This window comes from Colletotrichum scovillei (genome assembly GCF_011075155.1).
Source record: "Colletotrichum scovillei strain TJNH1 chromosome Unknown Contig00004, whole genome shotgun sequence".
NCBI lineage: Eukaryota > Fungi > Ascomycota > Sordariomycetes > Glomerellales > Glomerellaceae > Colletotrichum > Colletotrichum scovillei.
The window spans coordinates 1,559,825-2,036,161 of record NW_023336262.1 but is presented as its reverse complement, the minus strand read 5'-3'; the positions used below and the strand labels follow the sequence as shown (position 1 = coordinate 2,036,161).

The following is a 476,337-nucleotide window of genomic DNA, read 5'->3' as shown; positions in this document are numbered from 1 at the left end:
GTTTCAGCTAGCCCGTTTTTCGTTGTGTGTCCAATGTGAGTCTCGCACTATACGCACTACATTCCAGTCTTGTCAAACTGGAATGCTCATACAGGACGTCATAGCAAAAGATGCCACACCTGCCAAAGCACTCAATGTATTGTCGAGTCCTCCATGAGCCAGCAACGCGTCGGAATGGAGAAAAGCATCGGCATCGGAAGCGATCGAGTCAAGAACTCGGGTATCACGCCTCGCCGGCTGGAACGTCTTCCCGACGCCACGACGTATGCCATTGGTGGGCAGAGGTACAGGTTTTCCTTCCCGCCCGTCATCCTATCTTACAAGTTACGTGTCTGCACGCCAGCCGTCACCCCTCATTTACCATAGCTCTGGGAATTGGTTTTTGCCATGGCTGTGGGATGGAATTACAGGGCCATACAAATCCGGTCTCAGGTCCTGAGCAGGTGGACGATGAGCATTGAGTGGGTGAGTGGCTGTGCGGCTAGCTGCCTCGCAATGGACGAGGGAGGGCTCGGGCTTTCTGAATCGAAAACCTTGCCGTTCCAAAGAGCAGGGCGAAAGAGGAGCATTAACATCTTGGGATTGTGTATGATTCATACAGTTTTCGTCAACGGCGTGCAACGCCAGTACATGATTGAACTTTGGCGCGGTTGTTTCGGCAGGAGTATTCGTACAAGACGCTGGCTGTGGAGTTGGCATCTTTGCTGTAATGCTGGCGTCACCGAAACACCGCTGTTAATTTAAAAACTGGTCTGGACTTGAGGCGGAAGACGAGGGACAGCTCCACTCGATCTTGAACGCAATCTCCAATCGGGAGGATCAAACATGTCAAGAATCATGTGGTCTAGAAATGTTATACCGCAGCTTGTCACTCGAAAGTCTGGTTCCGGGGCGGAAACCACTAGATGCAACATCGTGCAATTCGTGCCAATTAGCAAGACGCGTCTCAAGGGCTGAATGACAGGTAGGTACACTACTTGATGTCACGCTGAGCAGCGTCACTCGACATCCACTAGCATCTCAGTTCAGCACATGCGAGATCTGTCTGTGTAAGGTATTCAGGGGCCGCATTGAAATGCGTTAAAGTTCATGTCTTGGCTAGAAAGCGTTTTTCGTTACCTCCTTACCTCAGCAAGCTATTTGGTATCCCTGACGATTGCGACAGGTTCGTGAATGCCCTAGATTGTATTATTTTCCTCCCTTGGCTCATTCTGTACATGTATCAGGTGAACTCAATTCAGGATGGTTTATTCACACACTTTTCTTTTTTTTTTTGGGCAGATAACATCCATGATTATGACATCGTTCTTATCGCGATATTCAGACGATTGATATGTCAATTGCTGGTATCCGGGGTTATTGAGAGGAGAGAGTTTGAGGAGGCTTCGAGCCTATTACTTTAAACAACCAGTCTCAAAGTACACTTGACCTGTCTCACTGCTGCAGCATGAACGTTGCCGCCGTGTGCAAGCTACCCGAGTCAATGCAGGGCCCATGATTTAATGTCAGCGGACCGCTAGAAGCCCTGAAACCTTGGCATCCTGGCACCCAGCAAAGACGTTCCATCTGAAAAAAGATTAGACGCACCAGATTTCTGCATCTATACTGGACTACGGGCGAGAAGGGGTTAGCAATAAAAATTAAGTGCCTTTTTTTACTTTTTTAGGAGAGAGACTGACGGTGGGATGGACTGGACGCTGGCCAACCGGGGATGGATGGCCTCCCTTCAGGTATTATTGCCCAGCTTGAGCCCAGCCCATTCCCTTTGCAGATACGAGACGACCACAGGAGCAAATCAACAAATAGTCGCACAAAAGGGAAACGGCCCTTTCTTGAATCTTACGAATCAGACATTCCCTTCTGCCACTATCTTGCTCATATTTGTCTGTGAGATTCGGAATTCCCTTGTCGGCCTCCGCAGCTTCTGCTTCATTTGGTCCAGTTGTCATCCGTCAGCAATCATCCCTGCCCCCTACCTAGGTACCTTCACGTACCTAAGGTACTGTGGTAATCTTGCCTCCGCGTGCTCTTCCCCCTCCCTTTCCACCCCACGCCAGTGGCAGCAGGCGGTCAATTCCCGGTCTCTCTTTCCTGCTGCAGCCACCAGTACCGCGAAGGAATACCCTCGCGAAAAAAAGTGACCCGGCCGGAAGACGACTCTCCTCCACTTCGCCCTCCTCCCTAACACTTTTCTCTCTGTCTGTCTACTCCGTACACCTGTCCCCGTCGCATCGACACTACTACCTACGGGAGAAGCACCACCGAACCGAGCCACCAATTCCTTACACCTAGGCTCTGGCTGTCTGCCGTCCATAATCCTCCGAGCTTCTACCTTATCGACAGGCCCTGTATCGAACTGCCCTGCCCACGCAGCAAAACACCTTCCCCTGGCTGGATTACCTGTACAGCCTCACCCCGAATTCCACGAACCACCAGAAGCCATTCTGCCTATTCCGAAGAGAGAGGGGACCCCCTTTTTCGGATACATCGACCCCCTTCCCCAACACCTTTAGCGAATACTTCTTCTTGGCTATCGCGTTGTAACCAGACGGCTCGTAAAGTGCCATCTGGTCACAACCCTCGATAATCTTTCATCCTGGATCAATCACAGCAATTCGCCGCCTCTTCGTCCTTCAGCGATCGCAGGCCAGCACGTTCACATCACCGACGCCGCTCCTCTGCATCTGGCGGTCTTGCAGTCAACATTGACAGCCCAGGCGACCGTGGCTCTCCCCAATTCCTGGGAGTCCACGGCCAGCAGCCTGGTCTTGCGCCAATTCCAGGTACGTCTTGTCCTGCATCATCCTCCCGTCCTTTTCCTCAACTCCCAGTCCGGCCCGTGGTACACCTATTCGTACATGTCTATGTCTTCCAACCCCCCGTATACCGACATGCCACCGATGAGAATACGGGTTGGACAATCGAATGACAGGATCCGCTTGCTGACAGCTCGTGTTCTTTTATCGCTGCAGGCACCCCCAACACCGCAATGTCGCTCTCGCGCAGTCCCTCGCCTATACCTGGAGGCGGTTGGGCCAGCCCTGGCCTGACCATCAACACCAGCGGTCGATCGAGTCCGAGTAGAGGCTTCTCAGCATCCAACGGCGCTTCTACCCCTTGGGAGAGCAAGATGAGGACCGTTGGTATGAACGGATACCCGTCCTTTTCTACCCAGAACCAAGGCTTCTTCACACGACACATGCGCCGGATATCAAGCAGCCTACCGCGGTTCAACAATCAGAGTCCATATGTCGAGAAAGAGAAGGACAAATTGGGGCGAGGATCATGGGCGGCACAGAAGGTTCCCCTCGTGGGAAGGATACGGAACATTTTCGCGCGCATGGGCAGGAAGATGAAGCTGCGCCTGCTGATCCTGCTCCTCTTCACCCTCGCGATGACCATCTTCTACAACACTCGTACGTTCCTCCTCTTGACGTGAGTCTGGCTCCCTCGCTAACCATCTCGCAGCTCTCGTCTACCACTGGCGAAGACACTTTGGTGGAGGCCAAAAGTACGTCATTATCTTGGCCGCCAATATCGGAGGAGGTGTCATGGAGTGGAAGGGGGCCCGTGAATGGGCTATTGAGCGAGACAGTGTACGGAACAAGAAGAAGTACGCCAACCGATGGGGATATGATCTTGAGATCGTAGACATGAGCACCAAGAAGCGATACGCACACGAATGGCGCGAGAGCTGGGAGAAGGTCGACTTTGTGCGCTCCGCCTTCCGCAAGTATCCAAAAGCTGAATGGTATGTCGCAGCGCTCAATTCTCGGCGTGATTGAACTAACAATGGGTCAAGGGTTTGGTGGCTCGACTTGAATACCTACGTCATGGAACTATCTTATCCCTTACAGAACCATATCTTCAATGACATAAGCAAACACGTCTACCGCGATATCAACGAGTACAACCCTCTGAACATCAGCCATCCTTTCACCGATCCTTACCTGGACGAGGAGTCCCGAAGCCCGATTGGCGATGGAAAGGCTGAGTCGGTCAACCTGATCCTCTCCCAGGACTGCTCTGGCTTCAACCTCGGTTCCTTCTTCGTAAAGAGAGGCAATTGGGCTGATCGCATGCTGGATGTCTGGTGGGATCCCGTCGCCTACGAGCAGAAGCACATGGAGTGGGAACATAAGGAGCAGGACGCTCTGGAGCAGCTCTACAAAACGCAGCCCTGGATCCGCAAACACACGGCCTTCCTCCCTCAGCGCATGATCAACGCTTTCCCGCCGGGCGCTTGCTCCGAGAACGGAAACGACACTCGTATTCACTACGACCAGAAGGACCGAGACTTCGTCGTCAACATGGCCGGCTGCGAATGGGGTCGCGATTGCTGGGGTGAGATGTACAACTACCGCGAGCTCAGCTATTATCTGAACCGCAATCCGTGGGAACGCTTCAAGGAGGATCTCATTGCCGTCATCTGGGAGAAGATCACCGGCCAAAAGGTCAAGCTCTGAGATGGCTGACGATTCACCAAGACACGGCCCTGATACGTCTTTGCGCATCACCGTTGGGCCATCTAATAACGGCTGGTCAACCGTGTTTCACTTCCAACGTCCTGTTTATCAATGGGAACAAACTATCTTGCATACTACACATATACGCATGCGAAGCCCGGGAGCTTGGGGAACCTGACGTCTACACCTCTCATGAGCGGTATGAAAAAACAAGAAGCAGAACCCGTCCACAGCAGCGGCTTCGCGGACCAAGGGATAACATTTCGAAAATGAAGGGCGTTCATTGTTGAAGGCGGTTAGGAGTATTCGGAGGAGACATTTCTCTCAAGTTGAGATGTATAAAAATTCGGGGTGCTGTTCTTGTTTTCCGGCCCCTGAATCTTTTGTTCGTGTTACATTAGACGTTGTATGCCATGGTACTTGCAGAATATGCGTGGAAGCATTTGAGGAGCAGAGCCGCCTGAAAGAATTTCTGGCATGGAGAGCCTCCGCCGGCTCCTTAGGTAGCTCCATCACAGGTAGCTTGCATTCAGGTGGCGTGATGAATCTATGCCTTGTCTACCTCACCACTTGCACGTGTCTCATCTACCTATTACATAGCCGATGGTGACTCTCTTGCATGACGATCGACTGCTGTGATGAACGCTTCCTTGGGCTTGGAGATTTATTACCAACATGGTCTGACATTGGTGCCGGACACAAATGTAGTCTTATCGACGGGAAGCATTGATAACAAACAAGCTTATCAATGCCGCCCCTGAGGAGAGGTACCTGGGATGGGCTAGGTGGCGATGGCAGGCTGTTCCTTGCACGAGGATGGGGATTAACGGCCGGGATTAGTTAAGAGGGAGCAGATATTCCGCCTCTCTGAAAGTACGGGCCGGCAATGAGTACTTTGTTTTGCCAAATCCTAGTGTATGTGTAAGGAGGAAGCTCGATTCAAAATCGAGTGAGGGGACGATTGACATTTGGGGAGGAAGTCAAGCTGTGAGAGGAACACACTTTTGCTGGGCCATCGCGAGCATGGATCATCGCCACCGGATTCTGACTACCGTGTTAGCATGATGGCAAACAAAAAGACGACAACTTGATATCACAGCTAGTTATGAAGCGGAGCGCTTGCGCCATTTCCAGCATGCGTTGTGAATAAGATTGGGACGTTTAGCATATAGGAATGGGTATATGTCAATATGGATTCAAGAGATAACAAGCATTGCGGCAGCTGCAAAGTGGCTCGCCGGCGACGTTTCCTTCGGCACAGAGACTTTGTTAAGGCGTGTCGGAGGGCGGCTAACGGGTGGCGCTGCGGTGGTGCGGGTGCCCCGGTTCCACTCCGGGAGCGACTCTTTGCCGCCGGGACGTGATCAGCCTACAAAGGATGGAAGATTCCCTTTCGCCTCTTATCACGTACCTTACCTTAAGTGGCGGCGGTCTGGGTACCAATTTTTTTGTTGCATCGTTTTCTCTGCGCAAGAATTGCTGCTTCGGTACGGGCTTTGGAAAGCCCACTCAAAGAACTAGGAGCATGAAGCAACGATCAAGAAGAAACCAAAGAGCAAATGGTGACTCTGAGGATTAACACGTGTCAATCCGTCTCCATGACTAACTGACTCCTTTTGCCAACTCATTGGGTTACCCGCAATCGCGCCGTCTTTTGAGTCTTGATTCGAGCAGATGGCGGCAGGAGTCAGGGCTCGGCACTTACGAACACAGTGGCTCCGTCCAGGGCTTCTGGGGACGGGGAGATGTGGACTTTGCGAGTTCCGAATATATTGATCTGCCCGCGCCGGCTGTTCGGGATGGCGACAGCTTGTTTTCTTCGGAGTGATCGTCGCGTCCCCTGCTTCTAGAACCCCTGGGAATGTGGAGGGAGGGCCCTCGAAGGGGTCCTGGTACTCTGGAGCTTTGGGATTTTTCTTCTTCCTCTTTTTGCCTCAGCAATCATTCATTTTTACCTATCCCGACACTGATGGCATTGCTTGCATGGAATCTGCGTCTGTAGCTTCGTACTTGTGCCAACATCGCGGGTTGCGAGTCCCATGACTGTGAGAGAGAATGCGACGTTTGCTTGTGAGGCAGAGTGGCGCGTTGAGCAGATGAGGGATGTCAATGGGGATGGATATCCACCTTTTTGCAATGGCAAAAGATCTCTTTCCCATCCACCGTGCCATCTTCTCTGCATGGCCGCTTTGCCGCGGGCGCACGGCACAAGGGGTGAATGGGGAACGGGGAAGGGGTCGATCTTCACCGAAGCGCGTGTTTCGTCCCAACTACAGTAAGATCGCACGCAGATGGTCCCCGAAAAGGAGGAGACAAAAGCCTTTGAAGGACGAAGAGGGGGTTCATGAGGAGAAAACGGGTATCGGCAAATAAGGATTGAGTAGTATTCGTCGCGCAGCACTGCATGCGTGCGTATATGTGTACGTACTATATGTGTGTAAGTGTGTTTGAGAGGCAACTCTTCTCTTTTGGCGCTTTTCCCAATGTGCTGTGACGATGCGATGCAGGCGGTTTCGTCAGCGGCTAATATGAACCCTGGCATCTGGTGGGCAAGGGTGCCGAGGGGTTTCTACTACGATGGTTGAGACCTCGGCGAAGAATAAAAAAACAAAAGCCTGGAGACTATTAAAAGATGAAAAAAGGACAAGAAAGATTCAGTCGGGCTAAATGTCTCATAATATGGATCTCGGCGCCGCCGCGCGTGCCCCGTCGTTCGAGGCGGCTAGAGGCTCGAACATTCCTGAGTGAGGCTGATGCGATGGGAGTGGGATCTGTAGGACTACGGTTTACACGAAACTCATAAAAGTTGAGTCGAGTCCGAGGCTGAGTCTCATGAATTGAATTGAGTCCGTGTGACGAGAGAGTGTTGTTTGGGTTGGATAGAATTTGGGGAAATATGCTTGTGCGCAATGTTACGTGAGTGCGTGGCCGAGTGAGTGACAAGTGAGTGAGTGAGTAGCCAAGGTGAGTGAGGTGAGTAAGAGAGTGTGTGTGGCGTATCATGATGTGTGAGTGCGGTTGGGCAAATGTTTCAATTCAGCCTGTCCGCGGTCTTGTCAGACTATCCCCCTCGCGCGGCGTGCCCCTCCATCTGCCTCCCTCTTGCGAGTCCCGTCTTCTGGGTATGCCAATGTTTTCTGCAAATGTTTCAACCTCCCAAGCCCCTCGAGGGAACGTCGAACCCCACCAACCCACGAGCAACAGAGCCGATGCAGGGGCCGACGAAGTCAGGTCTCTAGCGCCCTCTCCTTTTCTGTCAGGGGGAAAAGGTTGCGTTAGTCTGAGGGAGTGACAGACAGCTGCGGGCGACTCTTACTCTGTCAGTCTGTCAGCGACTCGGCGCAACACCCAAGTTCACTTGAGCCTTGACTGCCGTCGCCTCTGCAGCAGCGTTCATCTGGTACCTTATCTTTGCCCCAGTCTGGGAAAGAAAGATACATGGATCAGAGCTAGAGCACCCACAGAAGCAGGGGGAGCACGGTGATGTACCATGGTACCAGGAGTCTTCAGAGCCACTGAGGAAGAAGAGACTGGGAAAGAGAGCCGCCGCCGCTAAGGCGAGTGGGCGCCGCGTGCTCCAGACTGACGGGCCCCGCCGGCGCGGAAGCGAGACGATTGGACGTCCGTCCGCCCGCCCCTGGCATGGGGGGCCCGAGTTTCAGAGACGACCAACACCACACCTTCACAACCGCCCACCCACCACAACCTAACGCCCGACTCCACGTCTAGAATCTTTGACATCCAACCCGACCTTCAAACGTCTTTCCATTTGCGGTCTTGTCTGTCTTTCGTCCTCCCTTGCCCTCGCCCGTTCGTTGGCTGGCCCTTCTCCCCTGGGTAACTTCTTCTTCCCCCCTAAGTTGTTTCCTTTTTACTCTCCCGTCCCATCTTGGAACCATGCAAGCCCCCTATCCTCGTGCTATAGCCTATAGGGTATCAACGTGAAGGCAAAGTACCCATTGACGATCACCCTCTTTTGCCCCTACCCGTTGAATCTACATGATGATCCTCCGGTCCCCAGTTTCTTCTTTTCAAAAAAGCACGCACAAACCCACCCTGCTCGCGCTGACTGGCACCTTCGACTTGGATCTCGCCTCGGCAGAGCAGGCGACTCGCATGCTGCATGTACAGCACCCACCACACATATAGCTTCTTCGGCACGGCGAAAGAACGAAACGGGCTGGACCCTCCCCTATCATCCCGTCTTCGCTTTATGGATCTCCCCCGGGGATTCCCCTGGTAATTCTGTCAAGCCTTGGCGGGTAAACATATTGAAACAAGGACCTGTCGTTCGTTGGAAAGTGAACCCTCGAGCACACACTCGGCGCAACACAACCACATACATGGAGACGTGGGGCAAGGACCCCTGGGAGCTGGGCCGAGATGGCATATAGACTGAGAAAGAGACGGGAGACCAGGAAGGGAAAAAAAAAAAAAGTCTCACCATGGTTCCCAAAACCACCCATGCCCTTTGTGCGGCGTGTACGTGGCCTGGCCTCGGGTACCTAGAACTCGGTAGAACAGACGAGAGATGGAGAGATCAGATAGGTCACCTTTCATGATCCCCAAATGTTGTCCGGTGGCCGGGGTGCTTGCTCACCTTGTCACCTCCCCACACCACAGGAAACCTCGAGCCGTATTTAGCTGGCTGCATTCCCCAATGTGGTTGAGACTCATGAGTCCGTGATGTGTCGTGCTTAAACACTCAAGGCCTCTGTTCAGCCTCCTTCAGACGTTTTTTCTTCGTCTTCTCTTCTCTTCTTACAGCCCCCTCGAGGCACTCATTCTCTTCTCTCATTCTCTCTCGTCAGCCACCCAGGAGGCAGGCAACAGCCGTTTCAATCCTTTTCCGGCTGAAGTTATCGTCATCACCAGAGGTTTCACTCCTTCTTACAACCGTCTGACTCTTTTTTTTGGTCCCATTCACCTTGCCTCATCTGGTCACCTTTCTTGCCAAGCGCAACGACACAAGTCCACCGGTCTCACTCCACCGCGTCAGTCAGATCTTTTGAGCAAAATCAGGGTCCAGAGCAAGCAAACCAACCACGCTGTGCGTCATTGTCCATCTCACCATCACCGAGTCGACACGAGTCTCTTGGGAGGTTTTTTTTCCTTGCCCACCCTTTGAAGCTGAGGCCGCCGAGATCCTCTCTCCTCAACACCCCACTACCAAGAGCTCCCAGCCGCACCGTGTGTGTCTGTCTGCCCTTGGGTTTCCACTCCTTCGGACTATTGGAAAGGAAAAACGGTTCAGATTCCTCAGAGGCCTTGGACCACCCCTCTTTTCTCCCTTTCTTGAGGTCTTGCCCAGACTTGGACGACGCGACAAACCACACACACACGAGAAACTTCTCTCCTACCAACCACCTACAGTGACCGGCTCACTCCAGAACATACGACGACATTCATTTTCTTCCTACTTCACTTCATTCATCTTTTAGATGACCCTTTGACTCTCCCTGATCCTTTTTTTGATTCATATTCTTCAGACATCTTATCCTCCTTTTGTGGCTCTCATCGACCCTCATCCCAGCACTCGACTACCTACCTCATCCAGCCCGGCAGAGCCAAACCGAAAGGATACAAGTCAATCAGAACCCCGAAGAGGAACATTTCTCAAAAAGGTCTCAAACCCCTCCTTTCTCCCCTTTTCATCAGACAAGAAGGATCTCGATCTCGAGAGAATATCCTCAGCCATGCCTTCTCAGCGCATCAAGACGGCACTGGTGGGCGCCGCCGCCCTCCTCCTCTGCTGCCACACCGGGCTGGCCCAGGCGCAGCAGCAGAAGTACGTCCTCCACGACAACTACGACAGCTCAAACTTCTTCAACGAGTTTAGCTTTTTCGACCAGCCAGACCCGACCAAGGGCTCGCAGATCTACACGAGCGCCGTGACGGCCAACAACAGCGGCCTCGCGGGCTACGCCCGGGGCGGCATCTACCTCGGCGTCGACTCCAAGACCAAGGGCCAGGGACGCCAGTCGGTGAGAGTCACGTCGAACAAGGCCTTTGATACGGGCTTGTTCGTCGCTGATATCCAGCACATGCCCACTAGCAGTTGCGGTGTCTGGCCCGCCTTTTGGATGTTTGGTCCCAACTGGTAAGTTTGCTCTCGTATGGGTGGCTTCATGAGTCCTCCGTGAGATTAGATGAAATGACTTACTGACATAATTTACAGGCCCAACTCGGGTGAGATTGACATCATCGAGGGAGTCAACACGCAAGAGTCCAACGCCGTGACCCTCCACACGGGACCCGGTTGCAGCATCACCAACGACGGCACAATCTCTTCCACAACCCTCAAGGAAAAGGACTGCAACGCCGGCAGCGCCTCCACGGGCTGCGGCCAGTCGACATCGAGCAACCAAAATTACGGCGACGGCTTCAACGCGATCGGCGGCGGCGTCTACGCCGTCGACTTCAACTCCCAGGCCATTTCGGTCTGGTTCTTCCCGCGCAGCGCCATCCCCGGCGACGTCAGCTCCGGCAACCCGGTCCCTTCCTCCTGGGGCCAGCCCCTGGCCAAGTTCAACGGCGGCTCCGGGTGCGACATCCCCTCGCACTTCAAGCAGCAGAACCTCGTCTTCAACACGGCCCTGTGCGGCGACTGGGCCGGTAAGGTGTGGGAGCAGAACGCCGAGTGCACGGCGCTCGCGCCCCAGTGCTCCGACTACGTCGCGGCCAACCCGCAGGCCTTCACCGAGGCGTTTTGGCTCATCAACTCGGTCAAGGTCTACCAGGCTGACGGCGGCGCGTCGGCTGCCGCTGCTTCGGTCGCTCCCAGCGCGGCTGCTGCTGGCATTCCGACGGCGCTGCCTTCTGCACCGATCCCTGGCGTCTCGGCCATTCCTGGAGCAACTGGGTACTAAACTGGGCTGCTTTTTCGAGAGTAACGAGAGATGAGATGCAGAACGGGGGTGGTAGGACTCATTTGACTCATTTGGAGTGAACGTTATACAGGTCTAGACTCAAGTGGTGGTCGCAAGTACAAAGGCGTTTGGAGGCTGGTTTCTGTCATGGTCCTCTTTTTTGACGACATTTACGACTCGCTGTTTTCACTTCTTCATCATCTACTGGATAGATGACCCCTTTGGAAACCTTTTTTCTTTTCTTTTTCGAGGCATGAAGGGAAGACATGGCGTTATAGGGAGGAGATGGCTCCTTGGTACACGTATATACCTAGCTTTCAATTTCACACGTGGGTATCATCAGTAGATACCCCCGAATCAGACTTGTTGAACTGTTAAACTCTTTCTCCGTCTTTCTGGAACGTGACAGCTGCCCTGGTCGTCGATTGAGTTCTGCATTGAGCGGGAAAACAGCGCTTGTTTCGCCAAGAAGCGCTCTATCCATGATGCAATTGAACCCCAGGCTCAAGCACCGTAATGTTGAGGCTGAGTCATGTCTAGAAACGATTCAATGACAATTCAAGTAAGAAAGTTGACAAGAAAAGAGACTTTTCAACGTCGTCGATCCAAACGCGGTCGTTAGAGATCTGACGGCCGTAAAAAGCGGAGGGGGGGCTCTCGACTCAGTCGTTCGCATATAGTGCCGCCCGCTGTTCGGAACAAGGTTCACTTGACGTCCCGATATGAGATGTCGTCCAACTTTGTAAAAGGTTGACGGCCAACAAGAGACGGCCATTCCTCTTGGTGTCTGCAAGGGAGCAAGGCTTTCGGCAGGTGGTGCCGAAATTATTAGATTTCATCGGGAGGGTCAACGTCCGATCTACTGAGGCGGGGGTTGCATGAAAGAGGCAGAGCGCAGTACTAAGTAGGGCCAAGACTCGAAACACGCTCACAGGATTCCGTCTATATGGGTGACTGCGACCTCTTCGACCTTTTTTTTGAAGGCTACTGCAGCCGAGGAAAGGGGCAGGGTTCAAAGGTGTCAGGTGGCACGGGGGATCTCGAAGCTTGAGTCGGACGCAACTTGTACTGGAGACTAGAGATTGGAGACCTCACGTCATGTGGCTCCTAACTACTGTGTAAGGTAGGCTGCGAGCGAGTGATGGCATCCCATGTGTTGCCTCTTTCGCGGATGTGGTCATCCGAAGAAAGTAATATGGGCCAGGAGTTGGGACTAATGGCGAAGCAATGAGGCTCATGGGGCGCCAAATGGCCAAGACGGGAACGACTCCGGGATCGCTTCTGGGCAGAATGTTGACGGGGGAAGTTTTAAGATGTTAAAGAAGTGGGAATAGAGATTCAAGAGAGTGACGGAAAAGTGGCCGTACCTTGCAGTTTGCACCATCTGGTCGTTCCATCCCACCCGTTCCCATAAGCCAACCGGTGGCAGCCGCCCCACATTGTCCAGACAGGTCAAGAGAGTGACGGAAAAGTGGCCGTACCTTGCAGTTTGCACCATCTGGTCGTTCCATCCCACCCGTTCCCATAAGCCAACCGGTGGCAGCCGCCCCACATTGTCCAGACAGGCAGGTAGCGATGGCCCGATCGGGTTTAGCTGCCATGGGTATGAGGCAGATCCACCATGATCTTCGACAGACTTCAAACTCGCAACAGCCACAAGGCCAAAACTTCCAACACCCACACGAGGAGATTGAAGAGCCTGTTCGGTAGCCGGCGGTTCAAAATGGCAGAAATTGCGCAGGTTACAAGTTGCAAGGATGTAACGGCGGCGTGTGATTGGATCGTGGCTCGCCGAGAGAACAATCGACGTTGCTCGTCGATCCGCTACTTGGCAAAGAAGCTTGTCTCCTCAATGGAGTCCATCAGGGGTCGAACCTGGCTTTGGCTGGTCTTGTTGATGCAACCGCCCAACCCTTATGTTGCAGCCAGGCTCGGATGAGACGCCCATGAGCCATCACGAGCTTGTGATGCTGGTTCGGACGACTCAGGAGCAGGGCATCTATGGGGTTGTTTTGTGACGGATGTGAGATGAGGTGCCCTGTCAGACAGACGAAAAAAGAGTCGTCCGTCGAGCCACGAGGAGGTCAGAGGGAGGCCGCGGGGCCCACGGGCACAACCTTGCGTGTGGTTAGGATGGAGGAGACGAACATGAATAGACTGTGGTACTATAGGGAGTTTTGGTATAAGATCCTCCCGCTGCCCCGACCATCTACTGCCTCCTTCTTTTGCTCCTCCTCTTATTATCAGCAAAACATCAAACTCCATAGTCAACCTTCCTCTCATTCATCACAGCAGCGCTGTTTCATTCACTCTTTGCCGGACAATATCTTTATAACTGTAAATATTCATAGTACCAAACTACCCACGCTTTTCGACAACCTTCGAACAACATGTACTTCTCCAAGATCGCCGTTCTCTTCACCCTGGCCGCCACTGGTCTCTCCGCCCCCATTGAGGGAGCCGAAAAGCGCCAGGCCAAGCTTCTTTCCGTTCAGGACTACTCTCAGTTCCAAGTCTCTGACGGCACCGCCGGCAACGCTCTTGCTGAGGTTGCCCAGAAGTTCCCCGTAAGTTATCATCACACAACTCCACTCGCAAGACGATGAACCTAACAGCCTTTCCAGGTTGCCCAGATCAAGGCTGACCTTGCTGGAGTCAGCAAGGATGACTTGGCCATTCTCCAGGCGGCCCGCGTCGCCGCAGAGGGTGCCGAGACCGACGCCGGCGGTTTCAACGACGCCATTGCCAAGGCGTCCGGAGCCGATGCCGATGCCCTGAAGGTTGGCAAGATCAAGAACAAGGTCCTCAAGCTCCAGCTCGAGGTTCTCGCTCTCCAGGTGCAGCAAGCACAGGGTGCCAGCAACCAGGCCAAGATCGACGCCGAGCAGAAGAAGCTCGACAACAACGTCAAGACCGACACGGCCTCCAAGGGCAAGACCAGCCAGAGCGTCTCGTTCAGCGCCACCTCCGCTCCCAAGGGCAAGAAGAACTAGAGTTGTGAACTACTTGCCATGATAGGCATGGTTGGTGTCAGAGAGCAACTTGAGAGTCGTTTGGCGTTATCCTCGTCTTGGTCATGATTGGTGTTGGAGGACATGGGACACGAAACATTGGCGATGGGAGTTTGCGCGCTGGGGAGCCAAATTTCTGATTTAATTCGTTGACTAAATAATTCAGATGATGTTGAGGAGAGAAGTGAAAATGAGAAACAATTATTGAGTTGGGTGAATTACAAAGCCATACTTTCTTTGACATCTGCTGGCAAAGTCGCACTGTTCCTTCTGCGTGGAGGAAGGCGCATGGGAGCCATGTCCAGCGGTCGTCTGCACTGTACCTAGGCTCCAATGCGTCTCCAAACTTACCTCGCCTCACTCACCTACGCTCACCTTCCTCTTACACTGAAACATCAGCAACCATCCAATCTCATCAACCTGTCACTTGCAAAATCCAATTTTCCATCTATACTCATTCAGGAGCAAGAATTACGCGGCTTTTGATTAATGATAAGCACTATTTCGCTTCTCGATCGATACGCACTACGGTGGCCCGTTAACTCGCCTGATGGCGTCACCATCGAGTTTCATTCCGTTGGGAAGCCTTACCATCACGCGGGAAAACACTGAGCTTACAGCTGAAGAGTGGAAGCTGTTGGAGAAGAGATTCGGAAGATGGGGCATCATTGCGCCGACGAAACCTGCCAAAGGCGTCAGAGCCCCCAAGCCATTCGATGATGTAGAGGATACCTTCCTCTTGTCTGCGGCTTTCAAGAACTACAAGAACCTCGTGGTTGAAAGATGGATCCGAGTCCATCTACTCATTCGCGCGGAGGATGGGGAACGCGGAACTGCAAGAATTTATGTCTTGCCTGACGACGTCGACAATAAGGCCATCGACCGAGACCGCACCAGGCTAAGAAGATCACGCAGAGCGCTCATTGCCCAACTCGACTTTTCTCAAGAGGCCTGGTCTGGCCAGCCAACTTCGACTCGAACCACACTCGACCATGTCTTCAGAGATGAAGAAGACTCTAATGATTCGACCTCGTTGCTCCAGATGTTCAACACTATCCCTTCCCCGGACCCGGCGCCCCATGCTGTCACCAATCCATTTGAACAAGACGCCATTTACAACGTACTCGAAGGCAACCTCCCTGGTCTGAATGATACTTCGAAGCTTTATGACTACCAGCGCCGCTCAGCTGCGGTCATGATTCAGCGTGAACGTGGACCTGGCCAGTTCCTGGATCCAAGAATTGCCAAAGGAATCGACCAAAATGGTGCAGCCTACTACTACGATACTAGCTCCGGGGCCCTCGTCAAGGAACCAAGGTTCTACGATGGTGTCAGAGGCGGTATTTTGGCCGAGCAGATGGGCGCGGGCAAGACCCTGATCTGTCTGGCCGTCATCTTGGCGACTCGACATTTGTCCACCCGCACCCCCGATATTTACCAAGGGAGCGACGTGCGCGTAAGGAAGAAGATTGGATCGCTCGCTGACATGGCAGCCTCGAATGCCAACATCAAAGGAGCTCCTTGGAAGATCTTCTTCAACGTCTATGATGCGAACCAAGAGCTGGAGTACGACAAGTGCATAGCAGCAATTCGCCGCAACCCCAGTCGCTACCACGTCCCCGAGGAGGCTCCCAAGCGCCTTCGACGACATGAAAATTCTGTTGGCAACCCGGCAAAGAAAGTCCGACACACTCATGCGTCCATAGTGATTGTCCCCAACAACCTTGTTCAACAATGGATCCAGGAAATCGAAAAGCACATTGTCCACCCAGGAAACCCGGCGGGTCTTAAGGTTCTCAAGTTGACTAGCCAGAAGGAGGAAATCCCCAACTCTCAGGTCCTTGCGGCCTATGACCTCGTCCTCATTACCCAGTCACGGCTTGATAGAGTATGGAGAGAAACTATGATGGTGGGGTGTCCGCTGGCAGAAGTCCACTTCAAGCGCTGCATAGTCGACGAAGGTCACAAGATAGGCTACGCGAAGATAAACAACAAGAGCAATGTGCTCCTAGCTATAGACGCACTCCACGTCTCTGCTCGCTGGATCGTGACCGGTACACCAGCCACTGGATTATTCGGTGTAGACGACCAACACTTCAACGATACCCATCCCAATGACAAAGACAATGCCGACAAGGCGGCAGCCCTAGCCGAAGCGGAAAAAGGAGACCTAGAGAAGATTGGAGCGATAGCATCGCTGTACCTCAATGCTAGACCCTGGTCCAATAGCGTCCACGAAACAGGAGATACGACGGCGGATTGGGCAGTGTACGTGATGCAGCCGAAGCATAGCTCCCGGTCAACCGGCCGCATGGGGGTGCTGCGCGCTACACTGAACTCTCTCATCGTCAGGCATCGACTGTCGGAGCTTAACACCCTGCTTCCATCAGTCAACGAGAACGTTATTGTATTGGAAGGTTCATACCAAGACAAGTTGTCGCTGAACATCTTCTCAATGATGATTATCTTCAACGCCGTCCAGTCTCAAAGAGTCGACATGGATTACTTCTTCCACGCTCGTCAACGCAAGGCTCTGCTCCAGTTGGTTCACAACTTGAAGCAATCCAGTTTCTTCGGCGGTGTCTTCTTCGCTAAGGACGATATACTCAAGGCACTCGAAACCGCAAAGACTTTCCTCCAAGAGAAAAAGGTTCTCATCAGCGAGAAAGACGAAGCTCTTCTGAAACAGGCCGTTGAAGTTGCCCACGTTGCCATCGACAACCAACTCAAAGACTTCAGCAACAAGTATAACGAGGTCCCCATCTTCATCCATGACTTTCTCCCCAATGGCGTGGGCTCTGCCTGGTCCCTCGATGATCGAGACGCCAATCCTACTTGTACCGATGCTGGTATGGTACTTACCGCGCAGAAGCTGATCGCTTCTGCCATGGGTAAGCCCACGAAGCTGAATAGTCTACTCAACGGTCAATTGGAGTTTGAGGGTCGCAAAGAGCAAGCGGACCAGATCATGTCCGGAGCACAGGGTGTCGCGGTTGATCACCGGCCGTCAAAGTCTCCAGGGGTTCTCGCTGGCAATACGAGACTGGGAGGTGAACGGGTTCCTCGGCATTTGAAGTCTACTGCCTCGAAGCCAGCCGAGCCCGTGCCCGAGCTGGAGCAACTTCCAGACGATCTGAAGAAGGCGATGCTGGTTTCTACCGTGTCAGCAAAGCTCTCATACCTTATCGACGCTGTGGTCGAGCACCAAGAAAAAGAGAAGATGATCATCTTCTACGAGAATGAGAATGTGGCATGGTATCTGGCGGGGCTTCTTGAAGTGGTGAGTTGGAGCATTTCGACGACAGGTGATTGCGAATTAACATTGTGGTCCAGATTCACGTGCGTCACCTGATTTACGCCAGCAAGCTCACGTATGCCCGGAAGATGGAGTACGTGGACACTTTCAACAACAACCCCAAGATCAGGTTCGTTTTCACTGGACTCTCGTTTTTTCGTGTATGCTAAGAAAATATACAGGGTCATTCTTATGGACTTGTCGCAGGCCGCTATTGGTCTCGACATGAGGGCTGCCTCGCGAATCTACTTCATCAACCCCGTTCTGAACCCCCAGATCCAAGCCCAAGCCATTGGCAGAGCCCGGCGCATCAGTCAACAGAAGCCCGTGACGGTCGAGACACTCGTCCTCCGGGACAGCATCGAAGAAGTCATCATGGAACGCAAGAAAACCATGTCGCAGTTTGAGCATTGGAAGTGCAAGTCCATCATAGACGACCAACCCATCTACAACTGGATCTTGAACGCCGGCATTATACCCCTCCCTAAGGATCAGAAGGATTACTTGGCACAGGCCATTCCGCTGAAGCACCCTCAGCCAATCTTTGGCAGCAAGTTTGCTGGCGGTCAGTCTTCGGAAGAGGATACTCTGGCGAATGGCACAGAGAGGAAGTCGACGGCCTTCAAGGATGAGCTGGCAAGTGGCATAAATCTGGGCGGTCTCAAGCGCCCGCGTAGTCCCAAGTCTGAAGGCAATGGAGACTTGGGGGGTGAACCCGCCAGACCTGTGCGCCGCCTGCGCTTCTCTGCAGAGGACGAGGAAATGAGCGATGAACGGTCCCCGCCAAAAGTACGATTTTCATAGGACTTTTCTAGACTTCAATTTGGATTCAGCATGGCGAGTGATACTCAGGCGTGGGGCCTGAATCTCGTGCGGTAGTTTTAGGTGGCTACTTTCTACGATGGGTGAGGCTTGTTGGATTATGTTTGTATAGCGCTGTTGAGATACCAACTAAGCTGCACATGGATGCAGCAACAATAAGAATCGTTTCTCCTATCATTGTTTAAGGATACTCTTACGGTACGCAAATAACTTTTTGTCAGTGACACCTTAGTCAGAGTCATTCCTAATCGGTTCGCATGAGAACCGAGTTCAACATCAAGTGCAGTATACGCTGTTGCTGGAGGAACGCGAGATCTTTGCAACAACATCACGACGCACTGTTTTTGTTTCTCGGCGCAAGATCATATTGTTGCTGGTGTTGTTGCCAAGCGATCTTCTTCAGTCCGAGAGGCGGTGGCCCCTTCAAAAGGACCTATTCATAGTGACAGTGCAGACAGGCGCCGAAGTCCGAGGCCGGCCCGGGACGGGGACCAACGGGAGAATGCATTAGTTATTTGCTCTCTCTTGAGCCTCTACTCACCTTGAACGGAGACGCTTCGTCCACAAGTCGCGCCGGCTGTTTTATGTTTGTACGACCCTCTCGAGATGACAGCGGAACCCGGTCCACGGCAAGACTCGGTAGCGCGGCCGCTTCGACCGAGGGACTGGGAAAGGCCAAGCAAGCGAGATAACCTCGTGGGTTTTGGGACTGGGTTCAGACGTTTTTCGTGTGGTGCACGGAGGATGAGAACAGACGAGTGAACAGACACTCGAGGCAAGGCTAAGTCACGGATGAGGGGACGTGTGTAATATGATGTTCAACGACCAACGTATGATGAACAAAAGAAAGGACCGGCACAAGAGATTGCGTCGCTTGGGTTTTCCTTCCTCTTTCGCCCAGGCGGCTGTGGGATGCCGTATGTTGGGTATTCACATGTCATGTCCTTCTTGTTTCTTGGAAAAACAAGACCGGTAACTCCGTGCCCGGCGTGGATCTTGCGAATACGTAAGCACAACAAAGGAACCGTTGGGACGGATGACAACGGGCACGAAACGATGATGCAATGCGGAGATCTCGGCAAGAAGGTATTGATGGAGATCGTGGACCCATTTTGTAAGGTGCGGACCACGGGTTGCAATATGGAAGGAAAGAAGAGGCTGGGGATACTACCTGCACTTTTGGATGACAGAGACACTGGGTGATGGGAAGCAGTTAGCAGTACAGTCATCTTTCTCTCATGGCAAGCTTGAAAAAGCATCTCACTTCAAGTGCTGGGTGGGCACTATACTGTTTTATTAAAACTGTATTCTGGTATTTGTGACTCACAAGAATTAAGTTTCTGCGATAACAAGGTACTTAGACAGAGACACTGGGGATTTGGGGAAGGAAGGTACCCAGACAAAACCCCATGTTCGAAACGATTTTGTTTCTCCACTCCGTGCCTGCCCGTCGAGCAGAGAAAGAAGAAAGGAAGGGAAGGAAGGCAGGAAGCAAAAAACCATGGCATGACATGACATGACGCCTTCCAAGTTCCGTGAAACTGTCAACCTTTACCCGAGCATGGCAACGGAAGGCAAGAACGGCAACCAAGGCAAGGCAAGCAAGGCTTGGACTGAGAAAGAATCAGAGGGAGGCGTTTCTCTGCCCGTCCTGTCCGCTTCAGTTGAATCAATAATGCACATCTACCAAGAGAGCCTCGAACTTGCATCATTTTCGACAAACCGCCGCGCAATCGTGGAGACCTCTGAACAGCTTGACGCAGGCGACTTGACTCGTTTCACGATTTCCACCTCCCTACAATGATCATTGTCGATAACGAACCAACGATGAATGCTCCTTTCAACTCCTTCGCCCCCTGTTTCCTCCCCAAATTCCAGAGGTTGGGTGGTTCGTCTGAGGTTAGCCGCTAAAAGCCCACCTCAAACTAAGACAGAAAGCAGCAGGGACGCCCGTTGAAACCGATTCTCACCACGGCAACGAGCTTACCCCGAACGAGTTACCTTGCTCCGATCTCTCGGGACTATCCATTCTCGCGTTCTTCTGCATCGCTCCATGGCCCCTACGAATACAGCAAGATGTCCCTGGGGCTCAAGGAATGCAATAGAACGTTATATGGATATCCATGAACAATAGGAACACAGGCACTATCGTCACTGTATCCATGAACCACACAAGCTACCCGAAGCGGGATGTGACGATCGATACTTACCCAGCTATGAAGCAGGCCAGTCGTCGCAGGCCACACGGCACGGGAATGCAGATGCGGAAGCGGCAACGGGATGCGCGTAAGACGTCGAGCCCAGATTGACGAGGCGACTTCGATGCGACCTCAGCACGCGCTATGGCGCCCGGGGGTTCACAGTATCACAGGGTTCTGGTGTTGGTGTAAGCAAAAGCTGGAGCCTGGCAGAGCTGGATGCTGGGAAAATGGAACCCCTTGACTAGGTATTGCGCTTTCGGTGTGTCGGCCTTGGAGATGGGATTTCCAGGATAAGTGAGTTTTGTCCCACTTCAACTTCCTGGTTTTCTACTCCTGTTCCTGGATCAGTGCTGCGGCCAAGGCACACAATGGCCGTTGTCTATCTGAACGGCTGCAGCTTGCAGGTTCCAGCCCCGTCTGTGCCAAAGAAACCTTGCGAGGTCAGAAGAGTCCCGTCATGGCTAGCTGCATCAAACACCCCTCCCTCATCGACTTTCCATCTGGTCTGCGCTGCAGGGCGAAACGGGACTGCTAGTTGGCCCCAGCCCAGCCTCCCGCCGACACGCCACTGACCGAAATGATGTGATGGTCCGGACGAAACGAGGTCAGAATGATGAGACGAGGTGGTTCAGAGGGAGGATCAAGAGCTACGCATACAGGATCTATTTGCCCGAGGCGGACGCCAGGCTCGTTCACCCTGCCTCGGTGGCCTGTCCCTGTCTTCCTCCCTCTGAGTCGACGAGTCGTCAGCCAGTGTGTTTTGGGCAGTGAGATGTGCGCAACTCTGAATGGACTGGCTGTGCAGCATCGCACATGATGATACGGATATTACTGGATGTCGGCACGGTTCGTCGCAACCCCGCGAAACAGAGCCAGGGCAAGATGCCATATGCCTTGGCTTCCTCCGGGCCGCTCATTCGTCGCCTTCGGAAGTCGTCGTGGCCGGTCTCCCGCTCCGCCACTCAGGGAATGACCTGGAGAGCTCGAGTGAGAGCTCCAGAACATCACCAACCCTGTCGGGCTGTTAACCTTGTTTTTCCCAGGCAGTGGGTACAAGTATTCCACGCCAGAAATGTGGGTGCTTCCATTGTATCGAGTCGAGTGCCTGGCAGCTGCGAGTCGCTGCGACCCATCGTCGATTGCCTGGAGCTCGAGGCGCGAGACAAGCTAGACGAGGGGGATAGAGGGGTTAGATTACCCACATTCCAATCATTCATGCGACTAAGGCACCTCCCAGCCGCTACAGTGCAGAATGTTGCCGCCATATTGCGTTGCTTTGCGCAGCTCTAGTTAGGGCTTTTGGGAGTGGAAGGGCCGGGAGTGCGTGAGCGCCGAGCAGGGCTCTGACTTTTTGTCTTGGGACCACGAGGTCCAGATCCCAGGCCGCAGACCGCGATTTGATGGGATATTTCGAGCGTGGGATGGGGTTCTTGAGTTCAAATATAATGCACCCATATGCATGAAGGCTGCAATCTGGAAGGCCCTCGCCCTCTTGCTTCCCTCGTCTTCTCATCTTTCCCCTTTTCACCCTCGTTTTGCTGGTATTGACGGGTTATAGTTGTTGGTTCTTATTGCTCGGTCTCTACTCCCCCTCGTCTCCCCTTTCCGGCTCATCCATCACCGCAAGTTCGCAACAGCATCCTACGCTTGATGATGCTCTTGGGTTGGCTGAAGCGGGTCAGCTACTGAATTGAAAACCCACCCTCGCAACAACGGCAACTGGCCAAGCTATCCCCACGTCCGGTATATTAAAATTACGGCACAACGACCTCATGAAGGCCAAGGTTGCAACCCCCCTTTGTTCGTTGAAATAAAAGGTGTCGCCTCGTCGTTCAGCCCAACTTTGGTGGTAGGACTGCGGCTGAGAGGAAGAGAGCGCAACGAGTCGGTCAGAGCAGCAGCATCAGCATCAGCAGCAGCAACACGACGGAACTCACCGAGGTTTGGACGGCACGTGGACGGTCCGAAAGAGACGAACGTGAAGACAGGGAATAAGGAGAAGAAGATCAGTCGACTAGATATATCGGCAAGCGACGGTCACGAACCTCGGATCATGGACGGCACAATGATCAGCGGACGTCAGTACTACGAGATACCGCCTGCGGGCCAAGCGATCACGACTTCCTACAAAGGCAACCGGCGGTTCGATCCCGACTACGGACTCAACTACGGGCACCACAGCTACGCTATCGAACAGAAAGACTACCGGGCGGCCCGGGCAGTCTCTGGCAGTGGCCTTGGGCCAGCGGGTGCAAGGCAATCGCTGTCAGCGCTGGACGACAAACGTGCCAACGAAATTCGACATGGCGTCTACGCACACGTTTTCCTGGATGTCAAAAATAGCAGCAAATCAGAAGCTCCGTAAGTCTCTCTTTTCTAGCGGTTGGCCCCATCTTTCAGTTTTCAACACTATCGACGACTGCATTTTCCCCATCGTTCTACACCACTGGTTCCACGTACTGGTTTCTCTGCTGCGTCGTTGATTCGCTGGCCTGTTTCTCCCACTGCTTCTTGTCGCGCGCCATTTTTTCTGTTTAACCACTTTACTTTGCATCGTTCCGCTTGGCCTCGTATTCACTGCTGCAAATTTATTTTTTCCTCATTCACGCGATATGTCACCTATTGCGTCTGAAATTTCGTTCCTGCACGGCTCGACATGAGATGACGCTGGCACTGGGCTGTAGTTGCTCGTTTCGGTTCATCCCATTTTCCCATTTCTACATCACCCTGGCCATATTCTTTGGCTGTTTCTTCCACTTCGGAACTGTTCTGCTTCTGCCCACATTAAGAACAGCGATGACGCCTCGACCCACGGCTCGCGAGTGGGAGTCGCGTCGTTCGACCGACGAAAGTGCTGAACGGGGGCAGCCCCACGCCTCATTTATTATCGATCCCGAGCCTTTCTTTCCAAGTGGATCCCGACCCAATGGAGGCTGCTTTGGGAAGTGTCCTCTAGACGTGGAAATCCAAGATCTTTGCTCTAGTGTCTATAGCTCTTGACACCACGGGCACGCTTCTGGCAAGACCGGCAGATACGGATAGGCACTCGGCCTACGGCCTACTGCAGGAGATTCCAGCCCAACTGAACAAGCCACTTCCTACGATGCCGTCAAGTTCTTCCGGTTGGTTTGTCCTCAAGATTACGTCCCCACGAGATCCTCCTGCCCAGGCTGGGCGGGGCGGAGACAGAGTTACTTGTCACTTCTGAGATGGGAAATGCATCGACGCACGAAATGGGAGCTCGGATTACTCTGTACCCACGACTTTCCTCTTCCACGTTTCCCCCTGCCATGACCCCTGCATCTCGTCTCCAGCTTCAGTTGAGCGTTGCGGATCCCATGATCGAATGATGGTGCTTTCCATCCTTGCGTCGTTATCAAGATTCACCTCCCCTCCCCTTGTTTCGCGGATTCTCAAACGCAGTTTTGGAGGCTTCAGTGTAACTCTTCAGGATGGACGGCTTGCGGCTTGCCATTTGCGGGAGCCATCGCAACGGGGCCCGGCAGAACGGAGTGCCTAGAGACCGCCAGGAGTTTGTCCTAATTTCCACCAGGAACAGTGGCGCGCGTCTCTGCCAGTTGCAAAGCAAGGCAGAATTGCGTTGCTACCCGCCAAGCGGCAACGCCACGAGACAAGTTTTGCTTCTCTGCCTCTTTCTGTCCCTCTTCGCGCCGCACGTAGTGTAAGCCCTAGCGCAAGTGCTAAAGTAGGGAGTTCTTGTCATCGCGCCCACGTTGCTGGGTTGCGCGACTCGGCTAGCTTGTCACTGCGTATCTGCACTGAGTATCCGTAGTCGCCGCCCAACATCGCAGCCTTGGGAGCTCCTAGTCCTAAGTCCTCGGTAGCTCGAGATACGGCTGATGAGTGTTTCCCCTTCGAGGCGGGCCAACAAGGGCCAAGGGTCAAGGGGGTCTTTGGGAAAGGACGACCCCCAAATCGCTCCCTCACCCCCCCTAGACAATGGGATGGGCGACCACTCATCAGACTCCATCTGGATAGGATCATCAGAGCGAGCGCCGGTCCGGGCACAGCCCACGCACCTCTCTGCCCGCGCAAGCCTCTGTCGAATCCAGGGTGCACTTGCAGATTGCCCAGCGGTAGTCTCCTTGGTGTGTGCCGGTGCCGTTCTTTGCGAGTCCTTTTTTGGCTCCAGGTTCTAACTCTCTTCTCTCTTTTTTTCCTTTTCTTTCCTCCAAGTCTTTCGTATTAAACTTGACAGAACCCCCCGTCACGTCACGTTGGCGCCTTTCGCTCTTTTGTTTCTGGGATTTGCTTGTTTCCCGACTACCTGTTCCATTCTTGGCTTGGAACTTTGTCCGCTGCCGAATTCCGTTTGCTGGATGATCCCTGAAGTACCTTGGTACTAACACGACCTGTCTCTTCTCCATAGCAACCCGAGACCTCTTCAACACAAGAGGCGAGCTTCTGCTGCACCTGCTGCTTCCAATTACATCCTCCATGATGGTAACCGTCTGAGAGTCCCTGGTCGTTTCGCTCCGCGTCCAGCTATCGCCGCCTCCGTTTCCGTCCCGTCGTCTCCGCTCATGACCGCCAGCCACGGACCTGCTCCGGCGTACTTCGGCGCTCCAGAATTGTACCACCATAAGGGTGAACAGCAACAGTCTACAATGGCCACGATGGCTACAACAGAGCCCGCGCGTTCAAGTCCGCGCATCGCCCGGGTGCCATACGCCTTGCAGACGGCTCCTTTAGATTCGAAGCTCATTTGCGAATCACTACCGACCACGGCTCTGAACAGGCCAAGGAAGCTCTCCCAGGCATCAACCATCACCGTTACGAGTATCAACAGCCCGAGAGAAAGCTTTGAGACACGATCCAGAAGCTCTTCGTACGGCAGCCACAGGACAAGCATTGATTCGAGTCCCACTATGTGGAGGCCCGACTACTTGTACTCAAGGCCCAGTCAGACGACTGTCTTTAGAAAAAAGGCGAAGCCCGGGGAAATCTTTGCGAAGTTGCCCGGAGAGGTTTTGGAGCTGATCCTGGGCGAGCTGAAAAAGCTGCATCTCGAAAAGCCTACGGACAGCTGCGCGACATGTTGGATGAGGGATGTCTGCTCGCTTACTCTCACGGCGAGGAAATGGTGCAAGTTTGCGCGAGTGGCATTGTGAGACTTGCTCCTTCGCCACGACCTCGCTATTTGGCTAACAGCGTTTCTCAGGTATGAGGATATTCAACTCGTAGGAGCCGATTCAGCATCTCAAAAGAAGCGGCACAAAGTTACGTTCGGCTCGCGCATGATGCTCCTTAGACGGACACTGAGAGCGAACTCGTATCTCGCCGGACTCGTTCACACTCTCAAGGTTCCAAGCCCCCCTACCGGGGTCTTGCTGGAGGACTACCACAATCAAGTTGCCGCGCTGATCATGGCATGTCCTGATTTTGAGCGCCTCATCGGCCTTCACCCCCATTATAACCACTCGTACAGCAAGCTCTTGCATGCGCTCTCGTCGCGCAAGCGCCTCAAGCACATGGATTGGATTGTCGAGCCGTCACCCTTTCAGCGACAACACCGATTCAAGTCGAGCTCAGGTAGTAATGTCGCCGCGATGACCCAGGCGACCTATGATGCTTCCGTCACTCCCGGTGACCTGCAACCACACCAGAGTGCGGCATTCCTCGATTTCCACCTCGACTGGGCCCACCTCACGACTTTGTCGATTCACTGCCTCCCCGGCGCAACCCTTACTCCGGATAACCTCATCAGCTCGGCACTGATGCACCTAACGTCTCTGCAGCACCTTTACCTATCATGGATGCCGGTAACCGCCTTTAATGACAGCACCCTGCTCTCACTCCCTCCTTTGCGTACACTTTCACTCACCCACGTACCGGGTGTCACCAGCAGCGGCATTTCTGCTTTGGCTACCCTCCCAACGAGCCAGGCGATCCAGAAACTGACTCTACGCCATACGAACCTCGATTCCCTGCCCGCCTTGGCCCGCATCTTTTCCAACTTTACTCACCTCGAGTCTTTTACCCTCGTCCAGACCTTGGCGCCCCTGCTCCCGGAGGACACATTCATTTGGCTTATGCCATACCTCGCATCCTCGTCCCTCCGTAAGCTTCATTGGGACATCACGAGCAACACGACCCACGCCAATGCCGCCGACTCCATCCTAGCCCGCAGCATCGCCGCCGACGGGTTCCCCTCCCTACGCAGTCTCCGCAGCCCCAACGATCCCGAAGGCATCTTCCAAGCCCTCTGCCGGCCGCAGGAGAGGACAGACAGCGCCAGCGATCGGTTCCGCGGCCCCAACGGCCCCGCCCGGAGCTCCTCATTTCCCACCCCCAGCACGAACCACAGTCCCGTCTCGCCAACGAAGCCGTCCCGCTCGCCTACAGCTCCGGCGTCCCCCGTCATGAGCGACGCCCCTCGCGAATGCACCAACCTCCACGTAGCCCGGCTCGCGGCGCAGGCCCGTCTCGAAGCCGCGCGTGCAGCGCTGCCGAGGTTCTTCCTGAATGTCATCGATGAGGACGGCACTGTGCTGGAGAAGTATGGACTGGCGGCCTTCATCGGCACGGTAGAGAGCCGCATCACGTATAACCTGCGCCCTGACCCGGGCGCCAAGGACGAGCGCGGCGGGCTGGTCGAGCTGGCGGATCTGACGGCGGACAACGGCGAGGAGATCGCCGTTGGGCGAGAAGGCTGCCAGGGACGGTGGAACGCGTCTTCCACCGTCTCAGACAAGAAGGATCGGGAGAGGTGGTGGCACACTGAGAGAGGCCGCTGGCAACAACCTGAGCTTGCATAAAGTGCGAATCAGCCTCACAATGAGCGTCATGTTTTATTTCCTTGAAAGTTTTTGATGAAACGGCCAATTTCATGATATCCAAATTGTCGAAAGGGCACGGGGGAATGGGGTCAAGATGCCTCCAAGATACTAAACGAAACAGCAGGAAAAGATACACATGTAACGTATATAATGTTTATAATGGTATTCATACGTAAACGGTTACGATGGGCACGTGGGAGAAAGAGGAGGATGTACATAGAAATGGAAACATTCGAGTTTGTAGTATAATACCACAGACAATTCAATATCTACAAACGGTCGGAATCCACAGTGAACTAGGTCGGTTTATTGAGCTGTAGGGGTTTCCAATGAAAATGATGTCTGAGACAAGGTTTGAGAAAGTTTATGTGTTTTGGCCACTACAGATCCAAACCCGCTCAGTCCAAAGAGACGCAAAGGCACATATCGAGACGGCAGTTTCCATTCATTCAGGTGCGAAACACACCTCAGCGCAAGAGGCGAAGCGTTTTTGCACTGCCCCAAAAAGAAAGACCACCGTGTCGCTGTTGCCTGAGCACTCTTGTCTCGATTTACCCTGCCTTACGTGAGGCGAGGTGAAGTCCAGTCATGATTGCTGACTGCTCAAAGCTGAGTTTCCCTGGGTTTCGCTGCCTTCCATACGAAAGTCAGCACGCTGGAGTTGAGGACCCAAGCGCCGATTAAAACGTCCAGGGGGGGAGCTTGCCCGGTTGCAGCAGCCACCAACCCCGCCCCCACCACCTGTTCACACTCTCTCCCCCGTTAAGTAAGGTGTGACTGCATGCCTATCGGTGTGTCTCCCCCTACAATCGGTAAGCTGCCTGCCCGCCCGTCCGCCACCCGTCCACCCCACCTGACCTCTGTCCAACTTCATGCCATTCCGTCAGCCTGCTTGACCTTGGACGCCAAATTAATGCCTGTACATCGTTTGGATAACACTCTACACGAACCAGCCGTTCATCTCAGTACTGAGCGGATTAATAACTGCGCGATTACTTGCCTTTTCTTGGACATATCACCTATCCTCTCGGGTGGCGCTTGATCTTTGCTCTGCGACTACGGCGGTTGAACACACCCACCCCCTGCTTCTCGGTGACCGCTTCCCGGGGGCTTGTGGCTCTACGCTCAACATCTCGCCTCAGGTGTTTAGCGAGCTTCACTCTGGTCAAAATACCAATATCCGGATCTTAAGTGAACTTAGGCCAAGATATCAGCACCTGGAGGCCGAGAAAGAGACTGGGGAAAGGCCGACGGCAGTTTACAAGTCTACCGTGAACGGCGGGGCGAACTTGCGCAGGTCCCTACCTAGGCAGAATCCGACCAAACCGACACGGCAACACGGCAACACGGCAATACGATAAACCTCAGTAGAAGAGGACCACCAAGACTTGCGAGACAGAAAAGGAAGCCGGGAATTTTAAAATGTCAAAAGACAAGACGCTCCGCATCTTTTGCTTTGGCGACTCGCTGACGGCTGGGTACTCGTCCTACGGCGCCGTCTACCACCCGTACTCCATCGCCCTCACAAAGCTCCTCGCCGTGTACCTGTCCGACACGCAAATCGTGGCGACGGACAACGGCATGCCCGGGGATGTCGTTTCGCAGGGAGCCTTTGCGCAGCGTTTTGATAGCGAGAGTTCGTGCTTTTGCCTTTCCATCATCATTCAATGTTATTGCGTCGCTGCAATGTTCTATCACGACTTCCTCGCCCCTCCTCTCATCTCGTCTCATCTGCCCGGTTTGCTGGAGATGAAATACTTGCTAATTTCATGTTTTAGTGAGCCAAGCACAATACGACTGGGTCATCATACTGGGAGGCACAAAGTACGTTCAACTTATACGTAGATTCCCCTGGAAGTCGCCTCATACTAACGAGATGCACCAGCGACCTTGCATTCAACGTGCCGCCAGATAGGATATTTGACTCACTCCGGGGAGTATACGACTCCGCCATTGCCAAGGGTAGCAAGGTTCTTGCCTTGACAGTTCCCGAATGTGCAACCAAGAGTGAGAAGCTGGATGCCCGCCGGCGACAGCTTAACAATGCTATCCTCACTCATCAATCACCAAATTAGTATGTCCTGCCTTTCACACTTACTCTTTCATTACATGTTCTCCATCATCTCTTTTTCGTGCTTAGAAGGAGACCACACGATAGACGTACTAATCACTAAACACCCAGCCACGCCTTCGATCTTAATCCGAGGATCCCGTTCCACGCCCTCACCGATCGGGAGTGCAAAAGATACTGGGACGACGGCCTGCACCTGACACCAGCGGGCTACGACTGGATGGGCACACACATCGCCGAGGCCCTCCGCGACGTTATAGAGCTCGAGCGGAATCCCCAATCCAAGAGAGCGCGTAGGGCGCGGCGCAACGCCGAGGAGCAAATCTCCTTTGACGAGGAGGACGGTGATCCACATTCGCTCAGCGAGGGTTATGTGGTCGTGCGGATGAGAGACTTGAACTAGATACCTTTTTTTACTTTGAATGCGAACATTGCTTCTAAACCCGTGGTTCATTCGCCGTCCTCTCTTATTCAGTCTACTACGTAAGTCGGGCTACGTGACTGCTCCATGCTGACGTGGCTTCTTCTCTTCATTTGTGACATGCAGTGCGGTCTCTGTTGATCGCATGAATCCCTTAAAACGCCAGTGGTTAACCCCCTTTTTACAACGCCGGTAATGTGTGTAAAGTTCAGTTCCATAACAGCAATCCATCTCAAATGACCAAGTTGGCTTCCACGAATTCCTGCGGAGCTGTCAGTAGATGGTTCATCAAAGACTTGCAAACCGTAAGGTAGGGAATAGACTCACGGGAAACTGTTTTTGCAGAGCATTGGTCACGTTCTCAACCTCTTCGGCCACGCTCTGCACATTCGCATCCCACCGCCGCATCTCCTTGCCGACGACGACCTCGGCGCGCCCGCTGCCCTTCTTCCCAGACGCCTCGCCGCCCTCGAACCAAATCACCTCGTCGAGCTGGTCGATCCGGCCGAGCAGCCGGCCCTGCTCAATCATGCGCGCCGTTGTCTCCTCGGCCTTTTCGGCGTCCAGGCCGAGCAGGGAGCCGAGCGCCTCGAAGCCAATGTTGCGGTACAGCCTCGACGCGCCGAGCAGGTTGTGCTCGACGACGGCCTTTGCCAGTACGGTGGACCCGTCGGCCGTGGTGGCGAGCTGGTGCGGCTGCAGGCCCTGGGCGAACTTGTCCACCTCCTCCGGGGCGAGCAGGCGGTCGAAGAACATTTTTTCCAGCATGCCGTGCTCGTCGAGTCCCGCAGAGCGCTCGTCCTTGTACAGCCGGCCGAGGGCGCGGCTCCGCATGGGACCGGCGGGGGCGAGGATGGCGCACTTGACGGCCATGCCGAGGGTGTGCAGGCGCTCCTCCTCTGCGATGGCGGGGCTGACGCTGATCTCGTGGTAGCGGCCGCTGGCGCCGAGGAAGTCGCGCTGGGAGTCGAGGATGCGGGCCATGGAGAGCTTGAAGTGGAGGTCGAGGTCGCGGTCCTGGACGGTGTGCATGATGTTCTTGAGCTTGTTGACGTACGTCTCGGCGGCGGTGGTGTCGTCGACCTCGAGGTAGTTGCGGGCGATGCGGACCCAGACGCGGGCCTTGTCGTCGTTTGTGACCTTGCGCTGGGAGCCGTCGAGGGGGATCTCGGCGAGGACGTTGGCGGCGTCGAGGAAGTCTTCGGCGCTCTCGTGGGCCTCGGCGACGAGCTCGCGGACTGCGGCGGCCTGGTCGAGGAAGGAGGAGGGTTGGGTGGCGAGCTGGGCGAGGGTGTGGTTGCCGACAGCGATCCAGAGGTCGTCGTTTTGGAGGGCGCGGAGGGCGGCGACGAAGGAGGCGAGCAGGGTGCGGGTGGAAACGATGCCGAGGGAGGCAGCGAAGATTGCGTCTAGGACAGCGTTGAGGTCGGACGCGGCTGTCGGAGGGGACGAGAGGGTCTTGATGTCGGCGATGATGGATTCGTAGGCTGGGGCCTTGTCGCCGGGGGCCGATTCGGCTTGAGCGAGCCGCTCGGCGACCTTTTGTGAGGGCGCCATGGTTTCAATGTGTGCCGATATGTGTGTGTCGACCTGTGCGTGATCTGTTGGTGTGAAATATGATCTTGGGAGTGGTGCGGTGGGAGGCGGCTGGGTATCTGAGCTTGTGCTTCTCAACGTTGGTGGTTGATCGTGAAGCCGTGGAGCTGTAGGAGCTGAGGTGAGCTCTTGGATGGTTGTCATTGATAGAGTTAGGCAGGCATGGTGGGGTAAGAGCTTTAAGGGGCCGTTGGAGGGGCGCCCCAGTACAGGGGCCCACGGGCCAAGGTTCCGGAGCACTCGATTCGAGATGCTTCAAAAGGCACCATAACTTTCCCACGCCAAGAATATTATGCGGTGTTGAGTATAGATAGGATGGGAGTCTAACATTGAAGACGCTTGGTCTGAAACAGCACAAGTTGAGGCCATCATGACACTCATGACTGCCCGCGAAGGATGAAATGGATACTCCCGCAATCTGCCTATTGTGCTGTAGATGAGGCATTCACCAAGTACTTTTCCTGTGCCTTGGCGTTGCAAAGATTCCTACTTGCAATGGTTCTAGCTGGTCAATCTATATAGGGAATTATTTAAGACTGTCTAATGGGCAACATAAGTCAAAAAGCAGTTGGGCATCCCTCTTTGACCATTTACAATGCAGGGAACTTGACTGGTTAGCACATTTCACAAATCACGAGCACAAGAAAGTCGATTATTGAACGCAAAGCACGTATATCCTTTGCCTATATTTCAACGCAGTAAACAGTCTTTTCACACTGAGCCTGCTGCAATTGTTCAACACAGCGGTGTTCTCTCCGAAAACCTCTGTAATGTACGACACCACAAACTCTACCAATGAGAATTATCACAATAAGCAGATCAATTATGGCCTCTGTATTCGGTGAACCATCGGAAACTAGGAGATTTGGTTTCATGAAGTTAACGTGCTATTTTAGACACCTTGACTTTGGAGGCAGAACATTTTTTTGGCAGGTCGGGGTTTTTGGGTAGTCGGGAATTTTTGCCAAACGTGACTTGGAACCTTTTCCGTCGATTTTGTCCAGTCAAATTCGCGAACAGGGATGGGTGGGGGGTTGAGCAGAATTATGCAATCATTAAAAGTTATGAACACCCGGGTATTGTACAATATCGGCCCATCATCGGCTGATGATGACGAGAGCGAGCCCTTCTCATCTCAGATGTACGCTTTTTTCTCTCTCCCTTCGTCATTTTTCTCTTCTTTCCTATTTTATAGAGGAGTGCCCACCATTTTGTCGACTTTGTTTGAGAAGAATCATTGCTTCTCCAGCTAGTGCTGCAGAACAATCGGCTTCCCGGCTTCCCAATTATTCAAGCTCTCCTGGATATTAACCCAGTACCGGAGATTCACCGCCTCCCTCTTGGCCGTCTCGATATCGTCGTGCCGGAACGCCGTCTCGAGCACCTCCTCGCTCGCGCGTATCCTCCCATCATTAGCCTCCCTCTGGCCCTCGAGCTCGCTCTCGGCCGTCGCCTCCTCAATCTCCTCGCGCGCCTCGAGCACCACCATCAGCAGCTCCGGGTCCTCGACCTTGAGCGTCTCGTCGTTGGCCACGTCGACGCCGCGGAGCGAGAGGAGGTACTGCGCGCGCAGGAGCGGGTTCGACAGTGTCTTGTACGCCTCATTGATGCGCGCCGACGTCGCCTCCGCGCGCGTCTTGAGCTCCGCCGGGTGCATGTCCGGGTGGGCCTTGGCCTGCAGCCGGAGGAACTCGCGGCGGAGGGCGCGCTGATCGATGGGAAAGTGGCCCTTGGGCGGCGGGCCGTCGGGGAGGGTGATGGGGAAGAAGTCGTAGTGCGTCTTGGGAATGGTGCTGTCGGTCGTGCTTGAGGTTGCGGCAGTTGATTCGCTGTCTGGTGTCGCCGTCGCCGGCCGTGATAGCGGGACGCTCCCGGACATCCACCGCTTTTGGCTGGGGATAGTGGATGAGACTTCAGACGCCCATCGTGCATGTGTTGTGAATAAAGAACTGCTGGCCGTGGCCATGGCTACTGCGCCGGATGGCCGGGCCACTGTCGCTTGTCGCCGGCATCTCGCGCATAGGCGAGATACGTCTCGTACGCCGGTCTGGATTGATGTGCGCATGTTGCTTGTGAACGTATCGCAATTGAGCTTTGATGATTCTGGTGTATGCAACTCGGGATCGTAGCTCAAGTAGCTGGTTCTATGCGATCGCGAGAGTAGTCACTGAAGTGTTACTCGACGAAATTTACGTATTGCTTTCTGGGGGGCGGATTTGGATGACGTCCCCGTAAAATCATTGCCGCGCCAAAGCGAAGCGAAGCGTCTAGCGCCGAGAGCCGCCCCGACATCTAAGTCCGAAGTCGGGGCATGTTCGGGGTTTCTTTTGCGCGCTTGCGGTGTTCTCTCCACTGGGGTGAGCCCCACTTGCAAAGTCCAGTGCCCTCCCGGTCCACTGCTCCAGCAACTCCAAAGCCTCTCCACAGAACGCTTGACCAAAAAGTGCCCTGTGATTCGACGACTGGGTGGCTCCTCTACTGCCCCCAACCCCAGATCAACCCCCCCACGGGCCTGGTCTCCGACACCAGACGTACGGGGTAATTCCCGCCGAATGGTTGGCGACTTATTACGATGATGTTCCCGCTCTGTCAGTTGTTGAGATTCTTCTTCATGTTTCCTTAGGCTGTACTAGTAGAGCTCCGAATTGCTAACAAAATGTCCAAGATATTCACTGCTGAAGAAGGTCCGTCTGCCGTGCTCCCCTTGCTGCGATGATTTCGAGTCAATGCTGATACAATTCTCACAGTGGCCAAGCACAACACATCCGACAGTTGTTGGGTGGTGCTCTACGGCAAAGTGTACGATGTTACCGAATTCCTCCCTTCACACCCCGGCGGCTCCAAGATCATTGTAAAGCTATCCGGCAAAGATGCGACAGAAGAGTACGACCCTATACACCCGTCGGGTATCCTCGAGGAGAACCTCAAGCCCGAAAACTGTCTAGGCACCGTAGACCCCGAGTCATTGGCGCTGCTACAACCTCAAGCCGCGAAGGCGGAATCCGAGAAACCCAAGGAGGGCCCGCCCAGGCTCGAGACGCTGCTCAATCTCGACGAGATTGAGGAGGCTGCCACAAAGATTATCCCCAAGAAGGCGTGGGCATACTACTTCTCAGCCTCTGACGACCTTTGGACCAAGAGCAACAACGGTCATGTGTACAGGCAGATCCTGCTGCGGCCTCGCGTCTTCGTCGACTGTACGAAAGTTGACACCTCCACAACTCTACTCGGCAACCACGTAGGACTTCCGTTGTTCGTGGCGCCGGCTGCCATGGCCAGACTTGCCCACCCCGACGGTGAGCGAGGTATTGCGAGGGCAGCGGCCAAGTTCAATGCGATGCAATGCGTTTCGAATAACGCGTCCATGACCCCGGAGCAGATCATTGAGGGTTCCCCTGAAGGCCAAGTCTTTGGATGGCAGCTTTACGTGCAGAATGACAGGGCCAAGAGTGAGGCCATGCTGAAGCGCATCAACGCTATGAAGGACCGGTACAAGTACATCACCTTGACGTTAGATGCACCGTGGCCTGGCAAGCGTGAGCTCGACGAAAAGCAGCAATTCGAGGGATCTTTCGAAGTCGAGTCCGAGTCAAACTCGAAGACCGAAGAGGCGAAGCGGCCAGGCGGTGGAGGTGTCGGACAGCAGCTGTTCTTCGGCACAGCAGCAGACCTAGAGTGGAAGACGACGTTGCCGTGGCTGGCCCAGCATACCGACCTGCCCATCGTGCTGAAGGGATTGCAGACGCACGAGGATGCTTACCTGGCGGCTCAGTATGCGCCGCAGGTGAAGGCCATTATTCTCTCCAACCACGGCGGTCGTGCTCTCGATACGGCACCCCCCGCCGTTCACACGCTTCTGGAGATCCGAAAATACTGCCCCGAGGTCTTTGACAAGATCGAGGTCTGGGTCGACGGCGGCATCAAGCGCGGTACCGATATTGTCAAGGCTCTGTGCCTGGGCGCCAAGGCTGTAGGCATTGGCCGCGCTGCTCTGTTTGGTCTTGGAGCCGGAGGCCAAGCGGGTGTCGAGCGGACATACGAAAGTAAGTCTTGATGTGGGAGCCGCGTCATTGTGAACGAATCGCTAACCTTTCGCCCAGTCCTGAAAGCCGAGATGGAGACATGCATGAGGCTGCTTGGAGCAAAGAGCATCAGCGACCTAGGACCCAAATTTGTAAGCGGCAACACCACAATGGCCAAGATCCAAGACTGTTGTGAGACGTCGGATGCTAACGAGTGCCGCAGATCAACACCCGCGCAGTGGAGAGAGATATCTACGACGGCGAGTCTGGCATCGAGAATAGAGTTAGCCTGTGGGTGAAGTCGAAGCTCTAAGGTAGTGTGGAAGTTCCCCACGACAGGGACACAGCTGAAGCAAGCTGGTCTAACGTTGTGTTTGTAAAACGGGAAAAATTGTTGGGCCAACGTGGGGTGAATGGCATCATTTGGTCACGAAGCCGAGCGTTTGCATAAAGTCCTTACTACGAAGGGTGGGATATGCCTCATGCTCGTAGCAGGATATGCCTGGATCTTTCAGGGCGTTGGGATGAGATGCTGACCGGGACAAGAGCGGTCAAGGTCGCTATCGCGGAATGTATGTCCGACATCAGTTACGCCACAGCATTGCGGTTCCGCAGTCTTGCTCAGTTTGAGTCGTCTTTGTAGAGTCATACATCTTCAGTATAGTATAGAAGCAAACTGAGGGTTCTGGATTTCTTACGAATTTTAGGCTTCGGGTGTCAGCCAGTGTCATCATTGTCATCCTGTCACTGGCTGGTCTGAGATGTCCTGAAACGAAACCCTTGGAAAATTGTAATGGAACCTCCTTCGATTTTTTGGGGATTTCTCGATCCGACGAAGTTTCTCTCATTCGTCGTCCCGAGTCCCGAGAGGCAGAATCCCAGTTGAGAGTATACCGTGGCGGTGGGTAGGCAGTGATGTGCCGCAGCTTTCTCGGTCAGAAACGTCAGGCGGATCGGAGCGACTCGAGACGAATTACGTCGACATCGTGTCTGATAGGCCAGGGACCGTGGTGAAGAAAAGACGGCGGCCCGGTGTAGGGTGGTTGGGGAGGTAGCGCGATGTGCGTGGTAGTGTGTCTCGTCGCGTGAGGACTTTTCTTTGCACTATAAACCATAAACTTTGAAGCTTCCATTTCCCCGCTAGGGCCGGTCACAAGTGTAACAGGGATTGTTGTCTCTCACCTCTCTTCCTTAGCTGCCGGCGACAAGTCTGTGTGTTTGTGTAAAATAGTCTTGGTCGGATCGGGGCATCCAGCCACAATTACGATGGGCAAAGTTTCCTCCATGACGAGCCATTGGGGTCCCCGCGGGGTATCAATGAGGTGATGGGCAGAAAGGCAATTGTCTTTTCTTCCATGTGTTTCGGCGCCTAGAGTACAAAGGTACGGCCGCGTGGGATGTCATCGTCTCTGTTCGTCATGACCCTGGTGTCCTGATGATGCACGGAGTACTGGCAGGCTGGCATAAGCTTCTCGCCCAAAAATGAGCTTGGCTGAGTCAATCGGCCGAATGTTACGTTGGGGAAATCAGAAAAACTCAAAAAATGGTACTGCTGATCCGTACAGATAGGTAGGTACTTTAGGCCGATATGAAGGGTTGATTGTTCAACTGTTCGAGAGGAAGTGAGATAAGGTAAGGGCTGTATTCAATGGCAGCTCTTCATTGGGCCATTTGTAATGACAGCAGAGAGTATTGAACACGGGAGCAACGTGGACATCCAACCTAATGCTGAGCTTCTTTCGGGTCCGCGAGGTATCCGTACCTGTTGATATTAGTGACTTCCAAGGTGGTGGTGTATGATTCCGGTGGATAAAAAGTCGTTTAGGAAGGACGCCCCACAGTGGCTCCTAACCTACCTAAGGTACTCCGTACCTACTACGTAAGGTTCCTAAGCTCTGAACTTCTGAAGTGCCCGACTCCACCAATTTGTGTACACTACTCCGTAAGGAAGGCGGGGGCTCTCCAGGTTCCCCCTCAGTAACGGGCGCTTTCTGAGTGGCTCCCCAGGTAGCTAAGATTCTGCTAGTGTAAGTCCCCGTCCCCGCTCCTACCCGAAAATGCCCAGACTCTGGGGGATGCTGGGGGAGGAATGAGTGGGACATTGGCAGGGCGAAATTCGAATGGAGGCGCGCGGACAAGGCGAGAGCGGGACGTCGACCTCTTGCCTTTCCTAAGGTAGTGGGAACATTGGGTACCTAAGGCAAGCACGGCTGCACGACAAGGTAGCTCACGAGGGCAAAAGGCAAAGAGCGCGAGGCAAAGGTCCTTCCGTATCTCCAAATGTCAATCATTGGCCTTCTGCGTCAAATCTCCGAGCCAATTCGTTCTGGCACGTCTGGCTCGACCAATCCTGGCCCATCATCTGCCCATTTTGGCCGTTTACAGCTGCAGCTCCTTTCCGCGCCGCACTGCCTCCGGTTCCTTTCTTTCTCCCTCTCCCTCTCTCTTTTCTCAGCTCCTCCGTGAAAATTCTGACACTTTGTAACCATGTGATTGTCGACTTCGCCGCGCTACCAATTTTGTCGTTTTCGCGCAAGATGAAGCCAAGACTCGGTGAGATTCTCATCAAAGTCAACCCGACAAACCGTACAAATTGAGAACCTCCATTGGCCCTTCGTATCACACAGTAGGATACGGATACCCCCAAGAGGTTCACCAGTGGCGCATAACGAGAGAACGAACGCCATCAGCCTCAAGGTCATGATACTTTGATTGGGCAGCCGGGGATACCCTCTCCAACGCTAGGAGCCCGCCGGAGTGCCTCCTAGTGGGCGGCGTCCGCACTCTTGAATCTCTGGAGTTGACAACGTCCACTGGTTTACTCGCCTCCACCTTGACACTTGTCTCATCGAGAGCACCACGGCGTAGAGGACCGTTGCGTTCTTGGCTAGGTATTCCCCATTCCATTCGAGGCTATCAAATCTCAGCCAGTCCATCGTGAATTGCCTCCCAACATCATCCGGCTTTCCTCGCAACGGCTGGACCGTGTCTACGGCTCACTTCGTATCGGTTGCCCCTTCACTTGTACACTACAGGGTAAATCTCATCAATACCCCTGCAGCATGGGCGGGCAAGCCACGCAGGTCGGTATATTGCGCCGTGGTAACGCAGAAGGGGGACCTGTGTAAACACCCAGTCACACACAACCACCCAACATCACTTTCATATGCTCAATCTTGTTCACGAGATGCCGAGGGACCGCACTCTGGTGGCCCAGCGGGATTGCAACTCTGCTGTTAGCGGGCAAGGGGTCCCCCTACCTCTTCCTCGACACACGATGCGGGGCACCCGCTTAGGTAGGAAGATGGTGTCGACCTTGTAGCTCGGCATGCCACCTAATCTGGCAACGCTGCCCCGGTCAGCCCTTGTAATTCGACCTCCCCTCCATCGCGGATTCGGACGTCAAAGATTTGACCTGGCATATTCTTCTGTGTTGGTCTGTGGAAAGCCTGCCACGCCTGCCATCTGACTGGCCGATCCGTTCTCTCTCGTTACGCACTCTAGCCATGTATCCGTTCGATAGGCACTTCCGGCCCATACACACCCACGCTTAACGGACCACATGCTGCGACCTTGCTTGCACTTACACACGATGCTTGCTCCACGCCCCAGGTACCGCAGGTCCGCAGCACATCCCAACCTACACTACCCTGCCTACCCTACCGAGTCGAGCTGGGTTAGTCGATGGGTCAATAAGGAAGGGGAAGGGTTACACACCTGATGTGGACATGGAGATCTCGAGCTATCGCTGCCGTGTGATGCATAGGGTGCCTACTATTCCCTGGCATCCCCAGCTTTTACCCCAGAAAGCATCTTTCTCGATCTCTGTACTTAAACACCCTCGGTCCCACTCGATTACTTGGTTCTCTGACATCCTAGACAAAGACTGTTGAGCTGTTATCGACGTCGACGTTGGACAGACAGTTTCCTCCCATCGTTCACTCGAATACGTACACACGCACACTCCCACATACATCGGGAACTCACGGAAGTGAAGGATAACCCTACAGCTTTATCGCACGACATCACACGCATAACGAAGTAGTTCGGACAACATGAGTAAACACGATATCTCTCACTCTGAGAATGCTGTCGGTGGTGGTGCTGCATACGGCGGTGGCAAGAGGAAGACATGTATGAGACATTGTGCAAGGTTCTGGTGGCTCTACTTGATCGGTAGCGTCGCAGGAATCCTCCTCGTCGTCCTTCTCATGTAAGTTTCAACATTCTCCCCAAGGCGATGCGATTTCCCGTGTTCTAATGCGAAACTCAGCATCTTTGTTGCCGTACCAAAGATTGCACAAAAGAAGCTCGATGATGCCGAGCTCACAGTGGATGGCATCATCGTCTCCCAGACAACACCCACTTCATACAACATGGCTATCAACTCGACACTGAGGTCAGACGGCTCAGTCAAGGCCACGATCGAGGGTTTCGACGGCAAAATGTTTCTGACGGATCTCCCGGGCGAAGTTGCCTTCGTGAACCTCACGTTCCCCGAGACCAAATCAGTCAAGCTACAGACCGTCAACATTAGCCAGCCCATCCAAATCGAAGACATGCCCGCCTTCACCACCTTCAATACCTGGCTTCAAAACAATGAGTCTGTCAGAGTTACGGTCAAGGGCGACACTCATATCAAGGTCAATGGCATTGCCAGGCGTTACGGGGTTACTTTCAAGAACACAATGACACTGAAGGGTAAGTTCCGCCGCCACGGCACTAATCTACTGTGGCGTCAATTATGCATCTTGCTAACGAAACCTAGGTCTGAACGGCTTCAAGGGCCTTAATGTTACGGATAACACCATTTCTCTCACACCGGACGCTCGGGGTGACAACTTCAAGGGTCACGTCTCGATCCCCAACCCTTCCGTTCTCACACTGGAAATTGTACGTTCATGCAACTTCTCTCACGAGAATCGATGCTAACATCAAGATTCACAGGGCAACGCCTCTTTTGCCAACCTTTTGGACGGCCAGGACATTGGTACCGTCTACCTCGACAATCTCCTACTCCACCCAGGCATCAACAACGTCACCATGCGTGCCAATATTTCTCAAGCCCCCGTCCTTGCCGCCATGCAGAAAAAGCCCGCCTGCGAGAACGGAATCATTCCCTTCAGCCTCCGCGGCAAGAACGTTACCAGTAATGGCCAGAGACTGTCCTACTTTTCCGATGCTCTCTCCTCTGGCGAGGTCGTTACGGATATCAACATTGGCGAATCGTTGAAGAGGTCTCTGAACATCACGTTCACCTGCACTAGCTAGATTCTCAAGCGAACTTGTTAAGTCTGCCACGGACTGAACGAAGTGGGCACACTATTTGCGCGCGGGGAAACGAGTATGGGTGGCAAGGTTGACAGTTCTGCACGAATATGAGAGTATTAATGAATTTTATTACGTTGCTTGGAAAGCTCTTGCGACTCGGGGGTAGCGTTGAGAGCGATGGATCGGACATCTTTGCGGTGGTGATAATCTAGCGACCCTAGATACCTATGACGGCGTAGAGCCGTAACATAGCTGGAATATGATACCTTGTTACCTGACTCTACTGCTCGGGCTGATCACAACGCGACTTGAGGAAGATCACATACGATGTCGCGATAACCTTCAACTGTCAGTGTCGCAAATCCGCACTCTGTTTTTTAAGATTCGACGTCATTCCCTCTCGTCCCTACGACTTCCAGCCTCAACTCTGACGGAATAGAAAAAGTGACGCATCTACCACACACAACCTGTCGTCCCAAGAAAAGAACAATCCCATCCATCCCCCTTTTCTCTCTCGGTCCGTGTCCCAGAACTCGACCATCTGACGACAAATGACGGTTTTCAGAGCACACCCTCTTTGAGCGCACGAGCGCACAACGTTTCCGCCAGGGCAGTCGTCATCTCGAAATAGGGGTATCAATCGTGAAGATTTTAGAGGGCTTTTGGGGCTATGTGATATTTCCCCTAGATCTCTTGCTACCTCTTGCGGTGTGATACCCCGCCTCAAGTTGCTGTCGGGCGCGGGGAAGCCGCATCAGAGATCCGATAACCGTCGTCAATCCCACGTGCTGAAGATCCGCAACCAACGTTGACGCGCGCCTCGGCTCCTCAAGGCCAGAGAAGGAGAAACGAGGCCACACAATTAACCCCCCAAGCACCTGAGACGTCGTTACGAAACTCTGTCTCCATTCTAGACCCCACTGCGCGGCAATGCGGACCATGTAACCCCCCTCGAATAATAATGATGTTCTTTTTCCACGGCACTAGTGTACATTGTATGCGTATGTGTGTTTGTTTGCGGCTAGGCATGCCAGCACATTCTTATTCCCCTCATTGCTATTGATTGAACAAGTTGATGCCGAGGAGATCGACGGCGAGCGTCAGAGAGACACCGAGGTCTGCGACTGCCAATCGAGAAGGAGATTTCGGGTGACTCGAGGATGGGTTACAATTAGAGGATCAAGGATGGAAATAACACAGAGATAGTTCGCTTGGCGGTGGCAGAGATGTGGAGGATTAGCCCCCAATCAATGACACAAGACGTCCGGTAGCTGCATCGATGTCCTGAGAACTCCCCGAGCAGTTCAACCTTGAGCGGGAAATGGAAAGAGTAGGACGCTTTGGACCCATCTGGGCGATGTCTGACAAGTTCCCGTAGAGTAGCCCCTGTCACAGAAGTGTGAGGAAGAAGGATCGATGTTGGTGACTGATGGATACCCCAGCAGTCAGCTTGCCGAGTTGCTGAATCCCTCAAACGCCTGCCAAACAAGACAACCATGGCAAATGAACAGCTGAAGCCGAAGCTGAGGCAGCTGACAGACGTCAGTGACCAAACAGCCCGGATGCCTTGCCAAATGGAATCACTAACCAGGCCCAGCTTGCTGCTCTTCACAGCGCACCCGCCTTCCTCTTTCCTCCACGCGAGACGAGACCCCCTTGCTCGGTCCCAGCAGCAGGCGAAGCAGACTCGGCACCAGCAGCGGTAGCAGCAGCCGGCACGAACTCGACGGGCCCGCCTCCCTTCCTCGCCCCCGCGCCGCGCACCTTATCCTGGCTCTGTCGCAGCGCCGTCCTGCCCGCCCACTCCGGCAAGAGATCCTCCGACGTCGGGTCCCAGCCGAGCGCGGGCGGTAGCGTGGTGGCGTAGCCCGCGCGGCCGTCGAGGTCGACGAAGGACATGAGCTTGTCCGTCAGGCTCGGGTTGCGGAGGGCGGCGGACTGGGCGAGTTTGGCGTTGAAGTGGACGCCCTTCTTGAGGTCGAGAAACTGGGTGAACTTGGCGCTGAGGGCGGGGGGTGGGGAGCCCGGCGGCGAGGGGGGTATGTCGAAGTTGGGAACGGGGGGTAGAGTGAGATCGCGGAGGAGGGCGCGGGAGGCGGTGTATGGCGAGGCTGGAGGTTGGGACGGATCTTCTCCTGAGGGGAGATCTGGGAGTTGAGTATCCATTGGAGGGAGGGATGGGCCTAGTGGGACGGAGTGTTGTTGGACTGGGCCTATTGTCATGGCTTCTGTGGATGGTTGAGGCTCTGCTGGTGGTTGAGGTGCGGCGGCGTTAAGAGGAGGAGCAGCAGCAGCAGCAGGTGATGTTGATGGTGGCTTGTCATTATCTGAGAGGCTCGTTAGTACGAGGTTGTGAGAAGGCCTCAACTAGTTGGTGAGATATTACTTGAGCCTGTGTTATTGTTGGGAGATGTGGGTTTCTCGGCAATCTCAGTCTAGACATTGTGTAAGTGATTGGCTTTCTGAGCGAGAGAAGGGACATCTTTGTGAGCGCACCTTTACATCTTCGACCTCATCGTCTTCGTCACTGCTGGCGTACGCCACCAGACCACCCATTGTATCGACAGTGGGATCTTTATGTCAAAGAAGGTCTAAAAGAGATGTCCTCTTAAGGTAAATTGACGTAAGTTGAGAAGTGAATGAGCTCGATGGAGGGACAAGATAGTTGGGGACAGGTGAGAAGCTCGGTATGCTTGAACGCCCCACGCGACAGGCGACAAAATCTGGGGAATGCACGCGCCTTAGGGTGGTGAGGTATCCGTAGTATATCTTCTACCTAGCGCAGCCTTCCTAATTGCTGATATCACCTATAATATCCAAATTAATCGTTATCCATCGTTAAATTCGAAGGACTGAACCTGGACAGATATTGAAAATAGTGAGTCGAGAACTCTTTCACCAACCATCGCCAAAAGAGTTTCAAGTGAGAATGAGGTACCTTTCCTCTGTAACCAGCCACACTTGCGATGTGGCTGGGAAGTGGTCTGTGCGGCGTCGCGGATAAAGCTCGGTGGAGTTGGCCTCGTTTCCTGGCGCATCAACTTTAATCTGATAATCGTCACGTCGCAACTTTTCCGCCCCTCATGCCAGATCCGTCATTCGCTTGCCAACAGACCTGATTCATTGGAAGAGCGGCCCCGTACAGCGATATTTGCCCACCAGGTCCCGAACTCTCAGAATAAACAGTGGCAAAGAAACAAACACACGAGTGAAGACCCTGTCGAAAAAGTAGCTCGAGACCTACAACATGGCTCGGACCAGGGACTCGCGCTCACCATCGCCTGCAGGAAGCCAATACGCGAGACGCCGCAAAGACGATGACAGGAGGGACCGCCGTGATGATGGAGGCAGAGACTACCGTCGTCGCTCGCGGTCCAGGAGCCCTGGCGATGTGAGAAGACACCGCAGAGAACGAGAAGGGGACGACTCTGACAGGTACCAACAGCGACGATACCGAGATCGCGAGCGCGATCGCGACTCTCACCGCCGGAGAGATCGCTCCATAGACCGACGAGACGACGATTTGTATCGCGGAGGCCGACGAGATAACGACCGCCATAGAGACAACCGGAGGAGGTCTCGCGATCGATTCGCCGACAGAGACCGATCTCTCGACAGACGGCGGCATCGCGATGGCGACAGGGACCATCGTCCAAGGCGAGACGACTCCAGGGATCGAGCTCGCGCGAGGCGAGAGGGAACTGCTGACTCCCGTCCGCGTAGCAGGCGCGATGATAGCCGCCCACGCGGCGCAGCGCCTCCAGAGAAAACCAGTACCCCTGGTAATGAGGTGAGATCGATCACCATGCCCTTTTCAACATGGATCGCTGACTCAATACCACAGGCTGCTAAGCCCAAGCCCGCCCCAGCCCAGACTGAAGCTGACAAAAAGGCCGAACGACTCGCCAGGCTCGAGGCCTGGAAGAAGAGCAGAGAGAACAAGGCCAATAAAGAGAATGAGGTTAATCCAAGTCAGACTAGGAATCTCCTCGCGGAGATGGACAAAAAGTCCGTGGCGTCTCCCGCTCCCGCTTCGCCATCTGTCGCCTCGCCTGCTGTCGCATCTCCCGCAGTCGCGTCCCCGGTGGCATCCCCAGCGCCAACGCTCAATACTTCTGGAAATGCATCACCAGCTGTGCCTTTCGCGGGCAAGTTTGACCCCAAGGCCATTGCGAAGAAATCGGCAGCTTCTCACAAGAACACCGGCACGAATAGTGTACTGGGGGCGCTGGAAGGCCGGCCCGAGAAGTCCACGGCACCTGTTGCACCAATCTCGAAGGGTAAGCTACCACCTCCTTCCTATGCGGATGCGCAAGGGGCATTCATGAGAGGGATACATACTAACAGCATAATAGCCTCAGCACTTCCCGCCAACCGAAACCTGAGCGCTTTTGGTTTCAGCAAAGCGACTGCCGACAGTGAGAAGCTCGCAAGCAAGCGCAAGCTCGATCTCGATGAGGAGGAAGGGACGAAGAGGAAACTCACAAAGCTACCCGCACTTCCCCTCGAGGCTGATGACACCCCCTACGCTGATCAAGATGAAGACGATGAGTCGGACGGTGGCAACTTTGCCGAAACGGAAGAAGAAGCTGCTGCAATTGCCCGTGCTGCGCACGAACGACGCGAGAGAGAGCTGCAGGAGGCGCAAGAAGAGTCGAAGCAAGATGTCGACATGCAAGATGCTGCGCCAACGCAAACCGCCGACCCAGTTGAAGAACCTCCGGTCGCCGACAAGATGGAGGTCGTGGAAGCTGAAGAGGATGATGTTGATCCGTTGGACGCTTTCATGGCCGATCTGTCGGATACCAAAGCCGCGCCGGGTCCCAAGGCAAGTACATCCACGAAGAAGGTCCAGGAGCCTGAGGCGTACTTCAGTGACGATGAATACGCTTTCAAAGCAGACGATGGCCCCAACGCCAATGCAGCCCTCGCCATGGCTGCGAAACGCAAGAAGAAAGATATTCCCACGGTGGACTACAGCAAGATAGACTTACTGCCTATTCGTAAGGATTTCTGGGTCGAACCAGCGGAGCTCGCCGCTCTCAGCGAAGAAGAAGTCACCGAACTGCGCGCGGAGCTTGACGGCATCAAAGTCTCGGGCAAAAACGTCCCTAAGCCGGTACAGAAGTGGGCCCAGTGCGGTCTCAATGAGCGGACATTGGACGTCATCGCCGGCCTTGGCTATGAAAAGCCGACGCCGATTCAGATGCAATCTCTGCCCATTCTCATGTCGGGGCGTGATGTTGTCGCCGTTGCCAGGACCGGATCAGGTAAAACAATGGCCTTCCTCCTTCCTATGTTCCGTCACATTATGGATCAGCCGCCCATCAGGGATACCGACGGTCCCATTGGTCTCATTATGACACCGACTCGCGAGCTGGCAGTCCAGATCCATCGCGATTGTAAACCCTTTTTGAAGGCAATGGGTTTACGGGCTGTCTGTGCCTATGGTGGAGCTCCCATCAGAGATCAAATCGCCGAGCTCAAGCGCGGTGCCGAAATCGTCGTGTGCACTCCCGGCCGCATGATTGACCTGTTGGCTGCCAACCAGGGCCGTGTTACGAATGTGCGTCGCGTCACATACGCTGTCCTCGACGAGGCTGATCGCATGTTCGACATGGGTTTCGAGCCACAAGTCATGAAAATCTTCGCCAATATCCGCCCTGACCGGCAAACCATCATGTTCTCCGCAACCATGCCTCGCAGCATTGATTCCTTGGCCAAGAAGGTACTCAAGTCTCCAGTTGAGATCACCGTAGGAGGCCGCAGTATCGTGCCCGCAAACATTACGCAGATTGTTGAGGTTATTCCCGAGACTGAAAAGTTCTACCATCTACTAGGCCTGCTTGGTGAGCTTTACGAAAAGGATGAGGATGCCCGTACTCTAATTTTCGTCGAACGTCAGGAGAAGGCCGACGATCTTCTTAAGGAACTCATGACCAAGGGGTACCCCTGCATGTCAATCCACGGTGGTAAAGACCAGGTCGATCGTGATTCTACAATTTCCGATTTCAAGAACGGTATCGTGCCGATCCTGGTCGCAACATCCGTTGCAGCTCGAGGTCTGGATGTCAAGCAGCTCAAGTTGGTTGTGAACTATGACCCGCCCTCTCACCACGAGGACATGGTACACAGATCCGGACGAACGGGAAGAGCAGGTAACACTGGAACCGCAGTGACTTACATTTCTGAAGACCAGGAGAATTGCGCTCCTGGCATCGCAAAGGCTCTGGAGCAGAGCGGTGTTCCTGTCCCTAAGCGCCTGGAAGAGATGCGTAAAGCATGGATAGAAAAGGTCAAGGCAGGCAAAGCCAAGGATAACTCTGGCTTTGGTGGAAAGGGTCTAGACAGACTCGATGCCGAGCGTGAAGCTGCTCGTCTTCGTGAGCGCAAGACCCACAAGGCCGAGGGCGAAGAAGACGACGTGAAGGAGGAGAAGGCCGAGGATAAGGGCAAGTCTGCTGTCATCGACATTCAGTCCAAGGTATCAGCCGTTGTGTCCCGTGCCGCCAACAAGCCTGAAGAGGCCAAGGGCAAGGATGCACCGGCTGCCGGCGGCGCTGGAGGCAAGCCGGGACAGCCTCTCGACATGGTCAGCGCAGCCATTAGGAACATCAACGAGCGACTCGGCAAGGCCGGGCAGCTTCGGTCAGGACAGCCCATCGACAATAAGGGCCCTGACGCCGGTGCGTACCATGCCACCCTCGAGATCAACGACTTCCCGCAGAAGGCCAGATGGGCCGTCACAAACAGAACGAACGTGGCCAAGATTTTGGAGGCAACTGGTGTGTCGATCACGACAAAGGGAACCTTCTATCCTGCTGGCAAGGAAGTTCCCGCCGGAGCGGACCCGAAGCTGTACATTCTCGTTGAGGGTGACACGGAGGTTGTGGTTGGCGCTGCTATGACCGAGCTCACCCGACTTCTCAGTGAGGGAACTGTTGCGGCGGCTACGGCCGACAGCCGTGCTCCCGCGTCTGGACGTTATAATGTCGTGTAAATTGCCCGGGTTCTTGTAGTATATCAGATAATGGCATGGTAGCAATAAGGCAGGGGCGCAGAGGAGTCAATAATAACGCTGGCGCTGATGTCCGTTCTTGATGTGCACTTGATTTTTGTAGGATAACAATAAGAGCAGTCGCCGAGGAGACCAGTAGCACCATAGTGAAGCGGAGTTTGAGAAAGCGAAATGAAGAAATGTAGTAACTAATGACTTAGATCAGCCTAGACGCCAGCAATGTATAAACTCCAAACCAAGATTCAAATACCAAAACGAAGAGGTATTATCAACGAACATTGTCCACCCAAATCCAATATCTAATTCATCAAGCAAGGTCGCTAAACCCTGCTTCTCTCTATTTCCCCCTTTATTACGCATCTTGGCTTTAATTATACGTCCTTGCCTCCGCAGCGGCATCGGCATCGCGCTGTCTCAGCTGCTGGGTGCTGGCGTCCTTGAGCAAATCGCTCTGGGTCTGTTTCTTCTGCGCGTTCAATTGCGAGGAGAGCTTCCCGGTGGACTTGTTTGCGGCTTTCGCTCGAGCCTGTTGAGGGGCGTAGGTGTTAGTAGATTTATTCGCGCAGTATTTCGAGAAGAGGGAGGCAGGGGGCAGGTGAATCTCACCTCGGCTGCTTCTGCGGCTTTGCGCCGCGCTTCTGCGGCATCGGCAGACGATTGTTGTCCCGATGCGCCGCCACCGCTACCACCACCCAGTGTCCGCGGCGGACCGCCGACTCTGGCAGGAATCGGCGCAGTCTTTGGCTGGGGCGGGGGAGCGGTGCCAAGCGGGCGGCCTGGGGAGTCGAAGTTGTCCCCCTTCTCCTTGCCGCAGACAGAGCCCATTACGGTTTCTGAAGGAGAGTTCGGATGTTTTGCGATTATGATACGATATCTGGGGTTATAGGATCGCTGTGGTGATGGTGAGCGCGCGCGGAGTGGCGAGGTCGTTTCGGCGCGAGTCGTTCGGAGGAGGACGGGGTGAGGTCGGGGGACGGAGGTGTTCGGGGCCGGGTGTACGTAAGGTGTTTGAGCAGGGTCCCGGGAAGGTGCGGTTCGGAGGTGATGCGGTCAGTTTTTGTCGCAATGCGCTCTTACGCTTGGGTGAGTGTTTTGGAAAATCGTAGCTACGATGGATGGCTCTGCGGGTTGTGAAGCTATTTTGAAGCAAAAAGGTCACGAGGAAAGAAGTAAGGCAGTGTCTAAAGTAGGTTGTTGGTTTTTAGCCGGACAATCAGCGTGGCCGCGTCAGGTAACCTCGTCTATCGATATGAGGCCAAGACTGCCCAGGTTTGCGACGGGACGTTCACTGGTTCAGCAACGGGCCTCCCGCCCATTCCATTGCCCTGCCACAGTGCTCTGTGCCACCCGGTACGAGGGGCACGCTAGCGGTGTTGGGGTTAAGGCGCATCAGCAGTCATGGACCCCTGCCGGGGCCGTCCAGTGCACCGCAGTGACAGTCATTCAGGTTGTACCTCCCCTCCCTTGCCGTTGTGCTCATTTTGGGACTGCGGCGGGGGCGGGGCTCATTGGCTCAAAAGAGAGGCGGGTGCTCCAAAAAAGTTGACGGGCCAATGGCCGAAACTCCAATTCTTTTTTCCCACAAGGTTTGATGAGCTTGAATCAGTAGGTGGGGGATGAGCAACATACAATGGAACAGTTTGCTTCTGCTTCTTCTTCATGATGTTTCTTCATCGGCGACCTGAGGGAGGGGAGACAGGTGAGTGCTTGGTAGAAAACAATGCTACGATATCTGAGCGAGTGAAAGTCCTGGGCTTTCCAATGTCCCACTCGAGCCGCCGGGTGGTTGGAGTTGAGGTCATTGCTGCCGTCGCATAACGTACCTTAGGTAGCGTTTCCCCTTCCTTTTCGTGCCTCCAGCGGATGCGATGCCGATGCTACGTGGGGCAAAACTACCTAGAGGATACTTTGCCTGCCGCCCTACGCGTATGAGATCACGCCGTACCCATCACGTAGCCAACAAGAAAAAGTTTCGTAGCTTGCTGCCCCTCCCCCTCCTTGATCGGAAGCCGATTTTGCGCAACCTCTCCTGCTACCCACAGGCATCATCGCGCAAGGCAAATTTTTGCTTCCCTTGATCCTTCCTGTTTCCTCCCTCTTCTCTTCCTCTTCTTGCTCTATCCTCTAAACAACAATTCTTCCTTCCCCAAGAACTTGTCGTTGTGAGAGCACCAAAGCAAAGATGTCGGGCCAGAAGATTGCCATCGTTTCCGTCTACGATAAGACTGGTCTGCTGGACCTGGCCAAGGGCCTGAACCAGCAGAATGTCCGCATTCTCGCCTCCGGCGGTACGGCCAAGATGATCCGGGAGTCTGGCTTCCCCGTTGAGTAAGTTGCAAGTCCTTGCCGAAACTTTCACGCGTGCAACCCGAAGCTAATGGGCTTTTTTCTGATAGGGACGTCTCTGCCATTACCAAGGCCCCCGAGATGTTGGCTGGCCGTGTCAAGACTCTGCACCCCGCCGTCCACGCCGGAATACTCGCAAGAAACCTCGAGTCCGACGAGAAGGACTTGGCCGACCAGAACATCAACAAGGTCGACTATGTCATTTGCAACCTGTACCCCTTCAAGGATACCGTTGCCAAGGTCAATGTCACTGTCCCCGAGGCTGTCGAGGAGATCGACATTGGTGGCGTCACTCTCATCAGAGCTGCCGCCAAGAACCACAGCCGTGTTACCATTCTCAGTGATCCCAACGACTACGCCGAGTTCCTCAAGGAGCTCCAGGCTGGCGAGATCACCGAGGCAAGCCGTAACCGCTACGCTCTCAAGGCCTTCGAGCACACCGCTGACTACGATGCTGCCATTTCCGACTTCTTCCGCAAGCAATACGCCGCCGATGGCAAGCAGTTCTCCGCTTTGAGATACGGCGCCAACCCCCACCAGAAGCCTGCTGCTGCCTTCGTCAGTGGTGGAGAGCTCCCCTATAAGGTTCTCGGTGGCTCCCCCGGCTACATCAACCTTCTTGACGCCCTCAACAGCTGGCCCCTCGTCAAGGAGCTCAAGCAGGCTCTGGGTAAGCCCGCCGCTGCCAGCTTCAAGCACGTCTCTCCTGCCGGTGCTGCCATTGGCACTCCCCTTACCGACGACGAGAAGAAGGTTTACTTCGTCAACGATATTGAGGGCATCGACTCCTCCCCTCTTGCCCAAGCCTACGCCCGTGCTCGTGGTGCCGACCGCATGAGCAGCTTCGGTGACGTGATTGCCTTGAGTGACATTGTCGATCTCCCCACCGCCAGCATCATCTCCAAGGAGGTTTCTGACGGTGTCATTGCCCCTGGCTTCGAGGATGCTGCCCTTGCGCTCCTGAAGAAGAAGAAGGGCGGCAAGTACCTCGTCCTCCAGATCGACCCCGACTACGTCCCTGCCAAGACCGAGACCCGGACCGTCTACGGAGTCACTCTGCAGCAGGGCCGCAACGATATCGAGATTGCGCCCAAGTCGTTCAACAGAATCATCACTCCCAAGGAGTCTGGGCCCCTCTCCGAGTCCGCCCTCCGAGATTTGACCGTCGCCACCATTGCCCTGAAGTACACTCAGAGTAACTCTGTCTGCTACGCCTACAACGGACAGGTCATTGGTCTTGGCGCTGGTCAGCAGTCCAGAATCCACTGCACGCGCCTCGCTGGCGACAAGGCAGACAACTGGTGGCTTCGTTTCCACCCCCGTGTTCTGGGCATCAAGTGGAAGAAGGGCACCAAGCGCCCCGACAAGAGCAACGCCATCGATCTCTTGGTCAGTGGCGAGCTCCCCAAGTCCGGTGCGGAGCGCGAGATGTTCGAGGCTGTCTTCGAGGAGGTTCCGCCCGCATTCACTGATGCGGAGAGAGAAGAGTGGCTTGGCAAGCTGACCAATGTCGCTGTGTCAAGTGATGCTTTCGTGAGTAAAGTTCGTGCCTGCTTCGAGTGAAAACCTTCTGACAAGAAACAGTTCCCCTTCGTCGACAACGTCTTCCGCGCATCTCGATCCGGAGTCAAGTACATTGCAGCTCCCGGAGGCAGCCAGAATGACGGCGCTGTCTTCGAGACTGCGGAGAAGCTTGGCATTACGTTTGTTGAGCAGAATGTCCGCCTCTTCCATCATTAAGCGTCTGTTATTTATACCAAATCGGTGTTGCGGGATTCAACTTGGGGCATGAGAATGGACGGATTTTGGGTCTGAAAGGGGGAATAAAAGTTACAAATGATGATGATAGCTGGCAACCCAACAGCCTTCGCAACTAGATGCGAGCGGCATGCGAGCGGCACGTTAGGCGGCATGTTAGCTAGCCATGTGAGGTGGCAGATACCATTTGCTAAGCACAGATCACAAAAACGTTGGGTCGCTTTTGTCAGATGACTGTGATATTCAACATATATCCGGAGTAAAATGGGATGGACTTTAAAGGAGTTTAGTTTAGCGGAGCCTGAAATCGGTGGCTGCATGGAAATAAAAGCCATTATGAGACGAGAAACTCGTGTTCACGTGCTATGCAGAACCTGCGGCTGCAGGCGTATGATTTAGAGTTTTCTTCTTTGACTACGAAGCAGATGATTATCTACTGCCAGATGCGCGAACTGCCGATCTCGCAATAGCTCCCGAGGCGGGATCTAAAGCAAGCTCGTCGACGCGAACATGGTATGGCAATCAATGGCAAGGCGACTCTAGACGGAAGTCTATTCGCAAGGCAATACGAAGATGTGCATACGAAGACATGCAGCTCTATAATGGCGTTCCCCTCACGTGTGGCTGACATCTACCGCTCCTAAAGGCTGGCTACCATACCCGGACGCCACTTGGAGCATTTCGAGAAGTTAAGTTTGGTGTTGAGGCGGCATCGTGGAGGTTTTCTGAAGTGAAAACATGCAATGGCGTCGTCCTCGGAACTTTATTGCGCGTCATTGTTCCGCGTGTCTGACAGCCGAGTGGCTTGCCATTGTTCTAAAGTCGGATGAACTATTGACGGATGCTGCCTTGTCTCTTGCTTACCCGTCAGTTGGTCTGCTGCCTCTTGAACGCCCCCTTCGCGGTTGGTAAAGGACGGTCCCTGGCGCACTGACCATCAGCGTGTGTACCTTAGGTATTACTGCGTATTATTCTTAGAGATATTGTCTTCCAGTGCAAACAAACCGGCACGCACGCAATCTGATATTGGACACTGCTTACATACGCAGACCCTGGCAAGACAGGCCGAACCAATGGGGAGCTGCTCATGTGCTGAGAAAGGGCACATGGTGGGGCAGGTACCAACCACGGGCCAGTGATTACAGAAACCCCCCCCGGTGGCACCTACACCCCTGTGGTCAGCCTCTCAGAGCCAAGTGACGAAGTCTCTTTGGAGCTGGGCCCGCCAGTTCTCTCGAGAGACACACGGGCGAGGGCATGAGGACCGGAGAAAGGGCCTCATCTGGGCGGCCCTCTCGTTTTTTCCTACGGCTTTAAGGTTTTGAGGCTTCTTCTCCAGTCGACCTTGACGAGTATAATAAGGTAGCGGCAGTCGGCACCTTGGGGCGGTTGGAAGTGAGGAACAGACACGGCAAGGACTCATCCTCAAGAGACTGAGTGAATTTTGCAGTGCAATATCGCGAACAAGAAAAAAAAGGGAAGAAAAAGCCCGGCGCAACAACCATCGCTCCTCAATTATACCGACAGGTATGTCCTATTAAATCATGAAGCGCATATTTCGCAAGGTGATTGACAGCAATGACAGGGGTTCTGGTGTTACGCTGGCAGGTTAGCCCCTCCGTCACCAGCCAGAGAGGCCGCATTTTCGCGCCAGAGGCCATCAAGGTTCTCACGCCGCACCGCACCTGCTCATCGCGCGCCTGCAACACCGCCTTCCCACAACGTGGGTAGGAACTTCCTACCGTTGCGGGTTGCCCTTGGTCCCTGGGAGTCCTGAGAAGAGGAACCAGTGGTGCCCAGTCCAATCCAATTCTTCAATTCTCGACTTCTTGCCCCTCCAGCCTTGTCAACGGTTTGACTCGCCTGGTCACGCCTCGCCTCGCCTCGCTTCGTACCAACCTTGAAGCTTTCATCCCACTTTCATATTACCCTTCTACCCAAGGCTTGGTTCTGTTTCGTCAGGGCATTCATTACTGGACCTTCCTCCACAACGTTATTCCGTTACTACTACATCTACCCTCCCCGACTCTGACACCTGGAGGAATTCTCCGTCCCCAGGGTCTCAGTTTTGCGGCTCTTTTCTTCCCACCTTCTCCAAGAACCCTCCGACCTCCAGTGGTCCAAGCTGCCGGTCGATCGACAGTCTCCGTGGGACCTCTCCCGAGCCGCATGGAAGATTCAGAAATCCTCAACATCGTCATATCAGAGTTATGGACGGCCAGCACGACGGCTTACCGTCCTTCGGTGGCCACGGCTCCGGCTTCTTTCTCGACCCCTTAGACGTGGAACATCTTAACGACCATTTTACCGGTGGTGTCACTTTGCCAGTATCGCACGATGAGTCCTGTATGGATTTGAACTTCGACCATATTGCCTGCAGAGGCCCGGATAGCAACAACCAGCACCACCCTGTACCCAACCACAACCACCCTCTCACCCTGAATACCATGCCGATGCATGCCCGAAGACACCACAGCCTATCCACGATGCCGACACTACCCAACTACTTCGATCCCAGAGGCCAGGTGCCCTTGGGCTTCGGCTCGAATGCCATCATGTCACCAACGGGGGCCATAGGCTTTGGCGTCTCGACCCCCAACTCGAGCCCTCAGCTCGAGGATGATAGTACCTCCGCGGCTTGCAGCAGCTTGGACTGCAATCGATGTGTTAGCGAGTGTGGCGCTAGTGAAGCTGGCGATATTTGCACCGATGCAGAGTGCGCTCAAGCTTGCGACGATGACGACTGCGACGAAGCTGCTGCGCTTTGTACAGACGCAGAGTGTCCAGCCAACGACATCATCTCTGATAAGGACAAAGCTGCTGCCGATGTGTTGGCGTCTATTGGGGACGCTTTCAGCCAGGATGGCATGCTACCTCCGTCAATGTCTTCGATGCCGTCGATGTCTTCTCAATATTACGCAACCCAAGGCTCCTATCAAAATGGAGGAATCCAAGCAGCAACTCCAAGCCATTTCCACGCCGGCGGGATGACCATGTCGATGGCTCATTCGATGAATATGGGCAACTCTTTTCAGAATAATCCCGACCTCTTTCAGACTGCCCTCGATTCTGTAATGGACTTTCAGGATCCTAGCATGCCTGAGCCCATAGGATGGATGGCACTTGGCTTGCATCTTAACGATCATGCACACGCTCAGACAACCTGTATACGGCCTTGTATGACAGAGAACCGGAATTTGCCGACTAGGTGCCCGCTTCCTCACCAAGCGCATGCTCATCAAGGTGAACTTGATTTCTCCTTTTGCATTCCCGACCCCAGCTCAGGGTTTGTACCTTGCGGCGCTGAGCTCAACGGCGTCGAGGATTGGGCTAGCCATTTCCAAGAACAGCACGTTATTGCGCCAGAAGGAGAGCATACCAACTATTCCCATGCATCGCAACACTCTTACCCAAACCTGATGGCGCCGAATCGTCAGTCTGATTACCTTCCAGGAGGTCTTCCTGACCCGGCCCATGCTGCCCAAGATAAAGAGTCCACCACATCTCCTCTATCAGGGCTCCAGGCGTCTTCATCCCCACAACCGTCTCCGGCCACTGCACAAACCCAGCCTAGCCCTGATAAGCCCGGGGCTGAAGTGTTTACTTGCCAATGGGTAGTCGCCGGTCAGATGTGCGGTATGAGCTACCCGAACGATGACGCTCTGCAGATGCATTGCAAGGAGAGACACATCGTCAACCTTGGTAAGACAGATGCAGGATACAAATGCTGCTGGGAGGGATGTGCGCGTGAAGGGCATTTCACGCAAAAGAGCAAGCTTGAACGTCACCTGCAGACACACACCGGCTGTAAGTCACTACCTCATCGTCTTTGATGTCCAAATATGCTGATAATGCGTCTAGTCAAACCGGTCAAGTGCACTATTTGCAATACCCCGTTGTCTGCCAAGCAGTCTCTTGCGCAGCACATGAGGATCCATACTGGAGAGAAGCCTTGGACCTGCAAGTTTCCCGATTGCAAAGCATCGTTCAAGCAGCAGAGTGCATTGAGTAAGTGAAACCAATATCCTTGGGTCCAAACAATTTCTAACTATGTTCTAGCAATGCACCAGCGAACCCACACAGGCGAGAAGCCACTCAAGTGCGAGGTTTGCGGCAAGGCGTTTGGCGAATCGTCCAATTTGTCGAAACACAGAAAGACGCATAATGTGAAGGGTGCTTTCAAGTGTGATTTCTGTGACAAGGATTTTCACAGACTGGACCAGAAACGCAGACATGAGAAGATTCACCGTAAGGTCGCGGATGCGCTCAAGGCTGATAATTCTACTCCGTCTATCAAAAAGACACAGGGCGGTCGAGTTACAAAGGCAGCAGATCGAAGAAACAGTAAGTGATCAACTTGGACAAGGTTGATCGCTTCGCTGGTAGTTTTTGTGGTTCAAGGGGAGGCATTTTCACATTACGGATGGCTTTTTCTTTGTCGACGTCTCATGAAATACCCTTATAGGCTCCAAGATTCCGGACTGGCGTTTACATGGAGAAATGGATCAGGTCAGGACGGCATAACAGGCTTTGGTGTTCAAGGCGGCGGCTAAAAGTTCAAGGGACATGGACTTACTCTGGCTTTGGTGGGCGTGAGAAAACGCCTTTTTCCATGACGAATCCACGGTAGGTACGGTCAGAAATGAGGATAGAATTAGTATTGTAGTAATACAGTACTAGCAGTAATACAGTACTAGCAGTAATACAGTACTAGCAGTAATACCGTATGAATGACGCTTAATTGACGAAATATATCGAGGATGTTCTCCATGGCTTTCAAGTTGTATCTTTCTGTTTCCAGATTAGTAGACTTGGTTATGCGGACACTCGGCACAGAGGTCACTATTATCATTGAACGAGAGGTTTGTATCAATCCGTAGATGATCCTTTCGGGAGCACATATTCTAAGGTAAAATGGCTTTCCGGTCCTGCCATGGGATTCAGGGAAGGACGTGTCATTGAGTTCCCGGTGATGGCCATCTACGTTCTGTCTCGGTAGGACTTACGCACCCTGTAGGCCATCACAGGCCATCACAGCCCCAGAAACCGGGTTTGCGACGAGAGTAGGTGAGTGGGCGACAATCGGTCGTGCTGTCAATCATTTCTTCTTAGGGGCACGTGTGAGCTAAGGAGTGGAAGAAGGCGTGTGAAGCGTTACTAACATATGAATGACATGACCACGATTGCCGCGCAAGGCAACAGAGTAGTGTTCTTGCCTTTTCTCACGTAGGTTTTCGTCCTGGTTCCGTGCTCCCTCGGCGTTGATGAATACGAGCTGGAGATGGTGGGAGTCTTTCTATGTGGTGTCTGTAGCTTGCCAATCTCGTCATCGCTTCAGCTTGTGACCAAGTATTACACGGCTGCAGATATGACAGTGGAAGTGATGGGATTGTCATGTGGCATGATGAGGACCGGATTCCAAACGAGGTATTCGCTCATCGGGACAGAAGGTGACCATATGAGAGCTTCATGGTCCATTTTTCGCCTTTGTTCGCCATCTTGGGGAGGCAGCCAAGGAGTAGGAGACTTTGACGGCAAATGTCATATCTGGCGAACCACGAGGAAAAAGTTCTAGGGCAATCCCCACGAGTAAGGGCTAACAAGTATTTCTCTCGTGAACGGCATCTTCCAAGAGAGAGAGAGAGAGGTATTGCGGTGAATGTAATTAAGTTTGGAGGCGTTCTGTCGTGGAGAGGGGAACCGGTTTGGTCGTAGAGGGACATACCCGACGCAATGAAATCTCGGATGAGGGACATGGTGTACCTTGGGAGGCGGGGGGCGTGAAGTTGGTAGATTTATCCTTCTGCACCCTCCCCCTCGTGCCCCTTCCCCCCCTTATTTTTCCTCCCCCTCCTGCCTCCTGGCGATGCTTCGGCGAGATTCTGTATTGTGGCTTCACGAAAAGGGGAGGCATCACATGATGATGAAATTTGCCGCGTTGAGGAGAAAGTATTGCGTTGGTTTGGGGAGGATCGTGTTCTCTTTTTGGAAACGATGCCCTGGACTTGGCTGCGGGCGTTGTTCGTGATACTCGACAAATTTGGTGGCGGTTCAGCGGGTCGCAAGTGACGTGGATGCTGACGATGACCAAAAACGTCACGCAATGGCAAGTTGGTCCTATGTCTTCTGTCTGTCAGTCGTGTTCGTGTCGATCGTGGGGAATTATTTGAGTTCAGGCTGTCCTTGGACTTGATGTGCCTTGCCGACGAGAGTTGCTGTCTATGGGTGGAGAGACTCGAAACAGAACGTGAAGTTGAAGCCTGTTCTTTACTAGGCTGGAACAGACGGGATAGCAATGAAAGTATTCCATGGACTGACCTCGCTTCACTGACGATATTGTGAACTTCGTCTCTTCCATGGCCCAGTGCTGTGTCCTGGTGTCCAGACCCGCTCTACTCATACGAAGGCATCGAGGGTAGAGCGTTGGATGAAGCTTCAGTGACATCGCCAGAAGACGGCGTCCAACACCCGTAAACCAATCACTGTGAGCGATTCCGCTTCAGTTTCCTTGTCGTCTCACTTCAACGTTAAAACCAGTAAATACTTTGTAGAACCTATACACATTTGAGAAGAACTTAAGGCGGCCCTCGAAAAGTGCCTCCGTTGTTCCGCACCACGGCTTTAGTGAGTTCACTATATTATCTGACTTTATGGCATTGCGCGTTGTATGGAGCAAAGCCTCGGGTCGTCATATTGCTCCTTTCCTTTTCTCGGCACGAAAGGATGGTCGTAATTGTGTTGGTGGGATGCTACCTCCCACGCAACTTGCCCCATTCCATGGTCGATTGTTCTCATTGTCCATAGAGGGCTTCACAAGCAAATAGAGGTCCGGGAAGAGAAACTAGGATAAGTTGCAGGGAACCATAGGAGCTGGAGCAGTGTTTCTCTGGCTCCAATCTGGTTTACTAAGAAAAAGCGTGCTGCGCTGATTGAAATTGTTCCAGTAGTACTTGCTACTAATAAGACTCTAGTCGATATCGCCATCGATGAGAAGGGGGTAGAGGTGTGTCTGTGGTGACGAGGACGGCATGGCCCCTCATCACCGACTTATGCCATATAATTGCGTGGGGGTGTTCATCTTCTGAACAGGACCACGGGTTCACGAGGCAATGTATCCTGGTGTTCTTTGCTTTAGTTTGCGAATGAAACCGTGAGCTTCAAAAGCTCGTCTTGAGAGCAATGGAGTGTGGCGGAGGCTCTCGGATTGGCGTTTGTCATCTACGGACCACATAGAAATTATGCCATAAAGACGCCAATCTTATGAGGTAGACATGTTTCCAGATACTAAGCAGTCAAATGGGGGAGGGGGGGAGTAATCTAACTTGAGATCAAGTTTGAGGTGTCGACATCCATGATGGATATAGGCCATAGATAGTGGATGGACGACTGAGAGGGGGCTACAAGCTTGAGCATGGATTACGTCTGGTCAGTGCCTGCATGCTTCTCTTAAGCAGTGGAAATCATCACACAACGTCATATATCAATGTATAGGGACTCCATCACATTTGAAGAAAAAAAGAGCAAACTTTTGAAGTCGGGACATCTTTGGGCCCCATCATTTTGGCAGCTCTATGCTACCTCACACCACACACACCCGAGGGAATCCTCTCCCTCCCACCACGCAAGAAAGGAGGGGTGGGAAAGAACAAGAGAGGGGGATTCTTGTGAAGCCCATCCTTTTTCGTTTTTCGCTTGACCAATGTTTTGACCCGTCTTGAGAGAAATCCATTTCGTGTTTTGCAGCACTGGGGGGAGAAATGATAAAAGTGCAAATAAACCCTTAATTTCCCTCCGTGACCATGCAATGCATCATCGAGTAATTCGGGATCCCCGTGTGCCAAAAACGTGTTACGCCTCCGTGACCATTTTCATTGTTCCTCGTCCCCAGATCTAACCCAGCAGCGGTCGGTCTAAATTTAAGCAGACTGTATGAAGAAGTCAGTTTCAATGTTCCCTAAGGGTGCCATTCGTGATTTCGGCCAGGGAACATGAGAAGTAGCGCTCAACAGAGTGTTGAAGATCGTCCCCTCTTAATGCTGCCTTCATCGATCGCTCCTCTCATGGCTCCCAAGCCTCCATTCGAATGGCAGATATTCCGACTCAACTGACCTTGACGGCGAACTTGCGCTGGGGGAAGTGGGTGGTGCGCTTCTTGGCCTTGTCGGTGACAGCGCTGGCCTCCTTCTCGGACAATCTCCGGCGGATGGCACGGGTCTGCTTCGCGCGGAGGTCGAGGGGAGCGTACTTCTTGTTCTTGTAGAACAGGCGGAGCTGGGCGCGTTGCTTGGAGTTGATGACGGTAAGGACGCGAGCGATCGACTTGCGGATGTCGTGGCTGTGGAGCGGAAATTTTCACCAGTCAGTCCTCTTGGTTTCTCTTCTTTCGATTGACGATTCCTCCAATTGACTCGGATCAGGACAGGGGGGATCAAACGCACATCTTGTTCAGCTTGCTGCCGGAAGAGGCGATCTTCTGGATGCGGAGCTGACCGAGCTCGGTCTTGAGCTCACCAAGTTGCTTGGTCAAATCATCCTTGTTCTTGCTCCAAAGGGCGACGGCCTTGACCTTTCCGGACGACTGGGACATGATGAATTCTCGTCAGCGAAACGGGTTCTCTTTTCTCCTATGTGGCTCCTTGCAAGCAGATCCTGCCGCCTCTGGTATTCGCTTTTTTCGTCGGGAAGGGGGTAATTCGGGCGCGGGGTGTCGAGGATTCGGCGGAAAAGTTGCGTCGGGCTGTTCGAGGATCGCGAATTCCATCAGGGAGAGCAAAAGGGGTTCACTCACCATCTTGACTGATATGGGGGGTGGCGCTGGATATCTGGGTTAGTATCGACACGTCGTGAGAGAGGCTGAGGTGATCGATCGTAAATTTGAAAGTTTGGCAAAAAGCTGTTGCCCTAGTTTGTGCGCAAAAATTCGGGACCAGGCGCGGGGCCTGCTGTGATTGGGTGCATGTGGGCCTTGGGGTTTCGAAGTCGCTGGTCATGAACTGCGCCACAGCTACTCCAGCCACAGATTGTCACCAGCCGGGGCTGGCCGTCCTCAAGCCAAGACAGCTTCACTGAGCGAGATATCAATGGCATCGACATGTATTTACAACCTTGTGTCTCAAATCTTTGGAAACATCCAGGAAATCTGGCGATGTTGCACAAATGTTTTAAGGTCTATCAAATGGCTCTTTTGCGTTTGGGTACAAAGATGTCATAGGCTTACTTCCATTTCCATGCTGTTTGTCCCTCGTAAGAACACTTTGTACTATCAAGTCTCTGATGAGGCAAATATACTGCCCGAGTAATAATATCTTCTACAATCGAGTTTTTTCACGGCGTTCTAGCACATCATGAGCAAATCCTTGATGCTCCAGACTCTAGTGCGACTCTACCCGCACCTGCATTTATGGTGCAACACTTTCGGCACTTACATAATCATTCAATGTGCACGGTCCATGTGACGCCGAGCTCCTCCCCTGCTGCATCTGGTCCCTGCCGACAGTCCCAGACACGCGGACATGCCAGAGTCCATCGAAAGACAACATCTCGACGTCGAAGGTCTACAAACGTACAGCAACCACCAAGCCATACATAATCAGCATCGAGGCGCTATGGCTACGGCTACAGGAAACACGGGCTGGGCCCAGCTGCGGCAACAGGCACGAAGTCTAGAAACACAGGTACGAAATTCCTCCGCTCAGAACGTCATCCAGGCTTCCCTGACATCCGGCCTCCACAGACAGAGACGCTATTCCACACCTACTCTCAGTTCTCGACGGTATCCGACATTCCGGCAAAGCCCACAGAAGAAGAAAGGACCACAGAAGCGAAGCTCCAAGATCTTCTCGAAAAAGTACGCTCAAGCCCTCGTTCGAAAGACCTCGGCTCTCACCTTCTTCGCTGCCTTGAACGTCCGTACTAACATGGCCGCCAAACCATCAGCGCGAGAACGTCATTTCGCAATTATCCCGCCTCCTCGATTCGGAAGCTACTCTCACATCATCCGCTCTGAAACAGAACAACCTGGCCCTTCTCCGTGAGAAGCTCGCCGAGCATAAGCGCGATCTCGTGCGCCTGCGCAAAACCATTTCCGAGGCTCGCGATCGCGCCCACCTTCTTACGAATGTTCGCTCCGACATTGACGAATACCGTGCCAATAACCCCGAAAACGCCGAGGCCGAGTACATGCTTGCTGAGCGCAGCCGTATCGATAATAGTCACAACATGGCCGATAGCGTCTTGTCCCAGGCATACGCTGTCCAGGACAGCTTCAATATCCAGCGCGAGACACTCGCCAGCATCAACCGTCGTATCACCATGGCTGCCAGCCAAGTACCGGGGTTGAACAGTCTAATTAGCCGTATTTCAGCTAAGAAGCGCCGGGACGGCATCATAATGGGCGCATTCATTGCGTTTTGCTTTCTGATGTTCTGGTGGTTCTTATAATAAGCGGAGGCCCGGCATGGCTGAAATGACGTCCCTCGTGTGTTTGTTATGTGTTCAACAAAGCCGTTACGACTAGGGAATTATTGGCATGAGGGAAATGCGGAGGCGTTATTGGGATTGTTTTTGAACTTTTTTTTTCATCGGATAGGGGGTATCTTGGGTGCATATTGTACACTATAAGAACACGAATATCTGTAAGCCAAAGTCAGGTTACATGAGCCTGACGGCTATACAAGGTCGACTTTTCTAAGCCACCTTAGAAAAAGGTTCCGTCCTCTTTATCAGGATACTTCCTTCTTTCCCTTCGCTGCGTCCTTGACCTGGGCAGCCTCAAGTGCTGCCTTTTCGTTCTTATTCCACTCGTGGAGGACTAGCTTCATGCCCTTCACCAAGCTCTCCCTCTCATCGGGGTGACTAGGACCACTGGCAGCCCATCTTATCCTACACAGGTTGTCCACCAGATAGACATAGCCTACTTTGCTATTGAGGTACCCAATAGACTCGCTAATCTCGTTTGTGATGCCGCGGGGTACCAAGAAGTACTTTCCCCAATTGTGCTCGGGGATTAGTTTGCGCAGGTTGCCCATGAACATCTTTACGATCCACGCCTTGAACTTGTTGTCCTCAATGTTGAGCTGGAGGACCTGCGTCTTGCCGGGCGTCTTGGCCAGGAGCTCGTGCAGCTCCGGATTGGCCTCGGGGGAGATGAAGGTCTTTGCCTGGTCGTCGGCCCACTGGCTGCTGTAAACGGCGACGACGGAGACCTTGCCGAGGAGCGTCCGCGTCGTGTCGCGGGGGTTGTTTGCGTTCTTGGCGAGTGTGTCGCCGACGAAGTTGGGGAAGAAGAGGGACATGTCGGCCTTGAAGGGTAGAGGGGGCGCGATGAAGGATTTACCCTCGTGGAACTGCATGTTGCGCCAGTCGCGGAAGTAGGGACGCGCCATCTTTTCCTTACTACACAAGGAGGTACATACCAATCAGCAATGCGACCTTGAGTGTTTCTTTGAGGCATTATCACTGGGAAACTCACAGCTCTTTACGACGCACGAGATGCTTGTCGTAGTCGACAAAGTCATCCCTCCGTTCTTTCAGCGACCTCCTATCCACGCCAGAGTTGTCCTCTGGGTGAGGCGGGTGCGCCATGCCGATGGGGCGCGGCAGAGGCTGCGGCGTGAAGTTGTTGATCTTCTTGCCGTATGCTCTCGGAGCATGAATGGCAGATCCGGGGAGGTCGGGCTTCGGAGCCTCTACGGGGGCGGCGCCGGGCGCCGGGTTCGGGAGCTTGTCGGCCAGGTAAGGTCGGGAGGTGCTCAGGTGCCGTCGCCATGCGCAGACTGCGCAAGAGACCATGGTCCTTCTAGAGGCCCCCATGGACAGGGCCATTGTCCGTAACGGTGTGGTTGGAACCATTGCGCCTGGTTGTTTTGTTGTGGTTGGCTTCGACTTTCGAGGTCTGTCGAGGTCTGGTCAATCCATGCCTTGTTGAACATCAAAAAATTCGCGCCACATTACTCCAGCTTCTCTGTCGCGGGAAGCTGGCGCCACAAGTTCTCCAGCCACAACTTAACAAAAGCCCAAGGCCCTTGAGCCGCGAGCGATAACAGAGTGGATTAGCGACGCTTCAATGCGGAGACGAGGGGGAAAGAGCCAAGCGCACTGAACCGACGCAGCGGGTCTCGGGCCAGCCTGCAGCTTCCCCAAGGGGCATTTCACATTGTGTCATGGGGGACTCAATCGACCTTCACTGGCCGAACACCGTGAATAGCCGAGTGTTTGGGGGAAAGGACAATGCCGTCGCCGAGCGGTTCAATCCTCCTGCAAGTGCGTTCGCACATTCCTTGGGAAGTGCCTTCCCTTTTTCTCATCTCTTTTCTAGAAAGAACAAAAATTAGAAGTTGGAAATTGGTTTCTTATCCTTTTAACTTTTCAAAAAACAAGCCAAAATGTTTCTTCAAAGAGGATCGCGCGCCGTCCGGACGCAATGGCACGTCTCCAAGAGCATGGCTCGCCTGGCCGCGGCAAGAGCTGCCGGCGTCTACCCCTCCAGACAGTTCCACGACACACGGCATCTGCGGGTTGTGAAGCCTGTCTTGCTGGCAGATATTGGCGAAGGTTAGAAGTTCCCCAGTTCTACTTCTTGTTGCACAGAGACATGTCTAACAGTCCCGATTTACACAGGCATCGTGGAGTGCGAAATCATACAGTGGTTCGTCGAGCCCGGCGCCCGAGTCGAAGAATTCTCCCCTCTGTGTGAGGTCCAGAGCGACAAGGCGTCTGTGGAGATCACCAGCCGATTCTCAGGCGTGGTACAGAAGTTGCACTACGATGCTGGCGACATGGCCAAGGTCGGCAAACCTTTTGTCGACATTGACATACAGGGCGGGGCTAAGAAGGAGGACCTGGATGCGCTGACAGCCCCGACGGAAGCGGCACAGGAGAAGCCCTCACAAAAGACGGCAGAACCTCCTGTACAGCCCAAGTCACAACAGAAAGACAAGACACAGGACCAAAGCAGACAAGAATCGGGGGTGGCATCTCAGGATGCGGCCAGTACTGAGGACGCCGCACGGCCAAAGGGTAGCCATGCCTCGCTTGCTACACCGGCGGTGCGGCATCTGACCAAGAGCCTGAACGTAGACATTGCAGAGATTAACGGCACGGGAAGAGACGGGAGGGTTCTGAAAGAGGACGTACAGAACTTTGTCAAACGCCGCGACGCCGGTGACAGGCCCGCTGGGGCAACGACTCCATCCCCGGCCGCCGCGGCCCCGCCTTCCGGCGCCGTACAACTCGAAACCCGGGTCCCGCTCACGAACACTCAACAGCAAATGTTCAAGTCCATGACCCGCTCCCTCGCAATCCCCCACTTCCTCTACGCCGACGAGATTGACTTCTCCAGCCTCGTCCAGCTGCGCACCCGCCTCAACCGCGTCCTCGCGACGTCTCCCGAGGTGGGCGGCGGCGAGACCGGCGTCGCGAAGCTCTCTTACCTCCCCTTCATCATCAAAGCCGTCTCCATGGCGCTCTACCAATACCCTATCCTCAACGCGCGCGTGGATCTCGACCCTTCCTCCTCTCCGTCATCGAAGCCGTCCCTCGTCATGCGCAGCCAACACAACATCGGTGTAGCAATGGACACCCCCGCCGGCCTCCTAGTGCCCGTGATCCGCGACGTCGGCTCCCTCAACATCCTCTCCATCGCCTCGGAGCTGACGCGCCTGCAAAAGGCGGCCTTCGCGGGCAAGCTCGCGCCGGCGGACCTCAAGGGCGGGACCATCACCGTCTCCAACATTGGCAACATTGGCGGCACCTACCTCTCGCCCGTCATCGTTGACAAGGAGGTCGCGATCCTCGGCATCGGCCGCATGCGCGCCGTGCCGGCGTTCGAGGGCGAGGACTCGGACAGGGTGGTGAGAAAGCACGTTACCAACTTTAGCTGGAGCGCTGACCATCGCGTGGTGGACGGCGCGACCATGGCCCGGGCCGCGGAGGTGGTGCGGCGGGTTGTGGAGGAGCCCGACGTCATGGTCATGCATCTGAGGTGAGAAGCGTTGCAAAACTTGTTCTGGAAGGAATTTCGGGGGGGAAGGGAGTAAGCGCGCGTGTGTGTTGTATCTACCTTATGACTCCGGGACCACCCCCCACCCCAAGAGAGATGCTGAGAGAGGAAAAGGGAACGCTCAGTAGGGCGCCTTAAGGATGACGCCGTTTGGCCGCCGTGTGATGCGGAGCCAGAGGCCGAGGTTTCCATGAAAGTGTGGGTCGGCGGGCGGAGGGCTGGATGACTTACAAGACTCTCGACAATTAGACGTCTAATGATTTGTAGATGTTGAGGTGAGGGCGAGCAGGGGTTCTACCGTGGTGGGTGTAACCAACTGCCTACCTACTCTGCAAGCACCAATAAGGGGCAAAAATAGCTTGCGCGAGAAAAATTCAAATCCAAGAGTTCAAACGAAAAACGAGATCATCATCAAATCTACAAGATTGGGCTGCTGCCCGACGCTTATCTGACAAGCATTCAACTGTATCGTGTGCAACACAACACCAAATAAGGCAGTGTACCCAAGTACGTACGACCGTATGCGTTTGCGCGTTGGAGGCAGTGATATCGATACCTACCTTACATCAACCAAGCGCTCCAGGCTGCCCCACAGAGCCAACATTCCCCCCGGAGGCCGACCCCCTCTCCTCGGTGTACTTGTAGGTAGGCACATTTGTGACGGCCCAGTGACGAAGGACGAACGCCTCTCCACATCCTCACCGAGTCGACGCCAGCCAATGCTAACGGCAAACGTGAACGATTATGCTCCGTAGCGATGCAGGTGCCTCGATCCGGCAGGTTGCCCACCACTTCGATCAGTAACAAGGGTTTGCGCATGAGTACACCACAGAAGGGGGAGGAAGGAAGGAGGGGCAGATTGGGCACGTTGAGAGGGAAGATGTAAGATGGTAGTAGTAGTCATATTTCGTCAGTTATAATATTGTATAATACTGAACTAAGAGAAGTTGCAAGTGACAGAAAACGCAACAATCTACCCGGCCAAAGCCTGACCATTGAGAATTCTCTGTTTTGCGAACCCCTGCATGGAGTGAGGAAACAAGCGTCAAACCGGCTCATCGTCGCCGTTGTCGCCTCCATGGCCAGCCCATTAAACCTGTCGGGCCTTGATATATCAGGTTGCCATGTGTTGTCCCTCCTCCCTCACTATTGCATAATTCCATCCCGCTGATTGGGTTGCGCAAAGGATGCCATTCGTGGCGCAGATCCTCGTGACACCCCTTCATCTCCGTACATTGCATGCAGGCTGACTTGTCAAAGCCAGCGGTTTTGTGAACCAGATCCCAATGCTGACGCCATGAATACCCAAAAGTAAACGCTCACTTCTATGCCCGGAACTCCAATATCCCGTGGGATAATTTGCCAAAAAAGAAGCAGCCAAAAAAGGACCAATGACAGTACGCCTTCTATAGCCGGTATACAACTCATGCCTCCTCTTCCATTGCGGCCTTGACGTTGGCCAAGGCGTCGCGCTTGACTTCCTCAAGGGAGCGGCTGACGTCGAGGCTGATGACATCGGTCTCATCGGCCATGGGGGCCTCGAGAGACTGGAACTGGCTGCGGACCATGTTGGCGCCCATGTAGTGGTTGGTGGCAGCGCTGCGAGCCGTCACACGCTGGACCAGAACGCTTTCGGAGGCCGACAGGTAGATGAAGTGAATGAGGATCGAACGATCGTAGTACCCAGCAACGCGGATCACGTCTCTGTACTTGCGCTTCAGAGCCGAGCAAGTGAGAACGACTCCGTCGGAGCCCGCAGCCAGCTGGTGGCGGGACTCTTCGCGCAGGGCAACAAGCCAGTCCCAACGGTCGGCGTCGGTAAGAGGAATGCCGTTGGCCATCTTTTCGATATTTGCTTGAGGGTGGAACTTTTCATGCGCGAGTCAGACAGAATTTCGAAATACGAGGCCAGAAAGCACCACTTACACTGTCACCCTCAATGTAGGGCAGCTTCAGAGCTTGAGCGAGGTACTCGGCAACAGTCGTCTTGCCACAGCCAGCGGGACCAGTAACTAGCCAGATGTGGTGATACTTGGTGTCGAGAGATCCGTTTACGTGTGCGCCATTGTTTGCCGTAGTCGGAACCCCAGGAACTCTAGGCTGGGTCTTGGAGGCAACGGCTTGTTGTACGCCGTTGGTAAGTCCCGAAGGAGACTTGGGAGTTTGTCCACTGACAGGCATCGGGGAGTCGTAGGAAAGCATTGTTTTGTAGGATATCGTGAAGAGGAACGGGTCACGGATAGACTGTTTCGAGGGGAGCGGGTTCAAGGCGCTGTTGCGTTGTCTAGATGAGACAGGTTGAGGCGTGTAGATAGCAGCTCAGGTCTTTGACACGATCCAGGGGATGGTTATGAGATATTGAAGAATTCAACAGATGACGTGTAGTAGTATATGTAGGTTAGTTCTTGTGAGGGTGACAAAAAGATCAGAGACAAGTCAAGGAAACGGCGATCGGAGTGTAAGTGTAGGGCGTTCCTGTCTTATAAGTGACACGGACGAGACTTCTCTGGGTCTGGGGGATCGATGAGGTAAAAAATTCCAACGGGGACTCAAGGGGTGCCCTGACGGCAACTAAAACGCCCTGGGGGGAGCGCACAGCAGGTTCCAGTACCTGGACTTCAGCGGACTTCTCTCGGGCCAGGGGTAGAGAGGGACCAGGGGGGTGTCACTGACCCGGATCCCAAAGAGCGGCGTCCCCTAGTCGTCATGGTGGCCAATCAAGGTGTTGCATACCCCAGCGGGGAGAAATCCGTTACTCCACAAAGCACTGGGGGAGGGTGGTCAAGCCCATATCCGTGGGGGTGCGCTCAGAGATGACTGTGTGCTTGCGTCTGATGTCCTTGACTGCTGTCTCCAAGTACGGATACGTTCGCCTTGTACTTTTTCTCCGCGGGATCCAAATGCCAGGGAGGTCGCATCTGGGGCAGACGTGGGACGAATGGAACGAGATCGGAGTTGCGCCTGATGGAGGGCAAATCGTTGGACGAAACGAATCCGTTGTTGAGCTACAACATCCGGTTGTTGGAGCATGAGATGTTGCGACGGGTAACTGCATTCAGGTGTCTAGCTTTTGAGACTGAGCACCTAGCAATGGCGCGCAATCAACTAGGTATTGGGATCATCTTTGGTAGTTGCGGTACGGCAACTAGGTAAGGTGGTAGACGTGCTCAGGCCGGCCCTCCAGGATTGTCCACTAGGCTGTCATGTACTATAGCCAGAATAAGTTTGACGGCCTTCGGAATATCCTATGTCTGTACCGTGATGGCGGAAGGGTGAGGGAGATCAACAGCGGCAACCATCAAGAGCCGAGTAAAGGTATTTCGTGTCTGTAATCGGTTCGCGAATCGAATCCCCTGTGTGTTTCTAGTGTATTCGTACCACTCCCCAAAGGTGGTGTACCAGTCTGCGCTGCGCGGTGCGGTGCGACGCGGTACGCTGCGTCGTGTGCATACGGCATCTCAACGAGACCAGGATGAGAGTGTCAGGCGTCCCAGGAAAAGTGATTGTCCAGGGCAAACGCCGATACCTAAAACAATTGTGCTGAGTGTTAGCACATTGGCATAGAGCAGGGTGTGGCGTTACGCAGTAGGTGTACGTAGTGCTGGGAAAAGGCAAAGCCGGCGGCGATGACAGGACTTGTGTCGCGGGTCCCGGGGAGGGCGGAGGACGGGGCTCGGTCAGGGAAGATGGAAGACTCCAGTTGGTCAGAGGCAAAGGAGATGACGATGCTAAGGATGAAAAGGGTTCGAGAGGCCTGAATGGCGGGGGCAGAAGAAGGGGGGAAATGATGAGCGCGGTCGGGCAGGGTGGACGAGGGGGTGCCATGGGCGAGGTGTGGACTGTGGAGGAAGCAGCGTGGGGGGACACACTTTTTCTAGAACATGGCACTAGGGAATAATTACCTGAACCGGGCAGGGGCCAGGGAATTGAGCGAGGTCACTCGACACGCAAAAAAAGAAGGAAAAATAGAAAGAAAGGGGAAATAACTTATTAGGCCCTCGACCAAATTTCTAGCCTCGGTGGGGGGAAAGTGTCCGATGACGGGCAGCAAACAGCAAGCTTTGACCTGAGGTGAAGATGAGGTGACCTTTTGCTCAAGTAAACGCAACTGAAGACACATCCTTCCCTGCTTAGGAAATCGGAAGACCCTATTTGGTCAGTGGGGGTCGGTTCGGTGAGTAAGGTAAACCACCTGCACAGTACCTTAGGTCATGTTGAGAAAACCCGCACACCTACCTACGGTAATTGGGATCGGTAGGTCGGAACACATTTCATCTAGTATCCAAATACCTTAATCATTAATGACCTGCGGATACCTGCATGCTTGCTTGTAACTCCGTGTTGTTTCTCTGGAACAAGTGCAGTGCCTTGTCCGTTTCTCGCTCGACCAGCCTGGCTAACAGACCTGGTCCCCGTCCGGGACTGGTGATGGGCGGGGGAAAGTGCAATAAAGTGCTCTCGGGCAAGCACCGAGAAGCAAGGATTACATCATACCTGCCTTCTAGGTATGCAGTGTCTGTGTCTGTACTCTGTCATGAGGAAGGAGATAGTTACGGATACCTGGTACGATTGCTCCCGCTCTATGGCTGCTGCCTTCCATTCCATTCTCTTTCCGAATGCACGAGAACGATGTCAATACCTTAGAGGTATCTACCCCGTACCTACCTTACCAACGAATAATGGCAGACAGCCAAGCGGGGGAGAGCCGGCTGACACTTTGCGATCCGAGGAAAGTGGCCACCGGGGCTAGCTCCCTCGTCCATTCAGATAAACTTGCGAGACGGCAGTACTCCGTACGTTCTCCTTGGTCCGTACCGATGCACCTGCATCTCAGTTTCCCAGCCGTGCCAGCCCAGTCCGCTCTGCCCCCGTCGCCCTAAAGTCCCGTCATCAACCATGGACCATGGGCCATGGCCCATGAGGTGCAGTCTGCATGCTCTTACTCTGGCGTCTGAGGTGCTCTTTCAAGTTTCGGCTCGGCTGGAGTTCCGGGCGGGGCTCATAACGAGCCGGCACCATTGTCACCACACGGCGGCTCGAGTCCTTGGCCCACCCATTGAACTTGGGAAACTGTGGTTTTCGGTTTGGAGTCTGAAAACACTTCCCCCTCCCATCATCGCACTGACTACTTTCCAGCCATTCGGATTGCGTCCTATCATCCTGAGACTGTTTTTTTTCGCGCTCCTCTCTTCCTCCACCATCGGCCCTCTCTACCTCTGTCTGCGTCCACTCTTTCTTCCCACACAGCCCACGCTGTCACGCTGTTCAGACTTCAAAGGCTCCAATCCCCTCCGCAAGACTCCGCTAGGCCCTGGTCCTGGTCTTGCTGCAACCAGCCGTGGTGCATTGCCAGCAGCCAGCTCGTGTGCTCATCTTGTCGTTGCTGTCCCATCCTATTTTGCCCGCTTTCTTTTCAGCTCCTCCAAGTCTCCAAATTTCTCACCACTCTTCGACCGCCTTCTCCAAGCCCAAAGTGGACCGACCACCGCTCCGAGCAACTCCCCGCCAGCTTCCCCAACACTGAACCCAACCCAACGGTCAGAGGATGCGACACGCGAGCGGACAAGGATGGGCCCTTTCCACAATTCTTTTTTCTTCTTAAAGTCTCGACATACGGACCACACTACGTAAATACGTGCGTATTTTTGTCCATAAGTACCGATACGAATCGGTACCGCGCTCATCGGCACATCGGCCTCTCACCGCTCTTAACATGAGCCAGGTGACTGATATCTCGGTGGAGCATGCAGTTTGTTAAAATTGCGTCGCGACTGCGATAGATGCATCGGGAACGCCTGTCTCCATCGACTATCGGCTCGGCTTTTGACCTCAACTCTGACAAGAAAGCATATTGTGGACGTTGCACCAAATAGGCTCACGCCGTTGCCATCACATACTTATGCTCAATGAGCGGGCGGCATCCGTATGGCCCCCGCCCATCTCATCTGTTGCGGGGGAATCGATTGCAAGTTTCGTGACACTTTGCTCAAAGTCTAACCCCACAACGCCATGTTTTTTTGACAAGGGATGAGAAGGTCTCGGCGATTCTTACAATGGTCTGAGGTCTCTGAACACAGTGACAAAGTAACCATGGTTCGATTATCAAGTTGAACATCATATTCATCCGTACTTGGGTCAACCGAGAGGATGAGATATTGGTGTAAGGAACCATTGCGTAGCTTCGTCCCCTTCTTACAGTCATCTCATTGTCACTTGCCATCACAGCAGTATTGTCATCGGGCTCCGGTCATATCCACTCTCTGGAAGGCTGCGGTAACCCTTCTGTTCTTTACCGACCTGTGAGGCAGACTGGCAATGAGCGCGCTCACCGATCCTGGCATCATCGGCACGCACGATAGAGGCCCATGCAAGACATTGCAAGTTAGGCAGATCGCTCCAGACGAGGGCTTGGACGAGGGCTAGATGAAATGTGCCCAACATTCCGGATTGCACACACCGCAAACACGGATGCTCTCATTGGTACTGAAGCAACTGCGAGAAGAGGAGTGAAACTCGAATAACATTGCTTGTCCAAGCCGCGGCTGCGCGGGGGATGTTCCCCGATGACCGCCCTCGGTCTGAGCAACCATGTCACCGTCGTTGGTTTCAAGGGTGCTTAAACTGACCTGCAGCACTGCTGGCTCCGAGACGCCAAGGTAAATGGTCCGAACACTCGGAATGCCCGGGATCTCTCTTCACTTCCCCGGTCGAGAACTCGGCGCAACTTGAAGTGGCATGCAGCACCAGTCGGCTCCTCTTCCCGGCCGAGTCGACACACTTCTTCCTTTCTGTGGATCCACACATCCGTCGCACAACAGACGCAACGTGAGCGACATCCTTACGAATCTCGAGAGAAACGTGGACCGATTTTGAACGGTCGGTTGCACCGCCTAATCAAGATGCTGCCTGTGTGCCTGTCAATATCGCTCTCAAGACTTGTCCAAACCTCCACGGAAGCCTACATTAGGTACCTGGTGTACCGGTACCTACGAGAAGTTCCTCGGCCGCAAGCTCTAGGACACGTCAAACGTCGTTATGCTGACGCTGCCTTAGCAACTTTGACATTGGTGCCTTAGTTGGCCGAATGCTACGTTCTAGACAGGAGGAACTCGCCCAACTTGTCTACCAGCCTATGCGACAACGACTTTATATTGCGCTTCCTGCAGCATACCGCCCGGCCGTCTAGGTTCCTTGCCACGTCGGTTGAGGGATATATATAAAGTGACTGGGTGGCGCGTTCACTTAATTATGCCCTCTCAAAGTCTCTCATGCTACACCCTCAGGCGTCTCGTCTGCACGGCTCGACTGGGAATAATAGAAGATGGCAGTGGCGACGCGAAAACATGATGATTCATGTCAGATATGATGGCGAGAACCAGGTTTTGAATGAAGCGCAAGCAACCATCAAAGACGTGTGCATTGCAGCTTGCCAATGCTGTCTGCCTGCTCATGCACGAGCAAGTAGCTCACGTGAAGGTATCCATTGGCTCTTGAAGCATGCATAGAACGACAGACAGCAATTAACGGGCACGATCTGCAGATCTTAGACTCAGGTGCAGACTGTAAGCTAGATCCTCTCGGTGAGCAGAACGGTGTACGGGGAGAGTCGGCATCGCTTCGCCAACGAGGAACCGGGGTGTCGGTGGTCTGTCGCCAAGTAGAATTCTTTCACAACAACTAAGAGACCGCTCTTCCAGCTTGTTTTAGTATAAGTTATTTACTCGAACTATTAAAAGAGCCGTTCTACTCTGCGATCAATGGCCGTGTGTCTCATGACAGGTTCAGCCTGCTGCTTTCTTGGACGCTACCTCTCAATCATCAATGCTTTCTTAAAAGATTCAGAACTGTCAAGTGCGGGCAAAAGGGGTAAAGCTGTCAAGCAAGCAAACGGCTCAGATCATGCGCTTATATCTCTTGGATTTTTGTGTCTCAATGCTAGACGTTCCAGTGTCTCTCAGAAAGTACAAGTCTATCCTTTCAATCATCCAACCAACATTGTTGGTGTTAAAGTTGACTTCAAGTTGGTGGTTCGCTCCTTGAGAAGCCCCATGTGAATGGCTCTCACATTTTATGAGCCAACACTAAGCGCGGCCAACCGGGCTCTTTACTAGGTACGAGCAGGCGAGATCCCAGACGTTTGTAACATCAAAGACTCGAACTGAAATCACAGCAAATTATGTGTCCAGGTATAGTGGAATACACTGGAGGAATATTTCTCATGTTCCCATCGCTTGCCCCTCCTTCTTTATTGGTTGTAGTTTTGTAAATAAATCAGTTGTTTCGTTAACAAAAGTACCAGTATTGCCCCTCATTGTGGCTGAAGCTCCAACGTCGTCGACTGCCTCCAAGCCTGTTTGGGGAGGTGAATATGTTCCCCATGGCATACGAGATTATTTACAGACCGAGCAACTATTTTCACAGGTCTCGTGGCCGGCAGAAGTGGCTTCCAACATAATGGCCAATCGTCATAGTCAAAACAAAGTCAAGCCACGGAGCGCCACGATAGAGAAGCTCCTGGCCTGTGCATAGAGAGCCGCTCCCCTGTTCAAATAACGAACCTCCGCCTGCGGCTTGTGTGGCTCTTCCCCGCTGCTGGCGGCGCCTGAACACAGTTGTCGTCTGCTCATCCACTGCACCTGCCTCATCAGTGACCAATGACCAGTGCGGCACCATCTCGACTCCTCATGCGGGTTTCATCCATTTCCGCCCTCCAAAGGCTGACATCTTTGCGAGCTTCTTCTTCTTTATTTCACACTTCTCCCAAGACTTTGAGACCTAGAAATCACTTCCCCTTGCTTGCGAAACCCTGCCGGCAGAGATTTTCCACAATGAACGCTCAGGAGCTCAAGCACTACCTGGCTGACGCGCCGCCGAGCGTCGTCCGTTTGGAGATTGAAAAGCACTTTGAACCCCTCACCGACAAGCAGAAGCGCTATGCGCATTTCATCAGCAAGTAAGAACCCCGTTGTGATGCCGTGTCATCCTTGGTGTTAGCTGTGCCAAGCTTTTATGGGGAGCGGAAGCTAAGAAGACATATTAGAGCCTCGTTTGCGGGAACCCGTATTGTGCTCAGACAACTTTCCCCAGAGTCAGAGCCCATCTACGACTTCATCATTGCCTTACACAAGAGCAGTGGTGGTGACTGGAACAGCCTTGCCAAGAAGGCTGGCGTCGATGAGAGCCAACTGACTCACTTCCTGGAGTATGCTGCCCAGTTCTTGGGCAACAATGGCAACTACAAGAGCTTCGGCGATGCCAAGTTCATCCCTAGAGCCGATGAGAAGACTTTCGCGGCCCTTGCTGCTACCTCCCCTGAGGCTGAGCGTTTCTACAAGGCGACCAACGGTGCCATCTTCAGCTCTGACAAGCAGGCGCTGATGCACCTCGGATTCCCTGACAAGGGTCACATGACTACATACTACCCCGATTCGCCTCACATTACCCAGGAGGAGATCGAAGCCGTGTCCGCCTGGATGGAGAAGAAGGGTCTTCTCCCCGAGAACAACCGTCTCCGCAAGACCAAGGAGGGCACTTTCGAAATTCTCATTGCCTCGGCTGTCACGAGCGTTCCCGCTGAAGGTGGTGACATTGGCAAGGAGACTGAGTTCCAGGTGGAGGATGGTCTTCTCAAAGGCAAGACGATCAAGCTGGTATACGGCGACTATGCCGCTGAGATGAAGGCTATTTCCGAATACATCACAAAGGCGCAGGAGAACAGCGACAACGAGAACCAAGCAAAGATGCACGAGGCATACGCAAAGTCTTTCTCAAGTGGCTCCCTCCTCGCATTCAAGGACAGCCAGAGATTCTGGATCAGAGACAAGGGCCCCATGGTTGAGTCAAACATTGGCTTCATCGAGACCTACAGAGATCCCGCTGGTATTCGCGGCGAGTGGGAAGGCTTTGCATCTGTGGTCAACCTGGAGCGTACCCGCGCCTTCGGCGCTCTCGTCTCCGCTGCGCCCGAACTGATTCCGCTCCTCCCGTGGAGCAAGGACTTCGAGAAGGACAAGTTCCTGTCGCCCGACTTCACATCACTCGAGGTTCTGACCTTTGCCGGATCTGGAATTCCTGCTGGAATCAACATTCCCAACTACGATGACATTAGGCAGACTGAGGGCTTCAAGAACGTCTCTCTCGGCAACGTTCTTAGCGCCAAGGCTCCCAATGAGAAGATTCCTTTCATTTCCGAAGCCGACTTGGAATTGTACCACAAGTACAGGGACCCTGCTTTTGAGGTGCAGGTTGGCCTTCACGAGCTGACTGGCCACGGCTGCGGCAAGCTTCTTCAGGAGACCTCTCCCGGAACCTACAACTTTGACGAGAAGAACCCTCCTGTCAGCCCCTTGACTGAGAAGCCTGTGACCACATGGTACAAGCCCGGACAGACGTGGGGATCCGTATTCGGCAGTCTTGCTGCTTCGTACGAGGAGTGCCGCGCTGAGCTTGTCGCTATGTACCTTGGGTATGTATCCTGCAACTGACTGTGTAGAAACGCCTGACTAATCTGGGCATAGATGCGAGTTCCCCGTTCTCAAGATCTTCGGCTTCGGCGACGGAAGCACCGACATCAACAACGAGGCTGGCAACGTCCTGTATGCTGCGTACCTCCAAATGGCCCGCGCCGGCCTTGTGTCCCTGGAGATGTGGGATCCCAAGAGCCAGAAGTGGGGCCAAGCGCACTCGCAGGCTCGCTTCTCTATCCTGCAGGTTGGTGACAAGGACGTACGCTTATGAATGTCAAAATGCTGACTGATCACTCTCTGCAGTGCTTCCTCCAGGCTGGCGACGACTTCTGCAAGCTGGAGTACAAGAAGGATGATCTGTCCGACTTGGAGATCAAGCTTGACCGTTCAAAGATTCTGACCACCGGTCGTGAGGGTACGTTATTCCCAATCTCGTGACGCGCACTTTGGGACACATCAATGTTGACTGACCATTCGCAGCCGTTGGAAAGTATCTTCAGAAGCTTCACGTGTACAAGGCCACCGCCGACGTCGAGAACGGCACCGCCTTCTACAAGGAGATGACCAACGTGGACATGGACTTCTGGGGCACAAAGGCCAGAAATGTCGTCCTGGCCAACAAACAGCCTCGCAAGGTCTTCGTCCAGGCCAACACCTATCTCGACGAGGCCACCGGCAAGGTCAGCATTAAGCACTACGAGGCGTCTCCGGCAGGTATCATCCAGAGCTGGGTCGATCGTGACTTGTGACTAAGCCCAAAGTCCGAGACGCCAAAACTGTGAAGAGGCTGGCTGTGAAGAGAATGTAAGGGGTCCCTGCATCAACCATAATAAACCTTGTAATACCATGCTCCTAAAAGGGGCCAGAACATTCAAAGTTTCATAGATCATCCGCATAACGTGAGGCCCAGTGGATGCTGTTCGAACTTTTTCGAGAGGTCGCCAGGCTCCTTACATCAAATCTTGACATCATCCACTTTAGTCATCACGAGTCAAGGAAGTGCAGTATATGGTTCATGTCAAATATTGTCATTCCCTCGTAAAGGGGGAGGCACGTCGTCGTTGGACCGGATGCGTTATCTTCTTTGTGTGTTGGATTTGTGAAGAACCTCATTACAGACGCCAAATGTGACCGATGCCGTCGACTTCCAAATGCAATTGGCAAAACCAGCCCAGCCCGTGTAGCCATAAGTTCTTCGTCGTCTACAACAACAACATTCCTCAAACCGTTGCGAACTGGGCGTAAAAAAAATGTGTGGTTCTTCTTTTTTTGATCCCAATTGACTTTGTCCCCTTCCTTTTCCACGGAGTCTCTATGTCCACATCATCCGGAAGCCTTGATTTTTGAAACGACCAGCGACGAAGAGAGCAAACCCCCGAAAAGCCCACACGCCAAACGAAACCTCCCTCTCAACAGCTTTTTTGGTGTAGGAAAAAAACTGTTTACCAGGTCATCTCGTGGGGCTTGTCGCCCTTGCGCAGGCTGAAGGAACTCGCCAGGTAGGAGGCGAGCATGTCGACCTTCTTGATGCTGGCGAGCAGGGCCTTGTCGACGGCCTTCTGGTCGGCGGCACGGCTGCTGTTGATCTCCTTCTTCTGTAGAAACACATGTACTGTCAGTCTCCCGTTCCCATTGTCTTCAACCTGGATCGGAGTGTCCCAGAAGATGTAATCGTACCTCGGGCTTCTCTCCCTGCTTGAAGAAAGCGTCCTCGCCAACCTGCTTCTTGGCCTTGTCGGCGGTGAAGTACTTGGGTGCGGAGATCTCCTCAATCTTCTTGGACTCAACGCCGGAGACGTCGACCTTGTAGGATGTGGCGATGACGTAGCGGGAGTTGACGCGACGGAGGGGAACGCCGTTGATCTTGAAGGGGCCGGTAACGAGAAGGACACCCTGGTCGAGGGTCTTCAGGAGAACGACGCGCTTGCCGCGGAAGCGGCCGGCGAGGAGGATCAGGATGGTACCGGGCTGGAGGGTCTGGCGGGGAGCCCAGGGGCGGACGGCCTTGCGGACCTAGTGACAATCGTCGTCAGTATCGCCGTCGCCAATTTTCATGATTTTTTGTGCGTGTTGCTTGAAATTCGACCATTGTGATAAAGGGGGACCATGTCATTCCGCAGATCACGAGCGTCTTCCTCCTCCTTGCCTCCAATTCATTTTGTGTGCGTTGGTCGATTTTGCGATTGGTTGTTGTGCCCGTATTGATATGTTGTCTCCCTCCTGCAATCTCTTGGCTGTCCCGATTTGGGGCTCTTGAAGTTTTGCGTCGTAATTCGAAAAAGTTGTTGCGCTCGCTTTGTCGTGTCCTCCCAATTACATCCCAAGACCAAACTCGTGACCGCTCTCGAAATGACATTTCCCTCCTTCCACCGCACATGCGCATAATTCCAAGCAGCGCCAGCACGCAGATGTAGTAAACTCACCTTCTTGGCCTCGGGCTCATCGTCGGCGTTGTACCACTTCTGCGCCTTCTGGGAGGGGGCGGGGACGACCCGAGTCGACGAGCCGAACTTCTTGGTCGTGGATTCCGTCTTCGCCGACATGGTTGCTCTCGGTCCTCGTGGAGGGCTGTTGTGGTTAGCGGAGAATGGGGATCGTGAACGAAAAAGAAGGAAGTGGTTGATCTCGTTCGAGAGGCTTTGGTTGTTGGGGTCGGGTCGGCGGGAAATCGATTTCTCAGAAAATGTCTAGCGAGTGTGGGCGGCGGGTGTGGAAGGCAAGCCCTCCGCTAGTCCGGATTCGGCAGAGTGCATGCGGCAGAAACCTCTGCACTCTCTACAGGCGCGGGCGGTGAGCCAGGGCCCCTTCCCATATCGACAATTTCCAACGGGAGATTGTGCGCCCGATTTTCCGGGGCCAGACCCCCAGGGCCCACTGATCAGTCTGCTTCCCAGCTCAGGGCCGGAGTCGGATGTCACTGGACGTCGACAACCTCGAATAAGCGGCACGTAACTCTCCCTCTTGCTAATCCCTAGGTGGTGGGTGAGTTGTTGAATGCTCGAAAAACATCTCAGTATTCAAGAGCTGTCATTCACATATTTTCTTGACCTCGTCAAACACAGTCTCTGTCCCATCAATGTAGTCCTACTGAGTACTCGGAAGACTGCCTACCTATAATGGGCAAACAGCGCTGGCGGTAGTCGCATTTCGTCATGCGCATGGGCCACGTGCTGATAAGATAAAGCTTCGGAACATGCTAGACCTCACCGAAAGTGCGAGAATGTACTTGTGAAATCTTCCGACTTCGTGACTTGACAACACTAGGGGGTTGATCAAAGGATATTTGAAGCCGTGTACTTGACTTTCTTTTGCTTGTTGTATAATTGTCATATTGGAACGACTTTTTGTAACACCTGGCACTGACCAGTAGTCACAATGCAAGCCAGAAGACAACTCATCTCATCCGCCCGGCGTATTGTCGGGTCATCGTCACCCAGACCTACACGACTAATTTCAAGAGCCATCATCAACGAATCTGCTGCACTTAGAAGCAGTAACAGGCTTCTACCAACGATAGCCATCAGGGCTTACGCAAATGGAAGACCTCATCCCCCAGGCGGTACACACCGCATGAACATGGGTGGCGAGCCAGAGAAACCGGCACTCGAGCAATTCGGAATCGACCTGACGGCGAAAGCCAAGGAGGGAAAGCTCGACCCTGTCATTGGACGCGACGCTGAAATCCAACGAACTATTCAAATTCTGTCACGGCGGACAAAGAATAACCCTGTCGTGATTGGCAAAGCCGGCACCGGCAAGACAGCCATCCTCGAAGGCCTTGCACTGAGAATTGTGCGTGGCGACGTCCCGGAGAGCATCAAGAATAAGCGTGTTATCGCCCTGGACCTGGGCTCGCTGATTGCGGGCGCAAAGTTCAGGGGAGACTTTGAAGAGAGACTGAAAAAGGTCTTGACCGAGGTCCAGCAGGCAGAGGGCGAAGTCATCCTCTTCATCGATGAACTGCACACATTGCTCGGCCTCGGCAAAGCCGAAGGATCGATCGATGCGAGCAACCTGCTGAAGCCAGCACTTGCGCGTGGTGAACTTCAGTGCTGCGGTGCAACTACATTGGAGGAGTACCGCCTTATCGAAAAGGACGTTGCCCTTGCCCGGAGATTTCAGCCCATTATTGTCAACGAACCCACCGTCCAGGACACAGTCAGCATCCTGCGCGGTATCAAAGACAAGTACGAAGTCCACCACGGTGTCCGCATTACCGATGGTGCCCTGGTGGCAGCCGCTACCTACTCTAACCGCTATATCACCGACCGATTCTTGCCCGACAAGGCAATCGACCTGATGGACGAGGCTGCCAGTCACCTCAAGCTCGAGCATGAATCGAAACCTGAAGACATCATGGCCCTCGACCAGAAGATCATGACCATTCAGATCGAACTCGAAAGCCTGCGCAAGGAAAAGGATGTGGCCAGTCAAGAGCGCCGCGACAAGCTACAGACGGACCTGAAGAAGTACGAAGACGAAATCGCTGAGCTTACCAAGCGCTGGGAAGCTGAACGTGGCGAGATCGAGGCCGTCAAGAAGACCCAGGAGGAGCTCGACAAGGCCAGGATCGAGCTGGACCAGGCACAGAGAGAAGGAAACTTCGGCCGCGCGTCTGAGTTGAGATACAGCGTCATCCCCGCCCTTGAGCAAAAGATCCCCAAAGACGGCGAAAAGTCAGACGGCAGCCTCATTCACGATGCCGTCACCGCGGATGACATCGCAGCTGTCGTTTCAAAGGTGACGGGCATTCCCATTTCTAAGCTTACCTCTGGCCACATTGAGAAGCTCGTGCACATGGAAGACTCACTGCGTGAGGCCGTCCGCGGCCAGGACGAGGCAATCAAGGCCGTCTCCAACGCCGTGCGTCTCCAGCGTGCTGGTCTCAGTGGCGAGAACAGGCCTCTGGCGTCCTTCTTCTTCCTGGGACCGACCGGTGTCGGAAAGACGGAGCTCTGCAAGAAGCTCGCGGGCTTCCTCTTTTCTACCGAGTCGGCGGTTGTCCGGTTCGACATGAGCGAATTCCAGGAGAAGCACACCATCTCGCGCCTCATCGGAGCGCCCTCCGGCTACGTGGGCTACGAAGATGCCGGCCAGCTCACCGAGGCCGTTCGCCGCAAGCCTTACGCCGTCCTCCTCTTCGACGAGTTCGAAAAGGCCCACCGCGACATCTCTGCCCTCCTCCTTCAAGTCCTCGACGAGGGCTACCTCACCGACGCCCAGGGGCACAAGGTCGACTTCCGCAACACCATCATCGTGCTTACGTCCAACCTCGGCGCAGACATACTCGTCGGCGCAGACCCCATCCACCCGTACAAGGAGACGGCTGACGGCGAGATTGACCCTTCTATCCGCAAGGCTGTCATGGACGTCGTGGCGGCGAACTACCCGCCAGAGTTCCTTAACCGCATCGATTCCTTCATCGTCTTCAAGCGCCTCGCCCTCGCCGCCCTTCGGGACATTGTCGACATCCGCCTGCGCGAGCTGCAGCAGCGTCTCGACGACAAGCGCATCACACTCGACGTTGGCGGTGAGGTGCGAGACTGGCTCGCAGAGCGCGGCTACGACCCCAAGTTCGGCGCAAGACCGCTCAACCGCCTCATCACCAACGAGATTGGCAATGGGCTTGCGGACAAGATCATCCGTGGCGAGTTGCGCTCCGGTGAGACGGCGGTTGTCAGTATCAAAGAGGATAATTCGGGCCTCGAAGTTGCGGCTCAATCAAAGGCATGAAAAGGGGATCATCTAATTACGACATGTACGACTACCTTGTTTTGAGTCATTGTTCAGGCGCACGGAGTACATGTAAGGAAAAGGCTGGATTCCCCTCTCTCGAAAGTGCTTGTCAATTACCATTGTAGCATTGCTGTAAAGCCGCATAAGACTGTAAAATCACAGATAGACTGTATTCACACATAATGTTCTACTCATATGTTCCGTCCCATAACCCACGGACAATATTCGTTTTCGATCCTACTCATCTAGTGAGCCTGTGCACTTATACCCACCTTTCACGAGTAGCCATTTGTCCTCTTGAGTCGCATCTGCCTACATCCCATCCCTGTGACGTCGGGTACCCACACCCACGCGTCCAAGACAGCATTCCACAAAGGGGCTCTGCGGTAAGACGGCGTTGATTCGTACGCTTTAAGGAGGGGGGCTAGAATTCTAGGCTGAGGATGCCGCGAGACATTTCACACAAAGGGGCCTTTCAAGGAATGGAGGGGTTGGGACGGCGGCAGCACCACAAAAAAAAGAAGAAGGACGTTATCGCATATCCATATCCCGTGGCACCATAAAACTTTGTGAGAAAAAAAGGAAGACAAGTCTATAACGATTCTGTCCCAACTCTCAAGGCTAGAACTACCTGAACCCCCCTCCATACCTAGCAACAAAGACGACAAACTGGAGGAAAGCAGGGCGAACCACCCCTCATAGGGGGACTGACCAGTCATGAAGAAAATCGTTAAGCCCATGTCTCATCCCTTCCCCTACCGAGAATGGCAGGCAAACCAGACCACCAAAAGAGCAGAAAACACCGTATTCATGGAATTGCGCGGAGGCGAGAAAGCCAGGGTGTTCATGAGTAGGCTTCTCCGTCACATTTGGACGGAGAAGCGTATAGAGTTGCTGCGTGAGGACTGTACAGATTTCCCAACCCAAGACGCCCCCTTTCTTCCAAAACGAAACTTGTCCTTTTGAGACCAGAATGTGTGTGCTTGCTGCGTCGAGAGAATGCCAATGGAGTGTGGCTCACGTGATGTCAGGGACCACCATGGGGAGGAGGGGATGGAAGGACGAGAAAATGCGAGAAAATGAGTTATGGACTATTCGATTGCCTTGTGACCGGTAGCTTTGCGAATTACAACCGTACCAGAGGGATGACGTGAAAGAGTAGCAGAAGAGAGGTAGTCCGTTCGGCTTCTCTTCGCGGCATTTACTGGTGACCCGCCTTGCGCAGGGTGGTGGCAAGCCACTCGAGACCCTCGTAGAGACCATCACCGGAGGTAGCGCAAGTGGACTGAATGTACTATTGGGGGGATTAGTATGGAAGTCGTACGTCGTCATGCTCGAGGGAAAACATACCCAGGCGCGTTGTCTCAGGGAGTGGAGGCCAAGCTTGTCTGTGATCTCGGCGGCGTTCATGGCGTTCTGTAGAAGAAAAGGTCAGTCGCATGCTTCAAATTGAGGAAGCCTCAAGGAGCGCCGAAGGAGGGGGGAGGGGGTGGCGGGGTAACATACGGGCAAATCCTGCTTGTTGGCGAAGACCAGGAGAATGGCATCCCGCAGCTCGTCCTCGTTGAGCATGCGCTGGAGCTCCTCACGGGCCTCGACGATACGGTCGCGATCGTTGCTGTCGACGACGAAGATGATACCCTGGGTGTTCTGGAAGTAATGTCTCCACAGAGGACGAATCTTGTCCTGACCACCGACATCCCACACGGTGAACTGGATGTTCTTGTACTCGACGGTCTCGACGTTGAAACCTGAAAGGGCGAAATGTTAGCACGCCATTCACCTCCTCGATGCAATGACCTATCGACAGCAGGGGCGCGAGATTCGATGATGACACGAGGCAGAATAGGGTGGTAAGGGGCGGTGCGTACCAATGGTGGGAATGGTCGTGACGATTTCACCGAGCTTGAGCTTGTAGAGAATCGTAGTCTTTCCGGCGGCGTCAAGACCGACCATCAGAATTCTCATCTCCTTCTTTCCCCAAAGCTTGTCGAAGATCTTGGAAAATGCGAGACCCATGGTTGCGGTTCGGGCTGTGATGAACGTCTAAGTGTCGGTTGCGTTGGGTAGGAAGAAGTAATCTGTTGAGAAGCGACAGTGTAAGCAAGCGCGCAATTGATGAATTTAGATTAAATGGTAGTGACGTCGAGAGAAGATGCGGGCGGGATATAAAGCAACGAAGAGAGCACAGTCGGAAAGGACAGATCGTAACGGAGGCGGGCAGGATCGGGTCACTGACCAAAGTCTGCCTGGGCGCTGAGCGAAGGCAAGGTGATGCGATGATGAACTGGTCAAGGTTGAAGTTAAGAACCAGGCTGCCGCAATTCGCAAATGGAGGAGAGGAGATAGCGGGATAGAAGAAGTGGATGTGGACAGGCGACGTGGAGGGAGGGAGGGATAGGGATATTGGATTGGGTTGGGGGGCGTGTGGTGGGCTGCTCTGCCTTTCTACTGTATCCTGAGGTGTCGTGTCCAGACCGATGCAGGCACGCGCGCAAGAGCAACTTTGGTCGAGGGGGTGGGAAAGGGGACTGAGGGGGACGAAGACCCGACTGAAGATGACACAGAGGCTGGAAAGAAAGGGACGGAGTCGAAACAAAAACAGGTGATGACGAGAATACTAGTGACTTACTTCTTCACGACGTCCCTCTGCGACGGGAGACTGGAGACGAGTGGTGGTGGTTTTTTTTTTGGTCGTGGGTGTGATTGTCGGTGAAGGGGGGGAGACAGTCCAAGTGTCAAGAGGATTAGTTTAGGTGGGTGGAATAGAGGCGAGCAGAGGGGGTGGGCTTTGCTAAGATAATCTTCGGCTCAACGAGGTTGGTGGTGATTTTCAGAAAGGCCATGTTTTTCAAACTCTGTGTCCCCACTTCTACTCGACCACCGCTACAAACGGACGCCACCCTGTGGCCCGCCGAGGTACCTTCCCTAGCAAGCTACTGCCTGGCAATACTTGCCCTTGGGATTCCTAGGTAAAACTGCCCACGCTGTCATGTTCCATACCTAAGGTAAGGACCGTAAGGTAAGGTACCTCAGGTTGCGTGCTGAGGGCCCCAAGTCAAGCTGTGCACGGACCATACGGTAGGTAGGACAGGCCACTCGAAGCTCCCTGTTGGCTCCCTTCTAGCGTTGTCAACCGCTAAAGGGCCCTTCTGAAGCACAAAGTACCCGCATCACGTGCAGGGGTCGGCCTCCATGTACCGTGAGAAACAAAGTCGGAAAAGCATCGGTCCATTACGTCTGGCCTCCCGAGCTAGACTTCTTTTGGCTCAGCCTCAAGTCCAACCAGACGTCGCCAAAGTGTCCAGACTCAAGGAACAGGGATCACCTCCAGGAACCGATCTGGAGAACAGCCTGGACACAAGCCAACGTCGCTCCTTTTTTCCTCCGGCCCTGACCTCTACCATTCGACTCCAGAACAGCTCGACTCTGCTGCGCCTGCCGACCAGCTTGAGTCTGACGTCTTTTCGTATCGGCCACGACAGACAGCTCCCACACCACCCTGAGGAAAAAAAGATTGGAAGCTCCCGCCATGTTCTTCCCTTCAGTCGCCAAGCTGCTCCTCGCAGCTGGCTTCGTCCACTCGGCCTTGGCCCACAACATCCAGCTGCCCGCCCACGGCCGCGAGTGCTTCCACGAGTCGCTGCACCGCGATGATAAGATGACCGTCACCTTCCAGGTCGGCGACCGCGAGTTTGGCAGCGCCGGCAACCTTGACATCGACTTCTGGGTACGAATCCAGCTCCAACCTACCCCACCACCACCACCCCCTTTCGAATCACGTACTTCGCGCGCAATTGCATCATGGCAAAGGCAACAAGACTAATCGTTGACTCCCAACGCTTATAGATCACGAACCCCCAAGGCCAGTACGAGACCTTTGACAAGAGTGTCTCCAACGGCGACTTCTCCTTCGACGCGAAGCACGACGGCAAGTACACCTACTGCTTCGGAAACGAGCACTGGGGCGCCCACAGCAAGGAGGTCTCCTTCAACGTCCACGGCATTGTATACGTTAGCGAGACCGACGTCCCCGCCGACCCCCTCGAAGTTGAAGGTAAGGAGCACGCCAGCACAATGGGGTTTTATCAGTGGGGTTTCTAAGCTTCTCTAACACTTCCTCGTTATAGTCAAACACCTTTCCGAGCTCCTCGCCCAGGTCAAGGATGAGCAGTCCTACATTGTCCTTCGCGAGCGCACTCACCGTAATACCGCCGAGAGCACCAACAGCAGAGTCAAGTGGTGGAACCTGTTCGTCATTGGCCTCGTCGTTGGAGAGTCCGTGTTCCAGGTGTGGTGGCTTCGCAGATTCTTCGAGGTCAAGAGGGTGGTTTAAGAAATAAAAAGGCGTCGTCATTTTTCGTTTTCCGGATACCCGTGCTCGGGACGACAGGTCGAAGGCGCACAAAAAGGGATGGGATCTTAGCAGGATGCTCTTCGAGGGCCGAATGCCGAAAACACCCCTGGAGATGAGATTGAGATGTATAGTGTATCATAGATCACATGAATGACACGAATGGTTCTGAACATGAAGCAAGGCTGGCTGTTTTGGTATGGAGTGCAATACCAGCGAACCTTTGAGCGCCTTTGACCATAAGACTCCTCACATCGTCTTTACTCTCAGCTCTGGAGCACCTTTGGCATGGTCTTAGCATCTACATAACAACAATTGGCAGACAAGCTCGTTACTGGAGAGGAAATATTTGTGTTACAACATCCACATAGGAAGCCGGAACCGGCTAGCATTGTTCGTGCGTGCTATCTGGGACTACAGGAGGTTTCCATCCCTGACACCAATGCCACCGGAAGCCGTCTAAACACCCTACCTACGGATTCATAAGGCACAGCTGTGATGACACTTGTATAGTCCTTGTGACTCACACGAAATCACAGTCTAGATTCCTCTATGACAATGTACTTGGATGACCTCCTTTAAGAATGCGCTACTGGGCAGGCTGCCATAAACGAGCTCGAATCCAACACCGTGTCCAGAAGCTAGCATACCGTTGCAATAAGTGTCTCGCCTATGAATGACACTAAGAACCGTTTGCTACGCCGCCACAAGTCAGTCCGAAGCGACGAGATGGGGTGATGACTGACCGGCTGCCTGGTGAAAACTCCTGGAACTAAGCAGACTTTACTTTCTCTGGCACGAGGTTGACATTTGGCCTTCCCAGTTGTGAAAAGGGCGTTCATATCACAAGGCAACAGTTTTCACCAAAGAACAAGTGGTCATTTTACTGAATCGAATTGTGATGCAAGATTTTTGCTAGCCATCCTATTTGGCCATCATGACTCCCTCAACCTGACAGTCATTATGTACATCATACATCATGTATACGGCAACGCATTAATGCCTTTCCTACAATAGCCACGAGTCCATCTCGTAAGCCTCAAAAGTATGCGTTATAGAATCCAACAAAGCTAACCCCAAGACGCCGTACCATCTGTATGTCCCAAATGTAGCCCTTGAAATAAGAGCAAAACAACACCAAGTGCAACGCAAATAGGTCATGCTTCATACACCTCCAAGGTCGCCTTCTCATGTTCATGCGTTCGGATCAGACTCAGGAACGCTCTCCTTTGTCTCTTCGGGTATCTTCTCCACGGGGATATCAACTCCCTTGACAGGATGAATGAGCATTGGAGGCAGGCACATACGGCCCTCACCACCACGCATCTGGCCAACACTGGACCCATCCTTGCTCAGATCTTCCGTCTTCTCGAACTCCTCGCCACCATCATTGTTGACTTTGAGGCCGAGCCAGCGACGGTACAGATTCGGAGCAAAGCCCGAGTTGTAGAACCAGCTGAGACCACGAAGGTTGTGCTCACGTTGACCAAACACTGCAGTACGAGCACCACCGCTAGCTCCATTCTTGCCGCCGTTGAGGACCTGGGCCAGATATTCCGTGGGCCATTCTCTGTCGACATACATGGGATGAGGCGCAAATACTGCCTTGTAGCCGTGCTGGAAAGCGACGGTAACAGGCCACATTTCCGGGAAGGCAAAGTGCTTCTTGAAAGCAGTCTCGCGGTGCATCGTCATGAGCAAGCGGCGGGACATGCGCGAAGCCGTGATGATGTGGGCTCTTCTAGGTGGCATAGGCTCGTCCCGGTTGTTCTTGTTGTATCCAGTAATGTCCTCTGACAGCAACCAAGTGGTTCCCTCAGGGTCGAAGATGGGGTTGAAGGCGATGTAATCGGCTTCTTCGCCGACACCCCAAGTGTACTTGTCCTTCTCGTATGTTGTAGGCGGCTTAGGATCGTTCTCGATCTCGAACCAGTCATCCTCATTGGTAGGGCGCTCGGGTCCCCAGATGGTCTTCTCGCCTCTCGTAATCTTCGTGGGATCTTGGTTCTCCTTGGGCTTCGCGCCAGGAATGTTCTTCCACACATTGTCAGCACCATCTGTTCCCATCTCAGACTGAACACGGGCCATCTGTCTGAAGTCCTCCCACGAGCCGTGGACGCTGGGGATGTAAAATCGAGAGTTGCGCTCCCACATTCCCTTTCGTGGTTGCTCCTTGCCCCAGTTCTCCATCTTGGAGAAGAGGTCATAGTAGTGGCCAGTATAGCGGATATCCATCTCCCAGGACCAGTAGAAGTCGTACTCGGGGTGCTGGTAGCCGAAGTACTGCATAGCCATAGTAAGGCCGCGGTAAACTCCGTGAACTGGCAAGTCAGGTCCACGCGTGTAGAGATCGAAGATGCCCTGGTACAGAGACAACATCTGCGTCTCTGTCCACAGCGTCACCAGGCCTCTGAACTCCTCGGGAATGCGCTCCTTGATACGGCGTTCATAAACCTCGTGATCGGCCCAGACGGGGTGTGCTGCGTCGTTCTTGATTTGAACGAGGAGATGGACATCATAGCGTCCGCCTGAAGCCAGTGCCAGTTCGGAAATGACCGAGCGAACGTTCATAATATCCTCCTCGCGCCAGTTATACTCGTCCCAAACACGAATTACTACAGCTGTACGGGACATCTTTTCCTTGGGCTTTTGCTCCTGTTCGGCTTTCGCGTCTGAATCGGTAGCTTTAGCGCCGGGCTCCAAGTTGTCGAGAGGATCGCGCGTCACCAAGGTGGCATTCTGAGCAGGTTCGTCGACGAAGAAACCACGTGCAGCGGGGGTCTTGGGGGGCATCGGCTTGAATCTCTCGTTGTTTGACTGGTAGCACCGGCGCTGAGCATCTGCCCAATCGACTTGGCGCCAGTCCACTTGAGGGGTCTTCTCCCACACAGCATCGGAACCTTCCTTTTCGCCGTGCTCGCCGATTCCAAGGCCTCCAGCAGGGACGGAGTACCCAAAACCATAGGGCGCGTAGCGTCCGAATCGTTCGTAGCAGATATCTTCAGGCAAGTTGAGCAGATCGTAGGAACCTTCAACGTGCTGGGGGAAACCTTGGGGGCGGCCTTCCAAGTAACGAATTGGCGGGACGCGAACTTTGTTGTCCTTGTCGATGAAGCATTCGTTCATCTTCTCAGGCTTTGTCACGAAAATGGAGCCAGGGTGGTCGATGAACTCCTTGCTCTTGGGCACAGCGCGTCTGACGGCATCGTCCTTGCCATCCTCACTCGTTGTGGTGACGGTGGTGTTGATGTCGAGCTGGTCCAAGGGAAGTTCGTCCGAGGAGCGGGGGTACGAGGGGATGTACTTGGAAGGGGCGACGATAGATCGAACACCTCCGTAGTATCTTTGAATGAAGCCAAAGGACTCCCATACCGGCGGAGGGTCTGGCTTCTTCTCTACCTTGCCCTCGATGATCATTTTGTTCTCAACGTGACTTGCGCGTACCAGAGACATGATCATGACCACCATGAACGTAAGCAGTCCTAAGCATAAGTATCGGATGATTCGGTTTGGGAAGCGGTAAAGGTGGGTACGCGGGCGGCGGGCTGTCGCGAGAGCCCGCTTCGGGAGCATCATGGCTGCGCTCGAGAGCGATCCTGAAGTCTGCCGTGAGCTCTTCGCACTCGGCGAGGAGGATGTCGAGTAGTCTTCCGATTCGTCGTCGGACGAGTAATAGTCGTCGTCATCGTTCGAGAGGCGCTCCTTGGTGCGCAGAGGACTCAGTTGCTCGTATTTTGGTAATCTGCCCGTGCGGTTCTCGCGAGATCGCAATGGGTTTGAGAAAACACCCATTTTTGGTGCTGGATTGGAGTCTTAAGGTTCTCTCAATTAGTTTCTGGTACAGACAGAAACGACACGAGCGGTGCCAGTCGGTGGTTGCTTACCACGAGAAACCCGTGAACGCCTCCAAGTGCTGTGGTAGAGGCCCGGGGGACGGGCGTGGCGGCTGTCCTGTCACTCGCCCGGATATAAACGATTCGCGTAATACTACAGAAAGACCTGTGAGGTTTCCGGTAAAAGTTGTCGTAGAGTATAGTGTACAGCAAAGGCGAAGTTGGTAGTAGTGGGTGAAGATGGGAAATGAATGCTTTGGACAGAATAAAGTAGAGGTCGCAAGCCAAAAAGATGGAGATGAGGTTCGGGGGCACGGTGCTAGGGCATCATATGGAAATGAAGCGCAGCAGGGGAACGAACGACGGAGGTTAGTTTGGGCCAACAGAGTCCACCTCGAGTAATATGGATCTATCAATGTTGGATATGAGCGACCCAGCGACGGCGGGACAACATGAGAAAAAAAGGCAGGAGCAAAACAGCGAGAGACAACCTGGGAGAGGTACGTATTTCGTTACTGGTAAGGTTGACCAGTGTGGTTCGGCAGTCCAAGTAACTACGTATTTTGGGTGGGATGCACACTGTGAGGTGGTGTGTGTCGTCCTTGCTTTGAGCCTTCCATTTGAAGTGACGGGGGGAGTTCATTGTCTTTGTTGGACCGGGAAGGAGGGTGAGGGTGTGGAGCTGGTTCTCTCCTGGGCCCCCCTATCCGCGTCCCACGCCATCGCCACTAAAAAGAATGGATCTGATTGGGGAATTGGTGGGGGTCCCAGACGATGACTGGCCAACTACATGTTGCTCTGAGCAACGAGGGTGTGCAGGCGGTGACTTCTGGCAGAATTACGAACACTCCACTCCCCTCCAGCTTGCAGCCTTGCCCCTTCCCCCCTCGTCCTGTCGGTGCCAGACTTTTTTCTTGCCTATTGGATGTTGACCAAGAAAGGTTCAAGGGCCGCAGCGCCGCACCGGGACCTTGGCCCAAAGCAGCGACGAACAAGATGCAAGATGCACGCCTGCGGCCTGCCCTCTCCTGCTTTTTCTTCCTAGGCCCGCCGCCTACCTACGACTGGATTCTAGGTGCGCGCCAATGCGGGTCTCCCAGAACTTGCAGGAGCACAGCAAGGGTTGTCGCCTTGGTCTCGACTTCCTCGCTAAAAGCTTGACTGGGGTCTCCCTGACAACCATTTTAACCAACTCCGGGACTGGCTGCCCGCTACGGTTCGGCTCCTTGATTGAAGGTGCGTTCCACTTCCCGTCCTCCTGCAATCCAGCAAATCCAAGACGCTTGAATTTCAAAATGAAGGATCCTGACACTGTCTGGACACTCCTCTTTCGAGTCTTGACCGTCTTTGGTCTCTTGGTCCATGGCATCACGATGAAAGAAGACAACTGACACCGACGCTGCTTACTTTACTGGGTTTCCAACTTGCGACTGACTAGGTGGCCAGGTAGGGATCACTCGCCGGCCCCCAATCGCAATTCGCACTCCGCTTCAGCCCACAGGAGGGATTGTCTGCAATTTGCAACTGCAGCCGATGAATGAATCAATCACAGCCCGCGCCACACATGGAATCGTTTCCTGTCTTGTCGCAACTCTCATCTGACCTGCACAATGAGACTGGATGAAGCTGCAACAAGTTCGGACGCGCTGCTCTGTTTCGTCTCAGCCTCTCCTGAGCCCTGAGTCCTGCTCCAACGCTCTTGGCTGTCCCATGAGACATGGTCTCTCCATTATTCCGTGAGGGTACCTACAACTACCGGTCCGACTCGAGGGAGGCATTTCTTCAGCCAGCTTCAATCTCGAGTCTGAATCCTGATCCATCCATGCACCCCGCAGTGCCTCCTCTTGTGTCTCCAAAAAATCGACGTCATGCTGCCAAGCTGTTTGGTGAGGGAGGATGGATTCGAATTTCGAGCAAGACCACCAACGAAGAACGCCTATCCCTACGGACCGCGACTCATCATCTCATTTCAAACATTACCCAAAGAAAGCACCGATGCAGTGTGCCAGTGCGACAAAGGAGATTATCGCAATGAGATGTCATACCGGTCCGCCAATCCGTCAATCGTGTCTCGCCGACTCTGCAGATTCCAGCAGAACAAATTTAGAACACGCCGAGATTTAGCAGGCGAATATCGATTTGCATACCCAGTTTTCATCTTGTCATGCATGTGGCTGAGGGCGGAAGTCGTTACGGCGCATCCCCCGTACTGTGGTTGCGTTGTAGCACTAACAACGTACAGTGGTACGCTCGCTGTGTTCTCCGTATGTACAGAGAAAAAGTCATCCTCCCAATGCAACCCCCCTATCCATACCTTATGTCCATCCCTGATCAACGCTATCTCCTGAACTCGTGGCTGCGAGGTGGTAGGTATGCATTCACCCACTTAGTCCAACCCAACTCCCAAGCTCCGCATAACGGCGTATCTAATCGCGTCCAAAAGGCGCCGCATCGCTTAGATTGGCGCTTTCCGATGGCAAGACCTTGACGCGTCCCGTCTCACCTAACACGGCCCGCAGCCGACAGGAATAGTCTCCCGGTCTCAGCAAACTTCACGACAGTGGTAAGCCACATTCCTAATAGCTTCATGCCGGTTCATGTACTGTGCCGTTTTCTCATTCCTAATCACTTCCTCGGTCGCTCAATGCTCGAGGCAAGACGAGAGAGACAGAGAGAGAGAGACAGAGAGAGAGAGAGAGAGAGAGGGCAGTTCGATGCTTTTGAGCATGCGCAAACTCTATAGGCACAGTCGCACGGCCTACTTCCCCGGTGGTGGGATCGTTTCTCCAGAGACGTGGTCTCCCTGACTGCAAAACGCAACTCTGTTCTGAGATTCTTCAGCAAGACTTTTGCACTGTTGTTATTGCCCAACTGTGTACAATCCAGAGGATTTTGGTTAGGCACTCGCTGCTCGAATTGGGAGCTTCTTGTGCTTGACAACCTGTCAATAGTCCAAGGGGCAGTGCACCGCCATCACCTGAGAATACGAGCTGAGGATTAACCAACATCAGATGTCGACCAAAGCGACACATCGTCCTTTGAGGAACTTTTCGAGAGTCGTCACTCTGCAGCCAGCCAATGAGGACATATTCGGAAGGAAATCGGCTGACCCGCCGCCGTCGAGTTGTACAAGTGCGCCCCTCACGGTGGAGACGAGCATCCGTTGGCCCCAAAGTGCTCCGGCGGCTCCCTTCAAACTCAAGCACATCCTCCTGACCTCTCACCGTCCCGGGGGCCCCAGGAAGCCCTCCGTCACCGGCGGCCTGGGTAACATTGTCCCGAACTGGCGGTGGAACCTTGCAACCTCAACTCAACACCAAGGCGTGGGACGGCTACCGTTGAACGCCCGACAACTTGTACGAATACTCTGTGCACTTTGGGTAGTTGATCAGGCTCAATAACGCGGTCGACAAGTGCACCGCTCCAGCGTGCGGAGTAATTACTTCACGGCAAGGGTCCTGCGTTGACTGAGGGCTGCATTACAACGGCTTCTTGCTTGCCTCAGAAAGTCGGTGGACAGGAGGCCTGATGCATACAGGGCCACGGTACGGATACACGGTACTGGCTTTGCCCTAGCTAGGTCGCCGAGGCGGGAACTTTGCCTATCTCTACCTCGCACGAGCCTAGTGTGAAGAGTTGCAGGCCAAAGGCTATATGCGGCTTGTGGTTCAGACTTCCCTTCACCTAAAACTGGCCACTCAGATTTGATGCTTTTGTCAAACACCGTCACTTGATCAACAGTCACCTCGACGCCCAGCTCCCACGACCCCGCATAAGGTAGTCTGACTTGCGACAAGACCCCCCCGGTGGCTAGTCGAACCTCGTGGTCACTCGTTCGTGTGTCAGGTCCGGTTGACCACATACCCTTACTTTGCGTTCACTTTCCCTCGCCTATCTTTTTCCTCTCTTCTTATTCTTTCTTGCTTCAACTACTTATATCGTGCTCCATCTCTTCCACATCGTTGTAGATCCGCCGTTCGAAGTCACCTCATCCCATCCTCCTCGAGCCTGGCGGCTGTGCATATTAGTGCCCATGCGTCTCAACATCTCGTAAGAACAAGAAAAGCCAGCCATGTCCGTCGCTATCACTACCTCGCCGGCCTCAACTCTGCTCCATGAAGAGCCAATTGCCTCCCCCAATGCCTGCGGCGTGGGCCTGGACCTCGACCAGGCCTCCGTGAGCTGCGTCCTCAAGCAGGAAGCCATCTCTGTCACTCTCAACGGCCCCGCCATCTTCACCCTGTCCATGACTCTGGCCCTCATCATCCACTTCTTCGAACCCAGGATCGCCGAGACCCTTCTCGTTATCGTCCCCATCCTGCTGCTCGTGCGGAACGACTACCACAACTTCCTCGGCCTCGGACCGGGCGGCACACCGGCCACGTTCCAGGGCTACGTGCGAATAGCCTGGCTGCGACTCTGGGCACTCCGAGACCCCTTTACGGCGCCCAAGGCGAGGCCAAACATCCTCCCGAAGCGAGGCATCCTCCGCCAGGATGGAGACCTCCCCCGACTACCATATCGCCCCGGTCCCCGACCCCAGGTCGCCGGCATCGCGCCGCAGAGGCAGCTGGATCAGCACGGCACGGTGCCGCACTATCACGCCCTCCGCAAGACGTTGCAGAAGCTCGCGGTCGCGAACCCGGGAAAATTCGGTACCGCGAGGTCCTGTCTCGAGAAGCACGGCCTGGCGCTGTTTGCGCGGCACCCCGTCAACGTTACGTGTAACGGCGAGGTCTGCCACGTCCACGACTCGGACCACAGCTTGCACATGAACCTGCATCCCGAAGATATTCGAGAGGTGCTGGCCAAGGGCTGGGGCCAGCGGCATCCGTTGGCGTGGAAGGGGACGTTGGTGAGGATGCCCGTGCCGGAAGAGTTCGTCATGGTATATGCTCCGCGAGGTACGTTTCTTCACACACACATAATGATCTTTGGAATTTGGGGAAAACGCTGCCTTGCTCTTCGTGGCGGCGGCGAGTGACGGCTAGTTGTCACACAGTTAGTTCACTTCTTTTTTTCTGGTTCCAGCAGAGAGCCAACAACGAAGGCGAACAAAGATATATACATCATCGCGGGGAGAGGGAGAGGGGGAGAGAGGAAATCAGGTCTGGCCCATATCGTTTTTCACCAATGCTGACTGTGTCTTACAGATTACCACGAGTTGAAAATCGTGTGCAAGATCATTGAGGCGGCTATATGGTACGTCGTTTCCGAGCGAACAGACATCCAAGCCGAGAGGGCTGCTTGAGGCTTTTTTCCTACTCAGAGAGAAGACTTGAGCGGTCTTACGCTACTCGCTTTGCAAGTGCTTATCAAGACACACATACACGCACACACAAACAGTTTCCAGCAGTTCAAAAATCAGGGGTTGTTGTTTTTTTTCCCATTTGATGATTGGCACGAAATTGAAATTTGGCCTGGAGTTGGAGGAGTCTTGATAGATCAGAAACAAGTAGATGAAAACAAAAAACAACTTGACTCATTGACATCTTCGTCTTCTTCACAGGTGATGAATGTATCTGTTCGATGATGAGTAGAACCTCGAATGCGGGGATTGCAGGCGCGGGAGAGCTATCGAGACAAGAATGCTGAATGTGCCTTCGCTCTACATCTCTTACCCCTTACTTTCTTGTTAGCCAATACTGGCATGTCTACTGCTTCTCTCTTCCCCCATCGGTGTATAAGCCGTCTCAGTTGATATCCCTCCTTGTGTTACGTTTTGGCCGTTCGAAAAGCAAGGCAAACGCGGTCCAGAAGTTTGAATAAAATCTTTGAAGCTGCCCAAAATTTGTATGGTATTCTGCCATTGAAGGCTCTTCTTTCCGCAAAATGCGTCCTTGCGGTCTGCAGTAATACAATTCTATACATAAAAGCCTCCCAATCCGGAAACCAACCGTCCCAAACAAAATAAGACGGAAACCACAGAGTACCTAGTCGCTATCGCTGACCTGTCCCCTGGACATCTTAAACTTCTCCCTCGGCTTCGCTATACTCGCCTCCACGATCCGCCCGTCAAACGCCCGCCCGTGCATGAGCTGGATACACGCCTGCGCGGCCTGCGTATCCGAAAACTTGACCGCCACCACGCCGTCCGGCTCCTCGTCGTATAGCACCACGTTGGTAACCCTCCCCAGTTTCCCGCACTCGTCCCGAATGTCCTCCTTGATCTCCACTAGCGCCGCCGGGTCCTCCTCCAGCTCCGCCAGCGTGAACATGTGCCGCAGGATCACCGTCCGGTTGCGCTTCGAGGTGCTTTCTACGGGTGCCGCCGCCACGTCGTCGTCGCTCCAGTCCGCCAGCTTCGCGGCCATCTTTTGCGTCTTACGGATAATCTTTTGCTTGTCCCCGTTGTTGGCGCTCCGCTGCGGCCGAGCGGCGGCCGCCGCACCATCCCCTTTCTTATCCCCCCCTTCCGCGCCGTTCGTGTCCTCGTCGTACTTTGTCTTTTTATAGCTCGAGTCGGCAGCCTGGACCTTCATCCTGGGTGTTGTTGCCCCCGCCGGACCCGGCTCGAAGCGGAACTCGGTGTCGTCCAGCAGCATGATGGCCATCTCGACGCTCTGCGGCTTGAAGAAGACGACGAGCGCGTCGCCCTTGAAGTTGCCGGCCTCGTCCGTGTACATCTTAATGCGCGGCCGGCCGCTGTCAATCTCCTCGGCAATCACGCCGGCTTTTCGGGAGAAGAGGTCGTGGACCTCGTCCACGGTCGCATCGGCGGGTAGACCCGTGACGTAGACGGCTGTGTTCTGGCGCGGCGGCGGCGGTGCGCGGGCCGGTTTGGCCTTCTTTGCTGGCCGCGCCCTGCCGTTGCCGTTGTCGTTACCGCCATTACCGTCGCCGCCGCTCTGTTGTCTGTCCGCGCCGCCGCCGCTGCTGCCGCCGTTGCCACCCGCATCTCCTGACGTGGGTGAGTCCTTCCGTTTCCTTGGGTTGTTGCTGCCTCCATTGCTGTAACTCGGACCGGCGCCGGCTCTCGACAGGTCAGCCAGTTGCGCCGCGGTCTCGTCTTCGTCGTCGAGTGGTTCTATGGGTTCATCCGCGGCCTCGGCCCACGTAGATGTCGCCGGGTCGAACTCGAGCTCGGTGCCGTCGTCGAGGACAGCCAAGTACTTGTTGTCGAGCTTGGAGAAGGAGATGCGCTCGTCGCTGCCAAAGTCCTCGACGAAGGTCGGTAAAGGATCCTTCAACTGATCCGCCATCGTGAGAAGGGTTGCTGAGGGCTTCGGGGCAGAGATCCCTCGAGGTAAAAACTTTTGAATGCTGCGAAGGTCTGGTGTGATGTTCAAAGTGTCTGAAAATGGAACGCACCTTTTGGGTTGAATCTAGTCACGAATTCCGATCGCATTCTCCAGTGACGTTAGTGGGCCAACGGTGCAGGGACTGGGGTCAACGTGGGGTCCTGTCGTCCCTTGACCTTAGGTACGTACCTAACAATACGATTTTCCAGGTTCCATGTTCTCCAATACATCGGGAGTAGATGTGATTGGGATGAATTACCTGCCAAATCACAAATACTTCATACGGTTAAATGAATCTATGGAAAAGACTCTCGATACCGTAAACGAGGTGAATTCATCCTCTGGCGGCTTCGCACAGGCATGTTGAACGTGCTGCCTGTCTTTATAGAACCTCATTTGTGTTAGCCAGTTGCTCAGGGCGTGTGTCGGCGCCATTACCTTCAATAAATCGGGCGCACACAATGACTGGTCTCAAGACACCTACATCATGTTTCCGTGTCCAGCTTCTCCTAGGTCTTCTCGCACTCAATCCGAAGGACAGGTCAGAGGGTCTTCACTGGATACATCATCACCACTGCTAGATGCCAGACGAAGATCTGAATATCAGGCAGTCCATCGTTTTGATTTCTATCATCTCAACATCCAAGCCACGTCTAACCCTGCTTCTTCTCCTTGACGGTTGATTTGACACCCTCGACAAAGGCTTCTACCGCTTCGCCACCACCCAGGGGCATAGCACCACCCCTCATATAACCGCCATTGGGCACCTTAACGCTAAGAGCCTCCGCAATTGTAGGAAGACCACCATCACGCAGCGCCATGGTCAAGCTTCCAAGTGCCTGATGGAACTGGGGACTTCTGAGCACTCTCTCCAGCAGGCTCTTCTTCTCTGCAAGGCTCAACGTGGCTGTGGCAGCAGCAGCAGCGTCTGCCGTGGGCTCAGAGTCACCCAGGTCGTCTGCCTCCGTGGCAAGCACGACGATTGCGGGGGGCAGAAAGCTCAAAAGGCTGTCGATAAAATCCTCCGATACCGATCGAAGCATTGGGATGGTGATCTCGTTCGGAAGAAGATGGCTCAGGTATGGGAAAGGCTTGTCTGCGTGTTGCTGCTGCCCGCTCTGCTGTGGTCCACTCAAGTTGGCGTTGCCTTGTAATGATGCCAGGAAGTTCCGAACGGCAGCATCCGCGTCAGTGTTGGAGCCACCAGCAGCACTATGAAGCAATTAGCACACAAGCATATAATGGAAAGAGTCAAGCCATGGGCACTGCGCTGAAAAGCCAAGATTCCGAACCCTCTTGTCTTTTGAAAGGCTCTAAAAGTACAGGTGACGCCATAAGACGGGCCGTCTTTTTCCTCGCCAGTGCCCATGTAGCCCGTGTAACTCTAACGACCCTGGGCTCCAACCGCCAGAGCCATGCATGAGGAAGTAACCTACGCTCGTGCTCCATCACCTCCACCTTCTCTGGCATTCTCGCCTTCTTCTCTGATATCGCCTCCTGTAGCGCCAGCACCAGCACCACCGCTGCCTCCCTGGGACTGTTCGTGCCGGTCACCCTGGCCCTCAGCATCCTCCATCGTTTCGTCATCGTCATCGTCCCGCCTGTCGTCGGTGTTGCGAACTTGCGCCAGCTCGCGGCTCACGTTGACCTCCTCGCCCTGGAGAAGCGCATTGACGATTTCACCAATTTTCTTGTCGCGCGGGCTGAACCAGCTGGGGTCTCCGTTGCGCGACTGAGGCTTGGACTGGAGCCAGAAGAAGTGTCTCTGGGAGGAAGAACCGAACTTGAGGACAAAGACGCGACCGTTGGTCTTTGCTGAGGGTTGATCGGCGGCAGCGTGAGCGACAAATTCACCGTCCATGGGCACCATGACGAGGTCGAGATCGGGATTCTCCATGGTGGCGGTACGCTCTCGCCAGCAGAAGTGAATCAAGTCTGTGACTTATTAGGCATCTGCAAGAGATATCGGTAACGACTATACGAACCATCTTCGGAGTAGAGGTAGATGTAGCCAGGTGTCGCCTGCGGCTTAATCTTGTAAGGCTTGCTGGAGGTCTATGATAGATGTCAGCGAACCAGGGTATGGCAATGATTGCGGAACTGCACTACTGACGTCTGCCTCGCAGATACCAGCCTTAAAGGTGATTATCGGCAGAATCGAGGACGACATGGTGTGTCTTCAATTCGGATTTGTGTGATGAGGAACAGCAGGTTGTTGTCGTGAAGTCCGGATTTGGTAGTCGTTTGTATGGTGATTTGGAGAAGGGCGATTGGCGTAAGGTCGAGCTTGTCTCGTTTGGAGCTATCGGCCGCAATTGCGTAGGAGCTCCCTGCCTACCGCCTGAGGTGGGTTGGCGGCGTCGGATCCATCCACCTCATCCCACACCCGTCGTAGGTCGGATCCACCGCAGGGGCTCTGCTCTCCCGGCCCGTCCTTACTCCGAAGAGGGGTCTGGCGCTGGGCAACCAAGATGGTGGGGTCCGTGCCGCTCAGAACCTGAGTGAAGAGCACCGCAATCTCAAAATTTTCGACCTGGTCCTTCCCAACCCCACCTTCACTTACTTATTTCTACCTGAACCTCAACACATCCTCCTTCTTCTGCTTCTTCCACAGATACCCCTTTCCCTTCCCTCTACACACTCTTCAAACCGCAAAAATGGGCTTCGCCGACCTTCTCACTGATGCTGGTGCTGCCAGTAAGTTTCTGCAGCGATGATTCTTCTTTCTTTCACGGGCTGACAATCGTGTCAGTGCTGAACAGCTGGCTCACCACCCGCTCCTACATCGTCGGGTAAGTTTGCAACTCCCTATTCACCGCTCCCGAGTTACCCTTCTTCGACTCCCCTTTTGGCATTACATGATGAGGAAAATTGGTCCGTGTTTCGGAGGCAGCCTCAAGACCTGCTATTTGACGACAAAACCAGCACTTTGTGCAACTCTGACCCCCCGCCTTACCCATTCACTTTTATCTCGCAAAAGCAAACTTGGGCAAGACATCGCCGCTAACAATCGGCACAGCTCCACCCCTTCCCAGGCCGACGTTGCCACCTTCAAGGCTCTTCAGTCCGCTCCTGATGCCGAGAAGTACCCCCACGCCGCCAGATGGTACAAGCACATCGCCTCCTACGAGAGCGACTTCGCCACCCTCCCCGGTGATGCCTCCAAGTCCTACTCCGTCTACGGCCCTGAGGCCACTGAGCTCCCCGTGAACCCCGCCAAGGCCCCCGCCGCCGAGGAGGACGAGGATGACGTCGACCTGTTCGGCTCTGACGACGAGGAGGAGGACGCTGAGGCTGCTCGCATCCGTGAGGAGCGCCTTGCTGAGTACAAGAAGAAGAAGGACAACAAGCCCAAGCTCGCTGCCAAGTCCGTTGTCACTATGGATGTCAAGCCTTGGGGTAAGGATTTCTGCTCGAACCATGGACCGAGGAATGTATACTGACCATATTGCAGATGACGAGACTGACATGGCTGCCCTTGAGGCCGGTGTCCGTGCCATCGAGCACGACGGTCTCGTTTGGGGTGCCTCCAAGCTTGTTCCCGTCGGTTTCGGTATCAAGAAGCTCCAGATCAACCTCGTTGTCGAGGATGAGAAGATCAGCTTGTCTGATCTCGAGGAGGAGATTGCCGAGCTTGAGGACTACGTCCAGTCCGTGGACATTGCTGCTATGCAGAAGCTGTAAGGGGCTTTATGATGAACGGGAGGGATGATTTCACGAGGCATGATGGTGGAGACATGAAAAAAAATCCATAGAATCCTCACAAGAAAGGTTATGGCTCAGGAAACGCAACAGTTTCTGGCACCAACAAAGGCAGCGTCCTTTGTTGCACAAAGAGTGCGGGCTGAAGGCCTTTTATGAATACAAATGAGGTTATGAAAACCTTTTGAAGAAGACAATACCTCGGTTCCAATCCCTAAGTTTTCTGCGTCTCGATTCCTTGATCATGAATGAGGGATCGAATTGGCACCTCTCGACCTTGATGACTCTTTGCTCTCGCCCAGTCAAAATCTTACAAAGGTGAATTGTGTATCAAAGTGGGGCGGCGCTAAGTGAGGGGCAATTCTTCGCTTCCATCGAGGGCCCTCCCGGGAGGGTAAGCAAGCCAATGCAACGCGACTCGAGTAGCTTGCTGCGAACCCGCCAGCTTCAAGCTTGCAACGCGAACGTCGACACGAGACGCGCCAGCCGCAGCAACACAACTAGCTCACATTCGCTTGCCCAGGCTGAAATACTTTCTGTCAAGATGTACGGCGATTTGGGCAATAAGTTGGTATGACCAGGCCCAAAGATAGTCTTTGTCACGTAGTTGCAAAGAGCTAACGCGTTTGCCAGGTGCAACATGCTAAACGAACCCAAAACCTTTCGCATTTGCCAGCGTATCAAGCCGAGATAGTACGCGCCGTTACGCGCGAAGTACGAGACCTAGAGAAAGATGTGACGGAGGTTCTTGAACCTTTCCAGGGCTCTTTCGACCCAGCCGCCAACCAAGCGACAGCCTGCACAGTCCTTGTCAACTATCTCTCCATGCGAAGGAATAAGCGATGCGTTCTCGCTTACCACCGAACTCGGACAGATAAATTGGAGGAACTGGCATGGAAGGGAGTCGATGTGCTTGATCTGGCCGGGCAACAAGTACGAGGCAATGCGGGATCATCAACGGGTGCCCCCAATGGCAATGCCGATGGTCCTACGAGCAGCCTTAGCCCGCAAGAGGAGGAGTATGTGAGGCAGTACGGCGATCTGCTGGCTGCCTACAAAGGGCAATGGACGGACATCGACTTGACGGGCAGCTTGGAACCACCGCGAGACCTCTTCATTGACGTGAGAGTCTTGAAGGATGCAGGAGAAATCCAGACCGAATACGGGTGAGTTTGAACCTCTTGAACCACAGATAAGGATTGTGTCTGACGCCGGGGATCTAGCGCCATCAACTTGACCAAGAACAGTCAATTCTATGTCAGACAGGGCGACGTGGAGCGGCTCATAGCACAGGGTTATCTCCAGAAACTCAGCTGATGCTCATGAACGACCTCGACCTGGCTGGTTGACCTCGGAGTCTCAAGATAACGATACTAAGAGGAATGTGTCTTCATTTCTACCATTCTTGGAGATCTGTGAAGCTCAAGTGGTACGGATGTACGACTGCCTTGTCCAGACCCTTGCACGGATGATAAGATTCGAAATTCTCGTCAAAGGCAAGGCGGGGCACCATTGCCGGCAAAATAACCTGGTGCGATGCGTCAAGATGATGCGAGCATCTCGACATGTGAGCAATATTCTGCTGGCACTTCGCGGGGTACGCGGGGTGCACACATGCAGTTTGCAGTTTCAAGGGGCTGTGAGCGACCGGGCTCGCGAGAAGAGACCAAGCGGTGCAGGCGACTTCTTTCTTGCCATGGATCAGAGTAATGTTATTGTCAACATGAAGCCTGGTCCTGAGCAACATGGGGGCCAAGATCTGCATCGCGGACGGCTTCCGATGCGGCCGCCTCTGGACCAAATTTAGTGGCTCGCATAGCAGCAACACAATGAGGCCCGCAAAAAGGGTCTGATGGAGGTTCAAGTAACGGAATCCGGGGCCAAGATGGCATGCGGCATATCTAGGGTTGCTGGGCTGACTGAGTCTGTAACGGGCTCCTTGCTTTTGGGCTGTCAGCGATGAGGGGAGAATTGGGGAATATGTCTCGCATGTGGCAGGCAAACGTGCACCTCGACTTCTTGGGCCACCTCGATAACAAGCCAGTGTGCGGCAGCTTGGACCAGTTGTGGTGGCGCGCGGGGAATGAACATCAGATGTCGCGATATCGGCGGCGGATGAGGAGAAGGAAAAGCGATAGCGACATTGGAAGATCGGGCTGCATTGAAACCTCAGACATGTCTACGACCTTGGACGTCTCTTGAGGCGAATTCAAAGCAGGGCCGTCATCTAACGAGCCGGAGCCGCAATAAGGGCAGCCAGTCGGTTGTGGACAAAACAGCTCAGTTGCACAGCACAGGCATGGCCTTGTGCGCTGCATTGCATCATGCGCCGCATCATACCTAGTCGTTGTTGGTCGACTGTCGACCTGTAGTCCCGGACATGAGGTGGCTAGGTACACTCACAGTATACCTCAGCAACTGAGCAGGGGAGGGCCGATGTAGGCCGAAGTAGGAGACGGCCAAAGGTATTAGTCTGCTGATTGTGACCTTAGCTTATTAGTACATCTTGCAGCGTTGCAGAACACGTCGAGCCATTGAAGGGAGACGATGACGAGCAATTGACGCCAAATTCTCCAATTGACACGCCGTATTACCCCACGCGAGAGTTGTGAAGGAAGCAGAGTTTGAAGATGCATTGCATTGGCTCTTCCAGACGTGAGCTTTGGCTGGGATATGGTCACTCATGAATCTTGATACACCAGACGGAGACAGCCGCTCGACGGTGCGGGCGTTTGGCCTCCGTCCCCCTCCGTATGCTGCCTGCGGCCCACGGCCCACTGGATAGCCCACGGTCCAGAGCCTGATGCTTGGATTGTTGTTGGGAAGTCATGGAGAGCGAAGGGTAGGTACGGATACACAGGCACAGGTAGGTACCGCACCACGATCCACGATGGAGGGAGAAAGAAGTGAGGGTGTGCAGAGAGTAGCCCCGGCCGCCGAAGCCCAGAGGAAGGGGGAAAAAAATCCTTGGATCCGAAGTGGGGGAGCCGACTTTTGAGAGGGTGGGCTACCCAGTTGGTCTGCCGTGCTTCCAGTCCAACCATTCATTGTGCCGGAGGGAATAGTGTACTTTCTGCGGTACGGAGTACTCGGTACCCATTTCGCCATTCCATTTGCCTTGCAGCGGCTGTAAGTGGCTCACTGGAGGGGTCGCCGTGCTGTAGGTGCAGGGATTGTTCGCGGGCGTTACGTAGTGCAACTGGAGAGTTGAGCGCCATCGGCACCTATCCGCGGGCAGTCAGCGAGATGGATGCACACAATACACACTGCGTAGGTCTTCATGGTTCATGAACTAACATGATACAGAGTGCGGTGGTTACGGCAACCCGGACTGCGATGGGCTACGGAATGCCCGCACCAAGATACCACGAGGATTTGTGCTGGCTAGCCGTAAAGAGAGGGACAAGCATCTCAGTAACAGCCTAGCCGGTAGGTACCTCACCTGAAGTACCTCCTGAGGTAAGGTAGGTACAGAGGCAACTTGGCAAGCTTGAGCGAGTTGGGCGACTTGGACCCAGCACTTGCGTGCCTCCCATGCAGTAAAAGTGGTAGCATGCCGTAGGAGGCACGCTACTGAGGGGCGAGGGGCCACATGCAAAATGCAAATTTGACTTGGATCAAGGTTTGTCGTTCGTCTAATTCTGCGTGCTACGTGCTGCGTGCTGCGTCGTTCTGCATGCTGTTGCGTTGCGCGCGCCATGCCTTGCCATGTTGACGACAACCTCTTGAACCTCGTCCAATTCTCTGGTACACTTCCACTACTTCCCTCACGTCTTGCCTTCAACTTACCTCTCAGGTGGCTCTCACGCTCTCCACGGTCTCCACGCTTTCCATCTCCGTCCCGTCTGCTCTAAACCAGCCCGTCCACCCACTTGGTTATTCCTGTTTCCAGGTTCGTGCTCTTCTTCCATCTTTCTCCATCCAACCCTTCTTTGGCTTTGTTAGCCTTTGGAGCCTTTCCGCTCACGACCCAGAAACCAGGACGACTTACACGGGCCATCCTGGCTCTGCCCGTAGATCTGGCCCCGTCTGTCTGCTATCTCCTACGGAGTGCTACACTTTCCCATCTCTTATCTGCGCCGAAACCCACCACACATTTCTCTCTCGCGCGCGCACACCCCAGCTCAGCTTCTCATGTTTTCCACGACGTAAAACCTGCAAGAACAGCCGCACCACCGGCCTGGCACCCTGACAATTGGTGCCTTTAAGAGGTGCAACGGTGATCCTCGGCGCCCAAACACCAACTATTCGCATACTCAGTCACCCAGCTAGCTAGCTAGCTACCTTGGCCATGTCTTCTCCCAACTTTGCCGGTTTCTCTCCATGGAGGAGAAGAGCCGCTTCCTTGAGCTCCCAGAGATCTCAGAGGAACAGTGCAGAGATTAACCCGGAAAACCCGCTCCTCAGTCCCGGCCGGAACTCGCAGAATGCTCCCGATTCGAGAACTTTACTATCCTCTTCCGTGAGCTCGAGTCACCGAGAGCCGATCCGTTCCTTCATTCACGGCAACGTGAGGGACCACCTAGGCAAGCATCCCGTTGTCGGCGCATACGTCATACAGGACACACAACCAGCTAACATGCTATCTGTAGCCCCCGTCGACAGCGCCCAGTCCGCCCGCAGCGTGCGCGAAGATACGGCTGAACTCGCCTCGTATCTGCTGTCCGACAAGAAGACGGGTCAGAGCCCGGCTTTCCTCTCGCGCCAACGCTCCCAGTCGTCAGCTCTCGCACGGGAAACTGCTATTTCGGACAACGAGGAGGAGGACGATGACGAAATTACGCATGCAGCGAGCTCCGAGACGATACAAGAGGTATCGGAGCCTCCCTCGCCGGATGGAAACGAGGATGAAATACCAGAGGATGGCCCCTCAATCTTGACGAACCTACTCAAGAAGTCACCTCCTCAGTCGCACCGAGATCCGTCACCAGAACCCCACTCCGAGCCATTGGAACCATCGAGCCCCGAACCGAAGCGAGCGCACTCTGCGGAGAGACAGGAACGAGGGGAGCAGCAACCGGCGAGGATCGTTGTCAGACAGCCTACCGAGCGTACTCCCCTGATCCCCAGGTTATCGTCTGATAGTCTCGAGAGCTACAACACGAGCGGAGCTAGCACCGAAGTCGACGTGGAAGGGCAGAAACAGCGGCCTAAGAAGCGGTGGTTGGGAGGTCTGAAGGACCTTACCGTGAACGTCGAAGAACGCATCGTTCATGGTTATCAGATTGCGACGAGTCCCAAAGCATGGGACCGCCAAGCGTTATGGCAAAATGCCGTGGTGGCCCCGGTATCTTGCTTGCCGGCTGTCATTGTTGGATTGCTGCTCAATGTTCTTGATGCGTTATCTTACGGTATGCCCCTCTCTATTGAAAGAAAAAAAAAATGGTACACAAATCCACGGCATTTATTCTAACTGGACTAGGCATGATTCTCTTCCCCCTCGGCAAGCCCATTTTTGCTGGGTTGGGCTCAGCGGGCATCTCCATTTTCTATGTTAGCACCATTGTTTCTCAATTGACCTTCTCAACCGGTAGTATTTTCAAGGGAGGCGTCGGCTCCGAATTGGTGAGTTCTTCCAGATCATGCAATAGGGCCCTTGCTCACTCTCCCGCAGATCGAGGTCGTACCTTTTTTCCATAATATGGCCCAAACAATTACGGACCATATTGGCGAGGATCAACCAGACGCTGTAATCGCAACGACGATTGTCACGTATGCTATCAGTTCTATGATGACAGGCGCGGTGTTCTATCTAATGGGCAAGTTCAACTTCGGCTACATGGTGGGCTTCATCCCCAGGCACATCTTGATCGGCTGTATTGGAGGTGTCGGCTGGTTCCTGGTTGCCACGGGATTCGAAGTTTCTGCCCGAATGGATGGCAGCCTGGAATACGACATGGACACCCTCCACAAACTCTTCCAGTCCGACACAGTACTTCTCTGGCTGATCCCCCTCTTGCTGGCCATTGTTCTTTTCTACAGTCAGACAAGAGGTGCTTCCAAGTACTTCTTGCCGCTGTACATCATCACCATTCCGATTGTCTTTTATTTCTTCGTGTTCTCTCTGGATGCGCTAGAGCCTGATACTCTCCGAGATCATGGCTGGATTTTTGAAGGACCACCGGCCGATGAGCCTTGGTGGTACTTCTATACGTTGTACAGTAAGCGAACCATGCCTCACGTATCCAACTATTGCTAACGTACAACTCTAGAATTCAACCTAGTCGAGTGGGATGCCGTCTTGGAGTGCATTCCAGCCATGCTGGCACTCACCTTTTTCGGCATCCTCCACGTTCCCATCAATGTTCCGGCCCTGGCCCTGCAGACTGGTGAGGACAATGCTGACCTCGACCGTGAGCTGAAGTTGCACGGCTACTCCAACTTTATCTCTGGCCTATGCGGTAGTATTCAAAACTATCTTGTCTACGCCAACACCGTGTTTTTCATGCGGTCTGGCGGAGACAGCCGGCTTGCTGGCGTCATGCTAGCAGCCTTGACATTTGGTGTCATGGTGATTGGCCCCAAGATCATTGGATTTATCCCCATCATGATGGTCGGCACTCTTATCTTCGACCTTGGCTTTGAGCTTCTTCTCGAAGCCGTGTGGCTTCCAAGGAAGAAGCTGAAACTGGCCGAGTATCTGACGGTATGTTTGTTGTCTGTCTTTTACTAGTCTTTGCTAACTCCCTGATCAGGTGATTGTAATCGTCCTAGTAATGGGCATCTACGATTTCGTCATTGGCATCGGTGTGGGCATCATCCTCGCCTTTGCGTCACTAATCATTCAGACTTCGAGAGTATCTGCTGTACGAGCAAGCTATACAGGCGAAATCGTTGGCTCAACCGTACGCAGAAACCCCTCACAGCATCACTACCTGCAGGAAGTTCGTCGACAAATCTACATTGTAAAGCTCACTGGCTTCCTCTTTTTCGGCACTGTCGTCAGTGTAGAAGAAAAGATCCGGGCTCTCATCGACGACAGTGCCTTTGCAGAGAGGCCCATCAAATATCTCGTTCTCGACCTGTATCACGTCACAGGTCTTGATTACTCCGCCGGTGAAGCTTTCAATACTATCAGCAGGCTGCTCGACAATAAGGGCATCGTCATGGTGTTGAGTGGAAAGGACGCGGAAAGTGAAGTTGGCCGCAATTTGCGGGCCATGGGGCTGGGTAATGAGGACAATGAAAGCATCGAAGTTACATTGCTTCCCGACCTCAACTCGGCTCTGGAGAGCTGTGAGAACGAGTTGCTCAAGACTCTTTACACAAGCCAGGAGGCGCTTCACAATGGCTCTCGTCACGCACCAACAGCGAATCTTGACGTCCCTTCGAAGCCAGACCGGGGATCGTTCGATTTGGTCATCAACTCACCGAGACGCAACCATTTGCATGAAGCTGCCAGAAACGCGCTGGCGAACACAGAGTCCTCGGGCACGAAGAGGTGGCAGAGCTTTAAGGAGCCTCTGCGGTTGATGTTGCAGATCTTCCAGGGCTTGAGCGAGAGGAACGAGGACTTCTGGTTCCGGGCCGTTGGATACTTCTCACGGATGGAATACCAGGCCGGCACAGTTCTGTTCACGAGAGGCGAGCCCGCCAAGGGCTTCTACCTCGTGGAGAAGGGCATCCTACGCGCCGATTACGACATGCCGCAAGGCAAGCTTACGGAGAGTATTGTAGCGGGCACGACATGCGGCGAGCTGCCCTTCTTCTCGGAGACGGACCGGACGGCCACGGTGACGGTTGATAGGGACTGCGTCGCCTGGCGGATGGACAAGGAGGGATGGCAACGGCTGCAGAAGGACCAGCCGGACGTTGCGCAGGAGTTGTTGAGGGTTTCGTTGAAGTTGACGAGTGAGCGGATGTCCTCCATCACTTCGTACATCTTAACCACTGCCGGCTAGGCACCTTACGGACGAAGTTTCTCTCACGCGATCACCGAACGTGACATATCGAGATACTTTACCTATTTCTTTTCTTTACGTCATTGGAGTTGTCAGGATACTAAAAAAGTAGAGAAGGTTGTGTAAAAGGATTTGGGGTGTCTTTACTTTTCCCGGTACATTGATTTTGGACCTCCCGTTAGCGAAGGTTGTGCTATTTTACATACTTCTTGTTGTTTATAGCTTTTACTTCCTTTTTTGGAGTACCTACCTACCTACCTAGACATCAGGCGTCGCAGAGCGCGAGATACTCCTCCCTCTGTGCTTACAGAAAAAGCAAAAAAACAAATTCTAACATCAACAAGAGAATCACTTGTCTTGTAACTTTGAGTCTGCCCTGTCGTTCTTGGTCTTGTCCTTGGGATTGTTGAATGAGCACTGACAAATTGATAAGAAGGATGGAGAAAGAGTCGAGTCAGGAAGAGACATTGTCTTGGTTCGTTTTGTCGGTGTGTCTGAGACCCTTTGATTTCCGCTCAAATTGTGGTTTGTTTTGGTCTCGAGGCAACATGTTTTGGTGTCGTGTGCTCTTTTTTTTCATTCTTATGTTTTATTGTTGTGAGCATCGCTTGCTATGGACTTTTGGTAGCTGTGGTGATGTTGACGCTGGGCTGTTTTTGACCCGCGTTCCCCGTATTCTTCTGGGTTGGTCTCATCGAAGGGCGGCTTCTAGACTCGTGTTGGGTTTTGCATTGTCATGTTGAGTCTGGCGTCTAGCTGGTTCTATAGAATGCCCGAGTCCGTGACCTTGGTGGCAAGATGGACTTGGGGATGGGCAATCGTATGGCTCTTGCTGCCTTTCGTGTTATTTGCTTCTTATATCCTGTTTTGAGTGTGATTTTGCAGAATCGTAAGCTAGAGCTTGGTGCGCTTTCTTGGGAGTGAGTAGGAGTCTTCTTTTCATATCAGGCAGACGCGGGATGAAGACACCTGTTAATCCCGACTTGAGAGACTTGTTTCGTCGATTCCTTGAACATATCATACGGTATCCTACACTTGCCGTGTTAAAGATGTTTCCAGCGTCTCCTAGCCATACTGCGTACGCCGGCTTCCTATTCGGGATTCCCATAGAAAGGTAACAGGACCGCAACGCTGAATCAGATGTGAGAGGAAGCCATCTCTGGTACCCATTTTCATCTCTCTCAATAGAAGCCTGCCTCATCTTGGGAGCTGAGAACTGGGAGCTGCCAGTGCCTCGGTGGCTTCTGGAGACCAGAACAACATCATATGATATCTTTTATGCAGTCTTTGAGGGGCTTGTCTCCGAAGTCTCCTCATTAGAATATCCGGGACCAGTAAAGAGCAGCCGAGATGTCCCATGATGCTTTGGCATTCTACGATACTGGATAGTTAGGAGCTCGGGAGCCATACCAACAGCATGAGCAGACTACAGGCGTCGTGAACACAGTGGAACGTGGCGTGAAAGCAGGCCAGGACCTTTTTGTATGTTTTGATGAGAATTCGCTGGCCACTGGGAATGCCATCGGGCGTAGTGACCGTGTATAGTTATCAACTGAAATACTGGATTATCGGGTCACCTATGGCAGCCCTCTGGGACTTTCGATATACGCATGCCGAAGATCTTTGAAAAGAAATCTCAGTCCGTGACCTGGTGAAATAAATCTATCAGAAGTAAAGAGCGCTGGAGGTGGACGGCGTGGTCATGATTGATAAGTTTCAGTCAAGCCTCGAGTACTATGGTTACACGAGACGCAGATACTCACGAGTTGGATACTCAGCCACCAGCTTGATTGAATAGCTGGGCTGGGTTTCCAGCCGCCAGGAGCCATATTGAAGGCACATGCTACCATCTGACTTGCAGTAACGTGGCTTGCCTGGTAGTAAGACGCGAAGCTAAATGGGAGCTTCAGCGTGATATTTCTTATAGAGTCATGGTTTCTAATCGAGCCCCGACGACTTTGTGAGGTGACACATAAACGGTAGAGCTGCGGCTCGGAGCTGTTTACGATACCTGATGATTCGGAACGATATTAATGAGCTATTGACATCGACTTTCGTACTTGCCGAGGAAAGTGGCAGGTTCCTTGCTCAAGCCATAATCAAGGTAGTTCACGAGAGTCGAGATCTGAGGCGTGCTTATACCTTTCTACAACCGTGTTACGCCCTAATTGTCTCAGCCCCAGAGCTCGACAATCTTTGGACAAAAATGGTCAAAATACTAAAGAGAAGAGGATAGCACATCTCTCATCTTCCAGTGAGCACGGCGAACACTTCAACACTCGAAGGCTATGCTCGGCAGTGAAGACCTTGAATGAAACGGAAGGTTTGCCCTTCGGTAGTCTGAGACTCCCAGGACAGCCAAAGAAGCCAGGGACTTGCTCCATAGTGGATTAGGGATAAGCAGCAGTCGTCGTCGTCGTCAATAACATGTCCACCTGAGGGTGGAAGGATGATGACTCCCAGAGGCGGAGGCGGAGGCGAGCGACAAAGCACTCTCAGGAGGAGATCTTGTGATCGACTTCTGCGACACTTGACGGAGACCGAATGTCGATAATGGGAGGCTCCAACGTCGGCAGCTTCGGATGCGATGGCAGGCCGTACTATCATGGCTTTGAACTCTACGGAGAGTGGGCACCCGACCTGCTAGAACCCATTTCCATGTCTCCAAAGGCAAAGAGTGGTTGGATAATCGAACCAGATGGGAGTGTAACAGCTTTGCCACTGTAGGACTCATTTATTAGCCGATACGTAGCTCTGGGATATTGGGCACAGTATGGAGAGATACTTGAGCGCAGCAGAATGTGCAGCAGCTCTGGCGTTAGTCTCACGCAACACTCAGCACCGAGTCGCAGAAACGTATCAAGGCCCCCCTTTGTTGTAGGTTCGGGACGGATACGGAACCATTAGAATTCGTTGCAACGCAAAGATCCCTCGTCGTCGAGGAGACCAACATCATTGCCGCCATTTTAAACATTCATCGTAGCTTTTTTTTTTTTTTTTTTTGAAAAGAGTTCAGATGAACCTCCTAGACTTCTCCCCCTTTTAGGCAAACTCATTGCGTTACATCCCGATGTCACCGCCGTCCAACATCAATGCCGTACCGAAGTCTGGTTCTGCCTGAATTCTGGGAAATTAATGCGTGCAACCTGGGGGCCGGATTCCGACGATATAGCATTCACCGCGATAACACATTATCAAATGACGGTGCTACCTCAACTAGGGTGGATGGAGGAAACCAGAAAAGGGGGGACGAAAAGAGAAGCAAAAAGGACAATGGCCCTTGGCCATCCTTCGTATCGAATGCAGAGGAGCGGCATGTTCGGCCCGGCGTAACAGCGCAACGGGGAGACTCTCTTTTCAAGTCTTGTATGCTCACATAGCCGAGTTGCAACACTGACCGGACTGATGATACTCACAAGGAAAGTTGCGGCCGCAATTCACCAGCAACCTTCCATTGGGGACAACGTTCAAATTTCGGCTGTCAACCAGCTCAACGCTGCCCTGGAATAAAGTCTCATTTCCAGCATGATGAATTAAAGAACGTCGGCCCGTTTTTGCAGAGGAAGATGGTTACAATTCCCAACCCACAGGCACAGTGTAGGGTATGAAATTCAGTAAAGATTGCCAAGCTTCCGGTTTGATGTTCGTCCCAAAATCAATGCTCTCGGCTGTAGAGGTACCTTCTACTCTGCTCGAACCACCATGGAGACGTCTTTTTCGCGATTTCCATCCCAACCCTCTGTTCTAGAACCGTTCTATTCATGAATTTAAGCTTTGTGTAACAATGCGAAAGAAGGAGGAACATCCCACCTGTCATCGTCTTCATCTCTGGTGCCTATTTGATTCTTCGCCAACATAGCCGAACCAAATCCAAGGAAGCCGAAAGCCGAAAGAAGAACAGGCGGACCGGGACTTGACTTACTCTCAACCCCTATTATGGGCAGAATAAAACAAATTCGAGGCAGAATATCCAAAAGGCCACGGACCGGTCAGCCTCGTTGTCTCTTTTCTCATCACGTACATTGACAGCTTTCTTGGCGAGGGCCCGAGTTGCAACTACTTATACCGTGACTGCTGATTAATAATACTTTTGTCCTCTGAACGAAGGGAAATCTCACGCGGAAACTAAGACGCGGCACCTCTTCGTCGGATTCGCCACCACTAATACCAACCCAAGGAAGGAAGGACGAAAAAAAAAGGGTCCTGCACCCGAATTCTACACCCGGAAGGGCGCGGGCGGCGTACGTGCGTCAATCCGTCAACGGGACATAAAAGCAGGAGTGGAGCCGCCCGGACTTTGACGTACCGGAAATCCCACGTTCACACTACACACCCCAGGCCATCCGTACAAATCCTCAACCTTATTTACCTATTCTCTCATCTTTTTGCGACGTTGTCATTTTCCGAACTACGCCAGGGAGCACACCTAGAGAAGAAGGAGAATACCTACAAGACCCAAAAAGAATAGAACATGAGCTTGCGGTCAATACTAAGCGGCGGCCGAGTAAAAAAGCCAAAACCAAAGCCGAAGCCGTCAGCTTCGCCACGAAAGAACAGCGGGACGAGTAGCCCCCGCAAGTCTGCCGGCGGCAGCAGCAGCAGCACCAGCGCCAAGAGGAATTCTATATCGCACGCCCAAGATGATGATGACGACGATGACGACTTCTTCCACGACAGGCTCGACGACGCAGGGCTCGTCGCGGCGCTGGCGACGGACATGTCGCTGCGCGACGTCGTCCAGGCCATAAAGTACACCCGCAGCCGCATGTTCGGCCCCGTCCCCACGGAGGCGGCCGGCATGAACTCCACGCGCATCGCCGAGGTGCTCAATTACCGCAGAGCCATGCCGGGCATAGTGACAACATCGCACTTACACGCCCTCCTCGCCTCGCCCACGGCGGTGGAGCGCGAGGTCGCAGAGTTGCAGCGCGGCGGAGCGCTGCGCAAGATCTACGTGCAACGCCGCGGCGGCCTGGGCGAGGCCCTGATCCAGACGTCTGAGCTGGAGGACATGATTGCAAAATCGGCGGAGCTGGACGACGACGCGAGGTCCGCCTACGTCAAGTTCCTGAGAGAGAACCCTCTGGCGCAGACGATGCCGCGACTGGCTTGCGGCGGCCATAAACAGGCCGATGCCCTGGTGCGGGCCGGGTTCTTGACATCCAGCATACATCCGCAGCACGTAAATACACCTTTAATGAACTTACACTTGCGCCCCGAAGACCGCGGTAGCTTGATGAGCATTCAAGCGGTCTCCCGCGCAGCATCCGGAAGCTTCGACGCCGTTGGCGGACAAGGAGGAATACACGCCGCGGGTGGTGGGGGAGAGGCGCCGCGTCTATCCCGCGGCGCCGCCGCCGACGCGTCATCCTATTCGGGGGCCGAATTCACCATCGCGGTTCCCGGTAACGGGTCGTTTCTAAAACTGACCGCCGCCGCTGTGGAGCACCTGGCCCATCTCCTGTCCAAGTCGCAATTTAGGGAGATGCCCGTGTCTATGCTCCGGGAACGGTGGGAGGGTGGCGTAGCCCGTGACGAGGCACGCCTGGCAAGGAGGGCCAGGGGAGAATTCGCCGGCGTGCTGCCGGGGAGGACTAAACGATGGAAGGAGTTTTACGGTTTGGAGTTCAACTGGGTGTTGGAGGAAGCCATGGGCGCCGGTGTTGTGGAAGTCTTTGAGACACGGAGCGTAGGTAGGGGAGTCCGCCTGCTGTGATACAGTGATCGTGGGTGAGACCTCGGAGTCCGTGTACGTCGTCTGCTGCAGCGGGGGAAAGGTTTTAAGCTTGATACCGTGGAAATCCCAAATGTTCTTCGACCAGTCGTTAGCGACTAGAGACACAACGTTGGGAACATCGGCGTCGATGAAACCTGCCTCTTGACAAGCTGCCGTGTCGCTTAGCCCCCCATCACGTCAACTTGACTGGGATGTCATGGCCGCCTCCTGGCATGTTCGTCCAAGGGTCGTTTCTCTGGAAAATTCTTCGATGAGAGAAAAATCATAGAGATAGAGCTGCTGTAGCATAGTACGTATAAGACAACCCGATTGAGTCAGTTGCTGTTGCTTTCTGCTAAGAGCGTTTCTTTCCGTAATTTGAGAAGAAAAACACTTCCCTATCCTCGAAATACATCATTGAACCGCTAGATAGACGGCAAACCCGTGAAGGTTGCGCGGCCAGCTTGAAAGGGGAACAAGCCTGTTGATTAGTGAAGTTTCCCCAGAACCCCGGCTCCCTGTCGATATCTGCCAAGCACGAAATTTGTTGTAGAGGGCGAAGGGTCGCACTTGAAGGCGAGGCGGAGGGTGATGCGGCTCCAGGTTCACCTAGGTAAATCCTAGGGCCTGTGGTTTGATCTTCCATGCTTCGCCCAGTCGCGGAGCATCGTGCAACTGGACCAACGTTTAGACGAGAACTGCCGGTTTTTAAATGTGACTTCGTTAGGTATAGGCTCTTGAGTCATGGAACGGACCGGTGAAAGCCAGAGCATGAATGTCAACTGTCTCTCATCCGTTCTTTGCATCGATTTGCGTGCTGCTGTCAAAAGTTGAAAGGCTTGGGACCTAAAGGTGTGGTTGGTAGCGGAAAGCGACACACACCATTCGTTTTGCCTCCACATGGAAGACCAAACAACACACTGCATTGGCTGGGTCGCCAGAAATTTCGGGTTGTATTTGAGGTTTTCGAAACTTACACAAAGGCTGTGTGGAGAGAGGTACGATAGTGTATGTCCATCTGCAGCTAGTGTTCCAGAGTATAGTATTGTCCGAGCGAAAAAGACGTTGGCTCACAACTGTCAAATTGAAATGCCTACCATACTTCAGCCCGCCATCCGAGGTCGGGTGGGATAGCATAGAAAGCTAATCCAAATTCACCCAATCAGCCAAGATACCTCGGATGTCATGGCAGCCGTGCAAGAGTCAAGACACCTGGGCTAGTCAGTGTATAGATAATATAGGGCCCATTAATCAAAAGAGCGTTTGTTTTGTCAGAAGCTCGCAAACACTCAGCAGAGATCATCAGAAGGAACATGATCCAAGATCGACAGCCCCGTTGCCCCGTAGACTATAGTAGGCTCTTAGCCCAGGGAAAAGTATTGGAAACTCCAACATCCTCTTTGGGGGCGCAAGACGTTGCAGCTTGCCTGCGTGCATTAACCAAACGTAGAAAAAGCAATTTTGAGGTGCAGGCTTGGGGGACGGATACCGACTTCAGTCCCAATGAGGTAAATTGAGCTTGGGCCATCCATCGCCTGTGCTTCTATCTGAGCTCGTGGAACGCTCGCTTTTGAGCGGGACTCGAAGTTCCAAGCTCGTCAGTACAGGTACCGTGTTGATGTGGACAGAGGATCGAAGTGCTAAGCATGGTGAGGCACTTGCGCAACCATCCTGCGACGTGGGAATGCGGAGACGGAGCAACGCGGCAGAATGCTAGGTTCATCGGATGACGGGAATAGTGAAGTACGGGATGAGGTCTGGCAGTGATACATGAACGTCCGGCACGACGGCTCGCCGAGAGTGACCCGGTGTCGGGGGTTCTACCATCCCGCCCGTCATTCTCTGAACGTTTTCTGCTCGAACAACAGATAGATTGATGGTCTGAGCCCCCGACCCCAAGATGCAATGTCCAATGGTGCCAATTTGACCAGTTCGAAGGGGGGGGGGGGAGGCCTTCGTAGGATTCGTGCGACGGGCCCAGGCTCTGTGAGATTGCCAGACCAGGGCCATGGTCGCGTTATGCTTCATTGGCGAATGAGATTCGGCGGGGAATGGACGAGGCTGCAGCAGTGCAGCTAAGGTGCTTGTCGTCACACAGACTTTTTACGCCAACAGCGTCTTCTCCAACTCTGGGTCGTGCTAGGAAGCTTCCCGGAGACGGCTCCTGCAGTCGTGCAGAAAGTGTAGCATATGATGGCTGTTATCGAGGTCTTAGTTCGGCTTGCCTAGTAGAAGATTTGCGCACGGGGACGCCATAGATGGCAGCTCGTTGGCTGGAAGAGGTAGTGATGTGATGGCATCCGGAAATTACAGCGTGGTCCGTCCATATGGGGGTCTCTGGCAATTCGCAGACGTTGTTTGATTGCAACAACGGTTGGCACTTTAAAGTGTTTGCCCCCAGTCATTCCATTTGCCGCGCTCTGTCCAATTGTTGATCGAGTCAACGTTGTCGAGGATTCTGTGGATTCGGGGACAGATCGAGAAAGCACCGAGGGTGACGAGCGGGTCTGAGGAAGATTCATGGAGATGGATCATGGGAACCCGAGCTGTTGGCGCTCGTGGAAAATCCGTACAAAGTAGGCTTCTTTGGGCGGTAGGAGTGGAGTGACGCGTATCCGTAGCTATACCTGGTATCCTGTGCTACCCAGAACACATACTCTGCACAAATTTGCGAGAGACAAAGAGGCAGACATGTGGCAGCACCATGTCTCGGCGTGGGATGGACAGGTGAGGCTGCGCAATATCACCATAATTCGTTACATGCGCACCTTGTGCTCTGGATGCTGACGGCGGACGCTTGCTGTTCTGCTTGCTTGAGGGTTGGAAAGCACGCGCATATGCGTGCGACGGTGGTACGGAGCTCGCGCATGTGCATCCGCGTCTTGTCGTGGATCAAGTGCCGTCGGTCCCAGCGAGGTAGACCATCCATCATCCCACAAGCTCTCTCTCTTTCTTTCTCTCTCTCTCGCAGATGCAAGCCAGTTTGGGATTTGACAGCAGGGGTCTTGGAAGTATCCTGAGACCTAGGGACCAAGTAGCGGCCAGGAGTCAGGCCACAGAGCAGCGTGGCTTATCATCCAAGGACCATGAGGGAGGGATACAGTAGCGCCATGTCTCGCGACACTTGTGCTTGTGCAGTGGGAAGCAATGCTCATGGTCCAAGTGCTCGCGCAGTCTCTCGCGATTAAAGGGGCGTCCTAATGTGTCGAGTACCTCTGATGCTGGTAGCTCGTGGCGGCACCGTGTATATTCTGGGACTAAGCTGAAAAGGGATCCCCCCCTTGCTGTTCCTGAGTTGAGCGATGGTCTTTGCTGGGGATGTGACAGGGGTAAAATCTCCAAGTCTGGGTACCAATTTGACGATGATCAGACTAGCGAGGGAAACCCTCCTGGGTTGGGCTGCGGGCGTTGTGATGAGTGGTGTATCTCTTGGACGTTGTCTCTAGTACCTGACTAGTTGCCGATGGGGAAGCAATTCGTGACGGAGTCGAGGAAGGAGAGAAATGGTGCCTTTGCTCTCGAAAGCCCATCATGGCCGGAGAGAGTTGCATGTGCTGACCGAAGTGTGAATGGCGGGGATGGGGCAATCACGACCGTGTTGCACGCCCTCCTCAGCCCTGACCGGCCAGCTGGAGGGGTGAAAAGGAAATGGAAGTGAAAAAGGGAAAAATCAGAGACGAAGGCAGGGAATGACACAGACACGAGAAAGACAAGCGATAAACGGGGGCAAGGTCGCAAAAGACCAGGGGAGGCAACATCTCTCTCTTTCGTCTCCCTCCCTCCTCCCCTTTCTGTGTTTATTGGTATTTGGCACGAGTATTTCGTACATGGATACGTAGTTGCCCATCTCACTCGTGACCCCGGTTGCATCTTGTCTTCTCCTTCCTTCTCCCCCTTCTCATTCAGCTAAGGTACTTTAGAGTACCTAACTAGTTTTGGGGAACAAGCTCTTTCTCGATTGACTCAGAGACGACGACTGTTTCTTCCTCTACGATTTGCAGATATCACGTCCCGCAATCTTAGTTGACGCTGATATCGAGGATCGTCACTTTGTCACTGGGTTTGGCAGCTTATCCCTCTATTCCTATTGCGCAATACTTCCCGTTGTCGGCATATCCAAGCACAACTTTTTGTGGATTCCTCACAAGCTCCCGTCCAGAAAAAGCAAAGAATGGTTTAACGGTACGTACAAGGGCCCACTGTTTTTACACTCCTGCACCCTGTCACTTGTCCGCTACTTTGCCCCGGGCAAGTAGGACCAACGAAGAGAGGAGGAGCAGACGGAGAGGAGAAGAGGAGGAGGAAGGTGCTCTCTCTTTTGTCCAGGTTCTTTCCCACTCGTAATAATAGCAAAAGAGAAAAGGGAAAGAAAGAGAGGAAGGGACGTCCAACATTGGACATCCTTCGCATCGAGGACGCGCCTAACACGCAACAGACCTTTTTCGAGGAAACGATCCCACTGGTCTGGAACACCTCGACTCTTGACTCTCGACCTCTTTCACTTCCAAATTTCTCCCCCTCCTGCCTGCCGCCCACGTTTACACTACGTCTACTTTCACGACCACGTCCGTCCACGTTCAGATCGCTCCCAACTTATCCGACGGATCTGCCTAGTACCTTCAGCCACTCCTTTACCTTCCTCGCGCCGCCCACGTCGTTGCACATAGCGGCCATTTCCCGCTTACATTGCCGTCCACTGCACTAATCGCACCGAAACGCACTTTTCATCACCACATTCACTCACGCCTTCTCCATTTTCTCGACCAAACACTCCTTACTCATCTCGTCTCGCTGTGCGCTTCTACGCTTTGCGTCTCCTTTACCTTGCCCACGGGACGCCTCAATTAACTTGACTCTTCGCCTTGTACGATTCCGCCGCCGCCGCCGCCTCTTCCTTACCTTAACCCACGGATTACTCCGCCAAGACCAAGAGACGCAAACAAGCCCAGCGCTCGAGACTCGGATCTCTCCTTTCCACAAACCATCGCAACCCCATCGGCATCACAGAGCTCATCGCATCCGCCAGCTCTCAGACTTGACGCAGTTCCGTCCCAACTCTACCTTACCGCGGCCCCGGTCGAATATCTTTCCGCACTTCGTCACCCAAACTCTGTGGACTTGTTTCCTACTTCTCCTTTGTGAAGCTCAGACGCTCCGAAGCTACAGCGAATCCGCGTTCGCAAACCCCGCGCCCAGCTCTGCTGTCGAAACATTTCCACTCGACGAAACCAACCCCTTCCCTTCCTCCCGCGTCCACCTCAATTTTTTGCCTTTCCCCGACCTGCCGCCCAATCTGAGTACCCGTCGCCATCCCAGTCCTGCGACTTTAGCTGCGCGAGACACCAGAGGCACCGTGCTCTGCAGACAGCCCACGAAAAAGAAACCCCAAGCCGTACGCCGCCCGCCGCCCGCTAGCGCAAGGAATACAGCTCGACGACAAAAAAATCCACTGCAGTCAGACCTTTGTTTTCCCTCCGCACTTGCTTCCAACAGAGCCGACAGGGTCCCGGTTTGAACCGCAAGGAACACTCTACGAGACATACGAAGCCACCTCAATCCCAGGATTCCCCCTTCAAATCGCTCGACGCTGCCTTTCTCTCTTCTCACCAACCCCATCTCGGCCCACCACCAAACACGACAACACAAGCGTTGCCCACTGAATCATCTTTTGGTAAGTTTTTTTCCTTTAGTTGTTCCTCCCTGCTCTTATCCGCTCCGCCCCTTGGGATCGCCCTCATGCCGGCGCATCTGCAAGTCATGCCCAAGTCCCGTGCCCGCTGCCTTAATTGTCATGGTCCAGGTGCACTGACAACCCTCCTGACAGTCGAGCCCCCAATCCGATGAAAACTTCCCACGTCACTCTGTACACCCTCAACGCATAATAACGTTTCATACGTCCCTGTTCTCGAATTGGTCCAGAGTGCTGGGATACAGGCATACTCGTAGGCCAGGTCCCCGTCCACACTCGTGGTTTTCGGACGAATACAACCCACGCGAAAGACATCCCTTTCTTATCGACGTAATCAACAACCCGACGATCACCCACCCTCTTCCATCCTCCGAGTTCATGGACCGGCCAATTTCTTGACTGCTCTCGACAATCTAGAAGGCTGCTTGCCCAACTCGGGACTTCGTAGTTGCGTACGGATCACGGCTCCTTCCCTTCAATAATTCAACGATATGGCGACTCTCCCACGGCCGGCCCGGCCATCGAACGGCCCACCAACCATGGCATTGCCCGCTCTACCTGTACCGAAAACGAGGAAAAGTACGGGGGGCATTCCCACGACAGCGTCCAGGGCACCGTCAACACCGAACTCGAAAAGTGGCCTCAGAGCCCCCTCCGCAGGCTTCCTGCCTCCCACAACTCCCGCACCCACCTCAGCCCTTCCGCAACCACGTACAGCCTCTGCCATGAGTAATTCTTCTGTGCGGACGTTGCGTAAGACAGTGAGCATCAACTCATTCCCCCAACCGCCCCGAGGCGACAATCGCATCAGTAGCCTCCCCCCGAGTCCACTTGGTGCTGACTCCTCACGGAACTCCACACGCAAGTCGAAGGGCTCCGTAGCGTCCACGTATTCGCAAAGCAATGGCGCGCCAAGTCTGTTGAATAACAGTGCCGAGGGCAAGTCAATATCAAGCGCCAGCGTGCGTATGTCCGATGGTCTTATCAGCATTTCTTCACCGCCCCAAAGCAGGAGCTCTTCTGCCCAGGACTCGTACTCAACCTCCGCGACGACGTATGATGACCCTATCGATGGAATGGCGGCAAAATCCTCATCTGACGGCAGCAGTGATAAGAGAGGTTCCAAATTAGACGGCAAGGGTAATGTGATTGTCAGTGTGAGAGTGCGACCAGATGCGAGCGGAAACGAGAATACCAAAGCCGAGGGCGAGTGGATGGTTGATGGACGCAAGTCTCTTGTTGCGTACAGAGGAAAGGAAGGCGGAGACTATTTTTATGGTGAGGCTTATTGCTCCGCAGAACTACGCAAATTCTTCTAACTCAAGACGTCAGATAATGTCTTTACAACACACGACGACAACAGCCGAGTATACGACTGCCTAGCAAAGCGTCTAGTCCGCCGTGTGATGGAAGGCTATCATGGAACAGTTTTCGCCTACGGTATGACTGGTACCGGAAAGACGTTTTCGATGCAAGGAACCGCCTCTTCGCCTGGTGTGATCCCGCTCGCCATCACAGATATCTTTTCTTACATCAGAGAGACACCATCCCGCGAATTCCTGCTTCGTGTCAGTTATTTGGAAATCTACAACGAAAAGATTCACGACTTGCTGAGTATGTCAACTGGACCCGGCGCACCCGCTGGTGGGCAGGAAGAAATCAAGTTACGCGAAGACAGCAAGCGCGGTGTTTACGCTAGCCCCTTGAAAGAGGAAATCGTTCAGAGTCCTACCCAGCTTCTTAGGGTAATTGCGCGTGGAGACCAAGCGCGTAGAACTGCAAGCACCCAGTTTAATGCGAGAAGCTCCCGAAGTCATGCAGTCGTACAAATCGTGGTGGAGAGCCGAGAGCGGATACCAGGGAACCCCGGAGGTGGCGACAGCAAAAGATCAGGAATGCTACCCGGTGGCGTGCGAGTGTCAACACTGAGCTTGATCGATCTCGCTGGATCCGAAAAGGCTGCCGAGTCCAAAGAGCGAAGAACCGAAGGCTCGCACATCAACAAGAGTTTGCTCACTTTGGGCACTGTCATCTCCAAACTCTCGGAGCACAAGGACAAGGATGGAAAGGCGGCCGACAAGGATGGGAAGCATCTGCCTTATCGCGACAGCAAGCTGACCAGGCTTTTGCAAGGCGCATTGTCAGGCGGCTCGCTGGTGAGCATTCTTTGCACTATTCAGATTGGCGCGGCTGGCAGCGCTGCGTCCTCGAACTCCCACACATCAGAGACGATCAACACCCTCAAATTCGCATCCAGAGCAAAGAATAATATTGTCAGCCATGCCAAGAAGGCGGAAGAGGCTCTCGGAAGCGGTGGCGATGGCGGTGCGAGAGTCCTCTTGGAGCGCTATCGCATGGAGATCCTTGAGTTACGGCAACAGCTCGACACACAAGCCAAGGAAAAGAATGCAAAGTATGCCGAGGAAGAAAGAGAGCGAGACGTCTTGGAGGAGAAGGCCCGTGAACTTGAGGCTGAGCATCGGCATGAAGAGCAAATGCTCGAAATGCAGCTGGCTCGCACAGCGCTCAAAGAACGGATCGATCACCTCAACCGTCTGATCTTGAGTTCCAAATCAATTGGTGTCAATGTCAGCGGCTCTTACAGCGCTCTTGGCATCCACCCTCGGTCCTCAATGGCATCAGCAAGATCATCATTGGCCACTTCTAATGGCGGCAGGCCACTTCTCGAAAGGACAGCATCAATGACATCGGCGTCATCGACCATAGGCCGTCGTTCTAGTGGTCGATCGAGTGGAGGACAACGCCAATCTAGTGGCGAAGGAGGGCTTGTAACAGACGATGACAGCATTGGCGAATATGGTGACGGGAGTGCCTCGCTATCAGCTCAGAACCGCGCCTTGCAAGCGGACCTTGCGGACAAGACAAGATACATCCAGACACTAGAGAAACGGCTTATGCAGGCACGAAGAGCCAGTTCTTCTAGGACTTCAGTTGGCTTCTCCGCCCCGAATAAGGGCATCATGGTCGGAGAAGACCATAGTGTGTCAACGCTTCTGCGGGAGAAGGACGCCGAGATCGCAGAGCTTCGGGCTAGACTGGACGACAAGGATCGTATGTTGGGTGCGCTTCGGTCTGCAGCGCGTTCTCGAGACACGGCAGAGGGCCACACCGATGGCAGGACATCGGCCCTTTACGAACACAGCCCACCACCGACGGTGAACCCGCCACCAGCACCATCCGCCGTCCATAACACTCCTCGCAACCGTACCAAGAGTGTCGATGAAATGAGCAAGATCCTGGATGAGATGATCCAGGATCGCGTCGAGACGGGCCATCTTGTAAAGGGAGCACGGGGAAGCATTCGCGTCGTTAGCGATCGTAAACTTGAGGTGCATCCAGAGTTGCCTGCGAACCTCGAACCCCTCAGGAAGGCAGCATCATTTGATGAAACCAACAAGGTCTCGGTGATGGGCATGTGAGAAGGACTTTTCTGTCGGGAGTGTCAGTTTCAACGTTGATATCTGGTGTGGGAATGGTTGGACTTCGCGAGGGTGCCTCACGAGGCCAGAAAGGCGTTCGGGAAAGATCGACAACGATCTGGTTTTGTTTTTTTTCTTCTTATACCCTACACTTTACTTCGCCGTGGTCGCTGGTTGGAAGAACGGCGGTTCAAGTCACCTTCTTTCGACGTCAGCTAAGGCTGTCGGTTTGTTTTATTAGCGTACTGATACGTCCACGAGGGAGGAGCCGGCGGAGACTTCAGGCGCTGCACGACCAGTTGTGGTCTCAGTGCATTAGGCAGGCTCAGGATATTGATATTGGCGGAGGGTTCAGAGAAGGGTGGGAAAAGCGACGAGGCCTGCCTGTGGCAGTTTCATATTGGATTGATGGATGATTATGATGGCTCACGTACATCAGAAAGCAGGCCTGGTCAGCTAGCTAATAACGGATGAGCGGTTACGACATCCAGAAGAAGAGAATACCACGATCCATCAGATGCCAACATCCTTCCCGTACCCGTGACTGTGGCTGTGATTGAAACCAAACAGCGGAGATGATTGTTTCGGTACGTTTGGTTTACATGCCCGTTGGACCTATAGCGCGCATAAAGACTCGACTTAGGGAAACGGTATGCCAATCGCAAGGACCCGTCACAATGTGTCACGTCTTCACCTCGCGGATTGCCGCATTCTGTTTGCCACCTATTGTGGCCACCGGTTCTGTTTGATGGCAACGCAGGTCGCCTCACGAGACGGGGTGCTAGCCGGGACTTGGTGAACCCAAGATTGCAGAATAGGAGAGGCGGAGGACGACCGTTGAGAGAGGGGGCGGGGGATGGGCAGACGGGGCGACCCTTCTCAACGCCATATCGGAGGGGAGGGCCGCATGCTACTCGCGATGTCAGATCAAGGCGTCTTAGTTCAACCCTAGCGTGAATTTTCTCATCTCATGGAAAATGAGTACTATAGAATCTCAACGGTAATGTAGGAAAACTATCACAGACCATCACAAAGATATCAGATCATCACATGGCCATCACAGAGGTGCAATCTCGGCGATTCCCGACCATCAATTACAGAGTGTTTTCTTGGGGGAGCAAACAGAGTTTATGGGATGGAGGTTCCTCCCAAGATGGCGGTTTGACGAGGCGGATCGAAGGAGAAGGAGGGGAGGGGTGCGTGAGCTTGGGGCGGTCGGGCGAAACTTTGAGGAGCTTATTTTTGGTTCTGCTTTCCTCGCTGATTTTGCACATGGGAATCTTGTGATTTGAGGCGAGAGGCTAAGATGGCTGGATCGGAAAAGGAGAAGGGAGGGGGATGCTTGTGATGGTAAGCGGGAAAAAAGGAGAGCAAAATCTCAAAGAGCATTAACGTTGTTTGGTGGTGGTTTGAAGTTCCTCCCGTGTGGCTTAGGGGTTTGGATACGGAGAGATCGCGGCGTGGCGGCAGGGACGAGACCCGATGGACGGAAGTGGCGGGCGCACGGTCGGGAGGGAGCACGGGGGCGCGGAGCGTTGGGATGTAATTTGGATTCATGGTGTTGATGGCTGATTGTACAGAGTAGTTTTGGTGAGATTTGGAAAACGGGCTGCTGAACAGAGAGTTGTTTGGTTGCCCATGTGGAAGGAGGCTGAATGGGACAGGGACACGGGTTCGAGAGTTGATGTGAGGGAGCGAGCTGATTTGAGTTTCCGTTGATGGGGTTTGACTCGGATGAAGCCTTGAAAGCCTTGTAAACTTGGATCATGCCTCTTTCGTTCTCGTTATTTTCTTTTTTCTTTCTTGTCTATCTTGCTTTCCCATGGGACTTTAGGCTTCTCCATTATCAATCTTATGATGGGTCGTTTGGTGTTTGTTGGCGTAAACTCTGAAAAGAGACAATGACTTGTCATTGACGCGTGCGCCTTGCGATGGAGCCTTTCTTTCCCAGTTAAACAGGGGACAGTCGGGAGTGGGTTTGCGATGTATGTTCATTCCCTGGTTGCCTGCCTGCCGGGCACGGGCATGGGCGCGGTTTTGCTACACTGCGTGATTGATGATGATGGATCGCAATATCAAAATTTGTTTTGATATGACGCAAATGGGGACTAGCACCCCCCAGTCCCGAGTCCCGACTACCTACCTTGCGCAGTACGAAATATGGCGATCTGCAGACAAAAAGGACGAAACCTAACTTATCGTTTATGACTCTCGGTGTCTTGTCAATCATTGATCATCGACCAGTTGTTGGCCTCTTTTCTCTGACTCTCCCTGACTCTTTCGTGGAGCCGTGTCTCTCAGCTGCCGTCTGTCTGTCTCGGTTGGTGGGTATAATCGCTGATCCATTTGGTCGGTGCTTGGACGATCCTGTGAGTCTGTGACGGAGCACAGCGATGCTGTGTTTGGCTAGTTGAAGAAGTTGTTTGCTCCCTCCTGCCTTTGTGAGAGACCACACAGTTCCAGGAGGGGGTACGGAGTAGGTGGTACGACATTGTACCATTCCCCCCGTTTCACGATAGCGATTGTGATGGTGACGTCTTGTTTTGCAGCTTGCTGTATATTTTACCTTTTGCTTCGCTGATTTCCTCGTAATTGGGTCACCCTTCAAGGTTTCAACGGCGCGGGCGGGAAAGCCGAGCTAAGATGCCACTTTAAAAAGTGCTCAGCGTGACAGCGAGCAAGGTACCAGGAGTCCAGGACGGCGGATCCCGCGCGCGCGCGGGGAGGAAAAAGATGAAGTAGAGCAGATTTTCTCTTCCCAACGGCCTGGTATATACTCCGTGTGTCAACGCTCAGTAACCCAGTTTGTGCAGTGCCTTTTCCCTCTGTTTTTCCTTGCTCGGAATTGACCCAAAATTGAGGTATCCAGAAAGGGGTCGCGACAGGGGTGTGAGTTCCCCATCTTTGATGTCCACGTGCGGCCTTCTGGATTTGGGAATGCGGATGTGTGTGCGTGTGTGCCTCGAATCGTGACATATTTTTGAAGACGAGTCCGAACCTATTACGGCGGTTCTGTACCCTTGTAACGTGCAGATGAAGATGCAGAAGCGTGTTGGGGATACGAACTTGTGAGAGGGAAGCCAAGCGGACGGCCATAGATTGATGGTGAAGAGATGGTAGGAAAAGGAGCCACAAAGCGGTCCCGCAATCTCCATCACAAATATCCCGAAGGACCGTCTTATGACCTTTTTGGGAATGAGCCAACTGGAGTGGCGCTTGATAATGAGTTGACACTCGTGACACTGACAGCCGAGAGGAGGAGGAACGCGCTCTCAGATTTCAGAGAAAGGAAGTGATGACCGTCTTCGGGAGAAGGTCCGGGAGGAACAAGATGGAGGTGCGATGGAGGTGTGGTGACCAAGATGCCCAATGGGAGGCCAGAGATGGGCGTAAGAGCGCCGAAAGGAGTAGAAGACGTTGCGGGAGGCACTAAATACATCTTTTCATTGGTCTGTTGGGATGAAGAGGGGCGGATCTCATCCGAGGACCCCTGCGGCTCAGGGACACGAGAATGCGGGCTCTGACTGGCTGCTTCATCACCCCGGAGGTTCTGAAACGTGCTAAAATCGTGACCGGCGACCACATGAGGTGGGGGGAAAGCAATTGGGAAGCTGCGACTGAACGGTGAGGTTCCTCCGCCCAACACCACACACTTCCTGACTTCTAAAGAGGTAGCAAGCACCACCTTAGCACCTACTTTGTGTGGATGGCATATGCACAATACCAGGAAAATACTTGCGCGGCGGGTTACCCTTGAACCATCGGCTTCCTTTTTGGGAACTTACTCAGCGCGTACTCGACCGGTCCCGCAAACCAGTCAACCAGTGTCGCAGATGCAATGCGCGCTGCTCCCCCTTCTGACCTCGGTGTCTTCTTGGAGGCGAGTTTTCCACTTCTTTTACGGAGTACGGCTAGGTTGGTTTGGGGCTCGCCGTTGGGCTCCGTCTGTCAAGGTTGGCCTTGAAAAAGCTACTGCCCACTTTTCATGGTGTTGCAACTTTCGCCGCGAGGTTCCGACTTTCGCGAAACCCCCCATGCGAAATACAACGCCAACCATCCATCCGCCCGTCACAATGTAGGGACGTGTCGACGGTTGTTGGGGCTCTTTGGCATCTGCTTGGGTGCTTGGGTTCGACCGTGTGGTCACTGCTGCGGGATCGCCTTGGGTATGACGATCCCGTGGGATCTCCCTCGCTTCTTGCTTCTTCTGGCTCCCTGGCAGTACATACTCCGTAGTGAGAGCAGCATTGGAGCAATGACACGACGTGAAAGGGCCAGCTGAAGATGAGGGGCTTGAGGGGAAACCCTGAACTGAGTTTCTATTCAGGGGACGATCATGATGCTGCAAGAATCAGAAACTCCGTCCCGCCCAGCCGCCTTGGACGATCTGCTACTACTGTTGCTCTCACTGCTCTTACTACTGTAGCCTGTAACTGCTGCTCCCTCCACCATGGAACCTCGCACTGCCACCCGGCTGCTTCGGTTCATGGTTTCGCAGTTGGGTTTTCTGGGATGCTCAGCTATTTACCATTGCCAATCGTCATATCTTTTGTCAAGCACTCCGGGTTTGACGCATTTTGTTGGTCCACCTTACCCCCGCCGTTGCAATTGAGCCAAAAAAAAAAAAAAAAGGCAGAGGCAAAAGCAGGTCGATCAGGCTGAATGCGAAAGACCGCTGAATTAGATTATTTTTTGACACCGGGCGCCCCAGACTTTTTTTTCTTTCCCTCTCAAGTCTTAACCGAACTCAGGTAGAAAGAAAGCGTGAGGAACATAGTCTTTGGCCTTTGTTGCAAACGCAAGGCCCGTCGCCGCACCCGAGTTTCTATTAGTGTAGACGAGGCACCACCACGGCACCAACACCACCACAGAAAAGGAAGAGGTCAAGGCATTGACAGCAACAGCTGACACCTCATCCCACCGACCTTGACGCTGCGATTGCGCTTCACTCGCACACAACACGACACCTCCTAGACTCCTAGGAGCTCTGACACCTCAATCCTCCCGCCCTTCCCCATCTGCCCATCCTTCGGCCCATCTTTTTGCTCGGCAAGCCGCACCCCCCTTCTCAACTTTCGCCTCTGGGTTCTTCCCCCTTCTCGGCGCTGTTGGACCGGGTATCAAGTCAAAGGCCCGGACGAACAACTCATCGTCCCATCTTCATCCTTCGCTTCTGCCCAATTACCACGCAGTACCGTACTCCCTCATCCTCTCGCTGTCACTCAAACTGGCATCGGATAGAGTTTGTCCAAAAGCCGGGAAGCCAGAGCCAAAGCCTAGAGGGGAACACCAGGGCCGAACACAGGCAAAGACAGGGCACATTGTTGCAAACAATATACCACAGACCGCGGACGAGACAACCGGTCCACGACGCACCCAGCAGCATTACATGACATACAAGACTGTTTCGGTCGGCAAGCCGGCGTCCAATCCAGTCTATTAAGTAGTCGTCTCTCTACCCTCCCGATTTTCCCTTACAGCAACGGCTGCAGCCTGATCCAGTTTCTCCCGCTCCATACGCAACGTCCGGCCGAACATACGGGGCAACACCAGCCTTTTGAGTCCACCACTGCTTGAAGCTCCCACTCCAACCGAACCCTGGTCGCTGATGATCGCCGCCAAGACCCACCATCAGTCATTTACTTCACGCAGTTGATCGCACTTTTCATCCTTCTCGGTTGTCCCCTTTGGGTCCTTTTTCACTGCGTTCTCTGCTTGATTTTGGACAAGGGTCGGCCACTTTCTGCGTAGCCGCTGGATACCTTTAAGCTCCTCCTCCTCCTGCAGCTGCTACCCTGGAGTCTACGGAGCATCCGTACTGAGTGCTCGTACCTTGCCTGGAGTCTTGACCCGAAAAGAAGTTGGCCGAGTCTGCCTCACCTTGCTCCGTCCCTCACTCTCTGCCCACGACCTTACTTCTATCCCCGCCTCCCCCGGTTTCTTCACCATACTTTTCTTCTTCCTCCAGACCTGACCCGATCGCGCCCCCGGCCTCGGTCTCGTCCCGTACACAGAACGCACGCTGCATTGCTCGTCTTCCACCGCGCTGGCCACCGCATTGCCGTCTGCCCACGTCGACCTCCGATCCTGTGCGACCGTTGCTGGAACCGTTACTATCATGAACGCTTCCTAGAAGGAAGGAGATTCTCTTGTCAATGACCAACTAGGCTCGAAGCCATCCGACACTCCTTTACTAAGGCCATCATCGGTCTATTTTCCATTCTAAAAGCTCCAAGCTCGAACTCTCTTACAAGATACCCATTGGGACCGCTTCTTTATTAGTGGACACGACCCCCAACACCGACGACTCTACGAATTCTACTTCTTTTGGATATCAACAATTTTTCTACTACCCCGTTGCTTATAATGCGAGCAAACATGCCAGCTCCTCTGGATCTCAGCAAATCCAAGCTGTCGATTTCCGACCCACGGATGAACCTGCGACGATCTGCCTCACATACAGGTAACACCAACTACGAGAAGATTCCGCTGTCCGCCACCTCGTCCCGCTTCAGCTTCAACCACCTGCTCTTCTCGTCGCCGCCGCCGTCCCCAAGCTTACCGGCCCTCATCCCACCTCCCCGAAAATCACCCATCCACCCGCGGCCTAGTCGCGTATTTCGGTTCACGTTTTGGTTTGCATTTGGAGCGCTTTTTCTCTACTTTGCAACCTTCCCTTTCCGGAGCATCTTTGGCGTGCCGAAGCTCAACTTGCCTCATCTTGGCAAAAACGATGACTTTGAGATGGTAGGGCAGGATGATTTGCCAGACTTCCCAACTCCTATCGTCATCACCGACAAGAGTGGCAAATCGAAATGGACTGTCTCAATCCCCCCGAGTTACGACTTCCCATTGTCAGTGAAGGAATATGGAGACATGTGTAGCAAGTGTCGTGAGGTGGCTGCCCGTGTGAGGGATATGCGACACCGTTCCCAGGTCACCGACCAGAACCTCTTGAGCAACGATGCCCCGGCCGATCCATATTTCATCGATGTCACGGAAGCGCAGGAAACAGGTCTCCTCCCGGAGTTTGCCACTAGCCAGTGGCCGAGCAAGGGTCAGGGCCGAGACGGAGACCTCGTTGGAGAGAATAAGGACTCTCTGGTTGAGAAGCCTGTTTGCCAGAGGTCAATGACTTTCGTATTGGAGACTGAAGATGCCGGAATCGGACACTCTATCATGCAGCTTTGGACCTTTTACGGGCTTGCACAGAGGCAGGGCCGAGCCTTCTTCATCGACGACTCCCGGTGGGCGTATGGCAAATACACCGACATCTTCCAACCGCCTCCCATTCCCAACTGTCGCCCACCACCGCGTCATGAGATGATTCCCTGCCCTCCCCGAGCTCGCCACTTGGTGGTCACCTCAGAAACGGCCAAGTCTCTTTGGGCTGGTTCTTTGAGCAAACCCTATGCCGATTTCCGTGCACAGGACGAGGAAGGTCTTCGCGAACTATTCGATCTCGCGCACGACGGCTACCGGGCACTGTTTGATCTCAACAAGGATGACACTCAGTATGTCATCAACAGGGTCAAGGAGGTCAAGACCAAGTCTCTCACAGGAGACGCCAACCCCAACGACGGTCTTGTAGTTGGTGTGCATATTCGGCATGGAGATTGTCACCCGTTGGAATACAAATACCGCGGCACTTACATCCCGATGGAGATCATCGCCAACCGCGCCCAGGAGATTATTGACGCCAACTACAACAACACCGGTAGAGATGGTGCAGACGACAAACTTGCCAAGAATCAGTCGCTGATTGTCATGGCATCCGATGACCCGACTGTGTACGACTCTGAGGACTTCAAGGGCTCGATGCGTGCCCAGGAGCAGATCCGTCTTGCCTCCAAGCAGGAGACCCACAAGCCCGCCACGGACAAGCACGTCATGCACCGTTTCGAGGACGAGTCTTTCGGATGGGAGGGTGGCTTCTTCGCGGCCATGTTCTGGAATCTTGGTCTCTCTTCAATGAGCGCGTCCAACGCTGCAACGGCGAAGAACATGCAGCTGGCTCCCTCGGCCGAGACTCTTCGACTACGCGGCTACATTGGCCGCGCGTATATGATGGACCTTGCTGTGCTCGCCAACGCCAGCGACGCGATTGTCTGCACCGTCAGCGCCATGGGTTGCCGCCTGCTTGCCGTCATGATGGGCTGGGAGTCCGCCATGGAGGCACACAATTGGGTCAACGTCGACGGGCCTTATGGATGGACTGGTATGTCCTTCTGAGCTACCCCGATGACTGCCGCCTACATTTGTACAGAAACAATAAAGGGAGGGCATACATGGCTTGCATAGTTCGGGCCATGAGGAAAGCATTCAACTATTTTTCATCATAGCATGGTTTCCGGTGTTTACGGCGTCCAAAGCAAACAAAGGCAAAAAGCACCTTGTTTTTTTCTTTTTTCCTCCTTTTATTTCTGGCGCGGATTCTTCCTTTCTGGGTTTTAACAAAAAAGAGATACCTCTGCAGTTTGATTTATTTATACCAAACCAACTGCATGCATTCAGGGCTGGTGGATTGCCATGGCCGACGGTCGTTACTGCATCAACTAATTATATTACACCAAAAACAACCATACAAACATCAAACAACAAGGAGCGCAGACTTTATAGTCTAGACGCTAGCTAGCAAGAAATCAATGTCTCAAGAAAGACATCTTCCTAAATCTTAGCTTGTTCTCCGTGTGATTTGATCATGTCCTGATGAGTACTCACGCTACTAGGGAAACTTGATTAGGTTGCTACGAGCTATGTGATAAACACCGTCCGCCAGACAGTACTCGTGCCCTTTCAGACCAATATCTTGACAAAGCGGTAATCCCCCCCGACCTTATGGCTGTAGGTAAGACTGGTTCCATGATCAAGGATAGTAACACTTGGCACCGCGATATGTCAACTTTGCAACATGCTGTCCAGACAGGCTTTGAGAGCATTTTCCTATTTTGTCTGTAACAAGAAATCGCTATTGTCTATGTTGAAGTGTTTCTCATGTATTGAGACAGAAGGGTCGAGGTCAGGGTACGACATGCGTCATATTCTCGCCATTTCTTCTTTTTCTAGGAGCTCTATAACAAGCATGTGGTGGGCCATGTCGGCTTTCGTAAGTCGTTTCTGGGTGCGTCATCCGTCACTAGCAAACGCTGCTACAGCTTTTTACAAACTTGACAATGGCTACCTGGGCATCGTCAGGCAACAGGAAGAGGCACTACGGTGACGAGTGTTTCCCACGATGGGTAATGGTCGTGACTCAACGGGCATCAGGGACCATGCGGCCGAACGCGCTCAACCACAAGCGAGATGGCGTTTTCGCATACCCTGTCCGGCGATATCAATCTTGCAAGTACAAGGCTTTCTTGATATGGGTCTGATAAACCTGAAAAGGTCAAGAAACAGGGTCAAGAGACGAGGCCTGCGAAGACGATTTAAATAGGAGACATGATGCCGTGTAATTTTCGTCCCAGGCACAGAGAAATCTGTTGGATGGCAACTTGCTGACAACTTGCTGAGCGATTCGCCATGAGTTATGTATGGGCGCTTATCTGGCTTCGTGAGGTTAGTGAAACATCATCCAGGCGACAGATGCAGTAAACGGTTCAGAAGTCTTGGTCAACTGTCAAATTTGGTGATGTATTCTCCATGGAATGTCTTGGGATAGCTGGTGATGATCGACACGAAGTGTTGAGGGAATGTCTTGCACGACAGCAGCAGCCATGAGCACTAGAATCAGGTTCGTATAACACTGTTGTGCTTCACTAAAGGAAATCAAGCGCCATGACGACTTCCTCTGGCCGAGGACTGCGTCCAGCCAGCCAGATAGATCCTCTTATAGTGCTAGGACCTAGTTTGCCCTCCGCTTATCGCCAAGGCGATTACCTGTACGTTTCTTCATTCTGCATGAATACCCTTTAATTTACTCTGTTTTCATGTTGCTGACATGAAATCTACTCTAGTGCCCTGAGCCCGCAACCTCTCTGCCTCGCCCAGGGCTGGAGTCCAGCTCCAGACCCAACCCTATGTATGAGAATTTGTTGGCCCTTCCCCATCTTGCCCCGAGTTTCGCGTAATGATGAGGCCGTCGGCGGTTTTTCAGGATATACCGATTGTATCGTATCTTCGTAACGCAGAGGTATAAGACGAATGTTCTCCGCTTATATTCAGCTCATGGACGAGCTTGTAATGGTGGCACACCACAGCAAGGTCGATACTGATCTTTTAGAAAGTGATTTACTCCTGAAGTGACACCTTCGAATGATTGCCGCCGGCACATGCGTCCAAAACTTCCCTTCCGTTACTTGTGTTTTAAACATTGACACGGTCTGTCTAGTCATCATGTCACGTTAACCCAAAGGCTTGGCTGGTGAAATTGTAGAGTCTGTCGCTGCGATGAGTGTTCAACTTGATAAGATTTAGAAGAAGAGTCTAGCATCTTTGACTTGTGATTATGCCAACGGTCAAAGCTGAGCCCATTCTTAAAAGTTGGCACCGGAGTTGTTGCGAGCAACATGAATCTACTCGATCCATTCGACGCGATGACTTGCACCATGCGTCACCACTCAGCAAGTTGTGAGCTAACAAGAGTTCAAGGATACTTCGGCAATGCTTCTTTCCATCTATCTATCATGATCAGTTGAAAGTAATCGTTGTTAAGGGCACCCCCTCGTTCCTCGCGGTAGGTAGACTGCCACTTGCTATTTACCCACGACCCGGCAACAAGTGTCAAGCACAGCTCGATCGCAGATATCGTATTTTTATCTGGCTACTGCTGTCTGGGAAGATCCATGCTCGACAGGACGGTCGGCAAGGTGGCACCGCGTGCAGACATGTAGCAACGATAATGATATTCCCATCTGTGAGGATGCAACATCGAGTATACTGAGATTCTACAGTGATTTCGAACGATTGTGGCTTTCACTCAGTTGTCGAAACCTGGTGTGCATGGATGTCGTGCTAAGACCATTGTGACGCATTAGTCAGACGTTGCCAATCTGCCTGTACTGCTTGTGGCTCAAGAGACTCGACTTCTAGCTCAGTGAATTCAGAATGAGAGCAATGGACTCATGGAGGGGTAATAGCAGCCCCTCATTTATATTCATGCTTACGTTTGAGATGACATGAGCCTCCTCGCAGATCGGACCTTGAGCTTCCAGACATATGCTGCTATTCATTGCCCTTGCGTAGCTGAAGACATCAAAGATTGATATGGACCTGTATGAGAAATAAGTACGCGTTAGGAGGCGCAGACAATGATAGTGGACATCGGGGAGGTGGACGGCATGAGCCGCTCGAGTTCTTATTCGGGTTGCCAGGGTTGTCAATTGAGCACATGTGAGTGGCCAGACAGTTTTCTCTGCTTCTCTGGTACCTGCCTCGGAAGGATTCGCAGATTTTCGTCAAGCAAAGTGGGATGGATGGCACGGATGGGCTGGGCTGAGGTGGGTTGGAAACAAATGAGAAGAAAGTAGAGGATCCAGCCCAGAACCCCTGAAGATGGTAAAGAGGTAAGAAGTTAACAACAGCAGCATGCAATGACAAAACTGACGACACCAGCGAGGCAATTTTGAAATGGCTTGATCGCGTTCAAAGGTGGTTTCCAGAGTCTGGGGAATTGGAGCACACATCGAATCATTCCCATCTCCCATTGCTCGAATAGGCAGGGAGGGTCTCCAGATACGAATACGAACGGCCCGTCATTGGATGAGCTGCTGGTGCCACCGATTGGTCCCTCCCCTGTTCCCGATTTTCTGGCGCAACGTCCAACATGGACCAACAGGGACGCACAGGTGCTTCCGAGTGGAAAGGGGGCCACTGGGGGGCACCTGGCATTTCATGGAAGCAAACATGGCAAAGAAAGGGCAGAAAACAAAAGCAAGAAGAGGTTGCGGTGCAGCATTCTCTGCAACAATGCGCTAGGTACCCTGTGACAGACGCCTCAAAATCGATTCGGGTGGCCAGATGTCACAGATGCTTGGCTCCACGACAATCTTTTGACGTGCAAAATGCTTGACCGCCTACCTAGCCATGGCAGCCATGCAACCTTCCTGACTTTGGACACTTAGGTACATTGGCTTAACTGCTGGCTGGCTAAGGTACCTAGGTATGCGTAGGGTGAGGTGAGGTAGGCGCACACAGACGTAAGGTACCTAGTGAGTGGTGCTCCTTGGTTACGCAAAGAAAATGTGGAACCCAACAAAACGCGGCAGGTATCTAATCTCATTAATGGATAATTTAAAACCACTGCTGGACCCCCCTTCTCGATGCCTTCCACTTTCTTCGTGCCACTGATATTCGTCTTGTGCGTGCGGTCACTACTCTCGAAAACACAGGCAGACTCGACAACTGCGCCAGATCATTTCGATTGACGCATTCTCCGTCTCATACCCTCCTCTGCCCAGTATGGGTCTCCTCCAAGAAGTCGCGGGACCGGTGTCCCAGCAGTTCCAGACTCTGGGAACTGCGTCGCAAGTCGCAATCGTTTTCGCCGCTGTCGTGGTCGTCTCCGTCATCCTGAATGTCGCAAACCAGATCCTCTTCAAGAACAAGAATGAGCCTCCCATGGTCTTCCACTGGTTCCCCTTCATCGGCAGCACCGTCATCTATGGCATGGACCCCCCAGCTTTCTTCAAGGCCAACCGTGAAAAGGTATGCGCACCACCACCGAAACTAACTCTCACCTACCTCTTGTGGTCTCTTACTAACGCACGCTACTCCCATAGTATGGCGATGTCTTCACTTTCGTTCTCCTCGGCAAGAAGACCACGGTCGCTCTCGGAACTCAGGGCAATGACTTCATCCTCAACGGCAAGCTCAAGGATGTAAATGCGGAGGATATCTACACTGTTTTGACCACTCCCGTTTTTGGACGCGATGTTGTCTACGACTGCCCCAACGCCAAGCTCATGGAGCAGAAGAAGGTATGCGGACACCCCAAACTCTGTTTGCGCAAAGTTGTATGCTGACTGGCTACGCGCCCCTCCAGTTCATGAAGATTGCCCTCACCACTGAGGCCTTCCGCTCCTACACCCCCATCATTGCCGACGAGGTCACCAACTACTTCAAGCGCAGCCCTGACTTTAAGGGCAAGTCTGGCGTCGTCAACCTCCCCCCCAAGCTGGCCGAGATCACCATTTTCACCGCCTCCCACGCTCTTCAGGGCGCCGAGATCCGCAACAAGTTCGACGAGTCCCTTGCCTCTCTCTACCATGACCTCGACATGGGCTTCACCTCCATCAACTTCGTGCTGCACTGGGCCCCTCTCCCCTGGAACAAGAAGCGTGACCACGCCCAGCGCACCGTTGCTCAGATCTACATGGACGAAATCAAGCAGCGCCGTGAGCAAGGCCGCACCGACGGACTCGATATCATGACCCATCTGATGAACTCTACCTACAAGAACGGCACCAAGGTCCCCGACCACGAGATCGCCAACATGATGATTGCCCTCCTCATGGCCGGCCAGCACTCTTCCTCTTCCACCAGCTCTTGGATCATGCTTCGTCTCGCCCAGTACCCTCAGATCATGGAGGAGCTCTACGAGGAGCAAGTCCGTGTTCTCGGTGCCGACCTTCCTCCCCTGACCTACGAAGACCTCGCCAAGCTGCCCCTCAACCAGGCCATCATCAAGGAGACTCTTCGCCTGCACGCCCCCATCCACTCCATTATGCGCGCCGTTACATCTCCCATGCCCGTTCCCGGTACCAAGTTTGTCATTCCCACCAGCCACACCCTCCTCGCCGCTCCTGGTGTCTCTGGCTCCGACCCCGTCTACTTCCCCGAGCCCGAGGAATGGAACCCCCACCGCTGGGACGCCGACTCTCCTATCGCCCCCAGACTTGGACGCCCCGAAGATGGCGAAGATGAGAAGATCGATTACGGTTACGGCTTGGTTAGCAAGGGTGCCGGATCGCCTTACCTCCCCTTCGGCGCCGGTCGTCACCGCTGCATCGGTGAGCACTTTGCCAACCTGCAGCTGCAGACCATTACCGCCATGATTGTCAGAGAATTCAAGTTCCGCAACGCCGACGGTAGCAACAAGATCAACGGCACCGATTACGCCTCCCTCTTCTCACGGCCATTGGAGCCCGCCAACATCTACTGGGAGAAGCGCAACCCCTAGATGATGAGTATTTTTAAAGGAGGGGTTTTTGGGTTGAGGATTGTACATTGCAAGCCATTATGACTATATATCACATGGTAAAGAGGGATAAAAGAGACTTAGACATGACAGCGCTACGGCGCCAGAAGGTGGCAGACTAGACGGTCACCACCGAATAATATTAATACAAAAGACCGTTATGACATCACGACTATCCATTCAACCGTCCATCCCACCAACCAGTGCAGACCATGGATCTTTTTTTTTTCCAGTATAGAAGATTTCGGAGAATAATATGCACTTGGAGCAAGGTAGACCAGCATCGGTAGCTTGCGGGGTCCTGACATGAGAGTGGTGATAACGACACTTGAGTGCGTCGCTGAGTGGTCCGGCTGATCGGCCTGGTTTTGTTTCAAGGTCAGTGCGGCGAACCTGGCAAGGACGTCTCAGACAGCTAGGTATAGCTATCCCCTTCCGCCCTTCCCCCTCGCATCCCTCCCCTCCCCTCACACTCATCCCAAAGCTGGAGCTTGAGCTTGAGCTTTATTCTTTGACACTGTCACTGCCAAACTACCTCGAGCAATCGCCTGACGAACAGCCGCGTATCAAACGTGGATTTTTGAGTTTTGCTCACTGACGTCGCACAGCCAACATCTACTTAACCCACAAACTGCGTTCCGATCTACCCGTCTCATATAAGAACCCGTAGGGAATTTGCGATTACGACAGGATTAGGTGGACTTTGAGCTCTTTGCGACGGAAGCACGTATCACTCGCATTACAACCAGGATCTACAGTCTTGTAAAGCCAGAAGCTAAGACGTACAACAACCCCCCGGACCTTACCGGAATGAACACGGAGGACGAAAACCTGGGACCCCTGGTCCGCCTATGGGGCCTCCGGACGGAGCAGCTCCCGGCGCCGAGCGCCACGACGGCGGACTTGGCGCCGTTCCTCATCGCCGTGCTCCAAGAAGCCGTTCCGTTTATCGACGCCGTGGCGCCCAAGGACGGCACGGCGCGCCCCAATGAGTGGAAGGCCAAGGGCACAAAGACGTTTCCCGAGTCGACGGCGCCCGTGGAGCTGTACGAGCGCATCGTGCCCGCGGCGGAGTTGGAGAAGGAGGCGGCGAGGAACCAGCTGCCCAACAGCAGCTCGGTCGCGAGCGAGACGTGGGCGTGCCGGCGGAGCATCCACAAAGATCGGCCGGGCAAGGGGACGGCGGCGTGGGAGGAGTTTGTCAAGTGTTTCAAGGACGACCACGTCGAGGCCGAGAAGGCGTTTACGCCCAACGTAATGGAGGCGCGGGAGGCGCTCGCGTGGGATTGCAGCGGTATCGTCGTTGACGAGGGCGGGTTGTCGTGGGAGGATTTTAAGGTCGGGGTGTCGGAGATCAAGCACAAGCTCGGGATGCCGCTCAAGAACCGCGTGTTCCCCGTGCTTATCATCTCGGCCAGGGCAAAGGGCGCGGTTGACGAGTTCGTCGTGGTGTCGATACCCGTCTCGGATCTGGCTGCGTCGGAGCACGGGAAGCTCGTCAAGGAGAAGGGTGTCGTTGTCGGCGCATACGTTAGCGTCGAGAGGGTTCGGAAGCTGCCGACGGGGGCGATTGAGTGGATTATGGCTACGGCGTCGGACGCGAAGGGGGTGTTGCCTGCGTGGATTCAGGCAAAGGCCGTCATTGGCGTCGTGGCCAAGGACGTTGCGCTGTTTCTGGGCTGGATTGCTGAGGAGAGGGAGAAGGGGACGAGCGTGGGGAAGTGGACTGCCGTCAAGGGGAATGGTGGAGGAAGCGAAGTTCCGAATCGCAAGCCGTCTATGACTTTGGAGGATGCCGAGTCTTCCATGCAGGGTGGTCGCACTTCGAGGCAGGGTGTATCTTCAAGGAATGGGAAGGAGCCAGTGGCTGGAGGTACGAATGGAGGAGGATCGGGGACAAATGGCCAAGCACACGCATGAGAGGGGGTTTTCCCCCAAGTTTCCAGTACGCGATACCTAAGTTGCAGTCGGGCTTCAAGCTACCTCATACACATGATCTTTAAAAGTCACTGAATGCCTCGAGCTCCTTCTAGATTCAGCTCCCCCAAGGAAGGGCAGGTGCATGAATGACTGGCTTGGGCTCTTTCCCACAACAAACATCTGAGAATGGTAGGAACCTTCTCGCACCTGCCCTGACTTCCTCTGACGCCATGCAAACCCTGGGACCAAGCACCTGACCTGCCATCCCCGACTTCTGTGGGAGCAATCGAAGCCCTCCTTTCTTCTCAACCCCTTTCCACACATCGCCAAACGAGACGTAGGCGGTTCTTCGACCCTCATTCTGTATAACATCAACCGGCTCGACGTTCCTCTCTTCTGTCCTCGTCAACCCACTTCTGTGTGTGATCTCCTATCACGCCATTCCTCTCTGTGCCTTCCTATTCTGTTACATGAACCAGGAGAAGCTACAAACATTACAATGCCGCCGGCAACGTCAAAGAAAAGGTCAGCTACGGCGTCGAACGTCGAACACGCAGCTGCCCCTGCTGGACCATCTGTAAGCAATAGTAGAGTTCTCTAAAGGATGCTATTGGTTCTAATACGTTACGGTAGATCCAGAACAATGGCGCTGCTGCGACTAATACCATCCCCGCAACCCAGATGGCTTTTGGCATGAGCCACATCGTCATCTATCAAGAGCTCATGACCATGCGTCGTACTCTTGACGACAGCTCTCGTCGCCAGGAGAAGAGCGACGAGACCAACATAAACAGCGAGACGAGGCTACAGGAGCTGCAACCCATGTCCAAGCGACTGGATGACCTGGGAGCCGAACTGAACAATCACTATGCAGCAGCAGAGGAAAAGATCCGGAAGCAGGAGGAAGAGCTTAGAGCTTTTGCAGATAGGCTCTTCCAAAGCGATGAGGAGAGGGCGGCTTTGGACCGCAAGGTTGCACAACTCGTCACTAAGCAGTCCTTGCAAGCGACGCAGGAAGACCCGGACAACTGTAAGGATTCGAATTCCAAAACAAAAAACGAAGCTGACATGTATTAGTTCGGGCTGTTGCTAGAAAGATACCTCGAGCTGTCGACAGTGAGGAGCCTATCCCAGCACCACCCAAGCTTCAACAGCAACGGAAGAGAGGTCTTAGAGTAGTCCCCGGACAATCCAAGTATAGAGCCCCCAAGTCCAAACCGGCAAAGCCCAATGCTCCTAAGCGCCTCCCAACGCAATTCGAGATCTTCCAGAGATACAAGCAAGGCAAGATGGATGAGTACTACCGAGCGCCTTGCAGGAGGGGCAACGAGTTGAGGAAATTCATCAATGATTTTATTCAGGGCATTGAAGACGAAGGAATTTCCAAGTCTGTGCAAGATAACCTTATGAAACGGTTTTCTGGCTCAGTTCGGAAACTCAAGACCCGCAAGGGATCCCGATTCATTGCCATAGGAAATGAGCTCCGCTGGGAAGATATTGGCGAGGTTGTGGACGACCCGAAGCTACAGGATGATTTGGAGTGAAATGCAGGCCCGAAGTGCAGATTATTTGATGTTCGGGTGAAGCATACTGATAGAATGGTTGTCAGCCAGTAGAAGGCTAGTAGAAGAGGACGCAATGTTTGATGAGAAAATAGCGATGATGGAACTCGACAGCCAGCGTGGCAACAGAGCTTATATTCAGAGTTACCCTAGGCATATACTGAAAAAGACTTGCTTTCAACCAACTACCTTACGTACTCTGTGACTCCGTACCGTGATGGACCTAAGTATCTGTTCAGACCGCAACGTCTCCAGTAAGGTGATTGAAGTGAATGCGGTTGGTTCCATTGCCTCAAGGAGCAATCGGGTCTGTGCGCCATGCCGCCAGCGTTTATCACGCTAAAGCTTCCACTCACCACACGCGACCTGCAAGGCTGGTCTTGCTCAAAGTTACCTTAGCTAGGTACTTGCCAGGGTGCGGGTACCTTTCTACTGCGTAAGTACCGTGGTCAGCTAGGACCTTCCATAGGTATTACCTACCCATGGATCTCAACTTCCGCTTCTAACTTTGCGCCTCCGGCCTTGAGGCACCTACCTTCGAATCTCTACCCAAGAATTCTATTGCGTACGGATCTGCCAAGAGTTTCTCCAAGTCGACAACTCCGGCGCACTTGATCCAACGAATCCTTGAACATTGTTTCCCGCGTTTTCAATCAGAAAGGGACCCCGTATGCGCTCCACTTAACCTCCCCGCGAAGATCGAGGCGCGCCTGCCTTTCCGATCTACACAAACGAAATCCTTCTCTCAACTCTGAGTCTCTGACTATACCCCCTGGATGCGACAAACAGAAATACCTTACTGCGAACACCCGTAATACTCGCGACGAGCGACCTCCAAAGATGCCAGACATCAGTGCACCGCCGCCGCCACGGCCGAAGCTGAAGCTCAGTGTGAATTCGCGACAGACATCGTTCAGCGAACAGAACGGCGCGACACCTACAGCTTCGACACCTTCTGGCATGAAGATCAAACTCAAATCATCACAACCGCCAACGCCGGCTGGGCCGGCAGCACCAACACCGATCAAGACAAAAGCTGGGCGTCAATCGAAACCCACGAGCAAGCTCATCGAGTCGAAGAAGAGAGAACAAGACGAAGATGACGACGGCGCAAACCAACCGTCTTCGAAAAAGATTAAGCTTCTGAAGACACCGAACGTATCGACACCTAGGTCGGGCCACATCGTTGTCAAGTCGAAAGGCAAACCACCAGTACATCCCCCTGGTGATGGCTATGACTCGGAAGCCAGCGACCAAGAGAAGGACCCCACAATCGAGGAGCAGTTCATTTTGCGCATGATGCCAGGAGAGCATTGCGAATACGTCAGGAAGTGCGTCGAAGAAGGCAAGGTAGGCCTCCCTCGAAAGGATGGTGGCGCGGATATAATGATGAAGTTTTTCGACGACGAAAGCCGGCGTGCGGTCGTTGTCGTCAAAGGCCAAGCATACGCAGCGGTCATGGTTGAGCTACCAACGATTACGGAAGGAATGAAGTCCTGGGACCGGAAGACGCTCATGAAGTCTGCCGACATCTGCCATATGCTTCTCGTCTTCCAGCCCGTAAAGAGTGACGAAGAGGCGAAGAAGGCACCATTACCCGCGATGATTCAACCAGGCTTCAAGTGGCCGCACGGCCTGACGCCACCAATGCACGACGCAACGAATCAGAGATTCGCAAAAATTATTAGTCGCTCTGAGATCGAGTTGAAGGAGAACGAGGTTAAGAAACTTTTGCAGGCCGATGCGGCCGCTATGTCCTCCAAATATGAGTTCATCGACGACAGAAAGATGCAGTCTGGCGACGAGTACTCCGACGACGAACAGGACGCCGATGGCGAGGCCGATGACAGCGGTTACTTCCCCTCTGAGGGTTATGCCAACGGCGAACTATTTGACGACGATGACCACGATTTGGAGGCAGAGCTCGAGGCTGCTTTCGAAGAGGAAATGAACCAGGCCACGACGGAGGTTGGCACACCAGCAACACAAGTTGAGGGAGCTACGCCGATGACTATGAACGCCGGCACACCGGCAGCCAATGCACGTGATGGGGATGAGTCCGTCGCTAGTGAAGAGGACGAAGATGACGACGACGACGACGATGACGATGACGACGACGAGGACAAGCCGCCTCAGGACGAAATCAAGGCCGTCAGAGAAGATATCGTGAATCTCAAGGCAGAGATTGCAAAGAAGGAGCAGGAGAAGGCTCTCCAACAAAACAAGATTCTGCGGAAGCGTGTGGAGGACAGGTTGAAGCAGCTGAGGGCAGAATTGGCGCTCAAGCAAACGTCTATCAACGAAGAAGAGGAGGACGAGGATTAAGGCAGGAGCGCTTTGAGCGCCCAAATAAGATTGCAAACGGAAGGGCAAGAATATCCACTTCAAAGCAATTTTATCTACGGCCATGTATAGTTATCATGCCTACAAGCTTTTAATATTGTAAAGCAGAGCCCGCAGCGCTCTAAGAACATCGTTCTTCTTACTCGTCCAGTTGATGTTTTGGTGATGATATAACAAGCCGGTCATAACGACCGTAGATATTGTACAGGAGCTCCCTTTTTGAGAGCTCTCTATGATACACAATCCCGACCCCTTGCTGCCACACACGTGACAACCATAGTAGATGCAACAAGCCCAAAAACGGTGCCACAACGAGCCCCCGCTTACATGGACTTGAGGTAGTTGGACTCCTTGATCTTGGCCTTGCGGTCCTTGCGCATCGCCTTGCGCAGCTCGTCTCTCTTGGTCGCCGCCTCGAGGTTGTGCTCGACGTCGCCACCCTTCTCTCCGGGCAAGTTGATGGATTGCTGCGGCAGCGGGACCTTTGGCGCGAGGGCCTCGAGGTCGCCTGAGGCCAGGACCTTGGCCTCGAGGGCCTTCTGCTTCTTGGCGGCGGCCTTGCGCTGCTTCTTGGACTTGGCTGTGCGTTTTCTATGTTAGATGTTGTGCTCATCAAGGTTTTTTTTTTGGCCAGGGGAAATTGAGAGGGAAAAGGGAAACGTACAAAACATCTCGGCGGCGAGGTCATCCGTAGACTCTACAGCCTCGCTCTTGGACTCGAGGACCGTCCACAGCCAGTCGGGGTACGCCTCATCGGGGAGAGCGACGGGGTCCGTCTTGTTCTTGAAGTAGTTGAGGCCGTTGAGGACGGTACCGGGCGGGCAGGAGGAGATGGGCGCCGCGGCCTCGGGGACGTCGGCGGTGGACGAGAAGAGCTTCGGGGGTGCATCTTTGGCGTCGGTGGCGGCGGGAGCAGCAGGAGCAGCAGCAGCAGCAGCAGGCGCTTCTGCTGCGTTTCTTGAGGGCGCGGAGAGGGAGAAGGGTCTGACGAGGAGGGACGAGGCGCGAGGGGCCTGGAACCGGGGTATGGCCGAGGCGCCGCGGCGCATGCACGTTCTGCAAATCATGGCTTCTGTGTCTGGGGGGTTGCTGAGCGCGGTTGATTTGCGTCACCGGTGCTGGATATCTCTGTGGGTTGTTCGTCGACGAGGATCACCTTGAACTTTTGGTGGTGTTGCAGGATGCGTGAGCTTGGAGCTCTGGGGTGGAAAAATTCTGGGGCGGGCGGGACGCGCCTGTTGCGCACTTGGCATGGGAGGCTCTGGGTACAACGCTTCACCGGGCCTTCACCCTCACTTACAACCCGTCGTTGAAGTCAATTGATGTACACAAGATGATAATTTGAATTCCCTGATAGCAGCCAGCAGGAATCCTCTCAAAGCTGGCTAAATCGAGAGCCATTTGGTGACCAGAAGCTGGGAAACGGATAGATGCATAACCTCAGAAGCCCTGTTTGATTCATTTGTACATATCGTGAGGGATATCGCCCATCACGCTCCGGCTCGTTGACGTGGTGCCGTCACAGCCTCGTCTCTGCGTTCCTCATTTCTAAATCCTGAGAGAGGCCGCCTTCGAGAGCGCCGCTTCCTGCTTCACAACAGTCCCTTCTACTCCATCCCATCGTACAGCATATCTATTGCTTGCTGATGTAGTTCTGCTGCTCGAACAGTGTGCCCTTAACCTTCTTCTCCTTCAACAATTGCAAGTACTTTTCTGTATAACTGATCAGCATATTTTCTTCACCCGGCCAAGATACATCCGCCGGTGGACTGCAAATCGAGCCCTCCCCGCCGTCTCTCGCAAAGGCCTACTAACCTCTGAGGTGACCGCAGTTCTCCAAGTGGTTCACGCCCTCCTTCTTGTAGCACTTGCCCAATTCCTCGCCAACAAGGCGCAGCATCATAGCGCCGACCCATTGTTCACGGATGATGGCGTCTTGTGCCTGCTTGAATGCCTTGGTGTCGTCGTAGTCGACGCCGTCGAAGGTTGGGGGCACCTTGGGCTTTTGTGCCAGGAACATCGCGGACTCGGGGGTCGGCATTGTGACTGAGTTGTGTATTCAAAAGTCGTCTTCTCGAGGAAGGATTGAAGTTCGAATTGAGCCGGGAGGTCGGAGGTCGCGGACGGAGTGCAGTCAAGCTTCGTGGATTCGTGATGGTCGACTTCGGGACCGTTGGCTGTCGGGATTGGAGGAACCTGGCAGCTAGAGAGGTCAGCCAGATTCCGGCGGCCTTAATTCGCAGGCTCAGTCGCGCCCCCATTGCTCACGGACCACGGCCGTCGTTCCTGCTTTCCCCCAGAGCGACTCGGCTACGGCTTTTCGGTACGTACCCAGATGGACCCGCAAACTTGCAGCCCCTCGCACACCGCCCGCGCAGTCGAGGGAGAAGCCCCGCTGAAAAGTTGGCAAATCGCAAAAAAAAATCTCTGTCGCAAGACCCTTCGCCCCAACCACCGAGACCCTGGCCTTAAAAGTCAAGCTCCCACCCCCAAGCTTCTATCAACTTTTCTCTTGTGCAACCTCTCTGGAAAAAGTCTTTCTCTTGCCTATTTCCAAACATCAATCTCTTGTTTTTGATACCCCCTCCGTTTACCCTTTCAAAATCAGCATAATGGGCAAGACCAAGTCATCCACCAAGGCCACCAAGGCCGCCGACCCTCTCACCAAGGTGAAGGGCGCTGGTGTCACCAAGGCCTCTGAGAGCCCCAAGGCCAAGTCCAAGGCCATCGCCAAGGAGGTTGAGAAGAAGGCTTCCAAGAAGTCCAAGAAGGTCGTTGAGCCCGAGTCTGAGTCTTCCGAGAGCGAGTCTTCCGACTCTTCTGAGTCTGAGGCTGAGGCTTCCAGCGACGACTCTTCCTCCGAGTCTGAGGAGGAGAAGCCCGCCAAGAAGGCTGCCCCCAAGGCTGCTGCCGCCAAGAAGGCCGAGTCTTCTGACTCTTCCGACTCTGACTCCGACTCCGACTCCTCCGAGTCTGAGGCTGAGGCTGCCCCCAAGACCAACGGTGCCGCTAAGAAGGCCGAGTCTGACAGCGAGTCTGACTCCGACTCCGACTCCGAGTCTGAGTCTGAGGAGGAGGAGAAGACCGAGAAGAAGGTTGAGAAGAAGGCTGAGGCCGTGAGTTGAACCATCGTCTTGAGGGCCATGACACTCTCTAACAATTTATTCACAGAGCTCCGACTCCTCCGACTCCGACTCCGACTCTTCTGACTCTGATGAGGAGGAGACCTCCGACTCTAAGGAAGCATCCGAGACTGAGGCCAAGGCTGAGGAGCCCTCCAAGAAGCGCAAGGCTCTCGACGACCCCGTCATCCCCGGCAAGAAGGCCCGCACCGATGTCTCTGACAAGAGCTCCACCCTCTTCGTCGGCTCCCTTGCCTGGGCTGTCGATGACAACTCTCTGTACGCCGCCTTCGAGGAGTTCGCTGATCTCACCGGCGCTCGTGTCGTCACCGACAAGAACACTGGCCGCAGCCGTGGCTTCGGTTACGTCGACTTCTCTACGCCCGAGGCTGCTGCCGCTGCCCTCGAGGGCGCCCAGGGCCGTGAGCTCTCTGGCCGTGCCATGAACATCGACTTCTCTGGCCAGAAGCCCCAGGGTGAGGGTAATCCCGCCGCCCGCGCCTTCGACCGCGCCCAGAAGCACGGCGACCAGGTCTCCCCTGAGAGCGACACCCTCTTCGTCGGCAACCTTCCCTTCGACGTTGACCAGGATAGCGTCCGCGCTTTCTTCGCTGAGGCCGCTGAGGTCACCAGCGTCCGTCTGCCCACTGACCCGTGAGTATCCTCTTCAACATATGTGCCAACTTGATCAACGCTAATGCCTTTGTAGTGAGTCGGGTAACCTTAAGGGATTCGGATACGTCTCCTTCGGCTCCATCGAGGATGCCAAGACTGCCTTCACTCAGCTGAACGGTGGCTACGTTGGTGAGGGCCGCAGCGCTCGCGCTGTCCGTCTGGACTACGCCGGCCAGAAGCCCCAGCGTGAGGGTGGTGGCCGCGGTGGATTCGGCGGCGGCCGTGGTGGTGGCCGTGGACGTGGCGGCTTCGGAGGCCGTGGCGGTGGTGATCGCGGTGGACGTGGTGGCCGTGGCGGCCGTGGTGGTTTCTCCTCCACCAACCGTGGCGGTTTCGGTGACTTCAAGGGCTCCAAGGTCACCTTCTAAACGGTGATGCATGCCGCACATTGATGATTAATCAGAGGGCACTTCGCGGGCATTCCTGTGGGCTACTGTGGGCTGTCGGTTCGACACAAGTTTCTTCCCTTTTTTGGGGATTGTGGGCTTTGAGAGCAGTCTCTTGAGAGACAAGATGGACCTGAGGGCTTTTCATTTGGACCGTGGGCTTGTGGCAAATCTCTCTTCCTACGGAAGAGGACGGCGCGGGATCTGTACGCTATTGTGGGTTGACCAAGAGGGCATTCGTTGCACTGCAACATCTTCACAGTGGGCAGACGGCTTATTATCATGAAACTGGGGAAGATCCTTCCCGATGTCTGCCAGCCTGGCAGACCTCGATGGAGGGGACTCGATGATTCTAGATGACGACGGCTTCTGTGGGCTCTGGGGGTTGCTTTCAACGGCTTCGGCTGTTGATGTGGCTAGTCAGGCGTTTTTCTTCCCTTTCGGTTACTCTTGAACTTGGAACGATACCATGCAATGCGATGCAGGATGTGGAGTAAGTATACTTCTCCCCGTGAATGTCATTTCAAAAAAGGCATATATTGCCAGGTGGACTCGGCGTTTAGGAACGGCTCCAATTGTAATAAAAGTTTTGATACCTTCCTCGATGAATAACATTTATCCTCTTTCATCTATGCATATCTACCTACCTCGTGATGTTTGACGTCGTCTGGGACCTTATCTGAGATCGCCGCCGGGTTGTAAGACGGGAATGTGGTTCCATGTCTCATTGGGGGGCCGAACTGCCCGATTTCGGTCTTATACAACGGTAGCCTCGTGGCCAGCTTAAAATGCGCGATTCTGCGTCATTGGGCGGCACGAGGTGCGTACTCAGCCCCGTGATGACGGGCAAAGCTGTGTCTTTACCCAAAATGTCCCATCCCACTAGAACACCCGTCCTTTGGTCACTCCTGCCTTTCTTAACTAACAAACGTCACGGGAGAACACCTGTTCGCCAGCAGATGGCTGTAAAACCTGCTCAGCCGTTTGACCAAGTTAGGTGCCCCCCCCCCCTTCAGAAACTCCAAGGCGCCAAACGGAGGCTATTCTATTGGGAAAACGGTGGTGCGAAGGGAAGGACAAGGAGCAGGGCAGCAGTCCAGTGCTACCTACGACAGCACGTCAGTGGAATCTGGCATGACTTAGGGGACGATTATAAGACGAGAATCACGGCGTGTCTTGGGATCGTCCTTGTCGCGGGATGCATGTCGCGGCGTCGACAGTCCACTAGCAGCGCCAGATGGCAACCCTCTCCGCATTTCCCATGTTACTGTACAGAGGTAGACCACGCAATAGGCGACCGAAACTTGGAGAGCCGGTGTCGGTATCACGGTGTTAAGTGGTCGAGGGACTCGTGGTGGGCGCAGCTCGCGCTTCCCGCTGCAAAACGCCGTGAATCTTGACCCCACCTGACCCCCTGCAGCGCCTGCACTTGGCGGCCCGGACGATGTGTAAGTGCCAAAGTGGGATGTTCTGAGGCGGGACGTGGACGTGGATGCGTCCACTCAGTACGGAGCACGCAGCAGTGTATGGCTGTCCCTCTCCCCCCCCTGACCGTAACGATAGCGTCATCCATATCAAGGACGTTCCCTTGATCAGAGAAATGTCGTACTGTGCTTATCGCGCTGTTTGCAGCCAGCGAACGCCCGTCTGATAAGCCGGAGGTCATGCCACCTGACACGGTACGGTGGCCGGAACCTCCAAGCGCCGGCTCGAAGGAGCAGGTATCTGTCCCGCGAATGACTGCTGCAGATATACATCCAGTGACATTCCAGATTATCTCCTAGCGTCCGTTATCCCACCTGCCGTATTGCACGCTCAAGGTGGACACAGAGACAGAGAGGCCCCTCCCCTCCTTCCAGGTTCCCCGACCTTTACGTGCTGCACAAAGGCCCAGCCAGCCATCCACCAGCCGGGCCTCAACACCATCTCACCGACCCTGCGTGCTTGGTGAGCCGGCTATAGTCGAAGCGGTCTGCTGCAACCCTTCCATTCTTACCTACACTTTTTTTTTTTTTTTTCCCCTTCTTACTTCAACTCCTTCTCCGTCGTGAACCAGCGCATTTTTCAAACCACTTTCAACGTCGAGCGAACAGACAACTCGGACCCCTTGCAACGGAGATCTCACGAGCGTATCTTATCTCCAAAACGCGGGGTTTGGGACGGAGGAAGTACTCCCCCCCCCCCCACATACGTCCAACCACCTCCCTCGAAAACACGACGACAACGACGTCTGACGATTACGAACGACCTTTCTCTATATCTCTGGCTACTTTTTTTTTGTTTCGAAATTCAACGGCGTCAAAAAAACATAAACCTCAAAATGGATGGACAGCAGCGCGACGATCGCGCAGGACACAACTTCCAGAACAACAGAATGCCGGCGAACGGATCACAGCCCGCCGCGGGCCCTCGCAGACGGAATGACGGTCAGTCACTAGAAGACAGCTACTCGGCTGGCCAGACCGACAGAATGCTGACATCTCTCTTTTTAGACTCGTGGGTAGAGGTCTCGTCACAGCCTTCTTCATCGTCTCTTTCTTCCATCGGCGACGAGATCGTCACCACCGGTCTCCGAGTCGGTGGGTCCATGGCCGCCCGCCGACGTCGCTTACATCACCAAAACCAACCTGGGCCACGATCTTTTCATGTCGACCAGACGGCTATTCACGCGGGTACAAGTAGCCAGGAGGAGTACGAGGAGAGTGAAAGCGAGGAGGACCGATGTCTGACGAGCTCGACCGAGAACGTTCGGCCTCCGGTGCGAGCGTCGTTCCAACAGCAACCATCGGCGCAGGAGGATTCAGAGGACTCTGACGATAGCGACGAGATTGCTACAGCCCTGGGTCGTGTTTCCGATGATCCTGTCTTTAGACCTCAGCCAAACGCGTTCTCTCATCCGCCCTCGGGCTTGGATAGGAGGCACTCGGCCAGCTCGGCGATCCACCAGCATCCGCACAGCGGTGTAAGGCCCGCACTATCCCAACGATCTCAAACTAGAGTCAGCCGGGGCCCGCCAAACTTCATGTCCCCCGCATATCAAGCCGATAATGACGCAGCTCTCCGTGCTTCCCTCACGACTCTGCTGTCGTGCGCCGCTGCCGCCCGTGGTCTGCCTAAGTATAAGGATACTGCCGAGCGGCAAGGCGCTCCGCCCGCGCATGCCGGAGTCGGACCTAGTTCTCAACCTGTTGAGTTACGGCTGATGCCCGAATCTGAGCTCATGGCTGAAAGACCTACCCAACCTCAGACCGCCTCACCTGCCAAGTCTCCCGCTGCCCGTCCGTCACGGACGGCGGCGTCTTCTGCCCCTTCATCACCCAAGAGCGACGGTGTCGATAAGCACAAGCGAACCTCTTCCTCACAGACACGCTCGTCCCGTGCGACAAAGAAGAAGAAGGTCGCGGCCAGCGAGGATGCCCTCATCAGCCCGACGTTGCTGACATGGGTTGTGAGTGCTGGCGTTGTGGTGTTGGTGTCTGTGGTAGGATTTGGCGCGGGCTACGTGATCGGCCGTGAAGTAGGACGCCAGGAAGCTCTTTCAGCAGGAGTAGGCGTCAACGCCTCGGCAGTCGCAGACTCATCTTCGTGCGGACGAGAAGTTATTCGATCGTCCGGCGGCGGTCTTCGTCGCCTGAGGTGGGGTGCGGGGGTTGGTCGAAGCGTTGTCGCCTGAGATTTTTGAATCGGCGTCGATCGTCGAACATGTCGTCTGAATCATGAAGTGTCGGATGCTATTTACGTACAGGCGGATCCGGGGTACTGGATCTTTTTGGGCTTCCGGACCTTTTCCTTCATACACCTCTTGTCGGCTTTCTTCTCTTTTCGTCACGAACGGGTATGAGCGCGGACATTGACGACTATAGACGACTGCAAGTTTTTCTCATCTTTTCATGGATACCTCTTCTTCCTAAACGGGGGAAAGAAACGCGGAATATGCCTCGCAAACGAAAACGGGGGTTCAAACCGGGGTGGCTTGTGTGGTGCGGGGACATTATCAATCTTCTTTCTCTGAGTCTCTCGTTCTTGAATCTTCATCTGAAATGATCAACGATCTATGATCTGGGGTGTAGGAGTGGAAGTGGAGGAGACCAGCCAAGGATCTAGGCCGGCATGGCGTGAAGGCTTTTTTCTCTTGTTTAGGTCCAGTTCAGGGGGGGTTATCGCGTACAAGTTCCTTTTTTTGATTTGCTCGAAGCATCAGGGCGGGGAGTTGTTCAAAGGTGTGAGGTTATCGATCGTAACCTCGACGCGGGGCTATCGACCCCATGGGCTAAAGTGATTTTTTCTTCGTTTTTCTGCAAGCAATCGGCCGGCGGACGTATTTGAAACCCTCAATTGCGGGACAGCAACGGGGTGTTTTTTTCTCTCCTCTCCGAAACACACGCCCTACAGGAGGTAGCTTTAATCAATCAACGGGGCACGGTTCACATGAAGATTCCTTCGTCTCCCGGGGACGCCGCTCTACGTATGATGTGCATGTGATTAGATGTAGTCTTGACTGGGCAGTAAGATTTCCCCCGGACCCCGAGGAGTTCGTATGATGCCTGTTTTGGGACGTTTTTGAAGCCTTAGCCTTGTTCGTAACTTGACCCCTGTGGGAGGGGTGTCTTTTGGGGATTCTTCTGAGGTTTCTACGGATAGTCTTTCTCTTATCTCTTCTTTTCAACGTCAAGTTCTTTTTTTGGAGGTTCGCGCCGAAGCAAGTTTCGGTTACAGATGCTGAGACTTGGCTCAACCGGTCAACTTTACGCGGGCCCGGGCGAGAGAGAGAGAGAGTCTCGTCTCAACTTTTTTAGTCTCTTGTCGCGAGTTTGTCAAAAAAGTTCAAGGGCAGAACGAAAGATCTGATTACCAATTGCGTCGACGAGGCTGTGTTGCGTTTTGTGTCACTAGGTGAACTCCTTCGTCTGATCGTTGAAGACGCGATGGGGTCTTCTACTACTGCCTGAGTCGGAAAGTTGAACCGAGTTGCTTCGATTCACGTGCCCCGTTGGTGAAGCATGCCAGGTTCAACTGGACAACATGAGGGGTCATCATTATCAATCTGTGAAAAGTAGGATCGTGATCGTGATCGTGCTGGGTTGAATGTTCTTCCCATCGGGCCTATACGGAGGTGACTAGCATTCAGGGATTGAGGTGGACGAGGGCCGCCTCGAAGACGGACGGACGTGACTAATACGCAACGACGGATCCACTTCAATACTTGTGTCACCCATTTGGTTCAAGATGGAGCGGTTGATAATCAATATACCAGCAACGATCAGGTTTAGAATCTAGCCGGATCTTGTAAGGAATCTGATTTCTACCAATGTCTAACACCAAAGACTGAGCGTCTCGCTAGCGTGATGGCTCTCTTGAATGACGTGATCCTTTGCTCTTCTTCCCTCTCCATATCGCTGCGAAGGCTTGCTTGCATGCCAAGCCCGTCTGCCCCTCAAAGTCCCTGACGGCCCTGTAAGAGAATCTGTAGAAACCCCCCGTTCCGTCCGAAGAAGAGGACGTTGAGTACAAGCATTCGACAAGCAACCATGGTTCTTGGTACCAAGAATACCAAGAAAACCAAGAGATTTCCCAAGACGAGTACGTCCGAGAGATCTAGATTCGTCTCAGTCGATCTTTTCGCCAAGGTAACGGGGCCAAGAAATGCCGATACGACGACGCCTTCAGGATGTGTTGCGAATGCTTGTCCCGTTGTATAAGATTTTGCGGAGTCCGAATCCTCCAGAATATCCTCAATTTGGCGACTAACAATAGCCCACCGGCCAAAGGCGTCGAAATTGAACCGTCTCCGTCTTCTGCGAGAAATCTCAGCCGGATGACTTCCATGCATCAACAAGGGACGCGTTTCCACCAAGAACCATAGCAGTGCAGATCGTTTGATTCATGTAGATTGCCCGAGGCTGTCCGCCATTCTAGACCCAAACTTTGATTGAGCCTGACGCTAATTAGGCTGCGGAATAATCCGTATCTAGTCCGACCCCCTTATAGGGCGCTGAGATCAAGAGGAACACTGCTACCTCTGCCGGCTCTGTATCGTCGGGGACCGCCTACAAAGTCCCTTGGCTTTGGCAACATGGCATCATCCTGGAACTTCCATCGAGGATCCTGCACGATGTATCGTTGACCCCCACCACCGACATTGAGACTGCTCATCGTGTTCGTTCGAGTAGGGCTTGGACTCTTGGCACCATTGGGAGCAAGAGTGAAGGCGCTTGGATCTAGCATAGAAGATCGTAGACCAGAACCAGCACGGGCCCTCGTAGGGGGTGCTGCTGGTGGAGGAGGTGCAGAGGCGGGGGGCGAGGGAGCCGCCGATGGGGGAGGCGGTGGAGCAGCACTTGGAGATGCCTGTCCGGCTGCTCGTAAAGCGGCTTGCATTGCCAGCGGCGAAGGTCCGTTTGAGGCCGGTGGAGGAGGTGGAGGTGCTGGGGACCTCGACGGAGGCGATGGCGCTGGAGCTCTGGGAGCAGCAGCAGCAGGGGGCGGTGGCGGCGCCGAGGGGGGTGCGGACGGAAGTGCTGGAGCAGACGATGGAGGTGGTGGAGGGGGTGCTCCTGGAGCTGGCGATCCAGGTAATGGAGGTGGGTGGCTGGGCGTAGTCGAGGGCTTCCGGGATGCTGGCAGTGGCGGCGGCTTCTTGCCTATAGGAGGCGGAGGCCCTTTCATCGATGCTGAAGAGCCTGGCCGAGGTAGATCGCTGGGCGTCTTGCGCAAGTTGGCAATGGATGGTGGCAGGGCCGGTGCGGCGTTGGGAGGGGGTAAAGGCGGCCTTCCCGGCGGGGCCGGCGCCGCACCGCCAGGAGGTTTTGGTGCTCCGAATGTGGGTGGCTTCGGCGCAGAGGACGACCGCACATTGCTCTCGGGATCCGACAGATATGACGAGTCCATAGAAGCACCGGTATCAACGGCGCCGCGAGTCTTCCGCAGCTTCGGCATACCTCCCGCAAAGAGACCCCCTAATTGCGGTGCTGCCTGTGAGGGCGGTGCAGGCGCGCTTTCTCGCCCGCTCTGGTCGCTATTGCTTCTAGCTCGATTTCCGGGCACCGGAGGAGCGAGGCCACCGGGAGGTTTAGGGGCACCACCAAAGCCTGGGACCGGAGGCGCACCTCCTAGAGGCGGTCCTCCGGAGGAAACGCCACCAGACGAACCCCCAACTACCGGCGCAGATCTATCGTTCGTAACGGCTTTCTTGAGAGCCTTGCCTTTCGTGATGTCGGAGAGTAGAGCGCCCTGTGACCCGTATCAGTATGATGCTGTGACAGAGCTTCCAAGTCCAGTTGTGAGCTTCAAAAACGTACTCTGCCTCCTGGTGGTGGTCTCGAAGGTAGATTGCCAGCTCCAGGAGGGCCTCCTGGCGGCGGGGGAGGCGGAGGAGGGCCACCCATCGCAGGCATCGGTGGCGGCGGAGGAGGTGGAGGGGGCATGATGAAGTTTGTTTCTGTGTCCTTTACGTGTTTGCGCTTTCAATATCGAGTAACTGATGGTTGTTGTGGTTGACTTTCGTCGATGGAGAGGTGGTTGATGGTGGTTAGGTCGTCGGCCGGAATTGGACGGAGGCTCATGCAAGCCAAGCTTGATAGGTTGGGTTCAATGGCGAGAAAGAGCGAGAGATGTCGTTCAGATACAGTAAAATGGAGCGACAGGGTGCTGTTTCAATAGCAGGAAGAGATTGAGGCTCTCGAGGGGTTCGATCAGCGTGTCCTCAAGGGTCGATGGGATGATGGTACTCTGGGGTCGCTTTTCAGCCGCGTGGTGTTTCGTCATCTTCGGGCAGTATCTTGGTCGTTCGCTCAAAGGCGCTGCGCTGTTAGGCGCTGGCAGTGCAACCGTTGCAGTTCGAGTGGGCTGAGGCGTCTGCCTGCCTGGTCCCAGGTACTTCCAACTGGCGGGCAGATGTCACGGCGGCCTAAGTATCTTCTGGCCCATCAGCCTCAAATGTCTCTCCACGTACCTGTGGCTGGGAAGTACGTAAGCTTGCGATGTGGCGCATGGGAAGAATAGTGATCCTGGGTATGAGCACTCTCGCAAGCCAAGACAACTTGCGGAACAAACCGGAATAGGCCCAAGAGACCAACTCATTGCTAAACATGTTAATTGTATCTAATGCAGAGCTACAATAAAGATCTACAGCTTTAACGTCTTGGAAGAAGTGGTGTTGAGAAACACGCAGCAGACGGTGTGAGTAAAGTGGCAGTGTAACAGTTCGCGCCAAAGAGGTGCGCTTAGGCTCTCAGAACGTTCGGCATGCAACGCCAGCAGACGGCTGTGGCTGCTGCCGGCCACGTTTCTTCAGTGCACCTTCAAGTATTGGCTGGGCGCTGTACTCTCCTGTACTTGCCCCAAAACGACCCCGCCTAGGAGGGGCAACTGCTAATCTCATTGGCGCGGCGCGCTGTCCCGAGCTGCGAGAGCCTCCCTGCCGCGTGAATGATCGCCTGTAAGGCTAGGGGGGCAGGTGCGGGTAATTAGACGACGTGCTATTGGGGGGTATGGGGCTCAAGGTGGAAATTTTGCATGAGCTCCCAGCTTTCCCCGGAACCTCCGTCGCGTCCAGAGCTCCGAGAGTCCTTTCCCGTCCACCAATTTTGCTTCATCCCCCCGTCCCACGGTACCAGCGCCTCACATCACCCGGGATTCTTTGTCGGCCTTCTCTCCTCAAGCAGTACCAAGCCCCAAGACGGCCTCTCCCGGCTGCTTGTCCCCCACGGTTTCTGCCTCACCCGCCCGACGGCCCCCTTTTGCTTGATTCTCTTGGCTTGCCTCGCTACGAAACGGATTGCCTATCCCAACTGCTTCGCTGTTCACCCTACTGCTGCAGCCCAGAGAGGCCGGTCTACGACTTCACGCCCGCTCGCTCGTTGTTTGCTTCAGGTCGTCCAATCCTCACTCACCGAAGACGCGTACGCTCGTCATCCTCCTCCTACTCGACCCGACCTCGCGCACTATCCTCTCCGCTACGAAGATGATGCGGACCGCCTTCATCCGGCCAGCGGCTCGCCAGCCTCGCTTCGTTTGTCAATCATGCGTGGGCTTATCACGCGCCGGCCAACAGACTCGACTCCAACATACCGCCAAGCCAAACGTCCCTTCGATCGTCCCTCTTCGATCTGCCAAGCTCTACGAGAATACCACATTGAGACGGAGTTTTGAGAAAAGTCGCCTGGCGAGCACGGTATCTGCTTCGGCTTTGCAAAAGAATGGTCACGAGAGGCCCGCAACGGCCAGTCCGTCGTCCAAGGAACTCCCTGATCTGAGCAAGCTGGCGGCCGTGGTTCAGCAGAGCAGAAAGCACTTCCTCTCTACAGACGGAATTCCCACTACACAGCTCGTCACTGCAGTCTTGAAAACGTGCCAAGGCGCCGCAAATGCGATTCAACCCTATCTATCCAGGTCGGAGAATCGTCCGGCCTCGACACTCACAGCATCGACCGCTTCCAATCTGTTATCCTTGGACTCGAACTTGACTGCAGCTAAATCTGGTAGCACGTCGATCCCGTCAGTTTCTGTCAAGGATACAGTCGACACAATCTCCGAGTCAGCATACGAAATTATCGCCCACCCCACCGTTTCCATTGGTCCCCAGGTCTTGGACTTATACGTAAACATCCAAGCTAGGCTTGGCAGGCCCGAGACACTTCCCCATGTTTTCGAATTGTATGCGTCAAAGCCCAAACCAAAGGCGGTCGAGGGTGCAATCTCCTATGTTCAGCAGAACCCAAATAGGGCAGACAAGGCAATCGAAGCAAGTGTGGCCGAAACAGCTCTGGGGGCCGCCATCGACGCCAAGAATTTGGACGCTGCGATTGGCATCGTTGAGGCCTGCTACGCAACACAAGCATTCTACCGCCAAAAGCTTCTGCGGAAGGCGCTTCTGCCCGTCTCGGCCGTGGCAGCGGCCCCCTTTGGAGTCTACACTCTTGCCTCCAATCTCTCGGCATTCCAGAACACAATGGAGCCCGTGACAGCCACAAAGTTCGCCTTCGCCGCCATCCTGGCTTATTTGGGGTTCACAGCGACAATTGGCATGGTTGCCAAAACCACTGTCAATGATCATATGCGACGAGTCACTTGGGCGCCCGGTATCCCGTTGCATCAACGCTGGTTACGTGAAGAAGAGAGGGCGGGCATGGATGACATCGCATGCGCCTGGGGTTACAGAGAGAAATGGCGACACGGTGAGGAGGGCGGTATTGAGTGGGACTCGCTAAAGGAGTATCTTGGTCTGAAGGGAATGATGCTCGACAGAGTTGAGCTGATGGAGGGTATGAGTTGAGGAACCACATGTTCGAGTTGAGGGCTCGTTGATGAGACGTGCGGGCACGCGGGGTGGCCTCCCACTGACGGCGTCGGAGCGGGCATTGGACGGGGTAATGGGGGAAAAGAAGTGGATTGTTGGACAAGGGAAGCTCGTCGTTGGAGCTTAGGGAACCATGGAATATCTGTGCAACAGAGTTGCAAAGTCTGGACGTCGTTGCTAAGCCCCCCCTAGTCCGGAGAATAATGCGGCGGCCGACCAATCCAAATGCACATGCGCCGTCACCAAGGGCCCGCCTACAGATCGGCAATCTACGTCCTATCCCGCGCATCTTGCCAAGAGACTGCCCAGACATCGCCCAGACAGCATCGCCATCCACATGCGGATCACCACCAGCCATGTCGACGACGCTGTCACTATCGTCTTGTTTCAAGCACTATTCCTGGCCTCCCTCCTCTCTCGACTCAGCATCGGTGCATCATTGGTGACAAGATGAGTTTGAACTTGGCCTTGGATCCACATATTAGTCTAAGGGCCGAGTGGAGCGAACGGCCTCTAGGTGACTGCAGAACTGCAGTAGTCCCCTGGGCAGTGACGAGCCATTCTGCCATCTCAATCTGAGCTAATCTCACATTTCTGCTTGACAAGCCATAGGAGCTTTGGTCTATACCTCCACCGTACAGATTATCTCAGTATACACCCCTCGCCTCATAGTCCGCACACTGCACGAACACACCGGGGTGCCCCTCGGCAGACTTAGCACCACGGCAACCCCTGCCCGCCATCAGAGCCTGACTGAAAGCGCCTCCCTGTTCGCACACGCAAGCCTGGACAAGTCCGCACCGATTCATCATAACCCTGCAGATCGGTGACTTTACAAAACGAGCCTCTTTACCTATAAAGAAGCAGAGCCTCTTGCATCACCATCTGTCAAGTGCCAATATCATTAACGCTCTGTCATCCGGAGCACCAGACGATTTTCAAAAGAAGACGTGAAAGCATCTTCTACAACTCAACGACCAGATCAACACGCACACACAACAGTCACGATGTCAGCCAACGAGGAAGACTTTACACCTTTTGACCCGGTGCGGTGTGAGCACTATGCCAGATTCGCATCTCACTTGGATAGATGGCAGTTCGATGTCATGTACTGGCTTTTGTTCGTTTTCAATCTGTTCATCCTATTCCTGGCAGCATGGAATTACACACGGTGAGTTCCCCCGCAAAAAACCGTTGCGTCTCACGGTCATCTTTCCTCAAACAGCCTCACTGACCAACTGTTCAGGACATTGGACGCAGTGAGCGAACTCCCCGAGACGGACGCAAAAAGGAAAAAAGCCATCAAGAATTGCATCTGGTTCAACCTGGGATGCGTTTGCGTCTCATTAGCGACGGTCATTATGGAGGTCTTCACCTTGATGGCATTGCAGTTCTGCGACGGCGAGGACCTCATGTCGCTGTATTGGTCAACTTTCACCATGATTCAGGTCGGATCTCTCATTGCAGTATGCGGAGTCATTCTGGCCCTTGTCCACCAGCTGAGACAACGCAAGAACCCGTGTGTAGCCTCCCTGCCATACTTGCAAGCCTCATGTTTTTGCTAACGTATCATTAAAGTCCATGGGCTCTTGCTCTCGGCACACCCGTCTTGGTCATCGCGGGTTTGTTCCACTACTTCCACACATGCATGGTCCGAAGAGTCAAGAAGGCGTCAGCGAGAAAGAGGAAGATGAGCGACGCCGGAACGCTGCCCATGAGCCAAGTGTACGTGCACCTTTCCACCCCGGGAAATTGGTTGCTACCCAACCTCCCCCCGCCAAGATGAAAACATGTGCGCTAACACGAGATACAGGAACACTATTCAAGCCGAGTCTTCTGATGAGGATGATGGCATTCAAGGGGCTGAGATTATCGGGCTCACGATGGACGGCGGCCCAATCATCCACTTCAAGGACGCCGTGCCTTACAACTTGCCGAACAACAGCGAAATCATCGGGCGCTGCTCCAACGACAAGCCCATTGTTATCTGCCGCCGCGATGGCTTCCAGCTGATTTACAATGGCACGGACGAGAGAGCGCCTTCTCCCAACCCGGCAACTAAGAGCACGGGTTGAGGGCGAGGGGCGCCGGTTCCGTTGCATCCCGCAGCGGGCAGGCTCCACCCTTGCATTGGTGCGGCGAAGTCAAAAACAAAAGTCTAGATCCCGTCAGATCAGCCGCCTACGGCTACACCCCACGTCATAACACCAGGCACAAACGAGCAGCGTCCCTGCAGAACGGGTTGCCATTACCACTCTCACACCACACTTTTCCGCTTACACTACGGATACGCATATCTGGACAACTATGACCAACGACGCCCGTTACCGCCTACAACCACGGCACAGCCCTTCTGAAGCCTTATTCTCCACTGGCCTGCGTCCTATCCATTTTGGCTTTATCCCTTTTCGGCCTCTTATCAGGGAGATCCCTGCCATATAGGGAGCGGCACGGCGGCTGGTCCAGAGCTACGACTGTAGAGTCTATTGCTAGCTCCGGCGGGCACATTGGCACACGTCCTCTCTTCCCGCGCTAGAGAGCAAAGCCACTGTCACCTGACTACCGGGCGGGCGCCGACTTCACCGTCTTGGCCGTATTACCACGACGGACCAGTTCGTGGCAATAGCCAAGCGGAGCACGAAGCCGATCCTGACGCGGCAGTGGAAGGGCGTTTCCATCAACGGACGCCGGTCCAGCGGGGGTGACGGAGTCCGCTTCGTTGAGGGCTCCATTTTTTCTCTTTACCAAGCATGCGTTCTGCGATTTCCAACAATTCCCACCTTCATGTGGCGGCGGCGGCACTCGATCTGCCCTCCCTGCCTCTTTTTCCTCTTTTTTTCTCACAGATTCCCAATCTACATGTTTTCATGCCTGTGATATCCACATCACCGGCTTGGCGTTTTGGGTGATGCAGTTTATGGGGGGGTGGTTGACTCGACACTAGATACGGACGGTGTGTGCTGCGCGCACCACTATCCGTGCTTCGTGTGCCTGCGTCCATCATCCCTGGCAAGTTTGGCTGTATGGGCAGCTGGGCTCGGAGTTGGAAAAGGTTTATCAATCTGTTTTTCTTTACAATTGCATCAGGCCGCAACAAGCCAAGACTTTTTTTTATTTCTCCATTTTTTTTCAGTCATTGAAAATTCCCCACCCCCTGGCTTTCCTTTCGTTCTGACTGATTATCTGATATGTCAGTCGTGCCAGGGGTGTTGTCACTAGCGTCGGTATTAGTTTGCGGGTAGAGCTGCATCGGGACTCCGGGAACTGCCTTGGTGTGTGTTGTTCTCTCACATGCACACACACACGCACTTGTGGTTTGCCGGAGGGGGTTACTCACGTCCCCTATTATCTTGGCTTTCGGGTTTGCTTTCACAAGAAAAAAGCTGTTGAGGAAACTCTCCGTAAGGGGCGGTTGAAGCTAGCTAGCTTGGCCTTGGCTAGAGTACTAGGTAGATTGAGGAAATCAGATAAGCCAATTGAGCATTACACAAATTGTCAAATCCCACACACGGACAACTATCCGTACTCCGTACACTACAAGCGTGACAAGGCAAGCATTGGCACCAGCCACTAAGTAGTAAGGTACACACCGTCCACCGGCACTTGGAGGACCCGTCATGATGATCGCCAACTTTATCTTCCAGACTAAGTAAAGTGATGTCTCTGGTGATTGTTGGTGAACCAACCCCCAAATGCCCGCGCGCAACCAGAGTCGTTAGCAGCGTTTCCGACTGCTTGGCAAGACAGCATTTCGCGGCACATTTCTAGTCTTCTAGCCTCTAGACAATTACAACGAAGGCGGCAGTGCAACAATAGCTAGACAACATGGGACCCTTTTTTTCTCGAAGAAGGAAGGAAGAAGGAAAGGAAAATCTGACCGCCAAAAGACGCAATGGACAGCGGTTCGAATGCCAAGACATGTTCACGGCCTGCTAACAGGACATCGAGATATGGTCCACGGATCATCACCTTCCGTCATCTCAACAAAAAAAAATATGGACAATCTTTGACTGGTGGTGAACTTAACGCCGCAGGCGGCCATGTTCGCAAGAGCACAGAGGAAAGCGCACGGGGGTTTCTAGGCCGAGTATTCTTAGAACACAAAACTTGAAGCGCAAGTCTACCATGGTAATCAGGCAGGAAAAAAGGTCCAAGGTGACACACGGTGAGAACGTTTCTGATTTTTTTTTCTGTATTCTGTGTCCGTATTTGGGGTTGGACGGACGGACAGAACAGTCAGTGTGCTTGTGCTCGTGCTCTCAGGGGGGGTGTGGTTGGTTGGGAGTTGGAGGCCGCCTTTCTTGCGAGGCTGATCAATCTTTCTCTCTCTCTTTCCTCTATCCGATCTTTTCGAAGGAGAAGCTCGCTACTCATTTCACCACTTCACCCGGATCTTCACCGAGTCAACAGACGAGGGGGGCCGCGTATCACGTTTTGTCTGCCAAGAGCCTTGGTCACATGCCGTGGCACATACCAGATCACGGCTCGAGTCGATCCCCTCCCTCAACGCCCAAGGCCTTGTCCTCCTCCGGGCCTCTCAGAGCGTGGCCTTTGAGCACGCCGCACGGTAATGGGGCTGGCTAGGCAGATGGCAGATAGATAGCACACATTCCAGAAGAGTCAGAGGCGTCATCAAGAAAAGAAGAGCCAAAGGAACTCTGAAGTTACGAGTGGTAGGGGGGTCAGGGCCAAGGAGCATGTCTTGAACTTTTTCTTCTTGTTTTACGGTTTTTCTTGGATTACAGTAGCTACCGCATCCTTGGGTGGGACATGAATGTCTCACTTACCCATCTAGAGGTATCTGGTGTATCTTTCTTTCTCTTTTTTTCTTTCCCCCTCTGTGCGTCTAGAGGTCGCCCGTGTCTCACACACGTGTTTCCTCATTCGCTTCTCTCTCGCGTCATCTCATCATCTCTTTTGGCTGACGTTTCTCCTGGGGTTTGTAACCATCTAACTCCGATAGCCCGCATGAATGCTCTCCCGGGGAACGCGAGTGCGCGAGTGTAAGTCCGTACATGTTGTGGTGTCTTGGACTATTGCAAGCGCCCCGCCTTGCCGATTTGTAATATCTCACCAGTGAGACGGTCATCACTGCGCAGGACAGGCCACGACTCACCGCCGGCCTTGGCAAGGTTCACCTCAAGTTTCGTGCCAAGCACCTTGAAGGTGGACTTTTCCGTATCGATTGGCGCAAACAGAGGTACCTCGGTGGTGTAGCGCTTGGGCGGCGAGTCTGAGGTGGGCAGGTCAAGGGCGATGGATTGCGACTTGAACTCGATCTTGGCCGAATCCTTGACGATCTTCTTGAGGAAGAAGGAGGCGATGACAGTAGAAGGGGTCTGGTAGAAGTCGGTGCGGACTGTGTCGAGCTTCTCCTCGCCGCCAGCTGCCGCAGCGTTCTTCTTCTTGCCGCTTCCGATGAACAGGTGACGGCCCTTGGTCTTGCAACCTTCGATCTTCATAAACTGGTCAAACTCGAGAACACGGCGCTTGCAGCAGCTGTAGCCCTTAGAACCCTCGTGGAAGATGGGGACACCGGGGTGGTGGACGCAGGATTCGCCATCGCGCGATGAGGCCTTGCGGTAGGTGGCCGAACAGGCTTTACGACGGCAGGTGGTCCCGTCGGGAATCTCGAGGGAAGCGTCGTCGGACTCGGACTCCGGGGGTGGAGGCGGAGGGGAGGGAGCGGCTGTGGCTTGGGAGAGGGGCTTGCGTGCCGGTTCCGCTGCCGATGCGAGCTTATCGAGGAGAGAGGGCGCGTCCGCGGGGTCCGCTTGGGGCTTCTGCTCGATCTTTGGGGGGAGGTCGGTTGTGGAGTGCTTGCCGGTTGTGCAGGGGGGGATGGCCATAAACTCCTCAAAGGTGAGGACACGGGGTTTGCAGCACTTCCAGCCTATTTGGTAGCGGTGAATGAGGTTAGCCGCGGTGTCTCGTGTGAAATGTTCCCAATGCGATTGATTGCGGTTGAACGGGGCTCATGGCAAGGGGATGGGAGAGGTGCAATTGGACGAAAGAAGGGGAATCCCATGACATCCGCACGGGACAAGAACGGGAAGGACGCGTTCTCCATGGAGCATGGCGTAGCACTTGTGTAGAGTTTGTATGGTGATTGGGGGGCTAGGAGTGAGTACCTTTCTGGCCTTCATGGAAGACGGGAGGACCGGGGTGGTAGACACATGGCTCCTCAGCATCAGAGTAGAGCTTGCCGCAGCCCTGGTGGACGCACTTTTCTGCCATGATGGGCTGGCGGGATGAGCTTATGCTGCTTGGCTTTCGCTACCGTTTTCGCGTGCTAAGGTGAGATGCAATCGAAGTTTCCTGGACACACAGTGATGCTCCAAGGAATTGGAGTGGGAGGAAGGGAAAAAAAACTGCTAAGGATGAGCAAGATTCAAGATTGACGACGGATGACGTTTGAGAATTGGTGTGGATGAAAGAGGCGGCGGGTCTGGCAGGATGTAAATTGTCGAAAGGAGCCCCCGTAAGTGGAAGTGATGAGTGAGGGGTGGTTGTCGTCGATGGAGGGGTTGCTATGTTCTCCAGGATTCCAGAATTTCCCAGGGGTCGTCGTCACTGCGATTTAGCGGCTCAAAATTATGCATGTTGGGCACAAGCTCCGCCAAATCCTCCTGCTGATTCGCCGGAGATGGATAACGAAGGGTGGGGTGCGGCTGCTTCAGAGTACTGACCGCCTTCCTGAAGAAGACGTCCGTAATGTGACCACATTCGGCAAGAATTGACCAAAGACAATGACAGGTTACACCCGGCCTTGTCCTTGCAGGTTCAGAGTTGCAACTCGGCCGGGGTGGAAGTTCAGTCGGAAACTTCAAACTTACGACCCAAAAAAGACCAGACATCTTCAGCCCACACTTTTGCCTTTTTTGGCCCATTTCATCATCATCACAAGACGGACTGGGACGAGCAACAATTTGGCTTTTCTCGTGGCGGATCCAACCATTCAATCAATCGGACTATTTCGAAACGATAATCAACGGGCGTTTCTCTCCACACCTTCGCAACTGGCAGACATTGGCAGGTCACATCACCTCATCTCACTTTGAATCTCACAGACATATATCAAATACAACCACAGACAGTGTACGCCCCTCCAACTCAACTCCAACACCAACCTACCCTGATCCCTGGCACCAGTCATCATATTTGACATTCCCATCCTTTCTCTCCTCCACTCGTCTTCCTTCCCAGCTGACCGAGAACGAAGCTGTTTCACAGGCTTCGGGCCTCCTTCTTTCCCCAGTTCAAGTGTATGCTGTGTCCACACACTACGGTGGGATAAACGTCAGATTTCGAGTTAATCGCGAGACGTCCACAGCAGACTTGCAATTTGATCTGCAGCAATCGTCAACATGTTTGCACCAACACGACGGTTATTTCAAAAGGTCCAACCATGTCGGATCACCCTCTTCTCCCGCGATGAGTGCGGCTTGTGCGTGCGGGCCAAATCGGCACTCTCCAACGTTTGGGATCGCCGGCCTTTTGCTTACACGGAGGTCGTCATCACGAAGCCAGAGAACAAGAAGTGGAGGGACCTTTACGATTTCGACGTGCCCGTGGTAAGTTCATCCTTCTTCCCTTGCCGCGTGGGATGAAAAGGAGACCATCCGATGACGCACATCCACCTTCGCAAAAGTTTCCTGCAAAAGTGAGTCTTTAAACCTTTCTAATCCGTTGACGTGCGCCCCTTTACCCCAGATCCACATTAGCAAAGCCGAGGCCCCTGAGGAGGATGTCAAACTCGTGGGCAAAGCTGTCAAGCTCATGCATCGATTCGACCCAGATCAGATCGAAGCCAAGATGGATCAAGTAGAGGGAGGAAAGTAAACTCTGTGAAGATTGTCTTTTTTACTCATTCAGAGCGGCCGCAGCGTTGCTTGGCTCATAGGAGGTAGCCAACGGGAGAGCCAAGAGTTCGACCAACCAAGCAGCACAGCCTACTCCTCTACCATATTCGATACCCTTCTACACTCGAGAATCTTTAGGCATCTCCTACGGCGTCGCTCAGTACGATCCACCCTTGGCCGGCTTCGCCCCTCCCCTGGCTATGCTCAATGACTCCGATACTGTGTACTGCAATGCCGTGTAGTCCGTCGCCACGCTAATCATGTCGAACCCCTTATCTGCGAAGAAGTTGGACTGTTCGCCGCTCGTGCAGAAGATGCCGGCCTTCTTACCCGCCTTGTGCGTCGCCTCGAGGATGCGCTCAATAGCATCGCTCAGCTCCTTTTCGATGACGCCGTTAATCACCGGATGGCCAATGTTGTTTCCTATGATGCCGGTCAGCCAGAATCGTTCAAAGCCAAGTGAAGAAGCGGCCCAAAGTGCATGGCTCAAGGGATGGCATGAACTGACCAAGATCAAAGGGACCAATGAAGAGCGCGTCGATACCCTCCACCGCCGCGATCTCGTCAATGGACTCGAGCGCCTCCCTGGTCTCAATCTGCACAATCGTCAGCAGGCTGTCGTTGGCCTGCTGCAGGTACTCCGTCATGCTGGGCGCCGGGCTGAAGCGCTCCATGGCGAGAGGTGATCCGAACCCGCGTCGTCCCCACGGCGGGAACTTGGCCGACTGCACCAGGTCCTTTGCCTCCTGGGCGGTTCGGAGCAGCGGAACGAGGATCTTTTTTCAAACGTCAGCCAAGCTTCCTCTCTTTGAGAACACCGCATGTAAATGAAACATTCTCTCTGTTCACATGAGGGTTGTCTGCTTACCCCGTGAGCACCGCAATCCAAAGCACCTGGAAGTGTTGTTAGTCTGGTCTGCCCCAATCATGAGCAAGGGGTAATGGCCTTACGCTTCACCATCCAGCTCTGCATGTCTGGCAACCTCACAATGGGAGATACACCAGCCGCCGCAATGGCAGGGACAGCGTCGTGCATGGCGCCATCTGGGAAGTGGGACACCGACAAGTCAGCTTCTCATCTTAATCCTCAAATTCAGCGTTCAGCATCAACACTGCTCTGATGAAGCAGTTCAACTCACCGTCAATGTTCCCATGCTCGCAATCGACCAAGATCCAATCCACGCCGGGGCTCCGGGCAAGCACCCGCGAGACGTTGGCGCCGGGAATCATCTGCCACAACCCGAAACTGGGGCCGGCGCCCTTGGTGAAGGCCGTCCGGAGCTTGTTGGCCGCTTGCATCGCCGACATTGTAGTTTGTATGTACAAATGCGAAGTGATAAATTGACGAATGATAATGAATTGTGTTTATATGATTTGCAAGTAGCGACAATTCTTGTGCGACGTCAGATACAAATCTTTTGTTTCTTTTCTTTCCTGATAGGTTTACTATGTGATCAAGCACCGGAATCGGCTCATAACGTGAACCAACCCCCTCCAATCCAATGTGTCACCCGCGCCTTATGTCAGATACGCGTAGGGTGTCTGTCTGTCTGTCCGTCCAGTGCGGGGGTGCTTTACTGATTTCTTCGGAGGGAAAGCCGGCCATGGCGCCCCCATTTCACGCATGCACGCGGATAATAGATAGAGGCGGGCCGGGGGAGGTAAAGCGGGTTCCAGGACAGGAACTCGGTCCATTCCCACCACAGTATCCGTACCAAGGGTAGAAAAAGACCCACGAGACGGAGATATTCATGCGGCGGGGTAATTGTCGAGTGTGATGGGGGGTTATTAGTCTATCAGAGCTACCTTACCCAGGGAGGAAACGTGGGGGAAGAGGTGTGTTTGGGCGGGGCTAGCCGAATTCCCGACTCCCGCGACCTCACCACAGCAAGCTCCCGTCAGGTGCTTGCTACCTGATGTCACCAAAGGTATGTACAGAGAGGTAGGTACCTACCTAGATAAGTGCGTGCAATTAGTCCAAGCTTGGGACCTTCAAAACTTCACAAAGAACACAAATCTGGTCACAATATAGACTTTCGGGATTTCAACCCCTCGCCGTGCATGGCCGCTCCAGAAGCCTACCCGGGCGAAGTTGCGTTTGCTCGTAGCTTTGCTCTTTTTTATTTCGTTGAATGTGGGAAAGCAACAGCTTATTGTACAACTTTCAGGAACCCAGATCTGACGCTGCGGATCGCAAAAAATGCGCCGGCCATGTACGATGTAGGCATGTGTATGCCCTCTTTTCTCTCTCTCCAAACTTTTCTCTATGTTTGACTTCCCGGATGCAGATTGGTCAGCGTAGCGATGTCTCGTTTGTGGCCCAAAGACGACTCTCTTGATATGTTCGTCCGAGCCTTGTCCAAAAGGATTGCTCTGAGCAACACTTGTTGCCATAGACGGCCAAAGATCCACTCGCGTAGAGTGTCGAATACCCACCTCTCGCCGACCAAAGTTTGTATAGGTCGCGTTGGGCGTGGTCGTTCGTGGCCCTTCTCCTTACTCTTCCCCATTGCGGGTGACGTTTAGTCCTGGAGGCAGCTTTTGCGAGGATATGTGAGTTAGACCCAGTCAAGGCTTCGCAGATATTGACATACCCGAGATAGTCCTCCTTAATGCTGCCGATCGCCCACATCTCACCGACTTCTGTGCGCGTACCAATCACCTTGACACGCACGTGGGTTCCTGGTTCAATGATGGTATCCTCATTGTTGGTGAACTGCGGCGGTGTCGCATTGGGATCCCATTTGATCTCGGACGGGATCAGCTGGTAAAGAAATAGCAGCAGTTAGCTATCGACGAAAAGGTACTGCCTGGCTAGCGCGGAAGCGAGAACCTACATGTGCCGACACGAATAACCGCAGAGGTCCCGCCTGGGCGAAAAAGCCCTGGTGGTTGACTGAGTAGACCACAGCATCAACCTGGGTTCATGTCAGAAGCCGCTTCCCCGACAAAGCCAGGCAGATTTATAGCAATTACCGTCTCGCCCTTGAAGGGTCGCCAAACCACAGCTCGGTATCCCACCGTGAACTCGGCCAGGCCACTGCCTGGGAGAATGCGACCCTCGGAAATATCGAAGGTATCCATGATGGAAATGATGTAGTAACTTCCTGCGCAGGTGCCTTCCACGTCCTTCAGCAACTTGCTCGTCACCAGCTCGTGCATGTTCCGGCCAAAGTAGGAGGGGTGCAGGGTGACCCTGCGCTCCATATTGTAGAGGAAGAACATCGTGACGGTTTCCAAGGCGCAGAATGCTCGGAGGAGAGAAGCGGGTCGTCGTCGTGTCGTCGTCAGCGATGTTGGCCGTATCCTGCCTCCAACAACGCGTCGGCGCGTTATTAACCCAAGCTCTTCGTATTATATGCGACTAATTCTAGTGCTCGTGTTGACGTAGTCTCAATCGATCCGCGATCGAGTGACACGATTGGCAGCGTGGGGCGAGGCAATCGATGCGCGGCTTCCAAATGCAGACCGGTGAGTAAGGTCAGAAGTCGCGAACAAGCTGAAGCTAGAGGGTTGCAACGCGCGACACGCCTCCGGGAAAGAAAATACACGAGGACGGAATGAAGAAGAAGCGCGAGGAATCGGGATTTTGACGAATATCTCCTCTGTGGTGCGCTGTAGGAGATGCGCCGCCAGCGTTATGACTCGACGGGTAGTGAACGGAGAGGTTGTCCTGAGATGAACCTGACGAGGCTGAGATGGCCTTGTTACGGCAAGAAGTGGCTCCTGAATTTTTTGGCGTGCGGGCAGCCACACCTACACATGCCCCAGGCAGGAAAAGTGGGATTGGCAGGAGCTCAAGCCACACCTTTCACTTCGTTCTGCCGCGTTTGCGCTTAAGCACTGCGCTAGCGCGGAAAGCCCGTGGCGGAAAGGTCGCTCCGAAGCCGGGGTAAGCGCGGTGTTCGGGACGAGAACCTTGGAAGGCAGGTACTTTAGGCGCGACTTGAATAGTGACAAAATGAGCGACAAATCCCATTCGTGGATTGCGATGTTGGAGAGTGCACTGTCAGATGCCAGCAGGATGCGACAAGTGGCGCCATTTGGGCCGCGGATGTGAGAGCCCAGCCCTAATGAGTTGGAGCTTGCGTCGTAATTTGGGCTTGCGGCACAGATCACGCATGGAGTCATTTTGGTTATCCAACGAGGACTGTAAAATTCGCCAGCTTCATGTTTTGACATCCGGATGTCCTTCAAGCTCAATCAGAAGAGTCGCTTAAAAGCCTCCCCAACCTGCGACGCGCTCACACGACAAATGCACGACGTTAGATTGGGTGGAGGAAGTCAGTCGTATGTTTGGTGCATGCACGTTTAGCGATTTTTAGTGGACTCATTCCCCCCAAAATCTCCAGTCACAAGCCGCCATTGTGGACCTTGTCGCTTGCAGGACTGCTGGAAATCCAGTGGAATCCCTACGAACTCCCCGAACCGAAGAGCAAAAACGCGCTCCCAGCGGGCCCCACGGGTACTTGCACCGCAAAGGTTCGGCGGAAGGCAAGGTAACTCGACGTGCTTGGGTGGGACACATATGAACACCATTGCAACCCTGTCCGGAACACGACGGCATTCCCTCAATTTCCATCATTCGCAACGACGCCAACATCACCAGCTCTCTCCCCAGTCGTCTATAGTGCATCCGCGACTGATTTAATTTTTGGAATCGATACAGCCGGTCCAAAGTGCACCGCAATCAATCCGTCCGGCCCGCTCACGCTCCAGCTGTTGCCGATCCGCCCGCGGCTGAGCCTCGACCCTGCAGCCAGCCTCGTCTTGGTGCATCTATCCTGCAACAAACCTCGGCTCTCAGTCCACCACATCGCCCTTGGCTTAGGTCTCAGCACCATCTCATTTCATTCACCGCCATCATGTCTTTAGACCTGGAAAAACACCTGACCTTTGTTCGTCAACTGCCCGACTTTCCGGAGTACGTCGTTGGCATGGTTGCTAATGAGCTCACAGTATGGTGCATACCACCATAATACCGTCAACATCGGCATTCACATGGCATGTGTGCCCATCATCTTGTTTTCCGGATTTTGCCTTGTAAGCAATCAATGAGATGTAACTTGAGTCTTTTCACCTGAGCTCATACAGACTTCCTCAGGCCACCAACACAGGAACTCTCATTCCACTCCCTAGCTGGCTCACCGTCCCTAATCTAGATCTCAACTTGGGGACACTGGCAGCCCTGACTTGGGGTGGTCTGTATGTTCTTCTCGAACCAGTTGCCGGCACGCTCCTGGCCGTCATTTGCTTGGCCGCCACTGCCGCTGGCAACCACTTCAGGGTTGAGAACCCTACCTTGACCAACCAGGCCGCCATCGGCATCCACATCGCCTGCTGGATCTTCCAGTTCATCGGGCACGGCGCCTTCGAGGGACGCGCGCCGGCGCTGTTGGACAACCTGGTTCAGGCTGTCTTCCTGGCCCCTCTCTTTGTTTGGCTTGAGTTCCTGTTCAAGCTTGGGTACCGTCAGGAGCTCAAGGGCCGCGTTGACAAGGCCGTCGAGAAGGAGATTGCCAAGTTCAGAGCCTCCAAGGCGAACGGCGACGCCAAGAACGGCAAGGCCCAATGAACTCTTTGCAGACCAGCCAATTACAAAATACTTACTCGGTCTTGCGATGTGAATTCAACCAAACTCACACACTTATCGGAAACCAGACTACAAGCGCTAGCCAAGCGCTTACTACTCCGCCTACTTACCTACCACTGAGAGAGATGAGCAAATTTAAGAAGGCTGAGAAGCCATCACTGGGAGGCCACGAGCGAACAGAAGAGATATTGAAGGATTGAAGGCCCCACGGCATGGAAGCATTCGGGCAGGAGCCATCACTTCATAGGCGGAGTACTTTCATCAGATACCAATTTGAGCTTACGCGTATACAGATTGTCAGTCGTTGGATCTGTTACCGGCCGAGTTGCAACACTTTATGGTCGGAAAGGAGTTTCCTATTCGGACCCCTTTTTCGCGTTGCTTGCTGTCGGTTATCGTGTTCTTCTTATTTTTTTGGGAAGGGAAAGAAGCCTCTATTTGTCCATGTCAATTAAACAGGGAAACCGCTCAAAACACATACATATTTCAACAAACATGAAGCATTCACTCACCAAATCTCCTTTATCCTTCCCACTCTGCCTCGTCTCTTTGCATCATAAGGTACATCTAAGAATGGTGATCTCTCCCTCTCTCTATCCTCCGGGCGTCACAACACACAAAGGACTGAACGTCAGAACGAGCGTCAGAAACAACCTCGCGGCGGGTGCCTCTCCCCTAATGGGTCACATCGTCTCGGCGATCCTTGTTACCAAACGGGTTCCAACCGCCCTTGCGCTTGCCACTCTTCTTTACCGCCTTCTCCGGCTCCGGCGAGGGCGGGGGCGTGGGACGTCGTTGAACACTCGGCTCCTCGGGCCACGGTGCGGCTCGCTCCTCTCGATAGCTGTTGGCCAGTTGCTTCATCTCCCTGCCTCTTCTCACGGCGATGGTCTGCCTTGCCGGTGATGGCCCATCGGCTTCCTTCATGATCCGGATGGCCTCAGCGGCGGCCTGTCTACCCGAAGCCGTGTCTCTGCCGTAGCGGTTCTCCTTTGTCGGTCGTTCATATGGGCCCTCTTCTGAACTTTGGCTCGTTAGCTCGTCTGAGTTTCGCCTTGTTTGCTCTTCCACCCGCCGTCTCTTTTTCTCTTGCGGGTGTTGTCTCCATTTGTCTTCTGAGCATCGTCGCTTTTGTTCTTGTGAGTGTCGAGATGATTTGCTGATCGGGCTACCAGTGCTGGTTACAGTGGGCAGACGTCTCTCGGGTATAATGGGAGGTTCCATTCTCCTGCGCTTCTTCTTAGTAATCTTCTTGTTCTCGGGCGCCGGTGGAGAAGGTGGAGGCGGAGGCGGAGGGAACATGTTCTTGGAACGGAGCCGTGGGTCCTGGTATCCCGGATCCCCGCGAGTGTCACCAACCGAAGCAGCAGGAAAGGCAGGAAGGGCGGGGAGAGGTCTATCAGCGTAATTCTCGCTCCCCTCAACAAGAGCAGCATTACCGCCCTGAAGTCGAGCAGCTTCTTCCATTTCCCGCTTCCTCAACCCCTCTTGGTAGTCCTCCTGGATCGACCAGTAGTTTGTCCGCATCTTTTCTTCCTTCTTATCCTGTTCCTCCTTACGCCGCCGCGAGGCCGCCAGCGCCGCGGGCGTGAGCTTCTCGCGGTACTTGTTCGTCGTGGTCGTACTAGTGACCATGCCCTTGGTGGCGATCCCGGTCTCCTCGGCAGTGCGGCACTCTGGGCAGGTGACGTTGGGCCAGACGGTGTCGTTGGCGCGGAGCTCGCTGCAGGGCTCTTCAGGGGCGTCGCCGAAAAAGAAGAAGAGGACCGGACGGAAGCACCAGCCCGCTCGATGGCGCCATGTCTTGCGGCAGGTTACGCGTTTTCGTTCCTGGTGCTGGCATGTGTAGATTGTTTTTGCGAAGCACATTGCTGCTTCTCCTCTTGGATGAAATTGGCTCTGAAGGCAAAGGTTGTGCTGGCTTTGGAGAGCCAAGTACGTTCACCTACCACAGAAAACTCCTCGGTTATGTCAATTGTTGTGATATAAGTGATTTTGGTTGCTTTGGTCTGTCTTCTACAGCCCTGACTTCTCTCTCATTCAGGACGCTTCTATATAGCTCTGTCACAATCTAGGCCTTACTCGCAATAAGAGAATATCGACAAAGGGTGAGCATGAGATTTGTTGCAGATCTTCTATCACAACAATGCGCACAGCCGTTGTTTGGCATAATTCTTTGTTTCTGTGGCCTCGAACAAGAGAATCCAACCCTTTTGACACGATACACACGAGAGACTTTGAAACCTGTATCTCTTCACAATCTGAACTTGCTGTAATAAGTGAATACAATGGTAGGTAATCTCACTTACGACTGTGACTTTCCTTCATTACTTGATTCATTGAGTTATTTGCATATCAACTTTGCTATTACCAAGGTATTAGGCGACTCAACTCGACCTTGACAAACAATCATGGTTCTTATGGAATCCTGCTTCCCGTCTCAAGCTCGAGGCTAATATTCAGCTAACCATCTTTACCATAATACGTGTAGTTGACTTTGGAACCGAAGAAGCGCCATGACTACTACAATACGTGCTTACATGCTTGTCGGATGTCGTGGACAATGACTTCTTGAGATTATGTAACCGAAACCTCTCCAACAAATGAAAAGTTTAAATGACAATAGGTCTTTGTCTCGAACATAGCCTGCCTTAAATGCTCTCTTTCATCAACCAAGATACCTTTTCCTAGTTGTAAGGAAGACCAATCACCAAGAAATACAAAAGGTTCAATGTGGTAGCTTATTTCTCTCAGTCGCGTCTTTTCGACGTTCCTTCTATAATTTCATAGCTCACATATTTAGGCACACAGTCGTATTTTTTTTCATACACCGAGAAGCGTCTAGATTTTTAAGCCCTTTCTCGATAATCCTACTGAAATCCATGATCATCTTTTCCTCTGTCTTCTAACCCTATGATAGTCTATCTCAATATCAGCCTCCCGGGCAGTATCAAATGTATTTACAGGTCAGGACACCCAATTCTGCCACAGCCGTTGAATCGAATCTAGCTGAACATATCTCGTTTCTTATGCCAGCATGTCTCATCGAGTGACAGCTGCAATACTTCTCAAACAGCTGGCCACCACCAATACAAACTCCAGCAGCAGCATAGATGGAGCAGAGCCATTCAGAGCCCGTCTGTGACGGAATATCCAGCCACTATCACAACATTGCCTGTGATCAACCCGGGCAACAACACACAATGGAAGCTGATTCGCTACTCGATTCACATGATCCCCGGATTTTAGACCTGGTGACTTACGACAGAATGAGAGGGGAAATTCAGCTTCCAACAGCGTCCGCGTCAGGTCCCCGACGCTTCGCAATCTCCAATGAGTTGTCCAACGGCGCAAAATGGGCTGTCGAGGATCGTCATGAACAGCTGACCATATGGGGTGATGAATGGAAAAGAGTATGGGAGAGCAAGTCAACAGACCCCGCGCGGCGAAGCAGTCTCGTTCATGCGCCTGTATGGTGGCAGAAGGCAGGGAGATATACAGACGCGTGGATCGACGAGAGAACGAGGATCGTCATCTATCAGAAGATCGATGGCACCTTGAAAATATTTGAGTCCCTGCGAGAAGGGATCACCGCGTCGTCACACATCTTCTTTGGATATACGCCGAGAAGAGGTCATGTGGCCCTCTGGTTCCTGCCAAAGACCCCTTCGAACCTTCGCCGGTTGCCCAAGATCGTACGAGAAAGCGGAACGCCTGAATCATCTCATCACACTGGGCACACCGAGACGGGTTGTGACGCACGCCGAGATATTGTTCGACATGCCATCTATGGGAGATCAACGACTGGGTGCAGGTTGAATCGCGAGACTTGTTCTCTGAGGAGATCTGATTCCAACGAGGTGAGACCTTTGGCTGAGGAAATGGAAGCTTTGATGCGTTTAGTAGATGATGCCAGGTTCGCAATGTTTCCCACTACTGCGAAGAGTGCTCAGAAGCAGCCGAAGGTTGGCAGAGAAGACACCAGGGATGAGATGTTCGTGACTGCGGCAAGACACACTGGGGAGTCACGTAAGGCTCGGCATCCTCCCACTCCAGATCGAGATGCTCTCTCCAGTCGTTCACGAACCAATAGTACGCTCGACACACTGAGTCCCCGCTCTTGCTCAACAATCACAACAAGGAATGAGATGTCCTCGTCTCGGAATGACGAGCAAGTGCTCACTGGGCTTCACTTGGTCCAACGCCATCCTCGACCAGACGTCTCGGTAGTTGTGGGACCGCATCCCGGTGTCCGAGGGAATATTTCTCGAGTCTCTTGTCGTCCGGGAGCATCAGATTCAGAAGGGGCTGGGCCGCCCTTCGCACGAGAGGATACGGACCATCACGGCGTAGCGCACAAGGACCACGAGGCACATGGCCGCGCTCATCGCAGGCTGTGCAACAGCGACAAGAAACGGACCCACGTGCGGAGGCAACACGAGGAATTACGGGAGAAACATCCCGAGCTCGGGCAGCGTCGGAGGATTGAAATTGGCGAGGAGGTGGAGGAGGAGGAGAAGGAGGCGGGTTCGCGACTGGGCAATGCGGGACGCAGCCAAGACCGGCGTGACCAGGAGCAGCGGCGCCACGAAGAGGGAGGGATGGCCCGCAGGCGAAGGATTCCCGGAGATGGCAGTCGGAAGAAGCTTGTATTTGCTGCAGTCCCCGCTCGCAATCGCTCTCCCACGAACCCCGTCAAAGGCTCCCCAGGCCAGGTCGTCGGAATGTCTCTGGGCCCTTCCAGCCCGGATGCCGGCAACGAAGATCGGCGGTCTGAAAGGAGACCCAGCAGCTTGCTGCATGAACAGGAGACAATATCGACATGGAAGGCTCGGCAGGAGACACTTGCTGCCTAGGAAGGAAGATGCTGAGATTTTGCTTGCGACATTCACTATCAAACTGCGTGCTTCACAAGTGGGCGGCTGCTAAACTGCCATCTGTCCAGAGCAGTAGCAGCCTTTGCTTAATTTGGATAATGGTCACCGTGAGGAGGGTGAAAGACATTATTTGTCGGCTATTGCGGCAGGGGTAGATGAATATGGATATGCAACACCCGCTTGCTGAACTCCTTTTAGTTGTCTCTAAGTTGACAGCCGTGTGACAGGGAACCGAAGTGACGTTACAGCTGTCAAGCCAAACATGTTCTCTGGCGGTAAGTTGAGTTGAGGTTGCTGCCTCCACCTACGTATGAGCAAGATGTCTCTTCTTTTCGAATGTCCTCAGATTGTGGGAAATTCCCTTTGTCAGTGACGTGCTAAGATGACGTGCGATTTCAGCCTTCATTCCTCTCAGAACATCCCTTCTTCACGCAAAGAGGTGTTGAATGCTGAATTTGGAGTGAAAGACAAGTGAGGGAACAGCCATTCGTCTCAAAATCTTGGCAGGATTTTGATGTGGCTTGCCACAGACCGATACGGAAGGTTGATTCAGCCTCCTAGATGCCCGACCCGTACTTCATGTCCCTCATTTTATTATCCGGGCTGGTTATGGCTTGGTGCCAACAAAGGCGGAGCCCTCCTCCAAAGAGCGAATTCGACATATGCTCGAGAAATACCTCAGGCAAGTCAAGCCAACCGACACAGCCCCACGACCACCTATTGCAGCCCATGACGGTTCTCAATGTCTCGCATCTAAGATGGCGAGCTATGGCGTGAGAGGCGGGAGGAGTTATTATTCACAAGTTGAATCGGCCAGAGTGAGAAATGTGTCGTGTCGGCCCGCGACCGCCTCTTGCCAAGGATGAATTCTTGAGCATGTCAGATGGCGGAAGCCTGGAGCGTGATTCGACAGACTTGCTGGTGAGACCCTTTTCAAAATTGTGCCCTAGACAAGCTGTCAGTTCTCAAGTTTACTTCAGCTCTAGGCGCTTATGTCTAGGCGGCTAAAACGGGATTGGGCGGGAATGCAAGCTCCCGTTAGGGAGAGCGGGAAAGGAGGCAAGTTGAGGCTAAGAGGCTTTGGGAGGCTGAGACAAAATAGACTTATTGTTTTTCTCACCTCACAACCTCCTACGTAAGAATTTCTCCGACAATCATCACGATTGCATCCACCTATGTGTTCTGCGGACGAAAGCAGAAGTTGCAGCAAAGGCCAGGCGGAGAGACAATTGCAGTAAGAGGCTCGGAAGCCATCTTCTCGAGAGGATATCCTGACAAGCGGGCTCCATTGATCATCTCCTGTCGATCATTTTGGGAGGGGGCAACTTTACTTCGACGCTGCCGGTCATTGAAGAGCCACGCCGTAACATCACATCATCCGAGAGGTAGTGTGGTATGTGTTCCTACCGGTGATCGGCGGCGGGAGCAACGGCGGGCGAAGAATGAGCTGACTCTGATCACGACAGTCACCCCCGCAAACGTCACTAGGCCTTCGGCCGAGATATCCTTTTCGTGTCTCATCGGAGGGTATGGGTGGATATGGGGATTCGCGCCTTTCCGTGACGGAGATCGGGTCTGGGCGGAAATTGTGAGCCCCCGTGGGACTCATTCCCGCAAGCCGTTCGCAGATGAGAGGCACCAATGAGGAAGCAAGGAGGAAAGATGCCACGATCCTCCCACCGGTGGATATGTCTCACATTTGAGTTATCCATCAGAGACATGACAGGACGGATCTAGTAGCGCGCAGGCTGGAGCGACGGCCAGCGATTGGTCGACTTTGACGGGAGGAAGCTGTCAAAGGCGCTTGGCCTCAGACTTCCCGCCCTCCCTGGACCGCCTTGGCCCTAGGAGCCAAGGAGCCTAGCCTTTCGTGCCCGCCCAAGGGTCCCTCTCCATGGTTGGCTCGGCGTTAGATTCCGAAGCGAAACCTGTGATGGGCCTCTGCGGGAAATGTAGCCGGGGACTTCACGAGACTGTTACTCTCAGCAGGGGATCAACGTGAACAACACGTTGAGGATTCCTTGCAACCTTGGCACTGACGTGGGTCAGTCGAAGGCAAAGCCGACGAAGACGGAAGGCGGACTGACTGCTCCTCAACGACGACGGCGACGACGATGTAGAGACAGCTCGCCATAATCCCTCAGTTCGTCGACAGTCCAAATTCATTATAAAAGACCTCGTCATCCGCCGTCCAGATCGTAATATCTCCTCTCTCATCATCACACCGCGCCTTCACTACAGGATAGTCAGCCGCTTCAACTCTCTCAACTCTCAAGTCTTCGGATCACTCACTACCACTTCCTCTTCAAACCAATTCCCCTTTTCTTCGGAAACCCTACCATCAAAATGAAGTCCGCTGTCGTCCTCACCACTCTCCTGGCCTTCGCCGTCGCCAACCCCGTTGCCATCGCCAACGTTGACAACACCAACGCCATCGCCAAGCGCAATGTCGAGCTCGAGGCCCGCCAGCTTGGTGGCATCGACCTCTCCAGCCTCCCCGGCTTGAGCATCCTGCAGGGTCTGGGCCTTCCTGGCCTCTCCAACCTTCCCATCAACTCTGGCAACGTTGTTTCCGTCCTCACCAACCTTTTGGCAAGTGTTCTCAGCGTTGTTGGCAACATCCGTAAGTAAATCTAGAGAATGTAGATCAAACCATCGCCATTAACAGTTCCGAAAGGCCAGGGTGTTCCCGGCATTGGCGCCATCCCCAACCTTCCTGCCATCCCCACTATCCCCGGTGTCTCCGTTCCGGCCGTCGGCGCCGGTACTATCAGCGCTGAGCAGCTCACCGCCTTGATCGGTGCCCTTCAGGCCCAGGTCGCCAACGCCACCTCCATTGGCACCAACCTGCCTGCCGGCCTCAGCTTGGCCCAGCTCCAGCAGATCCAGACCATCATCGCCACCATCCAGGCCCAGATTGCCCCTCTCATCTCTGGCACCGGTCTTCCTTCCCTTCCCGGTGAGTATTGTCTATGCCATTCAACTTCGAACAGCAGCTGATACAGCTTAATAGGCGTTCCCACTGGCGGTCTCCCCGACCTTGGCGGCCTGACCTCCGGCCTCGGTGCTCTCTCTGGCGTCCTCAGCCTCGTCACCGGCCTTCTCGGACCCCTTCTCGGTGGTCTTCTCGGTGGCCTCGGTGGCGGTCTCCTCGGTGGCCGTGCTTAAATTCGAGAATCGTCGCAGGCCGGTAACTCATTCGGGCAGGTACTCTGCAGCCACGGAACTGCACACCCATGACGAGTTGCGGCATAATTGACAACGCCCCGTCGGCTTGTCGACCGGGCTTCTCGCAAAGCACTTTTTCCACAATCACTCCACCCACAACTTCCAGCATGCGGTCTGCATAATACCAAAAGGTTTCCGAAGACTTTGAGAGGAAAGGACTGGAACGCGAGGGATTTAGCGGTGATCATTCAACATCAATCGGGGACTTTGAACTTTGTTGCGGGCATCTGGCGAGTCCTAGCGGCTCCTTTTCGCCTTGCTTAATCTCTTGTCTTTAATCATTTCTTACCAACCTAGCTTCTCTTCTACATGTCCCCCAGGACAACACAATAAAAACTGTCGATCCTTAAAACTTATCGTCTCTCACAGTGATAGTACCGATCAGTCGCGCGAGAACCGATAACAGCTGATTATTCGGTAGCATCATGCCTAGCAGATCAGCGCAAACCGACATTGTCTCCAGTACACGAAGAAGAGGCGTGTCGAAAATGGGCAATATTACCTTCGAGTTTCGTCTTTACCATCGAGAACCAAAGCCATGCAATTCGCTGATCAACGCAGTTTGGGTTGCAAATGGCAATGATTTGCGAACGAAGGGATGGATGGGCAGAAGTTGAGATGAACCGTCTTTGGTCGTTGCATTGGATGCATACCCTCTGATAATCGAATAGCCAGCCATGATATCGGGTCGTATGCCATAAGTGCATATCGAGGGCTGCAAGGGAGCCAATGCGAGGTAGTGGATACCCGATCTCTCCGTCTCCCCTCCCCCACACACCTACATCATCCATCGAAGCCTCCTCTGCGATCGATGAACCGAATTCGCTATCTTTCAGCTTTGACCACAATCTAGCTTCGTTTTTTACCTTGAACTCCCTGACGTCAAGCCACTCACTGACACAGCCAGCGGCGGGCGTTTGCTTTCAGGGGAGCTGGGCGGCGGCGGGCATGGGTACGGCATTGCCGCTGTCGTTTCTGCAAGCTCCAGCCCTCTGGCTCTCCCGGTTCCTGCAAGCCTCCAGTCTGCAGGGACCTGACGGCCCAGCCGTTTCCAAGAAATCCCAAGAATCGGAGCCAAAAGATGACCAGACGATGCCTGACGCGAACCCCACGCCGCCGCGTCTATCTGGTCAATCTCTGCTCTATCTGAAATCTAGAACAGCGGGACGCGGCGGGTCCTCTGGCATCATCCATTGAGGCGCGGTGATCGAGGCTTCCCCTTCTTGACTCGAACGACTTTCTCGATCCATCTGTCTGCTGATTGTCTGATCAGGCTGGTCTCCTAGGTTGAGACGGTGGAAGAGTCTTCCGAATCCTACCTTGTCCGAATGCGGTTTGCAACGTCGGTGGTGAACAAAGCTGCTCAAAAAGCGTGGACATTCTTAGCCACCACAAGTCCAGTCTAACCCACGGTGATAGGTATCACAAGAACGGCTGGCTGCGCGTGTTGTCGAGTGCCTCCGAAACGAGGGCCCCGATGAGAACAGCAGGACCCTGACGCAGGATGGCAGACTGCATCGGTCTAGGCGCATGATGGCTGCTGCTGGGCGGCGCGCCGGCAGAGTTGCCGTTCGGCGGGCTTCCCCACACTTTTACTCTCCTCCTCCCCCGCCGATCGTTGCCTTCCGCGGTGGAGAGAGTGGGCGGGAGCATGAGCCAACGAACGATGATCCGTACATATGTCCCCAGTGTCGTGCCTACCTACATGATCGTTTGTGGCAGACAAGCAGCGCACCAGACTGGGCGCAGCTTGAATGTCCAATGGCGATGATCCTTTTCTGCCCCTTTCTCTCTTGTGTGTACGCCTGCTTACCTATCCACTGCAATCGTTTCGTCAGAGCTACTATGATATGTGCACCAGAACGTAGATCTCGTACCAGTTTGGGCACAACATCACGTGTCGAGCTCATGATTCGCGAGGGTTTGCATGGAGAACGCCGCAGACATGCCTAGCGCAGCAAGCGTAGCAATACCTACCGCAGAGAAGCAGCGAGATCCCCCTCAGATGTTTCTATGGGTTTCATACCGAAGCCTGGCACTCGATTGTCATCCGTTCCAATCATGGGGTCTCCCTTGCTGACTCCAAGATACTTCGGGACGCGGGAAACTCAATGCTGAAAGAGGATAGACCGTGCCATTTGCTCAGGATCGACGACATCTGACTGGCTCACGATGTCAGACTAATCCAGCATCTTCTCTCAAGCTGGGGAAGCCATTGCATCGCATCGCAAGCTATCAATCGTGCCAGGCTCAGTGTGATCAGACCATGTACCTGCGCGGGGTAACGAGAGCGAGGGGCAGTTAGGGGTCTATGTCTTGCTTGTCTATCGAGCATTACGCACTTCCCGTTGGTTCAGAAGACGGCAGACCACAGCAGAAATGATGGAGGGAGGAGAGCACCAGCGCTCGACCTTCTGCCGTGACGTCCAACACTAACAGCTACCATTCACCCAAGGCCATGTCAGTGTACCTACTTACATTACCTCGTGACCAATGCCCCAACTCAGCCAGAGGCGAAGGCCTAACAAAGCCAAAGCACTCTACAGAGTACCTACGCTGGCACTCGACTGTACCCTTTTCCCTCGAGCGGGTTCCCCGTAACCAAGTCCCCTTACACTAGCATGGTAGCTCCCCACGTAGCCAAGTAGCGTTAGTCTTTCTAGCGTGTGATGGTGACAGACGAGTAAACACCGTCATCGTTCTGACGGACCCATCGACAAGCTTTCCCGCATCCCTTGTGTCAGGGGAGTGGGCGGTGGTCTCATTGGTGAAGTCATTCTCAGGGTGTGGGTTGTACAGGATCACCGTGGGCCCTTGTTCGAGCTACCTACCTTGAACGTATGCCCCTATGGCAAGTCAAAGCTCGAGCTGGGTGGTGGGTGCTTCGACTCAGCTGTGAAGCCGGATTGCTTATATACCTCCTCTTCTTCCCCTCATTTTCTCATGGATCCTCATTGCATCACAGCTATAAACACCTTGACAATTACAATCACAAGCCATTTACGACTAGAAATCATCAAGTCACACATATAACAACACCAACCTTCAATATGGACTCAAGCAAGAACGTCGATATCCCCGTCTCTCCTACCGGCCGCAGACGTGTAAGAACTCCTTGATTCCAATTACACACGTCATGTTGCTCACACACATGAACCTCAGAGCTCCGGAACCCTCTTCCAAGGTCTCATGGATCAAAAGCGTCACGACGGCAACGCAGCCCGTAGACAATCAATGACAGACTCAAAGCCGGCGCCTGGATTCATTGGGCAAATGTGGCACAAGTGGGTTTACCTCAATGCTTTCATCACACATTACATACTAATGCGCCTTTACAGCTGGACTCGTGGCCCTGCTAGCCCCCCGAAATAGGAGTTTTGTGATAAAGGCATGGCGATAAGGGAGTTTGTAAGATTGAATAGTTTTGGCGTTTGGGGACAGATGAGAAGCCCTTTGAGGCACTCGCTTTTGTAATGTTACGTGGCACATATCAACCTGCCACAGTTTGTCGTACAGAATATGGAATACCAACCTCTTCTGCTTGGGCCTAATTGCTTTGTATGACGACCGTGACTTACACGCTACTTTCCCACGCGCACCCTTGGGAGACTTCAAACTTTGCGACTTGCCTTCACCAACATTTGTTGAGAAGACTGGATGAGGCTCTATCAAAAGCGCCTTTCGTCAACAAATCCATGTATATCAACTTGCAATCCACTCCGATTTGTGCTACACGTTCTTAAGTAACCAAAAGTTTCCAATCCTACCTCAGTTCATCCATTGCAACAAAACCCGTCGACGCTAGAAACACCACGACATATCAAAGCTGGTATGTTCTTCATTGCCGTCAACATGTTGCAAAACACAAAACGAAAAGTCAAGCGGAAACGTGATTGGGAACAAATGTCGGATCTGAATTACGACTGCCGGGACTATATCATGGGGAATCAAAAGTCATCTCCTCTAAACAGTAATCCTCCACCCGCTGTCCCCCACTGTCGTCAAAGGTTTAACCAACCTCAAAAGTCGGGAACTAGTGCCAGGCTTGCATTCCCATGGCTTGAAGCCAGAACACCCCACCTGCTGCTTCCCCTTGTCGCGTGGTCCCACCGCAGAACCCCAAAACTGTTGATCGAGACGCGAGCTTTTCTCCATGGCCACAGATGTGACCATATCAGAGAGACGCGACCAGCCCAAACTCATGAGCCCTTTCGGGCCCCCAATACAAACGTTGCCCCCACGTATCGGCACCCAAAAGGGTGGTGGCGTGTATCGTGGGGTAGATCCTCCTCGGCCTAGTCCGAGATGCTGGCTCCGGAGCAAAGTAGCCTCTGCCGCGAGAAATCGTGAGAGTTAATGTGACGATCTCGGCATGTCGCTCTTACTATCGCGCTTATCTCCTTCAGAAAGGACCCCGTCTGTAGGCACTGGATAGGCAGACTGTTTAAACATATAACAGCCTGCGTACCCCCGTCTGTCAGGATTCCGACAGCGGTTGTGTTGCTCAATCTTTTCCATCAGTCGCCCACAAGCTGCAACGGTGGGTCGGGCTCTTGAGCTTTGCAGCTGAAGAGCACCAAACACAGTACGTGAGTACGTGCTACATCTCGATAGTATCGCATAATGCGAATTTAAACACGGTATATGCCCAGAGGGCGATTGTGACAAGAAATACTGACATTGCTGTCGATTTCGATCGTCGTTTCAACCAGGTTGCCTTCGGCAGACCTGGAGGCCGGTCTCCGGGAGACCGGGTTCTCGGTCCGAAGACCGGAGCCAATTCGGCTATTTTCGGGGGCCGGAGCCGCCCACCCGTCCAACGCTCACATCCTCCGATCAGGATCTGAGCGTCATCTGGACATTTTCGTGCGCCAAGTGGCGTAATCGGGTTGCCAGGATAATCTTTCCTGTTCGCAGAGGGAGACAGACATAATTCCCGAACTGCAGCTGCAAACCCATCCATGCCGATCCTCAATGTAGAGAATCAGGGCCTTTTAAAGTCCTGCCCAGGACAAATCATGATCAGGGCGCCGTCCTCTTCCGATCCAATGTCCTGGAGCCCAGGTTAGCGGTACGATCAAGGCAGGATAAGTATGGTGCAAAGTACTTACTATCCATACCGTTTGGCAAAAGAAAAAGTACCAAGAATGCCAAAGTCCCAGACAAACATGTCATTATCGTGGCGGGTCATCAGAATTAGGTAGGGTATGTCGAAGTCTAATTGCTGAAGAAAGGAGATGGTGTCGTACGTCTTGGTTGCCCAGCCTTGGGAACGTCGCAAGTCTAGAGATCGTTGCTAAAGTGGGTTAGTCAGGAGGCTGTCTTGCTAGAGCTAAGTTTTCAGAACATACCACATGTGACTCCATAATGAGTATCATTAACGTAACCTCAATACATGGGCTGCATTTGCCTCTCTATGTCGTCCATTCGTTGCCATGATGCAACTCCAAGGCCTTTTTACGTCCTGCCCAGGACAAAGTGACGAAGAAAAGGCCAGCGAAGCCGAACGGATGTCCTCGGCTTAACTCCAGCCCAACACCACGTGCACGTCCAAGGCCCCTGATAAGTGCGCATATCACAGTACGGTGGTATATTCGTGACGGTAGAGAAAGGGCAGCTCATATGAGCTCACTTGCTCTGTCGGCCGACAGCATGTCTGGAAGCTAGGACTATTGCCGTTAAGCAAAGCCCAACAAGCAGAACAAGGCTGCGACTGCGTACCTTGAGCAGTGACTCAAGATTACCACAGCACCTTATGATGCGGCTAGCCACGAGAGGCAGCAGTCTGGTCGTCATCGTTGGAGCATGCCGTCGCAGACTAATCTGTCGGGACAAAAAGTCTTCCAGGCGGAGAAGCAGGATCAACGAGCTTGCAAATGATAGCAAGTATCGTGAAGGGGTGGTAGAAAAAAGAAAGCTGTTGGCTCAGAGGCACAACACGGGAAATTTGCTCAACCATCCATGGTGCGAGGAAGTTGTTGGTTGCCTCTGGAACTGGACGACGTCGAGAGGTCGTGGTGAAGGATGTGAAGTTGGGAGAAGGCCGAAGAGGGAGAGGAGGGCTAGAGGTGGGTATTTGTAGGGATGTGTGGAGGGGGTGGTGGAAACCACCTTCATGGGCCAGGACACACGACCTGTCGCGCGTCAGTGGTGGTAAATCACCCGGGGGAAGCCAGGAAGCTGGCGCGTTTTCCTCAGCTGCTGCAAGATTCTGAAAAGGTAGCAATTATTGATCAAAAAGGTTTGGAAACCGTTCTCACGGTAAGAATACAAATCGAAGGAACGAGACAGCCTACTTTCTCGGGAAGCAAACGTGATAGACTCGAAGCTGCAGCTGCAGGACGCGACATTTTCCGGGAAAGGATAGGTGCACGGGCGCTGTTAAGGCAAGGTACCTTAACTAAGTCACTTTTAGTAACGAAAGCGCGCACTGTACCTACCTTACCTATCCGTAAAGGTTAGGTACTATTAGGTTAAGTAAGCAACTTGAGGTAGGCTAAATGCTCATTTTAAGCTTTAATTGCTGGCTTTGTTCGTTGGCACTACCTGATACCTGACGAGTTTTGAGTACGAGAAACCAGCTCTGACTTCCATAGAAAGAAGAAAGTGGAATTTCATTCCCGCAGATGGATCTAATTGGTTACAACAGGTCCTTTTCTTTCTTTCGGGAGCAACCACCGAAGCTTATCGCTTTGGAAAGGTGAACTTCACAGCAAAGATGTGAGGACAACTATGGCTTATTTGAACGGAGCAGCCGCTGTGGGGTGTGTAATTCATTGAGAACATACACTGACATTCATCTTGACCAATGCCAGCCAAGCCTTTCTGAAGTAAGGTACCTTACATCATGCTCCTACACTGACCATGTCGCCAACTCGTATCAGTGGACGGCGCGTTCCTTCTCCGAGCAGTACCTTGGTGGAATCATGGCTCATATGAGTGCCAAAGTACACTTTGCCGTCGAACCTTCTGACCTTGCTCAGCGTCACGAAAGGTTCCTGGTGTCTTTCGCCGCTCTCTTGGTCGACGCATACCATCTGGCATCTGCGGCAGGATCCCAGCATAGTGAAATCCTCACCACCAATCGTGAGTTTTATCCATCCATCCTCTGCCCATGGGAGATGGTCAGAATCTTGAGTTGGTCCGACCAAGATATTGCCTCGGAATGCTTCGGAGGGAACTGGTTCCCCGCCATTCGCCTGAATTTCGTCGTTGAGGGCGCGCAAACTCGATGTATTGATCAGGAGTATTGGGCTCTCATTGGAAAGTAGAATCTTTGCTGGTGATTGCTCAGAGTCCGAATCCGGTGGAGAAGGCAACTCTGGAGATGCCCCGAAACTCCCCTTTGGAACCCAAACTTGAGGGTGCTGATGTTTTTGCACCTTGGCTTTTGAGTGACGCATACTTGGTCCCTGCCCTCCCGCTGGAAATCGTGCCAATGCGCACGGCACACCGAGAATATCACTGAAGAAGCCGTTGACATGATCGGAGGCATACACCTGCGTCGTAATCTTGTCGCCGCATACTCGTGAGGACCTCTCACGAGGGCCGCCATTTGTTTCGAAGTAGGTGGGATCCGCAGAAAGGGGAACTGAGATCTCGTCGGGTAGGTGAGAGAGTTTCCTCCCTCTGTACGCTACACGCAGCACGCCACCGTCGAAGTCAAGAGTGGGTTTGATGAGGGCCATCTTGGGATACCTCTTCTGGCTTAGTGCTTGTCCTGACCCTTGGTGGACAAGACACCACTCTCTATCCCAGGCCAGACCTTCGGGCATAACTTCCCAGTCCATACCGAGCGGAACAGAAAAGGCGCCACAGCTCTTGATCGGATAGACGCTGATGCCCTGGACCTGAAACCCTATCGATGAAGTCTGATTTTCGGCGCGACAATCATCAACTGACACCTCTTCTCGATAGAATTCGTCAATAAAGTCGATTAGGAAGTCAACATCTGAAATAGTGCTCATCGCACCAAGACTTGCTCGAATGACGCCAGTCGGCTTTCCAGCGATGACATCTTGGTCAGTGCCGCAGCGAAACCCAGCGGAGAAATTTTTCCTCATCTCCCATGGGCTCAGGTCGAGTGCTGAAGCGATACCTCCAGGACTGCAGACGCCGCCGGTTCGGATATGTAAGTTCTTCAACGTGGCTAATTTTTCAAGCTCGTATAGACTGATCCAGGCTCCGGCAGCATCGCGAATGTTGAACGAGATGAGTGGTCCGCTTCCTACTGAGCCATTAACCTCGCTGCGCCGTTCTGAGTAGATAGTGCAGACGGGCAGCCCATTTCCATGTTTGAGGCTGGCAAGTCCATCGTATAGTCGGTTTCTCAGGAATGCTGTGTGCGATGCCACGCTACTCATGCTTCCGAAGAGCTCTGCGTGAACATCTAGAGCAGCATCAAGTCCTATGATGTTATGGAATGGAAGAGTGCCGTCCTCTAGCCTCTCATGAAGGAAAGTTGATTTGGGAGCATGCCATCTTTCTTTTCCGCAGACAACCATATCGACTGTGCCACCCCCGAAATAGCGCCTTTGATTGAAAATCGGCTCGGCCTGCCTTCTAACAATCAAAGCACCGAGGTCTGGAAAGCCAAAGATTTTGTAAAGACTCAAAACCGTAAAATCGGGTGCCGTCTCCGAGTTACTGAGATCCAGAGGAGAAGTGGCCACTAGTGAAGCTGCGTCCAATAGCGTATAAAATTGCCGGTGCGAGGCGGCAGGCGACTCTCGCAGTAGAGATGGCCATGTTAACGGGTAACGTCGCCCATCCATATGAGATTGAGCTGAATATGAAAATAGCATGGGCGAGTCCGAAGCTTCCGAATCATCCAGGGGAGATTGCCCATCAATCCAACGTCTCACATCGCCATCCGCAACGCATCTGCTCTCGCGCGCCTCTTCGCGAACTCCTATTATGCTTGTGTGGCAAGCTTGGTGATATACGTAAGAAAAGCCCTCTGGTGAGGCCCGGAAGGCGTCGGAAACAAGTTTGATCCCAGCTGTGGTGTTGGAAACGAAGACCAGGTCAAATTCCTCAGGGTCAGCGTTGAAAAAACGGAGAAGTCTGAGGCGAATATCTTCAATGCGAGAAGTGCTATACTGAGAAGAAGGCGAAGCGGAGTGGGGGTTGCCCAACAAGTTTGATGTCAATTCTGCAGAGAATCTGTCAACCAAAGACTTGGCATATAGCGTTGTTCCGGCATGGTCGAGGTATATGGAATCTGTGTTGTTGGTCAGTAAGTTGAGATAGAATAATTGTAGTTGATGTACCAATGCACCTTTGATCATGGGGTACTCCCTATCCCTGAACTCATCCACCTGGGAATTATAGCTTCTCATATCCGCGTCAACCATGACGGCGAAGGGTGTTCCCACAAACACCACAAGTGGTAAAAGGCACAATATGAGTTGGTAGTCAGGGTTGTTAGGGAGGGGTATGGAAGTAGGTAAACAGCAACGTTGGGAACGTTAGTGACCTAGTGACCCCTCTGTCTAACAAATGCGCCGGATTAGGTGAGACGAAATGCCCGTCCAAGCCCATGCATGTCCGAGAGAATGTGTATATGAATTCAGAGATTGTCTGTGTGTCATTGTGGGAGAGAATCAAAACACACCTGCGAGGAAAAGGAAGATTACCATGAGCCAAGACAGGTATCGTGGGATGGCGGCTTTGTCCGCCGTTCATGCTAGAATGCCGGGCACCTCCGCTGCCTCAACAGGCCGGTCGTCGATTGCCACAAGCCGTCTGTGGCCGTCATGGGGAAACAGGGGTAGACAGTGCGGTCGTATGCGATATGAGCCAACACTGTGAAACCAACCATGTCCCAATTGCATTATGTAAGGTACCGCTGCGCACGAGCCAGGAAGCAGGGGAGGGGAAGGCACGAAGGCACGGAGACAAAACCCCATCTTTCTCGGTCGCGTACGCACGGACCAAGACTCTCTACCGAGCCGTATTTAATTGAATCGCGAGAAAGCGCGTTCCGCGACCCTGGCATCGCGTCGTTCCCCGGTCATCGTGCTGGCGCGCGCCTACCACTTAATTAAGACTCTGCAGTTCCACTTACAGCTTTCGACTTCCCATACCTCGATACTTCCTACTTCACTTTGGTTGGTACCTCGAACAAGCTTTCCTGCGTTGTCTACTTTGGAATTGTCAGTCACGATTGCCTCTTCACCATAATCATAATACCCAGCAACAATGTCTCGTGCCTCACTCGGCAAGCGGACGAGGTCCGTCCAGGATCAAGGTAGGCACTATCACCCCTATAAGCCAAACGTACTTTCTCACATACAGCCTAGATTTGGTCGACCTTCCTGCCAAGCGTACCAGAAGGCAAACCCGAGCTGCTTCAGAGAACGACGAAAACGCGGATCCCGAAGTAACTGCCACCACGCCAGATGTCGAAAACGATCTCGACGACACCTACGTTGAGCCGGCTGCGAAGAAGCTCCGACGTTCTCCTTCCCAAAACTTCTTGAAATCGATCCCAGTCACGCCTCAGACCCCAAGACACCGTGATGTCTTCGCGAACTCTCCTTCGACCCCTCGCCAGGTCGTCAAGTCTGCCGGCAAGCTTTTCCAGAGGCTGACGCCCCAATCTCCCCTGACTCCCGGCTCTCTCCAAACCGTCTACCATGCTGCCCGGCAACTCTTTGCTCGGGGTGCCGACCCAGGCGAGCTTGTTGGACGCGAGAAAGAACGAGAGCAATTGACGCAATTCGTTCAACGCTGCTCCTCAACAACCCCCAATGGATGTCTCTATGTCAGCGGTCCCCCTGGAACCGGGAAAAGCGCAATGGTTAAGGAGATTACGGACAAGTCCACAGAATCGACCGCTGTGCGTCAAGCATATGTCAATTGCATGAGTGTTAAGTCGTCAAAGGACCTCTACAATACCTTGTTAGAGCTTCTTGGACACGAAAGCGATCTGCCGGAAGCATTGGCGATGGAGGAATTGCAAAACATTTTTGTGACGAAGAAGAAGGGCTCACCTGTCTACTTGCTCGTCTTGGACGAAATCGACCACATCCTGACGATGCGTTTGGAAAGCCTGTACCGGTTATTTGAATGGTCTCTACAGCAGCCTTCGCGACTGGTGCTTATTGGAATTGCAAATGCCCTCGACCTCACCGACCGCTTTCTGCCGCGTCTGAAGTCCAAGAACCTCAAGCCGGATCTTCTTCCCTTCCACCCATACTCAGCCGCGCAAATTAAGAGTATCATCAGCACCCGTCTGATGACGTTGTTGCCGGCCGACAGCAGCGACAAGACGCTTCCCTTTTTCCATCCTGCGGCGATTGAGCTTTGCTCGCGCAAGGTTTCGAGTCAGACTGGAGATTTGCGCAAGGCTTTCGAAATCTGCCGAAGAGCACTGGACGTGGTTGAGTCAGAGACCAGACGGCAACACGAGAACGAAGCAAGAGAAAAGGTTCTGCAGATGACACCGTCCCGGAAGCCTCTCGGCGAAAATGCGAATATGGCCGGCTCCAGCGGGTCCTCAAGGAGCGTCTCACACGTCGCTGCAACATCCCTCAAGGCGCTGACAGCCGAGAGTGCACCCCGAGTGCTCCTCAAGCATTTGAACCAAGTTACGCAGGCGGCCTTCAGCAACGGAACCAATCAGAGGCTGAAAGCACTCAACCTTCAACAGAAGGCGGCGCTCTGCTCATTGGTGGCCCTCGAGAAACGCAACCGAGCGCTGAGGATGGCCACTGGCCCGTCTACCCCCACCAAGTCACAAACGATGGCACCCACAGTCAAAACTCTGTACGAGACGTATTCTATCCTTTGCACTAGAGACTCAGTTTTGCACCCGCTGTCAAGCTCAGAGTTTCGAGAGGTCATCGGAAGTTTGGAGACACTGGGTTTGGTCAACCCTGTTGATGGAAAGACAGGTGGACTTGTGATGACACAGACACCCAGTAAGAGAGGCCGCAAGGCGGCGCTTCCCACCGGAGAGGACAAGCGAGTGGCCAGCTGCGTTGGCGAGAAAGAGATGGAGAACATTGCTGAGGGTGTCGGAGCGGGTATTTTGTCGAGCATTCTCAGCGGCGAAGCATTGGATTGATCATTACAGCATAGCATAAAAGTGTAGAAGTATCTGGGTTCATTGGGCATTTTGCATGGCATCGGAGTCCGGAAAGGCATGGCACGTGGCGTTTTTGGGGATTTGTTGCGGACCGATGGACACGATCGGCAGGGCAATGGATGTCAAAAGAATAGGTTGTCTGGATTTTGATGGAGACGTCACTTGAGAGTTTGGGGAAATAAGGGACTGAGGATCATGAGGCTGAGCCCAGGGCATCAACATGGTATATGCTCGAACAGAGAGCATCGATGGGGTGCGAAAGAAATAGAGAGACGAGACATTAATAGCATGATACCAGACGGTTAAAACGAAACAAGGCTTGTCGAAGCAGGCGAACATCACCCGAGTCGCCTACTATGTATGTCCGGCGCACGCCCAAATGTGAAGTGAGTGACGATGAGGCGAAACGAGGATGAGGAGCTGCGGCCGAAGGGTCAGACGGACGGCCGTGCTCCCAGTGCCCAGCGCTCCACTGATGTCGACCAAAGGTGCCGGCGTTTATTTACCTATGAGTGCTATAAGTATTGCTGCTGACAAGTCAACCCTGAACTGTTTCTTTCCCGCCAGCCAAGAAAGGTTCCACGTTGTAGTCCCAGATCGGGCGGAGATCCGCAGCCTTCAAAGAAACGGTGTAACCGCCAAGAAAGGTGAATTCTGCCTGGGTCTACTACGACTTTACTATAGCGGAGGAGGCTCTGATTCCACTCAACGCAGCAGTACCTCGAGGCTTATCTTGGGCCGTTGGTCTTGGCCTGCGTCTATTTTGCCGATGTCAATATCGACGAGGGTACCTAGGTCCCCAGGGGGAAGGTCGAGAAGCACAGAGGATGGCGCCGGCCGAATCACAGTTTGTGGTCTTTTACTTCTCAGTCTGAGGTAAGCTAGTGGGTTTCTGTGTTGTTTCCTCTCCCCTCTCCTCTTTGAGACTATGCTTGAGATCCGAGGAAGTGGGAAGAGGAGGCATGATTTATGTCTCGAAGGCGTATCTGTATACAGCAATTTTTGGCACAACAGGGGGTGGGATTGGGTAAATGGGGGATCAAAGGTGTGGGATGTTATCCGTACGTCTTACCTTGCAGTTCCGCTATTTTTACATTTCTTGTTTTTGAATCCTGAGTGGACTGGGACGACATGCTTCACGTATACCATCCGTGTGTTTGTCTGTTGGACACTGCACCACCTCTGGCCGAATGGAATTTAAAAAGCCATTGGTTGACTGATTGGTCGGGATCTCGTGTAATAAGGCAGACAGAGGCAGGCAGACATTGGTTATCAGTACCTCGGTGTGTTCGAAGGAAAGGGTCTCCCGTCGGCTGTCGGCATCCTTAAAGCAATGAGTTATGACGGATACCACCCTTCGGGCAGCCTACAGGTTGGATCTGCTCGAGGTGTGTGTGTTGTGGGTGGACAGTGTGGTCGCCGACTCGCAGAAACGGGCAAGCGATGCTGCAAGAGGGCCAACAAGATTGGATCACCTCAGGCACGGGAGACAGGGTTCGGATAAGGCGCCAGCCCAGACATAGCAGGAGCAACAACAACAAGGGCACAGGGCATATCGAGAGAGATTTCGAATTGTCGAATGGCAAGACTCGGGACGGAGACGGAGACGGGGGGGAAAGGCGTCTCGGGCGGCGCCAGCTACCTCAGAGTGGCGTGTCTTGGAGGTTGTCTCTCCTGCTCTTTCTCTCTTTCTGCCTCGTTTCTTTCATGTTTATCTGCCCTCTCCCCCGTCCCAATCATTGCCGTCTCGGAAGTTGGAACCAGGCACGGGCAGATAGTTGGTTGAAGTTGAAATGGTCGGCCAAGCCGCGTGTTGTATGCGACTCTGGTGTCCCAGAACTCCCCACATTCCCGTGCCTCGACTTTTGGGGCCGCGTTGGCAAGTGCGTGTTTCCGACGGGAGTCTCGATTTCTGAACCCTTAGTCAGGCAGTAGCTTCCCAGTGGTGAGGCGAGCGGCAACACGTTACACGGTACTGGGCAGCCACCAACACCAAGCGTGTTCAAGGGCATAATTAGTACTTTGTACATCACTCCGTACCTTACCTTGTAGGCATGTAGACATCGTGACATGGAAGGTGTGAAAGACAAGGTGTGAAAAGGGCACTTTCCAATCTGAGCTGAGCTGAGCAGCAGACGGGAAGCGAAGAGGGGACTTAGGAAGGATTCAAGGAAGGGACTTTCTGGCCAGGGCCCTGAGCGGACATGGGCAGGAACACCGGGGGATGTACTCCCGTACCTCCGTACCGCCGTACCGTGAGATGCCGCAGCCCGCAGCATCCTGACTCTCTCTCTCTCTCTCTCGTCTCCATCCATTTCCATTCCCTACCAACCCTGGTTAAGAAGTTGAGGCTGCTTCCCTGGCCTGTTCATTCACCGAATGGAGATCAAGACAGCCCACAGTCCAATCCAGCCAGTTCTTTTCCTGCTGCTGCCCAAAACGAGTTGTCCTCCCAGACCATCCCCACCCCGTCCTTTCCTTGCCGCCCTTCCGCTTTATAGGATCGGGGTGTCACTTGTTCGGGTGTTAATGTCGGCCGATGGATCCTGTCTCTTTCTCTCTTTTCCAGACAAAGTACCTACTTCCGATACTTCGTACTCCGTTCCAATAGTTCAGTACGAATCTGATACTTACGGATACTCTCTCTCTCTCCCACTGACCATACCTTACAATAGTCAACAGGACAGGCTGCCTCCAACACCAAAAGTCCGTCCGTCCACTTATTCTTCCCCTCCCCTCCGCCTACTAGTTTGACCGGCGTCTCTCCCGATTGCTCGTCGCAGCCTACCGCAGCACCACAGTACCACTGTCCATCAAGCGTCTGGCTGTTTGGGAAATCAAAGTCCGCGTCCGCGCAATCTACATCCGGCGCACCATCTGTACAGTAATACACACTACGTGGCCCCGACCCCGTCGCCCCAAGTTCCTCCTGCCTCAGGTTGTTTTTCTCCTGAACCCCCGGCACCCACGGGCAATCTGAGACTGTGAACCCTCGAGATTTCCAGAAAAAGCGAAGCTTTCTTGGCAAGGCTCCCTCTTCGCTCTTGGCATATGCAACCAAGAACATCCGCTGCCAGCATCTCTCAGATCCCAGCTTGCCTGCTAGCTATTCCATCATCAAATCAATTCCCCCTCCCAACCAGCCCGCCAGCCCGCCACGCCCACGCCCGCCTAAACCACCCCCAAGGCCCATACTCCCTACTCCCTACGCAGTACTCCCTACACTGAGGTGCTCCAGACGACCAGAGCACAGGTCCCTCGACCGTCCCGACACACCGAGACCTCGTGGAGTCGGTCCTGAACCCGCCCGCCCGACCTACCGTTTTCCCGTCCTCGAGCCAAGACAAACCCACTGGGACGTCCAACAATACCGTCGAGTCTCGACTAAACCCCCCGCCAAAAGCTGTAAGCCACCAAGGCGTCGCTGTGCGAATCCCCTCATTGCATGTCGACGTCGAGGCTCCAACTCAAGTCGCCTTTGCTGCGCCCCCTTCCCCATCTCCACCCCGAGCCTGAACCTAAGCCTGAGCCTGAGCCTTTCCACCCTCTCCGCTCAGCCAACTCCTCCACCGTCGCCGACATCACCGTCCTCGTCACCACCCGCCACGACCATTACCACCACCACCGACGACTCCCACAACTTCACGACACCGCCAAAGGCCCGGCCCACAAGTCGTTGCATACATGGGCGCATATTCGCATTCCAACGGCTCCGTCGAAGAAACAACCTCGTCCGCTCGCTCATTCTTCTCTCGTTTCGCTCTGCCCAGCCGATCGCGTTCGCGTAACCTCGCCGACTTCCACGTCCGCCCCGACGACCCCCACCGCCAGTACTCGGCTGGCGACCATGTCTATGGCGCTGTAGTCCTGACCGTAGTCAAGCCCATCCGCATAACCCATCTTACTGTTGCCCTGCATGGCTACGTTCGCGTGCACAAGGGCCCCGCCGTCAGCGAGCCTCCCGTCGCGAAACCCGCCTTGTCCGGACGCTCCTCGGCGCAGTACCATGGCAACGGTTATGCATCGCTCTTTCAGGACGAGCAGGTGCTCAGTGGCGAGGGCAGGTTGGAGGCCGGAAAATACGAATTCAAGTTTGATTTAGTGTTCCCCGAAAAGGGCTTACCTAGTAGCATTGATGTACGTCCGGATTCCGCAACTGATACGACGAGGCATACTTGCTAACGCGCGTGCGTTTAGTTTGAACGAGGCACGATTTCCTACATGATAACAGCAACTCTGACGCGTCCGACCTCGATATCTCCGACATCGTCCTGCGATCGAAAAATCCAGTTGGTTGAGCAAATAGACATTGGATCCCTCGCGCCGCCGCGCCCCCGAACCATCTATCTCGAACCCATCTCCAAGAAATCAAGACGGAAGCGGACCGCTGGCAATGAAAAGAATCCGGCCACAGTGGAAACTACGGAGCAAGGGTCAGATGTCGATCAACACGATGCCGAGCGTGCGGTAGAGTCACCAGCGCCAACAGAAGATCACCCTCACGATCCGCTCGAATACCCCCGAAGCCCAACGCATACGGATATCCAGAGCGAAGTCAGTGGTGACAGTACCGTCAGCTCAAGCACGGGCATTAGTCTAGCAAGAGCTGAGCCTCAGCTGGCCAGTAGCTCGCTGACAAACTCCAAAATGCAAGCTGTCGACGAAAAGACGATCACGGCAACGATTGAGATGCTGAAGGGCGGCGCATTGCCAGGCGACACAGTGTCAGTTAAGGTCTCGGTGCAGCATATCAAACGGATAAAGAGCATGCATGGTGTTATTGTTACCATGTACCGGCAAGGCAGGGTTGACACGGCACCGCCAGCCTCTATGTTTGCAGACATCATGTCGAAAGAAGAGACCCGCAAGCTGGCGAAAGAGGACTACTACCCGCGGTCACGGACCGGTTTGGGCGGCTTGTCACTAACCTCAACTTCGTCACTGAGTGTCTTCCGAAAGGACCTATCCCAGTCCGTTGCCCCGCTCATTATCGATCCGGTCACATTGGAAACGACGGTGACAGCATCGCTCAAGGTGCCCGAAGATGTCTTCCCGACCATCAAAGGCGTGCCCGGGGACATGGTCAGCTTCAAGTACCAAGTGGAGGTCCTGGTTGATTTGGGCGGCAGGCTCGCGAGCCAACTCCAAGGTGGAGGCCAGTCTAGGGTGGCTCAGTTTGCACCCGGGTCAGGGGCCACCGATGGTAACAACGCGGCGCTCAATTCGTGGGGAGGAAATGTGATAGATACGGATCGGTTACGACGCGAAAAAGGAGTCATCTCGGTCGTTTTTGAGGTTATTCTAGGTTCTACGGATAGCTCAAGGTTGCGTGGGCGGAGTAATACGTTGCGGACATACCAAATGCGAGAAGGGTCGCTCAGCAGGGAAGAGGTTTCTAGCCCCTGGCCGACCGACGACATACACGCAGACGACGGTGAGAGCTACTGGCCGCAGCCTCCTGAAATGCCAGCCCCTCTCAGCCGGCAGCCCACGATCACGATACACCCCACGAGTCCTCCAGAGGACATGCAAGCACCAGCTTACGTACCTCCCCCACAAGTTCCGGACGAGGGTAGGATGACGGAGAAAGAGCGGGCACGGCGTCAAGAGGAGAGGCTCTTACCGAGCCGACCGCCCCTGATGCCAGAAGCGGGCCCGTCAGGGGCATCAGCACCGGAGCCGAATATCTACGACGCCGAGGATGAGCCCCAGCCTGGACCGCAATCGCATCATCATGGAGCAAATGGAGTGGAGGAAGAGCCATCCGCGCCAACGCTGGATGACATTTCTACACACCAAGAAGCGCGGACAGAAGACAAACAGGAGCTCGAACGGCAACGGCTGCTGGTCGAAGCCAGCGCGCCACCGGAATTCCCAGACGACTACGATGCGGGGCCCAGTGCATCGGCGTCAGCACCGCCAGCAGACGTCGCCGAGCCGTCGGCACCGGTATTAGCGGACGAAGATGACTACGGCCAGCAGTACAGTTACAGCACAGAAGCAGGCACTGGACAGTCCAGCCACCAACACCACGCAGCAGGCTCAGAACAGCTGCCGAGGTATGAGCGATGATGATTCAATGGGAGGGGACTGGGGTTGGAGCACGAGGCATGAAAGAACAATGGGTGAAATAGTGTATAATAAGTGTGGTTGTTGTGAGCATTTGCGAAGTGCGTCATCTACAAAGTAACTATAGAGACACGAACGTGTGAAACGAAATTCTTGAGAGCGAAAAATACAGCAAGCAATATGACATATATATATTTCAAATTTCATTGCGGGGACCCTTGTGCACCAGAGGAACATTTACATCTTTATAGATACGTAATGGTACATATTGAAGAGTGACGGACCAAGTCTTGGCGAACGTAGCTCGTCCAGCCCCAGCCGCATGGCATATGCAGATTTGGCGCTCGGCGAGCCGATTTGACATGCGATGCACTCGGCAGCCACCCATCTTGGCGCGAAGTTGTTTGCATAGATTATCAGATTTTGGTCCCGAGTGTTTGGCACCACCACAGCACCACAGCCTGGGCGGCTGCATCCATCCCCCAACCTCTTGGCGGCGAACCATCTCAACTTCCGTTCTCGTTATTATGGTAGGTAGTTCGAGGAGGCCGAGACGGGAGAGATGAGTGGGATAGGAAGGATGGGGGACTCTCAGGAGCACCGGGTCGGGGAATGGACTGGATGGGTTGGTGAGTGGCTAGGTAGGTAGCTAGGCATACTGCATGCTAAGGTAGCTTTGTGCTGCCTGCTTATTACGCATGTTTTGCTTGTTGGAACTTGTTACATGGAACACGGGGAAGGGGGAACGGGTGATCCACCGCTGCGACGAAGAGAAAAGTGCTTGTCGAAGGCTTGATTTTGGCGATCAAACGCTGCTGCCCTTGTCTTCCTCTTTTTGTTCTTGTTACAGGTTGTCGTTCCGCCGCGTTCCCGCCATTGGCGGATTTTCCGGTATTCCCCTTTTCTTTCTCGGAGTTTCTGGGCAAAATGAAAAAATGTCACGCTGTAGGTTGAGGTTGGGCGGGTATTGACCGTTTCGGCTCCCGAGGCCGGCGCGAGCAGATTTCTGGAGATCAGACATGTCGACTGTTGCTACTCTCTTACCTTGCGCTAGGCAATCAAACCAAACCATCTGCCTAGAGATTTGTGGCCTCAATATGCGTTGCGTAGGCATCCGGGTATGATTTGACGCCTGGTATGACGTTATTAGCCAGTAGGCTAATTAACCAAGACCAACCCAACGAGAGAAAAAACCGACAGAAGTCAAGGTGTCGTCGGTGACAGGACACATGAGAGAGAGAGAGAGAGAGAGAGAGAGAGAGAGAGAGAGAGAGAGAGAGAGAGAGAGAGAGAGAGAGAGAGAGAGAGAGAGAGAGAGAGAGAGAGAGGTGCGTTTCCAAAGGGAACCAAGACCAGCCAAGGAGCGGGAATGGGGCGTGGCACTGGGGAGAGTTTGAGACGCCAACCCGTCGAGACAGCCGTCGCCGCAAAGCTTGGCGGTTCGAACGGTAGGAACGGTACGGTACCGTTCCTTCGAGGGGGGCCGCGCCCGGGTGGCTGGACCCCTTTGCTTGGCATTGATTGTCAGATCGTTCTGCTGGTGGTAGTTTGGTACCATAGTTGGATACCTACCTCTAGGCGTGGTAGGTAGTATTGGAGCCCAAGGTTCTACTGGCGTCGTTTCTGATAGGCAGCTGTGGCAGCCAAAGGCGTGTGAACCTAGGTAGAGATCACTTAGCCCAAAGGGTAAGATCTGGCAGCTCATGTGATTGATTGATTGATTGGTGTGCGTCTGTGATAACCGTTCGTGAGTGTTAGAGATCTGGGAGGTTTAGTTCCAGCCAATGGGAAGAGAAATGGCGGATGCTCGGCATGGCTCTCTGCCTATGATGGGATGGATCACCGAACGCTTCGGTGGCTAAGTCTTGTGCGTGTTTGTCTCCTGCGCAGCATACGATAGGTACGAATACAGCGAAGGCAGCGGCAAGAAAAGAGGCTTAGCTGCAGTGCGCTGTTCTCTCTTTCGTTCTGTTGGGTCTGCTGTCGCTGCGGCGCAAGTGTGGGAATTCAAGGGCACCCAAATCGCGCCAATGTTTGCTGGTGGGGTTTCGTCTGCGGCGCAAGTGTGGGAATTCAAGGGCACCCAAATCGCGCCAATGTTTGCTGGTGGGGTTTCGTTCGGCACGTTCATGCGGGTACCGGATCCATTTGGTATCTCGATGCCTTTTGACCAAAGTGGAGGGTTTCTGGGAGGTTCCCCATCAAATGCGAAGAGAACCTCAAACAGTGACACCTGACGTTTTGGATTTGGGTGTCATTGTGGTGCCTCTGGCTCGCCAGCTTGCAGTGCTTGCGTGGGTATTGTTCATGTTGGGCTGTCTTATTGTGTCTTCAAGTATTACTACCGGTAGTCTGCAGTAGTAAGAAGAGGTGTCTCTCCGGTCCGCGTGAGAAGGTCAGGTCAGCCGGGACGAGCAACACAGACAATACGTTGGAAATGTCTCGCTAGAGAAGGGGGGCCTCAGTCGCATGACTACATTTCGTGTGCGACCGACCTTGGAAGTTACAAGACTTCTCCTTTCCCAGATCGTCGTCACCTCTTTCCTATCCTCCCATGCGACGCAAGCGCCCACGGAGATGCATATCGCAGGTGGGAGCAGCGAAAAGTCAAGCGCGAAGACGAGTCCAACTCCGTCCTAGCCACTTTGGCGGCAGCTAACGACCTAACGACCTACCTAGACACCTAGACTAACTCTGGCCCGAACCAAAGGTGCCTCATTCGTGTTAGTACACCACGAACGCGAACCTCGGAATCCGAATATCGTTTGAGGGAGAATCTGTCATCATGGCGTTCAATGCTGCGGCATATACCGAGTGACGGTCCATCTATGCACCGCGCCCATGGCGAAAAGCTACGGATGGAAATTGGGACGGAGCGCTTTTAGGTGGGGTGGTTAAGGATGTAAGGCGCGGTAAGGCAAGGTAATCGCCCACGAGCTGCTCCCTCAAAAGAGAATGTGGTCATGGGAACAAACTCGGCGTTCGAAGACTTGCAGTATCATCAATGGCGAAAAAAGACAGAAAGAGACGGGAGAGAGAGGACGCATCACCATCCCGCCACCGGGGACACGCATCCGGCCAATCAAGCGGTATCCACCTTTCCCCAAGTTGTGGCTGGGGCGCTGGCGGTGTCGGCTGTGGCCCTGCTGCGCTGCGCTCTGGGTCAGGTCTGCAAGGAACAGTCATCGCCTTCAGCCATGCCGGGTCTGAACCGAGTCTTTAGGTACCTTACTGTGGAAGAGTGCTGTGCAAGCACTGCCAAAGTTCCCATTATTGGACACGGGGGCCCCGTAGCCTAGTGGTTGGTTAGTTGGGGTTCGGGATTACTCGCGGGTACCTCAATCTATCGCGCTCATCGGGCCTTGGCCGATTGTATTTCGTGGCCCTTCTCCCCTACCCGCCCCGCCTGAAAACGTGTCCGTGGTGGTGAATCGGGGTTCTTTCGCTCATTCGGTCCCAGTGGAGTGCTACCTACTTTACGGCATGCGCAGCTGTCTCGGGGGGGGGCACTGTCTTGGGATTGGGGAAGAAAAAAAGCTTCGATTCCTCGGCCCCGCAGCTCGTCGCTCTCGCCGAATGACCTCAGCACAGAAAAAAGAAATTGTGTAGGTATCTAGGTAGACTACCTTACTGCGTACACCACGCAGGGCACCTCAATATGCATACTGGCAGTGGCAGCTGGGTAAGGGTACCAAAGTACCCATCTGAGGACGAAATACCTACAGGCTACACTACCCTACGTGCCTATACGTGCCTATACGTGCCTATGGAAACTAAAATGCTTAGACTGAAAAGTACTGGGCTGATGCGTCGTACCTACCTTACACCTCCACTGTGACTGAGGTGGGACGGGGGGTGGAGGGGAGGGGGAGCCACCGGGCAGCATCGCCCAGCCCGTCACTTTCGATGCAGAGCAGGGATCTCCTCGAACCTGTCACTGGGCCACTCTCTCTTTCACTGCTTTATTACCGTGCCTTACTCCATACAGCCCTTTTTATCGACACACGTTTCCGCTCTTCTTCTACCGCTGCCGTCTCGGAACTCTTTCATCTCACACACTCACTCACTCTTATCCACCAGTTCGCCTCTCTCTCTGTCTTTCCCATCAGATTCTCCCCGTCAGTCGGCTCTCTGAATAGCTTCATTGTTTCACATACATATAAAGCAATCAACAAGTACACACATACACAAGATGGCCAGCAACGACTACTACAACCAGGGTGGCAACTACAACAACCAAAACTATGGCCCTCCTCAAGGCGGTTACCCTCAGCACCCCCAAGCTGTAAGCACTCACCTCATCTCGTCCTCCCCCATTCCTCACGCCCAGACAATTCTTCTCCGTTGGCGCATTCCAATGCCTCAGCTCGATCACACGCGCCGGACCTCTACCTTATTCACAATCATGAATTTGACATGCGAACTACAATCACTAACACCCACAGGCCTACGGTCCCCCTCAAGGAGGCTACCAGCAGCAGGGCGGCTACTACCCCCAAGGTGGCGCGCCGCCCATGCAGTACCAGCAACAGCCTCCCATGCAGGCGCCCCGGCAGAAGAAGCAGGGCGGCGGAAACTGCTTGACGGCCTGTCTCGCCGCCCTGTGCTGTTGCTGCGTCATTGACGAGACGTGCGAGTGCTGCGCAGAATGGTGAGCTGTTCTCTCTGTCCTTATCTCAATCCCATTATCATATACGGCGGCTAACGATATCCCAGTTGCGAGTGCTGCTTCGACGTTTGCTAAATGAATTGAGAAAACACCTCTTTCACTCACTCACTTTAGCTCATCTCCACAAAATGAGAGCTAGAGTGAGAGATGATATTTTTTTTTTCCCTCTTCCAATTCACTTGCGGGATTCAGCGAAATCCTGACATCCTCGGCGTGTCAAAAGTACGGTCTGTGGTTTCCGTTCAAAGAAAGTGGGGAACCCGACGGGATCACGGCAACTACCTTACCTCGAAAAAACTGTAATTGGCTCCCAACAAATTTTTCCAAACGACGACGACTAGGCATGAGGAAGGAAAGTTGATGGAAATCGGCGGCTCTACTTCTCGAGACCTCTCGCACGGCTCAATCGGCCTCGACCGGCGCAAAGCAAACTCGCAAAAAAACACACGAAACCTGAGACGACGAAATGAAGTTGGGATGGTTTATAGGGACGAATCGATTGGAGGAAAAGGGAAAACTTTGGGAGGGACGGGGTTCACGATGGGTTCAGCGACCTCGTTGATTACTTTTTTCCCCACGGGCGTTCATGGCGCTGTTTCTTTCCTCCCCATCTACCTGTCAAATCTGGATAAATCATTTGTCGGTGGGCGCATTGTTTATGCGCCGTAATGACTTCCTTTTCTCAGTAGTCTTTTTTTGGAAAATGAATATGTATACCTTACTAATATGAGTATTGAAACTTGTGATCAACGTGACATGAGATGAATGTATGGACTAAAACACCAACATTTAGTCGCCATTATCGTCCATGGGCTTGTGTGCATATAACATATATCTTATACATCTACTAACCGTTGAACGGTTATGGCGAAATCACACAATGCTGCAAGCTTCTCCTCAATCAAGGTTAGGACAATAACACCGATATTTTTATTCATCTTAAACGCAGCTAAGAGCCTCACAACTCAAGACTGTTCTTGGTTGAGAGGCTCAGGGCGTGATTCGTCGCTGGCCGTCATGGGGACTTTTTCTAACCGCTACCCATCAATTCATCCCTAGTTGTCCAGCTGGACATAGTTGGCAGGGAAGAGACCCTGCTTGCCACCGTAGGAACCGAACCACCAATCCTCGTCAGGGAACTCGAGGTCCTTGATCGTTGCATTCTCGGGGAACGAAAGTTCTACAGACTAAGAGTCAGCATTGGTACATCAAAAGAATAGGGGATGCGCTTTTCTTACCATTATCCTCAGCAGCCTCGTAGTCGAATTGCGCGGTGGCTGTTCGGCCACCAGCGGCAGCTGCCGGTTCGGGCTCCGCTTGAGCCGGTGCGGGAGGAGGGGCGCTTCGTGCCGCCGGCGCCGGTTCAGGCTCATCCTCAACAAGCTCGACGTAGTTGCTGGGGAACAAGCCGCTCTCGCCGCGGGAGTTGGTTCCCATCCACCAGTCCTCGTCCACCATCTCGATGTTTGTGACATACTCGCCCTCGCGAAGCTCAAGCTCGTTGTCTTCCGCCTTCTCGTAGTCGTATTGAATCACGGCGCGTTTGCCGCCGGTGTCCGCTTGGCCTGCCGCTACCTGCTCCTGACCAAATGATTGCTCTGCGACAACTGCGGCAGCGCCGCGGCCAGCGTCGTTGTCTTCCGGAAGGTCCTCCTCCCTAGGTAGCTCTTGCTGAGTAGGGATAGGGCGGGGAGGTTCCCTCTCCTCGGGCGCCTCCATCTCAACTTGGGGTCCGCGAGAGACGGGCTGCGCAACTCTAATGGGAGACTGTGGCTCCTCCTCCTCTTCTTCCTCTTCAGGGGCCGGCCTGGAAGGCAGTCCAGGCAGAGCAAATCCACCAGCTGGGGGAGGCCGGGAACCGCTAGGCGGGGGAGGAGGAGACGGTTCATCGTATTCTTGCTGCTGCTGCTGCTGCTGCTGAGGCTGCGACTCGCGGGGAATGGGCGGGGCTCCGCCGGTGAAGCGCTCCTTGAGGGCACCAATGCCGCCACTAGGAGAAGCGGGCGTCTCGACACTTCGCTGGGCATCCTCGCCGGTGTTCTCCTGGCTAATGGAACCCTTGCCGTACTCGGGCATCTTGACGGGTCCCCATGACTTGCCAGAGTAGCCGCTCTTCCACTCTCCGGTCGACTGAACGCCAATCGGAGAAGTGACCGGAGGCGAGACAACGTTGGATACGGATCCGCCCTGCTTTCCCTTCTTCTCGGCCCAAAGCTGAGCTGGCGTCTTGCCACCTTGGTCGGCAAACGTGCGGCTTGCGGCACCCACTGGTGGGGGCGCCGGAGCAGAGGGTGCGCCGAATCCAAGACCACCGGGCGCCGGGGCCTTGGTGCCGGTGAAAGCTGCCGCACCGCCAAACTTGTTGGCGACCTTGGGCTTCGGCAGTGATGTCAAGCGTTCTGACTGGTTGAATGCGGCACTTCGCTCGGCCAGCGACTTGGGCCGCTCATCTTCCTCGGGCTCCTGTGCCGCAGCCTCTGAGGGCTTCTGTGCCTTGGCGCGAATAGCTGCAATGTCGACCTTGCCGATGGGTTCGTACGCACCCTTGACCGGAGCAGGCCTGTCGTCCTGCTGGTTCTTCGCTGCGGCACGAATCGCAGCAATATCCACCTTTCCAACGGGTTGGTATGCGCCCTTCACGACATCAGGCCTGTCTTGGGAGCCGTTTCCGTTGAAGCCGGAGGGTTCTTGCCGTTGCTTCGTGAGCTCTGCCATGTTGACCTTGGTGGGCTTGTACGCAGATTCGACCTTCTCCAGCTGGGACCGAGTCACCTGAGGTGCATCGTCTCCCCAGCCATCCTCGTCGACGCCTGCGGGCTTGCGGTTTCGCGCGGCGACGATGGGATTGACGCCGCTTGATGATGTGGTGGGTGTGAAGACGGGCTTAGAGGCAACCGGAGGTGGGGCAGCGGAAGACGTGGAACCGCCTGCTGAGTACTTGGCACCGGAGGCATCGGCAATCTTGCGCATGACGCTCTCTGGCTCGAGGTCGCTGTCTGAACGAGCGGTGATCTGGACATGGTAGCCGTGGAGGATCTTGGAAACGGCGGCGGTATGGGTAGTGAAGTAGCCCTTGGTTCTCTCGGGGACACCGCCTCCGCACCAAGCAATCAGGGCGTGCTTGGGGAGGCCAGAGTTGGGATCCTTGACCTTGACAAAAGCGAACTGGATGCGGCCCTCGTTGAAGTCTTCGATGAGCTCGGAGAGCTCGCCATCTACGTGGGAAAGGACACATGTCAGCGCATTGTCTTCCCCCGAGCGAGGTCGGGAGCTCGGGCGAAAGAGCGGGGGAACTTACCACCAGTGCTCTGGACCTTGAGCACACTCTCCTTGTTGCCGCTGTCTTGGAAAGCATTGGCCAAAGGAGCCTGAACTGAGAACAAGGCCCATTGAGCGTATGTTGGGGAGCTCGAGTTTGGGGGCGGGCCGTTGATGACTCCCTGGTAGCTGCTCTTGATCGAGGGTCCGTTGATGGACAAATTGAGTGACGCCATTGCGAGTTTGGGCAGTAAGCTCGACTAGCAGTGGTCGTCGATCGTTGAGTCGTCAGTAGATGAGGGGGATTGGTGAGGGGGGAAAAGAGGTATAATAGTAGGGTGGAGGATGTTTGGTCGTAAAGGTCTCCGTCGGAGAGTCGCCTATGTCTGACGGGCAAGAAGCTGACGTAGCAAACCAACCCTCTCTTCTATTGCAGAAAGTCGTGGACAGCCGAGAGTTGGAGAGGCGCAGCACAGGTGGAACTAGAACTTGGAGGTGAAGCACGGTCCCGCCAGCATCCAATACGCGGACGGTCGGTTACGCAGCTCAGCGTTGTTCAGCGCTGGCCAGGTGTCGAGGCGGGGCAGGCTGGGCAGCTAGGTACCTAAAGTGACTGACTGGCAGTGACTGGGAGCCTGGGAGGGGGACGGGAGGGGAGTACAGTGACACACTGTGCTCCAAAGGTGCCTGCCGCTTTCGCTCTCCGCTTCGGGCCTCTGCGCTGCTCTAGTGGGGCAGCTTGGGCATACCCCCGTGTGGTCCCCGCCGAGTGGGATTCTTCACATATGTAATTATGCCACGTAAATATCGCGACAGATGACGCAACTCGAGACCTTCTCCGCTACAGTCATCATCCCATGCAGCAATCCCATCTCCTGCCCGCCGAGATCGCTATACCCGACACCATCGCTGCCACCCCGAAAAATCACGACTTGCCCCTCCAAATAATACCCCTCCACCCGACGTATCGGAGACCCGTGGTTTATCAGCCGTTGGACTTGTCATTCCGCGATTCAACGTCCGACCAAACCCGTCCTTCCTCTCGAGTGCGTTCCACAAGACTCTACGACTCCACGCGATTCCCTCTTGCGGCCTCTTCTATTCGATTGACCCCGAATAGACCCTCAACGCATCACCTCCAACAACCGACATTCCTAAGAATTCGCGATCCGCCAAAAAAGCACAATGTCGACGATCACGGAGATCACCAGTCTTGCCGACTGGGAGAAGCACATCGCCTCCACCCCGTCTTCCACCCTCCACATCATCTCCTTCCATGCGCCATGGGCCGCCCCATGCGCCCAGATGGCTACCGTCCTCTCGACCCTTGCCTCCGAATACCCCGTCACCAGCCCCCCGCAGACATCCTGGGTTTCCATAAACGCCGAAGAGCTCAGCGACATTAGCGAGACATACAACGTCACCGCCGTCCCCTTCCTCGTTCTCCTGCGCAACGGCCAAGTCCTCGAGACCGTCAGCGGTAGCAGCGCTGTCAAGGTCCGCAACGCGATCGAGACACACGCAAAGAAGCCCGCCGGCGCCGCTGCCACGGTAAACGGCAACCAGGGCGTCGAGAATGGTCCCAGCGCGATGCAAGTCGACGAGCCCGTCGACCCGGCCAAGGCCAAGGAGGAGCTGTTCAAGCGCCTGGCGGACCTTGTCAAGGCGGCGCCAGTCATGCTCTTCATGAAGGGCACCCCCAGCTCGCCTCAGTGTGGCTTCTCAAGACAGCTTGTTGCCATCTTGAGAGAGCACTCGGTCAAGTACGGCTTCTTCAACATCTTGGCGGATGATGAGGTACGACAGGGCCTGAAGGAGTATGCCGAGTGGCCGACCTACCCTCAGCTCTGGGTTGATGGTGAGCTGGTTGGTGGTCTTGATATCGTAAGTCAAAAAGTCTCAGCGCCGTTGCTGACTCACAATTACTAACGTTATCCCTTTCCTAGGTCAAGGAGGAACTCTCCAACGACCCCGAATTCTTCGGCCCTTACAGTATCAAGGCCAGTGCTGAGGCCGCTGCGTAAACCGCCTAGTCATCAACAACATCCTGCATATTAACGCCTGCCCGGTCCTCACCGTGTAGGACGTGACAATTCTCGTAGTCTTCACATACCCATTCACATTTGATTTACATCCTCGCCTGGCCACTCGAATTTCATATCGTATCTGGCTTTTGGATCGGGCGACGATATAGCCCTTGGTGTGATCATGTCATTCGCCAGTCATCCATCGTTTTAAGGGCTTCATGGTTGTCCCCGATCTGAGAAATATGACTGGGAGGAGGCACTTGGGAAACTGAATGAAAGCTATCTTTGATTCAAGATACTGCGATTCCGGGCTCAGAGATTTGGCATGGTCAGAGTAATCATTGTTTGCGAGACACAGGCCCGGCACACAAAAGTTGACGCATTTCAAGGCATGAGAACATGAGCTACGGAGGCGATTTCAAACTGAGCGGATACTTTCAGGTACCTTAGTTAGGGCTCGTTCGTTTTTACGCTATCGTCAATGACAGTGAAATCATTCAAGGTAGACGGCACGACTCTGTGTGATGTACCTCTTAGATACAGCGCTTCATTATTCCTGTCTTGGGACCTTGTTCATTCTTATATGAGGTTCGATCATCAGAGGGAATGGTCAATGGGGAGTCACTCCTCACCCAGAACATGATACGATACGAAACAGGTCTATTGTAAGGAAGAGCCCTGTCTTACTTCCTATCCAAATATTGAGGTAGACCCCAATCACGGTAGCGGTATGGTCGTCAACATATCGAAATATCAAACTCCCATTGCTCCCATAGATACGCTCAAGATAGAGCCATCATAGCATTGCACTCTATTTTATCTCCATCCCCGTGCTGGGCAACGGTACGATACGAGACTGAGCACCTGGATGGCTGTGGATGATTCATCTCCAATAGATTTCCGCAGCGGTCCTTCCTCGCCTACTTTGTTTACCTCGAGATCAGATGGAATGGAGGTGAGGAAGCCTTTATACCCCCCCTCAAATCCATTCCCGTCACCAGCCAGTAGGCGCCCGTCTAGGTCGACGGGTCAGGTCAAACTGGCTTGGCGGTCGAGTGGTTAACGGTCAACATCAATTATCTACGCCAACCAGCCTACTCGACGACAGGCTTAGCGCATACGAGTTACCCGAGTTCGAATCCCAGCATGAGCACCCATAAATTTCCCAGCATGAGCGCTAAGAGATGTAGCCCCCAGTTCAGCACCGGGGGGGTGAACTCTTTTTGGTTCATGTAGTTTATATGCTTTTGAATTATTCCTCCTGGGTGGAAAGGAAAGGTATACAGCGGCATTCGTGCCCACACCAGGGTCAAGTATCAAACTACAAGCCATGAACGTCTACTTGTGCAATCTTCTCAGAGAAGAGATATGAATGATTCACCCAGATCACGGTCACCATCAAAATCGTCTTGAGAGCACGCCGTAGAATTTGCCGTTCTCTAATACTGCGTCGATGAAAGGCGAGGGAGCGGTGACATGTTACCCAACTACACTGCTGACTCGGCCCCTTTCCGTCTCCTAAGAGAAACGATTTTGCTACATCATTGTGCGGTCATCCGGCACCTTGAACATATCTAATGCTGTCTTATACAAGCAATAGAATGAATGTAGCTTCTTCTATATTGGATAGTCTTGGCATGGTCGTGAGCCGAACTCGAGGAGGATCGGACCATACTGACTGAAGCCTACACTTGACTCCTGAAACCGTCAAAAGCTACGTCACTCAAAGTCCAAAATGAGATATCTCGAAAGTCAATTTACTCATTTTGTCTACATGTGACCTCATATCCTCCCTCCCTGATGATACCATCATTGAAGGTGCGATAAAATGAGTTCATACACAGGTCAACACCCAAACCCACCCCCTCGCCCCGTCCCCCACTCCTATAATCGCTGCCTCCTCATCTCCTACATGACAACAACCAAAAGCGCAGTCACAGCACCCAAAACAGCAGCAACATACCCGCCCCCCTGCGTCGTCCTACACCCCGCATTAGGAACCGTAAGCAAAGCAGGAGACGTCGCCACCGCAAAGGACCCGCCGCTCGGCGCCGCGAAACCGGCCGCCGTCTCGAGGATCATGGACGTCCAGAGGGACGACGGCAACGTAATGCTGGGGCCGATCTGCACGACGGGCGTGGCGCCGATGCCGACGCCAAGTTGCGGCTGGGGCGTAGGCACGATGGCTGCCGTGGAGGAGACGGGCGTGCTGGGTTGCTTGACTCCCGTGTTGCTGCCACTGATACTGCCGCTACCGCTGCCGGAGCCGGAGCCGGAGCCGGACTCACTGTCGGACTCACTGTCGGAGTCTTGGCCTGACCCCTTACCTGAACCACTGCCGGAACCGCCGCTCTCATCTCCGCTCTTGTCGCCCCCCCTTTCGCTTTCCTTGCCGCCACCAGCGGTGGTACTAGGCACAGGCGTCACCGAAACTCCGCTAGCCGTACCGGTAGGGCCACCGGTAGTCGACGCAGGAACATCGGATTTGACCGCGCCGCCGTCCGCAGGCAGAGTCCCCTTGTAAGGCAACGCACCGCTCGAACTGGCGGCAGACGGCGGCGGCGGCGCCGGATCAGAAGTCTGGGGCTCAGGCTTCGTCACAGCCGTGCCTGTACCGTCGCTCGGCGGGTTCGAAGGCGCCGACGGGGCAGCGATGGGCACGGGGGCTACGGCCGCGGGCTCGGTGACGGGGAGGGCGGGCAGGCCTGTAGGGGTGGCGCTGCTGTTTGATGCTGGGTTCGCTGCGCTCGGGAGGACGGGGGGCTCGCTTGCGGCTGGGGGCGAGGCGGGGGCAGTGCTGTTCTTGGGGACTGGGAGAGTTACGATCGGTAGGGAAGGCGTGGTTGGCGCTTCTGGCGCGATGCTGGTGCGGTTGGCTGGGACTTTTGCTGCTGGTTGAGTGGCGGCGGGCGCCTTGCTCTTGGCCGGCTGCTGTATCTGTTCTTAGTATTTGCTCTATTGGGAAAACAAGTCAGAGGAAACTCACCTCGGCGCTCGGAGCTGTCCCGTTGTTGGTGGGTGCGAGGGTCGGGAACTTCGAGGGTGTATCGGGTACCGTGGAATAGATAGGGGTCGGAGTGACCTCGGCGTTCGCGGGCACCGTCTGGTTCTTGGTGACCGAGAGACTTGGGAAAGCCGGGCCCGAGTCCGGGATCGTGGAGTATATCGGCGTGGGCGTGACCTCAGCGCCACGTCCTGGGACTCCCGTCTGGTTCTTGGTCGCTGACAATGTCGGGAACGATGCGGGCGCGGAGGGGGCGGACTGGATGGTCGAATATATCGGCGTAGGTGTCTGGTTCTTCTCGGCGATGCTCGTGAGCGGTTTCGAGGCGTTGCGAGGTACGGCTTCCTCGTCGGGGGTCGCGGGCCGCTTCTTGGATTTGCCGGTTCTCTGTCTAGAAGGAGAGGCTCCAGGCGCAGTGCCGTTCGAGATAGCATTCTTGGACTCATCAGGCTGGACGAAAGCGGGCTGCGTGGGGGCAGCCTCCGCGACGGCGACGCCGGCGGGGATAGCATCAGCGGGCAAGGCGCCAGAGTACACAACCTTGGGGGGCCCAGCAGCCGCGGTGAGGATCTCCACCTGCGCCGGGTCCGCCCCGAGAATCGTCTGGATGACGGGCTGCTGGGTGAGCTGGGTGATCTGGAACGATTCAGAGACGACGACGGCTTGGGCGGAGTCCGTGATGACGATGGCGAAGCTCTCAAAGGCCGTGATGGAGGCGCTGGGATTCCAGTTCAGACGGCCGACGTTGTCGACTTGCACTGCATGACGTTTATGGTTAACAGACCAAGACTCCACTTGATATTGAAATTGGCTCAGAGATGTTTACCTGCAATCTTTTCGGCAATGACTGACAAGTCCGTCTTGCCACTGGGAACCAGGTCAATGTTGACGGGGGCCTGTAAGCCCGCCGTCTGCCACTCAACCTCGAACTGCTGGTTTGGCATCAACACATCCCCGGCTCTCGGCTTCGAGATCTGCGCATTGCATACAGACACAGCAACAGCACCAACCCAAAGCCTCAACGACGTGGTAAACCGCATCATGTTTTCTTCTTGTTTCCTTGAGATGTTTTGCGTCGAGTGTAAAAGTCGTACCGAGTTCCACCCAATATAAGCAACCACGTATTGAGAATTGTAATTTTTTTTGGATTAGAGAGTAAAAAAATCGGCCAACTTGGGCTCGGGTATCGAAAAAAGTCGAAGAGGCGGGCGTGTGTAAAACGAGCGGAATGCTTGAAGTGAAGCTGACCTGCAGGATAGGTTTTGGAAAAAAGAAGGGCGTTCAAAGAAAAAGTGAACAAGAGTTTAGCAAACAGAATCGAAGAAACGCAACTCGAAAACAGCGTAACAAGAAGTGAATGAAGAAACGAAGATCAAGTGTAGGAAGCAGAAGGGAAGGGGAAGCAAAAGAAGGGGGGAAGAGCCACTTCGAGATCCTCACCTCCCGGGAAGAGGTCTGATGGGATGGATCTCTCTCTGTCTCGCGGCGGCGCGTGTAAGTCCAACAACTCCTGGCGACAGGGGGTCTCGTGGGCAAACCGCACCATTTCCCCAGAACGTCATCCTAAGCTTAAGGAGAAAAAAAGGCTGGGCAGGGGGGGATTTGTCGACCATGGTCCACGTCTCATCGGCCGAGACTCGGTACGACGACGGCGGAGAGGGCGGGACCACAAAGTTGAAAACCCCCTGGTCCCATTCGATGAAGTGGACTTTGGCCAAGAACTACAATGGCTGCCCAGATGGCACAAGAAACATTTGCGAGAGCGACACTAAGCCACCTGGTAAGGACCTCGGCGGTAAAAAGTGCGGTGGAAGGAGGGGCGGCGATGGCGGGACGGCGGGAGAGGATCTCGTAAGTGGCCAAGGGTGGTTTCGCGATCCTGGGCTTTGCTTCATCTTTCTGCCGATTTCCAGCTGGGCATCTCTCTTTTGGGGTTTCCACTAGGCGCTTGCTAGAGTGTGGCGCATTACGCAGAGATTCAAGCGTAGATCCCGTATTTCGATCATCAACACAATGTAAATCAAGCTCGTCGGATTTCTTCATAGCTTTTGAGAAAGCTTTCGTCTTAACGATGGGCAGTTAAGCTCGTGTGAAGGAAGGGGAAGGGTACAGGGGGCAAGCCCAGCAAAACTTCAGACAACACCTCCCTACTATGACCCATATCGAACCAGTAAACCCAAGCCATGGGCAGCAAAGCACCTTGCTGTGTGTGTTTTTCGTCCAATCTCCCAACAGTGATGAGCAGCCGGGAAAACACAAGGGCCAATTCGTTCGAACCTTCGAGGGAAGAGGGAGGTTGAAAAAAGTCGGGATGACATGGGAAGGGGGGCTTCGTGTAAAGCCTGCGGCTGAGACGTCTGTACCTGGCGCCGATCAAACCTAAAACCTCCCGCCCGGTGCGACGCGGAGACGGTGGGGCCGTGTTAGTGGCCTTGCCTTCTCTTCCCGCTTACTCCCTAACAGGAGCGCGCTGGTCACGGCCCCTGCCAACGTAATCCAGGCTCGCTGTGGGATGAACCGCCATGTATCACCATTCTTTCTCCGTGTTTGACGCTGTTCAGCGGGTGGACTCCAAGAGAAAACGGCATGAAGCCTTGGCCGTTACCATTGGTCACCTACAATACAGGTCTATGGCCAAAAGTCTGGTTACACCATCGAGCCCAACCAATGATCTGCTACCTTGGGATCATAGCGCACTGTTGTTTCCGCAAGCATGTCCCAGCTCCTTAAGGATACTCTCAAAGCCTTCAGCAATGTGTATGAATTCTCACCATTCAGCCCATTACTCAATGTTGGGTTGCAGTGATCTTGATAGTGGAAATGCTCGTTTAAGCAAATTTGAAGTTCGGTATTGTAGATCTTGAACCATGTGAACATCCAACGGCGCTGTGGTTTCCGGGTGGAAAGATCATACAGTTTCATTACGTGACCAAGTCAATCCACCTCGCAGTTTACTTAATATTTACCCAATACTCTCCCTTGCGGCCTGTTCGCTATACGCCTCACATGAAATACCTTACGGCACTGGGCTCACGTGTAGTAACCCTTGACCACACATCACGGTAGAAAGTACGGATAGAGCATGAAGCCTGAACTAGACTGAATTCATTCCATTCTTTAACCATCCGTGTGGATTCTAATACCATACATGCCTTAGGCCCTGTCGTCTCCAATTCAAAAACAAAACTAAGAAGCGGTCCCAACCAGCCTGACTGAGCCACCTTGTCGCATTAAACATACACTGCCCTCATTTCGAGTCACCAGTCTCTCACTAATACTTGGTATCCCAATCGAAATGCGGGTCGATAGGCCCCTAAGCCCCGCCCTCAGACTGGTTCCCAGGCGTGTTGGTGCTCGACACACCGTGGAAGGCATCGCCAAACGCAGAGTCCTCCATCTCCATGTTCATATCCAGACCATCGCCCATAGACCCGCCGTAGCCGGCCATGGCGTCACCGGCCGAGTCCAGGTCACCCAGCGAGCTGAAGCCGCCGGGCGTCTGGGTATCCGCTGGCGTTCCGGCAGCAGACGGGGGCTTGGCAACAGGCTTGGCAGCGTCGCCCTCAGTAGCAGTGGCCGTGGTAGCCGCGGCTCCGGCGGAGGGGTCGGGCGTTGCGCCTCCCTTAGGCACGACGACCCATTCACCGCTGCCGGTTCCTTGATCAGGCGCGGTGGCAGAGGCATCTTTGGAAGACTCTGTGTTGCCCATTGTGACATCCTCGCCCGTGGTAGCAGGAGCGCCGGTGGAAGTCTGCGCCTCGGTCTCCTCCTGAATAGTAGGAGGGACCGGTGCGGGCGACTGCACATTTGCGTTGGCTGGCGTACCTGCGTTTGAGTTCAACGCGGACATGTGTGTTTGCGGTGTAGGGAAATTGTTAAGAGGAGTCGAGTTGGCAGAGAACCCAGTGTGCATCTCGTCGAGTAGTCCTGCTGCCGTGCCTCCCATATCAATATCCGAATCGCCCACCATCACGCCACTGTGGTTAGAACCAGCCTGAGACGGCCGCCTTGATCCCGAGGCATTCGCATCGGCACCAGCCGCCGGGGCGGGAGGTGAGCTCGCCGGCGGCGGGACTGGTGAAGGCTCCTTAACAGGTTCAGGGGCGGGTTCCTGGAAACCGCCATCTTGTATGCGGTGCACATTGTGGAGGACCTCAATGTGCCGGCCCAGGTTGGCCTCAACCTGAGCCACAATCTCGTCCACTTTCTTGTTGTGCTTCTGTGACCACGGGCCGGAGTTATCATCCGCATCGGCAGAGTAACCCTCCAGACGCCAGGGCTCTGGCCCACGCTCCTGAACGGACTTTTTCACATCCTTCTCCGCATCAACGAATACCGAGCTCGCCTTGAGGCTTGCCAGGTTCTTTGCATGCTCAGCCTTCATCTTCTCCATCTCAGCCTTGGTGGCATCGAGGTGCTCCTGAACCCGTTTTCTGAACTCATCAGCCAGGCCAGGCTCTAGCCGTCCAATGTAAGGCTTCTGGGGCGGCTCAGTAAGTGCGTTTGCGCTCTGCGCTGAGAAGATGCCATCAGTCAAAGGTGCCAGCTCTCCCTTGAGGCCTAGTCCGAGATCAGGGGGCGCAATCTGACTGAGGCCGTAGGGCGAAGACACAATTTCCTCCATCCACTCGTGGTTTTGCTGGTACCGTGCAAAGGAAATGTCTCTAGGGGTGAGGTGGTCAAAGAGATCCTTCTCGAGTTCTTCGTCGTCATGCAGAGCCTCGGCGTGAGCCAAAGCTTGCTGTTGCTGCTGGGCTTGCGCCTGCGCCTGTGCTTGTTGACGGCCACGACGTCCCTGGGGACCCGCCGGGGGATAAGCCATCTGCTGTGGTACGCGCCGCGACTGCGCTGGCGGGTTGTACATCTGCGGCCGTCCGCCATTACGCGGGAACTGGATCGAGGGCCAACTCGCGCGATCCGAAAGCATGAAGTCCTTTCGTGCGATCTGACCACACTTCTGGAGGTGGTTGCGAGTCCCCATGATGTGCTGGGTCTCTTGTGACACGGGGATCAGGTTGACAGGGACGCGGTCGGAGGGGTCGGAAGGGCCGTAGTGAACGATCCAGAGACTGATGTCTGGCTGGGGCGCGTTCATTACTCCGGTCTGCGAGGGTACGAGGCGGAATCTGCGACGAGCGTGCATGGCAACCTGTTCGCCTGGAATGAATGCCGACTTGACGAAGTGGATTTCGAGAGACTGATGATAAAGTCAGATTATTCCTTCAATAATGCGACAGGATGCCTACCAATCCATTTCCAACGTCCTGTCTATGGTACTGCTCGGGTCCACAGATCATGCCGTCGCTAGCGAAGTTGGTTCCGAGCCTCTTGAGAGGTTGCCATGTAAGATAGACCTGGCCGTCGCGGGGTCGATCGAGGTAGGTCCAGAAGAAGGGAGCTTTGTCTTTCGCGACTTGGGGCGCCGCCATTAACCACTTCGTTACTTGGTTCAGGTCGACGCGTGCCTGGTCGGCATAGTGGTTGGCGGAGATGAGGTGAGCATGGCTCAGCTAGAAGATGGTTAGCGATGAGTTGATATCTTTTTTCGATACCAAATATAATGCTGGCTGCGGTGACCTACCAGCTCCTGATCGATACCGTCACTTGGGTCTTGCGCCATGGTGGATCGCGACGTGGGATTTACGATGCGATGGGGTTGGGGCGGATGCTGATGCACAGCTTTTGTCGCGCAGAACAAGCGATGATCTCCTCAGGCCGTGATTCTCTGATAGGAGGGCAGTCGACAAAGAGGTGAGAGGGATTGAGATGGCGCGACAATTGGGGAAGCTACGGTTGGTTGATGGATTGATTGACTTGCAGCTTGGTTCGCGGTCCCCAAATTTGTCGCGACGAGGCTGCGGCACCACGAGTGACCCTTGTAGACAGTTGGCCAATCATAGAGGTACCGGTTAGGGTCCGTGCATGTGGGTACGATTTCTCGGGTACCATGAATCCAGCCTCCGAACACACTGTGCAATCAGCTCCGTGTTCGCCGCCAGTTCCGATCTTCAGCCGGTTCTTCGCCGGTAAAGGAGAAGTCGAGTGTTCGTCAAATTCCTTTCGCATCGCTTGATAGTCCTAGAAGAAAAAACGTTATGTGGAAGGATGCGGAGTATAGTCAAGGTACAACACGTTGCCACACATGCTTAGGTACTTATGAGACTTGCATCATGACACACTGTGTGAATGTGTGTGTTTTAACTTTTTTCTAGATAGTCGTCCGCCTATGGTCATAGCTAAGACAAGCTTCTACTGAACAGCTTCACCTCATAAAATTCGACACGGCTCACGTTGGAAGGTTGCGGAATGAGAAATGGTGGAACTTTTTGTTTCAATTACGTGTAATCATTTCATTTCATTCTCCTGGCATCCTTATACCAGTTCTTATAGTGAGCCCTCTATTTAACCTATCCAGAAAACCATTAAGCGTTGTATGTAGAAGCAGAGACGTTACCTCCGCGGCCGGTCCAGTTGACGTGGTGGTACTGGCCAGCGGGGTACTTGTCGTTAGCTGACTCGGGCTTGACGAGGAAGGTGTGGGCACCTGCAGAAACAGTATGATTAGCAAAATGTCAAAGGACTTCGTGGTATCAAGAAGCTTACCGAAGTAGTCGCGCTGAGCCTGGAGGAGGTTGGCGGGGAGATCCTTGGTGCGGTAACCGTCGAACCAAGACAGAGCGGTGGAGAAGGCCGGGGTCGGGATACCGAGGAGGGCGGCCTTGGCGACGACGTCTCTCCAGCCGGGCTGAGCAGTGTGGATGGCCTTGTTGAAGAAGTCGTCGAAGAGAAGGTTCTCGAGGTCGGGGTTGCTGCGGAAAGCGTTGGTGATGTCCTTGAGGAAGACGGAGCGGATAATGCAGCCACCACGCCACATGAGGGCGATGGAGGGCTTGTTAAGCTTCCAGCCGTACTCCTTGGCGGCCTCGTTCATCAATTGGAAACCCTGAGCATAGGAGACGATCTTGGAGGCGTACAGAGCCTGCTCGAGGTCGTCGATGAACTGCTCCTTGTTGCCCTCGAACTTGTTGGTGCGGCCAACGTACTGAAGCTTGCTGGAAGCCTTAACACGCTCCTCCTTGATGGAGGACAGGCAACGGGCAAGGACAGCCTCGGCGATGAGGGTGACGGGCATACCGAGGTCAAGGGCGTTGATAGCGGTCCACTTGCCGGTACCCTTCTGACCAGCCTGGTCGAGGATCTTCTCGACGAGGGGAGTTCCATCGTCATCGTTGTAGTAGAGAATGTCACGGGTAATCTCGATCAGGAAAGAGTCCAAGACGCCCTTGTTCCACTTGGCGAAGACATCGCCAATCTCCTTGCAGGAGAGGCCGAGACCGCGCTTCAGGATATCGTAGGCCTGGATGTGGTGTTAGCTACCAGCATATAGCTACGAGGAGCTCGGGTGGGGCTGCATACCTCGCAGATAAGCTGCATGTCACCGTACTCAATACCGTTGTGGACCATCTTGACGTAGTGACCGGCACCCTCATCACCGACCCAGTCGCAGCAGGGCTCGTTATCGCTCTTAGCGGAGATGCTCTGGAAAAGGTCCTTGATGTGGGGCCAGGCCTCCTCGTTACCACCGGGCATCATGGAGGGACCGTAGCGGGCACCCTCCTCACCACCAGAGACACCGGAGCCGACGAAGCGGATGCCCTTGGAAGCGCAGTACTTGGTGCGGCGGTTGGAGTCGGGGAAGTGAGAGTTACCACCGTCAATGATGATGTCACCCTTCTCAAGGAGGGGGATGAGGGTGTCAATGTAGTCATCGACGGCCTTACCGGCCTGGACGAGAAGCATGACTCGCTTGGGGCTCTTAAGTTTTGAAACGAACTCCTCCAGAGAGTGAGCGCCCACGATGGACTTGCCCTTGGCCTCGTTGGCCAGGAATCGGTCGACCTTGGAGACGGTACGGTTGAAGGCGGCAACGGTGAAACCGTGGTCTAGAAAAGGATATTAGCCACCTGAATATGGGCATGGGATGTGAATGTCGGAATTACCGGCGGCGTTGAGGATAATGCTATGAGCGAGTTAGTGATTCAATTCTTACACATGGAAATCTGGTAGAACTTACTTTTGACCCATAACGGCCAGGCCGATGAGGCCCATATCAGCGCTGTGACGATGGTCAGCTTGAGTATTCACTAGCCGGACGTTGCTTATTCAGGTGTGAGGAGAAGGAGAGCGGAGCGGGACCTCGGAGCAGGCACAACGCCTGCCACAAGGTTGGCAAGACGAGCGCTGCATTACGAGCATGAGTATGTTATTGCGTCGAGAAAGGAGAGGGCGATGACTTGAGGCCAATGTTACATGTGCATTGGCACCTCCCGAGACCGCACCGGCACCGAAGCCATCACGACGGACGTCGACATGCGGGAAATTCGCAGCCGTGGTCATTGTCGTGAGGCATCGGAGGTCGGGAGCGGGGTGGTGGGGTAATTTTTCTTTTGGCTTGAGAGCGAAGAGGGGTTTAGAAGACAGAGCGAGGTATTACTTACACAGGTCCAGACATGATGAATGATGTGTCGGTGGTTTAGGTGGGGGGTGTTGTTTGATGGAGGAGAGGTTCAGACGCGCGAATCTTTGATGATATGCGGGAGCGTCGAGTTATTTATCTCTAGGGAATGTGTCAAGAAGGAGACGAGAAGCTGGAGCTTTCGTCAACCCGGACGAAGTTTGTAGGGGGAGGGTCGACGGAGGGGTAGGAGGGGAGGGGGGGTGGTTTGTCTTAGTGCAGGGGCCACCCATGACAAGCGCAGATGTGCACACTCCCACTCCTCCAAGTTCCCAATGGAAGTCGACAAGTACCTCCCGGTGCTTTCTCAGCTTGGCCTTCTACCTACTGCGGTACGGATACAACTTTTTCTCTCTTCCATCACTTCCCATTCATTCTTTGGGGGTGGGATATCTCTCAAAGACTGGGCAGAAAAGCGGGACTAGACGGCTTGTTCGACCATCGACAGGGCTGCTTTGCTGCTTTGACTTGGCTGGTCAGACTCAGTGGTCACAGTGGTCACCCCTCCTGGACTCTCCTGGACTAACTCGAGATGATTGGCTTTTTCCTGTTGGCGGGACGAGCTTACTCATGGACAAAGAGGTACATACGCAGTATGTAAGTACCTTACTCTGGGCTGCTTGTATCTTCCATGCTTTGGCAATCCAATCCCACTTTCACTTCCAGCACTTCCGTACGGATTACGGAGTATGTACACGCATACAGAAAAGAAGAGGGACACATACATCACCGCTCAGGACGTGGAGCTCCATTCAGAGGACCAGACCCTCCTCCAGCCAGCTCCAATTGGACGGCCTGTCAAGGAGGGGCAGTTATGACGATGTTCTCTTCTGTCACCTCGCCTTTCCCGCGTTTCTCTGCCATCCGCCATTCTTGTTGTTGAGCAAATAAGCCAGAAGAAGCCTTTTTTTCTCGTCTGGCTGTGTCTGGCAAAGCAGATTGACACCAAACACCACCTATGCCAACCGGGTAGACTTATGCTCTCAGAGAGCATGAAATGTACTCGACCTTCTCTCCACTGCGACTCCGTTGTACCACGGTTACCGCATTGTGCAAGAGAACCGGCCCGCGCGGCGGAGGGCGGCCCAGCAACGACCATTATGCCTGCTCCACGCCGGTGGTGTTTTAGTCAAGCAGCGCGCCAGCCTGACGAAGCCCGTCGTGCAAAAAGGCGCTTCTGGATCCGTCCTGTTGTGGTCCGATTCGGCGATAGGCACCCGTTCCCATTGGCCGCCGCGAGCATGTCTCATACTCTGCGTGTTCCAGGGGAGGGATTTGCGACTCCGGTATTCAAACTCGATGCGTCAGACCCTGACGTTTCGCAACCCACGGCCGCGGAGGAACACTCTGCGCTCGGTCTAACAGGCCGCGGGGGCTCTGCCTAATCACCAATGCTAATCTTGCGCGACGCACTGCAGCGTTGCGGCCTGTCTGCTGGCGGCATATAATATTATTGCCCTCCCAACGGAACTCCGGTACTCGCTCGCTCGTTCGCTTCGTATGCTCCTGGACCGTCTTGGGTGGTAGGGGGTGAGGGACCACAGGGAATTTGATTTGTCTGGTCCATCGTTGTCTTGCCCATGGCCATGCCCCAAACGTCCCTCGACTTTGAGTTGAGAGCCGCCCTGCACGTGCAGCAACTGTCTCTCGCTCCGGACTGCATTGGAGGAAATTCCGTTTCTTCAGCATACAAGAGACCCCCATGCTCCCGGGCCGTTCCAGCAAAGCTTCGAGAACGTCCAAACCCTGGAGAAGGCCTGCAGTGCAGAGAGATACTGGGACGTCGCGTTGTCGCTATTCATCCATGAGCGCGCGCTCGGCACTCCGCCTTCAATCGGAGAGAACGCCGTGAAAAACGCAGCCTTACCACCACCACTACCAACCACCAAGACGATTGCGATTATAATTAGGCATTGGATGGGAAAAAGGCAGCGGCCGATGCGCATGCGCCTCGCGCTTCCCATCCCTGGACAGCGGATAGCGGGCCCTGCTCGATATACGCGACAAATCACGATGCGCTTCCAATGGTGTGCAGAGGAAGTCGGCCCCAACCAAACCGAAGCTGGCCGTAATGAACCCCTCCAATTCCTCCAGTTGGACTGCTTGGCCGAAGCAGCCTCAATCTATTGGGTTCGTTGAGACCCACGCCCTCAGCAGAAGGGACAGAAAATATCGCACCTCCATCTCCCAAGGTACCTCAAGGTGTGGATGAAGGCAGTAAAGCCGCAGCGCGACCGCCGACGGTGAATCCGTCCCTCGCTGCTCACAAATCGAGAAATATGGCCCTCACAAAGGGAAAACGAGGGGCAACCTCAGTGGGGGTCACCGCCGCCTTCGGGCCTTGGATCGGTCGCACGACCCGGAGTCGTCGGTTGAGAACTCCGCTAATGCTCCGCTTAGAATCCACGCGCATTACTGATTGGCATGGCTCTGACCGAGGGAAAACGCAGCGTCGTGTCGGAGGGCGACGGAGGCCATGATGTCAGTCAGCAAACACCGATAGCTGCACTACTGATTATCCGTTATGTCCGTCTGAAGATGTCCGACGGATAAAATGCAGCTGATGCAGGAACAGCATGGTTAAATGGGATGGTGACAATCCCAGCCGAACGGAACGTGAGTCTGACCAGCACGGCCGGTGCCAAATAATCAAATGGCTCAAGACGGAACTGGGATTCCTGTTTTCCGGGTTTAGACTTCTCTGGGCGTTTAATCGGCGGCATGGGCTGCATTGTGAACCTCGGGATTCGAGAAGCAACGATTTAGGTGCGCGGGATGCAATGAGCGGCAGTTGGTGTACAGTGTCCACCCACCTGGAAGGTTGAAGAGCAGTGCCAAGCAATGGACACTTCCTTGTCCGAGCTTCTTCCACGCACAAGCCACAGACGGCACGTGATAGATCAGAACTAGCCACCAGCCACATTGGCCACACACCACCGCCGAGGCTGAGACGACATCGTCACAATTTCCCCGAATACATCACCAGCAAACCCATCTCTGCATTTGCGACAGCCCCGACAACAGCACGCCCACAGTCGGCTATAGCAAAGAGCAAAGGAGATTTGACTTCTTTGAGCAGGAACATCCCAGGCTCAGAGGTACGTTACCACAAAAAAGCTCAAGCAAAGCCACACGCGCCTTGCTTGCACAAAAAAAACCGTATCATACCCGCAGTTCATTCATCATGGCCTACCCGCCCCCTCCAGGTATCTCGAGCGGCCCCCCTACCGGCAATCCACCTTCTCATCCCTCCCTGCCCGCGAGGCCCCCTCCGAGCAAGTCATCCGGAGGCTTCAAGCCCGCCTTCAAACCCGCCTACGGAGCTGCAGCCTCATCCGCGCCTACCTCCTACTCGAGCGCACCGACCTATGCCAGCGCGCCCGCCGCCCATTATGGCTCCTCCTACGCATCGTACTCGCAACAACCGTCGCCCTCGCCCTCGGTAGGCGGCGCCGGTCGCTATGGAGCATCAATGCCCGCATACGATTCATACACACAACCCGGCGCCGGCTCTCGTTACGGCCAGGCCTCGAGCTACAATGCGCCGCCTTCGACATATGGCGCAGCACCGCAGATTCGCAACCCGTTCCCGATTCCCGGCACCGGCGCCCCTGCCGCCGGCGCATCCGCCGCCTCGGCCTCCGACTACGATCCGGACATGGCGATGCAGATAGCACAGTGGCAGAGCGCATACAGCTCGAACGGCACGAAGGACGCCAGCGGTAAAGATCCGGTCGTCCCCAGCGGTCGTGGGGGCTTCCCTGGAACAGGAAGCAACGTCGCGACCCCTCCCATCATCGACCCCGCAGCCGCGGCCGCAGCGGCAGCAGCAGCGAACCAACCCCCCGAGCGCAAGAAGACCGTCGTCCGCGAGGGTGGCGGCAAGAAGTGGACCGACGACACCCTCGCCGAATGGGACCCGAGCCACCTGCGCCTCTTTGTCGGCAATCTCGCAGGCGAAGTCACAGACGAGTCCCTCCTCAAGGCCTTTTCGCGATGGCAGTCGGTGCAGAAGGCGCGCGTGATCCGCGACAAGCGCACCGCCAAGTCCAAGGGGTACGGCTTCGTGTCCTTCAGCGACGCCGACGACTTTTTCCAGGCCGCCAAGGAGATGAATGGCAAGTACATCCAGAGCCACCCCGTTACTGTGCGCAAGGCAAACACGGAGATCAAGATCACCAACGTCAAGGGCAAGGACCACCGCAACAACCGCAATAACAAGAACAAGAAGCACTCTGGCAACGGTGGTGGCGGCAATGGTGGCGGAGGAAATAAGAATGCAGATGGTACTGGGTATGAACCCCACCTCGGCCCTGTGCATAGTCACGGTGTCACCAAGCCTGGACAGAAGACCAAGAACGGTCTCAAGTTGCTTGGATGATTTCTTCTTGGTTTCAGAAATAGTTCATTCGGCTAGACTGGCGTTCTGGAGTTGGAGGTCACCCATACCCATCATAATCAAAGAATTACATAAAATAGAAGTACTTTCTCGGTCAGACTTTGAAGTGAATGTACCAATTGTGTCATGTGATGAACTGCACCTCCTGACGGGACCCTCTCTGATGTACCCTGTTATGCTACTGATTGCTACATATTTTGACGCGGTGAAGAAGGTGGGAAGTCACACAATACCATCATAAATTCCCCAAGGACCCCTTATCTCGATCCATCCTCCTTTTACGCGGGTGACAGTGTAACAGGTGGTAGCACAGCAGAGGTACTCGAGATGGAAATGACCATCATCCAAGCTCGAATTCATCCCTCCCACACTCCATCTAACCCCGGTAAGCCACTAAAAAAAAACCAGAACGGATATCATCGCTGGAACCCGGTGACACGATCCAGATTGAAAGCTGCACTGATGAGGGCCAGGTGACTGAAAGCCTGGGGCGTGTTACCGAGCTGCTCGCCGCTGCGGGCAATCTCCTCGGAGAACATGGAGAGGTGGTTGGAGAAGCTGAGCATGTTCTCAAAGAGGTTGACGGCGCGGACGAGGTACTTTGGCTCGTAGACGGAGGCGCGCGTCATGGCTTCGACGAGCCAAAAGGTGCACATGCTGAAGGCGCCTTCTCTTCCGCCGACGCCTGGGGAATGAGCGATATAGGTCAGGAATCACATCGCACGAGAGGTGGGGAAATCTTGAGGGGGCGTACCATCGTCTGATAGCTCGGTATCGTAGCGGGAGACGAGACCTGTGCTGGTGAGGCCGCCCTTTTCGGGGGGCATGAGGATGCGGTCCATTGTGTTTAGGAAGCGCGGGTCGTTGGGGGCGATGAAGAAGACGAGCGGGGCGATGAGGATGGAGGAGTCGAGCATGGTGTTGTTCTCGTAGCTTTGGACGAAGCACTTCATCTCCTTGTTGTAGCCTGTTGTACCGTCGGCGCGGTGGTTGTCAGTTTGTCGACTCTACTCTCAGTCGGCTCTTCCGCGCGATGTTTGGCATGTGTGTATGTGTATACGCTAAGGAGTAATGGAGGGACAGAGAGCTGTGAAATGTTGGGTAGATTAGCGCCAAAGGATGAGGGAAACGTACCCTTTTCCATGATCTCCTCCATTAGGTTATCGCGGGCCTCGAGCCATTTGCTGCGGTTGGGACAGGGGAAGTTGCGTTTGTCTGCGAGCCGGAGGCCGCGGTCGAAGGCGACCCAGAGCATGACTTTTGAGTAGGTGAAGTTTTGCTTCTTGTTGCGGACCTCCCAGATGGACATGTCGGGTTCTACTCAACATCAATACTTCATGCCCTTAATCAGTAGGAAAGAATTTGACAACTTACGATCCGTCAAAGTGAGGACAAAGTCTATGCAAAAGGTCAGTTCCAGTGTCCAGCAGAAAGAAAAACATCATCCACGTCCAAGGAGACAACACATACCCAGCATCTCTCTCACAGAACACCACTGATCCCAGCTGATGGGCTTCCCGTACTTGTTATACAGATAAATACCGTCCATGAGCTCGCCGTAGATGTCAAACTGCTGATGGAACGCCGCGCCGTTGCCGATCCGCACGGGCTTGCTGCCGCGGTAGCCCTCAAGGTGGTCGAGCTCCATCTCGGGGATCTCGGTCTCGCCGCGGATGGTGAACATGATGGGCAGCTCGCCGCTGGGCCCCCGCGACTTGACGAAGCGCTCGCTGATGAAGTCCATGTAGGCGTCTGCCTCGGCGGAGAAGCCGAGGCGGAGGAGGATGTAGATTGTGAAGCTCGAGTCGCGGACCCAGCAGAAGCGGTAGTCCCAGTTTCTGTCGCGAATCAGTGAGCTTCTCTAATGGAGCTGAAGAGGAAGAAGGAGAAGAAGAGGCAAGAAACAAGCATCATGGGATCATGTGAAATGCCTTACCGAACACCACCTATATCCTCGGGGATAGAAAACGTCGGCGCGGCCACGATGGCGCCGGTGGGCTCGTACGTCAGCATCTTGAGCAGCATCAGGCTCCGGTTGACGACCTCGCGCCACCGGCCCTTGTACTTGCTCTTGGAGATCCAGTTGTACCAAAACGACTGCGTGTCGTGCTGCTGGCCGTCGAGCACCGCCGTCGTGACGTTCTCCGTGACGTGGTCCGGCTTGTCGTTCCGGAGGACGAACGAGACGGCCTGGCCCTCTGTGATTTCCAGGTGCGCGACGACGCCCTCGCCCAGCATACCGTCGCGCTTTTCCTTTCTGAAGGTGATGGAGGGTGCCGCTGCCGGCGGAGCTGCTGCGTCCGCCTCAGACTCGGGGACGACGTCGTCTATGGTGACGTCGAGCTGCATCTTGTAGTGCTCGCTGTGGAAGGTGACTGCTTTGCTTGGGCTGTCTGCCGTGTGAGTCGGCTCGATGATTGTGGTGACGTGGGACTCGCTGGCGTATTGGAAGGCCGGGAAGATTTCAATATCTGGGAATGCAGCTTAGCATTAACTGAACCTTTGTGAGTATCGAACAGTGGCTACTCACCGAGCTGGAGACGGCCGCGGATACACTCGACTCGACGAACGAGCCATTTCTTCAGCTCCTCCTGGATCTTGGTCGTCTCACGGAACGCGCCTTGGCGAGTGCTCTTCGATATGACGGTGGCAGTCTTGGGGCGAGGGAAAAAGTCCACAACGTCGACAACGCCGTCATCGTGGATGTATCTGGTTTGCAAGATATTGGAGGATGGGAGGTATTGTTGCCTTTTTGAAAATTGGTCAGGGGCATCACGACGGAGAAAAGTAGTTGGGTTTGCTCACTTGGTTGTGCACAGCTTGGACGGAGGAGGACAGATGCTGAAGAAGCCTCCCTTTTCCTGGTCTAGTAATCGGCAGAAGATACTGGGCGAATCAAAGTCCGGCCTGGGAATGGTGCGTCAGATGTCAAGTTACGTGGACGAGATATAAGTGGCAGAGTCTCATCGACTGGGGAGTTCAAGCTCATGAGGGCCGGATGATAGGCCCTTCAACCGAATTGATCTCAAGATTTTTTGATGTCCAGATCTTGATTCGTTCGGGCAATCCTCGTGTAGCATATTATATCCCTGTCCATCTCATCGGCTGCTATGGGAAGAGATTAAGAGACAATTGGGGGAGGGGAATTCATCACTCGGCCGAGTGTAACGTCGGGCCGGGGAGGACGTGTAAGTAGCATAAAGACAAAATGAGAAAGAAAGGCGATCTCATACCAGCACATAAAGTCAACTGAACCGTTCGTCCCCACGAGCGCGCATGTATGCATGTTGCCAATCATGCCATAGTCCTCGATCGGCAGGTACCCGGCGCGGCTGCCGGCGACATGTCTCGTCGAGCACTGTTGAGCCATGACGTCGTTTCCCGGATCGTCGGAGAAGCTTGTTGGAGATATTAAGTATCGTCAAATAGTATATGTGCTTATATGAGACCTCTCTCAGTGAGATGGTTATGATAGAGATGAGAAAACAGCAGGGGATATCCAGCCTGTCGTTACCGCTGAACAGCTGTCAAACCAACTGAACGTAAGCTATGAAGTCAAGATTGAGGTCTAAGCAATGGGGAGGTTAAACCGCGGCGATTACACATAGAGAACGGGTAGAGCGGAAGCCACGATCTGCGGCTACCCGACTGTGGCTGCGGGGGAGAAACCAACAAAACACATGTCAGCGGACGCTTTTGTCATGGTGTCGTCTCTGGATGATAAACGCCGACTAACACCTAGCGCTCAGGTTCTCTCGACCCGCAGCCGACGTGCTGCAGTATAAACAGGAACAGATGCGCCGCTCGCTCCCGCTGCGACACTGCCTACCACCAAATTCAAAATGAGCACTAGCTATAGACGCTCTCAGATGAAAGGCTGTATTTCGGATGAAAAGCTGTATTGTTCTTCCCGAGGCAGACAACTTCTGAGAGAGGGGGGCGCGTGACTTGGGCCCAAAGTACGTGATGTCAAGCACCCGAAAGTCTGATGACGCTGCTCAATATCGCATCGAGCCGCTAGTGAGAATCCACTTTGGGAGCTCAGCTCAGCTCATATGGATACCTACTGAAGTTGAGCTGCCAGATCGGCAAAACCCCAGGCCCAGGCCCCAGGCACAACACGCGCGAAAGCTACCCTGTTGGAGCTTAGACGATGTGACGAAAATCAAATAGAACCCAATACTATGTAGAAACTCTCATGGAGAAGGAATACGGGCTATGGTGGAGATTTTCTGAAGCTATTCTGCCCAAGAACCCACCGCTCACCTGAACTGAGAGATCGATCGCAAGGGCCTTGAACATCGTATGCGGGGGACGATCTACGGAGCACGATATTGAATGACGGTGGCTGACATCATGGGAAAAAGGGTCTGGACCTATTTCTCTCCCTTGGATTGTCTAGCTTGTTCACTCAGGAGCTCACATCCAGCATCCTACACGAGAGGTGAGACACCCACGCGCTGGGGAACGGGAAAAGGGAAAGAAAAATAAAAAAATCAACGGCGTACGGGCAGCGGCGGGTAAGTACGCGTAGGTAAATCAGGAAGGCTGAACAAGGCGGGTAAGGTGTCTCACTCAACCGCCTTGGGGTTTTTGTAGGTATTTCTTTTCAATACTTTGGGCGCCGGGTTGATTTCTCGCGCGCAAAACAGCACGTCGGGGCTGGTTGGCTGGGTAAGACAAGACATTTCAACGGCCTCGAAAGCTAAGGGGCCAAGGAAGCTTCGCGGTTTGTGGGACCTGTGGTAGCTTGTGACGCCGTCTTTTTTCTTTTTTCTCCGCGTCTGCGGGGAGAGAGAGGGAGGATAGAAAAAAAAGAGAGAGAGACTTGTGTGGGAGGTTGGCGTGGTGGTTTACCGACATTGTTGCATCTGTCAGTCGATAGTTCCGATTTTAGAGCACCCATCGGACTCGGATTCTCTCATGCCCGCCGTCTGTGAGGTTCGATGCCTCTTCTGGGATGGATTCAACCGTGCGGATAGCAGGTCCATGCGTCAAGAGGATAGGGCGACGGGAGAGCTGGGGAAAACAACGGCCTCCCTGTGAACGGATGCGGACCGAGGCAGCAAGCATGTTTTTTTTGCCGTATCCATTGTATCTGCAAGTCAAAGGTCTCATGAAGGAACGGGGTCTGGAAATGAAAACAATGCGACTGTTGTTTAGGATGGAGGTTGATCACTTAATCAGCAACCTCGAGACCGGGAGGGATTGGGTGGCTAACAAAATGATTCAAACAACTTGGATGCTGGGCGGGCTTTGTTTCTTTTACTCGGCAGAGGGTCGCGGCGCAAGCCCGAGGATCCGGGTCCGGAACATGGTGAAATCTGGCTGGATGGGAGAGGGAGTTGCGACTTCAATAGGGTTGAGAAAGTCACGGGCTGGTGTCTGAGACTGAGTTCAGTGTGAGACTCTCTCACTCAAGGTGGGTTGGATCGCTCTGGGCAGTTGGTCACCCGAGCACCTTCATCGCAGAGTTGGAATAGTCCCGACCGCTAGACTCCTGTAGCTAGGTAGGTAGGTAGTTAGACTGTAATAGCTCTACCGATGACCGTGATACCTAAGCACATGGCTAGCAACATAACCGAGAGACTTGTGCTACTGCCCACGATGAATGACCTCCCTGCAGCTTGACTACGGAACCGCGGTGAGGGGCGGAGGAGAGGAGAGGAGGGACTGAGGGGAGAGGGGGTTGCGGTAAGGTTGCGTCGAACAGGGCCCCCAACAAGTGGATGCGAGATCCTGTGACTCTGGATGTGAGAGACGGCTGGGCCAAGCTTAAATGGGAGGTTGCATTTTCGGAGGTGTTGGGTTTGTGTGTGTCGGATAGCATTTTAGTAGGACGAACGGGTCCATTTACCGCCCGTGAAACTTGAAGCATCACATCTTCGGACGACCCTCAGTTACTGGCGATCTGGGCCACTTTTGCGTAATGCTATTGCTTCTCGGTCTGTGACCTCACCTGTTACCAGTAGTCACTTACCACTGTGTAGGTGAGGTTGATGGGGGGATCAGTACGGATAAAGGGGCTACCACATTGCAGCTAACTTCGCGTACCTCGAGGTAATCTCAGATACTTTAGTAGAAGGACACACTAGTGACGGGCCGCTGGAAAGCATAAAAAAGACAAAGAAACGTTGTCCAGCTGAAGATGGGGACTACGAACGAAGAAGCATGATGACTCAAAAAACACGCGTATTGTTACTACCTCATTCGTCCCGGGTGGTGACCGTGGTGAGTCGTGAGAGGGAAATCTCTCATAGTAGCCGGTGCTATTGCAGGCAGACCCAATTCTTCCTTTCGTTCAGTTCTTCCAGGCCCATTGATCCTCATCCAGCCCGTGGTGGGATGCACTATTTGTTGACAGTTGTTCTCGCCAGGCCGCTCTGCATACGTAGTATGGATTACCACCCAGAATTCGCCTCTCCTTCTCCTCGCGTGCCTTGGTGAGTGTCCTTCTGAGCTGGCATGTCACAGGGAGCATAAGGAAAGGTCATCCCTGATGACGACCCTGACCGCCCATGAGAGAAAGCCTGGAAGCGAAGTCCAGTTGTGCCAGTGCTGCAGCAGAAGCCCACGAGACGTCTCCACCGTGAGGCGTGCCAAGACCATCTCCACATTTCATCTTGGGAGCAGGAAGCAGAGACATTTTGCAGAGATTGAAGCACCTGTCCTCAGGAGAAGTTCAGACTGTACGAATACTAAGGTACATAGAGTGATTGAGAAGTTGAGTGGAAGGCGGGTGCGGTAGCGGTAATTGGCGGTAAGCATAAGCCACCGAGATCATGGGCAGGGGGCTGCAGGGCCAGACGGGCAGTGGGCAGCGGTACGTACCTGCAGCAACTTCCAGAGGTACCTACCTAAGGTACCTAAGCAGCTAAGGTAAGGTAGGTACCTGGGTGGTTTGGGCCTGTCCCACCTCACCGCAGTCCCCGGTCCCCTTTTTCCCCTCCCAGCCCGCCTGCCCCGTCCCTCTCCTTCTCCCTAGTAGTGGACCATTTTCAGAGACTCAGCGTGTCTGGTATCCACCTCGTCCGCGTGTGGGCGCCCGCGCGACACCTGTGACTGGAGAAATGATCCGCACCGCACCGCCGTGGCCGTGAACCAGGATTAGGACCTTTCTCTCACGCGCAGTCTGTCCTCTCGCCAGCCTAACTCCAAATGTGCTTCCAAATGCACCAAACATTGCACCAAAGCACCACAAGCCCAGACCCCGACAGCAAATCAACTGCGCCCAGTTCCCTCTTCCCGACCCCATTGACCTAGGCCGATCTACCTTGCCTTTTTACTGCAAAGGTATTGCGGCGCCCAGAGAAAACGACGGCCGGTAAACTGGATCTGACCCGGTAATACACACCGTACGCATACGCCCAGCCTACCAGCCCCGGCAGCTTAGGTTGTGCTTGTGAATCCCGCTGTGGATTCCCAGATTAAATCATGCCCCAATCCTCCTCCTCGCCCTCCGACTCGACTTCCTCTTCACTTGTGCATGTCCTGCTGCCTCCAGACCCTAGCCAATCTCAATCTCATTCTCAACTTCAATCTCAATCTGCCTCTGTTTCCGTCTCAGCAGCTGCCAGTGCCGTGTCATCTTCCCCCGACCCCATTGACCACGACGACGCCCTCCCCTCCTCATCCTCCTCCTCACACGACCACCACCACACTACTGATACCACCAACCGTCGCCTCCTGAGCCCGTCACCTCTGCTCCTCCCACCACCTACCGCACCCTCGCCTGGACACGCGACCACCACGGATAACACACCCACGAACCCGGATGGTCCACGGCCACGAGACGTCGTTTCCGCTCATACTGCCCACGCATCGTTGCGCCAGGGCCCTTCTTCTTCCTCCCTCAACACCGCCGCTCGAGAGCGCTCTCCTCCCGTCGCCGCCGACGACGACGAGATCGAAATGGAGCCATTGAAAGGAACCGGTCACCGCCGGCGCCGCAGCTCGCTCATGCAAAGTGCCGGCGCTAGTAACCACCAAAGAGTCCCGTCAAGGAATCAGGGAAACATGCTGGAAGAGCCAAAGATATCGGAGGAGGATCTCGGAGCAACACCATCGGCATCCAAGAACATCGACGACGACAGCTTTTCCGACGAGGATCTCCATGATGACGAGGAGACGGGTTTGACCAAGAAAGATAAGAGGAGGAAGAAGCAAAAGAAGAGGAACAACACCCGGTTAGATCAGCGCTTCGTCCGCGGCGAAATCTCGGCCGAGGAGAAGAAGGAAGCAGATCAAAACGTCTTTAGGAAATCCGCCGTCAACGTCGCCCTGATCTTGCTGTGGTACTTCTTTTCTCTCAGCATCTCACTGGTAAGCCCATTTGCCCATACGCTGCTCTTCGTCGTTACGGCCCGCAGGATCACAAGCTGACACAGAGGCCCACAGTATAACAAGTGGATGTTTGACGAGAACCGCCTCAACTTTGCTTTCCCTCTTTTCACGACGGCCTGCCATATGTTGGTACAATTCGGACTCGCATCATCAGTGCTATTCTTAATACCCTCCCTGCGCCCGTCCAATGGAGTGCGCAATTCGGATCTGGGCCGCTCGAGGCACGAATCCGAGCCCGACCGACCTCTCATGACCAAGATGTTCTATCTGACACGCATTGGGCCGTGTGGTGCCGCAACGGGTCTCGATATTGGACTCGGAAACACCTCGCTCAAGTTTATCACCCTCACATTCTACAGTAAGTGACATGCGCCGACCGACGCTCACCACAAACAACTGACTCCTCTCCAGCCATGTGTAAATCGTCTTCCCTAGCGTTCGTTTTGATCTTCGCCTTCTTGTTCAGACTCGAGAAGCCCACATGGCGCCTCGTGGCTATCATTGCGACAATGACTGCGGGTGTCGTTCTGATGGTGTCGGGAGAAGTCGAGTTCAAGGTCAGCGGGTTCATTCTCGTCATCTCTGCGGCCTTCTTCTCTGGTTTCAGATGGGGCCTGACGCAGATCCTGCTCCTGCGCAACCCGGCAACGTCAAACCCCTTCTCCAGCATCTTCTTCCTGGCACCCGTTATGTTCCTGACGTTGATCGTTATCGCCATCCCCGTCGAGGGTTTCCCCGCCCTCATCGAGGGCCTGAAAGTCCTCGTCGCCGAATGGGGCGCCATCACGACGCCGCTGTTCCTGCTCTTCCCCGGATGTATCGCCTTCCTCATGACAGCTTCGGAATTCGCTCTGCTGCAGCGTACCTCCGTCGTGACGCTCTCCATCGCCGGTATCTTCAAGGAGGTCGTGACAATTTCCGCCGCCGCCATCGTCTTCAACGACCGCCTCACGCCCGTCAACTTTGTCGGTCTCGTCACCACCATGGGCGCCATCGTCGCGTACAACTACATCAAGATCACTCAGATGCGCGAGGACGCCCAGAAGGAGGTTCAGCGCGGCCACATGGAGGTTGCGCACGCCTCGGGCACCTCCTCGAGCGGAAGCGACAACGACGACGGCAGCGGAGAGGAGGCGGGCCTGCTGAGGAACAGCACCGATTACGAGGACAACCTCGTCACTGCCGACGGCGATATTCTGCCAAACCCGGGACACACCGCGCACGAGTCGAGGACGGCCCAGGCCCACCGCGACAACTAGACAGTCGTGTCTTTTTTTCTTTCTTTTCGTTTTTTATATATCCAGGTGAAAGAGAAGGGCAGAAAGAGAAAGAGCCACAAACTGTATATTTTTTTGGGAAGAGGCATACAGCATATCTCGCCGATTTTTGGCAAGACATAGGGCAGGCACAGGAGTTACTTTCAAAGCGAAACATTTCCGGGAAAGGGGACACCTAACCCAGGATGAAATTGGTAAAAAACATGGTACATACTTGTTGGGTTTTGTTTCATCCCCCGTGAGGATATAAGGAGGGAGAGAGAACTCCCCCCTGAAGGGAAGAAGAGGTGGATATACCAATTGGCGAGAGATGATCCAAGGGCTATCATGATAGTAGTGTAATGCCCCTATCGAGGGGTTAGACACGGAGAGAAATCAGAAGCATATCAACCATAACTCTGACATCTTGACATTTTGACCTCTTGGGTATACTGGGTGTATACATGACCCGGCCAAACTCGCGTGATATCACATAGATGAAGGGTGCACGCCTCGATAGAAACTCATACTTCAACATAGGAAAATGACCCTTGAGGTGAAGTAGAAACAGTAATTGGCCTAGAGATAAGGGCCTCTATACAATGCTTTGCCCAAAAAAAATAAAGCAGGCCTCATTCCTCAGCCTGCCTACCCTCGGCTGGAGAAGTCTGTGTGAAGATGATAAATGCTGCCCTCATCTGAGTTCCCGTTCCCTCCTAGGTGAAGAAGGAGGAGGAGCACACTCCTTCCCGTATTCATGAAAGCCCATGACGTCCCATGTTCATGTATGTCGATCCATGCTTGCCATTCCCGCCTCCAAAGCGACGAATAAACTTTTTGGTTTGGTTCAGGGGAGGAGGAATTGTCTCACTCGCTCAAGTGCCAGACCCGAAAAAAATAAGTAATGATACCTTCCCCTCCCCTTATTAAGGAAAAAAAACGCCGCGCTATGCCGTGAAATCACCATCCTCATCGTCATTGTTCTTCTTCTTCTTCTGCTTCTGCTTCGTCTTCGTGTTGGACCTGGTGCTGGTTCTGGTCTTGGCCTTGGCCGTAGTAGTCGTATTGTTCTTGGTGACTCTGCCACCGCTGGTCTTGTTGCCCCTGCCTCTACCCGCCATCGAGCCGCCTCGGCCCCGGCCCCCTCTCGGGCGGACCGCGCAACTCTCGCGGCCCTCGGTCTTACTCGTGCTGACGCTGGCAACGCTGGCAACGCTCGCCTGGCTGGCAGTGCTGCCGGTGCGATTCCGTCTCCGCATGTTTGCCCCCTATGACAAGTCCATGCTGTCGCGGTCGTCGCCCAGCCTGTCGCCCACAGAGCTCAGCCCCGAGCTCGGCGGTCTTGACTCCTCCTTGATCCGTGGCGAGGTTGCCGACGGTGCGCTGCCAGGTGGCGGGCCCTGCATCTTGGACCGCCAGGTGTGGATGCTCGGGAGGTCGCCGCCCTCGACCTGGACCTCGCCCACGTCGTTGCCCTTGCCGATGATCGTGCCGTGGTACTTGGAGTCTTCGCCCGTCTTGCTGTGCTTCTTCTTCAGAACTGTCTCATTGTGTTAGCCTTTGTCGCAATTCTCTCTCTTTCCTCTCCGTTCCGTAGATTGGAAGGGGGCGGAGGTAACGAACCGTTCAAGTAGTCGCCCAACTCCAGCTCACCGTCACCAACCGCCGCCTCGCGAATGGCCTTGTTCCGCGGTCCAGAGAACCATTTGATGAACTCGTCCACGCCTCTCGTATCCTCAACGATCTTCTCTCTCTCACGTCCCCTCTCAGCAACCGCCGTCGGCGTCGCCATTGTCAAGTCTCCCTCGCCGTCCGGCACAGCTGCTGCAGCAGCCGCCGCCGCCGTCGCGAGCTCTGCGCCAGCCTCGCTCCTTCCTTCCTCGTCCAGCGAGTCTAGAATCTCGCCCAATATCGCGCCTCGCCCCTCAGCGAGCACGTCGTCCGGGGGCACGGCACCCAGCTCCTGCAGCGCCATGCGTACGTCCACCATGCCCGGGCCAGCGTCACCTTGCGGGTCGTTGTCGCCCGCGTGCCGCGCTGTCGCCTGGCAGAGGGCGAACATGTAGCGCGCCGCGAGCTCCGTGACGGCGTCGAGAACCACGGGCCGAGCGGCGTGGTATCCTGTCGCGCGCAGGATCTGGAGGACCGCGGGGCGGAGGAGGGCGTGGAAGAGGACAGGTGGGGGTGTCATTTTCTTTTTCCGTTTGTCTTTTCGTGTATTTGGTTGGGTGTTTTCCGTGGAATTAAGGTGTTTGGTCCGCCCTCGGGAGTATCGTAGAGCTCAAAGATTTTGTCGGGGCCAAGAATCAAGGGTAGTAAGCGGCTCGAGAGGAAATCGCGGGTTTGCTGTGACTGGGCTCGTTCGTGGGTTTTGCGATTTCGTCTGTCACCTTCGGTTCTGAGGTAGGTTCAGGAAGCTTCGCATGATGTTGTGACGCGTAATTCACGGGTCGCAAGTCGTCGCTGAATGGATATATAGGGTAGAGGAAAGCCGTCGGTCACATCAATCCCCATGTGCAAGTCGTTCTTTAGTTGAAGGGCGAGTGAAGAAGGTGCAAGTTCGCGAAATTTCAGCCTTGGTGAAATGGAAGGAGCTCGGACCAGCAGTGAACAGAACCTAAAGGTATCGGAAGGAGGTGAGGTGGGAGCTACTGCAGGATGGGGAACCGTTGGGGAGAGCTCCCCCGACAGTGTGGATACTGTACCTTGTACTTGCCCTCAAGGCACTTACCACTACGAATGCTCTCGAACAACCTTAATGGAAGGCAGGCATCTTCAAAGTCGCACATCACTCCTCTGGCACCTTATGCTTGGATGCCTTGCCTTGGCAACACAAGGTAGATGAATCCTCTTCATCATTTTCAATCAGGAATGACATTTCAACTTTTCGAGTATCGCCACGACGCACGATTGACAACATATTGCTACTCTCACCATTCCTTCTCAGACCCTACTACTCCATATTACTGCCTAATAGCCACATCCTCAGACTTGTCGAGGCCTGTGTACTTGTTGATCCATCCCAACACCTCTCTGTGCCAGACAAGAGAGTTTTCAGGCTTTAGAACCCACTGTTCACACACGTCAGTGATCAAAGTATCCAATAAACATCGTCTAGAGCTGCGCACTCACATGGTTCTCGTCGGGGAACATCAACAACTTGCTAGGAACGCCACGCGCCTGCAGAACATTGAACATGGCGAGACCCTCAGAAATGGGGAGTCTGTAGTCTAGCTCATTATGAATGACCAGTTGTGGCGTCGACCACTGGTCGAGATGATGGGCGGGATCCCACTTCTCGTAGCCCTCTCGGTTCTCCCAAAGAGGACCGCCAAAGTCATGCAGAGGGAAGAAGAGTTCCTCTGTAGACCACTGGTTCAGCGTTGAGAATACACCGTCGTGGCAGACCAACGCCTTGAACTTTCTTCCGAGCTCATGGCCCTGGATCCAATCTGCGAGGGATTAGCATCTATCACGACGTCGTACACTGCAGTCTTGACTCACTGATCATGTATCCTCCGTACGAAGCACCCAAAGCAACAGCGTTGCCACAATCAATGTACGAAATGTTCTTCTCGATGTGGTCGAAACACTTCACCAAGTCCACGTACGGGCGACCGCCCCACTCATTCTGAATATTGTCGGTGTGCTGCTGTCCGTAACCGGTGCTTCCCGTCGGGTTGGGCATGACTGCGATATAACCCTGCTCCGCAAAGATGGCAGGATTCCATCGCGTACTCCAGCTATCCATCCACGCGGCCTGAGGGCCTCCGTGAATGAGAAACGCGAGCGGGTACTTTTTGTTCTCGTCAAAGTTGGACGGCTTCACCACAAGGGCGTGAACGTCGTATCCCTCAGCTCCCTTGTACCAGAACTCGTCACACTGAGACTTGGACAGACCGAACGACTTTCCGTGCTTGGAGCTCGAGGACACGAGATCAGTCTTCTGACTGACGGGATCCAGAACGGAGTAAGCCGAGTTCTCGACCCTAGATGATGTGCTGATGAAGAGCTTCTCTCCATCATCCCCCAATAGCTTCGCCTCGACAACAGAACCCTCCTCGTAGATTGCTGCGGGAAGGTCTTTCGCCTCGTGCGGAGTCGCCGGCAGCTTCCAGAGCTTAGCACGGCCGTGCTCTTCCGCCGATACGTACAGCTCCGAATCGTCCTTGCTCCAGGTGATCCATTCGGGCCGCGCGTCCCAGCCGCCGGCGCCGTCGTCTGTCTGGTAGAACTCTTGTACGCTTGCCAGGTCAAACACGTCGGGAACAAGCAGCAGCCTTGGCTTGTCAGTCTCGTACTGATCACTCTTCATCCGGGTAAAGGCGACTTTCTTTCCGTCCCTGGAGAAGACGGGTGCCGCCGAGTAACCACGGAGCTTGCTAGTCTTGACGATTTGAGGCAATCCCGGCTTGTTCTCGGCAAAGGTCTTCAAAGGCAGGAAGTAGAGGTCTGTTTTTGTGTAAATGGCCGGGGAGATATTGGGGTCGCGCGCGACAAAGACGATGCCGTGCTTTCCGATATCAAAATCGCCGCTGCCACCAAAAGGAGGAACCGGAGACACCAGCCGTGTGACCTCGAGGGCATTGGTCAGACCCTGACCCTCGAACTTGTACGACTTGTCGCTCTTCTTCAGAAGACCGTACCAGATGGAGTTCTGGTTTTCAGAAACCCAGGCATCCCAGTGTCTTACAAACAGGCTCGAGTACACCTTGCCCGTCGTCAACTGCTTCTTCTCGGCTGCCGGGTTGTACATGGCACCCTCTGGGGTTGTCAAGACGGCGACGGCAATGGCGACTTCATCGTCGGATAGTCGCTTGGCTTTCAGGCTCGACAAGCTGCCCTCGAAGTGGCGGATCTCGGTGACTCTGCAATGGCTGACGTCAACGGAGGGTTTAGCATGCTTGGTGACAGAGACGACCTACGTAGACGGCTTCGTAACATCTCCCAGCAGAAGGGTCGTAGCCCCCTTGTCACCGCTTCGCAGTATAAGGATCTCCTCGTCTGAAATCCATGTTACGTCACTGTAGGATGCTTCCTCGTAAAGGAGGCTTGAATGGCCGCTCTCGACATCGAGAACACGCGTTTGAGAGGTCTTGCTGTGGCTTTCGAATGAGTAGGTCGAGACCTGAGCTACGTTAATCTGTGCTCACCACTTCAATTGAGAAGCACGAAATCCTCTGGCAATGTTGCAACGTCTAAGACTCCTCTGGGTGGTAGCCAACTCACAGTATAGAGCACTTTCGTGCCAGATGGGTTAGGAATGCCCGGAGACCTGCGCGGGGCAGAGAGCAGAACCTCTGGGGTAAACTTGGAGGCTTGAATCGTCATCATGAGGAGCTAGAGGACCACGCTGTACTGGTGGTTCGTGGACTCAATTACGATTCAAAGAAAAAGTAGTGGCAGAAGACATACACAAGGCTTGGGAAAGGTGTCGTATACATGTATGTCGGTCAACATGCATTGTCAATTGCGACACGACGACGGGGGATCGACTATCCGACCTCCACTGGGCATGGAAGCTCGGTTGAAGAGCCCCGCACTAGCTATGGGACAGGCTAGCAACGGCTGTTAGAGACACTGGGGCCGACAAGGTTCTCAGTCCCTGCGCAGGCGCTGCACAGACTCTGGCCCCCCTCAAGCCCCTCGTTGCAGTTTGGCCCGCTGCCGCCGCCCGTCGGCTCCGAAGCGATCGGTACCTATGGTGTTACTCACTTGCTTAGAGCTGTCCGTGGAGAAGGCAACCCGGTAACTACTCTTCGGAGAAAGCTTCGTCAGACGACGGAGTATACATCATATAAGGCACCGGCAAGGGAACCACCTGCATCTTGTCCTTTTCCTCCGATCATGAATCGCCATATTAATGACACACATTCAAACTCTAGGCAATATCTCGAAAAAGTACAAAAGCTCAGCCCCCCTCACGGGGGGGCCTACGAAAATCACCAGGCTCACTCTCTACGTACTATTCCTCAGTCGTATCGATGCTAGTGATTTTTCACGAGACTCGAATTCGTGACCCATAGGAGTGGAGCCATACAAACGAGGTCATTCCCCGCCACGCCATGGGCCTTGGTGATAATACTGAACAAATAACTTTCCCATACACGTATTGAAGCGGCGGCGGCGGCGGGCGGCGAGTGAGAAGGGTGATGATACTAAGGGTAAAAAGTTGCTTGGTAGGTAGCTGCCTGAGGAAACCGGCCATTGCTCGAGATATCGCTGGCAACATGAGAGGCTTGCAGGCCTGGGAAATTGAGAACATCTGAGTAGGGTGTTTCTCTACTTCGTTAAATATACCCATTATAGGTTGAGTTTCAGTATTAGGTAGGCAGATATCTTTCTCCTCCATGTACATTGTCCTCTCATCCCATAGTCCACCCTTTTAGGTGTCTATCCTCCTGTTTGACTCTTCTCGAACCAAAGATTCTACCAGCACAGAGGGCAGCTCGCTTCCATAGGACCCTATAGGAAGGTGACAACGAAGGCCGAGATTGTACCCCATGCTGTCCTAGACTGACCCAAAGAGAGTACTTTGGAATGTTTGGGCAGAGAGGTGCTCTCAAGTCGGCAGGCGGTCTCAATGCATCAATACGAAGATATGAGCAGATTCTCGTTCCGTCGTAGCATCAAGGGTCCAACGGCGCAAAAGTACCGAGTGGGGGCGAACTTTTGCAACGTCTCGGTGCAAAAGTGCCCGCAACAGACCTTAGCCTCGGCCAAAGACACACACTTTTGGGCACTTTGCCTCCCATCTCTGATATGTTACTGGGACAGACGGATTGGATGAAAAATGAGCCAATGGGCCACAATAAATTGCCCAACACTCTGTGATTGGGATGAGGTTTCCTGCTGGAAAGCCCTTCAGGGTATCGTGGTTCCGGAACTCCTCAACTCCCACCAACGTTTCTTTGCCATCTAGGCCAAGCTTTCTACACTTGTCGCCTGGGCATGAACTATATACAAATACGTCTGAAAGTAAGCGATGCTGGGCAAGCAGCTTCCTTGATCCCCAACGTCACAATCGCAAGACTTCCTTAGGGGTCTAGGAAGATTGCAACCGCTGTGACGCAGAAGGTAGCTCCCTCAGCAGTACGCGAAATGAAATTGCCATAATCCCAAGAAAAGTTTCGTAACATCATTCTTTGCCGATTCATCCAACATATAGGATAGAGCCCGTCGTACCGAAACTTCCTTACTTGCGTCCAGCGCCAAAGTTGATGCGCTTCTTGTTCGGCGCTTGCGAGTCGTGATCGCTGTCTTCCTCGGTCTGCTTCTTATTCTTCTTGCCGGATTTCGATGCCGTCGCGGACGTCGGCGTCGCGTGGTTCGAGCCGCCGCCGTCCTTGAAGGACGTCGACAAGGGAGTCGGCGCATGCGAAGCGGGGGTCGAGCCGGGCGTCGTGGCTTCCTACAAGTTTTTTTTGTGTTAGCGGCTGTGTCCAGAGTGATATCGGCTGATGGAGAGACGTACACTGCCAGGACGATACGAGACCGAACTCCGCGAAAAGACGCGGTTCTGCTCCGTGGCACCGGCCTTGCGCCGCTGGGCGGCTGCGCCGGAGCCCTTGATGTAGTTGTCGAAGCCGGCAATGATGTTACCGTTTGGTGTGCTGTCGAGGTAGGCCGTCTCCTTTTGCTCAATGTCGGCCTCGATGGCGGCGAGTTTCCTGGCGATCACTGCCCTCTTATCCAGCATCTGGCGCAGGCGGACTTGTTCCTCTCGATACATTTGCATTGTCGGAGCCGGCCCTTGCGCCGCGTTGGCGGCATTCGCTTGGTTCTCGCCCATGGTTTTTTGTTCGTCAAAGGTGTGTATGTGCGTGTGGTTTGTATCTGCGCGGGGGCGCGCGTGGGTTGTCGGATTGTGTGGGTTGACTCGATGGGGCGCGGTCGAGTCGAAGCTGAATATGGTCGCGACGAGGGGAGGATTGAATGATTGATTTATCGCGGTCGCGGAGCTTCAATGGGCTGAGGAGCCGACGACCACTTCAGCGCTGATGGTCACTACCTTAGGCCAGGCACACATTCTCATTGGTCAATCTGCTTTGGGATAGGTGGAGACCGGGGAATTGCTTAGTCAAGCAGCCAAGGGCAGAGCATAGGTTGTGGCTGCAGTTGACAAGGAAGGGGCTTTGAACAGGGCAGTTCATCGGACTCGAAATCCTTCGCTTCAACATCTCACTCAGCGCCCATGTTCGCCAGAGGTCGAACAATTCCCTGCTGCCATTGTGTGCATTTTCCTCCGTAATCAAACATCTTGAACACGGACAAAGACTTCACAGGGTTCTTTGTCATGCTCTCTGCCAAAATTAACCTTGATTCTGGGTACAGTTCAAGGCCGCCAGTGCGGGTAGTATACATAGTACCACAGTGACACACCCCAGTCCTTAGTAAGGCTGGCCGTCCGAGGCGCATGAACCAAGACGGATCATCATCTCTCGCGCCAGTCTATCTGCAACAGTGCAGAATACACGAGCGTCCTTCTGGGACTACCCCTGACTCTTGCTATGAAAGACAGGATGACAGTAAGTCTTGCCGCCCAGGAAGAGAAAAGTATGCCATACTACGTGTATGTGGGTTTCGAAATGCGTGCAAGCTGCCGCGGCCACTTGCGTTTGTCAGTCCATGTTGTTCGCCAAATAACCCCACAAGACTTACACGACAGGTGACGGGAATGGGAAAACATACACCAGCCAGCCAGCCTCCTTCAGGCATTTCACTCTGCCGCCCTTTCGGCAGCAACGGCATCAACCAATTGCCCCTCCAAATTCCCCCCGAGCTGGGGTGGGAAGGGAGGCAACATCACGAAGCTCCGCACCATCAGCCGCAGCCCCTCAGCCAATCACTACGGCGCAGCTGCATCCTTTTGACATGTCGACGGGGGTAGGCTTGGCCCCTGTTTCGTTTCACCACGAGCACCTCGCAGAGGCCTCGCCGAAGATCTCTGGCTAACGAAGAACTATCCCATCCCTTCTTTTACCCCCTATCCTGGGAAACCCCCTCACAAACTTGTTCAAGAACTTTACTTCTTTAGACGTCTTTCTGCCGAATATGCGGACAGCGGCAATGATTCTGAACAGGGCCATCCCATGTGGAGAGCAAAACCGCAAATCTTACTGGCGCAAGCGCGCGGAGGGCGACGGAAGATCACCTTTCTTCCAGGACCTCCACCAAGGGAACTCCGAACGGAGCAAGGCACTGGCTCTCGTTCCTGCATTCTCGTACTAAGAGGAAGCATCTCTACACGGCACGCGCGCATGACCACCTTCCGGCTTTAGTGAGCCCGCGTCAAAAGATGCTGTGCCCAGGGGCGGGACTGTTCAAAACCCACAGATCCCAGCCCGGTTCATTTGATCCTTTGGTTCCTTTCCCGGGGTTCCCAAAAAAAGACAAACACCTCGCTCTTCCTTGCGTCTTCACATCTTCTCTCTGTCTCTCGTCAGTCCTTCGCTTCTTTTTCTGATCTGACTGTGTCACTCACTCTGCCACCTTACAATCGTTCCCTCGTCTGCTGCGGCTCCGTACTCTGTACTCGGGGTCTTTATCCCGTTTGAAAAAGCCTTTCTCTTATAACCAGTGTAACCTTTGGCTTCTTATATCACGGTTCACGATCAGCATTATCGCCATCCAACGCTTTCTCTTCTCGACCTTACACAAGATCCATCCACCTCTTACACCACTTACATCCCGCCTCAAACCAACACCACAACACCAACAACAACCTCCAAAATGCTCCTCACAACCCTCCTCCCCCTCTCCCTCTCCCTCCTCCTCCTCCCCTCCACCCTCGCCAAACCGATCCTCCTAACCCACCGCGCAACCGAAGACGCCCCCCTGAACGCAACATCCATCATCGCCACAACGGCCCCCAAATCAACCTCCTGCGACGGCGTAACCACCTTCGCAGACGAATGCGCAACGGCGTCCCACGTGGCATCCTACCTCCCGCAAGCCTTCCAAAAATACAACGTCACAACAAAGGGCGAGATGGCCGCCCTCCTCTCCCTAATGGCCTTTGAGACGGGCGACTTCCGCTACAACCGCAACCACTTCCCCGAACCGGGTCGCCCGGGACAGGGAACCCGCAACCTCCAGATGGCGAAGTACAATCTCATGTACGCCCTCTCGATCCCGGAACTGAAGGACAAGGCAACGGAAATCGCGGGCGGCGTCACGGACGGGAACAGCTTGACCGACGACAAGAAGAACCAGATCCTCGAGCTCGTCATGCCCGACGACTACACCTGGGGCTCGGCCGCCTGGTTCCTCACCACGCAGTGCGACGCCGACGTCAGGGAGAACCTCGCGGCCGGCACGGTGAAGGGGTTCACCCTCTACATGGACTGCATCGGCACCTCGGGCACCGAAGACCGCGTCGCGTACTGGGCTAGGGCCAAGGGGGCTTTCGGGCTGGCATAAATCAGGAGATCGATCCTCTGGAGCTGGACTCTGAATCGTTTCTTCATCTTCACCTTTGACCTTTTTCAACTTCTTGTATATACTATTACAATTTCGGGTGGCAGCATCGCATAGGGATATGAATCACACAAATATATCACCAGTCTCAGTAACCATTCCACCACGAGAACAAAGTGTGAGAGTGAAAACCGTGGCTTCTACAAGTGTAGAGCTCCCATATGTTCATTGCTGTAAAGTTATGTTCGGGGTCGCAAAATACGACACACAAACTATGTACGCCTAAAGGTGGTCTTGCGGGTATAAGGATGCCTCGAGTGTGTGTCCTCGGGCTGTCCTGGATAACCAACCATTAGAGCAGAGAAGTGAATAATCCCCCCTGGGCTTCTCGCCCAGTTGCTTGCCTACCGATATACAAGTCCGTCACCCAAGGTGGGTGAGAGGACGGAAAGGAATACACCAAAAAACTACACACTAATATCTAGGAAAGTAAGCTGTCGAATGAGCGTTGTGAAAAGAAGACTTGTTGCTGTTTGGTCGGGAGTTTGATTTTGTTGTTTTCGTCTTGTTTTTTTTTTTTTCGCATGTAAAGTCTGCTGTTTCTTTTAGTTTCGAATTTTCGGAACACGTATCAAAGCTGGGATGTCAGGCAAGGCGACAAAGTGATGTTATTAAAACGTCCTATAGAATCTAAGTTATAATCGGTACTCTCAACAGCGAGGCGCGTGGTGGAGAAGCGGGCAGCAGTTGCGGTGGATGTCCCAGAGGGAGGTGGAGGTGGAGGAGAAGGCTTGTGACGACGAGGGGGAGGGGGAGGAGGAGGACGCTTGCCTATGCCACCTGCGCAGATACCCGTCCCCATGACCTTGTCTGCCGGAACAAACACGAGCGGCTCCCCGCTCCCGCTCGTCGCCTTGAGCACGCCTGTCGCATCCGTCACGTAGGGTCGGCACTGGACGACCTCGAGGATCAGCTTGCACGGCCGGAAACCCGTGTCCTCCTGGGCCAGAGACACGCTGTAGGTGCGGTTGGTGCCGACGTTGGAGTAGACGCTCACAACCTGCCCGTCGTCGAAGCCCTTGCGCATGGCAATGGTGTGGTCGTCCGTGTGGATGGGCTGGGACTTGTAAAAGAGGTACCCGCCATCCAGCGCCGCCAGCGTCGAGCGCAGGGACACGAACTTGGAGATCCAGCGATAGAGCTCCGACTGCGTGTTGAACCCCGTCTGCCACAGCGCTTCGCGGTTGTACGGTGTCTCGCCGCCGTTGAACCCCTGCTCCAGACCCTGGTAGATGATGGGAATGCCATCCATAAGGAGACTGAAGGTCAGCGCGTTCTTGAGGAGAGTGCGATCCGAGGTGTGGTTCAGGAAGCGGGGCTGGTCGTGGTTCTCGAGGAAGCCCCCGTACAGAGTCAGGTCACGCGCCGTTGCGATGAGCGTCTTGATGCCATTGGAAAGGTTCCAGATGCTGCCCGTCGTCGACTGGAAGGCCTGGGTAAGCCAGTAGTACACGGGGTAGTTCATAACACCGCTCATGACGTCCTGGTACGGGGCCACATAGACAGGGTCGCCGTGGAAGACCTCGCCAAAGGCGGCGACGCCGGCCGAGGCCTCGAACGCTGGCCAGAAGGACGGCTCGACGTGCTTTGCGCTGTCGAGTCGCAGGCCATCGAAGCCGAAGCGGCGGACCTCGCGCTTGATCCAGGCGTTGAAGACCTGGCGCACGCGTGGGTCCTCGGTGCGAAGATCCGGCAACGAAGCGGCGTCAGTACCTTGCCAGCATCTCTCGACCGAGTCCTGGTTGGAATAGTCGATGACGCATGGCGGCGTGTGGTAGGCTGAGGCGTTGGAAAAAGGGCGGTAGATGGAGTAGTCGACCGTATTGCCGGGACCGAGCCAGGCCATGTGGTTTGTGACAACGTCGGCCATGAGGTACATACCACGGGCGTGGATGGCATCGGCGAGGAAGATGAGATCCTCGGCGGTTCCAAAGCGAGGGTTGACCTCCCAGATGTCCTGCGCCCAGTAGCCATGGTACGATTCGCTGATGCTGTGTTAGTAAGAGTTTCCCATATGCTGAGCTGGGTTGAGTGTTCGCTTTTGAGCTGTTTATCAACTCTCATGAGAGCACAACTTCCTGGGCCTCAACTCAAAATGACTGCAAAGAAAAGGCATCAACTCACCCGTCACGGGATTTGCCCTGGACATTCTTCACAAAGGGCGAAATCCAGATAGCCGTCGCACCGAGACCCTGAATGTAATCCAACTGCTGCGCAATGCCCAACCACGAACCACCACAGTACGTCTGATCCGACATTTCGCACCTCGCCGTCGTCGACCCGTCCGTCCGCGCGAATCGGTCCGTCATGACCTGGTATATCGTCTGTGACCGCCATTCCGCCGCGCTCAGTGCCGAGACGGCGCCTTGGTGCAGACGGCGGCGGCCGCCAAGATCGACCAAGTCGTGGAGCCTTCATCGTTCCACGGGCTTTCAGGTTTCCGAGAGTGAGAGTGAGAGAGTGACCGATATTCGAAGAAAGAAAGAAAAGAGACTAAACAGGAAAAGAAAGTAAAGAAAAGTGACGAAACAACAAACAAAAATGAGTGTGTACAGAACAAGTCTAAACAGCGAAAAGAAAGCGTGGAACTTCGTGAAAGGCGTCCAAGTCGTAACTTATATGTTCGTTTGTCTCCCCTTCAACCTTCAACCCAAAACGGGCTTAGAACAGCAACGAGTAATCGGATAGAGTTCTTGGCGGACCTTCAGTCTGAACTTTTTTTTTGACAAGATTAGTCGGTTGGCCCCATGCCCGGTCTGCGCTCTCAAGCCTTTGCTCGCACGATCTGGAGCAGGGGATCCCCCCCAGAGCCCGAATAAGGCGGCGGAATACGGAGTAGGGCGCGGCGGCAAGAGTGCGATGCTTTGAGATAGCGTAGGCGAGACTTGCGGTTCAGCCGCCCGCTGGGAAGCTTGCTGATGTGCGTTGAAGGAAACCGGGGCGCTGGGCCGGCTTTGCGAAAGCTTAACAGATTATAAGAGATGAGCTACGGCGGAGATTGAGTAAGGCTACTTACCCCCGAAGCCGTAGTCAGCGGAACAGGCGACGTCTGGCTCTCTTTCGGGGTCCTCAGGGGCCGGGGCGCGATGTTGGGTAAGCCAATCAGGCTGTCTTCTATCCGAAAGGATAGTGATACCCTCGTTTACTGACTCTCTCGCTGCAAGGTAGTCGATGGTGAGAAGGCTCGGATAATAATGATCAAATAATCGTTGGTGGACTATGAAGAGGTGGATGGTGGAAACCTTTGAGGAGATTGAAGTCGAGTCCTAGTTCCTCGCCTAAGAAGAAAACTTGCCAGGAACCAGGAACCAAGTCGACTTTTGAACTAAAGGAGAAAAAAGAGAAAGAATACGAGTTCCCCTTCCTCTGCCTTTCTCGTTGTTGCAGTTTCCCAGACCCGGGGCCGGGGACGGGAGAAGGTCAACAGGGCAAGGTCCCGTGGAGAACTTGAGCGGACGCCCGCCCCCACCTCCTTCTTTCGATTTTTCTTCAAGAAGGCGGCTGTGAAAGGGGGTCGTATTAACTGGGGTAGTAGACGATCGGCCCTATCAGCGGGGTTATCCCATCACTCACCGCTCCGGGATGCCGCTACCAAACGGGGTATTTGGGACTTTCCTGGAGACTGGTATAGTGATGTATCGGTGTTGCCAAGGTCCGAAAAGGTCAAGTCAACGACTACTACCGGGGTCTTGTTCTTTTTGGTCGTTGTGCTTGTCAAGGCTTTAAGCGAAGGGTGGGAGGGGGGTTTAGATGTCCGCGATGGGAAACAGGAGAAGGGGCGGAGTTGAGGTTGCCTTGAGTGGTTGAGAGAAGGAAAAAAAAAGTTAAGCAATGGCCGAGAAATGAGATGGAAACTTGGAAAGCTTAGGGGGCCGTTGCCAAGACCGAAGAAGTGATGCCGTTGCTGATCTTGATACCAAACAGCAAACTTTACTGTTGCTCTACCTCTCTCTTTTTCTCTGTATCTTCGTACCTGACGCGCTATTGTTCACTAATATTCGTACCTCGCTTTCGTTGGCGCGTATCGGCCACTAACAAGAGCTATCAAAAAAGTGAGCCATCACTTACTTGTCTATGCTTTCATTAATTACAGATAAAAAAGTAAATAGGTACTGGACGCAGTGGACAGATTACCTGCCCGGCGACATGACTCGGCAACGTCAAGTGGACAGTGCTCGCGCGTCGCCGCGTCCACGGGTGCTTGAAGGGGAGGGAACCATCAACCAACGACTCAAAGATCCCGTGGTCGTGGTGCGGCGTGCGGCGCGCGGCGTGCCATGTTTGCTAACGCCGCGCGAGTGTTCCCAACTTCCTGTTCCTGTTCCTGCCTATACCCCCACCAATACGCGCAAGCCAAGATCCCCTCTCCCCGCATTATTCCTTCACCACGCTGCAGGCACAGGATTCACATTTCACCTTGACGTTTTGGGCCTGACGCAAGGCACACGGCGCGGGGAAAAACCTAACCTAAGGAAAGAAAGAGAGTTGCTGCTGGCATCTGCAGGACATCATCACTCGCTCACTCACCACCACCACCAAACACCACCATCACCTCCGCCAAACCTCCGCCCGCCCACCTCAGCCGTCGCACATGGTGTCAGGGACGGACCGAATCCTGTGCATACCGCCGGCATGGGCGCCGAATGCCACGCCGGACGGCCACCTCCCCACGCCCGCTTTGGGACCTGTCATCCCAACCACCACACCACACTCGCGGTTCGTCCAATGTCACCTCAAGGCGGAGTCTCCACGATTGACCACTCCCATCTCTCTGGCACGTGTAACTTGCGTAAGGTAGAACAAGAAGCACGTGTAAAAAAGGGAGCAGGGTATTGTATTTTCCAAATGTCCTAAAGATCTGGATTCATCTTTCTATCCTACCATGCCGAGCCTAACGCGGAGGTGAGTATGCCTAGTTCCCCATTTTGTCCACCTGAACGAACCAATCGCTCAGGCCTTCCTGATTCTGTCATTGATCTCATCGTCACATTACCCCTCACCCTTGCACTGCTCTCCCCGCGCTTCGGGCCTTTAACGCATCCTCAGCCTGCCATGCCGCCGTTGGCGTTGCCAAACGGCATCCCGTTGCTGTCTGTTTCTGGCGAGGATTGACCTGGATAGATCTGCCCAAACCCTGTATCAGCTGCCCAGTTCGCGTTCTGCGTGTACGTCTCAAATGCGTTCTAGTCCATTGTCAGTCACCATCTCATTATGCCATTGGCGGAATCGCAACATACCCAGTCGAAGTTGGCGGGGAAATCTCCGCCAGACTCGAAGTTTGTAAACATCGAGAACGGAGACCCCGCGTTGTTCATGCCAATGTCACCCTGGAAGTTTGGCGTCATGCCCGGGCCCGTCATGGGTAACGACACTCCAAAGTCCATGCCGCTAAACGAGTTCGTACTCTGCATACTGCTTTCAAGCGCGGCTGCCGTGTTTGGCGTCATGCCACCAGAGAGCATACCCAGAGTCATTGCCGCATTGTGGTCCGACTGCATTTCCGGGTTTGTCTCAAAACCCGGGAAGCTTTCGTTCTTGAAGATCTCTGGTTCAGGATTGGGGCCCTTGATCTTCTCCAGAATAATGTCCAACACCTTGGATGCCTTGAAAGCCTCCATCGACCCGTCCGCAAGCCCTTGCCAGATCTCCTTGGTCCGCTCCAAGTTGCTAAGCATCTCCATTCGCTGCTCTGGGGTCCAGAACATGGCCGACTCTGACGCCCTGCGGTCATCGCTCGTTTCCGCAACCCGGTCGTGGTGGAGGTCAAGTGCAACCAGCATGGCAGGCAGAAGGAAGTCCTTGGTTGCTATCGAATTCACGAACCACCTCAAAGATCGAAGTCTGCCACTAGGCTGTGATTCTCTGTCGAGAGTAACCAAATGCCGCAACGTCTCTAGAGCCGCTTCTACTGCACTTCTGCGCGAGTACGCATATCGCGGGTTTGTACGAGCTCGCGGCACGTACTTCTTGTGCAATAGACAGAGGATCTTGAGGTAGAGCACGTTGATATTGAACCTCGCGATGATCAAAGTGACTGGGTCGTGCGAACCTTCCAAGGCTGCAACCTTGAGATGAGGCGGAATCTCGTCGTTGATCTCTCGAAGCCGGGCATCGAACCGCAGAATTTCGTCGTACGGTAGTTGCCTGCCCACACGATTGGTGGCCTGCAAGATGTCGCCCATCTCGTTGCATAGCTTGGATTTGGCAATCATGTACGCAATCGGAGTGGGCTCCGTCTTCGGCCGTGAAGGAGGCAAGACTTTGGTGTTGGGACCAAATTCCTCGTCAAAGATGTTATTCGGCAACTGAGTGTCACAATCATGACCGTAGATCATGGATGGCAGCGAAACTTGGTGCGAGAACACCACGTCGGCCATCCTCACCAGTGCCCACGTACGCCGCCTCATTTCCTAAAATACCATGTTAACACTTACTTGCCACGAGATATCTAGACCACTACAACTCACTGCTTGAAACGGTGTAATCGTCGGGAACCACTTTGCGTCGCGGTGGTACCCCATCCTGAAGGCAACTCTTGTGAGTAAGGACACAATCAGCCACAGCCCCAGATCAGCATCCCATCTCGAAGAGTATTCTCCAAACACATAGAGAAGCATCGTCTCCACGGTGTATTCCACCGGCTTGGTGTAATCAGCCGCAATCAGGCACTGGACGGTGCGTAGTCGATACTCAGAAGCCAAATCCAGCGTCCGCCCCTTCCATTCCGGCGGTTCGTCCCCTACCTTGTGGTAGCTCAGCATGGCGAGACACAAGATCGAATAGAGCAACCCAAGCCACATGATGGGCGTTTTTGACGGGTCTTGCCAGTGGGCTCGAAGTTGTTGCTGGAAAGTCGGCGCGTGGATGATGTTAACCGCATTGTCCATCGAGTTGAAGTATCTGGAACAGAGCGCAAGGACGGCCGATTTGGGTGGTAATTCTGCTCGCAATTCGATCTCGGTAGCTGGCGCGGCTCCAAGCAAAAACGTAGGTCCTTCTCTGGCGCTGGCCGGTTTCGACATCATGACCTTTTCATAGCTCTTTTCCAAATCCTTCTTGTGATTCGCAAAATATGTCTTGACTTCGGATATGTCCGCCAATATCGTGTGCCAGTGCTCCTGGCCAATATACATTGACTTGCCCTTATCTGAGTCGACCTTCAATACGCCCAAAGATGTCGCTAGCTCGCCATCGGGATCACTGTCTTCGTCGTCATCTCGCATTTGCGTCTCGTCGTCGGGATCAATCTTGGCCGAGGTAGGTGTGCTGTCAGTATTCGACTTGGTTGTCGAGGCGCCTGTCACGGCGGCCGCTGCTGCTGCGGTAGAAGGGTCAATAGTAGCACCTCCGTGCATCAAAGACAAGACTAGGCCTTCTAAACGGTCAATACGGTTCTGCATGTCATCGGGGCTCGAAGAGCCTTGACTTTGGTTCTTTTTACGAGTAGCAGGAGTTGCGTATGAACATGAGGACGCGTCACCACCCTCACGCTTTACACAATTGCTGCACGGGTGACCTCTGTCACATTTCCTACAAATCGGTCAGTTTGCGTTGGTGTGACGGGCCGTGAATCTTTTCTCACAATCTGTGAAGCAAGTTAGCGAGTTGAGTCGATATGGGGTATTTATCTGGCACTCACTTCCTAGTCCGACACGGATAGCAGCTGAGAGGTACTCTATTCCTCTTCCTCACGACTCGGAACTGCTCCTCGGGTGACCGACCTGATCCCGAGGAGGGCGTCGTGGATGGTGGTGTGGGAGTCATGATGGCAATGGAATCCGTGGAACAGGTAGCTGCGTCGTAAAAGACCTCTGGCGATGGCTTCCACGGATATGAAAACGTGCTCCGGACTCGAAGTCCTATCTAGCACAACACACGCAGGTGTATACTCTTCGCTTCGGAACCAGTGATGGCACTGGCCGACAAAGATCCCTTATACGGCGAGGCAAGGGTAAAGGGCTCGACGAGTTGGCTGTCAGACACTCAGGATGAGTGTACAAATTTAGCCACTGAAACGTTGACAACGGCCAGACCGTCGGCAGCCTAACCCCGGAGGAGCGGTCTCGGCAGGTTGGTGCAGTGGCCGAGTACTTCAACAAGGCCCGGCCAAGTGTATGAAGCGCAAGTAATGTGACCGTCCGGCCTTCAAAGATGCGCTACTCGAAGTTCGTTGGTCACAGTCCGAAGTCTTGGGATAAGACCAATGACCGTGGTTTCGCCTCAAAGGTCAGTGACTGCTTGGGAAGCTCGTTACTTTGCAGAGGGCGAAGGGCGCAAGGCAGCTAGACGTCGAGGCTGCTGACGGTGTCGCAATGTGATAAGGCGCCACAGTAAAAGCGCAATCTTGCCACAGGTTCTGACAGGCAACGGGAATCGTAGGTCGGATCGGTCGACCCGTGTACGGATGCAAGGTAAGGAGCAATTGGAGATGGCAGTCGGTGGGAGGTTCCGCAATGCGCAGGGTCTCAAGATAGGGTCGGTGTCGAGGCACAAAGTTGGGATGCGGGCGCAATGCAGGGTAGACTCGATATGCCGCAGGTGTTTGTGGCAAGTGTCGGGAAGCGGTAGCGCAAGTCAGCGCAACGACAAGATGGCGAAAGAAAGGCGAAGTGTCGGAAGGTTGCGATCGCGATCGCGTCTTTGGCGGCGGCGTCAGCTTTTGGTGGTTCGGGTTGGGGCAAGGGAAGGATTCGAGTGGTCTGCGACCACACAACCTGACTGCCCAAGCAAGTCAAGACTCACCACTTTGGGGGTACTTTTGCCCTGTACTAGACTCTGCGCGAAGGAAGAAAATGGAATGATGACCAAGCCACGAATTGAGAAAGGTCCAAGTCGAGGAATTGCCGTGTAACGTCTGCAGCAGTTGCGCGACTTGCGGGGTGGGCGAGCAAAGGTCAAGCAAGAGAGAGGATGGAGGGGAAAGAGTTGAGATTGCTACGGATACTATCGCAGTCGAAAGATTCGACAAAATCATGAACAGCACCCGCAGGCCGCCATCAGCATGATCAGCGAACGACAGGCAGGGGTGGATAGGTACGTAAGGGGGTGAAGGGAAGACCTGAGAGAGACCCGCCACCACCTCAATGCTCCTTCGTCTCCTTCCTACCTGCTCCCCTCCTCTCGTCCCGCAATGTCGCCGCATTGGAGGTTCTGCTGATCAGGACGGCTTACATACGCGTGTGTTGATGCCTACTCACAGCTAACCCTGTCCAGATGGCGCTAAGATGCAACGCAGACAAGGGTGGCATAGCACACCTGGCAAGTCCTGAACTCTCGAGTTGTGGTGGGTTGCCGACACTCGCATATCTTACAGTTCATTCGGATACAAGCTCATCCAAAAAGGATTGGGCGATGGATGATTCGGGGAGCGTTCATACCCCTCCCTGCTGCCCACACGTTCTAGGTCTAAAGACATTAGGTGCATGCCTCTTACATGCTTCTATCCGAGCTGCATTGTATGCCTGCATATGGATACTATACTCCGTAAGCAAATAGGGAACCCGAAGCGCACTTCAGTACCAATGTAAAAAGATAAACCCAGTCCCCAGGCTTGGTGTCGGAAGTCTCCAGCAATTTCTTGGCTGGGATGGAACCCTGAATAACTTTGAGTGCTAGCGGCTCAAAACCGCATTCTGGACCTGCGACGGACTTAACGGAATTAAGAGTGGACCGCTGTCAGCGACGACCATCCAGTTTTTGGTCTGGAAACCTTGGTTGACGTTGCCATGTTAGAGATTCAGCACAGCGCAAGAGTCATTCTGCGAAAGCTTATGAGGTATGCGGAATAGTGCAAGCTCATGCACGATGCTTCTAACCGACTTACCATGGCCCAGTGACTTGGGCGTCGGCCGGATCATCATCGGTCTTATTCTTGTTGCGTATAAACGGCTTACACGCAAGAGATATGGGACAAGACATTAGATACTTACGCAGTACTGACCTTACTGTAGGTACCTTACCTAGGTTATCTGCAAAAGGTTCGAGTCATGAAGAGATGGACAGTCGCTAGGCAACATCATTGTCTCCATCACCCCGCACACAAAAGATGAAGGCAAGCCTGGGCGAAAATATTGCAATATTGCTCTTAATCAAGCACTGGAACTGGCGGACAAAAAGACAAACGTGGAAAACTAAAGTACGGATACATGGCTCACGGTCCGCCAGCTGAGCTGATGACGAAAGCGGGGTGGCTTGGAGGCTTGGAGTCAAAGAAAGACCACCCCACTTGATGAATAGCCCGTCTATCAATGTAACCCTCCAATAGGAATCCTTTCCTTTTGACGTCAACCTCAAGTCCCCCCAATTCCCCAGGCTTATCGCTCCGATCCAATATTGGCTGATGCTCTGGGTGTTCGACCAACACCAACAAACCAGACAACCTCAACTTCATGTCGAATGCTTATGCCCAGCAGCCAGTCTGACTTGCACCAGTTACACAAGCATTCAGGCACGTACGAACACACGGTAGCCTAAACATGATAACCAACTCCTCCGCCGATCTTCTCGGGTGCTCCGCTGCCTCCGCAACCGCCAATTGCCCCTCCTCATACGCCGACAAAGGTGCGATTGGTACTCTTGTGCGCTTTTTCTCGGTCGCTGGCCGTGTGACTCATCTAGTCGACGAAACGGCACATGTGCCCAAGCTATAATCATTCCATGGACCGTTACCATCAGGAGAACCTGAGACTCTATCGCCGAGTACCAGTCGTATTCCGACATCCAATTTGCCCTCTCTTCCTCGATTTGTCAGCGACTCATCGCCGAAGAACGCAAAACCATCTGAAGTCGAGTTCCATCGTGACGACGGCCATACCCATCAACATCGTCATCCCATCTCCAGGTCGGCAGTTTCCCACAGACTGTTCTGGGATTGACGGCCCATCTATCGGCCAGCCTCGGCATCCTCCCCGGCCTCCATCGGTGAGGGGTCGCTTCCACTTTGGAGCCTTTGCTCGGTGGGACGAGCCTTTCCTTTGGACCAAAACCTTGACAATGGGTTGAACGGCAAGGCCAGCAACTCGGTCCGACAATCCAACTGAGCACAGAAGTCTATTCAAACTTCTACACCCTACAAGGCTCGAATGGAGAACCAACAACAAAGTCTAGGCCATCGAATCGAGCCAGTAGGTGGTCCTTGGGGCTAACTAACCCCTTTACAGCGAGCGACCCGGTCGAGTCCCAAATCACCGATTATTCGCCCTCCGTCAGCACTAAACTCATACAGTCCTCGGCTCCTGCCGAAGCGCTGAGCCAAGCCCCTGGAAGCTCCTCGCGGGCGATCGCCATGCAGTCGTCGTAAAACGCACCGCGTTGGTAGGTAGTCCACTCGACCTTTGCACTGAAGCCTTGAGCCAGGGCTGTCGGCAGTTGTGGATAGACGGTTCGGGTCCGATGACAACACTCTCACGTCCGCAGGTAGTGCTCGACCGTTCGGCATACTTCCGCTGTTGTTTCTTCTTTTGTGCGCCCGTTGAGCTGCATCACAAAAGTCCCAAAGTCCTTGACTATTTTCAGCAATTCAGCTGTCGCCCGTGGTGCTGAGGAGCTGAACTGATCAAGAAGGTAGGTTGGCTTCCACGTGAATGCTATGCCTACTCAACGGTAACTTTGGTCAGTTTCCAACACAGAATACCTAGCCCACTGACTGTTGGACCAATCATCACAAGCAAAATACTCTTTGGTAACTCGGTGAAACTTGAATTCTGCCGTCTAATTCATTGGCTTCATTCGGCCGTATCTCATATGCATCGCTAAAAGCCCGTGTCCCAAGACTTCGTTATAAGTCATATCCCGTCAAGAAGTGCAGCATAGCGCAAACCAACGCCTCTAATAACATGACCCAAAACACATTTGGGAGAATACAAAATAACTATCACCTACCCAGAGCCCCCTTTTACGCTAGGTTGCTCTTAATGTTGGCATACTGACTGTTAGGGTAGCTCAACAGATTCTGGTTCGAATCGAGCTTGCCCATCTTGCTCGCCAACACACCCACCAGACTCCCCTCGCCCTTGCGGTCACCAGCGGCTTCCCAGAAGACGGCGCCGCCAAGCTTGTTGTCGAGCAGATACTGAGCCTTGACGCCCGCGCTCGCCGGGTTGTCGTAGCTGATGAGCTCCTTTGTCGAACTATCGTAGCTGTACAGCGCGCCCGCCGTCGAGTCGTAGACCTCGACGGCGCCGGCCTTGGGCAGGACCTTGTAGTGCCACACGCCCGGCTCGATGGAGCCCGTCCCGACGCCCGAGTACGGCAGGCCGACGCCGTTGGCCGTGTTCTCAAAGGAGCGGCCGTAGAGCGGCAGGCCGAGGACGACCTTGCTGGGGGCGATGCCCTGGGAGAGGTAGTACGCCAGCGCGGTCTGGGTGTCGAACTTTGTCGCCGTCGGGTTGGACGGATTCTGGTAGAGGTTGGCCTGGTGGCCCGTCGTGGTGTCCCAGGAGCCGGCGTAGTCGTAGGCCATGAGGTGCCAGGCGTCGACATAGGGGTCCATGCCGCGGAGGTTCATCTGCTTGTAGTGCGAGGGACCCGCGGGGCAGGCGATTGTGAGGGCGAAATGGTAGCCCGGTGCGTTGGCCGCGGCGTAGGCGTCGAGCTGGGAGCGGACTTCCTTGAGGAGGGCGACGAAGTTTGTTGCTTCCGTGTCGCTGGCTGGGTATTCCCAGTCAATGTCGAGACTGCGAAATGGGGTTTCTTGTTAGCACAAGGCATGCACAAGTGTATGTGTCTGTGTGTATGTGGTTCTTCTTACCCGTCGAAACCCCAGTCGATCATGAGCTTGATCGCAGAGGAAGCAAACTGCTTACGAGCCGTGTCCGAGGCGGCCACGGCGGGGAACTTGCTGGACCAGGTCCAGCCGCCGATGGAGAGGACGAGCTTGAGCTGACGGTTTTGCTTCTTGAGGGCGTATAGCTGCTTGACGCAGCCGTAGGCGTTACCTGCTTGGTTGTCGTCGCCAGAGTACTGGCGTTGCGTGTCTGAGTAAGGGTCTGACGAGACTCTGTGTTTTTCTTTTCGTCAGCCTTTTCCTTGCTTCTTGCAAACTTTTTACCTTGGTAGTTTGGGGATCAACTTACACCGTGCCATCTGTTTGGATATCCGCAAAGGAGTAGAGCAAGTGCGTCACCTTGTCTGCGGGAATGTCTGCCGGTTGGTAGTTCGCCCCATAGACGCCCCTGAAGCAGAAGTGTCAGCACGAAGGACACCTGGGTCTTTTGCAGATGTAGGGACGTTTTCACAAACCAATTTGTAAAGTACAGGACATTCCTGTATCCCGATGCCGGGGTTCCTGTGCCGGTGGCAGGCGGAGAGGCTGTGCCCGTGCTGGACACTCGCACAGTTGATAGAGAAGACGGCGCAGCAGAAGCTGAGGAGGCTGCCGCCGACGTTCTCACCGATGATGAGGAAACGCCAGGCACACCCGCCGAAGTCGACGAAGCGAGACGAGAAGTGACAAACGAGGAGGAGACGGTGATGGGTGAAGGAAGTGACACCGCGGGCGGGCTCGTGGGCGCTGCTGTCGCCGCTTGGGAGGTTGGTACCGTGACTTGGGTGGTGGACACGACTGTCCCCGGCTTTCCGCACGTCGGGCGGGCGGAGCGGCGCTCGTTTACTGGTACCGCGCCGGCTATGGAGGCCAGGGCGGCGAGGAGAGGTAGGAGGAGGGATGATCCGACCATTGTGGGCAACGGAGTTACAGCTTCAGTGAATGGAGAAGGCTGGATTTACCTTGCTTGATCGACAGGGGAAAAGGGAGGAGCAAGGTCAGGACGGTTGGTGCGAAGATGAGCGGCTCTTCTTATTGTTTCTAGGTTATGGTCGTGATACTTGAGCCTCCCTTTCTCTTTCTGCAGAGTTCTCGTTGACTGACTGTCCAGAGGGGTGGGGAGGGGTCTCCGATGATGGAGGGGTATTGCGTGGATGCTTCATGACGAGGAATGAATAGAGTCTGGTGGTGTGAGTTTCACCAACCTCCAAGACCTTTCCAAGTGATGCTAGAAAGCAGTATTGGAGGCATTGGAATGGGAGGAGGAGGAGAAGGTGGTGGTGGTGGAGTGGCCTTGTGAACAGCCCCCCCTTGACATCGCAGTCGACTACCACGGGTAGGAATGAGAAACCTCCACCCCGAAGTTCTGGATCCCCTCCAGAGCCACAGGGCCCCAGCCAGGGAACATCTGCAACATGGGCTGGAAAAGAAAAAAAGGCAAAGGGAATATGAGACTTTCGGCACACGTTTCCCGGAAAGACACCCATCAAAGTTTACTAACTCTGGTTCACTTGTCTGGCTGGAGACAGGAAAGGAGAGAATATGACTGGAGCAAGGTTTCTTTCATCCCAGATCAACCTTGATCGTATTACTAATGTTTCAATGAGACTTCAAGACTGAACACAATGGTCAACAGAAGCGCTTGATTGGGGTTTCTGAGAATTTGCCCAGTCCAATAGATTGTATCCCAAGCATTGGACAGAATCCTTTCGTGTGAGCCTGTTGATAAGCGCTAGTCACCTAAGATGCATTTGAATAAAAAGGTGTCTCTGTCACTGACAGATCGGAGGCTGTTCAAGTGCTGCTAGAAAAGATGAGTGATAATGCAAGGTTGGATAGGGAATATGGTACGGTGGTAGTCGGACAGGTGCAGACGGCAGATGTATCCGTAACCTGGGGGTCCCGGATATGCCCCCGCTTTTCCCGGGGAGGTGGCCACGCTGAAGAATGGAAACCCTGCCACTTTTCCAGCGACACAGCAGCACCGCAGCGGGAGCGCCCGATGTACCTTGCCCGCTGACAGCTGCCATCCGATCCCACCTCAACCTCGTAGGTTCCCAGAATCGAATGCTTTTTCCCTTCTAACCGGCTCCGTTGCAACTGCATCCTGATGAATCTTCCATTCATGTATTGAAAATTTTCCAGAGCACCATTGTAGCTCTCCATACATCCAAGCAAGCAGGATCCAAGGGCAGGCCAAACGCCACGAGGGCGTAAAACCTTCCCGGAGGGTAGCTTGAGTAGGAAGGCCGTAAACATTCCTAAACCTTCCCGGAGGGTAGCTTGAGTAGGAAGGCCGTAAACATTCCTGAGATTAAAAATTTGACCCGCCCTGGCTTACACGCCAATACATGGCTGACGAGCCCATAAACGCTGCGCCGCCCCTGAGAACAATGTCTCGGCTGACATACCTGACTTTCTACCGGTTCTTGGAGGCTCTTCTTCGTTTTGTCCTTGATCGATCCAAGAGAATCAAGTATCCAATAGCCTGGTCCTACAGTCTCAGAGACGACGACCTCAAGGCTGAAGCAAGGGTAATAACCTTGGGATACATGGTAATTTCGACTACAACGTCGGACAAGCCAACCACAATGCCCCCATGGCGAATATCTTCAAGACTCAAGACTCAAACTCACACGCAGGGCCACCAAAGACTCCAACAAAAATCCTTTTCCCCTGATGATTCTCATTCAGCCATGTCTCGCTTTTCAAAACGTTAGACAATAAGACTCCCTTTTCTCGACATTGTGAACACAAATCCATTACAACGTCGGCATCCCGGTTTCGATATTTCACCCATAGGACTTCTCCGACTTCTGACTCCCTGGCTTGGGATTCCCCATCCTCAAACTCCTTGCCATCAAGCCCCTGCATCCCCATCTTCCCTCACCTCAGCCCTTCCAGCAGAAGCCGGAGCCTTCTCGGCTCTCGAACCACATCAACACCGCAGGCATCACCGCAAAGACAGCTAACCCGCCAAACATTGCCGCGACCATCACCCATCCATTTCCACTCTCCCAGATCCAGCAGCCCCTTCCGTGCTCTTCTCCTTCGTGCGAAAACGCAGATACAACCAATCGAGTAGCCCTCCGCGCCGGCCAAGAACGCCGCGGCCAGACCTCCGATCGCAAGCCGGAACCACGCCACGCGCGGCACGTCGTAGACCGCCACCACGTACCGCACAACGACGACGCCTACCACGATTTGTAGAAGCATCACCGCCAAGACGAAAGGGTCGCTTTGTGAGGTTGTGAGATACTGCTGCTGCTGAACGAAGACGAGGGGCAGTCGTAAGTATTGGCGATATGTACAGACGATCCACGAGAGCAGCGTTGTTGCGGTAAAAGTGAAGAAGAAGTACGATAATGCGATGCGGACGACGAAGAAGGCGAGCGCGACGTCCCACAGTATCTCAATGACCGAGTCCGTGGTTTTGAAGAGGTGGTCCATGATTGCCGGCCTCAGGTGGGTAGGTAGGTTGAGTTGGTTTGTGCAATGTGTTTATTCGTTCAAGGGTTTCTGTTTGCTAGATTTATTCGTGAATTTGTTCCGTCGTTGCAACCGACAATTTAGAATGGCACAGTCTTCTGTGTACTATATACTGCCATTCAAGCTCACGCGATTCCATTTCGCTGATCTCGTGATCTGGCATCGCCATGGATGCCGGCTTCGTGGGGTGATCGTGGAGTGACGATCGGGATCGGTGCTACCCCGGACACACCACCAGTACTGCGACAAGCCGATACGCCCAGGAGAATGACGGAAAGGTTTGTGTATCGGCAACATAACCAAACTCCTGCCGGTCAGATGACAATCTGCGTACAATCACCACGGTCAAGACTGGTTGGGATGAAGTGTAATTTTGGGGGGGTATCGTCTCTGTCTCCTCACTCCTGTATAATGGGGGGTCATTCCTCTTGCGTTCCATCATCTAAACCTGTAAACCAAAGAAAATGCTTCCATACATCTCTTAAATCTCCGTCTTGGCCAGCTTCTTGGCCAGATCGTCCACCTCCTTGTCCTTGAGCTGGACAGGGCTCCTCCTGGGCCTCCTCAGCCTCCTTGGTAAGGATCTCGGCCTCCTTCTCGGCATCCAGCTCCTCTTCCTCCTCAGATTCCTCTCCTCCTCCTCGTCAGAGTCCTCTCCTCGAGGTCGCTCAGGCTGTCAAGTCCCCAAGCGTCCTCATCAACGACATCGCCACCAATCTTCTCCTTGCGCTCCTCGAGGAACTCGCGGATAGCAATGATGGAAGGGTCCTCCTCGACCTTGTTGCCGTTGAGCTCAACCTTCTTCAAGGCAGGCAGAGACTCGGTAACAACGCTGGCGATGCTCCAGTGCCTTGGGGTGATGTCGTTGAAAGCCAGGCGAAGGATCTCCAACTTGTCCTGCTTGCCCTTAGCAAGAGACTTGGCGACAACCTTGGTACCCTTGGGCGTGAGGTAGGCATCGTTGAGACCCAGCTCCTGCAGGCTTGTCAAGTTGGGGAGGACACCGGCAAGGGCCTTGGCACCGTTAATGGTAAAGGTGTTGTCCTGGAGATCGAGGATGCGCAGTTCGGTCGCAGTCCTCAAGCCCTCGCTAATAAGGTGGCTGATTCCCTCCTGGCGAATACCGTTCTGGATCATCCTGATCTCCTTGATCTTATTGTGAAGGCTGTAGGCCTTGGCCCAGGCCTGCATGCTGCCGTTCTCCAGACGGTTGCGACCGCAAATGACAGTCTCGAGGTACGGGACTTCCTTGCCTTCCTTTCTCGCCGCCTCCTTCTTGGCGTGCAACTCGGAGAGCGCATCAGCCACCAGAATACCAGCATGGGGGCCGAGGCCGTTGTTGTTCAGGTAAAGGTGCTGGAGGGGCACGTGGGCAGCCAGGAAAGCGACGACCGGGGCCTGGGTGTTGATACCGAAAGCATTGTCGTTCAGGTTGATCGTCGTGAGCTTGGGGAGGTTGAGAATAGACGTGAGGAGGGAGGACAGGGCCTCAGGGATTTCGCTCAGGAGACGACCGGTAAAGATGTCGGAGAGGTCGGCGGACTAGTCACTTTTGGTCAGTGGATGGTTATACGTGTGCTGGAAGCTCTTGTTTGCCTACCTGGAGGTTCTTCTTGGTGGCCAGGACCTCACCAAGGAGCTTGCAAGCACCGACTCCCAGGGTGTTTCCCAGGAACCTGACCTCCTCGACGTCGGTCGAGCGCAAGTCGGCGATGTGGGCCTCAAGGTCGGCACCAGTATCGAGCTTGAGTCCCTTTCCCTCAAGAGAGAACACCTTGCGCGTGGTCGCCATGATGGATTTGTTGATAAGCAAGGAGTGTTGGAAAAGCTGGGAGCAAGGTGGCAGCGAAGGCGCAAAATGAGTGTATGTCGGGGATGTTTATGGTGGGGAAGGGGTTAAACAAAGTCACTTTATTTTGTTTTCCACAAGACCCCGAGTCACAGTTGCAGGGGTGAGCCCGGGTGGGTGCCTGTGTGCGGCTTGCCTCTGTGGTGCGGCTTGCCTCTGTGTGCCTGGTTGTGGTCACAGGGTGCCAGGCACCGACTGGCCAGGGGCGATTGCCGTCATTTCATGCTGACAGCTGGCCGCCACTGGCTAGTGATTCAGGGTGCCCTCTGACACCCGGCAGAGTTGGTTTGTAAGTGGACCCACAAGACGAGCTCCGTGAGCCGCGCTGCTCGTCGCGACACCCTGAGGATTGAGCCCAGGCGCAAACATCATTAAAGTTGTCAGAACGAGGCCGATGTGATTTTTCTAGCGATTGACCTGCATCCCGCTGGCTACTCCCAATTAATTCATCATCCCGTCTACGATAGCAGCGCATAGCTTGTTTTTCATTATATTGATCTCCGATCTCTTTTCCTCTCGCAGCGATAATTCTTACGCTTGATCACCGAACAATCCACAGCCTTTCATCGCTGCATCTTTCAAAGTGCTAGGTTTCCATCATTCAACGGCCCAACATGGCTCGTGGAGATTCAACACCGCCCGACTCACCTCACCTCGGACCACAACGATACCTCCGAGGAGGAAGAGGTTCACGATTATGAGGATGAGTCGCTCCTCCGTCCCTCGAAGCGCCAGAAGCCAGGCGCAGCCTCGACAACGTCTCCCGCGGTGGTCGCGGAACCCGAACCAGAAGCCGTACCCGAGCCGGATCCTTTGAGGGCATGTCGGACGTGTTCGGACACGTCTGGCGACATTCCCAGCTCTCCCATCAACGCCAAACTAGACGAGGAAGACTTCCAGGAGCAGGTGACTTCCTGTGCCTGGGAAGGCTGCGACGCGGGTGATTTTGGCAACATGGACAAGTTGGTGGAGCATATTCACAGCGATCACATCGAAAGCCGGCAGAAGAAATACACGTGCGAATGGACCGGATGCAGTAGAGCAGCAGGGGCATGCCAGCGGTTACGCCTTGAAAGCCCACATGCGAAGCCATACCAGGGAGAAGCCTTTCTACTGTTATCTACCAGGTTTGTGACCATCCTTTGCAGAGTGTCAGGGCAAACGGGCTAACTCGCAGACAGAATGCGATAGATCATTCACGAGATCAGATGCTCTCGCTAAGCACATGCGAACCGTCCACGAGACAGAGGCCTTGCGTCCCTCCGATCCTGTCCCCAAGTCTATGCAAGCCCACAGGAAAGGGAAAGCTCAAGATCATCATCAAGACTCCTCAATCACACGCTGCGGGACACGATGATGCCATCGATGACGGAGCTGACGACGACGAGCTCTCTGCCGACCTGTTTACTCCCTTGACTGAAGATCAAGGCTTCACTTCTGAAGAGCTCAAGATCCCCCTCGAGAGGCTGTACAAGCTCTGTAGATTCCAGGTCAAGTGGGCGCAAGAGGAGTCGGTCAAGCTGGCGGAAGAGGTCAAGTACTGGGAGAAGCAGTACAAGGACCTGTGGCGCGAGAAGGAGGTTCTCTTCTCCCAGGTTGTCAAGAGTGAGGTCGACTGGCATGAACGCAGGCAGGCAGTCCTTTCTGGCGCAGCAGATGTCCAGCTTTCGGGCGTGCTAGAGAGCCAAGAAGGTACCCAAACAACCGCCAACGGAGGAGGTGCAGACTCCCAGGAAAGCAAGGCCGAAGAGACTCTGGCAAATGGAGCCAAATCCACCGAAGTAGCGGCAGCTAGTTAGGGTCAGCGCTTGGTATCCTGGAACCCAGGCGTCCAGTTCTAGTTGGACAAAATGACCTAGGCCGGCGACCTCGGCAAATTCGAGGGAGTCTACTGGGAAATGGGCGACTCCCCGGTTTCATGCATCTAGTGCGGCTGATTGATGCCTTTTTATCACCTTATCACAACGCACCAAAAGGACTGTACGAGTGTGGGTGAGTTTGAAGCCGTCGAGACAGCCGAGGCATCTACAGGAAACGATACAACTCCGACTTGCCAAAAACAACAGACAGCGGAAGAAGAAGAAGCAGAGTATTGAGAGCGCAAATTGACGTCTCTTGCATCACGGGAGTCATGAGGAAGGCAACCAGGGAAATAGGCGCACGGAGTATATGTATGTGTTCCATTTGCACTTAAAGAAACAGCTTATGGCTGCTTTTCTCGTTATCATTTCTTTGCCTGTTTCACCTTGGACAAGACTCCGAACAGGCTACCTCACAAAGGTGTTTTTTTGGCAGCGCAAAGTATGAAGGGTGACTCTTCATTGTAGTACCTAAACCACAGGGTGACAGTCAAGGCCCATTGAACTTCGTCAAGGGAATGCCGACATTGCCTATTTGCCAGCACTGTCTAACTGCCCATCCTTTGATCTACAACAGCTACATTCCTTTTCTCTCTCTTTTCGTTTCGTTCCCATTTACAAACCCTTCTTCTTGGATCTGTACGACTCGGTATTCTTAAAGGGAAACGAGCTCGTGTCCTTGTCGTAGCCATGTTTTGCTGCGCCGCGATTTGTCCCCGGCGAACATGAGGCACCAGAGCCCCGAGACGGCGAAGATGGCGCTGCCGAGGCATCCGAGGGCAAAGGCCGTCTGGCCGGTGCGGAGCCACCTGCTGTAGCAATAGAAGCCGGCCGAGGCGTGGTGGATGGAGGAGAGGATGAGGGCTGCGTTTGCGTAGGGGGAGACTGTTCCCGCGGGTGCTGTTTGGGAGGTTACTTGTGTGAGCTACTATGCTGAGGGATGTGTAGGCAAGAAGGGGAGGGACGTGGGGGGATCTTACTTAGGTCCTCTGATGCGAGGGGAACTGCTCCTGAGAGGGTTACGACGAGGAGACCTAGGGTTAGGAGGGCGAAGCCTAGAGAGCGGGCAAAGTAGTCCTCGAGAGCTGGAGGTCATGTCAACTTTTGGGGACTCACACGAAATGGGTGGAAGGGGGGTGACGAAGAGACTCACAGCCTGCGGCGTACTGGTAGTCATCGGGACGGAGGAGGTTGGTGATGAAGCGCGGCCAAATGATGAGCGGGACGGCCTGGGTCGCGAGCCAGCCCAGGTTTCCGAAGCTGAAGGTTGATATCGCCTGTTGGTTTGCGGTAGAGCTATGTGTCAGCGAGGATCTCTGTGAGATGAGGATGATGGATGGGAGATGGCTTACGTCCATTGAGGTGGTTTGGTGGGCGGTGGTCGACTTCTTTTTGTTATGACGAATGATCTAGGTGGAATTGGAGAGTTTGAGGTTACAAATTACTGCTGTGAGAGCTCGTGTTGCTTTAATGAAGCTTCGTAGAGCTTTGCCTCGCGTGGGATGAGGTGACTTCAAGGTTGAGCCCAGGGAAGAGAGAGCTACGACGAGCCGACGTCATTGGACGGGCCCCCGGCACCGCGTCCCTTGCCCGCCATGGCTTCCGATTCCCAATTGACGGCCTGCGTCAGCCAGCTGCAACGCCCCCTGTAATCCTCTTAGGTCCTCAGGGGCCGATGCCGCGAGGGGCACCCAGGTCCCTGTCCACTTTTCCCATCCCGCCACTGAGTGGATGCCGATTTCGCAAAGCCTAGGCGCGCCTGCACTGTCAGCAGTGTTGACTCTTGCGAAAAAAAACCCAGTGGTGGGGGATGGATTTGCAATCAACGATTGATTCCCATCCACCACTTGATTTGCGCATCTCCGGCCTCGCGGAATACAAGGAGAAAGCATAAGTCGTCCACAAACAAGACAAGCTCTCTCCCATCGTTTTCATACTCATACTTGGACCAACGGCTTGTGTCCTCGCACCTCTCTTACACCCCGCTACGTTGCGACTCATACTTCTTCTCGTCGACTTCTCTATCGCATCGCATCCACGCATTGCCCCGCCATCTTCGACATCCCGCCTCCCCTCCTTTCCCTCCCACTCCCCCTCCCTCCTTCAATCTCTCTACGCTCACGACACTTCGACCAAAAAAATCCTCCAAGATGAGCGCAATACTCTCCGCAGACGACCTAAACGACTTCATAAGTCCAGGCGTAGCCTGCATAAAACCAATCGAGACCCTCCTCCGCGCCCCCGCCGCCCCCCCCCGACGCCTCCCTCGAACACGAAGTCATCCTCGACGGCCAACCAAACTCCAACAACACCGCAGCAAGCAATGCGCCCCCCGCCGAAATCTCCCTCACAGACTGCCTCGCCTGCTCAGGCTGCGTCACCTCCGCCGAAGCCGTCCTCGTCGCCTGCTCAGGCTGCGTCACCTCCGCCGAAGCCGTCCTCGTGAGCATGCAATCCCACACCGAGGTCCTCAACACCCTCGACTTCGGCCCGTCCCTCCGCATCGTCGGCCCGGACCCGACCACGGGCGAGTTCCGCGTCCAGGGGCTCGAGGACGAGAGCAGGATGCTCTTCGTGGCGAGCGTCTCGCCGCAGACGAGGGCGAGCCTGGCCGCTGCCGCGGGCGACGGCACGACGGAGAGGCAGGCGGGGTATATGCTGGACGCGCTCTTCAGCGGCGAGCAAGGTCTTGCCAGCGGGGGAAAGCATGGGAACGGGTTCACGTGGGTGTTGGATACCAACGTCGCGCGCGAGGCGTGTCTTGTTCTCGGGGCGGATGAGGTTCTGGGTGGCGGTAGCGCAGCAACAGCAGCAGCAGGCGCTTCGCCGTCTCCATCACCATCGACCCCAGCGACCAAGCCGATCCTCACGTCGTCGTGTCCCGGGTGGGTGTGCTACGCCGAAAAGACGCACCCCTACGTCCTCCCGCACCTGTCGCGCGTGAAGTCGCCCCAGGCGCTCATGGGCACCCTCCTCAAGACGACGCTGAGCAAGAAGCTTAGGATCCCGCCCAGCAGGATCTGGCATCTGGCCGTCATGCCGTGTTTCGACAAGAAGCTCGAGGCCAGTCGCGAGGAGCTCACGGATTCGGTGTGGGGTCCCGACGGGGACGGGAAGCCCGGTAGAGGGGTCCGCGACGTGGACTGCGTTATCACGAGCAAGGAGGTCCTCATGCTGGCCGAGTCAAGGGGTTTCAATTTCTTTAATCTACCGCGGGGCAAGCCATCTGCCGCCGCTGTCCAACATACGCCGTTCCCGGACACGAGGCTAGAAAAGTTCCTCTTCCCGGCCCGTGGAGCCCACCGCTCGTCCGTAGCCGCTGGCTCCTCCGGCGGCAACCTCTACTTCACCCTCCAGACCGTGGCCTCCAAGCACCCCAACTCTCAGATCCAAGTCATCCGCGGCCGCAACGCCGACGTCGTCGAGTTCGTCGTCGCTTCCGCCACGGGCGACCCTATCTTCAAGGCTGCGCGGTACTACGGCTTCCGCAATATCCAGAACCTGGTCCGAAAGCTGAAGCCGGCACGGCCGTCCCGGATGCCCGGCGGCAAGGCGTTCGGCGCCGCTAGGAGACCCACGGAAAGTCCGCTGGGCTCGAGTACGCCTACGTCGAGGTCATGGCGGCCTGCCCGGCGGCTGCACCAACGGCGGTGGGCAGATCAAGGTGGACGACCCGATCGTCGTGGAGCGCAAGGGTTACGAGAGCAAGCCGGGCCCGCTCGAGCAGAAGGATTTCCTGGCCGAGGTCGACGAGGCCTACTTTTCAGCAGAGGACTCTGACGGCGAGGAGAGCAATGGTATTACTCAAAATGGTGACGGTCTGCAAGTAGCAGACGACGTTGTTGACGGAATTTCGCCTTCTTACATTCGAGATACCCTAGCGCATTGGGCGGATTGCACTGGCATAGACTTGGGTAGACTGGCCCTCACCACGTATCGCGAGGTGGTCAGCGACGTGGGCAAGGACAAGGCTAGCGACACGGAGCGCGTCGTTCAGCTGGCGGGAAAGATTGGCGGAGGCTGGTAGTCTTTTTTTGCTTGTTTTTTCTTTCTCTCTCTGTGAAGGAAAGGAAGAGCCAAATTAGCATAGTAATAATTTCATCCTTCCTTTGTGCCTCGCTTGGCGAAGCCGAATCCACCTCTTCCAGTCCCATCCGGTCCGCGTGGAGCTCGAATGGCCTGCTTGGGCTGGTCCTCGACGTCTCTCGGGGTTGAACGTCCAGAATGCGGGTTGTATGTGTTGTACGTGTTGTACGTGTTTGGGCCGTCGCCGCCCCCACGCTTCTGCATCCCGAAGCCGCCTCGGGGTGCGTATCCGGGGTCGTAGAGCTCACGACCGCTCTCGGCGCGAACGGCGTCGGATCGACTGCTGCCAGGTCGTCGTAGGTCGTCTTGTCGATTCGAGTTCCCTCGGTATCCACCGCCACCACCACCGCCACGGCCCCGTCCTCGTCCACGGCCGCGCCCTCCACCTCTCTCGTTCTCGGCACCTCCTCCTCCCCCTCTAGGTGGCGTGACTGTCCCACTCGGGCTCGAGGCGCCAGAGGAAGGATTCGACTCGCCAAAGATCTTCGCGCGCGCCTCCTCGTACCGCCGCTGCTTCTCCTCGAGCTCGCGCTGCTGCTTGGCGCGAATCTCCTCGGGCGTGAGCTGCGGCTTCTTCTCGGCGTGTTGGTCGTCGGCGTCGTCGTCAGCGAGGGACAGGTGGGAGAGGAGGCCAGTGACGGGGTCGCGCCGGGCGATTGTTCGGGGCGCCGGTTTTCGGCTCAGGACTTTGACCTGGGGTTTGAAGCCCGTGGCGAGGGGTACCGAGGGTTGGGCTTCGAGGAAGGTCATTGGTGTGGGCGTGGGGGAGTCACTAGTGAAGGTCGAAATTTGTGTTAGCTGCTTGCCTCTTCTGTTTTTTTTCTCTTCTTGACAATTATTGCCATTGGCAGTACAAGGGATAGGTAAAAGAAAAGGCCAAAATTTGGGCACGTGAAAAACTCTGGGTAAAAAGACATACGCTGATTCCCAAAGCTTTCTATTCTGCTCGGCATGCTGGGCGAGCCGCTCTGCCTTGGTCATCGGTACCTGCGGTTCAGGCTGCACCTCTGTAGGTTGGGCGTCAAGCTTGTCGGCTGCAGACTCCCAGTCATCATCCTCCCAGGCGTCGGGGGACGAGAAGCGCCGCCCTTCTTGACCATCTTCCCAGCTTCTTGTCGGGTGGTGTTTCCTGAAGCGACCCAAGTTTGTGATAACGTGACCGTAATGGTGGGGGTGGTGAAGCTTCACTAGGTATCGAAGCCTGCCTGCAAAAAGGTGGTGGGCGATCGATCGGTTGAGGAAGCTGAGACCTGAAAGGGAGAGAGAGTGTGCTGTGACCGTGACGAGGCGAGCGGTGATCTCGGACTAATGTGGGAGCATTGGATGGGTGGGTAGGATAAAGGTGAACACACAAAAACCAAAAATGGCAGGTTGTCCAAAGGGTGGTGAAGTCGATGCTCACAATGATGTTAAAGGTAGAAGGGGAAAAAAGGTGGGATGAGATGAGTGAGGTTAACGGACCCCTTGTCGGTTGTGCCTTGGTCAGAGGCGTCCGAGGCGGCTACGGCTTTTTTTTTTTTTTTTAAGCTCCCCTCAGCTGAGCCAATGACATTATAGTTACTTTGACTTTAGCCTGTCTCTAGGCAGAAAGCTACGTACTACATAAGTATCCTCTCCGGACTTGTGTGGAGGGGCACCCAGGGGTCAGCAGGCGCATCGGATCTTGGAAACACCCTTGGAATGGTGGGGTTGGCTGGGCCCGGGTGACAGCTGGAGGCAGGCGAGCGATGTCCATCTCACCTCATACCTGACTTACCACTCCATCACTCACTGCGGTGCTTAGGCAGAGCTGCGACGGAATAACCTCAACTTTAGCTTCTTCAACAGGATTTGGCAAAAAGGCCCACATTTCAATGCTTCCTTCCCAGCTCTCGAGGCCTTAATTCAATAATCTCCTGAAACCCCCTCCGCCGGTTCTTGGCACATCCTCCTACTGCCCAGTCGGGATTCAAGGTGAGTTCACAAGCCAGAGCGGTGACACAAACAACCCAACTCCAGGATATACGTGGACAAACAGCTCATTAATTTTTCAGGAACCCGCTTTCACATATCGTTGAAGAAAATTCATTCAACAGCAAACACAATGGCAGCGGGCGGCGCAAAGCTCCAGACCCCCAGCTCCGAGGCTGGAGGAAGCAGCCGAGACGACCCCAAAGCTTCTTCGGCGGCGGTAGCGGCTGCACCCAGCTGGAACAATAAGAAGTTTAGAGAAGAGTACGAGTCTTTCAAAGCGAAACTCCTCGACCAGAGATTCGACCCTAGTAAGTGAAGCTCGTCCCTTTTTATTTCCACCCTTCCTTCTCCCTCGCTGGTGAACAGCTGTGATGGTATCCGACCTAGCGACATTGTTCAAACGAGTTAAGAGGAAAATATGAGAGAACTCAGCTTACAAAAATAACTTCAAAAAAAAACAGAGCATTTCCCGGACCCGTTACTTCCAAGAAGCGGCTCCGATCCCCGAAATAACCCAAAGACGACGCCGGAGGCTGAGCGACGTATCGACAAGATTATCGCCGAGTACAAGGCAAGAAGTTAACGGGTCAAGTTGCGCCTAGGTCTCATTGGATCTTTTTAATGAGGTCGATTGGTTGGTTTAAGGGGAGTGAAGGGGAAGGGCTGAAGTTATTCGTTGATCCATGCTCAAAAATCTGCAACTGAGGTGGGAAAGGACGAAAGAGCAAAAGAGGATCTTGAAGGATTGTTACCTCTTCATTGTGTGTATGAGAGTATGTCGTCTACATCAACTCTTTGTCTGGCTTGTTTGATGCCCGAAATAGAGGGGAGTTTCGACACATTGTTTTTTGCGTGAAAGCAGCCGTTTCATTCAACTTGATCTTTCTCCATTGTCAAACCCCACGAAAACTACGAACCTTGGAAAAAGACAAGGCGATGTAATTTTCTGAATCACAGAGAGGCCGAGTGACTGCTAGAGCCTTGTGGGGCTTCCTGAGTCTTAAGGTGTATACGGAAATAGGTTGGTAGGGTGAGGTAGTCACGCGGACCAGGCAGGTCGGTCATTCACCTCTCAACCACCAACCACCCACCCGACCTTGCCTCGCCCTCGAAATTGTAACGGAGATGGCTCAGCCCAGCCCAGCAAGGTCAGACCGGGCAAGGCAGTGAATAAAAGCTCCCTCAACCTCTTCATCTGAAGAATCACATTTTTGGCCGTGTAATTACCCTAATCAGGCAAATAGCCATCTCCGTTGTTTCGTTCACTCACCTCTTCGGCCACCGCCCATATTCGAGGAACCGTCCTTTTTCGTCCTTTGAACGATATATAAAGGCGTACTCGGACCCTACTATTGTTGGCATCTGTATCTGGTTCTTCATACATCCTTCATACATCTTGCGGATCTGAAGAAGAAACGCAAACACATTGCAACAACGACGAAGACTTGAACAACGACCAGGGCTTCGACAGCAACATCGTTTACAACTAAACTTAATCAAGACACATCCTTCCACAATCTCAACTCACTCTACTCTCGCCTTGCTCGCCTTGCGACTTTGAACCGGGCATACCAAGTATAAACTTCCGCCTCGGTCTCGAAGTCCAACGAACCAACTTCACCATATCCAAGGGGCCAATCCAGGCCGAGGGGAGCACCTACACTACATCAAACACCTCAACTACAAGACTTCACACAATGGCCAACCCCCAACCCCCATTCACCGGTGCCGGCGCCGGCGCAAACATCCTCACGCCCAACAGCAACGCCTCCAACCTCAAGCCCATCACCAAAATCAGACTCTTGCCCTCCAAGCCCATGCTCACCCCGCCCACGACAACAGGCACAACCACCCCGCGTCCCGGCACCAAGCCAAAGGCAATCAAGCTCAAGCTCAAGGCCTCGTCGTCCTCGTCGCCAGCCTCCGGCGCCAGTCGCCGCCGGAAACTCCACCGCCAGGAAAACGTCGCGGGTTCCCGTCAGTCTTCTGAGCCCGGTACTCCGGTATACCCAGCCGCAGCGACAAGCCTATCAGCAACAGACACAGAGTCAACAGAGTCAACAGTCTCGGAGACGCCCACCCCAGAGTCACCAGCAACGGCACCAGTCAGAACTCCCTCGAGATTCGCAACCCTACGCCACCGCCGCCCGCGTCGACCACTGGCTCAACCAGCAAGTCGCACTCCACGCGGCCCGCGTATCCTCTCTCCGCCTTCTCTGCGGCGGCAGCGGCGGCGGCGGCGAACGCGAACGCTAACCCCAAGAAGAGGCCGAGGGTCCTCATCTCGACGCGGAATCTCGCGTGGATGAGGGCGAGTAACGGCGTCTGGGTGAAGGTCCCGCTTGCGGGTTGGAAGGAGAAGCAGATGAGGCCTGTTACCTAGGTTGTTGTCGACGACAAGTCTTGGTGGTGAGTGAGTGTACGTGCGAGACAGACATACATACATACACATACACAGGCGCGCAGAGAAAGAGTAGAGCAAGAGCAGAGCATCGTACATGTGGGCACCGATGTATACTGTCCAACCGGGAACAAAAGAGTTTCCCACTTACGACTTACGAACTTGGATCCAAGCATCAGAGCGAGCGTTCGTTTAGAGAGATACCCCTTCTCCACCGTTGGATTTCGTTAGATACAGGGTAAGAAAAAGAGGGCACGAGCAACAATGTCTTGTCTTATTGGAAGCATACGGTATACCCACGGGGCGTTACGGCATTAGACGGGACTACAGAACGGGTTCCCACATGGAGAGTATCCTGGAGATCTCCCATTGGGGGGAAGAGAAACTGTCCTTTCGATCATGGAGTTTCTTTCTCTAACTCCTATACCGATAATTACTGGGTTAGCGGTGTATCTGTTGGGGATATGAAAAGAAAAGAGACTGGGGGCACGATTAGAAATTCCTCTCGCGAGATCGCGAGAGGGTGCATCGTAGATGATAGATGCTCAGGCAATTAACAAGATAACGAGAATGCGAGACTATGAGATTTTAAAGTCCCGTTTTATAAGAGTGACCTGGAAATGAATGTGCGATTTGACACCTCGATGATGTATATGAGGATACCTGTTAGGCAGTGTGGTGTTTGCTCGAATGGTCCATGACTTGATGTGACTGGATGTAACTGCTGAATCCACCGTGGTGGTAGCAGAACAACCAGGGGAAACTAGAGATGCGTCTAGTATTCTTACTGAAACCCATCACAATCGACCAGATGCCAAGGAAGCGGCTCAGAAGCGGCAAGCTTGCGGCTCGTCCCAGCCTGGAGCCGCCATTGACCGCCCAGAGCATATCGGTATTACCGTTGGTAGAAAGGTGGTACATATCGAAACTGTATCGATCCAAACCTTGTACTCGGCTCTCGTTTTCTCCTTCTCTCACTCACACTCGTAGGCTCACTCTCAGATTGATCTAGATCGTCCGGCTTTGGCACATGGCAATCCGAAAAAAAAAAGAGCATCGACCCCTCATCGGCAGAACACGGAGAGCATTAACGTCGAGCTTGCATCTTTACGCATGAAGCTCCCTCCCCCCAACGGCACGAGAGGGTCCGTCAAATCTAAGTTCACCTAACCTGTAGAATAAAGAAAGCATCGTAGATCTCTTCGAAGCCGACGGAATCTTGCTTGACTTGCCAAGAACGTGGACCATCACAAGCTGATGCCGAATGGCGAGTCTCACAAAGTCGAAGAGTGTTCTCATGCACAAAGGGTCGTACAAAGAAGCACGTAGGTTCATCGGCATGTGGGTTCCGAGATGAGGGGGGAATGTCAGTCAATGAGGAACTCGGGCCACAGCTTCGACGAAACCTTTTACTTTTGCTGGGTGGACAAACCGGGATGGGCGAGGTGCAGATCCGGCGGGTCGGGTCGAGTGTTTCTTCGGACGAGTCTAGGTAGGTATCGCTCAGGACGTTGTGTGGGTTGCGAAACGTTGGTGAAAGACGCGCGGTCGCGCGGTAGAAGAGACTTGAAGGAGAGTTTGAGTGTACAGTAGTACGGAGAGGAGATCAGACATGTTCGTCGGTCGTGCCTGGCTCTGGCCCATGTACTTGTGACTCCTGCTTAGGTTGAGCAATTCTTGTTGGGAACATGTCGACTTTCTCTCCGTAGATGGCTATCAGACGGGCCAGTCTGTGCCGAGGAACCGTTACCTTATTAGCCAAATTCCCATCAAATGCTCAGGCATGCGCTACGTTTTTTCGGTGAAGCATGCTCGTGTGGCCGCCGTTTCTCGTATAGCGGTTAGGGAAACACTGTGGCAGCAACGCAAGACATGAGGTTGGTCTTGTAGCGGTTGCGTGGCGTGGCAATGAAGCGAAGCGAGCCTAATGACTCGTTGACCAAAACCCGCAAAGCCGCCATGTCTCGAACGCTGGGCAACGTCGGATCAGACAGGAGCAAATTTGGAGGTCCCACGCCCACGTCAAGGAGGACGAAAAAGAGGCAATTGACGTAGTGGAGTCGACCGGTTTGTGTAATGTAGCGGCGGGACGGCTTCTCCACCAGAGTTGAACGGCGGGGAAATTGTTGTTAGATGTCCATCATCTTGTACAAAGCGTGGGGGAATGTCGGGGTTAAAGTCTCGACATGACATTGAGGTGCTGGCAACTGAATTGTGGCGCAGGAATCCCGCATAATAGTCACTTGGAATCCAAAGCAGGATTCAGAGGACATCCCGCGACGTCAGCGCATGGTTACAGTGAGCGGTGCTCCGGTACCGATACATTGTTCTTGTTTGACAGGTATAGAGGACCATGTTATGCCCTGCCCGGCTGCAAGGCTAAGCGGAATTGCGAGTCGTCGCCACGAAGCCGGCCCCTCCAAGACAAGGCCTAGGAGTACGCTTGGAATTGACCGATAGTTGAAGACATGTCGGTGTGGTAGGACGGGGACATCAGGTGAATGATTGACTGACTAGCCTAGTGTAGAGGTCAGGAGGAAGAGCAAAGTAGAGAGTGTTCGCCATTATGACGATTGTATGCGATTGGTTACCTCGAATACCGCAACAGCTGATGATGTCCTGTCTCTAGGCAAGTCGGCATAGCTTGCAAACGGAGCTCCTCATTGGAGTACTGTAAGTCTTGCCCCTTGTCTGCCATGCCATGAACGTTCCCCATCGAGAGAAAGTGTCTTGGTTCAGCAACAACAGTAAGTAGTGCCCATCAGCACACTAAGAGAAGCAATGGCCTACACTGGCATGCCGGTCAGCGCTTACAGGAGAGTCACTGGCAACTCATCGGTCAATAGGCTATCTGACCGCCGCATTGCCACGAAGCTACTTTGTGCCAGATACCACCCCACAGTGGGCGGTAGAAATTTTACTTTTATCGAGAGATGGGAGCTGTGAAGGCGAACTTGAGTAATGGACTGGGGTTCTATGTTCTGTACTGTGGTATAGCGTCAAAAGCTGACAATACGGAAGGAAGCCTGAAGACAGTGGCGGATATCCTGAAGGCTGAAGCTGGGATTGTCCTGAGAGATAATCCAGGTCTGGGTTATGTCTTATTCCGCTAGTGCATGTATTCAAGTTGTTGCAGATGGAGAAGCGTCAAAGGCGATGGAAGGTGCTGAGTGGTTGTGGCAGGCCGAAGCAGAGCCCCTTCTTGGCTCGGCAAGGTAACGAATGGATCACAACTGAGGTACAGGTATCGCCGGAGGTGAATCGATAAGTGATAAGATAGCTAGGTTGTTGGTGTGGTGTTTGGGGTCATTTGTCCGTGTTGGTAGCTGTACATTCCAGTCGCGTGAATGGGGGACGGGTATCCGTAGAGAGGGCGAGACCGCGAAATAGTTTAGGTATCCGTACTTTGGCATGGTGTTATGTTGCAGCCAATGCTTCGGTGGAAGAGGCGATGTGGATGTTGGTTCGTCGAGACTTTATTGACTCATCCACCTTGTCAATCGCATCGTCCGTCAAGCCCACCCACCAGCGCACCCACCCCGGCGGTTCGCTCGCGGGTTGCCCTTGTCGAATGGAGGGGGATGGCCCGCCGGCGGGTCGACGTTTTGGTTTCCCGAGGAGGATCCCTTGGGTCGGCGGTCTCGGAGGGAAGCCGGCGAAGCCCCCCACAGGTCTGCCCTGGGGCCCGCCCAAGAGATTCATGGCCAAAGTCTTTCATCCGTAGCGTAGTAATGCGGCGCTTTCCTCGCAATGACTTGTGTCGCTCAGCCCGGAGATGATGTTTGATATTGGTATCTAGATAGCCTGGCACGACTGGTAAGTCTGCTCCGCGTGGCGGTTGGTTCAAGGCGCCAGAGGCGCTGGTCATTCCTCTCTGGATTTTGGGTCTGTTCTAGAAGGTCGTCTGGAACAATGCTCCCCTGCAATGGAGCAAGCCTAGCCGAAGAGTGGCGCGATGGCAACCTAAGTATAACTTGGAAGACATGGCGTTTCTTTTTGGAATGACTTACCAAGTCAGCTTTTGAGGATGGCAATGAATCAGACACCTCGAGGTTCTAACTCAAGGTCAACTGAGGAAGATATCAAAGCGTGTCTCATGGTTGCTTCTGGCGGAGGGCACCGAAAAACAGGCGAGGATGGCTACTGCAGTCGAGTACGTACAATAAGGTATGGTAGAAGGGGAGAAGCGAATCCAAAAAGGGAATCCGTGAAAGAGTACCTACAGGTGCAAGTGGAAGCGGATGCAAGAGGCAAGAGGTACAAGCGAGTTGGGAGGTGCACCTGCTGCATCTGCTCTGCACCTGCACCTGCGCCTGCATCGGCTTCGGGGGCTGTAAGTTGTAGCATGTACGTGTCGACGAGATGCAGCGCGAGATATCTTCCGTCGACACTACCGTATGTAAGCATGTACCAGGGCAGTCTCACCAGGGCAAATACCAGATACCTCTAGATATGCAGTCATCCAGCCAGTCGCATTGTGATTATTCCCGGGGCGCAAATTGGACGCACAGAGCGCGGTAAGCACAGGCGGATTGGCCGTTGATTTGTGGAATGCTGTGGAGGCAATCCAGAACACTTTGGAAAGTCTCAAACTCCCCAAAACGGCATTCCGAGCTCTGTACGGAGTGGCCGTACTTTGGAGTCTCTTGAACTTTTTCTTCATACCTACTAATGTATGTGAGCACACACACGCACACACATACAGGGTGGCGGTATCTGATTGTCTTGGTGTCTTGGTGCTGCCTCACTTAGGTACTCTTCTCCAGCTTTCTCCCACATCTACTCTGTAAGGTATTGTAAAAGTATGTAGATGCTACCGTTGATTAAGGTAAGATAGATAGATACCTTTCAGACTGTATGTGGGGTTATCTTTTGGCCGGCGGGCTAATACCGTACCTTTACCTTGCACCTGCATCGCGACTTCCACCGGCACCTTAGATTGTGACTACTCTCCCTGACACCGTCGACCGTACAAGTGAGAGATGGATCGGAATTCCTGACCTCTTTTCTTGACCTCTACCATACTCCGTACCTTAGACCTGGGACCCAAGGTAGAAAGGGCAGGGCTTTCCCATATGACAACTCTCGTCACCATACCATTGGGAATGATATCCATGTGGCTACCTTATCCATCGAGTGCAGAGTAAAGCCTCTGTGACAGGCACCTTCCTTCCACACAAGGACCCCACTTTCAAAGAGAAAGAGCAGGCTTTGGTTCTTGAACCTGGGTCGCCGCTTTCCTCCCACGCCTCTTACCTCACTCCGCCTCACCTCCTCCTCTTCCTCGCCTGTAACCTGCCATTCGCAGAGTTCCGACTCCCACGCTCATGCTTATGCTCACATCCTCTTTACCTCACCTCACCTCGTCTCACCGATCCGACGATTACCTTAGGGACTCACTCAGGTCAGCTTTATTATTTACCCCACGAAATACTCGGGGGCGCCTCACTGGCCAACTTCCCACCTCACCTCACCTCAAAGGCCAACTCTACAACGCTTGACCTCATTTCGACTCGTCCGTCTCCACCCTTGAAGGCTCGAACCCAATTTTTCCAGGTTCCCAGAATCGGGTCGTTTTCTCCCCTCACGAACCGGAATCCTCGACGGAGTAGTATCCTCCAGAGTCGAGAATTACAGTACATACATTCCACCACAGTACGGGTGCCACTTCACGATCCGCCCCTCTGGCTAGCCTCTCGCTTTCACTGGATGCTGTCATCACCAGCATCACGGACTCCCTGGCTTCCATTCGGGCCTTAGCTTGGATAACCTCAGTCCATTCGACACTGGCTGGGCTGCTACCCTTACGCTGTCACTGTTGACCCACTTTCACACCTCACGATACCCAAGCACCCAAGCACTCAAGGTACCTACACCAACCTTACCTTACAAGAGTACCGTCCAGTGACCCGTACCCAACGGGTGACACCTCACTGCTCGCAGCCGCTCTGTCCTCCTGAGTCCCATCCGGCCTGGTACTGAACCTTTCCTTTTCCCCCTCCACCGATGACTGACTGACTGGAAAGTCGCAACTCAGTTCAGCTTGCACGGCGTACCTACCTCTATTCGCCTCCACAGCTGGCCAGTCGGCGCTGTGTACCCGACAGTGGACACCAACCTGGAAAGGTACCTGCAAAAAGAAGGACGGCAAAAAGGCAGGAAGCAACAAACCTCGAGTCTCAACTGGACCCAGTCACGCCTTCCCTCTCGTGGCTCCTGTCCGCCCCTCCCTACCGCCTCCACCCTGCCGCCTCCACTCCCACGCACACAACCTGAAGGCAACCGATCTCATAGCGTGGTCCGGCTCTCTCTCACTCCATCCCACTCTCACACTCTCTCAACTTCTCAACCCTCCAGCGAGAGCGAGAGAAAAAATCCAAGTCTCCAATTTCACCTCCGAAAAATCACATCACCCGCAACCGAAACCGCAACCGCAACGCCAGCCGCATCTTACTCGCCGCCGCTTCCTCTCACAAACCAAACTCACAACTCTCACACCGCATTCTCACTCACTCACACACACACTCTCTCTTTCTCGCACGCACACACCTGCGCGAGACCTCACCCCCGTTTGCCGCTCGTCTCTCGCGCCCACTAATCCCTCGGCATCGCGGTGATATCACGGGCCTGTTTTGACGTCAACCAAGGATTCAGGCCTCTGCCTCGACTAGGCCTTCACCTTCACCGTCCGTCACACAAAGACGCCAGCCAGCAACCATGTCCGGCTCCGAGGGTGCACATGCAAACACAAACACAGGCGGCTTCGACCTGTTGAAGCGCGCGACACAGGCCATGATGATGTCAGGCTCGACTTCTAGGTATGTGCAATTTTTTGTTATGCCTCTCTGCCCTGCTCTGCACCCTTTGCACCCTCTTTGCCTGCTACCTTTTGCTCCTATTCGGACCCCTTTTTACACCGATTTCATATTGTCTCTGTGCCCTTCTATTGAATCCTGCACTGGCCAGTTGATTGAACCGCTTCACCGCGTGCTCGGTCAAAGCTGTGGCGCTAGCTTGCTTGCTTTCTCACTCTATTCGGCTTGCGTTGTGACGCCTTTCCTATTCGCTTGATATCCTTCCTTTATTCCCCTTTACACATGGGACTTCACCCCGGCCTGCCTGCCTCTCGCCTGGTTGCTTCTTCAAAGCTGGAGTTGCGTAACCATGGAAAATACCGTTTCCTGTCTCCATCACTCGCTAGCTAGGCTTGGTGGGTGTTCGAGACCCTATCTCCTCATATGTCATCGACGCTTTTCATTACCTGTCACCACCCCGTCACATTATCTTGATGTTCCCATTGGTACCCCCGATCTTCCCCGCGGCGCATATTGGACCCTGGACGGAGCCTCTCTTCTTGAAGGTTGCCCGTTCCATGCGGCATGTCATCGTCGGACATGGACACATACTACCCAAAAGCGTGGCGATGGAGGGGTGGCTGGCGAACGAGGGGCCTTTCCTGTCGCCTGTTCACTTCCTGCACCCGATGGGTTTCTGTCAGGACGTTCCTCATTTGGCTAGTGCCAGAGGCCGATGCCGTCAACGGCTCTTTCAGCCTACCGCTGAGGGACCCCAGACGATCCCGGACGAGTGTCCGAGGCTGCAAACAACTGAGCCCATTCCCATTCTCGCTCTATCCTACCGTGGTCTAAGATCTTGTTCACTTGACTGGTTCTCCCCCCCACCGGCACACGTTCGCTGCGGGTAGGCGTCGGTGGCAGGCATACCTGAAGCTGACCTTTGCTCCGTGGACCATGTCGTGGGTGAGGGTGATATACGACGCATCAGTGCAAAGTCCTGTTACACCCCTCATCCAGTACTCGCTTGCACATGCAAATCACCACGTACCCCTCGTCCCATCCCTTCCCCTACCCATGTTCATCTACCTACCTACCTTACCTGAACCCTTCGTTCGGTCGCCAATGCGGCGACAAGAACTAGAAGATGGCAAATAGAGGTGTAGCGACGCGGGGGCCGCCATGGCCAGGACGCCAGAGCCAGTCCAAGAGCCAATGCTGCAAGAGGCTTATCAAAGTTGAGAAGCCTGACTCGTCCAACAATGGTCCAACGACCAAAGGAGGAATAACCAGTCATTCTTGCTCTAGTCAAGTCAGCATTGAAGCTCTCCCTGCACCTCGCGTCGTCTGAATGGTTTCCCCTCTTCCTGTTCCCCCCTCCGCCCGCCCAGTGTCCTTGCCCCGCCATTGCATTTACTAAAAACCTCCGATCCAAGGCCTTGACTAGTGTTCGAGGACCTATGAAGACGGGGCGTCTTCGGAACAAAAAAGTCCACTTTACTCATGTTTTCTATTTGACGGTTCTTCACTTTTGGTCCTTTGCATCATCCCCCCCGAACTGCACTACCTACCTACCCGGCTAGCTATTGCGACGGCATCCTTGCTTCCCACCCCAAAGCCCAATCGAGGACGAAGAGAAGAGAGAGAAAAAATTTACCCGTTCTTTTCCGCCAGAGGCACACACGGAGGGACGCACACAAGGCAGAACTCCTCCCTACTCCGCCTCGCTTCAATTCTTCGTCCTCACGACAAGTACCCAAGTGTGGTCATGGTCTTGGCAGCCGTCATGAGCTAGCTCTTCACTCTAAATTTTGCCTCCGCTTTTCGCTGTGTTGCTCAGCGTGTTATCCCTCTGTTTCTGTTGTTCAACCCACGATTTTCCCTCCTCCGCGCAGTATCCGCCACAATTAAAGATGAATCTCACTGTTAACCACCCCAGCAGGACTCCCGCGGCCGCACCTGACGAAGATGGCGCGGATCAGATCGGCTTTGACACGCCCCGCTCCGGGGTGGCGACCCCTCAACCCGACCTCCATGACAAACGCCTGCCGGGCATTATGAGCTACTTCGGCCAGGTTCGTACAGATTCTTCTCACAATTCTGTATCTGCCCCTGTCGCGTCGGATCGCAATCGAGGACAATCGCTTCCTGGTCCCTCAACGAAACAAGTCGAGACGGACGGGAAGGCTTCTCAGGTCAGCTCAGTGGATGCTGTGCCCGGTGGCGATCCTGAACCAACATCCCCATCACTCCCCCACCCCGAAGAGCGGCCATCATCACCACACACTTCATCCATGGCACTGGTTCAGACACATCAGTACCCGACACCGCCGATATCCAGACGGTCGTCGGCGGGACTTTTGAAAAGAAGTCTGTCGTTGCGATATGGAGAATCACGGTCCGCGGCATCCTCATCTGCGCGACCGAAGCTCCAAAGAGGCGTCACAGATTACCCGCAAAAATGCCACAGCCTCACCCTCATGTCCCAACCTTCAAGCATCGTCACAACTTCGGTTGTGCATGCCTATCACATATCAAACCCCAGTCTTCACAAGCCCATCACACCAACATCCCCCATCACTTTCCACGTTGGTTCAGCGCAGAAAGCCGCTTCCCTTCACAGCTCTTCGTCAGTTGATCAGCTCAAGAAGCTAACACAGTTTGCGGGATTCAAGAGCGGTCCACCAACTCCTACAAGGGCGCTCTCAACGGCGCAGCCCTCTCAGGCTGAGGAGAGGTCGACCTCCAAGAGAAGCAGCAACGAGACGGTCCCTCCTAGCGGCGTTCAGACACCGGTCCGGCGCGGCACCACCGGCGCTCAGGTTCCCGCTGCTCGCGGTAAACTCACGATCAAGATCGTTGAGGCCAAGGGCTTGCGACGTGCCAAGGACCCGTACGTCGTAGCCGTTTTCCAGAGAAGCGAGCTCATCTCAGGAGGCCCGCGCTCCGTTGAAGAGGAGGATGACGTGAACCTCCCGGCCCCCTCCTTTGGAGGCATCCCGATTCAAAGACAAGGCAGCGACTCAGGCCGCCCGGTCATGTCTATTCCTATGCGCAGCCGCCAGAGCAGCAACACCAGCATTTCCGATTATAACACATTCCGCAACCGTTCCCGCCGATCCTTCACCAGTCCAAAGTGGGACGCCGAGGCAGAATTGTAAGTGGGCACACTGGTTGATGTACTTGGGTTGATGGCTGACTTTCCGGCAGTGATGTCGTTGATTCGAACATGCTGGTTGACATTTCCGTTTATGACCACACCGACAAGGGAGAGGAGTTTTTGGGCCAAGTCGATTTCCAGGCCAACAGGGACTCCAGCAACCCAGTACGTGGCTGGTTCCAGCTCAAGGGACACGCCGACACGATGGCGGAGAATGCGCCTACGGGAGAAATTTACGTGGAAGCCGTCTACCAGCGAACGGAGAGAAAGCACTTTGGACCGGAAGACTTCCAGATTCTTAAGTTGATCGGCAAGGGTACCTTTGGACAAGTTTACCAGGTCCGGAAGAAGGATACCGAACGCATTTACGCCATGAAGGTCCTGTCCAAGAAGGTCATTGTCCAGAAGAAGGAAGTCGCCCATACCGTTGGTGAGCGCAACATCCTGGTTCGGACAGCCATGTCCGACTCGCCCTTCATCGTGGGCCTCAAGTTCTCCTTCCAGACGCCATCAGACCTCTACCTGGTTACCGATTACATGTCTGGCGGTGAGCTGTTCTGGCATCTCCAGAAAGAAGGACGTTTCGATGAGCGCAGAGCCAAGTTCTATATCGCAGAACTTATCTTGGCCATCCAGCACCTCCATAACAACGATATCGTTTATCGTGACCTGAAGCCAGAGAACATTCTGCTCGATGCAAATGGTCATATTGCCCTCTGTGATTTTGGCCTGTCAAAGGCCAATTTGACAAAGAACGATACCACAAATACATTCTGTGGCACAACCGAGTACCTCGCTCCCGAAGTTCTCCTTGACGAGTCGGGATACACCAAGATGGTGGATTTCTGGTCGCTGGGAGTTCTAGTCTTCGAGATGTGCTGCGGTTGGAGCCCCTTCTATGCGGAGGACACCCAACAGATATACAAGAACATCGCCTTTGGCAAGGTCAGATTTCCTCGGGACACCTTGTCACAGGAGGGTCGCAACTTCGTGAAGGGCCTGCTCAACAGGAACCCCAAGCACAGACTTGGTGCGACGGACGATGCGGAGGAGTTGAAGCGCCACCCATTCTTTGCCGACATTGACTGGGACATTCTGGCAAAGAAGCTCATCACACCTCCCTTCAAGCCCAAGTTGACCTCTGCCACAGATGTGTCGTACTTTGACCCCGAGTTTACCAACGCGCTTGATAACAACGGCTCACTTAATGAACGGGCGGCTGCTTTGTCCAAGGGATTCGCTACATCGACACCCCTTTCACCCTCTGTGCAGGCCAACTTCCAGGGCTTCACGTTTGTGGACGAGAGCGCTCTCGACGATCACATGAGAGATAAGGGCCGCTACGATGACGAAGAGATGCGTGATTCTCACCACCAGGACGATGACTGGGATGACCTGGAGGATATGAACCAGAGAGGCAATCGCATGAGCGGCATTGTGCGCACAACCACCAACGAAGAGCAGATGATTGGTGGCGGTCACTTTGACGTTTAATGACTTTGTGCATTCTGGTTTTTTTTTCCAAAGGTACTTCTGGGTCATTTGTTTTTGGGTTCTATTTTGAGGACAAAGAAAAGTTCCATCACACACAGCCTTTTCTCTCTTGCAGAAGCAAAACACGGTCATCATCATTACGAAGTCAAAAAAAACGAACATTCATGGATTTCAGTGCATAAGGGCGGTCAAACCTTGCATGTGATCATTGGGCCTGGGGGGGTGTAATCGGTACATGGCGTTTTGGGCTGAAGCGATGAACATTCGGATTCCTGATCGGCCCCTCAGAATGCTGCTTTTCATGCTAATCGAAGAGCTTTACTTACACGACACGAACAATAACTACAACGACGATAGGCCTCATGAATAGGCTCTGCATACCGCTCGCTGATGCTGATGCTGGTGACTCTGATGCCTTTATCGGATGATGTGGTTGTTCTATATTCCCACGAGTCGTTGCCACAGGAATCATCCGCATATAATACATGAGGCTGATACACAGGCATCGCTGCATTTTGTGAGGATGTGTTTTTCACGAATGGAGTGGTACCAAAGGGGAGGAGGGGAAATTGGTCTTCCCTATAGGATATACTGCGATTTTGCGACAGACGTTTAGCGTTTGGGGCAATCTTATGGTTCATGGGTCTTGGAGACTGAATCAGGGGGGTTTTGATGGATGCCTAGATATCCAACAGACAAACCCTTGTATCGATCGTCAACAACCATGCAGTATATCGGGTGGTGGACGGTACCGATGAGGAAAGGAGGGGCCGCCAACGGAAAGAAAGTGAGAGAGGAAAGCGATCAGCTCTACACAAAGCCGTCTGTAATACTGCTTAATTAGCTTTAGCTATATTTGAAAACAAAAATAAGACAAAAAGGACACTAGGTTCTCTTGACGTGTCCTTCCAACGTGATTGTGTCGTAGCGACGCCCAAGACTACCAATAGACCATACAGTAACGTCCCTGATTGACACATGAGTGAGGATCACTCTTTCTATCACCACTGCTGATGTTCTTGTGCCTCTGGAATACCTCATCAGCGAACAGAACGATCATGCCGATGCCGCAGAAACTTCCCCCTCCTCGATATGACTCGCTGCCGATGCGGCCTGCAGTTGTGGGAATAGAGGAAAAGGAGTTTTTGTATGGTACTCGAATCCACAGATGGGCTGGTCGTATGCCCGGAAGGTTATGCTACCAACTGTTCAACCTCGTAGCTGTATACACGTGGACAACGGAGGGATGTATTCTCCGATGTGTAAGATGCCAAGTCTGTAGCTACCATTCTGACTGGCAGTATGTATTTCCTCGAAGAAAATGAATTTGGTAGGTAAAGATGATTCAAGAAAGGAGAGTAGCGACAAGGATGAAAATAGCCATCAAGAAGAACTCATGAAGGTTAAGGAAGGAAGATAAGGTAAGGAAAGTAAAGAAAGGCAAGGTGGGTAGCAAGCAGTAAATCATCCCGTCCACCCTCTTACTTCTGAAAACGGTAGCCAGCATAATAATCGTTGTGGATCAGACATCGTTTGTTTGTTGTCCCAGGAACTACGCGAACCCACCTTCAGTGTGCATTGAAAACAAGACCCCGTAGCATAATGTAGATGACTCTTTTTCTTTCGTCCCGAGAATTTTTGGTGGAAGCAATTGGCGGGGGTTCCGTCGAGTTGTGTGTTGAGGAACCACCATTGCCCGAGCATCAGAGGTATTTTGATAAAGGACACTCTGCTTGACGACGATTCTGTGTTGTGGTGGTGGTTCTGTTCGGGAGATTCCGGGTTCCCCACAATGTCTTCGCTCGAGGCCCAGGGTCAGGTATGCCCTTGCGACAGTAATTGTCACTTTGGAAAACAGACACAATGAGGTCGTATTGATCCATTTGGTATGGGAGCTGCAGGAATATGGTGGTTGTTGGTCGAGAACGTCCAGGTAAAATCACACATATGATTGACGTGAGCCATATTCACATAAGCAAAGGGACCGAGGATGTTGAAGCGCATGCGAATAGCATTCCTAGCCAGCGAGGTTTAGTTGGACAATATACACGGGATTACCACCTCCCAGCACACCTTTCCCCTCGTTTCTAGGGTTCCTCTCTCTCTTTCTCCTTCTCTCCTTTCCTCTCAATCACAAAAACACGTTTCCCACTCCTTTTGGTCGGTTCGGAGCAAGCGGCAAAGGTTACAAACCCAGAAGCCAAGGTCGGAAAAGCACTTTTCCCTCCCATCACTTGAGGATTGATGACGATGTTTATCTTTTCGGCGGGGGAATCCGGGACGGTGTGGTTCGTTTTGAAACTTTTTTGTTTTCTTTTCCAATAACGGTTTTGCACGTCGCCGAAGCGCTCTAGTGGTGAGGCTCCTCCTCATCCTCCTCAATCATGAGCCAGTCGTGCTTGACGGGCTCGCCGTTGGCGGCAGCGGTGGCGTCCTGGCCCTCGACCTCGACGGCCATGCTCTCGTACTCCTTCAGGCTAGCGGCGAGGTCCGCCTCCTCGGGGGACTTGGGGGTGGCGGGGATGGAGAAGGTCTGGACCTGGCCCTGGGAGTCGGACTCCTTGATGGGGGTGGGCTTGTAGGCCTTGAGCTCCTTGAGGTAGAGCTCCTGGACGAAGTCGGCTGTATCGGGGATTGCAGGTTAGTGAAACGGGTTCGGAGCAAGAATTTTTGGGGCGACGACGACAGCGACGGCATGGGAAGAAGAGGGGAGGAGGAGCGACGGGCGGATCGGAGAGGTAGGAGGCCATTAATTGGCGTAGGACGGTCGATGTGAATGTGATGGACGGCGAGTATGTTCAAGTGGTTTGCGTGACCGATATCGTTATCCGACAGCGAGGCGCACTCCCCAGCTTCGGAGCTTGGCCTCCCTTTAGCCGCACCGGCAACCCGAAATGGCCAACGCTTTCGCATCGAACGCAACCTCGCTCTTCCTCCTTGGGGGGGCAATTGAAATCGAAGACGGGAGAAATATTGACGAACCTCTGCGGGAAACGGTGGGAGCGATGAATCCCCTCATCTGGACGGCGCTGGGCCTCGCCAGCCGAGAGACAGCCGAAGCGGCGCGCTGTTTGGGCACAAAGTCGTCAGTTTTTTTCCTTGATTTCCGACCGACGGTCCGCGCGTCCGAACGGAGGCCGACGCCAACAGCGACAAGACAACGGCAACAACATCATCATCACGACAACGGGAAGAGGAGAGGAGAGACGTACAGTGGCTCTGGACAATTGGACGAGCATCTTGATATGTGGGTGGTGGCTGGCTCAATTGGGGACACCGGGGGGGATGGGGGGAGGGAGGCGGACGACGGGTGGTTGAGGGTTTTGTACGGGATGGGACAGTAAAAAGCTGGAGTGAGCCGGTTCAGTTCTGGTTGGACGCAATGATTCCCAGCCGACCGCTGCGATGTGGATGCCTCAGGTCTCCAGGCGTAGAACTTGTCTGTCTTTCTCTTGCTGCCTTTCCCCACTTTCCCACGTCTTTCCACCTCTCACGCATTGCTGCAGCGGGTCGGGGAAACAACAAGCGGAGGCGGGTGGACTGATATCACGTGAGGAAACGACCGATGACACTTTACCGTGCGCTGCCCATCTTCTTTCTGGTATAGATCTGGTCGGGAAGGCGACTGCTAGCTGGTGAAGAGGTGGTCATTGGGAGTAATTGACAGCCAAGAAGGAACGGTTTCGTCAACTTCCCCCCTCCACCAAACCACCACCGCCGACATCATAGGCTGGCACTTGACGCCGGGCACACCTACCAGAACGCACCAAGAGAGTTCAAACTGCCACACTTTGTTCGGACCAAGCTTGGCCTAAGCTCCTCTGGCGATCCGGGCTAGCTCTCTCACAGCTGCAACAATCGGTTTTTTGGTGCATGACCTCATACATCCATGTCTCTCATACTCCGTCATTCTCGTCACCATCAGGTGTCTCTGCTGTTGTACGCTGAGCTCGAAGTCGAGCTGATTCGGTATTCAGTCATCTACCATGCTAGATATCTGTCTCGACTGATCCATTTGGTTTTGTTCTCGAGACAAGCGACAAGATATTGCAGAAGTGTGTTGATGGAAAGGCGTCTTTCTCTCTCTTGCTTTCCGGTATATTTGTAACTTTCATCGTCGTTGCTCACCCTGCTATACTACCCGTATCAGATTAGAATGGAAGGACACAACGATGCGTACAAATAGTCGAGGGCTCGTGTTCAAAGCTTGTAAGACTATCCATCACACCTGCAAATATCGGTGGTTTAGATCAAGTGATCGATATTGCACAAGCTATCATTCAAGAAACCCAACACCAACAACGCCACAAACTCCGTGCTCTACCCGAATTGCCGTGTCTTCATACTGCGGCCCAGATCTTTCGTAGACGTGGCAAGGTCGGCACACTGCCACCTGTGGTATAACGATTATACAAAACAAATTAGAGGCTACTCTCTGTATCCCATATGGTCTTTTCCCTCTGTATTCTTGCCGCCATCCATAACAAACCCCCGAGCCAAGCTAGGCCGAGCGCTTATTTCTTTTGACGGTAGGGGATGCGTTGCTGGGAATCCGGAGACTCGTGGCTCTGCTCGCGCTTGACGGTGTTGCGCTTGGACTTGCGCATCTCGCCCCAAACGGCGGATCCAATCCACGCAACGCCGAGAATAGCAGCAACCACGGAGTACGCAATGACATAGGCCCGAGATGAGCTAGCGAGCTCGAGACCGAGACCACCGTTGATGATGCCGAGAATCATCACAATTCTGCCGAACCAGATGTGGACGTGGCTGACAACACCGCGGGTCTGGAACTTCTTGTAGTAGGCGTGGTGGGCGTAACCGAGGAACGGCTGCACGGCCAAGAGGGCAACAACTACGGTACCCAGGAGGGTATGGGTTTGCGCAAAAAGCTACGCGGTATCAGCACTGCGATCCTGGATATCTGGGTTGTGGAGGGTCTTGGAAACGACCCGAGGGAGTGCAATCTCCCGGTTCACGATGAAAAATGAAAAAAAGCAACTCACATAACCGTTGTCGCGAGCATAAGCGTAGCCAGTGCCGAAGCCGGCCCACATGAGCAAGAAGGCAACCGACTGCCAAGCAGCGTGAGCCATCCACTTGCCTACCAAGGGCATCAGGATGGCTCCGATGGGGTAAAGGGCAACGAACACGATCGTCATTATGATCCCGTGGGCGAGGAGGACCTTGGACGAAACACCACCGCCTCCATTAAATACAACACCACCGCCGCCGCTGGTGGAGCCGCCATTCCCGCTGCCACTGCCGCTGCCACTGCCGCTTCCGCTGCCGCTTCCATTTCCACTGTTTCCCGAGGTAGTCGTGAAGGGGTTGCTGTCGGTCTGGACTGTCGCCTGGGTCAGGTCGAGGTTGAAGTTGGTGTGCTCGTCGTGCTGCTGGATGCTCTGGCTAGTGCTGGCAGAGTTGAGGGCGCTGCCCGACTTCCAGGCAGCGATCCAGGAGCTGGAAGCCGAGTTCAAGGACATGGAACCACTGCTCCAGGACGCGCAGTTGGTGCAGCGGACGTTGGCGACCATGTTACCGTTCACGATACCGGAGCCGCTGAGAAGCTCGAGGGTGGTGCTTGACGAGAGGGTAGGCATGTTGTGGCCGCGCGCAGTGCGGGGGCTGATGGTAACGTTGCCGTTTCCGTCGGCGTACATCAGGAACATGTTGGCGTTGGACATGGACGAACCCGTGCCAAGGGAAATCCACTGGTAGCTGGTCGGAGCAGACATCTGGAAGTACATGTTGCCGCTGCCGGAGCTGGACGAAGCCGCCGGGACAGCAACGCGGAAGCAGACATCAGTATTCGGGCACGCCTGAATAGCGTCAGCGGAGGCTGTCGCCGCATCTGTCGAAAGTGTTAGTATCGGTGGTCTGGGAGGGATGGCTCAAGACATACAGAGCGCGGCCGCTAGAGAGGAAGCTGCGAAGGCCTTCATCGTATTCGCTGATAAGGCGTGTGTATCGTGGTTGTGACTGTTGGTTATGTTAGTTCAGATCTATATGAAAGCTATCATGGAGGCCTCAGAGGATCTTAAATCAAAGACAGCGGGATGGAGTGGGGGCCGGGATGTAACGTACATATTTGGTGTGTGTTGTGATATGCAGGGAGGCTCCGGACTGAATGTTGGAGTGACACGGCAGTTGGAGTCTGGATGGAGGGTAGAAGGGTGGGAGCTCCGGGGGTTCTTATGAAGATGTGACGGACGCGCGACGGCAATCCAGCTCCGTGGTAGTCGATGGCGGAGATGTGCAGTGCGGATGCCAGGTTCAAAGCGGCGAACAGAGAGGGGCCGGAGCTTTCACCGTGGCTTTGCTCCCTTTGCCAACCGTTTTGCTATGATTTGCGTTTATTGGCAGTTGCTCTTCTTTCTCCACGTCGTTTTCCATGAGATCTTGGCGACATCTTCATACACTAGCACAAAGTCATCCCGTTTTTACTTCTCGAGTCTGTTCCGAGAGTCAGGCCCTGGCCCATGCCTTTCCATCCTTCACGCCCACCCCTTCATTGCTTGCGCTCTGCTTGGGGGAGTGCGGGCAGTGAGAGTCGACTTTCTCTGACAGGTCCAGCCACGCAGGGGATGACCCCTGGGGCACTTGTAACCGACGCATAAGTTGGCCGGCTGCAGGCTGGATCGGAACACTCTGCCATCAGGTATTATTTGTGATTTTGGTTGGAGGCGCTCTAGAGAAGGCTAGAGATCAGCATGTGTCTGGCGGCACATCTTGGCTAACACAGCCACGCAGATGAGGAGCTGCTGTCGGCTTGATAGTACAGCTAGTAGCTTGCTAGCTTCGTGTCGTAGAGACAAATGGCCAGCCATGGGGGGAAACTGAGAGTTGGGCCCACGTCGACGGACCCGGTCGGTTCAACACGTTCCCCGGGCCAGTAAAGCCTAAAAAATGGGAAGATGGACTAATCAGGCACAGGCTCCCCAGGTCGTAAATTTGACTCCCTGCAGCGTGTCTTGGATGCGGTCTACTCTCTTTTAGGGTGTCAGACACAATTGGAATGGATATGATTGGGCAAAGAGATTAGCCCAGCCCTTGCAATGCCGAAGGGGAAGTCCTGGTCCGTCCGGGGGCTGCTGGGAGAGAGCATCTGGTTCCCATTGAGTCCTTGACCGAACCTGCTGTGACACAGTGGCATGAATAGTTGACATGTACAAGATAGTTAGTGACGAGTAGGCCAGAGAAAGTTCCGCTTGCTCGCCCAGTAAGGGAGTCGCAAATCTGTGTGAACAATCAGATGCCATCTAGAGCATGGCCGTCGAAGGGTCCGGGCCGGGACCATCCTGGCGGGAAGCACCAGAGTTCTACGCAGATGGGACTAGTGGGTTGGCAGGGTGTTTCTGCTGGTCTTTCTTGGGGCCGTGGGCAGCCAGTTGTCCGGCACGAACTCTAACAAGATGAGAGAAGAGGGTAGGGGAGTACCTGTAGCCCTGGCAGGCGAAGAGAAACTGCAAACGAAACGCCTGTTGTTGATGGCTCTCGATACCCTGCATATGTGCGTGCGTAGTTTGCTGAAAAGGCAACGACCATGCTGGGAAGTTGGGAAAAGAGCAAAGGTCAAGGTGAACAGACCAATGGATGTGCTTGGCGGGCTCAGCCTCCCGGAGGCAAAAAGATGCCGCGCGGGTGATTGAGGTGTCTGCTGCCATAAGCCTTGGTCAGAAACAGTGTTTCTTGGGATTGTCCGTATTACACAGTAGAGGGCAGAACTATCGGACATTGGAGCGTGAGAAAAGCATACGCAAGCATGTCATGTTGTTTTTCTTGGCTTGGACCGTGGAGGGCGAATTGAACCAGAGGAAAGATAAAAGATGTGGAACGGAGCACCGATCGCTAGGGTAAGCGCACCAAGCCGCGCCTTCGGGTTGCATCCATCGTCACCATGCGCCTTGTCCAATACTGTGACAGCTGTTGGAAAGCGCATGATGCACTTGGTAGACCGTAGAGACAGCCCGAGATGCACCTGCATGTTGGCTGAGATGTTGTGTACGTACAGTTGAACGCAGATAAGGCACCTCAGCATCTCATATGTTTTCAGGTACCCAGGTAGATACGTAGCGTGTTCACAGGCTTCCAAGTACCTTTCACTCACGGCAGGATCAATCCAGGGCTTTGCTTCCATTCTCATGACGCCCACCTGCTAAGAATGTCCGGTGTATCGAAAGGGAAAGTGCCTAGAACACGCAGCGAGACCTGTGCTCAGTCGGCACCACTGAGGTACGCGGCGATTCGAGATCTGTGCTCATCTACAATCTCCCAACATCATAGCTGATCACTCTCACGACTCACAACATGCGCCTATAGCATTCTCGCCAAGTATTTCCAGCAGGCTTGCTGACGATGTACGTTGTCGCCAAGGAAGGGGCTTATCTGACGGCAGCCGCAGCTTTCGGCATTTCCCAACATCCCCCTGCTCCTGCGTCTCAGCCCGATGCCTTCACTGTCACCGAAAGGATGGACAATCCTATTTTCGTTCCCGCGAGGCCTCACCCTTGGAATGCTTCGAGATCCTATCGTCGGTCAAGGCCCATCTTCCGCTGGCCGAGGATTGCGACCCTTCCGATGCCCAAACACGTGTAAGTCGGTCTCTACTGAACCATGTGGGTGTGAGAAAGGCTCACGGACTGGTGAAGCCTGCACACCAGATTTAGGGAAGCAAAGGCGATCAAACCGTCCAACTAAGCATCCGCACACCCGTCCCGGGTTGCCAAATCTTGTCACTAAGACGGCACCAGTGGCACAAGAAAGATTAGCACCGATGCAGGACGCGCAATGCTTCCATGTTTTGTTCCATTCTTGCCAATTCAAGAAAGCGGACAGAGTGCTGAGAGACGGGCCAGAAGGATAGCAGATCGCCGACAGTGGTCGATATCATCAGTCTAGACCTTGTTGAAAGCTACTAGGATGGCTGAAGCTACCAAGCTCCTTGCTAAACTCGGAAGGATTTGATCTTGAGCCTTGCGATCCGCCCGCTCTTGACGCCATGTCCAGAAGATGAAACTTTGCTACTGCAAGGTATGAGCTCACAACAATACAGTTCTGTCTATTCGTCCGACGTTGAGCAGGCATTTGCCGGTTCCTGCTGTTCCTTGGCTTAGGTAACGATGCCTTTCAATCCGAAATCTGCATTCCCAAGATGACTGTCGTCTACTTTGGACGGTTGAAGGTCGTGTTATTTGGATGCGGCGCGGCCCTTCAACATCTGCAACACGGAAAAGTTGAGATACGGATACCGGCTGACTTGCAGGCCTGTTCGTGTCAAAGCTGCAAGCCCGAATTCCGTCTACGGCCAGTGATGGCCGAGTATTTCTCAGCAGGTCACAGACAGCACACAAAACACCAAGGTGCACAAATTTCAAGGAGACATTGAATCGTACATCGTCGTTGCCAGTGCAGAAACCGAAAGCAGCTTCAAAGTTGCGTCATTTGGTGTGGCTCAGGGATCTACCCCACGCTTCAACCACATTGCCAAGCCAAAAGCATCCCAATGGCTTCTGCTTGACAGCACTCGTCACATCTAGTATATTCACGGGCTCGATCTGCAATAGCCAGTGAGGGGGCCCATAGGCTTGACTTGGCGGGAATCTAAGCATCACAGAGTCGAACTTACACCCATCAACTGGGTTTACACCCTCGCAAAACACTGCCAGTGTATGCCCATTATCAACTGGACGTAGACCTTCGCGAAAACAGATTGACCCAGGGACTTCCTGGCCACTGTACCTCGAATAGGGTTCGATACAACGACGGCATGGTTGATACGCCCAGTACTGGATAGTGTCAGATGATGATGCGACAAGACCGTGAAACCATGAAGGCAACTCGTTACGACTTGCAAAGTTTTTTCCAAGAGCAACGGCGGCCAGCTTCGCCATGCTGCAAAAGCAACCCCAGCCTGTCGTGACGCCGCCAGCGAAACTCAAATCCCCGATGATCTCTATTTGACTACTCCGTATCATACCAACCTGAGCTCACAGCGAACACATCGAATATGGGCTCCTCGTGACGATCTCGATGACCCAATACGGCAGCCGTTACCGGTGTGGGGCCGAGTGCGGGGCTTCACCTTGCCGATGGGAGGTTTTTGCTCCCGTTCCCCAGTTTGACCAACAGTCTTACACAGCAATTGCACTAAATGGGCCGCCCGCGAGTCGGGGAAAGGTCCACTGCAACGCTGAGCTTAGGCGATGGTGCAACTATCATCCCGCGCCGTATATGAGTTGTTCCGGGGCGACCTCCACCTTCGCAACCACCACGGCCACGATTTGCTCATAATCCCACGACATGCTGTCTAGCCTATTGTTTAGGGCAGAGCTTGTGGAGGCTGAGCAAACGTCAAAAGCAATTTCGACTCCAATGGCCCACGAGCAGGCTAGCCGACTACCTTATTTCTGCGTTGGGTCAAAACTTCTCAGGACAATGTAACATCACGGGTCCCAATCCCCCGGTTACCTCAGTCTGTATTCGGATTTAGACTCTGTTCGATATGGCGCCCCGGGGTCCGATAGTTCCGCCAAATGCGCCGGCTCTTTCAACCGCTCATTTACTGTTTTCATACCCTATCAACAGCGTAGCTTTCAAAGCTCGATCACGAATGAATGTCACCGCCAGATTCCAGCCAGATTCCCCAGCAGCGACCACTCTGCCCAGGATCACAGGTAAATGCAAGCTCGGTCCAAGCTTCGTTGGGCGCAAAACATTTCCCGTTGACTGCTGTCAGTCAGGAGTGAAGCGGGTACGAGTTTTGCGCAAACGACGCCAAGTTCTATCTAGTCTCGCCCTGTTCTTTCAAATCCAACGTGGTCAATACTGCCCTGCCCTGGTAAGATCTTTTGTCCGTCTGGTCTAAACGGATTGCCAACAAGTGTAACCATGGACCTGGTTTGCGCTATACTCTATTCACCTTTCCTCAGTCTGACAAGCGAGAAAGTGACGATTGGCAAAAACATTGCAAAAAGAGACTTCTAGCATCGACAACGTTGCAACCATCCGATATTGAAATCATCAGCATCGCTCAGAACATGGCCCTCGGCCTCCTGGCTCATGAAACAATTCGCACACTTATTTGATGCCAAAGTAACGAGATCCTTCATTATGCAGCCCGGCAATCAGAAAAATGACCCGAAATGCATCGACAACATGCTCCAGATCCTCGAGGCCAGCAATCCGAAGTCCTGGGATTCAACATATGCACCCCTCCCTCCACGCGGAGCAGCGGTTTGGACGCCGGAGCATTCGGGTTCTCGTTGTTTGTTACTTATCATCTGCGCAAATCGATCCTGGAGGATGAAAACCTCCCGTGTACCGAAACCTCTTGACCTTCAGGGAAAACCCGCCCGGGCCAAGGTAAGCAAGGTATCGCGACCTAACACATGATGACTTCGGAATCGTGATGCAGCGAACGCTGCAAGCTTATACCCCATATCACTGATTTACAATATACCAAGGTAAGGCCTCTGCAACAGACTAGCTTCTAGCTTGAAAGCAAGATAGAGGACATCACCAGCGAGGCCTGCGTAATCCCATCTTTTTTTTACCTTTCTCGGTGTCTTCTTCTTGGTATTTTCTTGTCTTAGTAAGGAAAGGATGAACAGACTTTCTCTTACCTATTAGTCAATACCCCGACTGACACTCCCTGCCTTCACCGTTTACGAAATCCCACCCCGGCGTCTTGGTCTTGGAAATCTTGGCAGCTAGTCATGGCCTTTTTTTCGGTTTCCCGAACGTTCAGATTACCGCCAAGAAGGTCCTAAGGCTCTGGGACCCAGGGACCCAGGGACCCAGGCCAGGCTTGAAGGAAAACACACATCCCCCCCCCCCCCCTCTTGAGATCTGTGAATTTGCCAAGCAAGCGCTCGCTCGCGCGCGGTTGACTACGGAATACAACAAAGTGCCAGGACCAAGACCAAATCCCAGCCACTGGATTGCAAAGCAAAACTGAAGCTTGGCGCGATATGCGCCTGTCGCCGAAAGTATTTGAAGCAAGGGGAGCAGAGGAAGCAGGGGCACAACAAAAAAGGCAACCAGGAAAAAACTCGTATATATTATCGTGACGATGCTTCGCCCAATGAATACCGAACAAGGGGGGAAAGTATAACTACGGACTAGCGATGCGCACCAGAAAAAAAACAACCAACAACAGAACGAATCTCGATGCTTCGGCTGTTCCGTCGCTCATGGACCGAACGAGGCAGTGAAGGCCTGGAGACTGCCAGTCCCCAAGGCTAAACGGACTTTGCTTTGCTTCTATAACTCCGTACTGCGCGCGCCCAGTGGCCGCGCCAATTCACAATGAGGCTCCCAGACTTTTTCCCATGCTATTCGCCTAGCACTCCCAGATCTTTCTATATTCTTTCGTCTAGCGCTGCTGATGTGTACGGACAATACAATCTAGACTTCAGTGGTGAATCGAAACGCGTGGCTCTCCAACATGCTGCTCGACGCAACAAAGCTGAAGCCGCCAAAGGGGTCATCTTCCTTGGCCGACATGGCGCTCCACGGGTCCTTGGCCGTGATGACGGGGCTCAGGGACAAGTCGGTGAACTCGGGCGCAAAGTTCTCGGCGAGTTCGGGGTCGGTGATCATGGGCTGGATGGGCGGCTCGACCTCTCTGGCCTCGAGCTTCTTCCAGTCAATCTTTCGGAAGAAGCGGTGGCCCTTCATGGTCTGCAGGTCCTTGGGCATGTTGGCTCCCAGGCGCTTCTTGGGGTCCTTCTTGAGCAAGCGCGTCAGGAGATCCTTGGCGTCGGGGCTCAGGAAGTACGGCATGACGAGCTTCTGCTTGACAATGTTTTGCTGAATCTTGGCATGGTTGCCGCCACGGAAGGGCGGGTTGCCAGTCATCAAGTCATAGCCCAGCGCGCCGAAAGACCACCAGTCGACCGCCTTTCCGTACTTCTGTCCCTGGATGACCTCGGGGGCCATGTACTCGACAGTTCCAAGCATCGAGTTGCAGTGGTCCTCTGAGGTATCAACCGCGACTTTGGAGAGGCCAAAATCGGTGAGCAACAGATGGCCCTCGGCATCCAGCAAGCAGTTTTCGGGCTTCAGGTCACGGTACACGACACCCAGAGTGCTATGCAGGTGCGAGATGGCCAGAAGCATCTCTGCCATGTAAAAGGCAGCGACGGGCTCGGCAAACATCTTTTCAGTGCTCAGGTGAGTGAACAGCTCTCCACCCTGGCCGTACTCGAGGATCAGATACAACTTCTCGTGGTCCTGGAAAGCGTAGTAGAGCTTGACGACAAAGGGGTGTCGGTTGACCGATTCAAGGATCTGACGCTCCGTCTTGGTCTGCTCGATGAGCTTCTTGTGCACAGTAAGGGAGGCCTTCTTGAACTGCTTCTGGGCGTAAAGCCGGCCGGTGTTGCGCTGCTTGACGAGAAGCACGGTACCGTAGGTTCCCTTTCCTAGGCAACGGAGAGGATCAAAGTCGTCGGCCGTCATCTTACGCTGAACGTCCTTGCTGCCCTCGATGGGCACGATGTGTCCGTTTCGCTCTCGAACGCTCTCGTCGACGTAGTCATGCTCTAGGTTGACCTCATAGCTCGTAGACCCGGTCTCGGAACGCTCGCTGCCAGCCTCACTCTGACTGCCGTCCTGGCTCCCGCAGCGGCTCATGACAGCACTGCTGATTCCCAGCCCCTTGGAGAGGCCGCCGTGGCCGTTGCTGCCGTTGAGGGTCAAGGTGCTCGTTCGGGAAGAGTTGTCGAGGCTGAGAGGCTCCATTTGCAAGCGCAGCTTGGCGATGCCCGAGACAGCAGGGGAGGAGGCCCCGCGCATATTGGGGCTACAGTTGGCGCTGACGACATCGTCGATGAGGGCAGCGCGGCCGGAGCGCTTCGCGGAGAGAGGCGGGGTAGCGCAAACGCCGTAGTCGGAATCCTCATCGCCGGAAGTGACGGGGGTGTTTTGAAAGCCGCGCACCGTGTTCAGTGCGGGCGTCGCCTTGGCAATCATGGCTGGGTTGGTGGTGGTGGTGATTTACGGGCAAGGCTTTAAGGTGGCCGCTCCGTGTAAAAGTATGGATTGCTCGTGAACGAGGGGCGCGCGTCGGTGTCCCGGTCGCGCCCTGTACCAGTAGTGGCCGTCACTTTGGTAGGAGGGTTATGGATAAGAGTGAAGCACGGAGATCGTGCCTCGTCGTCGCTCGGGGTCGTCGCGCGGGTCAGATTCGTAGTTTCTCTCGAGGTTTTGGTGGCTCGGGTTTCGGCGCATCTGGCGGCGGAAGAATGAGCAAGAAGTGATGTCGTAAGTGTCGTTTTTACTAGGCATTGGTGTTTGATCGGGTTTCTTGAGTAGTCGGTCAGTCAACAAGGCATTTTCAGAGGGAGGAGTGGTTGCATTCACCAAAATGGTGTTGTTGAAGAAAGGGAAAGGAGAAAGGATCAAATGGAAACAGGCCGGCTCCAAGGTTTAACAAATTCAAGAAAATTCAGCCCGCCCAAGCCGTTCCTCCTTCGCTCGGGACAGGCCACCCACAGGCTGGGTACAGGGGGTTTCGGCGTAAGGTAGGTACAAGTGGTAGGTACAAATGACAAGTACCATAGTAAGACAGTGGCGGACCAAAGGTGAGCGGACCAACCAGAGGGCCAGGCCATGTCAGCCAGCGACCTGAATGACTTTTCATTCACATGGCTGTGGGCAGCGGACACTTTTTTTCCCTCCCACCTTCCCACTTCCCACTTCCTACCCACCCAAAACCACACCAAAATGACCGAAAGTGACCAAAAGCACCGCACTTTGGAGGGGGAGGTGCGAGGGGAAAGTGTGGATCCACAGGTACACTGGCACGACTGGTCCACTGGTGTGGGATTGGCAAAGCGGAAGCCAAAAATTTGGGCACCTGCGCTGGGGCCTTTTCGGGTGCTACCTATCATTGGGCAGGCGCAGGGGCTGTAAGCCTGTAACCTGATGGACATTGCTTGCCTCGTTCCAACTCAGCCCAAATTGCCTGGATCTTTTGATTTTTTTCCCCTTTGCATTTTCTGACTCTCCTTCAGTGGCCTGTCCCCATTTTCCTGACACTGGATTGTCACAGCATTCCCAATTTGTTAGGTCGGCTGCGGGTAAGATATCTCCTTTGCCTGCCGTGGCCACTGTATTTGGTGCAGGACAGGTATGCAACACTGGGCTGAAAGACATGTCTGGCGTCCCTTTCGAAGCCTTCCCTTTCCGTATCGTCGCCGGTTAGCAGCGGGGATCAGCGTGGCATTCTGCAATGTATTACCGAATCTGGTCGGCGGTGTCAGCGGAGCGGGAAGGTACCATCCGGATATTCATCGTTCTTCCCAGTTGCAGTTGGGATTCCACCAACAGTCGAACTTGGACTTCTTTTCTTTCCCCAATTCCACATGCTCTTGCAGTCAAGGAGCTGTTGGCTTATGTCCGACTATCGACGGAGGCAGCAAAGCGATCCTTCTCGGTACCGACTTCATTCGTCTCCAAACCACGAGATGAAATAGAGAAACGAATCCACGTCCAAGGATGGCTCATTGATTAATACCTTATGACGTCCACCGAATGTCACCAAATGTGGAGGTCGGCCGAGCCCAAAGATACAAAGTACGGACCCAAGGTACCTACCTGCCTTAGTAACCTCACAAAGTGGTCTGACACCGGCCTCTTTCGCTACCTCGTCAAACACGTACATAGTAACGCCGCCTCTTCGCTAATATTCCTCAAATTTGCTATTTTTATGCGCCAGCCCCGTCTCACGGTCTCACTCTCACTCACTCACCCACTCTCTCAACCCTCCAGTTGGTCTTTGCGCAACCCAAGAGCCCAGACCAGAATCTCTCCCAAGGGTCCCAAGGGAGAACATGAAAACTTGAAAGGGAAAAGGGAACACAACAACATTTGAACGTCCGCAGGAAATGCATCTCAGGAATGCCAACTGGCATGGAGCTCCCGTCTGGAACAAAGAGCCCACGTCAGAGGATTGACCAGGGGAGGAAATAAGTCTAGTCTCTCATCTCTGTGGCATGTCTCGGACAAGATCGAGACTCCCCTGTGGCTTTGCCGGGTTATGCAGAATGCATGCTACACTGGCCCGAGCATTCTGTCTCACTTTGAGTTGACAATGGCTAGCTGAGCATAGGTACCTTATTCCGGACAACCAGAAGATATCCAGGCCTCACTTGAACGTTAGGCGACTGGTTATTGGCATTGATGATTTCCTGTCAGGAAACGTACAGTTCATGGGCTGTATGATCAACCTCATTTTCTGGAGTCAACCAAAACACCGCAAACACATGTTCGTCGCAGCAACCACGAACGCCTTCCCCACTGGTTCCCACCGAATAAGGTGCGCCATCCACCGCACCCAACCCTGTCGAAACTCGGCCGACGACGATCTTCCCTCCTCGATGGTCACGTCAACGCCGATTGACTAAGCCCAAACTGTGATTTTGCCAGGCATCAAGACGACGCTTCACCTCTCTTCATGGCTTTTTGAAAATCGCACCTGATCTATTAATTCTCCTCCACGTTGGTCAGGTAATGCGTCTCCAGGCTAAACCGCGCAAACGGGCTCCTCTGTCTCAACCTCTTGCTGAACCGGAAAAACACCCACGGCGTCACGCAGAACGCGGCCGCCAGCCCCGCCAGTATCGTGCCCGCGTAGTTGGCGTTCAGCCCGGCGTACATCTCGTGCGCCACGAGCGGCATCAGCCCCGACGCGACGGCCCGCACGAGCGCGAGACCCGAGAACGCCGACGCCGAGTAGAGCAGGTACGAGTCCGCCAGGTAGCCGCTCAAAGTGTGCGCCGTCTCGTTGACCGCGAAGCCCACGAGCACGAGCGACGCCGTGGGCACCGCCCAGTGGACGCCCGGCACCAGGGGTGGGACCGTCCACGCGAACCACGCCAGCCCGATGGCGAGTGCCGGGGCGGCGAACGCAAAGCCGATGATTTTGTCCTCTCTGGTCAAGGGAGGTTAGCCTCGAGAGATCTCGATGGACGGATGGGAGGGATACATGAGTAGACTCACGGCTGAATGGGAATCTGCTTCCGTTGGCGGTCTCGGACGACCTTCATATCCCACAGACGAGGGAGGAACGTGAAAACGACGCCGACGGCGATGGCCAGGAACGGTAGCGACGCCTGCGTCTTGGTGAACCCGAGCGAGACGTAGACAACGGTAAGCGACTCGGTAAAAAGGTAAATCATGCCCCACGACGACGCCGAGATGAGCGCCACCATAACGACCAACGGCTCCGTGAGCAAGATCTTGCCCGGTCGAAGAACGCTGATCCGGACCAGGGCCCGCCAGTTGCGCGCCTCGTCCGGGTTATGCCACGCCAGTTCCCGCACCGTCGTAGTCCTCTCCCTCTGGATCTTTTTGATAATGGCCCCCAGCAGGATACTAGGCCGGCTCTCCCTGATCCCAAACATGGCCAGGAACAGCACCGCCGTCACGACGGCCGCGCTGTGGAAGATCCACCGCCACCCGACCGCTTGCGAAATATACGCGGCGTAGACGGGGCCGAAGCACAGCCCGACGGTCGTCCCCGCGTTCCAGAGGACAATGATCCAGACCCGTTGCTTCGTGTTGAACATGTCTTCCACGCTGCCGGCGATGACGACAGACGGCACGGCCGAGGCGAGCCCCGCCGCGAAACGGCCTGCGGAGACGGCTGCCGGGTCGTGGACTAGGCCGGTGAGGAGGCTCGCGAGGCAGAAAGCGGCGCAAGAGATGAGGTAGGGGAGGCGGCGGCCAAAGAGCTCGGAAAAGGGGGGGATGAGGAAGCCGCCTATTGCTTGACCGAGCTGGTACCTTTTAGTGTTGGCTGTCAGGACTGCTTCTCTAGAAGAACTGGGAAGGAGGGAGAGAGAGAAGCTCACATGAGGGTGAAGCCCACCAGAGATACCTGACGACTGAGACCATAGTCTGGAGCCGCCTCGGTTGCGGCGACGGCCTGTGTAGGAGCCTTGTTAGCATATCATTCGGTCTTTGTCTCTGTATCTGATGGGTAGGTTGATGGTGTTGTGTAAGGCAGGCATATGGGACTTTGGTGTAGCAACGAACACCCCCACGCTGCTCGGTTCCTGCCGCAATATAGATCATCTCGGTAGGGTTCGATAGGGATGGGGAGTAGGCAATATAAGACAAGGTAAGGTGGTGTGATCACATACTCCAGTTGTGCTTATAATTGTACTTTTCAACCTGTCAGCTACGGAAAGCATATACAAAAAAGAAGAAAAAAGGCTCTCTCTCACGTGTACAGCTCAAACAGAATGATGACCGTGGTATCAAAGGTCTTCCGCCTGGTAGTCCAGTTCCGCGGGTGCATGGCACAGTCCCGCTGCCAATTGACGAAGCCGTCGGCGCGCCTCTCGAGTCCGTACCTCGCCAGGATGGCGTTCTCATCCGTATACGTGTCCGTCTTCGAGTCCTCGACGACGGCGCAGGAGGAGACGGCGGCGACGGCAAGGGCTTTGACATCGGCGGGCCCCGTCGGCTCCTGGGTGTCGAGGCTCTCTAGGACCATGGCTGGGGACGTCCGGCGTATGGTGGGAGGGGGAAAGGGGACGAGTGGATGAACGTTAGAGATGAGAGGTGAGCATAGTCTAGGTAGGTGGGTATAAGGAAAGGACTGGGAAAAAGGAATATGTTTGAAGAGGAGAATCGTGGACCAGACGCCAGTAGAGTACCATCGTCTGCCTCTCTCCCCTTTCTTTGGGGTCTGCGTTGTGCTTCCGGCTACCGGCTTATATCCCACACCGCTGATCGACGACAGGGCATCGTTGACTCCGCAAGAAAGAATTGAATCGTCATGAATCCAAGAGAACAGCCTTGCTCCTTCTCTCATATTCTTAGTCACAAACATGTTCAATATCAATCCTACAATGCCAACAAATGCCCAGCTAACTCAGAAGAGGCGAAAGCAGACGAGAAAAAAAGCTCAGCCTCTAGGTTCTCCCAAGGAAACCGTGAGAGCACCAATCGCAGATCGTGAATGCTGCCACAAATCACCAAAGTGAAAGCCATGGGGATTAAAGGATCAAAAGGAGAAGCAGACTATTTGCTGCATGTGAGATCCTAGACGGGTTACATTTGCCGTAAGCACTTGGAAACCGACGTCGCGTCAACGGTCCAATCACTGATACACATCACGGCATTGAACCTCAATGATCTACTTGGGGCTGGAGCCGAGCCCGAGGCATATCGAGCATACCTTCTAGAATCGACCTGTTGAGCTGACCTAGTTTGTTCACTAGCCTTCTCTCGTTTCCTCTTGAGGGTGGTTATATCGCTGATTTGACAGACTTGAGGCGTCGTGATTGCGCTGGGCCCTGAGCTGACTGCATGACATCTCTCACTTACATACATGCACATTGCCCTTTCTCATCTAGAGGCCCCTCCCGAGCGCGCGGCTGACAGAGGACAGCCTCAATCACAATCCTTCTAGAAACGCCACGATGTGATCGGATAAGGGTGGTCTTCCACTCCTCGGCTCAAAATGTAAGGCGACAGCAGACCTAGACGTAGGTGTCTCGTGATGACATCTCCAATCCTGCCGAAATGAGTCGTCTAGACATGAACGGCATCGTTATTAATACAATCCCTCGAGATCCGGACACATGAATGCAACCGCCAAACTGCCGCGTCGCCTGGCTCCTGGTCGCATCACGGCTTTGCCTTGAGTTTAGTAGATTTCATATCGGATCTGCTCTAGAAACCTACCGTGGTTTAAACTCAACTAGTAAATATACACCATCCTTTGACAGCTAAAACACCGCGAGATCCCTCGCCATGATGCCCGACGACGAGAATACCCCTATCCTATGGGGCTCACCCCAAGAAACCGGCGCTGCGTTCGACTTCAGGAGTGAGTCGAACCCCTTTTTCCTCCCAGTCCTCCTTTCTAACGCCAGCCCATGCAAAACCCTCATCCTCGTCTTTGTTCCTTTCCCAAACACCCGAATACTCATCTCGCGCGGGAGAGAGAGAGAGAGAGAGAGAGAGAAAGTCCACTAACCTTCCCCTCCAGGCGACGTAATAACAACCCCCTCTCTAACAATGCTAACCGCGATATCCCAAACAACTCTCTCCGACGACGTCTACGCAGAAGACGCCACAACCACCGCCTTCGAAACCTCCCTCGCGAAAACCTGCGGCCACGCCGCCGCCGCCTTCGTCCTCACCGGCACAATGGCAAACCAACTCGCCCTCCGCGCCCTCCTAACCCAACCGCCCCACGCCGTCCTCGCCGACGCTTCCGCGCACATAATCCACTGGGAAGCCGGCGGCGTAGCGCACCTCTCGGGCGCCATGGTCCAGGGCATCCGCCCGCGCAACGGGTTGTACCTGACGGTGGAAGACATCGAGAAGCACGCCGTCGTGACGGATGACGTGCATAAATGCCCCACGCGGGTGGTGAGCATCGAGAACACGTCCTCCGGCGTCGTCGTGCCACTCGCGGAGCTGCGGAGGATCAGAGAGTGGACTAGGGAGAGGGGGATCAGCGTACACATGGACGGCGCGCGGCTCTGGGAAGCCGTTTCCGCGGGCGCGGGCACCCTGGAAGAATTCGGCCGGTGCTGCGACGTCCTGACGCTGGATTTCAGCAAGAACCTCGCCGCGCCGATGGGCGCCATGGTCCTCGGTTCGTCGGAGCTGATCAAGCGGCTGCGGAGGATACGCAAGAGTATAGGCGGCGGGATGAGACAGGCCGGCGTCCTCGCCGCCGCGGCGCGGCAGGCCGTTGTCGAGAATTTTGGCCCGGGTAGTCGGGATGTGAGGGGCGTGTTGGGGAGGAGCCGGGCGATGGCGGCTGAGGTTGGGAGGATGTGGGTTTCCCAGGGCGGAGTGCTGCTGAAGCCTGTCGAGACGAATATGGTCTGGTTGGATCTCCGGGGTTGCGGGGTGGGTTTGGAGCGGTGGAATGAGGCTGGGAGGCGGAGGGGGATCAAGTTGGATGGGAAGAGGGTCGTATTGCATCACCAGGTTGGGGAGGGCGCGATGAGGGCGTTGGGGGATGTGATGGATGAGGTTCTTGGGAGGGTTCGGGGGGCGTCTGATGGGGTTGGTGGGTTGCCCAAGGCGAGGTTATAGATGTTTCTTCTTCATGAACCATCCGAGGCGATGCTTTAAAATCCGGTTCGATGGGAGTTGGCGAGTTGACTGAACTTGGAAGGGGGTATCTTATTGTTCTACAGGAGTCGGTCTCTCCCTCCATCTTTAACACCCAAAAAAAACATCTCCCTTATACTCCCTCACCATCATTCCGGCCCCAGAGCTTGACCGTCCGGTCGTGGCCACCGCTGACAATCCACTTGCCGTCCCTGCTCACATCAACACTGGCAACCGGCCCAGAGTGTCCGCTGAGCGTCTGCACCAACCCCCAGTTGTCGGCCGAGAAGATTTTAATCTTTGCGTCGAACCCGCCAGAGACGAAAAACGTGCCCGCCTTCTTGGGCTGCTGCGCGCCCTTTTCGTCGGGGCCAGGCGGGTGGCCGTCAATCGGGTCGTCCAGGCCCCGGAACCACCGCACGTCCGAGACGGCCTTGGCGTGCGCGCCGAGGTTCGCCGTCCGCTGCACCTTGCGCACGTCCCAGCACTTTACCCAGCCGTCGGCCGAACCCGACAGCACCCTGTGGCCGTCGGAGCCCCAGTCGAGCGCGTAGATGGGCTGGATATGCTCGTCGAGAATCATGACCGTCCTGCCGGACCGCAGATCCCAGATGCGGCCGATGCTGTCCAGGCCCGCGCTAGCCAGGAGGGAGCCGTCGGCGTTGAAGCTGACGGCGTAGACGCCCCTGGAATGGCCCTCTTGCAGCAGCAGCTCCGCCGTCGTTTCCACGTCCCAGAGCCTCCACGTCGTGTCGTCTGAGGCCGATGCCAGATACCGGCCGGAAGGGTGGAACTCGACGCGGGATACCCTGCCGCCGTGGCCCGTCAGGGTCGAAAGGGGGGTATCTTTGTTCAGAGACCACAGGTGGACCAAGCCCTCAGCTCCGCCGGAAGCAAGGTTCACCGTGTCGGGTGATACGTTGGCCTCGGGTAGCATGGACCCCGGGTACCATGAGATACCGCTAATCTTTTGTGTGTGTCCTCGGAGATTCATCTTGGCCTCCATGCTCGGGATCTCAATGAGCTTGAGCGCTCCGCCCCAGTTTCCCACGGCAACGAGCTCTCCGTTTGGCGATAATCTCGTCATGCTGACGTGTCTCTCGCCGGCCGTCTGACTGCCCTGGAGCTCGAAACCATCCAGCTTCTCCTTGATCTGTTTCCGGAACTTGACGTGTGTACGCAACGGGATCGTAGACTCGGCCTTTTGAAACTGCACCCGCCGCCGCGCCCTCGGCAAGGAATACTTTGCGATATCGATGCGCGCCTGCAGCAGGGCCTGGCCGCCGGGTGTGTAAAACTCCTCGTCCTGCTCGTCCTCGTCCTCGTCCTCGGCGTCCTCCATTGTGATGTCGCCGTTCTCGATGCCATCCATCTCCTGCTGGTTGGCCAGCAGCTGGGTAACCAGCAGGTTCCGGAGGCGGTCTCTGCGTTCGGGCTTGCCCTCGCCAAAGAGCGTGACCGGCTCGCCCATCTCTCTGAGCCTTGTGCGCACCCGGTTGTCGTCCGTGGGCACCGCGATACTCGCCGCCAGCTTCTTCCTCTCCATCTGCGCCAGGACGGCCGACGTTTTCTCAGGCGCGGCGCCGGCAAATGCGGAGGGAATCTCGTAGTCGTGGTCGACGGGGACGTCCTCCAGCGCGATACCTCGGTCCTCGTCCATTGCCTCCTCGACGTAGGCTTGTCGTGAAGGGTGCATCATCTTGGGCAATGGGAGGGCTTTCGGCCCGGGAAAGTCAGAGTTGTTGCAAAGTCGCGTGAAGAGGGTAGTTCGAAGGCGTCGATCGAGGGTTCTGGAGCTAGGGAAGAGGTCGGTTGAGCTCCAATGGGTGCCTAGTGAAGGAAATGATTGTTTGGTATTTGGGATTTCGTAGAGCTTAGAAGAGTACCTGCAGGCAAGTAGTGAGCCAAAGATGCGCGCGCGAGCCACAATGCACTCGGGGTCCACTGAAAATTTCTCGGCTACGGTGGCTCTTTTCGCCGTCCCGCTGCCCGTTGTTCGAGTCTCTGAGGAAACGTTCTAGGTCGGCTGGCTGAGTCCCTACTTTACAGGAAGCGAAAGATAATAAAGAGAGATTTCTGATGTTTGATCTGAATTCGAATATGAAGACACGGTACAAGGTTTTGAGGCTGATGTAGCATAAAAGCGTATGGAGCTGGCTCAGTGACATTGGATAGCTTGAATTGCATCTTAACTTAGGTACAAGAAGCTATGGACCTATTTGCCCTGTTCTCTCTACCCCCCGTCCACGCCCTATCCGACCGTCTGCCCAAAACCTCCGGCTACGCCCTCCAGTACAAAATAAAGTGAGAAGCTAAAATGGAAAGACTCATTAGTGGATGGTAATCGCCAGCTTGTTGGGCAACATCCAAGGTATCTGAAAGAGTTCAAAAAGCTTTTTGTTATCAAAGGAAAAGGACGTGTAAGAAAAACAGTTACAGTCCAGAAACGAGGTTCGACACACGAACTGGAACCAAATCAATTAGCTCGGTGTTCCCTCTCTGCTGCGACTCTCACGCTTGCTCATGAAGCTGCGGCGAACAATCGACTTAGGGCTGTCAGGATCCAAGGTGCTGGCTGATGCGACGAAGGTACTCTTTATAATGACCGTTCCGCTTCCAACCTTGATCTCCTTCTCAGCTCCAGTTCCAGTTTCATCAACGAAGTAAAGGGCTTCCCCCAGGTCGTCATCGCTCCTGAGGGTGTGCTCGCCCTTGGCCTCGATCTTGAATTGGGTATCGGGTGTGCATGTGGTTTTGAAAGTCTCGTTGAATCGGAAGAAACCAGTGGCGTCCTTATGGTGCTTGGTCTTGCCAATTGCCTTGGGCTTGGGCGTCAACTGGTTGATGGTGATGTACAAGTCGGTTGAGGGAGGGAATCCCGTGGCAGACACGACAGTGAAAGAGGCGCTTCCTGAGCCAGGAGAACCTGGGTTCAAGCTGTGAACAGAAGCGGCCCCGTTGCTCTGTTTACGCGCGTGACCCCCTAGTGTAGAGCCATTGGAGGTGCCCGGTCGCGTATCGGGGGATTCACTCCCATCCGATGTGGAGAATCCTGTAGCTCGCTTAAGTCCCAGGCCAGGTGTCGGTCCAGGAGGGCTGCCTCCATTCTCGACAATGGTCGGGATGTCGTTGAAGCTAGACGATGCACCTTCTGCGTCATCCTCCTTTCTGGAAAACAAACCACGCTTGAGGAACGAAGCACCTTTGCCCACACCGTGACCAACGGTGCTGCCAACTTTGATGGGTGCGCCAGCGATGCCAGTGACGATTCTTCCAGGCGCCGCGAATGTTCCGGAAAAGGTAGAGGTACCTTGGCGAGTACGAGTGACATACGAGGGCCGGAAAAGCATCCTCAATCTGACTGTGCCCGACTTTCCATCCAGAATCAGTCGACTCTCACTAGGTCTAAAGGGATCCAGCTGCTCCAGGTTGATGTCGGCAGCTCCAAGGAAGTCGGGCTTGTCGGCAAAATCGTAGTCCCACACAGTGACCTTGAACTTGGCAGCCGTTCTCGATGGGACGGGAACCTCAAAGAATTCGTTCCAAGCAGGGTGCAGCGTCTTCTTCTGAACCTTAGTCTTGTACACATCCTCGCCATTGAGCTCAAACTTGCAGTAAGGGTCGCTCTTGCCATTTGAGTCGGCTGACGGGAGGTCTTGGGCATCCAAAACATCGACGCGGAGGGTACCCATGTTGTTGATACTTTCGCTCGGATCCAGCTGCATCTTGACGGGAATATACTTGAGGCTGACCTTGACACTGCTGGGCCGGTTTTCCTTGTCTTTCAACTTGAGAGTCGTGGGGTTGTTCTAGAGCTAGTTAGTAATTTGTCATGTTTCTAGGAGATGGAGAAACTCACCAGGCACTGCTTCAGCGTGTCCAAAGTGTTTCCCTGCAGCTTGGCGATGGTGTGGTCCTTGTCCTTGTCGCTGCCCTCGACCTTGTCGCCCTTCTCACGGACCTTGAGTGTAAGACGAGAGAAGTCGAGCTCTCGGATGAAACAATCGCCGATTTCATCAAATGCGTGCTTCTTGTGCTTGGCGGCAGACGAAGTATACGAAGGGAATGCCATGTCGTCGACCCACACTTCCAAGTGTGTGTTGTGCTCAGGCATCTCTGCTTCCATGAGCTTGAAGATCAAGAGACCAGACTCATACTTCAGAAGCTCCTGAGGGGACAGCCGGATCTTAGGCGGGCCGCTCTCGTCCTTGGATTTCCTGGGCATAGTAGGTGAGACAGGAGTGACTGGTGTCTTTGGCGGGCTGATTTCCAACTCGGCTCCGTCCTTCTTCTCTTCGGTCTTCTTCTCCATGGAGCTGCTGAATTTACCGGCCTCTGACGATCGCGGAGCATCCTCAATCGCCTTCGCAGCTGCAGCCGCCTCAGCCTCTTCCTCCTCGTCTTCAGGGTCGGCAACATTGAGACAAGGGAAAAAGGATACAGTGTAGGTCAGAACACCCTTTGCGATGCCCTTGCCATGAAGCTGCAGGCCTCCCTGGAACGTTTTCTTCTGATCGTGAACGTTGTACTCGCCGTTCTCAGCTTGCGAGATGTAGTCGCCAGCGAATACTTCAATCAAACCAAGACTACGATCCTTGCCCATCTTCTCAGAGTCCATGACTTCGAGCGTAAGGCGCTCGCGAGCCGAGTGGACTGGAACGTAGAGAACCTCATCAAAGTCGGGATCAAGGGTATTCTTGTGGGTAACTGTGCGAGCCTTCTCAATGCCGGAGAGAAGAACACGCACGTAGGGGTCGGATTTGCCGAGAGTCTCGAAGTTGCGAAGATCCTTTGCGTTCTTGAAGTGGAAACGCATAACACCAACCGGGGTGACGTAACCTCCCGTTCCACCAACTACACCAGAAAGAGCAACCGGCTTCCATTGAGCCATCATCTTCACGCGACCGGTCGCAACGCCAGAGAGATGGAACCACTCCTGGCTCTTGCCCATGCACTCTAGCATGTCCTCAAGCTTGATCTGGTACTTGCCGATGACCTGGTCGCCAGTAAGATCGCGGTCGTCTTTGATCGTGACTCCGAGTTTAGCGTTCTTCTTGTCAGTAATCAACATCTCCTTCGAGCCATTATCCCAGATCGGGTTATTGGTTCTCTTAAGCTTCTTTGTAGAGTGGACGTCTCGACCGTTGAGATGCAGAGTAGCGTAGGGATTGAGAAGACCGACAAGACTCTTGGTGCCATCCAAATCCTTAGCCTGCTCCACTGTGAATCTGAGAATTCCCGTGTTGGAGTCCGGCGGAGGCTCCAAGCTGCCGTCTTCCAGCTTCTTGGGCTCCATGACTGGGAAGAATCTGATATCGCAGGAGAGCTGACCTCGAGCCTTGCCGTCTGCAATGACTTCAAGGACTTCGTTCTCGTGAACAGCCAGTTCCTCGACTTGATCGAGGGCAAATGATGCCACGCCCAACTCCTTGTGTTTTCTGAAGTCATTGTAGTCGAATACTTGGATATCCAAAGAGTCGTTGAAAGAAGTGATGATGATGTAGTGAGTCTCGTTCCAGCGCGGGTTTCCGGTGTCCTTGACGTGCTTTGTGCGGGCAAGCTGCTGGCGGCGATTCAAGGTCAAGGCGGCATACGGATCGGGCGAACCAGAAAAGTTGTCCGGGTTCTTGAGGCCCTGAGCGCCATGGAGAGTAACAGCAACCACGCCGATAGCCTGGTCAACCGGGGTTCCAGCCAGCATCTTGGCTACTTCAATGGGGAACACGTTGGGAGAGTACATCATGGGAGCCAGGTTGCCGTGGATCTGCTCGAGGATGAAAGATTCGAGTCCAGGAATGAAGTTAATGTCGAATCCGAACGTCTCACCACCGAGAGGTTTGCAGACGTAATCAATCGTGGGCTTTTCCAGAAAGCACATCTCCACCTTTTCAATGTGAGGGAAAGGGATTTGTAGCTTAATCTTGAGTTGCATGATGCCAGAAAAGGACATGTCCTCAACAATCACGTCCAGGCCTTTGCTAATCATGGCCTTTCCGACTCGAATCTCAAGAACAACCTTTGGGTTGATCTTGTTTTTGATTTGTTTGGAGGTCATGTCCGCCGTGTCGTTGGGAGTGAAGCTAAACTTCCAATCCATGATGACGGTGTCATCCCCAGCTTTGGGATACGTCTTTACGTGCTCCATTCGTGGAGGCTTTGAGCCGAGCGTGAACGTCTTGAGCTTCAAGCTGTCCAGGAAGGCGGGGGTAGCACCACTGAGAACCTGGTCAACAGAGTTGATGATGGTTTGTGCCAGAACGGGTTGATAGATAGGCCAGAACTTGAGCATGAAGGAATTGATCCACTCGAGCGACTCAGTTTCAGTCTCAAGTTTCTTCAGCGAAAGTTCTCTGTTGATGTCGTCGCGAAAGTTGCGCCTGACTCGGCGAATAGAAGTCCGGTAGTACGTTGAGCAGACAGCCATGAGAATGAAGACCCAGCCAAGGCCTCCGCCCAAAACAGCAACGAGCCATGAGGAGATACAGGCAAAGGCAATGATGGCGGCATTATGGTACCAGTCTCCATAGAATTTATCCGGGATGTTACTTTCGAGCCAGGTCGAGTGATCTAGGAGACTTGCCGCATCATGGAGGTCGTCAGCGGGCCAGCCGAACCTCGGGGCCCAACCAGTTCTCGTGTATGGTTCTTCGTCGTGGCTTTGGGGATCGTTGGTCTTGATCGTGTTTCCGTCCTTGTCCTTGGGCAATTCGATGACGCCTTCTTTAGTCGGGGGTGGAAGATCGGTAACGGGAGCGCTCGAATCAGCCACGTCGGTTACGACTGAAATGCCCTTGGTTCGCTGGGAATGAAAGCCTGCGGGAACGGCCTAGCAAGCAAGAGACGTGTCAGTTCGGCTCAATTCAATGATGTGGTGGGGAACTCGGTCGCGCGACTCACAGCTGCAGCTTGGCGGCGCTTCTCTTCAGGGCTCGCATCGGGGTCGAAGGTGAAGGCGGTGATGCCAGCCTTCTTGGACTCTTCGACTATCTTCTTCTGAGCGTCGTCTGCGGAAACGTTGGATTCGGGATCCTGGGCAGCCTCGACGACACCCTGGACCTTGAGCTCGTTCTTCTCGAGTGCGGAAGCCATCTTGTCAAGCTCTGGGGCGCCGCGCGGAGCAGCTTAGTGTGGGATGACCGAGTCAATTAGCCAGGCGATCAGCTTCCGATGCTGTGTCGACGCATGCAATTGTAGCTCTTGCGATGGACGAGGTAGACCGGTGGCCTCGTTGGAATTGGAGTTTGGAGGGGAGAGAGTGAACAAGTAACAAATTGGAGAAGGGACGCGAGGAGGGTCTCAGGGAGGGTCTCGGACTAAAAAGAGACGAGAAGAGAGAAGTAGATCGGCGACAGGGGAAAAGGAGGGAGTGAATGGAGAGTGGGCGGACTGTGGCTGGTCGGCCAGTAGTTGGAATACTAAGATAGCTTAGTGAAGAAAATGTGGAGGGCGGCACGAAGTAGAACAAGATTCGGTAGAAGAAAGACAGAAGGCGGGAAGCCACGAAGCCACGAAGCCAAGGTGGAGGAGGGAGGGCAAGGCAAAGGTGGCAGTGATGAAGTGGATGGAGAATCAGAAAGGTGAAGGTTGGATTGGGAATTTGGCACAGATACGTCAGGTTCGCTAGCGGCTACGCCGTGGCATGGATTGGGTAGCCGGTACGCAGTACTTGGTGCGTTTGGGGACAGTTGGAAGTTGGAGAGACTGCCCGGACGGAACAACAGGCCGATCGATGGGGTGGGCATCAATGGAAGGTGGTGCAGAGTGTACAAGTGCCATGTACAAGTTTTTTGACCAACTGGAACCTACCTTACCTTAATGCAGGAAAGTGAGTGCAAGTGCAAGTGCGACTGGGACATTGCAAGATTACGACTGCAGCTCCAACCGGTTCATGGCACCAGAAAAGCGAGACGAGCAGAGCAGGGGGTGGGGGGTTTAACCGTCAGGCAAGGTGCGATGCTAAACCGTAAAGGTACCTCGAGTTGCTTGGCTAAGACCAAGATTTCCAGTAACCACACCTCCCTTCTTTTCTTTGGATAAGGTAAGGTAAGGTATCTTTTGGATGAATTCTCGGGCAGTACGGAGTAAAGCAATCGCAATGAGGCCTCTCTTCGGGCACTTTGCAAGCTGTCAACCAGCTTCCTGGTGTCCATGGTGCAGGAGAAAGAGAGAAAGCGGATAACGACGTAATACTCGCCATTACCTCAGCAGATTTCAGCTGGGGGAAATGCTGCATTGGGCTGTGACTGGTCGCTGAAGTCGGGCGGGGGAGCTGCGTACAGCACCTCAGGGCAGCGATCCCTGTCGAGCCAAACCAGCGGGATTGGCTACTGGAGCTTCAAGACAGGGGTTCTCAGCTTGCTTGGGGACTGGCGAGCTGGGAAAGTGCCAGGTTGGGTGCCTTCCCGGAAAGGTTGCACTTGGAATGGAAGCACCAGAGGGAAGCGGGGGCGGTTTACCTTACCTAGCTGCTTGGCGCTGGGCAGGGCAGGGCAGGCTTGGGGAAGAGCCGAACATCCAGCTTGGTCAGGGTCGCCGAGACCGAAAGCTCATTCCTCCAGTTCGTCCACCTCCACTACGAATATACACACTACTGCAGACATACAGAATACCTACGGATACAGCGTGCGGGTAATACCTGTTTCTCTCTCACCTCACACACTTTGGTTTGAAGATGCAAGGTGCGACACCATTCGTCCGCGCTTACGTTCCTCTCTACTGCATCGTGTGCTGATAAACTCAGTCGTCTATAAGGTGTTGCGTTATCCGCTGCGTCGTCTCAACTCCAGCACCTTTGCGACATTGAATTCCACCAAGTCTGTCCGATCAGACTCCCTACACGCTCCTTGACCCGCACCGGCAGAAACAAGTCCTCGTCACCAGTCGACGCACTGCTAGTACATCCATGCTTCAGCGGCTCGATGCCGTTGACGACTTGCTACCTATCTTGCCCGTCCAACTTCCGAGCTTGATCACCTTGAATCAACCGTAAACCCCAACATTCCTCACGACTACCCCTCCTGTCTCGACGCTCTCCTCCGCACTCTGTCGTCAGGGTTGTCAGGGAAGTTCGTGGCTGGATGGGGGCCGAGGTCCTGGCACAGCAGAGCTCCGCCAACGGTCAAACTTGGGCACCCTGACTAACGGTCAAGCTGCCAAACAACGGTCGAATCACGTCCATCCCAGCTACCCGATCCTTGCCGGCAATCCTTCATCGATCGGACCACGGCGAACCGATGACAGGCTCATGACTGACAGGCCACAATCACACCTATGGATACACTAAGCTCAGTGGTCCGTCGCCAACTAGGAATTGCTACCCACGATCTGACGAATGCTCATTTCACCTCTCCATGGCCAGTGTCTTTTGCCGATACAACGATGCGAAACATGCCGTGGTACAATTCATTTCCCAGCGATTCTTACAAAGAAAAGGGAGATGGAAACCAGTTAAATGCGAGCTGCACAAGCTCAACCAAGTTAGCCATGGCGTACAGCCTCGCCGTTGAGTAACACAGAGCTTGTCGCAACATGCACCAGCAGCATCTGTCCATTCATCGCGCCATGTTCCGGCCTAGGGAATTTAAGACTAAGACACTTTCGCCGCCGTCTTGGCAGGTACCAGCCGCTAGCCTCACCTCGAAAGAACGCGTTTTTACTTTTGAGGCATCCTTCATTTCCTGATTAGTGGATTAGAAAGTCTACGGAGTACGGACTACGGACTACGATTGCCGACAACGCGAGAGTCAGAGATTCAGAACAGCAGAGACTAGGAGGAAAGGAGATCTGTTCTGCGTTTTGATTGAGCTAACCCGCTCTGCAAGCATTGTTGATTGGTCTCAGCTATTTCCAAGACAGGCTCCGTTCCTGGCGATCTCTACCGGTAATCTAACATGCCGGCATCGTTGAACTTATACTAACACATCGCGGTCATCACCTAAGGTCGGACGCTAACAACAGCACGCCTTTATCCACGCGTACATGCGCGAAACGAATCATGCACCCACGAGCCAAGGCTTCCTTCTACCAGACACCACGCAGACCGATTCACTCACACGCACCGAATTTCCGATCCTGCAATGAGGAAAAATGCCGTTCGTCGACGGCAAGATTGAGATCATCTGAAGAGAACTATTGCTACACTGTCCACGTAAATGCTACGCGAACAAACTAGGCGCTTTGAGCTTGCTCAAAAAACCAATTCCTAAGGGGGAAATTCTAGGCTAGCCCCGAGCCATTTTCCGGTCCCGAAACCATGCTGTCTAACCCCAAGTCGTCTTCACATGAAAGAAAGAAAGGCCCGATGCGAGCATTGAAGAGAAAAGAGAAGTGAAGAGGTCGCTCAAGCAATGAAGGGCTATCGGCCAAGGCGAATCGCGATCGATGCATTCTGTCCCTGCAGCATGCAAAGCACACGGTGCCACAATAGGCCCATACGCAGACAATAATCCAGAGCAACAGGCGCCCAGCCCAGGGAAACAAAAATCTCCGAACCGCGCTTGTCCTCAGACGACAGCTATACTTCAAATGTCCGAGCTCATGAGACTATCATGCTCACGACTTAGAAGTTGGATGACGCCTCCTTTTCGGAGTCGGCGGCGACGCTGACGCTGTTGACAGTGATGGTCTTTCCCGACTCGCTCGTGACGCGAACGTCGACGGTCTCGGTTCCGAAACCGCTCGAGTTCTCGAAAAAGTTGTACGGCTGGCGGTTGGTCGCCTGCCAAGTGCTTCCGCCATCCGTGCTAACTTCGAGCTTGGCCACGGGCTCGTTGTGGTTCAGCACTTGCATGGAGAACCAGTTGGCAGAAGTGCCAGTCTTGTTGTGGAGCTTGATCGGCGAAGTGATACCGCACTCAACAAACTCGTACGAAGTCGAAATGATACCCTCGGAGACGGTTCCGAGCTGCGTGAAGGCATCCTGGAACAGATCGAGGTGGCCCTCGTCGCACTCGGGGCACTGGTCTACAACCATGGCTGTGATGCTGTTGCCATTGGGTCCAGTGACCTTGACGCAAGCACCGCAGTGAGCGGCAGAATCCCAAGCCTGGCCGGAGAAGGCAGTGCCGTAGAGGCCGGAGGGGATGGTGTAGGTCGAGAAGGAGCACATGCCGCCAGAGGTGTTACCGCCGTAAAAGGTCGACTTGCCCTGCTTGGTTCCACCACTGCCGATCGGCGTCGAGGATGAGGCCGGGGTGCTGGCACTGCTGCTGCTCGACGATGGGGCAGCCTGCTCCACCACGGTAGCCGAGGCCGATGCGGTCGTTGCGATGACCGATGGCATCTGAACGGGAGTCTCGACGGGGGCGGAGCTTTCGACGGAGCTCTCGACGGGGGGTTCGACGGGAGTAGGTTGCACGACCGGCGCCGTCGGGATGGGGGTCATGGTCGGGCCTCCGTAGGTCGGGGTGACGTAGAAGGTGAGGACGGTGGTGCTACGCGGCTTGGCTGAGCAGGACTTGACGGGCTTGGCAAAGGCCATGTGAGCGGCCGAGGCAGCCAACAAGAGAATGGATTGCTTCATTGTGTCGAAGACGATGGACGTGATAACGATATGTTACGGTGAGGTTCCTGGCCAAGGAGGAACTACTGATCGGATGCAGATTCGATTCGTACAGAGACAAGCTCGGTGTCTTTTCTTTGGATAATGACAGAATAGCAGTCGGCAATATCAACAAGTGAAGGAATGTCGGACCTCAAAGGGGTGCAGCAAGAGTTCCAGACCAGCGTGGATAGAGAGAGAAAGGGTCAAGAAAAGACTTCACACCTACATGGCAGGATATGGCAATCCTTTTGAGGGAAGAGCCTAGAGCAGGAGGGCAGGCAGCCATAACACCGGTATTATTTTGATTTAATCTTACTCGATCCTGCAGAGGGACGGAAGAAGGACAAGCGCCACCGACGGGAAGGAAAAAACAACGCGCGCGAGAGAGTTTTCCTCTTACTGTGCCGCCGCCGCCGTCCATCCTACGGTCCTACCTTACCAACATGCCTCATGGGGGTTCATCCTCGCTCCTCAGGGCGGACGTGCGAACCAAACAATGCAGTCCAGAACGCAAAAAGAGGAACCACTCCTCTATGCTCCCGGCGCCGTGGTGCCGTGGGCAGGCATGCGCGCTGCTCCGTGGCGAGAGCGTGGCTCCATCGTCATCTAAAATTGACGGGGGGTTGAAACCAGGATATCCAGCGGGGGTGGGAACCCGCGCTGAGGGACCGGACCACGAGGGCCAGAGCCAGCCGGCGGCGTTCTTGCGCGCGAAACAATGCTGTGAAAACAGCATCAAGACGAAACCGATTCACGCCAAGAGCCCCAATTCGATGACAGTCTCGACTTTCCCTCGAGGGATGTGGACGATCAGAGGGGCTCGGTGACACCAGGCTAGGGCTGAAAGCTGCACCCCGATTCCCCTTCTGTCAAGAATGTGTCAAGAATGGGCTTGAACTGACGTTAGACTTGCTCAACTTCAAGCATATGGCGTGCCATAATACCGCTCATGATATAGCCTCCCTCCTCGAATTACCATCTACCCCAAACAACCTACCCGGCCCCTCCTTTTTTCTTTCCTTTTCCTTCCCGCATCTTGACAATAATCCGATGAACGTATAAGGAGGGGTGGGGTCGTAGGTTACGGACAGCTGAGTTTCGTGAAACATTGTATACCCTTACAAAGTAGGTTTCTGGTACGGATAGTGTTGGTCGGGTTCATCTCATCATTCCAGTTTTTGGCATGCACTGTCCAGCGACGCAGAGTCATTTCTGCCATTTCTAGGGTGTTATGCCTCTGACACGGTTTTGCACTGCCTTCCTACGGATACCAACTCGCGTGAGGTGTATCCGTACTGCGCGCATATGAATGCCCGTAAGCAGCGACCACCCCTGGCCGCAAGAAATTAAGAACGCAGGTAAGTTGTTTTTCCTGCTCGGGACTTTTGACCGTTGGGTAATCCGTACGGAGTACACAACTAGAACCATAAAAAAAAAAAAAAAAAGCTGGGGCAGCAATCTACCATTCGGCGAGTTTAAAGCAAATGAGAAACCTCGGAGACTGAGCAGAAAATTTTACTCGACAGATTGGAGAAAAGAAATAAGCTCATTATCGGGATTCCGGTGGGTGAATGCAGGTCGGCGAGATGTGTAATTGATTCATCATTGATAGACCTGGTTGGTCCTTGCTGGTCCCTAAACTTACAGACTTTCCTATCTCTCTCTCTTTCCACATTACCTGTGTCCAGGCAGCTTCGTAATCTTCATTTTCTCGAAGAGATACTGCTCGGTTCTATCTTCGAAAAGAGACTATGAGGATCTAGCATACACGATATCAACTACTTCTCTTCCTCCTCCTCCTCCTCGGCAAGGTCGGGCCAGTCGGCGAGGGTGGAGGCTGTGGAGCATGGATATGCCCAGTGCAACCCCCGGCGGAGACTCGCAGCAGGGGCTGCCTGGCATGTTCTAGATCCCCTCCTCCCCCCCTCCCTCTTCCTCGAGGCTCCCCCCCTTTTTTGAACCCCCTCGTCCTAGAGGTGGGATGTTTCCGCGTCTTGGCCAGCTACCTACCCTACCTATCCAGCACTGCCTATGATATACGGATCCTCATCCGGATCCTAAATATGAAGAGTATCCAAACTTTTCCTCTGGACTATGTTCTTAGAACATCAATGGCGTGAGCCGCGAGGTCACCTACATATCGCGGTAGCCTTCCCGTGTCTTGGCCCTTGACGGGAAGGAGGCGGAAGGAGGGGGGGAGGGGGGTTACGGAGGGGCCGGCAGACGAAGATCACTCTGCTCAAAACGTGGGTTGACGTCGAGCTACAACTGGGAAGAACGGGTCGAAACATCCCACGTCGAAACGAGGCCACGAAGACGCCGTTACCGAGACAAGTGACGTACGTCGCTTGCCCTTGGAGTAGGCAGGTATCCGGACTCCGTCCGCCTGCCGGACGGGCCTATGGCGGTCCCGCGGCGGTAGTGATACAAGTGGGTTGCCGTTACCTTAGAAAGTGTCTTACAACATATAAACATGCGCCGCGGTTCATCCATCACCTCCCCTTGAATCCCCACGAAAACTACGACTCCTCTCTATCAAAGTGAAACGACGGCAGTTAGGCACTGCTTTCCTCCCAATAGAAGGCGCCAAAGTGGACGACGAAATAAATCTGTTGTTTAATAAAGAAAATCTCATATCACTGTGTTTCTCGCCGATACTCCCTCGTCTCGACTGTCCTCCTCCCGTCGTACTGCGATACTTCAAGTACATTATATAGACAGTATACTCCGTGAAGTAAGAAAAAGTAGCTATCATACTGATAAGGGAAACAGCAAAGGAAACACCAAAGGGAACGATAAAGGCATAGTAGAGGCATCGAGAGAAAGTCGATATGAGCGGCAGATCATTCCGTCAACCATTTAGGTGTGAACGTACAAACAGCCGTGTCTAGATACTGGGTTCAGTAATCAAGACAGGGCGAGCAATCGGGTGACAGAACAAATGCCCTCCTTTGGATGGCTAATGCAGGCGACACGAGTTGGGGAGAAAATCGAGAATTGAATATACCTAGGGCGAGCTAAATCGCCACAAGCGAGCATGGCATCTCATTGTTAGACGCAAACCTAACATATCTATCTAATCTGAGTGGCTGGTATCTCCATCGAGGGGAGTGAGAGAGTGTGACTCTGTGCAACGGCACGCCGCCTCCTCTCCTCTCCCTCCTCCGTTTCGCTTCAGAAGTATTTACTGGCAAACGTATTATACCCTGGCACACTGGCTGACATGTATATATGAAGAAGAACAAGGCACCGTGAGACCATCCAGTCCACAAAAACAAAAGCAAATCAGCCCCGACCATTCTAGATGCTCACATCCGCTGACGACGACAGCCGCTTCCCGGCCTCAACTCATGTTATCTGTTCCCATAGCGTTGTTGCGGCGGACAATGGTGAGATGGGATTCTGGTCGTCAAAACAAAACGAAAGAAGGCAGGCATCGTTAAAAGGAAAGACTTGGTTAAACTGAAAGGCCCCTATGCAAACCGAAACGCCGGAAGATCAGAGCCTGCAAGAGGAGAAGTAACGAACCGACAACACGAGGTATCAATAGCCAAAACTATCATGCTGGTGGACTGGGCACCGTCCAGGATGGTTGATGAACCAAGCTGAGATACAGGATCGGTGGAAACGGCATAGGCACTCCAGACGCGCCATGGGAACGCCCACCTCGAATTCCTCTAGGCAGATGGTACACTCGGCCGAGTCGACACAGTCCTTTTCTGTGGCAACATAAGGGAACATACCAGTCCGGCGAACCGCCAAGGGAGGTGGCGTTCCGACTGGAGGGGTCTCTCCCGTCGGTGTACCGCCGTAAGCGCTGTGTGAAGTGATGCAGGTGTTAATGTGTGTCTCTCGCAGCTGCTCAAAGTTGGGGAGGGTCCGAGAGGGCAGTTCTCGATGGCAGACCGGGCATTCGTCTTCCTCGGCTATTTGGGGCGGCGGCGGCGGCAGCGCACGATTGTAGTGCGCCGACGAGGACGACGATGGACCAACATCCAGCATGGATCGATAGCGGGATGAGCCTGGGTAGCCGGAAGATGAGGACGGGTAGTAAGTCGGCGGAGTCCCTGCCATGATCCGACTTCCAGTGGACTGGTAATGTCCGCGAGAGCTCGAGGGCCCGCCGGAGCCGGAGTGCTGCACAAGTTAGCATGCGTATTAATGGAATGCGGACCTGGATTAACTCTTACCGTAATGCTTCTAGACCTGGCATAGGTCTCCGGGGAGGGGCTCGACGTGAAGTAGCCAGAGAACCGCGAGGGAGCGGGCGCGTTGCTGGACATTGTGCCGATGCTGCTTTGCGATCTATAATGCGATCCTCGAGGAGACAACTGGGAAGGCGAGCCAAGTGGCTGCTGCGGCGGTGTGGTGTTTGGGTCTGGGACGCATGGGTTGCATAGACGAACGCGCTCTCCTCCACCAAGGCTGCTGAAATCTGCATATCCTCCCTCACCACTGATGAGGGAAGACGGGTATCTCTGAGCGGCCAATCGCGGTTGTCCTGGCGCTTGAACAATGTACTGGTAAGGAATGGTGATTCTGTGAGGCGAACAGGCGTTACAGACGACTCTTCCACATTTCCTGCAATTTGTTAGCATTTACATCACACAGCCCCTCAACTTCTACATACCTGCAATGATGTTTCCTGACAAATATGCTAAATTGGACGTTGCAAATCGGACAAAGAACAACCTCTGCGTCTGGTTGCCAACGTGGAACGACAAACTCGGGAGGACCGCTTCTCTCTCCAGATCCTTGTTGACCGCGCAAAGGAGGCTGAATGGCAGCCGAAGAACTCGCCCGTCTGGGTGGCGGCGGAGGCGGCGTTTCGTGAGACCGGCTGGATATCAGAGCTGGGCGTAAGGGTGAATCGTGTGACGATGCGTTTGCCGCTTGCGATGTAACCAAGCTCGATGATCTTTCCGGTGGGACAAACTCTCCGGTCGGTGTTGCAGGCGTTGCAGTCGGTGGGAGAGGTTGAGAAGTCTCTGAAAGTCGAGAGCTTAAAGGTGTTGGTGGTGCCGGTGCGGCTTCCTCGGGATCCTGAGACTCATCAGGCCCTTCAGTATCCCGTGCTGAGGTTGCCTGTGCTGAATCTACTGGTTCTCTTGGTCGCCCCGTATTCGTCTCCTCGGGCCCGGGCGCAAAGCTTGGTGCTGGGGCCGGCTCTGGAGTTTCTTCAGGCACAGGAGAATCGACGGTAAGTAGCCTCGCGCTTGATGAACTTTCGGCCGTATCGTCGCCCGTCTGATGCTGCACTGCGGGCTCCTCCTCAGCCTCACTGTCGTCGGCCTCATCGTCAGAGAGATGCCTCTCGACTACATGGGTAGGACAGTCGAAGAAGCGAGAGCATTCCATATCGTGGTAGCGAGACGTCCGCCAGCGACATTGCCCCCGTTCGGAAGAGTCGTCTGAAGCATCACTCCCGATGTGGGAGCTGCCCGATATTGATTCTCCTGCATCGTCGAGCAGGCGGTGTTGATCGTCGAGGGAAGCTGGAGCAGCTCCACCATCTGAGCTCGCCATCTTAGATCGTTTGCATCGTCTCCGGCGACTCTATCGGTGTGTACGGTCGCAGTGGTGGTTGTTTTGTCTCGAGATGAAGCTAGTCGTTATACGTTCCGCATCAATCAGTCACTGTCGCGAGCGAGTCGTGGACAAACGACAGTCAGGCTGTTGGCCAGTGATAAGTCAGCATGACGAAACAAGAGTCAATATCCGAGGTGGTGGGGTCGAATGTTACTTGAACTCAGTTAACCAGCGGCGTTCGGGTGCATTTGCGCCTCGGTTTTTGTCGTCGGCGAGGCGATTACTATGCAGAATATGCAGGAACCTCCTAGGTGATGGATGGAACAGGAATATTTGGAGGGGCAAGTCGAGGCACACGAGCATGAGCACATGCACCTCTTGGAGCCACCCTGGTAGGGAGGTCCACGGTTGGAGGCTTATCGCGGCCTAGACCATTTTCCCCGTCTTATCGCGCGATTGGCGCCAGCTCTGATATGTGGCGCGGGGAACGACCCATTGTTGCCGTTCCAGGCGAGCAGGGATCGCCACCGTGGCTGGGGTCTCCCAGCTTAGCTAATTTCCCAACTTCATCGATATTCAACCGTTGCGTTCCATCTTCAGTAGCGCAATACTTTTTACTACTACATACACTTTTGATGCCGTTGTATCTTACATCTTGGACATGACAGCACGTCATCCGAGCTTGAAGACTCTCGAGACAAGAGCGCGTGCTTTCAATATCGCTGGCCTCCTAGAGCTCAGGTATGCGCCTGCTTGCAGAAACCGTTGACAGCGCAAAGCTAGTGATACTAAGCTTGTTTTTCTAACCCAATATTCACGTCCATCTTGTGTTCGTAATCAAGTATGGGCAGTGGTGTGAGAATGGCTGTTTTAAGCGAGCGATTGATCATACCAGCTCATGGCGTTGGGTTTGGCTACTCGACAGAAGTCTACACTTATGGTGCTCCTGATGTCGAAGCTTTACTCTATCTTGCTGAACAGTGAGCGACATCCATGTGATATTTCAAAGGCGTTTATATTAGCGGCTACAACGGGAGTCCATTACCGAAAGAAATGGGTATCAATCTGCCAACAATCGACCGGATGGAGGGAGAGACGACGGAGTATCTGAGGTTTCATTGAAGCTCCGCGGCCGCCTACCCAAGGTAAGGAGGCAGCGGAACGACCATTTCGGGACGTAATACTGATTGGAACCATTAAGAGCCACGAGACGGATGGGGCAGAGGGTATATAGGACACAAATTCGAAGGAAGGAGTGTCTCCCCGGTACAGTGCAAACTTGCTGGAGCCACGTAGCCTGGTGGTTAAACGGGTGATGAAGAAACTGGGACGCTCGTTTTTCGTAGGGATAGGGTTCGAACCAACGCCCGAGCTTTTTTGTTGATTTTCTCTGTGTATTCTCCTCGCTAGATGGTATATAGGTCACTGGTTCGAGGGAATGAGCAATCCTCGGGGGTCAATGGCACTCCCCGAGGCCACGTAGCTGAGTGGTTAAACATGCATGAAAAACAATGGATTTTTCGTAAGTACAGGCTCGTTTCAATGCGTTCGAATCCTGTACTGAGCTTTTTTGTCATGTCTTTTTACCGATACACTTATATTGATTGGGTGTATCTGTCCTATCACTTCAATGATGAACATCCTAGCTTCGTGGGAAGTTCCCAACGTGTGGAGACTTCCTACTTGTATAATAAGCAGGGTGACGCCTCGCTTTAAATAAGACATTGAGACGACATGAATGTTCCTCTCTTAGTTTGTACGATTCCCGATGGTATTAGGGTGCACCGCCAGGCGAAGCGCATCTATAAATCAGTTCTCGAAGTAGTATGACTCCCACACCCGTCTACAGACATACTGTGAGAGAAACATTTAGTTTACAGAATCTCTAGATGGGTAGAATGGGCATACCTGCGGCAGAATGCAGTCAATATTCAAACTTGCGTATGTCTCATTGCATGTTTCTATCGACCTAACTGGTGAAGGTAAGCCAGTCTGGCTTCTCTACATGATGCGCTGGGGAGAGATACCAATAAGCTTGATTGAAGCATCTCATTGACTTCAGCATGATACCAATCAGCCAATAGATGGAGACACCTGTAGACAAGTACTACACTACCTTTCTACTGTATGTCCATGGTTATTATACACATCCAATATTTCAACATGAATTGGAAGTCAAGGATTGAGAATGGATGCTGCCAATAAGCAGTGTCATCCAGGAATAGAAGCAAGCAAATGGTATCGTTTCTAGGAGTCTATCAATAACGCGTCTCATGATCTGCCCGCACCCATCTTTGTCTATGGCCCCTTGGCCGTTCATATCCACATCCCTCATCGTTACTTCACGACTGCACCTTCATACCCCAGAAAGCATCCAACTCCCGCATAATGTACTCCGTCTTGGTCATGACAAAGTCGTGACCCCCAGGAAGGACCCTCCACGTCACATTCTCCTCGCCGCCCAACAACGGCAACCCATCCTTGGCATAGTGTTCAACATCGATAACCTCGTCCGTCTTCCCGATAAACACCGCCGTAGTACCCTTCTTCCTCTGACCTAGAACCCGCCACGTCTGGTGCTGGCCCGTAAGCGGCGCCCACCGCACACACGACATGAACGCCTTGACAAAACCCTCGTGGTGCGCGACCATCCAGGGGACATACTCACGCACTTTCCGCTCGACCTTCTGATCCTCCCCGTTGCCGTGGGGACCAGACACCTCCGCGGCCGCGACGTCGACGACCTTCTCCACCGGATCTTCCTCATCCTCTACAGCATTAGACCGCTTACTCGCCAACGGTTTCTGCAACCTCTTCCTCGTAACAGCAGCCAGAATACGCTCAGGCACAAGGCCAGACTGGAACGTAACCTGCGCCAGCACGCCAAAGTTCTCCGCGCGAATGAGACCCGCGGGCGCGAGCAGGACGAGACTCTCGACCATATGCGGGAACGACGCCGCAAAGGAGGCGGCGACGGCGCCGCCCAGGGAGTAGCCCACGACGCGGACGGCGTCGGTGCCGGACCAGGCGAGCGGGGAGGAGGCGAGGGCGAGGAGGACCTGGGTGGTGTACAGGCGCGTGTCGTGGGGCAGGTCGCCGACGCCGTCGGAGAAGCCGCGGCCAAAGAGGTCGAAGAGCATGACGCGGCAGCCGCGGGCGGCGAGAGCGTGGGCGATGGGGCCGAGGGTCATGCAGGAGGTGCTGATGCCGTGGATGAGGACTACTTTTGGCCCGGTGGTTGAGCCCCATTCGTAGACGCGGATGGAGCCGTACTGAGAGGGTGTGTGTTAGTCAATCACCTAGTGAGGTGAGGTACTAGGGGGCGCATCTTGAGGAGATAATGAGCTGGTGGCGAAGGGGTGGTATCTTACAGGCGTGTCCACATCCCGGGCGCCGGGGAAGTAGTCTGGGTGGTAGGGAAGCTTCTTGACCTCATCGCTTGCGAGCGTGGGAATCTTGGTCTTGAGAGGGTTTGGGATTGCGGTGCCCCAGTTGGGGTAGAGACCGAGTCGCGCAAGGGACAGAACGGAAAGCGTCGCGACGACGGTCGTAGCTACGATCGCCGCCGTTTTTGGCTCGATGGAGGCGCTGAATAAGGATTCCATCGTGCGGGTAGGTGGTGTGGGAGCGACAAATCCAGGAGTTTGGGCTTTCGTGATGCGGGATGTTGGTATATACCGGATGCCACGGATCGCAAACGAGTGGGGAGCCTGGTGCACAAGGAACTCTAGATAGATCCTCAGCCAGAGAGCCCTATATGAGTGTTTGTGCTGATGTTGCAGAGTATTACTCTACAAAATAGGAGCGATTGCACAAACAAAGAAGGCTGAGACGGAATGCCTTTGTGAACCTCGAAAAAGGTAAGATGACGTTGGTGAGGCTGAGCTGAGGACTTGTCGTCGCTTTTCGGTGCCCCGGTGCTATACGGCGGGAGTCGCGCGTTTGGTGGGAAGATCGGCGTCATTTTTTTTTTCATCTTTCCTTCGCGAATCAACAAACTACCTAGATCGGCCCGGGGAGGGTCCCCTGGCCTCTGAGGTGGCCCCACAAGGAGTACTCCACAGCGGCCGGATCCCTATCGCTGGCCCCACGTGGTCCTGTCAAAAGTGGAGACGTCGCTCCCGGCTGGCAGGTAACGGTCGGCACGGGATCTGTTCGGTACTCCGTAGATAAAGGGAGAGATCCCTCCCCGAATTGGCCGCGTACGTATCAGAACACTAGCCGAATTACCCAACTTTCAGATTCCTACTTGACTTTGTGGGCTTCGATTTTCTGATGCATTGGGTTCGGCGTGATCTTACTGAGTCTCTAAAGACTCAGTACTTGTAGTGCAGTGCAGGACTGTTAAATAGTATCATTTTGGCAGCATTGTAGGCGGCTCGGCTCGGGATGTGTAAAAACTACTAGATATTCCGACGATACGATGGACAATATAATATAGTCTGCACGCAACTCATGGTGAGTATAGCACGATCTTTGATTTTGAAGCTTCTTAAAGCTCATCCACCTTACCTCTCGGAACTTCAACAAATATCAAGCTTCGCAGCATTCTCGGATTTTCCCCTCACCAACTGATTTTCCCCCCCTTTATTCTCTTTTCGACTAACAGAAGACCAAGCTATCACCCGCAATTGCACAAATACAGTTTCCACTACCATGTAAGTAATTTATATTTTCGAAGACGTGTCAACTTCTTCAGTGCCATAAGCTTTATCACTCAGCTCGTCAATATCGACTTAGCAAAGCAAGCTGCACTTCTGATGTTGTGCAGCAAGGTCAACTGTGCAAACCGAACCCGAACGTCGGGCCGTATCACGTAGAGTATCATCAAGTCACAAGCCAAGCAGTCCCATCAACAAGGGGGTTATATATAAGGTATTCTGGTATTCTACGACACACTTTACTCGACGTAAATGCTCCGAAACAGCTGCACCGTTGATACCCCTTGGCGAATGCAACCACCACCAAAAATAAAGAATGCCAAGGAGGAACCCAAAACCCATCGATTTGGGTGCATTTATAGTAGCATTCATCTGAAGCATGTATACTATCCGAATGCGTGGGTGACCAAAGGTTGGAGATTCTTAAGCCGATACCACTCTCGCTGCATTTACTTCACCAACACCACCCACCCACGCAAACACACACACACACACTCTCTATCTCTCTCTGTTATTTAGTTATGCGAAGAGCCTCGTCTCAAGAAATGAACGGAACACTCGGCTCAGTCCCAATATTAAAAACCAGCAAACTCTTCACGCACAAGCCCCATTCTCAGCATCAGACAATTCCGGCATCCCGCAATTGCAAACCTGTTCTCGAACTCGATACGGAGTAAGAAAACCCCAATCCGTCTATGCTCGCCCCAGTCGTTCGGCCAGGGGGTGGGAGAGAAAAGGTGTGAGCTAGGCTGAGAGCTCCGAGCTTTTTGAGATTTTGTTTTGCCCCCCAGGTACTCCGTACGTGCGGATATTCAAATGCGCGTGCGTGCGTGCGCGCGCGCAGTATCCGTACCTCATGCGTCTTTGGTTTGCCTACGGGGGTTACTCCGTACCATTCGTATGATCACCCAGCCCCCATGACGTTCGGGTCGGGTATCGAACCAAGCAAGACCCAGCGATGGGTGGTCCTGTTTGCTATGATCTCGCTGTTCATAACAGGCGAGTATCAACCGTGGTTCTTCTTTCCCTTCCCTTCCTCCGATTCCCTGGGGGCCTGGGCAGGGAGACAGAAAGAAAAGCATTCGGTACTAAATTCCCTTTTTCTACAAAAGCAAACTCTAAGCACAGGAGGAGGGTATATGAAATGATGACAATAGCCAATGAACGCATTCCCTCCGGTTCGGTTTCGCATTCTCTCATGGGAATGCCTGCCAAGCACGGGTAAAGAAAAAAAGAATAGAAAGAGCGTAATGCAAGGTACGAAATACAACGTCGCAAAACGTCAACTTTTACCGGGAAAAAAAAACTCAATTGCGACACAGAAAAGTGACTACTGACCAGTACTAATCAACGACTCAAGCAAGCGCGCACATCAGCCGCGACATCGTCGCTACAATTCCGCGCTTTTTCAATCTTTTTCCCCGATTTTTTATTCATGTCTGAGCCGATGGAGGTTGGGATATCCCCGAAACCCACCCCATCTTCCCGCGTCACACTCATCTACCGCGGAATACTTCCTATCCACTCTGCCCAGCGGGATAACTTGCCTTGTTGACTTTACCTACCTTAACTGAACATATATCAGTCTTCGCACAGATTAGGGAAACCAAAGGATCCATATCCCGGCATCTTATGACTCGCGGCATATGGGCAGAACCGGGACCGGGATCTAGGTACATATTACCTTGGTACGCAGTACTCCGTACGGGCCAAGATAGTTGAACAGGCAAAAAAAAGCACGGACAAGGTCGGTTTATTATGTATCCGTAGAAAGGACCGAAGCAAAAGGTGTCCCCTGCGTTGCTTTATATTCCACTCCATACTACGGAAGCGCTCCCGTGCCGGCAGGCAAGCCGGTCGACCATACCCTACGAGTAATAGACTAGAACATTATTTTACACAACCTCACCCTTACTCTGGAGTCTTCTGTACTCCGTACGGATGCCCCGCGAGGCATAATAATACATCTTCTTTAAGAAAGAGCCCTATAGGGCGGGAAAAAAAAGGGGGGGCAGTGCAAGACATTTGCATTTTTGCTTAACGCCAATCTCTGGGTCGGTATTTCCGATAAATGGATGCGCCCCTACCTTATGCTTGCTGCTCCCCCCTTCCGTAGTGTTTTCTCTGCCGCCGATACCGTAGTACCGTGACTTGGCCCCCAAACGGAGGTGTCCGAGTCGTCGATGCTTGAATACATCCAATTTCAGTGATTGCAAGTTCGTGGCTGAACTTGCTGGCCTTGAACACTGAACACTGAACACTGAACACTGGACATTGAATATGACATGCATCTTTCTGCAGACTGGATGCAGCATTGAACCATGCTGAACTTCAACATGGTGGGGCTAGTCCGATGGAGAGAAGAAAGAGTTTCAAGGCCACCGTGTCGGAAAGGGAACGTCCGTCTGTTCTACGCAATTGGGGCCTGCGTTAGCCGTCCAAAGTTGAGCTCTAAGTGGTGAGCTTAATTGCCCATGTTCTAGTCCGGATAGCAGCCGAATACACCATAAATGAGAAGGGACGATAATAGGTAATTCGGCTAGCGCATAGCTAGACATCTTTGGTATTGTAGGCAATATAGATTGATGTGATTCCAAGAACCTTGGCTTTAAGCGCAAGACACCTTCTTTGGAAAGAAGCTGCAGACAGGTAACTTTTTTGATACATGGGTATACAACCGACCGCCATTTACCTCTAGACGCCTCTTCGTGAAGTAAAAAACAAACAAAGTAAAAGAAATCTCAAAATATGGCTCGTGATAAATAACAACAACAACAAATCATCATGACATGCCGACTGCCCAAGCAGCGTGGCCTAGCTGCTTGATCAGCAGGCACAAATTCTCGACAATGGGCGGGTGAAGATCCGCCGAGTCGCGAAAGTTGGCCCGGAGCACTTCCTGGGCCACTTCCATGCACGCCTTGGGATCGTCGAGCGACGCCTCGGTGGCGCCGGCCCTACTCATGGGTCCCAGGATCACCGGCCGCCCCTGGTTGAAGCCAATGAATCGGTGCACCAGGTTCGACTCGGTGCCGTCCAGAAACACCTTTTCCTGGTCGAACCCTTGCACCGGCGTCTTCCCCGTGCCGCTCGTCTTGGCGACCACCCCGTAGGTCCAGCACGCCAGAGCCGCATGGTGGACGGCGATGGCGTAAAAATCTTTGAGATGGCCCTGGGGGAACATCTTGGCCTGACGCAGGATCTGGCCTGCGTGCCAGAGCGACTGGCGCGCCTCGGCGCTCTGCGACCACTCGCGCAGGTCACCAAATACCCGGCGCGCCTGGTCCTCGCCTTCCTTGCCAGAGAAGAGCTGTAAGTCGTTGAGGGAAAGGTGGAGGTTCATCATGAGAAGATGGAGCACCAGACTCTCCTGCGTCGAAAGCATCTCGTGCCAGTCGGAAGTGACCAGCAAGAAGCCCTGTAGGTCTTTGCAAAGCTCCGCATGTCTGGAACGTAGTACCTCCTCAGACTTCCCTCCAGAGTTGTTCAGCCAAGTCCGGGTGCGCAAGACGGAACACAGCTGGAGATACTCGAGAATGAGCGCCCAGTAGCCATGCAGGTATATCGAGATTGCAAATTGCAGATCCAGTCGCTGGCGGTTCGTCGCCAACAGGCTGATGTCCCGGAAGAGATCACCGATCGAAGGTGGTCGTTTGCTCTGTCCGTTTGTTCGTTCGAGATAGTGCATCTTCCATTCGGCCGCCGTCTTTGCAAACCACAGCTCCTTTGCTTCAGGGAGGGGCAGGGTGAGTTCCGAGTACGACATGGAGGGTTTGGTGAGTGTTGTCATGGAGGTCTGAGCGTCTCGCACGAAGCAGTGGAAAAGTAGTCTAAATGCGTTAGCACAAGGATATCCCGGACCTTTGGGTCTATAAGCTTACCTCTTCCACGACTCACGCTCGCACCAGGCCCTCCATTTTTTCTCCAAAACTTCGCCTTCGTCCGACATATTGACCTCGACCATGGGGTACGATGCTCGCTGGAATTTGCCGCGATATCTCATCATCTATGCAAAGCATTAGCAACCAGGCTGTGGGAGACGGACGGCTGAAAATAGCTACTTACCGTAATAGGAATCATGAGATGACATTCGGCGATCTCCATCTTGCGTCGGTTCCCGCTCCACAGACCAATGTCTTGGCCCAGGATCAGAGTCTGCACAAGGCCGAGATTTTTGATCGTAGTGTTGGCATCCTCGAACCTTGCCGGAATGGTAACTCGGACCGCTTCCTGAAGAGCAAACCCAAACTTGCGCAAGGTTTGCACCGGGGTGAGGGTAGCCCCAGCTGAAGCTGCCACAGCTAGCCATTCTGGCCACTGGGCGTTCATGGAGAACGAGCCGTGGTGAATCCATTGTGACGTCTGGCAGAAATGTTGCGCCAGGTAGATGTGGATAAGGCTATCCATCACCTCGAGGGACGGAAAAGAGGATGCGACGCGGCTCATGATGTTGTCGTTCTTGCAGGTTGACAAAACGATTGCCAAGATCTGATCCCGGCCCGACTGGTCCAGCTTGTCCCTGACAATCCTCGCGTGCTTCTTCCGGCTTTCGGTGAAAACAGCGCTGCTTGTGTCGTCGGATGGTACGGAGAAATTTGGGTGCTCCAAATAACCCGAGTCGAGCTTATTGGGCGCCCATTGCCACGGTGATTCTGTCCAGACCTTGACAAGCGTTTGGCGCATTTGGACCAAATCGATAGAGTCGTCGGTCCGAGGCGTGAAGCTTTGGTTGGATCCGGTATTTCCCATGCCGTCCATGTTCCAATGATCCAGAAGGCCAAAGTCCACTTCGTTCAGTTCGAGATTCGAGTTGTCGCAAAAGTCCAGGACAGCTAGACCCTGTGCCTCCGCCATGCGCGATGCTTCCATCTCTCCTGTGTAGATGACATTTTGGAGAAAGTCCGAGAAAGGCAAGGTCATGTCGACACCTTGCTGGTTGCCGATTTCGTAGTTGACAGGCATACCGGAGGCGTTGACTTGTTGCATGGCATTTTCTGTCGTTGGTATGCGGCCTGATTCCGACTTGATGGTGTGAGCAGGCCCCAACTGGCCACTGTCGTCTCTGGGCGGCAGCATGGCATGTTGAGGGTTCTGTTGGTACGCTGTTGAGGGGCTGCTATCATAGGCAGATTGTGAAGGAGATGTGGCAAGAGATCCGGGCGTTGATGTTGTCTGGTGCGGGTTGCCCGAGAGGTGAAGCAGATGCATGGCCGCAGCCGAGCCGGCTTCGGTTGACGAATACTCGCAATTTAGGTTGCGATTCCGACAACGGGTGCAGGGCTTTTGCTCCTCGCACTTGACGCGAGCCGTGGCACAAGGTCTGCAGGCGTGAGAGACACGGCCGGCACCGGGTGAGGTATCGGTGCGACGTCTCTTTTTGTTGGGGTCATTGTCGTTCTCGTGATTGGTGACATGCCGCTTGAGGAGATCTTGGCGCGCAAAGGCTTTGCCGCATATCTGACACGCGAATCGCTTTCCAAGAGTATGCGTCTGGATGTGACGGGCGAGGTGCTCAGGTCGAGAATACCGCCGTTGGCAGTGAGCACACTGGTACAGACTGGCGGTAGCAGCGTGGCTCTGGGTGCCGCCCGGGGTTGATGTGGGATAGGGAGATTGAGCTGTTGGCACAGGTGAAGGAGAGACGGATTGCGAGGGACCATTAGGGTTGTATGAAGGTGCTGCCGAGACGACTATTGTGGCATTCGGAGAAGGACCGGAGGCGAGGGGGTTGGTGTTACTGTTGGAAGCAGAAACCCGCTGGTCATCGGTACCAACGCCCCGGGTTGGCATCATATTGTGGTGACCACCGTCCATCATGATGTTGTGTTAGTGAAGGTCGGGGCGGGTCCGGCAAATCGGCCGTGAAAAGGCCAACGGCGCCGGACGGAGCGGTGGTAAACCGTAAGCGGTCGGAAGAAGATGGTTGGCTGCTAACGGTAGCGAGCGACGGCTGTGTCGGCAAGCTGGACGGAAGGTAGGGGGAAAAAGAATGTTGTGAAGGCAAAAAAGTTTTGCAAACCTGGCCTCAGGAAGGATAGATCCGATGTGGGAGGTTGTCGGGAGAGGGAGATAAAAAGGAAATATGAGCCAAGGGCGGCGGACCAGGTGCAGAAGCTTGCTTAAGGTACGGTAGGTTGAGAGCTTTGGTGCTGTGCGCTTGTGGTGCTGTCTGGTGCTTCGAGTGTGCTGGTGCTGGTGCTGGTGCTGGTGCTTGTGGCCGGTGTGGGCTGGGTGCAAGCCAAATAATAACTCAAGTTAGAGCGGAAAGCGTGCGGCTGCAGCCAAGACCAGATAACTGCGGGACAAGAACTTGTGTCGTCTTTTCTTGGGAACGTTGAGGACTTTAGCTTAAACCTGACTTGTCTTGTTGCCGAGAGTCTTTGATTTGACTTGAGGTAAGTTGAGACTTAGAAAAGAACTCGGGGAGAAGCCGTAGTAGTAGTAGAACAAGCACAAGTAAGGTAGTGGTAGTTAATCGTAGCCAAGCCAAGGCCCAAGTCAAAGTAAAGTAAAAGCAAGGTCATGTAAGGTACAGGTAGGCGTATGGATAGCGGTAGAGGTACCTTCATGTGAGGTAATGGGGACAAGGTTGGGTTGGCCCTTGGGGCAAGGGGAAAGAATAGCCTGGTGGATGGTGGACTGTGAACTGTGGGACATGGAAGCAGCTGCTGCTCACTCAGGCTGTGAGCGGGACGACTCCTCTAAAAAAGACAAGGTACGTACTCGTAAGGAAGGTAAGGTGAGGAAAGGTACCTTAGGGTAGGTACTTGTCCGTCGAAATAAGCCTGGTTGTATCCGTAAAAGCCCAGTTGCTGGAGCGTCTGTGAGGCGCATTGAGCACGCAGACGTGGATGGGAAGCTGTGGCCGTGGATGTTGGGGGCGGCGCTATGCAAGAGGGTAGGTACCTTAAGGTAGGTAGGTACTCCGTACAGTACGGTGTACTCCGTTCGTAACTTCGTACCAGCTGCGGTTCTCGAGCGGGACGAAAAAAGAAGGCCAACCTCGAGACCTCATGGACCTGGTGGACGTGGTAAGGTGCCGCGTCAGTTCAATCACGGTACTATTCGTGGTATTATTTCAACGCCACATTGTAGTACGTCGGCTGCTGGTGATGAGTATATTGGCTTGACGGGCCAAACACGTCGAATGCGAGGGCTGCCCTAGAGGAACCAAAGACAGCGATCGGGGGTGGCCTCGTCATCCTCTGGCCGGCGCTGGACCTCAAAGGGGAAAGGCTCGAGCTGCCAGAGCTTCGAAACCCAAAACTCGGGCGTTGGTTGCATTTGGTGGAACGACCAGGTCTGGAGTTATGCAGGGCGACTGGAGAATGAGACCCAGACCTAGATCCCGGCCGAGGCGACGCGCAAGGGTCCATTGACGGCCGAGCACTGAGACGACAACGTCGCGGCTTTTCCGCGAAGACGGTAGGTGCTAGCTAGCTACCAAGTAAGAAGGTGTCTTGAGCTGATGCTGCCAATGATCATTCAGAGATTCAGAGGTGTAGCTGCTGTAAAACAAGAGTCCGGCCTGGCCTCGACTAGACTGTTGTAGTATCCGGGCCGTTGTATGACTACCGCTATGTGCGTGTGCGCGTTCACCAAGTGTTGTGACCATGCCTTAAAAGATCCGAAGAAGCTCCCCCTGTCCTGTTCAGTTCTGTCTTGGTCTCTGGCATCGACGACAACATCAGCCGGCAGATGGCATCGCAAGAGGTCGGATGGATAACCTTGGAGTATCCAGGACACACACACATACGGATGCATACACCGGCCAAACACCATGTTGAAGCAGTCTGAGGCTGAGAATAACGGGCAACATCATCAGACGATGCTAGCCGATGCTTCACAATACTCCGTTGTTGAAGAGGGCGAGGCTTCTTGGTGTAGGTATGTATGTAATTGTGGGCCAGCATGTCATATCCCGCACGCGCACGCGTCTCTCCAGAGAAAGATCCCGAGCCGACAAATTCAGCCCGTCTAGTGGATCACGTAGGTAAGCAGATGGAGCCATTCATATGGAAGCAATCGGACATCCTAGCAGTCGCTCGAAACAGTTGATGGACATGCTGCCAATGCTGGCCACGACCCCCGTTGACCAAAGTCCCGATGCGAATTGGTTTGAGACGGGCAGAAGGCATGATATCCGTATGCTGCATTGCCATTTCCAGTCCTGGTCTCTGTGTCCATCTCTGGACCTCGTGGGCGGCCTTGTTCGGAGCACTCCGGCTGTCCCTTTCTTTCTTTTTTTTGCGCTCAAAGGCAATCTATGTCCAAGATCTTGGTAGGGGCGAGTCATCGATTTGCGCTGCCGATCGGGTCGGGCCAAACACTGGACAAAAAGTCAATTGACCCCGTTCATTATGACTCGCGACGAACGTGACGAAATGCCTAGCCGGCTTGGCCAGACAAAACTGCGGTGGTCTTTTCGCCTATTCACAGTGACAACTGACTTGACGGGATGGACCGGATTCACCGCCGCACAGGATGAGATCGCAAGTCTCCATGAGGATGCGTCTTGACCGGGAAAAGCAATTTGACGAGTGGAGTGAGGAATCGAGCGGCGGAAACCTCCTCTCCGCTCGCCGTGGACGGAGAAGCAAAGCCCTGCATCTATGCAGCCCGGTGCAGCGTGATGGGATGGATAATGACTTGCCAGGCGCAGGAGCTGGCGCAAGACGATACTGCGACTGCGGTTACCTAGTATCCGCAGATAAGGTACAGATACTTTTTTGTCCTTGTTGATGTTCTAGGTCGTCGAGGTACTGGGATACTTGAAAAGTTGGAAATGTTGTGCACGCGATGGGCGGAAACTGTAGCACACAAAGTAGTCATCGGGGACTCGGCGGCCCAGGGATCCCCGTAGCGGCCCTAGCAGTTCCCCATGAGAAAACAGCAGTGACCAGTAACCAGACTTCCATGGGACTCCAGACGCGGAGTTCAAAGAGGCACAGGTGACAGGGTGGTGCTCGCCAGTCGTCCAGAGTCCAGAGTCCGGTGCCAAGTGGAGGGAAGAGACATGTTGAGTACTCTGTGCCTCAGGTGGGATTCCGGCGGTTGATGAAAACAAAAGATGCAGACGGGGTGCAGATGGCATGTCTTCCCAAGAACAAGGCGTCTACCTGACTCCAAGTCTAGACGTTATCAGAAGATTAGATACTCAAAGATGTTGATTGGATCATTACAATATGGAAGGTACCTTATGGGAATGTGATGTGATGCACAATAGAAGGGATGGAAAGAAGTCTCTTACTGTCCTACCTTCCGTCTTGTCTGATTCATCTGATGGACAGGGTAGGTACCTTAAGGTAGGTAGGCAGGTGCACTCTGCAGTGAGGTGCTGCGTTGCGCTGCTGCACAGCTGCAGATGTGTGCAAGTGCTGCGTAGAAAACATCGGCACGGGATTGAACAAGAGCGTTACGTAGGCCCTAATATCCGTGCCATCCCTGAGCCTGTCCGGTTGTCCCGAAGGGGCTTGGTGCCATGGTTCTCCCCGATGGAGACCCGCTCAGGGGTGGAGAGCTCACTCATCCTCTATTGATAGATTTCCCCCAGTAATTTTGATAATGGAACCCTTCACCATAGCAATTACGCACCACGCAATTCCTCATCCCAAAGCACGTCGCTCAAAATCATCTTGGGTTGTGGCACTAGACACAAGTCCAAGGTACCCTGCCTTCCTCTTCGTTCGTACACTACCTTAGGGTCTTTAGCGCCGCGGTACTTGTCTGCGCTAGCTAGACCTTAGTAAGGTTAGGTACACCAGCTCCATTTCAGTGGCTTGAGTACGTACACTCACTAGCGCACGCTTAGAAGGTGCCTTCCTCAGGTTCCTTGTGTAGTACATACTGAGGTACGTACCTAGGCAAGGTGGTAAGGTAGGTACGTACTCCTGTCGGCGGAGAGGCCCCACACCATCCTCCCTCACCCTGCATCTGATTGCTGCATCTCTGATTCCACGTCGTCTCCTCCACTTGCGCCAACACTGCGGGCGGAATTTGACCACACTTCTTCTTCTGCTCTTGGTCTCGACTATCATCAAGTCGCCCACTCATTGGCGCGCACCACTCCAGACACTCTCAACTTCAGATGACAGCCCGCCGTGTCTGGTGTGTTTGCTGCTTCTGCGGTCTGCCAGTCGCAGGATGACGAAAGCCTGCCTGCCCCTCCCCTCCCTTTAAGCCTCGTCAAACATATCCCGGCAACCCTAATATCTTGACCGTCGATGGACCCGTGGCATGAAGCTTGAATTCTGCCTTACCTGACGGGGCATCTGGGGCAAGCTGAACAAGAGTAAACGCGTCTTTAGTCGCATGGCTCCATCACCTATAGGGCCATGACGAGTTCACGTTGTTTCAACTTTTAACCCGCCGGCGCCAACGACCAGGGCCCAAAGATGGAAACATGGTAAACTTCAACCGACGATGCCCATGCCCTTACTCTATTTGTTGTAAGTCAGATGGGAGAAACGTCATGTTGAAACACTACTCACTCTAATCACCAGAATACGAGCCCATGAAATTGGTCCATCGCCTGGCCATACACAAGAGCCGTGTGGAGGAAGAGAAGAATGAGGCATCACGGAGCGACTGGCGCGTGCAAGTCCACTCCTCTGAGATCCATAGTTGTATACCGCTCAACTGGTCAACCCTCGCCTACCCGCCTCGGCCCTCATATCCGACATCTCTGGAGTCTGGGACTCTAACATCATCCAAGCCTGCCTTGTCGACCTCGGCCCACGAACGAAGAGATAACGGCTCTGCATGTCATTGACACATTCCAGGAACGGCACTCTCCGAGCGTCGTAGATGCATATGCAGTGCACTGCCCGCAAGCGAGGCTGGCGGGATCCGTCAAGAACCACATGAGCGGCCTCCAGAGACTTTTCTTTTGTCCGGCCTCCACGGTCGAGAAGCATTACTATGGAGTGTTTACTGACCGTTGTCTAGTGTCCACGGCAACATATCCCTTCACAGATATTGCGTGGGGAGCGCGTTGCGCGTCTCCTAGACTAGACGAGACATGCGGCATGCCAGGGTCTCTCCGCCGGCTCTGGCACACTAGCCGACTACTACCTCTTTTTTACTTTTTCAACCCCATATTAAGCACCAGCCACACTTTCTCACCACGTAAGACTGGCACACCGTGGATCATGACCCGGAGCTGATGGCCGAAAACGGCACTTTGGGTCCTATGCTTAGTTCATGCGGCACAAACTCTTCTCCTCTCTTTGAGGCTCTTTCCAGCAAGGCTTGGACCTGTTCAAGGACGGGAAACCTTTTACAACTGATCTTACGCGTGCGATGGTGGCGGGTGCGGGCGGGGACGGAACTCGGCTGGACTGCATTGTAAACTTCCATGTAGTCCATGATTCCCAGTCAAGATGATCAGCATCATCATCATCAAGCACCAGCACCAGCATCAGCACCTTTGGTGTCTGACGTCTGTTCGCAAGCGCGCAGGACGAACATGTCTCGACTTTCGAGGTCTTCCCTGCTTGCTTGCTTGTCACCTTGTCTCCGTCTCTCCTCTCTTCTCCGCCAGACTCCGTGTGAACAAAGTATGCAAAGACGGACACTTGCGTACGTCTCATCTCGGAGGTTGTCGCATCTGTCATCTGTCCCTTTTTTTCACTCCCTCGTTGGCTCCTTCACTAGCGTTCCTGCTAGAACCCACCAATTGGTTTTCCTCTGGTCATGTTTCGGTCGCCCATGTCCAAAGGCTTGGCAAAAGGCTTGTTGGTGGAACTTGGCCCCTTGAAATCGAATACCCCTTAGTCGCGGATAAGACAGTGGCCGCTGCGGCTAAATCCTTGTCTGTTCCCATTCCTCTGCGTGCCAAGTCTGTCCTCATTTACCCTAGTGCTCAAATTCGGTGAGCAGGGTTGGGGCCTGATAATCTCCTGCTTAGGCCCGTCGCCTATCCCCGTCCGTCCTTTGGCTCTTGGGATGTGCCATCCAGTGTTCCTGGCGGCCCTCACGCACCATCCATCACTGCGACTCCACGCGTCGGCCTCTCCAAGGTATCACCAGGTACTAGGTAGTCAGTGTGTCCGTACACACAGACTACAGGAAGGTCGCTGTTGTCGTTCTTGAGAGAGAGCTGCGACGTCAGGTCCAGACTTTGCACCAGTCACCCTTCAAACTCGTTCGCGACTTGCTGTTCCCCCGCTATTGTTCTTTGTTCCTCGTCTGCGGCGACTCTCTACTGGTCATCTCTTCTTTTTCCATCTTCTCAGAGATCATACCGACGAATCATCTGTGTTTGACATTGTTGAAAAAGAAGCCCCATGTTTCCCCACAGAATCCAATCAACGACGGGCTACCGAGACAGTAAAGCTTAAACTTTCTGCCGTCTCTCTTCTCTCTGCAAAGTGCTAGGCAGTAGTAGCAGTGAACCACGTCCGCGCCCGCCTATACCTCCCTTTTGATGCAACCACGTTGAACGATCGACGCGGCAGATACGCCTGGACTCGACCGTTTCATCGATCGGGCTCGTCTTTTTCAAGCAGGGGGAGTAGCCGCCTCTCACTACTCCCCGACTTCTTGGAACGGAATTCCAGACGACTCCGTTCACCCGGCTTGCCAAAAGTGCGCCGTGACTTCTCTAGGAGACTCCCTCTGGAGAAAGGGCCCCATAACCTTCCAGAGATCCCGAGCCGAGGGCAGACAAACTGCATCGTCAAAACCGTCAGAACACGGGAGGCTCTCGATACAATTCCAGAAATGAATAGCAACACAAGGCATGTAGCGGAGGAAACAACGCGGGCGAGGACGTTGGGAAACGTTCGTTTGAGGCATCCAGAGACCAACGAGATCATATTGATTCCGACGCCATCAGCAGATCCAAACGACCCCTTAAACTGGTAGGTACTGGACTGGCGACCTAGATCGTCAAAGAAGCCAGGGATTTTCAGCTGACTCGCTTAGGCCACAATGGTACAAGTACTACATGGCGGGGTTGATATGCTTCGCCATGATGATGTGCAACTTTCTGGCAGCGGGTATTTTCGAATCCATCGTCTCCAGAGTACACTAGAAGACGATCGGCTAACGGATATCGTTACAGGACCCTCGATCGCGTTGCTAGATACAGCCTTGGAGTTCTTCCCGGCAGCCGCCACCGATACTAATGTTCTCAGTCTCGCAATCGCCAGAACTGCTTACTTCTTCACGACAACCGCCCTGCTCCAGGGGGTGGGCAACTTCTTCTGGGTGCCGCTCGCCAACAAGTTTGGCCGACGGCCAGTCTACGTTGCGAGCTACTCCATCTACTTTGCATGCACGATATGGCTCATTTTTGATCACTCGTACGGTGGCTTCTTGGCCGGCCGGATCCTGATGGGATTTGGCGCTGGAGCCGCGGAGACGATCGCGCCTATCTCCATCGCTGACGTTTTCTTTCTGCACGAAAGAGGAACCATCATGGCGTGAGTGCTTGTTCTGGCAGAGAAGCGGGTTGGCAGATCGCTAACGTTAGTGATACAGACTCTATACCGCGTTTCTTTCTGCGGGCGTCGGCTTTGGCCTGGTCATTTCAGGGTAAGTGATGGGGGAAAGCGTCCCAGAGCGTGTCGGGAAATCTCTAACCATCGTGTGTTCTGGCAGTCTCATCACCATCAACCATAACTGGAGAGTCATCTACCAAGTTTCTGCCGCTTTGGTCGGCGTTGTGCTCCTACTAGCATTCTTCACCTTCCCCGAGACCGCCTACGAGAGAGACGAAGCGAGTGCTTGGAACCGCCTGGGTTCGATAGACGGGAGCAAACCCGGGTCGGTGAGGTCGGAAGGCGAGCTGCCCGCTCGTCCGCTAGGAGCTTCGACGACAACGACAAGACGCTCAAAGCAATCATACCTTTCTTCGCTGAAAATCTTCAACAAGACGCTGACGCAGGAGAGCCTCCTAAAGCTCGCGCTGCGGCCCCTGGGCCTGATTCTCTTGCCGCCGGTCCTCTGGGCGGCGCTGGTGCAGGCCGTGACGGTCGGTTTCCTTGTCGCTGTGTCTTCCAATGCCGGTTCCGCCTTCTACACGGCCTATGGATTCGATTCGTGGCAGATTGGCCTCTGCTTCATTGCCGGCATCCTCGGTGCGTTGCTCGGTATCCCGGCGGGCGGGCATCTTGGCGACATGATTGCGGATTGGTTTACCAGACGAAACGGCGGGATGCGGGATCCGGAGATGCGACTGCCTGGCATGGCCATCAGTATGGTTACGACGCCGTTGGCTCTCGTCCTCTACGGCGTCGGCATCGATAGCCAGCTGCACTGGATCTGTCCCACCATCGGCCTTGGACTTCGTACGTTGCCTTCCCCCCTCTCTCTCTCCTCTCCTTTCCTACCCGTCCCACCCCTCCATGCTCTTTTGTCGAAACGACGGTGTTTCTGATCATCCCATCTACAGTTACCTTTTCCATCTCCCAAGGAACGAACATTTGTCTCGTGTACGTGATTGATGCCTACCGGCCCGTCGCCGGCGAAATCACCCTGGCCGTCATGGGCTTCAAGTGTAAGTGGACGTCCGACTCTTGGCATCCCTTCGTATCTGTCCGGCATGTAAAGCTGACTTTGGTCCTTGTTTTCCTGCAGCACTCTTCGGCTTCCTGTTGTCCTTCTACACGAATACCTGGGTTGAAAAGGCAGGGTACGACAATGCCTTTGGGGCCATGGCGGGCATCGCATCTGCCGTCTTGGTCCTGTGGGTGCCGTTATTCGTCTGGGGCAAGGCGATACGACACGAGTCGTGGAAGTGGCCGATCATCCGGTATATCCATTGGAACGAAGACAGGGAGGTAGGGGAATAAGAAAAGAGACGATGGAGAGAGAGAGAGAGAGAGAGAGAGAGAAAGAGAAGAGACCGGATGAAGTTGTAGTTTTCTTGTACCCATCCCACACCGATACCTTCACGGCAGCACACGTATAGCAAGGCGTTTCGGTACTTATAAGAATTGAGTTTTCATATTATGACGAGAAAAAAGAAGAGCACAGCAAAATCAGAAGAAGAGCAAGCGCCTTTTGCAAGCTTTAAGGTTCCTCCTTGGTTCTTTTTTTTCTAATTCCTCCTGGTCTTGCTTTGGCCTCCCCCCATTCGTTGCGCCAATACGCAAGCCCAGGGCGTGCCCAGCCCACCTTGGCCCTTCGGGATGTGGGAGGAGCTGGGTCCCCCCATTCCCGACACCAGCGCCGCCCAGGCAAGCAGGGTGGTGGGGGGGCCAAGCAAGGCCGCGGACAGGTTTAACGACATCTCTCTCGCCCAATCTCAGCTCTGAGGAGCTCGCAACAGCCCCGTTCCTGGACCCCTTGAACAGGCCATTTCATACAGATTCTTGGTCATATTTTTTCTTGTGTTTCCTTGGAATTAAACTTGCTCAGTGGTCCTCAGTGGCTAGCTTCAACTAATCTGGCTGCCTAGCCAAGGTGGTGGCTGTTTTTTTCTGCCCTTTTGGACCCTGAGTCAATGATGAGTAAAACTTTATCATCATCCCTAGTTCTTGCGTGGCTGGCTTTTCATGGCCGACGGGTGTGGGCTGTTCCGTACCCATGTATCCGTATGTGCCAGGCTCTCTCTCAGGCTTCCTGTCTCTGTGACATCTGTTCCTCTCCCTCGTGACCTCGTCTTCTCTTAAAGAGGCATCCATACTCCGTCCAGATATTCGTGGACCGTACTCCGTAAACCCCCCCTTCCCGCTCGCTCTCTCACACACACATTCTCTCTCTCTCTCTCTCTCTCTCTCTCTCTCAAATACTGAGCCCCCCGTCAATGACGGCGTTAGCGCCGGTGACGCTCCTGCTCCTGGCGAAGCACAGCACCTGGTCGGCCACGTCGTCGACCGTGGCGAGGCGCTTGAGCGGCGTCCTGTCCCGGGCGGCCTGTTGTTTCTCTTGCGGGAACTGTAGGCCCCATTCCTGTACACACGGAACGGTGGGTATGCAGTGAGCATGTCTGTTTCTGTCTTTTCACGGATGTGTCTTGCCGTGATATGGATGTAGTCGCATGAGATGGACAGGGAGGGCAGAGATAGGGTAGGGTATGAGGGCAGGAGTGACGGGGACGGGGAAGGGTGGCGGATTGTGTAACATACCGTCAACATGAGGCCTGGAGAGACGCTGTTTACTCTTATTCTCGGGCCCGCTGCTAACGCGAGGCCTTTTACGAGGTGGATCTGGGCTGCTTTCGTCACGGCGTAGGCCTACGTTGTTTTTGCACATCGTGTTAGAGAGTTTGACTTTCCTTGCCTTTGCTTGCTTGCTGAGCCCATGCAATATTGGGTTCGATGGAGGCAACTATGGGGTTGGGGTTGGGGTTGATGAGAATTATGACATTCAAAAAAGACAAAAAGGAGTTAAATTACCAGTGAACTCCCGCTGACTTTAACACCAGCCAGCGACGCCGTCGTGATAAATGCGCCCTCTGCCTCGTCGAGGTACGGCCGCGCGGCGTGCATGAGGAACAGGTGCGACTTCACATTCATGTTGAAGCAGCGGTCCCAGTCGTCCTCGTCGACGTTGTCGTCGAGGTCCGCGATGTTGCGGAGCCGCGTCCAGCCGCCGTTAGAGAAGAGGACGTCGAGGCGGCCGCCGAGGGCGTCGGCTGCGCTCTTGACGAGGGCGGAGGTTTCGGCGCGGGAGGAGAGGTCTGCTTTGATGGCGTGGAAGTGCTGCCTTTGGCTTCCTTCTGTGGACGAAGAGGTAGCGGAGGTGGATGAGAGGGACTCGAGTTCCTTGACCAGGGCTTCGGCGCGGTCGCTGTTGTTCGCGTAGTTTATGACGACGCTGTAGCCGTTGCGGGCGAAGAGTTTGGCTGTTGCGGCGCCGAGGCCTGCGCTGCCTGCCGTGATGAGGGCGGTTGGGATTGGAGACATGGTTTCTGAGAGTGTTCTCTTTTTTTCCCTTTTTTCCTTTCTTTTCTTCCCTTGTTCCTGTTGGATGTTTTCTCGACCGGCAAAAGTAAGGGGTGGTGAGTGCGGCCTTGTTCGGTCCCGATGAGCTTTGTGTTGTAAAGGAACTCCGGAGCTTTGTATCGGAATTCCGGTGTCGGGGCGGGGTAAGGTCGGGACCAGATTGGGGCCGGCATGCACACCAAGGAGCCGAAGAAAAGGGCGGGGTAATAGTCGCGGCAGAGTGCCTTACGCGGGTGCCGAGGGTTCCATGTGGGTTCGCGCGAGCAGTAGGTTTTTTGATCTTATTGTTCCGTTTACCGTGGACTAGATCCGATGGGATGAAGCAGAACAAGGTGAGGCCTGGAAGAGTTTTAGTCAGATTGATATGCCCAGTGAGTTGAGTTCAGCTCATCCTATGTTTTGCCATATTCGTAACATGAGCAGCTACAGAGTGCGATGGACAGGTAGGAATTGGATCAAAGTTGGCACTGGACCTGGGACACACAAATACCCGGTACTATATGCGGCAGACGCATCAGTTACAAAGGCACATATGCAATGACTTTGATTCAATGTCGCGTGGATGTATCCCCCCAATAATAGACATATTGGTGTAGGAGATTGTGGTAAACTACAAGTCACAACAGCAGCAGCAGCAGCAAGAAGAAAGCCAACGGACCCACCCCCACCTGAGCCGATCTTTTGCTCGCTTCCCCCCCTCCTTGACCGGAAACACTCCCCGACACATCCTTACCGAGAAAGTCTGTCTGTACGACAAACTATTCGGTTTCCAGTTCGACGCTGAAAATGTTTATTGCAACCTTTGAATCACGACGGCTGTCACCTTCCCCTCGCAAGCTTCGATATGGGGCCCTGTAGAGAGGGGATTTCTCGAAGCCGGCATACCGTTGAGACCTTGTGCATAAGCTTAGCTATCGATTAGTTTCAAGTCTTTCGAAAGAGTTGTTCGGGAAGGATGTTTTCTGCTTCTCTTGTGACAGATGAACACAGCTGTAAGGAAAAGGGTTACTAGGTGATCGCATAGTATGGATGATGAGGCTAAACGACGTCCCGCGTATAACACGTCCCCTCCCCCGCCATGGTTCCGGCCTTCCGCCCGCCGGCAGAAAATGCGGGGGAGCATGATGGGGAGGAGCAATCTGCCCAGCCAGCGGTCACCTTCTTTCGGTATGGCTTTTGTTCTGATGAGGAAGGGGGGCACGATGACCTACACTAGTTCCCTCCAATTCCCGTCGCCCTGTGAAAGCTCGGCGGTTTGCAAAAGTCCGGGGTTGCGTTGGCAGTTTTGATGGTGGTTGCAATAGAGACAAGGGAGGGAGGGGCCGAGCTGTCGAAAGCCCAGCAGACCGAACGATCGACGCGGTGGCGTAGCGTCGAAGTCCGGGGCGGGAAGCGTTTGAGATGACGGGGAGTGTAAGTCTTACGGTCTTATTCGTTCCCCCGTCAAACATCGGTTATATCTCGTCTCTTTTTTTTCTCATAACACATGGTTGCGGCCCTTTTCTTCTTCACATTTCGGCGCTTTGATCTCTCACCTTTCTACTCACATTACTCGCAGCTCTGACGTTCCTCAACGATTTTCTCATCCCCCAAACAACTGAGAGAGTCGAGCAAAGGTCTTTGTTTCACAATCTGAACACAGAACCACGCACCCTCTTCTTTTCTTCTGCACACACGTTGACTTTGGCACCATGTTGGTCAACGGAGAGGCTCAGCGCCCTAATGGCGTGTACTCGAGTCCCATGGTCCACGAATATCCCCGGCCTCTCAAGATTGCCATTGTAGGCGCTGGCATTGGTGGTTTAAGCACAGCCATTGCACTACGCCGGCAAGGTCACCAAGTTGACGTAGGAACTCCCCACTCGTAGCCTCATCACACTCACCCCATTCGCGCTGCCCATCATACTCACGCTTTCAACCGTAGCTTTACGAGCAATCGAGACTCGCCAATGAGACCGGTGCCGCCGTACATCTGGCCCCCAACTCCAACGGTCTCTTGCGGCGATGGGGCATCTACGCCGAGACGTTCGGCGCCAACCCTTCACACCACTTCAAGGAGAGGGACCTGAACAACCAAGGCGGCTTCGACGTCGACATTACAAAGTCCCAAGGCCAGTGGCAGCACCCCTGGCAGCTCGTTCACCGCGCCTACCTCCACAACGAGATCCGTAATGTCGCCACAGCCGAGGACGGAGGGGTCACAACGCCAGCCAAGCTTCACGTCGCGTCCAAAGTCGTCAGCGCGGACCCCGAGAAGGGCGAGTTGTCGCTGGAAGACGGGACGACCGTTCAGGCAGATGTCATTCTTGGGGCCGACGGTATTTACGTACGTCAACGAAGGAGCATAGGTGTAGTAAAGCTGGCGATACTGACGTTCTCCAAATAGTCCAAGGTCAGGAAGTTTGTGACCGGCACCGACTACAAGCTGTTCCGCTCCGGCAAGGCGGCGTTCCGCTTCCTCATCCCTCGCGCCGCGGCGCTCGAGGACCCGGTCACTGCGCCTTTGGTCGACAGGGAGAACTCTCTGGGGATTTGGTTTGGTACGGACAGGCGTATTGTGATTTACCCGTGCAACAACAACCAGCTCCTCAACTTTGTGTGCATTCACCCGGATACCGAATCTCAAGCAAACGCAAGCGATGGTATGTCTTTTTAAGTCCCATCGCACAGGAACAAGACTGACGAAACATAAGAATGGAATAAGAAGGGCTCCATCGAACAACTACTCAAGGTTTACAAGGACTTTGATCCTGCTGTGTTGCAGCTGATGAAGAAGGTTAATCCCGATGAAGTCAATGTATGGCAGTTGTTGGATATGGAGGCTATGCCGACATGGGTGAATGGCAAGCTCGCCCTTTTGGGTGATGCCGCGCATCCTTTCACACCTCGTAAGTCTTGTCTTACCGAGACGTTCCACCTCAAGATACTAACAGAGCCGTAGATCAGGGACAAGGCGCAGGCCAGGCTATGGAAGACGGAGCAGCGTTGGCTGTCGTTCTACCCAAGGGCACATCGCCCGACGAAGTCCCCGAACGTTTACGTCTGTACGAAAAGATCCGCATGGAGCGCGCGCACAAGATCCAAGAGTTCTCTCGTCAAGCCGGCAAGGACAGAATACCAGGCCAACCACCTGCCATCCAAAGTTCGTAAAGCATCCTCTCACACCACTAACAACCCACTAACACGACGAAAAACAGTGATGAACTACACAAATTACAACTTTGGCCACGACGAGCACGACCACGCGACAAAGATCTTCAACAAGTACCTCTGGTCCAAGAAGCAGGACATGTACTGGCGCATGCCCATCGGCTTCGGCCCCTTCCCGGGTCCGCGACAAGATTTCTTCGGCCGCCGGCAACCGTCCGAGCTCGAGCGCACCTTCAAGACAATGTCGGTCAAGTTCCTCACGTCGCGCACGCTACTCGAGACCATCCTCCCCACGGACTCGTTCCGCTTCAAGGAACCGGGCACCGTCTGCGCCGTCTCGCTCTCCGTCACCCAGCTTAACAACATGTCGTGGCTTGGCGGCGGCGGGTACAACCACCTGGGCCTGTACATCCACGGCATCGAGTACGTCAAGCGCGACGGCACCGCCATCAACGGCACCCACCTGTCTGTCTTGTTCGAGTCCCTGACGGATCCCATTGTCTCCGGCCGCGAGGAGCTCGGCATGCCGAAACTATTCTGCGACATTGACCTCGAGCACCACGCTACATCGGCGCGCGTCCGCGCCTCGTGGCGGGGCGCCACCTTTGCCGACATCTCGCTCAAGAACCTGCGCCGCGACGAGCCCGAGACGGAGCACGGCACCATCGGCGGTGAGGCGGACTACGGGATCCTGACGTACCGGTATATCCCCTCGGTCGGGCAGCCGGGCAAGGCCGACGCCGAGTACGCGTGCGTGGTGCCGCACGAGGAGGAGGCCAAGGACGTCCCCGCCACGGTGCACGCCGTGTCTAGGGCGTCTGCGGCGGACGTCTCGGTCAAGATGGACGGTCTCGACTGGGAGAAGCTGCCGACGCTGCATCACGTTGCCAAGTTTTTGGCTGAGATGCCCATCTATGAGGTTGTGGGTGCCAAAGTTGTGGAGGGGACGGGCGTGCCGAATGTTTCTGCGGCTCGGAGGATAGAGTAGGGCAGTTTCGGAGGTCTAGGAGCAAGGGGAAGAGATTCTCATATCATCAGATCTCATGATGGAGGCATTGTGTATACTTTTTTTTTCGTAGTGGCATCCAGGCTTTGGGCCTGGTGAATACCCAACACTGTACTCTGATAACCAAACCCCACAATGTTTGAACATGCCCCAGATGAAGACATTGACCATGCGCATCTTTCTGCAATCCCGCTTCCAGAAGATTATACAGTATCCTCCTTCCTCTCAACCTTGTGGAGTTGCATTATTTTACTTCATCTTCCCTCAGCCCCCTCCCCAAATATACGCGGCTCTTACAGTCGCCCGTGAGCCCGAACCCAAGATCTCAGATCAACGATGCATAGGAACCTTCCTTGAGACGGTGTCAACGTTGAACATCCCAGAGATCATGTGCAGAGAACAAACCTTCTGCCCCAGCTCTCTGGTGGCCTTGTTTTTGCCTCAGATGCATAGCCGCACAAAACCCAACACGTGTAAAGAAATTACAGTTTCATAGCGTCCGCCGTAGCTGTCTGCCCTCCCACACCCGTCCCCGCACAACCCACCTCCTCTCGACGTTCCCGGCCCCACCTCCACTTTCCGCCCACTCGTTCCGGCATGGCAGATGGGTGCGAGAAGCTGGCGAAGCTCAAAGCCCCGTACGACGTCGGATTGCCGACACGGCAACTACTTTCAAACATGGCTTCGAGGAGGGGGAGAGGGGGTGGGATGGCGCGGGGAAAAGGGAATGATCAACGGGGATGTTACAGAAGTCTACTTTGCAGCTGTTCATTTGTAAGCTCAATTGCTTTCATTTCGAGGGGAGTAGAAGACCGCCCATCCTTCTTTTCGAAAGCTTGCTCGTCTCAACTCTTCTCGTCACGTAGCTCTACCCTCGACTTCGGCATAGACTATTTATACTTTTCACATCTGTAGAGAAACGTAGAAGCTACACCTACATCATATATAGAACAACCAGACACCGCAAACCTCCCATCTATCATCGACCTCGTACAAAACCCACACTGAACAAGATAAACAACAGCACACACATACACACGCAATTATCCCGCAACAATGGCCTCCCAAACCTCACCCACCGACCTCCGCCGCCCCCACCGCTTCATAACAGACCACGACCCCTCCACGGGCAAAGCAATCTTCAACACCGCCGTCGCCACCGAGATCCCCCAACAAACCGTCGGCGGCGGCGCCAAGTTCTACCTCGGCTACACCACAGAACAGACCCCCGTCTCCCTCACCCAGAACGCGGACGTGACCGCCTACGCCCAGCGCCTGTCGAACCCGCCCGGCATCGTGATCCCCGGCGGCAGCGTCGTGCGCATCGTCGACATGGCACCGGGTTCGCTGAGCCCCATGCACCGGACCGTCAGCCTCGACTACGGCGTCGTGCTCGAGGGCGAGATCGACCTGGTGCTGGACTCGGGCGAGACGAGGCGGATGCGGAGGGGGGACGTGAGCGTGCAGAGGGGCACGATGCACGCGTGGAAGAACGTCAGCGAGACGGAGTGGGGGCGGATGTTGTATGTGCTGCAGGAGGCGGAGCCGCTCGAGGTCGGCGGGGAGGTGTTGAAGGAGGATTACGGGGTGGGTATGGGTGATGTGAAGCCTTCTGGTTCCAAGTGAGGGAGAGTTTCGAGGGCCTGGGGAGATTTTTGCATCGAGACGCTCTACTGCGTCTGTGAATAAAGAGGCATTTTGATACAAGGTATTCTTTGCAGTATATGAGGCTCATCGTGCCATTGGACATCATGGAGAGCTTAGGGCTCTGAATAAAAAAAGGAGGTCCTGAGACTAACTCACCAAAGCGTGGTTAGCTCCGGCAAAACCAGACGAATTATCACAATATTTGGCATTTTCTGTAATCATTGGTGGCCCCAGAGAATGTTCCATTGCAGACAGATGCCGCTCCGCCAATGAGGAAATATCCGAGGCTGTTTCTCCTGTGAAGTATCAAGCACCACCAGATCACGCCTACAATATTTATGCTAGTCATCTATTGAGGAGATGACACCGAGCATGTGCTGATGCCGTCAAATGGAAAGACAATGTATTTTGGGATCCATGTATTACGAATCTTGGAGTGTAGTTCTCTAGTAATGTACATCATGCTCTGCAGAGAAGAGAAAACTCCATCCTTCTAGCTTTCAAAGCCATGCTACTAATCATTCAATCAAACTACCTCTGGTTTTCACACAACGAGAGGCCATCGACCCCTCAACGATCTATCGGTCGAGCGCTTGGCTGTGACACTACGCAAATTAAGTCAGTAAATCTTCTGTCTCTCTGTTGCTTGGGAGTGGTGGAACTTACCATGTGCCAATACACACCCTTCTTTTTCAACAGCTCATTATGGCTGCCCTTCTCCAACAACTTGCCCTCACCCAGAACAAAGATCACGTCGGCATTCTGCACAGTCGCGAGACGATGCGCGACGACGACCATGGTACGCCCCTTTCCTGCCCTCTCAAAGGCAGCCTGGACCAGCTTCTCCGACTCGGAGTCGAGGGAACTCGTCGCCTCGTCGAGCAGAAGGATGTTCGGGTTCCTGATGAGGGCGCGCGCAATCGCCACGCGCTGCTTCTGTCCACCCGACAGGGAGACGCCCTTGCTGCCGATATCGGTATTGTACCCCTCGGGCAGAGACACGATGAATTCGTGGATCGAGGCGTCGCGGCAGACCTGGTGCAGCTGCTCGTCCGTCACGGTGCCTTCCTCGACTCCCAAGAGGATGTTCTCCCGGAGGGTGCCCTGGAAGAGCGTGGCCTCCTGGGCAACCAGGGAGAGCTGCTTGCGGTACTCGTAGACGTTGATGTCATTAATGTTTTTGCCGTTGCAGAGGATGGCGCCCTTTTGCACGTCGTAGAAGCGCTCCATAAGGGAGACGATGCTCGTCTTGCCGCAGCCAGAGGCGCCGACAAGGGCGGCAAACTGGCCCTTTTCGATGGTCAGGTTGAGGCCCTTGAAGACGGAGACGTCACGGGTCGGATACTTGAAGTGCACGTCGCGCAGCTCGATCTGGACGCCACCCTCCGTGTCGGGGATCCTCTCAGTCGCGGGGATGAGGTCCTGGTTCCGGGACTCGCGCATATTGATGATGCGGTTCGAGGCGCCCGTGACCTGGGCTGCGTTGGGACCGAAGCTGAGACCCTGTCCGGCGGCTTCCGCGCCTTGGATCACGGCCATGAAGCAGACGAAGAAGCCCTGAGCTTGGTACTCTCCGGACGCCAGGAGTCGACTACCGTACCAGAAGATGAGAGCCTGACAAGCCATGGAAACCGAGTCTGAGAAACCAAATACTGCACTCGTCCACCGAGCTTTCTTGAAGGCATGGCTGACGTGGCCCTTGAGCAGGTTTTCGTACCGCAAGCATGTCATGTCCTCCAGTGTCAAGGCCGAGACTGTTCTGAAAGCCCCGATGGACTCGGCGGCGAATTTGGAGCTCTCGGCAAAGACTGCGGCGTTCATCTTGTCGAACTCGATCTCGTACTTGAAGCGGAGGTATCCCGATATGAGACCAATAGGCATCGTGACGCAGAGAGCGACCAGTGCCAGTTTCCAACCGAAAGCAAACGCAATAGAGATGGCACCAATGACGTTGAAAATTGCCGTGTATACCATGGCCATATTGAGACCCAGCAGCTCCTCCAATTGCTTAGGATCTCCAGCCACACGAGCTGTGAGACTGCCGTGAGCGTTCTCTTCTTCATCGTAGAACGAGGTCTTCTGGAATAGAATGGCCTCGAAATACTGCTGCCTGTAGACTGCGCAGATAATAGCCGCCAAATGTGTTGCCACAAATCCCATGAAAAAGTACGACAGACCAATACCGATAGCAAGCATCGCCCACATGAGAGACCAGAAGTTGCTGTCGCTTCGGATCTTGTCGGGTGAGTTCAGGGGGTTGAACACCACGATGACCTTGGCAAAGAGGTATGCCTGCAATGGGGTTCCAGCCGCAGCACACGCCGCGAAGACGACGGTGAGGATGCAGAGATACCAACGGCTCCGCTGCTCGTACAGCAGCCGACCGAAACTCTGGAAAAGGTTGCGATTCACAGCCTCGGACTTTTGGCGTGTACCACTGGCCTCGGAAATTGCAGCGCTCTTCTCTCGGCCAAGATACTCACCGAGGTCTTCCTCCTTCGGGTTCTCGTCATCGCTGGCTTCCGTTTGGTCTCCGAGGGATAGTTGCTGGGCATGGACCAGCCCGTAGTAAACACCCTCATCGTCCTCTAGGAGGCTCTCGTGGGTGCCTTGTTCAACAACCCTGCCCTTCTTCAGAACAATAATTCGATCGGCCTTCTTGATGGTAGAAAGTCGATGAGCAATAGTGATTGTCGTGCGGTTCTGGGAGACCTTATCGAGAGCAGCTTGAACGATTCTCTCGCCGCGGACATCAATGGCGCTGGTGGCTTCGTCTAGGATCACGATCTTTGGCTTTCTGACAATGCTTCGGGCAATGGCAATGCGCTGACGCTGTCCACCAGAAAGCTTTGCGCCACTGTCGCCGACAAAAGTGTCATAACTCTAGAGGCTCACGGTTAGTATGCGTTCGCAGAAGCAAGGCAAGGCGGTGTACTTACGTCCGGCAGGCGATCGATGAATTCGTCGGCGAATGATTCTTGGCAAGCTTCCTTGACAAGAGCTCTCTTCTTATCCTCAGATTCGTCTTCCCACTGTGAGCCAATCAATCCGTAGGCAACATTCTTGAAAATCGTATCGTTGAAAAGGAAGGGCTCTTGTTGAACAAGACCAATCTGTGATCGCCACCATTTGAGATCGATGTCGTCGAGGGCATGGCCAGAAGTAGAGACAGAGCCTTTAAGCTCTACGGAGGGTCCGGTTTCCTCAGGCTCTGGCTTTTCCTCATCGTCAGAGTCATCCGTCCCGTTCTTCTTGCTCTTCTTCTTCTTCTTTTTCTTCTGGGCCTCCTTCATCTTGTCCTTCTCGATCGTCTTGGCGATGATGTACTGGTCTTGCAGGGTATACCATCTTTCAATCAGGCCTACAATTGTGCTCTTGCCGGATCCTGAGGGGCCAACAATAGCCGTGACCTTGCCCGCCTCGATAGTCAGGTCGAGATCGTCAAGAACTTTGACGTGGGGCCGGCTGGGATACGCAAAGGTGACTCCCTTAAATTCGATGTTCTGGTTGGCGGATACTTCAGGCTCCTTCAGTTCCCCCGTCTTTGGACGAGGAGCGTCAATGACAGTCAAGAACTCGCATGCTGCGACCATTGCCTTGCTGATGGCGAGCAAAGGAGTGCTAATACGCTCGAGGGACATGACAGTAAGCATGACTGACATGAGGACACTGTCTCGTAGGTTAGGTCGTGATTCAAGGGTTCTCATGGCTCAGCGTTTCTTACATGATGACTTCGCCGACATTGTCAACTCTCCCGTCAACCCAAGAGTGTGTGCCGTACCAGAATGCCAGTCCGAAAGTACCGAACAGAGCGAAGAACTACGGTGGATTAGAACAAATTGCCATTCCAGACCAAGGAAGAGAGTGTGAACTTACAATCATGCCGAACTGGAGAGCCATCAGAGGCGCCGTAGCTTGGCCCTTCTGACGAGCAACGTTGACCCAGCGAGCATACCGAGCAGCGATGCGGTCTTCAGCACCACAGGCAGCAACCATACGAATGCTTGAGAACGCCTCGCTAGCAACAGCAGAAGCTTTGCCTTCCGCCCGGGTCACTTGACTGTGGCCCTTGATGATGAAAGGCAACAGAACACCCAAGACCAGGAGGATGAAGAGAATCACCGACGCCGTCACAAGGGTCAGGGACCAATTGTAAGTGAAAGCCACAATAATGGCAGTCCAAATTGTGCCGTTGAACTCGAGGAAGACGCCGAGCTTTTCCGAAATACCAATCTGAAGCGTATTCGCGGTCGATGTGATGGTGCCAGCAGCGGCTCCAGCTGGCATCGAATCGAGTACGTGGATGGTCTGGCCGAAAAGGCGTTGGAGATAGTGCAAACGAATTGCAGAGGACAGCCGGATGCCAATCATCCTGAACGCGAACTTGTTGACATAGTTGAGGGCGAAGCGAGCCAGAAAGAGGATGAAGAGGTAAAGGGCTTGTTTGTCGGCAATCCTCTTGAAGTCGTCTGGAGATACTGAGCCGTCTCCTGAAGTGAATCCGTTGAATTGGTTGACGAGTTGGCCGAAGATGACTGCGCATGTAAGTCAGATAGTCAGTCAATACGAACAAGGTTGCATGTCCTTACTGTTCATCAATGGCAACGTGGTACCGGCGGCGATGGAAGCGATGCCGGCCGCAAAGTAGGCAAAAATGTCCCATTTCGTGGCGTACGTGAACACGCGCAAGTAGTCCTTAAATGTAGGTTCCCGTTCGGGCTTGATCTTGGTTTCTGGGGTAGGCGCATCGTCCTTGCTCGAAGTCGACTGCACCGCATCCTTTTTGTCGTCGTCGAAGACGCCTGTTGCCACTGGAGGCAGTGCGTCAGACGGCGCCGTACCCGTCTCGATGTTATGCATGCTGAAGCGTTTGTCTCTCGAGAATCGGACTCAAGAAGACATAATTAGTCGGTCGTTGGAGGAATGGAATGATGAAAGAAGCCTGCATCCAATGATGGTTCGGCTCGGTAATGGGAGAGAAGATGGAAAGAACCCAATCAGAATATTGTTTTGGGTCTCATGAACATGAAGAGGAAAGGGCAGGAGTCGAGCAGACCGGGTTGGTCCTAAACGTGTTTATACATCTGTACTCGAGAGAGAATACACGTAGCCAAAAGGGAGTGATGGAAGCCTCAAGAGGGGACGACTAGACGTCGAACCCCAAAAAGAAGCGGATTCCTAGTCTATTACATCTCGTCGTAAAAAAAAATGGCCTTCTATCCAGGCGTGGACTTTTACGAGACGTGCAGCAGCGCCCTCAAAGCAACCTTGACCCGACTCCTAGTATTACGGCACGTAGGGGTACCAGCCGGGGGACTCCAAGTTCAACGGACGGTAGGCGGGTCAGCCTGGACCCACTTCGGATGGATAATCATCCCGCTTAGGAATGGTGGGAGCTGAAGCACGAGCCATCATCTGCCCTACCACCAACATCCTACGAGTCTAATTGAGGTACCTGTTTGTGACGTCCTGTTTGGGGGAAATGGAAGTGTCTAGGCAGCCTGGCTGCTTGCATTTTCTGACATGTTCAGGTGACGGAGCCAAGGCCTGCTCTCTTGCTGCAAATCAAAACGGGTGGACGCCACGAGAGAAGGGTCAGAAGACTTCGTGGTACTGTGATCATGTTGGACATTGGATGAACTTAAGACGATGCCGGCTGGCATTTTGGCATTTGGGTCGCGAAAACAAACCTCCCGGCTCCCGCTTCTAACGGACCGCCGGGGTACCGAATACGCGGATCAACTCGTGCTGGGTACCTATCAGCCAACGAGGCCGTTCTGATTGCGAAGATCAAACTTACAGCAATAAGCGTATCCAAGTGTGTCTTGCAGTCAAACCAGTCCGCGGCCAATGAGAGTCCGCGTCGTAAAGTGCCAAAAGGGGGTTAGCGTACCTTGTTTACGGCGCTGGGCGATGTTCTCAACGTTTGTCAATGTCGTCCCACTTTTTAGCGCCGGGCAACTGTTTTACGATATTTACGGGCCGTGCATCTTCACACATCAACATGCCATCGAAACTTGGCCATCCGCATTTCATTTTTTCTACTTCAGCGTGGCTGACAAGAGGGGCGTTATCATTACCATTCACTTCATCTCGCTAAACAATTCGTTTGCGGTAGCTTCCAGTGGATTGATCAATCGAATAGGTGGCGCTCTGCTTACGCCACGACCTTTCGTCATCCCAGACACTTCCCATACATATTCTTCATCTTCATACCATTGCGGAGTTTCTGCCTACTGCTGCCTGTCAGAAACCGAACTCCGACTGTCTGGGCATTAGGTTGGGTTTTCGCGAAACTTCATGGGACTACGCTGGTACTCCAGTCTGCTGGAGCTTTCTCTCATTTGTAGGTAGGGGGCCACACAGTGACAATCTGGCCAGTCCCTTGTCATGTCACTGCGAAACGGGCCATCATCGGATTCGGACTCTATGTAGGAACCCGACAGCAGCTAAATTGTGCCTCCGCAGCACTTCTCCGCAAAACCGAAGAGACAAGAGAATATTGGTCCGGAAGACTATCTAGACTTCTTGTTTGGTCACTTGGACAGGACTAATTGCTCAAGATTCAAGATAGAATAGAAACTTGCAATATTGAGGCTTGTCGACTGTTACATCTAGCTTTAATCCCTACATCAATTAGGTATGTTAGAGGAACTGATCCTCGTCATCATTTTACTGCCCTGATTGGGTTGCACATCCACGGCCAAATGTCACTCGATGACTAGCCGTCAAAAGTGCTGAAGTTGCAACTTGATAGTGATTATGGCCGTGTTGCAAAAACCAACAAGGCTGTCAAGTTGGATCAGCACGTCGGTTGCGATGGATACCTGCCAAATCCCTACTCCGTACACCGTTGAGATATGCATTACCTTGATCTTTCTGACAGCGAACGGTGTGACTTCGGATTGTTGCAACGTAAATCGTGGAGTAGCGCAAAGTTGACCAGAGTCGGATCGTCGAAATAATTCATGAATCATTCTATCAGAATTTGGGGTCTATCATGCGGCGCGTGCCATAGAAAAGGTCGATTTGTTGCTCTCGATGACATAGCGGCACCAGTCCGGCCAGCCTCGCCGAGCAGGGATCTGTCACCTCCCACGCGGTACGTCATTGGATGGCGCAAAGGGGGTGTATCCCCGTCGAGTCACAGCCTTGCAGCCATTTTTCGACCTCACAAACCCCGTCCCTCCCCCAAAACCCGTCGCAAGTGCATACGGCCCCTCCAAAACTTGCGATTGAGTCACCTACCCAACCAAGTTTACCCGGCGCCGCTTTTTTTGTCCCTTTTGAAGTCGGTACCCCCTCCGCGCAACAAGCGCCCGAGATCTCGGAAGCCAGGTGAATGCAGATCCAGGTGAAGATTTTCTCGAGGTCCGCCCGACCGGCCTACCGACTGACTTTTCTTTCTCCAAGCCCAATTACATCCCCTCTTTTGCCTAGAACCCGCATCAGGCCCAGCAGTAGCAGCCGCGCGTTTTCCACGTCCAATTCTTCGTCGTCGTCTCGTAACCAAAGCGATAGCCACGAACAGCAACTGCCCAACATGGCGCCGAAATCAAAGTTTGAGCTCAAGACCCCAAAGGGCACCAAGGATTGTCAGTCCATATTTACTCTTGCGACCCAAGACGGCATCGTACGACGGAATGCGCTGCGGACTAACACAATGTTTGCTTCAAAGGGTTCGGCAAGGACATGCTCATCCGCGAGAAGATCTTCTCGCAGCTGAAGGGTGTCTTCCAGAAGCACGGTGGCATGGAGCTTGATACCCCCGTTTTCGAGTTGAAGGAGATTCTGTCAGGCAAAGTACGACATATTTCCGTGTTTACCCCTCCCCCCACCTGCGAGAACCCCGCGATCCACTTCGGGGCCTCGACTCAACAACAAGATGCAAGATGCTGATCAACACCCTCTTCTATAGTATGGCGAAGACTCGAAGCTCATCTACGACCTGGCCGATCAGGGTGGTGAGATCACCTCCCTGCGATACGATTTGACCGTTCCCTTTGCGAGATGGCTCGCCATGAACAAGGACATCCAGAGCGTCAAGCGCTACCACATCTCAAAGGTCTACCGCCGGTACGATTTACGACATCATCTTCCTATAATGCAGTCGGCAGCTGGCTGACATACTCTTCACAGTGACCAGCCTGCCATGAACAAGGGCCGCATGCGCGAGTTCTACCAGTGTGATTTCGACATCGCCGGTACCTACGACTCCATGATCCCCGACGCCGAGATCATCAAGATCGTCGTCGAGGTCTTTGAAGGTCTGGGCTGGAACGGAAACTACACCATCAAGCTCAACCACCGCAAGATCCTCGACGGTATCTTTGAGGTCTGCGGCGTCCCCGAGGACAAGATTCGGACGATATCCTCGGCCGTCGACAAGCTCGACAAGCTCCCCTGGGCCGACGTGCGCAAGGAGATGACTGAGGAGAAGGGCCTGGACGGCGAGGTGGCCGACAGGATTGGCGAGTGGGTTGTCCAGAAGGGCAAGCAGGACCTGCTCCGGAAACTGCAGCGCGATGATAAGCTCGCCGCCAACGCCTCGATGAAGGCCGGCATGGCCGATCTCGAGCTTCTCTTCACCTACCTAGAGGCCTTTGGTGCCCTCGACAGAGTGTCGTTCGACCTCTCCCTCGCCCGTGGCCTGGACTACTACACTGGCCTCATCTACGAGGTCGTGACGGAAGGTTCCGCACCGGCCGTTACCCCTGACGCAGACGGCAAGACGGCGAAGCCCAAGAAGAAGAGCAAGGGCAAGGACGACGATGACCGCTCCGACGACCCCAGCGTCGGTGTCGGCAGTGTCGCAGCCGGAGGACGGTAAGGAGAAGACTAGATTGTTCTAGGTCACAGTTCTCAGACCGCTAACAAACGATGGCAGCTATGACAACCTCGTGGGCATGTTCTCTGGCAAGACGCAAATTCCGTGCGTTGGTGTAAGTGATCCCCCTCGTCAGAGCGCAGGAGTCAAACAAGAGATCGCGTGGGATACTGACAGGCAGTCTAGGTCTCCTTTGGCATCGAGAGAATCTTTAGCATTACCAAGGCCCGGATGCAGGCCGAGAGCGAGGCGCCGCAAAGTACGGTTGACGTCTTTGTCATGTCCCTGGGATCCAAGGCCGGTCTGATCAAGGAGAGACTCGAGGTGTGCTCGAAGCTGTGGGACGCCGGCGTCAAGGTACGAACCAACATACAACGACTCTCAGTCGATCACAAAGAAGGCGCATCGCTGACACTCATTCCGTATAGGCCGAGTTCCTCTACAAGGTCAAGCCCAAGCTGCCGCCCCAATTCAAGGCAGCCGAGTCCAACGCCACCCCCTTCGCCATCATCCTCGGCGACGACGAGGTTCAAAAGGGCGTCGTCCGCATCAAGGAGTTGGGCCTGCCCGAGGGCCACCCCCAAAAGGACGGCGAGCTCGTCGACATGGCGTCGCTCGTGCCCGAGGTGCAGAAGCGCCTGTCGCGGAAGCGCGAGCTGGACAACCTCGCTACGCGCGCTGAGGGCCTGCGCGTCGTAGGCGGTATGAAGGGTGAGGACATTAAGTCCACCACGTCCACCACGGAGAAGGCCAAGGAGGAGACGGTCGTCGAGACGCCTGCTGCTGGTGCTGCTGCCGAGGCGCCTGTCGCTGCTGTCTCGGAAGGAGAGAAGCCCGCGGAGGAGGCGGCGGCGGCGGCGGCGACGGAAGCTACGGAGGAGAGCAAGCCCGCAGCACCGAGCGCATAGATGATGGTGAGGTGGTGTCAAGATTTTTAGAAGCAGAAGCACAAAAAAAGCATTCGAAAATAGAAACGGCCGTCTAACTACCTAGTCGGCGATGATTTGCATTCATTACCTTCAGGTACCTATCTACTACTCCAAGTCCGAATTGTGATCTTCCAGTCGATTCTAAGCTATAACGGTCGTGCAGTACGGTCGAGCAGTCTTACAAGTCAAACTATCTAAACCATAAGTTATAACTTGTCTGTGGCCAGCGATTCTAGTGTACCTACATAGTGATATCCCGCGATCGCACCTATATCAGGTAGCGCATAGAAGCAAGCCAGATCGACACGGTCAGAATTTAGAAACCCCCTTCCCCATCGAGTTTATCGTTACAGGTTGGCGTGGATCATTTCTAAAACCACCACGTGGGGGAGGAGGGGGAGAGAGAGAAACGACGAGTACGGAGTAGTGTAAGTAGCACAAGTAGGTAGTCAGAGCAATGACCTTCTTTTTCCCACCATGTTACTTCACAAAGGAAGCTCAAAACAGAACGCCCCCTAGCGGGTTGCAACGGCGGGATTGTCAGGCACCCGGCCGCACGCAAGAGAAAGCTTGGTTCCGTCGCACCACGGCGGATCTAGTGCTAAACTCAATGCGCGCAGGGACTTGTCCTTCGTACGTGAACTTGGGTCGGCTAGTTTTAGTCTACCCAGCTATTCGTACGCTGTCTGATCAGCTCGAGAGCTCGAGGGTTCAGATGGCCTGATGTCGTAGAGCACACCTCTCCTTATAGCTCCGTCGATCATCGACAGGTGGCAGACAACCCCGGATCTCTGTACTTTCCAAGGCTAGTGTATCTATCGCGACGCAAGAGAGAGACAGAGATGATCCGGGGTCGGTAGGGCATGAAGAGGAACCGCTCGCGACAGACTGAGGCCATTCGCAGTTGCCCGCGTTCAAATGAGGCGTAACCACATCCAAGCAGACGTCCCATTCTCTTTCTCTTTCCGTCTCTCTGCTCTTCAAGCCGACCCGCGCGCAGGTTCCCCTACCCCTCACCGCTGGCCCTGGAGCCTGGACTCGACGATAAGCAGTCGGGTGGGGGTTTCAAGGAATTCAAGGCGCACAAACCCGCCGACATCGTGATAGGGCGAGCAGGGCTCGAGTCAAAGTTGACAGGGCCTCTGACCAGAGCCTGTCCAGAGGTGACAGGGTCAGAGAGGAACCCGGGAAAAGCTTTGCGGAACGCCGACATTGAGAAGTTGAGCGCATTTGTTGCAAACGGAAGAATGGATCGAAAGCTGCACGAATCGGTCGATTGACGGTTGGCAACTGGCACTTGTGGTGTGGTTTCCGTCCGCTACTGCAGGAGGGACCGGGCCTAGGTGCAGCACAACGTTCGTCTGAATTTTTAAGGTATTTTGCTTCTTTGGAAGAAATTCGTGCTTGTCCGTTGTGCATGGCTGTTTCTATGTTCCATAGTAATCCCGCGAGTTGTCATTCTTGTTGGGGTATCAATCACAACAAACATGTGGCGACTGTCGCACTTGTCAGTCTTAACCGACGAGACTTACTCACCTATGTTATGCTCACAGCTTGTTGCATTGCATTCAGCTTCAAACGAACGACACCTACACAAAACCTGTCTTCGACAAGTCTTCAAACTGGGAAGAGCGAATCAGACTACTGTTTGATTTTGCGGTGAGAACCAGAAGTGTGTAGGCACGGACGTCTATTGTGCAGCAGCACCACGGTTGCAACCGTGATAAGGGATTGGAGGTGCATGCCGTCTGGAGTCCTTGGAGATCTGTGCGGATGTCCACAACGTGGTGGTGATGGGAAGACGAATTGGGGGGACCTCATAGGCGAGCGGGGGAGATGGAGATGTTTCGTTTCAGTCCCAATTTTTGATGGTTCCGAGTCCGTGAGCCTTGAGCCAGCGCTGAGGCCTCGTCCTTGGGATCAAGTTCGCTCCTAGGCACAACGACCGTCGTTCTCTGGCGTCTGGCTCGCCCCTGAAATCGCGACTACGAGGACGAGCACGAACTCTCTGGATCGTATGCACCGCGTCGGATTTGTCGAGGAGGGCGACGCGAGATTATAGGCGCCAAGACACCCGAGGATAGTTTCTGTCGATTTTGTATCCTTTTTACTCTCACGCGTACGGGCTTGGGCTTGGTTGATGCGGCAAGTTTGACCCATTGTATTGCTTTTCCTCGTCCGCATCGTCCACTTCCTCTGCGTTGGCACTTCGTGTTTGCTTTTCCCTCCAAGTCCCGGTGGCGGTGGAAGAAGTTTTCTGCCACTTGTGTTCTTTTCGTTCACCGTTCTTGTGGTCTGGACGGACATCAAGGCCACCGTAAAAATAAGAAGCAGTGGTGGCAACCTGATAGCTTGACTACTCATTTGAATATTCTGCCCGCTGAAAGACACTCGATGATGAATTGGAGAAAGTGACCATGGCGCTGGCACATGTGCCTGACGTGGATATCCGTACGGAGCACCGCATATTGAGGTTACCACGTTATTGGGACTGACGGGCGGTGCTGCTGGCGGACCGCGGCAGGGCCCCAGGGGGCATATTGCGGTATATGTCGGCGGAGATTCATTCGCTGGCGTGTCATATTGCATGCTTTTCTGCATTACTCGAGTGCCGGCCCCGAATAGGTGAAGGAGGCCCAAGTGCACAAGGAGTAGGAGAGGGAGATCGTAGGCTAGCTAGGTTCTTGGACCACGGTTCCCAAGGAACGGTTCAAAAGTCGTAGGCCCCATGGTGGCATGGAGAGTGTTGCAGGGTCGCACCTGCGCGTTATGAACGTGGAAGTGGGTGTGATGCTGTCACTTGTCATGAACCTGGACAAGAAGAGGAGTTCCTGAGAACAGGGCGGGCCAAAACATCGCGTTGCTTGTGGACATGATGTTCAATAAGGTGCAATGAAAAGCCGTAGAGGCGAGAGGAGGTTACGAGGTTGGCGACAGGGAAGGCAGGGGGGAAAAGAAGCGTGGAAAATGACAGCAACCCAAGGAAGGGAACGACGATGGAGATCTGAGGCAGGGGATGGTGCCTTCCGTGGAGCATCTTGGGAGCCTCTTGCCCTCTTTGAGACTTGCAACACCGGGTACGTATTCGTACGGACAGGTTTGGGAGGGAAAGACCCGCTGTTCGGTTGTCGGTTCGTGGCTTCCGGTGCAGGGCAGCAGGTCGCCCAGTCACCAGTCCACCACGCCCAGGAAAGGAAGGCAGGCACGACGGGAAGTCCCTGGCTGTGCAGGTACGTCTCGACTCCCACTTTCCAATGGAAGGAGGCAGACCGCACATGTTCCCAAACCCCAATTCCCAGATCCCAGGGTGAGGGCAATGAGGCTCCCCTCTCTTCATCTCGTCACCCCTCAAAGCCTCAAACCAACCCCAGCAAGACTCCAGCAGCAAACACGGTGGAATCGACGGCCAACCGGGAAACTGGAAATCAAATGCAATTGGAAGGTCTGGAAGGTCCACGGCCTAATTAAACCGTTGGTTGATTGAGTTATTCCACGGTGGATTCGATTTTGACGGCCGTTGATTTTCTGCTTCAAGTCTACGGATACCCGATACGCTACGAAAAGAGAAAGGCATTGCGAGCTTTTCTGCCGACTCTCCTCGGGTTGCTTTCTTTTTCTTTTTCTCGTCCCTTTCGAGCAAGGGTTTCGTGTGTCTTCCAACCGTCTTGCATCATGCTCCACCAACAGCTGGCCAGTCGTCAAGAAGCCGCGCTATGTGCAAGAATCTTCCCTTCAAACTTGACGTTTGGACTTCCGGTTCGTTGCTACTCAAGTGTCGAACTCTCTTCCTTGCTGACGAGACACAGACGGCGTTTCTCCAATGTGTCGTGAGCCGTGACTCGGAGTCTAGAGTCTTAATCAGCATCACCTCCCTTCGCAAATGACATCTAATAGTCGGCCGGCGTGCGAATCATCTCCGTCCATCCCGTGCAATCCACAACGGGACCGCGCATCGCCCGTCTCCCCCCATCGCAATTCCCAGACCTGACATTGACAGAAGCCCATCCCTGCTTCATAATCGCATCTAATTACTTATCGCGTGTAGAACACGCTACGGCGCTCTCGGGATGCAATTAATAGCTTCAGGTACGGGCACTTCTGCTTCATACGCACAAGTCCCACAAACTTCGATGGCTTCGACCGCCCCGTCTTCGTCTTGAATCTTTTCTCTCGTAGGCTCATACGGATACTTAGCGTGTCCGGTCCACGGGCTAACGGACTAGGGCGCTGCTGCGAGGTGGGAACTATTCGCACCTTGCAGATTGCACAGGGCGAGTTTCTCACAATTCTACCCGAGCAACCCAAGCCATCTCAAGCCATCCCACGCACCAAGCAACGCCTCGCAGCTCATAGCGTATCCACGCGAGGGCCGAGAGAATCATTCTTGATTTGCTGAAATCCCGCCCCAAGGTACACGGCTGCGCAGCACAACGCGTAGCCAGGTACGCAAACTACTATGGGCAGAGTTACATTTGTACGCAAGAGACTTGCATTGGGGGTGGGTTCAACACCATGGGCAGCACCAACGACGAGCAGGGTTAGAGGCAAGGGTCGACAGGAAAATCCATGCCGGTGCCAGGGGAACACACCACAGCGAGATGGAGCTCGATATGCAGGTCCTCGAAGGAGACGAGAAAATCTCATTGCGCAGGCCACTCACGCCTGAAGCTTGTTCCCCCTTTCTCCCTAGTCCAACGTCGATGCGCAAACACCCTGCCCAGGCCCCAAACCGAACTCGAAAAGTGCTCGAGCTCTGCTCTGCCAGACTGTGTGGACGGTATCCGTACGGATCCCCAATTCGATTGCTTGAGGGGTCCCGAAATCACCTCCCCTGGATGCAATCCATGACTCCATGAGGTACTTGAACACGGCCCATCCCCCCCAGGCCCAAAGGGTCTCTGTTTTTGGTTTTCGAGAATCTTTCCTGTGATCGATCCCCAGCCTCTTCCGTCGTTTCTTCCTGTGTTTCTCCCATCGTCTCGGCTGCCCACCCACTCACTCACTGCCTTGGTCCATACTCAATACCATCAGCCTCAACTGACAGTTTCTTCAAGCCGTCTTTCTACTTGAGCTTTCCCAGCTCTCCTTCAGTGGCCACTTCGTCATTAATTCAGATACCTACGCTGGTCTCACTTTGTGTACCTTGTCTCGGTCTTGACTATTCAGCCGCCACCCTCACTACCTGGCCACCACATACAAATCCTTACTATTGGTCTTCAACTCGATTGGCGCTTCGCTGTTCCTGTCTCTTCGACCTTCAGCTCATCTCAACACCAGCCTCAGACAGTTTGCTTCCCCGTTTTCGACAGATCACGAGAGAAAAAATCGAACCATTTCCTATACTACGTATCCGTAGTACAACCTTGATCTACAACACCTCGACGATTGTTACCTGGGCACGTCATTGTTTCCCAGTTCGTCCTAATAACCTTGCAAACCCAAAGGTTCACCCGCAAGCAAATACCTAGCCGTGGGAACATCTAGACGTCTGAAAAGCCCAACATTCCTGCCGCAGCTTCTGACACAAACCCTGGACGAAGATCATTCTGGGTGCTAAGGTCAACCGTCGACCTGCACGCGACCTGCACGAAAGTTCAGACGACTTGAGACTGTTCCCGAGTCCCGGTACAACGCCCGTTACGCATTTCGGGGTAACCCACTTACACCCGAATCGTTGCCTCGTGCTTTATCGAACACGTCTGGCCTTCTTCAGCCCTCGTTTGTCGCTCTCGTCTTTCCTGAGCCAACTTTGCATCTGCCTTGATACTTCGATTTCAGCATAAGTCATAAGTGTCACCAACAAACACTATCGTCTGGTTCAACAACGCGCCGGCTTGCTATTGGCCCTTGGACCTCAACCCGCACTATCGACTTCCCGAGTAGCCATTGGTCTCATATCGGACGAAAAGGTGGCGAGCTGAGTTAGTCGTCGTCCATCACTCAGCCAACCTAGTATCGCGAACTCTCTTCACACGCGCAAGCACTCTAAATCTATCACAATGGGCGGTTTAATACCTCTCCTCCTTAAGCCCGCTGCCGCCGGCTCCCGTGGCAGCGTTATTTTTCCTATCAACAGAGCACCGTCGCCCAGCGCCCCCATCACAACACCACAGCCTGCGGCAACGTCACCAACCATGGCCACCAGTTCAGTCGGACCTCCTAAGGCTCGAGTGCACAAGCGGTCTGCATCGCAGCCGGCACCGCTCCCCGTTCTGCCTTATACATCTGCTGAATGGAGCAAGGCAGTCTCTGAGGTCAAGCGTCAGTACATTAACCGCAAGTACCGACCGTGCTCCTTGCGTTGTTGCGAGATCCTAGACAACATTAAGGAATCTGTAAGTCGCATTCATCTGAAGTAGCTTAGGATTGTACTGACCGAGTCAACAGGCAAACGTTGAGCCGGCTTATCTCATCTATCTTCACTTCTACGCTGCCAGCTCTTTTGACATGCTCTCCCGGCCTTTGCAATGCGCCTCGCCGTATCGGACACGGCTTCTCCAACAAGCTCGTGAACATTACACTCGAGCCTCGGAACTGAGCAAGGCGGCGGATGAGACCATGGCTCGCTCATCACGCCCATCCTCAGCGGCGACCTCAAGTATGCATTCGCCTTCGAGCTCTACTTCATCCTCGCGGACGTGGACCAACTCAACCGCTTTCTCGTCACCCACGCCGTCCGTGTGCTCCGTCGAGGACGCCGTGAACAAGCTCTCCGCGACCCAACCCCCACCAAAGAAGCGCGTCACCTTCTGTGACGTTCCTGAAGAGCCGTTCATCCGCCCCGACTCTCCCACTCTCGGCTTTGACGACTTTCTCTGTGCCCCACCACAGCCCGAACCCCCGCGCTACCTCCCAGTTCTCCAAGAGGAGCCTGAGCCTGCCGATGAGCCCGCGGAGGAGGTTGCGAAGGCAGCAACGCCCGAGCCCCTGAACGAGGACTGCGATGCCTTCGACTTCCTTCAAGAACGCTCCATCCACCGCTACTGCGGCTTGCTCTCCAGCCTACGATCGCAGATCGCAGTTCACATTTCCAACGTCGAAGAGCAGCTCGCGGCACCCCGGCAAAGCGATACGGGACGCCACTCTCTCCCCGCCAGGGCAGCGACTCCAGAGCTCAGCGATGAGTTGCGTAATCTTGACATCAAGGCCCGTATTGAGCGTCTGCGTCAGAACAACTGGCAAAGACGTCGCTTCGATATCGGCCGTTACGAGGCGCTTCGCGAGAGCGTTCTCGCCGAGTTGGAATGAACCGTTACTTCCAGATGATCGAACACTCGTTTCCTCGTATCTCGCACTTTTCTCCACCCGTTTCCAGTCTACAATGATACCACCGACCTCCGGTCTTTCTTTCTTATACTGTACCATGATTTGAAGCAATATTGTCCATTTATTCCACGGCGAAATAAAAAGCATCTAGCGGAGTTTGTCACCCACCGTTCGGCAGCATCTCAGGGCAGGGCGGCGCACTTGATTGGTGGTCTCTGTTTTTTCAAATTTCTCTCTCGATATACCTTGTACAAGCACAACAACGACTCGTTACGAACCCAAAACAAAACAATTAGTAGTAGTAGTAGTATTAGTAGAGAGCACATGGGTTCAAGGACCAGCGGGGGAGTCTATCACGGACTCAACCCCCCTTCTCCCCGACTTCAAGTAGCAGCAATGCCGAATAGCAAAGTTCCATCTTGATATATATCAAAGTACTTCGTTCAAAGTCTTTCATGTGCCGTGACCGATTACTAACGCTCTCTATCTTTCCCTGTTTCCGGGTTGCCATCCCCACCGAGAGTTGCGTATGAAAGACAAAACCTGAAGACCGAGAGGTTAAGGAAAGGTAGATGCAGTCAGGGGCAGGATACACGTACACGAGCCTGATGATGGCCATGTCTGACTGACACTTGCTACCTCGGACGACTACTGGTATCGAAAGGGTCTTGCTTGCCCCCAATAAAGAGTTCACAATTGGGCAGGACTACATCTCTCCATGCCCATTCTAGGAATCGAATTCAGGGGATTTCGGAAAGAATGTCTATCGTCGATTAGGTTATGGGCAGTGATTTGATTGTTGTTGACCTTGAACCACTTCCATCCATCCAGCCCAGTTTGTCCAGACCAACCGACCTAGGAAGACGCCTGCTGTGCTGATGACAGAAACGGTGTTGAAGGAGACGGACTTCCTGTGTGTACCTAAGTAGTAGAGTATGAATACGTTGCTTCGACCAAAGTCCAGTCTGAAATCCAGAGGCTGGCAACCGAGACTTCCATGCTCAAGACTAAGAATGACCATTCCACAAAGCATTCAGATATTGTATGACGTGGACGCAAGATTCACCAAAGATCAAGTGCTAATGCGTAAGAAGAGGTTCGAATCTGGAAGAAGTGATGGGTGTTGCTCAAAGTCATATCTGTCCCCGGCTTTTCTGTCCCCCCCGCCTGCTCAGGCAAAGCAACAAACATATAGCGCTCATCTAGCCATGTATCTTCGGCTTGAAACGAAATCGGTGCTCAACGAAAAGCAGTAAGAACTAAAAAACTTCAAAACCGCTGCTGAGCCGCGACCAGTGGCCCGTTGTATCATCCAACCCGTGTGGTATCATCTTCCTGAGTCCTAACTGACTCGCCCAGGTCACCATACAGAGACGTGCGTCAATTCTCATCCCTGGAAGCTGCGTCTTCTGTGCTCCTTCTCCGCGTCCTCCTTCACCTTGAGCGTGTCCTGCTGCTGCTTCATCTCGCGGACCTTGGCAAGGACGACCTCACGGAAGATGGCGCCCTTGATCGTCTTGGAAAGACTGCGCTTCTCGCCAGTGGCAACCTCGTGTGCGCCAACGTGCTTGGACTGGTCTGCGGCGCTGATAGCGTCGGCTGGGAAGTCCGAATCCTCTGTGTCCTCTTCTTGTGCCTTGAGCGTCTCGATTCTGTTGGCAAGCTTGACCATCTCGATACCGCGGCGGAGACGAGCCTTGGCCATGTAAGCCTTGATCTCGGGCAGCAAGTTGTGGTCGGTGGCATTCTCTCCGCTGAGCCATGGGTGGTGGAGAGCTTCCTGTTGTTATTGTCAGTGCTTATTTCTCGACATTGGTGCACGTCTGGTACATACCTCACTCGACCAGCGCTTGACGGGCTCTGGTTGCAGAAGATGCAAAATGAAGTCCTTTGCATCATCGCTGACATCCTTCCAGTAACGCTCGTGGAAGACGACCTGAGCATTACTGCACTCATCGATAAGATCCTGGAGGTTCTCCGAGCGGAAAGGAGAGTAACCGCAAAGCAGAGTGTATGTGATGACACCCATGGACCACATATCTACCGGCTTACCATGGCCCTTCTTCAACATGACCTCAGGGGCTGCGTAGCCGAAGGAACCGGCCATCGTTGTGAGGACTTCGTCTTTGCGGTCGAGCATCTTGGCGATACCGAAATCGGCCAAGACGAGATCGGACTCCATATCTCTGGTCAGGTACAGGAGGTTCTCGGGCTTCAAGTCTGGTCTACTAGTTAGAAAGAGTTGGGCACCCAAGTTATAATGGCAAAACTTGCCTCTGTGTACGACGTTGTTCTGGTGCAAGTAGTTGACGGCTTCGAGAACCTGCTTGATAGTTTGCGAAGCATCCTTCTCCGTGAACTTGCCCTGCTCGCAAATACGATCGAACAGCTCTCCGCCAGTAGCTAGTTCAGTGACGATGTAGTACTTGTCCTATACGATAATTGTCAGCCTCGACAGTCCGGGCATGGCTTCGTAGCGGAAGGTTGCTCACACGCGACTCAAACCAGTCAACGAACTTGACAATGTGGGGGTGCTTCAGACGCTGGAGCATGTCCAGCTCGTCGTAGACCATTCTCTCGTTGCCCTTCACATTCTTCTTGAGAATGATCTTGACGGCGCACTTGCCAGTAGGACCGTCAGCCTCACGGACGATACCGTAAGTTCCAGCTCCGAGAGTGCGACCGAAGCGATATTTAGCCCTGTAGAGAGGACGTCAGGATATGGTATCTAGATATTGGGCTGGAGTCATTCGTACTTCTTATCGTAGCTCTCGGGTTGGCCCTGGAGCCTGCTGAGCATATTGGAGACTATAGGCGAGCGTGCGGTCAGCATTGCTTGTGGATTGGGAGCAGGAAGACTGGAGAAGTGTTGCGCGAGGCAGCATGTTCGCAACCACGGCACAGCAGGACAACGGCCTGGCAAAAACCCAGAAGAGCAGTATGATCCAAGAACTTACAACTCATTTTTCAGGAGGGGTTCTCGGTCGCAGCGAGAGTCGTGGGTGTGGAATGATCGGACAGACACAGCCTTGGGGATGATGGGATCGAGAGGAGGCGGGCGTTAGCGGTGAGAGTGCAGACGACGTTTATGAGGGAGAGCTTGAGGCTGGCGTAGGTCGGGAGTAGAAAAATCGAGCAGAAAGAAGGCTCGACCCTGGACAGGACAGAGAAGCAGCGGTTGCTGATGGAGACTTCCCAGGTAAACTGGACGGGATTCGGGAGGGGGGGTCGAGTCGGGGTGCTGGTAGCTCTTGGTGCTTGGGTTGAGGGGGAGGTGGGGTAAAGCGGGAAGTAAGAGCGTAAGAGAGTACTTTTCTAGGTGAGCTTCACAAGCAAGAGGTACTCTTGGGATCAAGCACCTTGTAACTATTGGTAGAATGAGAATAGGTACTTCTTGTTCCCAGGTCTGGGGGTGAATGGCTCTCGAATACTTATATTCTTGTGCTGCGTCTATCTGTAAAGCCTATCTGTAGAGAGCAGGTAAAGGTACCAAGGTAAAGTCACTACACAGCATACCTCCTGGAGGCAACCTAACCTGACCTTCAGGCTGTAGAGCTCCAGCATGTGCACAGAAAAACGAAAAGGGCGGTTGTGGCATCACAGGGAACAAGATTCAGGGGTCATGGCAGGCTGGAGTGAGCCTTGTGGGCTGGTAAGAATTGAACAGGATGCTCAGCCGCAGAGAAATGAGGGGCAGGCCGCAGAAGAAGAGGGAGAGCACGGACATGGCCGTGATTGAGCGACGGCATCCACGAGCACTAACGATGACCGACAAGGGTCCTGGACGTCTTGAAGTGGACCGCCGTATCCTGAACGATCAAAACGACTGGAGCTGTGGAGGCACTGGAGGCACACACCGGAGGATGAGGGAGCCGCCGAAGTGTGGCTGAGGAGGCCACTCTTTCCACCTTGCATCCATCTGCTGGCTGCCCTGTCATCCTTGTGTGCCTGTGACAGGCATTGACTCTTACTTCCAGGCTCCAATTCATTGGGTTTGCTGGGTCGTAAGGCTTAACCTCCGATTCGATCTGCGTGCAACGGCATCTTCAGAGGTAGATGATCCCATACCTATCTTCGACCTTAAGTGGACAAGGCATGCTGGGCATGGTATCCGATTAGTCGACAGCTGCAGTGTCGATGGCTCCCTCCTGACAATATCTAGACATCCATAGATCAAAGTTGTAGTGTTGCTCAGCAAAGCCTGATCTATAATCTACATGTATCCTCCTCGCTTGGTCCATGAAGTGTTTTCGCCAGCAGACGTCATCAATGACAAGTTGGGTGTTTGATTCTGGCGTGATTAAACGACGGCCATCAAGCACTGGAATGATTCAGGCATTAAGGAGGTTTGCTGGCTAAGGTAGAGAAATTTGTGGCATTCTAGAAGCACATACATTTGGCAGACTTTGCCGCCATATTCTTAGAATTGGCGCGTGATATATGACTACGTCTAGGCCGAAGTACATGCACATCTATCTTTGCAGCGCCTTGCTGTCTATATGTTGATACATATACCTACCTTATTCTTGAGGGCTAAAAAGATTGATGGCAAAGAGTTCAGCATAGGTACCCAGTTATGAGAGGCTATTGAGAACAAGACTACCTACCTTACCTACCTTAAGGTAGACAACGAATATGTAGCTGAGGTAAGGTACCTAAAATAAGGTACCAGTAGATAGGCTGTCCCTGGCCGCTCTTTGCTCTTCAAAGATGCAATGCTTTTTGGGTTGTCACTGGCATCGAGCAAAGTGGATCCACCGGGCCATCGGGTTACAGCACGCGCATTCGCATCGGTCCAAGATGCATTGAGCCGCCGCCAATCCTCCCCCGCGGCGTCATTTGGACCTTGAAAGTCTTAGGTAAGGTGTTCCAGCTTTCCAGTACTTTAATCTGCGTACGCAGTACCTTGCGGAGTACACAGGTACTTCATTGCTACGTACTACGTGCTACGTAAAGAGCCAAGTGCCACCGTCCACGCCTGTAACTCGTGGACCATCTCCAACACGCCCGCGTGTCTCAACATTGTTAAACCAACCAAACAACTGACGTTGCTGCACACTTGCCTCGTTCATTCTCATTGTTGGGCGCGTATCTGCTTTGCCGTTCTTTCTGATTTGCATCCGGCTTTCTTTTTATACCCCCAGCTTCAGACCCTGGGATTTGGCTCCCGCATCGGCTGCTTCCCACATTCCTGGACACTTTTGGTTGCTGTTCTCGGCAGGAACCACCAATTCGTGGGGTCCTCCTCTCTGGGCAGCCCCTCCAAGCGACCAACAAGCCCCTCAGCAAGCCGCAACCCGCCTGCCTTGCCTGGGCTGCCCCTCGAGCCGCCGACTGACATCTTCTCCTTCGCTCAACTTCTCCATTCTCCTTCGTCGAGCCACTTTCGCCTGGGCCTCATCCTCCTCCAGCCCACTCGATCGCCCTTCAAAATGGCTTCCAGCTTTGCTTCCAAGCGGCTGGCCAAAGAGTTGTCCAAGGTTCGTTGCCTCACGCCCACCTCGCTACCTCAACCTGTCTGTCCCGCGGTCGATCCATTTGCACCTTGTCGCATTGCGCGCGCTCGCCTCAGGAATCTTCCTAACTCTCACAGCTCAACTCTGGCCTGCCCCCGGGTATCGAGCTCATTTCGGCCGACAATTTCGAAGAATGGATCATGGACATCAAAGTCTTGGACGACAACCCGCTGTATAAAGACCAGGTTTACAGGCTAAAATTCAAGTTCTCCCAACAATATCCCATAGGTATGTCTCTCTGCACATACCAGCTCCTCAGTACCTCCCCAAGTAACATGATCTGGTCTACAGAACCCCCAGAGGTCACCTTCGTCAAGACCACCGAGCGACCAATTCCCATGCACCCTCATATCTACTCGAATGGCATCATCTGTCTCGATTTGCTCGGTAGCCAAGGCTGGAGTCCCGTACAGAACGTCGAGAGCGTCTGCATGAGTATACAGAGCATGCTAACAGGCAACGAAAAGAACGAGCGGCCGGCGGGAGATGACGAGTTCGTTCGGAGCAATCGCTTGCGCCCTAGAGATATTGACTTCTACTATCACGATAACACCGTTTGAATAACACAAGACATTTGCGCGGCAGGGTTGGGTATGGCGTTGTATCGGATTTCGGCATACAGAAGGGAAACCTCAGGACAAGCAGAGTATTCAGGAGTTGATGCTCGGCTTAGGGGGAGAAGATGAGGTGACCAAGGCGGTTATGGCCCTCGTCAGCTTTCATGGAGCGATATCTCGAAGAGATCGATCAGGAAAATTGTGTCACGAGCGGGATCGCATCCCCGTAGAGGACGGTATTGACACCCATGTTGATGTTTGGTAGGATCCGCGGACCATACTTTTTGGCCAAGTAAGGTATACATCCTAGGTGACCTCTACTGCGCATCATGTAAGCAAGTAGATCATATTCCAGAGCTTTCATGCTGCAAGTCTGCAGAACAAATCGTCGCGACCAGCGATCGCGAAGCAGTGTTTCTCGCAACTAGAAACATTTCCAGGTTGAGACATTCATCGACCTGACGGAATGGATAGTGGGCCGAGCACAGTGACTGGCCCCCACTGATCCGGCATGGAATTCCCCGAGAGAGCACCTGTACTGTGAGGTAGTACCTACCTAGATCACCCTGGTGGCTTGGCCCCGCTGACGCAAATGCTCTCTGTGCAATATGTCCCGTGCTGTACCTACCTAGCCAATCTAATCTTTCAACCCGATAGCTCCAGACCTCTGGTGCTTTGCGACCACAGCTCTCCGTCACCGTTCCATCTACCTACCTGACCTTACCCCGACCACGTCACCTCGCCCAGCAGCGGTCAATCTGCGCTCCACGAAACAACACTCGGTGTCAGTTGTATGGAGAACTGAAAATGGCTCCTCGAGCTGGCTTCAATACGGACCAGATAAAGGACAAAGCGCGCAAGGACCTCCTCTACCTGCTCGAGGCTGTAAGTAAGGCATTTCGCCCCGGCTGCCTGTTCTTCGTGAGCTAACCTCGGCGTTTCCAGGTCCGCGGGAAGAAGAACCTCATTCTTGAGCGCAGCTTGGCGGGCCCTATCAGTACCATCGTCAAGGTCGCTACTCTCCAGGAATACGGCGTAGACAAGTTCTTCTTCCTCGAGAACAAGAACGCCGACACCAGCCAGCGGAATGTCATCTTCATAGCTCGTGGCGAGTGCGCTCGCCATGCGTCAGCCATAGCAGGTCAGCACCCTTCACTATCCGGATCTCACATTCTCCTCCACTCCCAATCGGATGTCTACGAGGCGTCTTAGGCTTACTCGAGCGATCATCATCCGTGGTCTGCCGAGAAAGACAGTGCTTAGTGGCGCGGCTTCTTACAGCCGGTATCCATGCTACTGTGTAAGCCGCACTTCATGCTAACAACCTCTCAGAGCAGATCCGTCGCTTACAGCGAGAGAGCCAAACAGGCCATGAATTCCACATCTTCTGGGTGCCTCGACGAACACTCGTCTCTGACAAGTTGCTCGAGGAGGCCGGCGTCTTGGGCGACGTGAACATCTCTGAACTGCCTTTATACTTCTTTCCCCTTGAGAAGGATCTTCTCTCCCTCGAGTTGGATCAATCTTTCCGCGACCTGTATCTCTCGAAAGACGTCACACCGTCCTTCCTGCTCGCCAAGGCATTGATGGAGATCCAACAGAATCACGGCTTGTTTCCTCGGATCATCGGCAAAGGCGACAACGCAAAACGAGTTGCGGAGCTCCTAGCACGAATGCGACAAGAGATACTTGCGGGCGAGGATGCGAACGAGACGAATCGAGGTGGCTTGACACCAAGCACACTTACCGAAAGTGTCATAATAATCGACCGCGAAGTGGATTTTGTCACTCCTCTGTTAACTCAACTGACCTACGAGGGGCTCATCGACGAAGTATTCGGCATCCAGAACAACCAAGCCGAAGTTGATACGACAGTTGTCGGTGCCCCTTCTCAATCCTCAGCGACAAGCGCGCAAGCCAGGAAACGCAAAATCCAGCTGGATTCCTCTGATAAATTATACGAACAACTTCGCGACACAAATTTCGCCATTGTCGGTAGCTTGCTGAACAAAGTCGCTCGCCGACTTCAGAATTTGCAGAAGGACTACGAAGGACGAAACAGCCACAAATCCATCGCTGAGCTCAAGGACTTTGTCAGTAAGCTGCCCGGATATCAAGCGGAGCAGCAAAGCCTGCGCATACATACGGGTCTGGCAGAGGAGGTCATGAAGTACACACGGACAGACCAGTTCAAGGGTCTCTTGGAAGCTCAGCAGAACCTAGCTGCTGGCGCGGACCCTTCCTCCCAATTCGAAGCCATCGAGGAATTAATCGCCCGCGACACACCGTTACCGGAAGTGCTGAGGCTGCTTTGCATCTACTCATGCATATCAGGCGGCATCAAACCAAAGGAATTCGACCAGTTCCGACGACTTATCCTCGAGGGCTACGGCTATCAGCACATCCTCACCCTGAATAACCTCGAGAAGCTTCAATTGTTCTTGTCCCGCTCTTCTCCATTGGCAGAAATGATCCCGATGACTGGCTCTGGTGGTAACACAACAGGGACAAAGACGAACTATACGTATCTCCGCAAACTTCTGCGTCTCATCGTCGATGAAGTTCAGGAAGACGATCCAAACGATATCGCCTATGTGTACAGCGGGTATGCGCCACTGTCAATCCGTCTTGTGCAATGTGTGCTGCAAAAGCAGTATCTGCTCAAGGTCACCAGAGGCAATGGCGTAAGTGGTGCGACAGGAGCGTCCGCGGCACAGGGCTGGCACGGCTTCGACGAGGCCGTAAAGCACGTCCGTGGGCAGACATTCTACGAGCTGCAAAAGGGTGAGGAGAAGGCCGTCAAGGCTCGAGCGTTGCTTTCGGGAGGCACGGAGAAGCAAACGGTATTTGTGGTGTTCGTCGGAGGCATAACATTCACCGAAATCGCTGCTTTGCGGTTCATTGCAAAGCAGGAAGAAGGTATTTGCCCATATTGAACTCATCTCGTGAAGCATTGCCAAACTAATCAATGTCATTCGTAGCTCGGAGAAACATCGTCATCTGCACAACATCGATCATTAGCGGAGACCGGATGATGGATGCGGCAATTGAGAAGGATTCTTTTGCAAGAGATAACGTCAAGCCGGTGAGCCCAATAGCATGAGAAAGGGCGCGGGGTCTATGGTGGAAGACTGGTAGAGCTGAGAGACAGGAACGCCGTATCCGGCATTTGAAGATACGACCAACATACAGATAATGAGCTTCTCGTGGAGAAGTGTTTTCCAACTAGAAGCGACCATCATTGCTCGTCGTAAATATTGGGTGTTGCTAGCCGGCAGTTTGGCCCCTCGAGTCAGTGCCTTCCTGAACTTCAGTGGTGTTGCCGGTTTTGGCTCGGGCCTGCAGTCAGCCCGTATAGCACTGTATCGGGTCGGGTGGCTTGCGACTGACGGGAGCAAAGGCCATCACGTGACCCGCCTTTTTGTCTCGAACGCTGGAGCTCCTCATGTCCAATGCCGAACCTAGCGATTTCAACGGGTCATGTATCTGACGACTTCCCTTTATGACCGGGTTACTTTTGATTTCTCAACATACTTGTCTCAAACAATAGACTGAGTTGTTTGCGACTCACCTGGTGCCTTTTCGGTATACCGCGACTTGACCTGCATCGGGACGGCTCAATCAAGCACCGAACACGGGACAGTGCCCTGCAGCCGGGGCAAGTGGCGTCTCCGCAGTCAAAAGGTAGGTACATTGCAATTGCTTCGTCTTATATCAAGTCCTGCGAGCCTGAGAACTTAAATCAGCTGACCAGGCTCATACAGCGAGACTATCCAGGTCCACCTGAGATATCGTAACATGTTATCGACTTGGGACTAGACCCGCCATATAACACCCTGGTCGGGACTCAGACTGAGCAGATTTCATCATCACCGACCATCCGCCGGCACCAACGTATATATCCATCTTTCATCCTCGAGTCCAATCCCTGCCGACGACTGAAATATGAGATCCAGTCCGAGGTCTCGGGTTAAGCAGGAACCGGGGTTTGGGAAGGGATCATTGATGGATTTTCCAGATCGGGCCTCACATATATCAGACTTCACGCCTCCGAGGGCCAGTGCGATGCTGAGTCGGATATCGACTTCACACTTTTCAGAATCGACGACACCAACGCCGTCAAGTCGAATCTCATCAGAAGCAGTTTCAGAAATTGCACCGGAAATCGTCGTGTGGACAGAAGACATGGACATGGACCTAGATGACTCAAGCCTGGATGAAGCGGAACATCCTTCCGGCCTATTATCGGAACCTGAGTAGGTGATACCCTACGGCATCTATTCAGCATTATGTCCTGGCTTTCTCAGATGAATGCTGGGATACTCGAGATCGAGTTTAGCTGACCATCGATCAGTTCACCAGTAGCCGAGGACGCGGCTGCTCCGTTAGAGACCCTCCGCATCCAGTCACACGATACCCCTCACGAATCTTTCGAGTCGCCGATGACCAATTTATCTGATCACGAACAGTCTGAGCTTTCATCGGTCCCGCCGTCGGTGTCTAGTAAGGCAACGACCCCTGTTGAACTGGACGGGCATACGGAAGAGTCTATACCATCAGCAGAGACCCCTCCGGTACGCGAGGCATTGCGACAGACCTTCAACGTGAAGCCGAAGTCGTCCATACCCTCAAATTTATCAAGTTATGAATATGCAAGGCAGTGCATAGAAGCAGCCGAGTCATCGAGACTAAACCCGTATGCCCTGCACCAGGAAGAATATCAGATGCTGCGACAGCACATCAGCCATGTTCAAGTCACCACGTATCTGAATATCAGAAACGGCATTCTCCGGCTCTGGTACAATAACCCACGTGTTGCAGTGACAAGGAACGAAGCGGTTGGTTGCGCTGGTGCCAGATGGGTTGACGTCGCAAGTATATGTTACGATTGGCTATTACGACGCGGGTATATCAACTTTGGCTGTGTAGAGTTTCCAGCGACGAACGATCGACAAGAAGAAGAAGACGTAGAGGCAGAAGTCCCGCTTAACAAGAAAAGGATTGTGATCATCGGTGCTGGTATGTCCGGCTTGGGCTGCGCCAGACATTTGGACGGCTTAATACGGCAGTATGAGGATCGTTTCAGGGCGCTCGGAGAACCGGTGCCTGAAATTGTGGTACTGGAAGGACGTGGGCGAGTGGGTGGAAGGGTCTACTCGAGGGAGTTCAAAACAAAACCGACAATACCACTGCCCGATTTTGACGGGGAACGGTTCACCGCCGAAATGGGCGGCATGATCATCACTGGCTTCGAACGCGGCAACCCGATGAACGTTCTCGTGCGTGCGCAATTGTGCCTCCCATACCGTGCCCTGAGATCGGAAACGACGATTTACGATTCCAATGGCAAGCCGGTGGACTTTGCAAGGGACCAGCTCGTAGAGAGGCTCTACAATGACTGCTTAGATCGCGTCAGCGAATACAAGTTCAAGTCACAGCCCGCCAAGCTTATCGAGGGCAATCGAGACTTGATTGACGAGGCGCGAGACGCCGTGAGTGACGGCCACAGGACAATTCACCAAGCTGAGGAAGCGGTGGCGGCTCTCCCACATGCACCGCCCGTTTCGCAACAAAATGTCCCCGAACGAGTAAACCTGGTGCCGGTCTCGTCAGATAAGCTCACTGGCCGCGTCCACACTCAGCCTGGCACACCAGGTGTACTCAGGGCAACCGAGAAAGCCCAGGCAATGGGGTGGACGTTGAAGACCGGCTTGGCAAACGACGCCAATATCGATCTGAACGAGGCTGTTGCTCTGCCAGCGGCCACGCTCGGTTCGGTCATGGACGAAGCCGTCCTCCAATACCGCAACATTGTTGACCTGACTGCCCAAGATCACCGTCTCATCAACTGGCACGTTGCGAATCTAGAATACAGCAACGCTACAAATCTTCATAATCTCAGTCTAGGTGGCTGGGATATTGACGCTGGTAATGAGTGGGAAGGCAAGCACACCATGATCGTCGGTGGCTACCAAAGCGTTCCCAGAGGCCTCATGCACTGTCCCACTCCTCTCGACGTACGCCCGAAATCCGCGGTCAAGAAGATCACGTACCAGCCACACAATAACGGGCGTGCCTCGATTCAGTGTGAGGACGGGACGTCCATCGACGCAGACTACGTCGTCTCAACGATACCTCTAGGAGTCTTGAAACACGGCAACGTAGCGTTCGACCCGCCATTGCCCGAGTGGAAGACGGAAGCAGTCACTCGTATAGGGTACGGAGTGCTCAACAAGCTTGTACTCGTTTATGATCAACCATTCTGGGATACGCAAAGGCACATCTTTGGCGTTCTTCGAGATGCTCCGAACCGCCACAGCCTAAACCAAAGCGACTACGGCTCTTCACGAGGCCGCTTGTTCCAGTGGTTCAACGTCACGCAGACCACCGGCATACCGTGCCTCGTGGCTCTGATGGCCGGTGATGCCGGGTTCGATACGGAGCACAGCAGTAACGAGGACCTCATCGCCGAGGCGACAGAGGTCCTACGCAGCGTCTTCGGCCCCGGCGTGCCCTACCCCGCCGAGTCGGTGGTCACCCGCTGGGCCTCGGATAGGTTCGCCAGAGGGAGCTACTCCTCGGCCGGACCGGAGATGCACCCGGACGACTACGACGCCATGTCGCGCCCCATCGGCAACCTCTTCTTCGCTGGAGAACACACAATCGGCACCCACCCGGCCACTGTCCACGGAGCCTACCTCTCGGGACTCCGCGCCGCGTCAGAGGTTCTCGAGTCGATGCTCGGCCCGATAGAGGTCCCGACACCCCTCGTCCGAAAGAAGGGAAACAACGTGTCCAACAAGCGTAAAGAAATGGAGGGACCAAAGGACCCGGAACAAGTCCGCCTGGAAGCCTACGAGCTCTCCGCCTGGGAACACACCAAAGCCAAAATCGGCGAACGGCCCGCACGCCCGGCCAAGGTAGCCGCCAACGCCTACCTCCTCTACAGCCGGGCCTTCTTCGAGGTCGCGCGCACGCGGTGCGAGGAGGAGCGCGCGGCGGCGGCCAGCAGCGGCAACGGCAACAAGAAGAAGACGGCGCCGAACGAGGTGCGCGTCATGACGTCCAAGATGTGGCGGGCCGCCTCGGTAGAAGAGAAGAAGCCGTTCGAGGACGAGGCCGCCGCGCAGAAGACGGCGTACGCCGAGGCCGTAAAGCAGTACGAGGAGACGTCGGCGCGGTGGGATAAAGAGTACGTCGAGACCATGAGCGCGTATCACCGGGAGCACCCGTACGTGCCGCCCCAGCAGAACGGAGGAGGAGGAAGCGGTGGCGGCGGTGGAAATAGTTACAGCGCTGCTACGGCGCGGCAGAGGGAGATTAACGCGCAAAAGTACCGCAGGACGAAGCATGTCAGCTACGCCGAAAGTGACGGCAGCGAGATGGAGTTTTGACGGGGTTGTTTTACTTGACGAGGCGCGCGGGTGGTATGATGAGGTGTTCGTTTTCTATTGATTGAGGGGTTAGGCCGTTTGCTGTTCTTTTACAAACGGGTTTGCATGGAGGGCAAGGAAGGGTGCATTCGGGGGGGCTTGTCTGTGGTGGTGGCAGTCTGTTTTTGTTTCTCGTTTACGGTGTCGAGGAGTTCTGCATACCCCCTCCGTACATGTCATATTTGCTCCCGTTGGAACCTTGAAAAGGTTGTAGTAGACCAACCTTTTCAAAAGTTCTGCACAGTAATTACTGTAGCTCCCGTACATAAGACACTCTTGAAAAGAGTGTGCTAAACAATAAATGGCAACACGCTTATCAAACGGCACAGATGCTTCAGATCTTGGTTTTAAGATAGATGAAAATAACCGATCCATATTCTAGATCAGGATGTATTCGCGAGGATTTGGTACACTGAGGGCTAAACTAGCCGCCCTTGGTAGCTTGATACAAAGGGAAGAGAGGCAATAATCATCTCTATCTGATGCGCGCGCTTTTTTGGCCAAAAAACCCGCTTTACATGTCCTCGGAGGCAGTGGCACCAGTGATAATCTCAACCAACTCTCCGGTAATGACGGCTTGACGGGTACGGTTGAAGAGAATCTGGTACTTCTGGATCATCTCACCAGCGTTCTTGGAGGCGTTCTGTCATGGTGTCAGTTTGGAAGTACAAAATTGAGGCAAAGGCGATGTCAAGGAGGGTGGTAACGTACGTCCATGGCGTTTCTACGGGCAGAGATCTCGCAGGCGTGACCCTCAGCAAGAGCCCAGTAGATGGAGTTGGCAAGAGCGTACTCGCGGAGGTTGGGGATGAGCTCCTCATCGACCTCGAAGGCGGAGAAGTTGGCTTTGAATACAATGTTAGTTCAATTCGTCCAGTATATATCTCATTCATGTCGGGGCAAGCTTACGGGACTGGGTGATGGCCTCCTCGGAAAATGCCTCAATGGTGACAGGCTCGTAGCTGGTGGCGTTGATGAACTTGTTGTGGAGGATCTTGATGGAGGAGTAGTCGCCAGCGAGCTGAACGATCTGGTCGGCGATGGCAGAGGCATCAGCAAAGGTGGGGACGTCCTTGCCGACGCCGGCGAAGGAGAGGCGGATGTCCTTGGCGTTGGTGCGCTGAAGCTGAGACTTGCACTTCTCGCCGAGGATGACGAGGTCGGCAGTGGTGTTCTTCTGGGCGAACTCGCGACGGATGGTACGGGAGAGACCAGAGTGAATACCACCGCAGAGGCCCTTGTCGGAGGAGCAGATGATGATGAGTTCCTTCTTGCCCTCGCCCTCGAGGGGCTTGGTCTCGGCGGACTCGAAGACCTCGTTGGAGGTGGCGCCGTAGACGCGAGAGTCGGTCATGGCCTTCTGGGCGCGGTTGAGCTTGGTCGAGGCGACAATCTTCATCGTCTTGGTGATCTTCTCGATGTTGCGAATGGACTTGAGGCGGCCTTCGATTTCACGGAGGGTCGCGAAGTTGGCAGCGTTGGTGGGCGCGCTGGCCGTAACTCTGGAAACGCCGCACAATCAGCATGACAGCTCTCTTATCTCATTTCCCCTCTCGCTCGTGTGTTCAATTGATATCGTTCCCAGCATGTCCCTCGAGTCCCGTCCTCTTTCATCGTTGATGGCCGACCGTCGGCACTCGTCTGACGTGTTGTCCCTTTCCTCCGATTTTCCGAGCTCAGGAAGGTGTGGATTCCGACTTACCGCGAGGGAGCCGCAGCCGCAGCTCGCAGAGCTGGTCTCGCCGCCCGGGAAAGCATTGTGAAGTTTGAGATATTAAGGAGATCGAGCCTCTGCCGTTTGTGGGGAGCAATTGACCACGACCACTTTCGAGATCAATTGAGGCTGTCGGACGGTGCTTCGGGATAGCGAGATTGGTAGGTTCGAGGTTATTTTCCTCCCCGGCTAGCAGTCTTCGCACCCGACTCCATCCACCTCGTTTTCCCGGCTAACTGAGTTTGACCGGCAGCCGGGTGGCTCAGGAAGGTCACGTGTACTGTGAAGCTGTGGCGCAGGCTTTGGATTGGTTCGGGCCTTCCTGTGTCCTGGCAGCACCTGCCACCCGCTTACCTGTGCCTACCTACCCGGGCTTACCTAGACAGTTAGACTCCTAGGGGCAGCCCCATTAAGTTTCGCTCGTAGCTAGAAGGTCTTCGACGCCTTTCCCACCCCCCGGCCTTCTTTTTTCGTTCCCTCGATCCCTCGAAAAAAATCCTCGTCTTCCCTTTCGATTCGAAGAGACGTGGGTGCCATTCCCTACGTCTTTCAACTCATCAAGTGGCGGCCTTTCCAACCATCCGGCTCTTGCCTCTATATCTACGCGATTCTTCCGCGCGGATCGGCTTCTACAACAACTTTTTCTGCTCCACCAAGCCCCGGTTTTGGACTTTGCGATTCAGTTCTTACTTAACCGTCCGTAAACGTCGCGAACCGAGACCTTTTCCCACCATGAGTTCCTCAGACGACGACGCACCTCTTGCGAGGTCGAACGGACATAGTAAGTACGCTAAGAAACATAAACTTTTGCGCTTTCGGACGCTTTACCCTTCGCGCCTGCCACTTTACGCCGGACGTGTCACTTTTGCCCTCCTCTCGCCCCAGCGAACCCACCTGACTCGTCGCGTACTTCCTGCATCCCGGATCTGCCTACGAAACCAAATGAAAACTTAACAGCTTTCTAACCTGATCACCGACAGTTTCTGCATCGAGGATATCGAAAGCCGACGACATCGCCATGGACAGAACCGCCTCCAAGGCACGAGCGGCCCCGCCCGGTCTCTCTATCCGCAATGGACCCGTAGAGGATGACGATGCGATGGACGTCGATGGCCCATCGACGAACGGCAAGCGCAAGTCTCGTTCATCCTTGCCCAAGGTCAATTACAAGGACGAAACCGAAGATAGCGATGACGATGCTCCTTTGGTAGGTTACACATGGCAGGCAGACAGACGGTGGCGGAGTCTGAGGCTGACAGCGACTCTAGGCCAAGCGACAAAAGACCAAGGTCAAGGCACCAGAAACGGATTCGGACGACGAACCTCTCACTTCGAAGAGGGGCAAGAACCTGCCTCCTTCCTACCGGGAGACAGCTTTGCCCGACGAATCCTCCGATGATGATCAGCCATTGGGCGCCAGGCTCGCGCAAAAGAAAGCGGACATTGAGAAGGCAGCCGCCAAGGAGGCTCGCAACATTCGTGCCAGCGAGGCCAAGGCAAAGAAGGCAACCCCGAAGAAGTCGAAAAAGGAAGAGTCCTCCGACGACGATGTGCCTTTGGCCAGGTCGGGAGCAAAGAAGCGCCAATCGAACGGCGCCAGAAAGTCAAATGGGGTTAAATCCGAATCCGACTCCGATATGCCCATCGCAAGAAAGGCTGCAGCGAAGAAGGCCACCCCGGCCAAGGCCACGGCAGCAAAGGGCAAGGCTGCCGCAGCACCAGCCAAAAAGGGAGCAAAGGCCAAGGCGGAAAGCGAGGCTCCTGAAGACGAAGAGGAGGAAGAGTACGAATGGTGGAACGCCCCTAAGAAGGAGGACGACAGCGTCAAGTGGAAGACCTTGGAGCACAACGGCGTCATGTTCCCACCCGAGTACCAACCCCTCCCCAAGAACGTCAGACTGCTCTATGATGGCAAGCCGGTCAACCTGCCCGTCGAGGCCGAAGAAGTTGCCGGTTTCTTCGGAGCGATGCTTAACTCTAAGCACAATGTCGACAATCCCGTCTTCCAGAAGAACTTCTTCGACGATTTCAAGGCCGTTCTCAAGGAGTCAGGCCAAGCAACCGACAAGCAAGGCAACAAGGTCGACATCAAGGACTTCATGAAGATGGACTTCGAGCCCATCTTCAATTACTACGAGCAACAGAGCGCCATCAGAAAGAATCGGACAGCTGCAGAGAAGAAGGCAATCAAGGCTGAAAAGGATGAGACGGAAGCTCCCTTCATGTACTGCAAGTGGGATGGCCGCAAGGAAAAGGTTGGCAACTTCCGCGTTGAACCTCCAAGTCTGTTCCGCGGCCGTGGCGAGCACCCAAAGACTGGAAAGCTCAAGAAGCGAGTGTATCCTGAGCAAATCACCATCAACATTGGCAAGGACGCCAAGGTTCCGACACCGCCCAAGGGCCACAAGTGGAAGGCGGTTGTTCACGACAACAAGGCTACCTGGCTGGCTATGTGGCAGGAGAACATCAACGGTGCATACAAGTACGTGATGCTTGGCGCTGCCAGTGCAATCAAGGGTCAGAGCGACATGAAGAAGTTTGAAAAGGCAAGAGAACTCAAGAAGCACATCGACAAGATTCGAAGGGATTACACGAAGGATCTCAAGAGCGAGGTCATGGCGGACCGACAAAGAGCCACGGCCGTGTACCTGATTGACAAGTTTGCTCTCAGAGCTGGCAACGAGAAGGACTCTGAAAACGAAGCCGAGACCGTCGGTTGCTGCTCCCTCAAGTATGAGCATATCACCCTGCGCGAGCCCAACACCGTGATCTTCGACTTCCTCGGAAAGGACAGTATTCGATTCTACGATGAGGTCACTGTTGAGAAGCAGGTCTTCAAGAACTTGAAGCTTTTCAAGAAGTCGCCCAAGACCGACGGTGACGACATCTTCGACCGCCTGACCACCACGCAGCTGAACAACCATCTCAAGAACTACATGCCGGGTCTGACAGCAAAGGTGTTCCGTACCTACAACGCGTCCTTCACCATGTCCACTCTCCTTCAGAAGCTTGTTGATCACAAGAACCTGACGATTGCGGAGAAGGTGAAGCTGTACAACGACTGCAACCGTGAGGTAGCCATTCTTTGCAACCACAAGCGCACTGTCGGTGCTGCGCACGAGGCACAGATGGAGAAACTCGGCGACCGCATCAAGGGCCTCCGGTATCAGCAATGGCGCCTGAAGCAGATGATGCTTCAGATCGACAACAAGGTGAAGAAGAAGAAGGGTGCCGAATACTTTGCTCGCCCTGAAGAGTTAACCGATGAGTGGATCCTCGAGCACCAAAAGTTCTTGGTGGAAGAGCAGCGCACCAAAATCGAGAAGAAATTCCAAAAGGATAACGAGAAACGCCTGGCCGATGGCGAGAAGCCGTTCCCCGATAAGGAGCGTAAGGAGCGCCTTAAGGCTGCGGACGAGCTCGCCGCCAAGTTCAAGAAAGAGAACAAGTCCAAGAAGGTCGAGCCGGAAGGCCGAGGCCCTACAGTTGAGAAGCTTGTTGAGCAGGCCAAGAAGATTGACGACAGAGTCAAGACTTTGGAGCTTCAGGCTGCTGATCGTGATGGCAACAAGGAGGTTGCCTTGAGCACCTCTAAGATCGTGAGTTATTCGCTTGGCTGAAATGGATCTAAAGCTAACATATTCCAGAACTACATTGATCCGCGCCTTACGGTTGTCTTTGCCAAGAAGTTTGACGTTCCTATTGAGAAGTTCTTCTCCAAGACGCTGCGCGAAAAGTTCAGCTGGGCCATCAAGTCTGTTGAGGATGATGACTGGGAGTTCTGATCGCGTTCTTTCCAGAACTTTAGTTGCTTTGCTGAACCAACCCCATCGTATCTCGTCACTTTTACTGTATTTGTTTGTTTGTACCAAAAGCATTTCTATTTCAGCATTTTACCCCGGGCCTGGGACGTCCTGCCAGTTAGGGACCACTCTACGCGATGGCCCGATTCGGTATCTGGAGAAAGTTACTCAGGACGGCAAGGAGAAAAAGGTATATATCAGCTGGGGTTGAGGGCGCGAGGAAGTGCCAATGCATACAGCGAAGGGAGGGGGTGTTGCCTAAAGAGATAAAACGGAGCTTTTGTAGAGAACGGTGACCTGGGGGCCACCAACCGCCGGTCACGCTTTTTTGCTATAGAGCCACATATAGGCCACAGCAGACTAGACTAGCTTAGTTAATTAAAACAACAGCGAATTCAGCAACTCAGAGTGTCCCATAGATGTGATGTCAAGCCTCAACAAGTCGTTTCCCAAAGGTTGGCGTTCGACAAGAGGTAGCTTGTCTTCATTGCTTACAGGGGCATGGCGGAACTTTTGTGCTGTGCCAAATCCAACCAATAGCCCAGAACACAAAACGATATAAGTTTCCGAGGTGATTGCAGAGTGATGAGGGTGTAGTAGGATGGTGGCAGTGCGTCTGAGGGAATGGGAACTGTTGACCAGTCTATTCATGCCACTGAGTTGAACGGCATGCACAGAATAAAGATGGCTCCTACGCCACACCCAATTCAAATGAGCCAATGAAGTAAAGTGCAAAATGAAGACTGAGTGCCGCCGATTGAGATTTATAAAAGGCTATGGGAAAATGGTCCAAAAAGCAAAAGATATCGACGTTGGCCTGATTCGAACAGACGCTCCCGAAGGAACAAGATTTCTAGTCTTGCGCATTAGACCACTCTGCCACAACGCCTCATGCCAAATTACCTACGCAAAATCATCCGAGTAGTGTGGCCCGCCTCGACCCACTCCGGTTCCTCCGTCCAGGCAGCCCGCTCCTCGAAGCGACGACGAGAAGTCACAATCCAAAGGGATCAATTGCAAAGGCTCAGTTGGATAAACTACTTTCCGATTCATTCGTTCCGGATAGTTCTTCACGCAGGACAATGCTGCGTCTATTCTATTTACAAAAGTAATGCGTCTTATACGTTTCAAATCCAATTCGTATGGTTTCCCGTCCCTTGATGCTCCCCAAACGCCGTCCAATGCATAGGCCCTTTTTCAAGGTGAGCCGTCCATTTTTCTAATATCGTGCCTCCAAAAACCAGCAAATGTTCCTCCACCACATACATCCATTACATCATGTAAAACAATTCCAGAAAAAAATTCACCTCTCAAGGCGGAGGGGGAGAGGGTATCATGACATCTTCTTCTACCGCCCCATCAAAGCGAAAACACCAACGATAAACGACACCACCAAGACCAGACAGGAAGGCCGCACCGAGCTGCCCGCGCCGTCGGGAATAATCTTGCCCTCGGACGTCATGCGCCACCCGTCCGGCACTGAACCGCCCGTAGGTCTCGCGCTCGCGACCCAAGGCCAACCCGTCTGCGTAGCGGAAGCCGACTCGTCGGCGCCGATACCGCCGCGGGGCACCGTGGGCGCGGGAGAACCCGTCTCGGCGGCCGCGCTGGCGGTGTAGGTGACCTGGCTCGCCTTCCCCAGGTTCCCGTTGACCTGGCCGTCGACGGCCTGGATGGAGCCCCAGTTGCCCGTGGTGTCGGTGTACTTGTACTCCTTACCCGTCGAGTAGTCCGTGATCGAGACGTCCTTGACGACCATGTGGAAGGGCCCCTTGGAGAAGTCCGTCGGTCCGCGGGCCCAGTCGATCGTGCCGCCGGCGTTGGCCGGGTCGCCGCCGGACCAGGAGCCGAACTTGACCTGCATCGGCGACTGCGGGTACTGGTTTGTGTCGGCCTCGGATTCCTTCAAGGTGCGGACGACGGTGCCGTCGACGGAGAAGACGATGCGCTCCGAGGTCCAGTCGATGGTGTACTTCATGAAGTTCTCCTGGTTGTTCTTGCTGGTCTGGTGGAACTGGCCGCGGTTGTAGGTCGTCACGTCGCCTTTACCAAAGTAGTTTGACTGCACCTCTGTCGGGTCGGCGCCGAGCCACTCCATGTCGATCTCGTCGAGGGTGTCGGACTGTAGGACGAGGGAGCTGACGATGCCGGCGCCGGTGGCGGCTTTCAGGGTGATTTCGACGCGGCCGAACATGATGTAGAAGAGGGACATGAGCTGGGGCGCCTGGCCCGAGGCGGCGACGCTGAAGGTCACGCCGTCGGAGCCGTAGGTTGGGTTACCTGAGGCGGCGAAGGAGTTGACGGCGCCCTGGGTGAAGTCGACGTGGATGGCCATGCCGAGAGCTGTGTCGGCGGGACATGTTGCTGGAGAGCGGAGAGAGAGGTTAGTGCGTTATGTTGCTTGTTGGTGGCATCGTGTGACGGCAGCTTAGACTTACTTTGTTGGAGGGGGTTACACGATGAATACGTCTGCGCTGAAGCTGTTGTTGCCAACGCCGTCAGGCCGGCGAATAGTCTTCTTGAGAAGAACATTGTGTGATTTGGATGTGTAAGGGTTCCACCGCAGTGTACCAGTGGAGGGTGAGGGTATTACAGGGTCGAGGGTGAAGTCGTCGGTGAAAGAGAGGAAGAGAGGTTCAACTCGAGTCTCCTCTCACTTGAAGAGAATCTCCAAGTCAAGCCGCCGAGGAAAAAGAAAAAAGCCCGCTGCGACCTAAAGCCAAGGTCCGTTGGGAGCTGGCGACGTCACAGGGAAAGATGCAGACAAGGATCCGTGTAAGTCCGTGGCACGTCGCACTTGGGCAACACGAGGGGGTGGGCGGACAGGAGTAAGCGTGAGCCGTGAGGTAGGGAGAAAACTGACAGCAGCAAGAACAAGGGAAAATTGTACATCACACGGGCGGGCCGTGATAGACTGGCAGCGGCAGATTGGTGTTATATGATCTGAGCTGTCTGCATGTTCCCAATCATTTTCCATGTGCCCAGCCACTGGCAGCTGCAGTAGCGTCATCGGGCCGCGCAGGGCCCTTTTACCCTCTTGTCCTCTTGGGTTCCAAGCAGTCTTTTTTTTCGGGCCTTGGGCCTTGGAAAATAGTCCAAGAGAACTCATCACCCCATGCGCCCGCCTACGGTCTACCTTGCCTAGTACCTTTTTACCTACCAAGAGGGTGTGGGGTGATGGTCGATAGGTGGAAATGAAGGGACATCAACATCGAGATGTTTTCCATGTTTTTCTTGCGCTGGACGAACAGCAATCAATGGCCGTTGTTCCGCGGTGCCGCTACGTGGTGTTCCCTGTTCGTTGTCCGTCCAACTCGGATTGGCTGCCCTGGAAAGAAAGTTGAGACGAGGGGAGGTTGGGATGAATTCAAAGGTTCTGATTGGTTAGTAGATAGTGTTGAAAATGGCGTGGCTGGTGAAGGACGGGTGGCTGGGGCTCCGCCGGACCCTTGGCGTCAAGACTCAGGACCCGTCGACTCGGTGCCAGAATCTTGCGAGACCCCTCTTCCGCAGTAACATCCAAGGATTGGTAGAAGTCAAGGTAGCCGAATGGGGAGTAAATCTCTGACGATGATAGTCAGGTACGAAGTGCGCAAGACGGGGGCTCGGGACGCGGGACGCGAGGCCTCGCATGAGTGTGGGATACCTACGAGTCGGTAGGGGGCCTTCTTCGGGCTTCGATGTCCACGGGCGCCGGCTCTCACATCCGGATTCGTGACGATTGCGCATCCGTACGTCTGGCGGACGAGTGTCTCGGACGGGGGTGCAAGCAGCTAACGGCGACTGACACTTACAGCGACATGCCCGTGACGCATGGAAGCCGTTGCGCTGTCTGGGATTTTCGTGCGCTGGTGTGTTGGACTCGACGGAAGGCCAGGCTTCTGTGCGCTTGGAAAAGAAGCACATGGATCGGTCTCGGATGCCGTTCACCCCGGACGGATACTCTGTCCATTATGATTCTTATCTCGTTTGACCCACTGCTATGTGTGAACTGACACCCGGTTCTCAATGGTCCGGCAATCCGGCCGACGGTCAAGCACCCCGGACTGGGTCCCGTCATGGGTATCCACACGGAGCCGGACAGACTGGATCCGCCATCTCTCTCCGCAACCGGCGTCACGCGATCCATCCTCAACAGCCCGGTGATCCCCCCTTCCCTCCCCGCAATCTAGCACATTTCCAACTAGAGTCCCAAATTGGTCTTCTGCCAACACTAAGAAGGAAACGCTCACAGCGCCCGCAGCGGTCAGAGAACCCCTAATTACCTAAAAATTACGGGCAAACAGTAGCACAATGCGGGGGAGTCATGGGTAGCTGCGGGTAGCTGCGGGCTGCCCCACCACCTGGTGCACCCGCGCCCGCGTGTAGAGTGTCAGATACGCCTTACGCCCTTTGTTATCTCGAAAGCTCCCTGGACTCGGGCTGAGATAACCGACGACGTCCAACATTATTCACAACACCTCTTGAAGTCTCACAGTAAACACATCTCTTCTTCAAACATCTCACAACTCAAACTCGGTCCCCGCAAGCATGTACTCGAGAGCCGCTCGCCGTGGCCTCAATGGCTCCGTCTGCCGGGCCTCCTCTGAGCCCTTATCAGCAGCCGCTGCCCCTCCTCGCACCCCGTCTCGACTTACAGATCTCCGGCGCCGGAGCCGGGAACGCGCCCCGGTGACCTGGGAGCCCGTCGCCTCTCAACGCCCGTTTCACTCAAAGTCGAGTGACAGATCCGTGGCAGACGCCGTGCCCGTGGAGAGGAAAGCAACATTTGAGAAGAGACAGCAGCCGTCGCCGTTCGATGGCGTCCGGGAGCGCAGAGCCAAGGCCGGCAAGCTGATTGCGGGTGTGGCCGCCGCCTCAGACAGCGATATGTTCAAGGCCCCCGTATGCTTCCTTTTTCAGGACGTTCAGATTTCAAGTAACGTTATACTGACCTCTCACTTACAGGCTATCGGAAAACCCAAATCAAAGCGATGGGACCGTAAGCTTCATTCACATATCCTCTCACGCCTGAACATCTCACTGACACACCTTCAAGATCACCTTTCCAAAGAGTCCCTCTCCCGCCACCCCTGCTCCCTCAAACAAGCCGCCCGCCACCTCAAGAAACCGGGCCTCATCTCCCTCGGCGGCGGCCTCCCCTCAAGCGCCTACTTCCCCTTCGCCTCCCTCTCCGTCCGCGTCCCCACGGCCCCGCACTTCTCCGAGGCCGACACCATCGGCGCCCACGGCCAAGACATCACCGTCGGCAAATACGACGTCCGCGACGACCCCGAAGGCCGCGCCGAATACGACCTCTCCATCGCCCTAAACTACACCCAGTCCACCGGCTCCGCCCAAATGATGCGCTTCGTCACAGAACACACCGAGCTCGTCTACAACCCGCCCTACGCCGACTGGCAATGCTGCCAGACCGTCGGCAGCACCGCCGCCCTCGAGCAGACGCTGCGCATGTTCTGCGACAAAGACCGCAAGGACGCCGTTCTGACGGAGGAGTACAGCTTCTCCACGGCGCTCGAGACCATCGCCCCGCTCGGCGTAAAGGCCGTCGGCGTCCCCGTCGACGCGCAGGGCCTGTTACCCGACGCCATGGACGAGATGCTCTCCGCCTGGGACCCGGCGGCGCGGGGCGGGCACCGGAAGCCGCACCTGCTGTACACCGTCCCCTCGGGCCAGAATCCCACGGGGGCAACGCAGTCCGCGGCCCGGCGCCGCGCCATCTACGCCGTGGCGCAGAAGCACGACCTCTACATCATCGAAGACGAGCCCTACTACTTCCTCCAGATGCAGCCCTACGCCGGGACCGATGCTTCTGCGCCGGCAGCCCCGCCCCCGTCCTCCGTCGACGAGTTCCTCGGCGCGCTGATCCCCTCCCTGCTGAGCATGGACACGGACGGCCGCGTGCTCCGGATGGACTCCTTCTCCAAGGTCCTCGTGCCCGGGTCCCGCCTGGGCTGGGTGACGGCCTCGGCGCAGGTGATTGAGCGCTTCATCCGCCACGCCGAGGTCGCGAACCAGGGGCCCTCGGGGTTCTCGCAGATCGCCGTGTGGAAGCTGCTCGACGAGACGTGGGGCCACGAGGGTTACCTCCAGTGGCTGATGAACCTGCGCATGGAGTACACGCAGCGCCGCGACTGGCTGCTCGCTGCCTGCGAGAGGCATCTCCCCCGTGATATCGTGAGCTGGACGCCGCCTGCGGCTGGCATGTTTGTAAGTTCTTTACGTCGTCCTCCTTCCCCCACATACACACACCTCCCATGTGACGATACTTGCTCCGAGGCTAATCGACTTCCTCCTCGTACACAGCTATGGCTCAAGATAGACCACGCCGCCCACCCAGACAGCAACGCCAGCCGCCCCCTCCTCGAGATCGAGGAGGAAATCTTCAACTCGTGCATCGACAAGGGCGTCCTCTGCGCCCGCGGCTCCTGGTTCCGCACCGAGCAGGACACCCCGCTCAAGGACCTCTTCTTCCGCGCCACGTTCGCCTCGGCCAGCGAGCAGGACATGGACAAGGCGATCCAGAGGCTGGGGGCTGCCATCAAGGAGAGTTTCCGCGTTGCGTGAACAGCACAATTATCTAAAGGACTTTGGTTTCCACGTTTCCCGTGGTATTGCTTTGTTTCTTGTTTTTTTTTCCCCCTCGCCTTTGGATTTTCACATCATCTTCTGCATTGTTTTGGCTGTGGTTCTAGCATGAGTTTGTCTGGGGGGTCTGGGGGGTTTAGCATTACTATTATCATCATCACCTTGGAGTGTGGGCTAAGGGGCTACGAGTCATCTATTTCCTATCACATTAGGGGGCTTAGAACAAGAGGTAGTTATGCTCTATCATAGAGATGACAGGGCTCAGACTCGTGATTGGGTGTTTTTTCAAACAACGAATATCACAGCGGAATAGCATTTATCTTTCGCAGTGTGCGCATAACGTGACGGCCACTTGCAAGAAATGTCCCCACGCAGAGCACACGGTTTCTTAAGTATACATAAAAGTACGGATCCAAATCCAAGATGTCCCGTGGTAATAGATCTTCGGCGCTATCAGACTCCAAACCCGTCTCGCAACCCTCTTCAATCCCAGATCGTCTTGACACAATTTCCTATCAGGCTAGCTTCCAACAAACACTGCAACCCAAAGTTGCCAAGCCAAGACAACGGTCGCCCATGCACATCAGCAGCCACAATCCGCTCTCAACTTTGGCCGCCTCTCACTTCAGCCCTATCAAATAGCCCTGCTCTTTAACGCGAGTACCCGCTTTTGCTTACTCTACTCCTAATTTGAAGTGGGCGCCTACTTTGGCAGCATCCTCCAGGGTAGCCTCAGTCTCTGGGGGAAGAGAAAGGTCGGGATGTGGCTTGTCGTCGTGTATGGGGCTTGTCCGTTACACAAAAGAGGTTTGCTTATCCCAACCTCCCACACCATTTCGCCTACAGTGCGATGAGAAGACGGCTGACGCTGCCTTGAGAAATATATCTTACAGAGCAAGAGTATTGTGTAGAGATGTTCGTCGTAATCATCAGTCATCCACCTAATCTCAAATATCTTTCCAATCGTCGTCGCAAAACGAACTCGCTCCCCCCCTCTCTCTCTCTCAGCAGCGTCAAAATCCTTCACATTTACCCCTGCTTCGCCCTCCAGAAAGCAACCTTGACACCATCTCCAGGCTGCAGCACAATCTCCGCCTTGAGCGTCGGCTTCCCGCCGTCAACGGCATCCATATAACTCTCCACCCTCTCAAACCTCTGAAACAGCCGGCACAGCGTATAACTCATCTCCGTCAGCGCGAACTGCTGCCCGATGCAGATCCGGGGCCCGCCGTTAAATGGAATATACGTCCACGGCTTGGGCTGCCAGTGGTACCACCGCTCGGGCGAAAAGGTCTCCGGGTGCGCAAACGTCTCGGACACGGGCGGGTACAGGTCTTCGCGGCGCTGCATCAGGAGCGTGGAGTACCCTATCGGCGTATCCTTGCACACGGCGAGCGGTAAGGTGCCGTCGGGCCCGCCGCCGACGGGGAGGGTCGTGTCCTTGAGGGCGAGGCGGACGTTGAAGGGGACGACGGGGTAGAGGCGCAGGACCTCGTTCATGACGTTTTGGAGATATTTCATGTTCTTGAGGTCGGCGTAGGTGGGTTCGCGGTCGAGGCCGACCTGCTCGATGATCTCGGCGCGGAGCTTGCGGACGACTTCCGGGTGGCGGCCCAGCTCGTATAGGGTCCAGGAGAGGGAGGCGGCGGTGGTGTCGCGGCCTGCGAGGAGGACGGCGACGAGCTGGTCGCGGAGGACTTTGCGGTCACGGGTGAAGCTGGCGAGCTCGTGGAGGAAGGTGTACCCTGAGTCTGATTTCGTCTTGGAGGCGAGTTCCTCGGGGCTCAGGCGGAGGGCGCGCTCGATGAACTTGTTGACAAAGTCGTTCATTACGTTGAGGCCGGCACGGAAGGAGAAGAGGGGGATGAAGGGTTTCAGCTTGGCGGCGCGGGCGAGGATGTTCTGGACGCGCTGGACTTCGTTGAAGGCTTCGGCGAACTCTTGCTTGACGGTTCTGTTAGGGAATCTCATGTTAGTTTGTGGCGCTGCAGAGGTTTGGTGAGGTATAACTCACGAAAGAGACTTTACGTCCTGACCTAGGAGGAAGTCAGTTGCCACGTCCAAGGTGTATCGGAAGAAGAGGTCCGACACGTCCATGACCTTGCCGTCAACGGCATCCATATTGACGACCTGATCCTCTCCATCTAAAGCGCCGCCGTTGGCAATAGCCTTGAACAAGGTCTGGATATGCGACTCGAAGCAGTGCAAGTCACTGACGCGGTCCTTGATGAACTGGGGTCGAATGAGCTGCCGGCTGGCGTGCCACTGGTCGCCGTCGGTCGTGAAGATGCTGTCGCCGAGGAACTCCTTCCATTCCTGATGGAAGGGCTCGCCCTTGCCATAGTCGGAGAACTGGGTGGCGAGGATGGCTTTGATGTTCTCCGGGTCGGCGGTGAAGACGATGCGCAGGCCGAGGATCCTCTTCTCGCCGGTCCAGCCCTTGACTTTGGAGAGCATGTCCTTCCAGAACTCAACGTTCTTGTGCGTCATTGTCCCGCGGACGGCCTTGAAGATGAAGTCGATGCCTATTGGAGAAGAGAATTGTGAGTAAACAGAACCATTGATGCAGATTGTCTTCAAGAACATTGGCCACAGCATGTGTGAGTCGCATCGCGGACAGCATGAGGAACTCACCACCGGGGAAACGGGCATTCAGGGACTGGCCACGAGTGCCAGGCGCCAAACGGCGCAGCCGTATGGTCTCATCGAAGCGCTTTACGGCTACCCATAACCCCCAGGCTATTGCGCCAAAGACCAAGACGACTTTGAGAGTAAGATACTCGAGGGCATGATCTACCAGACCCATGGTGAGTAGATTCTTGTGGATGTGTCGTCTAGCGAGAATTGGTTATAAGAAGGATGGAGGCCCGAGTCTTGAACCTGAGAGATGCAGGACCGCCTACGGGCGGGACAAATTCGAGTAACGTCTTTTGAAATCGGCGGTAATGGGTCGGCCTCTCGGTAATGCTCGAGTGGGAATCGACATGCAGTGTTGTCGTTGAATGTCCTAACGCAGGAAAAAAGGTGGAGAGAGCGTCGACAGAGGACGACGCAGTGACTATATTCCAGGAGCTTGTCGAGACCGGTGAAGCAAAACCCGATAGCTTATGTACGGAGCGACGGGATAAATCGAAAACCCGCTCCAGTTGTAGACAAAAAGAAAACCAAGTCTGGGCAACGAAGGCATAAACATCTGATGTAGGTAGGTCTGATGTTGGGGTGGAAAGCTGAGACTACAAGTATTAAGTATGTATCGAATAAGCTAAAAAAGATGTATGAAAGCAGTGACAGAGTACAAAGTGAAAGTACACCTCATTGACCCTTAGCTACCTTACCTACTATGATGGGCTCATCCCCACTTGGTCTACCGTTCCTAGCTTGTTCCCCCCCAAATCCGTCTATCCGTACCATCTCTCTTTTTCTCGAGCTTCGGTACGGGGCCCTCGGAGTGCAGTGCTAGGGGTCTGCTTGAGACTAGCCAGTGTTGGATACAATGGGGGAGGGGACGGGGTCGAAAGACGAGGGTGACGAGGAATGTGAGGAGAGAATCAAAGACACAAAATGCCAAGGACCCCAGATGTGATCATCCATCTCCATCCGTCACAATCCATGATCCATCGATGGCAGCAGCCCGCGGACGGCCAGAGAGAATCAAACCAAAGACGAATGGTTGGTCAGTGTACACTTGAGGTGGGCTTTCCCCGCCCCCCTCTCTCCCTCCTCGGTAAAGAGGACCATCCCAAGTCCTCACATCCCTACGAAAAAAATTAATTACACCATGGACATCGATGTTCTCCGTGGACCGTCCACCGCGGCCGAAACACTTGCCCTTGTGTTGCTAGCGGCGGCGCAAAAGCCACATGGCGAGTGAACTGGCGCTGGCTTGGATTGGGCTTAGTGCAGAGTCCCGTGTCACGCTTCACGCTTCTTTCGCATTGGTCTCTTGCTTTGAGAATTCTTAAATCGTATCACAAGGTGAGCGTCCATTGAGAGTATCTTACGGACTAGTATACCTACGTGGCCCAGCTGTATACTATGTTAAAAGCTTCCCGAGTTCACTCTCAGTACGAGTCAAGAAGCAACCTGTCGGCTGTTGTGCAACGGAAGCTCGCTGAACCGATACCCAAACCCTTCATGAGCGTCGGACCGTACCCGCCACGCGGAGACTGGACGAGGAAAAGAGATGGACGACTACCCGGGGCTCAATGATCCCTGGAGAAGGTTCAAAATTGTATCACCTACATTCCTTTACCATGTCGTGGCACAATATAGAGCCGAAACAGCGGTCGATGATGGGAAGTTTGGTTTCGAGAGCCGCGGGGATCCGCTGCTTGGTGAAGCTAAGAACCCCTGTTGGTTGTTAAAATCACCTACCTGCACATGTACGGCGCAGCATGCATGGCAGCACAGCACAGCAAGATCAGAAACTTCGCGCGCACGCCGCTGTTGCGCTGGCTTTACTTCTGGTCTTCATTGAACATCATCCCCCAGAGATCTTCCGTTTTAGGGAAAGAGGTGTAATGTCTGACCAATCGTGAGATGTCGTGTACTTGAGAGTTGCGAAAAGGTTGCGGTATAGTTGCTGGGGACATGCCTACCTGATGCCGAGGTCACGAACCTCTCTTCTTCGACGAGGAGAGATTTTGGATCTTTTGTTTGAGAGGGTGATGGGATGAGGCAATTGGGTGGATTACGTACAGTGCGATGTGGTAGCGTAGCATAACTATTCCGTAGTTCACGAGATGTTTAACTCGTCTTGTCACGAATGATGGCAGCAATTTCCATTCTCGAAGAGGACAAGATAGTCAAGCTGTTCGACTCTTCCGTCAATTGACAGTACCGCCAGACGATACTCCCGCGACTCTCGATTGTTATCCTTTCATCCATATCTTTTGCTGAGAAACTTGACAACCTCACTTGGTCCCAGTCATTCCACGTTGGAGACTACTGGGTAGAGACTCAGACCGGAGCAAGCACAGTGCAAGACCCCACCGATCACGATCTGAATACCCAGAAAGGGAATTTCTGCTGTCGCACCCTGCAGGTGCCCGCCCACACGACTTTTGACCACAGCTTCTCCACCCCGCAACTTACAGCTTACACCCCTGCAACTCTTTCTCGAGAGGAAGGGAAAACAAAAGAGAAGTCCAGTTGGATCCTGCCAGGTTCATGCCTACCTTACCTTAGCGCTACTCCCCAGCTTCTCTCACTGCCGAAGCGGAGGGTGACGTCGGGATAGGTAGGTATCGTCCTTGTGAGTTTGGGAGCAAGCGGGATGGCGTGAAGGAGAGAAGAGACTGAGAGCGAACATCCCAATCTAGCGTTTATTCAAGGCCCGAGAAAAGCTTTCCTCTAAGTAGGCGTATGCAAGCAATGCAGTAGAAACATTCAGAGGTGAAACCATATCTCGTACATGTATACAAGTTATAAATTACAGAGTTCCCAACCCCTAAAAAACGACCTGAATACGGCCAAACGCTCAGTTCTCATCTACACCATGATACCACGGGAAACACATCCCAATCACGAGCAAATAAACACGTACCCCAGAATCCGCCCACCTTTTGGAAGCGCGTCACACCAGATTCACCGAGGTTTGGACATGTAGATCACCCCCCATCCCCGATCTCTCCCCGCTTTCCACAAACGAGCCGTTCATGCGGAGGGCCCAGCGGGAACTAAGTACAACCAACCTCAAAGAGCGACGGCGGCGGCTGCCAAAAAAGTCCCGCTCTCCCCCCCCCCCCCTCTCCCCTCCCTCCGCCACGGACAGGACAGTCGGATGAACTTTTTAGTCCAACGGCGCCGGGCAACGGACGCTGAATGTGTCGATCCGACCCCTCGGGGCTTGATGGTCTGTGTCGAATGATGTGAAGCGTTGTCATTTTGACACCCTAAATAGGGAACTCATTATTCGCTATAAGAGTGTTGATTAACGAGATAAAGCCCTGTCTCTAATACATGTACAAGAAAAGGTATGTTCAACTGTCCGAGAAGGGGGCACCCTTCTCCGGAGAACCGCATGAATCATGCGGAATAACACAGAGAGCTTGGAAAATCCCAACCCAGCTCTTACACCATGGGATACCCACACTCACCCGCATCCCCCTGCGTGCAGAACGGCATCTGCACCGGCTCCGACCTCACACCACGCGCCACCATCCTCTCCCGGAACTCAGCCAGCCTCGGCGCCGCGTCGTACTGGCTCCGGTTCTGGCCCGAAGCGTCCCGCCGGCCCGACCACAACACCTCGCCAGCCGCGCTGGCCCGCGGCCACAGGATCCCGTCGATGCTGACCGGGTCGATGGACTCGCTCCACGCCGCTACCTCGCCGCCGAGGACGAGCTTGGCTTCCGTCTCGGTCAGGTTGGCCCGCGGATCGTGCGAGTACATGAGGCGCCACCCCTTTGCCGGCGAGCACCAGTCGTTGAAGGGGAAGAAGGCCTCAAAGGCGGCTCCGTTGTCGAAATTCATCCAGTGGCCTCTGCCGCAGTCGGAGTACTGGTATACATTAGTAAAGTGGATCCCTCAATATGGACGTCAACAATACCTACCCAGTAGTTGTAGTTGCTGTCAATGACCTTGTGGCCCTTGCTGGTCAGTTTCTTTACGGAATCGCCTCCCAACCAAGACTGAATCACGACGTCGTCGCCAAGCGTGATGTTCCACTCGAGCGGCATCTCTTCCCAGACCAGCGGAATGAGCCCGTGCTTGCGGATTCTGGCGTGGTTCTTGTCCATGAACTTTTGCAGAAGCGGTTGCAGGACCTCACTCGAGTTGGACCGAATACCCTCGTCGAGCATGGAGTCGTTCTTGTTCAGCTCATCGCCACCAGTGTGGAAGTATGCCGTGTAAGGGCCGACCCTCGGCAGGAGATCGTCAAAGAGTTTGTCCAGGAACTCGTCGACTCGGGTATCGTTCATCTTGAAGGCACCACATGGCGGCTCTACGCACCACCAAGTGTACGGCTTCTCGTTATAAGCCACAATCAGCTCCGGGTAGGCAAAAGAAACGGATCCAATGTGCCCCGGCATGTCGATTTCAATCACTGGCTCAATTCCGCGGTGAACTGCGTATTCCTGAATCTTTGCCAAGTCCTCGGGCGAATACGACAATCCCTTGCGGTAAGCGCCCTTGGCGGCTAGATCGGGCATCGCAGGAATGTCAAGCGGCCATGATTGCGAGTCCGTGATGTGGATGTGGAGCCGGTTGAGCTTATTCCAAGACATGGCGTCAATGACCCTCAGAACATCCTGAACGGGGAAAAAGTTACGCGCCGTATCGATCATGATTCCGCGGTGGGAGTACTCTGGCGAATCCTCAATCGAAACGGGAGCCAACGTGGTATACCAGGAGGTGCCGGATGTGTGCTGGTAGAAGAGCTGCACAAACGTCTCGAGACCTCTCAAGATGCCGGTGGAGGACATGGCCGTAAGCGTAGCCGAGCCATCCTCTGTGATATTGAGCGCGTATGATTCATTGACGTCACCAGCGACAGGCTTGAAGGTGCTGGGCTTATCCTCTCCAGTCTGTGTAATCTGCAGCGACTTGACTGCCTTCTTGTCCGCCGCGTACACATCTGGCTCAAAGTCACTGTTCTTCGGGTGGAACTTCCAGGGCACGAAGTTTTGCTGAAAAATGGCAGCCATGGCGCGCGACACACCGCCTTGCACAATGTCTTTGCTGTTAAACGTCGAGCCCGAAGCCGGGTTGTAGCCATAAGTGTAGGGCAGCTGCACATTAAAGAAATTCTCAGTATTCTGTGTCTCATCATCGGAAGTGGAAGTGGAAGCAGAAGAAGGGCGCCAGCGTACAGATCCTCCATTATATGTGATTTCCAGTGTTTGGCTTATGAACAGAACACTCTTGCCAGTGGAAAGCTTCTTCGGGGCCGGCCAGATACCGGCACTGACCTGGCCCACGGCGAGGGAGAGGGATACGAGTAAGAGAGAGGGTAACATCTTGACGATTTGGGGACTCCGAAAAGAGAAGAATTAGGAAAAAGAAGAAGTATGCCGTTCAAAGCAACGAAAGGGTCGAGGCTTGTTATATGGACGAGCTAGGGTGATGCGCGGTGGTCTTTGTGGTGTGTTTGCACTGTTCCTGCGAACCACAATTTTCCGAGATAAGGCAGAGAGTATGATATCCTCTTAGCCACCAAACGAACCGAAAGATTCGTCCCGTGCCACTTTCAGCTGCAGAAGAAAGACATACGAGAGCGCAGAAGTAGCTGCCCGTCGACTCTGCTGCCTTTTCCTTCACGGATACCGCGCAGCCAAGTCTGGATAGTGGTTGGGAACCAAGCGACCAATTGACAGTGTGGTGCACAGAGCAACGTTACGTTACGTCAAGCTTTGAGGTTGACGGAGCCAAGCTCACTGTACGCTTGACGACCCACGCTACTGCTGACGACGGAGGGGCTGGCTGATGGGGGGAGGGAGAGATCCTCAGGCCTGGTCGATCTCATGCGGTTGAGAAAAAGGAATGAACAGAACGAAAGCTTCTCGAAATTGGGTAGACCGACGAACTGGCCTTATAAGGTAAATGTACCCCGTACGTTGGATGCGACGTGCCAGGCCGGGCTGGGGCAATGGTACGATCCAATATGTTGATCCCCCCAGTATTCGGTTCCTGATAATCTAGGGAAAATAGTAGGCTATGATTCGTTTGTTGGTGGCGATGAACAAGGGATATGCCTTCATGGGAGTAGAGGCGCAGGGCGGATGAGAAAAGGCAGCGGCTGTGCTTTGACGCCAATCCAACGCCGGGGGATTAAAGGAGCTGATTGAGCCGGGAGGCGCGGAGAAGAACCGAAGAAACAAGATGATGGTTCTGCAGGAGACGATGGGGTTGGGTTGGTCGATACGTTGGTTTATGCTCTCATAATAAAACTAGTGTCCCTTGGGGTAGTCATGCGCAGTTAAGAGCGTGAGAGCGCGTGAGAAGCGACAAAGGTGGAAGATGAACCAAGCTCAATAAGGATAGAGGTGACAAATGCCCATGAAGTCTCGAGATTGACAGGAACAAGGAAGATTGACTGCTAGTATCATCTGGTCAAAGGGCAAAGTAGCGTCAACGCAGGGACTCTTGAAGGTAAGAGCGGGCATTAGGATCATCAACGCCGCCTGTCATGAGCAACGATGACAAGGATGACAGGAGGGGGAAGGAGGAGCTGGAGGAAGTCAAGGGGAGGCGCGGCAGAAGCCCCCCTCCCCCAAGCCAAGGACCTAAACCAGGCCAGGGCAGCCAACCGTCATGGCGACAGGGGGCGGGGAACGGCACCTATGGCCAAACAACTTTAATTACCGACCAATCAAGCACACAGAAACCTCCGATCTAAGGGCGGCATTGTCTCCATCGACAAGGAAACAAGAAACGTAATTAGAGTATTCTCTCGTAAAGCCTTTCATTCGGTCTCGCTCAGTCGGCAACAGTAAGAGAAGCATTTCGATGGCTTTTGATATGCGGCAGACCAAACTTTGGATACGCGTGTTGCAGCCAATGCCCAGCGAGAGAAGTCTGAAAAAAAGTGAGAAACCACAGCTGGTCACCAGACGCACATTGCAAGCCAAGGCAGAAAGCCAAGAGTGGAGGGCACCCACAGCTTGCGCACACCAACGGCGGATCTGCAACTATACCTACCTATCTTATGTAAGATTCTTATCTTTTACAAGACCCGACACATGCCGCAAGAACGTACAAGGGCCTCGTACCGCATTTCAGCGCTCGACTGTGAGATATCTAAGAAGCATCTATGAGCCTTCGACACTGAGAGTAAGATTCTGGTCGCCGCAGTCTCATCCCAAGTCTCATACGGAGAGAGGGAAAGTAGAGAGCTCTTTCCTTTGTCGTCACCCTGTTTCAGCTGCCACCCGTATAGCGTGGGGGCTTTGAGACAGACTCTGACCTGCCAGTAAGGTATTAACCAATATCTTTGGTAGTGACTGGTGTCATATCCTGCCTGAAAGTAATGGCGGTGTAAGACGCCATAGTCTAAGGCATTCGTGAACACAAAAAGCTCAGCCCCTATAATAGGGAGCCTACGAAAGATCCGAGGAGACTCTTACCAGCCTCAGGTGTAACGATGCAAGGATTTTTACTAGAAGAAGACGGGACTCGAACCCGGGACCTATGTGTGCGGGCATTTCGTTCAGATGCGCCGGTATTCCCCGCTACGACACAGGCCTTGGTGACAGAATGAAGCCTTTTTGTTCAGTACAGAGGTATCACGGGCGGGCGAAGCTGGAATAACCCAGAGATGAAAAGCACATCATGGTGTATATTCAACCTGCCTGGAAGGAGTGGAACCACACAGGTCGCGTGGTTCCTGGGGAAATGAGGCTGGAGAGCCGGTGGCTGTGTAGCCGTTGCGCTGAATAATCAGCATCGCGTGCCTGAATTAGTCAGGGCAAGCCACACTTGGAATTCGCCTGAACCTTCTCCTTCTGCAGTGAAGAACCTCCGGACGTTGGCTTTGCACCACCTTTCTTTGCGCAGACTGTCACGTGACTACATACCTGCTCCTCCAATCAAAGGCTTTGTTGTGGGCCCAGCTCTGAATTCTCCGTCATCTCAGGAACGTTCTTTGGCTCTCTTGCCTCACCTACCTTACCTCGATTCACTTCCTCCACCATACACAACATTCTTTTGTTGCTCTCTTGTGCATCACCAACTTCCCTCTACCGGTACCATCGCCTGCTCCCCATATACCCCGGCGCAAGCGATTTCCACTACCGCGCGCATTCTTAACACGTCAACCAAAGTCTCCGGTGCCGTATTCGACGCCGACTTTTCTTTCCCGACACCAACGCGTCTGGTCCTGCAGCTCAACTCCAAAAAAACTGAACGTACCACGACTCGTCGCATTTGCACTCGAAGCTTCACGCGATATTCGCCATATCGGCGCCAATCAATATGACGGTCCAGGTCGTCCTCAATACCCCGCTGGCGGATGCTTTGAGCGCCGCCATTCAGCCCAAATTGATCGAGGCCGGCTGGGCATCAGGCTCCGATGATGATGCCGCGCTCGTCGAATACATCATTCTCATGCTCGTCAACGGCCGCACGCAGGAGCAAATCGCCACCGAACTCTCGGCTGATCTCCTTGGTCTGGGTCCCGAAGATGCGGGCGCCCAGCAATTCGCCGCATGGCTCTTTCAACAGGTTGAGCAGACCGACGCACAACTTAACGGCACTCAACCTTCCGGTACCGATGCTATGACTGGCATGTCTCAAGGAAATGGAGACTTTGACACCGACATGGGTGCAGGTGATGGCAATGAATTGAACGCGTTTGTCTCCCCAACTTACCCCCAGCAGCCCGTACCCTACTAACCCGCTGTAGCCCGACTGGCCCGCGATCCATGCGAAACGGTCCCAACCCCCGAGGTGGTCGCGATAAGCGAATGTTGGGCCACATGACCAAGGCTATGGACCGGTCTGGCGATTCGGTTCTTCACCGCGTTCGCGGAAACGACAGAATCAACTCCCACGCCCGAGGCCCACCCACAGGCCCCAGAGGCGGAATGGGACGCGGCGGACGACCCATGAACAACCGCGGAGTGAACATCCAAGCTGGTCTCAACGCGATGGCAGGAATGAACGGTCAACACGGCGGTCCCCCAGGAGTGAACCCCATGGCCCAAGGTTGGGGCATGCCCCCGCCACAAGGACAGCCGTCACAAATGGACCTCATGGCAATGATGGAGCAACAGGCGCAGATGATGTCACAACTCCAGCAACAGCTTATGAACCAAAGTGGTGGGCGAGGTGGACGCCGCGGCGGCAAGTCTTTGTTCGATCGCACTCAAAATTCTCGCGGCGGTTTCCGACAACATCAGTCCAGAGACAAGCAAGATTCAGCAATGACGGAAGGCGGAGAAGGAGACGATGTCGACATGTCACAATCGAAGCGCGAACCGCCCAACCCCGACGAGACTGTCTGCAAGTACAACCTCCGTTGCACCAACGGCGAGTGCAAGTTTGCGCATCAGTCACCCGCAGCACCTCCAGGCACCACAGTTGACATTAACGATGTATGCACTTTCGGTGCGGCATGCAAGAACCGCAAGTGTGTCGGACGGCACCCATCTCCAGCAGCCAGACTGGCGCATCAGAGCGAGCAAGACTGCAAATTCTTCCCCAACTGCACGAATCCGCGATGCCCCTTCAAGCATCCCGAGATGCCGCTGTGCCGCAACGGTGCCGGGTGTACGACTACGGGTTGCAAGTTTACACATGTTAAGGTCAAGTGTAGATTCAACCCTTGCAAAAACCCTCACTGCATGTACACCCACGAGGAAGGCCAGCAGGGCGTCTTCAAGGACAAGGTGTGGACCGCCGAGGGCGTTGACGACCACGTAAGCGAACGTCAGTTTGTCGACACAAACGCACAAGCAGAAGTGATTCTTCCCGATTCAGAGAACGCTGTGAACCAAGAGCAGAGCAATGCGCAGGAGGTGATCAGCTAGGCGCTCATACGAGAACGAAAACCCTCAGGAATGCGAACTCTCAGCAGAGAGTTTACGCCATGCAAGAAGCGTTGTCTCTAGCAATGAGGCTGACTGGACGGCGGGCGGTGGATGGGAGGAGAGCAGTTGGCTCGGATTGGCGTCTCGCATCAGACATGGTATACCCTTAGGAGGATCACTGTGAACTAGTTCAGATTTGGGATCATTAGGAGGCTTCCAAGAAGAGTCCTCGATGGTAGAATGGGAGCGGCGACTTCTTGTATGATAATTGGACGATGATGTATGCCGAAAGCGACATGGCACTTTGGGCGTTTTGCGGGTGCAATTATTCCCTTATTCAAGTATAGACTGGGCTTTGGGCGAGCTGAAATAAAGCGAATCAGAGGGCCTCATCAATTGTGGTCCCTGATAGTGTTAGAGGCAGAACATGCTGTCCTCTTTAGTAGCCACACTCTACGTTCTCTGGTCTTTGTTCCTCGATATCTTGTGTGTCAATCATTGTCTGACTGTCCGAAAGCCAACTATCTAAACTACAAATGTTTAGGCTAATAGTCTGTAGCCACAACATCCAAAGGTTCCCATTTTCAAATAGCATCTAGTCTGCATCAATATTGAATTTGACTATCCTGGCAAAGTGGTTGGCCTTCAAGACGTAAAAGCTGCCCATGTTGGCAATTGATGTTGGTTCGAGGTGGTGGGGCCGGAAGCTCCAAGGACCCCTAGCTCCAGGTACGGAATTGTTTGCTGCAAGACCCCAGTCCATGTCGTGACGCCACTTTGCAGCACCAACATCTCTACCAACGGTCAACTTCGGATTACCACTCTCTTTCTACTTTTCTCTCCGTTTTACCTCTATTTTCGGATCATTGGACCTTACCAAATGGTACTTAGAAGAGCTGACGATGCATTCATGGCTCTACTGAGGTCCTACCACTCCCAGCGCTTCTGCAGTGCAGCCCTCGGCGGCTACGGCAGAAGCGCCGCCGCCGCCGCCGCCGCCGCCGTCGTGCCGGCGCGACGACCGTTCTCGACAACCACCGTGGTCGCGAGACAAGAACGGCGACGAAGCCAGAAAGAGGCAGAACCAATATTTACAAAGAACATCCAGGTCCCGACTGACATCGCCGTCGTCGGTAGCGGCATTGCGGGTCTCACGACCGCGCACTACCTGGCAAAGCTACTCCCCGAGACGTCCAACATCACCATATACGAGGCAGGGGACCGGGTGGGCGGTTGGATCAACACACAGGAGCTCGAGGTCGAGGTCAATGGCAAGAAGAGTAATGTGCGCTTCGAGCGCGGGCCGAGGACGCTGCGCGGTATGGGCAAGGATACATGGAAGTTTGACGACCTCGTGCTCTTCGACATGGTTCGTAGTCTCTCGTCGCGAAGACCTATTACACCCTTTCTTTGCTAACAGAAGCTCCCCTTTTTTCAACATACAGATCAGAGACCTCAAAATGCAAGGCGACTACCTAGGCATCAAGTCCCCACCCCGCTACATCTACTACCCGGACCACCTCGTCGAGATGCACCCGCGCAACGTCTTCCGCGAAGCCGCCTTCAAGGGCATCATCCCGGGCTTCCTGAACCTCATGTGGCGCCGCCAAAAGGCCCGCGGGGAGGTCAAGCCGGCCGACATGTCCGTCGCCGACTTCATCGCCACCTACACGGGACGCCCCGAGCTGACGAACAACCTGGCGTCGGCCATGATCCACGGCATCTGGGGCGGCAACGCCGACAAGCTGAGCATGCGCAGCTTCATGCCCGGGCCTTGGCACCGCTTCTTCGACAAACCGTACCACGAGGACGACTTTGTATCGTACCCGCGGAGCGAGGTTGGTATAATGGCTACGTTGGGCCAAGATCAGGAGCTCCGGCAGTACCTGACATCGGCGCAAAAGGACCAGCTCGTCTTCTTCGAGAAGGGCATGAGCAGTCTACCGAATACCATTGCGGAACACCTGAGGAGGAGGAAGAATGTTACGTTCAAGATGGGCGAACCCGTCACCAGCCTGGAGTACGATAACAAGGGCAAGAAGGTCATGGTGAGCTAAACATCTCTTCGTCTTCTTGAAACCCCCTCCTTCTGAATCGACACTACAAACTAACATGCTACCCACCCCCTTTAGCTCTCATCACCAAACTCGACGTCCCCAACACCATATGACAAGGTCATCTCCACCACCACCAGCAAAGCCCTCCACGCCGCGACGGGAGACGCCCTCCCCTCCCTCGCAAACTCCCCCAACGTCTCCATCATGGCCGTGAACCTCTGGTACCCGCAGCCGAACCTCAACGCCGCCCACCCAGGCGTCGGCTACCTCGTCCCCCGCGCAACGGACTCCAACCTCGAAGGCCTCCTCGGCGTCTTCTTCGACTCGGACGTCGTGCCCCGCGCCCCCGACGAGCCCGAAGGCACCAAGTTCTTCGTCCTCATGGGCGGCCACTACTTTGACGGCCTCCCCGACGACGCCCTCCCCACCGAGGCCGAAGGCATCGAAATGGCCAAAGCCGTCGTCGAGCGCCACCTCGGCATCCCCCAGTCCACGCCCGCATTCGCAATGGCGAACCTCGCGAAAGACTGCATCCCGCAGCACCACGTCGGCCACTACAAGCGCATGGCGCACGCGAGCTACGAGCTGCGCGACGCCTTCAAGGGCCAGCTCACCGTCGCGGGCGGCTCGTACACGGGCATCGGCGTCATGGGCGCCCTGCGCGCGGGCTACGACGTCGCGGTGCACATTGCCCAGTCTGCGCAGGAGCACGTCGGCGACACGGGTCTCGGGCAGTTCGAGAGCAACACTGAAATATTTTCGTCGCCTCGGTGGGGCCTACGTAGCCTCGGGCGTGATATCGACGAGAAGATTGGGTGGAGGAATTACATCCGCTAAAAAGGAGAAGAGAAGAAGACGTGGGCTGGAGGAGTTTGCCCATGTGTTGAAGGGATGTCTATCTACTGTATCATGAGTCTGGGTTCTTGTACTATCTAAGATTTGAGATGTTATCATAGATGTAGACTAAAAAGCATCATCGACTTTGCTATTTTACGAGTTTCTCCAAGATAGCCAGAGGAAGTGTGTGACATAAGAACCTGCTACCTCCCCTGTCTTGAGTTCTTGTTCGACATCATTATTTGTCATTGTCACGGTCGAAATTAGTCTGTTTCTCAAACTTTTACACTCTCGGGGTTTCGCTCTTAGTAATATTCTTCAAGAAGCGTATGAACACAGCAACGAGAAAGGGGATGGCAGTGATAGAAAGGGCGAATTATCGATGCATTCAACGTAATACTGACAGGAAAAGGGGTTTCCTTTTGTGTTGACTGGTATTACATGTTATCACAACACCAAAAAGTTAGCATTGACTCTCCAAATAGGTTTCAAATTAACACAAAAATCATGGCACAGACTACAAGGTAGGCGCCATTCACTTTAATATTTTCGAGGTATCTTTTGGGGGGGAACCATCTACCGGTCCCTTGGCCAAACCGGCCCGGGCTTTCTTTTACAGGCACCGCTCCCATGCGCGCGTGCTTCACAACTGCCTTGGCTTCCAAGTATCGTATACCCCGTCCCGTTGGTATCACGTCGTCACTAAATACTAATGATGAATCGAAGAATCGAAGAAGAAAACAAATACACCGTCGCATCCAAACCACGCCTCTTCTGGGCCAAGGTCTATGCAATGCTGTTGGGCAGTCTCTCTGCCCATCGTGGCTACGCCAATGCCCTCTTCCCTCCCTACATTTCATTCCGTGTCTCTCGCCGGCAGGCACTCAATCGAGGACCAAGGGCGCTTGTTTACTTCCTCCACCGTTCCTACTGCTCCCTTGGCTCACGCCTGTTGGCTGCGTTCCAAAAGACTGATTGGTTGAAGTCGTTTGATTGGTTTGTGTCGGTTGGCCCTCGGTTGATGGTGCGCTACTAACGTCACCAGTCACGGCGTATGCTCGCACCAGGTCGTCGAGCTTCGTAAGCAACTCCATGGTACTTGGGCCAGGCCGCGAGGCTGCGCTCGTCCTAAGACCCCTCCAGCCATTGCCGTGAGATTCCCAGACTCCCTTCAGGAGCTTGTTGAACTCCTCGTCAGGGGCCACCACGCCCTGTGTTGCACGAGTGAAATTCCACCACATCTCGTTGCGCCGCATCCTGCTTCGTATCTCAAGTACCAAAACCCGAGGCTCGCCTGTCGGACTAGGCAGGGTATAACGAAGAGCGATCCAGTCGATGGACCTGGTGAAGATCTCGACGCGACCTTGGTTGGTTGTTTCGAGGGGTTCCCATTTCGATTCGATGCTCTCGAGGGTTCTCAGAACTGGGAGGAGTACCGGCATATAAAAGATTAAGACTCTAAGTCCATCCTGGGTATTCACCAACGTCGTGAGTAGGTCAAGAACTCTCGCGTGCGGGTTCCCCTTCTCCAGGGACATTCTAATCTGACTCTTGGCCAAGTCGAGGGATACCCTCCAGCGTTTTGGCTTCTGAGTCTGGTCGCTCTCGCCTGGCATTGTGATATCGCTGTACGTGAAGACGACCTGCTGAAGGCTGACTCTTTCGCACTTAACAGAACCCCTTGCTTTGCTCATGGCCTCGAGGAAGCCTACAAGGCGATCAATAGACTTGACATGGGTTGTCAAAGTCTCTAGAATAGGTTGCCCAACCAAGTAGCGTATGCGGAATATGAATTCGCCCTTCTTGGGACTGAAGGAGACGTTGCGGTCGATACGGCCCTTGAGCAGTGCAAATTTAGTCTTGTCTTTGACCCGGACAATGGCGTCAACAATGGTGTTGAGCTCAGCGTTTTCAAGCACCTCCACAGCCGAGGGAGCATTGCCATCTTGGCCCTGGGCGGCTGTAGGCCGAGTTTGAAGTCCCTTGAACTTCACTTCGACCTGATCCTGCGCCCAAGATGAGTCCTGTTTGCCCAATTGCCTCGAGGTATCTTTGGGGCCATCCTGTGCGCCTGATTCTGATGACCCCAAGATCTGGGACAGCTTGATGACCAGAGACGGGAGCCGTACTTGTTGTGGTAGTGCGTAATTAGTAGACTCCTTCATCAAGTATTGGATCTTGCCCTTATGCAAGTGCTCCAAGTCAGTAGCCTGTTGAACGATGCCAGTCACAAAGAGTGTCAGGTGAGACCAGAAGGCATCATCCAGATCTGGTTGCCCTCGAGTGAGTTGTAGTTTGGTGTGGAACTTGAGTGGACGTGTTGGCGTGTTGCGGTCACTATCATCGTTAGTATCGCTGATCCAGTGCCTCTCAGGAGTGTAAACTTACATATCAAGCAGCCACCATTCGTCGCCACTCAGGCTCAAGGACACCATAACGAACCAGTTTTGATCTAGGCTCTGGCGCTGCATGAAAATAGTCTGGAATGCCTCCCGAGTCCGAATGATTTGCTTGATGTCTTCGCCACCAAGAGGACTCTTGCAAGTCTTCCAGCCCACACTTCGTCCTCTGCGGCTGCACTCTTCAATGAAGTAGCCCCATCTGATGTTCTCGAGGCAGGTAACTCCGTCCTCTGCGGGGTCCTTGCCGCCGTAGTTGAGGCGGGTTTCTCCTTGTAGTGTATATTTCGCGTGAGGCTTGATCGCGGCGAATCCAGTGATGGGTTGTATAAGGAGTGTAACGTTATCCCGAGGGCCCAGTTGCATGCTCAAGGATGATTCCATCGGCTCCGTTTGAGAGACTGTCAAAGTCATCGAGGACTCCCTGTTGACGAACCGAGGATATGATAGAAGCTTGGTGTGGATGGATGACAGAATGTGCTCAACGTGTCTGGCCACTGCTGTCTTGAGCAGGTCTTCGGCACACAAGTTGTCCACATCAAATGGCAGGAACACATCCTTGACTTCCTTGTTGTCCCGATACCAGCGTGCAACTAATCGACTGGAGTGCTTCGAATCAGTCTGCCCGTTCGTCTTCTTGGCACTGTTCACTGCAATCATGACCCAGCTCTTTGGTCCGTTGGCTCCGTATCGAGTGGTCCAGTATTGTAGGGCTAAGGCTCTGTTGAGAGGTTCCACCATCAACGTGCCAGTCCATGTGCTTCGACTCAGCTCGATGGCCTGTCTCCTGAGCTCGCTGATCTTGTGCGTGAGCACAAACTCGTGCAGGAATCGGTAGCATCCTTCGAGACCTTCCTTTCCGAGAATTTCGTTAACGTGTGCTTCGAGGAACGACACCAGTGCGTCAGAGAGCTTGCTTGATGATGGCGAAAAGGCGAATCGGAAGTCAATGAACCAGAATTGTTGGGTAAAGTCCTCATCGGCGATTGTCAAATCCACTTCAAACTCGCCCTTCACTACGAAAGTGACTCTACCAGACTGAATACTGTAATTCTTGAACTGATGTGGTATTTTGTCGTAGTCTTCCAGATTCAGGCGAAGAGAGAGCATCGTGTTAAGATCATCGATCCATTTCAGTTGTTCTTCTGCTGTCAATGGCGGTGGTGGTATATATCCAGGCTACGACAGATTAGTTCCCATCTCCGCCTCATCAAGATCCGGATAACCTACCTCTGGAATCCATGATGCTTCACCAGTCGTTAGGACTTGCAGAGCCGTCTTCAAGTCAGGGTTGGGAAGTCGGGCGTTGTCCAGCGAACGCTTCAGGTCAATCAGCAAGTCCTGGGAGTAGTCATATAGCATACGTTTCGAGTCAATGTGTGCCTTGATGTCGATAAGCTTGCTGACAGCCTCCGCATTCTTGCTCCAGTCCGTAATGACGAGGGCCTTGACCCATTTGGAATGTGCGTCTTGTGCAAACTTGATCATGAGCATCTTCTTTCTCTTGTTTCCTTCTGACATATCGTCAGGTGCATCGCTGCCATGGGGTGTATTTCCGTTCACTGCAGGAGGTGCCCATTTAATGGAACCCATTTCGACGACGGTCTTCTGTAGCTCTTCGTGGGTGTGTTGCGCCAGTCGGGCGACAATCGTCGATAGGGGAATGTACCCCTGGGTGATGTGCACAATCTCCTCGGGTAGGTCGTTCATCCTCGGTTTTTGCTGTAATGTCAGCCCGGTCGACATCTGCGATTGTTGCTTTCCTTGGGAGTCGTTTTGAGCGTTTCCGCCGGAGAGGCCATTCGCCATGTTACCGGCCCCAGGGGTGTCGGCGGGAGCCTTGCCCTTATTCGGCTGTCCTTCCATTGTTCCACCATTGGCGCCGTTGACCTTTAGGTTTCTGTCATGGTTCGGATGTGTGCCGTTCAAACCCCCATTCTCCATGTTGACGATTCCAGGCATCGGGGGAGGGCCCTTCCTGCCTCGTTGCCTGCGTCACGACCGGCCCCCCAAAATATGAACTTGATCTTTTCCTGGTCGATAGATTATGGAATACTGATGCTGAGTGAAGCCGTGCCAGATGAGCAAGGGAGGATAATGAAATGCTGGTCCCGGTCCGAGGTGGCTGTCAGACGGGATTCAGTCATCGGCGCCGGATGCGCAAGCCAGCAGGACAGCGCAATCGCATCAACTAAGAAACCGAAGTTTCAAAGAGGGACGCGATACACGTAGGAGAAGTTCAGTCGCCGAGGTTTCGTAGTTAACAGGCGCAAGTGTGGTATCGTTGAAACGCGATGAGGTCGTGGTCAATCGGAGGAATCGACCTAGCGTCGATCGTCGATGGGGGGGGAGGACGCGGGATCGTTGTCGGAATTGTATCGTTGATTCCGTGGAGAGTAATTCGCAAGTCGAGGTATTCAGTGCATGCGGAGTCTCCGAAGGGTCGTGAAGTCGGGGCGCGCAAGAATGTTCGGTTTGTTGACTGGTAGGTAATTGGGCAAGTGGTGATGCGATGGTGAGAGCGTGCAGCCAGGCATACAGGCAGGGCGGGAACTAGATCGGTCACGGTGCAACCCGAGCCTTCAGCATTTTTCTCGGACAGCCACGCCTACGGGCAGGCGCCAGCAGTCGACTGTCCCTGCTGTTCATCCGGGTCGGGGTGTCATGTGATCTCCGCCAATGGGACAGCCATGGGGTCCACCGTGCAACTCCAAGCCGCAAACCAGCTTAACCGTATTTAGCAGATTAACCTTATCTTATCAACTACCGTACCTTTGTTCGAGGTAGGAGCTCCTCGAAATACTTCGGTACCTCACCTAGCTAGTCACTTAATCCTAGCATGTACCCTTCATATATCGTTTCCAGCTGTAAATTCACGATTGTCACTTTGCACCTTTCAGGTACAAATCCGTGTAATTTTCTTGAGTTACAAGCCTAGAGATCGAACATTGCTGTAAGCTGCATTCTGGACTGGCTCGTTGCATGAAAACCTGATTGCATGTGTTCAAGATTTCCCACAATGACGTTCCTATGAATACCTACGCTTTCGACAGTGACTGACTCGTTGCTCTATGTACCTTACTAAGTGAGTACCCTCGTCACCCCGGCTCTGCCGAGGACAGTCGTGTCTTGGTATACCTTTCGGATACGAACCGTTCTTGGAAAGAGAGTTCGTCAATCATAGAAGTGTAAGGAACGAACAGTTTTGATCATTAGAAACGTGAATCTCATTGATTTTCTATCCTCTCTGAACCGCCAAGCAAAGCGAAGAAATGTCCATCGTCCTACCAGTGTTCACCCGTGGGCTTTCCTCCTGGCTTCCCTTGTTTATGTCGTCTTCATTTGAAATCTATGCCCTCCCTTCGATGGTTATGATACGTTGCGAATGCCATAGGCGGCGCAGTGGGATATCGCGGGTGCATTGGTCGAAAGTGTGGTTTTTTGTAGTTGGTGTAATGGGGGTGGAGGGGTTTGCTCAACTGCTCGTAGACATCCTTTAGAATCAATTCTTCTATGTATGATAGCTACGCTAAGGCGCGCACTTAGTTTTACTCACAACTTGTTCGGGGCAGCCTGAGCAGAGGTAGTAGGCCACTGGTATCCAGCCGCATCACTGAACTTGTAGCCATAGGAGGAGGTGAAGTCGTCGAGGACGGCGGGGCCACGAGATCCTAGGAAATGGTTAGAAATGGCTACAGAACGTACACAATTTGGAGACTTACCATAGGGGTATTCCATGGGGATAATCTCCTTGTTGTCGTCCAGGTAGTGCAGCAGAGGGGTGAAGATTCTCCAGCTGGCGTCCAGCTCGTCGTCACGGACGAAGTTGGAGTGGTCGCCCTTCAGGCAGTCCAGAATCAATGACTCGTAAGCCTCTGGGATCTTGAGGTCAGAGAAGCGGCGGCGGTAGGTCAAGTCAAGTTCGGTGACGACAGTCTGCATGCTGAGACCGGGCAGCTTGGAGTTCATCTTGACGTAGACACTCTCGTTGGGCTGAATGCGCATGACAAGCTCGTTGCGGGGAATGTCCTTAAAGATACCCGAGGTAACGTCCTTGAACTGAATACGGATCTCAGTCTTTTGCTCGTTGAGGGCCTTGCCGGCCTTCATGATGAAAGGAACGCCATCCCAGCGCTCGTTCTTGATGTATGCGACAAGGGCGCAGAAAGTGGGACACCTCGAGTCCTTGGGGACAGTATCGTCTTCCTTGTACGATGGCTTGCTGCCGTCCAATGACTTGCCGTATTGTCCGATGATAACGTTCTTGGGCTCGATGGCGGGCATGGCGCGGAGAACGCGCACCTTCTCGTCACGAATGTCCTCCGAGGCGAAGGAAATGGGGCGCTCCATGGCGAGCAGGGTGAGGACCTGAAGCAAGTGGTTCTGCTGAACATCGCGAATGATACCGAACTCGTCAAAGTAACCGCCACGGCCTTCGGTACCAAAAGGCTCCTTGAAGGTAATCTGGACGTTGTCGATGTTCTGCCTGTTCCAGGTGGAGCCGAAGAAGGAGTTACCAAAGCGAAGGATGAGGATGTTCTTGACCATCTCCTTGCCGAGGTAGTGGTCAATGCGGTAGAGCTCATCCTCCTTCCAGTCGGGCTCGAGGGACTTTTGAAGCTCCCGGGAGCTGGCAAGATCCTTACCAAAGGGCTTCTCAATCTGCAGACGTCATCATGTCAGCATCTCCACAAGCAACGGGCCAATATTCAACATGGGCGGCACGTACGACAACGCGCGCAATTCCCTTGGTGGGGTAGCAGCATCTCTTGAGATGCTGGGAGACAATGGTGAAGACACTGGGGGGAAGTGCCATGTAGAAGAGACGGTGGGTCTCAGGCTTGCCCTGCTCGAGCTCCTCGAGGTGCCGGGTCAGGTTCTGGAATGACTCGTCCTTGTCGTACTGGCCAGAGACGTAGGTGCAGAGGTTACAGAAGTCGTCGAGCTGCTGCTCGATCTCCTTTGTGGGTGTCTTCATGTAGGATCTGATGCGGCGGATGTAGTCATCGTGGTCCATCTTTGTCCGCGCATATCCGACAATCTTGATGTCCTTGGGGAGGAACTGGTTTCGGTACTATTTGCGCCGGGTTAGCTCGCCACATCCGTGGGAGAGGCATATCAATGCGGTCGAGAAGTTCGTACCAGACCGAACAGAGCAGGGTACTATAGAGATGTCAGCAGATTTTCCGGCCATGGAGAGGCTCTCATTCGCGTACAGTCTTCTTCTTTGCCAAATCTCCGGAAGCGCCGAGAACAACGATGACGGTGTTCTCCTTGAGCTCCATAGAACTGTGTAAATAGCGCCATTGTCAGCTAAACTCGCACACCGAAAAACCAGAACGAGGCCATTGCCATTCTAGCACGACACAAATTGCCGGATTTCAGGTCGGACGGCGATGGGGAGTGAACCTCCGGAATCGCAAAGCACAGCGGAAGGGAACGTTGGTGGGGTAGGAAGGCGGGGTGACATACGCTGCGGCGGAGGTGTGATCGGCCATGGTGTGTGTGATGTCGGTGATGAAGCTGGCTCGACTATGAATATTTCTTTGGATGAGAGATGTAGAGAAGAAGGGGGAAAGAAAAGCCTCTACAGCAGGAAACCAAAGTTAGCAAGCAGAAGGGCAGAAGAGCGAGCTGGGAAGGTTTTGGAAAGAGATGCTGGGCGGGATCCGGGACGGATGGATTGGGGTATTTAGTAATGACGAAGCACAGATGTACCTCACCTCTGAGGTAGGGGTGTAGAGGGGTGAATGGGTACGACAGAACGGACCCGACGCATGTGTGGATGGGGTGAATTGGGATAAGGTATGGGTACCTACGCGGTATCCGTACAGTGGTGGTACGCCAGGCAGGGCATGGCAGCGTGGTGCGGCGCGAAGGCGCTGGAGGAAAAAGAGGGGGCCTTTGGGGGGGATTCTAGAGTCTCAGGGGAGCGAGTACCGTACAAAGACCGGGCCAGACAAGACGGCAAAAAGCCAAAAAGATACTTAGCCTGAGATCAGGTCAACATACCGCGTTTAGTGCATCCCGACGGGGTTTGTCAAAGCAGTACGGGAGCCAGGGGGAGCTTACTCACAGTTGCAGCCCACCTCTTGGTGCCGCCTTAGCGTGCCATGTACTGTACTTGGATACTTGTTGAAGTTGTCGAGTCCCGCAACCGCACCGCGGCTCGCCCTTTTGCGCTTGAGAGCGAATCACTCTGGTGTAGGTGGGTAGGCTTCCCTCGATGGGCAAGTGGATAATTAATAGATCAAGTCGATTTCGGCGGCATTACTGAGTGGTAGCTACACGGTAAGGTAGGCCAATAGATACCTACACAATGGAAGCACACGGGTGAGACAGAGGTTGGCACAGGTTGTCTTTGTGATTTTAGACAGCCCAAGCCTGAAAAGCGCCCGCCCGCTCTCGCCGGACGGCTAAGGACGTGGACTTGGACTTGGACGGAGGAACAAGCTGTGTGGAGAGAGAGAGACAGAGAGAGACACAGCAAGAAGCTGAGAGCGCACGGAGACGGAGAGCGAGGATTAGTGAGCGAGCGGGCTCTCGTGGATTATTCTACAGGTTTTCGGTGCTTTTTTGCGAGAGGCAAGGGCTCCTCCGGCCCCCCTCGTTCAATGTCACCGGGATTTCTGTCTGCTCCTCGCCGACTTTGGGCGCGGGACTTGAACAGGGTTGATGTCAATGGAGGGGAAGAAAGGAGGGGCACCTTCTCGGTCTTGTCGACAAAATGTTGAGCGCTCCCGGAGATTCATACGTATTTATCGGTCTTAAGCTCCCCGGCCCATCAGCACTGATCACTGACGAGTGGTGACTGAGTAGCGACCATCCCAAGCATCCGTAGATCCCTCGACTCGACTCGGCTCAACCTTGCGGTATGTACGAATACCTAGTCATAGCTTCCTGGCATAGCTCCAGTGTGCACAGAGTCATTCACGCCCATGCCACCTTGGTTTGGTCCGGCGCGCTGACGGCATCAAAGACTAGACGGTGGGCAATTGGGTTCCCAGCACAAAGCCAATCCCTCCCACTAACTTGTAAGTGGACTGGCGAGTGTCTGTCTCTCTGCCGCATCTGAATTTCAGAGTCAGCGACTGCCCTGTCTTGGTTACATAGGTTCTGTAGAGCATTCATCGTGCAACATCAATGCAAGCGTCGCTTTTCTATTCCGCCGGTTCGGGACACCATTCTCTGAATCCTAAAGACCCAGGGCCCAGGGGCGAGTGAGAACAGCAGCAGGTACAGTACATGCCAGACCCCTGCCCGAAGAAAAGAAATAAAAAACATTCTCGAGCAGATCGGGTACCTCGACTGAAGAGGAGCTAAGGTGCCTCCGTATGCAAGCTGCAGCAGAAATGTTGGACCAACGCCTGTCAGAGCGCACCGGAGCTCCAGAAACACAAAACATCAGAGGAAAATGGGAAAACATTAAAAAAAGATTCAGAGCCCTGCCGCTGCAACTCTAGCCCACCACGGCACACTTTACTTCAATGCACCGCGCAGACGTGCGGGATTCGATGCTGGTGTACGTGCAATAAACCAACCCAACTCAGTCACCATGTCAACATGGCATCCACACATATGACCTCAGATAACCAGGGCCCTCAGAAAGGGTCCAACATCAGCAGAACTGCCCAGCATTGATGGTTGAACATTTGGATCTTGGCTTTGGCTCCATCTCCGGCCCCAGCTGATGCGGCGGTACTCCCAGTCCCTCTCTTCCAAACGCCGGACACCGCCGAGGCTCCCGATCGGACTTTGCTGCTTATGAGATCGGTCTGGGTAGCTGAGAAGCGAGGGCGGAATTCAGGAAAGCTGTGGAAAGCGTGGGTCACTAGCCTGTGTGAAACGGTGCTCCGTCAGGTAACGACAGACCTGTCACACTCTGGCCTGTATCGTCGCCGTGTCGGGCCCAGTTGCATTGGAGAGTCATATCTGTCGCTGCTGCAGGGCAGGCGGATATGCCTGTGGTGCATTTCCTTCTCTTCCCTTCTCTCCCCCTTCCCAGCCCTTCCCATCGCTCCGATGTTGTCACCGCGGGGTCTTCCAAGAAGGCTCCATGCCAGCTGCCATAACTCCATCCCGCTGCCGGTCCGGCCAATGCAACTGTGGCATGAAGCTCTACTACAGACCTGCTGGGCAATCGGCAGAGTTTGGCGGCCAGAAATTGCCGCAAGCCCACCCTTTGAGGCGTTCCAATCGTTGAAGCTGGCGGCTCAACCTGTGCCGGACATTTATTACCACGGCCGCCGCCAGGACATTTGGAAGCATCTCCGGAGTCGCTCTTGGGTTGGGCCCCCACGGTTCGGTCTTCGTCGGTTCTAATTCCAAAGGTCCGAAGTTCCTGGTAGGTTGCGTGGGATTATCCGTGGTCTGGTTGACGCTTCAATAGTGGAAGATGTTTGAGACATTTCCCGCATGACCATCAGACTTTGTCTCTCCCCTTTCCCCCCTTCCTCTTCTTCTTGTTTATACCAAAGAGACGCCGATCCAGTTCAGGAAATCCCGCGAGATTTTGGGACCTGGGTGGTGGTTTATACTTGGGACGTCGGACTGCTAGGAAAGGCCGCCCTGCAACTGTCTCACAACTCCGCGGTTTCGGCCGTCCAAGCTCCAACGGATGGCCTGAAATATTCTGGAACTCCGGTCGAGCCGCACATCTGTTTCCGAGTTTGCCATTCTCTATCGAAAGTTGAAAGTTGGTATAGGCCATCAGTTACGACCAACCTTCACCTTAGCAACTCCTCCCGGCAGCTGCCTGCGGGATGTAACCAGTGCTGGGCTGAGGAGCTCCGGTGAGGCTCACACATAAATGGACGTTGCGGTGCATCATTGCATTTGTCATTGACGGATTTTCTCCCGCAACTACAAAGTCTTATCCGCCGCGGCTGCAAGGCTTCGGGCGAATGAAGGTGCGAGGGAAGTCGGTGTGGGCTGAATAGCGGCAAAGACGCGTCCAGGCCAGACTGGGTCCCCGGGTCGGCAGCTGGGCGGGATTGACACCGAGTTGGCCGAGAAACACAAATCCATGAAATGGTAAATTTGGAAACGCCCGGACGGAACATGGAAGGATGGAAGGATGGAAGGCTGACTGCGCCTCACCTGTTGATTCAAGCCACAATAGATGGCTCACCTTATCTTATCTAAAAAAGGGATTGAAGTGAAGTGGGGTGGAGTCTGCACCTCACCTTAGTCATCTCACGTGCCTCCGCAGCCCTAATTGTGCGCCGACGAAATTCGAAATTGGCTATCGGCCCCCGTAGCGAACATACCGAAATCGCCAACCCACGACGAGCGCCCGGAGTATTAGTCCATCGACAATCCTCTGCCTTCCTTTCTCGAGTCCCTTTGGTTGGAGCGTCGACATACTAACCACCGCCAAAATGCCTTCGGAAGCCGGTCACAGATGTGAGTAATTCGATGTCCAATCCTCCTGCTGCAAAAGTTTGCATTGTCGAACAGAGCCGCGCATTGCCTTGAACCCTGTGAATAGGGTCAATCATCGCGCACTCTGAAGATATCACATTGTGGTGTTTCCATATTATGGAACTTGAACTGACATGATTCTCTGCAGTATACGTCAAGTAAGTTATACCCAATCGATTTTCTACCCATCGGAACCGACGACGCAACTCGTGGATCAATACGACTTCGCCCATCACCTGGACAAACGATGCCTCAGCGACCCGAACTTTGCGCGACGAAATGTACTTCAAAGCGAAAGAATCGAAACTAACAAGCATTTCAGGGGACGTCACCTCAGCTACCAGCGTAGCCGTCACGTCACCCACTCCAAGACGAGTCTGATCAAGATCGAGGGAGTTGACGACACCAACGCCGCCAAGTATGTCACCCTTTCCACGCCTTCCCCCTCACAACGCCCGACACGAACGGTGGCTAATATGAGAGCAGCTTCTACCTCGGCAAGAAGATCGCCTACGTCTACAAGGCCCAGAAGGAGATCCGCGGTTCCAAGATCCGCGTCATCTGGGGCAAGGTCACCCGCCCTCACGGTAAATACAGCCTCCTCCGATCGAACACTTCCCCCGCGAAACCGAGCTCCCAGCTAATACTAGGATATAGGCAACTCTGGCGTCGTCCGCGCCAAGTTCTCCAACCCCCTCCCCACCCGCTCTTTCGGCGCATCCGTTCGCGTGATGCTCTACCCCTCGTCGATTTAAAAAACGGACTCATCATCGGACGGAGTTGGTATTTGAGGATGGATTCTGAATTGGTTGCATCGGTCCAGGCAAGGGCAAGAGCACAGTGCCTTGCTTGCTAAAAAAAAGGCATCAAATCAAACTCGTCAAACAACCACGCATAAAGGGCGAAACGCACAACCCGCCGAGAACCCTCCCCCACCCTATTTTTTTCATCGAGACATGGGAATATGATTCTGCGTGATTCGACAAGAAGAATGGAAGAGACGTTTGTGTACGGGTCGCGAAGAGTAGCCATTATTGTCGGGGGCTCGAGGACGGGGAAATGAAAAAAAAATCAACAACTTGATGTTGCTGGCCGGCTACACAAACGCGATAACGACGAACGGTAGATCGGGCGGCATTAATGTCAGGTGTTTTCAAAAGACATGGCTCAGCGACGGTATTCAATGGTTTTTGCACAACTTCCATTCGGCTCCCTCTTCATAAGCTGCCCGCGGCTTGTCCCCAGTCCTAGTCCAAATGTCTTGCTGCGAAAGCAGTTCCAAAGCTTTCCGAGTCCCATTTTGCCCGTTTGTGCTGCATTGGATGTATTGCCACATGGATCGGTGACATGCTTCCAATACCTCTATGGAATGGTATCGACATACCTAGCCTATCTGGCTCTATCTATCATGTGGACTGTGCGATTCGTGGAAATCCGGGGAAAGAAAGCCTGCCCTAATCTATTGCCATGTTCCCTGACTTCGATATCCCGTCAATCATCCAGAGGTTATGGTTCATATGTGACTTACTTCCCAGACGGAGGTCTATTCCTCAGTCAACTTCACTATGCAGAGACCTCGTTGCAACGGAAGTGTCAAGGATATTCTCACTTGCGCCAGCAACCCTATTGTCCCAACGGTCTCAAGGGACACTCTTAAGAAGTGACGTCAAGGGCCTTTCACTGACACGAAGCGGATCCATGGGGGCCGCTCCCACCCCGTCCCGATATCCCGCAGCCGGGAAATCTTCCGTCCATCTTCGGCAGATTTACCGCTTCGGTACCACGAGATGGGGCCTCCGGCAGAGAGGGGTGATCGTTTTGAAGATCTCCGTCTAACTTGCAACCCCCCGACATATTCAGGATTGCGAGATATTCTCGGCGAGATATTCTCACAATTAAACAAATGAGCGCATTTGACTCGACTGTTGAGTATTCAGTCCTGAGTTGCATGAGCGCAAACAGTTTTTCCTTAGCCGAGGGAGTGAAAATCCGTGATATCCACATCATCGCCCGGTCCGTTGCTCCCATCCTCTTCCGGGGTTCAACGTAAAGGGGACTTTCTCTTTGTGACCTGTACAGCCGTAATATGCATATTTTTGATGAGGAGAAAAAAGCGAGAGAGAGAGGGCTCTCGGTAAGTTCATGACGACACGGAAGCTAGACGTTATGAAAAGTGTCGACAGATGTGTGTACGCGGCTTGGCGCTGCCACACATCCTCCGTACCTAGCTGTGTACGACACGGCTTCACAAATATGAGACTTTCCAAGAGAACTCAAAGTTGACCTTTGAAAGACGAGAGAGAACATAAGGGTTCTACGCAGGTCTTGTCATATTTCTCGTTTAGATAACCGGGCCAAGGTGAGAATGGCATTACCGAATGAGTATTGTATGTAAGGGTGATGCCCCCCACCCCCAGAGGATGAAGTAAAACAACTCACAATCTTCAAAAGAACTCGAGGATGAATGTTTGATTTTTGTACATTATGCCATACACTATCTCCGCTGCACTATTCCATATGCCCCGTGTTGCATTCCGAAACTCCTAAACCCGTGGAATGGGGGCCAACAAAGACACACTAGCCTCAGCACCCTTACCACAGAATCCATCATTCAATATCCTCCATCGCCCACGCGCTCACGCCCGCCCTCTCGACATTAGCCTTGAGCTTGTTCAGCACAGCCTGTCGCTTGGCCCGCTTCGCCATCAACTCCGACTTCTCCTCCCCGCTAAACCCGCTCAGCTTCTTGCGCGGAGGCGTGCCCGTGCCGCCGCGGCCGCCGTACGAGGCCACGGAGGACACCATCGAGTTGCGCAGGGTGCCGGGCGACGCCATCACGGCCGATCGCTCGGGCGAGAAGAGGACGGATCGGCTGTTTCTCTGGGGCGTGACCATCGGGGAGCCCTCGCGGCTGTTGACCGACGAGAAGCGGAGCTTGCGCATCTGGTTCTCGAGGACGTCGATGTCGCCGGATCGCTTCTCCACCATGCTGGTCATCTTGCCAATGGTCCGCATGACGGCCTCGACGGTAGGCATGTTGGAGTTGCCCTTTCCAGATGCGCTGTTCGCGGCGGCGATTCTGGTCTTCAGGATCGTCAAGGCCTCCTCGGCTTCGGCAAGAAGCTTGGTGAAGTTTGTGTATTCGCGACGCAGCTCGTTCTGCTGACTTGCCTGCTCGGTACTCAGAGGCAGAGAGCGGCTGATGTCGGCTTGGTCGGGGTCCGTCTTCACCATAATGATCTTCTTAAGATCATCTTGCTTTGATCGGAGGCGAGACATTTCGCGGGCGAGCTCGTTGCATGCCTCAAGCTTCTCTTCAACGTCGTGAACACGACCATCCTCGAGATCCTGAGCCAAGGATCTGTCAACGACTTCTCCGAGCTCATCAATCTCGCAGAGAACCCAGCTGTCTGGGTTCTCGAGGTCTTGCTTGCGTCGGCCTCCGGCCTTGAATCCGATGTCGTGCCCCATGAGAAAGCTAGCAAGAGAGCGAGCATTCAGACCAAGTGTGTCGATCATCGAGTTGATGTCGCGATACACTGCCTCCACCTGGGCCGGGATGGTCTCCTTAGCCGACGGCACAACGTTTGAGTGAGCGATGAAGTCATCCAGCTTTAGTGTGGGTTCGATCTTGGAAGCAAGAATCTTCTGAATCTCATCATCCTCCTCGTCCTCCAGTGCCCTGGTCTCCTCAGCCTGCCGCCTTTGGCGCGCAAGTCTTTGCTGAGCAATGAAGTGATCATCGTTGGATTTGTTCCCGACAATGGATGACCCCATCTGCGAAGGCTGCTTTTTCTGGGCTGCAAGGATCTGAGATGCCATACCCGGGGCACTAACCGAACGAGCAGACTCCTGGCGCATGATGCGGCCTGGCACAGCGCCACGGACTGGGCTGGGAGAGCGAGGGCTGGTTTGGGACGGTCGGGGGAACATGGGAGCATTGCGGCTCAGATCACCAAACAGCGATGCCCTCGGTCTCTCTTCCTCCGTCCGTGGAACGGAGTAGGTGCTGCTGCTAACACCACCGAAAGAGCTTTGCGGGGTCATGCCTGCCGTAGGGGTCATCGCCGTCATGGATGGGCTTTGGTCCTTGGAGACAATGACGCCGCTGCCCTCAGACTCATCATCGTCGTCCTCATCCTCAAGATCGGTGTCATGCTCACTATCAGGCACAGTCGGAATGGAGGGGAAGACAGGCTCCTTGGGCTTAGTGAGGAAGTCTGGCGGCAACGGAGCATCGTCTACTGCAGGTGTCGTGTTCTGAGGGGTAGACGACCACGTTGCCGACGACAAAGATTGCTTGGGCATCTTGAGGAAGTCCGGAGCCGCAGCAGGTGCAGTAGATTTCGGCCGTTCAAGCTCCTCGGGCGAGGACTGGTCGTCTGCTGGCAAAGGAAGCGCCGCCGAAGGCGTGGCAGACACTGCGGTCTTGCCAGGCTTGGGCGTGAGGAAGTCGGGTGGGAGAGGAGCTTCGTCGGCCGGAGTAGTGCTTCCCTGTGGCTTTGAAGGCTTGAGGAAATCAGGCGGTAGCGGAGCAGCGCTGGCTGCCTTCGTTGACGTTGCCTTTGGCGTAGTAAGGAAATCGGGAGGCAGAGGCGCATTGTCCACTTGAGGTGAAGCCTTACTTCCACCGTCTGAAGGAACATTTCCGGTGCCCGAAGAAGACGAGGAATCACCAAGAGGATATGAGTTTTTGCTTGTCGTATCAGGGGGAAGAGGAGTGCTGGACTCGGTCTTGACCTCTGGTGTCTTCTCTGCCGGCTTCGCAGAACCAAATAAACCTCCAGTCGCTGGCTGAGAAGGGAATCCAAACAAGCCGCTCTTGGGGGCTGATGTTGAAGTCGGTGGGAAACCAAATTTGGAAGGCGCTGGAGTCTCTTTCGGCGTTGTGGATTGGCCAAGGCTGAAGACCGATTTCGGCTTTGGTGTCTCTTCGTTCGATTCTGTGGTCATCTCTTTAGGAGGAGTCTTCGTCACGGCGCTTCCGAGTGCAGAGCCGAAGTTGCTGCCAAACAGAGAGGATCCGCCAGGGGTAGAAGGCTTCTCATCATCGTCCTTGGCAGAGGGATCTGCCTCGAAGGTGGTTCCCAACTTGAAAGGCTGGCTGAAGGGATTGCTAGTCGCCGGTCCAGTCGAGCTCGGAGGAGGGAACGCGGTATCCTTAGAAGCCGTGCCCAATTGACCCCCAGAGCCGAATGGACTTGACGAAGGCTTGCTGGAGAAAACACTACCACCCTCGTTGCCCTTATTCGCAAGGGAACCAAAGCCACCAGAGCTAGCAAAGCTAGAGAATCCCCCAGACGCAGGTGCAGGTTTGGCTGCTGATCCACCGCCAAACACACTCTTATTCTCGGATGTTCCGAAGCTACTAGGCTGGCCGAACGCCGGTGACGCAGACGTGTTCGCACCAGACGCTCCGCCCGACGCCCATGGAGAGGACTTCTGTCCAAGCGATGACGACTGACCAAAACCGACTGATGAAGGCTGGCCAAACGCCGGACCTGATGAGGAAGCAGCTGGTGTCCCAAAGGCGCTGCCACTGCCGAACGCTGACTTGGGTGCAGCCAATGGCGTAGCAGAGGGGGTCCCGAAGGCGCTTCCGCTACCAAACGTCGACTTGGGTGCATCCGATGAAGCAGCGGAAGGAGCACCAAAGGTACTACCACTGCCAAACGCTGATTTGTTTGTAGCTGGAGTTGTGGCGGAAGGGCTTCCGAAAGAGCCGCCAGTGCCGAACGCTGATTTTGTTGCGGAGGCCTGAGCAAAAGGAGAGCCTGATGTAGCTGAGCTGCCACCAAAGGGGCTACCGCTGCCAAACGTAGAACCAGAGGCTGCGGGAGCGGCGGAAGACGTCGTCGCAGCGCCCCATGGTGAAGCCTTAGATCCTAGGGCTGACGAGCCACCAAATGTAGGGATCTTGGATCCACTGGAACCAAACGGTGAGGCCTTTTGGCCTGAGCCCAAGGCAGATGATGAACCGAAGGCTGGGGTGCTCGAAGGAGCGCCAAATGCTGATGTGTTCGGAGCCGGGGCCGGTGCCGGTGCTGCTGCTGGTGTCGAGCTCGATGCGCCGGCAGGGGGCGCGGAAGTATCAAGCGCGGCCATGCCAGGGTATGTCGTGCCCTGCCTGATGGAGTCCTCGTAGATAATCCACCATGAACTGAGAACACCCTCATTGTTCAGCACCCACAAACCCGGCACTGGGCCGGGAGAATCCTCAATCTCTTCATCGGCGGGCAATGGCTTGTATACCTTGTCCTTGGCTGAGAGATCAAGGGCAACACCGATGGGGATGGTGTTCTCATAGCTGTCATTCATGGGCAGAGAGGCACGTTTCGAGTCATCGGCCAGTTCTGTTGTGGTAAAGACGCCGGCAGTGTCGACTGGATGATCAGATGTCAGGGGTGACTTTGCCCTGCTGAGGAGGCCGATGTCTGGGGAGACGGTTGATGCCACGATGAGGAGATCTGAAAGGTTAGGAGGGAATTCCTTGAGCCTCAATATTGAGTGGTGAGGCGGCTTTTCGGCGCCAAACGGGTCGACAGGGTCGTTCAACTTTTGGAAAGTGAAATCTGATGGCAGCTTTCTTGTAATGAGATGGTATACTGAACTTGGCGGGGACTCCGAAGTTGATGTGTGGATGGCGAGGAAGAGGTGATTTTCCAGCCAAGTCAGAGACGATACTGTAGTCAATTAGTTCAGCATAGTTGCGCGTTTCGCCAGCTCGAGAACCTACCGTGAGCAGCCGACACGTTTGGTGGCCGTGGGATCTCGCCCTTGGCCTCACCCTCAGGGGTCATTTGGAAAATGGTTCCGTCCGCCAAGCCCGCCACCAGCTGCTTTCCTTTCGTGCTCCAGCTTATGCAGCTAACCTGTGCTTTCAGAGCATTGCTGACTGACCTCTCCTTCAGGTTCGCCATGTGCAAGTTGCCGTTATTCGTCACAATGGCGCACAGTTCCGCCTTCTCGATCGTGGGGTTCGGGAAGAGCGCCCTCAAAGTTTCGCCGTTCGTCGCAAGCTCGAACGCAGCTTTCGTGGCACCCTGGAGCAGGCTTTCGACTTCGTATACCGCGAGACCGCCTCCGCTCTCGGCTGAGAGGATCAGGTAGTTCTCGTCGGCGCTGAAGGCGAGCTGCGACACCCTCATAGGCATGGGCAGCTTGCCCTGCGGCTGGAACGCGCGGACATCGGAATCGCCTTCCTTTTCGCCCTCGAAGCCCTTGCGCACGGAGTCGGTCGAGGTGATGGTGATACCGTCGGGTCCGGCGGCGGCGACGAGGCCTCGGCGGGAGGCGATGCTGATGAGCGAGGCGGTATCGGCGGGCGGCGGGGACCAGGCGGATGTGAGTCGGAGCTTCGCGTCGCCTGCAATCGACTTGAAACCAAGCGCCTGAATAGATTTACATGGTGAGCCTCGAACTTTCAAAAGACAGCGGCATCGACGGTGTCGGTGACCAGATCTCACCTCGGTCTGGATCACCTCCAGCTCGGGGCCTTGATTCAGTCCTCCTCCTCCTCCTCCGGCCGTGGCATTTCCTTGGTTCGCGAAGCTGAAAGCCATGACTGTTGCGACGTGACCGGCTCGTGGAGGGAGGACGTGTAAGTCAGGGTTGTCCTTCGCATTCGCTGGAGGGGTCGCGTTTGTTGATAAGAGTTTTCCGCTTGTGCTTCTTTTCTTTTTCGTCTTCTTGTTGCCCCTCTTCTATTTCTTGCTGTTGTTAGGGTGCTTCGCGCTGCACTCAGCTTGGGGGGTGTTGTTGCTTGAGCCACGAGGTTTGGCTATGTTGCTGCTGTCGCAACCGGCAGCTATGGGATAAAGAGAAGGAAAAAAGCTGGATGAAGCTTGGCTAATCGCCTCAATTTTGGAAGGAAATGAGTATTATGACGTCCCACACGTGGAAACGCGATGCAATTGGGTGCAAAGCAGAGAGACAGGCACCAGTCGAGATGCGTAAAAGAATCTTGCACCTTTTGCTGGTCCTTTGGCCTGGGACTTTTTTTGAGGAATGGCTACCTAAAAATTCCCAGCTCTTTGCTTGGCCCATCCCCCCGTTCCCCGGCCGGTCGCCTGCCAATCCCTCCAAATGTTCGAGTCACGTGCGATGAGCTTCGGTTTAGCTCAGATCTGGGGCTCTCTCTGTCCAATCACTGCTGCCCCTGGCAAGCTCCGTCGAATGTCAGGGTGCCTTGCAGGCGTGCAGGAGCTCCCAGGCCCCCCCAAACAGCGGCAACGACCATCGAAGGCAGCTTTTAGCCTCGTCATCCAGCTCTACCTTACCATTTACCGCGTCCACCTTCAACCTCACTCGATCCCCACCTCATCTCTCGACGACTTCTCCCCGAACCCAACTTCGACGGCCACGACTGACGACCACAAACTTTCTGAACGAATTCGACGGTTTTTTAGACACGTAGGATAGCGACCGGGGTTTCCAGACAAGGCAGCAGCAACAATGCCCGGCTTCGACTTCTCAAACTACAACCGCAATGCGGCCCTCCACGCCCGAGGTGTCCCCCTCCCCAAGGCGACGAGCACAGGTACCACCATCGTAGGATGCATATTCGACGGCGGTGTTGTGGTCAGTAATCCCCATTCGATTCACGTCTTTGAGCAACGATGGCAACCTTTGGGATTCGCCTGGTTCCCCCCCTCTTTCCCATCTTGATAGCATCCCTCGCCTTCAACCGCAGCAGCTAACAGAGCGAGGTGCACTCTAGATTGCCGCCGATACAAGAGCAACCTCCGGTCCCATCGTCGCCGACAAGAACTGCGAAAAGCTGCACTACATCGCCCCCCAGATTTGGTGTGCAGGAGCCGGTACCGCCGCCGACACCGAGTTCACCACGGCAATCATATCCTCCAACCTCGAGCTACACGCCCTCTCCACGGGCCGCAAGCCCCGCGTCGTCACCTGCATGACCATGCTCAAGCAGCACCTCTTCCAGTACCAGGGCCACATTGGCGCCTACCTCGTCGTCGCCGGCGTCGACCCCACGGGAACCCACCTCTTCACCGTCCACGCCCACGGTTCCACCGATAAGCTCCCCTACGTCACCATGGGCTCCGGCTCCCTAGCCGCCATGTCCGTCTTCGAGACCCAGTGGAAGCCGTCCCTGACCCAGGACGAGGCCGTCAAACTCGCCAGCGATGCCATCCAGGCCGGTATCTTTAACGATCTCGGCTCCGGAAGCAACGTCGACGTCGCCATCATCACAAAGGACAAGACCACCCTCAAGCGCGGCTTCGTCAAGCCCAACGAGCGTAGCGCTAAGCTCAAGAGCTACGCCTTCCAGAAGGGCACCACGGCCGTGCTCAATGAGAAGATTATCAAGAAGAACGAGATTGGCCGTTACGTTAGCGTAACGGAGGTGCCGGCCGGTGAAGCGATGGAGGTTGATACCTAGATGCATGATGTTTACGAGGCAACCGGAGGTGGGGGGGTTCTTGAGACGTGCTAAATGAAGTACTCCCATATCGGGAAGATTCTGTACCAATACAATGATGGCAATAGACGAGACTGACGCAACCCGTTTCCCCCAAAAGTGCCAACTCTCCATCACTATTTTGGCATGGAACAGCATCGATGGTTTACTCAAAAGGGGCTTTAATAGCCGCTGTCTGTGGATGCTTCCACAAAGCTTTGGTCAGCATCCACTACTCTTGACATAGTACGGCCATTCGACCTCTTGCTAGCAGTTCATATCATTTCAACGTGGTTGCTCAATAGTTTGATTTCAAGAATTTGATCCATTGGCTACACTACCGCAACTGGGTAGGCAGACGCATTTTGTACGACAAAAGGAATCCCCATGAAGTACCCTATGAAGAGAGCCATTGCTTCCCTCCCAGAATAAAAAAAGACAAAAGTGGTATATACATAGGAATCAAGGGTATGTTCGATCAAGGTCTGGACACGCAGAAAGGACCCATCACTTTTTTGTCCCTATGTCACAAACCCAGAGCCTCTCCAAGACCCAAATCCCTCGCACACATTGTTAGAACAAAGTAGGGAGAGGCGTTCTTGTCCCCCCTCCCTTAGGTCACACTTTTTGAGACCTCGTTGAATACAGAAAATGGCACAATTCCTAGCCTCTGAGTTTTTAAATGCCCAGTAAAAACAGCTGCACTCCGCAGAGCCAGTCTTCCGAAACTCCGAAGATGCGGGGTATGAAGGTGATGTGTTGATGCAAGTGGTCATGATCCATGAAATGCCGCTAGACGCTCCGCGCAAAAAGAACTTCAAAAAGACTCATCGCTAGCCAGTCTTAATGCCGAACATGGTGCGCGTCCTCGACTTGCTGCGGGCATTTTTGGCAGGCTTGTCTTCGTCATTGTACTTTGACTTGTGAATCCTGTGATGGCGCTTGTCAGTACCAATATTCCGTTCCCTTGGAGGGCTACACGTAAAACATACCAGCTGTTGCCGACCATGTTCATCCCTTTGGCCTCAGCTTGTCTATAAAAGCCAGCGGCCTTCTTAAGGTTCTTCTTGCAGCCAACTCCTTGAGCGTAGCAAAAGCCTGCTTCGGCCAGTGCATCTACATCGCCCCAAGCTGTTCACACCATTAGCTTTATGAATCCGTCAAGAACATGCAATATCAACTTACATCCGGCGATCTCAAAGCATCTCAGGGCAAGAGCCTTGTCCTGCTCGATGCCCCATCCATTCATATGGCTCACACCCAACTCATAGATGCTGAGTGCGAACTGTGCCTTACGAGTTCTTCGCTCCATGGCATCCACAAACTTTCCTTCCTTGACATGGTCCTCATCATCGGCGATTTCAAGGCTGGCGCATTCAGCTGCTTTTCGCAGCCACTCAACACCCTCCCGCTGGTTGGGCCGCATGCCCCAGCCGTGTCTGCATGCCAGCGCATACAGAAGCATACCTGTCGGGTTGCCTCCCTTCGCTGCATGGCGAAGATGGTAGGTGGATTCCTTTACTGAGCCATTCTCATGGCATTCAATACCCTTGGCTAGGTGCTCCTCCGGAGACATGTCTGAAGCTGTCGGGGCACCTGACGCCAATGAGCGAGCCGCCTTGACAGTGCTGTTAGAATCACTGGTGGTAGTTGACATGGCAGTCTGACCACGAGGAGCAGTATCGTGGGCGTGAGAAATAAGGGCACGACCCCGAGAATCCTCCTCTGAAGCCCGGCTCTCGGTTGATGGACGGCTGGGATTGGGGGATGGCTGCGGGGCTGGGCCACCCCGATCGAGACTGCGCTTTCCTTGCTCGAAAGAAGGCTTGCCCAAGCTGAGGTTATCGGGCTCTGCTGAGCTAGATGGCCGGGTTGGTGGAGATGGAGGTGCTCCGCGTTGGATAGCTTGCACGTTGCTCGGAGCAGTCACGGGCTGTTCCCATTGAAAGGAAGCTTGCGGGTGAGGGTCGAGAGGAACAGATCGCTGCACGATCTTGCCTCGAGGAAGTGAGTACTTTGAATAAATGTACGAAGGAGCGGCCTTGCCATCGTCATGTACATGGTCGGGGAAGCCCTCGCTGTTCATGCTAACAGGGGTATTGGCAGAGTCGTCATTCGCAAACATGAATGACGGTTGGCTGTCAGAGGAGGCCTGACGCGTTGGGGTCTCCAAACCAGGTGTGCCGGCTCGGCTCATGGGCCTCGAAAAGTTGAAGGAGGGTCGCGGTAATGGCATGGAGGCGTCGGAGCACACGGAAGGTGAGCGTTGGAAAGGACCTGGGTTTAGGTTGGGTGACGCATTTGACGCCGCATAAGCGCTGCAACTCGAAAGTTTGCGCGGGGGCAACGACTGAACCGAGTTGCTCATGTCGTCGCTAGTATTTTCGAGGGGAGAAGACATGGAGGTCGCCGATCGTGCTGTGAAGCTCGGTCGCGGAGGAGCCAAGCCAGGTCCATCAAACGAGTGTCCTTTTGACTTGCCGGGCGATCCATTCAATGAGTTTTCGCGTGACCGTGCTGGCGAGAGCAGAGGTAGTGAATGGTCTTTTCGTGGAGGCGAGGTTTGCAAGTGAGAGTCGTTCGTGGGGTGTTCCATTGGCGTAGGAGACTGCTCTCTTCTTGCGCCAAAGTACGTCTCATCCTGGTGCTCCTCCATCGAATCCAGTACTCGCCCACGCATCATATCGGGCAGGGGCGTTGGGAGAGGCTCGTTCTCGTCGGGAGTAGGCGGGATGCGGCTCATTCGAGGGTGCACCGAGACCGGTCGATCTTTCTCAGACGGGAAGGCGTCCTCTACCTCGGTTCTAAGTCCCAATCCTGGGTTTTGAAGCTCAGGAAGTGGCATCTCGTCGGATCCTGAATCATTAGACATAGAGCGAAAGTAGTCTGACCGGCCCTGTACGACCAAAGGACTTTCAGTCGTCAGAGGTGGTAGTCTGCTCATGCGCCTTCCTTCGCCGCTCGCGGCAGCTTGGAGCTGTCTCGCCAACAGGCGACTCTGAAGAGCGAAGGCATCGAGAGGTGACAATTCCGGGGGTGCTTCGCCTGCGACGTGGAGTCTGGGGGATCGCAAAGGTCTCGAAACGTTGGACATGCTCGAGGGCGCCCGAAGATCGATGAAGTTTGGGCGTTGCGGCGACATGGTCGGTCGATTTCGAATCGCGTGTTACTTTAAGTTCCCATGCAATGCGATGCTGCTGTTTTGCAGGTCTCGTGTGAGATGGGGGAATCGACAACAGATAGAATGAACGATCGGGCGAGCCTAAGAAGTGGTCGGTGGTTGGAATCCTGGCGGTGCAGGTCGTGTCTTAGCCGAAGGATCGGTTATGGCGTCAGTCTAGAATGGAGGATGCCACATAGAGGTCGAATAACAGGTCGATGGCCAGCTGATGGTGTGGCTGCCGAGAATGCTACCAACCGCGCATGAGAACAATGAGGTCAGGATTGGTTAGACGCTCGAAAACGGGAGAAAGTTTTGATACGGGTCGAAGAGGGGCGGAAGAAGAAGCAGAAATGGAATCTGAGATCGAATATTTTGGAAACGGGTGTCGTCGTAGGGGCCTTCCTTTCAGTCGGTATTGCAGATGGATAAACAGGTTCGAGGATCGGTAGAGCGTTCTTTCTTAGAATCCAAGCAGTACGCACTAGCGGGAGGCGGGCGTCCGTTTTAGGCACTGCGGTCTGGCGGATAACAAAGAAGGCGCAGCAGCCAAGAGGGATGGTGGAAAGACGAAAAAGAGTGTTGGAAGAAAAAGAAGAGGATTCGAGGGTATCGAGAGACAACCTGAGGTAACCTGAGGTTAATTCAAACTGGCCGGCCGGTGCTTGGTGCTAAGTAAGGTAGGTAGCAAGAGGTCTCAGGCCGAGAGCAGCTGGAAACGGTTCCTTTCGACGCCTGTGCTGAGTATTGGTCCCGATCTGTCGCGAGGAACAGATGATGGAACACGGACACGAGGAGGGGAGGGGAAAGCCTGGGAGGGAAGGGGGGGGAAAAAGAGAAAAGGTCGAGAGGAAGCGAGACGAGAAGCGGGAAAGAAAGAATGGAAGCGATCTCTGTTTCCCCCCAGAATCGGATACGAGGGGGAGGTGATGAGCAGGTGCCAAAACGGCCGGGGGAGGCAGGCGAAAGAGGATGAACTGGGAGACGAAAGAGGGAAAGAAGCAATGCACTTGAGTCGCCCCGGGCTGGAACTGGTTGTAGTGCAATAGTACAGTGGTGCAGTTGGATTGAATTGGATTGGATTGAATTCCCAGAGGGGGGTGCACTTGGGCACTTGGGGCCCTTGAGAGGGGAGAGGACTCAGAAGTGACTTTCCACTTGTCAACTGGGACAGGGTGTTATTGGGCCAATCGTGGGGACGCAAGGAACAGACTGAGTTGAGTCTAGCACCTAACGCGACGCTACTACAGGGACATCAGTGCTCCGTAAGGTACCGTAAAGATGGAAAGCACCTTCCATACGACACACCAGACGTTCCCGTACTCAAGACGGTAGGAACGTTCCTGAGTGGAAATCCTGAAGTGGGTGCCTCCCAGTGGGGAGCACGGGCATCGAGACCGGTAGAGTGTAGGGGTACGTACCGCGGTACGTCCAAGGGATGAGTTAGCACCACCACATGTATCCGCAGCCACGACGGCGCCAGGGCCCCCCATGCGAGGCACGCCGCACGGAAGCAGGGGCGACAACAGGGGATGGCATCACAGGCGGACGCCCACGAAACACAGCAGGAACAACCGGTGAAAGTTGCACGCGCATTAGCAGCCAAAATATGCATTTTTACGCAGCCCAGTCCTCAAGTACATCAAGGTATGTATTCGTACCTATGTAAGGTACAGCAGCAGCAGCAGCAGCAGCATCACGTATTGAAACCCCTTAGTGTCTGCAGTTGTAAATCATGGCTGGCCGTCTGCCGATGGCGTTGTCTGGGGTGCAGGTACACAACAGTCATTGGATGGCATCGCATAGCAACACGATGCACTAACAGCAAGACCCAAATTTCCCCTTTTTCTTGTCTTGTTGCTCGTCCCCGTCTAATCCCTGCTTCCTGGCCCTGTAAGGTGCAAGGTGCAAGGTCTCTACCTCCGCCCGTGACGCCCCTCCTTCAACCTTTCAAGCCCTGTGGTGGCTGGCCCTGCGACTCCTTGCGACCCTGCGCTTCAACTGGAAACGGGGACGTCTCCAGTTCTTCTCTGTCGCTGTCACCTTGTTCATTAATGCCAATGCGTCGTCGTCCGTAGCAAACCGTAAGGTAGGTAGCGCGCCACAATCCGTTTTCCTTCTAGACCGTCGACGACCACGTTCACGCCGATTGTGTAGGTGGCTTGGATATTGTGACCCGAGGTCCGGTGGCAATCAGCAGCCTGGGACTTTATACGGAGTACTGTATATGAGTCTAGCTATGGCTGATATTCAATGCTCGGTCCGGTACGCGCCCGGTTTGGTCGTCAACATACGGGAGAGCCTAGGGCATGGTCAACTTCAGGTCAACGTGGGAGCCGCGCCTAGGTGCATAGCAGGAGTGTATGCCTTGTCCGTGCCTCTCGTCTCTGCGCCTGCCTGGACCTTATTTCATGAGTTTATGTACGTCCGTCGTTGCCATGATGAAAGATGCGGTGGGTGTAGATCGTAGAGCACGTCAGGTGGGCTTGCTTTGACATGCATAACGGTAAAGGGCACAACCATCTTCGGTACGGAAGCTGCGCTTCCTTTTCGCACCTTGGTATGAGGTGATGATCTCGTGTCGCCAGTTGCCACACCAAATGGAGAAAGAAAGACCAGAGGAGTGCCTTTCAGTCTTCAACATAGAAGTTACCTGGGGTGCCTAACCTAATAATCATGGAATCGCGGTTTTTCGTACCACCTACCTTGTGGTGTGAGTTGGCAGGTAAGGTATTCGGTTCGTACCTTCCCGAGTCTGTTGGCCAGAAGTTAGAATTAGAAGCAACAGCTTCCAGCTTAGAAGTAACAGCCCTGCCGCCGGTCATTCCCGCTTCCACTGCCGCTTCCTTCTCGTTCTTCCCAGCTTAGAGTACGGAGTACTACGTACAGTTCCTGCAGCAATAAGAATAGCCCTGAATAGCCCAGCCATCAACCTACTTTAAGCACCAAAGGCATTCCCGGGCGGGATGGGAGGAACTTTAACAGATAGGCACGTAGGAAGCGCAACAGCCTCTTCCCTCAGGCTCCAGGCTTCAGGTGTCGCTCATCACTGCCCATCTTAGCGAGAGCTGTTCTAGCGGCATCCTCGACTCAGCTTTCTTCTGAGCTGTCTTGAACCTGACGGAGCTCTTCCCATGCCCGGGCTTTACTAAGGCACTCACGCACTGAGCACTACCTATGCTAGGTAGCTAGAGAGGAGGAATTGTGCATACGAGGTATCCGCACGCTGCCCCGGACTGAAGTGCGTTTCTCGTCATTCCATTCCGTTTCCTTATTAGCGGATGGCCAGGAGACCTAACTTTAGCAACATTGTCGCTGCACTAACACGGGCGAAGACCCAGGCTAGAACACGCTGCGCCAGAAATCTGGACCATTCATCGAGCGATCAACGCCTGGCGCAACACCACACAACTCTGTTCTTCTCTTCCTCTCCAACCTAAGGTAGGTAAGCTCTTGACTCTCTCCGACTTCTCTTCCCCGCCGTTTCTCGGCGTACCTTACCAAGACGGCCGGGCGTTGTTATGCACAAACAGCTATTCGCTTCGTTGCTGTGCAAAATATTGTTGTGCGACTACTGTCCATGTCCACGATGGAGATTATCTTACTGCTAAAGGCCCACCATCCAGTACCTTTTCATCTACCCTGCCCAACCGTTCACACTAACGGACGCCAGCTCCAGATTTACGGAGCTGCTACGGAGCATCCTCCATCAACGAGACATGGCGATGTGTCGTCTTGATCGTCGGTCCCGTCCACTCGCGAATCACTCGTCAACGGGAGAACCCCCCAATGGAACGCACCCTTGGGTCTTTGACGGTTCGACCTGGGTGCTGGAAGGGCTTGAGCAGCAACTTCCCAGCAAGCAGCCCCATCAACAACAAAGGAACGGACGCCAAAATAAACCCATTGGTTCCCAAGAAACGGAGCCACATGCCACGGAGCGACGGTCCAGAACAACATAAACAATCAAAGTAGAAACCAATAGGTCGCACATGACGAATCGACGATGGCCTCACGGACAACAGCATCCCCTCTCATATCCGCTCCAAGCCTGTCGCCATCATTTATTTCCCTCCCAATTTTCTCTCGAATCCCACATGGCACATGTCCCGCATGCCGCCTGCCCTCCTTTTTCCTCCACTCCGAGAGGACTCTAATTATTTCGCTTCCCGCTCTCTGCAGCGCGATGCCCCTGGATTGGGAAGTCATCCCCGCGTTTCATTGGCTCGTCCCATGACCCAACAGAGTACGAAGCATCGTCGGGAAACCTTCTTTTGAACTTTTGAATTGCTTTCCCGTCTACTTTGGTATTCGATGTTGGTACCTATCCGTACGGAGTACCTTACAGCAGGTAAGACATGTGCCATTTGGGGACCGCGCTCATTACGACCTTCTCCCTATGGATACATACAACCTTAATAGTGCGACGTTGCAACATGCAGTGCCGCTGCAATTGCCAATAGCCTTCCTATGGTCTATGGGGCATGGTCCGGGACCCTTCTTTTTTTGTTTCCCCGGCAAGAATCAAGAAGGAAGACTGCCCAAGACGGTACGGGGTCACGGAGGATTACACCTCGAAAATTTCTCTGCCAACATATGACCTGCATGGACTGCCAATTCAAGGACGGGAAATTTACAAAACTCAACTTTCTTTCGGCTGGGGAAATTACACGGCGGCTCACTCCCACGTCGATCCTGGAGGCCGCGTCAACAAAACACACAAAAGCACCTGTGACGATGCACCAATTACCGAGCACACTTCAGTTGACGGCGACCTCTGCAAAAGATGCGAAGAATACGCAAAGATGCGCGGTCCCATCATTGCCAGCCGCGGTCTCGACCTGAGTATCCGGGGTTTCGGCTGTGCCCATGCTCGTCAATGTCATTCACAACTCAACGTCACTGGCAACTTTTCAACAACCATCAGACTTACGGTACTATACCGTGTATGTATATCAACCTGTCAGGTCGTTTCAGCCTGCGGCCATCATCCCTTCTGTCGGTGCCTCTGCCGTTCGTTCATTCGTTGCACTCGGGGTGCCCTCAGATGAACCCATTTTAACGGTTTATGTGGACGCGACCAATGATGGAACGTGAAGACTCCCCCAACTTGCAGCTTCCGCCATGTGAGTAAAATAATTATTCCTTTTCTGAAGGGTCGATTTTCTCCTCCTTTTCCCACACAATAGTGTGGCACGAATGCATAAGGGTATCTGGGACGCAGCTCCTCCGGCGCATTCACTGCGGACTCGGATGTTCTGCCCATTGACATTCTCTGACAAAAAGAACTCCTCCTCCCCCAATTTTTTTTCCTTCTTCTCCGTCCTCCTCCACAATCCCCTGCATGCAAAGTGCAAAAGATTCAGGAACGACGTTACCCTTCCGATGGGCTTCTAGCTTCTGTGAGACAAGTGGCTTGTTTCGCGCCCGACTCAGATGCACGAATGGGGCCACCCACAGAGCACCACAGAGCACCACATTTATTAGACACTCTTTTTTCCCAATACGAGGGTTGACTGCTCGCGTGGCTCGTGTACGGTGTACCGCATCGAACACGGCCGCGATGCGGCGGGTGGTGTTGGAGTGGCGAACTAAAGTGCTAGCGATGGACGTCGTCAATCGTTAGGGGAGGTCTAGAACTTCACTGCAATTCCGTCCAACATTGTTCAAACTTCAGCGCATCTCGTCCCATCTTTTTTTTTTTTCGCCTGTCAACTCCCACCATTCCCGCCAAGGTGACCAAGCCACACCTATGTACTTCGACAGGATGGGCCCCCGGTTACAGCTGCCGATTCATCCCACCGAATCGCACCCCAAATCACAGTACACAAAGCAAGCCTCTTCCTTGGCGGCATGAAGTTGTCTCGTCTGGTCACGACTCACTGTGGCGCGCATAGTGATAACGGCCACAGAAACATGATATCACCCCTCCACCCCTCCCTTCATCTTGAGTGCAGCCATTTACGTGGCGGCGGGCGGCGGCGACGAATGAGAACCTGTGAAGTTGAAGATACTCGCTATTCAATGTCTGATGTAAACCCCTCCTCGCTGGGCTCCGGCATATACCTCTGCCAGGGCCAGGAAGACTGGATGCGATGCATGAGATATCTTGAGTAAAGTGCTTACTCTCTAGAGTCCCATCACGGCCAACTTCTGTCCGCGGCGGAGTGCGCTTCCCCCAGCATTCTATACCCGTACGCATATGCAGTAAACTTGTCCTATCAGTAGAAACCTGTTTCTGTAGTCATCTTGAAACCCAGCTTCTCCAGTCGCCTTACAAAGGCATCTTTCTTTGCCATTTAGAGTTGCTCGTCAGTATCAAATACATCACTCCCCAAAAGCTAATTCGTCTCGATAAGGCACTCTGTTTTTTTTTTCTTCGGTATATCTCTTAGCTCTTTGCAAAGGGTATCAAAGCCAGACGCCGTTTAAGACGGATGGACGGCAATGAACTGAGACCGTTTACGAGAGTTATCTTGTTTGTTTCTACCATGTAGGTATGTACAGAGCTGAAGCTCGTGGCCAAAGATGTGCTATAATTGTCCTACCTACCCTTCACGTCGCATTTTCCACGAGCCGCAGCAAACCATTGTTGGCCAGGTGGTCGGTCTCGTCGTCAACCTTTGCCTCCCCCCACCAGCTTGCGTCAACGGCACAACGGAAAGGAAATAAAGTTTTCCTCTCAGCTGAACAAGATGCTCAGCTCGTTTTCGAGTGTAAAGCGTGGTATGTTTAGACCTGGCCGGTTTTTTTATTCCTCGTGATCTGCCTCGTCCGCACTCTAGAAGAAAAAAAACTTGGTTGCTAGAAAACACAAAAAGACCTATCGGCCCCGCCATTTGCTGCGATTCGGCCCCCCGTCTCCTGGGCCCTCCGGGAAGGGAGGCGCAGCTGCAAAAAATACGCCATCCGTCGTTCAACGCCACCTTCCGACCTCCCCACAAGCCCGTTGGTTTTTAGGCCCTACCGAGGCTCAGATGCCAGGTAATCGGTGAAAAAGCGTTTTTTGATGATTTCGGTGAGTAAAGTAGAGTGGTTAGGGTGGTTGTTGGAGGGGCAATTATCTGGCAAAGACCCCATTGAGCCCCTCCTCTGGCCCCTCCAAGGGTAGCTTTCCTCTAAGAATAGCTTCGTATGAGCCTCTTTGCTCACGAAGCAACCATCCGCAAGGTTCCGTTTCGTTACCATGAGCCAGGTCGGATGTTCGGAGTGAGTATGGAAGCTGTGGACGTGGGGGGGGAACCCCACATCTTCTCAATCTCAAGTCTTTACCATCGATCAGAGTGACGTGTCTGCCCAAAAATAGTATTCCTGGGTTGCTCCAAGCGATGTCAAGCTCGTAACCTGAACACCACAGCTCGCACATGTACCAGGGCAAGTATACCATGCTCATCGCCTTTGTCCACCAAAGCTTGCGCGGAGCGCCAGGATCTGTTGTCTCTCTGCCTCGGGGAGCATGTTGATCGTCTCCATCGGCAGTTCCATAACCTGCCGCATGAGAGCGTCGGGGTCTTGACCCAGAGGTGCAGCAACCGGCGGGGGTGCGCCATAGGGAGTTTGCTGCGGGGGAGGCGCGTACGGCGTGCCGGCGACGGGCGGGGTGTTGTTAGCTCCCATCACGGGGACCGGCGGGAAGCCGGGGGTGGGCTGTGGCGGGTAACCGATCGGCGCGGCCTGCGCTGGGGGCGCCGGGGGCGCGCCGCCAGGCTCGATGACGGAGTGGATCGCCTCGGGAGACACCAGACCCATGAGCAGGAGAGCCTGGAACACGGCGTATGCCAGTTGCGGTGCCTGCTGGAGAAGTTCCGTCGCCCTGGCGGGGTCGGTAGAGGCTAGCGCCTTCATCTGTGTGAGAATATCGAGGAGTTGAGACGGGGGAAGGGTGTTGAGAGTCCGTGAGATGGCATCGGTAGCTGTGACGTTCGGGGGCAGCTCCTTGCCGGCTGGGAGAGGAGGCAGCGTACTCGACTGCATCGGCGGCGCGACAGGGTTGTATCCGTTCGAGGCGTGGGAGGGGTTGCCGCCATCTCGGCCCTGCTTCCATTGTCAGATTCCAACTACGAATGCCGGGCTGTATCTCTATACGTACGTGTCCGTGGCTATCATTGTTGTCGTCACTGCCGCCCTCATTGGAAAAGTCGACCCTAAGTTTCCTTCCCATAATCTCATAGTCGTTCAGGTTGCGGACAGCCGATGCCGCGGAGTCTGCGCCGCATGGTCAGTCAAGTCTGTATTTTAAGAGCAGTAGGGTTCTCTTGAGAAATACCATTGTCTGGATATTCTGCAAAGCCGAAACCCTTGGGCCGTCCGGTTTCACGGTCGTAGACTAGGCGGAAGTTGAGGACCTTGCCGGCGCTGCTGAAGATGTCGCTGATCTGCTCCTCGGAAAGGCCTAGGACAATTGGTTAGAGACATAGATTGTTATGGGAAAGTCGTTCCTACCATAGGGGATATTGCCCACGAAGACAACTCTGGAAGGCGGCTTCGACATCGCGGTATGAAGGTTCGATGGTCGGTACACAAGACTCGCTCAGTACACGCTCGCCAAGGCGGTCAAAGGGACGGCGGGTATCGCGTTCGTTGTAAGGTTCGCAGCGTTGTCTTCTTTCGGTATCGATTCTTCGATTCGAATTGCCGTGGGTATCTATTTGATTCAGTCGAAAGAGCGGCGCAACGGTGATGAGTTCTTGGAGGTTGCCTTCTGAATCAGAAAGCAACGCATTCCCCAGCCTTGACTACCAGGCTGGGATTTTACAGTGGGGACGGGAAGCGCGCAGCTTAAGCACGAGCCATCTGATTCTGGATTGCTTCTAGTGGTCTAACGGCATCTTCCATTGGCCAACGGCCGACAATTACCCAGGGACCCGGACCCACCCGCCCCGTGCGAGACCCCTGACAAGATGCACCTTTAGCGCAATTGAGAGCTGGACCGTGGACGGGCTGCGTGGCCAGAAAACGAGTGAAGGTGGCCTCTACTTTACTTTGGATTTGCGCAACTCCCAAGGCTTTGTGAGATCCAATCCTCCTACCTTGCTTCCAACTCGACTTTCTCGCGTCGACCCTTCTCTTCTCATGGTTCAGGCGGGGTCTCTCACTTCCTGATATCACCTTTTACCTCTCCGCCACTCCTTTTAGCGTTATTCTGCTTGGCGCATTGTTGCGAAAGTACGACTTTTTGGCCTACTCCCGTTGATTCTTCCCACAACGCTTACGAGGCTACCCCAAACTCGCGATAGAGATCGACAGCTCTTGATAACACACTCCTCCTCCCGAACTCACCATGCCGGCAAAATCGAGATTCACAAGGCTCGACGCCTTCACAAAGACAGTCGACGAAGCACGCATCCGCACAACGTCTGGTGGAATTGTCACTATCGTGTCGCTGATCGTGGTCTTCTGGCTGGCCTGGGGAGAATGGGTTGACTACCGGAGGATAGAGATCCACCCCGAGTTGATCGTGGACAAGGGAAGAGGTATGAAGCCCTGGCAGTCTCCCCTATTCTGTATGGGAAGTAGGAGCTAATGTGTGCCCGGTAACAGGCGAGCGCATGGAGATCCATCTCAACATGACTTTCCCCAAGATGCCCTGCGAGCTTCTCACCCTGGACGTCATGGATGTTTCTGGCGAGCAACAGCACGGCGTTCAGCACGGTATTAACAAGGTTCGCCTTCGTCCCCAGAAGGAGGGTGGTGGTGTCATTGACATCAAGGCCCTGGATCTGTAAGTTGCTGCAAATGTCGCTTCTGCCAGGGAGCTTTTTCTAACACCTTCCGCCAGTCACTCCCGTGATGAGGCTGCTGAGCACCTGGACCCCAACTACTGCGGCCCCTGTTATGGCGCCCCGTCACCGGCGAACGCGCAAAAGGCCGGATGCTGCAACACCTGCGAGGAAGTCAGAGAGGCGTACGCGCAGGCTTCGTGGGCTTTCGGTAAGGGCGAGAACGTCGAGCAGTGCACGCGCGAGCACTACGCCGAGCGATTGGAGGAGCAGCGCCAGGAGGGCTGCCGTATCGAGGGTAACCTGCGCGTCAACAAGGTCGTCGGAAACTTCCACCTTGCCCCTGGCCGCAGTTTTAGCAACGGAAACATGCACGTCCACGACCTCAAGAACTACTGGGACACCCCCTCCGATGCCCAGCACGACTTCACTCACACTGTTCACTCACTGCGCTTCGGCCCCCAGCTGCCTGACACCGTCACCAAGAAGATGGGCAAGCGCGCCGCTGCGTGGACGAACCACCACGGTAACCCTCTCGACAACACCCACCAGGAGACCAACGATCCCAACTACAACTTCATGTACTTTGTCAAGATCGTGCCTACCTCCTACCTCGCTCTCAACTGGCAGAAGGGATCCAACCCCGAGGAGGAGAACTCTGGCCTCGGTCTTCTCGGTCAGGGAAGTGATGGCAGCGTCGAGACTCACCAGTACTCCGTCACGAGCCACAAGCGCAGCTTGGCTGGCGGCGATGACTCTGCCGAAGGACACCAGGAACGCCTCCACTCTCGTGGCGGTATCCCGGGAGTCTTCTTTTCCTACGTAAGTTCCTACATACCCGCGTCCCCAACTTCCTTCACTCACATGAACGTGTCCAGGATATTTCTCCCATGAAGGTCATCAACCGCGAAGAGCGCGCCAAGACCTTCACTGGTTTCTTGACTGGCCTTTGTGCTATCATTGGCGGCACTCTCACCGTCGCCGCCGCCGTTGACCGCGGTGTCTTCGAGGGTGGACTGCGTCTCAAGAAGATGCGCTCCAAGGACATGTAGATTAAAGAGATGGAAGACCTGGGGTTGTAAGTAGTCAATATGTGGTGGAATTATTTCGTACGCTGTGCATCAAAAGTGGAGTTTGGGTGGCTTGGTAAAGAAGGCTTCATCGTTTCAATCAATACATAAATATCAGATGTGCCATTGGTGTCTATGCGTCCACCAGTCTCCCTTCACGTGCCATGCCTACCTGTAAATATATCTTGTACCGATCACTGTAACCTTTTTGGTAAACGATAACAGCTTATATTCAAATTTGTATGTTCAAATCGATGTGTGTCCATGACTTTAGGCCTTTGTAGGAACACTCCATGGGGAATTGAGATTCATCATTTGCCTATCAAACATGACCTCAAATGGCAAAACGAGTCTTGAGATTTGGGAATGTCGCATGTTCTATGAAATTCGATTATCTTGCAAATACGTACGCACTCCCGTTCTGCTTTCTCTGGTTCCAGACCATGGGCTGTAGGATAATCTATCCATGCGTTCCCGATCCCCGAATTGATAGAGCTCGTAGATCGTGATGACCTCTGAGATCCATGCCCAATTATGCGCCAAAGGCAAAGACGAGAAGGCACTTTACAAGAAACACTGAGAGAGAAATATGACAGCTTGCAAGAATGACCACGTACAAGGAGGGTTAAGGGGCTTCAAACAGTATCAGGAAGAAAGAAGGGAAAAAGAAGGCGCCTGTGGGATTCGAACCCACAAGCTCCAGCCCGGTAAATCTGCTCTCAGGATTGGGTTACGAATATCTTTGTCTTCTGGGCAACTTTCCCTTTCTTGCTGTTGTTGAGATTTTCCGAGGTGAATCAGCATATAGCCCACCCCACGCTCGCGTATCCCCGTGTATTGGGAACAAGGAAAAAAAACAGGCTGGAGAAGTCAAAAGAGTTCACCCCCCCACCCCCCCCGGTGGCGAACGGGGGCTACATCTCTGGTGCTCATGCTGGGACTCGAACCTGGAACCTAGTGTAGGCTAAGCCAGTCGACGAGGCTCGCCCGTAACCATCCCGCCAAACGGCAGTTTGACCTGACCTCACAGGCCTGTGAGGCGCCTGCTGCCGTTGGTGACGGAATTGGAATTGACGGGACCTATATGGGCTTCCCGGTGTAGTGATTCGTTCCCGTGTGTTCATGGCTCCCGTGGAGTCTACGGGAAGTTGACGGCAGGAGGCACCCACGTGATTTAGCGAAAGTGTTTGCTACAGGATTATTGCCGCCCGTTGAGTCGGGAGGAGGATACCTTTTGAGCATGATGGTTCATCCACTACGCATTGTCATTATGTAGATATGAACACGGAAAGCAGACTCTGTGATCTTGAACGTGGACTAGCTTAAAAGCCTGCGGCCATCATTATGACCTTGGCCCTCGAGTTACGCTACGATGTGTTTTCAGAATACTGTATCCTTTCTATCAAACTGGCCTGGTACGGAACGTACAATATTTCACTTTAGAAGTACGACGTGTAAATTTATACTGCTTTTGTCATTGCTAACATTATCATTTTGTTGAACTTCTTCGTTCTCCGTATAATATTCTAATCGTGTGCCCCGGAATATCAAGGCTGCAAATCGTCTTACGAACAGTGGAAGCTGTTAAGGTAGTTGTAACAGAAAAGGGGGTAGACGAGGCTGTGTTCTCATAGCGCAAGGCACTCAGTAGGTTAGACAATGACATGCCGTCTTTCAGGTTCTCCTACACCCAGATACTGCCTCCATGGCTAGTAAACCAACACTTATATTAGGGCTATAGTTCTTTATCGAATTATCATCTTGATTTAGACATGGTGACTTCATGGCGCACTTTTGGAGTGAGATTTCATATTTCGTGATATAGGCAAGTTGGTAACAAAAGTAGTATGTGAGCCTACACACAAGTGCCCGCCGTCGAGCTGGTTCGTAGTACAGGCCTCATTACACCATGCGCGGCTCATGCAGCTCAGGTTTCGCCATTCCTCGAGTCTTTCATAGGTTATCCATCGTCTCGAGCTCATTCGGCTTCATTACAGCACAAAAGTCATCACACAGTAGCTCACGAACGAAGACACCAAGTGATACGTAGGTTTGCCATTTTTGGATACTTCAAGGACACGAGTGAGTCGAAATAGTGGTAGCGTCATATATCATCCTTTTAGTACCCGAGCCGCGTCCTGGTTTATACCACGCAAGAAGCTTTCATGAAACCAGCCTCATTCTTTCATAACACCACGTATGTCGAACACCTCAACTCCACGACAAAATCCAGTAGCTCTAAACTGAGTGACAAGACAAGGAAGTAGAGAAGGCGATTGCAATATCCTACACTGGTTCCAAAAATAATAATGAGGCTACGAAGGAGACATCGCGGCACCTTTTGTGACAAGAAACTCATCCAAGGCCGTAGCTTGTGCCGGTGTGTATCCGTTCCCGTTATTTGAAGCAGGTACGGGCGTTTCCGTCACCAGGCAGACCGTGTTCTGTAAAGTACGATTAGTCACTTGCATAATGCGATGGTGATGAATCAAATCCTGCCGGGCAGCAGTAGAGCGTGCGTCAACTTACCATTCCCAGAACTGCGGCATCCAGCCGATCAAACATCCTCCACAAACGATCGTTATTCTTCGTAAAGACGTAACCAGCCAAGCCGACAGGGGTGTCGTTCGCCCTCATCACAACCTCGTCTTCCGTGTCGAACACGTACAGGCCCAGCACGGGGGCGAACACTTCCTCGCGACACATGAGCATCGAGTCCGTCATGCTACCCAGCACAGTCGGCGCCATGAAGTACCCGTCACCAGGCTCTCTCCTTCCTGTGCCGAGAAGCTTGACGGCCCCCTTTTCCGTCGCGTCCTTGCACAGCGCCTCCGCCTTGTACAGCCCGCGAATCGTCGTCAGCGGGCCCAGCGTCGTATCCTTGGCCATCCCGTGCCCGACCTTGAGCTTCGACGCCTCTGCTACCAGCAGCGTGGAAAACACATCATACACCCGCCGCTGCACGTAACACCGGTTCGGCGCGACGCACGCCTGCCCCGCGTGCCTCCACTTCAGCGCCGCCAGGTCCTTGGCCACCTGCCCGAGGTCCGCGTCGTCGAACACGATGGCCGGGCAGTTGCCGCCCAGGTCGAGCGACAGGCGCTTCAGGTTCCGCGTGCACGAGGCGGCGACCCGCTTCCCGACGCGCGCGCTGCCCGTGAAGCTCACCGCCTTGACGAGCGGGTGCATGCACAGCGCCTCTGACACCACGGGCGTGTTCCCCAGGCTCGTCGTCAGGACGTTGATGGCGCCGGCGGGGAAGCCCGCGCGGTCGGCGAGGCAGGCGAGGGCGAGGGCCGTGAGCGGGGATTCGGAGGATGGTTTGACGATGACGGTGCAGCCGGCCGCTAAAGCTGCTGCGGCTTTGCGGAGGGTGAGGGCGAGAGGGAAGCTCCATGGCACCAGGGCGAGCACGACGCCGATGGGCTGCTTGAGGAGCGCGCCGCGCTTGCTTGGGAACGCGCCGGTCGCGGGTGTCGAAGTGGGGGCGGCGCCGTCGTCGTCGGATGTGGGGGAGGAGACGCGGGATGCGGCCGGCGACGGTAATTGTGGAGTTGTTGTCGGTGGTGGAGGCGGCGGTGGCGGCGGCTCCAGTCGGTCTGCTTCGCCGGCGAACCAGCGGACGAGACCAGCGCCGTAGTCTACTTCGGCGAGGGCCTCGGTCAACGGCTTCCCTGTTTCGTGAACCAGAATTGTGGCCAGGTCGAGGCGGCTAGCGAGGATAAGATGATGCCATGAGGTCAGGAGGCGAGCGCGCTCATGGGCCGGGGTATGCTTCGAGAAGCCCTGGAAAGCGACGTAGGCGGATTTGACAGCGGGGTTGACGTCGTCTCTGGTGCTATCCGGACATGTCGCCCACACGCGACCGGTGCCCGGGTCGAGGACCGCGAATCGTTTGTTACTGAGGGAGGAGACCCATTCGCCGTGGATGTGGCAGTCGCGGCGGAGTAGGTCCACGTCTGTCAGCCTGAACGGGAGCGGGAACGACGGCGAGATGGGAGTGAGGCTGTGGATCACGAGGCTGTTCTTGTGGCTCTTGGCCGTCGAGGTGCCGGAGGACGAGGTGCTGGCTGTCGTGATGGTGCTCGCGACGGGGGATGTTACCGCGCTGATCATTGTTGGTGAGAATGAGACCCTTCGTCGATGGGAGGAGTAGTCTTCCCGACCGGGCTGGGCAACGGAATGCCTCCGCATCGGACGCCCTAAGAGGTGAGGAATGAGTGGATTTGGCAGCACATACACATACACACACGATATGGTGTTGAGAAACCAGTTTGACTTGGGACCCAAGGAAAGGGGACGCAAACACCTACCGGACTACTGGTAATATTAGCAATGCTGACGAGGCGCCCGTCCAGGTCCTGGGTGATTCGGGAGGCGGCGGAGAATTTCTCCCCTCTCCTCACGGCGTGGCATCGGTGCCCGACTGTTGCATAGTGGTAGACTTCGGGGGAAGGGATCCGAGGTCGAATGAGATCTGCGAGGTCGGGAATACACATGTTTTAAGCTCTGCCCCTAGGCGTCATCTGAAGCTTGATGTCGGTGTTGTTGCAAAGTCTCCCATAATAACCTACCCCTGGCTTCGAGTAAGCGGCCCAAGCTCCGTGCCTACGGCTTTCCTTCCCCCCCTCCCCCTTCTGCTTTTCTTGTCCGAGACCGAGACAAGCGGGCCGCCCCGGATTTACAGCTTTCAATCCATCTATGGCAAGTGGCAAGTCACAGAACGTATCTGGTTATGCTGGCTCGGACTCATGACGAAGAGAAGGGCGGAGTTCATCTGAGCTCGGGTAGAGACGCGGTTGACAAGTAATGCGGTTCTGAAGAACTTGAGGGGAAAACCGTTCAGGAAAAACGGACAGGATTCGGATGATAGGAGAAGAACTGTGCGCTCACGAACTGAGTACTAGCGGGAGTTAACAATCCGGGGTTGACGGAAATGAGCCGCATGAGCCAGAGAAGCGTAGTATTTAGTGAAAACTTTGAAGAGTGTGTCTCCCACCGGCAGTGCTCTCTTCTAACACTTTCTCAAACAAGAGAACAGATGCTTGCTACGACGTCTAGTAATAGGACGTGCTTGCGCTCCTGTAATCCGGTCTCGATTCAGGATATCCTCCAGGTGGCCCAGATACGCCTTTGCCTTCGTCATCGGAGCTCAGGGCATCTCCGTAGTCGTCATTCCTCTCAGGCGGCGCGCGCATGGCTTCCAAGATGCTGCGATCCAACACTGGCGGCTGATACGGCTTGAGGGTGTGTATCTCACGGCCAGATGGCATCTGAGCCAGCAAGGGCCCAATCGGAGGCACGATCTGGACATTCATCTATGCATAAATTGTGAGCCTCGCAGTCACCGACCTTGGACGTAACATGGCTTACCGTGTCATTGAGCTTGTGCCACTTGCCTTCAAGCAGCTCGATCACTCTCGTCTCCTCGCCCTTTCCGCCATCCGCGCCCCACGTTGTCTCCTTTTCGACCTTGCGATCCTCGCGTTTCTCGCTCCACTCCTTTTTGAACCGGCTGAAGCCACTACCTTTGGCTGAATGTTTAGACTCAACGCCTAATTCTTGGAGTCCGGCTTGTAGCCACGCGATGGCCGTGCCAACTTGGCCACTAATCTCTGAGTCTATGCCAAAGAAACGACAAGCCTTTGCGCGACATGTTCTTCGCAGATCCTCGAGATAGCGAAGCAGTCCCTCGTTGATCCTGCTGGAACCCCGCCCCGCAGCTTGGCAAAGAGAGGAGGCCTGGGCGGCGTGCTCCGCAGCAGCAAGACAGAGTCGCGCGAACAAATGGGCACGAACTTTTGGAATCTCGGGGGCTTTGAACATCCACTCGCGGTCGTTCTTGTTGCGGTCTTGTGCGACAATGGCTGGGTAGGGATCGTCCTTGAGAACCGCCAACAGTGTCGCCTCGGCGAGAGCCAGGGACGACATAGCTCGAAGAGTCGAGGGTGATACATCGCTACAGGGTGGCGGGATCTGAGTTCTCTCAGCCCGGGAAGCTATATAGTCGCATATTGATGCGGCATCCAGGAGGTATTTGGTCGCTGTTTGAATGGAAGCTGTCCGCTGCTGATTATCCAACGTGGCCTGTGTTGTGACGTACAGCGGGTGAAGGGCTGCCCGAGCAACTAAAGTGTATGAGTTTGCCAGAGATGAGAGAGTGAAGGCAATTTCGTGGTCTATGGACTGCACTTTCACCCTCGCTCGCTCTCTGCCGGGCACTGCATTCTCCGAAAGCGTTGGTCGCCATTCGATGGAGGGCGGTGCCTTTGTGTTGAGGTTGATCCAGTCGCCTGACTGGGATGTTGGATTTAGTCCAGCATCAATGGCGAGAATATAGGGGATGTAGCCGTTGAGAGCTCCAATGACTGTCGAAACGTGAGATGATTGCGATGCTGGGGGTAGTCTCTTGTGTTTTTTGAGAGCATCTCTCACAACCCCGCGATATGTGCTGGAACTGAGGGGCAATGAGGGGTGAGTGTCGCTGCTAAAACTGGATGAGAATGAGAAGGCCGAAGTTGTCGGAAGAACAAAAGGGAAAGGCATGTTCAGGAGGAGCTGGTTACCAGCCGAAGTCAAGATGGTGTATGATGAGAAATGTGTATGAGAGTCAAGGATCGTCCACTCACTAACATGGAAAGCTGCCAGAGAGACAGGTACCTCGCTGTGACGTTAGATGTCCCGGATTACCTAAAGCAGCCCGTTGAGGCTAACGCATCTTAACTTGTCGACCCCAGACGCGGTCACGTGTTTAAGACCAGCATTCCCCGGTTGCGATGTAGAGGACCCAGAGCTGAGTTGTTACAGGCCATTGCTGAGGCTCGATTTCGAAATGGCAAAATTTGAAGCCGTGTCACTTTCCATCCAACATTGGAAGTTGTTGGCTCCCGAGGTTGAGATTCAAGCTCTCAGTCATACAGGGTCAGGGTTGTATTTCACCAGATCACACAAGTAAAGTACTGCGCATTTAGACAAAAGACGTCTTACCTAACAGCACAGAATATGGTTGGAACATATTCATTGTTGCAATCTTCTTAAAGAGATACAATTGCAAGCAAGTAAAAACCAAATCTTCGCCTTATCAGTCACAGCAGCCCCAGATTGTCCCTGCTTCTTTGATTGAAGAATTCATGGAATGTTTGGACCAAGGGAACGGCTAGCGGCAGGAAGGTACCTGGCGATCCGAACCTGCCTTTAGCGGCCGGGATGTGGGGACCTTAGGTACAGGACCTACAGGTTGAATGAAGCACCAGCTGTCGGCTTCGTTAACGCGACGTGGACCCTTGGATTTCAGCATCACCTCAGCGAACCTCCCACTGCCACCACGACCTTGACAAAGCCAATTCGCCGTCTCCAGGCAATTCTTCACTCCCTTCTGGCACCTCATGCCGCACATTGTCAATCGACTGGATACCGACTGAGCTGCCATCATGATCAGTCCATCTCCCCACAAACCCCGGCGCAGAGGCGGCAAGAAGACCAACGGTGGAAATGGCACTGGCAGCAGTACACCCACTGTGGAAAGCCACCTCACCAAGAAGGAGGCTCTGGTCAAGGCCCCAATCTTCCCTTTGGCTTCGTTTCTCTGGCCAGCTCGAGGCTCTGTATCGCAATGGGAGGTCCTTCCCCTGATCCTCATGGTGGTTGGCCTGTTTAGATGGGCAGCTGGGCTTTGGGGGTACTCTGGTAAATGCGCTCTGGAACACCGATGAGAATTGACAGCTCTTGCTAACCATGCCACTCATCTTAGGTTTCCAACGACCACCCATGTTCGGAGACTACGAGGCGCAAAGACACTGGATGGAGATCACAACACAAATTCCCGTCTCGCAGTGGTACTTCCACGACCTGCAGTGGTGGGGTCTCGACTACCCGCCCCTGACGGCATACCATAGTTGGCTTTGCGGCAAGGTTGGAGCCTTCATCGACCCTACTTGGTTCGAGCTGTACACCTCGAGAGGATCCGACGACCCGACTCTGAAGATATTCATGCGCGCCACAGTCATTGTCTCCGAGTACCTCATATACATCCCCGCTGCCGTCATCTTCGTACGACGCTTCTCTAGACACAGCAATGTGCCGACATGGACCGCTTGGATGGCGCTCGTCGCAATCTTGATGCAGCCCGCTACGATTCTCATCGACCACGTTCACTTTCAGTACAACACTGTCATGCTTGGACTCGTCCTGGCGAGCATGTCGAGTATGCTGGCTGGCCGCTATCTCTGGTCTGCAGTCTTCTTCGTCGCCGCCCTTGGCTTCAAGCAGATGGCCCTCTACTATGCCTTCTCCGTCTTCGCGTTCCTCCTGGGCAGCTGCGTTTTCCCCTTGAAGCCGGGCCGCTTCGTCGGCATCGCCCTGGTGACCGTCGCGGCTTTTGCGCTTCTGCTTCTGCCCCTGGTGTTGGGCACTCTCTACGACGCTCATCGAGGCATTGATGCGCGGCCTGACTATGAGGGGCCGCCGCCTGCCTTGCCCCTCTTCCCGTGGCTGACCGACGTCCTCGATACCAACGCCATTTACTATCCGGTAGTCGAGCAATTGGTGCAGATGGTTCATCGCATCTTCCCTTTTGCGCGCGGTCTTTTCGAAGACAAGGTCGCCAACTTCTGGTGTGCCGCCAACGTCGTCATCAAGCTTCGCAACTACCCTCCCGAGCTTCTCCAGAGAGGCGCACTTGTGGCTACATTGGCCTCGATCATTCCGCCCAACCTGATTCTGTTCTTCCGTCCGCGCAAGTCACTTCTTCCCCTGGCCTTCGCAACTACGGGATGGGGGTTCTTTCTCTTTAGCTACCAAGTACACGAGAAGAGTGCGCTACTCCCTCTCATGCCCATGACAATGCTTTTAGCCGGTAAGCATGGACTGTCGCGAGATAATCGGGCTTGGGTTGGATTTGCCAACGTCTTGGGCGTGTGGACGATGTTCCCCCTCCTTAAGCGGGTAGACCTCAGCGTCCCGTACGCCGTCCTGACATTGCTGTGGGCATACCTTCTTGGTCTCCCGCCAACATCTCTGAGTGCCTACTTCCAGGAGGATCACGGCAAACTGCGCCAGTGGGCAACATTCCTTCTCCACGGCGCGTTCTACGTTGCCATGATTGCGTGGCATGTGGTCGAGAGAGTAGTGGTGCCGCCCATTGACAAGCCCGATCTCTGGGTGGTTGCAAACGTGGGTGTCGGTGCGGTGGGATTCAGCATTTGCTACCTCTGGTGTCTATTGCAGTTGATTGTGCAGAGTGACATTCTGCCGACGAGAGGAGGCGCGAAGGACAAAGCAAAGAGCCAATAGATAGAAGGGCCGACTAGCAATGGTCTTGTACATGACAGACGGACGAGTCTCTTGAGGAAGAGAGCTCATGTAATAACAGCACGGATTTCAGAAAAGACAAATGAGCATCGGAAAAGCAAGGTTTTTGTTTTGGTAAATTGAGGTGAATAGTACATGAAAACACTTTTAAAGGCCGAAAACGATGCTATTCTACCACCTGGCGATGCACCTCGATATCTAGGAAGAACAGAAGGAAAACAGGGAATCTCATGATTATCCACAATCGCCTAGTCCTGACTTGACTTTGTATCTTTCTCTGAGGCTACAGTTATGATGATGCCTGTCCGGGGGTTTGAGAATCACGAAACCTGCACAAACGCCCGCTTCTTGACAGCCCGGCTCTCATCGCCCTCATCCCAGTTCTCGTCGACGTAGTCCTTGACGCTCTTCTCCTGGAGCTGCATGCCGACGACCTTGAGCGCGGCAATGTTGAAGCCCATCTCGTCCTTTTGGCGCTTCAGCGCGGCGCGCAGGTTGGCGCGGATGCCGTCGAGCATGCCGCGCATGGTGCGGCTGGCGACGATCTGGCGGTGGTGCGTCTTGAGCATGAAGAAGAGGATGCGGCAGGTCAGCGGGATGTTCATGGAGCGCTGGGCAAAGACGTTGAGGAAGGTGAAGAGCATGGGCACGGAGGCGAAAGGTAGCACGAGGAGGGCGTCGTGGAGGGCCGAGGCCTTGATGCGGCCCAGCACGCTCATGACGTAGGCCTCGGCCGTGATGTTGCCGAGGGCGACGAAGATGGGGTTGCGCTGGGGCGCCGGCGCGGACGGGTTCGTCTTCTTGGCGTCCTCCCACTCCTGGAGGAGGTTGAGGTCGGCGATGGCGATCTCGAGGGCCTCGGCGATGCGTTCTCCGGCCATGAGGGTCTCGACGGTCTGCTTGGAGGCGGCGCCGACTTCGCCTTCCTGGTCCTCGGCGTCCGGGTCGCGCTCGAGCGAGGTGGTGAGGGTCTTTTCGTAGAGCTCCTCGATTTCCCTTTCGCGCTCTTCTTCGAGGAAGATTTGCTCGTCCGTCTCGTCCCAGACGCGGATGGACTTGTCGTGGCCCACCGTGACGAGGAAGTTGCCCGTGTGGCCGACGGCCATGGCCCAGACCTCGCCGTGGTGGCCGTCGAGGCGCTGGATCTGCTCAAACTTGTCGCCGTCCCAGTACTTGATGACGCGGTCCTTGGAGCTGCTGAAGAAGTGGTGGCCGTTGCCGTCCGAGTTGTGGGGGACGAAGGCGACCTGCAGGATGGAGTCCTGGTGGCCAAAGAGGGCCTTGTGGCAGTCGCCAAAGTCGAGGCCCCATATCCTGATGTTCTTGTCGGCGGAGCTGGTGACGATGAGCTTACTGTCGTACGAGATATCCATGCTCAGCACCGGGAGCTTGTGGCCGTAGAGGTTGAGGTAGAGCTTCAGGCTGTCGGTGAAGAAGACCTTGACGGTGTTGTCGAGGAGGGAGACGGCGATGTACTTGGCATCGGGGGAGTATCTCACGCAGAGGATGTCGTCGGACACCTTGAGTGTTTTTGACTGGACCAGCTTCAACTTAGGTGTCGTACGCGTGGTGCCCAGAACTGGCTCTTGGACAATCTTAAAGTCCCAAAACTTGGCTGACTTGTCGGCACTACCCGATGCCACCGACTTGCCGTCGGGATGAACTTGTAATGACCAGATGGCACCCTCGTGCGCAGAGACGCTGTCCAGCAGACTCGCGGACGCAACATCAAAGAGCTCGAGCTCTCCCGTCTTCGTTCCGACGACGACGACCTTGTCTCCGGGCAGGAATGCGCAGCAAAGAGCGTAACCACACTCAAAGGTGCGGATGCAGGCCTGCGTCTTGATGTTCCAGACCTTCAGACTTCCGTTGGCGGCCGTCGCTAACATCTTGTCGTCAGAGCTGAGCGACACGGCGCGGATGTCTGTCCTGTGTCCGGGGAGTTCCACGGCCAGCGACCGCGTGTAGTCGGGCACATCCTCCTTCTTGGACTTGGCGCCCTCTTTCGTGGGTATGCTGTAGTACTCGAGTTGGTTGTTTGTCGTCCCCGCCAGCAAGTGTATTTCCTTGCTCCCACCATTGACCGCCCAGTCGACCGATCGCACCTTGCCGCCCGTCCGGACAATCACGTACTGAACAAAAAAGTCGCTAGCCTCCGCGACGGAGATATCCTCTGCCTGATCCTCTCCCTCAGGCGCAGCATCGGCCTCCTCTTTTCCTTCCTTGCTGGCCTTCTCACGTCTTCTTCTCCTCTTCCGGGCCAGGGACTTCTTGACCTCTGCCTCCGACCTTATGCGCCATACCTCCACGGCCTTTTCTACGCCGTGGACTGCAAAGTAGTCTCGGCGGGGGTGAAAGACCACCTCGATAGCCTTGTCCTTGTGCTGACGGAACAAGGTCCCTCTGTCGTGGAGGAATTTCGTATTTTGCGGAGCGTCGACCTGACCCTTCAAAGCGGCGAGTCCTGTTGTATCCAGAAACCACACCTTCAGCTCCCCGTCGTTTCCGGCCGTGATGCAACCGCTGTAGTCGGGAGAAAGTCCCAATGCCCAGCATTCGCCGTTCGTCTGTGCGATGTGTGTCTCGATGCAATGCCTCGAGGACAGGTCCCAGAGCTTGATCAGGGAGTCCTTGCCGGTCGTAAGAAGGTAGCCCTCCGCTGACGGGTCGCTGTCCAGCATTGCCGTGTTATCCTCATCTTCGACCTGTCCCTCCGGCTCGACGAATTGCAGTCCTGTGATCTGATCCTTGTGTCCTCTCAGTTTGAACTGGCCGACCTCAGCCACGAGATCCCAGATAATGACATCGGTGTCGCGGGAGCCACTGGCCAATCGCACGCCCGACTTGTCGAATGCCAGTGTCGTAATCGCCGACTTGTGTCCGTTGAAGTTGACAATCACCGTGGCGATCTTGCTATCCCATAACCGAATGCTTCCATCTTCGTATCCGACGGCGAAAATATCTGTGTCGACTTTACTCTGCACAATCGCAGTAACGGGTACCGTGTTTCGTTCGTCCCGCCACCTGCTGAGAAGCTCGCCTTTCTTTATATCCCAGCACAAGACATCCTCGTTTGCGGCTACGATTGCCTGGCCGGCGCCGTTGCCAGCTCTGCCTTGGGGAGCCCAGGCGAGGTTTGCTGTGTTGGATGCGACAACGCCGAAAGACTTGCTATGCTCGTACTTCCTGAAGAAAAACAAATGTTAGACACACCCTTAAAGCCCGCGACACCTGTAAGACCTTACAAGTATGATTTGACCATTTTTGCGGATTTCCTGGCGCCCAAAAAGCCCTTTGTCAATGGCTCCTTAGAATGCGACGAGTAAACCGATCATCAAAATCTCGAACCTCCCACCTTCCAATCTTTCAAAAAGTTTCCCTCACCTTATCGATAAGATCAGAAGATAAGTGGAGAGGACTGGGAGTGCCGAAGTATATCCGTAATCGACGGTCCCGCATGAGCATCACAGCCACAGAAGCTCCGACAGCGACCTCCACGTCAGGCGGGCCCCACCACGAGGCATCATCAGCAACCAACGACGCAACAACATCACAGGAGACGTACGGACAATTGGTCGCAGACAAGATGCTTCTCCTCGACTATCAGAATGTTCTGATTCAATCGGTTCTCACCGAGAGATTCTCTGGGTACGTGGATTGGAATATGGTAGCTCATGTTCGGCTAGCTTGCTAACTTCCAAGGCAGTGCCCCTCCTGCGCACATCGACCAGACAGTCTCCGATTTCGACGGCGTCATCTACCACATCTCGACCCCCGAGACGAAGACCAAGATTCAGCTTTCGATTCAAATAAGATGCTACAAGGACTTGGTCAAGTACGGCGCAGAGCAGGTGCTGCAGAGAGAATATGGCCAGTATGTGGTGCCGCCGGAACCCGGGTACGACTTCTCGGTATTGATCGATTTGGAGAACCTCCCGGAGGAGAAGGGTCAGTTACACTGCAATGATGTCGGGTGATACTTGAGACTGACGGAAAATGCAGAGGAGAAGGATGCGCTGATCATGAAGATGGCGCTGTTGAAGCGCAACGCCATGGCCGCACCTTTCGAGGCTGCTTACGAGGAGCACTACAAGCTGAAGGAGGAGGCATCCAAGTACACGTCTGAGGAAGCTCCGCAGGGTGTCCGCGAGGGCGGCGAGGTTATGGCTATCCACTACCGCGAGGAGGAAGCTATCTACGTCAAGGCCAGTCACGACCGTGTCACGGTTATCTTCAGCACCATCTTCCGCGAGGAAACCGACCGTGTCTTTGGCAAGATCTTCATCCAAGAATTCGTCGACGCCCGTCGGCGAGCTATCCAGAACGCTCCCCAGGTGCTCTTCAGGAACGACCCCCCGCTGGAGCTCCAGGGAGTCCCTGGTGTCAGAGATACCGGAACCGGCGAGATCGGATACGTTACCTTTGGTGAGTGTTTATCCTTACATAGCTTGATTGCTTTGCCATTGACGTCTCTTGATAGTCCTTTTCCCTCGCCACCTTACACCACAGAGAATGCCGGACTGCATCTCCCACATCCAAACTTTCCGCGACTACTTCCACTACCACATCAAGGCATCGAAGGCGTATATTCACTCAAGAATGCGCAAGAGAACTGCCGACTTCCTCCAAGGTATGATACAGTTCGATTTCGAGGTGAACATTTTGACCAATACCACGCAGTACTTCGCCGCGCAAGACCCGATAGCGAGGAGAAGGAACGGAAGACGGCGAGCGGCCGCACTTTCAAGGTCCAGGGTGCGTAGGCTAGTAAGGATGCATTCTCACCGCATGCCCGGAATACGCAGCACACAAATCGATGATAAGGACTCACTGGACTGTGAACTTGAAACTACGTCCAGAGCTCAGGCGTATCGAAGCTGTATAAGCAAATGCGATACAACGCGTTCCCGCCCACAGCTGATAGCGATAGCAAGCCAAGGGGTTTTCTGTTACCTTTGTAGAAGAAGAAGAAAAAAGACTTTCATGACCACTAGCCCTGCAGACTATACCTTATCCTCGGAATCCTCCTGATGAAAACCGGAAGCAGCTTGGCAGTAATGAAATCGGGAGCAATTCTGAGCTGATGAGCCAATCAGAGGCCCTAAGGCGTGGACGGGCCTTTTCGTGGTAGGGTGATGAGACGGAGATGGAGAAACCTTTTGCAGATGATGCGCAAACTGCAGCCGGGACGGGGGCACCGGGGAGGGGGGAAGGGAGATGGTGACGGCGTTTTGACGGCGGTGCATCCATGGAACATTAATGGCGGCGGTTGCTTGATGTGCCGGATCGACGTCTCCACTCCAACACTAACACCGGTGTCCGATGGGAAAGGGTTCCCACCTCAGTCTTCCAAGTGCCTACACGTAGTGCAGTTTGCATACGAATGGAGACCAGGGCTGATCCGTGTAGGCAGTATGTTGTACATGAATGCATTGTTGACGGCCACACCGGGATTGTTCATGTGAACAATCATGAAGCAAGCCGGCCGTGGCCTTAATTGGGCTGGAGTTTGTTCGAGGCTTTACTACTGGCCGTCCGATGTGTGAATGCTGCCACAGCGAGAAAGTCGAAATGTTCGAGCTAGGTATGCGTAGCTTATCCTAATACGTAGTAGAGAACCTGATGTTTGGATGAACGAAGGGGGGGGATGTAACATGTGGTACCCCCATCTGTATCCATAGGTATATGGTGTGGCTCTCTGCATAAGATAGGTGTATATATCGCTCTTGGTATTCGTCGGTCGTTCCTCTCAAGCACGTAATCCAGGTCGCATAAAGCTGTTTCCTCGTGGAAGGAAGGAATTGGGTTGTTTCGTTTGTGTGGCGAGGTTTTTTGGATTGTGTACATAATTCACGAGGTAGTGGGCTTTCGACAACCGCGCATAATGGTGAATTAAAGTGGTTTTTTCCCAAGAGAGGGATCCGATAAGTGGGTGGGTGGGCAGACGCGCCGTGACAGAGAGCTTTCAACTCTCCTTTTCTGCCTTGCTTGGTTTTTCGCGATTCGCGTTCGTTGGAACTTATCCTCCACTTTGAGCACTGCCCGCTTCGTTCCTTATGCTAGGTAGTTCGGTTTCCTGCGTTTCCCTGCTTTGCGCCGTCCAGAATCGGGCCGTGACAATTGTTTCCCTCAACGAATAGACATGGCCAATTTTTCAAAGATATGAGAAGGCGTAGTGCCCATTGAGCGAAAGGTCGATGAGCCAATCGATGCATCGTGAACGATGTGTATGTACTTTATGCAGCAGAGGTTGCGATGACAGTTCAATCAATTGGAGAGCGGACGCCGCAGGCCGGGATGTCCCCCACCGAGCAATGGGCTGTGAGACCAACTGGGTTTGAAGATGGGGCGCCGCGAGCCCCCCCTCGTCCAGTCGTCACGGTCACCTCGGACGACACTGCAAACTGGGAGCGACGAGGGAGGGGACGGCTTGATGATCCATGCCGCGACGCCGGATCCCCCCTTCGTCATTCTCCAATCCGCACGCTACGAAGACGATGTGCAGTCGTCCTCTTCCGCGGCTCCGTGGCGATAATCTACTCGGTATGAGTTTGTACGAAGTACGGATGCTCTGCCTCCCCCGAGTCGCTCCCCCAAGAAGGAAGGACCCGACCCCTTAAACTCTCACAAGGTATCCCATGCATACCGTGGACGGCCAAGTGCGAGAGCCTGAGAGGATACCAGACTGACTGGATGACAAGCCCCCGGGACTGCCATCGCATCGCATGGCATTCTTTTTAGCTGAGGTGTGCACGGGACAATAATGCAAGGAACGGCCGGCGCGGAAGGAGGGTTGGGAAACTTGAGACGGATGTGATAGGATGATTGGGATTGGGGGAGAAAAACCCCACGTCGCGAGCTGAGGTGGAAAGATGGAAGGGCGAGTGGTCTGCACTTGCCTCGTACCTGACGCTAAAATAAGTGAAGTGTCGGTTTGATGTATCTATGTATTGCCCGTACCTGCTTGGCAGTGCCTGCAAATGCGAAGGTAAATCGAGATGGACCAGTCAGAGCACTTTGTCGCATCCAAAGCATCTTGAGCAACTTTTCTCTACCTTAGCAGTGGAACCTCCTGGTCTCTTCATGAGTCCTGAATGCTGAGTGGCCGGCACCTCCTCGACCTTCAAGCTTGCTCCCCCCCACCTGCCGTCCGTCATCTGCCCAGGCACTTCAAGATGTGGCCCGTCTGGTCTCTGGCAGACTGGCACTCTGCTGTATCGGGCGTAGCGGCAGCTGGGAACTGCTGCGGGAAGAACGTGCGCTGCTTGGGCCTGGACCGCAGGTGGCCGTCAGAACAGCCAGACACGCCAGACTTCAGAGGTCAAACCGTCAATCATGCCCCAGATTCGAAATAGGGAGGCTGGAACGGAGGGAGGGCCCTCTGAAGCCCTGAAGCTCTCCCTCTCAACGTCTTGGGGGTCCCGAACCTGCGGATGGCATATCATGACAGATTCAGATAAGATGTGTTTGGTCTTTTCCTGGATGGCCACGAACCTCTTTTAGGAAACGGGTTACTTTCCTAGTGACATGTTTGCAAAGGGAGGATGAGAGTCTACACCTATACCTTCTTCACCTGTCATATCGCTGTTCTAAATCTAGGCTTTGCTGCTCCATACATAGCACCCTAGAAGGCTTGCCAGTTCTTTTTGCGTGGTCTGCCGCCGATACCACGACACACTGGACGACGCCGATGACCCCCCGGGCATTCTTGACATCAACCCCTGCCTGCTAAGAGCGCTTGGAGGAGCAAAGTGGTACGGATAACGTGAAAGTGGCTCCTCCCACCTCCCAATTGTGACCTGCAGCCTGCAGGACTGTGACTGAGGCACTTTCCTCTTCGTTGGTTGAGCTGCTCCTCTTTCTCTGCCTCTCTTTTCGACGTTTGCTCCTTACCAAATCCCTCTCCCCCATTCGCCCCGAGATTTCCTTCGCGGAACATCTCTGTCGCTCATTTACCAGTCTTCCTTCTTCTATTCCATGGGCAGTTTCGACGTCTTTACCGCAGATTCAACATAATATCCCTCCCGACGCCTTACCCGGACCGTTTTGCCATCTACCCGGCCTTTCTGCGCTCGGCCGGCCACTCACGACAAACAAGCAGCACGAGGGTGGAAAAAGAAAACGCAAGACAACCTAACGCGTAGGCATAGCGGCTTGCAGTGGCTACAGCGTATACGAAGAGTAAATCCTCGCCTGGAGCAGTATAGAGCAAGAATACGCAGCAGACAGTAGAAGGACGCCAAAGAAACATTCGAATCGAATTGTAGTGCCGTTAGGTCAAGGGAACAGGAGAGAAATCGACATTTGAAGATCTCCAAAAATCCGAGATTGGGGACAGCGCTGGTCGTCCCTCTCAGCAGCATTCATTGGCCGATGTTGAACTAGAGCCATTTCTTCTCGAGACGTTTAGCTCCCGTGGCGTCACCGGCTTTTCCAACGATCGCCCTTTCTTCTCCTGATAGCTTGCTTACCTTACCTACCTTACCTTACAGAGTCAGGTAGCAGCTATTCGTACGCTACCTACTGATACTTCGTACCTGACCGACCTGGCACAGACATCTCTTGTCACAGCAAGAGGCGACACCACAGCGAGACATTTCGGCGGTCCTCTACGGGTTTGCAAACACACAAGACAAGCACCTCATCAATCCACGTCGACAACGTAGTACACTCATTTCTCGAAGCTTTCGCGCGCGACTCTGTTTCAATTTCACCTCTTGGAATCCACTCCAATCAGATTCCCGCCGATTTCCCGTCTTTATCTCTCTCTCGCTCTTCCCCGCTGCAACTTGCATACATCCACACTCACTCCATACACGCAGTCACCTTTTTAGGGCAACTCACAATCATTCATTCTTTCCCCTTTCTTATTCTACATTCGGGTAACAATTTCTTCTTCGCCGAGACGCCAGCCGACGACCGACACAAAACGGTTCACTTGGTCTCTCATCAATCGGTCTGCTTCATTTCACGTTTGGGGGACTTGCTTTCGTCGAGCTTGCCCCAAGCCAGTCTAAACCGATTGTCAATCCATCCGAGCACATTTCAATCAGCAGCCGTGGAGCCGTGGCCGCGACTGCGTATCCGTACCTTACTCCGTCCGTACCTTACCTTACGGTGAGTGGAGGCACCGCTCCACCCACAAAAAAAGTGTCAGTGCTTTTGATAGGAGGTAAGTGCAACCTAAAGTCACCACCAATTTCCCTGGCGCAGGTACGGGCAGGTACAAGTCTGCAAAGTGGGGCCCGCACCTTCCATTCCAGGCCCCATCTCGTCTGGCGACTCAGCCTCTCTCCTTCCCTCTGGGCTCCCGTCTGGCTCTGGCTCTGCGTCTGCGTCTGTGTCTGTCCGCCTCTCCACCAACAAACAACAAAACACTGCGGTCGACAAAGAGCAGGGGGAAGAATAGGAAGCGCAGCTCTCACCACCTCGTCGTCGTTGCCATCTAATGGCCGCAACTCAGTTCTAACCTTTTTTCTTGTCCGACGATAGAACTGGGCGACCAAACTACTCTCTATTTTCTTTTCCTTCTCTACATCCGACACCAGACGCTCGTTTTCACTCCCCCGATTATTCGCTAAATCCTCACCTTCCGATTCGACTCGATCCGATTCGACTCCTTCTCTCCGTTTAATTTCGCACCACCGATTTTCGACGCGCCTCCGAACCCGCGACCGATCAAACGAAGCAGCAGACATCATTCTTTTCATGGCCAGCATCCAAAATTAGATTCCTGCAAATGCGACGCGATATCCAGTCCGATTCTCAAGCATCAAAAATCTTCACTTCAACAGCTTCGATACCCAGCATTCACAGCACCCAACTCACCACCCTCTTGCCGACTGAACAGCAATAGCAATGCGTTTAGCTCTCGGTAAGCGCCCTTCGGCGCGCCGGAGTAAGTGGGCGAACCTTCTTGCAGTGGCAGCCCTCGCACCTTCCTCGGTGGCAGCAATCCAGTTCACCCCAGTTTCCGATGCGAACCTCGACCTTTCCCAGCTTGGCAGAATTGGTGTGGCGGGCGACTTCAACGGCATCTCTCTCTACCAATTTGAGGAGCAAAATGAGAAGCCTTACAGCACAAACGGAAGCGAGTCTTTGCTTTCTCAGCTGCCCAATGGGGCCTTTGCGTCGCTCATCTCGACTGATGCCTCAATTCACGACATGTGCACATTCACCCTCGACAATGGAACGATGCAGGGAGTGGTAATTGGCGGTAATTTCACGAGCTTGGATGGCACTCAGTCTCAAGGCATTGCCTTGTTCAACCCCAACACCTCCCAGATCACCCCTTTGGCCGGTCTGTCAGGTCAGGTGAACGCTCTTCTCTGCGACCAAGCTGCCAACACCGTTTACGTTGGAGGTAACTTCAGAGGCGCCAACTCGACGAACGCAATTGCCTGGTACGGCACCGACGGATGGACTAACCTTCCTTTCGCTGGTTTCAATGGCCCTGTTTCGTCCATCACCAAGGCTTCGAATGGCCACATCGTCTTTGGCGGCAGCTTCACTGGACTTGGCAACACTAGCACTCCCAGCACCCCGGATGGACAGGTCATCAACCTCTCGACTGCCAATATTACTTCGGCTTCGAGCACCTCTACCGCTGGCTTTAGTGACCCTCGCAACATCATCTGCAAGACGGACGGAGCTGATGGCTCAGGCAACACTTGGCTGCTCCGCGACAATTCTGCTGGCTTCTGGCAGGCAAGTTTCGGCTTTGGGTTCCAGCCCACCAAGATGCGGCTCTGGAACACCCACCAGGACGGCCGAGGAACCAAGACATTCCGTTTCACTGCTCTCCCTCTGGGCGGTATCTTGAATATGACCTACGTTGACCCCACAACTGGTCAGAACGCTACCTGCACTAGCGAGTGCCCTCTCAGCAACAACTCAACTCTCAAGTTCCAGGACTTCCACTTTGTCAACCTGGTTGGAATGAACTCGTTCAGAATCGATATTTCCGACTACTACGGATCTGGCGGTGGTCTGAACGGCATCCAGCTTTTCGAGGACGACATCAACTCGTACGCCATCAACGACTTCAACTCCCCGGCCTGCGCAGACAGTGACACCAAGTCATCTGCCACCACCACCGGACCGTGGTCGACATCTCCTTCCTTGCAGAGCAGCTCTCAGTACTTGACTGCCAAGCTATCCGGAACCATCAGCGCAAGCTCCGCCACGGTTACCTTCCTCCCGGATCTCAAGGAGTCTGGCAACTATTCCGTCAACCTGTACACGCCCGGCTGCCTGCAAGACGGTACCTGCTCGACTCGAGCGCAGGTCAACGTTACCGGCATCATGTCGTCCACTGGTAGCAACAAGTTTACTACGTCCCTTTACCAGACTAATAACTTTGACAAGTATGACCAGATCTACTTCGGCTATATCGAGGCGAGCTCAGCAGACGGCTTCCGGCCCAGCGTCACTCTGACTCCTTTGGCTGGGCAGAGCATTGATGAAATGACCATTGTTGCTCAGCGAGTCGGATTCACCCTCATCAATTCGACGGGTGGCCTGAATGGCCTGTTCGACTTCGACCCTTCGTCTGCCACAGTCAACACCGATTTCAAGAGCTCCAAGATCAACCAGCTCGGGTCCTCATTCTCCTCAGGATCTGCAGTCACTAGCTTGACGACTGCTGGCGACTTGGTCATCGTTGGAGGCAACTTCACGTCATCTACTGCCCGCAATGTCATTGGTATCAACACGGCAAGCGAGGCTACCATGGCTCTCGACGGCGGTCTCAATGGCGAAGTGAAGGCGATGGAACTCAACGGTACCCAGCTTTACGTTGGTGGTGTCTTCTCCAACACCCTCGACAATGCCGTCACAGGTCTCAACAACGTCGGTGTGTACGACACCTCCGCCAACACGTGGACTGCACTTGGTGCAGGCGTCAACGGCGAAGTCTCCCACGTTGTCCCAATGCTCGTCAATATTACAAGCGAGAGTGAGGCAGAGTCGGTCGTTACATTCACTGGTGACTTCAGCGAGATCAACGCATTCGGAGACAACTCAGCTATTCAGGCTTCTGGCTTTGCCGTCTGGGTGCCCTCTCAGAAGAATTGGCTGCAGAACCTCAACGGCCCTGTCCCGGCCTTGAACGGAATCCTGACCACTGGCATTCTCGATCTTCCCGGAGGAGGATCTCTCTACGCAGGATCGATGACCTCGGCAACTATCAGCGCCAATGGTGCCGTCACCCTTGCTGAGAAGTTTGGCCAGTTCCCGGTCAAGTTCAAGCCATCTTCGACGACCTCTATCACCGTCAGCAAACGCGATTCTCTGGCCAGTGGCAACATTACGGGCGTGGTCACTGGTGCATTCTACACTGGCAACAGCCGCAATATTACCATCCTGGGTGGCCACTTCACGGCTGTGGGCACTAACGGCAGCTCCGCCAATAACCTGGTGCTCATTGACGGATCAAACTCGAACTCGATCACCGGCCTCGGCTCTCAGATCGAGGACAACTCAACCTTCATTGCCCTTGCGGTAACTGGCGACCTTCTCTTTGCCGGAGGCAGTGTCCGTGGTACCGTCAACAACAATGCTGTGCGAGGTATCATCTCTCTGAACCTCCAGACTGCTACCTTCAACAGCACGCAACCTCCCGGCATCAGCGGTGGAAACGCGACCGTCACATCTATCGAAGTCCGTCCCGATTCTGGCGATGTCTATGTTGCCGGTTCCTTTGAATCAGCTGGAGCGCTTGGCTGCCCAGGTGTCTGCTACTACGACACATCTCTGGCAGGTTGGAACCGTCCCGGTGTCAACCTCGAAGGCACTGGACATTGCCTCATCTGGACCAGCAAGTCCCAGCTTGTCGCCGGTGGCAATTTCACCTTGAATGGTACCTCCCCTACCATGCTTGCCATGTACAGCCCTGATCGCCAGGCATGGTCTGCCTACCCCGGCGAGGACTCTCTGCCTGGTCCCGTCGAGGTTCTGACGGCTGGATCGAGTGATCGCAAGCAACTCTGGGTTTCCGGAACCGCGAACAACGGCTCCATCTACCTGATGAAGTACGACGGCTCCAAGTGGCAATCTGCCGGAACTACTCTACTTCCCGGTACTACTGTCAACAGCATCCAGGTCTTTTCTCTGACTTCATCCCACGACAATACCGACATCCTAGACTCCAACCAAGCCTTGATGATTACTGGCTCCCTCAACCTTCCCGGCTACGGATCAGCGTCGGCTGCCATCTTCAATGGAACGACCTTCCAACCGTACGCGCTCACAGTCAACAGCGGTAACACCGCCGGCTCGATTTCGAGAATCTTCACCGAGCACCAGGACTTCTTCTCCGACAATGGTAAGTTTTGCAGACTCGATACCTTTAGAAATGCGTACTGATATCGAAGCAGAAGGCCGCATGGCTCTTGGATTCATTGTCCTAATTGGACTTGGTATATCGCTCGCCCTCATCTTCCTCATCGTCATCGTCGGTATGGCCCTCGATCGCCTGCGCAAGAAGCGTGAGGGATACTCGCCAGCACCGACATCGATGTATGACCGCGGCGGTGGTATGAGAAAGATTCCTCCCCACGAGCTACTCGAGTCACTCGGTAAGGGCCGTCCTGGCGCTCCGCACGTGTAGCACTTGTGAGGAACGTTTCGGTTTCGGTCTTTTATCAGGGTTTTGCTTTCCGGCGTTTGGACAGGCATGGCGTGGAAAAAGGATACCATCGCGACTCGACATCTTTCACCAACAGAGGCATAGAATCAGCTGTTGAGTCCAAGAGGGACGAAGACAGCACATATTCGACACCACGCAAAACGCAAGTCTTCGAAAGCAGTCTGCCTGGCTGCGACCAATCGATATGGCACGCCATACAATCTGACAGTAGCCTCGTGGACCGCCTCGACTTCTCTGCATTCGATTCTTCACGACCTCACGACCTTTGTTTAATGTCTACATGTTTAGTTATACCACTATGCGCGTTAAGCCGCTTTCTCTTCTCGGACACAATCAGCAAGGTTCCTTCCCTGGAACTTGTACACTACAACTGGACACAGCTCCTTTTTGTTATCGAGCTGGTCGCGCGCATACACCAAAACAACCAAACAACACCAATCACTATCAATCAGGTTTCATTTTTTTCTTCACTTTGTCGTCTCGAAATGAGACATTTTCGGAGTTTCCCAAGGTCGGACAGGAGGGATCAAGGCTTCTTCTGAACTTGGAGGTATGAGAGAGGCGGAGGAAAGGAATTCTCCTTTTTTTTTTTCCAAATTCCGCCAACAAGTCTTGGCTGAGGCTGTTTCTACCCAGCTTTGAAGACATTAGCAGTAGCTTCATGGCGGTTGAGTGCCATAGGTAGCTTAATATCCAGTATCGAACAAGGTTTACAGTAACATTCCTGCTCTTCCCGTCCATCGTGATCGATGCAGTCAAGTGCCCCAGCATCTGTGTCTTCCTACTCGTCAAGATGACGAGGATACGGAGAGGAGTGTCATCCAAGTGTACTCTGGTGTGTACCGTTTTCTCTCCATCTCTCCCCCTGATCCTGTCTCATAACACTTGTCTCAGCCACGTAGAAAAAAAAGCCTTCCTCCCCCAAGGACTCCCCTCAGCTAGAAAATGTCTCGCCCTACGTGCCTGTACGACGTTTGAGATCGTTGCCAGCACCGTCATCGTCATGTCGCTTGTAAGCTTAGCTGCTTGCGTACATGTCTCTCTCTCTCTCTCTTTTGAACCCTCCGATCATCGAGCTCATGCTTCGACGCCCCCCCCCCCCCCCCTTCTCCTCTTCCACTGCCGGGTATGTCTTCGAAACTGTGTAACGCTGGCAGAGACTGGTTCATCTTGATACAGCGCCTTACACGCCCCCTCCTTCCTCGGTCTCGTTTAGATACTGGATGATGGGAGCTCTGAGTCTGCATCGGTGAGTGAGTGAGTGGGTGAAGTGTTGGCCGGAATGAACAAAGTGTTTCGATAGGGAGATGGTTTCGTGTATGCGAACTCTTCCGTGATTGAACGAAAGACGTCCTGCCTAGCTCGAGATGTCCAGAAACTTGGAGCTATGAGTTGGAAGCTTCGAGATGTTGAGCTTAGCTTGAGCTTGAGCTTGAGCTTGGTAGGTACTCGTGGTGAGCTCTTCGATTACACACCCCGAGCAAGGAGGGGGAGAGGTAAAGAGGAAGACAACAAGACGTTGCGCTTAACCCGGAACAGCGAGCGAGCTCACGATATCTCACTCACTCACGCCCGGAAACAGCATGAGCGGCCTGCAAGCACGAAGCACCACACAATCATACTATACTAGCGGGGGAAGACGAGGGCTTGAGATCGTAGATGGCGGCGATTTAGGGGGAGGGGGAAGTAAACGTCTAAAGCTTATTCCGCTCGCGGTCTAAGTGTGCTTCTTTCCGCCCGCCTTGATGTTTCTCGAGAACCACCGTGATGTAGTTGTGTAGGTACTCCTCCCCGGGCGTTGAGATTTGCCCCTGCCCCTGAGATGCTCTAAAGGGCGTTTGTTTCGTGCGGGTGAGACACTGTCTTGTAGATGCGGATGATCGCCAGCTAAAGGGCGTAGATTTGATTTTCATCTAGGTACACGAGGGCTTTCTTTTCTTCTCTCTCTCTCTCTCTCCCCTTCTCTCTTAATGAGGGTTATGAGACGGATGTTTCCGTCCAAGTGGACTACATCTCAATACTATACTACATCTAAAATGTGTGTGTGCCTTGGATGCGATTTGACAAGGACTTGGGTGAGACGAAGAGATGAGCCTTCATATTGATGATAGCTTTCGGCCGAAGCGACCACCACCGCCGCCCCCGACCCGACAAGACACCTGGGGACGTGAGAACACAGGTAGCCGTGTACGGAATGCTTGCAATGAACTATGCAGTAGATTCTAACCTCGAGGTCACAGGTAGCCAAGATAGGGCTGTTGTATTGTTTGGCAGCCATGCACTTCACACCAAGGCCCAACCTTCCGTTTCGTCATGCCCTGCTTGCTACCAATACGCGCGAAACTCCCGAATGCGGGCATTTCTTGGGGCCCTGGCGACAAACAGCTCAGAGAAGACGGGCAACATGGCCCCCTCTCCCAATACCTCGATGTCGGGTTCTCGTCGTTGCTTGCTTCCTTGCTTTGTTGCATGAGAACCCTTCACGCAGAAGAGACGATGCGAAATCTGGCTGCAAGCTTCCTGATCGGGAGCACCTCCCGTTCGTCGAGGCTATATTGCCTTCATCTCGGAGAGGACCCTTGGGGGCCCCTCCCGTTGCCCCCCCCCCCCCCCCTCGGCAGGATCCAGAGTGGTAAATTGTAAGAGTCAATTGCCTCAAGTTGAGGCATTACATCTCACTCGACATTTCCCTGTCTTGGATCTTGATTCTGAACTGACGATGGTGATGATGCGCGTTTGAATGGGCCATGTCGGGTGGCAAAAAATAAAGGAACAGACTAAGAAAACAAGGCCGACGGATGTCAGAAAATCTCGCAAGGGGGGTCTTGTTAACCACCAGTACGATTGAATTTGGATGTAGCGCGAGACAGGATAGGGACCGGGTGACGGAGACCGCACTGCAGCAAGGCAAGGCAAGGCAAGGCAAGGTAGGGCGAACCTTGATGGTCTGCCCCCGTCCGTTTGCGCAAGTCCGGTTACGGGGCCGTTGGCTGATTTGAGCGGTGAAGAGGCCGGCGCCGCGGGGACTTTACAGGGACCGGGGGCGGGAGGGAGGCTCGATGGTGAAAGTGAAAGACTCAGCGATTGGCTGTGTCTGGTGGTTGGGAGGAAGGTAAATGCGCTGAGTGGGAATATGCCTGGTAGCTTCGTGGTGGCAATTCAGGGTACTGCATAGGTATGAAGCCTTGGATAGCGGCTTCCATTGGCCAAAGCGACTGTTTTGTGACTTCATTGGTAGTACGCCGTACGTACTGTGTAGACTTCTGAGCATGGGGGTCTTTGCAGCCTCTTTTTCTTTGTTTTCCACTTCCATATATCCGTAGACGTACTGTGGTGGAGAGGCAAGCTGGCAAGCAAATGGTCCGTGTCGTGCCGGTGTGCAGTGTTGTGTCGCTAGCAAAAGCCATTGGTCGTGCCAGAGGAGTGAGGCTGGCTCTATGGGCAAGGATGCCATCTCAGGTGCTGGGATTCAGTGTTATCTGATGCTCATGAGTGGTGCAGGGCGGATGGCTCCCGCGCTGGGGCATGGCACAGGACCATCAAAAGAAACTGAAGTGACCAGAGCCCAGCGCTGTCAGGCCGGCGGGAGGCGGCAGGCGACAGAGGGCTGCAGGTAGAGGTCAAGTATCCGTATGGCAACGTTTATCTGCTGAACTCTCCGCACTGGCACAGGGTATGTTTGACTCGGGTCAGAGGAGTCGCGACCACAGTCGAACCTTGGATAGGCTTGGATTGAATGGGATTGGGCAATGGCGCAGAGAAGACCCTGTGCTGAGAATCGAGCATTCCCTCGTCTGGTCTATCCGTCCTCTAAGCCTGTCCAAGACTTGAAGGGCATTGGCGTTGCGGTGGCTAGGGTGTGGCCGCATCGTCCCGCCGTTGTTTTTCTTTCTTAGGGGTCGTCCAAGTATGTAAACAAAGGGGGGGACAGGCGTGTAGGGGGGTACGAATAGACGCTGCAGAAGGCGCGATGGCAGTGCAACACGGTTGGTCTTGGTTCCGTAAGCAGCTCGACGCCTCAGGACAATGGCATTTCCTGGCGCCTGAACATGGACATCTATGAAAATGCCATGGTGTTAGGTGGCGCCTTGAGGGTGTGAGGTGCGCGTCACTGTTGGAGCTCGAGACAGGCAAAACGCTGTATCCGTCCGGACACTGGATGCCTCTGTTTGTCAATGGAGGGCAGTTGGTACCGCAGCCTGCAGGGCGCAAAGTCTCCTGCGCAGCTAGCGGTCAGTGGGTGGTCAGGAACACGGGCTCTTCTGGAAAGGCATGCCGCGGTGTCGTCTGGTAGTGTATCCGTAGTGGGCGATGTTTGCCAGGAACATGCCTCAACCCCTATTTCCTACTTGATGGTTCCGTCGTCCCAAGAGACGAGGCGACTGCGACTGCAACTGCGACTGCGATTCACGGGCAGCGAGAAGACGAGACACGGACATCCCTGTGGCCACTGCTGTCAAGGGAAGAAGGGATGCCGAATGGTTCATGGACCATGAGGGTTGGCATCAATTGAACTGCGGGCCTGCGGCAGATCTTGTGTTTCGAGATGGGTGGAGGTGCCAGAGAGAACTTTGAGAAAGGGTGGACGTGGTTGCCAAAATAGAAACCAGGGAAATAAGGGTCGGTTGGCTTCTTCCCTCGTTTCTTTGATGAGATGAAATGCGTCGACAGGGAACATGAAACTTCGGTTGAGAGAACATGCACTATGCCTGCGCCGTACGAATGAATAAGGTATGGCTATCCGTACTCGGTACCCCGTACCTAGCTGCTCTGCTTTCGTGGATGGTGCACAGTATTTTCTCTCGGTGGGGTGGCAGGGTCCTTTGGAGTTGCATGGAACCGGATTGACAATTTTCTGCTCTCTTCATTTTCCTGTAACGAATTTTCAGTGACATATCCATCAAGTCAGAGATGAAGGAAGCACCGCCTTGGGATCTGAGGCAGGCATCTTTCGTCTTTGTCACGATACCTTCCTACCTTGCATGCATTAGCCAGAATTGGTTGTTGCATTTCTTTTCTTTTCGGTAGCTGTGAAAAGAGGGGTGTGAACGGAGTATCCAAAAGTACGTATCCCACCTCGAATCTTGGACAATTACTTGATCACACCCCCCCCCCCCTTCTCTCTCTCTCCATGGGCGAATTGTAGGTAGGCCAGTCAGATGAGCCGGACCCCATGGCGGCCGTGGGACAATGACGTTTGTGGATGCCGGCTCAGGGTGGGAATACCACAGAGTCATTATCCCCGCTTTCGTCCCGCTCTCGAAGCCACCGACGTCACCGTGGCCGGGTTGTTAATTCTAACGACGAACCACGGCATCCACCCATCCTCCACACCCTCTTCGCTTTCCCGTGCAGAGTGCAGACGTGCCCTTTCCTTTCGAATGCCTTTTAGCACAGGTAGCACATGCCTTATTAGCCTACGTACCTTGGGTAAAGGGAGTGCAGCTTTAGCAGGTACGACACTGCAAGATACCTACCCGCAGTACCGGCCGGGCGTGCCTGCCGATTGGGGGTCGATGAACCCATCACATTGTTCACCTGTGATGTCCTTTTTATCTTTTTTCTGCCCATATCCGCTACTACTCCTGCGTGGGAAATTGGCGGTGTGTTGGAGGTCGGAAGTGACGATGACTTGCATCGGAGACGGAGCAGCTGGTGATGTCTTCCTGCAGTTGCCCAACAAAGAATTCCATGTCTCGTCGCTCGTGTTACTGAGGACAGCATGTCATTCTTCGCTTCGGCTTTGCTGGGCCAAGGATGGATGGTACCTGCAACTTGTAACTCTACGAGGGTACAGGAAGGACCTGATGAGAACGGGAAGGCGAGCAAGGACGAGGCAAGAGTGACAACATGAGCATGCCACCCCCAAGTCGTCCCCAACCCTCCAGCTTCAACCATCGTCTCCTCTCCAAGGTTCCTCCAATTATTCTTTACGCACCCCCTTCATTGTGGTTGGGAGCCAACCTCAACTTACATCTACCTAGGTAGCCTTGTGGCAAATAGAGTGCAACCATGGCCATGCAATCGAATCAACAGACACGCCTCGTTCACTGGCCGAGACAGCAATGACATCGCGTTTGGGTTCGGAAACAAGCATTGTCCCTTGCGAACCGACCGTGAACCAGAATTCATCCAAAGCGTGCACCAATACAATCATCAACAACACCACCACCCACGCCTCACTCTTCCCCATCGAACAAAAAAATCCGGGGTGGGCGTTCAGACCCTAGGGTTTCTAGGAACAGTAGAAGGACCCTGAAGATCCCATCTTGAGAGGCGTCTGCCTTGCCCCAATCCAATGCTGGGCCTGCGTGCAGCTAGCCGCACTAGCGCGTCTGCTCGTTGGCTGCTTTCGATCCAGGAATCCTCCAACCGAGGGGGTATCTGTACATACGGCCACACCTTGTACAAAAACGCTACTGGATTGCGAAGCCTGCGAATTGCATCCAACCTATCCCTCCGTGATATTCCCCGGCCGCCAAATGGCCCGCCGCCAGCGCCGCCGCGGTACGATGCCGTACCACTACCACACGGGCTGCGGGCACGGGCACGCACACTTACTACCCATCTGTATCTGTTCTGCTCCATGTCGACCAAACAACGACCACACTCCCGCCCACCCACACATCCAAGCACCCTTGACGGCGCATTTACAGGCACTAGCTATGCTATCTGCTACCCACCCACCGCATCCAACTGAATAACCGACTCCAATCACCACTCACAACCTAAATCACCGCACACGACACGAGAGGACGACCAAAGCCCGTGCCGCGGCCACCATGACGATGATGTCAAAAGGCTTCCCCCCCGCCGAAGCAGCCATCTGTCTCGTGCGCCGGTATCTCGATGACGGAGCCCTACCAGCACAAGACACTTGACACTTGGGGCGCACGAATTCTCGAGGGTCTTCGCCTTCCATGGTCGGCTGCGGCCACTTTGACGCCTTTTGCCATTGTGCTGCTGTCGTTGGCGCGCCCGCTGCATCTCGAGCACCGCATGCTACCTCGCTAGTTGGGCGGAACCTCCGCATGCCATCACAAACCTCGGATGGTGGACAAAGGCACTATCAAGAGACGGGGGCCAAGCAATGCCGTCTCTCGCTTGCTCAGCATCGCTTCGCACCTGGCACTCATGGCTTCCGTTATTTCACGCAGCGCTTCAACGGGCTAGCACCGTACTGCATCGCGGTTCGAGCACAAGATCACTCTGATGGTGTAATGGCAGAATCCTTGCAGGAACGCAACTGGACATCCCCGTCCCCGTGATCTGGGGTAGGAAAGCCGGTCACGGCAGGCTCAGAGACTTGTCACGCGCGTATCCGCTGAAGGATGGACATGAGTGTGTGTCGGTGTCGGTACCTGGCGGATCGTCGGTCGTCCGGCAGGGCTTGGAAATGTTCGCCTTGTCACCTCATCTGCTGACCGTCCTCCAAGCTCCGTGGAATGTCCAGCGAAACCTAGCACCATGGAACTCAGGGATGGCATCGGACGTGAAGCTCCAGAGAAGTCATGTTTTGGATATCGTTTGGTTCCATCGAATCGGGTGCCTCGCGAGCAAAAATCCCAGCCAAATCCTGGGTCATTGTGCCCTTCTTCTGCTGCTTTTGGTCGGGCTTGGTACGGGTACCGTAGTGCGGTACATTTGGCGCTCTGGTCCTGCTGGATGTAACCTCACCATGCTCCCCGAGGATCAAACAAAGACGTCGTGTGCAGTGGGGTCGCTATCTTATCTCGTATGGATAGAGATCCTGGCTCTAACAACGGAAGAGGACAGAAACCACTCAGACCGACCGTCTCGAAAAGTTGAGCCGGATCACTTCACCAAATGCCGTTCGAATGGGTCTGCTGTGTATACCCAAGAACCAAGGTGCTATCGAGGTATCCATGATCAAAATGGACCTCTCTCTTCAGGTGTACATACTCCGTACATGCGCTTTTCTCTGGACGGATACATGACCGACGTTGTGGCCCGAACCACCAGGCATCAGATTTAAAACGTCCCCAGCACAGTCCACAGTTCAGACTTCAGCACCGCCGGGATCCGTCTCTTCCAAGATCGCCCCGCCCGAGGCAATGTCATCCAATCACTCCCGTTCAGCCCACCACGAAGCTTGATCGAGCTTAACTTCAGGATATCTCTCGAGCAGGAAATGATCAGAGCTCATCTTGGTGCCAAATCCCAGCAAACAGACGCTCGCTGCTCGACGCGTGCCCATGTGCGGAGTCTGACATGTTGCTGAAACACGCGCATCCACTTTTCCCTTCATCTCTGGTTGCGCCGAAGTTGGCTCTTCTTGTCGCCCCGCGGAACGGTGGAAGAGCTGGGGCTTGCGGCTGGGATGAGGCAATTCGATGCTGAGAACGACGACAAGTTACAACCACCACCACGACGATAACCGTGTGGGCACATACTTTTTGTCGACCTTCTCCACCTCCCACATCTGCCATCAGGCTTTTTTTCTGATAGCTTGTCTTTTCAAGCACACACTGCGTAGGCAGGCATCTGGTTCACTTTGAGGCTTGCCTCATCTTGCATAGCCTTTGCCTTGGCCTGTCCACCACTTGCAGCACACAGGTCCGCAGTCTCCATTTGTTACGGTTCCTACATCGTCATCCCCAGCCCATCCATCTCCAACTTATCCAGTTCAGCGGAGCTCTACTTCCTTGCTCTCTTCTCCCAACGATCCCAGTCCCCCGTCTTCGCAGTCCTTGGTGCAATGCCACATATTGTCAATGACAAAGTTCCCCTCATCATTCCTAGTCTCCATTAATCTTCATCCCATATCGAATGATAAGGTGCTCTCCTCGTTTGCATCTCACATACTCGGGGTGCTCCACACTGAGACCTCCCAAACCTGTCAGTCCTCCAATGCATATGCGATCTCCCAAGTTGTATCCTCTCTCATATTGGTCTTCCCGTCCCTTGTCCCCCATTCCCCCCCCCTCTTGGTCGGCTCATACTATACATTAGCTCCAACGGACGGGCATACGACACGACTTAGTCTCTGCGGCAGAATTGCAGATTAACCATTCTAGTGGCCTCTTTGGGATCCGTCTCTTCTTGCTATAACTAACACCACGTCGTACATGCCACTAAATTAGCCATCTCCGTTTTGGCCCATACGCCATCCGTCACTTCACAGCAAAGTTGGTCTAGTGCCGTCTTGGTGAGATCCCCTTGAGGACTCCGTAAACTACGTAAGCACATATCCATCCTTGATAGCGCTCCCCTCTATCTACGTAACCCAAGGTTGCTTCCTCCCCCGTCTTCGTTAGCCTCTTTCCGTAGCCTCCCCGAGTCTCCGCCCCGAAACGCCTCCATCATGGCGAGTCAAACCCCCTCCCTTTTAGCCGCCCTTCCGTGTCGCCGCGTTCGACTCAGTTGCCGCAACGGCGCCTTGTTCCAAAAACAAAGTCGCCGCTAACATGCCCGGACCAGGTGACCTTGACCAAGGCCAGCAACGACGACAATAACGTCGCGCCTTGAGCCTCCACTTCCATGAGGACTTTTTGTCGGTTTTTGCCTCCTCCGAGCGACCCCTCGGCAGCGTTCAACCCGCCAATTCGCGAGCCACGTTCGAGATGGATCATCTTATCTGACCATGGGCGCAACCCCATCCTCATACCTAGCATATACCAAGCATGTCAATGTGTGTGTGTGTGTGTGTGCGTGAGAGTGCGCCCCGCGTACCGAACGCAACTGCGCGCCGATCGCTGACCACGCGGCAGCTTCTCCCATGTTTTCACATGAACACTCGCACAACCCCCTCCCCCCTTTCTTAGAGATCGACGCAGCCTCTTTCCCCTTTTCCCAAAGAGCCCCCTCCTTCTATCAAAATCATGGCGGTTTGCTGGGTGCCTGGCAGTGCCCTGGGTTTTGTCAGAAAGGCAGTGAGCCCGACCCTCATTTAGGCTTAACCCTACCATTGGGTTGTCACACACGCATATGCGGTGCCGGCCGGCAGTAGGTATACGCACACTTTCAGCTTCCGCACTCGGCGGAAGCGATTGGATTTGCGATGAGACAAAGGCGCGCGCGCCGTGGCTGAACCACACTAGACCACGGAACACCTACCAATCCTCCAAATTTCAGGGCCATGACATTGGGATATCATTGCCCGAATAAACCGCATCGCATGGCAGGTGGCGAGTCGGTGAGAGCCGAACCGTCCAAGCCCCAAATACACACATCCCATCTCAAGCTTCGGCTTCATCCCCATTGCGGGGAGAGATGCATACGTGATGAGATGGCAGGCCTGGCGCTTTTAGAGGTCCGGGAGGGGGGAGCACGGGAGCACGAGGGGGGCAGGCTACTTGGGGATGCAGATTGTCGTTTTCCCCATCTTGATGCACAGGCGGAGGAGAGGAACCGTTCCCCCGTGCCCTCGGCGCCGCGCCATCTATTTGATGCTTGACCACCTGCAACTGATCGATCGAATGTTTCTACAAGCCTGGGGGGCTTCATTGCATCAGAGGTGGTCTGATCTTGCGTTGCCGATCTATCAAGCTTTGGCCGTTAGAGATGCGCGGGTATAGGTGGTTGATGTGAATATTCTTTCTTGAAATTCTTCGTACTACTATTATATTTTACTGTTCGCAATGTACTATGTGCGTTGATACCCATATCCAGTGACAATACCAGCCAATCCACCAGGC

General features: G+C 54.1%; 129 protein-coding genes across 129 annotated transcripts in view; 68 read left to right on the top strand and 61 right to left on the bottom strand.

The window, feature by feature from the left end:
- Positions 1-1,868: 1,868 nt before the first annotated feature.
- Positions 1,869-4,963, top strand: HER10_EVM0005882 (galactosyl transferase GMA12/MNN10 family protein). The gene is made up of 3 exons (XM_035482994.1): positions 1,869-3,416; positions 3,469-3,751; positions 3,803-4,963. Exons 1-3 carry the CDS (start codon positions 2,990-2,992, stop codon positions 4,464-4,466), a joined length of 1,374 nt encoding a protein of 457 aa, XP_035334978.1. The 5' UTR covers positions 1,869-2,989; the 3' UTR covers positions 4,467-4,963.
- A 3,850-nt stretch (positions 4,964-8,813) lies between these two features.
- HER10_EVM0006743 (tat pathway signal sequence) lies at positions 8,814-11,711 on the top strand. The gene is made up of 2 exons (XM_035476320.1): positions 8,814-10,566; positions 10,645-11,711. Exons 1-2 carry the CDS (start codon positions 10,163-10,165, stop codon positions 11,333-11,335), a joined length of 1,095 nt encoding a protein of 364 aa, XP_035335034.1. The 5' UTR covers positions 8,814-10,162; the 3' UTR covers positions 11,336-11,711.
- Positions 11,712-13,725: 2,014 nt separating this feature from the next.
- On the top strand, positions 13,726-14,328 carry HER10_EVM0004068 (uncharacterized protein; the record flags this gene model as incomplete). The annotated part of the gene is made up of 2 exons (XM_035473725.1): positions 13,726-13,902; positions 13,960-14,328. The coding sequence occupies 2 exons, from the start codon at positions 13,726-13,728 to the stop codon at positions 14,326-14,328; spliced, it is 546 nt and encodes a 181-aa protein (XP_035334848.1).
- A 418-nt stretch (positions 14,329-14,746) lies between these two features.
- Positions 14,747-18,483, top strand: HER10_EVM0012857 (uncharacterized protein). Its single transcript, XM_035482237.1, has 3 exons — positions 14,747-17,626; positions 17,680-17,771; positions 17,824-18,483. Exons 1-3 carry the CDS (start codon positions 14,897-14,899, stop codon positions 18,443-18,445), a joined length of 3,444 nt encoding a protein of 1,147 aa, XP_035335487.1. The 5' UTR covers positions 14,747-14,896; the 3' UTR covers positions 18,446-18,483.
- Positions 18,484-22,729: 4,246 nt separating this feature from the next.
- HER10_EVM0008662 (uncharacterized protein) lies at positions 22,730-23,448 on the top strand (the record flags this gene model as incomplete). Its single annotated transcript, XM_035478176.1, has 1 exon — positions 22,730-23,448. The coding sequence occupies one exon, from the start codon at positions 22,730-22,732 to the stop codon at positions 23,027-23,029; it is 300 nt and encodes a 99-aa protein (XP_035335180.1). The 3' UTR covers positions 23,030-23,448.
- Positions 23,449-25,208: 1,760 nt separating this feature from the next.
- On the top strand, positions 25,209-27,443 carry HER10_EVM0002766 (uncharacterized protein; the record flags this gene model as incomplete). The annotated part of the gene is made up of 2 exons (XM_035472462.1): positions 25,209-25,792; positions 25,847-27,443. The coding sequence occupies 2 exons, from the start codon at positions 25,209-25,211 to the stop codon at positions 27,441-27,443; spliced, it is 2,181 nt and encodes a 726-aa protein (XP_035334742.1).
- Positions 27,444-28,338: 895 nt separating this feature from the next.
- On the top strand, positions 28,339-29,958 carry HER10_EVM0013358 (GDSL-like Lipase/Acylhydrolase). The gene is made up of 4 exons (XM_035482720.1): positions 28,339-29,100; positions 29,243-29,288; positions 29,350-29,538; positions 29,647-29,958. Exons 1-4 carry the CDS (start codon positions 28,887-28,889, stop codon positions 29,936-29,938), a joined length of 741 nt encoding a protein of 246 aa, XP_035335527.1. The 5' UTR covers positions 28,339-28,886; the 3' UTR covers positions 29,939-29,958.
- A 36-nt stretch (positions 29,959-29,994) lies between these two features.
- HER10_EVM0005872 (PCI domain-containing protein) lies at positions 29,995-31,685 on the bottom strand. The gene is made up of 2 exons (XM_035475475.1): positions 30,284-31,685; positions 29,995-30,218 (listed from the first exon to the last, which is right to left on the bottom strand). The coding sequence occupies exons 1-2, from the start codon at positions 31,511-31,513 to the stop codon at positions 30,189-30,191; spliced, it is 1,260 nt and encodes a 419-aa protein (XP_035334976.1). The 5' UTR covers positions 31,514-31,685; the 3' UTR covers positions 29,995-30,188.
- Positions 31,686-32,801: 1,116 nt separating this feature from the next.
- On the bottom strand, positions 32,802-33,617 carry HER10_EVM0012063 (Fe-S protein assembly co-chaperone HscB; the record flags this gene model as incomplete). The annotated part of the gene is made up of 1 exon (XM_035481466.1): positions 32,802-33,617. The coding sequence occupies one exon, from the start codon at positions 33,615-33,617 to the stop codon at positions 32,802-32,804; it is 816 nt and encodes a 271-aa protein (XP_035335424.1).
- Positions 33,618-34,208: 591 nt separating this feature from the next.
- HER10_EVM0001557 (FMN-dependent dehydrogenase) lies at positions 34,209-35,887 on the top strand (the record flags this gene model as incomplete). Its single annotated transcript, XM_035471301.1, has 4 exons — positions 34,209-34,236; positions 34,300-35,595; positions 35,653-35,726; positions 35,798-35,887. The coding sequence occupies 4 exons, from the start codon at positions 34,209-34,211 to the stop codon at positions 35,885-35,887; spliced, it is 1,488 nt and encodes a 495-aa protein (XP_035334652.1).
- A 3,742-nt stretch (positions 35,888-39,629) lies between these two features.
- Positions 39,630-40,845, top strand: HER10_EVM0008349 (uncharacterized protein; the record flags this gene model as incomplete). Its single annotated transcript, XM_035477874.1, has 4 exons — positions 39,630-39,787; positions 39,848-40,275; positions 40,343-40,467; positions 40,522-40,845. 4 exons carry the CDS (start codon positions 39,630-39,632, stop codon positions 40,843-40,845), a joined length of 1,035 nt encoding a protein of 344 aa, XP_035335157.1.
- Positions 40,846-41,760: 915 nt separating this feature from the next.
- Positions 41,761-43,874, bottom strand: HER10_EVM0008448 (HCNGP-like protein). Its single transcript, XM_035483066.1, has 3 exons — positions 43,342-43,874; positions 43,232-43,280; positions 41,761-43,172 (listed from the first exon to the last, which is right to left on the bottom strand). Exons 1-3 carry the CDS (start codon positions 43,399-43,401, stop codon positions 42,454-42,456), a joined length of 828 nt encoding a protein of 275 aa, XP_035335162.1. The 5' UTR covers positions 43,402-43,874; the 3' UTR covers positions 41,761-42,453.
- Positions 43,875-43,942: 68 nt separating this feature from the next.
- Positions 43,943-47,922, top strand: HER10_EVM0006653 (DEAD/DEAH box helicase). Its single transcript, XM_035476233.1, has 4 exons — positions 43,943-44,236; positions 44,291-44,635; positions 44,690-45,125; positions 45,201-47,922. Exons 1-4 carry the CDS (start codon positions 44,093-44,095, stop codon positions 47,843-47,845), a joined length of 3,570 nt encoding a protein of 1,189 aa, XP_035335030.1. The 5' UTR covers positions 43,943-44,092; the 3' UTR covers positions 47,846-47,922.
- A 308-nt stretch (positions 47,923-48,230) lies between these two features.
- HER10_EVM0004948 (uncharacterized protein) lies at positions 48,231-48,688 on the bottom strand (the record flags this gene model as incomplete). Its single annotated transcript, XM_035474574.1, has 2 exons — positions 48,231-48,389; positions 48,470-48,688. The coding sequence occupies 2 exons, from the start codon at positions 48,686-48,688 to the stop codon at positions 48,231-48,233; spliced, it is 378 nt and encodes a 125-aa protein (XP_035334912.1).
- Positions 48,689-50,045: 1,357 nt separating this feature from the next.
- On the top strand, positions 50,046-51,949 carry HER10_EVM0002350 (phosphoribosylaminoimidazolecarboxamide formyltransferase/IMP cyclohydrolase; the record flags this gene model as incomplete). Its single annotated transcript, XM_035472065.1, has 3 exons — positions 50,046-50,191; positions 50,260-51,742; positions 51,794-51,949. 3 exons carry the CDS (start codon positions 50,046-50,048, stop codon positions 51,947-51,949), a joined length of 1,785 nt encoding a protein of 594 aa, XP_035334712.1.
- Positions 51,950-53,228: 1,279 nt separating this feature from the next.
- On the top strand, positions 53,229-56,694 carry HER10_EVM0010191 (zinc-responsiveness transcriptional activator). Its single transcript, XM_035479659.1, has 3 exons — positions 53,229-55,774; positions 55,829-55,975; positions 56,027-56,694. The coding sequence occupies exons 1-3, from the start codon at positions 54,178-54,180 to the stop codon at positions 56,317-56,319; spliced, it is 2,037 nt and encodes a 678-aa protein (XP_035335286.1). The 5' UTR covers positions 53,229-54,177; the 3' UTR covers positions 56,320-56,694.
- Positions 56,695-59,503: 2,809 nt separating this feature from the next.
- HER10_EVM0004678 (ribosomal L29 protein) lies at positions 59,504-60,866 on the bottom strand. The gene is made up of 4 exons (XM_035474314.1): positions 60,756-60,866; positions 60,406-60,545; positions 60,077-60,302; positions 59,504-59,892 (listed from the first exon to the last, which is right to left on the bottom strand). Exons 1-4 carry the CDS (start codon positions 60,756-60,758, stop codon positions 59,884-59,886), a joined length of 378 nt encoding a protein of 125 aa, XP_035334889.1. The 5' UTR covers positions 60,759-60,866; the 3' UTR covers positions 59,504-59,883.
- A 580-nt stretch (positions 60,867-61,446) lies between these two features.
- On the top strand, positions 61,447-62,647 carry HER10_EVM0001082 (vesicle transport V-SNARE protein). Its single transcript, XM_035470842.1, has 3 exons — positions 61,447-61,641; positions 61,701-61,814; positions 61,904-62,647. Exons 1-3 carry the CDS (start codon positions 61,480-61,482, stop codon positions 62,405-62,407), a joined length of 780 nt encoding a protein of 259 aa, XP_035334619.1. The 5' UTR covers positions 61,447-61,479; the 3' UTR covers positions 62,408-62,647.
- Positions 62,632-63,881, bottom strand: HER10_EVM0009294 (ATP10 protein). Its single transcript, XM_035478785.1, has 2 exons — positions 63,438-63,881; positions 62,632-63,361 (listed from the first exon to the last, which is right to left on the bottom strand). Exons 1-2 carry the CDS (start codon positions 63,815-63,817, stop codon positions 62,689-62,691), a joined length of 1,053 nt encoding a protein of 350 aa, XP_035335225.1. The 5' UTR covers positions 63,818-63,881; the 3' UTR covers positions 62,632-62,688.
- A 195-nt stretch (positions 63,882-64,076) lies between these two features.
- HER10_EVM0008539 (2-oxoacid dehydrogenase acyltransferase) lies at positions 64,077-66,364 on the top strand. Its single transcript, XM_035478056.1, has 2 exons — positions 64,077-64,519; positions 64,586-66,364. The coding sequence occupies exons 1-2, from the start codon at positions 64,351-64,353 to the stop codon at positions 65,950-65,952; spliced, it is 1,536 nt and encodes a 511-aa protein (XP_035335170.1). The 5' UTR covers positions 64,077-64,350; the 3' UTR covers positions 65,953-66,364.
- Positions 66,365-66,856: 492 nt separating this feature from the next.
- HER10_EVM0010065 (thermoresistant glucokinase family carbohydrate kinase) lies at positions 66,857-69,779 on the bottom strand. Its single transcript, XM_035479535.1, has 2 exons — positions 67,893-69,779; positions 66,857-67,834 (listed from the first exon to the last, which is right to left on the bottom strand). Exons 1-2 carry the CDS (start codon positions 68,166-68,168, stop codon positions 67,391-67,393), a joined length of 720 nt encoding a protein of 239 aa, XP_035335278.1. The 5' UTR covers positions 68,169-69,779; the 3' UTR covers positions 66,857-67,390.
- Positions 69,780-74,577: 4,798 nt separating this feature from the next.
- Positions 74,578-77,337, top strand: HER10_EVM0010994 (peptidase family M49). The gene is made up of 5 exons (XM_035480437.1): positions 74,578-74,919; positions 75,007-76,431; positions 76,484-76,676; positions 76,736-76,847; positions 76,913-77,337. The coding sequence occupies exons 1-5, from the start codon at positions 74,621-74,623 to the stop codon at positions 77,179-77,181; spliced, it is 2,298 nt and encodes a 765-aa protein (XP_035335340.1). The 5' UTR covers positions 74,578-74,620; the 3' UTR covers positions 77,182-77,337.
- A 128-nt stretch (positions 77,338-77,465) lies between these two features.
- Positions 77,466-79,095, bottom strand: HER10_EVM0003364 (ribosomal protein L6e). Its single transcript, XM_035473044.1, has 3 exons — positions 78,856-79,095; positions 78,110-78,445; positions 77,466-78,027 (listed from the first exon to the last, which is right to left on the bottom strand). Exons 1-3 carry the CDS (start codon positions 78,973-78,975, stop codon positions 77,875-77,877), a joined length of 609 nt encoding a protein of 202 aa, XP_035334800.1. The 5' UTR covers positions 78,976-79,095; the 3' UTR covers positions 77,466-77,874.
- A 907-nt stretch (positions 79,096-80,002) lies between these two features.
- On the top strand, positions 80,003-82,165 carry HER10_EVM0012970 (ATPase; the record flags this gene model as incomplete). The annotated part of the gene is made up of 2 exons (XM_035482344.1): positions 80,003-81,926; positions 81,987-82,165. 2 exons carry the CDS (start codon positions 80,003-80,005, stop codon positions 82,163-82,165), a joined length of 2,103 nt encoding a protein of 700 aa, XP_035335504.1.
- Positions 82,166-83,369: 1,204 nt separating this feature from the next.
- On the bottom strand, positions 83,370-84,187 carry HER10_EVM0010734 (ADP-ribosylation factor GTPase of the ras superfamily; the record flags this gene model as incomplete). The annotated part of the gene is made up of 4 exons (XM_035480185.1): positions 83,370-83,462; positions 83,519-83,584; positions 83,675-83,919; positions 84,040-84,187. 4 exons carry the CDS (start codon positions 84,185-84,187, stop codon positions 83,370-83,372), a joined length of 552 nt encoding a protein of 183 aa, XP_035335318.1.
- A 1,271-nt stretch (positions 84,188-85,458) lies between these two features.
- On the top strand, positions 85,459-86,796 carry HER10_EVM0005234 (emp24/gp25L/p24 family/GOLD). The gene is made up of 3 exons (XM_035474856.1): positions 85,459-85,898; positions 86,018-86,225; positions 86,299-86,796. The coding sequence occupies exons 1-3, from the start codon at positions 85,701-85,703 to the stop codon at positions 86,502-86,504; spliced, it is 612 nt and encodes a 203-aa protein (XP_035334930.1). The 5' UTR covers positions 85,459-85,700; the 3' UTR covers positions 86,505-86,796.
- Positions 86,797-87,414: 618 nt separating this feature from the next.
- On the bottom strand, positions 87,415-90,955 carry HER10_EVM0008462 (uncharacterized protein). Its single transcript, XM_035477982.1, has one exon. The coding sequence runs from the start codon at positions 90,312-90,314 to the stop codon at positions 87,717-87,719; it is 2,598 nt and encodes an 865-aa protein (XP_035335163.1). The 5' UTR covers positions 90,315-90,955; the 3' UTR covers positions 87,415-87,716.
- A 2,851-nt stretch (positions 90,956-93,806) lies between these two features.
- HER10_EVM0012983 (uncharacterized protein) lies at positions 93,807-95,838 on the top strand. Its single transcript, XM_035482357.1, has 2 exons — positions 93,807-95,259; positions 95,509-95,838. Exons 1-2 carry the CDS (start codon positions 94,428-94,430, stop codon positions 95,604-95,606), a joined length of 930 nt encoding a protein of 309 aa, XP_035335506.1. The 5' UTR covers positions 93,807-94,427; the 3' UTR covers positions 95,607-95,838.
- A 342-nt stretch (positions 95,839-96,180) lies between these two features.
- HER10_EVM0009521 (splicing factor u2af-associated protein 2) lies at positions 96,181-97,876 on the bottom strand. The gene has a single exon (XM_035479007.1). The coding sequence runs from the start codon at positions 97,555-97,557 to the stop codon at positions 96,289-96,291; it is 1,269 nt and encodes a 422-aa protein (XP_035335238.1). The 5' UTR covers positions 97,558-97,876; the 3' UTR covers positions 96,181-96,288.
- A 373-nt stretch (positions 97,877-98,249) lies between these two features.
- On the bottom strand, positions 98,250-99,766 carry HER10_EVM0005698 (uncharacterized protein; the record flags this gene model as incomplete). Its single annotated transcript, XM_035475304.1, has 4 exons — positions 98,250-98,808; positions 99,033-99,531; positions 99,582-99,651; positions 99,710-99,766. The coding sequence occupies 4 exons, from the start codon at positions 99,764-99,766 to the stop codon at positions 98,250-98,252; spliced, it is 1,185 nt and encodes a 394-aa protein (XP_035334962.1).
- Positions 99,767-100,116: 350 nt separating this feature from the next.
- On the top strand, positions 100,117-101,596 carry HER10_EVM0010448 (EF-1 guanine nucleotide exchange domain-containing protein). Its single transcript, XM_035483120.1, has 3 exons — positions 100,117-100,388; positions 100,616-100,995; positions 101,051-101,596. The coding sequence occupies exons 1-3, from the start codon at positions 100,279-100,281 to the stop codon at positions 101,278-101,280; spliced, it is 720 nt and encodes a 239-aa protein (XP_035335301.1). The 5' UTR covers positions 100,117-100,278; the 3' UTR covers positions 101,281-101,596.
- Positions 101,597-101,717: 121 nt separating this feature from the next.
- HER10_EVM0005640 (DNA replication complex GINS protein PSF1) lies at positions 101,718-103,859 on the top strand. Its single transcript, XM_035475246.1, has 3 exons — positions 101,718-101,869; positions 101,932-102,464; positions 102,522-103,859. Exons 1-3 carry the CDS (start codon positions 101,843-101,845, stop codon positions 102,613-102,615), a joined length of 654 nt encoding a protein of 217 aa, XP_035334957.1. The 5' UTR covers positions 101,718-101,842; the 3' UTR covers positions 102,616-103,859.
- Positions 103,860-104,905: 1,046 nt separating this feature from the next.
- Positions 104,906-109,533, top strand: HER10_EVM0012922 (cyclic nucleotide-binding domain-containing protein). The gene is made up of 6 exons (XM_035482299.1): positions 104,906-105,824; positions 105,891-106,649; positions 106,721-106,863; positions 106,913-107,459; positions 107,511-107,944; positions 107,994-109,533. The coding sequence occupies exons 1-6, from the start codon at positions 105,590-105,592 to the stop codon at positions 109,197-109,199; spliced, it is 3,324 nt and encodes a 1,107-aa protein (XP_035335497.1). The 5' UTR covers positions 104,906-105,589; the 3' UTR covers positions 109,200-109,533.
- A 3,990-nt stretch (positions 109,534-113,523) lies between these two features.
- HER10_EVM0011515 (uncharacterized protein) lies at positions 113,524-115,162 on the top strand. The gene has a single exon (XM_035480945.1). The coding sequence runs from the start codon at positions 113,671-113,673 to the stop codon at positions 114,913-114,915; it is 1,245 nt and encodes a 414-aa protein (XP_035335380.1). The 5' UTR covers positions 113,524-113,670; the 3' UTR covers positions 114,916-115,162.
- Positions 115,163-119,264: 4,102 nt separating this feature from the next.
- HER10_EVM0008717 (kinesin motor domain-containing protein) lies at positions 119,265-124,417 on the top strand. Its single transcript, XM_035478227.1, has 2 exons — positions 119,265-121,882; positions 121,937-124,417. The coding sequence occupies exons 1-2, from the start codon at positions 121,096-121,098 to the stop codon at positions 124,042-124,044; spliced, it is 2,895 nt and encodes a 964-aa protein (XP_035335184.1). The 5' UTR covers positions 119,265-121,095; the 3' UTR covers positions 124,045-124,417.
- Positions 124,418-128,797: 4,380 nt separating this feature from the next.
- Positions 128,798-132,684, top strand: HER10_EVM0009633 (uncharacterized protein). The gene has a single exon (XM_035479116.1). It carries the CDS (start codon positions 130,411-130,413, stop codon positions 132,274-132,276), a length of 1,866 nt encoding a protein of 621 aa, XP_035335246.1. The 5' UTR covers positions 128,798-130,410; the 3' UTR covers positions 132,277-132,684.
- Positions 132,685-136,145: 3,461 nt separating this feature from the next.
- Positions 136,146-138,384, top strand: HER10_EVM0009331 (eburicol 14-alpha-demethylase). The gene is made up of 3 exons (XM_035478821.1): positions 136,146-136,689; positions 136,764-136,961; positions 137,027-138,384. The coding sequence occupies exons 1-3, from the start codon at positions 136,444-136,446 to the stop codon at positions 138,161-138,163; spliced, it is 1,581 nt and encodes a 526-aa protein (XP_035335229.1). The 5' UTR covers positions 136,146-136,443; the 3' UTR covers positions 138,164-138,384.
- A 263-nt stretch (positions 138,385-138,647) lies between these two features.
- On the top strand, positions 138,648-140,101 carry HER10_EVM0008294 (uncharacterized protein; the record flags this gene model as incomplete). Its single annotated transcript, XM_035477821.1, has 1 exon — positions 138,648-140,101. Exon 1 carries the CDS (start codon positions 138,992-138,994, stop codon positions 140,099-140,101), a length of 1,110 nt encoding a protein of 369 aa, XP_035335150.1. The 5' UTR covers positions 138,648-138,991.
- Positions 140,102-140,600: 499 nt separating this feature from the next.
- Positions 140,601-141,645, top strand: HER10_EVM0005257 (uncharacterized protein; the record flags this gene model as incomplete). The annotated part of the gene is made up of 3 exons (XM_035474879.1): positions 140,601-140,678; positions 140,735-141,131; positions 141,179-141,645. The coding sequence occupies 3 exons, from the start codon at positions 140,601-140,603 to the stop codon at positions 141,643-141,645; spliced, it is 942 nt and encodes a 313-aa protein (XP_035334933.1).
- A 417-nt stretch (positions 141,646-142,062) lies between these two features.
- Positions 142,063-143,995, top strand: HER10_EVM0002812 (uncharacterized protein). Its single transcript, XM_035472506.1, has one exon. It carries the CDS (start codon positions 142,504-142,506, stop codon positions 143,986-143,988), a length of 1,485 nt encoding a protein of 494 aa, XP_035334753.1. The 5' UTR covers positions 142,063-142,503; the 3' UTR covers positions 143,989-143,995.
- Positions 143,996-144,115: 120 nt separating this feature from the next.
- On the bottom strand, positions 144,116-145,177 carry HER10_EVM0004690 (uncharacterized protein). The gene is made up of 2 exons (XM_035474325.1): positions 144,671-145,177; positions 144,116-144,586 (listed from the first exon to the last, which is right to left on the bottom strand). The coding sequence occupies exons 1-2, from the start codon at positions 145,071-145,073 to the stop codon at positions 144,330-144,332; spliced, it is 660 nt and encodes a 219-aa protein (XP_035334890.1). The 5' UTR covers positions 145,074-145,177; the 3' UTR covers positions 144,116-144,329.
- A 462-nt stretch (positions 145,178-145,639) lies between these two features.
- Positions 145,640-146,047, bottom strand: HER10_EVM0000793 (NADH-ubiquinone oxidoreductase 12 kDa subunit; the record flags this gene model as incomplete). Its single annotated transcript, XM_035470561.1, has 2 exons — positions 145,640-145,719; positions 145,822-146,047. The coding sequence occupies 2 exons, from the start codon at positions 146,045-146,047 to the stop codon at positions 145,640-145,642; spliced, it is 306 nt and encodes a 101-aa protein (XP_035334605.1).
- A 571-nt stretch (positions 146,048-146,618) lies between these two features.
- HER10_EVM0002151 (RNA recognition domain-containing protein) lies at positions 146,619-148,171 on the top strand (the record flags this gene model as incomplete). Its single annotated transcript, XM_035471876.1, has 3 exons — positions 146,619-147,122; positions 147,178-147,782; positions 147,838-148,171. The coding sequence occupies 3 exons, from the start codon at positions 146,619-146,621 to the stop codon at positions 148,169-148,171; spliced, it is 1,443 nt and encodes a 480-aa protein (XP_035334697.1).
- Positions 148,172-150,014: 1,843 nt separating this feature from the next.
- On the top strand, positions 150,015-152,608 carry HER10_EVM0003172 (uncharacterized protein). The gene is made up of 2 exons (XM_035472857.1): positions 150,015-150,615; positions 150,682-152,608. The coding sequence occupies exons 1-2, from the start codon at positions 150,510-150,512 to the stop codon at positions 151,860-151,862; spliced, it is 1,287 nt and encodes a 428-aa protein (XP_035334780.1). The 5' UTR covers positions 150,015-150,509; the 3' UTR covers positions 151,863-152,608.
- Positions 152,609-152,808: 200 nt separating this feature from the next.
- HER10_EVM0008603 (proline-rich) lies at positions 152,809-155,951 on the bottom strand. The gene is made up of 2 exons (XM_035478118.1): positions 155,488-155,951; positions 152,809-155,419 (listed from the first exon to the last, which is right to left on the bottom strand). The coding sequence occupies exons 1-2, from the start codon at positions 155,611-155,613 to the stop codon at positions 154,172-154,174; spliced, it is 1,374 nt and encodes a 457-aa protein (XP_035335172.1). The 5' UTR covers positions 155,614-155,951; the 3' UTR covers positions 152,809-154,171.
- A 1,200-nt stretch (positions 155,952-157,151) lies between these two features.
- On the top strand, positions 157,152-158,462 carry HER10_EVM0002633 (uncharacterized protein; the record flags this gene model as incomplete). Its single annotated transcript, XM_035472337.1, has 1 exon — positions 157,152-158,462. One exon carries the CDS (start codon positions 157,152-157,154, stop codon positions 158,460-158,462), a length of 1,311 nt encoding a protein of 436 aa, XP_035334730.1.
- A 1,031-nt stretch (positions 158,463-159,493) lies between these two features.
- On the top strand, positions 159,494-160,561 carry HER10_EVM0009343 (uncharacterized protein; the record flags this gene model as incomplete). Its single annotated transcript, XM_035478833.1, has 4 exons — positions 159,494-159,657; positions 159,733-160,005; positions 160,065-160,211; positions 160,300-160,561. The coding sequence occupies 4 exons, from the start codon at positions 159,494-159,496 to the stop codon at positions 160,559-160,561; spliced, it is 846 nt and encodes a 281-aa protein (XP_035335230.1).
- A 2,729-nt stretch (positions 160,562-163,290) lies between these two features.
- On the bottom strand, positions 163,291-165,016 carry HER10_EVM0012347 (CORD and CS domain-containing protein). The gene is made up of 2 exons (XM_035481744.1): positions 164,618-165,016; positions 163,291-164,379 (listed from the first exon to the last, which is right to left on the bottom strand). The coding sequence occupies exons 1-2, from the start codon at positions 164,721-164,723 to the stop codon at positions 163,520-163,522; spliced, it is 966 nt and encodes a 321-aa protein (XP_035335443.1). The 5' UTR covers positions 164,724-165,016; the 3' UTR covers positions 163,291-163,519.
- A 265-nt stretch (positions 165,017-165,281) lies between these two features.
- HER10_EVM0009733 (glutaredoxin-like domain-containing protein) lies at positions 165,282-166,328 on the top strand (the record flags this gene model as incomplete). Its single annotated transcript, XM_035483106.1, has 2 exons — positions 165,282-166,060; positions 166,200-166,328. The coding sequence occupies exons 1-2, from the start codon at positions 165,854-165,856 to the stop codon at positions 166,326-166,328; spliced, it is 336 nt and encodes a 111-aa protein (XP_035335256.1). The 5' UTR covers positions 165,282-165,853.
- HER10_EVM0003211 (HpcH/HpaI aldolase/citrate lyase family protein) lies at positions 166,178-167,775 on the bottom strand. The gene is made up of 5 exons (XM_035472895.1): positions 167,488-167,775; positions 167,300-167,392; positions 167,217-167,242; positions 166,857-167,124; positions 166,178-166,771 (listed from the first exon to the last, which is right to left on the bottom strand). The coding sequence occupies exons 1-5, from the start codon at positions 167,654-167,656 to the stop codon at positions 166,506-166,508; spliced, it is 822 nt and encodes a 273-aa protein (XP_035334785.1). The 5' UTR covers positions 167,657-167,775; the 3' UTR covers positions 166,178-166,505.
- Positions 167,776-168,412: 637 nt separating this feature from the next.
- HER10_EVM0013459 (RNA polymerase ii subunit 7) lies at positions 168,413-170,026 on the bottom strand. The gene is made up of 3 exons (XM_035483215.1): positions 169,325-170,026; positions 169,186-169,266; positions 168,413-169,112 (listed from the first exon to the last, which is right to left on the bottom strand). The coding sequence occupies exons 1-3, from the start codon at positions 169,571-169,573 to the stop codon at positions 168,642-168,644; spliced, it is 801 nt and encodes a 266-aa protein (XP_035335535.1). The 5' UTR covers positions 169,574-170,026; the 3' UTR covers positions 168,413-168,641.
- A 526-nt stretch (positions 170,027-170,552) lies between these two features.
- Positions 170,553-172,442, top strand: HER10_EVM0000584 (uncharacterized protein). The gene is made up of 3 exons (XM_035470358.1): positions 170,553-171,246; positions 171,308-171,391; positions 171,453-172,442. Exons 1-3 carry the CDS (start codon positions 171,214-171,216, stop codon positions 171,921-171,923), a joined length of 588 nt encoding a protein of 195 aa, XP_035334585.1. The 5' UTR covers positions 170,553-171,213; the 3' UTR covers positions 171,924-172,442.
- A 174-nt stretch (positions 172,443-172,616) lies between these two features.
- Positions 172,617-173,810, bottom strand: HER10_EVM0003914 (uncharacterized protein; the record flags this gene model as incomplete). The annotated part of the gene is made up of 1 exon (XM_035473575.1): positions 172,617-173,810. One exon carries the CDS (start codon positions 173,808-173,810, stop codon positions 172,617-172,619), a length of 1,194 nt encoding a protein of 397 aa, XP_035334838.1.
- An 812-nt stretch (positions 173,811-174,622) lies between these two features.
- On the top strand, positions 174,623-176,953 carry HER10_EVM0005922 (uncharacterized protein). The gene has a single exon (XM_035475524.1). It carries the CDS (start codon positions 175,055-175,057, stop codon positions 176,795-176,797), a length of 1,743 nt encoding a protein of 580 aa, XP_035334983.1. The 5' UTR covers positions 174,623-175,054; the 3' UTR covers positions 176,798-176,953.
- A 2,211-nt stretch (positions 176,954-179,164) lies between these two features.
- HER10_EVM0008076 (uncharacterized protein) lies at positions 179,165-179,986 on the top strand (the record flags this gene model as incomplete). The annotated part of the gene is made up of 4 exons (XM_035477611.1): positions 179,165-179,441; positions 179,496-179,635; positions 179,735-179,777; positions 179,832-179,986. The coding sequence occupies 4 exons, from the start codon at positions 179,165-179,167 to the stop codon at positions 179,984-179,986; spliced, it is 615 nt and encodes a 204-aa protein (XP_035335133.1).
- Positions 179,987-182,765: 2,779 nt separating this feature from the next.
- Positions 182,766-183,670, top strand: HER10_EVM0013084 (uncharacterized protein). The gene is made up of 3 exons (XM_035482453.1): positions 182,766-183,150; positions 183,209-183,330; positions 183,385-183,670. Exons 1-3 carry the CDS (start codon positions 182,887-182,889, stop codon positions 183,416-183,418), a joined length of 420 nt encoding a protein of 139 aa, XP_035335512.1. The 5' UTR covers positions 182,766-182,886; the 3' UTR covers positions 183,419-183,670.
- A 3,140-nt stretch (positions 183,671-186,810) lies between these two features.
- HER10_EVM0007480 (MOSC N-terminal beta barrel domain-containing protein) lies at positions 186,811-189,777 on the bottom strand. Its single transcript, XM_035477035.1, has 2 exons — positions 189,327-189,777; positions 186,811-189,269 (listed from the first exon to the last, which is right to left on the bottom strand). Exons 1-2 carry the CDS (start codon positions 189,400-189,402, stop codon positions 186,892-186,894), a joined length of 2,454 nt encoding a protein of 817 aa, XP_035335089.1. The 5' UTR covers positions 189,403-189,777; the 3' UTR covers positions 186,811-186,891.
- Positions 189,778-190,003: 226 nt separating this feature from the next.
- On the top strand, positions 190,004-192,119 carry HER10_EVM0011338 (cell division control protein; the record flags this gene model as incomplete). The annotated part of the gene is made up of 2 exons (XM_035480772.1): positions 190,004-190,298; positions 190,351-192,119. Exons 1-2 carry the CDS (start codon positions 190,250-190,252, stop codon positions 192,117-192,119), a joined length of 1,818 nt encoding a protein of 605 aa, XP_035335363.1. The 5' UTR covers positions 190,004-190,249.
- Positions 192,120-194,679: 2,560 nt separating this feature from the next.
- HER10_EVM0012786 (arrestin) lies at positions 194,680-198,386 on the top strand. The gene is made up of 2 exons (XM_035482171.1): positions 194,680-196,277; positions 196,338-198,386. Exons 1-2 carry the CDS (start codon positions 195,825-195,827, stop codon positions 198,210-198,212), a joined length of 2,328 nt encoding a protein of 775 aa, XP_035335483.1. The 5' UTR covers positions 194,680-195,824; the 3' UTR covers positions 198,213-198,386.
- Positions 198,387-202,401: 4,015 nt separating this feature from the next.
- On the top strand, positions 202,402-202,953 carry HER10_EVM0008938 (uncharacterized protein; the record flags this gene model as incomplete). Its single annotated transcript, XM_035478443.1, has 3 exons — positions 202,402-202,494; positions 202,655-202,860; positions 202,926-202,953. 3 exons carry the CDS (start codon positions 202,402-202,404, stop codon positions 202,951-202,953), a joined length of 327 nt encoding a protein of 108 aa, XP_035335200.1.
- An 844-nt stretch (positions 202,954-203,797) lies between these two features.
- Positions 203,798-206,691, bottom strand: HER10_EVM0002863 (SH3 domain-containing protein). Its single transcript, XM_035472556.1, has 3 exons — positions 206,177-206,691; positions 204,117-206,093; positions 203,798-204,058 (listed from the first exon to the last, which is right to left on the bottom strand). The coding sequence occupies exons 1-3, from the start codon at positions 206,370-206,372 to the stop codon at positions 203,934-203,936; spliced, it is 2,298 nt and encodes a 765-aa protein (XP_035334759.1). The 5' UTR covers positions 206,373-206,691; the 3' UTR covers positions 203,798-203,933.
- A 387-nt stretch (positions 206,692-207,078) lies between these two features.
- HER10_EVM0006857 (glutaredoxin) lies at positions 207,079-208,675 on the top strand. The gene is made up of 2 exons (XM_035476430.1): positions 207,079-208,020; positions 208,083-208,675. The coding sequence occupies exons 1-2, from the start codon at positions 207,322-207,324 to the stop codon at positions 208,158-208,160; spliced, it is 777 nt and encodes a 258-aa protein (XP_035335048.1). The 5' UTR covers positions 207,079-207,321; the 3' UTR covers positions 208,161-208,675.
- A 1,396-nt stretch (positions 208,676-210,071) lies between these two features.
- HER10_EVM0005818 (uncharacterized protein) lies at positions 210,072-212,210 on the bottom strand (the record flags this gene model as incomplete). The annotated part of the gene is made up of 3 exons (XM_035475422.1): positions 210,072-211,094; positions 211,150-211,925; positions 211,994-212,210. 3 exons carry the CDS (start codon positions 212,208-212,210, stop codon positions 210,072-210,074), a joined length of 2,016 nt encoding a protein of 671 aa, XP_035334970.1.
- A 2,086-nt stretch (positions 212,211-214,296) lies between these two features.
- HER10_EVM0010724 (uncharacterized protein) lies at positions 214,297-216,997 on the bottom strand. The gene is made up of 3 exons (XM_035480175.1): positions 216,749-216,997; positions 216,414-216,677; positions 214,297-216,364 (listed from the first exon to the last, which is right to left on the bottom strand). Exons 1-3 carry the CDS (start codon positions 216,785-216,787, stop codon positions 214,481-214,483), a joined length of 2,187 nt encoding a protein of 728 aa, XP_035335317.1. The 5' UTR covers positions 216,788-216,997; the 3' UTR covers positions 214,297-214,480.
- A 484-nt stretch (positions 216,998-217,481) lies between these two features.
- Positions 217,482-219,853, bottom strand: HER10_EVM0006075 (6-phosphogluconate dehydrogenase). The gene is made up of 6 exons (XM_035475672.1): positions 219,666-219,853; positions 219,242-219,283; positions 219,168-219,187; positions 218,584-219,110; positions 217,771-218,524; positions 217,482-217,711 (listed from the first exon to the last, which is right to left on the bottom strand). Exons 1-6 carry the CDS (start codon positions 219,677-219,679, stop codon positions 217,590-217,592), a joined length of 1,479 nt encoding a protein of 492 aa, XP_035334995.1. The 5' UTR covers positions 219,680-219,853; the 3' UTR covers positions 217,482-217,589.
- Positions 219,854-221,207: 1,354 nt separating this feature from the next.
- HER10_EVM0009913 (RNP domain-containing protein) lies at positions 221,208-224,133 on the top strand. Its single transcript, XM_035479384.1, has one exon. The coding sequence runs from the start codon at positions 223,155-223,157 to the stop codon at positions 224,061-224,063; it is 909 nt and encodes a 302-aa protein (XP_035335270.1). The 5' UTR covers positions 221,208-223,154; the 3' UTR covers positions 224,064-224,133.
- Positions 224,134-224,170: 37 nt separating this feature from the next.
- HER10_EVM0001492 (glycosyl hydrolase family 15) lies at positions 224,171-227,730 on the bottom strand. Its single transcript, XM_035471237.1, has 9 exons — positions 227,315-227,730; positions 226,887-226,988; positions 226,612-226,829; positions 226,018-226,552; positions 225,552-225,919; positions 225,456-225,479; positions 225,216-225,398; positions 224,836-225,048; positions 224,171-224,766 (listed from the first exon to the last, which is right to left on the bottom strand). The coding sequence occupies exons 1-9, from the start codon at positions 227,449-227,451 to the stop codon at positions 224,498-224,500; spliced, it is 2,049 nt and encodes a 682-aa protein (XP_035334647.1). The 5' UTR covers positions 227,452-227,730; the 3' UTR covers positions 224,171-224,497.
- Positions 227,731-231,217: 3,487 nt separating this feature from the next.
- Positions 231,218-234,023, top strand: HER10_EVM0006001 (triose-phosphate transporter). The gene is made up of 3 exons (XM_035475599.1): positions 231,218-232,403; positions 232,479-232,782; positions 232,836-234,023. Exons 1-3 carry the CDS (start codon positions 231,516-231,518, stop codon positions 233,681-233,683), a joined length of 2,040 nt encoding a protein of 679 aa, XP_035334989.1. The 5' UTR covers positions 231,218-231,515; the 3' UTR covers positions 233,684-234,023.
- Positions 234,024-234,696: 673 nt separating this feature from the next.
- HER10_EVM0010084 (bromodomain associated domain-containing protein) lies at positions 234,697-236,260 on the bottom strand. Its single transcript, XM_035479554.1, has 2 exons — positions 235,304-236,260; positions 234,697-235,220 (listed from the first exon to the last, which is right to left on the bottom strand). The coding sequence occupies exons 1-2, from the start codon at positions 235,869-235,871 to the stop codon at positions 234,949-234,951; spliced, it is 840 nt and encodes a 279-aa protein (XP_035335279.1). The 5' UTR covers positions 235,872-236,260; the 3' UTR covers positions 234,697-234,948.
- Positions 236,261-236,577: 317 nt separating this feature from the next.
- Positions 236,578-239,149, bottom strand: HER10_EVM0002312 (prolyl oligopeptidase). Its single transcript, XM_035472029.1, has 5 exons — positions 238,910-239,149; positions 238,606-238,808; positions 237,185-238,548; positions 236,813-237,132; positions 236,578-236,751 (listed from the first exon to the last, which is right to left on the bottom strand). Exons 1-5 carry the CDS (start codon positions 239,012-239,014, stop codon positions 236,644-236,646), a joined length of 2,100 nt encoding a protein of 699 aa, XP_035334710.1. The 5' UTR covers positions 239,015-239,149; the 3' UTR covers positions 236,578-236,643.
- Positions 239,150-240,875: 1,726 nt separating this feature from the next.
- On the bottom strand, positions 240,876-241,472 carry HER10_EVM0013033 (histone acetyltransferase subunit NuA4; the record flags this gene model as incomplete). Its single annotated transcript, XM_035482405.1, has 2 exons — positions 240,876-241,091; positions 241,155-241,472. The coding sequence occupies 2 exons, from the start codon at positions 241,470-241,472 to the stop codon at positions 240,876-240,878; spliced, it is 534 nt and encodes a 177-aa protein (XP_035335508.1).
- A 1,290-nt stretch (positions 241,473-242,762) lies between these two features.
- HER10_EVM0000786 (uncharacterized protein) lies at positions 242,763-244,231 on the top strand. Its single transcript, XM_035470554.1, has one exon. The coding sequence runs from the start codon at positions 243,413-243,415 to the stop codon at positions 244,100-244,102; it is 690 nt and encodes a 229-aa protein (XP_035334604.1). The 5' UTR covers positions 242,763-243,412; the 3' UTR covers positions 244,103-244,231.
- Positions 244,232-244,730: 499 nt separating this feature from the next.
- HER10_EVM0008707 (alpha amylase) lies at positions 244,731-246,582 on the bottom strand (the record flags this gene model as incomplete). Its single annotated transcript, XM_035478219.1, has 2 exons — positions 246,284-246,582; positions 244,731-246,144 (listed from the first exon to the last, which is right to left on the bottom strand). The coding sequence occupies exons 1-2, from the start codon at positions 246,466-246,468 to the stop codon at positions 244,731-244,733; spliced, it is 1,599 nt and encodes a 532-aa protein (XP_035335183.1). The 5' UTR covers positions 246,469-246,582.
- A 2,576-nt stretch (positions 246,583-249,158) lies between these two features.
- HER10_EVM0008033 (fungal specific transcription factor domain-containing protein) lies at positions 249,159-252,648 on the bottom strand. The gene is made up of 5 exons (XM_035477570.1): positions 251,799-252,648; positions 251,742-251,744; positions 250,627-251,689; positions 249,397-250,569; positions 249,159-249,342 (listed from the first exon to the last, which is right to left on the bottom strand). Exons 1-5 carry the CDS (start codon positions 251,921-251,923, stop codon positions 249,202-249,204), a joined length of 2,505 nt encoding a protein of 834 aa, XP_035335131.1. The 5' UTR covers positions 251,924-252,648; the 3' UTR covers positions 249,159-249,201.
- A 3,121-nt stretch (positions 252,649-255,769) lies between these two features.
- On the bottom strand, positions 255,770-257,950 carry HER10_EVM0010904 (chitinase 1). Its single transcript, XM_035480349.1, has 4 exons — positions 257,399-257,950; positions 257,233-257,331; positions 256,908-257,156; positions 255,770-256,833 (listed from the first exon to the last, which is right to left on the bottom strand). The coding sequence occupies exons 1-4, from the start codon at positions 257,833-257,835 to the stop codon at positions 256,053-256,055; spliced, it is 1,566 nt and encodes a 521-aa protein (XP_035335332.1). The 5' UTR covers positions 257,836-257,950; the 3' UTR covers positions 255,770-256,052.
- A 776-nt stretch (positions 257,951-258,726) lies between these two features.
- On the bottom strand, positions 258,727-260,372 carry HER10_EVM0003002 (uncharacterized protein; the record flags this gene model as incomplete). The annotated part of the gene is made up of 2 exons (XM_035472692.1): positions 258,727-258,878; positions 259,889-260,372. The coding sequence occupies 2 exons, from the start codon at positions 260,370-260,372 to the stop codon at positions 258,727-258,729; spliced, it is 636 nt and encodes a 211-aa protein (XP_035334764.1).
- A 520-nt stretch (positions 260,373-260,892) lies between these two features.
- HER10_EVM0008108 (ran GTPase activating protein 1) lies at positions 260,893-262,203 on the bottom strand (the record flags this gene model as incomplete). Its single annotated transcript, XM_035477642.1, has 3 exons — positions 260,893-261,084; positions 261,114-261,953; positions 262,012-262,203. 3 exons carry the CDS (start codon positions 262,201-262,203, stop codon positions 260,893-260,895), a joined length of 1,224 nt encoding a protein of 407 aa, XP_035335136.1.
- A 1,011-nt stretch (positions 262,204-263,214) lies between these two features.
- HER10_EVM0011038 (uncharacterized protein) lies at positions 263,215-264,059 on the top strand (the record flags this gene model as incomplete). The annotated part of the gene is made up of 3 exons (XM_035480480.1): positions 263,215-263,391; positions 263,438-263,530; positions 263,562-264,059. The coding sequence occupies 3 exons, from the start codon at positions 263,215-263,217 to the stop codon at positions 264,057-264,059; spliced, it is 768 nt and encodes a 255-aa protein (XP_035335344.1).
- Positions 264,060-264,734: 675 nt separating this feature from the next.
- On the bottom strand, positions 264,735-265,477 carry HER10_EVM0000161 (uncharacterized protein; the record flags this gene model as incomplete). The annotated part of the gene is made up of 5 exons (XM_035469955.1): positions 264,735-264,817; positions 264,852-265,019; positions 265,100-265,204; positions 265,273-265,396; positions 265,472-265,477. 5 exons carry the CDS (start codon positions 265,475-265,477, stop codon positions 264,735-264,737), a joined length of 486 nt encoding a protein of 161 aa, XP_035334551.1.
- A 358-nt stretch (positions 265,478-265,835) lies between these two features.
- On the bottom strand, positions 265,836-269,464 carry HER10_EVM0001363 (uncharacterized protein). The gene is made up of 2 exons (XM_035471113.1): positions 269,125-269,464; positions 265,836-268,977 (listed from the first exon to the last, which is right to left on the bottom strand). The coding sequence occupies exons 1-2, from the start codon at positions 269,184-269,186 to the stop codon at positions 268,218-268,220; spliced, it is 822 nt and encodes a 273-aa protein (XP_035334632.1). The 5' UTR covers positions 269,187-269,464; the 3' UTR covers positions 265,836-268,217.
- Positions 266,270-268,146, top strand: HER10_EVM0006577 (iron only hydrogenase large subunit domain-containing protein; the record flags this gene model as incomplete). Its single annotated transcript, XM_035476159.1, has 3 exons — positions 266,270-266,396; positions 266,437-267,702; positions 267,734-268,146. The coding sequence occupies 3 exons, from the start codon at positions 266,270-266,272 to the stop codon at positions 268,144-268,146; spliced, it is 1,806 nt and encodes a 601-aa protein (XP_035335023.1).
- Positions 269,465-269,970: 506 nt separating the features above from the next.
- On the top strand, positions 269,971-270,741 carry HER10_EVM0006629 (uncharacterized protein; the record flags this gene model as incomplete). The annotated part of the gene is made up of 2 exons (XM_035476210.1): positions 269,971-270,466; positions 270,620-270,741. The coding sequence occupies exons 1-2, from the start codon at positions 270,289-270,291 to the stop codon at positions 270,739-270,741; spliced, it is 300 nt and encodes a 99-aa protein (XP_035335028.1). The 5' UTR covers positions 269,971-270,288.
- A 1,014-nt stretch (positions 270,742-271,755) lies between these two features.
- HER10_EVM0007671 (uncharacterized protein) lies at positions 271,756-272,541 on the top strand (the record flags this gene model as incomplete). The annotated part of the gene is made up of 2 exons (XM_035477220.1): positions 271,756-272,161; positions 272,185-272,541. Exons 1-2 carry the CDS (start codon positions 271,856-271,858, stop codon positions 272,539-272,541), a joined length of 663 nt encoding a protein of 220 aa, XP_035335102.1. The 5' UTR covers positions 271,756-271,855.
- A 6,387-nt stretch (positions 272,542-278,928) lies between these two features.
- On the top strand, positions 278,929-284,891 carry HER10_EVM0011344 (uncharacterized protein). Its single transcript, XM_035480777.1, has 3 exons — positions 278,929-279,377; positions 281,296-282,510; positions 282,564-284,891. Exons 1-3 carry the CDS (start codon positions 279,277-279,279, stop codon positions 284,005-284,007), a joined length of 2,760 nt encoding a protein of 919 aa, XP_035335365.1. The 5' UTR covers positions 278,929-279,276; the 3' UTR covers positions 284,008-284,891.
- A 741-nt stretch (positions 284,892-285,632) lies between these two features.
- HER10_EVM0003396 (ATP synthase complex subunit H) lies at positions 285,633-287,342 on the bottom strand. The gene is made up of 3 exons (XM_035473073.1): positions 287,220-287,342; positions 286,990-287,074; positions 285,633-286,629 (listed from the first exon to the last, which is right to left on the bottom strand). The coding sequence occupies exons 1-3, from the start codon at positions 287,244-287,246 to the stop codon at positions 286,358-286,360; spliced, it is 384 nt and encodes a 127-aa protein (XP_035334804.1). The 5' UTR covers positions 287,247-287,342; the 3' UTR covers positions 285,633-286,357.
- Positions 287,343-287,644: 302 nt separating this feature from the next.
- Positions 287,645-290,901, bottom strand: HER10_EVM0003718 (uncharacterized protein). The gene is made up of 3 exons (XM_035473383.1): positions 289,913-290,901; positions 289,014-289,861; positions 287,645-288,899 (listed from the first exon to the last, which is right to left on the bottom strand). The coding sequence occupies exons 1-3, from the start codon at positions 289,950-289,952 to the stop codon at positions 288,522-288,524; spliced, it is 1,266 nt and encodes a 421-aa protein (XP_035334826.1). The 5' UTR covers positions 289,953-290,901; the 3' UTR covers positions 287,645-288,521.
- A 5,106-nt stretch (positions 290,902-296,007) lies between these two features.
- HER10_EVM0007505 (uncharacterized protein) lies at positions 296,008-298,382 on the bottom strand. The gene has a single exon (XM_035477060.1). It carries the CDS (start codon positions 297,982-297,984, stop codon positions 296,416-296,418), a length of 1,569 nt encoding a protein of 522 aa, XP_035335090.1. The 5' UTR covers positions 297,985-298,382; the 3' UTR covers positions 296,008-296,415.
- A 2,116-nt stretch (positions 298,383-300,498) lies between these two features.
- Positions 300,499-302,515, bottom strand: HER10_EVM0009156 (major facilitator superfamily transporter; the record flags this gene model as incomplete). The annotated part of the gene is made up of 5 exons (XM_035478655.1): positions 300,499-300,946; positions 301,015-301,800; positions 301,869-301,942; positions 302,160-302,181; positions 302,244-302,515. The coding sequence occupies 5 exons, from the start codon at positions 302,513-302,515 to the stop codon at positions 300,499-300,501; spliced, it is 1,602 nt and encodes a 533-aa protein (XP_035335215.1).
- Positions 302,516-303,783: 1,268 nt separating this feature from the next.
- On the top strand, positions 303,784-305,082 carry HER10_EVM0012005 (beta-eliminating lyase; the record flags this gene model as incomplete). The annotated part of the gene is made up of 2 exons (XM_035481410.1): positions 303,784-303,856; positions 304,019-305,082. 2 exons carry the CDS (start codon positions 303,784-303,786, stop codon positions 305,080-305,082), a joined length of 1,137 nt encoding a protein of 378 aa, XP_035335417.1.
- Positions 305,083-305,233: 151 nt separating this feature from the next.
- On the bottom strand, positions 305,234-306,799 carry HER10_EVM0001758 (WD domain-containing protein; the record flags this gene model as incomplete). Its single annotated transcript, XM_035471493.1, has 1 exon — positions 305,234-306,799. One exon carries the CDS (start codon positions 306,797-306,799, stop codon positions 305,234-305,236), a length of 1,566 nt encoding a protein of 521 aa, XP_035334673.1.
- A 523-nt stretch (positions 306,800-307,322) lies between these two features.
- HER10_EVM0000344 (C2 domain-containing protein) lies at positions 307,323-312,870 on the bottom strand. The gene is made up of 3 exons (XM_035470129.1): positions 311,998-312,870; positions 308,960-311,926; positions 307,323-308,909 (listed from the first exon to the last, which is right to left on the bottom strand). The coding sequence occupies exons 1-3, from the start codon at positions 312,187-312,189 to the stop codon at positions 307,581-307,583; spliced, it is 4,488 nt and encodes a 1,495-aa protein (XP_035334569.1). The 5' UTR covers positions 312,190-312,870; the 3' UTR covers positions 307,323-307,580.
- Positions 312,871-315,658: 2,788 nt separating this feature from the next.
- HER10_EVM0000170 (rare lipoprotein A) lies at positions 315,659-316,621 on the bottom strand (the record flags this gene model as incomplete). Its single annotated transcript, XM_035469964.1, has 1 exon — positions 315,659-316,621. One exon carries the CDS (start codon positions 316,619-316,621, stop codon positions 315,659-315,661), a length of 963 nt encoding a protein of 320 aa, XP_035334552.1.
- A 2,569-nt stretch (positions 316,622-319,190) lies between these two features.
- Positions 319,191-322,635, bottom strand: HER10_EVM0001024 (FYVE zinc finger protein). The gene is made up of 3 exons (XM_035470787.1): positions 321,273-322,635; positions 320,833-321,223; positions 319,191-320,779 (listed from the first exon to the last, which is right to left on the bottom strand). The coding sequence occupies exons 1-3, from the start codon at positions 322,166-322,168 to the stop codon at positions 320,186-320,188; spliced, it is 1,881 nt and encodes a 626-aa protein (XP_035334615.1). The 5' UTR covers positions 322,169-322,635; the 3' UTR covers positions 319,191-320,185.
- A 1,860-nt stretch (positions 322,636-324,495) lies between these two features.
- On the bottom strand, positions 324,496-326,125 carry HER10_EVM0011814 (uncharacterized protein). The gene is made up of 2 exons (XM_035481233.1): positions 325,543-326,125; positions 324,496-325,443 (listed from the first exon to the last, which is right to left on the bottom strand). The coding sequence occupies exons 1-2, from the start codon at positions 325,774-325,776 to the stop codon at positions 324,514-324,516; spliced, it is 1,164 nt and encodes a 387-aa protein (XP_035335404.1). The 5' UTR covers positions 325,777-326,125; the 3' UTR covers positions 324,496-324,513.
- Positions 326,126-329,393: 3,268 nt separating this feature from the next.
- On the bottom strand, positions 329,394-333,412 carry HER10_EVM0002845 (uncharacterized protein). Its single transcript, XM_035472539.1, has 3 exons — positions 330,898-333,412; positions 330,714-330,838; positions 329,394-330,662 (listed from the first exon to the last, which is right to left on the bottom strand). The coding sequence occupies exons 1-3, from the start codon at positions 332,647-332,649 to the stop codon at positions 329,615-329,617; spliced, it is 2,925 nt and encodes a 974-aa protein (XP_035334755.1). The 5' UTR covers positions 332,650-333,412; the 3' UTR covers positions 329,394-329,614.
- Positions 333,413-338,161: 4,749 nt separating this feature from the next.
- Positions 338,162-341,812, top strand: HER10_EVM0004455 (uncharacterized protein). Its single transcript, XM_035474099.1, has 7 exons — positions 338,162-339,695; positions 339,760-339,833; positions 339,899-340,259; positions 340,318-340,371; positions 340,438-341,126; positions 341,231-341,335; positions 341,416-341,812. Exons 1-7 carry the CDS (start codon positions 339,556-339,558, stop codon positions 341,628-341,630), a joined length of 1,638 nt encoding a protein of 545 aa, XP_035334873.1. The 5' UTR covers positions 338,162-339,555; the 3' UTR covers positions 341,631-341,812.
- Positions 341,813-342,309: 497 nt separating this feature from the next.
- HER10_EVM0005649 (uncharacterized protein) lies at positions 342,310-343,844 on the bottom strand. The gene is made up of 3 exons (XM_035475255.1): positions 343,179-343,844; positions 342,909-343,016; positions 342,310-342,732 (listed from the first exon to the last, which is right to left on the bottom strand). Exons 1-3 carry the CDS (start codon positions 343,686-343,688, stop codon positions 342,565-342,567), a joined length of 786 nt encoding a protein of 261 aa, XP_035334959.1. The 5' UTR covers positions 343,689-343,844; the 3' UTR covers positions 342,310-342,564.
- Positions 343,845-345,252: 1,408 nt separating this feature from the next.
- HER10_EVM0006032 (uncharacterized protein) lies at positions 345,253-347,989 on the top strand. Its single transcript, XM_035475630.1, has 6 exons — positions 345,253-345,574; positions 345,652-346,053; positions 346,114-346,369; positions 346,421-346,615; positions 346,669-346,869; positions 346,925-347,989. Exons 1-6 carry the CDS (start codon positions 345,419-345,421, stop codon positions 347,863-347,865), a joined length of 2,151 nt encoding a protein of 716 aa, XP_035334990.1. The 5' UTR covers positions 345,253-345,418; the 3' UTR covers positions 347,866-347,989.
- Positions 347,990-348,939: 950 nt separating this feature from the next.
- On the top strand, positions 348,940-349,509 carry HER10_EVM0007849 (cupin; the record flags this gene model as incomplete). Its single annotated transcript, XM_035477391.1, has 1 exon — positions 348,940-349,509. One exon carries the CDS (start codon positions 348,940-348,942, stop codon positions 349,507-349,509), a length of 570 nt encoding a protein of 189 aa, XP_035335117.1.
- A 503-nt stretch (positions 349,510-350,012) lies between these two features.
- On the bottom strand, positions 350,013-354,785 carry HER10_EVM0008830 (ABC transporter transmembrane region). Its single transcript, XM_035478339.1, has 6 exons — positions 354,120-354,785; positions 353,407-354,065; positions 353,255-353,349; positions 352,470-353,199; positions 350,197-352,413; positions 350,013-350,135 (listed from the first exon to the last, which is right to left on the bottom strand). Exons 1-6 carry the CDS (start codon positions 354,388-354,390, stop codon positions 350,109-350,111), a joined length of 3,999 nt encoding a protein of 1,332 aa, XP_035335192.1. The 5' UTR covers positions 354,391-354,785; the 3' UTR covers positions 350,013-350,108.
- A 1,949-nt stretch (positions 354,786-356,734) lies between these two features.
- HER10_EVM0000028 (histidyl-tRNA synthetase) lies at positions 356,735-359,312 on the top strand. The gene is made up of 7 exons (XM_035482818.1): positions 356,735-357,125; positions 357,209-357,333; positions 357,449-357,606; positions 357,670-358,356; positions 358,418-358,472; positions 358,544-358,714; positions 358,786-359,312. The coding sequence occupies exons 1-7, from the start codon at positions 356,873-356,875 to the stop codon at positions 359,263-359,265; spliced, it is 1,929 nt and encodes a 642-aa protein (XP_035334543.1). The 5' UTR covers positions 356,735-356,872; the 3' UTR covers positions 359,266-359,312.
- Positions 359,313-363,911: 4,599 nt separating this feature from the next.
- Positions 363,912-366,977, top strand: HER10_EVM0006338 (uncharacterized protein). The gene is made up of 2 exons (XM_035475926.1): positions 363,912-365,621; positions 365,674-366,977. Exons 1-2 carry the CDS (start codon positions 365,286-365,288, stop codon positions 366,532-366,534), a joined length of 1,197 nt encoding a protein of 398 aa, XP_035335012.1. The 5' UTR covers positions 363,912-365,285; the 3' UTR covers positions 366,535-366,977.
- Positions 366,978-367,217: 240 nt separating this feature from the next.
- On the bottom strand, positions 367,218-370,038 carry HER10_EVM0005787 (uncharacterized protein). Its single transcript, XM_035475391.1, has 6 exons — positions 369,510-370,038; positions 369,309-369,360; positions 369,045-369,252; positions 368,827-368,983; positions 368,387-368,772; positions 367,218-368,332 (listed from the first exon to the last, which is right to left on the bottom strand). Exons 1-6 carry the CDS (start codon positions 369,514-369,516, stop codon positions 367,940-367,942), a joined length of 1,203 nt encoding a protein of 400 aa, XP_035334968.1. The 5' UTR covers positions 369,517-370,038; the 3' UTR covers positions 367,218-367,939.
- A 1,464-nt stretch (positions 370,039-371,502) lies between these two features.
- On the top strand, positions 371,503-373,057 carry HER10_EVM0004453 (ubiquitin-conjugating enzyme). Its single transcript, XM_035474097.1, has 3 exons — positions 371,503-372,032; positions 372,146-372,296; positions 372,360-373,057. The coding sequence occupies exons 1-3, from the start codon at positions 371,985-371,987 to the stop codon at positions 372,626-372,628; spliced, it is 468 nt and encodes a 155-aa protein (XP_035334872.1). The 5' UTR covers positions 371,503-371,984; the 3' UTR covers positions 372,629-373,057.
- Positions 373,058-373,432: 375 nt separating this feature from the next.
- On the top strand, positions 373,433-375,728 carry HER10_EVM0000579 (flavin containing amine oxidoreductase; the record flags this gene model as incomplete). Its single annotated transcript, XM_035470354.1, has 4 exons — positions 373,433-373,510; positions 373,571-373,766; positions 373,958-375,544; positions 375,607-375,728. 4 exons carry the CDS (start codon positions 373,433-373,435, stop codon positions 375,726-375,728), a joined length of 1,983 nt encoding a protein of 660 aa, XP_035334584.1.
- Positions 375,729-376,570: 842 nt separating this feature from the next.
- Positions 376,571-380,019, top strand: HER10_EVM0003964 (flavin containing amine oxidoreductase; the record flags this gene model as incomplete). The annotated part of the gene is made up of 2 exons (XM_035473624.1): positions 376,571-376,881; positions 376,980-380,019. 2 exons carry the CDS (start codon positions 376,571-376,573, stop codon positions 380,017-380,019), a joined length of 3,351 nt encoding a protein of 1,116 aa, XP_035334843.1.
- A 380-nt stretch (positions 380,020-380,399) lies between these two features.
- HER10_EVM0006130 (ATP synthase F1) lies at positions 380,400-381,952 on the bottom strand. The gene is made up of 4 exons (XM_035475724.1): positions 381,761-381,952; positions 380,968-381,560; positions 380,770-380,903; positions 380,400-380,701 (listed from the first exon to the last, which is right to left on the bottom strand). Exons 1-4 carry the CDS (start codon positions 381,814-381,816, stop codon positions 380,573-380,575), a joined length of 912 nt encoding a protein of 303 aa, XP_035334998.1. The 5' UTR covers positions 381,817-381,952; the 3' UTR covers positions 380,400-380,572.
- A 199-nt stretch (positions 381,953-382,151) lies between these two features.
- On the top strand, positions 382,152-385,852 carry HER10_EVM0006935 (eukaryotic DNA topoisomerase I). The gene is made up of 4 exons (XM_035476506.1): positions 382,152-382,553; positions 382,753-382,979; positions 383,041-385,371; positions 385,420-385,852. The coding sequence occupies exons 1-4, from the start codon at positions 382,505-382,507 to the stop codon at positions 385,555-385,557; spliced, it is 2,745 nt and encodes a 914-aa protein (XP_035335055.1). The 5' UTR covers positions 382,152-382,504; the 3' UTR covers positions 385,558-385,852.
- Positions 385,853-386,660: 808 nt separating this feature from the next.
- HER10_EVM0005014 (glycosyl hydrolase family 16) lies at positions 386,661-388,490 on the bottom strand. The gene is made up of 2 exons (XM_035474640.1): positions 388,014-388,490; positions 386,661-387,939 (listed from the first exon to the last, which is right to left on the bottom strand). The coding sequence occupies exons 1-2, from the start codon at positions 388,105-388,107 to the stop codon at positions 386,924-386,926; spliced, it is 1,110 nt and encodes a 369-aa protein (XP_035334915.1). The 5' UTR covers positions 388,108-388,490; the 3' UTR covers positions 386,661-386,923.
- Positions 388,491-390,024: 1,534 nt separating this feature from the next.
- HER10_EVM0003399 (aromatic amino acid aminotransferase) lies at positions 390,025-392,296 on the top strand. Its single transcript, XM_035473076.1, has 4 exons — positions 390,025-390,459; positions 390,523-390,556; positions 390,614-391,785; positions 391,882-392,296. The coding sequence occupies exons 1-4, from the start codon at positions 390,106-390,108 to the stop codon at positions 392,140-392,142; spliced, it is 1,821 nt and encodes a 606-aa protein (XP_035334805.1). The 5' UTR covers positions 390,025-390,105; the 3' UTR covers positions 392,143-392,296.
- A 246-nt stretch (positions 392,297-392,542) lies between these two features.
- HER10_EVM0006094 (cytochrome P450) lies at positions 392,543-395,376 on the bottom strand. Its single transcript, XM_035475689.1, has 3 exons — positions 394,798-395,376; positions 394,178-394,688; positions 392,543-394,117 (listed from the first exon to the last, which is right to left on the bottom strand). The coding sequence occupies exons 1-3, from the start codon at positions 394,967-394,969 to the stop codon at positions 393,193-393,195; spliced, it is 1,608 nt and encodes a 535-aa protein (XP_035334996.1). The 5' UTR covers positions 394,970-395,376; the 3' UTR covers positions 392,543-393,192.
- Positions 395,377-398,110: 2,734 nt separating this feature from the next.
- HER10_EVM0001747 (glycosyl hydrolase family 20) lies at positions 398,111-401,293 on the bottom strand. Its single transcript, XM_035482871.1, has 2 exons — positions 398,718-401,293; positions 398,111-398,664 (listed from the first exon to the last, which is right to left on the bottom strand). The coding sequence occupies exons 1-2, from the start codon at positions 400,122-400,124 to the stop codon at positions 398,236-398,238; spliced, it is 1,836 nt and encodes a 611-aa protein (XP_035334672.1). The 5' UTR covers positions 400,125-401,293; the 3' UTR covers positions 398,111-398,235.
- A 1,372-nt stretch (positions 401,294-402,665) lies between these two features.
- Positions 402,666-405,084, top strand: HER10_EVM0005568 (uncharacterized protein). Its single transcript, XM_035475178.1, has 2 exons — positions 402,666-403,454; positions 403,508-405,084. Exons 1-2 carry the CDS (start codon positions 403,078-403,080, stop codon positions 404,631-404,633), a joined length of 1,503 nt encoding a protein of 500 aa, XP_035334953.1. The 5' UTR covers positions 402,666-403,077; the 3' UTR covers positions 404,634-405,084.
- Positions 405,085-405,362: 278 nt separating this feature from the next.
- On the top strand, positions 405,363-407,582 carry HER10_EVM0003927 (protoporphyrinogen oxidase). Its single transcript, XM_035473588.1, has 3 exons — positions 405,363-406,002; positions 406,079-406,681; positions 406,766-407,582. The coding sequence occupies exons 1-3, from the start codon at positions 405,514-405,516 to the stop codon at positions 407,525-407,527; spliced, it is 1,854 nt and encodes a 617-aa protein (XP_035334841.1). The 5' UTR covers positions 405,363-405,513; the 3' UTR covers positions 407,528-407,582.
- A 578-nt stretch (positions 407,583-408,160) lies between these two features.
- Positions 408,161-412,459, bottom strand: HER10_EVM0002409 (mediator complex subunit MED14). The gene is made up of 3 exons (XM_035472122.1): positions 411,157-412,459; positions 409,916-411,105; positions 408,161-409,864 (listed from the first exon to the last, which is right to left on the bottom strand). Exons 1-3 carry the CDS (start codon positions 411,886-411,888, stop codon positions 408,412-408,414), a joined length of 3,375 nt encoding a protein of 1,124 aa, XP_035334717.1. The 5' UTR covers positions 411,889-412,459; the 3' UTR covers positions 408,161-408,411.
- A 656-nt stretch (positions 412,460-413,115) lies between these two features.
- HER10_EVM0011996 (glucose-6-phosphate dehydrogenase) lies at positions 413,116-415,735 on the bottom strand. The gene is made up of 7 exons (XM_035481401.1): positions 415,399-415,735; positions 415,143-415,215; positions 415,069-415,089; positions 414,656-415,000; positions 413,649-414,588; positions 413,483-413,597; positions 413,116-413,405 (listed from the first exon to the last, which is right to left on the bottom strand). Exons 1-7 carry the CDS (start codon positions 415,422-415,424, stop codon positions 413,402-413,404), a joined length of 1,524 nt encoding a protein of 507 aa, XP_035335416.1. The 5' UTR covers positions 415,425-415,735; the 3' UTR covers positions 413,116-413,401.
- Positions 415,736-419,182: 3,447 nt separating this feature from the next.
- Positions 419,183-420,706, top strand: HER10_EVM0002511 (60S ribosomal protein L33-A). The gene is made up of 5 exons (XM_035472218.1): positions 419,183-419,331; positions 419,498-419,507; positions 419,672-419,767; positions 419,836-419,936; positions 420,007-420,706. Exons 1-5 carry the CDS (start codon positions 419,307-419,309, stop codon positions 420,102-420,104), a joined length of 330 nt encoding a protein of 109 aa, XP_035334725.1. The 5' UTR covers positions 419,183-419,306; the 3' UTR covers positions 420,105-420,706.
- A 1,250-nt stretch (positions 420,707-421,956) lies between these two features.
- Positions 421,957-426,911, bottom strand: HER10_EVM0006149 (uncharacterized protein; the record flags this gene model as incomplete). The annotated part of the gene is made up of 6 exons (XM_035475742.1): positions 421,957-423,555; positions 423,595-424,850; positions 425,001-425,410; positions 425,504-426,032; positions 426,086-426,740; positions 426,816-426,911. The coding sequence occupies 6 exons, from the start codon at positions 426,909-426,911 to the stop codon at positions 421,957-421,959; spliced, it is 4,545 nt and encodes a 1,514-aa protein (XP_035335000.1).
- A 670-nt stretch (positions 426,912-427,581) lies between these two features.
- HER10_EVM0000248 (proteasome subunit beta type-7) lies at positions 427,582-428,954 on the top strand. Its single transcript, XM_035470039.1, has 2 exons — positions 427,582-427,929; positions 428,069-428,954. The coding sequence occupies exons 1-2, from the start codon at positions 427,804-427,806 to the stop codon at positions 428,753-428,755; spliced, it is 813 nt and encodes a 270-aa protein (XP_035334562.1). The 5' UTR covers positions 427,582-427,803; the 3' UTR covers positions 428,756-428,954.
- Positions 428,955-429,066: 112 nt separating this feature from the next.
- HER10_EVM0010563 (uncharacterized protein) lies at positions 429,067-432,993 on the bottom strand. Its single transcript, XM_035480019.1, has 3 exons — positions 429,959-432,993; positions 429,766-429,904; positions 429,067-429,703 (listed from the first exon to the last, which is right to left on the bottom strand). Exons 1-3 carry the CDS (start codon positions 431,913-431,915, stop codon positions 429,607-429,609), a joined length of 2,193 nt encoding a protein of 730 aa, XP_035335309.1. The 5' UTR covers positions 431,916-432,993; the 3' UTR covers positions 429,067-429,606.
- Positions 432,994-438,573: 5,580 nt separating this feature from the next.
- On the bottom strand, positions 438,574-440,624 carry HER10_EVM0008224 (RNA recognition domain-containing protein). Its single transcript, XM_035477755.1, has 4 exons — positions 440,376-440,624; positions 440,200-440,325; positions 440,023-440,138; positions 438,574-439,967 (listed from the first exon to the last, which is right to left on the bottom strand). The coding sequence occupies exons 1-4, from the start codon at positions 440,422-440,424 to the stop codon at positions 439,323-439,325; spliced, it is 936 nt and encodes a 311-aa protein (XP_035335145.1). The 5' UTR covers positions 440,425-440,624; the 3' UTR covers positions 438,574-439,322.
- A 259-nt stretch (positions 440,625-440,883) lies between these two features.
- Positions 440,884-442,996, top strand: HER10_EVM0006221 (uncharacterized protein). Its single transcript, XM_035475813.1, has 4 exons — positions 440,884-441,406; positions 441,474-441,654; positions 441,712-442,474; positions 442,531-442,996. Exons 1-4 carry the CDS (start codon positions 441,214-441,216, stop codon positions 442,702-442,704), a joined length of 1,311 nt encoding a protein of 436 aa, XP_035335006.1. The 5' UTR covers positions 440,884-441,213; the 3' UTR covers positions 442,705-442,996.
- Positions 442,997-445,037: 2,041 nt separating this feature from the next.
- HER10_EVM0013409 (aldehyde dehydrogenase) lies at positions 445,038-447,298 on the bottom strand (the record flags this gene model as incomplete). The annotated part of the gene is made up of 2 exons (XM_035482768.1): positions 445,252-447,298; positions 445,038-445,166 (listed from the first exon to the last, which is right to left on the bottom strand). Exons 1-2 carry the CDS (start codon positions 446,914-446,916, stop codon positions 445,038-445,040), a joined length of 1,794 nt encoding a protein of 597 aa, XP_035335532.1. The 5' UTR covers positions 446,917-447,298.
- A 416-nt stretch (positions 447,299-447,714) lies between these two features.
- On the bottom strand, positions 447,715-449,337 carry HER10_EVM0008849 (pH-response regulator protein palC). The gene is made up of 2 exons (XM_035478357.1): positions 448,096-449,337; positions 447,715-448,040 (listed from the first exon to the last, which is right to left on the bottom strand). Exons 1-2 carry the CDS (start codon positions 449,266-449,268, stop codon positions 447,780-447,782), a joined length of 1,434 nt encoding a protein of 477 aa, XP_035335193.1. The 5' UTR covers positions 449,269-449,337; the 3' UTR covers positions 447,715-447,779.
- Positions 449,338-450,005: 668 nt separating this feature from the next.
- On the top strand, positions 450,006-452,222 carry HER10_EVM0005969 (ALG8 glycosyltransferase family ALG6). The gene is made up of 2 exons (XM_035475567.1): positions 450,006-450,408; positions 450,473-452,222. Exons 1-2 carry the CDS (start codon positions 450,153-450,155, stop codon positions 452,011-452,013), a joined length of 1,797 nt encoding a protein of 598 aa, XP_035334986.1. The 5' UTR covers positions 450,006-450,152; the 3' UTR covers positions 452,014-452,222.
- Positions 452,223-452,337: 115 nt separating this feature from the next.
- HER10_EVM0011297 (WD domain-containing protein) lies at positions 452,338-455,330 on the bottom strand. Its single transcript, XM_035480732.1, has 2 exons — positions 455,277-455,330; positions 452,338-455,217 (listed from the first exon to the last, which is right to left on the bottom strand). The coding sequence occupies exons 1-2, from the start codon at positions 455,291-455,293 to the stop codon at positions 452,352-452,354; spliced, it is 2,883 nt and encodes a 960-aa protein (XP_035335362.1). The 5' UTR covers positions 455,294-455,330; the 3' UTR covers positions 452,338-452,351.
- A 204-nt stretch (positions 455,331-455,534) lies between these two features.
- Positions 455,535-457,219, top strand: HER10_EVM0007817 (Arp2/3 complex). The gene is made up of 5 exons (XM_035477361.1): positions 455,535-455,679; positions 455,738-455,979; positions 456,034-456,456; positions 456,512-456,661; positions 456,712-457,219. Exons 1-5 carry the CDS (start codon positions 455,618-455,620, stop codon positions 456,792-456,794), a joined length of 960 nt encoding a protein of 319 aa, XP_035335111.1. The 5' UTR covers positions 455,535-455,617; the 3' UTR covers positions 456,795-457,219.
- A 2,712-nt stretch (positions 457,220-459,931) lies between these two features.
- HER10_EVM0011259 (cellular morphogenesis protein) lies at positions 459,932-466,381 on the top strand. The gene is made up of 2 exons (XM_035480695.1): positions 459,932-465,355; positions 465,408-466,381. Exons 1-2 carry the CDS (start codon positions 461,890-461,892, stop codon positions 465,638-465,640), a joined length of 3,699 nt encoding a protein of 1,232 aa, XP_035335359.1. The 5' UTR covers positions 459,932-461,889; the 3' UTR covers positions 465,641-466,381.
- A 9,847-nt stretch (positions 466,382-476,228) lies between these two features.
- The window catches only part of HER10_EVM0001379 (uncharacterized protein), a 3,916-nt gene continuing 3,807 nt past the window's right edge, over positions 476,229-476,337 (bottom strand). Inside the window, exon 3 of the mRNA XM_035482859.1 lies at positions 476,229-476,337. This exon is cut by the window's right edge and continues 1,248 nt beyond it. The gene's annotated coding sequence lies outside the window, so the exon portion shown is untranslated.

Bases quoted from the DNA above. Each gene is read 5' to 3' on its own strand.
- HER10_EVM0008033 (XM_035477570.1), bottom strand. From the start codon at position 251,923: ATGACTCCCACACCACCATCCACGACGCCCTCCTCGGGATCAGGTCGG. The intron at 250,570-250,626 runs GTGAGTTGTAGT...ATGGTATTTTAG, and splicing joins CGATTACACCGTTTCAAGCA to GAAATGAGGCGGCGTACGTG. The intron at 249,343-249,396 runs GTATGTTGCGAT...ACAATGGACTAG, and splicing joins TCCCCGCCAACTTCGACTGG to AACGCATTTGAGACGTACAC.
- HER10_EVM0002409 (XM_035472122.1), bottom strand. From the start codon at position 411,888: ATGCCTGGAATCGTCAACATGGAGAATGGGGGTTTGAACGGCACACAT. The intron at 411,106-411,156 runs GTAGGTTATCCG...AATCTGTCGTAG, and splicing joins AAGCATCATGGATTCCAGAG to CCTGGATATATACCACCACC. The intron at 409,865-409,915 runs GTAAGTTTACAC...TAACGATGATAG, and splicing joins GAATGGTGGCTGCTTGATAT to TGACCGCAACACGCCAACAC.
- HER10_EVM0010904 (XM_035480349.1), bottom strand. From the start codon at position 257,835: ATGGTCGGATCATCCCTCCTCCTACCTCTCCTCGCCGCCCTGGCCTCC. The intron at 257,157-257,232 runs GTAAGTTGATCC...AGAAAAACACAG, and splicing joins ATCCAAACAGATGGCACGGT to AGTCTCGTCAGACCCTTACT. The intron at 256,834-256,907 runs GTAAGAAGAACC...CCCATTTCGCAG, and splicing joins ATCGACTGGGGTTTCGACGG to TCTCGACATTGACTGGGAAT.
- HER10_EVM0005640 (XM_035475246.1), top strand. From the start codon at position 101,843: ATGTACGGCGATTTGGGCAATAAGTTG. The intron at 101,870-101,931 runs GTATGACCAGGC...CGCGTTTGCCAG, and splicing joins GCGATTTGGGCAATAAGTTG to GTGCAACATGCTAAACGAAC. The intron at 102,465-102,521 runs GTGAGTTTGAAC...CCGGGGATCTAG, and splicing joins GAAATCCAGACCGAATACGG to CGCCATCAACTTGACCAAGA.
- HER10_EVM0008830 (XM_035478339.1), bottom strand. From the start codon at position 354,390: ATGCATAACATCGAGACGGGTACGGCGCCGTCTGACGCACTGCCTCCA. The intron at 353,200-353,254 runs GTAAGAAACGCT...CCTACGAGACAG, and splicing joins AATGTCGGCGAAGTCATCAT to TGTCCTCATGTCAGTCATGC. The intron at 350,136-350,196 runs GTAAGTTCCACC...TAATTTGCGTAG, and splicing joins AGGGTGTGTATTGGCACATG to TGTCACAGCCAAGCGCTCGA.
- HER10_EVM0006743 (XM_035476320.1), top strand. From the start codon at position 10,163: ATGCCTTCTCAGCGCATCAAGACGGCACTGGTGGGCGCCGCCGCCCTC. The intron at 10,567-10,644 runs GTAAGTTTGCTC...CATAATTTACAG, and splicing joins TGGATGTTTGGTCCCAACTG to GCCCAACTCGGGTGAGATTG.
- HER10_EVM0001747 (XM_035482871.1), bottom strand. From the start codon at position 400,124: ATGTTACCCTCTCTCTTACTCGTATCCCTCTCCCTCGCCGTGGGCCAG. The intron at 398,665-398,717 runs GTAGGTATTGTT...AATGTATACCAG, and splicing joins ACAGCAACTACAACTACTGG to TACTCCGACTGCGGCAGAGG.
- HER10_EVM0006935 (XM_035476506.1), top strand. From the start codon at position 382,505: ATGAGTTCCTCAGACGACGACGCACCTCTTGCGAGGTCGAACGGACAT. The intron at 382,554-382,752 runs GTAAGTACGCTA...GATCACCGACAG, and splicing joins TGCGAGGTCGAACGGACATA to TTTCTGCATCGAGGATATCG. The intron at 385,372-385,419 runs GTGAGTTATTCG...AACATATTCCAG, and splicing joins CCTTGAGCACCTCTAAGATC to AACTACATTGATCCGCGCCT.
- HER10_EVM0010994 (XM_035480437.1), top strand. From the start codon at position 74,621: ATGACCAGTGCGGCACCATCTCGACTCCTCATGCGGGTTTCATCCATT. The intron at 76,432-76,483 runs GTATGTATCCTG...ATCTGGGCATAG, and splicing joins CTTGTCGCTATGTACCTTGG to ATGCGAGTTCCCCGTTCTCA. The intron at 76,848-76,912 runs GTACGTTATTCC...GACCATTCGCAG, and splicing joins TCTGACCACCGGTCGTGAGG to CCGTTGGAAAGTATCTTCAG.
- HER10_EVM0011996 (XM_035481401.1), bottom strand. From the start codon at position 415,424: ATGGCCGATCACACCTCCGCCGCAGC. The intron at 415,001-415,068 runs GTACGAACTTCT...CGGCGCAAATAG, and splicing joins ACCCTGCTCTGTTCGGTCTG to TACCGAAACCAGTTCCTCCC. The intron at 413,598-413,648 runs GTAAGTCTCCAA...ACCATTTCCTAG, and splicing joins CCCCATGGAATACCCCTATG to GATCTCGTGGCCCCGCCGTC.
- HER10_EVM0006032 (XM_035475630.1), top strand. From the start codon at position 345,419: ATGTTGGTCAACGGAGAGGCTCAGCGCCCTAATGGCGTGTACTCGAGT. The intron at 346,054-346,113 runs GTACGTCAACGA...TTCTCCAAATAG, and splicing joins TTGGGGCCGACGGTATTTAC to TCCAAGGTCAGGAAGTTTGT. The intron at 346,870-346,924 runs GTTCGTAAAGCA...GACGAAAAACAG, and splicing joins CCAACCACCTGCCATCCAAA to TGATGAACTACACAAATTAC.
- HER10_EVM0010191 (XM_035479659.1), top strand. From the start codon at position 54,178: ATGGACGGCCAGCACGACGGCTTACCGTCCTTCGGTGGCCACGGCTCC. The intron at 55,775-55,828 runs GTAAGTCACTAC...TAATGCGTCTAG, and splicing joins CCTGCAGACACACACCGGCT to TCAAACCGGTCAAGTGCACT. The intron at 55,976-56,026 runs GTAAGTGAAACC...ACTATGTTCTAG, and splicing joins CAAGCAGCAGAGTGCATTGA to CAATGCACCAGCGAACCCAC.
- HER10_EVM0006653 (XM_035476233.1), top strand. From the start codon at position 44,093: ATGGCTCGGACCAGGGACTCGCGCTCACCATCGCCTGCAGGAAGCCAA. The intron at 44,237-44,290 runs GTGAGAAGACAC...AGGTACCAACAG, and splicing joins GGTCCAGGAGCCCTGGCGAT to CGACGATACCGAGATCGCGA. The intron at 44,636-44,689 runs GTGAGATCGATC...TCAATACCACAG, and splicing joins CCAGTACCCCTGGTAATGAG to GCTGCTAAGCCCAAGCCCGC.
- HER10_EVM0007480 (XM_035477035.1), bottom strand. From the start codon at position 189,402: ATGGTTGACGCGGATATGAGAAGCTATAATTCCCAGGTGGATGAGTTC. The intron at 189,270-189,326 runs GTGCATTGGTAC...CCAACAACACAG, and splicing joins GGAGTACCCCATGATCAAAG to ATTCCATATACCTCGACCAT.
- HER10_EVM0010724 (XM_035480175.1), bottom strand. From the start codon at position 216,787: ATGGCGCAAGACCCAAGTGACGGTATCGATCAGGAGCTG. The intron at 216,678-216,748 runs GTAGGTCACCGC...ACCATCTTCTAG, and splicing joins ACGGTATCGATCAGGAGCTG to CTGAGCCATGCTCACCTCAT. The intron at 216,365-216,413 runs GTAGGCATCCTG...CTTTATCATCAG, and splicing joins AGGACGTTGGAAATGGATTG to TCTCTCGAAATCCACTTCGT.
- HER10_EVM0006094 (XM_035475689.1), bottom strand. From the start codon at position 394,969: ATGGGTCTGGTAGATCATGCCCTCGAGTATCTTACTCTCAAAGTCGTC. The intron at 394,689-394,797 runs GTGAGTTCCTCA...CTTCTCCAATAG, and splicing joins GAATGCCCGTTTCCCCGGTG to GCATCGACTTCATCTTCAAG. The intron at 394,118-394,177 runs GTGAGTTATACC...ATTCCCTAACAG, and splicing joins CAGGACGTAAAGTCTCTTTC to AACCGTCAAGCAAGAGTTCG.
- HER10_EVM0006857 (XM_035476430.1), top strand. From the start codon at position 207,322: ATGTCGACGATCACGGAGATCACCAGTCTTGCCGACTGGGAGAAGCAC. The intron at 208,021-208,082 runs GTAAGTCAAAAA...TCCCTTTCCTAG, and splicing joins TGGTTGGTGGTCTTGATATC to GTCAAGGAGGAACTCTCCAA.
- HER10_EVM0007505 (XM_035477060.1), bottom strand. From the start codon at position 297,984: ATGATTGCCAAGGCGACGCCCGCACTGAACACGGTGCGCGGCTTTCAA.
- HER10_EVM0009633 (XM_035479116.1), top strand. From the start codon at position 130,411: ATGCGAGCAAACATGCCAGCTCCTCTGGATCTCAGCAAATCCAAGCTG.
- HER10_EVM0003396 (XM_035473073.1), bottom strand. From the start codon at position 287,246: ATGCTCGTCCAATTGTCCAGAGCCACT. The intron at 287,075-287,219 runs GTACGTCTCTCC...GTGCCCAAACAG, and splicing joins TCCAATTGTCCAGAGCCACT to CGCGCCGCTTCGGCTGTCTC. The intron at 286,630-286,989 runs GTTCGTCAATAT...TCCCCGATACAG, and splicing joins TCCCACCGTTTCCCGCAGAG to CCGACTTCGTCCAGGAGCTC.
- HER10_EVM0010084 (XM_035479554.1), bottom strand. From the start codon at position 235,871: ATGACACCCCCACCTGTCCTCTTCCACGCCCTCCTCCGCCCCGCGGTC. The intron at 235,221-235,303 runs GTTCGTTACCTC...ACAATGAGACAG, and splicing joins GTTGGGCGACTACTTGAACG to TTCTGAAGAAGAAGCACAGC.
- HER10_EVM0005014 (XM_035474640.1), bottom strand. From the start codon at position 388,107: ATGTTCTTCTCAAGAAGACTATTCGCCGGCCTGACGGCGTTGGCAACA. The intron at 387,940-388,013 runs GTAAGTCTAAGC...TCCGCTCTCCAG, and splicing joins GTGTAACCCCCTCCAACAAA to CAACATGTCCCGCCGACACA.
- HER10_EVM0006221 (XM_035475813.1), top strand. From the start codon at position 441,214: ATGCCGGCAAAATCGAGATTCACAAGGCTCGACGCCTTCACAAAGACA. The intron at 441,407-441,473 runs GTATGAAGCCCT...GCCCGGTAACAG, and splicing joins GATCGTGGACAAGGGAAGAG to GCGAGCGCATGGAGATCCAT. The intron at 441,655-441,711 runs GTAAGTTGCTGC...ACCTTCCGCCAG, and splicing joins GACATCAAGGCCCTGGATCT to TCACTCCCGTGATGAGGCTG.
- HER10_EVM0001082 (XM_035470842.1), top strand. From the start codon at position 61,480: ATGCCAGAGTCCATCGAAAGACAACATCTCGACGTCGAAGGTCTACAA. The intron at 61,642-61,700 runs GTACGAAATTCC...CGGCCTCCACAG, and splicing joins CACGAAGTCTAGAAACACAG to ACAGAGACGCTATTCCACAC. The intron at 61,815-61,903 runs GTACGCTCAAGC...CCAAACCATCAG, and splicing joins TCCAAGATCTTCTCGAAAAA to CGCGAGAACGTCATTTCGCA.
- HER10_EVM0008539 (XM_035478056.1), top strand. From the start codon at position 64,351: ATGTTTCTTCAAAGAGGATCGCGCGCCGTCCGGACGCAATGGCACGTC. The intron at 64,520-64,585 runs GTTAGAAGTTCC...CGATTTACACAG, and splicing joins GCTGGCAGATATTGGCGAAG to GCATCGTGGAGTGCGAAATC.
- HER10_EVM0002845 (XM_035472539.1), bottom strand. From the start codon at position 332,649: ATGATGGACGGTGGTCACCACAATATGATGCCAACCCGGGGCGTTGGT. The intron at 330,839-330,897 runs GTAAGTAGCTAT...TGCTTTGCATAG, and splicing joins ATCTCATGATTCCTATTACG to ATGATGAGATATCGCGGCAA. The intron at 330,663-330,713 runs GTAAGCTTATAG...TAACGCATTTAG, and splicing joins GAGCGTGAGTCGTGGAAGAG to ACTACTTTTCCACTGCTTCG.
- HER10_EVM0008224 (XM_035477755.1), bottom strand. From the start codon at position 440,424: ATGTCGAAGCCGCCTTCCAGAGTTGTCTTCGTGGGCAATATCCCCTAT. The intron at 440,326-440,375 runs GTAGGAACGACT...CAATTGTCCTAG, and splicing joins CGTGGGCAATATCCCCTATG to GCCTTTCCGAGGAGCAGATC. The intron at 439,968-440,022 runs GTACGTATAGAG...CAATGGAAGCAG, and splicing joins ACAATGATAGCCACGGACAC to GGCCGAGATGGCGGCAACCC.
- HER10_EVM0005568 (XM_035475178.1), top strand. From the start codon at position 403,078: ATGACGGTCCAGGTCGTCCTCAATACCCCGCTGGCGGATGCTTTGAGC. The intron at 403,455-403,507 runs GTTTGTCTCCCC...AACCCGCTGTAG, and splicing joins GATGGCAATGAATTGAACGC to CCCGACTGGCCCGCGATCCA.
- HER10_EVM0011344 (XM_035480777.1), top strand. From the start codon at position 279,277: ATGTCCGGCTCCGAGGGTGCACATGCAAACACAAACACAGGCGGCTTC. The intron at 279,378-281,295 runs GTATGTGCAATT...CCACCCCAGCAG, and splicing joins ATGTCAGGCTCGACTTCTAG to GACTCCCGCGGCCGCACCTG. The intron at 282,511-282,563 runs GTAAGTGGGCAC...ACTTTCCGGCAG, and splicing joins TGGGACGCCGAGGCAGAATT to TGATGTCGTTGATTCGAACA.
- HER10_EVM0005649 (XM_035475255.1), bottom strand. From the start codon at position 343,688: ATGTCTCCAATCCCAACCGCCCTCATCACGGCAGGCAGCGCAGGCCTC. The intron at 343,017-343,178 runs GTAATTTAACTC...AAAACAACGTAG, and splicing joins AAGTCAGCGGGAGTTCACTG to GCCTACGCCGTGACGAAAGC. The intron at 342,733-342,908 runs GTATGTTACACA...CCGTGTGTACAG, and splicing joins CTCCAGGCCTCATGTTGACG to GAATGGGGCCTACAGTTCCC.
- HER10_EVM0013358 (XM_035482720.1), top strand. From the start codon at position 28,887: ATGTCAAAAGACAAGACGCTCCGCATCTTTTGCTTTGGCGACTCGCTG. The intron at 29,101-29,242 runs GTTCGTGCTTTT...TTCATGTTTTAG, and splicing joins GCAGCGTTTTGATAGCGAGA to TGAGCCAAGCACAATACGAC. The intron at 29,289-29,349 runs GTACGTTCAACT...GAGATGCACCAG, and splicing joins ATCATACTGGGAGGCACAAA to CGACCTTGCATTCAACGTGC.
- HER10_EVM0013084 (XM_035482453.1), top strand. From the start codon at position 182,887: ATGCCCCTATGGCAAGTCAAAGCTCGAGCTGGGTGGTGGGTGCTTCGA. The intron at 183,151-183,208 runs GTAAGAACTCCT...CATGAACCTCAG, and splicing joins CTCCTACCGGCCGCAGACGT to AGCTCCGGAACCCTCTTCCA. The intron at 183,331-183,384 runs GTGGGTTTACCT...GCGCCTTTACAG, and splicing joins ATTGGGCAAATGTGGCACAA to CTGGACTCGTGGCCCTGCTA.
- HER10_EVM0009913 (XM_035479384.1), top strand. From the start codon at position 223,155: ATGCCCGCATACGATTCATACACACAACCCGGCGCCGGCTCTCGTTAC.
- HER10_EVM0001363 (XM_035471113.1), bottom strand. From the start codon at position 269,186: ATGACCAAGGCAGAGCGGCTCGCCCAGCATGCCGAGCAGAATAGAAAG. The intron at 268,978-269,124 runs GTATGTCTTTTT...GACCTTCACTAG, and splicing joins AGAAAGCTTTGGGAATCAGC to TGACTCCCCCACGCCCACAC.
- HER10_EVM0008717 (XM_035478227.1), top strand. From the start codon at position 121,096: ATGGCGACTCTCCCACGGCCGGCCCGGCCATCGAACGGCCCACCAACC. The intron at 121,883-121,936 runs GTGAGGCTTATT...TCAAGACGTCAG, and splicing joins AGGCGGAGACTATTTTTATG to ATAATGTCTTTACAACACAC.
- HER10_EVM0005234 (XM_035474856.1), top strand. From the start codon at position 85,701: ATGTTCTTCCCTTCAGTCGCCAAGCTGCTCCTCGCAGCTGGCTTCGTC. The intron at 85,899-86,017 runs GTACGAATCCAG...CAACGCTTATAG, and splicing joins ACCTTGACATCGACTTCTGG to ATCACGAACCCCCAAGGCCA. The intron at 86,226-86,298 runs GTAAGGAGCACG...TCCTCGTTATAG, and splicing joins CGACCCCCTCGAAGTTGAAG to TCAAACACCTTTCCGAGCTC.
- HER10_EVM0011814 (XM_035481233.1), bottom strand. From the start codon at position 325,776: ATGGAATCCTTATTCAGCGCCTCCATCGAGCCAAAAACGGCGGCGATC. The intron at 325,444-325,542 runs GTAAGATACCAC...ACACCCTCTCAG, and splicing joins CCCGGGATGTGGACACGCCT to TACGGCTCCATCCGCGTCTA.
- HER10_EVM0006075 (XM_035475672.1), bottom strand. The intron at 219,188-219,241 runs GTAAGTTCTACC...ACTCGCTCATAG, and splicing joins CTGGCCGTTATGGGTCAAAA to CATTATCCTCAACGCCGCCG. The intron at 219,111-219,167 runs GTAATTCCGACA...ATCCTTTTCTAG, and splicing joins CATTATCCTCAACGCCGCCG to ACCACGGTTTCACCGTTGCC.
- HER10_EVM0002312 (XM_035472029.1), bottom strand. From the start codon at position 239,014: ATGATGACGATTCAAGCCTCCAAGTTTACCCCAGAGGTTCTGCTCTCT. The intron at 237,133-237,184 runs GTGAGTCAAGAC...AATCCCTCGCAG, and splicing joins GTACGGAGGATACATGATCA to ATTGGATCCAGGGCCATGAG. The intron at 236,752-236,812 runs GTGAGTGCGCAG...GTGTGTGAACAG, and splicing joins TGTTCCCCGACGAGAACCAT to TGGGTTCTAAAGCCTGAAAA.
- HER10_EVM0000344 (XM_035470129.1), bottom strand. From the start codon at position 312,189: ATGGCTTCCGCACTCGAGAAGAACGAGCTCAAGGTCCAGGGTGTCGTC. The intron at 311,927-311,997 runs GTGAGTCGCGCG...CTTGCTTGCTAG, and splicing joins AGCGCCGCCAAGCTGCAGCT to GCCGTTCCCGCAGGCTTTCA. The intron at 308,910-308,959 runs GTGAGTTTCTCC...AACTAGCTCTAG, and splicing joins ACACGCTGAAGCAGTGCCTG to AACAACCCCACGACTCTCAA.
- HER10_EVM0008448 (XM_035483066.1), bottom strand. From the start codon at position 43,401: ATGGGTGGTCTGGTGGCGTACGCCAGCAGTGACGAAGACGATGAGGTC. The intron at 43,281-43,341 runs GTGCGCTCACAA...CACAATGTCTAG, and splicing joins ATGAGGTCGAAGATGTAAAG to ACTGAGATTGCCGAGAAACC. The intron at 43,173-43,231 runs GTAATATCTCAC...CGAGCCTCTCAG, and splicing joins CAACAATAACACAGGCTCAA to ATAATGACAAGCCACCATCA.
- HER10_EVM0009521 (XM_035479007.1), bottom strand. From the start codon at position 97,557: ATGGCGGATCAGTTGAAGGATCCTTTACCGACCTTCGTCGAGGACTTT.
- HER10_EVM0012347 (XM_035481744.1), bottom strand. From the start codon at position 164,723: ATGGCAGAAAAGTGCGTCCACCAGGGCTGCGGCAAGCTCTACTCTGAT. The intron at 164,380-164,617 runs GTACTCACTCCT...GCTACCAAATAG, and splicing joins CTTCCATGAAGGCCAGAAAG to GCTGGAAGTGCTGCAAACCC.
- HER10_EVM0005872 (XM_035475475.1), bottom strand. From the start codon at position 31,513: ATGGCGCCCTCACAAAAGGTCGCCGAGCGGCTCGCTCAAGCCGAATCG. The intron at 30,219-30,283 runs GTGAGTCTATTC...ACAGCTCCGCAG, and splicing joins CTCTGCAAAAACAGTTTCCC to GAATTCGTGGAAGCCAACTT.
- HER10_EVM0008603 (XM_035478118.1), bottom strand. From the start codon at position 155,613: ATGCCCCCTCCACCTCCTCCGCCGCCACCGATGCCTGCGATGGGTGGC. The intron at 155,420-155,487 runs GTACGTTTTTGA...TACGGGTCACAG, and splicing joins GACCACCACCAGGAGGCAGA to GGCGCTCTACTCTCCGACAT.
- HER10_EVM0003399 (XM_035473076.1), top strand. From the start codon at position 390,106: ATGTACTCGAGAGCCGCTCGCCGTGGCCTCAATGGCTCCGTCTGCCGG. The intron at 390,557-390,613 runs GTAAGCTTCATT...CACACCTTCAAG, and splicing joins CAAATCAAAGCGATGGGACC to ATCACCTTTCCAAAGAGTCC. The intron at 391,786-391,881 runs GTAAGTTCTTTA...CCTCGTACACAG, and splicing joins CGCCTGCGGCTGGCATGTTT to CTATGGCTCAAGATAGACCA.
- HER10_EVM0000786 (XM_035470554.1), top strand. From the start codon at position 243,413: ATGCTCCTCACAACCCTCCTCCCCCTCTCCCTCTCCCTCCTCCTCCTC.
- HER10_EVM0006130 (XM_035475724.1), bottom strand. From the start codon at position 381,816: ATGCTTTCCCGGGCGGCGAGACCAGCTCTGCGAGCTGCGGCTGCGGCT. The intron at 381,561-381,760 runs GTAAGTCGGAAT...CGGCGTTTCCAG, and splicing joins GCGGCTGCGGCTCCCTCGCG to AGTTACGGCCAGCGCGCCCA. The intron at 380,904-380,967 runs GTAAGCTTGCCC...TTGTATTCAAAG, and splicing joins GGAGGCCATCACCCAGTCCC to CCAACTTCTCCGCCTTCGAG.
- HER10_EVM0002511 (XM_035472218.1), top strand. From the start codon at position 419,307: ATGCCTTCGGAAGCCGGTCACAGAT. The intron at 419,768-419,835 runs GTATGTCACCCT...ATATGAGAGCAG, and splicing joins GACGACACCAACGCCGCCAA to CTTCTACCTCGGCAAGAAGA. The intron at 419,937-420,006 runs GTAAATACAGCC...ACTAGGATATAG, and splicing joins CAAGGTCACCCGCCCTCACG to GCAACTCTGGCGTCGTCCGC.
- HER10_EVM0003927 (XM_035473588.1), top strand. From the start codon at position 405,514: ATGGTACTTAGAAGAGCTGACGATGCATTCATGGCTCTACTGAGGTCC. The intron at 406,003-406,078 runs GTTCGTAGTCTC...TTCAACATACAG, and splicing joins ACCTCGTGCTCTTCGACATG to ATCAGAGACCTCAAAATGCA. The intron at 406,682-406,765 runs GTGAGCTAAACA...CACCCCCTTTAG, and splicing joins ACAAGGGCAAGAAGGTCATG to CTCTCATCACCAAACTCGAC.
- HER10_EVM0004453 (XM_035474097.1), top strand. From the start codon at position 371,985: ATGGCTTCCAGCTTTGCTTCCAAGCGGCTGGCCAAAGAGTTGTCCAAG. The intron at 372,033-372,145 runs GTTCGTTGCCTC...TAACTCTCACAG, and splicing joins TGGCCAAAGAGTTGTCCAAG to CTCAACTCTGGCCTGCCCCC. The intron at 372,297-372,359 runs GTATGTCTCTCT...TCTGGTCTACAG, and splicing joins CTCCCAACAATATCCCATAG to AACCCCCAGAGGTCACCTTC.
- HER10_EVM0005922 (XM_035475524.1), top strand. From the start codon at position 175,055: ATGGAGCAGAGCCATTCAGAGCCCGTCTGTGACGGAATATCCAGCCAC.
- HER10_EVM0002863 (XM_035472556.1), bottom strand. From the start codon at position 206,372: ATGGCGTCACTCAATTTGTCCATCAACGGACCCTCGATCAAGAGCAGC. The intron at 206,094-206,176 runs GTAAGTTCCCCC...TTTCCCACGTAG, and splicing joins CAAGGTCCAGAGCACTGGTG to ATGGCGAGCTCTCCGAGCTC. The intron at 204,059-204,116 runs GTAAGAAAAGCG...CTTAGTCTGTAG, and splicing joins CGAGGCTGCTGAGGATAATG to AACTTTCGTTCCCCGAGAAT.
- HER10_EVM0000584 (XM_035470358.1), top strand. From the start codon at position 171,214: ATGTCTTTAGACCTGGAAAAACACCTGACCTTT. The intron at 171,247-171,307 runs GTTCGTCAACTG...ATGAGCTCACAG, and splicing joins TGGAAAAACACCTGACCTTT to TATGGTGCATACCACCATAA. The intron at 171,392-171,452 runs GTAAGCAATCAA...AGACTTCCTCAG, and splicing joins TGTTTTCCGGATTTTGCCTT to GCCACCAACACAGGAACTCT.
- HER10_EVM0008462 (XM_035477982.1), bottom strand. From the start codon at position 90,314: ATGGGTGTTTTCTCAAACCCATTGCGATCTCGCGAGAACCGCACGGGC.
- HER10_EVM0009294 (XM_035478785.1), bottom strand. From the start codon at position 63,817: ATGGTTCCAACCACACCGTTACGGACAATGGCCCTGTCCATGGGGGCC. The intron at 63,362-63,437 runs GTGAGTTTCCCA...CTCCTTGTGTAG, and splicing joins CTCGTGCGTCGTAAAGAGCT to TAAGGAAAAGATGGCGCGTC.
- HER10_EVM0004690 (XM_035474325.1), bottom strand. From the start codon at position 145,073: ATGATTTGCAGAACGTGCATGCGCCGCGGCGCCTCGGCCATACCCCGG. The intron at 144,587-144,670 runs GTACGTTTCCCT...GAAAACGCACAG, and splicing joins CCTCGCCGCCGAGATGTTTT to CCAAGTCCAAGAAGCAGCGC.
- HER10_EVM0001024 (XM_035470787.1), bottom strand. From the start codon at position 322,168: ATGGCGAGCTCAGATGGTGGAGCTGCTCCAGCTTCCCTCGACGATCAA. The intron at 321,224-321,272 runs GTATGTAGAAGT...AACAAATTGCAG, and splicing joins GTCAGGAAACATCATTGCAG to GAAATGTGGAAGAGTCGTCT. The intron at 320,780-320,832 runs GTAAGAGTTAAT...TAACTTGTGCAG, and splicing joins CCAGGTCTAGAAGCATTACG to CACTCCGGCTCCGGCGGGCC.
- HER10_EVM0012922 (XM_035482299.1), top strand. From the start codon at position 105,590: ATGTCTTCTCCCAACTTTGCCGGTTTCTCTCCATGGAGGAGAAGAGCC. The intron at 106,650-106,720 runs GTATGCCCCTCT...TAACTGGACTAG, and splicing joins TCTTGATGCGTTATCTTACG to GCATGATTCTCTTCCCCCTC. The intron at 106,864-106,912 runs GTGAGTTCTTCC...ACTCTCCCGCAG, and splicing joins GAGGCGTCGGCTCCGAATTG to ATCGAGGTCGTACCTTTTTT.
- HER10_EVM0005882 (XM_035482994.1), top strand. From the start codon at position 2,990: ATGTCGCTCTCGCGCAGTCCCTCGCCTATACCTGGAGGCGGTTGGGCC. The intron at 3,417-3,468 runs GTACGTTCCTCC...ACCATCTCGCAG, and splicing joins GACCATCTTCTACAACACTC to CTCTCGTCTACCACTGGCGA. The intron at 3,752-3,802 runs GTATGTCGCAGC...CAATGGGTCAAG, and splicing joins AAGTATCCAAAAGCTGAATG to GGTTTGGTGGCTCGACTTGA.
- HER10_EVM0002812 (XM_035472506.1), top strand. From the start codon at position 142,504: ATGCCAGACATCAGTGCACCGCCGCCGCCACGGCCGAAGCTGAAGCTC.
- HER10_EVM0000248 (XM_035470039.1), top strand. From the start codon at position 427,804: ATGCCCGGCTTCGACTTCTCAAACTACAACCGCAATGCGGCCCTCCAC. The intron at 427,930-428,068 runs GTCAGTAATCCC...GGTGCACTCTAG, and splicing joins TATTCGACGGCGGTGTTGTG to ATTGCCGCCGATACAAGAGC.
- HER10_EVM0003718 (XM_035473383.1), bottom strand. From the start codon at position 289,952: ATGAAGGCCTTCGCAGCTTCCTCTCTAGCGGCCGCGCTCT. The intron at 289,862-289,912 runs GTATGTCTTGAG...CACTTTCGACAG, and splicing joins CTCTCTAGCGGCCGCGCTCT to ATGCGGCGACAGCCTCCGCT. The intron at 288,900-289,013 runs GTGAGTTGCTTT...GATACCGCGTAG, and splicing joins ATGCTCGCGACAACGGTTAT to CTTTTTGCGCAAACCCATAC.
- HER10_EVM0005969 (XM_035475567.1), top strand. From the start codon at position 450,153: ATGATCAGTCCATCTCCCCACAAACCCCGGCGCAGAGGCGGCAAGAAG. The intron at 450,409-450,472 runs GTAAATGCGCTC...CACTCATCTTAG, and splicing joins TGGGCTTTGGGGGTACTCTG to GTTTCCAACGACCACCCATG.
- HER10_EVM0010563 (XM_035480019.1), bottom strand. From the start codon at position 431,915: ATGTCGCCGCAACGCCCAAACTTCATCGATCTTCGGGCGCCCTCGAGC. The intron at 429,905-429,958 runs GTAAGTTGATAT...TGGTGTGAACAG, and splicing joins ATGCTTTGAGATCGCCGGAT to CTTGGGGCGATGTAGATGCA. The intron at 429,704-429,765 runs GTATGTTTTACG...GCGCCATCACAG, and splicing joins AACATGGTCGGCAACAGCTG to GATTCACAAGTCAAAGTACA.
- HER10_EVM0004455 (XM_035474099.1), top strand. From the start codon at position 339,556: ATGAATAGCAACACAAGGCATGTAGCGGAGGAAACAACGCGGGCGAGG. The intron at 339,696-339,759 runs GTAGGTACTGGA...TGACTCGCTTAG, and splicing joins CCAAACGACCCCTTAAACTG to GCCACAATGGTACAAGTACT. The intron at 341,336-341,415 runs GTAAGTGGACGT...GTTTTCCTGCAG, and splicing joins GGCCGTCATGGGCTTCAAGT to CACTCTTCGGCTTCCTGTTG.
- HER10_EVM0003364 (XM_035473044.1), bottom strand. From the start codon at position 78,975: ATGTCGGCGAAGACGGAATCCACGACCAAGAAGTTCGGCTCGTCGACT. The intron at 78,446-78,855 runs GTGAGTTTACTA...GATTGTCACTAG, and splicing joins ATGAGCCCGAGGCCAAGAAG to GTCCGCAAGGCCGTCCGCCC. The intron at 78,028-78,109 runs GTACGATTACAT...GTGTTTCTACAG, and splicing joins AGCAGGGAGAGAAGCCCGAG to AAGAAGGAGATCAACAGCAG.
- HER10_EVM0010448 (XM_035483120.1), top strand. From the start codon at position 100,279: ATGCTGGTGCTGCCAGTAAGTTTCTGCAGCGATGATTCTTCTTTCTTT. The intron at 100,389-100,615 runs GTAAGTTTGCAA...CAATCGGCACAG, and splicing joins ACCCGCTCCTACATCGTCGG to CTCCACCCCTTCCCAGGCCG. The intron at 100,996-101,050 runs GTAAGGATTTCT...ACCATATTGCAG, and splicing joins TATGGATGTCAAGCCTTGGG to ATGACGAGACTGACATGGCT.
- HER10_EVM0004678 (XM_035474314.1), bottom strand. The intron at 60,303-60,405 runs GTGCGTTTGATC...TCCGCTCCACAG, and splicing joins GGCAGCAAGCTGAACAAGAT to CCACGACATCCGCAAGTCGA.
- HER10_EVM0012786 (XM_035482171.1), top strand. From the start codon at position 195,825: ATGGGCGCATATTCGCATTCCAACGGCTCCGTCGAAGAAACAACCTCG. The intron at 196,278-196,337 runs GTACGTCCGGAT...GCGTGCGTTTAG, and splicing joins GCTTACCTAGTAGCATTGAT to TTTGAACGAGGCACGATTTC.
- HER10_EVM0009331 (XM_035478821.1), top strand. From the start codon at position 136,444: ATGGGTCTCCTCCAAGAAGTCGCGGGACCGGTGTCCCAGCAGTTCCAG. The intron at 136,690-136,763 runs GTATGCGCACCA...CTACTCCCATAG, and splicing joins TCAAGGCCAACCGTGAAAAG to TATGGCGATGTCTTCACTTT. The intron at 136,962-137,026 runs GTATGCGGACAC...GCGCCCCTCCAG, and splicing joins AGCTCATGGAGCAGAAGAAG to TTCATGAAGATTGCCCTCAC.
- HER10_EVM0011515 (XM_035480945.1), top strand. From the start codon at position 113,671: ATGAGCTTGCGGTCAATACTAAGCGGCGGCCGAGTAAAAAAGCCAAAA.
- HER10_EVM0006001 (XM_035475599.1), top strand. From the start codon at position 231,516: ATGCCCCAATCCTCCTCCTCGCCCTCCGACTCGACTTCCTCTTCACTT. The intron at 232,404-232,478 runs GTAAGCCCATTT...AGAGGCCCACAG, and splicing joins TTTCTCTCAGCATCTCACTG to TATAACAAGTGGATGTTTGA. The intron at 232,783-232,835 runs GTAAGTGACATG...ACTCCTCTCCAG, and splicing joins TATCACCCTCACATTCTACA to CCATGTGTAAATCGTCTTCC.
- HER10_EVM0000028 (XM_035482818.1), top strand. From the start codon at position 356,873: ATGCAGATCCAGGTGAAGATTTTCTCGAGGTCCGCCCGACCGGCCTAC. The intron at 357,334-357,448 runs GTACGACATATT...CCTCTTCTATAG, and splicing joins AGGAGATTCTGTCAGGCAAA to TATGGCGAAGACTCGAAGCT. The intron at 358,473-358,543 runs GTAAGTGATCCC...CAGGCAGTCTAG, and splicing joins CGCAAATTCCGTGCGTTGGT to GTCTCCTTTGGCATCGAGAG.
- HER10_EVM0006338 (XM_035475926.1), top strand. From the start codon at position 365,286: ATGGGCGGTTTAATACCTCTCCTCCTTAAGCCCGCTGCCGCCGGCTCC. The intron at 365,622-365,673 runs GTAAGTCGCATT...CCGAGTCAACAG, and splicing joins TAGACAACATTAAGGAATCT to GCAAACGTTGAGCCGGCTTA.
- HER10_EVM0008849 (XM_035478357.1), bottom strand. From the start codon at position 449,268: ATGCCTTTCCCTTTTGTTCTTCCGACAACTTCGGCCTTCTCATTCTCA. The intron at 448,041-448,095 runs GTAAGCCATGTT...ATTTATGCATAG, and splicing joins GGCACAAGCTCAATGACACG to ATGAATGTCCAGATCGTGCC.
- HER10_EVM0010065 (XM_035479535.1), bottom strand. From the start codon at position 68,168: ATGCTTTCCTACGACTCCCCGATGCCTGTCAGTGGACAAACTCCCAAG. The intron at 67,835-67,892 runs GTAAGTGGTGCT...GCGCATGAAAAG, and splicing joins CCTACATTGAGGGTGACAGT to TTCCACCCTCAAGCAAATAT.
- HER10_EVM0001492 (XM_035471237.1), bottom strand. From the start codon at position 227,451: ATGGCTCAACAGTGCTCGACGAGACATGTCGCCGGCAGCCGCGCCGGG. The intron at 225,480-225,551 runs GTATGTGTTGTC...CCTTTTGCATAG, and splicing joins TTCTGTGAGAGAGATGCTGG to ACTTTGTCCTCACTTTGACG. The intron at 225,399-225,455 runs GTAAGTTGTCAA...GATGTTGAGTAG, and splicing joins TGTCCTCACTTTGACGGATC to AACCCGACATGTCCATCTGG.
- HER10_EVM0011259 (XM_035480695.1), top strand. From the start codon at position 461,890: ATGCGTTTAGCTCTCGGTAAGCGCCCTTCGGCGCGCCGGAGTAAGTGG. The intron at 465,356-465,407 runs GTAAGTTTTGCA...ATATCGAAGCAG, and splicing joins GGACTTCTTCTCCGACAATG to AAGGCCGCATGGCTCTTGGA.
- HER10_EVM0007817 (XM_035477361.1), top strand. From the start codon at position 455,618: ATGCTTCTCCTCGACTATCAGAATGTTCTGATTCAATCGGTTCTCACC. The intron at 455,680-455,737 runs GTACGTGGATTG...CTTCCAAGGCAG, and splicing joins CTCACCGAGAGATTCTCTGG to TGCCCCTCCTGCGCACATCG. The intron at 456,457-456,511 runs GTGAGTGTTTAT...GTCTCTTGATAG, and splicing joins GATCGGATACGTTACCTTTG to TCCTTTTCCCTCGCCACCTT.
- HER10_EVM0003211 (XM_035472895.1), bottom strand. From the start codon at position 167,656: ATGTCGGCGATGCAAGCGGCCAACAAGCTCCGGACGGCCTTCACCAAG. The intron at 167,393-167,487 runs GTGAGTTGAACT...CCCACTTCCCAG, and splicing joins CGAGCATGGGAACATTGACG to ATGGCGCCATGCACGACGCT. The intron at 167,243-167,299 runs GTAAGGCCATTA...CAACACTTCCAG, and splicing joins GCAGAGCTGGATGGTGAAGC to GTGCTTTGGATTGCGGTGCT.
- HER10_EVM0013459 (XM_035483215.1), bottom strand. From the start codon at position 169,573: ATGTTCTTCCTCTACAATATGGAGCGCAGGGTCACCCTGCACCCCTCC. The intron at 169,267-169,324 runs GTAATTGCTATA...ACATGAACCCAG, and splicing joins GACCCTTCAAGGGCGAGACG to GTTGATGCTGTGGTCTACTC. The intron at 169,113-169,185 runs GTAGGTTCTCGC...TTTCTTTACCAG, and splicing joins GGTTATTCGTGTCGGCACAT to CTGATCCCGTCCGAGATCAA.
- HER10_EVM0012983 (XM_035482357.1), top strand. From the start codon at position 94,428: ATGTCCGTCGCTATCACTACCTCGCCGGCCTCAACTCTGCTCCATGAA. The intron at 95,260-95,508 runs GTACGTTTCTTC...TGTGTCTTACAG, and splicing joins CATGGTATATGCTCCGCGAG to ATTACCACGAGTTGAAAATC.
- HER10_EVM0012857 (XM_035482237.1), top strand. From the start codon at position 14,897: ATGGCGTCACCATCGAGTTTCATTCCGTTGGGAAGCCTTACCATCACG. The intron at 17,627-17,679 runs GTGAGTTGGAGC...ATTGTGGTCCAG, and splicing joins TGGCGGGGCTTCTTGAAGTG to ATTCACGTGCGTCACCTGAT. The intron at 17,772-17,823 runs GTTCGTTTTCAC...GAAAATATACAG, and splicing joins AACAACAACCCCAAGATCAG to GGTCATTCTTATGGACTTGT.
- HER10_EVM0003172 (XM_035472857.1), top strand. From the start codon at position 150,510: ATGGATGGACAGCAGCGCGACGATCGCGCAGGACACAACTTCCAGAAC. The intron at 150,616-150,681 runs GTCAGTCACTAG...CTCTCTTTTTAG, and splicing joins CCCTCGCAGACGGAATGACG to ACTCGTGGGTAGAGGTCTCG.
- HER10_EVM0005787 (XM_035475391.1), bottom strand. The intron at 369,253-369,308 runs GTACGAATGACT...TCCTCTCTACAG, and splicing joins CCCGAGAGCTACGATAAGAA to GGCTAAATATCGCTTCGGTC. The intron at 368,984-369,044 runs GTGAGCAACCTT...ATTATCGTATAG, and splicing joins TTGACTGGTTTGAGTCGCGT to GACAAGTACTACATCGTCAC.